The 488,624-nt window shown below is 48.8% G+C and overlaps 28 protein-coding genes, 1 long non-coding RNA gene and 4 other non-coding genes across 69 annotated transcripts in view; 14 read left to right on the top strand and 19 right to left on the bottom strand.

The window, feature by feature from the left end:
• Positions 1-7,290: 7,290 nt before the first annotated feature.
• On the bottom strand, positions 7,291-38,870 carry RIPOR1 (RHO family interacting cell polarization regulator 1). Of its 9 annotated transcripts, none has more exons than XM_014255554.2 (23): positions 38,692-38,870; positions 37,534-37,962; positions 18,920-19,046; positions 16,875-17,024; positions 16,473-16,551; positions 16,141-16,164; positions 15,612-15,665; positions 15,379-15,531; positions 15,230-15,293; positions 15,104-15,147; positions 14,769-14,894; positions 14,335-14,483; positions 14,006-14,135; positions 12,146-12,958; positions 11,755-11,894; positions 11,272-11,446; positions 10,988-11,123; positions 10,657-10,818; positions 10,361-10,519; positions 9,821-10,017; positions 9,631-9,714; positions 9,232-9,322; positions 7,291-8,242 (listed from the first exon to the last, which is right to left on the bottom strand). In XM_014255554.2, exons 3-23 carry the CDS (start codon positions 19,018-19,020, stop codon positions 8,145-8,147), a joined length of 3,129 nt encoding a protein of 1,042 aa, XP_014111029.2. In that variant the 5' UTR covers positions 19,021-19,046; positions 37,534-37,962; positions 38,692-38,870; the 3' UTR covers positions 7,291-8,144. The 9 variants fall into 9 exon arrangements, with proteins under 9 accessions (XP_014111029.2, XP_087918380.1, XP_087918377.1 ...); XM_088062254.1 differs by lacking the exons at positions 37,534-37,962; positions 38,692-38,870 and adding exons at positions 13,659-13,799; positions 29,808-29,963; XM_088062251.1 differs by lacking the exons at positions 37,534-37,962; positions 38,692-38,870 and adding exons at positions 8,949-9,012; positions 29,808-29,901.
• A 3,233-nt stretch (positions 38,871-42,103) lies between these two features.
• On the bottom strand, positions 42,104-46,162 carry LOC102110031 (uncharacterized). The gene is made up of 6 exons (XM_005526280.3): positions 45,982-46,162; positions 44,900-44,951; positions 43,959-44,149; positions 43,472-43,630; positions 43,089-43,199; positions 42,104-42,394 (listed from the first exon to the last, which is right to left on the bottom strand). The coding sequence occupies exons 1-6, from the start codon at positions 46,120-46,122 to the stop codon at positions 42,281-42,283; spliced, it is 768 nt and encodes a 255-aa protein (XP_005526337.1). The 5' UTR covers positions 46,123-46,162; the 3' UTR covers positions 42,104-42,280.
• A 6,648-nt stretch (positions 46,163-52,810) lies between these two features.
• LOC102109842 (uncharacterized) lies at positions 52,811-54,957 on the top strand. The gene is made up of 6 exons (XM_005526279.3): positions 52,811-53,012; positions 53,386-53,437; positions 53,601-53,788; positions 54,075-54,233; positions 54,329-54,448; positions 54,750-54,957. Exons 1-6 carry the CDS (start codon positions 52,866-52,868, stop codon positions 54,861-54,863), a joined length of 780 nt encoding a protein of 259 aa, XP_005526336.2. The 5' UTR covers positions 52,811-52,865; the 3' UTR covers positions 54,864-54,957.
• A 1,649-nt stretch (positions 54,958-56,606) lies between these two features.
• On the top strand, positions 56,607-58,998 carry LOC102109665 (uncharacterized). Its single transcript, XM_005526278.2, has 6 exons — positions 56,607-56,804; positions 57,164-57,215; positions 57,421-57,608; positions 57,925-58,083; positions 58,438-58,557; positions 58,776-58,998. Exons 1-6 carry the CDS (start codon positions 56,658-56,660, stop codon positions 58,887-58,889), a joined length of 780 nt encoding a protein of 259 aa, XP_005526335.2. The 5' UTR covers positions 56,607-56,657; the 3' UTR covers positions 58,890-58,998.
• A 1,485-nt stretch (positions 58,999-60,483) lies between these two features.
• TRNAH-GUG (transfer RNA histidin (anticodon GUG)) lies at positions 60,484-60,555 on the top strand. Its single transcript has one exon. It is a non-coding gene; the product is annotated as a tRNA-His (tRNA).
• A 1,918-nt stretch (positions 60,556-62,473) lies between these two features.
• Positions 62,474-62,546, bottom strand: TRNAK-UUU (transfer RNA lysine (anticodon UUU)). Its single transcript has one exon. It is a non-coding gene; the product is annotated as a tRNA-Lys (tRNA).
• Positions 62,547-63,936: 1,390 nt separating this feature from the next.
• On the top strand, positions 63,937-69,929 carry LCAT (lecithin-cholesterol acyltransferase). The gene is made up of 6 exons (XM_005526277.3): positions 63,937-64,136; positions 66,508-66,664; positions 67,115-67,230; positions 67,557-67,652; positions 67,739-67,963; positions 68,783-69,929. Exons 1-6 carry the CDS (start codon positions 63,989-63,991, stop codon positions 69,403-69,405), a joined length of 1,365 nt encoding a protein of 454 aa, XP_005526334.2. The 5' UTR covers positions 63,937-63,988; the 3' UTR covers positions 69,406-69,929.
• Positions 69,930-70,737: 808 nt separating this feature from the next.
• MATCAP1 (microtubule associated tyrosine carboxypeptidase 1) lies at positions 70,738-82,320 on the top strand. Its single transcript, XM_005526276.3, has 6 exons — positions 70,738-71,139; positions 75,082-75,225; positions 79,107-79,239; positions 79,314-79,619; positions 80,405-80,502; positions 81,008-82,320. The coding sequence occupies exons 1-6, from the start codon at positions 70,744-70,746 to the stop codon at positions 81,170-81,172; spliced, it is 1,242 nt and encodes a 413-aa protein (XP_005526333.2). The 5' UTR covers positions 70,738-70,743; the 3' UTR covers positions 81,173-82,320.
• A 114-nt stretch (positions 82,321-82,434) lies between these two features.
• TMEM208 (transmembrane protein 208) lies at positions 82,435-87,588 on the bottom strand. The gene is made up of 6 exons (XM_005526275.3): positions 87,486-87,588; positions 87,319-87,414; positions 87,168-87,227; positions 86,915-87,051; positions 84,195-84,279; positions 82,435-82,869 (listed from the first exon to the last, which is right to left on the bottom strand). Exons 1-6 carry the CDS (start codon positions 87,489-87,491, stop codon positions 82,732-82,734), a joined length of 522 nt encoding a protein of 173 aa, XP_005526332.1. The 5' UTR covers positions 87,492-87,588; the 3' UTR covers positions 82,435-82,731.
• A 687-nt stretch (positions 87,589-88,275) lies between these two features.
• ELMO3 (engulfment and cell motility 3) lies at positions 88,276-96,347 on the bottom strand. Of its 2 annotated transcripts, XM_005526273.3 has the most exons (20): positions 96,019-96,346; positions 95,907-95,947; positions 95,711-95,783; positions 95,587-95,637; positions 94,950-95,119; positions 94,037-94,136; positions 93,781-93,932; positions 93,621-93,699; positions 93,205-93,255; positions 92,730-92,852; positions 92,445-92,576; positions 92,072-92,176; positions 91,454-91,562; positions 91,106-91,242; positions 90,851-91,014; positions 90,609-90,721; positions 90,251-90,355; positions 89,839-89,915; positions 89,550-89,630; positions 88,276-89,400 (listed from the first exon to the last, which is right to left on the bottom strand). In XM_005526273.3, the coding sequence occupies exons 1-20, from the start codon at positions 96,094-96,096 to the stop codon at positions 89,188-89,190; spliced, it is 2,154 nt and encodes a 717-aa protein (XP_005526330.1). In that variant the 5' UTR covers positions 96,097-96,346; the 3' UTR covers positions 88,276-89,187. The 2 variants fall into 2 exon arrangements, with proteins under 2 accessions (XP_005526330.1, XP_087918456.1); XM_088062330.1 differs by lacking the exon at positions 92,730-92,852 and having other exon boundaries at positions 96,019-96,347.
• An 89-nt stretch (positions 96,348-96,436) lies between these two features.
• On the bottom strand, positions 96,437-108,523 carry E2F4 (E2F transcription factor 4). 3 transcript variants are annotated; one of them, XM_014255571.2, is made up of 10 exons: positions 108,347-108,523; positions 106,433-106,542; positions 105,808-105,969; positions 105,277-105,320; positions 102,697-102,758; positions 102,282-102,567; positions 101,684-101,845; positions 100,525-100,572; positions 98,967-99,011; positions 96,437-98,650 (listed from the first exon to the last, which is right to left on the bottom strand). In XM_014255571.2, the coding sequence occupies exons 1-10, from the start codon at positions 108,521-108,523 to the stop codon at positions 98,535-98,537; spliced, it is 1,212 nt and encodes a 403-aa protein (XP_014111046.2). In that variant the 3' UTR covers positions 96,437-98,534. The 3 variants fall into 3 exon arrangements, 2 of the variants coding, with proteins under 2 accessions (XP_014111046.2, XP_014111047.2); XR_015773789.1 differs by having other exon boundaries at positions 98,547-98,650; positions 98,967-100,313; XM_014255572.2 differs by lacking the exon at positions 100,525-100,572.
• Positions 108,524-109,535: 1,012 nt separating this feature from the next.
• EXOC3L1 (exocyst complex component 3 like 1) lies at positions 109,536-118,210 on the top strand. Of its 3 annotated transcripts, XM_088062232.1 has the most exons (14): positions 109,536-109,639; positions 110,592-110,752; positions 111,716-111,742; positions 111,854-111,935; positions 112,218-112,878; positions 113,061-113,178; positions 113,355-113,480; positions 113,598-113,698; positions 114,122-114,232; positions 114,348-114,477; positions 115,458-115,580; positions 115,890-116,045; positions 116,377-116,501; positions 116,944-118,210. In XM_088062232.1, exons 1-14 carry the CDS (start codon positions 109,597-109,599, stop codon positions 117,128-117,130), a joined length of 2,151 nt encoding a protein of 716 aa, XP_087918358.1. In that variant the 5' UTR covers positions 109,536-109,596; the 3' UTR covers positions 117,131-118,210. The 3 variants fall into 3 exon arrangements, with proteins under 3 accessions (XP_087918358.1, XP_005526328.1, XP_087918357.1); XM_005526271.3 differs by having other exon boundaries at positions 111,716-111,935; XM_088062231.1 differs by having other exon boundaries at positions 111,716-111,935; positions 116,648-117,086.
• Positions 118,211-119,067: 857 nt separating this feature from the next.
• On the top strand, positions 119,068-121,189 carry CTRL (chymotrypsin like). The gene is made up of 7 exons (XM_005526270.3): positions 119,068-119,156; positions 119,308-119,411; positions 119,549-119,628; positions 119,852-119,933; positions 120,034-120,214; positions 120,611-120,744; positions 120,970-121,189. The coding sequence occupies exons 1-7, from the start codon at positions 119,105-119,107 to the stop codon at positions 121,129-121,131; spliced, it is 795 nt and encodes a 264-aa protein (XP_005526327.2). The 5' UTR covers positions 119,068-119,104; the 3' UTR covers positions 121,132-121,189.
• Positions 121,190-122,962: 1,773 nt separating this feature from the next.
• PSKH1 (protein serine kinase H1) lies at positions 122,963-153,938 on the bottom strand. Of its 3 annotated transcripts, none has more exons than XM_014255522.2 (4): positions 153,870-153,938; positions 151,743-151,905; positions 149,595-150,620; positions 122,963-129,049 (listed from the first exon to the last, which is right to left on the bottom strand). In XM_014255522.2, the coding sequence occupies exons 3-4, from the start codon at positions 150,531-150,533 to the stop codon at positions 128,732-128,734; spliced, it is 1,257 nt and encodes a 418-aa protein (XP_014110997.2). In that variant the 5' UTR covers positions 150,534-150,620; positions 151,743-151,905; positions 153,870-153,938; the 3' UTR covers positions 122,963-128,731. The 3 variants fall into 3 exon arrangements, with proteins under 3 accessions (XP_014110997.2, XP_005526326.2, XP_014110996.2); XM_005526269.3 differs by lacking the exon at positions 153,870-153,938 and adding an exon at positions 153,279-153,318; XM_014255521.2 differs by lacking the exon at positions 153,870-153,938 and adding an exon at positions 152,781-152,974.
• A 6,812-nt stretch (positions 153,939-160,750) lies between these two features.
• Positions 160,751-163,779, bottom strand: NRN1L (neuritin 1 like). Of its 2 annotated transcripts, none has more exons than XM_005526412.3 (3): positions 163,706-163,779; positions 161,250-161,412; positions 160,751-161,168 (listed from the first exon to the last, which is right to left on the bottom strand). In XM_005526412.3, exons 1-3 carry the CDS (start codon positions 163,761-163,763, stop codon positions 160,895-160,897), a joined length of 495 nt encoding a protein of 164 aa, XP_005526469.1. In that variant the 5' UTR covers positions 163,764-163,779; the 3' UTR covers positions 160,751-160,894. The 2 variants fall into 2 exon arrangements, with proteins under 2 accessions (XP_005526469.1, XP_087918441.1); XM_088062315.1 differs by lacking the exon at positions 163,706-163,779 and adding an exon at positions 161,655-161,761.
• An 840-nt stretch (positions 163,780-164,619) lies between these two features.
• EDC4 (enhancer of mRNA decapping 4) lies at positions 164,620-197,800 on the bottom strand. The gene is made up of 29 exons (XM_014255537.2): positions 197,675-197,800; positions 193,515-193,671; positions 192,655-192,766; positions 191,916-192,015; positions 190,256-190,445; positions 189,089-189,236; positions 188,482-188,586; positions 187,911-188,020; positions 187,296-187,379; positions 186,672-186,767; positions 185,584-185,686; positions 184,953-185,133; positions 183,636-183,708; positions 183,124-183,215; positions 182,276-182,472; positions 181,466-181,554; positions 180,580-180,733; positions 179,048-179,511; positions 177,349-177,450; positions 176,210-176,362; positions 174,842-174,878; positions 174,190-174,370; positions 172,154-172,309; positions 171,317-171,432; positions 170,499-170,664; positions 169,134-169,320; positions 167,707-167,926; positions 166,848-167,011; positions 164,620-165,587 (listed from the first exon to the last, which is right to left on the bottom strand). Exons 1-29 carry the CDS (start codon positions 197,751-197,753, stop codon positions 165,395-165,397), a joined length of 4,209 nt encoding a protein of 1,402 aa, XP_014111012.1. The 5' UTR covers positions 197,754-197,800; the 3' UTR covers positions 164,620-165,394.
• A 628-nt stretch (positions 197,801-198,428) lies between these two features.
• Positions 198,429-220,491, bottom strand: NUTF2 (nuclear transport factor 2). 2 transcript variants are annotated; one of them, XM_005526268.3, is made up of 5 exons: positions 220,385-220,491; positions 211,700-211,824; positions 209,704-209,775; positions 205,546-205,644; positions 198,429-199,016 (listed from the first exon to the last, which is right to left on the bottom strand). In XM_005526268.3, the coding sequence occupies exons 2-5, from the start codon at positions 211,796-211,798 to the stop codon at positions 198,903-198,905; spliced, it is 384 nt and encodes a 127-aa protein (XP_005526325.1). In that variant the 5' UTR covers positions 211,799-211,824; positions 220,385-220,491; the 3' UTR covers positions 198,429-198,902. The 2 variants fall into 2 exon arrangements, with proteins under 2 accessions (XP_005526325.1, XP_087918470.1); XM_088062344.1 differs by lacking the exon at positions 220,385-220,491 and adding an exon at positions 219,765-219,881.
• Positions 220,492-231,924: 11,433 nt separating this feature from the next.
• On the top strand, positions 231,925-245,578 carry LOC102101171 (uncharacterized). Of its 2 annotated transcripts, XR_015773799.1 has the most exons (5): positions 231,925-233,427; positions 235,970-236,090; positions 236,722-238,435; positions 244,873-244,948; positions 245,446-245,578. XR_015773799.1 is itself a non-coding variant. In XM_014255468.2 (3 exons), the coding sequence occupies exons 1-3, from the start codon at positions 233,358-233,360 to the stop codon at positions 237,815-237,817; spliced, it is 1,287 nt and encodes a 428-aa protein (XP_014110943.2). In that variant the 5' UTR covers positions 231,925-233,357; the 3' UTR covers positions 237,818-240,356. The 2 variants fall into 2 exon arrangements, 1 of the variants encoding a protein (XP_014110943.2); XM_014255468.2 differs by lacking the exons at positions 244,873-244,948; positions 245,446-245,578 and having other exon boundaries at positions 236,722-240,356.
• LOC148183133 (uncharacterized) lies at positions 235,931-251,465 on the bottom strand. The gene is made up of 4 exons (XR_015773800.1): positions 251,384-251,465; positions 251,247-251,307; positions 237,551-237,709; positions 235,931-236,069 (listed from the first exon to the last, which is right to left on the bottom strand). It is a non-coding gene; the product is annotated as an uncharacterized LOC148183133 (long non-coding RNA).
• On the top strand, positions 245,635-246,930 carry LOC102100978 (C-C motif chemokine 5-like). Its single transcript, XM_005526409.3, has 3 exons — positions 245,635-245,748; positions 246,141-246,252; positions 246,605-246,930. The coding sequence occupies exons 1-3, from the start codon at positions 245,682-245,684 to the stop codon at positions 246,708-246,710; spliced, it is 285 nt and encodes a 94-aa protein (XP_005526466.2). The 5' UTR covers positions 245,635-245,681; the 3' UTR covers positions 246,711-246,930.
• On the top strand, positions 250,033-251,727 carry LOC102107726 (C-C motif chemokine 3-like). Its single transcript, XM_005526267.3, has 3 exons — positions 250,033-250,328; positions 250,958-251,063; positions 251,397-251,727. Exons 1-3 carry the CDS (start codon positions 250,268-250,270, stop codon positions 251,485-251,487), a joined length of 258 nt encoding a protein of 85 aa, XP_005526324.3. The 5' UTR covers positions 250,033-250,267; the 3' UTR covers positions 251,488-251,727.
• On the bottom strand, positions 251,570-317,581 carry RANBP10 (RAN binding protein 10). 5 transcript variants are annotated; one of them, XR_015773798.1, is made up of 15 exons: positions 317,356-317,579; positions 316,375-316,486; positions 301,290-301,342; positions 283,758-283,925; positions 276,278-276,300; positions 270,663-270,847; positions 268,920-269,032; positions 266,518-266,626; positions 265,463-265,611; positions 263,339-263,534; positions 261,873-261,997; positions 260,851-260,996; positions 260,257-260,368; positions 252,958-259,047; positions 251,570-251,687 (listed from the first exon to the last, which is right to left on the bottom strand). XR_015773798.1 is itself a non-coding variant. In XM_088062380.1 (14 exons), exons 1-14 carry the CDS (start codon positions 317,558-317,560, stop codon positions 258,917-258,919), a joined length of 1,824 nt encoding a protein of 607 aa, XP_087918506.1. In that variant the 5' UTR covers positions 317,561-317,581; the 3' UTR covers positions 252,576-258,916. The 5 variants fall into 5 exon arrangements, 4 of the variants coding, with proteins under 4 accessions (XP_087918506.1, XP_005526323.2, XP_087918507.1 ...); XM_088062380.1 differs by lacking the exon at positions 251,570-251,687 and having other exon boundaries at positions 252,576-259,047; positions 260,851-260,993; positions 317,356-317,581; XM_005526266.3 differs by lacking the exon at positions 251,570-251,687 and having other exon boundaries at positions 252,576-259,047.
• Positions 317,582-319,712: 2,131 nt separating this feature from the next.
• On the bottom strand, positions 319,713-330,974 carry CENPT (centromere protein T). 4 transcript variants are annotated; one of them, XM_088062215.1, is made up of 14 exons: positions 330,482-330,811; positions 329,763-329,889; positions 329,141-329,234; positions 328,835-328,968; positions 328,025-328,058; positions 326,740-326,882; positions 325,829-326,257; positions 324,725-324,901; positions 324,198-324,401; positions 323,472-323,562; positions 321,979-322,143; positions 321,125-321,229; positions 319,982-320,110; positions 319,713-319,943 (listed from the first exon to the last, which is right to left on the bottom strand). In XM_088062215.1, the coding sequence occupies exons 1-13, from the start codon at positions 330,809-330,811 to the stop codon at positions 319,987-319,989; spliced, it is 2,157 nt and encodes a 718-aa protein (XP_087918341.1). In that variant the 3' UTR covers positions 319,713-319,943; positions 319,982-319,986. The 4 variants fall into 4 exon arrangements, with proteins under 4 accessions (XP_087918341.1, XP_087918342.1, XP_087918343.1 ...); XM_088062216.1 differs by lacking the exon at positions 330,482-330,811 and adding an exon at positions 330,835-330,974 and having other exon boundaries at positions 319,713-320,110; XM_088062217.1 differs by lacking the exon at positions 330,482-330,811 and adding an exon at positions 330,824-330,953 and having other exon boundaries at positions 319,713-320,110.
• On the top strand, positions 330,810-333,596 carry THAP11 (THAP domain containing 11). The gene has a single exon (XM_005526407.3). It carries the CDS (start codon positions 330,810-330,812, stop codon positions 331,542-331,544), a length of 735 nt encoding a protein of 244 aa, XP_005526464.2. The 3' UTR covers positions 331,545-333,596.
• A 1,028-nt stretch (positions 333,597-334,624) lies between these two features.
• Positions 334,625-334,707, top strand: TRNAL-CAG (transfer RNA leucine (anticodon CAG)). Its single transcript has one exon. It is a non-coding gene; the product is annotated as a tRNA-Leu (tRNA).
• A 135-nt stretch (positions 334,708-334,842) lies between these two features.
• On the bottom strand, positions 334,843-334,925 carry TRNAL-CAG (transfer RNA leucine (anticodon CAG)). Its single transcript has one exon. It is a non-coding gene; the product is annotated as a tRNA-Leu (tRNA).
• A 176-nt stretch (positions 334,926-335,101) lies between these two features.
• Positions 335,102-338,430, top strand: PLLP (plasmolipin). Of its 2 annotated transcripts, none has more exons than XM_088062308.1 (4): positions 335,102-335,454; positions 337,090-337,263; positions 337,621-337,740; positions 337,820-338,430. In XM_088062308.1, the coding sequence occupies exons 1-4, from the start codon at positions 335,446-335,448 to the stop codon at positions 337,931-337,933; spliced, it is 417 nt and encodes a 138-aa protein (XP_087918434.1). In that variant the 5' UTR covers positions 335,102-335,445; the 3' UTR covers positions 337,934-338,430. The 2 variants fall into 2 exon arrangements, with proteins under 2 accessions (XP_087918434.1, XP_005526322.2); XM_005526265.2 differs by lacking the exon at positions 335,102-335,454 and adding an exon at positions 335,672-335,804.
• Positions 338,431-339,149: 719 nt separating this feature from the next.
• Positions 339,150-346,849, bottom strand: ARL2BP (ARF like GTPase 2 binding protein). Of its 2 annotated transcripts, none has more exons than XM_005526264.3 (7): positions 346,781-346,849; positions 345,960-346,077; positions 343,848-343,906; positions 343,017-343,123; positions 342,266-342,351; positions 341,339-341,435; positions 339,150-340,241 (listed from the first exon to the last, which is right to left on the bottom strand). In XM_005526264.3, exons 2-7 carry the CDS (start codon positions 345,995-345,997, stop codon positions 340,179-340,181), a joined length of 450 nt encoding a protein of 149 aa, XP_005526321.1. In that variant the 5' UTR covers positions 345,998-346,077; positions 346,781-346,849; the 3' UTR covers positions 339,150-340,178. The 2 variants fall into 2 exon arrangements, with proteins under 2 accessions (XP_005526321.1, XP_087918439.1); XM_088062313.1 differs by lacking the exon at positions 346,781-346,849 and adding an exon at positions 346,523-346,626.
• Positions 346,850-347,189: 340 nt separating this feature from the next.
• RSPRY1 (ring finger and SPRY domain containing 1) lies at positions 347,190-382,750 on the bottom strand. 2 transcript variants are annotated; one of them, XM_005526263.3, is made up of 16 exons: positions 382,624-382,750; positions 372,653-372,830; positions 370,137-370,633; positions 367,149-367,201; positions 365,575-365,687; positions 362,898-363,024; positions 361,483-361,541; positions 361,061-361,127; positions 360,277-360,408; positions 358,855-358,970; positions 357,935-358,078; positions 355,395-355,506; positions 354,276-354,378; positions 353,009-353,161; positions 350,742-350,846; positions 347,190-349,814 (listed from the first exon to the last, which is right to left on the bottom strand). In XM_005526263.3, exons 3-16 carry the CDS (start codon positions 370,481-370,483, stop codon positions 349,718-349,720), a joined length of 1,728 nt encoding a protein of 575 aa, XP_005526320.1. In that variant the 5' UTR covers positions 370,484-370,633; positions 372,653-372,830; positions 382,624-382,750; the 3' UTR covers positions 347,190-349,717. The 2 variants fall into 2 exon arrangements, with proteins under 2 accessions (XP_005526320.1, XP_087918476.1); XM_088062350.1 differs by having other exon boundaries at positions 382,619-382,697.
• Positions 382,751-383,325: 575 nt separating this feature from the next.
• PSME3IP1 (proteasome activator subunit 3 interacting protein 1) lies at positions 383,326-396,384 on the top strand. Its single transcript, XM_088062438.1, has 7 exons — positions 383,326-383,526; positions 386,128-386,273; positions 386,460-386,558; positions 388,275-388,397; positions 392,283-392,415; positions 394,483-394,547; positions 395,646-396,384. Exons 1-7 carry the CDS (start codon positions 383,519-383,521, stop codon positions 395,861-395,863), a joined length of 792 nt encoding a protein of 263 aa, XP_087918564.1. The 5' UTR covers positions 383,326-383,518; the 3' UTR covers positions 395,864-396,384.
• Positions 396,385-399,111: 2,727 nt separating this feature from the next.
• CPNE2 (copine 2) lies at positions 399,112-442,188 on the bottom strand. Of its 7 annotated transcripts, XM_088062279.1 has the most exons (17): positions 432,313-432,453; positions 432,112-432,190; positions 431,287-431,483; positions 425,975-426,154; positions 422,982-423,056; positions 420,213-420,284; positions 416,693-416,776; positions 413,619-413,708; positions 413,317-413,415; positions 412,469-412,555; positions 412,239-412,298; positions 409,755-409,888; positions 409,050-409,104; positions 404,777-404,828; positions 403,723-403,856; positions 400,572-400,808; positions 399,112-399,699 (listed from the first exon to the last, which is right to left on the bottom strand). In XM_088062279.1, the coding sequence occupies exons 2-17, from the start codon at positions 432,131-432,133 to the stop codon at positions 399,592-399,594; spliced, it is 1,686 nt and encodes a 561-aa protein (XP_087918405.1). In that variant the 5' UTR covers positions 432,134-432,190; positions 432,313-432,453; the 3' UTR covers positions 399,112-399,591. The 7 variants fall into 7 exon arrangements, with proteins under 7 accessions (XP_087918405.1, XP_014110882.2, XP_087918406.1 ...); XM_014255407.2 differs by lacking the exons at positions 432,112-432,190; positions 432,313-432,453 and adding an exon at positions 442,116-442,188; XM_088062280.1 differs by lacking the exons at positions 432,112-432,190; positions 432,313-432,453 and adding an exon at positions 441,272-441,536.
• Positions 442,189-445,065: 2,877 nt separating this feature from the next.
• Positions 445,066-479,884, bottom strand: NLRC5 (NLR family CARD domain containing 5). 3 transcript variants are annotated; one of them, XM_088062311.1, is made up of 48 exons: positions 479,781-479,884; positions 476,337-476,712; positions 475,185-475,485; positions 473,766-473,828; positions 472,578-472,643; positions 470,419-472,171; positions 469,989-470,072; positions 469,538-469,621; positions 469,377-469,460; positions 468,585-468,674; positions 467,715-467,765; positions 467,298-467,363; positions 466,991-467,074; positions 466,573-466,656; positions 466,344-466,433; positions 465,688-465,753; positions 464,566-464,643; positions 464,054-464,137; positions 463,765-463,848; positions 462,711-462,800; positions 462,542-462,589; positions 462,013-462,081; positions 461,277-461,360; positions 460,466-460,549; positions 459,425-459,514; positions 459,253-459,315; positions 458,634-458,717; positions 457,933-458,016; positions 457,232-457,321; positions 456,252-456,329; positions 455,666-455,749; positions 455,508-455,591; positions 454,926-455,012; positions 454,397-454,477; positions 453,802-453,882; positions 453,324-453,407; positions 453,004-453,087; positions 452,419-452,502; positions 452,238-452,321; positions 451,502-451,585; positions 450,972-451,055; positions 450,070-450,153; positions 449,325-449,408; positions 448,469-448,552; positions 448,276-448,359; positions 447,703-447,786; positions 447,341-447,424; positions 445,066-446,882 (listed from the first exon to the last, which is right to left on the bottom strand). In XM_088062311.1, the coding sequence occupies exons 2-48, from the start codon at positions 476,340-476,342 to the stop codon at positions 446,801-446,803; spliced, it is 5,589 nt and encodes a 1,862-aa protein (XP_087918437.1). In that variant the 5' UTR covers positions 476,343-476,712; positions 479,781-479,884; the 3' UTR covers positions 445,066-446,800. The 3 variants fall into 3 exon arrangements, with proteins under 3 accessions (XP_087918437.1, XP_014110900.2, XP_087918438.1); XM_014255425.2 differs by lacking the exon at positions 479,781-479,884 and adding an exon at positions 478,784-478,823; XM_088062312.1 differs by lacking the exon at positions 479,781-479,884 and adding an exon at positions 478,784-478,821 and having other exon boundaries at positions 476,337-476,486.
• Positions 479,885-481,286: 1,402 nt separating this feature from the next.
• The window catches only part of CETP (cholesteryl ester transfer protein), an 8,140-nt gene continuing 802 nt past the window's right edge, over positions 481,287-488,624 (bottom strand). The window contains exons 2-16 of the mRNA XM_005526405.3: positions 488,169-488,283; positions 487,287-487,421; positions 486,722-486,792; positions 486,262-486,349; positions 486,075-486,144; positions 485,720-485,780; positions 485,036-485,127; positions 484,656-484,835; positions 484,210-484,260; positions 483,677-483,844; positions 482,258-482,325; positions 482,096-482,138; positions 481,939-482,008; positions 481,543-481,628; positions 481,287-481,448 (exon numbers count right to left, since the gene is read on the bottom strand). Of these exons, the coding sequence (XP_005526462.2) occupies positions 481,374-481,448; positions 481,543-481,628; positions 481,939-482,008; positions 482,096-482,138; positions 482,258-482,325; positions 483,677-483,844; positions 484,210-484,260; positions 484,656-484,835; positions 485,036-485,127; positions 485,720-485,780; positions 486,075-486,144; positions 486,262-486,349; positions 486,722-486,792; positions 487,287-487,421; positions 488,169-488,283 (1,373 nt within the window). The 3' untranslated portion in view covers positions 481,287-481,373. The remainder of the gene's footprint in view (positions 481,449-481,542; positions 481,629-481,938; positions 482,009-482,095; positions 482,139-482,257; positions 482,326-483,676; positions 483,845-484,209; positions 484,261-484,655; positions 484,836-485,035; positions 485,128-485,719; positions 485,781-486,074; positions 486,145-486,261; positions 486,350-486,721; positions 486,793-487,286; positions 487,422-488,168; positions 488,284-488,624) is intronic.

The raw sequence follows: 488,624 nt of genomic DNA, 5'->3' as shown, positions 1-488,624 counted from the left end.
GCCCGAGCGGGGGGGGAGAGAGAGGGCGGGGGGGGCCGGCGCGCGCGGGGAAGCGGGCGCGCGGGGCAGGCTGGGAGCGGCGGGCGGGGCGGGGCGGGGCGGGGGTAGGGGGGAGTGAGGGCGCGAGTCGCGCGCCAACTTCAAACGTGCGGGGCCCGCGGCGTCACCCGGCGCGCGCCTGTGCGTGCGTGCGTCAGCGCGTCACGTGCCGCCGAGGGGCGGGCGGCGGCGGGGGGCCGGAGGCAGCGCCCCACCCTCCCCTCAGGGCAACGTGCGCGCCCGGCGGAGCGGCGTGAGGGAAGCTGCTGTGTTAATGCTGCCCCGAGATTCGGACAACGGCAGGCAGTCCCTGCTCTGCACGCCCCTGCTCAGCTGGAACTTCCCCCTTCATCTCAGCCAAAACTGCCCGCTTTTCCTCATCTAAAACTTCTCCCTGTACCTTATCAGAAACTGATCCCTTCACCTCTGCAAAACTTTCAAAGCAGGAGGCTGTGCCTCAGCTCCGTGGGAAGAAGCTCCTCAGGAGAATAAGGCCACAGAGAAAGTCCTTCCTCTGTGCTGAGGAGGGATTTGGCCTGGTTGAAAGACCCAAACTTTCCTTAAGCTGGAAGAGGAGTCAGTACAATCATTAATTAATCAGCAGAAAAGTCACAGGAAGTTTTGTAAATACCAACAAGTGACTCGAATTAGGGTGTAGAGGGGAAGCCATGCGAGTAGTGGCTGAGGGCACTCGGCTTGTTCAGCCTGGAAAAAAGGATACTGAGAGCATTGTGGACTTCAGTTTCTTCTTGAGGGGCAGCACTGGTGGCTGCTCTCTGTGACCAGCGACAGAACCTGAGGGAACAGTATGGAACAGTGTCACGGGGAGTTAGGCTGGGTATTAGGAAGAGGCTCTTTACCCAGAGGGTGGCCAGGTACTGGAACAGGCTCCCTAGGCACAGCACCAGGCCAGACAGAATTCAAGAAGCATTTGGACAACATCAGGCGTGTGGTGTGCTTCTTGGGGATGTCCTGTGCAGGACCAAGATTTGGACTTGATTTTCCTTGTGGATCCTTTCCAGCTCAGGAGAACCTAGGATTTTACAATTCTGTGATTTAAGATGGTGTTTGCCTGGTGTTTTTAAGGACCTTGGGCTTGCCAAGCTCATAATCGAGTAGGACAAACCAGCTCCAGTCAGCTTCAGCACAGCAGGAATGGTAGATGTGCTGCCAGGTGTTTAGTAGGTAGCTTCTGGGAAAATCAGCAAGGTTGATTTCCATCAGAAGTCAGACACCATGGTGTTTTCTGTCTACAACATGTCCCCAAAAAGTGAAAAGAGCCACGGCACCCTCGGTGAGATGCATGAATTTATGTGAGAAATATATACACAGGGGCTTGCCTGTCTTTCATTTTCTGCCATTCCCTGAGCTGCTGAATCTTCTGGGTTTAACATATTTTCTCATCTCCAGCAGTGTTGTAGCAGACCCAGAGCTGATTGACAGGCAAGCTGAGGAGAGGAGAATTCTATGAGCTCATGCTGCATCCTCTTGGTATTTTCTTACCATAAATCCATGTGAAATGGAGCAAGAGTAATGGGTTAAAATATTAATAGTTTAAAAATAAGATGCAGTGGAAGGAAGCTGCATTTTTTTGTTCGTTTTACTCCCCTCCTCTATCAGTCCCTGGAGGTCAGGAATTCAGAGAAGTCTAAATGTAAAAAAAACCTCAACACAAACCTGTGGTGGTAGAATGAAAGTTTTAAGGCTGCTAAATCCATGTTAAAAGTCTTTCCTCAAATTTGTTCCTCTTGAGATATCACTGCAGGTTGGAGTAAAAACTGTTCAACAGCCTAGGCTTTACCACAACCTGCTTAACAAGTGATAAACCCATCAGAAAAACATTAGCATACATTAGCATGTGTAAACTGTGCCCTTAAATCCTGTTATGAATAATGGTGATGACTTGCTGAGCTGTGCTGTGGGGAGAAGGGTCCCACTGCCAGGGGAGTTGGGCTGAGAGTGAGATCAGGCTCTGACCCGGCTTTACGGGTTTCTCCTGCCTAAGCCTAAGCTCTCTCAAGTTCTTGCAAAGCAGCAGAGCACCGTGGGCTGTGTTCTGAGTGCCCATACTCCTTTGGGGGTTGTTGACAACCCAGAACAAGTTTCCTTCTCAGGATCATGACAGTAAGATAAGTCCATTAGCCCAAGTCCATTAGCCTGTTTCAGTGGGGCATTGGCAGCTTGCCGAGGGGGCAGAGGGGAAGAGCTGTGTGGATGCAGCCTTGGCTGAAGGAGAAATAAATTATCTGCAAAGCAATGGTAAAAAGTGGCCATTAATTATGAGAAGCGATGGTGTAGCCCACAACGGTGAGCACCAGGGTCTTCACTGCATGAGAGATTTGAATCTGAATTTGAAGGAACCTCACAAGGATCTTTGAGTCCAGTGTTAGACAATCAAAAGCTTTGCTAAAATAAAAATAAAGCCAAAACACATCCATGGCCTTCCTTTTAGCCACTAGATGAGTTGGTGTAGAAGGAAATTAAGTCAGCACAGTGCGAAGAATCTGCTCAGAACATTTCTGTAGTGTGAAGTTTTTAAAAATCACATACATTCTAAGCTGTCAAGCCATCAATTCTCATGCTGTAATTTTTGGGAGAATGGCATATCTTTCATCTGTAGCCATGAATCCTGCTTTAAGCTCAAAATTTAGCTCAGGCACGAATCAAAATGGAGAGGAGCAGTAGCTGTGTGTAAAACTGCCTCTTACACTGCTTTAAATACTCACCCAGGGCAGGGTGTAAATGGTTGCTAATTATCCCTCTTGCCTTTTGTTTGAGCCATGCTATGGCAAATGGCTGCATCTTTCTAGCAGGAATGTCGCTGCTTAGGAAGCAGAAGTTTTTTCCTGGCAAGCACCTATTCGTAGACTTATCCTGCCAGAAGTGTCCCGGACCATCCACCAGCGAGCGCTGGGGGTCTGCCCTACTGATCCTGTGTTTCCTCACTTGGAGGCGCTTTTGAGCTGATTTGCAGGGATCCCCAGCTTCAGTCCTACTGTGAGTGCTCCTGGGTATCAATCTATGAGCCTGTCCAAATTAGACACCCAGATGCAGACGCTCTTTCTAGAAAAGTTGTCTGAGCGAGGCCTTTCCCAGAGACGCCTTGCCCACGAGCAGAATGGGAAGAACTGAAGCCAAGGAGCTCCTGACCACCTTGCTGAGGCCCCAGGTGGGCTCACCCTTCTCATTCCAACTCTGCATTTCCATCACCTTCACAATCCCTCAGGAGTCACCACTCTAAGGCAGCTCTAAGAAAGACCCTAGCCGAGCTTGAGAGCATTGAGTTAAATTTTGTAGGCTGTCTGGAGCACCATTTGGTCTCTCTATGAAACAAGCTGTTGCCCCAGGAGTGGTCCTCGGAGAACAAGCCCATACAGATGTGCCTGACAGCCCTGCAAGGAACACGTCAGTGCTCACGAGGAGGCTGTTGCTTTGCTGTGGTTCAGCTCAGGCTGCTTAGCTGTTCCAATCATCTGTAAGCGCCCCAATGAGTACCTTGGAAACATGATTTCCCACAAGGCTGGAAAAAGGTGGGAGGTCCAACTTTAAGATTGGTCAGACCAGAGAGTCATAAACTACAACCCCCAAAAATTACTTCACATCAAGATTTAAGTGATTCCTAACACAAGGGCTGATTGGAGCTTGTGGTGCCACAAAGTGTCTCCTTGGGGTCATTCTGGCTGGTGACTGCTCTTGGTGTCAAACCCGGGCAGCTGCACCAGCCTGAATGCTGTGCAAGAGGAGGGAATGTTGTGCTGATGATCTTCAGGGGCACCTCAGGCCACTTTCCCAAGACTGGCAGGTAAAAAGCGATACTGCAGAGTACTGAATCCATATGCACCTTTCCAGTTAAAATTAAAAAAAAAAAAAAAAAAAAGCAAAACCAGCAGTAAGCAGGGAAAAGGAACATCTTTCCAAGCCAGAGCACATGGATAATGTAACTGTGACACAGACACCCTCCCACGGGCTGCAGCTCCTACAAGAAAAGCAAGTAGCTGCTGAGCACAAGCACGTCCGTACGGGAGGGGGATGTTTTAAGTGCTGACACAGATTTGGCTGACAAACGTGGTGCTGGCACACTGTCTCCTTTGAAATAACAAATGCTGCCGCAAAACGTGCTCTGCACTGCTGTGTCTGTCCCTGTGTGCTGTGAAAGTGGCTCCCAGGGAGTTCACTCATGAAGCTGAGAGGTCCAAAAATCAAGACCTTTTGTTTGAAGTTTGGTCCTGTGAAAATGGCAGTCCTGCAACTACAGGTGACCTGGTGGTGTCCATAGGGCAGAGGTCTTTGGCAGTGCCAGTGCAGACCCATTCACAGCAAGGGGTTGGGCAATAGATTCCTAAATTAATCTGTTTGAGGTTTTTTTTTCCCCACATGTTCTTAAAGCCACATAAATAATGGGATTATTCCTTGCAATTCCAGGAGCATTTTGTCGTGGCCTGCAGCTCCCTGCCTACCCTGACAGAGAAGTCTGCTTTCCTGCCCTGATCTCTACAGTCAAAGTGTAGCTTATATTGGAAAGTGGAATTGTGCTACAGGGAGGGGACAAGGTTTTGGCAGTTCAAGGAGAACACCCAGGTAGGTGTGTGAATTAAATTCATGGCTTTGGCCACTGGGGCACTGGGCTGGTTTTTTTCCAGCAGTTATTGAAAAGGGAAAAGAAACCAAACCAAGTGTGTGAGAGGGCTGGACTCTTGTCTGCAGCTGCATGTGCTAACTGGGACCTACATTCCTCATCTCTTGCTGCCTAAAGCTGACAGTGTGAGGCAGTGCTTTGGGAAAAGCACTGTGCTTCCCTCCTGGAGCTCATCCAGCCCCCAAAGCAGGTGGAAGAAGGCTAAGGGAGAAGTGATGCAGCAGCATCCCCTGGTTACCCCTCCCTGCAGTCCCATCTGCAGATAAAACTGCATCCAGAAATGGTTATGCCGAGGGTCCCAGATGGGACCACATGCACCACAACATGCTACATTCTGCCTGAGCCAGCCCCAAAAAGCTCTGCTACAGTGAGGAAGAAGGAAGTGAAGGCTGTAACCTCTTGGTATGTGCTTAGAAACCCTGGGAAACACCAGTGGATGGCCTTGCTTGGCCAGGTGACTATAGATCCCCAGCTCTGCTGGTGATGGCAGTGCCCCTGCTCTGGCACAGGTGGTTGGCAGGACTGGGGGGATGTCCCTGCCGCTGCTGCCTTTGGGAGCATCTTTGCTCCTCTCCCAGGACCATACGGGCCACTAAGATGATTAAGGGATTGGAGCAGCTGTCATGAGAGCTGGAAAAATGAAGGCTTTGGAGAGGGGTTCTTATCCATGTCTATTAATACCTGGAAGGAGGTAAAGAATCACAGAATGGTAAAGTTGGAAGGAACCACTATTGTCATCTGGTCCAACCTCTCTGCTCAAGTATGGTCATCCTAGAGGGCATTGGACAGGATTGTGTCCAGATGATTTTTTAATACCTCCAGTGAGGGAGTCTCCACACTGTCTCTGGGCAACCTGTTTGTTTATGTGGTCACTCACACAGTGAAGTTCTTCCTCATTTTCATGTGGAACTTTGTGTGTGCATTAGTTTCTGACCATTGCCTCTTGTCCTGTTGCTGGGCACCACTGAACAGAGCCTGATCCATCCTCTGGCACCCTCCCTGCAGATACTGACAGACATTGATGAGGTCCCCTCTCAGTCATAACTTCTTGAGGCTAAACAGCTCCAGCTCACTCAGTCTTTCCTTGTAAGAGAGATGTTCCAATTCCTTAATCATCTTTGTATCTCTCTATTGGATCTGCTCCAAGAACTCCATGTTTCTCTTGTACTGAGGAGCCCAGAACTGGACACAGCACTCCAGATGTGACCTCACTAGAGCTGGAGGGGCAGGATCAGCTCTCTTGACCTGCTGCCAATGCAGCATCCTAATGCATCCCAGGATACCAGTGGCTTTCTTGGTCCCCAGGGCACACTGCTGGCTAAGAGACAGCTTCTTGTCCACCAAGACTCCCTGGTGTCCTTCTCTGCAGAGCTGTTTCCCAGCAGCTTGGCCTCCATTAGGTACTGGTGCATGGAGTTATTCTTCCCCAGGTGCACCATCATGGTGGATATTCAGGGATTTAAACCAGCAGAAGGGCGAGGTTTGAGAAGAGGAAGGCAAATAATACAAGCTTTAAAAAAAATCACCAGTGACACCACAGGGACACAGAGAGAGGGGGAGCAGTTCTGGGAGCCCCCAGCCCCACGGTGATTCCATGCAGGGTGTAGGAGCAAGGGCCCCAGCAGCCCTACTTCATGATGCTGGCAGAAATATCCAGGATCCCCCCTTTCTTCCCAGCCCAATCAGGAGATGGCACAAGACCTAACACTCTGCTGTACACTCTGTGGCCTGATGCCTTGGTGGAGCGGCAGGCTCCGTGTCACCAGCCACATTCTGCCAAGGCCACTGAACTCAGGAAATTTAATCAAAGCAGTGAGAACCAAACATGTTATGTGTGTCAGGGAGGTGGCCCCCACCGTGCTGCTGCACCATGCTGTTACCGCCATCGAGGGCAAAGTTCCTGGGAGAGCCAGAGGAAACAGTGCTTCCTTCCCAGTAAGCTTCCAACAATCCAACAGCTCATTGGTGCTGAGGAGCTGGACAGGAGGGGCACAAAAACCTCCAAAAAACCTCCAGCCTCAGGAAAGGTAGTGAGGGATGGGCAGCAAGAGAGGTCACAGAGAGCAGCCTCCCTCCCAACCCAGTGATGTGTCCCTCACAGAGTAAGGTGGGGACAGCGGATATCCTGGGACAAGGCACAGCCAGTGAGGCAGAGCAGCTCACAGGGTGGTTTAGCATTCCCTGTCACACCCATCCGGTGTGGGGACATTTGTGAACATAGCCTGGCCACCACAGCAGCTGCAATCTGCTTCCAGTGCTGGACATAGGTCCTTACTGGTCCAAACTGGAAGTCAGGGCATAGATAACCAACAGCAGTTGGAGTTGGGGAACATGTGGATTTACACTCCTACATACACACACACACGGCTGTTTCCATTCCTGGGACCACCCTAGTTTCGGTGGCCCTCATCTTGTGTGATACATCCCATGCCCAGCAGCCAAATTTTGGCAACAAACATTTGGCTGAATTGCAGGGCCAAAAATCACAATTATTTCCCATTACATCCTCTGTCACCCTCCAGGCAGCTATGCTGACACAAAAGTTGCCCTGTCCCAGGGCACTGGGGCCAAAGAAACACCCTTACAGCAACACCAACACTCTTTAAAGTTTTTTATTTCTGCTTTAAAATCAAAATTAGTCATTCTCTGTAATTACATTATATATAGATTTATAGAGACATTATAGAAAAGAATTTTTTGCTTTTGTTTTTCTGCAAAAATCTGTAAATAAAAAATAAAACAAAACAAAACAAACAAAAAAAAAAGGTGGCAGCTTCTGTCCATTCGTCTGTCCGTCCCTCTATCGCTCCTCCTGCCCCTGCCCTCCACAGCACTTCCCAACAGGCCAGGAAAGGCTCTGGGCTGAGGCCACATCTCACTACATTCCCTACAGCCACAAGCCAGGGAGGGACAGGAGCACGTGGAGCTGGAAAGAAGAAACGCCAGCAGAATATATTAATATCTCATATTTCATTTTATTTTAAGTCCTGGGGACTCCAGGTGGCAGAGGGCAGCAGTCCCCATGGCCCTGGCAGCTCCTGGAAAGAAACAGCGAGGTTTCCAAAGTGCAGGTCCTTCCGGGACAGGGCGCATGCCCTCGAGCAAGAGGAAGGCAAGAGGAGGCAGAGAAATTCGGTGCCTCTCCCCGCCACCCCGGTCCTGGCAGCTGTAGTGGACGAGGGGGGCAGGAAGGGTGGGCTCCCTGGGTACTTTAAATAGCGATCAGAGGGTGGGATGTGCAGCGAGCCCCCTGCCCAGTGGCGCAGAGGTGGCCCCCGTGGGGCCGGTGGCGGGGACAGGGAAGCGGTGCTCCGTAAGGCAGTGTGCGGCCGTGGCGAGCTGCCGGCAGGCGGGGTAATACTGTGGTGTGCTGCCGAGAGCGGGAGCTGCCGGGTCCCCAGCCCGTGCAAGCCCGGGTGGCCCAGCAGTGCCTTTGCCCTCAGGGATGGCAGGTGGGTGTGCGTGGGTCTCAGAAAGCTGTACTGGCCATGCTGGCTGGTGCAAAGATGCGCGGGAGGCTATCCAGGGTCTCCTCCAGTCGCCGGTGAGCTGATTTACCGTCCTCCCCTGCAAGTACACGCCACAGTCAGTGATACAAACTGCACAAGTTCTGCCCCCTGCCCATCCCTGGCCTGTCCAGAGAAACATGCCTAACACCTGGTAGAGCTGAGCCTGCGTGCTATGGCCACAGCATGGAAACCTCTCTTATTCTCTATAGTGTACCCAGGGCATGTCCCAGCTGGGATCTGGATGAAAAACTCCCCAGAGCTCCTGATTCAGAGGCTGCAAATCCTGTTCTCAGCTGCCCACGCGGGGCAGGGATAACCCGTGTTTGGGCTGCAGGAGTGTTGGCTTGTGGAGAGCCCCACTTGGGGCCAAGGTACCAGTGCTCAGGGCTGTGCCAGCTCCGATGGCTCCAACAGCTGTGCACATCTGCATGCACTGGCATGGGGGTGGCAAGGGCTCCCCCAGAACCCCCAGGCACACACAGGGATGCACACATCCATGCTACAGGCTCAGTCTGAGCTCTTTGCCTGCAAATCTGCCCGCAGCGGCCATCCCCAGCAAGAGATGGTGACATGGACAATCTGCTGGGACATAAGACACAAGGCATCTACATGTGTCAGGGTGCCAGTGGGATGTGCACTATCAACAACCAAGACACACAGACTCCAAAACGTGACATGGCTGACAGGCTCTATGACAGAGACATTCGTGAGCAAAGCGGCCGGAGCAGGGACAAGGGGTACGAGGACAGCTCACGTGTCCCAACCTGTGCAGCAGCTGCCGCGATCTGGAGGCCTAGAAACACACTCAGATGGTTCTCTCAGGGCCATCTAGCAAATAATAAATAACAACCAGGCTTAGTGCTGTGACTACAGGATGCCTGGCCTTCGCTGCCAGCTTGCTCTTGCCTGGCAGAGCTCAGGGCATGGTGAACCAGAGTGCGTGGGGTAGCCATGGAGCCCCATCTCCCGTGGGCACTGCTGGCACCAGGAGATGCCACTTGGGATGCTGTGGGTGGGGAGCAAGCAGAGAAGCAGCAGGACACTCACCACACAGCATCAGGCTCTGCTTGGCTGCCTCCCGCACAGGCTCTTTGTCGGTTTGGCACAGGTAAACCAGCTGCTCGATGCTCTCCTTGGCCTGCAGAAGGGACAAGGAGATGAGTTTTGGCTATCAGGGCTGGAGCAGGAACACAGTCAGATGGGGAAGGTAGCACAAGGCACTGCAGCCCCATGGTGCAGAAAAGCCCCTCATCCACTTTCTTTTCCTCCTCATTTTCTTTCTTTCTTTCTCTGCCCCTGCCTGCTGCTACAGCACATTTGGGGCATCCACAGCTCTTCTCTCCCAGGAGCAGGAGGCTGTGCAGGTGTGTCCAGAGTCACTGGCCACATTGGTTTCCTCTTCACCTGGAACATGCAGCCCTGCTGCCTCCTCCCCACATCCCTCACCTTCAAGCAGCCCAGCGCCGCACACCCTGCCACACGTGTCTGCACCTCCTCATCCTCCAGCTGCTCCAGGAAGCACACGAGGGCCTGGGGGAGATGGGGGAGTCAGTGCCACCATCTGCAGCAGAGCAGGGGCAGCACCCCAGGGGCTGTGACACCAGCCCACATCATCCCTGGCTTGCCCAGCACGTACCCGTTGGCGGAAGCGGGGGTTTTCTGCCAGGCTGCGGAGCTGGGCTGACACGGCGCTCACCACCTTGCTGTTGCCCTCCACGAGGAGCAGGCTCAGCGCCTTCAGTCCCTCCTTCTTCAGGCGGCCCTCGGGCATGCGCTTCAGGGCACGCAGCACCACATCCTGGTCATCTGAGTTGAGGTTCTGTGCCAGCAGCGCTGTGGGAAGCCATCCAAGGTGTGGGGAGTCACATGGCACTGCCCCCACACCCCTGCCACCCATCCCTGGGCACCTTGGACCCATGCTGGGCAGAAGGGGCCCCACACAAGGTGCCAATGCATGGAATTGCTCCACAAGACACTGGGGACCTACAGCAAGGATATGGGAAGGCATCATGGGACTGGGCTGCACTCTGATCAGACGGACTTGCCCACCCCAAGGATGGCTGAGGCTCTGGGTGATGTCTCAGAATAGTCATGGCACTGCTGCAGGGTGATCAATCACTATGGTAATTCTCTGGCACCCCATCCCAGGACTTAAGGAGGGTGGGAGGACACCCACCTTCCTCTGCCAGCTCCATCATGTAGGTATCAAGCACCAGGGCACCAAGTGACTCAAAGTGGCTCCAGTACTGGAAGATGGTGACCTGCTCGCTCTGGGCGCTGCCAGGCCGCCGTGGCAGGCGCCGATTCAGCACGTCCTCCACCAGTTTCACACACACTGTGGGAAAGAATCAGGATCACGGTCTGCAGCAGCCATGGTGACCCCTCTGTGGAGTTCCTGGCTCCCATACCCTCCCACTCATAGTTACTAAGTGAGGGTAGCAACTCCCTGAGTACCCCTGGGAACCCACTCACCAGCATCAGCCAAACCAGAGTGCTGCTCGCTGATGGGAGCTGCATACTGGGCACTGAGCACCTGCAGGAACCGCTCCACGGGGCAGGTGTAGACGTTGGGCGCTTCCACACAGAGGTCCCAAAGGGGCAGCACGCCCTCCTTCCGTGTCGAGAACTGCACCACTGTGGGGACAGGCATTGTCAGATATCCCCAAGGCCATGGCAGCAGGTGGGTGACTCCTGCCCTCTGTCTGGCATGGTCTCTCGATGCCCAGCAATGCCCACGAGGGGACACAGGCTTCACACAGCCTCCAGGCTGGCACAGAGGGCACCCTCAGCTGTGTTTCTTTACCATCAGCGGCCGAGCTGGCTGCTCCTGCGCGCTCCTCCATCAGCTGGCACACGATCTCCAGCACCTGCGACTCCCGCAGCAGCCTGTCCAGGGCATACATCTCCTGGCACCGCAGGGGCCCGAAGGTGCCCAGTTTCTGCAAGACACAGACAAATCAGGGACTTAAGGGATGGAGCTCACTACCCACATCACAGCCTCCAGGCTGCAGCAAGACCCCCTTCAAGGGGATACATGCAGCCCACCCCATGGTGTCTCCTGCTGCCATATCCCACCCTGGTCCTCACCAGCAGCAGGCGGTTGCAGTTGTTGAGGTGAAGCACCAGAGCCTTATCCAGGAACTCATTGCCAGTGCTCATGGGGTCAGTGCTGGCCTCAGAACCACTGCACATTCCAGTGTCATCTGCCCCCATCTCGCTAGCGCTGGGGGCCCTGGTGCTGCGCAGGGGTCTGCCAGCCCTCCTGCAAGCCAGGGAGAGATCAAGGTGGTGGATCAGCACAGGACACCTGGACCTGGCCCTTACCCACCCACAGGGCAGAGGATAAGTCCCAGGGGCACAGGGACTGTCTCCAGCCCATCCCTTATGGAGAGCTGCAGGGTGACACTGTGCCACCAGAAGGACGATGTACTGCTGGTTCTTGACCAGGACCTTCCCTAAGCTGTGATGAACAGGTCTAAATATGCTTGGACACCCTTGAACATCCCCCACTCCAACTGCCCCAAGGCCATCTCCTGCCCTATGCCCCATGCCACGAGCCCCACTGTGCACCTCTCATCTTGGAGAGGATCCTCCTCAGAGCCCTCTGAGTCCTCCATGTCAGAGGTGTTGAGGAAGCTGAAGCTCTCCAGTGCGTGCTCCACTGTCAGGCTGATGCTGGAGGCCCGGCTGAGGAAGACACCTTGCTTCTGCTGTGGAGGAAGGCATGGTGGAGTTGAATCCTGGCTCACCAGCCAAGACAGCCCTGCCATCCACATTACCAGGCTGTGCCATCAGGGATGGCCCCATCCCCTCCGCCCCTGGGCACTGCCAGCAGGAATGGTCTTGTCTCCATTGGCTCTGAGCACTGCCACCACGGTACCCTGTCCCCATCATCCCCAGGCACTGCCAGCCAGGATGACCCTGTCACCCTCACCCCATGACACAGCTGGGAGCCCCTCACCAGCAGCATCTCCTCCAGACGTTTGAGCTCCCGTTCGAGGGGCTGCAGCTCTGGGAACTGTCCTCGATAGTCATCCAGAGCTGAGCCCAGGAGGCCAATTGCCTCCTCCAGACCTGAATCCACCATCTTCCCCCGTGGCACCTCGGGGATGCTGGTGGGCAGTGGTGGGGCTGGGATGGGCCTCTCTTCTGCAGAGGCTTGTGCCAGTGCTGTGGGGATCCTGGTGCCACAGTCACTCTGTGCTGGCACCTGGCTCTGCACTGGCTCTGCACTGCCAGCCTCCTCTTCGCAGGAGGTGGCCCACGCCACAGAGGCACGAGGCTTGGCATCAGTGGCCCTGTCCTGCCCTGCCACAGCAGCTGCCACCGCAGCAGCAGGGAGAGGATGTGCATCTTGCTCGCCCATCCCTGTGTCCTCCATGCTGGGCGCAGGCTCCCAAGAGCTCTCCACAGTCTTGACCTCCATTGTGGCATCCACACTGGCCTCGCTGATGTGGCTCAGAGTCCGGGAGTAGGGCACGTGCCCGTTGGCCACTGTCTCCTTCTTACGGCTGCTTGTCTCCTCCGGCTGGCTCCTGGCAGTGGGGACGCTGCTGCCACTGGCCCCAAGCATGGCGTCAGCCTCCTCTGGCTGCTGGGAGAAGGAGATCTCGATGGCGGGGGCAGAGGCCTGCACCTCAGGCTGCACGATGGGCTTGTGTGTGGCATGGCGGGCACTGCTGGACAGCTGGGGGCTGGAGGAGTCGTCTGAGGACTCAGAGGAGATGGACCAGGCTGTGCCATTCTCCAGCTCCTCTTGGCGTCGCAGCATGTTCTGGAGAGGGAGAGAACGGTGTCAACTGAGACCCTTCTCCTGCTGCCCCATGTCCTCCAGTTGTCTGTGTGTCAAGCAGGGGCAGGATCAACCTGAGCTGGAGGACACTGAGGCTGCCATGGCTCTGCTGACACAGCAGGATGGTCAGCAAACACCTGGCAGATTCCAGCTCTGCATCCCACCCAATGCCAATCCAGCTCCCCATGAACAGCCCCATATGTCCTGGAGCCATGGGGTGCCAGCAGTCCCCTAGCACAGTAGGATGCAACACATGGAACTAAGGAAACCAACCATCATGGCTGCAAGGACAGCAACAGCTCCAGCACTGGCTGGTGGGGACAGCACTGTCCACGATGCCACACCAATTCCATGTTAGTCACACCAGCACCATGACAGCATAACACCTGTGCCATACCAGCACCATCTCATCAGCACCATCACCAGTACCACACCAATGCCACCAGCACGGGGACACGGAGAAGCTGCCTACTCACTAGTGCCCAGCTCTTGCATGGGGGTGAACCCAGGCTCCCCTAGCTTGGGGACTAGCTCTGCAGGATCAGCCAGACCCAGCCTGGCAGAATCAGGCCTTCAGGCATCAGCGAGGGATAGTGAGTAGGAGACAAGGAGTGGCTACAGCTACTGCGGGATGGCCACAGCGCTGGGCTAAGCTACTGGCCTGCTCCAGCCCCGCACTTACGCGGCCCTGCTGCGGCCATCTCCCGAGCTCGGCCGAGGAGACATCGCCGCAGGAGCAGCTCTGAGACAGCTTCTCGAAGAGTGTCTCCCGAAAGATGTCCAGCAAGGACCAACCACGCTTGTCAGCTGCCCGCTCCGGGCTCTTGGGCAGAGAGAAGAGGAGCTGTGAATGTGGGAGGGAGGAGCAGGTGCCGGTACTGGGGAGTCCTGGTGGGAGGGCTGGAGAGGAAGGAGCTGCCTACCCATCCCTGAGCTGTGCCACACTCTGAGACGTTGCCTAGGCATATCCCTGTGTGGACCCCTCCACTGGCCATGTCTCCTGAGCAGCCCTGCCTGGTGCACACTTACATAGAATGCCTGTTCCCGCAGGGACGGCGTGTCAGGCGGACTCTGGTTGTAGGTGGAGAACCTCTTGTTCACCGTGGAAGCCTTGTTGACAGTGCTGGCTGCCGAGGGCTGGTCGTCCTTGTCGAAGGGGCTGGGGAGGACAGCAGGGAAGTGAGGGGTATGCACCAGCCCAGGGGGTCTCAAGACACCAGGACTCCCTCCAGACCAGCTCTGGCTTTCTATAATTACAGCCCAGTTTTGGGATGGGAGACAGCCTGGGGCAGATCATCTCTCGCTGGGCATTCCCTGCACTGCCATCTGCCACCAGCAATGCCTGCTAAGGTACTCACTTCCAGGTCACCTCCAGGCTGAGTTTGAGGGTGCCCAGGTCATTGATATCCACAGCCACTACCTGGGGCAGAGCTGCAAAGAGGTCCTTGGTCTCACAGGACACATTGCCCACCACAACGTGGTTGGCCAGGCTCTTTAGCTCCGTCACCTGAAGGAGGAGAGGAAGGGGAGGAGAAAATGAAACCATGGTCCAGTGAGGGTGAGGTTTAGGTGAGGTGCTGGAAGGAAGCCCTGCAAAGTGGTGGAATCACCATCCCTCAAAATGTTCAAAAAACGTGGATGTGGCACTTGGGGACACAGTTTAATGGTGGGATTGGCAGATCTGAGTAAACAGTTGGACTTGATGATCACAGAGGTATTTTCTGGCCTAAATGACTCTATGATGCAGGGGGATAGCTGACCCAGCCCATCCCTGTCCTTTTAAGCACTATACCTTGATGGAGAGGAACTCAGTGACGAGGGGCAAGAAAACCATTTCCTCGCTGTCCCACACCTGCTTGCTGTTCACCTCGATGCGCCCTCGCAGCTTCCACCGCTGCCGTCCGTACTTCATGAAGATCTGGGGATACAGAGGTATGGGTATGGGGGAGACACGACCCCAGGGTGATGGGTGCTTTCTGTATGTCCCTAAGCATGGCCATGGACCCGTGCCACCCGCCATCACCCTGCAACATGCCCTCCACGCCAGCGCCCACCTACACCCCTGAGACACCCCAAGGACAATAGGGAAGAGGAAGAGCAGAACCCAACCCATATGGTCCCACCAACCTCATACTGGTCACCAGCACAAAGCCGGGCAAAGCCTGCCAGTCCTGCAAGAGAAGGCAGAGGGGCGTCAGCAGGCAGCAGGCAGGCAGGCAGGCAGCAGGATAGGGATAGAGCAGGACATGGTACCTTTCATCCGGACGTGGAACTCGCCCAGCTGGCTCTCCAGCTCATTCTCCAACAGACACATGTTCTGGGAACAGACGGATGGACAGGACCCATGAGCAGCCACCCATGGACTCAGCACTCTGCCAGCCCACCCCAGCCAGCTGCCTCACCTCCGTGTACTCCTTGTAGCCCTTGCTGGCCTCGGCCAGGCTCTCGCGTGCCTCCCGGCTGCCTGGCGAGCCTGTGCTGTAAGCCTTGACCATGTTGTGGGCTCCATCACGGAGCCGCCGCTGGATGCAGTAAGCCTCATACAGCTCATCTATCTGCAAGGACAGGCCCCAGCTGCGGGTGAGGAGCAGGGCTGGGGACAGCACGGCCACCCCAGCACTGCCACAGCTCTCACCTTGCTGGCATGAAACTCCAGGCGACGCAGGAACCGCTCGATTGACTTCACTTGCTGGAAAAGCAGAGGAGATGGTGTGAGAGGCAGCGCAGCCCCTCCGTGGAGGAGTCACAGGTCAGGATGTGGCCTCTGCGTCCCCTGCGCTGAGGCTGGGGCAGGTCCTGCCTGGGAGCTGCAGGGTGGCAGCCAGTGGGAAGCACCCATGTGCTGCAGCCTCCTCTCCAGACTCCCGTGCACCAGAAGGTCCTCCAGGAGCCAAGCCAGGCTCCAGGATGCCTTTTTTCCCAGCCTGTGAGCTAAACCAAGCCCTGCACTCACTAACAACAGCTTCTGTTTGCCTGAAAGGGGTTACAAGATCATCTCTGCTTTATCCCCTGCCCACCCAGACCACCCTGCCTGCAGAGCCCAAGTCCCTCTCCTTCCCAGGGGACAAGGCAGCAGGGCAGTGCTAGCAGAACAGGGCTGGCAGTGGCACATCCCAGGCACAAGGAAGGGGAATACAGGGGGACGAGACACTGATCCCGCTTACCTTATCCAGATCGTAGAGAAAGCCCTGGAGGAAAGATGAGAGGGATAAGATGTAGCACAAAGCCAGCTCTGCCCACCCAAAGAAGACCCAGCACACGGCACCCACCACCCATAGCACGGCAGTGGGACATGCAGCACCCAGCCAGGGCTGGAGAGTGCATGACAGAGGCATGAGAGCCCCAACACCAGAGCCTGGGCTGGCCCCTACAACACCACAGAAACAGGCTCTGCCCCAGGCACAGATGGACCACAAGTTGTCCCAGCTGTGCCCATGACTCCAGCTATCTACCCAAAGCACCATTCCCCATAAGGCTCTTCCCAAGTGGCACTCACCAGGCGTGAATTCCTCTTGGACTCACGGATCTGTGTGCTGAGCTTCTCCAGTTCCAGCTGGTGCACCTCCAGGTAGGCTCTGGGGGCAACCACATCATGGGGGTCAGGTTGGGATGGCTGTGTCCAGGGCTCCTGCTTCCCACAGCCCACACCAACCCAGCACATGTGGCAACACATCCCCACTCCCTATTCCAGCACACAGGTGTGGGAATCCATATATGCCTCTACATAAGATGTGGTGGGGTGTGGGATCCCATATAATCTGGGACCCCGAGGCAACATGCCCAAGAGACCTGGCATGTCCCTGCCTGGTGGGAGCAGAGAGCTGCCAACCCCAAGCCATGTCACAAGCTGTCCCCATGCCCATCAGGAGCTCCCTGCCTCCACCCACCCAGCACTTACGTCAGGCCCTTCTTCAGAGCTTCGTACACCTCGTCCAGGCGGTTGGGCTGAGGCACCTTGGGTGGTGGGGATTTGTGGGACATTGAGAACATCCTACTGACCCTGGAGCCAGTCTTGCGGGAGACAGTGGGGGTGAAGGGTGAGAGATTCCTGGGGAGAGAGGCTGGGATCAGCACACAGCACCAGGGTCCTTCTGGGTGCCCCAGCCAGCCAGGCACTCTGTCTCAAGACAAGGGCGATCTCTGGCATGGAGGCCAGGTCCACTGGGACCTGCCTGCCCCTCCCAGGACTCCCTGGCCACCATTCTAAGCATCCAGCAGGGCTGGAAGACACAGAGCCACGAGACTGGGCAGCGCTGCCTGCACCATGTGCCTGCAGCCCCCTGGCAATGCACTTAGCTGCCCCAAAGCCGTGGGAAAGACAAGGAGAAACCCACAAAAGTGGAGATGGAGAAGAGCAGGAAGGCAACACTGTCCCAGTGGGGTCCAAGAGTTTGGCCTTGGTGTAGCCTCTGCAGAGGTGGGGGGGTCCCTCGTGCCAGCTGGGGGGAGACAAGGCAAAGAAAGATGGCACCAGTTGGAGACAAACTGAATTCCTGGAGGGTACCTGGGGACATCTCCAGCCCTGGTTGCCCTCTAAGGGGGCCATGCCCAGCTCCATCGCAAAGACCCCAATCTAGCACAGAAGCATCCTGGGGACCGGCAGCCCTGTCACCTCATCACCCAGCACAGCAACATGGGGCAGGGACATGCTCATGCTATGCCTCTCCAGATGTCACCAAACCTGCTGGATGGAGCTGCCTCCCCCAGCCGACCCGCGGGATGCCGACCCAGCGCTGGGACCCGAACACCACCCTTCCTGCCTTGTGCAATGGAGGCACTCCCCAGCCCAGCGAGCAATGCCTCACTCAGACCGGCTCTTCCCTTCCTCCTTCCAAAGCATCGCCGTGCTACCAGTGCCCAGGAGACACCATGGGCTCCTCATTTCCCAGCCTCAGGCAGTACCTCCCATCCTGTGCTACTCTTCACAGAAGTGACCAAAAGACTTCCCCGAATCATCGGTGGGGAAATGAATATGTCTTGGCCTCCTCCCAAGCGATAGGTAAGCGCCTAATTTTCACCATTCCTTCTCCTTCCCATCCTCCACGGTCCCTGGAGACATCTCCAACAAGCATCCCCCCAGCAAGCACTTGGCTGCAGGCATCTGTAAGGTCTCCCTCTTCTCTGTCTCTAAGGGGCCCCCTCTGGTACCCACAAATCCAGCAATGACCTGGAAAGTGTCACTTGGCCCAGAGGCTGAGCAGGACTTGGGGACAAAATTGAGCAGGGCAGGAGGTCAGAGCACAGGGAGGCTCTGCCTGCTACCCAAGAACTATCTTCAAGACAGTAGCCAGGAGCTAGGGATGGTGCAGAGAGGGTTGGTGGGGAAGTGCAGCATGTGGGGATGCTCAGCAGAGAGGAGGAGGAAGGGTATGAAGGGACCATAACATCATCGGTGGATGGAGAGGATGCAGCAGGGAACAGCTTCTCCTCACACTGCAGCTGGCAGGCAGCTGGTAAAACCTTTCAAATGATAGGTTTGAGGTGACCCTCAGGAAACCCTGATTCACACCAGCATTCAACCCCAAAACTGGCTGCCGCAGGATGTCAAGGCCATCAAGACACTTCAAAGCCACCCCAGCTCTACCGCACCCATTAAACATTATGAGATGGTCACAGGGAAGGTCTGAAGAGCTGGTTGAAGAATGAAGTGAGCTACACCTGGCTCCTCTGTCCTCTCTGGCAGCAGCCACAGGGCTGCAGGGTCCTCACCCCACCTGGGGCATGGCATGGCAGAAGGCTGGGATGATGGGCTCTGTCTCCTACATGGCCTCAGTGTTCCCTGCAGCCCCCTGTGCAACAGCCCCTGGCTACCAAAAAGACCCCTGAGGGAGATGCTGGGACAGCTGGATGGGAAGGAGCCTCAGGATGCACAGCAGGTCCCACCACAAAGGCCAAGCCTGTCCCCATTCCTCGTGGCAGGCAGCATGAGCACCCATCTCCTACCTGAAGGGCCGGTCGGCCGATGAGTTCACTCCGGCGAAGGACTGGCTCCTATTGATCTTGGTGACGAGGACTCGGCGCTGCGGGCGCACAGACAGTGACATTGTTGACTGTGACCTGGAGGGCCGCCCTGGGGACAATGAGACATCAGGGTCACCAGCAGCAGGGTGAGGACACACAGGCAGGCAGGACTGCCAGGAGAATTGAGAATAGTACCCATGGACCATGGGTTGGGAGACTTCCCACTCTCTCAGTCCAAGAACACTCCTGGTGGCACCGGGACACAGATCCCATGCTGTCCCCAGAGATACTGCCCTTGGTGAAGTGGGGCTCTGGGCACTATGAGCTCTCAGTGGGCACACCCAGACAGATGTGTCCCAGGTTGGAACTACGGGAGTCACAGAAAGGGGCTGATGCCCAGTGCTTACCATGGCCTTTCCCAGACATATCCATGGCAAACTCTACATTCTGCCCAAGCCCAGACATCTCCTCCTGAGCCCCACCTTGTCCTATGTCCGTTGTCACCCGTGCCACCCTGCTGCAGGGGCAGGAAAAACACAGGGCTGGACCCGTCTGCCCAGCCCTTTGCTGTCTCCTCACTTGCTTCCGCTCACTCCAGCAACCAGGAGGGAAACCCAAGGACAACAAAGCACTTTGGAAAGTTCCCAGCTTTGCCAGGAACTCTGTGTGGGGGAAGAAAAGGCCAAGCTATTCCCTGGCAGATCCTGGAAAGTCTGTGCAGGCCACACGTGTCCAGCCCCATGGCTGCTGCACCCTGTCCTCTGCTCCTGGCAGTGACAGTGTCAGGAGCCTTGAAACCACTGCTGTGACCCGCCCGTCCCCACCACAGCCAGTGCAGCTGATGCCAGTCGGGGATGGAGCAGATTTCTGAGTCTCAGGGCCTGGACCTGGCTGCCACTCTGTGTCACAGGAACCATTCCTATAGCCCTGGCCAGGGCCGGGGCTTGGGGAGGGCAACTCAAAGGACAAGGCAAGAGCAGAGGAGAACAGGGCTCCTGGCTCTGCCACCCCTAGCAGTGCAAGCTGTGCACATAGAGGAGCCCAGCCCACAGGGCAGCCACAGAGGAGCAGGATGCAGGATGCTCCACTTCATTCTGGCACCACTGATGGCAGGTCAATCCCCCTGTCCCAGCCAGCCCTGAGCAGAGCTGCAGCAGCTGCTCACAGTACCTGGCAGTCATTCACCCCACCAGGAACAGCCAGGCAGGACCCTAGGGATGCACAGCTTCCCAGGCGGACAGACTGAGCCAGAGCCACCTCCATCCATCCTAAGGAGCTCACTTTGCTTTTCTTCCTGTCTCCAGCATGGCTGACAGTGAACAGCACAAGGACACAGGCACTGCTGGGGTTTCCGCCGCCATCCCCTCTCCTTCCTCGTGCCCCCCAGCGCCCAGGACCCCAGCTGGGCCTGGTCCCACATGGCTCACCCACTCAGCCTCTGGTGGGCATCCCCCCAGCACTGTGCCCCTTGCCGCCCCCCACACCAGGCTGGGAAAAGGGATTTGCAGCGCCCAGGATGTGCCGGAGCCATCTACAGTCAAAGCTAACCACCACCACCACCACTCACCCCTATCCCAGTGGAGCCAGGAGGCAGCAGGTCCATCTGGTTCCCCCTTGCGACTCGTGTCCCAGCCCACACCACAGAGCCACTCGGCGGGTCCCACGCACGCAGCGTTATCTGGGTGCCAGTCCCTCCATTTTCCAGGACAACACTGTCCCAATTAAGCTCATTAGGAAGAGCTGTAATCCCTGGCAGCCCGGCTGACCTGCAGGCCTGGGCAGATTACCCTCTGCAGGGCTCTAATCGGCTCCCCACTGAGCGAGGAGGGCCTGTGGCACCCGTGCTTGCTCCCCTGCTGGGTGCTGCAGTGGCTCAGCCATAGGGAGAGCACCCATAGGATAAGGCTGTCTTGTGTGGGGCAGGTCACAGTTCAGGGTGAGGACGGTCCTGCCAACCCATCCTTCTCCAGCACATGTTGCCGTTCTGGAGCACAGAGGGACCTCTGTGGAGGGTTTCCCAGGCAGGAGCCTGCACTGGGGAAGGACACTGAGGCTGTCAGAGGAGAGAAGGATGCTGAGAGCATCAAGGGGAGGAGGATGCTTGAGGGGGAGAAGGATGCTGGGTGTGCTGGAGGGAGCCCCGGCACAACTCCCCAGCAGTCAGAGCAATCTGCAGCCACTCACCCAGGCACCTCAGAGGCTTCAGCAGACACTTGTGCTGTGCTGGGTCCAGCTCCAAAGCACATGATGCTCCCTCCCTGGCACAGGGAGCAGTGGCTGCTGAGAGAACCACGTCCCTGGTCCAGCCCTGGACCCGGCTCTCCCCCAAACATCCACTACAACACACCGTGGCACCCTGCAACCAAGATCCTGTGCTAGGACCCCAAGCTCCCCTGGAGGAGGGGGACACCATAGCCCCGCTCTACAGGAGTAATGCTCCAGCAGCCCCAAGGATGCTCCAGCCCAGCACCAGCGGGCAGCTGGCTGGGTGCTGAATGGCAGCGCTGCCTGCATGAGGCAGGGCAGGAGGGATGTGGGGTCTCTGTTCCTGGCACTCTTGGGCTTGGCTCACAGAGGAGGAAAAATCCCCAGCATAGTGCATTCCTGACATTACCGAGATAAGAGGTACCTGGTACCAGCAGCACAGCCAGCCCCTGCAGGGAGCAGAGCCTGGGGCACGCTTGGACGGGACCACTGGGCACCGTATCTCGCCCAGGCTGGTGAGCCCCGCGCCAGGCTTACCATGAGGCTGGCAACAGCAGAGCACCGGCACACTCCTGTCCCTGCCATGGGCTAAAGCCCCAAGCACATCCTTTCTCCCTCCTAAGCAGAAGAGGTCCTGCCCCAATAGTTCAGTCCCAGCAAGCCCCACTGTCCTCTGCCCTTAGTTAGGGCTCAGTGCTAACAAACCTGCCTCCCGACCAAGCTTTTCACCTTTTTCGTGCCACACACTTCCTCCAGATCTTCCAGCGTAGGAAATGAAATCCTGGGAGTGTGACCGTCTGTCCGTCCTCGGCCAGCACTGCCCGTGGGTAGCACCCAAAAGGGCAGCGAGCAGCTGAACAGGCAGCACAGCACAGGGTGCTGGAGCCCACCCCGGGGCTCTCCAGCCCGGCCGCCGGCTCCTCTCTCGACTCCCGGTGCTCTGGAGATGATTGGGATCCCAAGAATGCTGGTCTGAGCAGCGGAGGGGGCAGTCCGACCGGCTGGGTTGGTCCCAGCTGGTTTCTGTTTCCGACACTCAGACACCAGCCTGAGGTCGCTCCGGCGGGTTTATCAACACTGCCCTGGTCGGAGACGCCCCAAACTGGCTCCCCCTGAGTCCCCAGCCCTGCAGCCATGGGAGCTGGGGGTGCTCTGACCAGCACTTCCAGGGATGTCACTCACTGAAGGCCACCGATGCCCACCCAGCAGTCTCCAGCACCCCTCACCTCAGGGAAGACACCCAGGACCAGCCAGCAGCACCTAAGGGTACCCAAGGGGGGTGGGCTGCGGTCCCTGCACGGATGGCACTGCGGCCACCCCTGGGGCGCAGCATGGCACCAGTGTCCCTCAGTGAGGGAGGCCACGATGGCCACAGGAACATCCATTCTGCCCGTGGCGTCTGGGGCATGTGGGGGGTCCTGCCCCAGCACCTTTGGGTGAAACTTGGGTGCACTGCAGGGGTGACCTCGGGAGCCTGTGAACTCAGCCCGCTGGCTCGGCTCCCCCCGGAGCAGCCGCTGCATCCGTGTTTGCACAGCTGTGGCCCCGCTGCCCCAACCCAGGAACGTACCCCGGCCCCCGCCGGCCCCTTCCGGCCCCGGGACAGCCCTTGGCCGGCTCCCAGCGTGGGCTGGAGCAGTTCTTCCCTCCCATCACTCCTCATCCCCCCTCAGCACAGAGGATGGGAGCATCCGGGGAGCGAAGCCATGCCGCCTTGGTCACAAGGAGCCTGAGAGCCACCTCTTCCCGGACCTCTCCACGCTCTGCCTCTCCTCCAGGAAGGCAGGACACCCCCGGCTCCTCCTTGAGCTAGGCAAGGAGAGGGACTGGGGGCTTTTGGGAATCAGATGAGTCATGAATGGCATCCCGGCTCCCGTGACTCACCCGGAGAGAAAGTCCCAGCCATAAGGTCACAGCCCCACAGTCCCCACGGGAACAGGGAATGACGGTTTGGTTGTTTGGGTGCTGGCCGCCCTTGGCAGTTTGGGTTGGATGGGTGCTGGGGGCTGTCAGCCCCATGGCAGCAGGGACATGGCGCTGATATCCGCCCCTGTGGCCATGGGAGGCTGCTGGCTCCTTGGGCCAAGTGGGAGGGCGACAGGAAAGGGAAGGAGCTGCGAATGGGAAGAATTGGAGGAAGTGCTTATTTACCCCGCGGAGTATCCCTGCGGAAGGGCAGGGCACGGCACAGACAGACACTCACAGCCAGTTCCTCGGGAGGACTCACAGCCCCCGACCCTGCCACTCATCCCATGGTCTCCCTGTCTCCAACCCGAAGGAGATGCAAACCCGAACTGTAACGCAGGGAAGCAGTCACCACTGCGGCTGGCAAAGCTCTAGCCCAATGTGCTCTCTAGGATGGCTCCTGGGAACCAGCCCAGGATTACTATGGTGCTGGTGAAGTCCCCACCATCAAAGGCACAAACCAAGCACCCAGTCAGGATCCCCACAGGCACAGCTCATCTCCGTGCCCTGTCAGATGGGGCTGCATCCTGGCCATGGGCACCAGACTCTGCTCCTAAGTGGGCTGTGATCCCTCTCAGAAGTGCTCGGATCCTCTAGAAGGATAATCCTGGGACTGGGACCTTGTGGAGGTCCCACCTTCCCCCTGATCTCCTCATCTCTAGGGTGCTCTGTTCGGTACCAGTAGCTGCCCCCACAAATCCTGGCCAAACAACTTGGTCCAAGTGCACAAAAGCAACCCCAAGTCCCTGAGGCCACCATGCCAGGGATGCTCGACATGGAGATGGGCTCTGTTTGTCCTCATCAGACATGGGGGCACAAGTGGGGAAAACAGTTTGCCAAGGAAAACTGTGCTGCCATGGCATTGGGGGCTGCCATGGCATCAGGGGTGCATCACCCCAGAGAAGTTGGTAGCTGTGGCCCCTCTCGTGCCTTGAGACACAGAGCCTGGATCTTAGTGTAGGCAACACCAAGATCAGGCAGCCAGGGGGTCTTGTCCTGCACGGATACCCTGTCCTGGCACCCCATCACCGCAACCCACCGTGACAACTGTGTCCCTTGCAGGTGGCGGGTGCAGATGTCCTTGGTGTCCCTGCCAGGGACAGCTTTCCTCTTAAGAAAATTCCTCACCCCAAAAAACCCCGCCTGAGCCCAGCCATGTCACCCCGAGAGCCTCAAACAGCTGGGGGTCCCCAAATCATCGCGGTTTGCTGGGGAGCCCTGGTGTTGCCGGTGCTCGGTACCTTTCGGTTTGCCATTCATGGCGTGCTGCAGCAGCACATCCCCCTCGGGCTGGGCTCAGCGTCCCGGCTGGTTGCTGCTCTCTCATGCCGTCCGTCCGTCTGTCCGCCCCAGTGTGGGGGCCGTGGCCGGAGGGTTCCCCCCGGGCAGCAGTCTCCTCCCCCGCTTCCCCTGCCCACGGGCTGACATCACTGCCCAGCGCCGCAGCCCCGGCGTGACTCAAGGGGGACGGAGGATGGGAGGACACGGGAGGATGCCTGACCCCCTTGGAGGGAAGGGGCCCCACCACCACCGGCTACTCCCGGAGCACAGCACAGTTTGATCCCTATCCTTCCCTCCCCACCGCTCCCCTAGGGAAACTGAGGCACGGGTGGAGGGGAGGGGAACACACTGCAAACCCCCGCTGCAGCCCCTCTCTGGATCGCTTCCCTTGGAGACCCCCGCTCCTGCCGGCACCCAGGGCCGAGCACATGCCAGGGAGCGCACAGAGTCCTGCCGAACACAGGGCTGGCCCTGAGCTGCACCCGAGGCTGGGTGGGGATGCACAGCCCCCCGCCCCATCCCTGCTGCCTCCACCGCGGGCAGGCACAAAGCCGTGGGCAGCAGACGCTCACACCACTGCCGCTTGCTTCTGCATCGCTTGGGTTTAAATATAAGTATATACAAATACAATAAATATATATAGATATATCTATGTATATATAAAACCACCGTGGCTTTGCTGTAGGCTTCCCACAGCATGCAATCCCGTGGCATGCCTGTGGGCACCCTCCAAGACCCAGGAACCACTGTGAAAAGGGTTTCCTTGCTCAAAAGTCCCTACTTTGAGCATCCTGAGTATCCAAAGCCTCGGAGGAGCTTGCTTCAGCCAGGGCTTCCTCACAGGGCTCTCCAAAGACGCTGGGGTGCAATTCCCATGTGGGAATGTCTGTCCTGCTTTCCATGGGGGTCCAGCTCCCACAGCACAGTGTGGAAGACCCACCTGCCCTCCATGCCAATCCCAGCAGCCAGCAAGCACCTCTCGGGCCCACAACTCCCTGTTTAGTGCTATAAACAACCAGGAGACTCTGCGACACAGATGTCACCATGCTTCAGTGCTGGTCCTGAGAATACCCAAGATTGGCACCCCCCTCCAGGTTGGACAAAGGCTGGAGCAGCCAGCTCTGTCCAGGCTGGGATCAGCTGCCCTCACCACATCACTGGAGCAGGAAGAAACACCTCCCTCCCAGGCTCCTTTCCTGTTTGCTGCTGATTTTAGAGCAAGGTCAGGAGAGGTTCAGAAGGAAAAGCACTGGGACAGTCTTGGGGATCCTTGCAGATATGAGGTTCTCCTCCAAAGTTAACCCGACCCCAGAAAGTGAGCCTGTTGTGGGATTGCTTCCCCAGCCCAGAGCAGATCCTCTCCCTGCAGGTCCCATAGGGGATAAGAAGCATCAGGGTCTCCCACATACGGTGGCATGGCTGCCCCAGTGTGGGCACCCACACGTGGCTCAGAGCCAGCCACAGTCAGGCCTGCAGAGCTGGGGTTGCAGCAGTGTCACCACAGAGTGCCATGACCCAGGGCACTCTCAGGTCCCAGTGCCCAGGTGGGTGCCCGAGTGGGTGCACAGCATCAGCCACATTGGGAGAGCAGCTGGAGCTGGCGAGGCTGGGCTGGCTCTGAGAAGCATCCAAAGGAAAACCATCCCAGATTCCCACCAGCCTGCAGCCCACCATGCCAGTGCCACGGGCCGTGGGGAGCCAGCAGCCCAGCACGCTGCAAAGCCCATCTCCACCCCAGCCTTCCAGAACCTGCACGAAGACCGTGTCTCCTACCTCGCCTGGACACGATGCATCCCCCCGGCTCTCCCCACCGATGGGCAGAGTCCCATCCTGGCGGCTGCCGCGGGCAGCGGCCACCACCCGGCTTTTCACCCCGTGCTGCTTCTCCCCGGGGAATGGCATCGCTGCCGGCACCGCCCCGGCTCTGACCATCCTTGTGCAAAGCCTGCGCCGTGCTGGCAGCCGTGCGGAGCCAGCGCCCGGCACACGGCCAGGCAGCGCGCCCGCAGCGCCGGCCTATGCCAGCTTGTTTGTTCTCATTAAAGGTTAATGAAAAAGCCACGCTAAAGCTGCCCCTGCCGCGGGAGGGGCGTTCCCCGGTGCCACGCAGAGTGAGGGGACTTCCAGGCTTCCCTTGCAAAGGGGTGACAGCCAGGCTGTGCTGCTTGCGGGGACTCTGCCTCTCCGTAGCCTGCAGTCCCAGGGGGATCTGTACGGCAGCTGACACATGGGTGAGGTGCCTGGCATGGCACCATCCTGGGCATCACCCTTGGGGACACCACCAAGAGCAGGCGGGAGACAGGATCAGACATTCCAAAAGGGAAGAAGGCACTGGAAAAGGACACATCACATCAGCCGCACTCTGAGCACCTCACAGCACCCTGCACGGCACTTGGCGGGGCTTGACAGCTCAGGACACCTTGCTAAGGGAGGGCAGAGGAAGGACACAAGTCATGCCAGCAGCACCAGAGTGGTAATTGAGTTAAATGAGTTCCTGCTCCTGGCTTGGCCAGGGATAGGGAGTGTGTGCAATGAAGGGGACATCTCCATGTGACTCTTCAGCTCAGGGGGCTTCCCTGCATATTCACCACTCTGGCTCAGCTCAACCTGCCAGGGTGGCTGCCTCAGTTCTTCCTCTGCAGCAGGGATGTGGGTGTAATGCCCCAGGTGCTCCCTTTTTAGCAGTGTCCCTTTATACCTTCCTTTTATCAGTCCTGGGGAGCTGCCCTGTGCATCCCCACCACAACCACAACAGCTGAACGTGCAAACAAAACACTCCATGGGCAGCTGTGCTTGGACACACAAGTACAGCCACAGCCAGTTTGTGAGCAGGCAGAAAAATCCAGCAGGTTATTCCCACTTCCCTGCCCCGCATGGGATAGAAGACCAGCTTCCCATAGATCCCACATCCTGCCAGCAGAGTCCTAGGGAAACTGTCCAGCTTCTCCCTGCTGGCCCAGGGACCATCAGCACTGGGGCTGAGCCCACCCAGCCCCTGGAGAAGCCACCAGCCCCAACCCAATGCTGCCTTGGTGGCACCAGCACCAAAGGCCAAGGTGATGGAGAAGCTATTTCAGGCTGTTTTGGACAAGTACTCCCCAGCCACAGACATCCTTAAATGGCTGAGAATGTCACCACAGCCGGAAATCTGATAGGAAAGGGCATAGGCCAGCCTCAGTAGGTGTCAAAGTCATGGCTGGCCAAAAAGGTTGGTGGAGATGGAATCAGCATCAGCCTGGTGAGGGACCAAAAAGCTCCTGGCCATGGGGGAGTCCTGGGAGAAGGCAGGAGATGACAATTTTGGCAAGAAGACACACAGTCATGGCTTACAGGAGAAGCACAGTAAGTGACCAAGTGTCTTGTCTGGGCTGGGACAGCTGGTCCTAGAGCTGCAGGTGGTCACCACCACCACAATGCTACAGCTGACTTCTCGGACTTTACTTTCTGCTAAAACTGGCAAGGCCAACTCCAAAAAATCCTGGTAGCCCAAGTTTTTTCAGAGTTTTTTCCACAAGTGGATGCCCTGAGAGCTGGAGAAGGACCAGCCCTTGTGCCAAGCCAGGCTCTACCCCCAGCCAGGCTGGCCCTAATGCTGTCGGCAGCATCCCTTCCTGGAGGGGCCGGGCACAGGGCGGTGGCAGACTGGAGCCCTCCCCCCTCGCTTCCTCGCCTCGTCCCCACACAGCAGCAGAAATAGAAGCGATATAAATGGCAGCCCTATAAATAACCCCAAAGCACGCGGCGGGGAGCTCATCCCAGCCCAGCACTGGCCTTAGCCCACGCAAAGCCAGAGCTTGGGCTGCCTTCACTGCACCCTGGGGATCTCAAATGCCAGCTGCTCCCTGCCCACCATGGGTTTCCCAGGGTCCTGTCCTTTAGGTCAGTGTCATGGCAGGAGTTCCAATGCATTTGCTGAGCCTCAGCCACGGGCACGATCTGGAGCCCAGCCTGGTGACATTCCTGGGGGACACCCTGTGCCCATGCAGCTCCTCCCGTCCAGCCAGCACTGGACAATGCCCATTGCAGGCATCCTGCTGCAACCCAGCCAGCAGCTCTGACTAGGAGCCTCAGCAAGGCTTGGGAAAAGATACCCCTGTTCTCATCACTGTCCTCACTGCAGATCAACAGTTATCCCCTGGTTGCACCCCAACACCTCTCAGCTACCACCCCCAACATCCCCCATCACTGCCATGTCCATTGCTGCCCCCCATTTCCACGCTCAATCCCATCATGCTATGTCCTCCATGGGGACTCAGTCACCACCATGCCAGGCATACCAGCATGCCACCACAGCTCCTCTCCACCCAGGGAACTGTGGCAGTGCACTGGGGACCCCCACGAGCCGAGAGGAGGCAATGCAGCTGGTGAAAAGCTGGTGACAAGCCCTGCACAGCCGGATTTTGTGCGGCGTCACAGCCTCACGTCCCAGCCCTGCCCGGGGGACGCAGTGAGGCCACCAGCCAGGAGACGGAAGGCATGGGGTTTATGGCATGGCCAGGACTTCCCAGTGCCCTCGGGAGTCACCTCTGGGAACGTGGCAAGGGCAAAACCCGCTGAGGCTGTTTGCACGCTCTGGGATGGCCGGAGGTGCGGCAGGGGAAGGGTTAATGGTGCGAGGCCTTCCCGAGCACTTCTTGGCAGGCTGGGAAGGGCTGGGAGACAGGAGGATCGGGCCAGCAACAAAGCGAGATCTGTCTCATTAATTCCTCCGAGCATTCCTCCCTCCGTCACCCTGGAGGGGAGGAGGAGGCAGCACCCAGCTGACATGGTGCACACAGGTCCCCCCGGAGCCCGCGGGCTCCTGCCCGGGCGCAGGGCTGGGATGCGGGAGATGGCTGCAGCCTCTCCCGCGGGATCCAGGGCTCTGGCGTCCCGCAGGAGCTCGGGCACGGCCCTATAAGGGCACGGGCAGCTTCTCCTTCGCCCGCCGTACCCCTGCCCGTACCCCTGCCTGGAGTCCCAAGGGATTCGGAGCAGGACACGGTTCATGCCACCAGCGTCATTCCAAACCCGGGAGCAAAAGAGTGGCTGGAGAAGCTGATATATCCTAGACAGGGTCTGGGGGGCACCGGGTGACATTGGGGTGCTCGCCCTGATATCCCACTGTCAGGCAGCTCCTTCTCCGGGCGTCTCCGGCCACGGTCCCGGCCGGGCCGCGGGGTGCGGAGGATGTCTCCGAACCGCAGTGGGGCGGAGGAGCGGAGCCCCGTGTCCGTGTCCCCGTCCCCGCCCTGCCGCCGTGCCCGGACAGCCCAGCGCGGCGTGGGGCGCCCACCGGGGGTGGCGGCACAGGGGACGCGGCGGGCGGTGGCTTTGCGGCGACGTGGCCCCCCAAGGGTGTAGCCCTGCTAAGGCCACCAACCCCGCTCCCCCCGACCCCCCTGTGACCGCGGGATGCGGAGGTGCGGGTGGCACTCACATGTCCCAGGAGAGGCGGGGGACGAGGCGCGGGGCGAAAGCAGGCCTGGCTCGGTGCATCCCCTTTGTTCCACTCCCATGGACGGGAGCAAGCGGGGAGTTCGTGCAGGCTCTTGGCAGCGCCCACCCCGGCTCTCTCCATGGAAACGCGGGAGCCATGTGATTTCGGCAGGAAACCACGGCCCAGCCAGCGCCAATGGCAGCTGCATGGACGGGAGCACCTCCCTCCCCGAGGCGACCGACACCGCTGCCGACACCGCCATCGCCACCACCGCCACCACCAACACCGCCGCTGCCACCGCCGCCGCGGCCCTGCGGGGGTTCCAGACCCGCCGGCCCATCAACATTTCTCGGGGAGCCACAAGCCCCACTATGAGCCGGAGCAGGATCCCACCTCCCCCGAGACGAGGGGAGTGGGGGCAGCCCGGCTCGCTTGGCCCCGGGCTGTTTGCCTTCCTGCCGCTCACAGCGCCCACAGCCTCCCCTTCCCCTTGGGAAGCAGTGGCTGGAGCAACACCTCCTCCCTCACCAGCCCCGTCTCCCCCCACGAGGGCCAACACAGCCTCCCAGGCTTCAGCGCTCTCTGACAGACCGCGGGCATGTTTCACATTCCAGCAGTGAAGTGACACCACCAAGGCTGTGCAGTCAGTCAGTCGGTGGCAGAGGGAGCACCCAAACATCCTTGCTCCCACCTCTAGGACACCCAGTACCCTACCCTGCCTTCCCCCCACAGCTTCTGCATCCAACTGAACTGTGCTCGGACCTCTGCAAATCACTCTGGGGAGCAGAGCATTGTCACTGATCCACATTCCCCATCCCACCAGCTTCCAGCATCCTAGGGAAGCAGCAGAAGAGCACTCCCAGCTTCCCCAATTAAGGGACAGGCAGCCCCAGTGTAAATGCAGGCTGTCACCCGAGGGATGCCACAGTCAGACCGTGCTGCTTCCACAACTGCCAGTCCACTTCCTAAACCCTGACACCTCTGAGCATCCCTGAAGGTAGAGGGGTGAGGAAACCACGTGCTTGAGGGGATGCACCCTGCTCCTCTCCTTTCTCCAAGACCATCTTTCTCCTACCTGTCCTAGATCCTACTGAGTTGACCCAGTTTTAAATGGAACTGAAGCCTTTGCAGCCCTGGTGAGACATCCTCCATGCAAGGACAGGGCTGCGCAGTGCTCCTGCCAGCCCTGTGAGGCAGAAACACTAATTAGACCATCATCAGGTCTTGGAGCCCAGTGGAGCAGGGCAATATCAGTGACAAGGAAATCATTGCACCACTCTCACTCTCCTGGGGCCACACCAAGGAGCACAGCATTTACTGCCAAGGTTGCTCGGTGAGAACCAGGGCGTCCCAGCTCCCAGCCCAGTTCTCCAGGCTGACCTGGTTACATGGAAGGAGAAGTGATGCAAAGATGGGAGAGGGGACAGCAGGTCCTGAGGCCACCAGAGAAAAGCCAAGCCAAAAGGAGAGACTGCCAGAGTGAGAAGATGAATCCCAGAATGATTTGGGTTGGAAGAGACTTTAAAGTCCACCTGGTTTCAAACCCCCTGATGTGAGCAGGGACTCCTTTCACTGGACCAGGATAGTCCAAGCCTCATCCAACCTGGCCTTGAATATTTCCAGGGATGGGGCAGCCACAGGTTTCTGGACAACCAGTACCAGGGCCTCCCCACCCTCATTGGGAAGAATTTATTTTTAATATCCCATCTAATCCTGCCCTCTGTCTCTTGGAAGCCATTCTCCCTTGTCTTGTCAGTCTATGCTCTTGTCTAAAGTCCCTCTTCAGGTCTTTTGGAGCCCTTTTAGGTACTGGAAGGGACTCCAAGGTCTCCCTGGAGCCTTCTCATCTCCAGGCTGAACTACCTCTACTCGCTCAGCCTGTCTCCACAGCAGAGATGCTCCAGACCTCTGAGTATTTTTGTGGTCTCCTCTGGACTTGCTCAAACAGATCCGCATCCTTCTTATTCTGGGGTCCCCAGACTGGATGCAGTGCTGCAGAAGGATCAGAGCAGAGCAGAGCAGAGCAGAGCAGAGGGGCAGAATTCCCTCTCTCAGCCAGTTTCCCACTCTGCTGAGGATGGACCGCAGAATATGTTTGGCTTTCTGGGCTGCCAGTGCACATGGCCAGGTCATGCTGAGCTTCTTGTACAACCAATACCCCCAAGTTCTTCTCTTCAGGGCTGCTCTCAATCCATTCTCAACCCAGGTCCCAGTGCCACACTGTCCCTGTACCACCAGGGTGACCCACAGTGTGCTTGGCATGGTCAGCACCACTGTGCCACTCTGTTATCACTTGATCCAGCATCCCACCTGGATCAGGTGGGGGGCTGGATCCCACCCACACCCTGTACATGGTGTCACCACTGAAAATTTTCACTTGAAAGTGACATCCAAGGATTATTGGGGCCAACTGCCTGAGCACTTTAGGTCTGACACAAAGTTAAAGCATGTCGTTAAGGGTACTGTCCAAATGCCTCCAAATGCCCACTGGCATGCCTGGGACATCGACCACCTCTCTGTTCCAGGGTTTGACCACCTTCTCAGTAAAAACTTGGGGTACCTGGAGGTAGACCTACCCATACCACCACATTGCACTTACCCATGCACCACCAACCCCATTCCTGGTTGCTGCTGCGGAGCAGCTGTATCCCTGCAGACAGCAGGAGAGGGGACTGCACCCTCCCCTCGGCCACACGCCTGCCTGCCCTGCCAGGCTGGGTTGTGGAGCCAAGTGTTCCCTGTGCCAAGGCCAGGGCTGGCACACTGCACTGGCTGCTCTGGGAGCTTGCTCAGCACGGACCAGCTTGGCAAACAAAAACAAGGACAGACTCCTGCCCGAGTTCCAGCAGCACTCCTGGCCTGCCTGCCCTCCAAAACTCCCTCCTAGATTTATGGAGGAATGGTGCCTGCAGGTAGGAAGGAGTTAAACCTCCCAGCATGGATTTGGATACTCCTGGGTTAACCTTCCCAGCATGGATGCAGATAATCTTGGTTTAACCCTTTCATTATGGATATGGATACTCCTGGGCTAATCTTGCCAGCATGGATATGGATGGACACTCCTGGTTTAATCCTTTCATTATGGATACAGATACTCCTGGGCTAACTCTCCCAGCATGGATATAGATATGGATACTCCTGGACTCCTGCCACTGAAGGAGCCTTCCCAGCAGACCAGTTGGGAAGCTGGGCATTGGTGCAGGAAAGAGTCCCTGAGCTCAAGGGCACTTTGTCTGAGAACCTGCTGGCATTAGTGAGCTCCTCCCAGCACTGGATCGAACTTTTCCAGAGCCTGGTGACCCGAGACCACTTCAAGCACATTCCCCTCCTCCTGGAGCTTCAGCAACAGCCGTGCCAGCTGCCTGCAGCCGCCTGCCACGGTGCAGAGAAAGGTCTGAGCACCGTGGGTCTCTGCCCAAATTGCTCTTCTCACTGCAGGCTGGGCCTGGAGCCACGTCTTCCTCTCCCCTCTCTCTGGAGGGCTGGAGGCCAGCCCTTGGCTCCAGGCTGGAGCTGCTGCATGCTCAGCATTCCTGCTCAGCGCTGGAGCAAGGCAACACACACAGGCCAGGGCTCCAAGCCTTGCACCGGGACAGCCACGCGTGCTGAGCACACTCAGAGCCCAGCCACCACCCTCGTGAGCAGATGAGGTGCCTCCGCAGAGCCTGCCACCATCCCTGCCACTGCCTCAGAGATGAATGTCCAGCATCCCAGCACCGAGCTCCGCATCCCTCTGGCTGTGATTTTTGGGGAACACAACCTGGTAAAAAGCTAAGGGAGCCAGGGTGGCGCTGATGCAGCATGAGCAATGTGAGCTGCTGCTCCAGCTTACTCACCAGAGCCCTGGCCATGCTCAGGAACTGGCCGGCAGCACAGAAAGGCTGTGCCAGCAGGTCCTCTCAGCTCTGCTGGAAAACCTTCCCTGACACACTCGGGGCCAGCTCACAGCAGCAACAGCCTGGGGCACAGCCCTGACCCAACCTGTCCTTTTCCATGGGGCAGAACTGCGTGTCCCAGCACTTTGCCTGCCCACGGGGCTGGGAAAAGGGAAGATGGGATACCCCCAGAGTGGCCACAAACCTACTTGGTGTTGGCCAGCACTGGATGCTGGTCAGCTCTCCCAGACTCTGGCCAGCAATCCCGAATCCAGGTCAGGGCTTTGCAGCAAAGCCAGGACATCCAAACTGTGACTTCATCAGGTCCAGCATGGGCCAGGAGGGTAAGGAGCTGCAGAACAGCACTGGTCCAGACTCTCCAGCCACCAGCAACCTGTTCCCCCCTCCTAACTCCCTTCTCCACCCTGGGAAGGTGGCTGGCAGCATCTGCAACCACCATCCCAGCTCAGCCTGGGGGGCTGAACATCCCCTGGGACCACTCCACCTCCTGCAACCAGGCAGCCGTCCCCACCTCAGCACAGCAGGAACCAGCTCATGCACACACCCACAGGATCACTCCAAAAGTATCCATGATTCACAAGATTCCTACAGTCTATTGCTGTTGTCCGACACTGAGCAGGAAGGCTGAGTCAAGCCCAGAAAGCAGCCCAGCCCAGCAGACCAGCCAGAAGGATGCGGAGCTCGGTAGCTGGTGGCAGGGTAACTGGCACAGCTGGACAGTGGCACAGCTGGACCACAGCTGAGGTGTCAGCAGCCTTGAGGATTCAACATCTCACCGTCTCAGCTTGGCCAATCGTGTTGGCTGAGGTAGGAATACATTGCCCCAAAGCTGGTGCTGTAACTTGTGAGAGCAAAAGGCCATTTGGAGCACGAGGTGTTTTGGCAGGGCTGAGTCTGCAAATTTGGCAGAGCTGTATGCAAATGCATGCAAATATAGTCCTCCCAAGCAGGGCAGGGGATCCCACACACATCCTGATCTGCTCCACTGCTTAGGTGGGGTCCCTGTCCCCCCATGAGCAGTGCCTGCTGCACCCAAGAGGAGAGTGAGGAACAGCCTGTGGACACCCATGTTGGCCTCCCTGACCATGAAAGTGCTTCCTTCACTGCAGTGAGCACCAGCCTCCAGCAAAGCTCCCTCCCCTCCAAAGAAAACAACAAAGAAAATGCTGGGATGGGGATTAAGGAAATTAAACTGGCTGTGCAGGGTAAGCAAGGATAGGAAGTGGCTGTGATATCTCCTCTCCCCACTGGCTACAGCTCTCCCAGCTCGGAGCCCACAGCATGGCACATTTAACCCAAGGGAGCGCGCTGAATAACTGGGAGGTTTCTGAGTGATCCCTGCTCCTGAGATGGAACAGGCACTTGGGGAGCCTCATGCTCTCTCCATCCCAGCATAAGATGACACCACCAGCTGTACTCTGCTTCTGAAGCTGGCACTGTGGGGTGGCATCTCAGGAGTTTTGCTCTCATAGAATAATTTAGGTAGGAAAAAATCTCTAAGATCATCAAGTCCATTAACCCCGCACTGTCAAACCCACCATTAAACCACGTCCCCCACATCCATGTGGGTTTTTTTTAATACTTGCAGAGGTGGTGAGGCCACCATTGCCCTGGTCATCCTGCAGCTGTTCTACCTCTCCTGAGCTGTTGGCCCAAATGTGTTGGTGCTGGGAAGGGTGTCCCTGTTGGAAAGCAGTGGCAGTCAAACAGACCAGGACTAAAACCAGCTGCTAAAAGCTGCTTGTGGGGGTGGAGGTAGCAGAGGGAGGACATGCTGATAGCAGGGCTCCTGCCACATCCTCCCCACCCAAGTGATGCTCCTGAGCAGGGCCCATTCGAGCTCTTGTTCATGCCTCTAGCACATGTGTGGTGCCACCAGCCCCAAGCTGTGGCTCCAGCCGGTCTCTCCTGTATTTGTCACGTGTCCTGGCGTGCAAGGGCCAGCTCTGTTTACATGTGCAAGTCTCAGATTCTCCTGCTGGGGATGAGTCAGGCTTCCCTCGACACCCTGCTGAGGTGGCGGTGTCAGGGCTCCAGCTGGCGTTTGCCTCCTGAACGGCACAGAGCTGGCGGATGCCAGGCTGGGGAATGGCTGCAAAGGGCTCGCACAGCCCCTCTGCCTGCTTTCCATCCCACTCGGAGCCATCTGCAGCAGCACTGAAGGCACCGGAGGCTGGAGCTCACTGCCAGGAAGCTCTCTCTGGCTCGGCTCCACCGGGTCAGCTTCCTTCCCCTCCACCCCACAGGCACGTCATGGCTCAGTGTGGGGCAGTCAAACCCCGAGCAAGCCCCCAGCCATCTCCAGAGGGCCTGGTGTGGGTGGGATGTTCAGACTGCTGCTAAGAAAACCCCATGTCTTCCAAAGCCTTGGGGTGCTGGGGTGTCTCCTGGGGTGCCAGCTCACAGGAGAGAGGGGTCCTCTGGATTTGGGACCCCCAGAGGCTGGAGCTCGAAGGAGAAGCCAGCCCTCTTCCTGTCTGCATATTGCCTGGAGATGCCGAGCTGCCTCTGGACATGTGGAGTGGTGGGATGGGTGCCAGCTGTACAACACTGCCCAGCCTGCACACGGTGGCAACCAGCAGGCTGCCCTATCCAGAGGGTCCCCAGCTGAGCCAGAGTGAGCATCCCAGGAAATAAGAGAAACCCCAAAACACCCCAACCATATCCAGCTCTCTCTTTCCTTTCATTGCTCCCAGCCCTTGCTTTCTGCTCCTCTTTTCCACATATCACAGAGTCAGAAAAGCTCTCGTCTTCAGAGAGCTTTTCCCTATGCTCCCAGACTTCTCAGGGTGGAAAAAGAGCCTGGAGGCTCCTTTTTGGATCCCCCCACCTGCATCCCCCTTGCTGTGACTGGGGCTGGGCTGACTCCATGCAAGCACAATAACCAGAAGTGTGTGGAGCCGCTGGAAGGAGCGATGTTCCCGGATGGTATGCAGCCCTGACAGCACTGGCTCTGCTTTAAAGGGTAACTTTATCCTGTAATAACAAACAAGAGGAGCCAAGTTCCTCCCCAGCGTCACTTCCCTGGCTCCAAGGAGAGGGACATGGGGGAGAGAACTCATTAGAATGAGCTTGGATCCTCGTTCTTGCCATCACAGGGTCTTAACTCCACTCCCTTGAGACAACACGGAGCGGGAAGATGCTCCAGGGCAGCAGGTCTGGGTCGAGAGTTGGAACAGATACATTTGTGTGTTGACACTCTGGGGATGGAGGAGGTGACCCTTCTAGTAACTCCTGTCCTGCAGACAGCAGCAGAAAGCCTGCCACAGCCCTTGGCATGCCCAGCTCAACCCCATTGCCTTCCCCACAACCCCTCCCGCGTGCTCACAGCACTGGACAGGCACACTGGCATCTCGGCACAGTGCCAGCTCCAAGTGCAGCCACCCGGGAACTTGTTCTACAAAAGCTGGAAATTCAGGCCCAGCTGGTGCCATGGGATAGGCAGGGAGAGGCTGACCTGCTCCAAACCCCTGGCAGGACCCTGCAGAGCAGGACTGGGAGCTATGGCCAAGGGATCATTCCTTTTGTGGGCATCCCTGGGGGCAAAGGCATGGGCAGAGCCCAGCTGTGGAAGGAAGGGTGAGCACCTTTCTGTGACCCATGGGTGCACCCTCCTGTGCTCCCAAACGGGTTTGTTGTTTTTTTTGAAAATCCATGGGTGTGGCAGTGTCAGGGCCCCAGGGCAGAGAGCAGGCAAACATCTGATTTATTCTTGGGGCGCACAAGGGACATCGGGGCATGTGATGGGCCCATCAACATCTGTGGTGTATTCACAGGGGACGTGGAGCATCTCTGCATCACCCCATCAGGCTCAGCAGTGGCTGACCTACCTCTCCTCCTGCAGGGACACTGACGCTCAGGAAAGGTGTCCCTCGGTGGTCATCACCAGGGAGGGCACAGGACAGCCTGTGCTGATGGGACACTGATGTCCCCTCCCTGCCAGTCAAGAAGTGGGGAAAATTTGGCAGAACTCAGTTGTGTGAGAAGATTACAATCTGGAGAAGGCTGCTGAGATGTTCTGTCTGATTTCCACTTCCCCAAGGAGCACTGCTGGAGATCCCAGGGTATGATTAAATCCCAGCCTGCCAAATGAAGCTTGTGAAGTGCTGCAGTTTTCTTCCCCAAGATGGATTTCCTCCAAACCCCTTATTAGGGGTTTGGGTTAAGTCTGTGCAAAGCTGGTAAAGCTGTTGCCTCCATGGTGCCCCCCCAGCAGACCAGGGGGCTTCCAGAGGAAGCACAAGACAGGATCCGACCAGCTAAAAAGGGGAAGAGAGAGGAAGAAGGGAATCATTGGCATCTACAGCTTTCAGGGCCTTAGAGGTGACAATGCCAGTGTCAGCCCTCTGCAAAAGGGGTTGTGGGACACCCACGGGAGACAATGTGGCTTGGGGGAGATGAGTCAAGGGGTGCTGCTGGTTACCTGGGAGGTAAAGCCTGGAGCAAGTTCCCAGTACCAAACCAAACCTGCCTGGCTCTGGCTGATGAGAGTGGAGAGCATCAGGGCAGGCACCAGTGGGTTAAAAGCTTGAGGTGGGACTTGGTGAGCTGCTTCCTCCCGGCAAACAATAATACAGGAGGGAGAAGGGATGCACGGTGCTCTGCAGGGGCTGATAGCAATGGAGCAACCCCAGCCCTGCAGCTGCAGCTGTGCCAGAGGAAGCCTCAGCACATTATCTGCTGGTCCCACTCGGCTTCCTCAGCAGCCCTGGTGCTGCAGGGAGCGGGTCGTTCCTCTGCAGAGCCTCATTTCTCACGGACCCAAGTTGGGTCCCTGTGTTTTGATGGCAGCCCTGGACCCCAGCACCCCCCAAACCCTGCACTCCCAGACAGTCCAGCCTTCCCAACATCAGTGTTTCCCACTGCTGGGTGTCTGGAAATGGTCACCCAGGCCTCAGAGCCCCAAGACGGCAGTGTCACCCAGCACATGGTCCCTACAGCAACCCTCCTGCTGCCCCATCCCCCCACATAACAGACAGTGCCCACACCTTGGCAGAAGGAATCTTTGGCTGGAAGACGACTCCTGCAAAGGGGATCTCCAGGTCCTTGCTGAGGTCCCTGCAGTTCTGGTTGCCTCTGCTCCTAGTCCTTCTCATCAAAGATCTGCTGCACCTGGAGCTGCTGCAGCCTGATCACGCTGGCTGGTGTCCCAGCACTTCCTCGTGTGTGGCTCTTTGTGACCTGCCTGCTGCTCCACCTCCGCAGCTGCATCGCTGTCACAGGAGCAGCCCTTTTCCGTTCCGTTTCCTTTTTTTGACCCTCTCCTCCTGTAGCAGCCTTTGCCTCTCACAGAGGCTCTGCCTGCTGCTGTTTTTTCCCACTCGGGTGTGGGAGGGTGTCTCTCAAAATGGGTCTTGCCCTGATCCTGGCAAGTCAGGTCAAGACTCCCGATGTCCTCAGTGCTCCTACCCCAACCCACAGACCTGCCTGACTCCAGCTCCTGGCACAACAAATCTTTGCCAGTGGCTATTGGTCTGGAATAAGGCAGCTGCTGGAAAACCCTGGGAAATGCAGGCCTTTCCCACCACTGAGATGGAGAGCTGGAGCCTGGAGAGCTGCTGGGCTCCCTGGAGCAGAGAGATGTTTGCCCCAGATGTTACTATGGCTCCAAAGAGGCTGGGGGAGGCTGTCTGAGCTGCTCTGGGTGGCAACTTCCCCACCCACGGTCTCTGGAAGTCCCCAGACATGTTTCCATGCAGTCTCAGGAAGAGTAGACTCCTCAAGGAGTTGTCTGGCTTTCCCCACTGTTGGAACCAATGCTGGCACCCATGCCCCAGCTTCAGGATAGATAGATCAGGAGAGATAGATCAGCTGCTAAAAGTTGATCCTAAATCACACTTTGTCCAAACGTGCCTGTGCTCCCAGGGAGCAGCTAGCTGGTCAGGTGGAGCTGGGATTTCAAGTGTCTCCTGGAGCACTGTAGTGCACCCAGTGAAAGGACACAGGGCTATGTGCTGCCGTCCCAGTAGGCAGGGTGGACATTGAGATCTGACACTTCCCAGAGCCAGGAAATAAGCATGACACAAAGGGCAAAACCAGCAAAAAGGGAGGGAGGGAGGCAGGAAACATCAGGCAGGAGAGGAAACGGGGAGATAATCAGCTCCATGACCACAAACACCCGGAACTTGTGCAAAGGAAAAGCCGACACCACTTGGCAAGCATTTGAGCAGGGAGACCTGCCCATCTGGCCTTTTACTGAGGCTTCCTGAAGAACACATGCCCTGGAGACCTCAAGGTTCTCAGGGGTCCCTGGCCTCAAAGTTTCCATGGGTGGCACGGTCCCTGGTGGCTTAGCTCCAGCATGTGCTCGCTGGGACGAGCCTTGTCTCAGAGGGCGGAAGGATGGGCTCCCGGAGAGGACCTGGCTGCACTTGTAAAGGCAAAGCACTCACCAGGGGTGAGTCCCCATTGCAGAGAGGTCCAAGCTGGGTCATCCTGCCCCAGTCTCACGTTGGCTTGAAAAATGGGATCAACTGACCTGTCTCTGCTTGGCTCTGCTATCCCAGCACCCAAAAGGAAGACCACTGCATTGGGATTCCTACGGGCTGATGCTCCAGGTGCTTCAATGCCCAGCTGTGCCCTGGGGTTAGTTCTCCCCAGGAGCTGTGTCCAGTACTGCCAGGCAGCAGCACTCCACCTGCAGAGCTTCCCACTCCTCCTCCTCCTATCACCTTCAGAACACAGGGCTGTCCATGCCCTGGGTAACCTGACCATATCCCAGGTCTCCCAGGCTGATGGAGCCCGTCCCAGCTGTCAGCAGTCCTGTGTCCCACCGTGTTCCCAAGGGAGCAGTGATCTCATGGGGCTGGCAATGACCCCGAGGGGGACGATGACTGTAAGCTGTCAGCAATCCATGGTGGGATTTCTGGCATTGTTTATCTCCCAGGATCCAGCACATGGTGTGGGACAGAAGGGAGAAACATGGAGAGAGATGGGCATGGAGCCAGCCTGTGGTGACTGGCCAGGCTCCAGCTGGCTTGTGTGGAGTAACTGGGGCAGGAGAAGCTCTGCCAAGGGGCAGGGAGGGCACTCGAGGGAGGCTTGGCCGTGTCTCTGAGCCAACACTGGGCTGAGCACAGCAATGCACTGGCAGGACCAGGCACCTCACCCACGCTCCTGTCCCTCAGCCATTCCTTCCCAGGGATTCCCCTCCTCTTGCTGCCATTGCAGCGCTGATAGGGAGGTGCCCAAGTTGGCACTGACCACTCTGGCCACAGTTATGAGCTGGGAAAGAAAAGAACAAGCATTTACATGGGAAATCAGGTGGCTGAATTAGGCAGAAGAGCCCAGATGGTTCAGAGCTCCCCTGAGGATCAGGCTGAGGTCAGTGTCTCCCTGGCAGGGGCACCTGTGCAGCAGTGGGTGCCTCATGTGGGTCCTGCTCCCTGCAGCTCTGCTGGCAGTGCTGGCTCCTGAAGGCCTTGGAAAGAGCATGGGCTTGGAAAAGAGCATGTCAGCCTGGGAACAGGGAACACAGCTCCTCTGGCACAGCCAGGTGGGGCATGGCCTCAAGATTTCCAGGAAATGTTGTGGTGGCAGGCAAGCTCCCACTCCAGGAAGAGGTACAACCCCAGCAAAGCCCAGACACAGAGGGACCCAGATGCTTCAGCTGTTCCTGCAGATGAGAAAGAAAAGGTGGTGGCCTCTTGAGGGAAGGAGCAGGGGGTTGCCTGTCCTGCAGGCCAGGTTGCTCTGCCCACCTGAGATCAGGCTTGGCTTTGCAGGAGTCCTGGCTCCCTTTGTCCATGCTCCTTTAAGAGAAGCTCTTTCCAGAAGGGGCAAAAGCCTCCTGAGAAACCCCAATACCACCACAAAATGCCTTTTTTTGGGACTGTTACCACTTTCTGGTCAAATTAATGCAGCCCAGGGCTGCCCAACCCACCTTATTAAGTTCTCAGCTTCTCCATCCCACAGAAGTGCCATTCCCATGCTGTGATCCCCCATGGGACCAGTTTTCCCCCACCCAGGGGTACCATGCCGAGCTGGGGCACCACTGTGGGAAGAGCTGTCTGCCTGGGATTTCAGAACTGGACTGTAGTGCCTGGTCTTCCCATTCCAACCACGAGGATGCTCCTAAAGATACCATGTCCAGCACAAAGTCATCCCAAGAAAACTATGGCAAATACACCATGCTTTGGTGGAAGCATGGCAGAGACCAGGCAGACCTGGGCACACCCTGCAGCCAGGCAGGACAGCAGAAGTTTTGCGTGAGTTACATGTGCCCTGGGACACCCCTTCAGCTCAGAGCAGCTGAAGATTAGGCAGGCAGACCGCTCGGATCACAGGAACATTTTGGTTGGAAAAACACCCCCAAGATCATCATGTTCAGCCATTAATGCCAGGCTATTTTTTACAGGGGCAAGACAGTCTGAGTGGAGATAGTGCAGCTGGGAGAAGGCACAGGTAGTAATTGACTTTATTTATTTATTAGCAAGGTGAAAGCAGGGGTCACACCCTGCCCACCCACTGAAGTCCCAAGGAGATCCCTTGTAGACCACAGAGGGCTGAGCATCCTGGTGCACCCATGCACTCAGGGAGTCCTGTGGCACTGTGGAGTCCCTCGCAGGGGCAGAGCAGTCACCAGGGGATAGCTTTACCTTCCCAGTTGAGCAGAGTCCCACTGTGTTTCTCAGAAAGGATTGGCAGCACAGACAACAACCCCCGCACACTTGTGTCCACTGTTAGGTCAGCCTGCAAAGGGCAAAATGAGGCACCAATGTCATTCCAGGCTATGCAGCAGCACCCACCTGGCTCATGTGCAGTAAGAGCAAGGCTCCTTCCACCCAGAGTGAGCAAAGAGCCACAGGAGCTGGGAGCAGTCCACTGTGTGGGAGGACGGTTGGGTGTCTGCACTGCTGGCTTGGATGGAGGTGGCCTGGGCTGGGAAGCCAGCCACAGGTTTAACCAAAGAGGAGATCCCTGCTGCAACTGAGATGCTTTGTGCAGCCTTCTCAAAACTCCAGTGCTGCAGAGACCACCCCCACTGCAAAACATGGATCATGCAGGATGAGTGGAAACCTCATGGACCTGCAGTTCTTCAAGGAATGGGGCACAGGATGCAACGGGACAACACAGGAGGTGGTGCTCCACTCCTCCCTGCTCTGTTGAACTCAGGTTCTCTGCATTTCTTCCAGGCTGTCCAAAGCCCCTTTATTCTCACTGAACAAGCAGCCTGATATGTGCTGATGCTACTCCCCAGACAGTATCCACATGTTCTGCAGGGGCTCAACAGACATGGACAACTTGGAGCATGAGAAGCAGCTTGTTTTCATGTGGATCCTCCTTCCAGAGAGCCATCTTGGCCACCTGGGCCACCTCCTGTGCAGGTTTGTGATCCTGGGTGCCACCCATGGGTTCCCTGTTGACCTGCTTGGCCAGAACTCACCTCCTGGCTGCCCATGTCTGTTTTCACCCAGCCAGGGTGCAGTGCCACGCACAGGATCCCAGCTTCCTTGTAGGTCAGAGCCTGGCACATGGTCAGCATGTTGAGGGCAGCCTGGGTGAGGAAGGAAGCATCATCTATGGGTAGCAAAAATCTCCATGAATCAGGTTCCCTTCCCATTGCTGCCTCTTGGTGAGGGAGAAAAAGCAATGCCAGGTCTTCAAGAGACAGTGTGTGTCTCCCCTGGGTGGGCATGGAGATGCCCTGAAAGCTTGGGAACTCTCTCCATCTCTCTATCCCAGGTTTGTCCCTGAGATCCAGCCTGGCAAGAGCAGCTCTGACCCCCGTGGAGCTCAGGAGGCGGGACAGGTCACCAGTCTCCATACCTTGCTGCAGCGGTAGGAGATGACAGGGCGGAAGAAGGAATCAGGTGTTTTCTTGATGGACCCCAAAATGGTGGAGATGTTGATGATGGCTGCCTTGCTGCAACTCAGACCCTTTTCTTTGCTGTCCTGGGCAGCCTTCTTCAGCAGAGGCAAGAAGGCCTGGGGAGAAACAACCTAGTGGGACACCCGTGCCTCAAGCCAGTCCTACTTACAGTCCTACTTACTTACTGCAATCCAGGGAGGGTGAGGAAGAGCAGCAGGATGTCAGGAGAGCCCAGGTGTTGCTGCAGTGGCCCTGCCTGCTCCCAGTTAGACTTGCACAATTCAGAGAGGCTGCAGAAGGCTTAGGCTTGAAGAGCAGGCCTAGCCCTCCCTTGCGCAGCACCGAGAAATTTGGGAAAGCCCTCCAAGATTTCCATCATGACCATGGACAGCCTGGGATACCCTCAAGATGGGCCAAATTTCATCCCCAGAGCTTCATCCGTACCTGGGCCATCAGCATTGGCCCCACTGCATTGGTCTTGTATGTCCTGACCATGTCCTCAGCATCGACTGTCTCCAGTGAGGCCGTGGGGGTGTAGATGCCAGCGTTGTTTATCAGCAGGTTCAGCCCCATTCCGTCCAGCTTCCCCTCCACCACCTTGGCCGCATCGGTGATAGCCGAGGGGTTTTCGACATCTGCAGTGGGAGAGAACAGTCTGAGAGCCACGGGGGGCTGGGGAGAAGGAGGGGAGGATGCCAAGGAAATGTGCACACTCCGAGCCGCGCGGCCCTTCCATCCATGGGCACCAGATGGTGCTGTGAAACCAGCTCCAGCTCATCCCAACTCATCCCAACACCGCCTCCTCCGCCGGCAGCTGAAGGCTACCACCAGGAAAAGCCCACCGTGGGGGCAAACCGCTGCTGTGACTCCCATGCTGCGTTCACAGCAGCCACAGTCTCCAAAGTCTATGTCTGAGCAATTTCTGGAGAACCCAAGGTGGTCTCCGGGGAGCAAGTCTCCAAGTGAAATGTGCTGGACATGCTGTGGGATTGCCCTGCAAGGTCCTTCTGCTCCTGCTCAAGCTCTGGGCTGATCTTACAGCATTTCCACAGGAGCTGCCTTCCTCCCAGAGCCTTCCTGGTCTTGCTTAGGACTTGGGACCAAGGCAGACCAAGGATGTGGTCACTCAGCTGGAGGAGCCAGGGGCTGCCCAGGATGGGTCTCAAGAATATTCTGGTCCTGTGGCCATGGAGCAAGGAGGCTCCAGGGAATGGGGTACTGAGGCTGAGACAGTTCTGCAGAAGTTGGGGTTTTGGTAGCAGGACTTGAAGAAGCTCAAAGAACTGAATCCCCATGGACAGCCAGGAAGGAGGGAGGGAGGGAGAAATGGGGCAAGCACGGCTGGCAGTCGCAAATTTACCAGCTCAGAGGCAGAGCACACATACCCAGCTTTACAAGAACCAGATTTGGGTGTTTGGATGCCAGATCTCTCAGCTCCTACAAAAAGAGACACGGAAACAATCAGCACAGGGTAAAGGCGATGCCAAGCTGGGGTGTCAGCAATGGCCCACTCTGAGGGAAACATCTTCCAGGTACTACCCAGTGCTTGTGAACAGCTGGGCTGGGGACCTGCCTTGGTTCCCAGGCTTCTCCCAGGCTCCACAAAGCAACGTGCACATGCTCAGGGCAGGACATGGCCATGACTGCAAGATCCTGTGGTCACTTTCCCAAAGGGTAATCCACAGCCCAGCCAGAGCCACAGCAAAGGATGGGAGTAAACTGTGAAGCACCAGTTTCCCAGAGAAACTATGTGAACTGGCTGGGGATACAGCCAGAAGTGTCTCCCAGAGGCTGCACCTGCCACGGAATGAGCTGGGCACCCTTTAGCTGGCAGTAGGGTGGGTCCTCACTTCGCCTGGACTACTCCTGACATGGAATAATACGCACTTGCAAGAAGATGCAACAAATTAGCTGGAGCCAGGATCTATCAGAGAGCAAGTTTTCCCCTATTAGTATTTCAGTGGGACACAGCAAGCAGAGAAAGACAAGCTGGATGTAAAGAAAGCTGGAAGAACAGGGAAGCTTTGTGATTCACTGCAGAAGCAATATGTGTGAGTCTCTCCCATTTTAGCGAAGTGGAAAGCAGGGACAGGGGAATCCCACAGCTCCACTGGCCACCACTTTTGGAAACCCCATGTTCTGAACCTCCAGATTTTGCAGAGAGCAGCGTGACACGGCAGAACGGGCCCGAGCAGCACTGCCTCAGCCCCTGAGGCCAGGCCAGCTCGGCCGTGCCCGCAGCGCAAGGCCCGGCACGAGAGGGCGGCTTCGGGCACATCCAGAGCAGCCCAGAATAGCCCAGCGGCCTCAAGGGAGACACGGCCGATTCTTCGCCGGCTGCACTTCGGGTCACTTTCACACGGGGCAGGGCACGGTGCGGACACCAGAGCCCCGCGCCAGCAGCGAGTCGTTCAGGCCGGTGACAGGGGCCGAGCGTGCGGCCGCCTCCCTCCCGGCCCGCACTGACCTGTGCCCGCGGCCCCTCGGGGTCCCGGCAGGTGGCGAAGATCCAGGCTGGGGGCCGCGGCGAACCCAGCAGTTGCTTCACCAGCTCCAGGCCGATGCCGCGGTTGGAGCCGGTCAGCAGCACCGTGCGCGCCGCCGCCATCGACGCCCGCGGCCCGGCCCGCCTGGCGCCGCCTCCCGGCCCCGCGGGCCGCTCCGGGCCGCCCGGGCCCGCGGGGGAGGGACAGTGTGTGTGTCTAGATGGCAGTGTTTGCCTTCCCACCTCACGTTCAGTGCAAGCGCAACAACCGCGACCCAGCCCCGGCGTCCCCGGGGGCTGGAGCGAGGGGTCTCGGAGCGAACCGGGGAGGCTGAGGGCACTCTTGCCAAGGGAAGTGGGTGAGGGAGAAAGCTTGCAGCAGGTCTGGGCTGGTGTCTTCAGCACCTTTAGCACACTAATCTTCACTATAGATAAGAGTAAAAAAAGAAAAACAACACCCAACCCAGACTAAACCCGTTTAGCCTGACAATTACCAGCCCATTTACAGGCTGTTTTTATTGCGTGCCCGGAAATGCAGATGATTTGGCTCTTTGCCTGACCATCAGATGCAACAAATCTGGTAAACAACTACATCTCCTAAGATACTCTGAGGTTGTAGCACCCCTCCCATAAAGATGGGCTGAGAAAGTTGGGGTTTTTCAGCCTGGAGATGAGAAGGTTCCGTGGAGCCCTTAGAGCCCCTTCCAGTGCCTCAAGGGACTCCGAAGAGAGCTGGACCGGGACTTTGGACAAGGGCATAGAGCGAAAGAACAAGGGGGAATGGCTTCAAACTGACAGACGGCAGGGTTAGGTTGGATATTTGGAAGAAATTGTTCCCTGGGGGGGTGGTGAGGCCGTCCCACAGGTTGCCCAGAGAAGCTGTGGCTGCCCCATCCGTGGAAGTGTTCAAGGCCAGGTTGGACAGGGCTTGGAGCAATCCCTGCTCATGGCAGAGCGAATGAGATGGGCTTTATGCTTCCTTACAATCCAAATGTTTCTGTGATTTAGGCAGCAGTTTGGAATTGCAGGTGTTCTGAGGGATGTTTTATCCTTATTTTTGTTGTTGAGTATCAGGTACCTGGTTAAACAGCTGCACCAAAGGGGTAGTATAGAGTAAAGCATTTTGCTGGCATCTAGGGATGGGAAAACAGGTCTGGAGGGAAAAGGGAAAATAAAAAAGAGATGATCAGCATCAGCTGGAGGACAGTGTCTGGAGGGGGTCTGCATTTACCAGCCCTGCTGCCAGCCCGGAGGTGGGTGTTGTTTTATTTGTAGCTGTTATATGGACAGCCAGATCCGCATTAAAATGGGATTTTTCCCATTATGGTGAGCACACAACTGAGATCTCAACAGTGAAGTAATGACCGAGCAACTCTGATGTATATAAAGGTTGTTATTTATATTGCTTGTTTTCATTCTTGTTTGACAAACACTACACAAAACATCTCTGATACTGATAAATGCATCAGAAACTAAATATTGATATCAGTTTGGTGATAGCATCAGCTGATTTGTGCTAACTCTATCCTGCTCCATGGTGGTTAAAGTACACAGGAGCCTCTGCTCCCCAGTTTACTTCAGGATATTAAAATACTTTTACACCTTTCTTTTCTTTTACAGAAGTTGGAATTTAATAAAAATAAATCTTTGATTATACTACTAAATACTAAGAAAGAAAACCCTTCATTTTAGCAGATACTTGGGTTAAAGGTCCCATTCTCCTTTTCCTGCCTCCTTCTGTGGTCAGGCCATTAATTTGATGACTTCTCACCAGAAATGCTGCTCTGGCCATGGCAAAGTTTAGCAAATAATGACTGAGGGGTACAAACACTCAGGGTGAACCACAATCAGGTTTGGCCACAAATGCCACACAGATCCTGCATACTGCAAACAAATTACATCGATGAACCTTTCCTGAAAAGTGTGTGTTTGAAAAAGCCTTGGAGATAGGGATCCCCAGTGATCTGCTGTGCTGAAACAGTTAAAGTACAGCCACGGCTGAGGGCAGGAGGAACCTGTTCTGACTGCAAATGTGAACCAAAGGCAGCTCCAAGTATCAGTAATTGAGTAGTTTCTGGCGGGTGTGGGCATTGCTTGACCCGCTTTTTTGCCTCTGCTCCCCATGAACAAAGTACAGGATTATACATTCTTTGAAAACCTTGTTGGTTTAAGTGTTGTGTGGCTTCCAACAGGTAATAATGAAAAATGTAAACAAAAAGAGCACCAACAAATAATAATAAAACAAAAAGCCCCAAGGCTTATCCAAGTGCTCTAGTTTCACTTATAGCAGGCATTGGGAAACTCGTGCTGCCTGGTAAAGCACGAGTGTGATATTGGTGTGTCTGAGGGTATAAATCATAGAATCCTAGAATGTTTTGGGTTGAATGGAACCTTAAAGATCACCTAGTTCCATCCCCTCTGCTGTGGGCAGGGACATTTTCTACTAGACTTCCCTAAGAATGCAAAGAAGTATTTGAGTTCACTTAGCTAAAAATTAAAACTAGTAATTCTTGTTATCAGCTCATCGATGCTGTAATTTGGTTAAAGTTTCTGCACTGTAGAGAACAAAATACATGTGGGCACATGTCCTTTGCACTGAGCTGATTGATCCATCATGAGTGCTGCTTTAAATCACTGGATTTAGGAAAAAAATGCAGTTAGAGGAAGAGAGGGAAACATCTTAATTAAAAAAAAAAAAAAAAAAAAAGCTAAGTGGGTCTTTTTCCCCTTCCTTTTTACAAATATGATTTGAAACCAGAATGAACAACTATGGTAAGTTTTCATTTCTGCTGATGAAATACCAATGCAGCCCATTTTACTCAAGCAGTGTCCACAGCTGCTTACAGAACAATATGAATTTTTGCTGTTCACAGACTGCATTTTTTCTGCCCAGCTGTGTGGGCAATGGGTCACGTCATCTAGGCTGGCATGGCATTTTTGGAGTAGCATGGTTCTCAGCTTTTAACTTCTTTACAGGGAGTAAATGGATTCCTAAATTAACATCCTAAATTTATTCCTAAACTTAAGTGTGCTTCCGTTTCTCACTTCAACACGTGGATGTCAAACCAAGGCTGTCACAAGCTGATCATTTAGCCTGTGCCTTACTGTTCCTGAGATGGAGCATACCTGCCACGTGTGACAACCCATTCTCAGCCATCCCTGTTAGCAAATCTAATAGTGGGAGAGCAAATTCATGTTGCTTGGTGGTTCTGAGGTCCCTCTTCATGGCACTGTGCTGAAACATGAAGGATAGCCCAGCCACACCTTAGAGGATGGGAGAAAAGAAGGTCAGTGAGGATCTGTGCTGTCCCCATGGGTCCTGGCAAGAGTTCTGTCCCTGTGCTACCAGCCCTGCTGCACCCAGGCAGCTGAAGCATCTTGGCTGCTGTCACAAGGGGAATATCCCCAAAATGTCTTTCTGAACCCAGTGTGAGGCCCCAGGCTGGCACAAGGTCCAAACACTGTGGCTCAAGGGAGGTTGCATGGACAGTGTGAGCATTTTACATCCTCAGAGTCATAGAATCACAGAATGGTTTGGGTTGCATGGAACCTTAAAGACCATTTTGTTCCCACCCCTGCCATGATCAGGGACACCTTCCACTAGACCAAGCTGCTCAGAGCCCAACCCAACCTGGCCTTGAAGACTTCCAGGGAGGGGACAGCCACAGCTTCCCTGTGTAATCTCTGCCAGGGCCTTCCCACCCTCGCAGGGAAGAATTTCTTCCTAAAACCCAATCTCACCCTGCCCTCTATCAGTGTGAAGCCATTCCCCCTTGTTCTCTTGCTCTATGCCCTTGTCCAAAATCCCTCTCCAGCTCTGTCTGATACAATGCAGGTGTAACCTGCTTGGAAAACAGCAAATCTATGACAAAGGTGCCATGGGAACTTCACTTGGGAGCTGCAGATAAGCTCAGGCTCTCGCCCCTAGTCCCTGCATCCTTTCACAATGGGGTGTCACTACTCATAGTATCATATAATGGAATCACAGAACGGTTTCTTTTGGAAGAAGCCTCACACATTATGTAGTTCCAACCCTCCTGCCATGGGTTTCCAACCCCCACTAAATCACTAAACCTCTTCAGCCCAAAAGAAAATTATTCAGGGAGTGTGGATACTGCCCAGCTTCAGTCACAGTGCTGGGTTGGTCTCCCCCCACCTCTCGATGAGTGACTCACTTACCACTATCTATTGATTTTTAGCAAATTGCTAATAGGTGATGACAGACCTGCTAGAGCTACAGACTTGAATGCATTGTGGAGCAAATTGGCCAGCAAGTTTATTTCTTATTTACAGGAGATTAAATGTACTAAAACTAATTGTGCCACACCCCTGCTCCCCTGGCAGGCAGAGAAAAGCATGTTCCTCTATGTTTCTGTGAGTAGCACTGTCATTGTGCAATCATCTCAGTGACTGAGAGCATGCTTGAACCTCCAGCAACTCCAGCAACTGAGGGTAGAAAAGCTGAGACTACCTCTTGGAAAACTGGCTCTGAGTCTTCCCAGTGTGGTGATGTGAAAACTATCCATGGATAAAATGCCCCTGAGCTTGGTGTTTGTGAGGCTGCATCCTGAATCCTGTGTTCAGTTTTGAGCCACTCACAGCAAGAAAGACATTGAGGTGCTGGAATGTGTCTAGAGAAGTAACAAGTTATATAGAATGAGAGGAAACAGCCTCAGGTTGTGCCAAGGGAAGTTTCAATTGGATATTAAGAAAAATTTCTTCACAGAAAGGACTGTCAAGCACTGGTACACAGGCTGCCCAGGAAAGTGGTGGTGTCACCATTCCAGAGGTGTTTAAAAAACGTGTGGTTGTGGCACTAGGGGATGTGGTTTAGTGGTGGAATTTGCATTGTTAGCTTAATTGTTGAAATCAATGATCTTAGAGGCCTTTTCCAACCTAAATGATTTTATGATTCTGAGGACTTTAGTGCTTAGTGTAAGATTTAGACCATGCAAGAACATTTCAGAGCAAAGGAAGCATCTGAATCCCCTCTTAGGAGCTGGATCAAGATCCTTTCCAGAGGCCTGGGGACAGCAGCAGCCCCTGTGACAAGGCTGGGCTGCAAGGCAGTGAGGCTGGTTTCTTTCTCCTCTGCCTCTTCACGCCAGGCTGGACTTAGACTCCTGATGAAATAGTGCTTGTTTAAACTCTAATAATCAATAATGCAATGTGGGGCCCCAGAGCAAAGTAAACTTTATTTAAAGTTACAGCTCCAAAACAGTGGAAGGCTACACAAATGTGGTAACACAGCAAAAATAGGAAACATAAAATGTTAATTTGTTTTCTGATGCTATCTGCTTCTGAGGCATAGTGGAGGTTTCAAACAGGCTGCAGGTGATGGCCTCATCCTCCACCTAGGGGAAAAGACTTCCACCCATGGAAGTCTGTTTGGAGGAGCCGAGCTCTAGTGCATCTGTTTGCAAGTGTAGTTGAGGTCTGTGGTCATTGAAAAGGAAATACTGAAATTATCTAGGGACCCTGAATGCCAGTCCTGCCATCTGGGAGATCCTCAGAGATGAGTCTGAAACAGAAGCTGAAAGGCCCAAAGCTTTGTACTGCTGGTAAGTGGTCGGAATTCACAAGGCAATATAAGTCTCTCAACCCAGTTTGGAAAATTCAAAAAGTAGACAGAGGTCCAATTAACCTCAGGAAACAAAGTGCATGGAACTTAAGGAGAGGCTCAGACTTGGCGGAGAGATGTGGGATGAGCTCGCCATAGGAGCTGCCAATGTGCATCTTCCCAAATGGGTTTGGGGAGGGTACCCTGTGCAGGTGGTCCCAGGTCAGAGCAGGGAAGGACCTACTTATCTCACAGTCTGCCAGCTGAGCCCCAGAAAACAGGCTGGAGTGGGCAGGAGGAGATGAGCTGCTGCTGGAGCATGGAGACACACTCGGCATTGCCACTGGGAGGAAGCTGTTCTGATTAATGCTGCTGCCAAGATATCCTCGGGCAGAAGGTGACATGTGAGCAGTGTTGTCTCCATTTCTGCCCAGCAGCACGTGCAATGGCTCTGGGACTCAATGCAGGAAAACAAGGGGTTGGCAAGAGGTTTCTGGGGATGGGTCTTCACTTACAGTGGGACAGGAGCACATGATGTACACGTGCACTTGATCCAGCCTTGCAAACCTGTAATGCATCACCTGAGGTACCAAACAGCACTGGGCTTCACTGGCGGTAGCACAGAACAGTCAGTGCCTCATGGCAACAGGTGAGGTGGAAAATAGGCTTCCTTTGCAGGTAAATGTCCCAGGTACCTGAATCCTCTGTGGCTCTGAACAAAGGGACAACTCAACTTAGGACTGCATCCCAAGGGATGGGGTGCATGACCTGCAGTGTGGTGCTGTACCAGCTGTGCAGGTCCCCGTCCTTCTGCCAGGAGACCACGCTGGGTTTGCTCTCCCACTCCACGGGTCTTTTGCTGCACAACAAGGGAGAGGTTATTGTCTCAGAAGAGGCAGGAGCAATGCAGAAAACTTTTGCATCTGAGGCACAACCTGGTACAATGTGCAAAGCCCACAGTATGCTCGTGAAGGTGTCAAGCCCACCCAAGCCATGGTGCTTCCCACATCAGCCCACATGCTGCTCCCTCCCTCTTCATCCACAGCAGCCCCACCTGGCTTATGGCATCAGGTTAACCAAGGAATGCATAATTTTCCTGGAAAAGGTTTTTTGCCGTTGGGTAACTAGGATTGGTCCCCAGCCAGGACCTATGTCCTGGAGCACAATGAGCTGGAGCAGTTGCGCCTCCCGGAGAGAAGCCAGCATTGGTGCAAACCGAGAGTACTCACGGGGTGGGACACACTATAAGGAAATACTGGAGCGCTGGGTAAACATTGCAAGCTGGAGTTGAGAGAGAAGAAGCAGCATGGCAGAGCTCTGTGTCTGCTCCGTTCTGGTGACTGGGGCCAACCGAGGCATCGGCCTGGGCTTTGTCCAGCATTTCCTGAGGATGCCAAAACCACCACAGTGGATTTTTGCTACCTGTCGGGACCCCAAGGGACAGAGAGCGCGGGTGAGGCTGGGCTGGGAGGCAGTGACTGTGCTGGGGAATGGGAGGACTCAGTGTCAAGGGGAAATTGGAACAGGGATGGTGTTTGCAAGAGGCTGGAGCTTCAGCTGGGCACCCGTGGCCCAGGGCAGCTGGGCTGGTACACTCTGGAGGCAGTTGTGCATGGGATGTATGGAGGGGACAGGAGTACGTGGTGTGTGCAGGAGCTGTGGACTGCTCCCCCTGCATCAGGATCAGGGCAGCTGGAGCAGGGTGCTGGGCTCATGGTGGTGCAGGGGCTGAGCTGGAGGGACACAGGCTTTGCCTGGTTTTGCTGGGTGAGCCTTGGCACAGCTGTTCCAGCCTGTTGGAACCAGTGTTGTGAACCCTCTTGCAGGAGCTACAGAATTTGGCCTCCAAGCATCCCAACCTCGTCATCATTGCTCTGGGTAGGTTCCCTCTTGCCCCAGTTCCTCTGGTGAATGCCTGGGCACTCATCACAGCCCTGGGAGCTCCACACTGGAGGCAGCTGTGGGGGGCACCTACTTGGGGGAACAGAGGGGAACCCAAACCACCACAGGGTCACTGACCTCCCCTATGTTGGCCCTGCAGAAGTTGCTGACCCTGCCAGCATCAAGGCGGCTGCAGCCAAGGTTGGGGAGCACCTGGGGGGTTCTGGGCTGAACCTCCTCATCAACAATGCTGGAGTGGTCAAGCCTAAGATGCTTGATGCTGAAACATTGGAGGACATGACTGAGACTTACACCACCAACACGGCTGGACCCCTGCTGATGGGCCAGGTGAGTCCCCAGCACTACATCACAGCTCCAGAAGGATCTCTTCCCATGTCCTCCAGCTGGACATGTATCAAGTGTGTGAAGGGCCAGTGAGAGGGGCTCCTGTCACTGCTCTGGTGCCCTGATGGGCTCCCAGTTCATGGGCTGGAGCTCAGGAGCTGTAGGCTGGCTGGGAAGACAAAGGAGGATGCCCCAGTGCTGGTGTCAATGTTGCCCACTGTGGAAGGAGCTGGCGCTGTCTGCCCTGTGCCATGTCCGTGTGTGCTCCTGTCCCTCTGTCTCCTCACAGGCATTCCTGCCCTTGCTGAAGAAAGCTGCCCAGGGGTGCCCAGGCTCAGGGCTGAGTTGCAGCAAGGCTGCCATTGTCAACATGTCCAGCATTGGCGGCTCCATCGCTTCTTTCTTTGGCTGGGACATGATTCAAGTCACCTCGTACCGCTGCAGCAAGGTACTGTCACACCTTTGCTCCCCCTGCCCAGCTGTGGGTCCCCTTGCAGCCCCCCCTTCCCCTCCCACCACCGTCCCTGCATTGTCTCCCCACAGGCTGCTCTGAACATGCTGAGCAAGTGCCAGTCCCTGGCGTACAAGGAGCACGGCATCCTCTGTGTCGCTCTCCACCCCGGCTGGGTGCAAACAGACATGGGCAGTGCTGCTGGACACACGGTAGGAATTCCACCAGGGCAGGTCCATCAGAGCTCCTGTGCTGATTTTCCATGGGTGGGAGTTGCTGTCCTGAGCCCCTGCCCCTGGCTTCCCTGCCTGCCCAATCGCTGCTGGGGCAACTCCCCCTGTTCTGGTCTTGGGTGCTGGGAGTCTCCATCCCCTCTGTTCTCATCTCAGTCCCACCCCCTCAGGTTGTCAGCTTTCCCTTTGCCCTGGAGCAGATCTTTCCCCTGGCTCTAGCTGTTCCAGGGCCCTCAGCCAGGCCTTGGACATGGGCTGCATCTCCCCCTCTTCCCCACAGCCCCCTGTGACAGTGGATGACAGCGTGCAAGGGATGCTGAAGGTCCTCTCCTCCCTCTCTGAGAAGGAGACCGGTGCCTTCCTGGACTGGGAAGGGAAGGTCATACCCTGGTGAGACACCACTTCAGGATTCTGGTAGCCAGGAGGAACCCTGTGCCACTGCTTCTGTGTTTCCCAGATCCTCAATAAACTCCTGCCAATAACCTCCAGCTCTGTTGTGCATTGCCAGCTCATGAGATGGCCCCTTCCCAGATATCCCACTCCTCATGCTGGATGCAGTGGTGCCCACAGCTGCCCTCGACCCACGGCTGTCACTGGCATTCCCATGAGTGTCCCATGGCACTGTGACTGCCCTCTGGAGACCTCCCCTCCAGGAGGCACTGGAGAAGCTGGAGCAGAGTCCCTCTCCTGAGAGGAGAGAGATCTTCTGAGCCCCTGCAGGACTGACTTTCACCTGTCCCAGCTGGGCTGCCTGAGGGGCTGGGGGTCACAGGGACCAGCTGCCTCTGCCCCTCAGCTGGGGATGCCTGGTCACAGGTGGGACAGAGGGACACACAGCGCTCCGGCAGAGCACAGGGATCCTGCCCCAGGCTTGGAAGGGGGGTTTGAGACTGGGTGTGGAGACAGAGCAGAGAGGCATCAGCTGCCAGAGTTTACAGAGGTGGGGGTACAGAGGGACCACAGGGGTACATGTGGGGTGGGAAAGGGGAGAGACGTTGCTTCCCAAGCCCTTCTCTTCTTGAAGCTCCACAGCCAAGCACCTCGTCACCATGTTCTGGGCAGCCTGGAAGAGGCACAGCCCTGCCAGCACAACCCAGGGAGTGGGTGGGCAGGAGAGGAGACATTTCCCAGGAAGAAAATGTCTGTGGAGATGGGAAATGGGACTTGGTCCTGGGACAAAGCATCAGCATGACCTACTGGAAAGGCTCAGTCCTTGCTTCTGCTGTCCCGGTCTCTGTGCTTCCACCTGGGAGAACCAGGCAGGGGGTGGTGGCTGGGGCAGGGGGTGACCCATGGGCTCCCTCCCCTCCATGGGCACCGTGCCTGGGACAGCATCTCCAGCACCTCCCCTGGCGCCTCACCTTGCTGGCCCGGTACGGGTACATGGGGGCCTCTGGCACCCTGAGGCACAGCCCAATGGAGCCCAGTTTGCTGGAGATGTTGATGACAGCGGCCCGGCTGCAGCTCAGACCCTCCTTCCCTGCACCCTTCGCCGCTTGCTCCAGGAGTGGCAGAAATTCCTGATGCAAAACACAGATGCTGCATTAGTTGTGGCAAGCATGCAGTTTGTGTCCTGCTGGAGGGCAAGGCCAGCAGCTGGTGATGTGTTGGCCATGCAGGTGCCCATCCTGCCAGGAGACTGGATCCACTGGGTTTGCTTCCTTCCATGGGAGCTTTGTTTCACCTGTCAATCGGGGAATGGGCATTGGCTGGGAGGAGGCAAGATCAAGGCAGGGAGTGTCTGCTCGTGGCCGTGTGAAGAATGTCCTGGCTTAGAGGACCAGGACAGGGGGATGAGATCAGCCTGTTCCCAATGTTGTGTGGGTCTGATGGAGAAAACATTTCTTGTGAAGGTGTCAAGCCCTTGTGAGCCATGGAGCTTCCCACCTCCCTTGCACATGTTGCTCCTTCCCTCCTCTCCCATATCTTCTCCTGGCTGATGGCATCAGGTTTCCCAAGGACAGTAGAATTTGCCTGAAACCACCAAGGGTTTTTGCCCTTTGGAAACAAGGACTGGCTCTCAGCCGGGATCTATGTCCTGGAGTTTAAAGGGCTGGAGCAGTTGCTTCTCCTGGATCCAAGGGTTGGTGTAAACCCTGAGTGGGAGGGGTGTCTGTGGGAAATGCTATAAGGAAATACTAGGGAGCAAAGCAAACAGTGAGAGCTGGAGCAGAGGAGGACAAGCAGCATGGCAGAGCTCTGTGTCCGCTCCATTCTGGTGACTGGGGCCAACCGAGGCATCGGCCTGGGCTTTGTCCAGCATTTCCTGAGGATGCCAAAACCACCACAGTGGATTTTTGCCACCTGTCGGGACCCCAAGGGACAGCGAGCACAGGTGAGGCTGGGCAGGGAGGCAGTGACTGTGCTGGGGAATGGGAGGACTCAGTGTCAGGGGGAAATTGGAACAGGGAGGGCACTTGCAAGTGTCTGAAGATGCAGTCAGGCACCTGGGACACAGGGCAGCTGGGTTGAGACAACCAGCCGTGGGAGCAGCTGTGCATGGGATGTGTGGAGAGAACAGTGGTACTTGGTCATGGAGTCCTCCCCATCCATTCGGTTCAGGCAGCTGGAGCATAGTGTGAGGTCCATGGTAGTGCAAGGATGGAGCCAGAGCAACGCAGAAACCTGGGAACAGCTGAGCCTCTGCACAGCCCCTCCAGCCTCTCCATGCCTACACAGTGCCCTCTCTTACAGGAGTTACAGAATTTGGCCTCCAAGCACCCCAACATCATCATCATCCCGCTTGGTAGGTGCCCCGAGGTGGGGATCCTTTGCCCCAGTTCCTCTGGCGAGTGCCCAGGCTGGGCACACCCTGGGAGCCCCGTGCTGGGAGGGAGCTGTGCCAAGGGGCTGGTGCCTGCAGGGCCATTGGGCACTGCCACTTCTGGGGGAACAGAGGGGACTCCCCCATGGGGACACAGGCTCTGACCTCCCCTGTGTTGGCTCTGCAGAAGTTGCTGACCCTGCCAGCATCAAGGCGGCTGCAGCCAAGGTTGGGGAGCACCTGGGGGATTCTGGGCTGAACCTCCTCATCAACAATGCTGGAATGGCCAAGCCAAACTCCCTTGCTAATGAGACGCTGGAGAGTATGACCCAGGTTTACACCACTAACACAATTGGGCCCCTGCTGATGGGCCAGGTGAGTCCCCAGCACTACAGTACAGCTCCAGAAGGATCTCTTCCCATGTCCTCAAACTGGGCTTTACAGAGAGAGTGAAGGGCCAGTGGGAGGAGCTGCTGTCACTGCTCTGGTGCTCCGATGGGCTCTCGGTTGATGAGAAGCTCATGGAGCATTGGGCTGGAGTTCAGGAGCTGGAGCCAGACAGGCTGGGGTAATGGGAAGAGGAAGGAGGATGTCCCAGTGCTGGTGTCAATGTTGCCCACTGTGGAAGGAGCTGGCGCTGTCTGCCCTGTGCCATGTCCGTGTGTGCTCCTGTCCCTCTGTCTCCTCACAGGCATTCCTGCCCTTGCTGAAGAAAGCTGCCCAGGGGTGCCCAGGCTCAGGGCTGAGCTGCAGCAAGGCTGCCATCATCAACATGTCCAGCTATGCAGGCTCCATTGAGGATATGTATGTATGGGATTTTGGACAAGTTGTCTCGTACCGCTGCAGCAAGGTACTGCCAGATGTTGCTGGGGGTGAGCCCAGACATTTTCCCCTCCAAATGTTCACACTGCCTTCCAACCTCCCCCTCAGTCTGTGCCCCTCTCTACACTGTGACTGAGCTCCTGTCAGTCCCTAGGTATCCATCATAGCACAGTTACATGCCTGACCCTGGGTCCTACCTCAGAGGGACGTTGATACAATAGGACTTCAACTAGGCTGGGCATTGGGATAGTGAGGGATAGTGAGGGAGCATCATGTAGTGGCCTCCTCTGCCCTGTCCCTGCCCCAGCTGTGGGGTCTGCACATGTCCCCTTGCAGCCCCCCCTTCCCCTCCCACCACCGTCCCTGCATTGTCTCCCCACAGGCTGCTCTGAACATGCTGAGCAAGTGCCAGTCCCTGGCGTACAAGGAGCACGGCATCCTCTGTGTCGCTCTCCACCCCGGCTGGGTGCAAACAGACATGGGGGGTGCAGGATCATTTAAGGTAAGAGATCTCCTGTCCATGGTCTGGGAGAACCTCATGGTTTAGGAATGCAGAATTTGCTGTGGTCTCATGCTGGGCTGTGTGAGAGCTCCTGGGCAGATACCCTGGAGGCACAGGAGGGAGGGAGATGAGCAACTGGGAATGCTCCTTGCCCAGAGCAATGATTTGTTTCAGGGCAGACCCTTGAGCACAGAACTGTTTCTCCCTCTTCCCCACAGCCTCCCCTGACAGTGGATGACAGTGTGCAAGGGATGCTGAAGGTGCTGTCCTCCATCTCTGAGAAGGAAACTGGGACCTTCCTGGACTGGGAAGGGAAGGTCATACCCTGGTGAAATGCTGATTCAGGATTCTGACTGTGAGGACCACTGCTGCTGCACCATGTTGTGCCTGTCCCTTAGTAAATGATTGTCCACAAACAATAAATAGCACTGTGTGAGCCTCCTTCCCTTGATCTTCTATTAACTATCACTGAGAGAGTCCTCACTGGTGCTTTGAGAGATCTTCTCAGTTGTTTCCGTGTATCATTGAGCTAGGTTGGTGTGAACATTTGTTCTTTTCCAACTGGGGACCCGGACACCATTCTGATAAGAACTTGTCCCCAGGCTCATCCCAGAGCTCTCCCTCTGAATGGCAGCATCACCTTACAATGACTCAGGCACTCCTTCCAGTCCTTCCTTGTTTGTCAGTTCCAAGTCTAAGCAGAGCCCTGCTCATCATTAGCTCCTCTACTACAAAGGTCAGGAAGACAAAACCTGACGTGATCTTCCTGGCTTGCTTATGTCCTGCTGTGTTCCTCCAGCAGAGATCAAGGTAGACAAAAACACCCATGAAGACCAGGGCCTCAAATGGGAAATCTGTAAGTGCAGCCTTGAATCCTCTCAGGGACAGGAACCTATTCTGTGTTGCTGTTAAATCTTGTCTGTACCTCTCTTCTTGGTCTCTGGGCTCCCTGTTCCGAACTGGTGTGTGGAGGCAGGATGGGCTCTTGGTGCATATTTCCACAAGGCACATATGGCACTGGAGGCTCCACGATGAGCAAAGATGTCCACAGGTCCTCTGGGACTCACCGTGGGGCTGATGGAGTGGGGTGTGGGACCAAATGGGCACGAGGCCTCGGGGTCCATGGGGACATCAGGGATCCCCCACTGTACATCCTGTGGATGGGGAGGAGGCAACAGTGGGATGGTAGCCAGGGGACTGTGGGCTGCCTTGGATGAGGAGCAGGGAGCTCTCACCCCCACTGAGTCCTTTCTTCACCACCAGCACTGAGACCAACCTGCACCAGAACCAGGAACAGCAAATGCAGCTCTGGAGTCAGCAAAGTACAATTCTAAAGACATGAAATTGGGGAGGAAATGAGGAGAAGGATCATGATCAGGCAGGGAGGTGGCAGTGGGACCCTGGGAATGATGGGTGACGGGGACCAGGGATATTCTGGATTATCCAGACCTGCCTGACTGCATCCTTCCCACAGCACCACTCATGTCCCCATGGGGATCATTGTGCCATTTGTTGTATTTTTAACTGAATTCCCTCAAATTTGTTGTATCACACACGATGCTAAAAAGTAAATTAATTCCTCACCTCTTGTATCACTTAGATTTAGCTGAAATTATTATAACCCTGACTTTGTTGTATTATAGGGTGATGGCCCCACTGCAGAAGTCCCCTCAACAGCGCTGTCCTTTGCAGCAGCTCCATTTCCTGGGTGCCATCCCAGCACTGCCGGTGCTTTGCACAATTTAGGGCCTCAGTCCAGATTGCCGAGGCTCTGAGCAGCAGCACCCAAGTCCATTTGTAGCCTCCTTAATTAATCAGGATTTGTTGGCGGGGCTGTGCTGGGTGTCGGTGCCAGGGGAGGGGACAGAGCTCCCTTCCCGTGGTCCCGGCGTGTGGCAGGACCCAGCAGGTGGCAGGGTCTCCTCTGCTGTGATCGTATAGTGGTCAGTACTCTGCGTTGTGGCCGCAGCAACCTCGGTTCGAATCCGAGTCACAGCAACTTTTGTCAAGAGCCGGGAGGGAGGCAGCTGTGAGGGGGTTGCTTTGAAAAGATGTCATGCCCTGGGAGGGGGCCACAAGCTTGGATGGTCCAAGAGTGACCAGACTTGTACCAACAATGATTTCCCGAGCTGTAGTCACTGTGCAGGGTCTCTCCAGCGAGGCTGCAGTGACACTTTGGGGAAAGCACTCCAGCTTCTTCATTTCCAGGCAAACTTGAGAATTTAGAGGAATTTGCCCAGCCTTCCACGTTCCACTTCCTCACAGTTTTGCAGAAAGAGGAGCAGAAGATGCTGTGACAGCCCTGCAGAGTGAGAGGAGGTGGGAGGCAGCAGCTTGCTCATCTTCTGGCCCCCAGGGCATGAAGGATCTGCCACAGCAGAAGAAGGAAGATAAGCAGGTGAAAGTCCCGCTGCTGGCACTCCCTGCCCCAGGGGAGCAGGATTTTGGTTGCAGGACCTCCAGGGATGCTTTCAGAGCAAATGCAGAACCCACCCAGAGCTGAGGGGTGACCCTGACAAACTGTAGGTGTGGGAACTCGAGGTCTCACGGGCACCAAGAAGCAGGTGATCTCTGGGGGCACCAGGAGATGCTTCAGCCTGGGGAAGCCTCTTAAACTGTTGCCTTTACCCTTCTGGAGCCTTAATGGAGTCACCCTGTTTGCTTGGACTTGGTGCCCTCTCCTGACAGCCGCGCAGAACTCGCTCTGCTCAGCAGCTCGCCCAAGAGAAGTTACATAAGGTGTGGCACAGGCTGGTGGTGGAGAAGGCACCACCCAAGCAGGGTCTCAGCTCACTGCTGTGGGGACATCTGAAAGCAGCAGAGGGCTGCAGCACTCAGGCAGATGGGCTCAGGCGTCTGCAGGGCTGGTGCTTGGGAAAAGGAGGGAGTGGATTTTTTTTTTCCTAGCACAAAATAGATTTATTTCCATTTGTATCTTATCCAGAGCAAGAAATTAAGAAAAAAAAAATCATTGCACATTTACTTGTAGGATTTGCAGTTTATAGGGCGCTTACTTGCATGACTTCACACTCCTCCAATATTCATTTACTGAAAACACATATCTCTTTACTTAGAGAAAGCTCAAAAAGCATTTTTCCTTTCTAAAGGTAATAGAGGAGGAAGAGAAGGCAAACATCTAGAGAAGCTGCCCATTAGCAGCAGCACTTTTACCCAGCTGAGCATCAAAAACACAAGGAAATACATAACTTCTCATTCCTCTTTTCTTTTTCTTTTTTTTTTCTTTTTTTTTTCCACAGAAAATCAGTGTGATGTGTAAGGCCACTAAACTTACCTGAAAAATAATTTACTATTCTTGATCAACTAATGTTGTATGTTCAGGTTGAAAAACATATTTTTTTTTTTACATAGGAAAGGGGATATTTTTCATCCAAAATGGATTGATTTTCTGTTAAAAGATTTTCTATTTTGCAAAAATATCCTGAACTATCTATACATCTACAGGGCAGCCCAGGTGAGGCAGTGTGGTGGCCCCACGAGCAGCCTCTGCTCTCACATGAACTGTGTTCCCTTCAAGTGATGCAGGGCTCTGCTGGAAACTTCTACTCATCACCCTTCCAGTGAAAAAGGGTCTCCTGATGTTCAGCTGGAGCCTCCCGTGTTCCAGGGTGTGTCCACGGTCTCTGGCACCACTGAACAGAGCCTGGCTTCCCTCCCGGGAGGGATGCTCCAGTCCCTTCAGTATCTTCATGGAGGTTGTCACGCAGAAAAAAAACAGTTGCCAGCAGGAACCCAAACTTTAAGAACGCTGCCTGAAGGCAGCTGGGGGCACCCGAGCACCCTTCACTGCGAGAGGGGAGACCACAACCCCATAAATCCCCTACACTTCTTCCCTGCATGGGACCGTCCTGCCCGGAGGTGCCGCTCCTGCCCCTGGGCTCCTAAAGGATAAAGCCACCGCCTGAACAGGGGCTTGAACCCTGGACCCTCAGATTAAAAGTCTGATGCTCTCCCAACTGAGCTATCCAGGCTCACATTTGGACTCGGGGGACTCTATGACAGGCAGGGGGGACCCCGCTTTCCTGCGGCATTGCAGGGACAACGTGGGGACCCCACTTTGATATTTCCCACTCCCACGCCACCCCAACGAGGCTGCCAGCGCAGGCCAGGCTGAACACCCAGCTTCTGGGCATCTCCCTGGGCACTGATCAGGCACGGCGATGCGCCCTGGGAAGAAGCCGCTGCCGCAGGGATGCGCAGGCGGGGAGGGGAGCAGGATGCTGCGGGAGCGGCTGTAAAACCTCCGCCGCCCTCAGAGGGAGGCAGGACGGTCCTGCCGGGGCACAGGAGCAGCAGCGGTGGCTGTGGCCGCGCAGGGGTCCGAGCTCTGCTCTGCAGAATCCGAGTCCCAGAGGCGCTTTTGCAGGAGCCGCGTTAAGGAGGGAGGCGGCTGTGGGGAGCTGGGTTACAGACACAGAGCCCGCCGTGGGCACCTTAAGGTCACCCCACACATTCTCTTGCCCTTCCTCCCCACTCTTCAGGAAAGGACCCTCTTCCCCACGGGGAACCCATCCTGTCAGGCAGCCCACCCACCGGTGCCCCACATCCCTGTCCCACCTCACATTTCCCTGGGAGGAAGAAGATATCTTCCCTTCAGCAGAAAAATATGATTTTGCCCCATTCCTTGAAGTGTTCAAGGCCACGTTGGATGGGGCTTGGATCATTCTGGTCTAGTGGGAGTTGTCCCTGCCTATGGCATGGGTTTGAAATGAGAGGAACTTTAAAGTCCCTTCCAGCCTGAGCATCCCTTGTCCCTGAGGGTCCCCAATACCCAGTGCAGGCTGAAGCTGCAGGGGCTTCCCCCAGCTGGGACTGTCACAGAGGGGCCCTTCCAGTGGATGCTGGGATGGTGCATGAGGCAGGGGCAGTGCCCAGGATGGCACTGGGGAATGTGGCACTGCCATACAGCACAAGGAGCAGCCCAGACGTGCCTTTCCCTATCCCAACTCCTCCATCTTCTCCCAGATACCTGGGGTTCACCTGGCCACCCTGGCAGCGCCAGCATCTCCTGCCAGGGGCAGGAGGAGTGGAGAGGAGCTGTATTCAGTGAGGCAGGGAGTGAGCAGGCCTGGGACATTACCCCTAGAGAGCCATGCAAGAACATGGCAGCCACCTCCCCAGGACATGGCAAAGGGACACCGAGGCACCGGGAAGCTGCTCAAATGTGCAGCACCCCCGAGCAGGGCTCTGGGGGCACCAAGAACCCCATAGCACTGCCAGACTGGTTTTGACAGGCCATGGCTTGTCCATAAGGCCAGTCCTTCGTCCCTCCCCGTCCCTCCTCCTCCTCATGGCCAGCCCCTTGCAGCTCTCCCCTCCCCTGCAGCCCGGGTGCCTCTTGGCTGGACCTGCGTAAAAATTATAAAAGGCTGTTTGGCTTGGAGCCGTCCGGAGGATCCCGGCCGAGCCTGCCATGGGGAGCAGCGGCGCCAGGCTTGCGCTGCTGACGCTGTCGCTGCTCCTGCAGCCCACGTCCCAGTTCTGGCTCTTCAATGTCCTCTTTCCACCCACCACCACCCCAGAAGCTCCCCCGACAAACAGCACACCGCCCGTGGTGCTCGGTAAGGTGGCTCCAGCGCGGGCACCATGCGGGCTGTGGGTGGGTGCTCTGGCTGCCATGCAGCCCCCAAAGCGGGCAGCGAGGCTGGGGTCGGTGCCACTGGTGACTCAGTGGGCTTTGGCTGCCATGGTTCCTGGCTGCTTGGGTTGGAGCCACCAAGTGAGGGTGTCACACAGCTCCTCAGTGCCCTCCCATTCGCTGGGATAGGGACACAGGGCTGGCCATGGCCAGGTGGAGCTTTTTGAAGCTGAGGGGATAGATTGGGCATCCCAGAAAGCAAATGGGTCTCTGATATCTCACACCTAGCGAACAGAGTGTTTTAGGGCTTGTTTGGGTCTGGGGAACTCTGCTGGCAGAGGCACAGGGGCTGCAGCACACTGTGCCACCTCCCAAACAGGCTGCCAGTGGTGCAGTGGGTAGATCTACCACCTCTCACTTTCCTGAAGCCCACCACATCTTGTGTCTTCTCCCACTCCATGGAGATGGCTAAGTCATCCTTCTGCTGCTGCAAAAGAGGATCCAATCATCCCACCCAATGCCAGCTCTGACTGGGGGCAAGCCAGCAGGAAAAGTGGCGCAGGGAGATGTGGGGGCATCATCCGAGGGAGGTGGAAGCAGCCTCCACCAGCTGGTTTCTCTGTGCTGCATGGCTCTGCCTTCCTTTGCCCCAGTGCTGTCACCAGGCACTTGAGCTCAGGTTGTGCCATGAAAACTCTGCTGAGCAGAGTTGGGGTTGTACTCCTTTTTCTTGAATCATGATGAGTTTCCCCTTTAAAAAAGAGAAGAGAAAAAGCAGAATGCAGATAGAAAGCATCACAGCAGAATCCCCTGCTGCAATGCCAAGGGCTGACTGTAAATTCCCTTCCCAGGGGCATCAGGGGGCAAAGGCCTCCATGCCCTGGGGCGGTCAGAAGAGCCGGGTCACTGTCACCTCTTTTCAGGATTACCGTGTGACAATGGAGCATCTCCTTTTGTCCCCGGTCCCAGCCTCAGGCCGTGTCCCACACCCAGCCAGACCCGGATGCCCCTTGTGCAGCCCACAAGTAACCCATCCCCCGGGGCCGGGCGTCCCGAAAACCCCCAGTGCCCTTGGGACCACTGATAACCCCTCTGCCCTCACAGAGCTCCCTTAATAATTACCTAATGTCCTCTGGAAGGGGAAGCAGAGCTCAGGGCTGTGTGCCAGGGTCAGGGGGGTGCTGGATGTGCACCTTCAGGGGCCATCAGAGCATGATCCTGCTCCTCCTCCTGATTAGGGAAGTTCCTTCTGCCCACTCCCTACCAGGGCTCCCCTATACCTGTCTGCTCCCCAACCAGGTGCTTTGAAGACAGGATTAGACCCTCCCTGTACCCCCAGGGACGTGCCACAGGCATGAAGGAGCTGTGAGGCAGGTTGAGGAAGGTAACTGCTACATCTCCTTCCCCTCTTGCATAGCACGAGGCATCGATGATCCACACCAGCCCCAGCCATGTATTGCAGGCAAATCCTTGGACCTGCTGGGGCCTTGGGATTCGTCACCTGGTGCTCCCATTCCACCAGGTTCACTGTCCCCTGCAGTCATTCACCTCTTGTCCTCACCCTCACAGTCAGTACTGGCACCAGGAGCTGGCTCCTGGCTCCTGCACACAGCTGGGAAAGCTCTCCAAGGTGTCCATCCCAGCACAGGCACCTCTCCCAGGGTAGCAGCAGGATGGGTGTCCCATCCCTACTGGGAATCACACTGACGCTCCCAGAGGCAAACCAAACACCCTGGTGACTGTCACCCTTCACTGAGAGAGGCCAGGGCACACAAATGAACTTGTTTAAAGCTCTGCTGTGTCCTGCCGACACTGTGTCAGTTCCACTCAGCACTGAAGCACTTCAGAGACTTTGTTCAGCCTGTGTGGAGGGCTTAAGGTTCAGGAAACTCTCCCTGGGAGCTGTGCATCTCTGAGCTTCTCACTACCCCAGGACAAGTTGTCAGGACTGAATCAGGAATGGGCAGCCCCAAGCAACACAGATTTCTTCCCCCAGGCTGCAGCAAGGAGAGGAGGGTGGAAACCCATCCAGGGAGGGGGAGTAACCTGGGATACTTTGTGCTGCTGGGGACTCACGTGTTTGGGCCAAGGGTGACAGCTCTGAAATGCAGCTCTAGGGGTTCCCAAGGATGCATTTTAGCACTGTTTTCATGCTCACCCTGCATCTCAGCTCCCTCTCTCCTGTGCAGAGCTGGTTGTTCTCCAGGGATGCTGCTCCAACAGGTGCCCAGCCATCCCCAGGCAACCGCAGGGGAGCACTGGGGGGGTGGGGTAAGCGCCAGGTTGGGCAGTCCCACAGGGTCAGTGGGATGGGATTTGTAACTGGCTGTGCTCTCCCTCTGTGGTGCCTCCAGTGCCCGGGTGCCTTGGGAACCAGCTGGAAGCAAAGCTGGACAAGCCAGATGTGGTGAACTGGATGTGCTACCGCAAAACAGAGGATTATTTCACCATCTGGCTCAACCTCAACACCTTCCTGCCAGTGGGAGTTGACTGCTGGATCGATAACACCAGGTACCATCCAACCCTATCCTGGGAGCTCCCTGGGGAATGATCTACCAAGGATCTCCCTGCCCCTCCTCCCCCTGGCCATGATCTAGCACACATGGCAAAAAATGGGAGGACCATGGGATTGTTTGGGAACACAAGTGACTGGCTGCTACTCTGTTTGCCCCTTTCCCATGCCCCTGCCATGTGCTCAAGCCCAGCCAGACCACCCTGAGCACCCACTGGAGATGCTGCCTGGGGCTGCAGGGTGAGGGGGCTGTGCACAGTTCCATCAGAGCCTCCTGTCCCAGGATGCCAGGAGAGCAGAATGGACACTGCCTGGGCTCCAGTGCACCTCACATCCACACAAGTCCTGGAAAAAGACAGGTCCAAGCTGCTGCCCAGTGATCTCCACCCCAGCCCCATATTCCCCATGGGGACATGGCTCTTCTGCCACCTCCTGTCCTGTCCCCACAGGGTGGTGTACAACAGAACCTCTCGGAAAATGTCCAATGCCCCAGGGGTGCACATCCGTGTTCCTGGCTTTGGCAAGACCTATTCTGTGGAATACCTGGATCAGAGCAAGCTGGCAGGTGAGAGGAGGAGAGGCCAGGGTGTCTGAGGATCCCACATGCTCCCTGCAAATGGGGAGATGTCCCCATGTCTCCAGCAGGGACTGGTTCTGCAGAGAGCCCAGGGCAGTGGGAGTGAGGGATGTTAGCCTGGGGGACAGGCTCCAGTTGAGAGCTGGCAGGGAGCACCCCATCCCTGACCCAGTACTCAGTCAGAACGTCTGGCTGGAGCCACTGAGCTGCAGGGCTTACCAGGGAACATTTTGACCATGATGAGGACCAGAATGGAAAAAACTTGACAAGAGAAGACCACAGACCTAACTCCCACTTGTTCCCTCTGCCCACAGGCTACCTGCACACCATGGTGCAGAACCTGGTGAACAACGGCTACGTGAGGGACCAGACAGTTCGGGCAGCCCCCTATGACTGGAGAGTTGGACCTCGTAAGTCTGGGGGTTGTGGCCAGGACCCCATGCACAGAGAGAAGCAGGATGACCCTCATGCCATCATGCTCCCCTCTTATCCACAGAGGAGCAGCCTGAATACTTCCAGAACCTGAAGGCGCTGATCGAAGAGATGCACGATGAGTACCAGAGACCCGTCTTCCTCATCGCACACAGCATGGGCAACCTGCACATCCTCTACTTCCTGCTGCAGCAGACCCAAGCCTGGAAAGATCAGTACATTGGGGGCTTCATTTCCCTGGGTGCCCCCTGGGGAGGCTCTGTCAAGCCCCTGCGTATCCTGGCATCTGGTGGGTGACTCGTGTGCAGCCACCTCTTTGTTTTCTTTCCCTCCTGCAGAAATGGAATGGTGGGGGTGGGCAGAGAAAGGGCACAGTGGTGAAAGAGGTGGGGAACCCAGTTCCTGTTTAGCCTCTTTGCAGCCCAGAAAGCCACAATCACTTACCTAATGCTGACAGCCCAGAATATCTACAAGTCACAAGTCCAAAAATGCATGAGATTAAAAATCATGTGCTTGAAGGTTTTAACATCTGGCCCCTTGCATCACCCTTAAGTCACCTGATAATATTTTTCTCAGTTGCCAGAAGAGCCAGAGATATTTTTAAGGTCATCTGAAGTCATTCCATGGTCTTAGGTCTCCAGACATACCAAAAATGCCAAGCTTTGAAGGAAACATGCAGGTTGGCCACCTACTAGTGCTCTCTCCTGTCCCTGTGCAGGCAGGTGTGGCGGTGCCAGGGTTGCAGGGAATGTTCAGGGCTGGGTTGGTCTGTGCCATCACACATCCAGGTTTGTCTCCACTCAGGCCCTCTGAGCAGCTAGAGATGTGGAGAGAAGATTTTGGAAGGCTGTTCTTGATATCTGCAGATGGGAGGGTAAGGAGAGGACATAAGGTTAAGGGCAGGGTAGGGCTAAGGAGGGGAAGAGCTGAGCTGGAGAAGGCCAGGGGACAGTGGTGAGTGACTGAGGGGAGGGCTGATCCCAGCTGCCCAAAGCTCTGTCTATGAGGGCACACTGTGATTTGTGATTTGTGATTTGTGATTTGTGATTTGTGATTTGTGATTTGTGATTTGTGATTTGTGATTTGTGATTTGTGGTGTGTCCCACAGGTGACGAACAGGGCATCCCACTAATGTCCAACATCAAGCTCCGTGAAGAGCAGCGCATGACCACCACCAGCCCCTGGATGTTCCCCACGACCCTGGCCTGGCCCGAGAGCCACGTTTTCATCTCCACACCTTCCTACAACTACACCTACCGCGACTACCAGCGCTTCTTCACCGACGTCAACCTGGAGGATGGCTGGTACATGTGGGAGGACATGAAGGACTTGTTGAAGGATTTACCCCCTCCTGGGGTGGACACGTACTGCCTCTATGGCACAGGCTTCCCCACCGCAGAGACTTATGTTTATGATGAGCGTTTCCCTTATGAGGACCCTGTGGACATAATTTATGGCGACGGGGATGACAGTGTCAGCACACGCAGCTTGGAGCTGTGCAAGCGATGGCGTGACCAGCAAAAGCAGAAGGTGTACGTCCAGGAGCTGCGAGGTGCCCACCACTTCAACATGGTCTTCAGCAACCTGACACTCACTTATATCAACGAAATCCTGCTGGGGAGCAAAGAGGAGCAGGGGGAGCCAGGACAGGCGAGATCCAGCCCAGAGGCTGGGAAGTTGGGGAAGATCCTACGTGAACACAAGGTCTTTAAGGAGGCTAAAAAGAACTGAAAGGAGGGAGGGCCAGCTTCCCTCCATGATGGCAGGCACCACAAACTGCCGTGCAGGGGAGCAAAGGACTTGGAACTGAGTTTGGAAGGAAAGTGAGCAAGACCAACAGCTCGGGTGGATGGGCTGGCACCCACTTCCACACTGATTGGTTCTTCTTTTGGGAATGGTGATTAATTTTACTTCAGAGGCTTGTCACTTCCCACTAGCGGGTGGATAACTAACCATGCTGCCAGCTCATTAACATCGCAGTCGTAAATTCCAGCATATGCACAAGCCCTCATTGCTAGCAGGCCATTTTTAGGCACTTTAGAGGCTGTGGACCTTTGGTGCCATAGCTTCTGTTCACTTGGGACAGAGCAACTCACATAACAAGAGCAGGCTCTGATATACCAGGTGGTCACAGAGGTAGCATGGGGGTTGCAGAGTAGGTATGGCTTACAGAGCAGCGAGCTAGGCTCCTTGGGCAAGACCAACTCAAAACCAGCAGATTTACAATACAATAAACACACTTTGCTTCTGCATGATGCGCATGCCTTGTCCTTCAGAGCTGGGTGGTAAAGCCAGCCATAACCAAGAAGCGAGGCACTCCAGGAGATGGGCTTTGGGAAAAACCACAAGGCCAGTGATGCAGTTGGGGTTGGTGATGCGACCAGGACTGGCAACATGATGTGGGTGACAATGTGGTTGGGGTTGGTGACATAACCAGGGCTGGTGGTACTACTGAAGCATGATGCAACTGGTGCTGGCAGAACAGCTGGGATGGAAATATAACTGGCCTTGGAAATGCAACTGGGACTGGTGACGCAACTGGGGGATGGCGATGCAGCCAAGGCTGGAGATGTAAACAGAGTGGTGATGCAGCCAGGAGTGGCAATACAAATGTGGTGACACGGCTGGGGTTCGCCATGCAACCGAGGCAGCAATGCAGCCGGGACAATATGTGCAACCGGGACCGGCTGTGCCTCGGGGCCTGGCGATACCGCCGGGGCTGCTGCCGGGGCTGCTGCCGGGGCTGTTGTTGCCGGGGCTGTTGTTGCCGGGGCTGTTGTTGCCGGGGCTGTTGTTGCCGGGGCCATTGCTGTTGCCGGGGCTGTTGGAGCTGCCGTGCTCCCCCGGACCCCGCGTTGCGGAGCACAGCGCTGGGGGCCGGGCCCGGCTCAGCCGCCGCGGGGCGGGGCGGGGAGGGGCGGGGCTCTCGGCAGCGCTCCCCTCCCATTGGCTGCGGCGCGGCGGGCGCGGCGCCGATTGGCGGGCGGCGGCGCGTGCTCGGGGCGGGGCGGGGCGCGGAGCCGGCGCAGCCCCGGTGCCGCCGCGCTGGAGGCCGCGGGCTCGGCGGCCATGGGCTCGGGGGCGGCCGGCGGGCCGGGCCACGGCGCAGCCCCGCTCTGCCCCTGCCCGTCCCCGCCGCCGCCCCCCGCTCCGCGCTGCCCGCGGGGAACCCGCCGCCTCTCCGAAACCGGGGCCGGGACGCGGCGGAGCGAGGGCGCGGCGGGGCGCGGGGGGCTGCGGGCCGCCGCCTCGCTGCCGCACATCGCGCGGGGCCGCGGGGAAGAGGGCGGCGGGCGGCGCAGCCCCTGCCTGCTCGTGGCGCTGCGGCCGCGGAACGTGGAGGCCGAGCGGGAGCGGTTCTTCCGCGCCAGCTTCGCCTACGACCCGCAGTTCGAGTACGCGGAGCCGGTGCCCGCCGCCGTCCTGGACAAGTACGGGGCCGCCTCCGACCGCTTCGTGGCTCAGGTGAGGCGGGGCCGGGGAGGGGTGCTCGGTCTGGGAGGAGGAGGAGAAAGGAGGGATCCCAGCTCGCCCGTGGGCTGGTGCGAGGAGGGTGTGGGATTGTATCCTGGTGGGATTGCTCCGTGGTGGGGCTGGCCAGGAGATGGCCCATGGTCTTAGAATTCTGGAATGGTTTGGGTTAGAAGAGATTTTAAAGACCGTCTGATTGCCCCACACACCCTGCCATGGACAGTGACATCTTCCACTAGATGGGTTGCTCCAAATCCCATCCAACCTGGCCTTGAACATTCCCAGGGATGTGGCAGCCATAGCTTCTCTGGGCAGCTGGTGCTAGGGCCTCTTCACCTTCACAGGGAAGAATTTATTCCAAATGTCCAGCTTAAAACCACCCTCAGTCAACTTAACACCATTCCCCCTTGTCCGTGTGAAACCTTCCCTTCTTTCCTTCCCAGCTGCTGCCTGATCCCTCTCCCCTTAACACCTTTTGTATCCTTCAGTACACTCACCTGGTGATTTGTTAAACCTCAGGTTTTAGTAACTTCACCTGCCTGCAGGAATGGTACATGCTCCATGGTGACCTGGGTCATGCTGATGCTGGGTGATGCCAGGTTGGATGGGGCTTTGAGCAATCTGGTCTAGTGGAAGGTGTCCCAGCCCATGGAGGAGGATTTGAACTAAATGATCTTAAATGTCCCTTTACACCCAAACCAGTCTGTGTTTGTGTGATCAAACTGGCTCCTGCTTATGCTGGTAGCTGTGCTCCATCAGGAACACCTTGCTGGTATGGTTTTGCACTTGTTGCTGTAGAAATAACAGCAAAGGAGCTGGAGCACATGGGTGACAGTGTGGGAAGTGGTCCTTAGCCTGAATTACCTGGTGGTTAAGGCTGGCTTGTTTTCTGGAAGGCCTGAAGGCTGTCCATTGTGACAGCATCCTTAAGGCATTAGCAAACATGGTCAGTAATGATATTAATTGTAGACTCCACTTAGGGAGTCTGTATTATTTTGCTTAACTGTTTCCATAGCCTATACGCTACTGAAACATTTCTGAGTTGCTCTCTGCCATGGGGATGGCACTGAGTAAAAAAAGCTCCTGGTGATTCAACAGGAGAAGAGAAGCAGGAGTGTGCTGTCAGGGTGCTCTGCCCACAAACAAGCCTTTTGTGGATGCAGGAGTAGAGCTGCTCTGTCCCTTCATCCTGTGCTTGGAGCTGGGAGCCTGGCCATGTCCTAAAACCAGTTTGCACCTGGGAGTGAGCATCCTGCCTCTAGGAAGAGCATCCTTTCTGCCATGCAAACAAGCGAGCAGATAAAAACCCCCTCTTATCCCAAATCCAGATTCTGGCACACCAGAGGTGTTTCTTTGTACCTCTCAGTCGGGAGTTACTTGTTAAATAACAATTTCTTCACTGATTTATTTATTGTTTTCTGAATGTTTACTTATTCCCGCATCACTGCTCGTGTCTCTGCCTGGATTATTATCCAGATGATTCAGGCCCTTTCTGTAAACAGTTTTCTAAGCAGTTTGTCATTCCCAGTGTGTGCCGTACCTCTGCCCCAGATAAACTGGTGCCAGCGAGGCTCTTGCAGGGGAGACACTCTGACGCCTGCAAAGACCTCGCCAGCTTTTGGCATTTGCCTCCTGTGTTTTATTCCCTGAGTCGTGCAGTAAAATAAGTTGCTCAGAGCTCTTTCACCCTGTGCTTTTTCCTTTGGTGCAGTTGGCTTGCAGCAGAGTAAAAGATGAATAATTGGGATTATTTTTCTCTGGGCAATGCTTTGAATGAATGGAATTAAGGTTTGTAACCACTGTGGATCCTGGAAGCTTTTGCAAGAGATATTAAGTTCTTGAGTGTTTCTGCCAGTGTTTCTCCAGGCTTTCCGGTGACGCTCCGATGGGACAGCATTCATGGCACTGTTCCTCTGCTCCTACCCTGCAGTAACCTCCTTCCAGTCTCTTTTATTTTGGGAAGCATTTTTTGCTGGCAGCTAACTCTTAATAAACTGCTTTTATTTTCAAAGACCTTCATTAATCATGGATATTAAATAAGTAAGACACTTTGCTAAGTCAGCATCCTTGGACATGTGCAGACAAACCAACACCAGCTCCCTGCTTCCCGCTGCTCTACATGTGCTTGGGGCGTTATTTTATTTTCTTAATAGAAAACTTAAATAAGCCAGGAGGATTCTTCCAGCCCTGTGGAGGCTCGTCACCCTGGAGATCACCTCCCTGGTTTGCCACGTGAACTTGAGTGGCACCAGCACAGAGCTGGAGGGTTTGTTATCCCACTGCACATGGTGTGTGCATGATCTGGGGATGCTCAGAACATTAAACTTGGAATCTCAGGAATTTTGCTCACCAGGATGTGCTCTGAAGGTTCAGGAGGAGCTGTCTGGTTGTTTTACTCCTGGGCACCAGCTGTGCTGGGTTTCTCTTGGCTCAGTGATTTGGGTCCCCTGGGAGGAGAGAGAGCAAGTGGCTGAGCAGAGGTGGGAGGACGAAAGGTCCTTTTTCTGCTGTGCTCAGCTGAAGGTACCTTGCAGTGCTGTAAAAATGAGCCTGATTGTTCAGCAAACAAAGCAAAAAAAACACAAAAACCCCCACCCCAACCCTCCAGAAAACAAAACTGACAGCTGAAAAACTGTGCACAGCTTCTCCTGGAAAGACACAGGAAGTGACTTGAGAATAAAACCCAGCTGTGAAAACTTTCCAGGGAAGGAAAATCAGGACCTTCTGCAGGGATAGAGGAGGTTGCTCACCACATGCAGACCTGAGGCCCTTCCTAGGATCATAAAATTGTTTAGGTGGGATAAAACCCTTAAGATCAAGTCCAGCTGTTACTTACGCACTGCCAATCCCACCACTAAACCACATTCCCAAGTGCCACATCTACATCTTTTCAATACCTCCAGGGATGGTGACTCCACCACTGCCCTGGGCAGCCTGTTTCAATGCTTGACAACCCTTCCCATGAAGAAATTTTTTCTGATATCTGACTTAAACCTCCCCTGGCACAACTTGAGCCATTTCCTCTTTTCTTATGGGGTGTTGGGTGATTTGAGCACTAGCACTGGTGGTGAGCACCCATCTCCTGATCCTGGGTAACACTGGGGACTAGGGACGGGCAGCAATTAGTCCTGGGCTGGGAAGCTTGGCAGCAGCCCAGACAGGTTTGCAGATGCAGTAAAACTGCTGGAAAAGCTCCAGAACTGGTTGAAAGTCATCTGCTTTGGAATATGTACTAATATAATATTAATCTAATATATAATTTTAATATATTAATATATATTCCAGCAACTGGAGAAAGTAATTGCTTGAAAATGTCTGCAATGGAAGCACACTTTTTGGGGAGGAAATGTGCTAATAAATGTTCATATTTTATAGATGGTCCATAAATGTTAATGTGAATAATAGAGCACGTGATGCTTTTATTAGAAGGCTGCTGGGTGTACAGTAGGCTGGTGGTGCTGAGACCCTGTTTGAAGCAGAGGGTGATGCACAACCTCACTGCTGAGCTTGGAATTCAGCTCTGGAGTAAGAAACTCAGGGAGTAAAAAGCAAACTCAGAAGCTGGAGATCTTTGTGCAAGCACCGGAGTTTGCCAGGAGAACTGAAAGCAGAAAAGATTGAAAATAATCATGGATTTAACCACACTGCGACAATGCAGGTTCACTTCTGCTTTGCCTCATTTCTGCAAGAGATGCCTGCAAGGGTGACAAAAAGCAGAAGGAATATGCCGTGGGCCATGCTGATTGTGTCAAGTGTCCGTCTGTCCTGGTGGCCGCCTCCAGCCAGCTCAGTCTCCTTGGTTTTTTAGATCATGCAAAACCACATTTTAGAGGCATTCATGGGGGTTACCTTCACTGGGTTTGTTGTGGGATTTTAGGCTGTCTTTGTAAGCAGGGAGGTGTTTGTGCTTACATTTGTACTCTCTGTGTGCCACAGGCCATCAGGATCATTCGTACTGTCCTGGAGAAGTACGGGACCTACGAGAGCTTCGAGGTTGCCACGGGCGGGAGGCTGCTGAGCAAGTGCCAGATCTGGTCCGTGATCCGAAAGTACATGCAGAAGGAAGGCTGTATGGGAGAGGTAATCTGTGTCCCTGCTTTACAGCTTGTAAAACACAGCAAAATGTTTATTTCCTGATTAAAAGGACTCAGATTAAGAAATGTTTTGGTTATAAAGAGGAAACTTTTCTGCTCTGAGCAGTGGTGTCCTTTCACCTCCAGCTTCACCATACCCCAGCTTTAGGACATGAGTGCTGGTTCCCCACAAACTTCCTGTGATGTTTTCCATGTGCATCTCCCTTCTGTGCTTGAGAGAGAGGGAGCAGCTGCTGCTTGTCCGCATGGCCATACCAGGAGCCTTTTGCTGCGTCCACAAGGCATCAGTTTCTGTTGGGAAGTCATCCTTGCTGTTGGCAGTGGGAGGGCAGGCTTCTCCAACAGCTGCCTTAACCCACATGTCTGAAAGCAAAACCAGGGGAAGATTTCCTGCCATCCTGCAGGACATGCAGGTTATGGTGCTTTGAAACCCCAGGCTTGGGTTTTAAGGCTGGGAAATATGTGGTTAAGATACAACAGTAGCCATGTGGGATGGAGCCAGGGTAGTTCAACATCTCCTAACCTGGTTTCTCTGCACCCCCTGCAGGATCTAGCATGGGCCATCCCACAGCTGCCATTAGAGAGTTTTTTTCCCCCTTCTGCCAGCAAGGTGTGAGCAAGACACTTCCATTATCCTGGGTTCAAGGTCTGAGAAGGATTTCTGGACTTGGCTTTGCATTGGTTGGCTTGCAGGCCTCCCTGGGGCTGTTGGCTGCAGGGCAGGGACTGTGCAGTGCTGGCTGGTGTGGGGGCTTCCTCACCACTGCTTCTTGGCCAGACTCTTATTTCCTACCTTTGATTTTTCTCCTCTGTCTCCAAAGAGGGTTATGGATGAGCATTTCTCCAAAGCATCACCTCACCCAGTGGTACCCAGGGCACTCCATGCAGGCAAAAGCAGGAATGAGTAGTCCCCTGAGGTCCTTCCTGCCCAAGGATATTCCTTCCCTCCTCAAACACCTTTGGTTTGGCTTGATGCCTCCTGAGGGTGTTTCTGTGATGTGGATTTGGCACCTTGGTCCTCCTAAGCCTTTGCTTGGGACAGAACAGATTTCTGCAGATGTTTCCCTATAATTTGTCTGCCTTTGAGTGTCCAGAACTAGTCCCAGTACCCAGCCAAGCAGCTGCCAGTCTTACAGACTTGCACTTACAACTTGCCAGTTGAGCTCTATCTCTACTCTCTTCTCCATTAATTGAGCCCTGGCTGGGCAGAAAGTCTTTGATTTTCTTACATGTTGGTGTACAACTGCCTTCCTTCCAACCCTGTGTAATTGTCCCTGTGCTCAGAGCTGTGACGTGTTGGACCTTGTGGGTCCCTTCCAGCTCGGGACATTCTGTGATTCAGGGCTATGCAGGGTTCAGTCACTGTTTGCACATTGGTGTGCCTGTTTTATCTGGGACTTTTGATAAGTGCTTTCAAAACAATGAAAGCACTGGTTTGTTCCTTTCCATCCAATGGAAATTTTGCTGGATGTGTCTGGGGTAGGCAAGAGAGAAAGGTTTCACCTGCTCTCAATACAGAGATGTTGGCAGAGCTTGCCCCCTGTACAAGACCAAAACTTGTTGAAACTTCTGCATCACTGATAATCTCACACCCTATGGGGGAACTGGGCAGTTTCATGGGTGTATCTCCCTCCCTGCACCTGTATCTCTGATTCCTGACTTTCACCACCTGTGCCCTGTCTGTTCTGCTGTGCCCTTTGCTTCCCTGATACGTACTAATCGCCATGGCTTGCTTGAAAGAGAAGAAACTCGTGTGGGGGTAGCATTAGCCCAGAGCAGGAGCGGCTGGTGCGTCCCTGCCCATGGGCAATCCTGGCAGGCAGCGTGGCCAGGCTGGTGGCAGCCTCTGCAGCTGCCCTTTGTCCCCAGCACCACTCAGCAAAGGCAGGATCCTGCTTTCCAGCACCACAGGCAGCGCGCTCCCGGGTAAGTGTTCATGCTGTAATTAAATTTGTGCCCTCAAAAGCTGCTCTGTTGGGGTCCAAGCTGCAGATCCTGAAACTCTTCTGCTTTTCTTCTGATTTAGGACAGACATGATGCTGCCAGAGGTTTCCATATGGATTTCAGTGGGCTCACAGCTTGCAGCAGAGAAACACCTGGCCCCACTGGTAAGTGCTACATGGCAATCCTTGGGGTTGTGGAGTGTTATCAACCTAAACAGTGCTAGCTGGTGTCTCTTGGGACCCCATCAGTGGCATCCCTCTACCTCTGGGCTGCTTGCTCAGTGTTGGAGATCCTGAGCAGTTCCAGGTTACAGGGGAGAGACAAGAACCCATACCCCAGTGCCATGGGGACCACCAGATGCCTTCCCGTGGTTCCTTGGGATGAGCTCTTTCTCCATCAGTGCATTCACAAAAGCTTAACAAAACCATGGACCACAAGGATGCACTGGGGATGCTGCTCAGGATGAGAGAGGTCACAGACCTGGAGTGCTGGTGCTGCTGCTCTTTGTCTGGAGTTGCAGCCCTGGTTGTGTCTGCAAAGCTGGAGAGTCCCAAAACAAGGCAAGTGGTGCTGCTCAGCTGGATGGGTTTTTGTAGCAGGAGAAGGGCTGCAGTGGGCAGCATAAGAAGCTGTGGTCTCTGGCACTGCCCAGAGTCCCTTTCCATTGCTCCTGGATGGCTGGTTCTGCACGAGGAGTCAGAGGTGAACTGACAAGTCTCAGTGGTGGAGGGATTCCTTTTCACACTGGTATATTTTAACCCAGGTAAGCAGTTGCACTGTAAGTATTTTATGTTTGTTTGCCCAGCGGTGGACTCTGTTAGGCTGCACTTTTGGCTTTCATAATAAAGAATAATAAATCTGACTTAAAGCAAAACAATTCAGTCTCCTCTCTTTTTTTTTAACAAGAGAATTGTCATGTAGTAACACAGGCACATGTTTTCATCCTGAAAAGTGTCAGTTATTAAATAACAGATGGTTTATAGAGTTAATAGGTATGTAAGGGATTTTGATTGCTATCTTGAGGTTTGCCACTGCCTCTGATGCAAGAGCTCCCAGGGACCATCCTTCTCTGGTGATGCTGCAGATCTGAAGTCAGGTGGTCAGAAAGTGCTGCTGGCTGGCACGTTAACTTCTGGTGAGCAGCTCTCTTGGCTCCAGCACCTGTGATAGCCAGGTTTCTCAAAATAGCAGTTTTTTCTGTATAAAGATACTGAATAGTCCGACAAAGGCAATGCCCATCCCTGCTTTGAACTGTGGCCAGCACACATGGTTCCTCCTGTGAGGGTGGACTGGCATGGAGCCATTCTCACTGCTCATGTCTTGAAGCCTCAAATGGGAGAATCCGTGGAGGAGTCCATGAAAATGGAGCCAGAGCCTTGGATCCCTCAGGAGATGTTTCTTGGGGGTACAGAGCCATTACAAAGCTGGTGCTGTTGGGTGTTCAGAGTGGGGTTGTTTTGATGGCCAGAGTTACTGCCCCATCCCATTGCCACTGGGGATGCAGAAGGGGGACCAGGCAGGTCTCCAGAGGATGTCCATCCTGTGTGGCCACACAAGTGTGGGGAGCCCATGGGAATAAGGTGGGGGTGTGATTCTGGAGCCAGATGGGTGCTGGAGGAGGCTGCCCAGGAGCTGCCTGCTCCCCCCACAGTGCCTGCTCAGCTTTGTTGGCTGTAAAGAGATTAAAGGAGCTACTTCATCCCTGCATGAGATCATCTCTCTCCTCTCATTATCCCCCCCACCTCCAGTGGCTCTTGCTGTCTGTATTTCCTTTGGGGAGCTGCAGCACAACCCCGTGAGGGTGCAGCAGTGCCAAATGGTGCCATCCGTGGCATCTCTGGGTTTTTCTGACCATCTGCCACCATCTCACCCTCTGCTGAGAGCCAAGACCCCGCTCATGGCCATTGCCTCCTTCTTCTGCAGGTGGTGGTGCAGCTCACCGATGACCTGCTGTCCCAAGCAGTGATGATGGTGGAGGACAGCCGGCCCACACTGGCCATCAACCTGGCCGGAGCCCGGCAGCACTGGCTGGAGGGGATGCTGCGCCACGAGATAGGTCAGCTGGGGTGGCTGTGGGTGGGGGCAGAGCTGGGGGTGCTGTGAGCATTCACTCCTGTCCCCTCTCCCCAGGCACCCACTACATCCGGGGGGTCAACAACACCCGCCAGCCCTGGCACAGCTCCGAGGGCCGCAAGCAGTACAGCCTGAAGCCCGCCAACCCCACGGAGGAAGGCTTGGCCAGCCTGCACAGCGTCCTGTTCCGCAAGCAGCCCTTCCTGTGGCGGGCAGCCCTGCTCTACTACACCATCGAGCGGGCCAGCCGCCTCTCCTTCTCTGCCCTCTTCCAGGACCTGGAGCAGTATGTGCAGGATGCCAGTGTCCGGTGGGAGTACTGTGTGCGGGCAAAGAGGGGCCAGACGGACACCTCACAGCCAGGTACCACTTGGGGGGTGTGAATTGAGCTCTGGGAAAAATTCTATTTACTTATTATATATATATGTGTATATATATATTTGAGAAGAAACAGAGTGTGGTATGTTCTGCTGCTGTGTAGGTTGAGCATCACCAGTCCTGTAGAGTGTGAGTTGGCATAGGCAGCCGGAACAGACACAGACTCATGGCTAGAACACAAAAAGTAAATTTATTTGCATTACCTCGCTAACTGGGGGATCCCCAGAGCAACACCCAACACCTGGGCAGAGGAACACAAGATCAGAGGGTCACCAGCCTGCTGTTCACAGGCTTATCAAGAGTTACACCCAGGTGCAAGGTCACTTGAGCAATTTACAATCCTCTAGATCAGTGTTTTGCTTTTAACCCTTTCCTCCCAACACAGCCACAGCACCCAGTCCCTCCATCCCTCCCCATTCCCAGCACCACTTTCCCTGTCCCATGGGAATGACTTGCACAAGCTCTTGGGAAAGCAGCAGGCAAAGGAGAAGAAAAATGAGCATTACTGTGGGTACATTTGGATGCCTGCAGTGATTTACCCTTTAAAAAATTACTTGGGAAGAAGTGTGAAAGTATCCCAGTGGGGTTTGTGGCTCTCGCTGCACCCAGCTGTCTCCCGAGTGCTCATCTCTTGGGACCCAGCTGTCCTGAGCCTTGGCACACTCATGGGCAGTGCCCTCGTTCTGGTTATTGTGGTCAGCAAACATTCAGGCAAGTGGAGGGTGGTGGGAAGCCAGGAGCCCTCTCCCAGCCCTTTTCTGCTGTTCCAGGCTGTTTCAGTAAGGACCAGGTGTACCTGGACGGGATTCTCCGCATCCTGCGCCATCGGCAGACCATCGACTTCCCACTCCTGGCTGCACTTGGAAAGGTAATAGCCAGGGTGAGGGTGGGGCAGGGGGTGGCTGATCCCACAATCTCATCCCATCCCAAAGCTCACACAGGCTCCCTCAATCTCATGGCTTCCCAAAAACCAGCCCTTGCCTGGCAGCCCTTCAGCTCTTAGTCTTTCCCTGTGCTTACAGGTCTCTGTGTGCCAGGGAAAGGCTGTGCTGGCTAGGATGCAAGCAAGGACAGGACAATCCATAATCCTCTGTGGGAGACCTTCTGGAAGAGGCTTAACCCAGCAGGTTGAGCCTTTCTGGCCCTTGGCCACAGCAGTCCTGCTGTCACCTGTCCTTGCAGTGACCGAAATTTACCAAACCCACAAATCCTTGCAAATCCCACACCCCCAGCAGCTCTCCTACTGCCTCCCCACAAGCAGCAGGGGTGTTTTGACTGACCCAGGGGGGCTGCAAGGGGACCAGATGCCCCCCATGGCACCTGCCAGGCTTTGGGATGGAGAGGACTGACCTCATCTCCATGCTTTCTGCCAGGTCTCCTATGAAGATGTGAATCGGCTGAAGAAGTTTGGGGTCCTGGAGAAGGCCCGCATTCCCCATTTCATGCAGGATCTGGAGCGGTACATGAAGCAGCTGGATCACATTGTCACCACCAATGGCCTGAATGAGGAGGAGCTGGAGCAACTGCTGCCCGACTGAGGGGCACCCCCTGAACCAGCACCCCAAGGGTGTAACTGGTGCTGTTTATTGGGTATTCATTGGGGCTGGAGCAGAGGGCAGAGCCCGAGGCGGGCGCTGTGCATGTACTGCTGTGTAGGGTAGCGCGGCCAAGGGCCCGTGTGGTTGTGTTGATGTGTCCCCTGCATCGTCCCTGTGTATTTTGGGGATGGCTGTGCCACTCCACGTGGCTTTGGGGAGCCAGAGGGTTCACGGGGAGCGAGGGCAGAGTTGGGGCGATGTGCTGGTCCCTGAGTGCAGAAGGCTGTTCTGGGGGAGTTGCAATGGGGGGATTTCTGCAGGGTACCAGGAGTGCTCCCAGCACTTTGGGGGCACTTACTTGGAGCCAGCAGACAGGGCTGAGTGCTCTGGGCTGTGTCTGGCAGGGAATAAGGGCTGGAGTACACCCACAGATTGCCCCATGGATGCCTTTTCCACTCCCTACCCCTCCCCTCATGTCTCCCACCAGCAGCAGGAAGGACTTTAATTCCCCATTACCAATCTCTGCCCAGCTCTGCACCCCAACTACAGCCACCCTGCCTGGCTTTGAGGACTCAGGCTGGGGATTGGGCTTGATGTTAGGAAAAAGCGTGTAATAAAGGTGATGTAATGGAAAAGACGTGTGGGTAAAAGGTTGTGGACAGCATCAAAAAACAGGCTGGCACCACTGTGAACACCCACTGTGCCTCTTGCTGGCACAGGCAAAGCTGCATAGTCTGAGCTGGAAGGGGTCATGGATTGTGACAAACATACTGGACATGGACATCAGTAAATCAAAGCAGGCAAAAGTAAAAACTGCCCTGAGCTGTTCTTGCTGTCTAACACATGAGCTCTGGAGGAGTCATGGCACCCCTGGGAGTACCCTCTCAAGAAAAATCAAAACAAAAAAACCCCAAACCAAACAAACCTCACAGCTTCTTGTCTTACATCCCACTGGGCTCCTCCAAAGGTAGCATAGGCCAGTCTGGCTCCAGAGAGCTCAGGCTCAATCCCAAAAGCTCTGCATTTGGCTGCAAGCCCTGTTCGCAGCATCCCCAGCTGCCCCTCACTCCTGATCCTGCAGGGCAGCTGCAGTTTCTCCACAGGGTGCAGAGGCTGTAGCAGGCAGGGCAGCACAAACCAAGCTTGGGAAAGGAGGAGAGCACTTATCTCTGGTGATTCTGCTCCCCTCTGGTCCAGCTCTCCAAGACCATGCTGGCACTTTTCACAGCTCCCCTGCACAAACCCACTGCCAGCACGGTCAATTAAGACGCTGCTCTTTAATGTACTATTTCCTCCAACATTGCACTCCCCAACACTGAACGTGATACAGAGCTGCTTTAAAAAGATATTTACACACATCCCAGCATCACCCCCTTGTCAGCCCAAGGAGCAAGGCCTCAGCCCGTGCTAAGACCCAACCAAGTCTCTTGCAGCCTTTCTGGCAGCAGTGACAGAGGGCAACAGAGCTACTGCGGTGGTTTTGGATTGGTTTTGGTCGCATCCCTGATGAAATAACAGCATGGAGATGGGAGAGGGTGTTGATCTATCCCCAGCCAGGGCTAGAAGCGCTTCATCTGTCGGCGTTCCTGTCGGCGCTGCTTCTTCTCGTTCGGCTCCTGAGCAGCGGGCGCGGACTCGGCCGTAAACCAGGGCCCCAGGATGTTCACCCACAGCAGGTAGAGAGCGCGCCCCGGAGCCTGCAAGACACACGTGGCACACACTCAGTCACGCTAGGGACAGCACTGGCAGGGGGGTGCTAGGGGCATTCGGGCTGAGGGAGACAAAGCAGCTGAATTAGAGGCATCTCAGGGTGCACAGAAATCAAAGGCAATGGCGAGTGTCCAAAATAAACAGCCTGGTTCCATTTCATGGTTGAGGAATGTATACAGTGCTTAGACTTTATACACAGAAATCCCAGCATCAGGTCTGAATTACCCAGAGGGATCCAAATGTCCAGACATTCCGCCTCTCCTTCCTTTGGAAAACACACCCACATTTCTTTGAATTTATGGAAAAAGCGATCCAGATGGTCTCCAGGGGACAGCCAAGTATAGGCTGCCCTCTGCCAGGCCAGCTAGAGAGGAATTTGTGGGTGAGGACTGACATGAGATCAAGGACTGAACTGGGAAAACTTTCCATGCTCCCACATTTGCCTTCAGTACCTTTGTGGGATGTCCTCTGTGGGTTTTCAAGCAAGGCAAGCACCCTGAATAGAAGCCAGCACGGTGGCTCTCCTCGCCACACGGACCATATCCCACAGCATCAATGTGATGGATGGCAAATATGGCGATTTATTGCAGGGGAATTTAACATTTTATAACCTAGGGTCACTGTGCTACTCCCATCTGCTTTCATCATTGTTAGGTGCTATTGGCTAATTGCAGAGGGCCTTACTATCCTAACAGAGAGGGGTGGGTTACTAGCTTTCCGTTACATCCCAGTATTTTCCGAACGCAAGGCTTTAAACTACAACAGTCCTCAAAGCAAATGTGGGATTTTTAAACTAAATGGAGATTTTTTTTCTCCTTCCTCACAAGCAGTTTTAGCTGAAGACACATGACAAACGTTTCAGGAGCAGAAACAGTTTGGTGTGTTAAGGGGAATGAAAGCCTGTAGTATTCTGTCTACCCAGAGGCACAGTGTCCGGCAGATCCCAGCCTTGGTCCATGCTGAATGGCTGCAAAAGCCAAAGCAGAAGAAACACTTTATTACAGACACAGAAAGACTCTGTGCACCAAGACAGCTTTGATCTACCTCATGTTGCTTGTTGCCCTTTCATAGGACCAGAGGAAAAGACAAAGGCCAGCCTAGTTTTTGCATGGTTGACCCAGAGGGATCAGGACCTCCTTGCCTTGTGCAGCCTCATTTTTAAATATGGAGATTAAAAAACGTAATAGAAAATAGTTCGAACCTGAAACAGGACACTGAAACTAAATGGATAAATAATGTCCTCCATCCTGAAGACAGGGAAAGACCGCAATAATGCAGAGCAAGATGGAAAACAGCAGGGGCTGGGGCTTACCAAGAGCCAGAAGTACCAGACGTAGAGCGAGAAGCAGCTCAGCACTTGGACTATAGCTGTCAGCAGGATCACATCCTTGAGGTGCCTGAGGGAAGAAAAGCAAAGCATGAAGCTTTCATTCCAACCCCTGCCAAACACAGCAGCTCCTCTGCCAGCACAGTCTGCACTGCCTCAGGGGAGCGACCCTGCCCAACCCAGGGACTGTCCCTGCAGCCCTGCTTTGCCAGTTATCTAGAAGAATCAAAGCAGTAAACAAACAACAACATCAAAATACTCTGATGAATTAAAGAGATGATCTCCCTTAGAAAAAAACATTGAGAAAGCTGAGGAATTGCAGGGGCTTGGAAATCAGCAACAGTACCACCCCCCACCCCCACAGCTGAAACAGATCAGCAAATCAGCACCTGCTGATTTGACACCTATAATGACATAAAGTGTAACTCCTCACGACTGGCTGTGCTGAAGGGAGCTATGAATCCTCCCCATGCCATTTCACAGGCTGACAGACACACTTGGGGTCATTGAAGGACAAGCTGAGCTACACCAACACACAGCTCCTCCTCCCCTCCTGCTTATCTGACTCCAGCTCTTCCATGCCAGCCTCAGGCAGAGCTGAGAGCAGCTACAGAGAGGAATAAGCTGCCCACGCCTCAACCACCGCCCTCGGGGGATCTGACACCCAGGAGAGGTAAACAGGTATTAATTTTTCAACACAAGCCTCAGGGAGTGCCATGAAGGTTTTAGAAAAAGGCCAACTCTCACTCTGGTTAAATCATCATCTGCTGGAGTAAAAAACCCTTGAGTCACATCCAAGAACAGAGACAAGAAAACAAAGACTATGGCATAAACAACATTGACTCAAGACACTGCAGGATCCGCCATCAACAGCTCTAGCACAAGACACTGAGGGTTCAGTGACCTCTGGCATTAGCAGAGGCCACAGAGGGGTGAAGGCAGAGCTCCTACCAAACCCAGCTCTCACAGAGACCATGAAGATGAGCCTTCCTCAGCCCCAGAGCAACACAAAGCATCCATTTCAGTGACAGACAGCATGAGAAAAATGTCATGAAATCCACAGTGTTCCAGAAGCAGCTTCAAAGGAGCAGCATTAAACAGCTGCAGCTTGCTCAACTAAGAGGCTGGAAACATCCACTGCTTTCTGAAGTACCTGCTAGCCTAGGATGGCTCCCTGATCCCCAGAGAGGTAATTCAGAGGTACAGGGTAAGGATGGGAACTTCAGCTCTGAAGGTTTTGTTTTTAGAGCCCTACCTCCTCTGTGTTTTGCACAGCCCATAACTCAGATAAGCATTAATTCAATTTAATGTGTCATAAACCCCACCCCAATTGCTCAGGCAGAAAAACCTCTGTGCCTCAGTAGCAAGGGAAGAACATCTGCACCCAGGACTGCAGCAGTGCTGTGGCTGTGCCTGTCACATTTTCACAGCAGGTGATGGGATCCCTGTGCTACCTCCTGTCAGTCATTTCCCCTGGCAGCACCATCACACACACAGAGGGCACTTATCAGGCACTCCTGCTGCAGGCAGAAAAGGTACCACTCCACCAACCCAAGCACAAGATGAGACCTCATCCTATGCTGAGACAGCAGGTTCCCCTCTGCCTGCTGTTAGCACCACCAGGCAAAAATCCAGACTTACATTAATAAAACTATATATATCAATATATGACTCTGACAGCCTGAGAACCTCTCATGCAACAGAGGGCTCAGCTGGAAACAAGGCCCCAATGTGCTTCTTCAAAAGCCTGGCAGCAAGGGAAAGACAGAGGTAAACATGGCCAAAAACATGTGAGGAAGGAGCCAAGGACCCCAGCACCTCGCTGAGCACACGCTGAAGATCCCCAGCAGAGGCTGGACCAACGGGCAGAGGCTGAATGCAGGGAAGACAAAGAGCAAAGCTTGATGTGTACACAACTACCTGGCAGTTTCCTGTAACTAGTCTGAGGCTCACTGTTGGAAAACATGTAAATCTAAAAGGTATTTCTGCTGTACCAGCACTGCTGTCTCTTTATTTTATTTAGAAGAGCTTTGCAGGAATTACTGCTGTGTTTCCTGCAATACTGTGGCATTCCTTCACCAAGGAAAACACAGTTACAGTGGTGCCAAGAACATGCAGAGACTCAGAGCTGTCTGCAGAGGGACATGAATGCGCAAGCATGGGGGACAGAAATGGCTGGGGAGGTGACAGGAACTGGCTGAAAGAGAGGCAAGATTTTTTAGTGTGTAGAGCATTTCAAGACATGGCCAGTTTGCAACCAGGATGGCCTAACAGGCAGCATGTGCCCTTCTGCTCTGGCACACATTACCTGCTGTGCTGGTTTAAAAATAAAACACCTATCACTGTGCTGCAGTAGTGTTTGTTAACTGAAAGATGATTGTAAACTACTCCTGCTGAACTCGTGATCTCTTACCTCTACAGCTCAGGCCTATGGAGAGTGACTGTGCCAGGCTGACACACCCACATGGTGGCTCCTGACTGGGGCACACCAAGCCAAGTGTTCAGGTAATAAGGAGAGTTAAGGAAGGTACACTCTTGAGAAAAAAATAGCTACAAACTTCCAGCTCCCTTCATGCCCATGCCAGTGGGCAAGCTGAGGAAGGAGCTGAGGTCCAGCCTTCTCCTTGGGAGACTGTCCTGGCTCTGCGTGCACGCTCAGGCAGCAGGTCCTGCTCACCTGGACTCGTGCGGGTGTGGACACTCACTCTGCCATCCCCTGCTCCATATTCAGGTCAATTCCCCCGTCGGCAAGGCTGCCATCGTCTGTGAAAGACGGCTTTGCCATGGAGTTCATGGACCGGTAGCTGGTGCCGTAGACCACCAAGCTGAAGAAGAACACGACCTGCAACAGGGAAGCCGCTGTCAGCTGCGATGGCCACGACCCCGGGGCCCCGGGGCCATGAACGAGCCCCAGCCCGGGTGCCCCCGCCGGGGCAAAGCACGGTGCCCGGCGCTCACCCACGTCCAGGCGGAGGCGGCGGAGTAGAAGATGACCAGGTTCACTACGGCGTATATGGCCTGCGGAGAGAGCACGGCACAGCTTTCCTCGTCTGCCCGCTCCCGCCCCGGCCCGGCCCGCGCCCCGCCGGGCCCTCCCGGCCGCACTCACGGAGGCTCCCAGGATGATGCGGAGGTAGAAGCGCAGCGTCTCCCGGTTCTCCTCGAATATCTGCTTCTTGCCCTTGGTGCCCGCCTTCCCCTTGGGCTGCGGAGCCAAGAGAGGCGGTCAGCGTCTCCCCGGACTCCCGGGCCCCGCAACCCAGGCCCCGCACTCACCGCCATGGCCGCGCCAGCTCCGCGCTCCGCTTCCCGCGGACGTGACGCGACGGAAGCGGCGGGACAGAGCCCGGGCCGGGCGGGACAGAACCGGGGCGGGACAGAGCCCGGGCCGGGCGGGACAGGGCCCGGGCCGGGCGGGACAGAACCGGGGCGGGACAGGGCCCGGGCGGGGCGGGACAGAACCGGGGCGGGACAGAGCCCGGGCCGGGCGGGACAGAACCGGGGCGGGACAGAGCCCGGGCCGGGCGGGACAGAACCGGGGCGGGACAGAGCCCGGGCCGGGCGGGACAGAACCGGGGCGGGACAGAGCCCGGGAGGGGTCGGCCCTACCCTGGGATCCTCCCACAGAATCGCAGACTAGTGCGGTTAGAAAGGGTCACTTGGTCCCAGCTCCCTGCTCAAGCAGTCCTCCCAGAAGCGGTTTTTGAGTATCTCCAGTGAGAGAGACTCCACACCCTTTCTGGGCGAGCGAACTGGGAAGAACTTCTTCACTGTGCGTGTAAGAATGCAAAGGAACAGAAAGGTTGCCCAGCATGTAACTGGGACCACTCACAGTGTTCCCATCCTTCCTAGGCTGGAAATGGCCTTTGCTGTAGTCTTAGCTATAGGGAGCTTGACTCTAAGCCTGCACATCAACACCAGGAACAAGATCTTGCCAGCCATCCTCCAGCATCTTCATGCACAACTCCCACAGTGCTGCCATCACAGCCTTACCCACTCTGGCCCCTTTTGACCCTCAGTCTGTCTGAGCCCTCACCCAAACCTTTGGAAAGGACACGGCTCCGAGTTCTCCACAAGTGTTTATTGTCCCAATACACAGGAGACAGAGGCACGGTGAATCCTGCAGACCTGTGGCTGTTAGCACAACACGCTTGGGAGAAGCTGCAGGCACGAGGAGGTGCAGGGCACTGGGGTGCGGGCTGTGGGGCTGGGGAGGAGGTAGGTTGTCGTGGTGCAGTAGTGCAGCAGCATGGCTGAAGTGTGCAAGTATCCGTCCCAGGTGGGGAAGGCATCGCAACTGGCACGATGGGCAGACCAGAGTCTCCTCCTCACACCAGGCCCAGCTGAACGGTGCTGGGAAAAGATGGCTTGTACCCTAAATACCCCCATTCCAGGACAGTGCAGAGGGCTTGGCAAAAACACCCTTCAGTGCAGGAGGGGCCTGGCAGGGCAGGCACATAGTGCCCTGCAGATGCCATCTGCTTGACAAACTTAATGGAAAGGTGTGTTCCATCCTTTTTCTAACCACTTTGTTGTCCAGAAAGGATCCCCTACACTGATGGCGAAAGTGAGGCAGTGCAGATTCGTACCTTTGTAGTGTTACTCCCCCTCCAGCTATCCCAGGGCTACCTGTATCTTTATTCCAGTCCACATCCTTGCCCTCTCTGCCCAAAGCCTGGCTGCAGTGTGGGGGAATTAGTGCCACCACACAGGGGTTTGACTGTCTATATGTCATGTCACCTCCCAATGGCAGGGGGACAGAGCAGCCAGGTCACCTGCCTCAAACAGAAGGCTAATGCTTGGTGGCTCATTCCCATGCTCTTTAGGACAGCAGGACACAGACAGGGAAGGGTGGGACACCAAAGCCCCCAGCCAGCACCTGGCCTGTCCCTTTGGGCCAGAGATGAGGGACAGAGCCTGGAGGGAGGGGCTTGATTTTGAGTGGTATAGAGGGTGGGGACAGGGCACAGGGAGGAACTCACTGCTCTGCATGGCTAAAGTCATAGCAGAAGTTTAAGTTGCTGGGGGGCTTTGGGATGGGAGGGGGGTCGTCGGGAATGCTGATGTTCTCCAGGTCCAGGAGCCGCAGCTTGAGCTCCATGGACAGCAGAACATCGAGGTCTGTTTGTGTTCGCTCACTTGTCATCTCCTTGCCCAGCAACACGTTCAGCCCATCCGTCCAGAGGCAGAACTGGGGAAACAGAGTATGGGCATCTCTGGCACCAGCCTGCTGTGGCTTCCACCGCCCAGGGACACACACAGCTCACTCTCCTGACTGCTGTCCCCTGGCAGAGACATCTTGGGCACTGTGTGCCACCCCAGCAGGCCCCTGGAGCTCACCTCGTACCGGGTGGGGGCAATGAAGTTGAGGCAGCATTCCTCCACATCGTGCACAATGGAGAAGGCCAGCTCCAGGACATCCTGCAGGGACAGCATAGGGGGTAGCTGGCTTCTCAGCTGGACTCCTCCCAGCCCTGGTAGGGTTCAGAGGAGGAGCTGCACCCAGCCTCCTCCTCTGCACTCCAGGAGACCCAAGAGGTCTCTGTCCATGAAACCATGCAACCTGCCACCATCCACCCACTCCCAAACCCCATCCCCAGCTGGACAGGATAGGGTGTGAGGTGCTGACCTTGTTCTGCTTCCCAGAGCTCTTTGTGTGTGGACACTCCTTCCCCACCAGCAGCATCTTCATGTCCGCCACAGGAACTGGGGCAAGTGGAAGAGCTATAAGCTCCCTCTTCCCATTCTCCTCCCCCTCTTCCAGATCCCCCGTGCGCAGAACCCAGTACAACCCAAATGTGGGGACTCACAGCCATCCACAGCTTGGGCTGGGGGGCTCAAGCCACTCAGCACCCTTTGGGAAGCCAGTCTGCCCCAGCCTGAACTCCCACAGCTCCCAGTCCCACCATACCAGCAGACACTGGGACAGCCATGCAGCAGCCAAGCAGAGGGGCAACTCCCACATTAAGGCAGTCCTAATCTGGAGGTTATCAGAGGGCTCCCCTCCCTCCTTCCCACCCACTCTTCCCTCCATCACCTACTTTTCTCTGGCAGGCTCTCGATGGGGGGAGACTGCACCCCCTCCTCCACGTCCCCATAGTGCAGCACTTTGTGGTTAGGGGACAGGCGGCAGAACCACAGCTTGTCTGCAGCAGAAGAGCCATGAGAAATTCTCAGCCTCCCCTTGCAGAGATGCCCTTCCCAAGGGGGATTGAGCTGCCTCCTTATCAGCACTCCCCATTCCTCCCAGCCCATGGGTTTAGCCCATATCAGCTGTCTAGGGAGTTGGCATTCTATTCCCACAGATAAACTGGGACTTCCCCGGTGGCAGCAGACATGGGAATAAGGTTCTATCCCCCTGCCAGGCCCCCCACCCTGGAGCAGGGTTGTGGCACCCACCCTGCCTGCGGCGGCTGCTGATCTTGCGGAAGAGGGTTCCCTCGCAGAGGTGCAGCAGGCGCTGCTGTCGGATCAGCTCCAGAAGCTCTGGCTTCAGCTTCTCCCGCAGTTCCCTGGGGTGAAAGCCAGCAGAAGAGGAGCATAGCCATTTCAAGAGGCACTTGCTGACCTCCCAGCCCGATAGCATTGTCCCTGCCTCAGGCCCCCATCATGGCCCCACTCCCTGCCCACAGCCCACTCACAGCACAGGCACAGCCAGTGTCTCCTCCTGGTGCAGCCGCTCCGTCTGCCGCAGCTTCAAGATCTCGCTGTAGTTCAGTGCGTTCACTCTGGTCTTGAATAGCTCCAGGGATGTGGGCTTGAGGGACAGGATCCTGGTGATCTGCTCCCGCACCACCTGCATCACCTGCCAGGCCCAGCACATCAACTGTAGTTTGGTGACACTCCCCAAATCCCTGAATCTGTACTCCCATCCAGGGACCCTGTCATCCCCTCACCTTGTCAAAGTCCTCCTGGGTTGCTCTCATCTCCTTCCATGTCTTGTTCACCAACTGGATGCAGATGCAGAATAGCTCTTCAAAGAAATGATCCTGCCCGAAGAACATTGGGTAAAAGGCCTGAGCCGTCTCCGAGCCTGTGGTGAGAAGGACAGATGAAGCCAGACTCCCAATTTTTCCAGGGGATTTCAGTGTCCAGGGAAACCTGGGTATTTCCCAGCCCTACATCCCCTTCCCATGCTGTCAGCCATGCCAGAGCCTGGTGGCCACATGGATGCAGTCCTCCATCCTGGGAGCTTGTCCCCCAAGCAGCAGGGCAGGGAGGAGAACAAGCTTGGGCACACGTACACGGCTCTCCAATGTGCAGGATCTCGCAGAGGATCAGGGTGAGCTGGATGCTGCTTCGAGCAAAGGGACATTCGTGTTTGTCTTCCCGGCTGCTGTTCTCAAGGACAAACTGTAGAAGAGGGCCATAACCTCATGTTACATGGACTCGGAGGGCTGCCCCAACAGTGGGTGTCACACATGCCACACTCCTTCTGCATTCCTAGTCAAGCTGTCCTGCCAAAGGGTGAAGCCATCGCTAACACAAGTGATCCACTCTTCCCAAAATCCAGCCCCAGCCTCCTCCTTCCCTTGTGGCAGTGTGGGAGTTGGTCACAGGCACTGCAGGTTGGAGCACAGCTCATGCCCTGCTGGTTTTGCCCAAACTGCCCCAGTTTGCTCAAGGCTTGGAAACCAAGCTGTAAGCAAACCCCTAAAAATTATGGGGACCCTTCAGAGGCACTGGCCTCAAATGGCTTCTCCTACCCACAAGAAGGACTCGTCTCCATCTGAAACAGAGCAACAATAGGACACTTGCCTGGGTGTGGCCAAGGACCCAGGATCACAAGGAAAGCAAAAGAAGGTAGAGATCCACCAGCACTTCTCCCACCAGGGAGTTCCCTAGGACAGCACAGCACCTACCCTGCTGTAGGCATTAGGGGTGTTCCTGGAGAAATACACCATGTTGTCCAGGGCAAGGAGTCCTGGTGGGGCACGGTGGAGATCCTCTGCTGGGTTGCTGTTATTCTAGGAGGACACAAAGAATGCAACTTAGCAGCTGTTGCTTTGTTCTTCAAGCAGCAGTGTCTTCCCAACACATCCATGGGGTGTGCCTTTGAGTCCCAGCAGCTCCACAGCACTCGCTGTTCAGGAGTGCTGAGGGAGCAGAAGGGAGGTACTGCATGGTCCATCAGCATCAACAGGGACACCAGGCTTAGGGGAGCCATCAGGAGGTGCCACCAAGGCCATGTAGTGGAGCCAGCTGGGGGCTTGGGGGGATGCAGGGGGAACACACCACGAAGCCCAGCTTGCGGAATTCCTTGGCACACAGGGATCGCCGGCGTTCGGTGCTGAAGGTGCCAGCAGGCACCTCGCTCTCCGACTCAAAAGCAGTTTGGCGCAGGGAGTGGAGGAGATCCCGCTGTTCCTGGAGGGAGAGTGGAGAGGAGGCGATGACAGCGAGCCCCACAGAAGCAGGTTCTCCCAGGCAAACCCAAATGTGTTGGGTTCACCCAAAAGTGAACTACTTCCACAGGTGGAAGAGACCAGGTCCAGACTTGCAAGGAGAGTACTCCCAGACCTGTGAGTAGGGATCCATGGACATTTTCATGCGATGCTCGCACAGGTTGAGGCTGACAGACTGCAGCACGTAAAGATAATGGGCCATCTCATCCCCCAGTGGCTCGGAGCTGTGGATAATGTTCTACAGGAGACAGAAGGTTCCCCCATGCTGCTGCTTCCAGTCCAAGCACAGGACCCAACACCCAAATCTCAGCAGGTCCTGCTGCTCAAAGGGGTGTTGGGAAGTGGGAAACTCCCCTTAGGGTTGGGCAAGATCTGTGTGCACTAAACTTCAGGCAGATAGGGGTGCAACCCTGGGCATGTGGGTGCCAGCAGAGCAGCACCCATAGGCATTCCCAAGGATGGGGTATGGGGCACACAGGCAACCCAGCTAAGCACCATCACCAAAGGTTGGAGCTCAGGGGACAGGGTCTGGGGAGAAAGGACAGAGAATGAAACACAAAGCAGATCCTTGCACAACCCCAGCTCCTCACTTTGTGGATAAACTGCCTGATGTTCTTCTCCCTCAGGTAGTCCATCATGTCCTAGGGAAAAAAAAGGCTGTGAGATATTCCAGCTCAGCACACCACCATTTCCTCCCCAAAAAAGAAAGAGGCAGAGTTAGGACATAGACTTTAAACATCTCTGGGCACTTTTTGCAGCCCTGCCATTCCAAAGAGTACAAACCCCACAGCAGAGGACCCAGCTGCCCAAGGAGGGCCCACCCTGAGGGCTCAGATGTGCCAGGGGCTGGGTCATTACAATCACTGTGCCACCACCAACTGTGATTCTTCTGTCATTTGAGACAAAAAGTCCTGACAGCTGAGGGCTCTCAGCAGAGCACCCTGGTGTCAGAGGCACTGTGGTGCCTGACGCTGCAATGCCACCACCATGCCATGGTGCCCCTCACCCGCCGCTCGGCGTCGGTCGCGCTCAGCAGCAGTGCAATGAGCAGAGCCATCGCCTTCAGCTGCAGATGGGCATTTGTCCTGTGGGAGGAAGAGCAGGAGGATGTGAGAGTCACCAGCTCTGAGGATGGGGGCAAATGGTGCTCTGGGTTCTCCACTTACGCCTGCAGGTGGGTGAGAAGACGGTCCAACGTCACTTCTTTTTTGACCACCTCAAAGAGGAGGCGACTGGTAGGCACCATATTCTCCAAGATAGACAAGGAGAGCTGCTGGATAGATGCATCCACTGCATTCATGTTGACATAACTCACTATCTATGAGACACAAAACCATCTGTCAATGGCAGGCTAAGCCTGAAGCACAGGGATAACAAAGAATCCCACAGGCACAAACTGTGGACATTGTAGAAAACTCTTACTTTCTTGATGAAGACTGTACTAAGATTTTCCCAGGAAACAAAATCATGCTCCATCAGCTCTGTGAAGGCTTTGAGGGTGTGAGCCAGCATCTCCCCTGCACTGGAGGGACAGATGAACAAATACAGTGAGGATGGCTCCAGACATCCCACTCCCATCCTACAGTGGTGTCTCTGCAGCTGAACATTGGTGGGCATGTTAGAAACAGCTAGAGAAGAGAGCAGAGAGCAGGAGAAAGGAAAGAGACTGTTGGGTAAGAAAACAGACTCTCACTTAGTCATTCCAGGAACTTGACTTCCCCAGGAAGTCAAGGCAGGAGAAGTTCAGTAGTTGGAAAGCTCCATCACCATGGTACAAAGATCATTGAAGACAAGGTCTTGGGAAAGTTGAACCACCCCACATCCCTCCCTCTACTTCCAAGAAACATGTGCTGCATTGCTTGATTTCACATTCTCTGTGTGACAGGAGCTCAGAGGAACTGCACCATCAGATCCTCAAAGAGTCAAGCAGGCAGTGGTATTTGGCAACCAGGGTTTTCTCAAGCTACCTGCAGACCTCTTGCAGCTAAAACCTCAGGGCAAAGGGATCATTCAGGGTGGCAGGAATGAGCAGCAGCACTGGAGGCCAAGATGATCACAGGAGGTTTCCTGGTAGCAAACCCCATGAGGCCACACATAACCCAGCCAGAGAAGGGATGGAAGGTTCAAGTCTGGGCACATTCACAAGCAGTCAGGACTGCATATCTGTGGGGACCTTCCCCTGGCTGCCAGCGTGCAGGGACACAGCCAGAGTACAGGCATCAACAAGTCAGGGAATAAAAGAGTCCACTCCAACACCCAACTTGGAGCTCATTCAGCATTAACAAGGGAGAAGAAAAGTCAAGGACTGCAGTGAAAGTCCTGTCCTGATACTCACTCATTCCCTTCCTCCACAATAGAGTAGATTTGCTTCAAGCCATTCCTGCTGATGAACTCTTGAGCAAAAGTAACATCCTGGGAGAGGCTTGCAAGCTTTTTTAGTGAGTCAGTCTTCACATCCACATTCTTGCTCTGGATCCCGATATACAACCGCTCTGCTTCTTGGTCCTACCAGGAAGGAAAGAATCAAGCCAAAGGGGCTCATCAAAAGACAGCAAAAAGCTTGAAGGTGGCTGTAAGAGCTGAAGTGCAAGTTTTGGAAGGAGTCTCAAGCTAGAGCAGCCCCAGTAAGGAGCTGGACCAACAAACAGAGCCACCAGAGCAGAGACCAGGTGGAGCTGAGGATGGAGGTCAAACTGGCATGACACCAAGGACACTTGATGAATTGGCCCCCGCGTCCAAAGCATTTCAAGATGATTTAGTTTCTCTTCAAACTCCCCCAAGCTCTGCTGAGGGAAAATGAAAGCTGAGACATGTCTTCTGCCTGTGTTATTTCTGCTGGGTCTGAGGCACAGAGAAGAGCCATCATGAGCTCAAATCATGGAGGCAATCAGAGGCAGAGTGCTCGGAGAACCCCACTGCAGGGGCACGGAGCACCAGAGCGGAGGAGGAGACAGGGGGGCAGAGGGATGTACCGGGGAGGTGGTCAGCCGTAAAATGCTCCCGTTCTTAATGTCCCTGCGGTTCTGTAAGGAGAAAAGGAGCCAGTGAGCCGGTGGGCGCCGCAGCGGCGGGGCCGGGGGCTGAGGGGTGTCTCACCGACTCGGTGATGTAGGTCTGCCGCCCGTCCGCGTACTGCAGGGCGTAGCGCTCGGCGTTGGGCAGGCTCCACCTGCGGCCACGGGCGGCCGGTCACAGCCCCGTCGGGCTGGTGCCGGCAGCCAGCGGGGCCACCGCAGCCCGCTCATGGGCTGTCACGACCTGTCACGGCGCGGTGGCAGGCAGCGGTACTCACGCATCACAGACGTCCTTGAGCACTGAGGCGAGCGGCTTGGTCTGCGAGAGGGAGGCCGGCCGTGAGCTGGGGTGGGGGGCCCGGGGAGGGGTGCGGGAGTGCCGGGCAGTACCTGCTGGAGCTCGATGAGCTGCGGGATGGCTCCCACCATCTGGATGGCGATCTTCACCACGTCCTTGGGCGGCGGCATGGCTCCCGCGGCGGCTCCGCACCGCCGGCAGTTCCGGGTTGTTGCCGCCGCCGCCTCCCCTCACGAAGGGCCCGGCCGCCGCACCGAGGCCTTGTGCCACCACCCCAGCCCCGGGCAGGCCCGGCCCCCTCACCTGAGCTGACGCGGGTGTGGCAGGACCCACCTCCGGCAGCAGGACAGGGCCTCCTGCTGGGAAAGGGCCCGGCACCCCGCTTTCCAGGGAACCCCATCCCCCGGGCTAGCGCAGAGAGGAGGCACAGGCTGCGGCAAGGTGAGAAACTCTGGAAAGTTTTTGTTTATTCACGTCAGAGAACACTCTGTACAAATATGACAGGCAATTTTCTTCCCTTGCAAAAAAAAAAAAAAAAAAAAAAAAAAGTATAAAAATAATCTTTATATATGAATCAAAAGTTCATTTGCAACTGCAAATTTTTCTCTAGGTATCCTTTTCGGGAGGTCATCTAACTGGTGGTGGACATGAACACTGGGAAGGAGGGCGAGGACCAAGCAGCACATGAAGAGCTGGAGCTACACCAAAGCCACGGAGCCTCGTTAACACACAGGACCGAGGGACTCCGGTCAGCTTCCAGGTGAAGGGGGGAAGGTTCAGGGACTGGCTGCATGCAGGCTGGAAGTTCACCCCCCAGAGGGGTCTCACACCTCAGCTGTCTTGCCAGCAGCAGCTGCCTGATGCCAAACTAGTGTCCCATTGCTCCTCCCGAGTTCTTTGTGCTTTGCCCAAAGAGGCTGCCAGTGCTTTGTTACTGCAGAAACGAACAGTCCTTGTGGAGGAGTCCCACGCAGAGTGAGAGGGCCTGAGGAGCCACTCCAGGGACACAGGTCCCAAGCACATACTCTTCTTAGCTCTGAAGGCTCTTCATACTTTACATCCCTTAGTGCTGGTGCTGTAGCTGGTTGTGTGTGTCACAGGCAGTGAGCAGCTATGCAGAGAAATTAAACATCAGCTATTTAAGTGGATGGCTGGAAGCTCCCTCTCTGCAGCAGCCAGCCATGGCCTGGCCTGGCTTTCTGTTTAGCAGTTTGCAGAGCAGGAAAGGCAGGACAGCTGCTTCCACTGTGGTGGCAGGAAGATGTGCAAAACTAAAGACACTCACAGGATCTGACCAAAACCCAAAGCTGGGGCTTGCAAAATACAACACAAATCCATCAGGACATTTTCACTCCAATTAAACTGCACAAGGTCCCAGCCTGGTACCAGCTGATGATCCTAAAGAACCCAACAGCAGACCTTCTGTTACAAAGCAATGAAGAAAATCTTGCAGAAAAATGATGCAGAGAAAGCATACATTAAGTAAAGACCTGCCACAGGATCAGGAACTGGGAGTGGGTATGGGCACTAAGGGAGAAAATTCAAATATACAGAAAACCTGATCCTGAGAGAAAAAGGGGTTAAAAAAAAAAAGCTCTCTATTTTGACAACACCTACATAACCTGTCACAGCAAATACTACTAAATTGTAACTGCTTGGTCACCTTTCAGACAGTTGCAGGTTCAAGTGCAATGGTTGGAAAAACCCAGCTATTTGCAAATATGAGGAGGCTCTGATGTCCCTAGGGTACCTTTCAGGCACCACCTGGAGCAGTCTTATCCTTTCAAACATCTCTTCAGTCAGGCAAAACCACAAATTAAAAACAAAACCATACTGGCACCTCTGCTTTAGCCCTGTAAAAACAGCACAGCTGCTGGACAAGGAGCTGGAGCCCCTGGGGTTGTGCATCAGCAGACTGGTGAAAGCAGGTCCAACATTCCTGCTGATGCACCAACAGGGAAAGGCTCCTGGGTCCTACAGGGAACACTCAGCTCCTGAATCCCACTAGGAGGCACAGCTGGCTAAAAAAAAGTGCTTTTTGTAAAACATACTAACTTGGTCTGAAGTCACTGAAAGAAACAGACACTTTGGTGCCATTTTTTTTCCTTTTGATGTCTTTTGGAAATAAAACTACCCCAATCCGAACCACTAACACAAAAATGTAACTAACAACCTCTGGGCTTGTGAACTGACCATGGTTTTGGGGCTCCTTGTAGCAGCTGGTACCTAGGAGGTGCAAAGTGCCTCTGGGAGTGCAGGAAAAACCAAGGCATGCAGATTGGAGGAAGCTCAGAGAGGCACGTGGGAAAACTCTGCAGGTGAACTGGGAACACTCAAAACACAGACCCTTTGATGTGAGGCCCAGGATCCAGTGGAGAGATGCAGGGGGAAAGCTGCATGTGCATGTTGCACGTGCACCGGAGGAAGAAGCAAACTACCGGGAGGCTCCCAGCCTGCAAGTCCACATCTCTTGGTTCTGAGTCCATTTGAGAGCATCTCTGAATTACTCAGCCATCGAGCTCTAGCACAAAAGGAATCCAAAAATAGACACTTTCCAAAGAGTTACAAAACAGTCCGTGTTTGTGGGGCTCACAGCCGCACTGACAAGTCAGAGGTTGAGGACAGGCACATCAAAGAGGTCACAGACACCTTCACTCTCATCCAGGTTATAGATGTAGTCGTGATCTCCAGGTGGAGGAGAGAGGCGGAGCAAGGGAGCAAACACTGGGGAAAGAGAAGCCCAGGGTTGGTTACAAAACTCAGCATTTCCACCCCAGCTGAGAGCTGCCAATGGCACTGAGCAGCGCAGCCATCTCATAGGAACAGTCTGTGAGGTTGCTTCAGTCAGCCTCACAGAACTGAAGAGATGCTCTCACACCTCTCTCAGGGACTGGCAGGACAGCAAGAACTGAGTCTGTGTCCAGGGCCCAGAAAAGATGAGGGCAAGTCTGCAGTCACAAGGCTGCCAGCTGGGTAAAGTTACACAGCATGGTCTTCCTCCCAGTAAGGCCACACCATGACAGGAGACTCTGAGACTCACCTTCAGATGACATCAGCTCTTCCAGCAGCTCAGAGTTCACACATTCTGGGGAAGAGACAAGCATGGTAGCAAAACAGTCTGCTCTCCTGGTCTGCTCCTGGGTAGTTCCCCACTTTCCCCACCCTTGTTATCCCTTCTCTGGCTAAGGCACAACATGTGCAGCAGGCAGTGAAAGGAAGCTTGTGCTTTAAAGAGATAAAACCATGTAGTAAAAGTAATTCCAGCACAAAATACTATGGGAGAACTCCAACTCCTGTGGCTTAGACTGCACAGCCTTAAAGCAGCTGCCAGCGCCAGGGCAACATCACTGGGATCACACAGGGATGACAGAGGCTGCATGGAGCGTGCTGCTAGGACTGTCCCTCTGAGCTCTGCAATGCTGCTCTCTTCCAGTCCCAAGTTTTGCCTCTTTAGCTGTTGAGTCTGTTTTGCCCTTTGCTCCTGGATTTTTTATCTTCCCCCTCCAAACTGGGAAGAATACTCCATAAAACCACATACTTTACCATAGACAGCAAACATCTCCTTTACAATAGCATCCACATAGTGGCACAGCAGTTATTTTGGATAAGTTAGATCTTCTACATGGTTGGGGCTTTGCAGCAGTTTATATCTCAACTCTTCAGATGTACTTAGACATCATCAAGACTTCATCCACTATCTGCAGCAGAGGTGCTGGGCAAGGAGGAAGGATGTTCTCCAAGCTGACTGTGGAGCACAGGGCTAAGAGCACACAGATTGGAGACTGAAACATGTCTGTGTTTGGGTCTGTGGAGATTTTTACCCAAAGGCAGCATCTTCACAAAGCATCTGCTAGAGCAGGGAACTAGGGACAGCTGTTGTACATCTCCTGAGACCACCACTGAAGTGCTGAGGTGTACTTGGTCCTGCCTGGCTGTACAAAGTATTCTGCCAGCACTGAAGAGAAATAAATGTACTGATAAAAAGTTTCCCAGTTTAGGTTTATGTCAGACCAAATTCCTTCATATCTTCTGCCATTAACCCAGAGTCTGTCCCACCATTAGGCAGCAACCCAGACATTCCTTCAGCAGAGTCAGAACTCCAAACACAAGTGACAGCATCTCCCTCCCCTATTGCTCCAAAATTACCAGCTCCTCCACCACCACCACTGAGAAGTATTTTGAAGAGAGAACACTATCTCCCCAGATTATTTGCTTGGACTAGCCTTGGGCAGCTAAAGCTGAAACAAGACTTAGCAGGGTTTTTTTCTTTCCCATACTGCTGACAAGCTGAAGGAGTAGCATGGGAAGGCTGAACACGGAGTAGCATCGGCATGGGGACAGGAAAGCCCTTGCTGGTTGCACTGCAGGCAAGATCTAACAGAGGTTGCTGAAAAAATGGAGACAGAAAAATACAGAAACCAGTAATTTTAAGAGTGCCTAACTACTCTTTAGTAGAGGGCCAGCAGCCACCAATGACCACAAGCACCTTACAAAACCACATCCACAAAATAATCCAAAAGGGAGCGAATCAAACAAATTGTCCCTTTTCTGTGGATAGATGGGCACAGAAAAAAGCTGTGGTCAGGGAATGAACGTACCTCTCATTGGATCAAACATCTCTGACAGTTCTTTGGGAAGTTCCAGTACTGCAAATACAACAAACCAGATGGTTTGGATCATTACATGAAGAGTCTGAAATGCTTTACAGCAGAATCACCCACAAACCTACTGTGCTCCTTACACACACAAATCATCCAGAAATTCTGTTCCCACACTCCATGTCAGGTATTTATGCTGCAATGACAAGCAACAAAACACTTGAGCTCCACTACTTCAAAATAAATTTGTAGGAGCCCTGGGACATGAACGTATTATTACAATCAGCAGCTGTGTCTGTAAACCTCACCCAGTACACTGCCTTGATTACCTTTTGTGGGATGAGGACATGCCTTTGGAGAGGCACAGAGATAAGATATATGCACATTCAAGGCCTAATTCCACAACCAAGATGACTCCAGACAGATAGCTCATGCTTCTCTGAGACACACCAGCAGCAGGAGTGTGAAAGAAGCACTGTGTGAGCTATGTTTGAGTAAGATTTCTTCTAACCATAACCTAACCTCGAGTGTTTCTGCAGGGAAGTTTGGCTTCAAAACATTCCAGCAGTGTGGCTTAACTAGAGGATGCTTTCTCTCCTTGAGCCAGCCTGCCATTTCCTGACATAAAGCTCCAGGATTCCTTTTTCAAAGCACATCAAGGAGCTCCCCAAATACATGCTGCAAGGTTACTAAGAACACAAGATCACTATAGACAGATGAAGTATTCCTGAGCAAAGGAGGAAAAGGGAGACAAGAGCTGTCCTAATACAGAAAATTCTCTGAGTTACAAAGGTGCTCTCAGTGGTGGCTGAAAATTCTATAGCTTCATGTAGTCTCAAAAATAGGACCTTACTCTACAGAAGGGATTGAAAGGGAATAACCCTACATGTAACAGCAGAGACATGTGTCATGCAGGTGTCCCTTGCAGATTTTCTAGTACTGATGTCACAGAAAGCAGCAGGACACTAGACAAGAGACAGTCACCTTGTCACCATGTTTCCTGGCAGCCTCACAGGGAAATGCCTACTCATCCTTTGCAGACCCTGGCTGACAGCAAAGGCAGAATGGAGTTCAGCTCCTTCCTCCAGGCCCAGCAGCCTTTCCCTCACTCCCAGCAGCAGGATTTTGGAGCAACACAAGAAACAAGCAGCATACTCACCTCCTGTGGGATCAGGCTTGATGGGCTCAAAGGAGGTAGAGGTGCTGGGCAGGACAGAGCTGCTGTCCAGTGAGGCTGAGGACTGCAGCAGCTGCGTGTCCAACGCTGCCGGCTGGCCCTCAAAGTCACCACTGCCCTTGGACTCTGCTGCTGGGACATCCTCTGGGAACAGCCACAGACACACCCAGGAATGTCATCTCCCACCCAAGGTAACCCCAAGGCAGTCATGGCACAGACTCAGCCCTCGCTGGCAGTGCTGGTCAGGCAGCTGCCCTGGGAAAAGCTTTCCTGCTTTCCTCCAGGTCCTCCATATTTGGAAATATTTCATGCTGCTCAGTGAGCCTGCATGACCAGCTTCTCCCCTGCAGGTGCTCCTATAGGCTGGCACTACCTGCTGAAGCCAAGTGCCTGATCCCCCTGAGTACAGCCAGTCCCACTAACCAAAGCCAAAGGAAGGGCAGCAGCAAAGGCAGTGACGTCCCTTTGCCAGGAGCTCTCAACACTGCACACACGGCAGTGCCAGCCCCAACAGAGCCCAGGAATGTACCCTCCTCTAGCAGCCACCAGCCCACTTCTGCCTCCCTTAGCTCCCTCTCACCTGTGCCTGCATTTTTCTGTGTGGGAGGGCCATGGTCCTGAGTGCTGGTGGGTGTTGGTGTGGAGGGCTGGGTGCTGCTGGGAACGGAGGCCTCCTGGAAGTGGGCAAGCGGTGGGATTTGCGGTTTTGAGGGTGCAGCTGCCTGGCACTGAATGAGGTCTTCAGGGGGAGGGACAGGGAGTACAACAGGAGGAGAGCTCCAAGTATCTTTGTTCACTAGGAGAACATCAATGGGACCACTTGTGCTCTTCAGGTGGATCTGGTATTTCTTCTGTCCATTTAGGTCCTGAAAAAAATCAAAAGCAAAAGACATACATTAAAAAGCGTTTTCAAAAGGCACATCAGTTTCCCACAGGCGAAGCATACACACACACACACAGAGCTCCTGCACTCTGCCCATGAATTTAACACTCACCTCAGGGACGGGAACCTCCAAACGTGTGCCGGATGGGGCTCGAATCACGAGGAGGGTGTCTCCTGTGGAAACAGAACCAGTCAGGGCTCCTGGGCACAAGCTGTTCTGATGTTAATTAAGCACTGATGAAGAGCCCCTACTCAACCCTGCCACCTGCAAAGCTTCTCTCACTGCAACCCTGAAGTTTTTTAGCAGTGTCCTTATCAAGACTAATCTCTCTTTTCCTCAGAAGAACGGGTTTAAATTCACTCTTAAGAACATCTCTGAATCCTAAGGGAAGTATCCTTAATTCTGCTGTCACAAACTTTTAGATGTGAATTAGAAACAAAAGAGCTGCACTGACAGCAAAGAGATGGGGTTGAACCAGGCTCAGAGCCAGGCTGCCAACCTCAGGCTGGTGTCCCAACACCTGAAACCAACATTCCCCAGACTCTACTGGCCAGATCTGCCTTAGTTGTACTGGACCCTCCACAGAGCCCAGCACACGTGGGGCTGGAAGCATGCTTCCTTTCCCAGTTCTGCACCTCCTTAAGACTTGCACCCTAATAACAGTCACAGGCAAGCAGCTCCCAGCCTGTATCTGGGTTTAGAGAAACATGAACAGAGAAATACCAGATCTGTGAACATCTGACGTATTTAGACCAAGCAGCTTGCAGCTTTCACTTTGAATGTTTAAGATTTAGTGTGGTTAATAATCATAATTCCCCAGTATTCTGATTAAGCTTCACTTGGTAATTAACAGAGAAGATCCCCAGAGGGATAAGAGAGAGTGGACAGCAGAGAAGCACATCCCTTAATTTCAGACAGGCAATCAAGAGTCAGATCAGCAAAAGGTAAAGGGATTAAAAATAACATAGGATTTGTCAATTGGATGGGACTTGTTTAACAAATCTACACTTTAAAAATGCATAATAAAGCTCAAAGACACCAGCTCAAGCTGTAAGACCTGTTTGTTTCAAAGACAGGTGCTGGGTTTGTATCACCTTTGATAAATATGTCCCAAATACTTGTACAAAACAACACCCAGCAGGTTTTTACTTCCTTTTTGAATCTGCAAGTGCAAAATGCATCACAGCAACAGACGGGGAAATTATGTTTCCCAGTCACTAAAAAGTGACATATTCTTACTTGTCCTCTTTCTTTTTTTAATTAATCGCTATTTGACAAGAGTCCAAGAGTGGAAACCTTGGAGCAAGCAGGTTCAATAGCAGTCAATTAAAAAAACAGGAGCTAAAATTCAGCCTGCACCACAGTTTGAGAACGCAAGAGGTCCACCAAAGAACCTCTGTAAGGCTGAGGTGTTCAGGAGAGGAAAAAGAGTCATGTAAGGCATATTCTTACATGAAAACTGGACAGGCAATGGAAAACCATGGATGAAGCCTCCATTCTAGAGGGAACTGACACCTACCCTCAGTAAGATCTAATCTCTGACCTCAGACACAAACTGGTTTACAAAAACCAGGTGCGATGAAATGCAAAACACTCAGCCAGCCAAGCAATGAGCTGTCTGCTGGTCTCCAGTAAACTCCTCCAGACTGTTACGAGCGATCTGGCCCCCAGCACTGTCAAACTGAAAACACAATCCCTGCCCCCAAAAATGCAGTTTCAACCAGAAGAAACAGTAAAGACAAGAGGGTGGTGATGCAGCCACTACATCAGCAGGAGCTTGGTGAACAAGGAAAGCACAAAGGCAGAGATAGCAAACAGAGGAGCTGATGAAGTGCAGGGTGAGAAAAGTGCTTGGAGGAGATGAAGAGAGCCAGACACAGGTGAGATTATGCATGGCTGGAGGCAGCCAGGATAAACAGCTTCAATCTCTGCAGCAACCAAGCAGATGCAGTTTGCCAGGTCAGGACAGGTCAGGCACCCACTGAAGCAGAAAGGAGCTGTGACTTTGCACCACTACAGCTGGGAAGAGCAGTTCATGCACTGAGGTTGTCCCACTGCATGCTGGCCACCAGGCATTAATCTGGTCTTATATCTACCATTAGAATTGGCAACAGAAGAAACAAAGACTCCTGTGGGTTTTCTTCACTTTTGCCCAGACAGAACATAGGACTTTTGATACAGGCCACCCCAAACTTTAGGAATGAAGGGAGTGAGGGCAGAGCAAGTGGTGCATTCCCTTCTGTCCTCCACTGTCTCCTTCTTGCATTCTTGTTGGCAGGAGAAATGATGTAGCTGAGGGAACACTTTTAATACTATTTCCCTGCTTACACCATTTCTACTGTGCAATAAAATTTGTTTCTTGACATTAGAACATTGCCCACCCAAGCCCTTAAAATTAAGGGCTTCTAACATAACACATACACCCGCAGAGTGAAACCCAGCAAGAACACTTCCTTAGGAGCAGCATCCCTACTCCTTTAAGCAAAAGTAAAAGATATGGCCTGTCCACTCTAATGGAGACATGAAAACTACAACACAGTGGTACACAAACCCAGAACAGTATCAAAGCTGACATTACATTTCACTTTATGCTGTTGGGCTGCCCACTCTTTCTTGGACAAAAGAGAGCAGCTGGGACAGACTGACAGGTCTGCAGCATCACATCTTTACAATGGAGCACCATTTCCTCACCTGTGAAGCACTTGCAGATATCTTCATGTGTCACATATGCTAATGTTCCCAAGGTTAAGGAGAAAGGCTGCAGCTTCCTGCACAGACAGAGAGCTCAAAGGGCACCTGGTGTTTCCTTCCTGAGCACATGGAACACCACTGTCAGAAGGCTCTCCATGCCACACTCTGAAGTGGTCTGCAGGTGAGGTCTGCAAGCTCCATGACTGAAAGAGCTGACATCCTGACACAGTTAAGCCACAAGAGCTGCTCTACACTCAAGAAAGTGGCACCTGTGACTCAGAAACAAGCACTTCTCTCACTGTGGTAAACATTACTGTGTTTTTTATTTCCAAAAGCCAGAGGAGAAGCTGTATGCAGAGAAAAGCAGGTCTCCAGGCTGGACAGTTACCCTAATTTCAAACCAAGGTCGTGCCTTTCTTTTTGACCCTTTCAGTGCAGCTTCTCCACCAGCAACATCAAACCCTCAGATCTCTGCTTCCCAGCCCAGCAAGTGAAGACAGAGACAGAGCCATCAGTTCACACAAAGGATATCGACTGTTCTGCATGTCTTCTGTAACATTTTTGATGCTCTGCTGAACCCACATCTTCTGCTGCTCCAGCTCCTGTTCCCGCTGCTCCAGGTCCTCAATGTCTGCCTTCAACTCAATCAGTTTGTGAGCTATTTCACGTGTGTTGCAGCCAGGACCCACCCCCCTGAGTAAAGCAAAAATGGGTGAAATGTATCAGCCTTTGGAAGCACCCAGACCAACCCCAACCTCTCTGCCAGCCTCTTATTCCCACCTGTGTCAAACATCAATGCCAGATTGCCTGGAAAGCCATGTCTGTGTACCTGCTCTAGATCCCCACCTCCCAGCACAGCAATGTTTGGTACATCTTTCTACTTCCCACAGTCTAGCAGGACTCTTCCCCACCTCCAGTGCCATGACAGGCATATTTTCTAGCCCAAGGCAGTGCAAATATTTAATTTGTACCAAAATAACACCTTTGCTGTAAGAAAGACACCATACATACTTCAGCTTTCCTCAGCCCAGCTGGGAGAGGCAAGAGCATGGACCACTGAGAAACCTCTCTCTGCACAGGGCATTTTAATCCCACTGTCACTTAAACCTGCACTAGAAGGGACCTGTGAACGATTTAGATCATCTCTGCCACTCACTTCCACTGGATACTGTTCTTAGACTTCTTCTCAATCAACCCAATGCCTTCCAGGACATTTGTGATATCGTAGATCCGTCGCTTCTGTCGCACAGCCAAGGTATCTGCAGCCTGAAAAAGGTTAAGATACTTAATTCTCAGTCATGTTTAGCTCCTTTCTGCCTGTCAGATTAACTCCTGGCCAAGTACTTTGCTCTCCATTTCATAGCTCTCCCGTTCCAGCGCTTCAAGTTACACAGCCACGTTCTTGATCTCATGACCATGAGAAGAAGTCACTCATTCTTCTTTTTTTCTTTCCCCACAGCCTCCCCACTAAACACACATCAAATTCCAGCAATCCTGCTGGCAGTGGATCCAAAAATCACCATTCTACAATAGCAAAGCAATACTAGAAAACAGTGGTTCAGCAGCCTAAAAATCCATCTCTCCCTCAGGGTAGAGATGGAGATGGGAAGGGGAATGCTGAGAGCTGTCTGCGCAACACTCCAGTGGAATCAACATTCATAAAGACTTTTCTAAAGCTGATCTGATGCCACATGACCAAGAATCAGTATCTCTTCAAGAGATTTCTCTGTTTGAAAACATGATTCCAGAAGGAGAGTAAACATGAGCAACCCTGGGGCTTCCCTGTCTTGCTCACACGACCCTTTTCCCCTCAGGTTTCAGGACTCGAGGAATGGCACTGTTTCCACTACCACATGGCAACCTAGCACCAGCAAGAGTTAATGTGCACACAGCCAGGACCAACAATGTCTGTGGCAGTGCAGTCAGAGCAGATCAGCATAGGAACCATGTCCTTGTCACCCACCAGTGACAGGCTGGGATTTTGGAGACCCTACACCACACAATTACACAAATCACACTAACCAACATGAATCCACTTAATGGACATTTGAAGCAGAAAGATATTGTCAAATCCAATGAGAAAACAATTTGGCACAGGCATGGAGCCAGGAAACTCCTGCATTATTGGGGCTTTCTGGCACTTGTCTGTCTCACACATGTGCCCATGTAAGAGGTGCTTATATAAACCACAGCAAAGGAACTTCCCCTACAGGAAAGGCCAGAGATTAAGTACTGTACATGGCACAGTGTTACTTCCTCTAGGTGAATATCTTGAAAATACAGAAGCAAGATGCATTCACAGAGCACTTCTCCACTGCCTAAAGGCATCGGGAACAACCTCTGGCAGGTGTTTCTGACCACACTCCCCCTCCTGGTGTGTGCCGGGAGGGTTAAGTGCTGTACGGACAGTTTCTATAGGTATGTGTTTCTGTAGATGTCTGAGGCTGTGCAGGGCCGGATCATTATGGTGCCAGTGATAAGTGCAGGGCAAGAACACAGATGAGAACAAGACGGTCAAATGGGTCTGCAACTGAAGCCCACAAACACCTGCAATGTCTGGCAAGGTCCTGGGGAAAGAAGAATGCCTGGGACGACCCGATGGAGGGGGGAGAAGGGCAGGAGGGCGGCCAATGCAGAGCCCTCTGTGCACGGTCCGCAGCTCTGCCGCACCCCCAGGGACCCCGCTTTCCGAGCACCTACAAACAGAGGATCAGGACGGCTGGAAAAGCCCTCCAGGATCACCGAGCCCAACCACTAAACTCCAGCATTAAACCACGTCCCTAAGCACCACATCCACAAGCCTTTTGACCAGGGGCAGTGACTCCACAGCTGTCCTGGGCAGCCCACTCCACCAGTGCCTGACCACTCTCGCCGTGAAGAAATTTTTCCTGGAATCCAATCTAAACCACCTGCTGCACCGGGCGCTGCCATGTCCGCGTTCTCCCCCTCCAAACCTGCTCCAGCCGCGGGGGGACCGGTCCCGCCGGAACCCCGCTCTCCCGGCGGCCGCTCCCCCCGAGCCCACCCCCGGAGCAGCGGAGCCCTCTCCCGCCGCCGGCTGCCCCCGCACCAGCTTGAGGTCGAGCACGCCGTCCTTGGCCTCCTGCAGCAGCGACACGAACTTGGTGGTCAGCAGCCCCAGGCTCTTCTCGTGGCGGCTGGGCGCGCCCGCCGCCCCGCTGCCACCCCCGGGGGGCTGGGCCCCGCCCTCCGCCATCTGCCCCCCGCCGGCCCCGGGGCCGCGCATCCGCTTCCGGGCCGCGGGGCTCCCCGGGAACCTCCGGGGCGGGGACGGCGGCGGGGCGGGGACGGGGGACTCCCCCCCACCGCCTCCGGGGCTTGGGAGCTGTTCCGCGTTGCTCCCGGTGTTCCGTCAGCCCCGTCGGTTTGGGGGTTCCCCCCGGGGTTCCCGGGTAAAGCCGGGGGTGCGTCCATCCCCTCGCCGTTCTGTGGTGCCAAACCCCCGCCCCGTGGTACCGAAGCCAAACCTCAGCCGTGTAGCCAGCTCTCAGCGCCTGGGTGACAGGGGCGGTTTGCTGCTCCAGCACACCCAGTGCCGGGGGAATCCTCCAGCCTGTGCCTGGGGAAGGCAGTTTGTGGCAGGGACACATCTCCAGGTCCACGCACAGCCATGGAGGGTCCACGCCCACGTTCTCTCCTTCGGGTCAGGCTGCACAGCGCACCCCTCCATGGTGGATCCAGTCTCGAGAGGGCTCCCACTGTGGATGGGCTGGGGTCTGACACCCCGCTATCCTCCCCGAGCCAGGGTGGGTGCGAGGGGGCAGCGCTGCTGGCACGGACAGGGCTGAGTGCCCGCAGAACAAGGGGTGCCGGTGGGGGTACACAGAGTGTGATCTCCAGGACGAGAGGAAATGGCCTCGAGTTGAGTCAGGAGAGGGTTAGAATGGATAGTAGGGGAAATTTCTTGATTAAGAGGATGGTCTAACACTGGAAAAATGTTGCCCGGGGCAGTGGTGAAGTCACCATCCCCGGGTATGTTAAAAAGGCATGTGGATGTGTCACTTAGGAGCATGGTTTAGTGGTGGGCTTGGCAGTTAACGGTTCGTACTCGATGATTTTAGAGAGCTTTTCCGACCTAAATGATCCTTTGATTCCGTGATTTCTACTCCCCAGACCTCCGTCTGTCGCGGTGCCTTCCCGTGTCCCCCCTCCCCTCCGCCCCCCGTTCCTGACGTCCTGAGCGCGGCTGCGGGAACACAATGAGGCCGTGAGGAGCGCGGCTGCTCCGGCTGAGGAAACGGCAGCCGGCTTCCTCCGCAGCCCTGCCCTGGCCCCGCAGCTCCGCGAAGCCTGGACACCATGGGCATGTCTGCGGAGGACGAGCGCGCCGCCAGCCCCAGAGGTAACGGGGATGATGCGCCCCGGGAGCCGGCGAGCTGGGCAGGGAAGGGATGCTGCTGCTTGCAGCACATTTTGGGGATTCCCCTGCCCTTCGGCTCACTACCCCCTCCGCCCTACGGGACCTTTTCCCTGTGCCGGGGCTGGTGCCTTGCGTCCTTGCGGGGTGGCAATTTGGCTGTGCTTTCTGATGGTGATGCCTGCGCCGGGGCAATACTATCCACCGTACATCTTATCCTCAAAGCTGCTGTCCTCCTCCCTAATCCTCTGGTCCCCAAGGCCGCCAGTGGCTCCCCAGCAGGGCAGGAGCCTGGCTTGGCACTGGATGATAGCCCCGCGGGGCTGCAGGGAGTGGCTGGGAATGGGATGGAGCGGGGGAATGATGAAACCAAGCACTGGGGACTGGGAATGGTGTGTGATAACTGTGCTAGTTCTCAGCCCTCCACTGTGGCCAGGAACTCTTTGGCATGGCTTCAGACCCTGCGTCAAGGGGGACACAGCTGCGTGGGTGCTTTGGGGAGACCAGGAGTCTCCAATCCTCACCTTAGCCTGGCTCTCCTTCCTGCGAGAGCTGCCTTCTCCCCATCCCTCCTGCTGACTCACTGCTGGAGTCTCAACCCTGCTGACAGGTTCCCAAGGACCCCCTTAGACAGCCCGGCATTGTGTTTGGGGGAGCAGCCGGGACGTGCACTCAGCCTGGGGACAACCTGAGTTGGCAGACTGAGTCACAGCATTCCAGGGCAGCCTTTTTGCTGCCATAGCAGCTGTGACAACCTGGGGCCATGCTGGTGGCATTTGGGGGGCCCTTGTGGAAGGACCCTCTTGGTGCCATGCTCCCCGGCTTCCCACATCTGTGTGTGCTTGGAAGTCCACCGGCAGCGAGCTTCCTGCCTCTGGCCTCAGGGGCCCTTCCTGCCCATTTGGTTGTGCTCACTGACCCCTGGCTTCATCCTCAGATGAGGAGTGGCCGGAAGCAGAGAAGGCTGAGAAGCTGGCGAGAGGAGCTGCTCTGAAATGGGCTTCGGGGGTCTTCTACCGCCCCGAGAAACTGGAGGGGCTCGGGCATTACCGGAGACGAGAGACACAGAGGAACAGCTCCATCCAGTCCCGGCTGAAGGTGTGTGTTTGCCCATCCCATGGACACTTGCAGCCACACACCCTCCTCAGGCAGGGATCCCAGCCATCCCCTCTTGCGTGATGAATCCTCTTTATGTCCTCTTTTGACAAAACTTTTGCCTTTGGCTGTCGCTTGGGTGAAGTGCAATTACTGGGGGGAGAAGGCTCCCTTCACCCTCTGCCTTACCCCCAGGCAGTGTCTGAAGTGTTAAAAGGAGTCTTCTGTGTCTCTGACCATCCTTCTATATAAAACAAGGGGGTTGAGCACATTCCATGAGCAGGACTCAGTGCACCCCATCAATGCCCCGTCCTAGCCCCGAAGGCCACCCTGCCCCACAGCTGGGAGGAGGCACAGAGCTCCAACCTGCCCCTGCCTGTGGGTCTCCACAGGGAAAAACTCAGTCTCTACACATTTGTAAGGGCTGTCACAGTCCCTCTGCACACCTCCCTCCTCACCCACCTCCCCTTTTGCATGACCCAAGAAATCAATAACTTCAGGACTGAATCAGTCTGAGCACCACAACTTTCTCCTGATAATTTTAGAGATAGTTTCTCCTCTTCTGACTCTGGATTAATTGTCTGGGAGGCCTCACTGAAAGCAACTTGCTTCTGGTGATTCTTGGCACCAGGAACAGGGAGTTAAATGAGTGGATAGGGCATGGAGATGTGCCAGTGCCACTGCAGGGCTGGAAACGATGGCATTCCATCTGGGGGGAGGGTTTATATAGCCACTGAGGCCCTTCATGCCTTGGGGGAACATGGGAGCCTGTGACCCACTACTCTTTTGCAGAAACAAAGTAACCTTTTAAAACTGAAAGAGACATCTGATGACTGTTTATCCGGGACCTTGAGGGGCTGGGAGAGTGCCTGCAATACAGATCATGCAGGGCTGGGGCAAACAGTGTACAGTTCTCTTGCCTTCTGGAGCTGCTCCACTGCCCCTCCATCCTTTTCTGCTCCCCAGTCAACTGTCCAGTCCTACCTGGAGGGGGTAAGTGCAGGGCTGGAGCAGCTGCGGTCGGCGGCCCAGGAGGTGCAGAGCGTGTGCCAGGACCTGGGGGCTGCACGATGGGCCCTGCTCGACAGCGCAGACCACTTCCAGGGCCTCCAGCAGATGAGGGAGCTGATGGAGGAGCATGTGCAGCTGGCCTCAGTGGTCCAGGTGCTGCCCCAGATCTTCTCGGGTAAGGCACCGCCCCAATCCTGGTCAATTTGGGCTGGAAAGCACAGGGGGAAACCTCAGTCCAATCGCAGGCTCTATGCAGGGCTGGTGGTAAAGCCTGAGCAGGTCACTCAGGCTTTGCCAGTTGAGTGAATGGAGGTATCCCTGCTTCCCCAGGGCCTGATCCAATGGTGTTGCCAGAGCCCCAGACCTTTCCCTCACCATGTCCTTGATAACCTGCATCTATGTTCCTGGTGCAAACCCCTTCATCTCCACACTCAGTGCTGGCATCTCTCTCCCACAGTCCATGAGGTTTTTTCCCATATCCTGCAGCTGCTCCATGGGCAGCATCTCTTGGAGGCCCACGTGGAGCTCATGATGGTGGAACAACTCCGGGATGACATCCTCTCCCAGCTGCACCTCCGCGGGCTCTCTAGCGCCCAGGCAACTGTGCTGTCCTACTTTGGTGGCCTGCAGGACCTCAATGAGAGCCTGGCCAAGCAGCTGTGGGACATTGTGGGCAGCAGCCTGCGGCTGGTGCGTGAGGACCCCGTTGTCTTTGTCACTGCTGTGAGGATCATCGAGCGGGAGGAGAAAATAGATGATACTCTGCTCTTGGAGGCCACCTTCCTGCCCCCTGGACGCCCAAAGGGCTGGAGGCAGAAGTTCTACCAGGTCCTCCAGGACACCATCACAGGAGCCCATTTCCATGCTCCCCGCATGGATGCTGAGGGGCCAGGGCTGGCCAAGCACCTGGCAGCGCTGCAGAAGGACATCGTGTCTGAGCTGCGTGTGGTGAAGGACCTGATGGTCCAGTGCGTCCCAGCTCACTACAACATCCTCAGCGTCTGCACTGCCACCTACCACCAGGCCCTCACCAGCCACCTCCAGGAGATCCTGCGGGAGGACCTGGACAAACAGGGACTCTTCCTCCTCCTCGAGTGGGCGCTCCGTGTGTACCACAGGTCAGCACCAACCCCAGCACCAACAAGCGGGATGCTGTGGAGAGCTGGCTTGTTCACCAGCTCATGGATGGGTTGGGAGAGTGTCCCTGGCTGCCAGGGGGTGACGACCAGGAGGGCAGAGGGATGGGTGGGAACTCCTGGAAAACAGGCCTTCCCAGCTCTGCCTCACTTCTGCCTTCCAGCCCAGAGATGATGGGTCACCCTGACCTCCTCCCAGAAGTGGATGTTTCTGCTCTGGATCCCTTGATGTCCTCTGAGCTTGTGGATCAAACAGAGAGGAGATATGTGATGAAAGTCAAGGTGAGTGAGCGGGATGGGGACCCAGTGACTCCCACTGAGCCAAGAATCTGCTCTGACAGCAGCTGCAGACCATGAGCCTGGGATGAGGCCCAGGATTCGCTGCTGTGCTATGTTTGGTCTCAAGGGAGTCTGTATTTGGCTTCTTGGGCTGCCTGTGGTGGGTGTCCATCCTGCAGGCTAGCGTGTTCGAGTGGATGCAGAGGACCCTGGAGGTGGAGTTCAAGGAATGGTTCAGGGAAGAGGAACCTGAGACAGACCATCAAGGCTTCTTCCAGTCAGCCTTGCCTGCCATTGTCATGCAGGTGGGACCCCAAGAACATGGGTACAGATGGGGCATGGCCATGCTGAGACCTTCCAAAAAGGTGTCCGTGGCCTGCAGGCTCCCCCTGAATCACCTCCACTTTCCTCTTCTGCTGCAGATGCTGAATGAGAACATCCAGGTAGCTTCCTTGATCACCGACTCTCTGCAGCAGAAGATCTACAACATGGCCTTGGAGGAGCTTGAGGCATTCCTGGGTCGGTCAGTGGAGCCACTCACATACCTGTCCACCCTCACAGACCCTGGGGTCATGGCTAAGCATCACAGGCTGGTGGTAGAGATCTGCTGTGGGGCACCCAATGCTCATCCAGGTCACAGAAGGCTCAACAGCCTGTCTTCCCATGGGGCTGCTGTCTCAGCCTTCAGGGGGCATCAGCTCTTGGGCCTGCTGCCCCAAATGTTTGTGTGCTGAGCCCTCCCCAGGGGGTCCAGAATGGGTCCCCTGTCCCACCCTGTCCAACAACCTGTCACTCTCCAACCTGGTGGCAGGATCTGAAAGGAGCCAAGTGAACTGGGAGGGTTGTGGGAGGTCCATGTGTCCCCAGGAGCATCCCAGGGCCAAGTGCCTGTGGTGGGACACCTGGGACTCTGCCTGCACGTCACAGCTGCCTCGCTGTGTTGCAGCCTGCGGGAAGCCCTGGTGCAGTGCGGGAAGGAGCACCAGCAGGACCGGGCCGTTCCCAAGTACTACATCTCCCACCTGCTGGCCGTGCTCAACAACAACCTGGCTCTCAGGTAACCTGCACCAGCAGCTGGTAGCTCTTGTTGCAACACTCACCCCCATCCTGCCTGGGACCAATGTTCCCACTATGTTTCCCAGGCTACCTGTACCCTCTCTTCTCTCTCCTAGCAATTCTGTCTCCTCCCTGCACCCTGACACTGCCTGCAGAGAAGTTCCTGCATCCCTCCAGGCTGCTCTAGACAGGATGCAGAAGAAAGCCACCCAGCTGCTGCTGGAAGAACTGCTCCAGGACCTGCAGGTATGCTGGTCCAGCACCTGAGGCTGACAGGGCTGCAACAAAGCTGAACTCAGCAAGAACAGCCCTACTGCAGCACCCCAGGCTCAAGTTTATTCCTGCCCAGGGTCCCTGCCATGTACTCTGTACCCTGCTATCACCTTGCAGACATCTCTGCCAGCCTGTCCCCAGACCTTGATAAACCACCCGATGTCTGTCGCCAACAGCACCACCCCGTATCACTGGGGCAGATGGCTCATGGCCCCCAAATCACTAACGGACAGAGACCAGGAGCCATAACCCCCCCGAGCTGCCTCACGCTCCTTCTTCTGGCTGCTCCATGGCAGCAAACCAGCTGGAGAGCAGCAAAGTCTGTGTGGAGGATACAAATCCATGTGCAACTGCCTGAGTCGTTTCCTGCTAGTGTAGTCAAATTTAGCTTTCCTGGAGTCTGGACCAAAAACCTGGAATAATTAACAACATTACTATTTAGGGCTTGAATACCATGAAAACAAAGGAAGAGCTAAAGGGTAAAGAGCTTGCAGGCAGCAGTGGCCCCAGCAGAAACAGGAGTATGTGCCTGCAAGCAGGAAGACAGGCAAGGACAGCAGGGCAGGAGTAGGAAATCAAAAAACATGTTATGTCTACGCAAAGGAAGTGGAGTGGAAATTAAAAATAAAATCACAGCAGGACAGGCCAAAAAGCAAGTGTGTGAGGAACAGCTCATTGCTCACACCTCAGGTGCACATCATGACCCAGATAAAGCCCCAAAATGAGGCTCTTAGGGTGTCAGGGAGGGACAGCCCCAGTGTTTCCATAATTTGCTAACCTTAACCACTCCGCTGTTTTTACACTGAGTTTTGGCTGGCCCCAAGCAGGGGCTTGGGGGCTTTGCAAGGCAAAGCAGCCGTGGTGCCAGGCAGCAGGTGTGGGTGTTGTGGTGCCGTGAGCTGGCAGCTCTGCGGTGATGCAGGGCACAGACACTGCTCCTTTGCTCCCTTCAGCCCCTCTGCCTGCAGCTGCCTTCCCGCAAGTGGCTCTCCGGGTCCCAGCTCGTCGGCAGCATGTGTGAAGTGATTGACAAGTATGCAAAGAACTTCTCCCGCGTCAGGAAACCCTTGTTCACGGTACCTCCTTCAAACTGCCTGTCTGTGGGACAGGGAGGCTGGGCAGTGGGGGGTCGTGCTGGGGTGCAGGATGCTGGGAGCACTGGAGAGTCTCTGTCCTCCGGAGAGTCCAAAGAGCACTGCCACACAGAGATGTTCAGGGCTTCCCCTAAATCCAGCTGTTTTCTCTGTCCCTTCGGCCAGGAGCTTCCCAGGAGATTGTTCCCATAGCTTGGTGTTGTATCAATCCCTTTTGCCTCTGCCTTTCTCTGGGGAGCTGGGGTCTGGACATGCAGGCAATGCCAGCACTAACAGCTGTCCCCTGCCCAGCTCCTGCTGGCGGAGAGCGAGCTCCTGGTGGCAAACCAGTACCTGCGGGCACTCCTGCAGAAGAAGATGGTGTGCAAGAGCCGGGAGGAGCGGGGCCAGCTGTGCCACCGCCTGCTGCAGGATGCCACGCAGCTCCGGGAGCTCTTCTGTGGCCTGGTGAGAGGGGCCTGGCTGCGGTGGGGTGCTGGGGCTGCACCATGGAAAGGGAGCATCACCTCATCCTCCTGCTCCCCTCCAGCCCACAGCCCATGAGCAAATGGGGCTCTTACACTTGGGTGGCTGTGAGGCCAATATGGGGGGAACTGACTGGATTAGGGACTCTGGGAACCATCACCCTGCCCAGCAGCTCCTGATGGGAGGGACATGCTGAATGGGAAGACACAGCTGCATGGGCTCAGGGCCCACGTAGGCACTGAGGATACAGCTGTATCCCCAGCCACTGTAGTGACCTCCTCTGGGTCTCACACCTGGCTGCTTTCCCTCCCAGGGTCTGGACAAGAGCCAGCAGAGCCTGGAGGCTGTTTTTGCCCTGCGGGAGCTGATCTGCCTCAAAGACCCAGCACTACTCAGCCTGGAGGTGCTGGGCTTCATCAACAAGTACCCCGATGTCAGGTAAGGTACTCCCTGCAGGAGGGGATAGGTGAGCCTGCTCGGGAGAGACAGTCTTGGGCTGTATGCTGTGAGGTGGCACAGGAGAGCAGGCAGAAACCTGAGCCTTTACCCCCTTCTCCCTGAGGTTTCCTTTTCCCATGCTCCAGATTTGAAGGGTTCTTGAAAAGTCCCAAGGGCAAAGGTGTGAAAAAAACCAGCAGTTCTGCCGTGGCATTTGCACATCTGTATTTGGTGGCCAAACAAACTGTGAAAAGTGACTAAACACCAAATTAGAAATGTCAAAAACAAATTCAAAAGGTTTGGGGGGATTGTTTTCAAGAAAATGCTACTTTGCCTGGTGACCAGTACCAGTTTTCCCCTGGCCTTGGTTTGGCTTCTCTGGACTGGGGGAGCTGTGCAGGACACGAGCAGTGCCCAGGCTCACCCCTGGCTCTCTGCCCAGCGATGAGCACATCTCCACCTTGCTGGATATCCGCGGTGACGTCTCCAAGGAAGTGCGGCACGTGGTGCTGGAAATGATGGCTCAGCACCCCCAGGTCCTGCCCGAAGGCTACCGGCCCATCTTCAGCACCATCCTGGTCCCTGTGCCAGAGCTGCCCTTCTGCCTTCGCAAGGGCAAGTGTGCCTGACCCTGCCTGGCACCGGTGCCCCGCTGGTCCCGGGTAGGGGCCGTGTGGGACAGCTCTGCGGCTGTGCGTGGTAAGAATGGAGGTGACGTGTGGCATCCCCTACACACAGCACCTTGTCCTGTGTTGGGGACAGTCTGGATAAAGGCCACCCTCTTCTGGTCTTGCCCTGTTAGAAGATTGTCCCCTGCAAGCACCAGTCCTGGGATCCCTGGACTGGGGGAAATCCTACCTGTAGCTATTTTGCTGGCCTGCTGGGACAGTGACTGGGGGCTGCTCAGGCCTGGCCCGTTGCCTGCAGGAGAAAGAAGAGTTGCAGAATGGACAGGAGTCTGCAGCTGGGGCAAATTCACGTCTCCATGGGGCTGCAGGGATGTTTGGGTTTCCCCAAGTCTCCAGACAGCTCCCTGAGCCAGTGTGTCCCAGCCATGGGAGGCTGTTACCATTCCAACTCTGAGGGACACTGGAGCCTTGCTGGGGCCAGGCTGGCCAGGAGGGTTTCAGCCTTGGGAGGTCCTCTGGGCTCAGCCCTGGGGTTGGGTGTTGCTGCTCCACCAAGCTGGGCCCTGCATGGCTGGAGTTGAGCAGCTGAGCCAGCTCATCGTGGCTCACGGATGCAGAGAAGAGCACAAGGTGGTCTCCCCACCCTGGACAGTGCCATCAGCCCTATCCCTGCTGGCACAAAGGGACAGCTCTGAGTTCCTGCTCACCTGCCAGTCTCCTGGTTCTGGCTCATTTGTCAGCATCCAATGCAGGATTGGAGTTGGAGACTCTCAAGCTGCATGGAGTGTGGTCGTGCCTGGTGTGTTGCCTTGCTCCAAGGTTCCTCCGTGATGGGCAGCATCACCCTGAGCACTGGCTCTCCCTCCATCCTCTGCTGCTGCCAGCCCTTGGCATCTCCTCCCAGGTGCCATATGAAGATCAGGAGCAGTCTGTGTCCCTGCCTACACCCTTGTGCCCAGCCCCTGCAGTGACCTGGGAGACCTCCATGCTCTACCATGCTTCCCACCCTGGGATGGCCCACACCCCACTGTCCTTGCATGGTACCACTGCTGCAAATAAAGGCCTAAGCTCTGCACTCGCTCTCCAGTGTCCAGGCTCTGCTCCCTGAAGGGTTGGGGCAGGGATCAGGGTATGTGGGTGGCACAGAGGGAGGGATCTATCCCTGTGTTCAGCATCACCCTAGATCTGGCTCCCTGTACCCTGTGCCAGCCCAGGAGATCATCCAGGACACAGGGGATGATGCAGACACTACATACCCATTGTCCAGGACAGAGGGGACCCCAGCCCTGGGTCAGGTGGCTGCAGTGCTAGAGGGATGCTCAGTGGAGGGCTCAACTTCAGCTTGAGGAGGTGCCCACTGTCCTCCCTGGGGCTCATGATGTGCTTGTCCAGCGGGGCACAGCTCCCACCTGCCTGGGAAGGTGTCTCCCCTTCCCACCTGCCCCCGTTGGTTCTGGCACTTGTTCACTTGCACCGCGGACATTGTTCAAAGGCTGGCCCTGAGCCCTGGGAACATCCAGCTGGGACCACCTCTGGCTCAGGCCAGGACTTCATGGCCATGTGGAAAAACAGCTCTAGTCCCAACAGATCTGAAACAAGTCTGAGCACGGGATAACCTCCCACCCCAGGCACTGGTGCCCACCCCAGCACATCCAGCCCCACTGCAAACCCAGCTGTGTGCCCACAGCCAGCCTCCTGTGCCCTCCATCACAGCCCTGTGGTGCTCTCCCACTCCAGCTCCACAGGCTGCAGTCAGAACTAACACAACCCATGACAGCAAAAGCCCAAGCCCTCCAGGTGTCTTTTGACAGTACCTTCCCATGTGCCTGTTTGCATGAGGCGTGGTACGTGCCTGTCACTGCTACCCACTGCAAGGCCACAAGGTGACCTTAACCCGGCCAGCTATGAGCCACGTGGCTCCCTGGCTGCTATAAAGCTCGTGGTCCCCAGGGGTTCAGCCTATCTCCTTTCAGGATGGCGTTCCTGTGGGTAGTCGCCTGCCTGGCCCTTGCCAGCGCCGTCTCAGGTAAGCGCTGCCCATGGGTGTGGGAAGGTCCTCGGGGTGCAGCAGGATGCCAGGGAGGGTGACACTGAGCCACCCATGCCAGCACAAGCTGCCCCCAGATAAGAGTCCTGAGCTTTTGGGTCACCCTTGTGCCCCTGTGCCTCTCCTGCAGGCTGCGGGGTGCCCGCCATCAGTCCCTCGGTGACCTACAACGAGAGGATTGTCAACGGGCAGAACGCTGTGCCCGGCTCATGGCCGTGGCAGGTGTCCCTGCAGGTACAGCACCATCCCGCTCCTGGGCACTGCTATGGCCAGTCGAGTGCCACTGTCGGGCACCGTGGGGACCTCTGCCTGTCCCCAGCTTGGGGGTGTTCAGCCAGCCCAGCCCCAGCTCTTCTCTCTTCCCTCCCCAGACCCGCACAGGATCCCACTTCTGCGGTGGCTCCCTGATCAGCCAGTACTGGGTCGTCACAGCTGCCCACTGCAACTTCGAGTAAGGAGTGATGCCTGGCCAGGGCCAGGGGCTCGGAGGGCGCTGGGCTCCTCTGAGTGGCACTCGGGCCAGCCCCAAAGGCCTGAGCAGCCCAGGGCTTCCTCCCCAGTTGTCCCCGTGGTGGCTTCCCTTGGGTTCCTCATGCCTGTGGCTGCCCCCAGTGCTGCTCCCAGCCGGGGTGCTGGCTGGACACACGCCCCTGACTCCCTCTCACCTCTCGCAGCCCGCGCACCCACGTCGTCGTCCTCGGGGAATATAGCCTTGCTTCCAACGCTGAGGCCATTCAAGTGAAGACCGTGTCCAGGGTGAGCCAGGAGACCTGGTCCTGGGACGGGGCTGCAGCTCTGCGCTGCGGCTGCTCCCACAGGGCAGGCATGAAGTGCTGAGGTGCTTCTCTCTCTGCAGGCCATCACCAACCCCGGCTGGAACCCCTACACCATGAACAACGACATCACCCTGCTGAGGCTGTCCACGCCCGCCCAGCTGAGCTCCCGTGTGTCCACCATCTGCCTGGCCCCTGCCAACCTGGTTCTGCCCAACAACGCCCGCGCTGTCACCACCGGCTGGGGACGCACCAACCCCAACTGTACGTAACCTGCAGCTTCAGGGAGGGCTGTGTGTAGCTGCTGTTCCTCCTCGGGGCTCTGAGGGTTCAGGGGTGCCTGTGGGGGTGACAAGTCCTGTATGTGTGGGAAGGGGGGAGCTGGGAAGTGGAGTAAACCTGTCTGAGTGTGTACCAGTGTGCACAGGGGTGTAGGTGTGTGTGAAAGCCAGGGATGACTGTGCACAGGCACAAGCCTGCCGTTTCTCAGGGCTGCCTGCACAAGGTGATCCTGGGGAAGAAGGGGTTTGTTGGCATGGAGGAGGAATGCACTTCGTATGGCAGCACCCATGCACCAGTGGAAGCTTGCCCAGGGCACCTGTGTGCTCTCCAGGAGACTCACAGATACCGAGGTGATCTAATGGTGCTTCTTTCCCCTAGCTCAAGCCTTGGCAGCAGTTCTGCAGCAGGTGACTGTGCCCCTGATCCCCCAGAACCAGTGCATGCAGTACTGGGGCAATAAAATCACCAGTGCCATGATCTGTGCCGGTGGGGCTGGTGCCACCTCTTGCCAGGTAAGGAGCTCCTGCTGCACAGGGTGGGTGGAGGAGGAGGAGGATATGTGGGGTCTTGCTGAGCTCCCATTGCATCCCAGGGAGGGTGGAAGAGCAGCGTACATGGGGTCTTGCACTTATGGAACCAGATATTTAAGCTGCAACACCTGGGGATCAGGCGGCTGGGGTGGCAGGGACTGGTCTGGAGCAAGTGCCAGGAGCACTAAGCAAGAATCTTCTCTGCAGGGTGACTCTGGTGGACCTCTGGTGTACCAGACTGGGAATGGCTGGATCTTGATTGGCATTGTCTCCTGGGGAACCTCCAACTGCAACATCAACACGCCAGCCATATACACTCGTGTCAGCCAGTTCCGTAACTGGATCGACACCATCGTTGCTCAGGGATAAAGCTGCTGCCAGTGTGATCCCTTTACTGGGATTAATAAAGCATCAGCATTTGCTTGTACCAAGTACTGCCTCTGGCTCCTTTCTTCTCACAATGCAGGGCAGGGTGAAAGACACATGGAGGAGCCTGGGGCACCCCATGCTTGTCCTGAACGCCAGCACTTCCCAGAGCTGGAGCTTGGTGCCCAGCTGGGACAGAGGGGGAACTACCAAACTAGGACAGGATGCTCAGGCAGAGGGGGAGCAGGGCTGGCTGTGGCTCAAGGGCTACTCAGGGGGTCTTCAAGCACACCCTGGCACCAACCTAGGTAGTGCTGAAGGTTGGGAGAATGGTCCTCCCACTGACCCAGGTGTGAGGTGCCACCAGGGAAGGGACTGTGGAGCTGCAGCTCTGCACCACAAAGCACTGCTCAGCTGGCAGTGAAAGGTGGGTGTTGGGTACACAGGATCCTAAAGGATCCCTGCCTGCAGTTTAAAGCCATGATTTGTGTAGCAGCTGGGAGCACAGAGCTGGAAGGGAGAATTGCCATGGGCAGCTCCAACTCTTGGGGAAGGTGGGAGAGGATGGCTGGAGAGCAGCACGCAGCTTCACACCTGCAGATCTGCCAGGTAATGGCAGGAAACTGAAGGCCACTGCAAAGGAAAATGTGAAGCTGAAAACAAATTTCAAGGCCAGGTGACAGGCTTTCACTTAAATGGGTTCTTGAGACAATAGCTGGTGGAAAAAAAAAAAGCCTTGTGTGATATGGGAGTAGCAAGACACATGCTCAATGAGTTACAATCTGGTTCTCAAAATAGAGCTGGTGATAAGGCACTGTGGAGAGAAGAAGCAGGATTAGACTGTCCCAACATGAGATGTGGGGTTTAGTTTTCCTTACCAGTGATGTGAAGGTGATACAACACCTTCACTGTGTGAATCACAGCCCCCAAAATGTAATCGCTCTATTAAGCAGAGTGTGTGACACTACACAGGGACACACTGATGGGAAGGGGTATGGAACATCAATGGAGGGCAAACACAAACAGTCTGGCCCACATGACTGAGTTTAAATAAAAATCTGTTCAATTAAAGCCTAGGGCTAACAAATTTTAGTTTGGCTGGGTAAGAGTTTGTTTTATTCAGTGGTCTGCTCTGAAGGGAGCATCTAACTCACCTTAAAGGCAAGTGAACAACAGAGATGTGGGGATGGACCATGCAGGCAGAGAGAAGTGGTGGCTGTAGGGAACTTCAAACAGGAATGACCAACTGTAGCACTATAGGTCATCTGGTCTGTGTGCTGAGCTGCCTGTCACCTCTGCCACCCCTGGGATGGGGTCCTCTGCCCCTGGAAAATCCTGGAGAGGAGGTGGCTCAAGAGGGGTGTGCATTGTTATTACTTGATATTACAAGTTTTCCTGCTGGTCCTTAAAAGCTGCTCAGACCAAAACTGGAGTGGTGATGAGCGGGTGTGGAGAAATCAGAGCATTCCTCTGGCTCAGTCTACAGCCAAAGAAAAATAAAGAGAATGTCCCAAAGTGCCTGTTCTGCCTCCCAACCATATCTTCCAGCAACAGCCTGAGTGCCTGCCTCATCCAGGGCATCCCATGGACATCCCAGCCCCGCACAAAGTCTGCCTTGGACAGCTCCTGGCCTGGCAGCTGTGGTAAAGAAACCAGCAAACCCTTTGATGGGCACTTTGGTACCTCTTGCTGTGATCTAAGAACAGAGGGGTGAGAACCTCCTGGCTCTCCATGTACTTACTGACCATCATTCCCAGCCTGGAAATCGTTGCCCTCCAGCAGCCAGCCCGTGGGTGATCCACCAGGCACAAGTAAGGACAGCAGAGCCATGGGGTACACAGAATACATGGACATGTTTTAGCAGACCGAGTACACCAAATAAATAATTCTGTACACTCTAACTTGAACATTACAGACTAATTACAATGGGTCTGACCTCATCTGACAGGACCTTAGAGTAGAGCCAGGACTCGAAAGGCAAGGCACAGAATGGGACACTTCTCAAGACAGTCCCATGAGGAGACCGACAGGATGAGACCGGAATCACCTCCAAACTGTTCCAACCCAGCACCGGAAACTGGGCAACCAAAAATAACATCGAGTGCCGGAAGATCTCCGATCCCAAGAGCTTCCCGGGAGGTGTCCTTCCGTAGTGAAAGGCAACAGGAAAACTCATCTGGGTGTTCATGCAGGAGCTGCTGGTTTGTATCACACCTCGCCGGGGCCGCGGATCTGCTCCACACATCGCTTCCACGCTCAGCAGACAAACAGTGCAACGGCCTCTGCAACAGCAGCCAGAGCTTGCCCGTCACACACGAGGGACTGACAGCATCACCAGGCAGGGGACAGGGGGAGAAGGGACAATTGTCACCAGGCAGAGCTCCCAATGCCCTCGGCACCCCGAGGGCGGAAGGCACTGAGCTCCACGATGCCGCTTACCACCGCACATCCCTGGTGTTCACATTTATTTCTTTGGGAAGTTTTCTGCACAGTAAGGCACAGCTGACATGCAGGCACTTGACTTGGAGTGCTGCACTCTTAATCCAGGGTGAAAGAGGAGACTGAGTGGTCAAAAAAAGCACCAAAACCCTCCCAAGAGTGGTGAAGGCAACTTGGGGCTGGGTACATGCACTGAGTGGTACAGTGACACTTTCTGGGAGAAAGCTGAGTGGTTGAGAGGCCTGGACACAACCACCCTTCCTGCAAATTCTAGGGCTCACAATGGTGCCAAAGAAGCCAATGTCTGTGTTGCTTTCCATCATTTAGAAAACTAAATTAAGTGAAAGAACTGAGATTTTAATTTATCCCACCTCAAACCCCCCCAAATCTTCAGTATCATTATTTAAAATAACATGGCCCCACACAGCCTAATTAGAAGCCTGTAACAGCCACACAGTAGCTGCCCTATGTGGTACAAGACTGAGCTGAGCCTGCACTGCAGGTTCTCAAAGGCACTATACATAAGCTTTTACCTTGCCCTAGGACTTGCCACAGCTCCTGCAGAGCCAAACCCAGAGCTGCTGCCCAGCAGCCAAGTGAACTATCATTCCTATTCCAGTTTGTGCATCAGATAAAAGTTGGCTCTCTTAGTACTGCAGCCAAACACCCGGGTAGACAACAGGACTGAGAAACGGAGCAGGGCCTCAGAAATGGTGTAAATTACCAGAACAGAAAATATCTGGCCTAAAAGAGGAAAGTGCCCAGATTCCAAAGAGTGTGAGGGTTTATCATGTCCAGAACAAACACGTGAAGCAGGCCCTACACTGCAGCTGGTTTCCACATCACTACCAAAGCAGGCAGGTCTGAGCCCTCTCGTCTGGGCTTGAGCTCCTGACAAGGCTCTCAAGCTTTCCTTCACGTACAGCTGTGTGCTTCCAAGAACAACACAGAGCAGGAGCATCTGGATGCTATCACAACTGCAGTGTTAAACCTCTTCAGAATCAAAGGAAGGGTGGTTTCTACCCCCACTGGGTTGACGTGTTAAGATTTTTAGAAGCCTGAGTGAGAAGTAAATTAAACATGGTAACTGCTTATGGAAAATACACTACGTACTCAAGAACTTGGATGCGAATCTTTAGACCTCTTAATGCAATTTCTGGAAGACTTTTTTGCATTCTTTTCCAATAACCAACAACAAAAATAATAAAAATCAAGGAACCAAGAGGCCACATTCTTTGAAGCTGTAATTCTCTCCCCCAAGAGAGTAGCCGAACTCCCAGGACAAAAGGATGGGATTGTTTTGCACAGTACTGCTAAGTTCCAAAAGACATTCTAAATTCCCTTTACTCCTCAAAGAGCATCTCACCCAGAAACAGCGAGGAGAGGGCTGTGCTTGGACAAGGACACACCACAATTTGCCACTAGGTGTCATTCCAACTCCACTTCCCCTGCGTGAACCAAAGCAGGCAAAGCAGAAGAAAACTCAGATCTGCACCCCAGCTAATACAGAGACTGCATGGCATGGTGGTCTGGAACAGGCAGGTGTTACCTCTGTCCTCCCTGCACATTCAGGACCAGAGGAAGGTTTCCAAAAAACACTCTGCAGGCCAAATTAAGAACCACCATTAAGAGTAAAAGCACATCAAAAAAATTAAATGAAAGAGCAGAAAAAAAAAATTTCAGAGAGATTTTAGTTTCTAAAATCCCCAAAAAAAGGCACTCCTGAAAAGTGTAAACTCCTGAGACTTAAGACCAACTGAGTACTGAGCTGCTCCTGTGGGATGAAGACAGATGATCAATGTAATTCACAGTGAAGAGCTTCTTAGAGGACAGATTGAAGGCACCTGGACTATGGCTCAGAATTACAGCACTTTGCCTGTCCCCAACCCCCACACCAGACCCAAACTGGAAACCTGTCCCTCTTGCAAGAATAAAAGCACCTGAGGAATTGTTCTTAAGCTGGAACTTCCAACGTGGCATTTGGACCATCACAGTTTTCCAGACTGAGTGAAAGATCACTGAGGACTCCAGGGTCACTTGGACAGAGGTCTGTTCATCTTCCCTCAGCCCACACGTCTGGCTACAAAGTTCCTACAAATACTGGATTTAGGAAAAGAAGAGGGAGCGAGCCAAGAGTGTTAAAACTGAATGATGGAAGGAAAGCCTGTAAAGATTTTCCCCAAGTTTACACTGTTTTTTTCCATGCAAACAAGAAAACGTTGCATTTGTGAAAAGAATTAGAGTTCTTTTTTTAGAAAAGTCAAAGCTCTTTATGGGATGGCCTTGGTCCTCTTCCCACAAGTCCCAAGCAGTGGACTGCCCGAGGACCGGAGACACCTCAATACGGAGAGGCAGCTGCAGCTATCCAGTATTCTCATGTACATGAGGATCCTCCCTTCTGCCAATTCTCCCCTAGTCACAGAGCATCACCACCAAAACCTGACACTGTCAGAAACCTACACAGCAACCTCCTGCTTCCCAAAACATATTCCAGCCCAAAGTAACCACAAACGATCGCTCCAAACTTCTCCTGGTGAAAAAACAGTTGTGGAAAAGATCAACAAAGCAAAAATTGTCACAGATGAGAAGATTCTTGTTCTGCTTTGTGAAGGTGGAGAAACAAGCCTGGTTACCCCAGAGCTTTATGTATTCCTCATCCCATAAGAGAAGGATAAAGGAACAGCATGGGCAGGCATCTGTGCATTTTGATGATCTAGTGGTTAAGGGGAAGGGTCTCAGTTCTACAAGTCTTGGCTCAGTTCATCAGGTTGACACCCTCACACAGGCAAAATCCCTGTTTTATGGATAAACATGCAGGATAATCTGGGGAGGTAAAAGCAATCACAGTGCTTCAAGTGAGCTCCAAACACACCAAAGCCTCTTCAAGTAATGGCTCAGAACCAGAAGAGCTCCGAGGGAGCCTCCTGCCACCACCTGACCTGCAGAGCCCCCAGGGTCCAGCTGATAGTGGCCTTAGAGGGGCTCCTGCTTTTGGAGACCTGTTTGCAGTACCACGAGGGACACCAAACTGTTTATGAAGCACAATGTAGCAAGCTGCCTGCTTTGTCAGAAATCACATCTAGTTTATAGCTCATGGTAACAAACTAGGGAAAAACAACGTGAAGAGGTAAAAGATGCTGAAAACATTTTTGTTTGCAGACCACAGAGTTGAAAGAAACCCAAAATTTGCAGAATTCTGCAGTACCTGTTAATGCTGATGGAAGAAAGACTGTGTGCGACATGGTAGGACAGGTTGCTCAGAGAAAGGGCAGCCTGCAGAGGATGTGAGGTTTTCAAAATAACAGGCAAAACCACGCAAAGGATTTCAAATTCACTCCTGCTACACATAGTGGCTGTCCTCAAGTTTCTTCTGTTGCATTCCCCACCACATGCTTGAGCACACCAGGCTATTTACAGCCCATCCCACCTTTGGGGCCGGAAGCACACCCCCAGAAATCCCCCTTTCATTTTTTGCCTCAGCACAGAAAACTCAAATCTTCTCCCACTAAAGCAGCTTTGCTGTTTGCTGACTAGGAGTGACTGTGAGAGCTCCTTGGAGATGTGACTGACCACTTCAGCCCTGCTGACACTGAAACACAGTAGCACAGGCATCAATCCTAGGAAAAGGCCAAGCTCACCAGCCCTTGAGCTTGGACTGCCTGCACCTCCAGCCCAGAGCCAAGCAAGCCCTTCCCAAGTGCACAGCACAAAGCGAATTGTGTGGCTTCGTAAGAAAAGTTTCGAGCACCAGCATTTTCCTTCACTGCTGATCTTGTCTCTGCTACCATGAGAAGCCAAATCCATCCTGTGCCTCTGCCATCAGCCCCACTTTACTGCTCTAACTAGTTGGGAAGATATCTCAGCAGGCTTGCACAAAGCTCAGCTCTGCAGCCCCCACCTCCCCTGAGAGTCCTTCATAAGAGGCCACCTCATCAGCTACGTGGCACAAGGACACCTGAAAAGCAGCTTTTTCCTGGTGAACTTAAGTCACCCCTCACAGCTCTAGGGGATTTGTACAATGTCTCCAGGGTATTCTCCCTGCTGACACTCCTAGACCAGGCTTCCACTACTCAAGCGCTCACCCTGATGCTATGGAACCACTACTGGCCACCCCAACAGCTCCCACACCACTGTCCCAAAGCAGGGATGGCAGTGCTGGGGCAGCACAGGCACACAAAGCAGGGGAGCCCTGTCAAATCTTTGGCCTGGAACCACCAAAGTCTGGTGCAGTGACGTGGTCAGTAACACTGTGCTTACAGTGGTTATAGCCCATCCCAGCTCTGGGGTGGGAAGCACATCCCTAAAACTTCCTCCCTCTTTTTTCCCCCTTAGCACAAAAAACCTCAACCTTCTCAATCTTCTTCTGAAGGGTGCAAGGTGTGTTACGTGTCAGAGACACAACAGAGCCACAAGAAAAACAAACCCTGCACGACAGGCACTGGTCTTGCTGCAAACAGGGAAAGGACAATTCCAGGGATAAACCTTTGATGTCAGGCAAGTGAGCCTTGACGTCATCAGGAGGATGGCAGCCCTTGGGGGAAACCTCGCAGCTTCCCAGCCCTGGTGGAAAACTGCTGTCTGGCATCTCTTTGGTGAGGAGCTGGTGGGCAGCACACCAGTGAGTCAGAGCTATCCCACTTCTAACTGCACATGACTCATTCCAGTTTCACTGCAAAGCCACCACGGAGTCTGACTAAACCAGCTCAAAATCTGTGTATACATAATTTTTAAATACATATACACCCCCACACGTGTATGTGCACACATGGGTGTGCATGCACAGACACACTAAGCGATTTCTTCTTTTTTCCATACACAAACGTGAGAAACTAAACGCTCTGCAATTAATAAATAACTATGAACAACCAAGCTCCTGGGCTACAGAAAGAGCTCTTCTCCCCACGTGGCTCCTTAATTCGTGCACTCCTTGAGGCTCTGAGCCCACAAGGACTCCCCCGTTTCTGGCGCGAGACCCCGTGGCACGGCTCGCAGGGTGTGACGGCCACCACAAGGTTCCCTCTCCTCCGCATGGGGTGAGGGGGACACCTCCTCATGGATGGGGGGAACGCCTGGAGGGAGGGAGGGAGGAACCTGGCTGTTCCTCACTGAGTGTGTGCACACCTGCAGCACAGAGGAGACCTCTGGCAGGGCGCCCGGCAGGCGCTCAGCCCGTGTACTGCTGCTGGTAGCGCAGGTTGAGCTCCCGCAGCTCCCGCTCCCGCACGCGCCGCGACTTGTTGGATTTGGTGGAGCGGCTGGAGCGGGTGGACTGCGCTGACTTGGTGCTCTGGCAGCGGGAGGACGCCCTCTTCAGAAGGTTTTGCGAGATGGAACGGTGCAGGTTCTTCATGGAGGAGGAGGCGGCCATGCTGACCACCCACGGGTGCTTCAGGGCCTGAAGGGCCGTCATCCTGTCACTGGGGTCCACCGTGAGCAGACGGTCGATGAAATCCTTGGCCAGGTTGGACACACTGGGCCAGGGCTGAAACACAAAAGAGATGGTTGGAATGAAACATCCCGGCACAGCTTTGCTGATTAATTAATTCTTCCCATGTCTGCAAGGTGCTTTGGGGCGTTGTGCTGCTTCCCTTCTCTCTTTTACCCTCAAATCTTCCAAGCTGTAACTAGCAGTATCTGCCCAAGAATGAGACACAATTACTTCATGTTAGGGGAAGAGGCTGAAGTATGGAAAACATCTGCAGGTACACAGGTGCAGAGTAGATCCCTCCAGCAGCTGGATTCAGGCACTCAGTAGCTGATCCTCCAGCCTGCAGACACTTCCACACCCACCGCACACACTCAAGGGTCTCAGTCAGATCCAACCATCTCTCCAGCAGTGGCCGGGACTTCCCTGGTCCACTGGGTCCCCAGATCCTCCTGGAGTTTTGTCCTTGTGTCTAACACACACACACATGGACACCCCCAGCCTCCAGGCCCTTTCCCCCTTGTCCAGCCCCATGTTCACCAGCAGTCACACACTCACTCACACACCCACCACACGCCTGTGCTTGCTCCAGCTGCTGCACCGTGACACACACAGGATCCCAGAACCATGGCCTGCTCCAGCTGCTGGTCCTTCCTACCTCATCTTCTCACATCAGCTCCCAAAGTCACACAACTATTAGAAGACACAGAAGCACAGTAACTGTATCTGATTGCAGACCCTCCCCTGTCCAAGTGTCACTGCAGGGACAGGAGCCCTATCAGAACCCCCAGGATTCTGACACCAGACCCACAGGGCTCTTCTGACTCTTCATCCTAAGGCACACATCTAGGGAGGAAGAACTGACCTCTGCACTGATCCTGGAACCAAAACTAGGCAGAATTTTCCGCTGTGGAACTTGGTCTCGCTCCCACATGGAAATTTAGATGTTGCTACTTGTTAACCCTGGAACAGCAGCTCAGCCCAGCTGGAAACAACCCCCATAAAATGTTCTAAATATATAGAAATGTGAGGTATAAGAAATTTTCAATTATGTTTACCATGGAAAGAGGAAAGAATTTGTTTTCCAATATGCTAGTTTTAAAGAAACAAGCCCAAAATAATTAATTAGTCCTATAATAAATATCCTCTCAGCACACCCAAGAATGGCCATAACAACTTACGAGTCAAACACCTACAACCACAAATGTTAAACTGTTTCATTTCTGACAAAATACTGTATTTGCACTACGTTGGGAAGTGAGAACATTTCCTTCAGCATGAGGAGAAGGCTGGGCTGTGGACAAAGGTGGAAATAAATGTGACAAAATACCCTCCACTGTAAGGATAGAGAGGAGGAGGCAGCATGAAAAAAAACAGAAAATCCCAAATGGAGCCAGGCAAGAGCAGGTTTCTGCAATCACTGGGTATTTTGGGGGTCTCACCTGTCCTGAAACCACCAATACTGAATTTTTCAATTCTGTGGAGATCACATCCCAAGCTTCATTAAAAACAGCCTGGGCAGATTCCTGCAATGAAGATTTCCATATAATAATGGTGATATATATGTAACTGAGTGGACCCACCCGTGTCTAGTTAAAAAAGCAAAAGTCTGCTATTCCATGTCTCTCATTCTCTTCATTGGGTGAGGAAGAAAAGCACACAGCTATTTTAGAATTCAGGGTTCACTGACTGTACAACCAGAAATAATGCCCTTTTCTTGTGCAAAAGGTCTAAAAAAGGTATGTCCTGATTTTTTGGAGGTTTGTAATTCATTGCTATAGAAAGCAATTTTCTTTTCAAAAGATTCAAGGCACCAGCAAGAGAACAGATCCCTGGGAGGATTTTTTAATGAAAAGGAGGATGGTGTAAGAGTTACAGCACTGCTCCCAGCCCACGGCCTGTCAGTGCATGGCCTGGGAAGGTGAACTTGAACTTTAGTTGAGGAACTGGCTGTGAGGGGGATCAGGGTACCACAGTCTTATTTTACAAGGACTAAAACAGTCTGGCTTACTCAGCTGAAGTGGGATACATGATCACTGCCAGTAACTATGCAAGAGAAGAGACTGAAAATGATATTAACTACTTGGTATAAGGAAAATATTGCTATGTGAATAAAAACCTATAAATCTTCCTGAACATATTCAGAATAGAAATGGAAATACTTGGTGCTCAGGGAGGAAGCACAGCCTTCTCCTGCAAAACAGATACCACTTCTGTGCTTCAAACAAATCAACTCCACTCTACATTTCAATAATTAAATCCATTAATAAAATAAAAATTCTAGCTTTTCTGTCATAGAATCATTAATGTTGGAAAACACCTTGAAGATCATCAAGTCCAACCATAACCCAGCACTGCCATGTTCAGCACTAAATAATTTCCTCAAGGTCACATCCACAGGTTTTTTCAACACTTCCAGGGATGGTAATTCCACCACTGCCCTGGACAGCCTGTTCCAGTGCCTCACCACACCTTCAGTGAAGAACTTTTTCCTAATATCTGATCTAAACCTCCCCTGGCGCAACTTGATGCCATTTCTTCTTCCCCTGTCTACTGCTTTATAAAGAATATAATTATAATATAATATATAAATAAAATTAATTTGTCACAACCTGCCTTAAATGACTTTTTCTTAGCTGATGAAATATACCTTGTCAATGAATGGTAAGAAAGAAAACAGGTGCTTTTTAGAATAGAACAGGGACAAATTTTGATCACAGACTCCTGAAAGTGTTTGTTTATAAAGAAGGTAAATGAAATAGCAAAAATCCGTTTTCAAATTAGTCAGGCAAACCACAATAAAGGTTCAATTGTAACTGAACACACTGGTCTGTTTTGTAGAATGATGGACCACTGAGGAGTTCAGCCTTCATGGTATTCACAAGAGAACCAAAAAGCTGAATCTGCCCTGCCATGGGGGAACATAAATCACATTGCAAGCCTATAGATTTCCAGCAGACTTTGGATAAGGTACTTCATTTGTTAAATAACAGCAAGGGGAATCAACTTGCAGGATTTAATCTTCATTGGTATAATCTCAGCTAATCCCAGGTGGTACCATATGTCAGCTGGCACCACGTCACCTTCCCTCCACACTCAGGATCTCCAGCTACGGACCTCTGGGCTCTCTTTTCCACCAATGGACAGATCCAAATGAAACCCAGGCAACAAGAGGTTTTGCATCCACTCTTCCAAGCTTGCCTTGAAAAGCTTTTAAAGACCCATTTTATGTAAGTTTTTTTAATAACTCCCTTTCAGCTATTCATTCAGGTAAAATCACAAACTCATCATTACCTGGCTACACTCCATCAACCCCCAATTCCTTCTTTCCCTCTCCTCCTCCCAGGAGCCACAGAATGTTTCCTTCACAGAGGACTCATTTTCCACTTCCAAACAATCCTGATAGGACATCCAAGATAATGATACATCTATGAAATTTACCAACTTTAACCCTAAGTGAAGGTAAATGCAGGTGACAGTTTGCTCTCTGTGCAGTAACTTTTTAAGAACTCTTCACTACCATCTTCATTTCTGTTACTGGCAATTGAAATTACTTAAGATACCCACCCTGAGACGGCTTTTGTCCCCCTCACATAAAGAAAACACATCAACACAACTCCAATCTCATGGTTTTTCCTGGGTATTTCTTCCCCACTTACCCTAAAACCTTTTACCTTTCTGAATATGGTCCCTCACACAAATGCAATCATGTCAGCACCTCCATCTTCTCTTTTTTACCTAAGTCCAAATAAATGCAAGAGATGCTTGAATGAAAAGTATTCGAGAACTGGCACAACAGTACTTGGAAATACATCTTCAGGACATGCAGGAGAGCATTGTTTTCTCTTCCAGGTGTAAGTAATTGCAGAAACCTGGAAATTAAGGCAACCCAGGAGCTATTTTGCTGTCCAGATGCATTCAAACTTCAGTCAAATGAGATTCTGGTGAGTGAAATCAGCCTTTAAATGCCAGGAACAATATTACTTCAATCTTTTGAAGTCTTATTAAAAGATGGAAAATGTGATGATTTGGAATTTGAAGAAACCTTTGAAGTCTGAAGGCCTAGGAACTGTGATATATAACCAGCCTAAACCTTCAGAGGCCCATCCAGTTTAATGAATCCTAAAGAAGAATAAACTCCAAACAAAAGCACATTGGATTTCTCATTATTCCAATTACTCTAGTTTCGCCACAGATGTTGAATATGGAGTACCTGCAATTAGATTTTTCTTCTGGTCAGCAAACACAAATCAGTTTATTGATCTGTTTACACAGCTGGAGGTTTGATTTGCTGCACCACATGCATCTTTCCTATTTCACCAAAGCTTTTTCTTTAGTAATACGTAAGACTACATTCTACCAACACAATTTGCAACCCCAGTCCCTGGAGAAAAGCATCCACTCTCCAGAAAACTTTCATCAGTTGACAAAACAGCAGTTTCAACTTAGCAAAATCCCACTAACTCTCCAAATTAATACTGCAGCAGAGGGTTGTGTAGGAGCTGAGGAAGGTTGACACTGGTGTGTTTGGGGAGGATGTGAGTGCAGGACATGAAGTGTGCTCACATGACAGGACTGAAGCAATCCAGAGGAGATTCTGCCCATCTGCTTCCCTGAGGAGAGACAGAGAATGGCTTGGAAGGAAAATGCTCCTATCCAGTGGCCAGGAAACATTGGATCAACTAAACTCTATCAGACAGCCTTGCCATTAAATCTCAGTGCAGCAATGACAAATCCTGCTCTTTTGTGGCACAAAAATGCCACAAAATACCACAAAAATGAAGAGAAGTCACCAATACTTGCATTTCTGTTTCTCTAGAGAGTAATTTCAAATGTGATGCAGTTTGAATACAACTTCTGCTCCCTTTGTTAAGCTGTATTCCTTCAGAAAGATAAAGTTCTGGTGCCTTCCTGCAGAGAAGCACAGAATGGTTTGGGTTGACAGGGACCTTAAAGCTCATCTAGTCCAAATCCCCTGCCATGGAGAGGACACCTTTCACTAGCCCAGGTTGCTGTGAGCCCCATCCAACCTGGCCTGAACACTTCCAGGAATGGGGCAGCCACAGCTTCCCTGGGCAACCTGTGCCAAGGCCTCAGCACCCACACATGCCTTAAAAAAAGGTGGAATAGCCATATTTTGAGCTGAACCTCAGCAGTACCAGCTGAATGACAACAGAGGCCTCCTACATGTGACCAGTTTTTCTAATAACTGCAATCATGTCTTCTGTCTGGGATACCTGGTGCAGTGTCTGCTTCAAAAACCTCATTTCTCATGAGATAATCCCTGGATACAGACTCATTTAACACTGCAGACTATTTGCCTTATGCTGGAGGGAGGACTAAACATCTTCTGGAAAGTAATGTCTGTAACTCCAGAATTTAGCACAGTGACTAAAGAACATGATCCAGCACGATTTAAAAGGGGGGGAAAAAAAGTGGGGGGAACAGAAGAGTTGCACAAAGCTTCAGAGAGATATTCTAGTTAGTTATGTGCAAATAAAATAAGGAACAATCATCTGACTTCAAGCTCAGCTTTTAGTCTCAACAGTGCCCACTGAAGGAAGGATACATACTAATTTCCTGATTCATATCTAAGTTGTTTGTTGTTTTCAGAAGAAGAAAGGCAGTATTTATGAGGAAGGTGAGGAAAAGGCCTGGATCTCCCTTGCCAGTCAGTCTTTACAAAAACATGAAGCACAAAGCATGTTATCACAGCTGCAAAAGATTGCTCTTAGGCCAAAAATACTGTATCCCAGTCCCACTGATTCCTAGGATGAGTCTGGCTGAGCACTGCAGAAGCTTCAAAGCACCAAAGAGACTGAGGAGCCCTACAGCAGTACCCAGGTTCCTGCAAGGTTCTCCTACAGAAAACCTTCAGATGTCTACTTTGAAGTTTCACAATATAAAATAGATTTATTGGGACTAAGCCTGCCCCAACAAATAGACTGGGTTTAATGCATCCACTTGGCAAGAGGGAACTGCCTTCACATCGTGCCCTTATCACCATTAGCAGCTATGCTCCACGTCACAGGACAGGAACACGTTTCTGTTGTCATTCCCCTTTGATGCTGCACTCCCCATCATGCCAGCACAGATAGTTTGGCTTATGCAAACAAAGTGAGCCAAATCAGGGGGTTTTTGTAAATTTTTCAGCTGGGGTTTTCAGCCCAGCCATTCCTTGGCATGACTCACCACATGGCTGCAGAAGTAGCTACATCAACCCAAGAGAGCGACTGGAACAGAGTCCAGAATTAGCAGCACTTCAACCAAGTATGAAACCTATCCCACAGCCTCAATGACAATGGGAGAGACTCCCATGGTGGAGACACTTTGCTCTGGTCCCTCAGGAATGCCAGCTGCTGCTTCTGAGGGTGCACTAGCATTCCTCACAAAAGCATCTCCTGGCCTTCTAAGTTCATAAAACACAGGGCGCTACAGCCATCCGCAAATTCCAGCCTTGCTAGTTAACAAACTTGGGGGAAAGCAGCCTCCTTTACAATGCCTTAAAGAGCTCTCAAGTGTGTTATGTTTTATTCAGACTCGGGCTCCGAGGCTGGAGGAGGAGGAGAAGAAAGAGATCCTCCTCTGAGTGTCACTTAGGCTGGGCGATTGCGTGCAGCGCTCTGCTCTGTGTGATTAAATCTCTTCACCACCCCTGCTTGTTATTCACATCAGCATCAAAGCTATTGAGGCACCGGGCACGCTGGCATGTGGGGAACAAACAATGTGTTGTTCTCTGGTTTGAACAACTATCCCACCTCTCTCCCCTGCAGCTGATGCGAGCACAGGCCCCGAGCACAGCAGAGAGCTCCCAACGCATGCTGGAAACAAACCCCTGACCTGTGTGACTGCTGCCAATCTCCTCACTCAACTGGACGGGCCTAGGCAGGGGTAGGAGCCAAGACTCCGGAGGCAGAGCAGCTTTCTTGTGATCTGCTGATCAAAATGAGCAGATTTTGGATACCAGAGCCAAGTCCCTGAATTTTATTCTGCCTGCCATGGGGGCTGCTGTAAAGCGGTCACCAAAGCCTGCACTGCAAACAAGTTAATGACTTACATTTATTTTCTTTTCACAAAAATGACTCAATCTAACATACACGTGTGGTGCTGAAGGCAGGGCACATCTCTCCAGCTTCTGTCATTTTTCAAAATAGCTGCACCTTAAAATTCTGATGTTTCTGGTGGCAGACAAGTGACATGCTGTTAGTTTTGAGAAGGAAATTAACTGGACTTGATGCTCTAAGAGGTCTTTTCCAACCTCAGTGATTCCAAGAAGGTCCCCAAGAACTCTCTTCATTGCATTATCCATGCTGCATTTCTGCATGATGCAGCAGTTTTGCCTAACTTAGGAGATCCCCACATGACATCAGAAAGTGTCAACTCCAAAGGAGCAGGTTGGGGACAGCAACTGTGACACATGACATAGCAAACCAGCCTAGGGCTGTGCTAGGGCTCCAGTAACACCAGGTTTGCACCGTCCCAGGCAACATTCAGCCCCCAAACAACTGCAATGAGGTGATCAAAACCAACTGGTTCAAAAGAGCTGGAACAAAAAGTTTCCAGTGAAAAGATGAAGTGCGCTAAAGTCTGTGCAGGGCAGATTCCCAAGCATTCAGCACTAATTTGTTGATGTGGGGAGGAGGAATAAAGGAAGGATGAAAGAGGAAAATAAAACAGCCCTTTAATAATCCACAGCATTATAAGTATGCACAGCCATCTGGTGTGGTGAACTTCTATAACCCAGCTTTTCGAATGGAAATAGCCAGCCCATTTTCCCTGGACAGGCACTGACTATTCAGCTGGAATCATGCACTAAAATTACAGCAGCTACAAAAACAATAAACACAAAGCTTTTCTCTCCAGCCAGGGGTGGTTCTTCTAAGTGCAATGCTTAGGGAATAGCTGTTAAAATGGGGTAATACCACGTTTCAGTTTGGATTGTTTTACATCTCTTGAAAATGTGTCAGCAACTTACAGCTGCACACAAGGGACTTTAACCATTACCTTGACTGAAAAATTGCCTATTAAGGAAGCTCAGGGTTAAGAGACCTGGACTTGGAAGGATGCAGGTGAACAGATGAGATCACCAAGTATACAGTGCTGGAGATTGCCATGAAAACAGAATGAGCTGGAAATTTCCAAAGGTATTGCTATAGCACCAGCTCACAGAAATATCTGCAGTAACTAAACTGGAAAATACCTTCCCCAGACTGTTCCTAACATCTGGGTATCCTGACATCTTCAGTGCTTTTACTCCCAAAAAAATCAAATTTGAGCTGAATGATGCCCTCTCACTCTGAACTATTTATTACCTTAAGATTTATTGGCTGTGAACTGGAGCTGAAGTCAATACGTGTTTCTACGTACAAATTCAGAGAAAGAGTTTAATTAAGAAATGGTGGCTCCTGACAGGGAGGAAAGATCTTCCCCAGGGAGGAAGAATCTCTTTCATCACACTGATTAGTGCAGTGGTGGGGGGATGAACAGATAAGCTTATAACCTCCCACATACACACAACCCCCTCCTGCAAGCTCCAAGCTGTCGGTGCACAAGCCCTGGGCGCTTATGAGGGAATGAACAAGGGGGAGTAAATCCTAAGACAGTCTTAGCTGCCAGTCCAACCCTGCCCTGCTCCCTGGCTGGCACCAGCTCTCCTCTGCTGCTCTGGACAGCTCCTTTAACCTCCACGAGCACAGGTGAATCACAGAATTATAAAATATCCTGAGCTGGAAGGGACCCACAAGGATCAAGATGAGGAGCTGTGCTGCAAACACCAGCAATGTCCAAGCCCCAGCTGCCCCACTGTCTGGCTTGACTCTCCTTTCTTCCTTACAGTCCTCTTCCTTATATTCCTCTTTCAGTTTTAACCAGAATCTAACCCTGTCATAGTTTCAGAGGAGGTGAAATGATGCCACTTTCATCTGAGCATTTCCAGGCTTAGTGCTTCCCAAGTTAGGCCAGTGTGACCCAATGCCATTCCTGGTTTTCTCTCAGAAAGCACTGTTTTGGGTAGGCAAGGTGGATATAACCCATTTTAAAGTAAACAAAACATCAGGAGACACTCTAAGTAGGCTTTGCTAGGTTTACCACAATTCAGTCCTGGGTCACTGCTTAATAATTGTCTTTCCTGGCACTATTTGGGACGTTCTTGTTAGAATTCAGAGCAGGATAACTGTTCTAGATCTCAATCCAACACATTTCTCTGTATTTTCTTCTCAAATTTCTTTCAGCATCCCAGCTATTCGGTGATGAAGACATTGATCCTGCTGAAAAACAAAACATGTCATTGACACTGCACCAAACTACACACGCACAAGAAGGAAAAAGGACAAACCAAAAATCCCTAATGTAACATATTCCTAATTCTGCAGCTAAAATCTTATATCAATGTGATCTTTTTCCCTGTTAAAATCCTACCCTGTTCTTACCTACATTGTTGGGGCATTTCTCTTTCCAAAAGAAGATTAAAACATTTCAGTTTGCTATGTGGAATCATATTACCTACTGTTGAGCCTGGCCATTCCCAGGTTCAAAAAGACTGTGGAGAAGATCCAGGTGAGAGCCTCCAAGACCACCAGGGGTCCTTGACATATGGCCTTCAAGAAGGGGTGAAAGGAGCTGGATTTGTTCAGCCTGACAAAGAGAAGCCTAAGAGCAATGTAATAGCATATCACATTTATTTAGAAGTAGTTACAAGGATTACAGAGCCACACAACAGGTCCAAACAGGGGCACCAGGGAGAAGCTGTGCCTTGGAAGGTCTGTATCAGGAAATACCAGGGGAAGGGTGGTGCAGCCCTGGAAAAGGCCACCGGGGAGGTGGAGGATCTTCATCCCTGAAGCCCTACAAGACTCAGGAAATCACAGCCAACATGACCTAGTGCTGGCAACACTCCTGTCTCAAACTGAATGGGATTAGAGCTCTCCAAAGGTCTCCTGTAACCAAGGTTTCTATCATGCAGGTGCTTCTCTCCTCCCTGCCCCAGCCAGCCCTGTCATATCCCATCCAGCGCAGCAGCACATCCCTCCTTCCAACACATATCCCTGCCCAAGCTCCATCCCACATGCTTAACAGGGTCAAGTGTGCCATAAATACTTCAGAAATAAACATGTGCTGATCAGCTTTGGGTAAATTTGGATTGATATTCCATTACCTTTCCTGCAGGAAGATGTTTTTTAGCCCTCTCTCCTACTGAGCCACTGACTGCATAAAATTCATAGCTTTGAGCTTCGTAACTTTGAGTCCTTCAAATTGCTCAAACTGGGTTGACACTGACCTTAGAATTTAAATAGTTAATTCTAGAAGACTGAAAGACAGACAGCACAGCTCCATAAACTTTGCTTCCTGGGGAAATCAAGGCAAAGGCAGGGCTGCAAGAGACACCCAAGGATCATCCAATCCATCCCATGGTCCCCTAAGGATCCACCACAGACGCATCACTCCTGACAGATGACTGCCTCACTTGTTCTGCAAGACAGCTTCAGAAATCCTCTGGGTAAACATTTTTTTGGAGCAGGAGACACCAGTGCTGTAAAAAGTTCAGTGTGAATCTTTCTAAGTGCCATTTAAGGCTCTTGTTTGACATAATCTGGAAAAGAGATTATTCCTCTTCCTCTTTGAAACAGCCCTTTACATATTTGCAAACTGCTATGACAACACGTTCCCTAGGCCAAACAGCCAAAAATGTTTTAGTCTTCCGGACACTGTGGTTTTTTTGAATCACAATTGTTTTTGTTGATCTTCTGTCAAGTCTCTCCGCTTGGTGTGGTGTTTTTGAAGTCTGCTGCCCAGAAGTGTCAGAGCTTCAGCTTGGCATCTGCAGCAGCCACTAAACACAGCAGGATCACTCCACACGCTGCCTTTCTGTTCATACACCTCAGTACATTCGCCTTTTCCCACAAGTATGATACTGCTCTCACATAACAGTTTGTGATTCATAGACAGATCCTTTTCTCAGAAGCCAACACCTCCTAATTTTCTGTTCTTCACCTATTTTTGTGCAATAACTTACTCTTACTTTAAAAAAAAAAAAACAACTACACCTGCTACTGAATTGCTCAGATTTGAGAAGGCTATCTGGAACTCAATGCCCTTTGCAGTCCTTCCAATTCAATGTCATCTGCAAATATCATGAACACACCTGCACTTCCCTCACCAAGGTTGGTCAATAAACCCCTAAATACCTCTGGATCTTCAGTCATTTCTAGAGAACCACCATCACTACCATATTCCAGTTTGTTGATGAGCCATCAGTAAGTACATGCCACTTTTAACATGACAGGGTTGGGGTTAATACAAGATTTGGTCCCCAGGCTCTCCCAGCTTCACAGTTCATTTCCAAAAAGGAAGTTTTCAGAGACCATGGAACAGAGACCATGAGTTTCTATTTCATGAAATAGCTGAAGGTCTCTCCAATGTCAGATCCATCCTTTCCAAGTTCCAGTGCCAAACACTGGAAGTATGGGAACTCCTATAACTTTGGAAGAGGACTTTGCCATGAAATTATTTTACATTCTCTGCCACGTGTCAAGTTCTCCTTATTTTTGTATTATCACCCTCTCGAGCAAAACACAGCAATCAGTAGCTGAAGAATGCCACCAAGAACTCCTGAAGCTTGTAAAGCTAAAAGCAAATGAAAAAAAATATAAAGGACTAAGTGTAGAGAGGTAAGAAACTGTAACCCAGGCACTCCTATTAGCACTGATAAAACAGCATATAAAGTCTTCAGAGTCATCCCAGCTGTTCTCATATGTGAGCCACATAAACATTCTCAAAATGATCAGACTACTAAAAAGTTTCTTAGAAATTACCCTTCAGACACAGACAAAGGTAGGAAATGCACAAATACTTTTATCAGAAAGCTTAATTCTACTTTTGGTGAGATATAAAACCAGACTCTTTGGTTAATCACTTGAAGTGCCTGGAGCGCTGGATGCGTAGGGAGTGCCGTGATTATGGAAGTCCACAAGCTGTAGACACAGAGCCAGGCACGGGTCCACACCAGCACTTCAGGGAACCCTGCAGGAACAGCAGGTATCTCTTAACAGCCACCTCCAGAACATTCTGCCTCTCCTTGACTTGTGTGTACAGCTCTCATGTCACCAATCAACACTAATCTGGTGCATTAGCAAAAGCTCAGTTTTCAGGAAAATCTATAAAAGCTTCCATTTGAAATAACAAAGGTATTGGAAAACATGACTGGTTTTTCTACCTTGTCAGTCACTCGGGGCAGCAGGGGGGCAAAGCAGGGGAGGTGAGACCAGAGAGAGGAGGAGCAGCTCATGCTCCAAACCAGGGAACTCAGATGCACCCACTGCCAGTCTGAACCACCCAAACAACTAATCCAGGTCCCTCTGTCTGCACCCTCAAATCTGCAATAGCAGTCTTGTCAGATTTAGGGATTTCAGGGATTAGGTAAAGAGACTGCCAAGAAAACCTCTGGGTTTAGGAAGCACCTTTTCAGCCCTCTGGCTCATCATGAACAGAAATTCCCCAAAACAGATTTTGCAGTTGAAAAGAGATTTCAACTATGTGATATTAAAACCTTGACTTCCCACCTATGCCAAGCACACTGCTTAACTCCTCCTTCATCACATCCCAAGGCAGGAACACACTGCAAATGCTAGGGAAGTCCCAAATTCTGGTCAGAGGAAATATGAAACACCTTTCAACACCAGATTGTTCCAAATATGACAGGTTCAATTGCCTTTCTCTACAGCAGGCTCAATTACAGGCCACAAAGTGATTTGCAGCAAGGTACATGTTCACAGCCCTTCCCCACAGAGCTCAGTTCTGATTAAACAAAAGTGGCTTTTAATCTGCAGCAGGGGCAGCAGCTAGAACTACAGCCAGGTGCCAGTCCTGCAAAGCCTCAGTCTGGGGTTCAGAACAGAGTTAGGAAGGTGCTGTAATTTTCTCCAGGGTGCAACACTTTTACAGCTCCACCTTGAAAGCTCACTTCAAAAATGTTTTACAGGTGCCAGCCAGTCCTCCCTGTGCTGTCCTGGTGTTGTATTTCCACACAATCATCTGGGGCCTCAGGTCCTCAGCAGAGCAGGTCCAGGAAACCCAGCTGAAGCAGCGCAAGATGTCCCAATCCACTCACCCCACAACCTGGGGAGTGATAAACTCCCATGTGTGCCACAGCAATGAGAGAACCAGAGTGCAAACACTCTGCTCAAAGGCTACACCTGGCTCAAGCCCACCACCAGGAGCAGCTGGGCTTCCCACAGACTCCATCCCCAGGGTAACCATTTCCAAGGGAGGGGACAGCTGCTGCATTTAGGGACAGGCTTCCTGCAGGTCACAGCTCTTCCCAGTGCAGAATTAACACATATTCTTACTCTCTGAACCTCAGTCCTAAGTCAATGAGTGTGCAATAGCATGTCTTGCCTCAAAATACACCTCCACTAAGGTATCAGAAAAAACAACACATCTGAGGCACAGCTGAAAACCAAGGACTCAATCAGCCAAAGGTAAGAGAGGAAACGGCCCAGGCTATTTTTAGGCAAATGTAAAGGAGTCAAAGACACCAATGGTAGCTGATAGTTCAAATCCTTTCTGTTAATAACATGTATTCTGTACAGAGGCAGCTTAATATTTTTTTTCTACCCTACCGGTGTCCCTTTATCCCTACATCCCTAATTCTGCAGAAATACTATTCCACCATTAACAGGATTTTATAGGGCCCCCAGATGAAGGAATGAAAATATATGTCAAAGCACAGCACTATTTAAATCCCTTCCTCCCAGATGTGGTTCTTGCCTTCCTCCATCCTTATATTACATGCCATACATTGTGCACCACTTCCCCAAACCCAGTCTTTCACTCCAAAAATCTTAACCAAAATGCTCAGCTGCTGTCCCTCACTCTGCCTTAAACCTGCAGGTACTACTGGTATGAACAGCAGCCCCAAGGAAAAAGGGCTGTGAATGAAATCATTGGGAATAAATCCACATTCCTCTTCCCCAAGGAGATTCCATCCCTGCTTTCTTTGTTTCTAGAGGCTTTGAGGCTTAGACAGAGTTTCCACCCCATCCTGATGACATGCACAGCTCTGTGAAATATAAACACTGAGTGTTGCAGACTGCAGCAGTATGGAAATGGTAGGTGTAGGCAGAGAAAGATCACCCCTCTCCCTCTTACCCTGCCCGAGCACTGGGGGCTCTCTTCACTTTGTGTTGCAACATAAACTGAAGTACATAGTAAAAAGGCAAAAGGAGTGATTTTGAAAAAGGCCCTTGTCACACCAATTCCATTGGAGGAAGCAACCTTCAAGAAGAATCATAAGATGCAGCCAGAGCCATTTCCAAATGCATGCACTGGTTTCAAAGCACTTTCACTGGAAAAGGTGTTCCTTTACTTGTAAATAAAGTGCTTACCAATGCTGCATGCTGATTTTTTGCAGGAGCATGGTCATTGATACATGCAGAAGGATAGAGGATTTTCCAGGTTTTAATTGAGGTTATCACATTTCCAAAGATGTCCCTTCCTGCAGAGGGAGAGATCTGGACAAACACTTCAGCTCTTGGAGATGGAGCACCACAAACACACCTATCCTCACACCCACTGAGGTGATGCATTAAAAGAAAAGAAAGAGCAGAAGCCAAGAGAAGTCCATTTATTGGACTGGCCTCAGTGTTCTGTGCCGGGCTTGGAGAGGAGCTTTCATCCTGTTCAAGTGCTCCAGCTCTTCAAAGGCGAGCAGAGTGCCCTTTTCAGCAGAGCCCTGCGACTGCAGCTTGCCAACACTCGTTGTTCTACTTCAAAATCACCGCTTTCACACAGCCATGTGAAATGCAAAAGCACATTCCTCTGTAAATTGATGGGTTTTTACTTTTTTCCAGGCAAAGGGCTCAACAATTTATATAAAAAAAACAATTCTTCCCTACACAGGAGAAAAAAGCCAGCTCTAGATTTTAGGAAAAAAAAAATGCCTGCATTACTCTAAGAACAGGACTATTGTAAAACACTTCTACCATCTAATGTGGCTCACAGGAAAAAATAGCAGCTGCTCTAAGTAAAAAGCTCTTTCTTCCCCCAAGAAGGCTAAAACATGGTCCCAGAGACTTGTATGTTCATGCCAATAAGTACTGCAAATGTGTTTTAAAATCTTGCCTTCAGCTGCTCCTGTTTTTTCTGTTACACTACATTCAACAGCTTGGGCCACTCAAACTCCAGGGAAAAGAATGGAAAATTGGCCACCCTGCAGCTTTGGAACCCCTCCTCTCTTCTGGCACAGACATCAGAGGCCAAGGTGATGACTACCCTGTAAAAGCATCTAATGGTTCTAAAGACCATCTTGGCACTGCCATGGAGGGCAACTCCAGGTGTCAGTGTGGCCTTCTGGGGACCCCACAAGGGAGGGGTCCTGCTGCATCCAGACCCTCCCAGGCACTAAGCCAACGGAGAACTTCCAGAAGAATCAGGTGCACTGATTCTTGCACTGAGCTCCTCTTAGAGCAAAGAACAGCTCTACACTTTGCAAAGGTAAATCTTAAATAAAGGGGCGTACCTACCAGCTTTTCTGGCCTCTTGTACATATGAGACTTAATCTCCTGTATTAAAAAATATATAGGACCAAGAAGAATTAGAGTGCAGTAGTGCTTCTCTGCTCCTGGCTATATTTTAAACTATGAATGTTTTCCCAAAGACATACTCCAGTCCAAATTCAGGGAAGCCAATCTGCCTTATGCCCATCTTAAACATGAGATGTACTACAAGAAGATCACCAGAGCTTTCCCTCTTTCAGGGCAGTTGCTACTCTTTATCCAATTTAATTAGCACACAACCTAACACCCAAAACTTAATGATATGTAACATTAAAGGTATGAACTGCAAGAAAAAAACCTGGACAGATTTCTGGGGCAAACTATGTATAAAATAGAAAATAAAGCTAATACAGTATGAAAAAATTGATTTTTTTTTTCTAAACTGGTATATTTTGATAAAGTAATTGTACTTTTATAATAAAAACAACAAAAGACTGATTTTTTTTAATTACATAGGTATATGTAATTCATTTTAAGTGATCAGAAGTACAAACATGCAGGAATCACTCCAGGACTGGCAGCCAGCCAGACCTGCCACAGCATCAGTGTAAAACTTATTTCATTGCAAAACTTACGTACAAAGCCTCATCCAGAGTTTCAGAATGCTTGTCCTATACTGACTAAATTCTCCCAAAAGTGATAAGAATTATGGAGAGATTTTCTCTGATACGCAGATATAATTTTTTTCCTCTTATAGGAGACGAGTTTCTACAGTAAAATACAAAAGCAGAATAGAAAGGTGAGTTGCCACTATACATTTCCAACTGTAACTTTTAGAGGAAGGAGGTTACTGAGAATAATTACAGTTTCTTTTTGTTGCTTGTGCCTTTTTTAGATTAAGTTTGTCATTTGATAGGAAATCCAACCACAGTCATCAAATTCATAATACAATGACTGATCAGTCCCTCTGGGGCGGGATGGGCGATTCAGCAACCAGCTCCCAACTGAGTCAGAAGCAGTCTGGGTTCAAGCTCTACCACATTCTCTCTCAAAATGTTGAATAAATGCAGGAAATTAATACTAAAATTTGACAAGCCTGTCACCTGTCTCCTCCACTATGTGACACAAGGGATTTGAGAGATTACAAATCCTCCACAGTCTTTTAACCAGCCCCCACAACGAGGACAATTACAAGGATACTTTGGAAACACTCTGCAGACGTGCTTGGGTAAGCACTCATCCTGTAAGCACGCATCAGGTGCCTTGGAATGGCTTTATTTTTATCTTGCTTTCTGACAGGTAGCACAGGTAGTTTGATTGCTAATGCACTGTCTGCAGTCTCCATGCTTCCTGGTTCTGCTATCAGCTGCAGGCAGGAAAAACTGCTTGGGGAGAAAGTGGTTTATCTTTTTACTCACACAGACTGAGTTCGTTGTTATGGGAACATCATTCATGCTACTCATCCAGAGTAACTTGGTTTTCCTGTAACTAAGGGCTTTCTTCCAGCCTGAATCTATCCACACAGGACCTGCAGAGTTTACTCAACACCTGCATTTAACCTGGTGCTTTAAACTCTGAGTTAGGGCAGAAGATCATTAAGATTCTGAATGTTCAAGGAGAGAAAAGTAGAAATGCAATGCACATAAAATTTGCAAGTCAGGCCTCTCCTCTGACCTTTGGTCATTCTCTCCCATCAATCTGTCTTCCATTAATTTGTCCAGTTGCTCTTCAAACTCAGGTAGACTTCCAAGGTTCACAGCCCTCATTCTCACCTTCTGAATAATCTGCATCATCAGAGAGTGTGCAGGTTTGTTAGGGAACTTTCTCCTGCTGGGTTTTAGGCAGAAAGGAACAGATCCTTCAATCGTCACTGTCACTGAAGGTTTTGTCCTCCCCTATGGACCTGACCACATATTTCACATCTCTGCTTATCAGCAAACTGCTGAACCATGTGAAGGCCACTATCAAAATACAGCTGCAAAGTTCCTTCAACAGATTTTGGTGAGGATTGTTATCAAAAACCACTGGAAAATCTAAGTCACACAAAACCAGATCATCTCCCTACAGGCTGCTAAGCCCCTTGCAGAGCTTCTACAGACTTGCAATGCCCAACTTCCTTCATATATCAAGCATGTCTCTCCTATCAATGCACCCACCAGCATCATTATTTAGAACAAGCTTTTTTGGTTATTTGATTAAGACATGTTCTCACAGCAGCACACACCAACCTCACCCACTGTGAGCATACCACAAAAAGCTGATTCTGTTCTATGAATAGGAGAACAGCCCATGAGAGAAATTATTTGCCCAGGTCAGATATCAAGATCAGAACAATCATACACCTTAGCTAAGTTTCCCAATTTAACTATAGCATATATTATCTTCCATTTATTCCATCAGTTTTCCCAGGTGTGTAAAGCAACATAAAAGTACTGGTATTCAACAGAAGGAGAAGCTTTGAAACAGAACCAGAGCAAGCCTGTCCTAGCAGGATAATGATTGTCCAATCTTCAATTCTGCGCTTTCAAATTCAAAGGAAACTAAGAATGTAATTCCAGCTTTATTCCTCAGTCTACTTTTTAAGCTACGAAGAGATTCCAGAAATCAGTTTCATCTCCAAGATTTCAATTAAAAAATAAATTAAAAATATGCCCAAACATTATTTTTTAGGAAGTTTTAACAAAACAAGAGAAAAAGAATGATTTTTCAGCAGGCTGCATTGAACACAGTGTCAATAGCTCACCTAACCCTTACTCAGGATGCTTAGGAAAAAAAAGCACACCAAGTTACAAAGCCAGCTGTCCTTCCTTCCTCATCCTAGCCATTACTCGAAGCAGTTCAAAAAGTATAGAAGGAGACACAAGAGATAATCAGAGCAGTGATGTCAGCAGTACCTGAATAACCTATTGTGGGACACCTCTCCTATTGATCTGCTAATGGCCTCTTCAAACAGGCCTCACACTCCAGGAACAGGAGCCAGGGTAAGAGGGTCCCAGTCAGAAAGCAATTACATTAGCTGGACTTGAGATCACTTGTTTCTCCAAGAAAATGGAGCTGCTTCTCAGGTCAGCATGCATCTTGGCTTTTGTTCCTCTTTCAATACAGCTTTGTCCTCTGTGCCCAGGTTTTGGGGTCAGACTTTTCAAAAAGCAGGACTCTGCACTGAGACTCAGGGCACTGCCGCTGCCTGCCATGGAACAGCTTGAAAACAGCTCCCTCCTTCCCCACTGGAACTTGTCTGAGTCACAGAGCTCAAGCTGTCAGCTCCGGGCACTGTAGTTCACAGGCTTCTTTCAACGTTTCCTCTTCTGCTTCAGATCCTCAACTTTCAGATTACAGAGAAGAAAAGCAGTCATTACCATGAAACCTCTGCTCCTGCATGCATCCAAGACAGATGCTTTCGGCAACACACTCGAGTATTCTGCCCACTCCTACTCCAAAGAAACCAGGACTTGGAGCTCCTGCCATTCCCATTAGTCTGACAAACTTACCAATAGCCTCATGTCTGACATCTTCCCACTTCTTCCAGTGAAACACAAAAAAAAAAGAAAAGCCATTGTCTGTGAACATCAAAAACTCGGAAGCATTTAAAAACCTAGAAGATAGCTTTAAGAGTGCTGGCAAGATTGTGGGAAACACAGCAGACACCTTTAAACCTCTGGCTCACTTTGTTTTCTCCTAGAATTTATTCACAAAGTGAGCAGCCTCTTTACTGCATCTCCTGCCAATACCTGCCTACAGTCAAGCACTGTGCAATTTAGGGGCATAGGCTTAATTACACTGGTAAATTAAAGCATTCGTTTTGCCTGGCTCTAGAGGTACAGCAAGCATCCAGGCAACAGATACAGGCTGCTGGCTGACACATATTTGCTTTCCAAGCAGTAAAGCATCAACAGCTTTCCAAAACAACCACTCATGTCACACACAGTATCCATAACAGACTCCTAAAGTGTGTAATTTGTGATGGCATAACAAGTAAAATGCCTCAGGCTTGTGCATTGACACTTCCAAAATAGAGTTTAATGCTTTCTCTGTGGCACATGGCTACCTCTGCACGTACAACCAACAAGTTTCCGTGGCCTAGTTGTAATTCACAGTATTTCTCAAAACCAGTCCGTTCTGGCACAAGGACCAGTGGACATCAAAATAGATTACCCCAGGGAACCATCAAAACACTCAATTCACTCTCTCCAGATTGCTTATGGCTGCACTGAGTTTGATCAGACCCCCTTCAAATGTTAATTATTTTGGAGGAAGGGCCCTAGACCACTCATTCTTCAAACAGAAGCCAGGCCGTGCCTTTGGATATTCACACTGCCTTCCTACACATGCTTTTCAGCCCTGTATTTTTATCCAGAGAATATAGACCTGCACTCAATAGTCAAGGGCATGATATGGCAAGGACATAACAATAGCAACATGCATTCCTAATGTCAACTGGGTTTCGATCAGAAGTGTGAAGATGTTATTTAGAAGTGTTTAACTTCAAATTGTTTCTTCTGAAGATCAAGAATCACCTTCAAGCCCCACTATCATTTACAGAATGCCTAAAAATTATCCCCCAAGACTCTTCTTTCCATCCTTTTCTATGAAAACTATCCTTCAATCCTCCATTTTCTCACGTACCAAGCTCAGGAAGCAATGCAGATCAATATCTGAAATAATCCCATTGCCAGATGGAAGAAGCAAGTGCCCCTTGCCTGCCATAACCCTGTCTTTCAGCAAAGCTAGTTTCCATACTATACTTGGATTTGTGTCAGAAATCAGACTAGTGATACATGTGCCATATTTCAAACACCCTGGCACAAGTTTCAACTGCAAAGCCTCTAACAGCAGCTTACCACAGCCAAGGTCCCCCCAGCTAGAAACCCACAAACATCCCAGTTGTGTTCTACAGCAAGCTTCCTCTTTCTGTGCACACACTTTCTTTAAAGGAGCTCACTATGCTGCACTGGGAACAGACAGAAAATGGGAAAGGACTTTAAAAGCCAGAATCACAGATTTTTTTTTACCCCTGGTAATGTTACCACACACATGACAGCCAGCTTTTGGTCATCACAAAGACACACCTAGGGAGAGCTTCTTGTTTGCCTTCCCCTCAGCACACTCACCTCGCCCAAGTAGCTGTACTTTCCCTTCAGGATCTGCCGGTACAGGCGCGTGCGGTTGTCATCCTCAAAGGGCATCGTGCCGCTGAGAAGAATGTACGAGATCACCCCCAGCGCCCACATGTCCACGGAGTTCGTGTAGGGCTTCCTGACCAGGATCTCGGGAGCGATGTACTCCGGGGTCCCACACGTGGTTTTCATCAGGCAGTCGTCTCCCTTCTTCCGCGCGCTCGCCAGCCCAAAGTCCGTGATCATGATCTTGGAATCCGTTCCCGGGTGGTAGTAGAGCAGGTTCTCCGGCTTCAAGTCCCGGTGGGTGATCCCCAGCGTGTGCAGGTACCTCACCCCGTCCAGCACCATCTGCAGCACCCGCGTGGCGTCCCTCTCGGTGAAGGAGCCTTTGGCGATGATGCGGTCGAAGAGCTCCCCGCCGGTGGCCAGCTCCATGACCATGTACACGCGGTCCTGGGTCTCGAACACCTCGATCAGCTGGATGATGTTGGTGTGGCGGACGCGCCGCAGGACGCTCAGCTCCGACTCGCACACCTCCCGCCCCTCCCGGTACTTGGTCTCGATCATCTTGATGGCGTAGGGCTGCTTGGTGGCCTTGTGCTCCACCCGCACCACGCGGCTGAAGCTGCCCCTCCCGATCAGCGCTTTAATGTCGTACTTGGCCGTCACTCGGGGGTCGAACTTGGCGCGGTATTTGGCCACTTTGTTCTTGCGGGGCTCGGGCTGGTGTGCGGGCAGGGGGTTCCCGGGATAGGGGTTGGTGTGATGCGGAGGGGAGGGAGAGCCAGCTTTGATGACAGCCCCGCAGTCATCTTTGATGAAATGCTTGTAGATGTCACTGTGGCCTGTGTAAGGTTCGACTTTTTTAACCAGGTCTAGCTGCACATCTTTGGGGGGCTCGGGAAGTACTTTGCTTGTCCCACAGCCCATCACTAACTGGTGTTAATTCCCTATCAAGGCATGTTCCCAGGGGAGCATCAGCAGCAGCCACAGCCGGGGCAACTCCCACATTTGAATCTTAGAAAAAGAATGAAGAGAAAAGAATAGAGAGGAATCAAGGTAGCAAAGATTCAAATGGAGGGAAAAATCAAAACAATAGGTCCATGCTATCACAAATTGAGAATACGGGATTTTCACTTCTCTCTACTACAGAACATGCACAGTGCTCTGCTGCTTTCATCACAAGTGAATTAAGGCAGTGCCTACAAACACCTAATCATGGTCAGAACAGATGTGTCCATGGAAATCACACAGTATCTGTCTTTATTAAGGATCGTTTGTTTTCTCCTCCCTGCTGAGCACTGAATCAGTCACAGAGCAGCTGAGGCTGCATAAGACTTCTAGAGGTCTTTATGTCTAGACACAATCACTTAATAAAAATCAAATAAAGGAAAAAGTCAAGCATTTTCTTTCATTTTGTTAGATCTGCTCAACTTCCTCAGTCAGCAGCCAATCCAAACCTTATAGTTCTGAGTTTGCTCACCAGAAGGTCCACAGAGTACCTCAGTAACTTCTTCACTTAACACATCTTTCCAAGATTTTCTTTATATTGAATTTTTACACTGCCTTAAACTTCTCACTACTTAGCTGCTGGGGATCAATGGAATAGCAGAAGAGGCAGGAAATATTGAGCTAGAGGGACACTGGTTTTAAGGTGCATTTTGCCACTGAACTTGCTGCAGCCCCTGCTAAAAGGGAGATGTTCGCTTACCCAGAGCAGCTTTCAGTCAGCAAGTCTCTCATCTTCCAAACCCTGACAAATCAAGGTGGGCTCTTACATCTTTCAACAATCTCAATTTAGTTTTATTTTACACCTTTAGACACCAAGTGGCACTTCTGGCTTTCCATTTGGAGCTGTCTGTAAGAAGTGGAATTCCTACCAGCTGTTCCAGACTAGGTGCTCTTGCTCATCACACTGTATCCCAACAAAACCAAACCAGCTCCACTTGGGGAACTCTTTATGTGCTGATTAAAACAACAGGACTGGTCAGGAGATGGGGGAGCCACCTGTGGCTCGGGAAGTCACTGGGCAGCTTCACATTTGCCCTCTTTGACTCAGAGCCCATCAACATGTGCCTGAGCCTCCACAGAAGGCTACAGAAAAACCATTAGCCTTGAAAACTTGCTTTTAGGTCTTACCATCACCAGGTGTATCTCCACTCACGCACCACCTCTCCAAGCAACTGCTCAGCATGAACAACAGAAAAGGAACCCCAGCCGGTCTTCCATCAGGAGAAGCAAGTGGAGAAATAAGAAATGTTTTAAAGGGACACCTGGAAGAAGTTCTGACTCTTCATCCAACCTGGAAAGAAAACCAGGCTTTAGTTAAGATTCAGTTTTATAATCGAATATCATCAAAGTAACTTCTCAAGCGAGAAGTTCCCTCCTGGCAGCACCTTCCTGAAATCAAACAACCCAGCCATGCACAGACATGCTGTAGTAGGGTGCAGGCAGTAGAAATAAAAAACAACTTCACAGAAAGGTTAGCTGACTTCCACCAAGCACTGCCCTGGAGGTGGATCTTCATTCAAATTAAAGCACCATGATAAAAAATTAAGAGGTCTAGTTAGTCCTGAATAATGCCTCCCATGGACAGTTTTCCCAGCATTACTGAACCTTAAAGCATATTGAATTAACAGAGAAATGGAATGAGAGCATCCACAAATAAGATTATTACAGAGTAATTAAACATGTAGAGAAGGACTTGTGTAAAACATCCCACCCATAAATAAAACCAAACGGAAGGATCAAACACTTGAAAGTATCATCTATAAATCCACTAATGGCATTAACTGAGATCTGGCAGCAACTCCAGCATGTCAGTGGCTCCTCCTTGTACACTTCAGTGTTCCAGTGAAGGCTACAGAACCCCAGAGCTGCACACCAGAGTCAGCAACAAAATGCTTAACTCCACATCAGTGCAGGACATGCTCCTGTGCAGTAATCACCAAGAACGTGGGGCAAGGAATTAAGATAAATTCCAAGCGTTACAAGCTCTCCGAGTGGGAATCACATACTTGGCAGGCGGCACACTATCTGCGTGACAAACTATCTGAGCTACAGCTGGAAGTGGTGGGAAGGAACACGGGATTTATGCTTCTCCCCGTGGAGGTTCAGCTCCTCGCCTGCCGTCTCACTATAACATCTCAAATGTGCCTCTCACTGCCTGACACAAACCTGACATAACCCGGCATTCCCATTGGGAGCTTCTGGTGAATTTCGGAGAGGAATCCCGGTGCTGGGGCTGCTGCAGCACCGCAGCAGCTGTGCCGGAGCCAAGGGCTGATCAGAATCAGCCAAACCAACCGGGATTCCCAAAACTGTTTGTTTTCAGAACTCATCCCAACCCAGGCCGTTTGTCGCTATACTGGAAAAGGGACCAGGGCCGGCGCTGGGAGCTCGTCCCGCAACAGGTTCGGCTCCAGAGTTGGGAAGCACCGGGCCCGCCCCACTGTGGGGATACTCAGGGAGCGGGCAGAGTTCCCTCCCCGGCCCGCCCGTCCCCGCGGCCCAGCGCCCCGTGCAGCGGCAGGGCTGAGGGGCCGGGGCCGGCCGCGCCCGCGCCTCCCGGGCCGCACCACTGCCGCCCCCGGAGAGAGGGAGGGAGGGTAAGGGAGGGAAGGCGGAGGTGGAGCCGGGGCCGGGCGGGCCCGGGGCCGCCGATCCCGGACTCACCTCGGCCCGCTCCGGCCGCGGCGCGGCACCGCCTCCTGACGTCATCAGCGCGCGCCGGGGACGCCCGAAGGGCGGGGACACCGCGCGCGGCGATTGGCGGAGGGGGCGAGGGGCGGACCCGAGGCGCGGGGAGGGCGGGGGCGCTTTACCGCCCCCTACCGGGGCCGGCGGGATCGGCCCCCGGAACCCGCCCAGAGCCCGGAGCCGGCCCGGGACCGCCCGCGGCTCCGGGAGCGTGAGGGGCTGCGGGGCCGCACAGCATCCCCTGGGGCCCCTGAGCCCCGCCTGGGACCCCTCAGGCCTCTGGGACCCCTCAGCCCCGCCTGAGACCCCTCAGGCCTCTGGGACCCCTCAGCCCCGCCTGAGACCATTCAGCCCCACGGGCCCCTGGAACTCCTCACCCTCATGGACCCCTCACCGCTCTGGCCCTGCTGTTACCCACAAGATCGAGTTCGTTCGTTGGTGTGCACTGAACCGATACCGACACACTCCAGAGAAACACGGATTGTTTATTTCAGAGCTGCCCCAGCCTGGGTGCTCGGTGCTATTCCACAAATCCAGCACACCCCACCTTTCCCTGCCATTACTTACACAGAGAAGTTCAGGGTTGGTAATTTCCCGAGCACAGCCCCCTATTAAAATTGGTTAGTAATTTCCATAGAAATCACGAAACTCCAGCTCAGGGGAAGGGTCTTCACCTGGGCAGGGTCTTTTTGACCAGCCGGCATGATTTTTAGTGTTACAATGAAGATAGCTCTAGGGTACAGGGACATGGAGTATTTTGCCAAGTTAGCAATGTTTATATAAGTAAACACTAACATTTTAGTTAATTACATCCCCAAATCGCGTTGGTTCCAGGATATCCTTGAATGAGGGAGCTGGCTGCTGACTGTTCCACTGATTAGGTATCCTTTTTTGCTGATTAGGCTTGAAAGTATACAAACATCTTACATCAAAGAACAGCCTGACTTAAGCTAATGTTGACATTCTTGGCATTTTGCAACACTTAAGCTAATGCTGATAGATGTTGGCGTTTTCCAACACTGCGTCCCTCAGCCCCGTGGGCTGAGCCGGTGGTCGCTGGCAGGGGCGATGTTCCTGCTCCCCATGCTCCTGCCGTGGAAGAGCTGCCACAGTGCCTCTTCTTTGGAGCCAAATCCAGCTCTGACAGCTCCCCAGCAGCGCCTTGGAGCCCGCAGCCCATGGAGCAGCTCCGAGGGCTCCCCGCTGGGCTGCGGGACTCTGGAAAAACATTCCCTTTGCAAGAGAATTGCCCGGAAGCCTTGGTCCTCTTCCTTGGCAGGGAAAACCCAGTCCCTGTGGGATAGCTCTTGTGCACAGCAGAATAACGAGGCACATTCCTTTCTCCTTTCTTTGCCCCAGCTACGAAGTGCCACAAAACCCGCAAAGTTTGCTTGGTAACTGCCTGTGGACTCTCTTCCTCATAGCCTTTCCTCATCCTCAAACAAAACACTCCACGTCCCAGCCCTGGATGACCCGAAAGGAGAGAGAGAGGGGTGACTGACACCTTGCAGGGATGCTGACGGCTCTCCTTTCCCTTGGGGATATACAAACGCGACGCTGTTGGGTTTGTTTTCCAGCTTGGCTGTCACGTCATTCCCTAGGCGGTTCAGGTGGAGCGGGGCTATTTTCACACTCCTACCATGCTTTTAAAAATAGCCAGGTTTATTTTAATGCTCCTGGGATCTTCGGCTGTTTTAAAATTATTAGTAAGTCATAATGTAGTAAAAGTTGTACCTGCTGATGCACATTATATTGTCATCAGCTTCTTCTCCGTGTAATTCCCAACAAAACGTGGAAATGTGTGAAGGTTGGGAAGGGGCTGCCTGGGCTAGAATTGACAGATCTGGTGAGTTGTGCAGTTCTCTGCAAGGGAAACTCCCCAGTTCCTGCTGTCCCACACAGTAATGGTGCTGCTGGCAGGTTTTCAGCCCTCTAATCCACCCGCTTTTTTTCTGGAGAGGCTTCCACAGCCACACATCCCCCACACTGTCCCTGAGAGGTGGCTTAACCTGTGTCTGACATGTGAAACCTTGCACGTGTCCCTTTTTAGGTTGGTCTGTTATTTTAGGCTGTTTCTCAAGGTCATCCCATCTTGGTTCCACCAGCGCATTCCTCTCTGCCACCGTGGCTGATGGGTGCAGGGCAGTGGGCTGCCTCCCCTTGGTCACAGATGCTCACACAGGGATGAGTGCTCTGCAAGGATGTGTTTCCCTCAGGGGATGCATCTTCCATTAGTCACTTCCTCACAGCTTTGTTTCCTGACCAGCCTCATGGGAACACTGAATGAGGCAGTTCCAGGTCCATCACCGCTGAAAAATGTCCAAGAGCCAACAGGCATTGAACCCTTGGGCCAGAACCGCGGACTTCTGAGAACCTCAATCAGAGCAGCTCTTGTATTATTTATGCTGTGGTGGTGCTCTGAGACCCACTGGAGCCAAGAGAACTTCACACCAGACATCTGCACAAAGCCAACATCCGCCTGGCAAAACACCCAGAGATGAGGTAGGGAACTGTCTGCTCATCCGTGTGATCCACTGCCTGCCAGGTCAGGCACCCGGTTTGACTTTGGGGTCATTGCCTGTTGATTCCTGATGTCTGTTATTCCATCTAGAGCCTTTTCTGCAGTTACAGCAGGAAGTTTTCTGACCGGGATAAGTACCTTGCTGCTGGGGCCACTGGCCGTGAAGCTCTGAGCACTGAGAGGTTCTGCAGCTGCTCATCCTGCCAGGCTCTGGGTGCCTGGGCTCCCACCAGCACTGCTCCAGCCAAAAAACATTGGTTTTTTTCTCCCTCCTCCAAGAGGGGACAGGTTTCTGACACACTCACAAAGCAGTGTTGTGCTTGAGGAGGGTCTAACAAAAGGGTAAAATGGGCTGTTGTCTCCTTGCCATTTCTTTTTTTGCCTCCTCCCTTCCAAGATGCTGGTCTCCCTGGAGAGGGGCCTCCCCCTGCTCTTCCATGCTGACCCCTTCAGAAATCCCCTGCCAGCTCTGATGCCCAAGACCTACAGCCTGCCTCCAGCCCCATGGGAAGGATTCAGCCCTTGAGGCAGGAAGGTCTGTGAAGAATCACAGAATCCTGGAATGGTTTGTGTTGGAAGGGACCTTTAAAGTCATCCAGTTCCAAACCCCTACCATGGGCTGGGATGACTTCCACCAGGCCAGGTTGCTCAGACCCCATCCATGAACACTTCCAGGGATGGGGCGGCCACCACTCCCCTGGTCCTGCAGCCTGGCTGCTCCCTCCTGAGAGCCCTCACCTGTCTGCAGGGATGGGTTCCCTTAGAGTTTTGTATCTCCTGTTAGTGGCTTCTTCAAGGCTTCTCCTTTGGAAGCTGCTAAAGGCAGGCTGGGACCAGCGGGGCAGTGCTGGGTGCCCACAGGTGCAGGATCCTCTCTCCCTGGAGATGCAGAGATGCTCCAGAGCTGGCTCCAGCATAAACCCTGCTTGGAGTGGGAACTTCAGAGCTCCCTCTGCATCCCACACCTGCCTGTGGTGCTGCCAGCTGACTCCAGAGTCTCCCTGGGATGCAATGAGCTATAATTCTCTATGGAAAGATGTGAATGGCTGGAAGCACCTCCAGCATCACCCAGCACCACAAAGCTGCCTGGGACATTGCTGCACATCCTGAGCATGGGGCAATTTGGGGATCCCAGGGTTTTCTGCTTTGCCAGGAGAACAGGGCCCCTCATCTGCCATCAAATGGATGGGGTAAAGTGGGAAATCTGGATTTCCTCCGAGCTGTATCCCTGCCCTGTGTGGCAGTAGGCCCAAGCCTCAGCAGCTATGCTGAGCCAGAGCTCAAGGTTGTCCCAGCAAGGCTGAGCAGAGGTCGTAACAGGAGGATGTTCAATTAAAGCTGCTTAAAAAAGAAATCCAACTTTCCATATGCCTCTCTGGAGAATAAAACAGCCCCAAAGCTGAGGGCAGATGGGGTGCCAGGCGGGGGGCTGAACACAGCCCCCACAGCAGAGGTGACTCTGGCTCAGCTGTTCCCACTACCTCCAATCTGTAGGGATTGAGGTTGTCTTTTGGTGTTTCCTTTTGGAAAATTGGACATTTGGCTCTGCAGAAATCCCCATGCAAACTCGGACAGTGGCCAGCATTGTGACATAGTGTCCTCCAGGCTATGCTTGTTTTCCAGTGCTCCCGCTCCCCCTGGGGTGCCAGCAAAGCTGGATGTGGTGAAACTGGTGCCTGGTTGGGGATGCCAGGCTGGGACAGTGGCACTGGGACCATGCAAGGGCCAGGAACCATTACCCCTCTACTGGTAGCCTCCACACCTGTCTATCCAGTGAGAGAAACCCAAGCGTGTCCCCACAGATGAGGAGTCATTCCCCAGCTGGCAGCTCCATCAGGAGGAATTTCCCTGGGGGAAGGAATGGAGAATTCAGCCATCGTGTGGCAGAGGTGTTGGGTGGCACAGTGGGAGGTTGGCCCTCATGTCACTGTGCCACATGTGCTGTCTCACTCACACAGCCACCTAGAATAGTGTCACCATCTGGTTCCAACTTCCCAGGGATATGAGGGCCTTCCTGGCCCCTTCTACGATTACCAAAAGTGATTTCAAACGTCAATTCAGCTGGACTCAGCTGGCCTTTATCCTTTTTTTTTTCTTTTTTTTAATAATTCAGGTTTGTCTCTTAGAGAAGAGAGAGGGAGATAATGTCTGCAGAGCATTTAATCTTCTGCCCAAAGAATAGCAGAGAGCAAATTAGGATCTACTCCAATTAATTTGCCTTGATGGGCAAAATCTGGAGAGCAGCCATATCTGGGAATTAAGAACAAAAGCAGGGAGTGTAAAGTAGGTCACCGGAGTTTTGTAACCAGGATGAGGGGTTTTCACAGCATGACGGGTGCTCCAAAGGCTCCCGGTGCCGGGGCCCACCAGTCTCATTCCCCACCATCCGCTCCTTTCAGCCAGGACAGTTGCTTTAAGATGCTGTCAGTGTGCAGGGAGCCAGCTGTTTGTTCTGGGGAAAGGAACAAGGATGTTGTCCCTTTCCACAGCAGGACACAGCTGCAGGACTGTCCCAAACCCTTAGACCCAATGGAAAGACAGACACTGGCTCAATGTCCGAGTTTTGGAGCACCAGAGAGCTTTCCTAGGGTCGGCATGCCCACCCTTGCTGTCACACTGCTGCCCTCGGCACCTCCCTGAAGGAGGATTGGTGTGACAGGTGACACTGGGGTTTGGGCAGTGCTTTGCTGGGGACTCTTGCACATGCGGTGTCACCAGGCAGTGGTGACCCATAGGTGCACTCTTTTCCAGCACCCCCAAATCCCAGCTCTGGCTTCCCAGAGCCATCAGTTCCTGCAGGCTGTGTGGTGACACGGTGACACCTTTCAGCTGCAAGACACACGTGGAAGCACAGCCAAAGGTGTGAGCCAGGTGTGGTGACAAGTGCTGGTGCTCAGGACGCGTGGTGACACAGCCAAGGGTCCGTGACATGTACGGTGACATTTTCCAGGACATGGGACCTTCTGTGGTGCGTGTTTCTGCACACAGGGTGAGGCACCCGAAGTGTTTGGTGGGTATGAGTGGATCTTCCCAGGCTTTGATTGCGGCTGGATCGGAGTGGCACAGTTTGTTGTCTGCAAGTGTCACCATCGTGGTGGCAGCCTGTCACAGCACCAGGCTGGTGACGCTCCGTGTCCCCGGCCACCTCCCACTGCCCCGCTGCGATCCCACCGCTCCCACCCCCGCGGAGGTGCCGGCGGGCGCTGCGCGGTGCGTGGCCGGCGCCCGGCCGGCGTTTATCCTCTTAGCCACCCTGCCGGGATCCGGCACTAATTCACCCTTAAACACAGGATTGTCAGGAACTGGGAAGGAAAGAATCGGAGGATTATCCTCCGGGGCTGGCGTTACACACGGAGAGCGGCAGCTGCTGGATGAGGAGAGCTGGGGTGGTGTCCTGCCCCGTGTCCCATGGGGCACCGGCCCCGGGATCAGCATCTTCCCCCGCCAAGGGCTGCCGGGAGACCAGATGTTTTGTGTCCCCCTCAGCCAGCTCCAGGCTGGTTAGTGAGATGAGTAACGGGAAATAAATACAGTGTCCCCCACAGAGCTGAGGAATCAGCAGCAACAGCTGAGCCCCATGCGATGAACCAGCAATCCTTTTAGCGTTTCCCAGACTGAGAGCCTGGCAGAGGACTGGGACAGCCAGGGTGACATCCCAGAGGTTACCAATCACATGTTTAAGTTACCAGACTTTGCAGGAAGAGGTTTTATGATGAAACAAACAATATTTTTCCCTGGCTCAATGAGGACAGTGACTACTGAGCTCCTTGCTCACACACTGAAGGTTTTCTGCCACAGGAGAGTGTGCAAAGGCTTCCCTGGGCCAAAACCATGTGCCCAGCTGCTGGAATGTTTTTGGGACACCCTTAAAGTCAGGAAATCACAGAAACAGCAGCAACTTGCTACCCACTGCACATGGGAGCTCATGGCTTCTGCTCTCTGCTGAGCCTGGAACAATCCTCAGAGCGGTGGCATTTGTGTTGCTGGCCAGAGGATTTTGTTGCCTTTTCCAAGTGGGATGGTTTCCCACATGCCACCAGATTTACCCACCACTGTTGCTGGGGCCTGGGGGCCACACCAGCAATGAGCCACACCACAGCTGGGGTGGCCCATATGCAATTCCAGTGGCCCTTTAGGCAGTGGGTGGGGAGTGGTGGCTGTGCCCAGGAGAGTGGGGAGGATGCCTCGCCAGCCCAGGCCTTGGGGAGCTGGTTTGCACACTGGGCTATAGTAGCTGGGAAAAATATCGTAAGTTTTCAGCATAACAGCCACAGGGATGGGAATTAGAGCATTTTCCACTGATGAGATACAAGTTTAGCCAAGTGCAACACCCACAAACCATCTTGGTTTAACTTCAACAGGTTCCATGTAAACCTGGATGAGATTTCCAGTTCCCTAGCTTTTTTACCTCCATCATCTCGGTTAAAAAAAAAATCCCAAAAACTCTCTCTTCCCTGCAAACCATAGTTTTCTTCATAACCATGAATACAGCAAGGCCAGAATAAAAGGGGTGGGAAACAGAAAATGTCACTGGAGGTGCCCATCAGAAGACAGGCTACTGGCTGCCAAAAAGACAAAGAAATCTGCACCCTGTGTTTTCCTAAGGTGCCCTTTAAAACGAATAAAACATTTGACCCACCTCTAAAGGGAGTATCTGCTATGCCAGCCCTGAAAAGCAGGGGTTGGGGAGCACCAGGGTAGTGGGAATCGCCCCCTCCTGGGGCTGTCCATGGTCCCATGGACTGCCTGGCATGGCCATGGGCAATACACTGTGGGAACGGAGTCACAGACCTTCCCACTGACCCTTCTTGGGCACTGGTGCAGGGAGCATCTCCTCTCCACTCCCCAGAGCAAACACGGGGCTTGGCAGGGGCTCAAGGGGCATCCCATGGCAGAGAGACGTGAGAAATGTAAAAGTGTCTTTTAATATAAATATAAATCCATCTGAAGTGCTGCGGGAGAGGACCGTGCCCCGCGAGGGATGCCCGGAGGGAGGTGGGCATGGCGGGGACGGGCCAGCCGCCGGGGGAACCGACCCGGCATCACCTGGGCACCCCGCGGGCCAGCAGGGCTACAGCCGGGCCAGCAGCAGCGGCAGGGCCAGCAGGGCCAGCAGACGGGGGTGCAGGGAGGGGGCCGAGCTCCGCAGAGTGGCCTGGTTGGTCTCAGCGGCCGGCGAGCCCTGGGGGCTGGCCAGGCGGCCCCGGGCGCTGCACAGCTCCTGCAGGTTCCCCTGGAACTGGATCTTGCGGGACTCCTGGCGCAGCGACTCCCAGATGGTGGCCGCTTCCACGGGGCATCTCGACAGCACCTCGCTGGCGCAGGTGTGGAAGTCATCCCAGGACCTGGGGAGGAGGGCGGGAGTCGGGAGCGGCGCTGGTGGCAGGTGACCCCGCCATCCCAGCGGCTCCCACGGGGACACTCACTTGCAGATAGTGTCCAGCTCCTGCGCCTCCTCGCCGCCCTCCTCCTGCTGCTGCTGCCGGACGCTCTGGGCCATGCTCTCCCCCAGGCTGATGAGGCAGCTGGCGAAGCCCCTGTAGATGGTGTCGCACTGCCCCGCCATGCTGACGGGCTCCTGGCTCGCGGCTGCGGGGCACAGAGGGGAGAGACCGAGCTGAGCCCCCGCCGACCCCCGGCAGCCCCCGCCTGCCCGGCTCAGGGGAGCGCGGCGTAAGGGTGTCACCGGGTGCGGGTGACACTGGGCTCTGAAACGTGGCGAGGGGCTTCAACATCCCCCCGGACCCTCCCTGGGCGCTGGTAGTGACCCTTCCCTCGTGGCCAGGAAGCCCGGCGCGATGTGACGACCCCGCAGCGATGCTGCCATTCACCGCAGGGCTCCTGCCGGCCGCGTCCCCTCGGGCCTCCCGGGCTCTCCCCAGAGCCATCTGTCCCGGCCTTTATCCCCTGACAGCAAAGATTAATTTGTGACTACAACAGAAAAAAACAAAGCAAAGGCTCAGCAAGCTCAAGTCCCCGCTCTGGCTGCAGTGGGAAAGAGGGGGAAAGGAGAAAGGAAAGGGGAAGGGGGAAAGAGAAGGGGAAAGTGGGGAAGAGAAAGAGAAAGAGAAAGGGGAAGGGAAGGAGGAAAGAGGAAAGGGGAAAGGGGAAAGGGAAAGGAAAAAGGAAAGTGGAAAGGAGGGGAAGAGGAAAGGTGAGAAGAAGAAGATGGAAGAGAAAGAGGCAAGGGGAAAGGTGAACAAGAAAGGGGAAAGGATCAAGAGAAAAGGGGAAGGGAAAGCAGGAAGGTGAAGTGGGGGAGGGAAAGGGGAAGAAAAAGTACAAAAGGAAAAGGCACAAGTGCAAGTCTGGCTGCTTCATTCTGAGAAGCCCTGATTCCCTTCTCCACTTCTCAAACGATTCACCACTGGCACTGGCCAAGCCCTGGTGCCATACATGGGACAATGGGTGACAGGGTGTGTTCATGAGGGCTGCGAGTGCATCCATGAGCCGTGTGAAGCCCAAAAGGAGCTGGTGTGTGACTGGGTCACAGAGCAAACCTGCATGGTCCTCAGCTCTACCCCAGAGGTCCTGCAGGCCAGAAGATGTGGGGTCCCTGTGCCAGGAGTTACAAAAGTTCTGGAAGTGACATGGGTGTGCACCAGGGAGGTTTCTAATTGAGGAGAGCCTTGTGGCAGACCCCTGTGGAAAGGTGACCTCAGAAACAGCTGAAAGTTTCCTGATGACTGCTGAGGCAGCCGGGATGTCTCCAGGGAGCCGTGCACCTTGCTCCTGGCATCCCATGCCTGCACCCCTGGAACAGGGTCCTGAGCAAAGTGGCTGCAGTAGAGACGAACACCAGCGCTAGCCTGACATGATCACAGGGCACTTTAGGTGTTTGTGATGAGAACCCCCTGAGCACAGCACCGAGGAAAGTATCGGACTAATGCAAGACACGTGGGTCATAAACATCGCAGGTATCAATAAAGTGGGATCCATTACTCCTCTTTTGACCCAGGGAAGAAGCTTGCCTCCCACCAGCCCAAGGACTCAGCAGCTGGCAAGGCCAGATGATACATCCCCTCAGCCGGCTGGTCCCTGATGCAGGCTGAGGTTTCACCTCCTGGACTCCTCTAATGTCCGGCACAAGCCCTCCCCTACGCTCAGCTCCCTCACCACGAGGCTGGGCAGGGCGAGCAAAGGAGAAAGCAGGAGGGCAAATCACCTCCGCTGCTCTGCTGAAAAACCATGGGGAAAAACCTGCTCCCGGCTCCGTCGGGAGAAAGCCCAAGGCAAAAAGCACGGAGGAAGTTTCCCAGGGCGCTGCAGAGCATCCCTAGCTCCCCAGCGGGTGCCGACGCAGCCATCCTACTCCTGGGGAAGGGTCGGGTTCACCCACTCTCTGAGCCTAAAATCAACCAGAGGTCTGGTGGTCCCTGTCCTTCATCGTCCGTGCAGCCGGACCAGGTTAATCCCAGGCTCCCCATCCCTATTCAGAGCAGAGACGTCGCTGGGTACCGCTGTGCTCCGCATCCTCCCTCGGCTCTCGGAGGAGCGGGAGTGTGCAGGGGACACGCTGGTGCCAGTGAGGTGCCGGACCTGTCAGGTAACAGTCCCCCAGCGATCGGGATGCTCTCCGGCCCCGCTGAACGAGGGCAGCAGGGAAAGCCAGCAGCTGCGTGGGGTGGGCACACAGGGCTGGAGAGCCAGAGCTCGGGAGCTGTCCCCGCCTGAGCAGAGAACCCGAACACCGCCGTGAAGCCGCGTTCCTCCTTGCCCGGCATCTCAGGACACGGGACAAGGGTGGACGGATCGCTGAGCCGTGGGGCACCCGGGCGGGCACCGCGCTCCCCGCAGCTACAGAGGGGACGGGACGCGCCCGGGGGTCCCGCTCCCACCCGCCAGCCCCCCAACCCCGGCGGGGAGAGCCCGGGGCACTCACCGAGGTGCAGGAGCAGCGGGCACACGACGCCCAGCAGCCGCCAGCAGCCGCCGCCCATGGTGCGGACCCCGCGCCGCCGCCGCCGCCGTGTGCTCCGCGCCCGCCGCCGCCGGCAGCCCCGGCCCCGCCGCCCGCCCCCGGCCCGCCCGGCACCGCCCCGGGACCGGCCCCCGGCCCGCCCTGCCGGCCCCGCCGAGGGGCTGCACCCCGGCCCTTGCAGTTCACGGAATCACGCAATTGTTTGGGTTGGACGGGACCGTAAAAACCATCTCGTTCCAAACCGGCAGGGGCACCGTCCAGCCCTGTGCCAACTGGTCTTGTGAACACTCCCAGGGATGGGGCATTCGCAGCTTCTCCGGGCAACCTGTGACCCACTGTACTCACAGGGAATACATTTTTCCCAATATTCAATCTAATCCTGCCCGCTGTCAGTATGAAGCCATTCACTTTTGTCCTGTCACTCTATGCCCTTGTCCAAAGTTCCTCTCCAGCTCCACTGAGCTCCTTTATGTATTGGGAAGGTGCTGCAAGGTCTTCCCAGAGCCTTCTCTTCTCCAGGAAGGAACAGCCAGAGACCTTTTTTTGCTGTGAAAAGGGGAATCAATGTCCTCTCCTCACAGCCAGCAGGCCACTATCAGCTCCTGCCTCTCCCAGGAAGCAAGACCAATATGTCCTGCTGGACTCACACAGGAAAGCTTGAGCAGAGACTCAGAAAAAATCTGGGAACAGAGAGGGCATCCTGGCCTCTCACCTCAGGCTCCAGCCTGGAGATGGTTTGATATCCTCAAAGACGCCTCAGTCTTCCCTCCATCACACAACAGAAGTCTCCACTTTTTTTTTTTCTCAAAAAGTTTTTTATTGAATTGTTCTTAATGTTATTTCCAAAAAAACAAAAAAAAAACGAACAACAAAACCCCCCAAAACTTCAAAATTTAGATAAGAAGAAAAAACCTCGGTGGAAAATCAAAACTAATGTCTGAAACATGGACATGCTCTGATGCACAACGGAACTGGTGGCCCCCCCGGGGCTCTTGCAGTTTGCTGCTGCCTCAGCACCCTGACCCAGAGCCCCTCCCTGGGGCACTCCAGAGGTATCACCCCCTGCCCAAACCTGCCTCTCTGGGTCAGGTGGGCCGGGCATTCCACTGTGGATCTGGAATTAATGAACCTCAGAGTAACTAACTAATTAATGAATTTTAACTAATCCCTCTTGCTCAGCTGACCTCCTCCCTGTGCCTTCAGCCTGCCAGGGAGGGGGAGTTTGAGCCCTTCACTAAGGTGTGGGTACAGGTTTCTGGGCAGCAAGGAGCGCTGGCAGCCCCTGTGCTCGGGCTCAGCGCACACCTCGCTGCTCCCTTGCTGACCGCAGCAGATCCAAACTTCTAAAGGGGTAAGAAATCCATCGGCTTCTGCTGCATGAGACATGGACTGCCAGCCAGCCTTGGGGACGGATGGGCAGGTGAAGAAGAGATTTAACTCTCAAAAAAGAGGCTATTTAGGAAAAAATAAGCCAAGTGAATGTTCAGTGACTATTTGGAACTATACACAGATGGCGTTCGCCTTGGAGACATCACACACGTGTTGATAGATTTTCTGGCAAGAGCTCTTAACACCAGCCAGACGCCGTTAGTAACTACGGATCTGCTGAGTGGGCTTCGGTGGAGCAGCCCACCAGGCAGCCAGGTCCTCCTAGGTCATGCCAGGGGTGACCAGGCCCTGGAGCATGATCATGAGGCGACGCGCAGGTTTGCTCAGAGGGTTGTGGGGTTCCACCTGGAGGAACTGGAAGAGCTTTTGCCGCACCTGGTTCATGACTGACCCCATGTGGTCTCGGGTGATGGGGTCGCTTTGGTCCAGGTGCATCACTGCATCCTCCAAGTAGCTGAAGGAGAGAGCAAGGTTAGGACCAAACCCAGAATCCGATTCAGTTCATGTTAGCACTGAAGATGCACAGTTTTGTTCCCCACTCCACCCAAACTCCGCAGTATTTTCAGTTGTCATGAAATAAATGTTCCTGACTCACAGCAGAGTCCACCTATCCCTTCCTAAACATGTGAGGTCAGCCTACAGCTCCCACCCAGCCTGCCCACCTGCTCCACAACCTGGCTGCTGGAACTAAGGCAGAGGCAACAGCCAGCGAGAACTCCCCACGGTGCTGGAGGACACTCTCAGCAAATATTTTCTTTAATACCTTTAAGCAGAATTAGTCACTCATTAGACAGTACAACCCCTCAGCAGTGAAGCTCAGTTTGTGTAGGGTTACAATAAAATCCATCCAGCAAGGGGTGGGAGAAGATCAAGACTTTTACCAACAAAACACTCAAGTTCAGATGAGCCATCAGCTTTTAAACACAGCCTGAGTAAGGCAATGTGGTCACTGCAGGTTTTCAATAACAATCCAGTTTAAACTTTACAGCAGCAGCTTTAACCCCAGTTACCAGCCTGTAACTTGACTGTAACTTGAAGCTCTTTTCAGTTTTTCTAGCTTGCTTTATCCTTATTGACTTAAAAACTCGATTTAAGTAATTTTTCCATACAAGCCATAGTCAAAACCTGTAGGTACCTTAACAATTTAGCTTTTAAGGGCAGATAGCAGGGTTTTGACTCAGACACTAAAAATGTTCATGGCAAGTATCAGTACAGTCACTATTTTGTCACACAAGCTTGGAACATCCACCAGAAATTGTACCAGTAGCTCCTGCTGCAGCCTCCCACTGAGCCTTGCTGACAGTCACGACAAGAAGCTGCCGACACAAAGTCCAGTGATGGGTTAAGAGTTGAGGACAGAGCAAACTTGCCCTGGTTATTAGACTGTCCAGGGAACATGGTACTATCCCTCCTTTTGCCTCCACAAGGAAATAAATCCTTGAGGAATGCGGATCACTGCACAGGCTGCAAATATTTACAGGCTACAATTCCAGAGGTACCAGCACCTACTGCTGGCTATTCCTTCCACTACTACCTCAGGGCAGAAAAGCTTTCTGTGGCAATGCTGACATTTTTCTGAGCTACCACTGTCTGTAAACATGCCAGTAACAGGCTACAGAAACTCCAACTTGTGTCGAAGTTCCACCTCCCACTTCCAGGCAGTGAATTTAAAGCCAGGGCTAAGAACAAGACCCAGTTCTCTGCTCATACTCACTTCAACTTCAGTTCTGTCCGTGTGCCCAGATCTGAGGAGAGCTGCTGAATGAGGGAGAGCAGCACAGGCTGGGACAGAGGGCATGGATGCTGTCCAAATACTTGCTGAGTATCCACAGTCTCACAGACATATAGAACCAGGTTGAGATCAGCTGCTGTTAGAGCCTAAAAGGAAGACACAGCTAGAAATGCACAGGAACCAACAGGCAGGTGAGGAACACAGGACAGAATGACAGCTCTGGGATGCTCAGTGGCTTGACAGTTTGCTCCTCTTGGAGCAAAAATCTCTGCACCTCTGCTGTACAGGTCACCAGGGCCATCTTTAGGTCCTTGCTCTATGCTCTGAGGACACATGTATCTGTTCCAAGCTGAAGAGAACACAACCAGACAGAGGGGAGCAGGTTACTGTCAGCAGCATGGAGCAGGGCCAGCAGTGCTATGATCACCAGAAGAGTTTGTCTGCAGCAGCTCAAACGGATCTGCCTGCATGTTCAAAAGTCAAAGGCAAGGTCAGGCCCCAGCTGGTAGATCTGCCTGGAGAGGCTTATGAAGCTGTTGCTCTTCAGAGGTGCTCCATGTGTCAGTGCTGATGGCAGAACATGCTGGTTTACTGGAGCACTGACACTGTCCTGACAGGACGTGGGCAAGGGATGACTACTGCTACCAAATCATGGAACCTGCATGGCTCTGGCTCCACCTGCATGAGAGCAACTGCACCCCTCAAGCACTCCACTGCCACAAGGTCTTTTCAGTCAACTCCTGTGTAAGCTGTTGTGAGATTATGCGCCCGCCCTCAAGAAGTCCTTTTTTCCTTCTCAGTCCCCAGCAAGCAGTGGATGACTACCAGGAAAGCTAGGTACCTGCTGGAAAGCTTGGTTGAGGTGTCCCTGCTGGAGGAGCTGAAGGATGTGAGTCTGCTGGGACTGGAAATCCATGTGAGTAGAGGGGATGGGTGTCCCGGCTGCCGAGCGCATTGCCTGGACAATGCTCGAGGTGACAGCTGCTTGCTGCTCCTTCATAGCCAGGCTCACTTCTCCTTTAATGACTCTCTGCACCTGGGCCAAAATAGACTCCTGCATGCTGAAAAAAACAAAACAGAACCCATGGGCACCTGAGAATGAAGAGCCAAGGGATAACACTGCACAAAGCTTATACCAGTGAGAAAGCACAGGCTAGTTTGCTTATTGTAGTGTGGCTCCCTAAGGGCTCATGCAAACAGATCTGAGGCACAGGCAACTCTGTGGCCAACACCACAATGTCCCAGTCCCAGGGTGCACCTGGAAGATGCTGGGATTCTGTGCAGGAAAGTGACATTTCAGGGAACTAAGTCTCTCATTAAACAGTGTTTTGAATTTTCAATGTCTCTGGCTCACAAGAAAGGCAAATAAGCTGTGGGGTTATCCCCAAATGGGGCCAGCCTCCTACAGGAGATCTGTCAGATGCACTTCCTAGTGTGCAGATGACACCTTTAGAATGAGAACACACTTACACTGTGCCTGTGACTTCTCCACAGAAGAGGATTTCACAGTGCAGACTCTGCTGCTCTGTGTGACACCTTTTCCCTCAAGGACTGGATTCTCCCCTCTCACAAAGGGTACAAAGCATCAAACCTGCTCTTCCACAGGTAGAAAAGCAGGACTTCCCTGGGAACAAGCACAGACCATGCAACAAGACCAGGATTTAGTCTTGTGTCCTTTCTGGCAACTTTGGCCTGCACTGAAGACCCCAGTGTGTTCTGACATATGTTCTGGTGGCTCAAAATAGACAGGTTTGTTCTGCCCCACAGGTGACCACCAGCCAATCCCATTGCCTGGCAATCTGCTGCTGCCTCACAGCATGAATGTGCTGGAGGCACTGCTGGGATCCCATCCTGAAACCAGGAGGACAAAGCACAAACTGCTGCAGAGCAGCTCTGGGGAGAGAGAGTAGTGTGTAGAAACTGTATGCCTGAGGACACTGAGTAAAGAAAAGCCTTCAAAAGATTCCTCTGAAATGATCTTCAGGAAGTATTCAGATTTGAGTGTGCTTAGTGGTGCCTTAGATCCTTCTGTTCTCCACTGTGCACATGGGGCCTGGGGAAAAGCAGGCCCTGAGCTTCCCAATACAGCTGGGAAACCTTCTGTGGGCAACAGTCACCAACCCACTTGCTTTGCCATATGTGCAGGGCCAACAGGCAGCCCTACAGCACTCCTGGCTTGCCTCCACAGCTAAACAGGGAGAGGTGCTTGTGATACATGCATGTACATCTCAGTGACATCTCTTTCCACAAGCCCAGCTGCCAACTCACTTGCCCACGATGATGTGCAGCTGGTGCTGCACCTCAGCATGGACACTGGCTGCGATGGTGGACGCCAGCTGCTCCGTGGTGCTCTGGAAGGTGCTGATGAGCTGCCGAAGCTGGTTCAGCAGCGGGTCCCGCACTTCCTGCTCTCGTACCTTCTTGTTCTTCAAGTGAGCCTCCAGCTGCTGGATATCTGCAACAAGCAGAGAGGGAGATGTTTGTGCCATCCGTACCTGTGGAGATGATCAGGGCACAAATCCAGCTGCCAGGCTCTACATGTTCTCCAGCAGAAGTAATTGCTGAGCCCATGTATGAGCACAGGACAGAGGAGAAGCACAAGCCTTGTTCTGGGCTGTATTATATTAAACTAGAAACCCATCCTCCAGTCTCCCCATCACACAGGATCACACAACACAGCAACAAACCCACCAGTTCTCCTCCAATAGACTTCTCCAGGCACTCATTGTTCAGGGGAGATAAAGGCACGAGTGAGGGTGTTTTATTTCATACGTAGTGTGAATTTTGATCTGCATTAGTTCAATGCTCATGAAGAAAGAGGGGGAACTTTTCTGACAAAAAGGAAATCATGTCTCCTGAGACTTAAAACCTGTATTTCAAAATATCTTATGAACTGGCCTGATCAAAAGGGAGAAGAATGTAAGCTCTCATATTTGTAGGAGAGTTGTGCAACAGAGGAAGGTGCAAAATAAACAACAGCGGGAGACACCCTGCAGATCTATGGCCAACAGAAGTCACTATGCTAACACTGGCCACATTCAGGCCCTCTCAGAAGCCAGCTCTGCAGAGTAATACCTGTCCAGCTTCCCCAAAGGCCATGGATCTGCATCCCAAACCTGAAAACAGGAATGATTTTCTGCAGTGCATCAGTGTGTAGCTTTCCTTACGTAAGGGTATACTCTAGTTCACCCTATGTCCACACTGTTCAGCCACTAGTTAACCTCTGATCATCCCAGTACCCTTCTCTAAACCTTCTCCAATCCATTACCCCTCTGAGAGGAGGGCCTAGCTACAGGACTACTACACTCTCCACTCATCATGTTCCTGACACCAGGATGGAATAATCCTGCAGCTGGGTTTCCTACTCAATAGATGAAGTCACAGATCCCCATAACACAGCTGAATGTTTTGCTATGTGGGCTACAAAGACCAGAAATGAATCCCTACTCTTATGGCACCACCCACAAAAAGCTCCCCACTTCTCCTTCCCAAGTATGAAACAGAACACATGGATGGGCTAAGAGGTTAAACACTCACCAGTGAAACTCTGAAAGGTAAAAACATATGGCCAGCATGTTGCCAACCACTAATGCAAGTAGTGCAGAGAAGACTTGAAGAAGAAAACCTACTCACATTCCTGTGTGCCCTGCTTGAAGGTATCATTGATTTGCTGGAACATGGACTGGCAGCTCTTCTCAAAGGCTGGCAGTACGACGCTCTGGAAGGCCTCCCTGTAGGCTGACTGGATGGGTCCCTGCAGAGTGTCAGCTGTGGCCCTCACAACACTGTCTGTAAGATTCTTACAAGCACACACAGAAGATTCCAGAAAATTAACTACAGTCTGCTCCAGAACTAAGGGTGTGAGCAAACACCAGGTCCTTGCAACACACCCACAGCAGGTAAGGACAGCCCAGTGTCCAAGGGTGCTCCCTTGGCTCTTCCCACTGGCCGCTGCACCAGAACCTCTGCTTGCTCAGGGGCTGCCCAAAACCAGCACCCCTTCTCTGTACTTCTGCTGTAGAGCGAGGGAAGGTGGCAGTCAGGCACAGCCTGTCCTCTTCTGCTCCTTCCTTCCCAAACAAACATCATTCCCTGCCAAGGTAAGTAAGCAGTTTGTGCCCCCTAAATAATGTGGATATTGAGAACAGAATGGAGCCAGTCAAATCTTTGCTGACTGACTTGACTGAGTTGGCCCTAAAAGTCAGTGGTGAGAAATTCTACTCTAGTAGAAAATTAACAACTTGGTAAATGAAAAAAGTCTTAATCAGGCAAAGTGGGCAGGGGAGCATACAAAGAGCTTGTCCTCTAATGAGACCATGAGAAACTTTGACTACCAGCAGCTAAACTGGCATTACCTAGAGACAGAGGTGAGAGGAAAAGGCATAAGAAGTTTCTACCCAGGCAGGTAACAACTCAGTGTGCCCTGGAAAAGCTACTCCAGTACTCCTTACCTTTGATTTCACTAGCTTGGTAATATTCTCTTTCAGTGTCCCCTCAACAGCAGTGAGCTTGGCAGCAATAGTATTACTGAGCTGGCTGATGGTAGGGTCCATGCTCTTGGAAATGCCTAGGCATAACAAAAAAAGGACAAAATTGCAGCTTTAAGCCTAAAGTCACACTTCAAAGCCTAGAAAAGAAAATGGAATCAAATGATTCTTGGATATGACACAGCAAGGGACAATGATTGTAAACTTTGCTTGGGGAACTAAGGTTGGACATTTGAAGGAAGTTTTTGCTAGGAAGGTAGTACAGCTCTGAAAATCACCATGAATTGTGGAACCTCCAGCCTTGAAGGTTTTTAGGAGTTAGTGTGACAAAGTCACAGCTGACCTGATCCAGAATAGCAGGTAGCCCTGCCTTAGGCAGTTACTGGCTTTCCCACCAGCAGTTTTTTGAACATTTCCTTACATGCATGGTGCCAGTGCATTGGGAAAGGGCAAAGACAACTTCAAGCTTGCTCCAGACAGGTCTCAGCATTGCCCAGCTCATCAGCCTCTTTCACCTTCCTCCACTGAACAGACTCCAAAGGCTTTAGAGATTATAATGCAAGGTCAGACCACACTCTCTGGAAAGAGAAGCTTCCCTCTGGGAGCCTCATGCTGCTTCTAAACCACAGCCCCTCCCCTCGGACTACAGGGGGCCCCAGAGCAGTGTGTTGTGCAGACAGACTGCTGTTCACACAACCTAACTCCTGCTTCATACAATGCCAGCACTTTCCCAGTGTGCTTTAGATGCCGATGGAGCTACCTGCAGGGATCCACCTCCCAGACTTAGGCAGCCACACTCACACTGCGGCACTGTCTTCTTCATCTCCTCCCGAATGGTCCTCTCCAGACGGTTACACACAGCTGTGGACAGGGACTGGGACAGCTGCTGGGACAGGTGCTCCTGGAGCTGCCCATTGCGCTGCTGCCCTTCCATCAGCACCCGGTCCAGTCTTCTCTCTAAGGACAATTTGTGTTAAGGAGCACAACAAAAGATTTCCCGTCTACCCACAACATTCCCATCCACAAAGGTGGACAGCAGCCTCACCTCCAGAGGCTCAGTGAGAGCAAATGTGCAGCTCTGGTGAAAGAGTGGTCTCCTAACATTACTGCTGTGTTCCTGAAACAGGGTGCTCTTAAACAATTGATCAGTGTGAGAAAAGAGCTTTGGAAGGCAAGACAGCAAAGTCAAACAGCTAAAATAATTTGGACAGTACTGTTTCCTGCATACTGTGATTAACTTGGCTGCCCCATTAGCAGCTCAGCCCCAGCCAGCCACTCACTCACTTCTCTGCAGCAGGATGGGGGAGAGAACTGGCAGGGTGAAAGTGAGAAAGCTCCCAAGTTGAGGTAAAGAGAGTTTAAGAGGTTAAGCAAAAGCTGCACATGCCAACCAAACAAAATAAGGAATTAATTTACTACTTCCCACTGATGAGCATGTGTGTAGGCAGGGAAAGCAGGGCTCCCTCACACCTAATGGTGGCTGGGGGAGACAAATACCATCAATCCAAGTGTCCTCTCTTCCTCCTCCTTTCCCCCAGCCTTTACTGTTAAGCACAGCACCACAGTGTGGGGCATCCCTTTGGTCACTGAGTGTCAGCTGTCCTGGCTCTGTCTCCTCCCAACTTTTGATCACGGTGGAGCAGCATGAGAAACAGAGAAGGCCCTGACAGGGCTTAGAAAAAGCAAAACCAGCAAAAACATCAGTGTGTTATCAGCATTGTTTTGGTCACAAATCAAAACATAACACACAAGAGCTGCTGTGAAGAAAATTAACTCTGAGACAAAACCAGGACAGCAGAAACCATCAGCTCCAATATCCATAAACAGCAAATTGGTAAATATGTTTCTAGAGGATGGAATTAGTGGATCTAAGTCCTACAGTGCATGGGAGCAAACCCAGGCTTCAGGCTACTCATACCTCATGAAGCAAGCAACCTCTCTGAAGGAGCCACCACACAAACACATCTTAAACAAAATAACTCCAAACTCTGACAAAACAAACAATGACATGACAATTCAGCCACTGACAAAATTCAGTCCACGCATAAAGTTGTGGAGAAAGGAAAATTATTCTATTATTATTATATAGCTCTAGACACTGAAATTCACTAGAAAGGCATCTAAATTATCTGTGAATATCAGACTAGTGGTCAAAAAAGGAAAATCCAAGACTAATTAATAGAGAAATCTATTGTCATAGAAGTTAAGAGTGGTTTCAGACATGAGATAGGCGGGAGATGGTCAGTTTGGGGAACATAACCAAATTCAGTGCAGCAAATGTACACAGGAACGAGTGACTCATAATACAATACAAATAATTGGATACCAGGTTTGAAAGCTCCAAAAGGAAACACTTCTCAGGCAGCACATAAGGGACCTGTAGATCACCATATGAATAAATGTGGACAAACAAGATAAGTGTATATCCAGATATGCAGTGTGGCAGCCAGATGCTATTTCTGGTGCAAGTACTGACTTGCCTTAAGGAAGGAAGGAAGGACAGGGTAGCCCATAATTACTCTTGTGCAACTGGCCACTGCCTGAAGTGGGATAATGTACCAAGTGCACCTCTGGTCTACACCAGTACTGCAGCACTTATGGCTTAATGGGTAACTAAGATTCAGTGGCACAGAGAAAGTGTCAGTTCTTCTGTGTTCTATTTCTGAGTTTCTTGCCGTTAGAAAGGGCCTGAGAGGAACTGAAATAGTTATACTGCAGCCAGGCAATTGTACTGCACCTATGGCCCCATGCTCCCAAGATCCTTGACCTTTCTGAGCCTTCCTCACTCCTCTAGTCTGCCTTGCAGCCTTCCACTCAATGCTTGCAAACAAGGATACGCTCCTGCTCCTGCTGGGAGTCAATCACCCTCTCCATGTGGCCCATGAGGGAGCTCTGGATGGCATCGAGGTGATCTGTGAGCCTCTGCAGGAGCTCCATCTGGTTCTGCCGCAGCTCGGAGAGTTCCCGCTGTTGGCTCCTCAGGATGCACATCAGCTCATCCTGGAACTCTGGTGTCACCTACATGTGGAGAGGACAAGCATTCATTTCTAACAGGACTGGAGATCAGCTGAGGTTTCTGCTCAGTACTGAGTCAACCCCTGTGTATATATGTATATACATACACATACACACAATATATATGTTGTCTCCTCACCAGCTCAATATAATTCAAGGAGTGTGAGGACCCACCCTTAAGGGGAAGGAACAAGGAGACACACACATCAAAGCAAATCTCTTGTGACCCTTTCTTTGCTGGGAACAGCTTATCTTGCTGCAGGCAGAGATAAGTGTGAGAAGGAAATCATCAGTCTGGAGAGCACGGAGCTCCTTCTCTGCTGCATGTCAGCACAGAACAATTCCAAGCCCAAGGGCGGCCCCATCTCAATCTTCTAGGGCATGACCCATGATACTTCAAGAAACTGAGATGAACTTTCTCTTAGGTCTTTCCTAGTAAGATACGAAGCATCATGAAGAGCAGCTCTGACTCACCTGGTTGTTAGATGATCTTGGTGACTGGTTCATATCCCTGGAAATAAACAGAGAAGGATTAGTAACCCAATTGTGTCAATTAACTCCTCTTACTATCCAAGTCTTCTGCCAAAACAGATCACAAATTTTGTGGTTGCTTTGAATTTTACACTCCAGCTCATAATTCCATTTTGCCATGTATAACATGGAGAATGATGGGAAGGTGATGAAATCCCAGTCCTTTCAGCACTGTGACACTATCATTTGAACCGTTCACAGACCCTGAAGATCCTTACAGACTGGTCCCTTTGCAGGGAAGAGACCTGAACCAAGTGTTAATGAGGACTGTTACAAAGTACACCGCACACTGAATTTTCAGTTTTGTCCAAATTTGAAGCTAGGGAAGACTTTGCTGAACACCTTTTGAAGGTCTCCCAATATTTTACCAAAGAAAAAACAATATTCATTTGTTAAAATTTAGAATGAATGAGCACGAATCATCTAGTGTGACTCCAGCTCTCAAGGTGAAGAAACTAGTGACGCATTCCAGCTCATACAGAAGAATAAAGAAAAACACAGAACTGATCCACTAATATTGCATGTCTCCATCAGAGTCACAGATCTATGAAGAAAAGTAAACACTTTTAGTTCCCAGACAGTACCCACTCAGCAACTTTAAAAGGAGTGAGGCAGAAAAAGTGAAAGTCATTTCAGAGGTCAAGAGCTTCCAAGTGTCACTGTGCAGGACCACAGCCAGCATTAAATGCCATTGCCCATCTTTGTTGTGATCAGATCACAGAGCTATGGGAACACAAGAAGAGGAGGGAGCCCCGTGCAGAAGCTGTGCTGCTCTCCTCACACCGATGCACAGATTGGTCTAATGTGCCATGGGCAGACCTTTCCAGTCACCAGTTTTCATTTACAGGATATTGATATAGGCATGTTTAGAAACACACTGAAGAAGCAAGCAGGTAACAAATGACAGATACTGCTGAACAAGGGCACTGTGCCACTGTTCAGAAGCTAATTAAAAATGGAGGCCATTGTGACACTCACAGCATCACCGTTCCAATAAAGCCTTCAGTGAAACCAGTGAAAGAGCCCAGTGTCCCTTCACAACGTGTAATTTACCTCCCACACATTCTTCTCAAACCCAGGCTATATTTTGAATTTTGAGTCCCAGGTGGAGACAGTGCAGAACTATTCCCACACCCAAGTGCCAGTCAGTGTTTGAGTAACCAGCAATGCTTTCTGTGGGGCTCCTGCCTTTTGCAAATGGGGTGAGGCTTGGGAGCACTTGGCTGCTGCCTCAGACCCCAACACTACAAGAGGCTGTGGCCCTGTGCAGCTGGTCGTGGAGCCTCCTGTGCCCTGGCAAGCGCAGCGTACCCATCATCTTTCTTGCCCTTCCGCTTTAGCTTTGGGGAAGCCCGTGGGGATGCCTTGACTTTCCAGTCCTTCACAGGCAGCCTCTGCGCAGATGCTTTGGCACCAAATCCACCTGACGTAGAAGCCAAGCTTGCAACTTCATCATCATGGTCACTGTGAAGGAAGAGCAGGGGAGAGGACATCACTCACAAAACCGGACTGTGTCAGCCTTCACTGCAGGGATGGATTCACAGCTCTTCATCCACACATGGCCAGAGTCAGCTACAGACAGCCCCACCTTAACCTTTCACAGTCACCTCTACAGAGCTCAGAACAGGCTGCTCTGCTTTGATCTGGGTCTGCTGTGGCTGAGCTCGAGTGTTGTGCAGCACAGCTCGGAGGGTCCCTGCATTAGGGACGGCAGGGGCCCAGGCAGCAGGGCTGAGTGATGCTCGTTTAGCTGCAAACACTGGCACACGAGCCCTGGGATGGCCTAGCAGGGAGCCCAAGCACAGCACATCCTTACAGCTTTACAGACAGCGAGCACTGGACACAGAATGCATTGCAAGACCAGAGAAGGAACAGGTGATCCTGAGGTCTGTCATCCTCAGTACCTTGGAGACTATCACCTGCTGACCGGTTTCCAATACAGGCTGCGCATTTCAGTCTGAATTTATGTGTGGATTGTGGACAACCCTCAGCTGTCAAACAGGGCTGAGCTTGTCAGGCACACAGAATGTGCCCACAGAACTTCAGGCCTGTGGCAGGAAATAAGACAGGCTAATAAGGCAGGAAAGATATCAGAAGCAAGGAACTTATTCCTGAGGTACCCTTGCTACCTTATATAAGGTATAATATTTGGAAAATGATCCCTTAATAGGTTTTTACTGGTAATTAAACCAAGCTTGGCCCATGCTTTAAAAAGCAGCACAATTAAACCTTTCCCTACAGAGAATAAACTGGAGAGTGCCCAGAGGCCAATCTTGAGATAAGCTGAAGTCATTAGAACATTAGGGAAGCTGAGCTGCAAACACACGTTAAGTCAGGAGACAAAGCACAGACATTCACCCCACATGTGAAGGCTGGCTGGGGACAGAGGCACAAATGCAGCCTGAGCTGAGTCCATGCAGGGCGAGAGAGGGGGCTGAGCACTCTGGTACCTTTGTTCTGCACTGGCATCCTGGCTGTCATGCTGCAGGAGGTGGTAGCTGTGTCTATGGTAGGAAGAGCTCTTGTGCTTTTCTTCAACCTCATCCCTTGGGCTAGAGAGGGGAAAAAAGAAAATACCATCATGAAAGTCTCTATCAGCTTGAGTATTCACTCTCTCCATGTCTCATGAGAGATCCTGATAGAAAGTCTGTAACAAAAAGCCCACACTGATCCCACAGATCCAGGAAGAGGCAGGTGTTGTGTAGAGGCACTAAACACTTGAACTTGCCCATGTGCTTTTCTGGGGCCTCAAAAAAGGAGAAGCAGCTCAGCAATGCTTGAAGTACTAACCAAGAACAACCTCCCAACACATTCATGCAAGAGAGGTAAGCCACTACTCAAACATGGCAGCACACCATACTTCCATGAATAGCATCATCTTGGGTTTGTTTTTCCTCATTTAACACTGATCAGTGAAGTAAAAATCATCAGTGTGAATGTGATGGGTCAGCTCTAACTGACAGAATTGTAACACTGGATCTACTATGAGTATCATAATGATTTTGAAAGCAAACTGCACCTGCTTCTAGACTGTCAGTTAGGTCTGCCTGAATGCAGCTTGCAGGAAGGACTTTAAACAGAAGTGAGCACTTGCAAAATCTCTCACAGTGAGAGAACGCTGATCTGGTATTCTGGTATAAGGCATCCTGAAGGTTTCAGAGTGGGATTGAGGGGAGTTGCAAACTCCAACAAAAGTATTTTCTCAAGTTCATATTATGAGTAAAAGAAAAAAATATTTTTTTCACAGTCTTAATGCCCTCCCATGAGGGCATAAGAGCATAATGAGCCATCAGTTGGGACTGTTTCCTGGAACAACATCCTCAGCTGTGGAGGCACTGGGTGAGGCCTTTCTTTGCAATTCTGATGAGGGAACAGTCCAGGATTACCTGAGGGACAACACTGACCCTCTCAGCCTTCTAGTCCTGCTGAAAAGGAAGGTGTTTGCAGGTTCACATGGTGCAGGTAGCCCCAACATAAGTGGTCTCTGGAGACGCCAAATACATCTCACTGTTGTCATCCCACTACAAGACAAACTACATCATCACTAATTCTGTGATGAAACCAAACCCAGCACTGGTCCAACATGACAGATTGCTCCTTCTAAGCAGACTAAGTGATGTTGCACCATCCCTCATTCCCGCTCCACTGTCATTTATTTTCTGACTGCTAAAGTACTTTGTTTATTTATAACACTAGCTGCATAGAGCCAATCCTAGAAGAGAGACATACAATTAACCTATAAGCAAACCTGTCAGTTATGCTGTCAATTGATTCAATAAAAGCCTGCAGGAATGCATCACCTGGGGCAGAACGTAGCTTGTACTGGTTTGATTTCCAGAGCACACAAAAAAAATATCTCAAGTCTCCATGTCAACATTAAGGCCAACAAAGTAGACTTTTCACCTTCTTAACAGAGATCATTTATGCTGCAAAGGGTATCAGAGAGCAAAAATAGTTAGAGGTGGCCTAGGTAGTTCAGGACACAGCATACAGACTAAGCACACAGGAAGGCTGACTCATCAGATCATTTAAGGGAAAGAGGGATGGAGAACTGCTCTGGATTAATCACAACATAAGAGCTTTTCACCAAGCTGCCAATTTGGCAAGTGCAAACAAACTGCCCTGTGCCAGATAAACCCAAGTGATTACCTGTCTGCCATGCTGTTCCTGGTCTCCCGGGTTATGTCAGGAGCTGCTGGCCATGGCTGACTCACAACACTGTCAGAAGATGCATTTTCCTGAGTTAAAGCAGTCTCCAGTAATGATGGAGCATTCAGTCTGTCCACCTCCACTGGAGGCATGTCCAAAGAGTGGTGGCTGTGCTCAGAGTTGTGGCGGTTCCTGGGAGACAGCAAGTGCAGGGCTGAGGCAGCTGAGGCCATACTGTCTGCATGGTGCCCGGGCTCCAGCACCTCCCCAGGGAGCCCGGACGGAGCCGCCGCAAAGCTGCGCTGCAGGGTCTCGGAAGCAATCTCTGGGATATCCTGGGACATGGCTGTGGAAGCAGAGGAAATGACATCTGGGGAGCGCTCACGGGTGGGAGAAGCCTGGGGCACCACCAAGGGCTCCACTTCCTGCAGTTCCAGTGCTAGAGAGGAGTTTCCTGGTGCGACCTGAAAACAAAAGTCAAACAAGAGACTTTAGAATGACATGGAGACACTCCAAGAAGCCCTGGTGCCTTACAATAACTGTCACTGGACACAGCCTGCTATATCCTTTCCTCATGTGATCCCTGTCTCCCACTCCTTCATCAGACGGAAAATGGCCTCAGGACTTGTAACAGACTCTCAGCTGGTTACCAACACAAGCCAATGCTAGTTTGAACTCACTTTCAAAAGAAAGTGTTACACTAATTCTACCTCCCTCCTCTGCTCCAGACTCCCTCCTCTTTGAGGGAAAACAGTTTTAACATTGAACATCTCCTGGACTGAAAATTTGTTTCAATTTCAAGCTTTGGTTATGATCTGTTTTACACAACATCTGGAAATTAAAATTCAGGGATAAGAAATTGCAATTTTAGATTCATCAGACCAACAAGCAGGAATAAACCTTTCCAGTAGCACTGTCTGTTAACACAAAGGCTGACCACGTCCAGCCACTGGGATAGTGACAGCACAAGCTCAAGCTGTCTCTGGTTTTCAGAGACATGCTGTTCTACACAAGGACAACATGGCTGAGTAAACTGGGCTGCACATCTGCACCAGCAGCTGTGTTTTCCAAAGGGCACACACTATCCCAGTGTAATTTTACAGAATCCTAGAAAGGTTTGGGTTGGTAAGGACCTTAAAGCTCATCTTGTTCCAACCCCACTGCCATGGGCAGGGACACTTTCCACTAGACCAGGCTGTTCAAAGTCCTATCCAACCTGGCCCCGAACACTTCCAGGGATGAGGCATCCACAACTTTCCTGGGAAGTCTATGCCAGTGCCTCAATACCCCCTGAAAATAGAATTTCCTCCTAACATCTAACCTAAAACTCCCCTCTTCTAGTTTAAAATCATTCTCCCATGCCCTACCCCTGCCTGCCTATGTAAAAAGTCACTTTTATCTCTTTTAAACAAAAAGGCCACTCCAATCCTCAGAGCCTTTTGCTCTCCAGGCTGAACAATTTCAGCTTATACAGGCTCAAAGAGAGGTTCCTTGGCCCATGATAAGGAAGGGAGCAGCATCTGGAGCCTTACTGGAACAGGTGCCTTTGGTGTTAGCTTGTCAGGGAGGCCTGGGATAAGAACAGAGTGACTCCTAGGACTGGTCTGGAGACTGCTGCTGCTGCTGCTGAGCGTGAGGCTGGTGTCCAGCTGCATCTTGGGGCTCACAGTCAAGTCTTCTGATGCTCTGCAGAAAAAGACACCAGAAAATCAAGCAGCCCAAACAAACAATTGATCTGCATTCAACATTCATGGTGAGGAGATGGGGTGCAAAGGTCAGTGGAGGAGTCCTTGCTCCATGGTCAGCTACTCCCTGTCAATGAGTATTCGCATCTCCTAGTTCCCACACAGCCCAGAGAGTTGGAAACAACAACAAAAAAAAAGGCATTGCAATCTTTTAGAATTTATGGGGTCAGTGGGAGAAGGGACCAATTGTATCACCAGTGTACACTGTACAGAGTACAGGGAGAAACAGGACACTATGAGATAGGTCTCCCTCTTTTTCCCAACCCCCAGAAGTGAAGTTCTCACTGCTAATGCAGCCCAACTCAGTCACACTCTAAGATTTTCCTACCAGTCCTAATTCTCTCCCTGTCCTTGGTGGCTGCAGTGTTCTCTTACCTGTAAACAACAACGGTCCTTTGGGAAAAGCATGTAGAGCAACAAAACTGAGCTGCAATAACAGAATCCCTATGAGGCATGCACAAAACACTCTTGATGGCCCCTAGATGACAACAGGCATGTTCCAAGCTGCATTAGGGATGCAAACAGCTGCCTATACAGGGATGTTTGGACTCAGGCCAGTTTCTAACTCTGGTTACAATCTCCGCTCCTACAAGACATGCTACAGCTCTGTGCTATCCCAAAGGCCTGTGTCAGTTCAGCTGCAAATGTATTATTTAATTCATGTGTTACTTACCTGGGCAAAGAGGCATCCGTGACAGAAGTGCTGCTCATGGCTGTGACTGCAGTCAGGGAACTGACGCTGCTGCCTGGAGAGACAGCAATCTGTAAGGAAACACAAAGCAGTCAGGATGGGACAGAGGGCAACAACACAACTCAACCAGACAAAGAAAGAGTCCTAGAGAGTCTTTGGTGAAAAGGGAGTAGAACATACCCCAATAGGTTGGGTTGTTCTGCTAAGGTGCTCAGGTGCTGATCAAAGACAAGTCCCAGAACATCCTCATCATATGGCTGCTTTTACTGAGGAACTGCTGTCCCCAAAGTGACCTCACCAGCACAGAGGCAGAGGCTTATGGCAGACAGTGGGGTACTCCAGCAGGGTCTCACAAGTCTGAACAGTCCCATCTATCTACCTGATCATTTCAGATCTGCATTCCCAGAGGACCCCATCAGACAGGATGTGCAGAGGTGGCATATTTTCTTCCATTACAGTTATATCATAACCCCAAACAACATGTGTAAACCAGTAAGAGCAGTCTCCCAGCTTAGATACAGTTACTTTGCAAACCCGTATTTCCACAAAGCACACCTACATCAGTGGTTTTGCAGTTAAACCTAAGTTAAACTTACACACAAGCTTAGGCCAGTGTAGCATTTCAGATGTGCCAACAGGTCTCTGCTCAGTCTGATTACATGCAGTTTCCTGTGTGCTCTGCATTCAGCTAGCAGAGCTTACCACAATCATCACAGCTGGAAAGCGTGTCCAAAAGTACCAAAATCCACCCCCATCCCATGCATCACCATAACAGTGCTGATCTCTGATTACCTGCTGAAGAGAAGTACTTGGTGTCATGAATGCATCTGGAGTCATCAGCTTGGGCTTGGCATCATTGGAGAGGGAAAGGAAGTCTGCTGGCACAGGCAGATCAGTGATACGCCGCAGGTCTGGTTGGGAGCCGTGCACAGATTCCTTTTCAGATCCCAGCCCTTCTGTGCTCAGATCAGCCATGTGGTCTGGAAAGGCTTCAAGGCAGAGATACAAATCAGTTTGGAACTTCCCTCCAAAACTAAAGCTCTAATTCCACAAAGTATGAACTTATGCCATTGCATGCTATGCTTGATACCAAAAAGAACAAGCAAAAGCCCTGCAATATCCCAGTCAAAGCTTAGAGCAAAACAAATGCTGTGTTATGCTTTCTCTTTGTATGTCAGACTGGATTTTATCAGGCTTTGCTAATAAAATGTCCAAGCTTCCTTTCTTCCCTAAAAGCAAGGCCAGTTGAAATGCCACATCCCAGAATGGTGAATGAGCTGAAAGAGCTCATCACAGACAGCCCAGCCCTCTCTACTCCCACAGCTCTGCTGTCACTCTGATCTCTTCCACCTGAAAAGAGAAAAACTTCAAATTTCTTTCACAAGTGCCAAATCACCCAGGAAGGCGAACCCAAGCATGCACAAAGCACTAGCACTCTTGGTCTAACACACCCGTAAATTCCACACTCACAACAAGGGTCTAACCAGCTTCTTGCTTCAGTGCTACTCCATATTCAGAACCCTTTATGCAATGACACCACTGCAGTACAAAGAGATACCCAAAACCACCCTCCTGCTCTCCCCACCAATAACCTTTGAAGGCTCAGCAACACTGAAGACAAATTTAACACACATGCTCACCAAATTCTTCATGAGAGCTATGGGAAGGCATGGAAGCACTTGTGTCAGGGCTATGAAGAGGCTGGAACCTAATCTGCACATCCTGTAGGGCCCTAGAAAGAAACAAGCATTTCTGATCAGCTGAAGAACCACCAAGAAAAGACTTAAGACATCATTAAGGCTCAGAAGATTTCTCTTCACTGAACTAATTCCCTTGGAAAATGCTTCAGTGTTTTCTGCCTGTCACAGAAGCAATGGAAGTGATCCTCAGCCGTGTCACCCAGCTCTGACTCCCAGGGTATTTGAGATGTTTCCCAGTATTTGTGTGTGAGCACAGTTCTTAAATCACTCATGGCCATGGAAATACAAGCTTGTCACACCATTCAGGGCTACCTCCTGGTAAGGCCACACACACCACAGCCAAGTAGCTGGGGGCCAAGTAGCTTTTGTTATGAGCAAAATCATTTAACTTAAATTTCTACAGGTCAGTGCAGGGTTAGGACAACCACAGACAGCTGCACACACATACTCACTTGGTGTGAACACAGAAGAGTTTTATCAGCACACCTGCTGCTGATTCGACAGCCCCAGAGCCCTGAGCACCTTCTGGAAAGGAGAAAAAGGTAAAACATGAAGTTGCATGGAAACTACGCACAAAGTACTACAAAAATATCACAGCAGAATGAACTGACAGCAAAGAACCAGCATGATATGGATTCTCTTTATCAATCATCTGGATGAGGGGATCAAGAGCACTCTCAGTAAGTTTGCAGACAACTCCACAGAATCACAGAATATCCTGAGCAGGAAGGGACCCATGAGGATCACTGATCCAACCCCTGGCCTTGCACAGAATACCCCAAGAATCACTGCACGTGCCTGGAAGGATTGTCCAAATGCTTCTTGAACTCAGACAGGCTCAGTGTTATGACCACTGCCCCAGGGCACCTGTTCCAGTGCCCAACCACCCTCTGGATGAAAAACTTTTCCCTGATATTCAACATGAACCTCCACTGACTCAGCTTCATGCCATTTCCTTGAGTCCTGTCGCTGGTCATGAGATTGAAAAGATCAGTGCCTGCCCCCTATGAGGATGCTGGAAGACAGTAATGAGGTCTTCCTTCATTCTCCTCCAGTCTGAGCAGACCAAGTGACCTCAGCCACTTTCCATACAGCTTCACTTTCACCATCCTCATGACCCTCCTTTGGACACACTCTAACAGCTTAATGTCTTTTTTTATATGGTGGTGCCCAAAACTGCACATGCACATGGAACTCAAGGCTGCAACACCACAGAGCAGAGGAAGACAACCCCCTCCCCTGACTGACTGAGGATGTTGTGCACCACCTTAGGCAGGAGAGTTGATCTGCTGGAAGGGAGGAAGGGCCTACAGAGGGGTCTGGACAGGCTGGATTGATGGGCTGAGGCAAGTTATGTGAGGTTCAACAAGACCAAGTGCCAGGTCCTGTGCTTGGGTCACAACAAGCCCCTGGAGTACCATGGGCTGAGCAGAGTGGCTGCAAAGCTGCCCAATGGGAAAAGGCCTGAAGGTGCTGGTTGAGAGTAGCTTAAAATGAGCCAACATGTGCCCAGGTGGCCAAGAAGGCCATTGGCATCCTGGCCTGTTTCAGCAACAGAGTGACCAGGCCACACCTTGAATCCTGTGTTGCAATGCTTGACAACCCAGCTTAAGCCTGCTGAAGAAATTTTTCCTAACACCCAATCTAAACCTCATTGGGCACAACCTGAGGCTGTTTCCTCTTGTTATTTGGGAGAAGTGACCAGCCTTTCACAAGAAACTGCCAGGAAAGAAATCCTGATCACACAGCAGCCAAATTTTGTCACCTACCTACACTCAAGCTGTCATTTTCCTCTTCTGCTGGGAGCACCTCGGTGTGCCTTAGCCGGCAGCGGCTCACGGCCTGGATGCCAAAGCTCAGCACTGGGTGGGTAAGGAGGAACTCAGAGATGGAGCTGAAGTAAGCCTTGCCCTCCTCTTGGTTCTGCATCAGCTCCATCACATACAAGACCTGAAAGAATCAGAAATGGTAAATCAGAGCTTTCAGAGCAGACCATGCACATGTGTGGGGACTACAGAGCTGAGCATCCAAAACAGATTTGGAACAAGGGAAATAACGTGAGGAAAGCCTGGATCTTGAAATGGAATATTCAAGAGAACCACAAGCACCGCATACTTAGGCGAGTCAATGTTGATCAAGAACTCAATCCTACCATGCCAGACACAAGTATCTCCGTATGAGAGCTTTACAAAGGGTAAGAAATAATCCTTAAGGCTCCTCAGGATTACCCAGCTGAATTGCTATCCTTTTTCATCTAGCAGTGAAATTGCTGAGTCAACTTCTGCATTTTTATCCACTGACATGCAAACCCCAGACCTAGGCAGCAGAACCAGTCACACACAAGGCCAATTCTACTTCAGCCACCATTTCCCACAGGCAGCAATAAAATGAACTACTTACTTTTCTCTGCACATCACTCAGTATCAGATATTCAGCAGAGAGGTCCAGGCAGACTTTCAGGCTGGGAAGAATACTCATGGAGCTGAAGATGTCAGGAGAAAAGCTACACATACAAATAAGAAGGAGGGGGTACAGACAGCAAGGTAGATTAGCCCAACCAGCATGATTGCTATGAAACTGCATTAATTACCACAACTCCCACAGAACCTTAAGGAATTTACAGTCCTATTACAGTGCAACCACCCACTAGACCATAAACACCTTTGCTGAAATCAGTGCTGACATCAGCTGGGAGCTGGCACGATAGGGTCAAGTTATAGATTCTGAACACTGAAATGAAAGGTGACATTTTGTCACTACTCAACATGTTCCACATTCATAGGAGTACAAGAGTCAATGCTACAGATTTAAAACCAAAAATCCACCAAATCAAAATAATCCTTCCACAAGTTTTGGACCTTCTGCAGCATGAGGTGGAAAAAGCAGCACTTGGCCCTATGTCATATTCTTCTCACTTTAAGAGGAAAAATCCAAAGTGGCCTTAAGCATGTGTGTGTGAGAGAGGCCATGATCCACCATCAGAAAAATAAAATCAGGGAACCTAAGTTGAGTCAAGGGATGGACTAAAGCAGAATTTGAATTTCTGGACCTACATGGCTCAACATTTAAGCCTTGGATAATTTCTTAAGCTCTATCAATATAGTAGCTTCTCATAATTTAAACAGAAAAAGCACTAGTAGGAGAAGATCTTAGATTGGTTATTGAGTATCTAAAATTTCTAGAGAAGAAAACAAGGTGTGCAGTTTTTCTTGTACAACCTCCCCTCACGCTATAGCTATGTCTTCTGCTTTACAGAAAAAGGCAAAGTAAACAGATCTTGGTAACACAAATAATAAAAGTATAAACTTCCTTGGCCTTGCCAAAGCTTGACCTGACAGTCTGCCACTGCTGAGAGCTTCCAACAACAGGTTGGAATGCCAAAGGAGTAGGCTCAAATTTAGACTGGAGTAGAATCCATTGGACATCAGGGATCATCTCTGCAAATTCAGTACCCCCAAATTCCACCCTTCAGGAGTGCCAACACGTACCGAACAGTCTGCAAACAAGTCCAAGACACGGTGCACCACATCTTCAGTTCTCTGTTCTGATCGGCTCCTGTGATGAGAAACCTCCAGAAGGGAACTCTGTAGGCACAAAAGATCCAAAATCTCTTAAAGAAGATCTGATCCTTCCCAGAAAAGTTCCTCACAAGTTGCTCATGGCTGATTTTGGCCAACCGTGGCCTAAAGCTCCCAGAAAATTCCTGCTCTGAGGCAGACTAGAAACCACTACACCTCTCAGAAACCTTAAGGCCACAACTGATTGAAGAAACAATAACAATAAAAGCTGTATTTTCAGCAATGGCAATTGAAATTTGGAGGACTAACAGGCCATTTAAGACTGACCATACCACAAACCTGAGAGGACTCCTCAATGTAGAATTCTCATTACTTTCATGGAATTGGGACTATGATCAAGATCACTTCAGGTTGTGCTTCAGTTTTATATATCTCTCCATCACTAGAAAACTGACTACAAAGATAACAGCACTTGTTCCTGCTACAAAGCTAAAATTTTTAAGTATGATTCAGTTACAAGGAACTTTCAAGACAAAGCAGAGTTAGAAAACAATGCTGAACTTTAATACTTCAAGCACAAGATTGGGGACTTACTCTGGGTCTTGTTTTTTATGGTTGTCACAAAAAAGCAAGCAGGAAAGAGGTCTACCATCATGGGGTTTCCACTCATGAAGACACCTGGGAATAAATCAGAGAAAACATCCAAGTGTGAAGGGAGTGGTAAATGAGGATGACGCTGACACTGAACACACAACCCCTTGTCCAGAAGCCACAAAGCATTACTGACTTGTAGCTCTTTACAAGTCTTATATAAAATAAGGAGATCACACAGAGAAATATTTTTACCAATAAATAAATAATAACCCATGTTGCCATTTGGTCTGCTGTCTTAACAAAAATACAATGCAAAAAGAAGTCAACATTGAGAAGAATGGCTCAGAGCAGCTTCCTGCATTTACATGGACAGTGCAAAAGAGTTTGACTGCAGCTTGTGCAAAGCACAGAACTCCTGTTTCTAGACACAGCTCTCTGCTTTTTCCATAAGCCTACGATATTCAGTGATGCAATTTTTCAGCAACAAATTACAAACACTTATGCTGTGTCTTTATAATGTCCTGAGAATGACTATCACAGAAAATTATCAAGGAAATTCTCCCAGAGAAAATGCTGCTGTTTCCAAGATGCTTCATTTTCCAGTTCTCCAGTTACCTTGGCTCATCCTGTCCCTCAATATAGATCTGCCAGAATTTTACAAAACCATCATGGCTTGCTGTGGCCAACACAGTTCCATCTGGAGAAAGTGCTCCCTCGCTCAGGCACTACACAGAGGGGGAAAAGAGACACAGAAAAGTCATTTTATAGCTTTTCTTACTTTACAAGAAGAAAAAGCTCTATCTTCAAGCAAGAATTTGACTAACTGATAGTAATCTGATAGTAGACAAGGCCAGAGTGATTTCTAACAGAAACTGGTAGCTTCTAACATTACGTCTTTTAACCCTTCACAGAACAATTGACATGCACCCTTCTTTCTTGGTAATAATAAACCATCACTGTTTCCAGACAGCAAATTCAAGTACAATGGACTTCGTTGCCACTGCTCTTACTGTTATTCATGTTATGAATAGAGATCATTTTGGTTTGAGATCTTCTGGCTTTTCACAATCATAATTGCCTCACAACTGTTTTTTGTTAACAGCCAACTGGCCATAGAACTGCAGCTCCTGAGACACTGTAACCCAAAGAAAACCCAAAGAAGACAAAAAAACCCCTAGGTTTGTACCGTGCTGTGGCCTTTCACCACAATGAAACCTTCTTTGATATCAGGCACTTCCACCGGCCAGGAGCTGTTGTTGGTTCGGATGATGTCCAAATCCCACACCTCTGCCTGGAAAACAAACATGTAGCCATACAGGTTTATTTTTACAACCACTGGTTTGATCCAGAGAACATCTTAGATCCTTATCTTATGGCCTGACACACCAGCCCAATGGCAAGTGTGTGACATAAACCTTCCCATTTCCACCCAGTTTGGCCATTAGATGCTTTCCTGGCACTGTACATAACACAGGGAATTGCTCTTGGCATTTGTAGGTGCTGCCCACCAAGCCCCTCCCTCGGGCTGGCTCAGCCTGAACAGACAAGTGATGCCTCTGTTTCAAGTGGTCCTTGGTATTTGATGGTGGGATGCAGTTCCCTTTCCATCCTCCTGAGGCCCAGAGAATGAGGTCTCCTGGGAAGAAAGGAGTCCAGCATCTTACAGGAGGATCCCCAACGTGGACTAGACAGGAGCCCTTACAACTCCATTGTAAACTCAGCTCTCTCCTCCATTAAATTCTCACCTGCTAATGATAAATTAGGGCAACGTTTCCAAAGCAGAGTTTCCTTACCCTGTCCTCATGCAACAACGCCAAGGTCTGACTCCCCTCTTCCCCGCTCTCCTCGTTATCATCCGGGATGAAAGGGCACCAGATGATTCTCCGGAAGGTGTTCAGTGGGGTACTGTCAGGTCGCTTGATGTTGACCAAGATCTCCTCTCTGATCACCAGGGTTAAGAGATGTAACATTCTGCCTCTGTTACTAATGTCCAGCAATAACCTGTTCAGACTTGGTCTGCTCTTTTAATACTGTTAAACCTCAAGGTTTTTTGGGCCATTGATTCAAAAAGAAAGCAGGTAAAGGGATTCTGCTGAGAAAGAAGCCAAGCTAGAGTTTCTTCACTGACAGAAGAGCTTCAGCTTACAAAAGTTCATAGGTTCTCACAATTTCCTCTTGCAGGCTGCAGTAATAGGATAAGCACAACAGGGGCACACAGCCACATCTGAATGTGTAATCCATGTGACAGCTAATTATTAAATGATTTGTCACCATTGCAACACTACCAGAGAAAGAGAGAAGAGCTACCACACTGCCCCCAGCTGAGTGCTCAAGTGCACCGTAAATCAGGGCTTCAACAACTACCACCACCTTTGCTCCAGTTGCTTTTGAAATGATGGTACACAATTAAAATGAAAAGCTACACTCTGAGGTGACATACCTCACATGTTTCCCAGAAGCACTGAGCAATCAGTCCTAGCAATTAAAAGGAAAATATTTAGGGTAATGAACACTGAAAATAAATTTCGGGGCCACCAAAAGGATGACAAGTTTGAAAGGAAGATAGTGAGTGCACGGGAAGTATTACATACTCTTCCCCAGAGAAGTAACTGAGGAAAAGAGGTAGACCCAGACAAGACAAACTTCTGTCACACACCTGAAGTGACACTGTCCATGCCTAAGGCCAGCTGGTACAGACTGACACTTCTCACTGTCTACTTTGCCCAGACCAGGAGCACTAAGGTGCTCCTAGAATTCCAAGCAATGCAATACCAAGTAATGATTGTGCTGAATGCAGGTAAAAGTTGACTGATTTGATACTCTGGAAGGGGCATAACTATCGATCTTCCCCCTGCAAGCTGCTATTCTGCAAAGGCTACAAATTAAATGGCAATGTTGAGGTTGCATTCACATCTAATCATTACACAGAGACTGACAGGAAGTGTATTTAAACAAGATACTGGATTTTTTCTTTATCCATGGCCAGGCGCCAGACAAAAAGGTTGCCAGCCTCGTCCAGGCAGGCTAGCTGGTTGGAGTTGAGGTGAGCAAAGGCCAGGTCTGCCACGCCTCCTGTGAATCCCTTCAGCAAGGTCCGCTCAGCAGTGCTGACACTCAACACCCGCACCATAGCAGAGCCATTGCTGGCAGCTGTGAGACAGACAGAGGGAGAAGTCACCATTTATGTCTGTGGTTTCTCTGCATAATTCTCATAAACTTCTCATAAGTCTCATACACTTCTCATAATTCCCAGGATTATCCTGATTAAAGACGCTGCAATTAAATGCCAGGCCTAAACCTTCATCCCGAGCTTGCCACACTTCCAAGGATGACCTCCAGTGACAGTGAATTTTAATTTTCAGTTACTGGAGAAAAGGAGTTACTCAGAGGCAGATAGCTCGGATACACGTTCTGTAAGTGGAAGCAAAAGGCATGGACATTCACTGCTTTTTGGCTTGCATGACTGAAAAGAAGATGCTTTAGAACATGTGCACACTAAGCAAAGTTTCCAGCTTCCCCTTTTCAGACAGACACCATTGACTACATAGCAGGCAGTCTTACAGAGATCATGGTGCTTCCACTTCCCGATGCCCACGCCAGCCCTAGCAAACCACTCCCAGCTTCCCAGTGTTACTGCACCCAAGCTTTTAAATTATTTTTTAAAAGGGTGAGACATCCTTAAGCTACTCTAAAATAACCTCAGCTAGGAAAAAAGGTTATTACAAGAGCAGAGTAGTACATTTCATAAAAGACCAGATAAACTGGTGTGAGAACTAAGAACAAAGAGACACAGACACTCTGTGCTTCTGTAAGAGCAGAAAGAGACATTGCAGATAACTACGTGTTCATTTCACGGGACTCTTAAGGATAGAAAACACCTTTAAGATCATCAAATCCAACCAGCACAACCCTCATGTTCACCAGTAAACCATGTCCTCAAGTGTATTATCTACATGTTTTTTGAACACTTCCAGGTGAATTCACCACTTCCCTGGGCAGGGCAGTTCCAATGTTTTAGAACCCATTCCATGAAAAAAAATTTCCTAGCATCTAATTTAAACCTTCCCTGGCACAACTTGAAACCATTTCCTCTCATCCTGTCACCTTCTATCCCATATGATATGAAACCATCTTTGCCTGGGTTGTTCTGCTTTCCTCTCTCTATTGCACAAGCCACCGCATCTGCATCGCTCTTTGGATCCTGAAAATTTAGCCTTAAATTCAACTCTAAATTAATGCAAGCAAATCTATCACAAACACTGATCTGCTCAAATTGCCATGGGGCTGTTTCTGTGCTTAGCTACAGAGCAGCTTGTTTGCTTCAGACATGTTTAATTACAGGAGTAATCTGAACATCAGCTCCCCAGTAAAACCAATGTAGTCCTTCAACTTTTCCTACATGCCCACTGAGTCCTTCTCTTTTATTTCTAACTCTCCCACATAACAAACTCTTCTCTACACCATTGCTTATATTCCCTCTATAAAAGCACTCTGATCTGGGTATTGCAAGGTATGTTTCAATTAGTGCCAGTTACATTGTTCTGATGTAAACTCTGCCCTTCTTAATGATACACAGAGGAAAAGAATACAAATCACACCCCAGAAGAGAAGGCATCTCACCTCTAATGGCATAAGCCAGGTAAGAGTTTGAAACAGCTATCAGATTGCCGTAATAGTATTTCTGCTCCCAGTCATATCTAGCAACAGGCTGTATTTTCACCTGTTTAGGAGAAAGAAAACAAAACATGAGAAATGTCTGGAATTATCTTTTCCATCTTTGTGGTCTCTAAGCTCACTGCACACTAAGAAACAAATTGGAATGGAAAATGGAAAAACACAAAATGGAAAATTAAGGAACAAAGTGGAAAAGGGCTGAGTGGATCAAGACCAGAGGTCTTGCTCCTAATCATCAGTATTTGTTCTGAGCATGGCTTAGTTCTTTGCTCAGCACCAGCTCTAATTTCAGCATATTGGTTCTTGCAGCTCTGACCTGCTGGTCAGAGCCCTCATCAGGACTGATCCCAGCCAGGGAAATCCTCCCTTCAGGGTCCAGGGAGGAAACAATCAGCAGAAAAATCTTGTTTGTGGAGAAAGAACACTTTCCCAAGAACCTACAGCTCAGATCATGGATTTCTGAAAATTAGAGGATAACTTGGCCAGACTCTGGAATAACAGAAACAATCAGTTACAAGATACTGCTCCAACTTTTTTCTCCTTGTTAAACTCTTTTGACAAACTTCTACCTAATTACAAGCTCCTATGACACAAGAAAGAAGATAGTTATTTCTGTTTAAAAATATTCAAGTACGAGCTGATGTGACTAAAAAAGAGACAGACCATGCTTTCTCTTGCTCCTTACCTTGTTACTCCCTCTGGCCTTACTGGTGATGCTGGAATCACTGCTGGCCACTATCTCCACATCTTTTGCAGATATCACTAAACATGTTGAGCTGTCATCACCAGAAAGACAGCTTTAAAAAAATACAAAGAGGGGGGAAAAAAATCAGACAGGACTCACAGGAACAAAATATTTGACACTTTATTAAATTCATAATTTTATGCAGCAACGTAACAGGATTTGTGTGAAGACAGAAACTCCTCTCAGCTGAGTCTCCCTTCCCTATGTGTCACAGGTTTGACAGTGTCAAACACCTTCTTTGTTCAGCCTAAAAACATTCAGTTCATTTGACTTGAGCACAGACCTACATTTGATTCAAGTCCCCAACACTGGAAGGTGTGAAGAAACCAAAACCAACCAGCGGAACCTCATCAACAAAACAGTGCACACTGCCTGTGGTTCTCATGGCGTCCTCTTTCAAAACCGTGACCAGAGAACCCAACCATGAGCTCTGCAACACCTCAGGTGACTTGGGTCCCTGAAGGAGTCCTGCTGGACATCTACAGGGGAACCACAAGTTTCAACCAGAGCCCTCATGATTTACATTCACCCTGACCTGCAGTTTTCACCACTTACAGTCCCACTCCCCTTCTCTGAACAACTCTGCAGATATTCTCCACTTCCTGAGCTGCAAGGATGGCAGACTCCATGCATCAGCCTCACAAAAGCTACAAAAGCTCTAACCAAGAGCACTGGCTCACAACTGCCACCTGAACATAAAACCCACTATCACACTCCCAGCATGCATGTCCATGCGGCTCAAGAGAACCAAATTTGAGCGGTTTTCTATTCATTCTCAGCATTTCTTTGACAAAACTTACATGACTTGCTTCTCCTGCAGGGCTCCTAGAGAGATGTTCCGATGCACTGGCTTGGCCAAAGCAGGTCCATCTCCGCTCCCAAGGGGATCAGGCACCAGCAGCCCATTCAGGTCCCCGTTATACGAATTCGATGGTCTCTGGTTCTCATTCACCGAACCTGAGGAAAAGCATGACCAGCTGTGCCCAACGTGCTTTTGAAAGAAATAACACTGTGTGAAGTACACCACCTCCAGATGCTTTTTGTCAGCCTCTATTGGTCTGTCGGGTAGAATACACTGAACTGGTTAGGAAAAGTCTTCTACCAAAAAGATGTGTAAGAGACCTCCCATATGATGAGAAATTCACCTCCACATATCTGAGTGAAACAGCTCTTTTTCTTACACATGCCATTCCAGCAGATCAGAGAAACACCAAAGAACATGCTTCAAGGAACTTACCAGGCTCAAGGAGCAAACAGCCGTAGACCAGAAAGACTAAGCTAGTAATTGGGGTTTACTGAATCGAGTGCCAGACCTAAAAGTTCTTGACACATCACTTCTAACCCTCAGGCCTGCAGAGACCTGAGAAGTCCAGCCCTGCAGGGATCAGCTGCAACATTTGGGGCTGGCTGGAAACAATACATTTGTTACTTTTCAAAACTGGCTTCTGACTGTGAGACCCGACCTCGAAGTCCAGGTGCTTAAGTAACTTTGCTAGGACACTCTACAGCTGTGCCTATGGGATTCCCATATTTTTCCCTTGGTTGATCATACAGAAGTTTACAGCACTCAAATTTTGTATAAAGCAGCCATTTGTCCAGAGCCTCAGCTGTGCTTTGAAGAGTGTGTGTGCCCTGACTTTGCACATCTGGCCTAGCACAAGCTGCCTGCTGACTTCCATGCCTTCTGAAGGCTTTAGGAGGGGAAAGATGTAACAGGGTGAAGGAGAGTCTTCCTCACTAGCAAGGCAAATATTTGACAACTCCCACTGGAGAGCAAGGCCCCTCCATCTGCACCCCCACATCAGCACACCCAAGGAAAAGCCGCCTGTCTCAGCGAATCCTCCCTTGAAATTTTCACTGGTTTTGAAACCCGAAATTTCGTATACTGTTGCCAGGTAACAACTGCTGCTGAGCTCCTGCAAAATGGCTGCTCCCAGGACCAGAAGCTCCCCCATCACTGGCACATGTAACAAACCTAAACATAACTGTGGGCAAGAGGCAGATCCTTCCACAGTAAGACAACCTCTCTACGACTGAATAGGCTTCAACAGATCTGGTGAGTGCTGCTGCCTAAAACACAACTGCAACTACTTATTTGCCAGAAGAATATTTTAAACTTGCCTGTTTATGAAGAGTCATTATGGACACAGAAATGTGCAGTGACAGGGTACCCTGATGCAATTTGGGCACTCACCTCAGTGTAGCTGCACTGCATGAAAACAAAGCAGCAGCACAAGGAAATTCAGGCGAGGGAATGTGATCCTCTAACCGCTTCACACTGGTGTTGAGCTTGCTGTCACAACATTAAGATGTGTCTCTTACTGCTACAGCATATGCTGGGTGCTTGTCCAATTGCAGCTCCTTCCACTGACAGCACTTTATCCTTTGTGACCAAAGGCAGGAAAATATTCCCTACAGAAAAAGCACAGTCTCCCGGAGAAAGATGATACGTGCTTTGCCCTTTTTGCAGCCGCAGCAGAGTCTCATGTAAGTACTGCTGGTCTTTTACAGACAGCAGGATACTGATGTTTGCTCCATGGGAAAGAGGAAGGAAGAAACACTCTCCAGAGGCTGATGGGCCCAAGAACAGTACACCCAAGTTCAGGAATGGGTGTAGCTCAGACTGTGTTAGTGGAAGCCAGACAAGCACAGGTGCTGCCTGTGCACAGTCCTGGAGCCATGAAAGAAGGGAAGAGGCTCTATTTAGTAAGAACATGAACCAAATCAAAAGGTTAAGCCAGACTGGTAGATCGACGTCTCAATGGGAAAGAAGTTTGTATTCATTACCTTTTCAAAGAGGAGGAACAGTCAGAGCTGAGACACTGAACTCTTCCTGCTCCCACCATCAGCTGCACCAGGAGATGCCAGCCTGTACTGAACACAACACTGCCCTGATACACCATGAGCAGGGTGAACCCACGTAACACCTGGTTATCAGCAGAGATCTCTGCATGGATTGAAGGATCCTGCCCACCACCAGCAGGGATGCTCCTCCACAGCACAGTGGCACTGACAGCCTGTCTCCACAGCCCAGCAGGCAGGTCCATGCTTCAGCAACAGCTACTGAAGCATTGGATGAAGTTTGCCAAAACCAGGAGAAATTGTGTCAAGGGAGACTGGGTAGTGGATTACATTTTCACAATCACCAAGCCTAGCTGAATTTAAAAAGTATTGTGACAGCTGTAAACTTTTCAGAGCAGGGAGTGTTTCTTGTCACCTGCCTGGACAGGATCTAGAGGAACACAACACTGCTCACAGCTACCTGCACCTGATACTGCAAAACTTGAAGGCTCCTCTATTCCTCTCCCCTGGCATCCTAACAGGAGTTTCAGAGAGTTTCAGCTAACATCTCTTTTTCCCCTTATTAGGTCAGTCTTTTCAAGTTTATTTACTGTTAGCCAGGCAGTGATTTCTGCTGAGAACCACCACAGGATCCTCCTGTGAACTTCCTGCCCACTTGCCCCTTTTCCTCTCAACTGCCTTCTTGTGCACTGGAGTCGATAGAGAAGGTAACAAAGAGAATGAACAGGAAAGAAGAATAATGAAAAGAAAAAAGCCATACTCTGTCAATAACTCCTTGACTTCGACCACCAGCAGAAGCTGTTTCAGGAGAAAGTCAAGTCACCTTGAACAACAACTCCAGCCATTTCTCAACCACAACATATCCTTTCAGTTCAGAAACTGCTCGTGAAACGAGTGCTCCCCATCCCTGCATTGAGTTGTCCTTCCAATCTTTTAAGTACAGTGCTGCACTACAGACAAAAAATGTATTTTTCTCAAAAAAATTAGAGTTCAGGAACGTGCAAGTGCTCCAGAAAACAGAGAAATTATTCCTATTAATGAGAAGTTTCTCTAAGGGTAGTAAAGCTAATGAAGCTGCCTTCCTCCAGGTTTGATCCATCACCTCATGTGCCTCTAAAGCCCTCCACAACAATCCCACACACAACCTCTCTTCCTTTTGGCCAAGCAAAAGGCAGCACACATGGCAGTTACTTTGGAGGTAGCACATTCCTGCTGAGTCTCAGAACATTTAAAAGTTATATTATTCCCATCCTGCCTTTTTTCCCTTGAAGGGAGCACAAGAGGGGCATAATTTTGTCCTCTACCCAGAGGCTAAGAGTTTTCTGCAAAGCATTCATTCTCGGCCTTCTTCAGAGTATTTCCTCACCACGTTTGACTGAAACACCACGGCAGGTTCAAAGAGAGGGATGAGAGAGAGCCTAAGCTCCAGGAGAGTGGGAACACTATCCAGATGACTCCTGAGCCAGCTGCTGATATTCTTACAAGCAGAAGGGAGCCTGCTTAACTCTGAGCAGAGAAGTATAATAGTTCAAAGCGCAGGGAGAAGACTTGCAACCCCTTTAGGAGAGATATTTGTGATCCCATTTCACATACAAATAAGGAGAGTGAAAAGTTTGTGTAAAGGGTGAAAAGGGTGAACCCGGCACTGATCTCAGAGCGGCCTGACAGCCCCAGAGAGACTCCTGGGAAACACGCCAAGTACTGCTGGTAAGGGGGGACACTTGTGTCACAGGGGTCGGTGCTGTTCAGCTCCCAGCAGCAACACCTCTCAGCTGAATGGAGCCCCGAGACCGCCGCAGCAGGGAGCTCTGGGGCCGGCCTGCCCTCGCTCTGCCCAGCGCCAACAGCCCCCTCCCTCAAGCGAGGGTCCCCAGGCCGGGGGCTCCTCTCCTCACGGGCCGGTCCGCACCGCGCCGCGGGTTCCGCGCTCTGCGGAGAGCGAGGCAGCGCCGAGCGGGACCCGCTGGCCCTGGGCGGGTCACAGGGCGCTGCCAGGCGCCCCGAGGCGAAGCGGTCCCGGCCGGGCCCCGAGCACGACCGCTGACAACCGGCGGGCGGCGGCGCAACGGCCCAGGGGCTCCCGCAGCCCGGCCCGAGACAAGGCCCCGCCCGGCCTGGCCCGGCGGCCTCTCGCAACCGCCCGGTTCCCGCTCCTCACCTCCCGGCCGGTCCAGCTTGAGGATGTCCCGCAGGTGCTGGGTGGCGTCCTCGATGTCGATGCTGGAGCAGGAGGCCATGGGGCCCGGCGCGCCGCCCGCCCGCGCCGCCACCGCGCTGCCCGGCCCGGCCCCGCCGCCCGCGCTTCCGCCTCCGGCCCGGCCCTGCGAGCGCCGGGCGGAAACCGCCGCCCGAACGGAGCGTTCCCGGCGCGGCGGGGGCGGGGCCGGGAGCGCGGCCCGGGGCTCCCCCGCCGTCCCCATCAGGCTGGGCCCCGCCGCCCTGGGCGCGGTCCTGCACACACCCGCTCCCGCCGAACGGGACAGGCCGCACACACAGCACAGCGCGGAACCTCGGCACTGCTTCAGGCACAAACCCGGGAGAGCCGCTCGGGAGCCACCCTCTGTGTTTGTCTGGGAAGAATACACCCGTGCCCTGTTTGGCTTTGAGAGGGCACGGAGACTGACTAGAGGCTACCATCACTGCTGCCGTCCTCCTGTATTATGTGGGGAATTTGCATTGGTAAAGTACAACAGGTGAGAACTAAGCTGACAATGTTAAAAACTGAGCCAGAGGCTCTGTTAGGAAAGCTGCTGAGAAGAAGAGGAAAAGGTGTATGGAGGAGGGCAGACCTGCCCTGCACTCACTGGTAAAAGGAATCGTTCGGTTCGAGGTCCAGCTCTGCAATCATTTCCCCACCAGACACAGTCTACCCCCAGCAAGCACTATCACACTCCACAGCCAACTCATAAAAATAATTTAAACTTTTAAGAAAATCTCTGTTTTATTGTGTAATGTAGCATTGAAACATCTGAACAAATCAATAACTGGGCTGTACAGGCTGCTGTTCTTTCATTTCTTTGGGTTATAGAGCATCTTGTCAGTACATAAACAACAACCTTTTGCATTATAAATTCTTTCCGAGGCATGCTGGTACAACACAAATTTCTCTTATCAAATGCAGCTAAGTCTAACTTCCAAACATCATGCACAAGAAACTCATCTAGTGACAATGTAAACTCAGCAGAAGGGCAGGTCACAAGTCTTGCTTGTTCACGCTCTGCAGTGCTGCAGGTTTGTGTATGATATTTGGAATGTTCCGTGAGTGTGAGTAATACCAGTTAAGAGGAGAGGAGGAAAACAAAAAAAACAAACAAACAAACAAAAAAAAAGTAGGGGGAAAAAAAGAAAAAAAAAAATAAAAGCCTGGGTGCCTCGGGATGGGCAGCTCAGCCAAAGTTGTGCAGTGCTAGCCTGAACATGTCATTGGTGCAAACCCAGGCATCGTTGATGTTCTTTAATAGAAATATCTGGTGGAATCCCATGATAGGATCTTCATCAGCCTGTAGAAAGAAAGGGAGGAAAAAGGTTGAAAACACTGATTTTTTGAGAAATTTATTCCAAAACTCACGATGAGACAACTCCAAGCTAACATTAACAGTGACATTACATGCTGTAAGATGTGTAGTACCTCAGGAGACACCAATACCACCAGAGGGTCTGTTCTGAGGGGCTCTGCAGACAAACACCCAGGGCCCAGATACACGGAAATCCTGCAATGGCATCTGAAGTTGGGGTTTTGTGGAAGACTTGCTGACATGTCACTCACCACACTGATGGAACATGCCTGCCTCAGTGTTGAATCACAAATCCCTTGCCCAAGGATCAAGCTTAAAAGAAAGTGGTTCAATGTTTAGCTGCTGAACTTTGGGTTGATGGCAGAAGGGAGTTTCTGCAGAGATTGGTATCGACACATTGCCTGGATGATGAAGATGGTCTGGGCTTTGAAAGCCTTGTCAGAGCAGGTGCAGCTGGCCAGAAAGTACTTCCCACTTCCACTGGCCAGCAATGGCTGGAAGGGAGCAGAGCATTCACTACAGCTGTGACAATGTGTTCTAAGCACAGGGAAAGGAAGCAGCAGTGCCGCCACTCCTGCCTCTGACAACATGTCTGGGTATTTATAATATTACTACAAAAGTAGAAAATAGTATTAGAGGGCGACTAGTACTCCCACCTATAATGTTTATTTACCCATCTTCTCAGAAACATCATACAGGAATTAAATCCGCAAAATAAATTGTTCCCAAATAAATCAGATGGAAATCACACAACAGGATTTAATCTGAAGAGCACATCATAGGACCAACTACAAAACAAGCTTCTGATGGCGGCTGTAGTGTGTTCAATTCAGCATTTTTGGAGGATTTTAAGCTTTACTTTTTCAACACATGACTATTCAGCTTCAAAAGCGGAGGGGGGCAGAAATTTATAAAAAAGAGCCTTGAAAAGCAGCAGCCAGAGCAGCTCATGAAAGAGGCTGTCACAGGACTGAAAGTTCATTGGCAATTCTCTGCTGCTGTTCAGCGAGAACAAGTGAAAAGTCTGAAAAGAAAAGCAGACTACAGAATAACAAAAAAGACAATTTACTTTAAAAAAGTAATATTCATGGACTTTGAAACAAGTCAGCTTTGAGAACCAACTTGCAAAGGACATCAGTTATATCACAGAACAGCAAATCTGCCAGAACACTGGTGGCATCAGGTGCATGGAAAGGAAGCATTCAGATCCAAAAGCCGCTGCAAGGATTTCACAGTGACAACCACCTAGGAAGTTAAGTGGTGTACATCAAGTGTAGTTTCAGTAAGTGTATGCTAATTCACAGAGGTAAACCAAAGTAAGCCCTAGACTGGCCCCTCATGAAAGTGATACTGAAATAATGATGGATATTTATTTATTAAACCAGCTGTGAGCTCTAAAGCTATCAAGGCAAGCACAGGGTTAGCAGTTGTTAGGGAAGAACAAAGAACCAAAACCCAGAAGTAAGCAAATGCATAAACAGGCAAAGAACACTCACATACCAAATCCTGCATGCATTTCTTATAAGTTAAAAAAATAAAATGCTACAATAAAATCATAAAAGGACAAGACTGATCCAGCTACAGGACTGTTTCCTACTGAAGAAAGTAAATTGAGTACAACTCTTCAGCTTGCAAAAACATAATGAGAATGGGGAGAACAGGCAAGACACATTAATATAAAACCATGAAGAACAAGTGAATGAGGAAACTACTACAGACAGAAATTAAGATGGCAACAAGTAAGGCCAGGAATATGGGCCAGTGTTCAACACATGACTGAATGAGAGAAAAATCCCCAAAGCAAGCCAAGTATTTGAACTTGTCATTACTGATATGAGTATGCTTTAAAATATACCTCTGGAAAAAAAAAATACCATCATCAGACAAGTTTAGTATAGGTCTCCTTGATTTCTGATAAGCCTATGTAGGCTCTGTAAAGAGCACTACAGCTCTTGATGCTTTCACTTAAGGAGAATTTCTTCCTTTCTTAAGAAATTCAGGGCTGGACACACAAAGGAAAACTAGAAGAGAATTCTTCCAAAACACTTGGTGTGGTACAGACAGCAAATTCCCACAATGAAGTCACACATTATAATTTTCTTTATTCCTTTAATGTTACCCCCTCATAACATAGAGGAGTGGTATACTTTAAAAACAAGGCAAACCCTAGACTATATTCAAGCTGAAGTACATACTTTGTAGTCCCTTCCCAAATTTTGACTATGTAATATTAGCACATAGCAAAGGGCTCACAGTTCAGTGACTCAAGATGCCCCAGAAAACACAGACTAATCCTATCCCATTTTAGTTTACATCTTCATCACAGCTCAGATAACACCACTGAAACTCTGTCCTTACTTTTCACTCCAAATACAGGCATGTCCAACTCAGGATTTGCATTCCAGATGTGAGCCCAGGCTCAAAACACATAGGGCTTCAGTCTTCCTATAAAACTTCCCTTTTTGTAGTTCAAATTCTTCCATGACATCATTGAATTAAAACAAAAATTAAAGAAGTCCCAGAATCAGACTGGAAGAATCCTCTGATTTCCAGGCTAGCCTTTTGCCCAGCATGAGCACAGACTACAAGAGCTCTGCATCACAGAGCCACAGAACAGGCTGGGTTTGTCCACAGAAGGTAAAGGTCCACAAAAGGGACCTTTAGAGATCATCCAAAACAACCCTCTTGTCCTGGGCGGGGACATCTTTCACTGTATCAGCCACAGCTTTGTCTAGCAGGTTCTTCAAATTCTCACAGAACAGATGTTTCACAAGGTGTCCAGGCACCACTTCCCGGGGTTTCTGTCTTCCCATGAAAATCTTCTCTTGTGTTCCATCTCTACTTTCCAAGTTATGTTTTCTAACCACTGTCCCTTCTTACACTGTCTGGTACCACTGACAAAGCTCACTTTCAGGTTGTTGGAAGTACTCAATTACTTTTCACTGACGTTTCAAGCAGATTGCCCTTAGCCACCTCCTCTCCCAGTTCCACAAGCTCTTTATCTCCCACAGTCTTGGCAGCTTTTTGACCTTTCAGTTTTTCTACATCCTTTCTGACCTAGAGGCTCAAAAGGAAGTCCTCAGCTCACAGAGCAGTGAGTCACATCAGAGTTTGAGATGGAACACTGCTTTGCATTTCAGGTTTAACTACACAACTTTCCTCTTCTTGCCTGGTCAGAGAGGGTTTTACTTCTTCACCAGCACCCCCAGCAATTATTGATTGAACTGCAGGATTGCAACAACCCTTACCTCAAAGGAAAGGCTAATTACTTGAGACTGCAGGTTCTTTCACATGTTAAGCCTTATTTAACAGGCTTTAAGCAATGCTTTAAGTGTTCAGCATGCATTACAAAAATATCCAGTGATTTTAATTGCAAATTTCCTTTTCCTTTTAAGACTAGGAAACACCGCATAACAATTAGTTATTCACAATTAATTCTGCATTGATCACTTCAAAAATCACACTCTGGGGAGAGTCACGGATCTGCCACATGGCTCTGAGAACACACAAGCCACAGCCATGCTTCTCAGCCGAGCTCAAGGGACAGAAGGGCAAGAAGAGAGCACTCCTTACTCAACCAGGACAGCGAGGACTGGAAGACAGGTAAGGCAGAGGGTTAAATGTTGTGGAGGGCTAGCCTGAAGACTTCGTTGGTGCACACCCAAGCACCTTGAAAATTTTTCAACAAAAAGGTTTGGTGGAAGCCTAGAACTTGGTCATCATCTGCCTAAGCATGACAGGAGAAATACATTACTAGGTGAAGTACACTGAAGATACTGGGTGACATTCAGGATGAACATTGGCAAAGCAGGGTCACACCAAAAGGAATTCACTCCTAAAGGCTTAAACTGATGCTTACTCTTCCTAGTTGAAGCAAGCAAGCAGCACTCAGACAATGAACAGCAATAAAAACCAATAGGATCAGAATAAGTGGATGTATATTTATTATATCTCTACGAAAGGATAACCCCACCCAAACATTAATACCTATCAGCATCCATTAAAGAGGATCTTTAAAAGCAATTACTGCACTGCTTTAGCCATTGAGTTAGATCCCTGCTAGAGACATTCACCTACTCAGATGCTCTGTTACTCTGCAGCATCTTCTCAAAGAAGCTGCTGTGCCCAGGCCCCTCAGTGCAGGTGATTATTCTGCTGCAAAAGGTTTGGTTTTTTAAAATTTATTTGTAGTTCATACTGGTATATAAGAATACTACTGGTCTTTGAAGTGCCCTTCCTCGTGCAAAATTCTCTTACAGCTCTCCTTGAGAGCAACATATGCAGGCTGAGCAGCCACACCACTAAGAAGGCAGCTTTAAATAACAGTGAGCATGCAGCTCCACATTTGCCTATTATAGTGCTCCCTGCTCAACTGGAGCTACATGTGAGCCACTTGTTAAAATGCACCACCTGCACCCAGCTGTTCTCAGTTACTGTATTGTACACAGAGCAGCACTGAGATGCAGTAAAATGGCTGTCAACATGTGTGAATTTGCACAAGAAAAAGGCCTTCACTACATATGACAGCCAGGTTCATTATGCCACAGACTGTTCCTGGTATTTCATTTGTCCATCTCTATAAATATTACACAGGGCAGAAGCGTGAAGTTAAAACTTTAAGCTGACTTTGACTTTCTGGACACTTGCTCTGTGAGAAGCAGCTCTCCCAGGGATTAAGATGCAATTTTTAAAGCTAAGGTTTGAGACACACAAATGTGAAGAGTGGAAAAACATTTCCTCACCTACTAAAAATTCACAAGCAAGTTGGATTTGATCATGACAGTAGGCATATTTTAACCCAGTGTGTTCTCTCCAAAAACCTGGATGCTCTAACACATGATCCCCAAATTAATTCAGCAAGCTGAAATTACTCAGAGGTTAAAAAAAAATACATCAGAAAATACTACTCCAAGTCATGGTATTTATGGAAAGCTCCCAGACTGCATTTACAATCCCTCCACATTAAAGAATCATGGTTTGAGAAAACCCAATAGCTTTACAGAATATTTTAGAACTTGGTATCTTGCCACAGGATCCAACACAATCACTGTTGCAAGCTGTGATTTGCTTGATAATTATGCAATAACCTTAAAAACATGACCGTGCAAAACGTGGTGCAGATGTGACTGGCCCAAGAAATTAAGTCAAAAGGTCTTGATCACATCACAGAATTTTGTGCAGACCCAAGAGCAAGGCTGAGGAGATCAACATGTCTGTCCTGTAATTCAGTGCTTTCCATGGTCACGTGTGGCTGCTTTTCCACGGAGTGCGTGCAGGTGGGACTGAGCAACAGAAAAGCTGGAATCCAACTTGCAGCTAGGAAGCATGAGCAACTTTAATGAGAGCCAAAGCTGCCTATGTTAGGTTTAGCAGTGGATGCATTACACTGGGCACTGCTCTTCTCAGCTGCCCAGCCCAAAACTAACAGGACAGCTTAGCAAGCAGATTCAAACATTCAGTCCTATGTCTACTTAGTAAATAGTAGTGTCAGTGAAAGTTTGAATGCTTTGATACTAGAGGTGCCATCGAGTTAGCAGGAAAAGGAAATCTAAACAGCTATTTTAAAATAAACTGGGTGCAGGTAACTCTAAATACTGGATGGCATTAGAGGCCTGACTTCACTGCATGGCCGGACCAAATGAATATGATTAGCTACTGCTACATAATTTCAGATTTTTTAAACTAACACCAACACTGTGAGCAAGTTCTGCCTGCGGCTGACTTTCCATACAGAGTATTTCTTGCAAATTCCAGGACAATGTCTTTCATTCATAAGCAGCTTCATTAATTTACAAGTATGTGGCCCTGATATATTGGCAGACTGGGCAAGTTTACACAGTTCAGCAGTATCACTCACACAGCAATATGGTCATACTAAGCCTGAAAAATAATCTGATTCGTCACAAGAAGCAGCTGTTTCAACAACAAGTGTTTTGATCTCAGAGGCAACATTCCCATTGCTGAATCAGTTTTGATTACAGAGGTACTGGACTGTACTAACACCAGGATTGTATTCTTGTGGCCTGTGACAGTAAAGAAAAAGTATGGACTCACTGAAGGGTGGTCAGTTAACAAAATGAAGTCTGCTAAATCAGAGCTCAATGCAAACATTACATCAAGGATGTTAAACCAGATGTGCTTAAATTGTCCAAGAACACTGTGACAATGCTTTTAATTGCAACAGAGGACACCAAAACCTTAGTGTGTAAGGGTAAGTGAAATACTGATGCTTCTAGAACCCACATGATATTTTTCTGCACAGTAAAATCCACAATACTTTGCTTGGTAGGACATGACTGTGAAATTACAGGTGGTTAACCTAGAACTAAGTATCTGAAGGAAGGAGCATTTCTTGACATTCTTGAACATCAGAGGAACAATATCCCAATGCAAGCTTCCCCCGTTCCTTCCCCACCCATAAGTGCATTTACATGTATTCAGAAATCAGATGATTTAGAATCCTGCAAAAATCGAAGACATAAGCACTCATTAACCTGTAATGGAAAAAGTTTACCTTAAGCTGTCCCACTACCATACTGAGTATACAGCTATCAGGTGTAGGTTGGTGGTCTTGTGCTGTGATGCTGTGTTGTATTTTTTGGAAAGGGAGGCTCTGCAATGAAAAGAAATCAAAATAAGGAGATGTACAGTAATTGAATTGTTTAACTTACAAAACAAAGATTGAGCAAATCCAATGTTATGAAGTGTTAGACTACTGTGGCAGTACTGCACAGAGAACTGTTGCAAATGAGGGCACTACTCATGTGGGGTAAATTTTAGCAGGTGTGTTTTTCAAGCACCAAAAGAGGAAATAATGTCACCATACACAGTAAATGGTACCTTTTCCTACTCTAATTGCACTGTCTGAAGGGCTTCAGATCATCTGTAAGCTCAAAGTCCTTATGATGAAGGAACAAACCTCTGCTCTGAACTGTGTTAAAAGATTTTATCATTTAATACTTGAGGTTTACCAGACAACTCCGAATTTGCTTCTTTGTTAAAGTGGCTATGAATGGAAAGGAAAAGTGGATGAAATCTTCAAGACTTGAAATCCACATATCCACCCTTTCCCTTTTTAATTCCCTTGACACTCAGGCAGCCAATGTCAGTATGTCTGGAGGTATGTGTGCAAGGAACACACCTTGAGGAACACCAGGCATCTGAGAGTAATTCCTGTCTTTCAACTTAGACCACATTCACATTCCAACATGGACAATTCCAAGCAGTGAACGTGAAATATCTGGGAGATCTCAGAGTCCTGACACACAAATGCAGTTTTGGGACTGCTCTCCCAAAAGCTGCACTACTGCTAGGTGCTTTAGTGGCAGTTCAGCATGGATGGAGCTCTGGGTGACCATGTGGGAGATATGCAAAGTCCAGGAAATGCACAGTGGCCATTCAAACCTCAGGTGGCACTTGGATGCCTTTGCTGCATTTCCCCAATTTGGAAACAGGTTGACACAGATCCAAATGCATACTTCAACAAGTTCTGCATGTCCCTCTAGTGGAAGGAGCCTCAAAGACTTCCAAGAAGGCCCAGGTAGAGACATGAGTCCTGCTATAATGGATATGAAGTACAGTCTTGGCTCTACAAGCCTAAGGCTCTAGGAAAAATTCCAGGAAGCTAAATCCTTGGATAACAGAGAACACAGAAACTGTGGAAGGATCAGGACCTGAGGAAGCAAACAAAGAGTAGGGAACAGCCCTCTAATCAGAGGGACACTATTCAAGAACAGCCTTTAATAAAGCCTGAAGTGCTTCCTCTTGGCTGGGAGTGCAATCCCAACCAACTTTGAAGTGCAAAGTGAACCAACTGCTTTGTAGTATGGAATAGACATTTAGTAACAACACAAATCCAAAGCCTTCTCTTCTGAATGACCAGCAGACTGTTTTCCAGGGACACAATCCCAAACTTCAATGTGCAAAATGCCCACACAGCCTGCACAAGCACAGACTGGGAAGTTCCTTTGACAAAAGGGTCTCCAAAGTGTAGTTCTACCTCAGCACAACAGCTTCTTGTTGAAGAAGTCCTGCAAAAAGATTCTCTTGAAAGGCAGATGAAGAGGAATGAATGCAATTGTGTCCAGGGAGGAAGGAAAGGCTTCGGAATCAAGAGCTCTGCAAAATGGTGGCAAAAAAGAACTACAGACAAGGCTGGGTAAGATAGTGGCTGTTTCAAATATCTGATTCCACAGGACAAGAGGAAAAGGCCTCAAGCTGCATCAGAGGAGGTTCAGGCTAGATATCAGGAAGAATTCCTTGACTGGAAAGGTTAGGCATTGGAATGGTCTGCCCAGGGAAGTGGTGGAATCAGCATCCCTGCAAGTGCTCAAGGAACACCTGGACAAGGCACTTAGCGCTGTGTTTTAGTTAATAAGGTGGTCAAAGGTTGGACTTGATCTTGGACACCTTTTCCAACTTTAAAGATTCTATGACTGTCCTCTTCAGAGGAAAGGACCCCAAATAGCTGGCCAGCCTAGTGATCACTTGTGTGATGCACTGGGAGAAATCCCACTGGAAAGAGTAGGGGTGTAGGTGACAGGAAAGATTACTGATTTTAGGATAGGCAGAGGCTACCTTAAAAGGATAGCTGCTCACAGACATCCATCTGTACTGGAGTGAAGAATTTTGTGGTATGAAAAGTACAACAGAAATGTCTAAAAAGCATGGAGCCACACAAGCAAGGTTTTTACCATCCCCTGACATTAGAGATTGACTGGTCTTTCACTATGAAAACTATGGAATCTCCTTAAAGTCAGGTAAGAGAAATTAGGCAAGAATAAAGTTGAGTTGCATAAACTCACTGCTGGCAGCAAGAATACCTGTCTCAGCTTCCTTGCTCCATTATGTTCATAGAACTACGTAATTATTATCTCAAATGCTCAATGTAAATCCGGCTGCTCCTAATTAGCACAGGCACACTATGTGAAAGAAGTCCAGTACCAATTAGGACAGAAGGAACAAGTGTCAATTCCCACGTTATATCGAGGTACAGATGTGCCAGGCCTGCAGAGCGATGCCCATACAACCTTGCCCTACTATATTAGCAGATTGAAAAGGTGCCATACCATTGCTGTCACACAGCAAAGAACTTGATCTAAAAGAAAATGCCACCTCTTTGTGCTTATATCAGTTCACCAGCCAGGCACTAAAGGACACAAGACCACAGAGGTGTGAACAAATTTCAGTGTCAAACTTATAGGGATGTGCTGAACTGACTAAGCAGCTCCAGAAGCAGAGTAGGTGAGCACATGAAGCTGACACAGCAAACAGAGCCCAGGCAGCTCAGTGCTGAAAGAGGAATGCTGAACGACATTAGAGTCACTGTAAGCTGATACAGCCCATAACGAGCCATGGCAGTGGAAGGGCACAGAGAAACTTCAGTGCATTTCCTCTTTACTTTAAGCAGATGGATACAAGCCAGAAAAAATTTCCCTAAAGCAGAGTAGTGTGTCTTCACTCACCAATTATGACTGCAGCAGGCACATAAATCCAGAAAGGTCACCTTGCACCAGAGGTAGGGAAGGTAAAGATGAGCTATGTCACAGTAGGAAAGGGGCTAGATCTGCCCTGGGCTGAACCCCAGGCAGCAATCAGACACTGTGGCCAAGCACATGCTTGGCTGGTTGGATATCTGAGTGGCTGCAAGCCCAAAAGTCTAAAGAACACTGAGTACACAAACAAGCAATCCTGGAGCTTGGGTATCTTCTCACCTACAAGCAAGCAGTTGCTGCTGTTTCTGAGATGTGCAGCCTTCTCAAAGGCAACACAAGTACCTGAAGCACAGACCTGAGGGCAAACCTCAGTCTTCTCAGTTAAAGATGTCTTAGGCAAAAGAAGCAATTCCAAAACACAGGAGAAGTAGCTGTGCAATAAGCCAAGTGTCAAGTTACAATTCTTTTTCTTTTCAATGTGTAATAAAAATGTCTGAAATACCATATCAGAGCAGACTGTCAGGTGACCTAAAAAGCTTGTCCTCTGCATGTCTTGCAAGAGAAACAAACTTTCTACTCTCATGACAGCTTGCAAGTACCCCAGTTTTATAACAGAAGCATGGATTTACTCAATAAGATAAAAATTCTTTTAGTTTAACTAAACAAACATGGAATTCCAGGGTCCTCTCACCTGCTGAAGAGGAAACATGTTTCAAAGTCCTGAACCATACCTGCTCATATCTGAACTGCTGACAAATCTGCATTGAGGATAAGTCAGCTTCTCCACTATAGAACTTATTTGCAGTTTATGTATCAGAAAACAAGTTGTTCCTTGCTGTAATGTGTCTAGCCTTTATCACAGACAGATCCAAGTAACAGGTTTGCTATTGCTTCTTCCTTGGCATGCCTTAAAAGAGCAAAGGCACCTTTCACTCCTCTAGATCAGAGGCAGCTTATGCATTAGACCTTTTAAAAAAAATAAATCAATAATGTCAAATACAATTGCAGTCACAAAATAACCTTGCAAACTATGGAGTCAATTAACATTCCACTATTAGAGCCATCAGTGGAATAACCCACTACACAGCAGTAATTCATAACATTTCTTGAAGACCTAAGCTGGAAGCATGAGGTCAAGATTTTTGAACTGCTTAAGTCTAACTCAAATTTTCAGAAGCAATTATCTTCTAGTCTTCATAACTGTTTCCCAAAACATTCAGTAAGGATTACAAACTTACAGTGAGTTTTTCAACAATGGCTGCTTTGCCCTGGAACTGCTGTCCTTCCCACGTAAGGCATGATGCATCAATCTGGAGGAAAAAGAAAAATGTCATTAACTCAAGTAACCCATAAGCAATCCTGTTAAGAGACTTTGTTTATTTAGCAAAAATCCTCAGAATCCAGCTATTTTAAAACTACCTCAAAGGGACATAGAAAAAAAATAGCAAAATCCATTGAAAAAGTTTGGAACAATCAACTAAAAATTAAGTAGACTACATTTCATTATCATAAGCCTACCAGCAAAAAGAGTTCCTGCCTATGGATAAAAGTTCAGAAGAAAATCTAAAGGATAAAACAAATAAAAATTATACGGACATAAAGTAAAGCATGTGGAAAGAGAAAAATATATGAAGAAAACTGACAACATGGGTTACACCAACAGGACCAGTGCTCCAACTCCCCTAACTCAAGCAATTCAAAAGTGATTGGCCACATCCCTACCTGGAATATGACAAAAGTCTTAATTGACTTGGAATACACCACTAAAGATAAACTGAATCTTGTGGTGGAAGTAGAAGTACAGGAATACAAACCAAATCTAAGAGCTCCCTGCATGCTATAAATTTTTTTTTTGCTCCCCTGGGGTCTATGAAGGGAAAAAGCTCTTCATTAAAAGCCCATTTCTATAGAATCTCCTCAAATTTAGACAAATTGTGACCTCACAAGCTACACAAAAAAAGGGTGGTCCCATTCCCCACAGTTCAGGAATTCCACAAAACTACACACATCAGTGACCTGCATAATAGTTCTCCCAATTACATGTGAACAGGACTCTTCATTGAATGATGGAAGGCAGAAAGACCCTAAGGGTGAAAAAAAAGCCAGGAGCTCACTGTGTGGAAGGCCCTATCTCCAGAAATTTAAATTAGTTGGTACTTACCATCATTTTGAGGACTGAATGTATTTTGGTAATAAAATACAAACTACTAAGAGCCTTCATATTTAGAGCTGTGGTTAGAACAAAAACTGCTTGATTTTCTTCCTCTCTAGGCTCTGTACAGAGATTCTTGGGAAAAGTAAACCAACAATCTGGCAAGTACACAACAATCCCAAGAGCAAATGGTATCAGTGCTGCTGGATATTGCTGAAGTGTAAGAAGGTGTCAGAGGGTGTTGAACCGTTTCAAGCCTCGAGAGCTTGCTGGAACTTCACACAGCTAATCCAGCACATGAAAAATCAGCCAGAAAAACAGGATATGCTGCTAGAAGATTTGTCAGCCTTGAATATCTTGCTGCAACTCCTCAGCCACCCAGCAGCAATCCTCACCATCAGCAATCAACTCCACACACAGAGCACTTTGCATGATCTGCAGGAATCTTCTTCCAAAACTAAAAGCTGATGTGCCCTGGGTTTGTTAGTTACAGTTTTTAATTCTAGTATCCAAGTCTACTTAACCCCAAATAAGATGCAAAGCTAAAAACTTAATATTTGAGGAAATTTAAACTAAATTTACATCCATTTAACATGTTATTCTACATGTTTAAACTGGATTTAAAACCGTAAATTTATTTTAATGTTCAGAGGATTAATATAGCATGAGATCCAAGAAACACCTGCAAGAACTGCTAAACACAAGGCAGGATTTAAATTACATCCCACTTCAAGAGGGATCCAAGCAAATTCATGCCTGTAAATTAATGGCAAACTAAGGCTAGAATGTTTGCTTTTACAGAGCATTTCATCACAGGATTATCATCAAACCTCTCCAAAACAAATCGCTGCCTACAGCTAAACAGGGCTTTTGTGACACTGACTCCCTATAAGACAAACAAAGCTCAAAACAGAAGTGAAACATAAAAGAAAAGCAATGAATAAAAGTGAGTGTGATTGCACTGACTGGCATTCTGGAGCCAGGATAAAGCCCACTATCCCACCCTGTGTATTGTCACACATCAAAAGAGGGAATCCCAGACAATGGGACAGAGCTCCAGCTCCCTTTCTGTGGATACTTACATATATTGCTCCTAACTGAGTCCTGTCTGCATCAAAAAGTTGGTAGTAATGTTGTACAAAGCTGGATCCAATCTGCTCCCAGATAGGCTTGTCTCCCATTCTGAATCCTCAACCAGAGCCAGTGACTGTAAAATAAATAAAATCATCACAAAGATCACAGGAATAAGTGTAACACTTGAGTATCACATCATCGAGAAACACAGATCCTCTCAACTGGCCTGAATTTTTCTTTGGGATAAGTAGGACAAACTCACCTCTGTATCCTAGACTTGTAAATAAAAGTCTTGGATACTGAATGGTTTAATTTCTAATTATAGATTTGGTTTGTAGTGCTGTTTCAGTGTGAGGTCACATCTCATGTACAAAAGTGGAGAACAAGAACAAAACTGTTACCACCTTGTCTTCACATATTTCAGAAGTTACACCATCTGAACAAGCTGGCAAGTGCTCGCTGTTTCAACTAGATCTCATTTACCGTAAACAACTGACCTGTTAACATGGATTGTCTGCAAGTGGCTTACACCAAATGATTCATGTATTTAGCTCCTCAGGTATTTCACCATCCACAGACCATTCTAAGAGTGTCCTGTCAGTGGCACATAACAATTAATCCACTAGCTCTTTGTTTAACACAAGCTTACTGCCCATCCTCTTCTATCCTGTCAGTGAGGCTGAAGTAGACTCAATGTTTATCTTTGAGCCAGTAATAACTTCAAAATACAAACCATGATTTTTCACAGTGGTGAGAATCTGCAGTTCCTAGTGAAGGTGCTGAAGGTATCCCACACTTCTGAAAACAAGTCCTTCTATTCCAGAGGGATTAAGCATAGAGCATGCACAGCAGTCTAAATAGGCCCAAGCTGATGGCTTTATCACAACATTACATTTTTCAAGAAAGCAAATTAATTTTTATTTATCCTGATCTCTCTCTGAAAGTCTGAAAAATTGTGCTAAAATTCAAAACAAAAATGTTGCACTCAAACCCCACTACGCTATATTTTAAGACCTGAGTTCACTTCAAGCAAATTATACTTGCTTAACATCTAGATCTGTCAGCCACTAGTCTCTCTTTGCAATCCCTGTCCAGGAACCTTGAAGTTACAGGTTTAAATTGCACTGCAAGCCTGGAAGGGTAGGAAATTCTGTTTTAGGACACAGGACATAATAGTAATTTTGCATTCCTTTACCAGTCAATTACTCACACACCCATATAAGATTTGACAAATTCATAATAAAAGCAAAACACACATTCCCAAGGTCTCCACAAAGGGTACTCCCAGGCCCAGCTTTCTGTGCACTGTTGGGCAAGAAAACTCTTCATATTTTAGGCCTTTGGCTATCTGAGCTTTGCTCATACAAATGGGAACTGAAATGGGTTTAGACTCTAGGTTGGAAGTCTTAAGGTCATAGAAATTTGGCCAGACTTACAGAAGAGCAAATCTCTTTTATCAGATCAGTGACCTAACAGCAGATCACATCTGTGTTTTCAGGGTAGTAAATTCAACTACGAAGAACAACTGCTATCACAGCTTTAAACATCCTTATTTCACAATCAGATACCTAGGCAGTATAGTCAACATCAAACTCACCAAACCTGCACACTAACATAAAAATTCAAAACCTTGTTGCCACACCACTATAGTTTCAACTGCTCCAAAGAGATCTACAATCTGGTCTTAGTCACCATCATGAGCACTCCACTGATACTTGCAGTACATACCTCAGTCTGGAGGAGTTTACCCTGTGTGGTCACTCCTCTGGGAAAACACATTGCAAATTAAAAAAAACACCCAAGTACAATAGATTAAAAAAAAAACAAACCAAAAAACCCAAACCAACCCCACACTCACCTCCCAGATAACTTAAATCTAGTTCTTTACAAGTGAAAAGGTTGTATTGATTGCACATCTGTAATAGTTGCATACAGCCTAACGAGCTGATCCAGAAATCAAATAACTTCAGCTTGTATTAGAGGATTTTATGTTGAAGAAAAAACACGCTAAAAACATGGCACCAACTCCCTGGAAATTCTACTGAGTGATGCCCACCCTGCTGAGAAGTAGGACTCACGTCATATTTGGAAACCAGAAGGACTTAAGTTGATGCTTGCAGTTTCCATTCCAGACCTGTGGGTACCTAGAATTGTGTAGTTTGGGATGGCTGCAGTGGAGCCAACAATCAGCACACATGAAAATCACGTTGATGCACTTTTTATGGAGCATCATAGCTTCAACTTCCAACATACAAAGTTACATCACTATCAGATATTCCCAAACATTTAAGGGCAAATCTAATTGACAGTATTTATGCCCAGCAGTCACACATCTAACACTGAACTGAAGTAAAGGACAATAAAATAACCACCAGCTTATTCTTCTGAAGTGAAAGCAAGTCAGGTATTGACATATTAAACTTCCCCACATACAAGATGTGCATTCACCCTTAACAGCTCCCTGTACCATCACACAAACTCAAGATTAAGCTGTACACCAGCATTGCACCTCATTTAGTCCCTCAAGGCACAACAGCCTCACTCAAGCACCAGATGCCTTCTGTTCCATCCTGAAACTGTGAGAAAGCCTTAGAGACTGCAAGGAATGAAGGCATTCTTATTTTAAATATAGAAAGTAGAATGATGGTTTCTAGATCTAAAAATTAGTATGTTAGGTTGCTATCTCCTCCTAAAATAAGTATTTGTATTTTGATCAGTAAAATACTGCTAAATAAATAAAAAAGAGCACAAATTTGACCAGTTGTAATGTTGATTTTATCAGAAATGAGAATAAGCTAAAAATAAAATGAGGTTGAAATTAATGATCCTTGACTAATTTTTTTTGTTTGCTACAGCCTTACTGTCTTTCCTGTGCCATTCATATATGGTTTTGCTGACCACCCATTCCTCCTGGAAAGGTTTATTTTCCTTTTCTGATTTGTCACCTTTTCTTCCATGCTGTTTTCTGCCTGTCATTACAGTTGTAAGAAGCTTAGAGATGTACCTAAAGAAAGAACAAGATGGGAATGATCTGTGTCATCAACCCCAGTCCCTTTCAGTGAGACACAACCCATGTAAGACTGTATTGATACAGTTATCAGTACAGTATTTTAATGAGATAAATACAATACAAAAGGCTTTAAGATCTATTGCAAATGAGGAAAACAGGTTCTGATGTTGTAAACACTAGGGCAACACAGAGCCATCCAGCCAAATCCATCCATGCTTCATTCAAATCTGTCCGTGGCTACAGAAACAAGAATATTCACTTAATATAATGCCAAATAAAAGAAGTCTCAATAAACTAGGAAGCTCCTATGATGTGGCACACCTGTCCTTTCAAAGGCACCTGCTGAAAGTTACTATTGTGTAAGTGCATTACTGGATATTCCACCTTAATTCTCCTTTAATGGAAAAGGAGATGATTTCCTTAAGCTAATTATTTTCCCTGCCTTTGTCACTTCAAACCAAAGCTACCTCCTCACAACCACTTAAGAACATCAGGGACCATTTGATTAACAGTTTCTTCACAAAAGCACAGCAGTAAAGCAGAGCTACCAGCACATAGTGTAACACTAAATTCACATCATTCACTCTATTTCTTGGAATCTGCTTATACTAGAGATTTTATCCCCCACCCCAAACACCACCCAGCAGTCTGTGCTGAAGCAGAAACCCAATACAGTGCACAAAAGCTGCAGCTCCCAGCAACTCTGTCTTCAACAGGTATATGCTGACACTACTGAACTGAAGTGCTTCTCTGCAGGCGCCTTTTGCAGTGACACCAAAATAAAATTCTCCAATACCTTTGCCAGGCTGCACACTGACGTGTCAAGAGTAAATTCCATCCCTCTATACATCTCTTACCACAATCCCTATCTCATCCTGCAAGGTCCCAGGGCATCCCTGGTGATTGCTTTGCCTCCATCTGTTTTGGCACATGGCAGACTGCACCAAGAGCAGGACTAGCTGCAGGACCAAGCAAGAAGAAGCACTGAGGAGAAAGCTGCACCCGTAAGACAGAGAAGACCTAGAGGAGAACAAAGCCTCCACATGAGCTGTGAGTGACCTTGAGTAAAAAACTAGGGTTACACGGCCTCAGCAGACTTCTTTATCCACAAAATCCAAAAATACAGAATCTTTTCCATTGCTTGTCCCAGCTTTGGTGTCTCTGTCTACACTCACCCCTCTTCCATCCCTCCTGCCTTGTCTCTGGGTGTGAGATTAGCACGAGCACAACACCACTGCCCATAACTCCTAAGGGGAACTCAGTCCTTACGAGACTCGTTTCTGGCCCTGGTCTCGATGAAACCTCCTCCTACGGCTTCCTTCACAAGCTATAAAACACATGATTCTCTGTCAGTTTGCTGCAGCACAAAGTCCATCTTTCTGCTCGTGTGGTGCCACCATAGCTACTCAGAGGGGTAGCTTGAGGAAAAGTCACTTTTTTACTTGGAAAAACAAGACTTACAAAGAGATTGCCTTCTCTGAAGCACATAAGTGCCAGTGACATTTGGACCAGGTGAGCTACTGTCACAGCACTGCAGTATGGAAAAAGAACAAAAAGTTGCTTCAGCCAGCATTTATGCTTCACCACATTATCAGACCTGGACACATGTAAGCTTGCTACTATCAATTAAAAAGATGAAGTCATTCTGAACTGGAACAAGATAGACCTGCAATTCTAAAAGAATACTATATTTCCTGAAAAAGTCAACAAAAACTAGCACAAGTGATAGTAAAATATAAATTGCTAAAGAAAAACAGAGGTGGTCGGCCAGGGTTTGCCACATTTAAAAAGCAAGCTGTATTCAAAGAATGAACAACCACCACAGGCAAAGAAAGTCTGTAAAGTCTTTCTGGTCTGCAAAACACTAAGAAAAAACCCACTGAATTTAAAGAGGAAAAATCTCAAACCAATTACATTCTAATGCTAGTGGAGAAAATTATCCTCTATTACCTTCTAATCAGTTATGATTATATTTATTCCACAAGTAATCTCAGCATATATAAACCACGCTCCCAGGATAGTAAAGCCAGCCCAAGACACCACGAAAATTAAACTCTCTTAAGACTGAATTCAAGCTTGTTTTCTGGAAGATTTGAGAATCAGTGCAACAAAATAATACCAACACCGCCCTTAAATCTGTGCTGCTGGTCCAGTGACACATGTGAATCCACAGCAAGCAGGGTTTGGACCACCAGTTGCTGCACCCTTCATTACTGATTAACAGGAGAAAATAAGGATAATGAAAGCACTCTCAGCTTTTTCAGTTCCTGATACTCTTGCAATTTCTACCATGCAGGTATTTTAGATCGCTCAGATTAGATAGTCAGCAGTCTTTAGACTGGTAAGTAAAGCAGCAAACAGTTTTATGCTATTTTTTCCTTCAATTGATTTTCTTTTGCCACTAAAACTTGCACAGACAGGAGTGCCTCCAGTGTGCACTTTCTAGGAACACAAAGGAACCAGCATCACAGGACCAGTTAATCTTCTTTCAAATACGTCATCTCTTCAACTCCACCAACAACCACTAGATAACAGATCATCCTCCTTTAGCAAAGGATACACTCCCAACAGAGAAACTATTATCACAGAATAATGCAGGTTTGCAAGGGACCTCCTCCAGCTCAAAATAGGAGGACAAACCTGTTCCACCGCCTGACTGCCCTCATACAGAGGGCAGCTGTCCTGTGTCCTACTCCAATCCCATCTGTTCCAGTTATGTCCCTTGTGTCCTGCCCTGCCATGAGGCACCCTGAGAAAAGCCTGGCTCCATTCTCCTGATAATGGCCTGACAGAGACTGGAGACTGTGATTAAGCCCTGCTCAAACCTTTCCTAGAGTAAACAAGCCCAGGCCATGCACAGTAAGGCAGGGATGCAGAAATACTGGAACTTACTGAGGGGCATCATGCCTCGTCAGCCATTTATCTTCAACATTCTGCATGTCTGATGGTAAATGCCAATTCAGCGATCAATCATTCTCCATTTGAAAACCCATAAAATTTCCAGTTGAGGGCCAAATTTGTGCATTCAGAGACAGAAGGAAAGAAATGTTTCTCTGACGTATTTTCACAATTATCTCCACAGCAGTTGATTGATCCATAGAGGAGAACCCTCTGTGAACTACAGCTCAAGGCCAATCAGAAACCATTGACTTCAGAGACGTCCACCAAGTAATTGCCATGGACTGCTCTGTGCAAGAAATTACATTATCCTAAATATGCTTTCAGAGCTAAAAATAATTAAGTCTAGATACGTGAACAGTGAAAGGATGCAAAGGGAGAAAGGGGAAGGACAAGGTCCAGACTATTTCCTTCTGGAAAATACATTTACTTTCCCCTTCTTAGTCTTTTTATTCCTTTACTCCAATTTTGCTAGAACAAATTAATGAGGGAATTACGCCAAACTGAAATACATACTTTTTTTGTTAGAAATGTCAGCAACTGTAATGCCACTAGTACACAAAGCATCTGAGGAAGACTCTGGGAAAGCTTTCACTGTGCCTGCAGCTTGATGCTCATCCCAACTGCAACCTAACAACCCAAGAGAGCCACACAGATTCAGTCAGGATGATTTTCAAATATACAGTCATATATTACACATAACTGCAGAGGAGGACATAATGTTTCATTGTTAAGCAAAAGCCACATTGCTACACAACTGCCTTTTTTTTCAGAGTATTCTCCATGCAAGCCAAAAAATGAATTCAAGTTTGTTAGGCTGAAGCCACATTTCCTTTCCCCAAAATGAATGCAGGACTGCTCAGTTTAAAAAAAAAAAAAACAGGGGAGGCACTGGGAAACTGCAGGGGAGAATTGCTACACCCAGTTTTTCTTTACCTTATAGACACAGTAACAAAACATTTAATGGCTAAACTTGCCACAATATCTAAGAGTTTCAAAACAACCTAAAAGAATTATACTTGCAATGTTACCAGCTATCAGTATATATTGCATCCCTATATCTACCATTTTACTTTCACTAACTAAATGATCCTCTTATTAACAGGGACAAAAGAAATCCCAGCAGAGAGAACTACAGAAATTTGTTACCATTTGCATTTTTCTAAAGACTTGAACAAACACAGATGTTAAGCAAATATATTTCAAATCATCTAACAAATAACTTGCAACCTTTTAGACAAATAATAACTAGGGGCCCAGTGGGAAAATAGTCCAAAAGTGAGCCAAAATATCACCCCACTTTAAACGAGATCAGGCATTTTACTATATACAGTAATTTTGCTACATCTAGGTGAAGGTCTGTGAAATGCTTTTTTTTTTTTTTGTTGCTGTTAAAAGAAAACTTAAAAGTCACTACACACAAATACAGAAATCACTGTTTGAACACAACTTCTCAAGAAGACAAGAGTACTAACTTGAGACAGCAGCTGATTAAGGAATCAGAATTCACTTTCAAGCAATGTTTCTGCAACCACTTCCTTTTCAAGCATTTACCTGATTGTTGTTTTTTTTTTCCCAGTTCAACTGCAATACAGTATGTCCAACTCTAAGATACATTTACATTAGAAATTATGGACTGAATGAGCTAAATTATTATAAGCTAAATTATTATACATTATTATTACTAAAATGAGCTGAATTATTATTTCAAACTATCTCAGACTGGAAGTTCAATTTGAATTGCAAGAACAGACTTTTGGGGATTTAAGTTATCTTCAGAAAGCTATCTCACATTAACTGAATGTAACATACACTCCTTGCTATTGCACACCTTTGCAGGTTTTGATTGTTTTCAGAGCTGAAAAGTGACAACAGACAAAGAAGGGAAGAAAAAAAAAAATTTCTCTTGCAGATCATACTGGAAAATGGTAACTCAAAGTAGAAAACTACATTGCTGCAGCAGATCACTGAGCACATGCACTTTGCTAGTTTCACTCCAAGGAAGCATGAACCTTTCACGTTCAATGTGTCAAAGTGATTCAACCATGTCAGGTAACTTCGGTCCTCACAACCTTCTGGCAAGACAGAAAACAGCAAGAACATCAAAACCGAGTATATCTTCTGCCCTGCACAAACCACCTCCTCGCGGCTCCCGGTTCACTCACTTTACTCTCCTCCCTGCAATACTGAGCAGTGGTAAAGCAAGACAGAAGCATCGACGGGCACCAGGCCCAGGAGAAGCCTCGGTGCCCCTGAGGGTCGCGCTGCGGGGCCCGCCTGGGCGGTAGCGGAGATAGCACGTCCGGGGAGTGCCGGGGGCTGCCGGCGGGGCGAGGCGAGGCACAGCCCGCACCTCCCCGCTACCTCCCGGCCCCGCCGGAGCGATCTGCCCCCGAGCCTGCGGGCCGAGCTCGCCCCTGCCGAGGCCCCTCGCTCCCCCCGGGGGAGCTGGATCGGGGCCACCCAGCCCCCTCAGCCCGCCCCCCCACCCACACGCGGGGCGCGCCAGTCCCCGGCACAGCCGACGATGGCTCGGCTCCCGCCGCCGCCGCCCCTCCGGGACTGCGCTGCCGGCGCCTCAAAGACGGGGAAGGTCAGGCCGGCTCTGGTCGGCGGCTCCCGCCCAGCCCGGCCCGCGGCAGCCGGCAGCGCCCCGCGGCGGGGATGGGGCTGGGCCACGGGGCCGCGGGGGGCGAGCGCCGGGTGTGGCGGTGCCGTGTGCCGGCCCGCGGGCGGCGCCGGCCCCAGGCCCGCTGCCACTGCCGGTCGCGCCCCCCACACTCACCCGCGGCTCCCACTATGGCGGCGGCAGCGGCCCCGTGCGCGGCGCGAGCCCCCTCAGCCTCTCTCGCCCGCGCTGCCGCCCCGCCCCGCTCCGCCTGGCCCCTCGGCATGCTGGGACAGCGAGTCACACCAGCCGCCGGCCGCGCACTGAGAGGGGAGAATAGAACTACAACTCCCGACAAGTCCCGCGCCGAACCCCGCGGTGGCTCATTTAAATGAGGGAAGGGGCCCGCGCGCCTCTGGCCCCGCGGCGGCGCCCCGGAGCATTGTGGGATCGTGGGGGAGCGGAGCGGGGAGGGGCGCGGCGCCTGGGGAGTAACGGGGACAGGGTTGCTCCCCTCTGGGATGGGATTGTCACCCTTTGGGACGGGGTTGTAACCCTTTGGGATGGGGTTGTTCCCCTTCGGGTCAGGATTGCACCCCTCTGGGACAGAGTTGTACCCTCGCACAAAGCAGAACCCGTGGCCCTGAGTGGGGACGTGGGTGGTCAGCCACACAACTGCAGGTCCTGAAGTTATTTTTTTTTCCCCCAGAAGAGCTATACAGTGACAATTTTTTTAAAAAAATTGCTCGATTTGGTTGCAGTGAAAAGTTAGCAAAGAAGGTGTGGGGTGGTAGAAAAACCACTTCAAATAAATACTTGTGAACTTGTTAGTGGTCTAAAAAGCGTGGTTTGGGTCTCACTGGAGCCCTCCCATATTCTCTGAAGCAGCAGCAGCAGAGAGGACTCGTAAGGGTACAGGAATTGTCAGGATTTAGGATTACATTTAGGCTGTGGACACTTACATTCCTGGATTTCTTGTGTAACTGGAAAGCTGAACTGGTTGGTGGTCTGGTACTACAATGGTGGATATGGGTTACTTAGGGAATACATGACTTGTTTAGTGCTTGAGCTCTGCAGCTCAGAGATGCTGGACAAGGATACATCATTTAAAATAAAATTATTAACCCTCTGGGCCAAAAGTTATAATATTATTACATAAAAACTTTCAAAAAAACTGAAAAACACAAAACCTAAAAAAAAAAAAATAATAAAGGCTAAAATTAGGTACAAAACCCAAAAAGTGAGTCACTATTAATCTGTAGAGGAATTGTTATGAACTTAAGGTTTTCCCTTAGAATCATAAAAGCCATTTAAAATAAACTTTCTTCAAGTCCCCTTCTAGGGCTGACATTTGATAATACACAGAAATGTGACAACCATAAAAAGCTAAAATGGGTAGAAGAAAAATATTGCAAGGGTACAGGCTGGATTAGAATGCAGAAAGGTGAGGGGTTGAAAGAGAAGAAAAATGTTTGCATTGAGCAGCAGCAAAGTTTTCTTTTGCTAGAATAGTAAGGTGCCTTCCTGCAGAATTAACCTCTTAAATTCCCTGAGGTATGGTTGCTCACTTCCTTAATTTAGCAGGAAATGGGAGAACGTGTGCATGAGGAAAAGTGTCTGCCTTTATCAGAGTTTATCCTGCACTGGAAGGGACCCACAAGGATCATTGAGTCCAGCTCCTGGCCCTGCACAGGACAGCCCCAACAATCACACAATGTGCCTGAGAGCACTGCCCAAACACTTCTGAAATCTGGCGGTGCTGTGACCTCTGCCCTGATATCTCTGCTGGTTCTTTAATTGACCTAAACTACTCAGTGGTAATACATCTGCTGGCCCATCGCTCAAAACCATTCCAGGACCTCCAAATCCACTCAATTCTTTGTCACATCCCATGATTGGATCTCCCCCCATCACAGACACTCTCCACAAACACTCAGTTTGTGTTTCCCCTGGGCTGCACAAAAGTTTAGGTTGTAGTGCACCAAGTTCTTGTCCCATTCGTGGGGTTGGGCATACAGTGGTAGAGGGAATGTTGGCCACGTGGACCTACAGACCTTTTTAAATAAGGGACCACACTTCTTTCCTCTAACTCCTCTTATCCTTCAGTAATGTGTTCATCAGAATCTCCCTAAATATGCCCATACCAGTCCTCTGGATCCACATCTGCTGTCACCATCCAGAAGTGGATAATCCTATTGTTTGGGGTTTTTTTTTGTTTTGACAAAGTCATTTCAGTCCCTCGTTCCAATAAACATATTTGCTATCCTTCCCTGTTAGTTCTTCTAAGACATCTGTCTCTAGCTGTTTCTCTGTTTCCAGTCTTCTGGAATGATCACGATGTGCCTGTACCAGGCACGCTCCCAAGGTGGCACACACGCTCTCTTTCCCGTGTCCTCTTCTGCTGCGGCCGCATTGCTGTGTCTCTACCTCCTCCTCCAACTCCTTCACCCATTCCATCTCTAAAGGAGAAGGGGCACAGCCCTGACTCCTCAAAAACCCCCTCTATTGACATCCTGCTGACTATGCCAAGTAAAATGTTGTGTAGTCTTATAAAAACAAGGCAAGTAATATATTCAAATGAGATTTATTTACAAAGCAGCTGGCAAAAGAGCTTTTATTTGCTCAGCGTGGCTCTTGCTGGCAGAGGGCCAGTCTCGTTAGAAGCAGAGTTGTGTTCACATCAGGCTGTGCTGGGGCTGCAGCTCCACTCAGGACACACTGCACTCCAGGGCTGGAGGTGCAAGTTTTGGACACAAGGAAGTTAGAAGGTGATGTGGTCTGACGCTTTCTTCTAGGATGAGAACCTGTCTTCAGAGTCTGTCTGTCCCCTGAGCCATCCCCATCAAACCTTCATTGATGCATTCCCTCCTCCCATCCCCTGCAGGGTTCCCTTGCACCTGGCAACGAGCAAATGCTGAAAGGCACATGCCACCCTCCTGCTGTGTCACTTGAGCTCCTTGCATGCCCCCCAGCAGGATTCCTGGTGCCTGACTGCAGATCCAACTAAGATCCAGTCATGTCCAGAGATAAAATCCTGAAGTAGCTCCGTAGGTGCTTTTGTTGCTTTGTCGCTGTGAGTTCTGCACTGCCAAAGACTGTAAACCTGTAGGCTTCTAGCCAAACCTGCTTATGTTATAGCCCTTTAAACCTGCTCATATTTTATACTGCATTGACAATATTTAGATACTGTATTGACAATAAGTTTATTCCTAATGATTCACATAATCATACATTTTGCACCTGGCCAAGAGTCTTCTCTCTATGAGTCTGCCACAATCCCCAGTGTTATCTGGGCCAAAGTACCACCAGAGGGTCATCCATGATCATCATAAGGGTGTCATTGGCTTCCTGATAAGGGTTTAGAGTATTAGCCACCCAATTCCAGTGGCAAGGGACATGGTGGGACTTCAAGAAGTGGTTAAGGCTGGCTGTAAAAGCTCCAGGTGCTTCACAAAGGTGGATGGAATTCTGTTCTTTGTCCTGAGGAGCTTCATCTGGGAGAAGAGAAAAACTGCACAGGGTGTGATGAAATTTGCACCACGTGTGATCCAGGCCAACTGCTGAGAACTGGAGAGGAAAGAGAGAGCAGGGAGAGGTTCAGGTGCTGGAAGATTCTGCACTGACCCCCAGTGAAGTACAGACTCTGGGTGAGTCCATCTGCCCAGCTCACACTGGGGAAACAGCTCTTCCACCTCTGCCCTGGGCTGATCAAAAGCTGCTGGACCACACTGAGCAGGCTCAAGCCAAGCAACTCTTTTGGCACCCTCCTCAAATATCACATCAAACAGCAAGGAAAAGGGCAGGGAAAGACTACCTTGTGATGGGATGTGTTATGCTTGTGTTGAGGTTGGACAATCTGGGGCAGAGTCAGTTTCTTAGTGCTGGCCAGCCTCTGCTTGATGGTGAGGGGCATCTGCTTCTGGAAGGCAGAGGGAATCAGCTGAAAGGCAAAAAACACCAAGAGCCTCAGAAATGCACTTCTTCATAGAGGCTTTTCTTGTTCACTTGCTACTGATGAATAATTTGTGATCACAGCCACTAGGACAGTTCTGGAAGCCCTGGAAGTCACCTGCTGAAATATTTAACATCAGTAAATTAATGATATAGAGCAGAATGCACATGCTGTAACCACGTGGCTCTGTCCCATTAGCTTCTCCGTGATTTGATGTGACATGTTTGGGGATTTCTGCTCTTTGGGCATTTGTTTCCTCTTTAGTTTCACTGGACTGAGCTGGTGACCTTTGCAGAGAGTGGGGAGGAGTTATCAGAACTCCCCTAACTCCATCCTTGCACAGCACTCACAACCCACAGCGTGGAGATGTCACTGCTGGGAGAGTCCGAGGGAGGCCAGGAAGCAGCGCTGTGCCAAGACTGAAGTGCACAGGAAAGGGTCCAAGCTTCAGTGCTCTCTTTTTAATTGGCACTTGTTTTCTCTGTCTGGCCTCCACAGAAGAACACAGAGATGTCCTTGACAGAGCCCCAGCACCAGGGCATCTCCAGCCAAGTGAGCTCCAGTCAGCAAAGGGATGATTACAAAAAGGTTACAGTGTTCCACCACTCTGCCCTGGGATGTGGAAGCCACTGTAGAGAATATCTGGTCTCGATCATTTGTTCCACTGGCTATGTCTGGGCTCACCTGGAAGGAGCAACAATGGAACTCTGAAAATCCAGAATCCTATTCATGCAGACCCAAAGGATACATTGGTGTCTCCAGCCTGTGGCATCCTTCAGAAGTGAAGAACGTGAGGCCACCCCACCCTGATTCATCATTAGACCCTATTTTAGTGGCTAAGATTCATAGAAGTAAAACCCCAGAACAAACAGACCCTGAAACAAAGCAACCTTTTGCTCTGGGTGCAGTCCCAGCAACCAAAAGACTTGTCAGCCTCTTAGCACTTATCATCTCCCACCTTTTCCATTACTTTTGTAACCCCATTTTCTGAAATTATTTACCAAATCTCTGTTAACATCCAAACTATCCTTTATCATCCACACGTGACCTCTCCAGCTGTGGGTCCAGCTCCTGCTTGGGATCTGCAGGGGCCTGGTGCCTCCACAGGGTGGGTTTGTCCCAGAGGTCCCTTTCCTGCCTGTCAGTCTCTGGAAGTGTCCAGGACCCAGAGGGAGGTCAGCGTTTGGGAGCCTTGGTTGAGCCATACCAGCTCCTAGTTAGCAGCATCCTGCTAAGGGCTATCCCTGTGCTATGAAGCCCTTCAGCAGGACAGAGGGGTCTGCTGATTAACTGCGGGCTGGAAGCAGCAGCTTTCAGCCTGGTTCCATCAGCCGAGGAAGCAGGACCTGCCGCACGATGGCATTGTCTGCTGCAGAGAGCGGCAGAGGCTCCTCCAGCTCGGGAAACTCCGCAGGGCAGAGCGCGGTGTGAGCTCCTCGGGGCCCGCGGGACCCCTTCAGGAGCAGAAAAGGACAAAGGACGAGTGTCCCTCCCTCAAAGCCTGTCACATTAGGGCTGGGGGGCCAGTGCAGGGCCCTGGCCATGGGTGGGTTTGTTCCTTATCAGCCATCCGGTGAGCGCCCAGGGGAAGCGGCGCATCCTTTGCTGATGAGGGCTTTTCCTCCCGGCGGATGCCGGCCAGTGATGGCCGGGGGGCTCACGGGGGCAGCTGCACCACTGCCCTGCTCCTCTCCCAGAGAGAGTCTCTGCTCCAGCACTGCCGAGTGCTACCCCATCCCTTTTGCACAGCTCGGAGGAGCCTCGGCGTGTCCTGCTCCTTGCAGTTGCCTTGGTCCCTAAATTTCACCCCACTGGCCCGGAGTGGGTGAACTGCAGTTCCCCGGAGTCATGGGCTGGGGCTGGACAGGGAGGATGCCCGCACGCAGGGAGCACTCTGGGCTGTGGTCCAGGTCAGTGAGAAGGGACACAGACACGTCTGCTCTTTGTGCAAACAGTTAATTTTGTTTTGGCGCACAACTTGGAACAGGACTGCTTTTGCTCACAGCCCTGGTTTGACATCAGCGCAGTCCTAGGGGGAGAAATCGTTCCCCAAATAACACTTTGAATCCCAGACATACCTCGTCTCTGCTTTCTTCAGTTCTTCCCTGCTGCCTCCTTGGGCTGATAAGAATAATCATAGCCTGGGGCTAGCCTCCTTTTAACTATCCTTAGCCAACAGCAAAATGCTAATGTCTGGCATCTAGTCTTTTAGGCGACAAGACAGCTGCATTGACCCTAAAAACACACCCACAGTCACGGCACAGGTCAGGAGCCCAAGAATCTCATGCACCAGGCAGTGAGACAGGCATGATGCTGTCATGGTGCCAGAAAGCAAACTTGGCTAAGGCAAAAGCATGCTGCCCTGGAAACAGGCTGTCTCTGCTCATCTAAATGCCTTGTGGAGGGAGCAGCTCCCCAGTGGGGCTACAGCTGAAACCCACAGCAGTGGCTCTGGGCACAGGCAGGGGGAGGATACACCCTGTTCTTGCAACGTGGGGTGCAGAAAAGCTGGGGTGGGAGAAGGAAAGGGTCTGGTGACTCCCTGGTCTCTCAGCTGAGCCAGCAAGGCTTGAAAAGGGTTAAGCACTTGGGCATGGAAATGCTTGCCTGGGCTTGTTTTTCTGCCCAAGCCGTGTGTGTGTTTATTGTGCTGGGCCATGGAAAGGCTTGGTGGCTGCTGGAAGCTGTGCAGGTTTGCTGCTGCCTGAGTGTAACCCTAGGCACCAGCAGGAGCTCGGTGCATGCCTGTGGCTCAGGCTCGCTGTGATATCCCATTCTAAAGGAAATGTGTTGGGATGGAAGGGCTCAGCTCAGCCCAGGGGCTGCCAATGCCCAGCACAGCCACATCTGTCAGCTCATAGCACTGCATGTGGCAGCCCCCCTTGTTTTTGGGGCTGGCCCACAGGTGCCACCAGCCCTCACGGACACACTGCTGGGGATCAGCCCCATGGCTCCACTGGAGAGAGGTTTGGGGATCTCTCCTTCACCCACCATCATGGTTTAATGAAAAACTCATGTCAAACAGTTCCCAGAGTCTTTGCTGGAAGGCTCGCAGACATCTCTTGCCCAGAGGAGACAGGAAGAGGTGAGCCTTTCTGAGAACAGAGCTGCTTCTGGTAAGCTCCTTCCTTCGAGACTGTCAGCGTGTGCAGACACGCTGGAGGGAGAAGTGGGAAGAGGGGATGTGGAGAGGTGCTGATGGTGCTGGCCTGTGCATGCCGTGGGATGGGGCCAGGGGGCTGGCTCTGTGGCACATGGGGACTCACAGCACCCCAGGCAAAGGGCTGGGGCCAGGACCTGGCTGTTCCTGCCAGGAAGACACGAGAATGCCTTGCACAGGCACTGACTGCTCCTGCTGACATGGGAGGGAGGAATAGGGGGAGTAAGCGGAGCTGCTGCAAACAGGCACATGCCTTATCCCCTCCCACAGCCAAGGCAGCAGGCACTAGCCTGGCCTCAGGCTCTGGCAGAGGTGAAATAGCAGAGCCATGGCACTTTGCTAATCCCCATCTTCTGTCCAATCCACAGGGGCTCCAGAAGAATCCTTTTCCAGGAATCAAAGGAGGGGAGAGCCCCCTTTATCACCCTGGGACAAAACACAGCACAGACACTCCTGTGCCAAGGGAGAGCCTGGCAGTAGCTCCAACAGCAGCCATTGTCTCCTCTGGCACATGAAGACTTCTGTCTTGCCCTCCTGACCACTGTTGCTGCCACTGTCATCTCTCCTCCCTGCAGGCCAGTGGCAAGAGACCTCCTGTCCACAGATCAGGGAATCACAGAACAGTTTGGGTTGGAAGGGATCTCTAAATGTCATCTAGTCCAATACCCCCTGCCATGGGCAGGGACACCTTCCACTAGACCAGGCTGGCCAGCCACAGATCCTCTGGATAATCTGCGCCAGGGCCTTGCCACCCTCACAGGGAAGAATTTATTCCAAATACCTAATCTAACCCTGCTTTCTGTCAATTTGAAGCCATCTTGCCTTGTCCTGTCATTCCATGCCTTTGTCCAAAGTCCCTCTCCTACTCTCTAGTCCTGTTAGTCCTGGAAAGGCTCTGAGGTATCCCTGGAACCTTCTCTTCTCCAGGTTAAACAAGCCCAGCTCTCTCAGCCTGTCTCCATAGCTGAGGTGCTCCAGCCCTCGGAGCATCTTGGTGGTGTCTGGACACGCTCCAACAGCTCCACACTCCTCCTGGGGCCCCAGAGCTGGGAGAACAGATCCTCTGTCTCTCCTCCATCGTGCCAGCTTTGTGGAGCTGTTCCCTTCAGGCCTGCAGCTACACAGAAGGATTGCAACATCAGGACATTTCCCCAGCTCTGCAGGGACTTGGGCAGGAGCCAAGGGCTCAATGAGTTCGGGGAAGCCTGCTCTGGTAGAGTCCCTTCACACTCCTTCCCCTCAGCTGAAAAGCTGCCCAGGTTTCACCTCTGCCATCCAGGCATCTTTCCCAAGAGTTTCCCATCCCCTTTCCTTGGAAAGAGCTTGCTCCCCGTGGCAGTGTTGCTCTGTGGGAGGCAAGGGGCTGTTTAGAAAGATCTAAACCATGTTGTGCACTGAAGATCTCCGTTTTTGTTTCTTTAGACACAATATTTCAAACAACTTCAGTCTCGTTCCTTGTGGTGGACAGTGCAGCCCTTTGCAGCCTCCATGGGACAGGCACAGGATGAGTTTTCCTCAGTCCAGGCTGCTCCAGCTGCCAAGGAGAGGCACCAGTTCCCACTGCAGGTGTGCACCTTTCCCTGCAGTGTCCCACTGGCATCAGCCAACAGTTTGCAGCTCAGGTGTGATGCTGCCAGGGGAAGGGCTGCATTCCACAGCCTAGCTGCCTTGGGATGCTGGCTGGTAGCTGTGGAAAATACAGAGTATCAGCACTTGGCCCTGTGTGCTGGATCCCAAATTGGTTCTCATTTATAGAGAAGGAGGAAGCCATTGTGTACAGAGAAGTGAAAGCCAGCATGATGTTCTCTACTACTTTTGAAAACACTTTCTACGTAAAGCAGTTTCCATAAAACACAAGCCCCAGAGTGGTCAATTCTTTCAAATTTGTAGTTTTTCCGTCCCCTGTGGAGACATTGGATGCAGACAGGTCCAAACATCTGTTTCTCATTTCCTGCTTTATTATTTTATGTGAGAAAATATAAAGTCATGTGGTGCTAAGTAGACTCTTTTGATCCCCTGCCATTTAATTCTCTCCCTTATTACAATAATGGCTCAAGAGCTCTACATGAAGCACAGAGGCTTCTCCAAAGGGCATCTCCAAAATAAGGAGCCACATTTGGCTCTAAGGAACCTTCTCCTGAGTTTGGCACTGGTGTCCTTGGCCAGGACAGGGGGGGTTGGTGGGTTGGTTTGTGTCAGAGCAGTGGCTGAGCTGCCAACACCCCGAGGAGAGGTGGGTTAGTGTGAGGATGAGCTGCCACGAGGCAGCTGGGAGCTTTGTCAGGGGAAAGAGAATCCCAGTGTATGTCCAGAGCTGGAGTCATGTGTCAGTGTGTCGCCCTTGCAGTACCAACACTGGCTGCACCATCCCAAAATCTAAATGTTCCTGCTGCCTCTTTCCAGCAAGCCTCTGGGATGGAGGACAATCCTGTGGGCAGACAAGGATGATGTTACCAGGCCCTGCTCTAGTGTCACCAACTCCTGAGGCCTTGGGAGCTCCTGAACATGCTTCCCATGAAGTGGGAATCATCAACATTCATACCTGATCCACCCTGGCATCCTTCTTTCAGGTCATATATAAGCTCCTACCTCTCAGTGACTTTCCCTTTTAATTCTCAGTCTTGACCTTATTCCAAGGAATACAGATCTACTGTAACAAACAGTTCTTCTTTCACAAAGACCCAAATAGCAAAAATTGCCAGCACGGAAACTCCCTAAAGGAGATAGAAGGTGTTCTGGGGCAATTTCCTGTTTGTTTAGGACACAGCCCACATTCTTTTTATGTTGGTTTTTTTTTTATATTACTTTGCATATAAAGCTTTGCAGGTTCAAGGTGCTTTTTGCCTTCAAGAGCAATTCCTCAGACATTAGTCATTTGTTCCCTCCACCTGTGAGGACCTTGACCCCCTGCACAGATCTAGCTGTTTGTGAACAGCCCTGGCAAAGCTGTGGTGGGTGGGAAATGCTGGGGCTGCTTTCACAGCTCTCCCAGGTAAGATGGGATCTGGAACTTGGACCTGTGGTATCTATGGTTTGGAGCAATAAACCAAGTTCTTGGCTAAAGGTTGCCAGTGAGTAACCAAAGGTTAGGGGATGACATCAGATCAGGCTTCTGAGCGTGCCTGGTGCCTGTCACCAATGTCCCCAGCAAACCTTGTTCTCCTTTTGTGTGCAGTGCTTAGGTAGCAGGACATCTGTCCTGATATAAACAAGTCTTCAGAGCAGAGCAGGAGCTGGAGGCACAGAGCCCAGACTCCAGCATGGACACTGAATTCTCTGGTATGACATTCTTTTGTGGGTGCTGAGGGTCACACCTGGGGCAGTGCTGGAAGGCCCAGAGCTTGCAGGATCCCCTGTTGGTGCCCAGTGTCCAGTGTGGTCCCTCTGCCCACACTCCATGGCAGGAACACATCTGGATATTTGTGAATGTTTTCCCCTTGTCCGTATCTCCAAGCCTTCCTCAGCCACACTGTACTTACATACAGGGAGGAAAAAACAACCCTCTTCCTGTTACCTGCTTTTCTTTGTTGCTGTAACACCCTTCAGAGAGCCTTTGGGTACAAAGGGTAACCTCTAGAAACCTCCCAAGGAAGAACGGGAACAGGCTGGGATAAGCTGGCCCTGGTTCCCAGTTACTCAGTTTTTCTGCTCTTGGTTCCCCTGAAGGCTTGGATGTCCCTGACTCGCAGAGTTGCACGCTCCATCCCTTGGATGCTGAGATTCTGGGATTGCTCATGTAGGAGGTTACCTGCCTGCTTGCACTCATCCATATCACAATTTAACCTACAGCTCCAGATCTACACTGAAAAACAACCCACTCTTGCTAGAAACAAAAGTGAAACTAAATCAAATTGAGGAAATAAGTTCCCAGACAATTCCTACTGTAACTAAAGAAGCTAAAATCTGTTGAAGGTCAGATGAGCTCAGAGAAGTCCTGAGATCCTTCACTGTCAGGCTGACACAATACCTGTGGTTTACCACTAGTTGTATCAAGAATATCTCCTGGAATACATCAGATCCTCTGACTTTATGTTCTTCAATGCTGCAAGACCTCAAAGAGGTGCAGTAAGGGTCTGCCACTGGTGTGGAGGAGCAGATGTGGGATGGCATGGGATGGTGTAGGAAGTGGGTTGGGAGTGATGGTGCCAGTTTTCTGCCAGCTGCAGCCCAGCTTTGTCTCTACTGATTGGAGCTGCCTGCTCCCACTGGAGGCAGTTGCTGAGCCTCTGTGTCCTGCTTTTGGTGGGAAATACAGAGCTTGGTGGTGGCTTAGGCCCTCGCTGCTGCCAGCACTTGATGGCTCGTGGTGCCCCACAGAGCCACGCTGAGCCTGCAGCTGCCCTCCACACTCCTGCTGTGGAATTTCTTTCTGCAGATGTCACCTCCAAATCCAGCTGCTGAGCTCACAGGGAGCAAATGGAGATGTCCAAAAGTGACCTAGAGGAGTCCTCTGCCAGGTAAAACACCTCCAGCCTGACCTGCAGTGGAACAGCAGCTGCATTATCAGCCAGAGCGTAGCTTGTGCCTTAAAACAACAACACCTGTGGCAAGTCAGGCCTTTGGCAAACAAAGCACTCCCCCTCCCACTTACCTGGATGTCAGAGCCCTTTCTCTGTTGTACCTATCTCTGGCAGCAAACCCTTTGCAGAAGAAGCAGAACCTGTTTCTTCAGGGGAGATGTGAGCATGTGTGGGCTGTGCCATCACTTCCAGCAGCCAAGGTGCCCGATGGCTTCAGGCAGTGCCATTTCCTGCAACAAGGAAAGGCTCTGTGTGGAGCCTGAGAAAACACTGCTTGGGGAAGGCTCAGAAAACATCCCAACAGACTCAGCATGTTCTGTTCTTGCTGGATCAAACAGACTATTTCAACCTTAATTTTTATTTTATTTCCTTGAAATGGGCTTTTTCTTCTAATACAGTATAAACAAAAGCTGAAGTTGCAGGCTGGGATTTTCACCAAATGCATTATCTAGAAACTTGGGGGTTTTCTCTTTGAAAAACTAAAATTGGAACCACTGGAATTTCCCACAGCACAGAGATGCCGGATTTCCACCAGCCCTAAGAAAACTTTGGCAGTAAAGATCTCTAAGTTTATCTTCATCTTTCATTGGAGGGAGCTGGCAGGGGAAGGTTGTTCTGTTTGAGAAGAAAGAGAAAGTAAGGGTGCAGGATGTGACTGCAGTGTTGGTATGTCCGCTTCTGACCTGGCTTGGGGCTGCTGCTGGAAAGCACCGAGACAGCCTGGCTCTTGCAGAGCTGGGGGTCTCCTGCTGTCAGCATCGGCAAGACCCCGATGTCAGAGCCCCTGTGTATATGGAAAATCAGGCTGTCATAGCGAGCACACACTGCAGGCAGCACGGCCAGGGCACAGGAGCTGCCTGCAGAGTCACTGGGTCCCTGCTCATCCCTCTCTTTGGTGATGCTCCTTAGAGGCAGCCTGGCCTGAGATCCAGGGGTAGCTGATGAACTCGGAATCCTGATTAGCAAATTCTGTCTATTTTGGCCTAATGACTGCTGCTATAAGATGGCTGCCAAAAATGAAAGGAATAACTGCTTTGGCATTTTGGGTAATTAATGAGCTTACTGAGCAGCGGGGAGCTGTAGCAGGAGGTGGGGGGAGCTTTACAAGCCTAAGGACAGTGCTGCCTTGGCGCAGGCTAAGAGAAACATCGGTGGGAGAGGAGGAGGGAGCAGCCGACCACTGAAAGTCCCTGCCTGAATAATTTGCCCAGTAGTCTGGGGCTGCTGTGCCCGTGTTAGGGAAAGCTGGTGGCCGTACACCTGGGGAATTCCAGGAGCCATCCCGCTCCACAGCAGACGCTATTCCCCCCCGTCCCTGCCTTCCCTCCGCCTCCTGTCGTCACCCTGGACACGTGTGACGGAGCCCAGTGACAACTACAGCTCTGGCTCGGGGCTGCATAATCCTGGAATGAGCGGCAGCATCTGTGTTGCTCCGGAGGACGCCGTAAGCAGCCGGGAGTGGGGAATACTGCCGGTAATCCCTCCCTGCCTGCCTTTCCTTGTGCCGACCACGGGAACATGAAGGCTGCCCGTGTCCCCATGCGGCTGCCGCTGCTGTGGGCCCTGTGCCTGGCGACCCTGGCTGGAGGTGAGCCGCAGCTTCGGGAGGGGATGTCGTGGGGCCGGGCAGCGGGGGAGGAGGCACAGCACCGGGCTGTGGGGACCTCTGTGGGATGCAGGAGATGTCACAGCAGGATCAGGCTGACTTTGGGAGGGGGGGGGAGGGATGCCAATGGCCGCAGTCCTGGCAGCAGGGACATCCGAGCAGCCCCGCCGTGGCCTTTGTCACGCCTGAGGGCAGATGGGGACAGTGGTAACCTGTGTTAGGGGAAAAGCCTGATGTACTTCTTGTCCCCCTTTTTTCAAGTCCCTGGGGACCTGGCAGGAAGACTGCAGCCTGGCCAAGGGTGGGTGTCTGAGGAGACTGCACCTGTCCCGGTGCTGCCAGCACTGTGGGGCAGGGGCTTTGTCCCCGGCAGGGTGTGCGTGTGTCCGAGTGGGAGACGCTCTCCGGTTCTCCGCATGGAGCCCTGCGAGCTGCGGGCGGTGCCGAGCGGGCTGGGCTCGCTGTGTGTGCCCGTGGCACAGATCGCTGCCCGGGGCAGCCCTGCAGCACGGCGGGGCTGGGCTGGAACACGCTCCCAGCACCGCAGGCAAGGCTGGACCTTGCCCAGAGCCGAGGGGGGATCCATTCCCACCATGGGAAGGGAGAGGGGCAAAGGGCCCCTGAGATCCGTGTCCTGCTGCCACCAGACGGGAGGAGTGAGGACAGCACGGCTGGCGATGGAGCTTCTCCCTCCGCACACCTCTGGGCAGGCTCTCCAGGGCTGGCCCGAGGAAAGTGGACAGCGGGGACACCAGGCCGCTTATCCTGCCCTGGAGAACCTGCTGCCTGCCTGGCACTGCCTGACTCTGCTCACCCATGGCCAAGCATCCATTTCCCCCACAACGAGGAAATAGGGCTGGCTCTGCTAAAAGGCTGGTGGAGTGCCCTGGGTCTCTTGAGGAACTGTGCTGAAAAGCAGGTGCCAATAGCTCCTAAGAGCAATGGTTCTGGGTGGAGAAACGCCCAGATCTCTTTGGCAGACTCAGATGCAGCTCAGAGAAGTGGGGTTGTGTGCCCCAGGAGGAGGGCTCCATGCTCCCTGTGTCACCCCTCTGTCCGTGGAAGGTGCTTTCCGAGCTCCTCCACTCTGGGAAAAACATACCAGGAGTTCAGCCAAATGGAAACCATTTGCATTAGTGCCAATAATTGTAAAATCAGTTCAGGGTTCTCAAAGGAGCAGGGCCTTTGGGAGCAGTCAGGGATGCTCCCCACCATGCATGTCGCTGGCTACCCACTGGGACAGTGTGACCTTCTTGTCACTGTGCCTGTTTTGTTGAACTGTGCTCTTGAAAGTGGAGGATACCAGCAGAATATCCTCTGGCTAATGAGAGTTAATTGGCAAATCTGCTGCCCCTGAGCAGAGAATTCTTGACCCTAAAGTGCCACAGAAAACATTATTGTATGAAAAGGGTTTTGCTTTAACTTGACTTGACCTAGAGGTGGAAATGGGCTTCTGTAGAGGGGCCACAGGAGTGTTTGCTTGGGATTTCTTTGCAGACAGAGTTTTCCCCAGTAAATGATTCAGAGTGCTCCTGTGTTGGTGCTCATTCTTGTAGCTGGTACCCGGATCATTCCTAACTGAATGGCATAAAATTCACCACATTCACTTGGGAATCAGAGGCAACATTTTGTAAGCCTGATTGAAACCAGATTCCAGTTCCTTTCTTCTCAGGGGCCCCAGATAAACCAGAGCTTGTTTTTGTAAATCTTGTCCCCAGGGATGTCAGGAACAAGTTGGCAGGATGTGTTGTGCAAGTGCCTGTTGTGGGAGGCTGGAGGTAGATGCAGGCATGAATGGTCCCCAGAGGTGTGACCGGCCTTGCCCCTTGAAGGGGTCAAGGAGGGGGGGTATTTTTACACTTTGCAAACTGAAAAGGGTATTTTCTGGTGGAGGTCAAAAAGATGTGTTTGGGAAGCTGGGCTGCTGAGATCCCTGTGGGAGTGAAGCATTAATCACCAAAAGGTTCTTTCTCTGCACCCTTTCTCTGAGCCCTGGTGGTGTTCAGAGACCCTGTACTAGCAAGCAGAGAGGCAGGATACTCACCTGGAGGGAAAGTCTTACAGGAGGAAGAGATAGGACTGATAAGGAGAGAGCAGAGCACCCTGCCCACTGGTCTGCATCTCCTGCACCAAGAGCCCTTGGGTGAGGGTTGCAGCAGGTCTTTAGACCAGTCTTCCTGGTACCCAAAGGGGAAAGGACCTGCAGGTCCAGGGGTTTGCACATCCTACAGGACAAGCTGAAACACTGTCCCAAAAGCCCACAATTTTCACAGTGCTTTTTTTCCCCTCAGTTTTCTGGGTTTCTTATTAGATACTGCATGTAGATGCATTGTAGTAGCATTGTAGATGCTACAAGCAAATTTGGCTTTGTCTTCATCAGGATCTGTCTTCATCTCAGCAGGGATTGGAAACTTTTGTGGCAAGCTTTGGACTCTTCCCTGGAGAAGGGGGACAAGAAACAGTGCTGGATTTGAGAGGCCCTGATAAAAAGCCAATGCTTTATGAGGTGACTTTTTAATTTCAGCACAACCCAAAGCGTCTCGGAGGTGTTCCGTAGAGTGCAGAGCTTTCACAAAGGAGTTAGCGGAGAAGCAGATCAGGAGATACCGCTTGACCGAACCCAGCTGCAAAAAACAAGCCATCATGTAAGTGCTGCCCCACTTCCAAGTGGGATCAGGGTTAAATGGATGGGAAAAGGGGCTGAGGGAGGTACTTGGCAGGACAGGGCAGAGAAACAACACAGGGGGAGAGCTCACGCATTTCTCTGAAAGCAGATATTTTGTCTGAAGACAGATTCAGACTTGTGAGCTTGTCTGGAAAGGAGAAAAGCTCCATTTCTTTTCTTTGGGATAATTGTTGTTTCCCACTTATGCTGAAGTTGATGCACCATTTTATTGCAGCCCAGGGGATGGCTCCAAAGTGAAGCTGCTGGGTTGACCTCGCAAAGTCTCACATCACCCAGTAAATCAGAGGGTTTTGCCTTCATGCATGTGTGCCCTGGGGCAGCTGCTACCTGTGGAGCTTCCTGCCCTGAGTGCAAGTGCAAAATGCTGTGTCCATGCAGGACAATGCTTTTGAAAGTGAAAAACTTCTTAGGGGAAAACCCTTCACCCTCATGCTGCTACTCATTCAGTCAGATATCAGAGGCACCTGCCCTTCCTGAAATGAATCATCCAGACAACACTTGGTGTTTGCTATTTATACAACTTCCCCATAGCTCTGATCACCTGAACCGGGGTTTCCTTTATTCAGTAAGTGATCCCTTTTTATTTTCAGATTTATTACTCTGAAGGACAAAGAGATTTGTGCAGATTCAAAGGAAGGCTGGGTGCAGAAGCTCAAAGACAAACTGGATGGGAAAAATGCCACAGTGATGCCACCACATGATGTCGCTTCAGCTGAAGAGCCTGGTAGTCTTGAGAGACAAGTTGGTCTTCCAAAAGTGGCTCCACCTCAAGCCACTGCTCCACCTAGTTTCTTCCAAGGGGCTGGAACAACCCTTAGGGAGAGAATACATGCTCCTGCTGCCAGCACAGAGGTGCCCAGCAAGTCCCCACTGGGCAGGCAGGACCCCACCCAGCTCCCTGCAGGATCCACCCCTGTGGCACAGGAAGAGGCTGCGCACTCTGAGGTTGCTTCCAAAGCAAAGAGAGTGTCCTCAAATTCTCCTGCATCTTCATCAGCTGTTGCAGCTGGTGTGGGCTCCAGCCAGCCCACCCTACACCCCACTGTTCAAGGCACAGCTTCTCCTAACTCAAATTCAGACCTGAGGGATGCTGCTAGAGGATCAAACCAACCTGTACTTCCTACAAATGGATCCCTGGACCCTACAAATGCCAGAGCCAACACACCAGACACTGCTTCCAGCAGCTCGAGGTCAGATCTCCCCTCCATCTGGGACAGCATGAAGACCACAACAATCACAGAGACAGCACCACAGACTATTTCAGTTTCTACTTTAAGCTCCACCACTGCCACAGGCAAAGCTGCTTCTGTCCATACCAACAGGGTTGTTGATCCTTCTGCAGATGTGTTTGGTACCACAGCATTTGATCATTCATTGCCTGTAGGGAAGCAAGAGCCTTCAGACACAGTTTTTACTCACCGGGCATTCTCAGGCCAAGCCAGAGTGCAGATGATCACAGTCAGGCCAAAAAATCTCCCCCTGCCCAGCTTCTTGTCAAAGTCTCAAATGCACTTTGTCATCCCAGTTTCTGTGGTGTGTGGACTGATGGTTAGCAGTGTTGCTCTTGTATGGGTGTATCTGAAATTTGGAGTCAAACCAGAAGAAACATCAAGAGAAATGGTACAGGGCTTGCTCTACCAGCAGGCAGGACATCAAGACAATGCCTATCCAATGGAAGTAATATGAATGCTTCATGGCATGGGCATTTCTGGCCTCAACTGTATGTGTGTTGCTGCAGAAAAGCTCTTCATGCTGAACTGATGACCAGTAGGAAGAAAGCCTGGGAATAAAAATCACAGAGAAAACTGATTTTTTTTTTTCGTAGAGCAGAATGCCCAACAATAGATCTACTTCATCATTGACCAATCATAGTGTTTTGGAAATGAGGGAGACACTTCTTTTCTACTGTCACTGTCATGTACAAAGGCTGTGGCTGTTCTATTGCTGTTGGTGGCTCTTTGCCAGGTGATTTTCCAAGTCACTGTTGGGAATTTTTCTGTGGTTCATCATGGCCCAGGCAAGAAGTCACTCACCCACCCACACTGCTGGACTTGGGCTCAGCCAGCTTGAGCAATCTTAACACCAAACCCACACAATTTGCACTTAAATTCTCTGCTGCTTCTTTCTTTGCACTTCAGGTCTCTGCTCTGTCAGACCAAGACTGAAGCTGGTGGCCAGCTGGGTGCTGGCTCTCCTTGGGCTGATAGAATTTACCCTCATCATTTTCTTTTGCTGGAGACATGAGGGATGGCCCAGCTTTTCAGGAATAATTGACCAACACTGCGTCTGATCAGGGAACTGAAGGTCAGTACTACAGATCTTATATTCAGAGAAGCTGGCAACCCACAGTCTATCTCCTCCTTGAAATCAGGCCCCTCCTTTTAGCAGCTATGGGTATTTCTTCTTGCAGATGAATTCTAAGAGCTGATTCTTGGCAAATCAATGCAATAAACCCCTTCTGCCAGCTGATGCACCTTGTGTCCTGCTGCATCCAGCAGCAGAGCAGGATAATGCTGAGGAATCTTTGCAAATGGGAGAAAACAAGAAGTCACCCAATAATTCTGCTATTCCTGTGTTATCATTGGAACATTATTGCTGTTCTCTGCAAGCACAAAACCCAGGAAATGTGGAACTAAAGGCAATTCTGAATGTAGTCATGCAGGAATTACTCTACCACAGCAGACATAACATCCTTTTGATCCCATTTTCTCTCTAGAAATAAGCACATTTGCTGATCCACAAAAAAAAAAAAAAAGCACGAAATGCCTGTTCCTGGTCCTATACTTCAGCCACGTTTTAGTTTTTCCATTTTGAGTAGCACTGATCACCAGGCTATGAAAGTATTGTAACAGAACCAGGCTTTTTTTAACCCCAAATTGATTTTGATTTTTACACATCCTGATATTTCTGTACATAAGTCTTATGTTTTATCTGTGGTCAAGTCCTGAAAGCCCTTATTAAACTTTGACTCCAGGATGAATTCTGCTGGGGCGTGCAAAGGTCTTCATGATATGATGCTTTGTAAGTAAATACAAATAAAGGGTCTGATCCAGCCTCAGTGGATCAGACCCCTCAGTACAAATATGCATGCAGAAAATGAAAGGAAAAACATAATGAGCAAGATCATCAGAAACGATGGGCCAGCTGTAAAGCAGAGCTCGAGGAACGTTGCCCATAAGATCTGTCAGTGCTCAGAATGCACCTCCAGGGCATCCATCCAGCCCTGCAGGGGGAGAGGACAGACTACAACTGTTTGCTTTCTGCCATCACACATCCCTTCTGCATTTCGCTGACTTGAGAGATTCATCTTGGCCTTTGCAAGTACAGGATGCAATCTGATTAATTGCAATGATTAACTTGGAGTGAAATCCTTCCTTGAGCAGCAGCTCAGCTGTGGAACTCTGGTTGGGGTTGATTTTCCTAGAGGGTAAATCTGGCTCTGCCAGTGCCACCTCCCCATGCACCCCACTTGTGCACAGCTGGAACTCGTGAGGCGGTGTACTGTGGCATTATTTTTATATGAAAAACTAGAAATGTTATTTTTGTAAAAAAGTTTTATAGCTTTTTGAATGTATGTAATGTCCTATCTGAGCTGCTCGGAGCCGAGACCTTTTTGGCAGCGCTGGAAAACACTGTGCCTTGTCTATTTTGTTGCTGGTCTTAGATGGCTTGTGCATGGGAGCTGGATCACTGTCCAGGCCCTTCAGCAAACGGGGTGGACAGCTGTCTGCTGCAGGTGAAGTGCTTGTCTTGGAGCAGTGCTGGGAGATGGATGTGCACCAGTCAGATCACTTGGAGTCCCACCAGGCTTTGAAGGACACTGCTTTCAGCTCCACCACCAGCTCCCACCCTCTCCCAGCTGCTGTGATCCCACCAGAACTCATCAGGAGGAGCTGCTTCTCCAGGCTGGCCCTGTCCCTGTGCTTTCCCTGCTCCCCTCTCCTGTGCCTCGGCTGTTTGTGGGCAGGGTGCTGGCACCCTCCCAGGGGACAGGTGAAACCAGGACAGGGGGACACTGCTGCTCCTCTCTCTGCAGTGGGCACTCTGGGAGGGAGGGAGGATGGAGCCTGTGGGTGTCACCCATTTCTGGGGGTTAAAATACCACTTGCTGTAGAGCACAGTGACTGTTACAAGCTCCAGTTCATTTGTATATTGTGTGCATGAGGTATGAGCTGTACATTTTTATAAAAGTAGAAGTAATAAAGTCCTTATGTTAAAACTTTCATCCTCAGGGGATTGAGCCTTGGGCTGGGTTACCAAGCCTGGTCCCTGCAGAGATGGACACCTATGGTTGAGCACTGTGGAAAGCATCCCAGCATCACCAAGAGATGGCAAAGCTGTCACAGCTGGATGTGGCCAGGCTATTGTTCCTTCTCCTTCAAGGGTTTTGATCTTGCAGATATTTGCAAGAAATCTATTTCCTCACAGGGATTTGTGTTTCCCATCTTACTAAGGAAATAGGGAAAACAAACAGCTGGGGTTTTGCATTGTTTAAGCAAAGCTAAGGCCAAACAGCAGCTCAGAGACAGCAAACCTTGCACTCCAAGTCTGTTCTGTGAGGAGGCAGGAGGGCAAAGGCTGAGATGGGACCTCTCCCACCCCAGCCAGGGCTTGGGCTGCCCTCGTGTGCTACTCTCTGGTGCTGGAGGGGTGGGAAGAGCAACTCAGTGAAAGAGTCAGTTCTCAGGGGTTTGCCTGGAGCGGGGAGCTGGCAGGAGCAAGAGGGTCAGGGATGAGCATCTTCCCTAAGTTTCAGGAGCTCTCATCCCAAGCATCTCTCAGCCCCGTGCCCTTCTAGGCACATGCGGAAGTCAATGAAAATTTCCTGCAGCTGAGTCACCAGGCCAGGAAGGACATTTGGGGGATAACAAAACTCGAAGGAAACGAAAGCACTTTTTTTTTTTTTTTCAATTTCATTTCTCCTCTCTGTTGAGGACAGGGCAGGCGAGGAAGGAGGCAGTGCAAACAAGCCAGGCCTGACTGGATGAGTCATTTCTGATTATTTCCGTCAGGCAGAGCTGGCGCCAGCAGGGCTGTTCGGGAGCTCCTCTGGAGTTTCTGGGTGCTCAGTCCCTGTGGATGGCACACACTCCCTGGCTTTGCTGGTGTTGGTGTCTGGCAGTGCAGGGAAAAACCTTGTGCCAAGGGTGTCCCCCCACACACCTTCCCCTGCTCCCCCTGGAGCTCCGTGGGCTGCCTCAGGGGTAGAGTTTGGTCCAGGGGATCATTAATGCCACATCTGTTCTGCTCAGGGGGATGAGAGGTGCATTCTGCACATGGTATGAAAGATGCACATCCTGCCTTGATGCTTCCCCAGAGCCCAGGGGAGATGGGGGACCCATGGTCATGAAGTGACCTCTCTCAGCCCTTACAAACCCACATTTCATTTCCAGTTCCACAACACCTCCTCCATGTCATTAGCAGCTGTTTTAATTGAGCTTGTGAGAAGGAGAAGTCACAGGGACTCCACACAGGCTCACCTCCATCTCTTCCTGTCCACAGGATCCATAATGTCAGGCCTTGAGGGCACTAATTGGCCGTAATTATCCTGACCAGCCTCATCTGTGGGCGGACTCACCCCCACAACATCTCCCAGTCCTCTGCCCAAGCCTCAGGAACCCCATCTAAGCTCAAGCTTGAGCCTCTGGTCCCTGCTGCCTTGGGAGGGCTGCTCTGATGTCCTGGCTCTGATCCAGTCCCTTGGACAGACCTTGGATCTGTGCTGCAGGCATCTCATCTCCTGGCTGGATGGACCCTCTGGGGTTAGAGCCCTGTCTCTGTCCCCGTCTCCTGTTACTGCTGAGAAGGTTTCCCAACATTCCCAAATGGATTCTGGATTTGGTTCCTTATGCTGGTGTGCCTGGGGACATTGATGGAGGCTCTGACCCTGTGCTCAGACCCTGTGGGCTGTCACCTCGCTGCTGAGGACGCTGCCTGTGCTGGGGTCACTCTTGGCCCCTGGCTTGTCCCCTCCCACTGTTCCTGCAGTGCAGCTGGCAGTGAGACACCTCTGCTATCATCTCCTCCAAGCTCTGGCTTCTCCCCAGGGCAGTGTGTGAGGTGGAGGAGAGGAGATGCCGCCTCCATCCTCTCTGCTTTGGGCTGTGATTTCTGACATGTCTCAGCATGGTCTCTTTCCTGTGAAATGTTGCACAAGAACTCTCATTTTTTGGGCAGCCTCTGGTGAAGCTGATGCACCACCACTTTCACGCCGCTGGCTCAGCGAAGGACAGGATGTCCCCCAGCTGCTTTGGCCCTCAGGGTAAGGGACCACAGTTCTGCTGCCTGGCTGTGGTTCTGCCGGGCTTTGCATTTGCTAAATCTCCACTTTAATGGGAATTGTGTCCCTGTTGATGTCACTGCAAGGGCTGCTCTTGCTGCTGAAGTCCCCCCTGGGTAACACGGAGGTTGCTGGGGACCTCTTTGGAGACTGTCACAGGTGATGGAGGAAGGCTCATTTCTTAAGCCTTCAGAATCCACCCTTGAATTCTGCCACAAACCAAATAATTTAAAAAAGAGAAAGATAGATATGTGAGAGTCATCCTCCAAGGAGGGATGTGATGTCAGCTTGCTGACTCTGACCATAACCCCATCACAAACACATTTTCATTACAATATCTAGGCACCTTTACCTGTCTTGCTCCACACATTCTTTAACTGCATTTATTTTTCTGATTGCTGGGGTTTTATTCTAATCAAACACTAAGGAGCAGATAAATTCATAACTTGTTCTAGTGCCATCTCGAAATTATCAGAATTAAATCACTAAAAATTAGACTGGAATTGCTTCCATGTCCTATTTCTCTCTGTCACCTCAGCTTTGCTTTAAAAGCTGAGCTGAAGCCTCTCTGCTGCTTGCTTAAAGTCTAAGAGCCCTAAAAGTCTCAAAGTTGAAAAAAGGAGCCTGAAGTCCTCATCAAGCATCATCTACCCTGATTGCTACTCCATACAAAAGCCTCTCCAGTGCAGTCTCCTTCACACCCCAGGTCCATCCTTCACTTAACCCTGAGGTAGTTGATTGACCTCATTGGATAAAAATGGAAAAATGTCTCGTTTTTAATATGTTTGAGGAAACTGACATCAGGTCCATTATTTTATCTTCCTTAGCAAGATAAGGCCACTTCCATTTCCTGGCACAGGTGCATTGACTCACGACTCTTCTTGGCCGTAATTGTGAGGGTTTCCCGCATGCCCACAGTGAGTTTCTGTTCTGTGGACAAGCTTGCCCAGTGGGTTAGAGCAGACAGAACCTTGGAAGAGCTCCTGGCACAGCCTTCCTGCAGCCCCTGTGTCTCATGACTCTGGGCAGAACTTCCCACACAGGATGCATCTCGGATTGCGGCTTACAGTACTTGGTGCTCCCCAGTGTCCAGCTGTAGGAAGCAGACTTTGGAAGAGATTCTCATTTTTCTAATTTTAGAGTGTCCTTCCAGGCTGTGGGACTTGGCATGGCTGTACCTGGCATCCCAGGGATTTGGGGAAGGAAGAAGAGAATCACCTTTGGCTTGTGATTGTGTCCTGAGTCAATCAGGGCTTTGACAGGGAGCTGTGGAGAGTGAGCACCCCAAAGAATTGTGGAGGATCTTTACACACAGAAAGGGTAAAGAGGGTTTAAACAAGCCAAATAAGGATGTCTCATATTGTAAACGGAAAAGATTCAAAGTGACTGAGTAGAACAGAAGAAAACAGTGAAAACTTATTCCAAACTCTCCCACCTCCTCCTTGGGGACAGGTTTCAGGCCCCTTTCTCCAGCCCAGCTGCTCCTGCAGAGCTTTCCCCAGTGCACCATGTCCGTGGTTGTGTTTTCCAGCACAGCTGGGAATGCTCAGTCACCCACTGAAACCCCAAACCCAGCACGGGGCTCTTCTGCCTGACTCCTTTGTCCCCTCACTGGCACCATTGCTGGCATCTGAAGGGTCCCCTCTGCATCTGAATGCTGCATCTGAATGTCCCCTCAGCTTCCCTCCTCCTCCTCTTGCAGAATAACAACAATGCTTTCATTTTTTATGTAAACAAGCACATTATTCAGATTATTCAAATTAAAGGAAAACTTGGGCCAGCAGAGGGGCTTTCCAGCACTTAACAATTATTGCCTGCATATCAGCCTTTCCCTTTCCAAAGACTAAACGAAACACCAAAAGGTCTCCAGGGAGTTGTGAGTCATCTGGCTTCCACAGACAGGGCTTCAAATCTTGAGAAAAGGGAAGCAGAGCATCCTAGGCCAGATCTTCTACTAGAAAAATAAACACAGCTCTCAAAAGCTTGATGTCCATCCAGAGCAGTGGATCTTGAGCCTCCATCAGCAGAAATGTGTCTGACAAAGCCTGGCTTGGGGAGAACTGAGCATGACCAGAGCAGTTCTCAGCATTGGGTGGTTTTTCTCCTAACTACTTTAAGACATCCAGGGGTGACAGTCCCAGGCACAATATCCTGCTCCAGAGAGTGGCTGGGGGGTGTCAGTGTGAAGAAGGGCTTGAGGTGGCCCCTTGGGTAGCTCACAGGGCGTGAGGGGGACCGTGGTGCCAGGGGATCTGCATGGGACCCCACTGCTCCATGCACCCACTTAGAGTCTGGTTAAAAAGAGGTTAAGAAGAGGGAAAGGTGAAAAAAATGTCCGAGCTGAGCATGACTGACAAGGACCTTCAGAGGGGCTCCTTCAACCTTCAGGAGGTCTGAGGAAGGGGGAGCCCAGCACAGGGGGAGAACTGTCCCCCACAGAGAGTCTGACCCCTTTCTGTAGGTCCCTGCAGGATCTGGGACGCCTCAAGGCTGTGGAGGGAGGAAGGTGATGGAAAGACACCCAAAAACTTTGAACAGTAAGTTTTCCATCCATTCCCCTCAGCCTAATGCTGACTCCTGCCCTGCCCTGAAGCCAAGGCTAAGCCAACTCTGTCCCCAAGAAAAGGCTCAACTACACCCCCTTTCCCCTTTTCTTCTTCCCCCTCACTGCCCAGTTATAAGCAGGGATTTTGGGTGGAAAGCTTGTGTTCCTCTCCATGGTACTGACATGGAATGTGATTCAATTTCTGCCAGCATTTGCCAACTTGCTGCTTTCAAGCCAGAGGGCTGGTGGCAGCACCACTCACTGTTTCTGTTTAATGCTTTCCAGGATTCACAAGCCATCCAGACATTTGTGTTGGCTCTGGGCTGAGTGACCTTGCATGGAACACCAAACTTTGCCTTTCCTATGGCTATGAATCCCCTCTCTGAAAGCCCAGGAGCTCTTAAGTTTACATCTGCAGAGAGGAGGATTTCACTTCCCTTATAACTTTCCCTGTGTGGGTGAGCACAGAAGCTGACACAATTTATTTAGTCTTTCCAGGTATTGTCTGTCTGTCTGTAATCCTGACGATCCCATATGACACGGAAATCCCCACGGGTAATGAAGCAGTAGCTTCTCCTTGAATTTGGTTCAAATTCTTCGGAAGAGGCATAACTGGGGAGGGGTAGAGAGGATAAATTGCAGCACCTCCTTGCCTGAGCTCAGAGCTGAGCCTGGCCAAAGAGGCAGAGCAGCATCCTGTGAGGAACAGCCCTCCCAGAGCCACCATGCTCACTGCAAGGACAGTCCTGCTGCTCGTGATGCTCCTCACCCTCTCCCCACGCTCTGATGCAGGTAAAGCACCTCATGGGCCACTGCTGCTGGCTGGGACTCGGGGCTGACCTGTTGGGGTAGTGAGGAAGGAAACCCCAGTGTGGAGCAGGGATGGTGCTGCTGGCAGGAGGAGCAACCCCTGGCCAGGGCAGAGCAGCGCATCCTGGGGTGCAGGGAAGGATGGAGACTGCTCCTGGGGCTGGGTGGCTTTGGCAGAGCTGCTGCAGGGCTGGGTGATAACCTGGAGCATCCTTCTGCCCCGGGAAGGAAGGAGGAGGGCACCTGAGGCTCCTCACGGCAGCATTTGCAGAGCTTGGGGGATGTTGTGGTCATCAGCCTTGTGATGGGGGAAGATCCTGAAGACAAGCTGCCTTCCAGAGCCAGCATTCACCGTCCCTCCTTGTTTCCTCCAGCCCCTTATGCTCCAACCGAGTGCTGCTTCGACTACGTAAAGGGCCCTCTCCGGCTGGACAACCTCGTGGGCTTCTACTCAACTCCCAGGGAATGTTTTTTCCCAGCAATTGTGTAAGTCCTGGCAACTTCCCTACTGCTGTGCTGTCTCCTGGGCTGCCACGGGTTCAGTTCACCTGTTCCATCTGGGGACAGGCCAGGGACAAGTCTGTGTAATCTCTATGATCTTCCAGCATGAAGAGGGAGGACGTGACTGTCTGGGCACTTCTGCAAGGCCATGGCAGCTCCTGAGGGCTCTGCGCGGGCTCTGCAGCTGCTGAGCTGCAGGATCAGCTGCTTGTAGGACACCAAGGGCCCAGGGGCAGCACACAGGGACAAAGGGAAAGGAGAAAGATTGCTGGGGTGGGAAGATGGTGTGAAATCACAGCTGTCATTCCTCACAAAGCTTCACCTTTAACCTTGGCAGGTTTGAGACCAAGAAAGGAGCCAAGGTCTGTGCAAACCCAGAGGAGAACTGGGTGAAGAGAGCAGTTAGAACGCTTATAAAAAAGCAAGGACTTCGTGCCCCGTGATGTGGAGTGGGTGCCCTGGTTCAGGCTACCCAACATCCTGGTGGGAAGGGAGGTTTACAGTCACCCTCTCAGAAGGGGCCATGGATGTTCCAGCTGCTGGGAGAGGGCTCCCAGAGCCCTGCGCTGTGTCCACAGCCCAGCACCAGATCCTGGAATGCTGCTGACCCTGCCAGCACCTGCCTGCTGATCACAGCCACAAAATAAAGTTTACTTCATGTGATATCAGAGAGTGGTGTCCTTTCTTCTCCCAGCCCCACAACTTCGCTGCTGCCTGCAACTGGGGCTGGGATGGTGGCTCTTCCCACTGGGTCTCACTAGGGCAGGAGGGGAGGGGGATGGATGGGACCAAAAGGGGCTGAAGACTCCTCTGAGGGTTTTTAGATGCAAAACTGCCATCAGCTTCAGGCTTAGAGGTTTCAGCCTGTGCCATTTGTGGTGCCCTGAAGGAGCACAGCCTGCCCACCACGTGTGCCCAGCCTGTGGTGACTCTGAGCTTGGCTGCAGAGGAAGGGTTTCCCTGCAGAGCTCCCTGGGCAGGTCGAGACAGGGGATGCTGAGGCAGACAAAGGACTCCTGCACACACAGCCCTGGAGATTTTGCCCCTACCAGGGGCCATGGAGAGCTCAACAGTGATCCCTGCCAGGGCTCTGGGAGGGGGTGCAGAACTGGAAGGGCAAGAGTGAGGAAAGCTGTGACTTAAAGACAGTTTAATAAATAAAGCAAAACTGTCACACAAGCAAAGGAAAATAAGGGATTCATTCTCTCCTTCCCATCGGTGGGCAGCCATGGGGAGCAGAGCAGGGCTCCCTCACATGTAACAGTGACCTGGGAAGACAAATGCTGCAACTCTGAATGCCCCCCCCTACTTCCTCCTTCTTTCCATGACAGTTCAATAAGAGAAAAAATACAACTGAGAAAAGGAAACCTACCAAAAATAACCCCACCAACTGATAAAAACCCATCACTTTTCATCAGCCCAGATGATGCTCAGACAGTCCCTGAGCAACAGCCACCTGGAGACCCTTGCTGCCAGCACTCACAGCTCCTGGGGAAGGGGATTTTGGCTGCAGCAGCTTCAGGGATGCTTTCACAGCAGAAGCAAAACCCATCCAGAGCTGAGGAATGACCCTGACACACTGCAGGTCTGTAACCCGAGGTGTCACAGGCACCAAGAAGGTGGAGAACTCTGGGTGCACCAAGAGAGGCTTCAGCCTGCAGAAACCTCTCAAACTGCTGCCTCTCCACTTCAGGAGTCCTCAGGCCATGGAGTCACCCTGTTTGGTTGGCCTTGGTGCCCTCTCCTGACAGCTGTGGCTCGGGTGCAGCACTAGGCTCTGGGCAGGGCAGGTCCAGCCCAACACCAACATTATCATGGGCAAACAGTTCATGTTCTCTCTTAAAGTATTAACTTTTGTGATTATCCACTCAAAACCCAAAACATTTTATGAGTCAGTGAATATTTCCCACCTCTATTATTGTCCATGCCTATCCATTTTAATTTCTAAAGTAGGGGTTTTCCTCAGTCAAAAAATTTGTATTAAATGATTAATTATAGTGAGGCTACAGGTGGTTTGGACACCCAAAAAAATCCTCTGCAGAGTCTGTACCCTCTCTTCTCTCCACCTGCCTTTGCATTTGCCTAACCAGGGGCTCCACACCTGGGGAAGAGGCTGTGCCACTGATGGGGATGGCCTGGGAGGGTGCTGGGAACACCTCAGGCACTGCAGAGGAGGCTGGAGAAGACTAAAGCAAAAGCCAGAGATCAGCCACTGGGGCAGGGACACAGAGGGAATCCCAGTCCTCCAGAGCCTCGTGGGGCCTTTCCAGGCCTTCAAACATCCAACATATTTGATTTTCTCTATGAAGAACAGATGGTGGAGGCATCCACTAATGCTTCTGGAGAGTGGAATAAATAGCTAAGGGAAAGGAGGAGAAACTGTGTGCCTCAGACAAGCCTGAAAAGGAAGCTCAGGGTTGGCACATAAGGTTTTCTGCACCGGGAGATGCTGGTTGGAAAAAGTCATTAGCTCAGTTCTCCCTGTGCTTTTAACCCCTGTCTAGGAGCTGGTGTGACCCTGCTGGCTGCTGGCCCCAAGGATCTGTGCCCTGGGGACATTTACAGGGAGGGCAGGAGAACCTGGGGGTGATGCAAAGTCCACAGAAGAGGACTCGGGCTGCTGTGTGTCAGGCATTTTCTCCCTGCAGAGCCCTGCCTGGGGACAGTGGCACTAGAACCCAGTGGGGCTGTGCCCAGCTCTCTGCGAGGCCACCCTGCCCCATGCAAGGCCAGCAGACCCCATGTCCTGCAGACCATTTCCTCTAAACCAGCATTTTCTGCACATTTGGTCTGTTTCCTTCTCCTTTCTCCCTTCAGAGAAGTCGTGCAGACATGAGATAATCTTCAAAGAATCCCATTTTCACTTTTCTTCCCCTCTGAGAAGCCTTGGATTACCTCACCCCCCAAGCCACAGCCAGATTCCCTCCTGTGCTCCCACTCAGCATCACTGTATGTGGTCCCACCAGGACCTCACTTTTCCTTACACACAGCAGCCTCTGCCCTCCCAGAGAGCAGATCCCTGCATGGAAGCTGGGCTGATGCCCAGCAGTGCTCCGTGGTGCTGTCTGGGATCTGTGCCACCTGCCCCTCCTCCCTGGCAGGACTCTCCTGGGGCTGTGGTAGGATCTGTCCCATCTCCCTGCAGGAATGGCCTGTCTGTGCACTGATAGCCACAAGCCTCCATCCCCCTGACTCCCGTTTCAATCCCAGTGCTGGTGTGGGAGGCAGAGGCAACACATGGCCTGACTCGTGTTCAGATCCAGACTCTGCTCACACACCCCACTGCCCCTGCCCCATTTCTTCCCCTTCTGTTCTGTCTGTTGAACCCATCAAAAGCATCCCTGAAACCTCCTGCTCTGGGGTCCCTTCTGAATGGGTCCAGTGTGGCTTCTTCTGCCTGACATCCCATCCCATCCCATCCCATCCCATCCCATCCCATCCCATCCCATCCCATCCCATCCCATCCCATCCCATCCCATCCCATCCCATCCCATCCCATCCCATCCCATCCCAACCCATCCCATTGTGCTTTCCTGCCTAACCCAGTGCTCTCTGTGTGGCCAAGGTGCCTGGGCAGGTCAGTTTGGATGGGGCTCCCTCGCTGGCCTTTGACACTGGGCAAACCAATGAAACCCACGCAAGCGCTGTCCCTGCTCAGGGAGTGTGGGCTGTCTCTCCTGTTAGAAACAGATGAGCATTAGACTTCATGTTCTGCCTGCACAGGAAGACAGTTCTAATCTGCTTTCAGTTCCTGGAAGCTCCCTTGCCAAGTCACGGCTCCTCCACAGAATGCAGAACCGCTCCTTGAACTTCTTCATCGCTGGATGCATTTCAAAAATAAATGACAGAAACCCCCTTGACCCTGGTTTCCTAGTACACGTCCAAAATTTTTGGAAATGCAGCTTACGTAGGTGGAAGGCAGAGGATAAATGACGGCGTGGAGAGAGCCACAGCCACCAGGCAGGGCAGCACAGAGGACAAGAGCCACCACACAGCCACCATGCTCCCTGCAAGGACTGTCCTGCTGTTCAGCCTGCTCCTCACCCTGCACCACACCACAGGTAAGGAACCTCAGGGGCCACAGCTGCAGCTCAGGGCTCTGAGCCCCCACTGGGTACATCCCATTGGGGAGGTCAGGCAGGAAACACCAGCGGGGAATGATGCTGCTGACAGGAGGAGCAACCCCCTGGGCAGGGCAGGGCAGCACATCCCAGGATGCAGGGATGGATGGAGAAGGTGCTGGGTGGTCTCAGCAAAACCAGACCTGGGGATAGGCTGCAGGAACTTGGAGGAGGCTCTGGAAATTGTTCCCCAGGTCTCAGCTGGATGTGCAAGGGGTTGGAGGGAGGGAGAACATGCAGCTCTTTGGAGCCTCCCAAAACACCCTTGCAACTTGTGCCTCTGCTTCAGAAAGCCCCTAAACTTCATCCCCAGACTGAGCACCCCGACCTTACCGTGTGCTCTGGGGGCTGCTGCAATTGGGGCTGTGAAGTGCCAGGTCCCAGGCCGTCCCCTGCTCCACCTCTGTCCACATCCCAGTCCTGTGCCTGCTGTGTGAAGGGTGACAAACCCCTTTCATAGGATGCTATGGGAGCTGCTGAGACGCTCCACAGCCTCCATGCTGTGTTCCCAATCTGGTGGTGCCATTGTCTGGTGGTGCAATTCACAACATCTTCCCTTCTCTCCACAGCCCACTTTGCACCTGTGGAATGCTGCTTTAAATATGCACAGAAACGCATCCGACACCCTCAAAGCTTCTACGAGACATCCAAAGACTGCCCCAAGCCTGCAGTTGTGTGAGTATCCCAGGGTTTGCTTTCCATCCCACATCTGGGATCCCAGATCTTTTGCTCCCTCATCCCATCCTGCCCCACAGGCAGCTCGGTCCCAGCAGCTCTGGGGAGTGGGCAAAAAAGGGAAAAAATGAGGTTTAGTGCTTTCTGCTAATGCTAATGGTCTGGGAAGACTCAGACACTCACCATCAGCCCATGGAGGGCACAGGCTGCTGGAGATGGCTCCAAGCCTCGATCCAGGATGGGGCTGCAAAAAGGGAGCGAAGAAATAGCACACAGGAAGGAAATGGCTCATGGTTCATGTTTTCACTCCTTTTCCTCACTTTCTCATTGCAGGATTGTGGCTGCCAATGGTGATGAGATTTGTGCCGACCCCAAGAGGGACTGGGTGGATAAAATCATAAAACGGCTTCAAGGGAAAAAATAAAATCCATCCACCATCTGATTCGCCCCTCCAGTGTTCCTGTATCTCGAGGGAGCCAACGGTGCTGGCAGCTCTTCTCCAACGGGTGCTGTGGCCGTGGGCACTGCGGGAGGAGCCGTCCTGTACCCTGGCAGGATCAGGTGTCACAGTGCCATGGATCAGTCAGCGAGCTCCTCCTGCTGTCACTGCCCTGCAAGATGTGCCTGTGGAGCAAATATTTATAATAAAGCCTCGTTCCCACAAGTTGCTGTTTGAATTTCTCCTTATTCTCCAGACCAAGCAGCAGATCCTAACAAACCCAGGGCATGCTGCAAGCGAAGAAAGCCTGTGCCACAAGCTTGTATTTCTCCAGGAGCAAACTGTCCCTGCTTGACTGGGAATGCGACAGTGGAGCCAGGCCTTGACCCACAGGTCCAGGACTCGTGGGTGAGGTTACCCTCACCCCTAGGCAAAGCTGTACATCCTCAGAGCATCCTCGCAGCCCCAGGGGCTTTGCAGGTGCTCCAGAATTAAGGGGAGGGTTCTGGGAGAAGATACTGATCAACCAAACCATTAATACCTTGAGAGCTTCCAAATGTGCTGGTGGCCACTGTGAAGTATCTGAGGGAGTAAGAAACAAGGTCCACAGTGCCAGGAGGGTGAGGACACAACCCCTTCAGAGGTGTCCTGGCTGCCTGCCCCTCTGCAGGGCCAGGGAGGGGTGGGAGCAGTGTGGGATCCCAGACACTAAAACCAAGCTGCTGGCCCATCTCACGGGAGAGGCGCAAACATACAAGGGAAAAACCTCAGAAAGGTGAAAGCAAGGAATGTGGCAAATGATCCTCAGCCTAAAGCTTAATCCGTGTTTTATACTCATGGCTAGAAAACACTTCAGGGCTGTATTTTCTAGGACACTGAACAGCACAGGAAAAACATCCCTAATGACATTTTTGCCTCTGAACTGTAAGCACCATGGGAGGAAGCAATGGTGGAAAAGGAAGCTGAAGCAGAATTAGATGTTGGGAGACAAACACCTCAAGGACTGTCAGAGAGGACATGAGCAGCTTTCCCTGGTGAGCAGAGACTGACAAAGCACACAGCTCCACACTGGCTCTTGCACATGGATGTGTATTTTAATAAAAATAATTCTGTCAATATACAGCAGAATGTCAATTTCTTTACCATATTTCCAGTATATTTTCATAGGCTTTTTCTCAGTTAAAATCCACCCCCCCAAGCCCCTTTTTTTTAAGTTTTCATGCGAAGCATCAGATAACTTAATTCACAAATACTAAGCGTAGACTGAACCAATGTGCACAGTTTGTGTAATGTCCACATAGCCAATGTTGTACCAAAGAGGTGAAACTCCCTTCCAAAGGCGATGAGAAGCCTGGAGTGGCACAGGGAGCTGTGCTCAGTGGCGCCTGTTCCTCCAGGGCTGCCGGGAAACCTGCGGAGACCTCACACCCCATGCTCCAGCTGAGCATTTCATACCTGAGTTTTGAGCAACCAGCAGGAGAGAAGAGTTCACTGCGTGCTGGGCAGGTCCTGGGGCTTGCACTGCTGCGTGCAAGAGCTCCGGGGGCCGCAGCCTCCTCCCGCCTCCCTGGCTGCACAGGAGGGACAGAGACACAATCCCAATCCAGCGCCGGTGCAGTCCTTGGTCTGGAAGTCACCATACTTGTGGTTTTCAAATTTTCTTTAAAATCTGGATTATCCCCAGAGCTGCTGCTGCTTCTCCTTTCTCCGAGTCTAAGCCTGTGAGAAGCCCAGCATACAAAAATCCCTCTGTGCTCCCTTCAGGAGGAAGGATGCAGCTAAAGTCCTCCCGAGCAAAAGTGTCCAAGCACACGCCTGGACCCGAGTGGAGTGACCAGAGAAAAGGTGTCTGCCTGGCCATGGGACTTTCAGCAAGGAGCAGAGGTTTGCATGGCCTCCAGGAATGTTTCAGTGGTGATGTGAGTGTAATTTCAACATGGGACTTGTGGCTTTCCTGCAAGCAGGAGAGAGTTAAGCTTCCCTCCTGGAAATGAAAGAGCTGGCAGGATGTGTGCTCCTCAAGCCTGGATGATCCCCTGGCTTGCCAGGCACTGCTCCAGCTCAAGCTGCAGGCTCTGAGCTCTGGTTTGGGATGTGGTGAGAGGGACTGACATGCCAGGTTCACTCATCCATCACCTGCCACCTCTTGTTGCAGGGAAGGATGGCGGAGAGCAGCTAGTGTTGTCTACAGAAGAGGCCTCCAGGCTCTCAACTCCTCCCTTTTCCTCCCAGTCTGCTCCCCTTACACAGCCCCAGCAACACTTCCTCCAGCTCTCTGCCCCTACACAGAAGATGGGACAAGGGTCACAGCCAGCTCTGGCTCTGACCAACTGCTGGATTGCAGTTCCCTCCATCACTTGTCCCTCTGGGACAGAAGGACCCAGCATGTCCCCTGCCACGTCCCCACCAAGTCCTTCCACAGAAACAGCTTGGTACAGCTGGAGACCCAGCGCTCGCTCTCTACAAGAGATCTGCTCTCTCCCTGACCCACCACTGAGGCTGCTCTCGCAATGGCAGGGCTGGAAGATGCTCCTTCTGAAAAGGGGACTCCTGGGTGGACATTGCTCCTTTTCCCAGGTGTGACGAGGCCTCACTGCACCCAGGACTGGAGCGTGAGGGACACCTGCTGCCACAGGACAGTTCAAGTCTGCACTGCTTTATGGGAAGAACTTGCTGATCCCATGTGGTGCACCACACAGCTTCATGGCACCTACACACTGCTCTACAGCCTGGCTGCCACAGGTCACCTCCTCTATCAACCCCAGGACAGCAGAACTCTGAAATATGTGTCTAAGCAACACGTGCTACGTATTAACACAGACAGGTACCAAAGCACAGCTTCAATGCTGAAGGAGGAGATGGTTCATCATCCCCGATACCAAAGGTGGAAAACGATACATTCAATCCCCAGAACTAGTTCCAGCAGCTCTGGTTGCTCCAGTTTTCCAAGGCAGCCTCAAGAACAAAGTTATTTAAAGAATTGTAAAGATGCCTTAATAAAATGTGAAAAACAAGGACACAGCTTGAGGACAGACTGAGATGTGACTGTGAAAAAGGAGAAGGAAGAATATGGGAAGATCTTAGGCGCAGGTAACCGTGAAGAATGATGCTCCCAGAGGGGCCCATTCTCCATGGCAGCCACAGCTGCACCTCCTGGTGTCCAGATCCAGTGGGCAGCAGCACAGTGAGGACCATCAGGAGGCTGGAAATAGAAAGAGGCTGTAGCACCCATCTTTCACCACACACACCTTTCACACATCCCAAGGCAACAAGCTCCAGCTTTGGTTCACATGGGGCTGAGGGAGAGCATCCACTGGACAACCTTCCCTAAAGGGCTGGATGCTGCATATTGTCCAGTGCTTCACTGGGAGTCCCTCTCTGTTCTGCTGGCCACACACAAGGGCTCAGCTCCAAACAGACCCCAGAAGAATGGCAGAAGTGCTGCCAGCCCAGCTGCAGGCTGATGGGACAGTGTATGGTGGCAAAAAGGGACTGTGACCCTGGGGACGGACCTGCCCCTTTGTGCCAGCAGGGAAGAAGAAGCCAGGAAGGGCAGCTGGAGTTGCCACATCTGTGCTTGGCACAGACATGAACCACACAGCTGGCCCTGGTCTTGGAGCAGCTCCCACAGCACCCAGCACTGCAGATACCACTGTGGTCATGCAGTTGGGAGGACACTGAGATTGTGGGAGGCAGAGAAACAAGAAAGGATTGCTGGTAGCAGTAAGAAATTTTCCCCAAACCAGCTGGCTCTGGGAGCACACTGAAGGATGCACAGGAAATAGACTGCTGCCCTCCTTGCTCACAGGAGAGCTTGACTGAGAGCTCTCTCAACCCTCTAAGCCTTAAAATAGCTTTGGTTAAATACTTGCTAAGGTAGGCTCATGGAGCAGCAAGAGAAATCATCTGGAACAAGATGATTCCAAGAGGAACAAGAAGATTTGGCTCCCCTGGTACAGGAGAGATATCCACAAACTGGAATGCACCCAGCAGAGCCACTACAATGTTCACAGACTGGAGCACCAGGTGTATGAGGTGGATACTCCTTCAAGAAACACTTATCCCAGCTACTCCAGTGCATCTCACTCCGAAGTTCTCCCAATGTATTCTTGATGCTCTCACTCTCAGCTTGTGGGGGCAGCATGAACTCTTGTTCATGGGGAGAGAACCCTGGTGATGTAATTCAACTTCATGAAGCTCTTTCCACAGAACTCCTGAAGGACACTTTAACCAAGGCTCCAGGTCTGAAGTTCCCAAAATGCTCCTCTCAAAAGGACACTTAACAGGCAGGGCATTGGACTCAAACCCAAAGCCCAGGATGTGTAGGCCTGAAATCAGGTTCCACCAGGTCCCTGTGAAATGTTTTCCTTCTGCAAGGCCTTTGCTGCAGTGCCAAGTGTCAGGAAGATGGGTGGGGTGTCCAGAGCACAGAGCTGGAGTGTTTGCTGCTCTCTAGACCACATTCAGTGTTATAGACCCCATTTCACTTTAGCTGTGCTTTTAAAAAGCACTTCAATAATCCAAGTTTCAGCTAACATGAACCATCAAAGAGCAGCCAGGGAGATTCAAAGGCAAGAGGCTTTGAAATACAACCTGAGAAAACCATATCAGAAATCCCATCTAGGAATCAAGGGTAGGTTGGGGCCTACATGCCACCACACACCACAAACATGCTTATCTTCCCCAGACTGAGTCATGGCCACATTAATCAGAATCTGAGTACAAGAAGCAGAAACCACTGGTGAAACCACCAGAACACTTGAAGTAAATTAAAAAAACCCAAATAACATCCATCACACATTTTTTGGCACCAAAAATACCAGATATCTAGGAACATCTCTTGGCTGATTTTTTTAGTGGTTTTTTTTGGTAGCAAAACCAAAATAAAAAAGGCGCTCTAGGACAGTCAGCAAAGCTTTGCTGAAAGACCAAATGGGGCACTAATATGACACATGATGAAGAGACTTGTTTAAAGAAACCACAAAGAGAAGGAACCAAAAAAACCTCAGAAAGAGATAAATATGGTGTTGCTACAAAGATGAGAGAGGTCTGACTGCAGCCAGACTGCTGCAAAGTGGTGACTGACAGCAGAGGAAGCTGCCAAGAGGGGAAGGCAAAGCAAGGTCCTGGAGTATTTCAACCTCAGTACCCAGAATCAGCCCAGCAATGTGCTGCCAGCCTGGGTCTAAGGAATGGAAAGCCTGCAGTAGAATCCTACCAGGCAGAGCTCACATGCTGCCTTGGCACCGCTGGGACCAGAGGCTTTGGGAAGGAAACCTGCCCACTGAGATATCTCTGCACTTGCAGCAGGGCAAGGACAGCAGGCTGGGCTAAGATCCATCAGCAGAGTTGAAAAGCAACAGATGAGCTTTCAGGCACATGTGCTGTTCCCCAGAGCTGGAAGAGAAGACCCAGACTGGCAAGTTAAATTCTTCTTGGGACAGCTCTGTCTCCCTAGAAGAATGGCTGTGGTAGAGCTCCCTCTGCTTTTTGCAGCTGTACCTGTGATCTGACAGAAGTATCTCCTCCAGCTCTAAACCTCCTGTTTTCTTAGACCACCATGGCTCTAGCACTGCCCCTACACACTGCACACCTTCATCCAAGGAAGGGATAATGTTCCCAACCATCTCCAACACCATCTGCACATTCACTGCCACAGCCTGCCTAGGCACCTGCCCCTCTGCTCTGCCTTGATTTCAGAGCTCATGTGCCAGCTGCAAATCCGTCCTGCAAAACCAGAAAATCCTTAAAGCTTTGGGCTGCTGCTACTTTCCTTCTCAGTGGCACACAAACTCTCTTGGTGCTTGAAGCAACCTCAACAAAACCTGTTCATCTTTCACGGACCTTCAAAAAAAAAAAATAAAAAATTGTGAATGGTAACATTTATGTTTGGTTTGAGCTCCCTTGGGTCCTCCCCAGAGCAACTGACCTAAAATGAATTTGGTGCAGAATTCCAACTCCTCCTGTTCAGCCAGGCTGAACCTGCCATCTCCTAATGGTACAGCAGAGAATGCAAAGCACATGGTGCTGCCAGGCAGCCTGGCCAGGTAACAGAACATGCTCAGAAACACTCACAGGTGGTCTGAATGCTTGGTAGCACTCAAGTCCCTGGGCCTGGCACACAGCATGGACACATTAGTCCATCTTACTCAGAGGTTACTCACCCACAGACCCATGCTGGTCTCTTTTGGGCCTGAAATTTTGATAATTATCTTAATAATCCCTAAAGAAACCCTGCTGCTCCTTTCTGAATGGCTCAGGCCCAACAGAGCTGGTACTGAGCCCGATCTGCAGCAACCTGAGCTCAGCTTTCCCACCTGCAAGCACAAGCACGGCTCAGCCCAGGTTGCTACAGACACTTCCAAAATTTAGAAGTGCTCATTTAGATCAGTGTTACAGGGATGGGAAAGGGCAGGAAATACTGTTATTACTGTGTTAGTGGCAGAGCCCTCCTCCATGGAGAAAAAGGGGGATTTGCTACTTAATTCAAAATTGTCAGCCCACCAGGGCATCACCCACAGATATTTCTGGCCAACTCACATGACCTGATTCTACCCATACAGTGGCAGATGACTTCATATTCATCAGTCCTGTCCCTCCAGCTGTTCAGAGCTGAATTTAACTCTTTGTCAGGGCCATGAGATGCTTCTACAGCACAATCATCAACGTGGGCAATGTCAATCTTCTACTCTTCCCACTCACAAAGCCAAGATTGAGAGCTTTGGGCTCCAAAGAGAGGCACCACGAAGGACCAGACTCCTGCAATTCCCATCATTAGAGTGACAGGATCTACCTCACCCTGAGGGGTCGTATGGTGTGTGTGGACCGAGTCTGTGGGTAATAAATACATCAGTGACTTTGTGGAGGTGGAAGAGACCTTTTTAATAAACATGATTCAAATAAAATAATAAAAAAAAAAAAATCCCTCTGAACTGCCACTGTGAGAAGAGTTCGGATTACTAGCACGGATGATGCTGTATGTGCACGATGGAGGGAGAAGGGAAGAAAAGAACAAGCTGTCACCAACTTGATGAGCTTCCTCAGTAAATCAGCATAAACCAGCTCAGCAAAACTCTCCAGATAAAATATTGGTGGAACCATGAGAAACAACTCAAATCAAAACAAAAGAGAAAAATCCCTACATCAGAAGGCGCTACATTAGAATAACCAGCGAAATACCGAGTGCCGCTGGAGCCGCAGCAGTGGCGGGGAGACGGGGCAGAGCTGCCAGTCTTCCCGGGGTCAGGAATGGCCACACAGTGAGGGACTCAATCCTTGCACAGGCAGTGTGTGCGTGCTAGAGGGGTGTCGGTGGCAGGGAGGTCAGGCTATCCAACGAGGTGGTGGTGCAGAGTGGCAGCAACAGAGGGTGAAGGGCAGCACTCCACGACGGCAGCTCCGTCCCGCTCGGGTGTCAGTGCAAATAATCGTCTACTCTGGCAAAGGAGCAGGAGCCCAGGCCCACGCGAGCCATGAGCCGCAAACACTCCGAGGCCTGGCCCAGGGCGAGCATCAGCGGGGGCTGCTTTGGCAGGTTCTGAGATTCTGTGGGGGCAAAGAAACAGAGCGGTTTAGGAGGGGTGTTCTGGCTGGTGCTGCTTCACCTGCCACTCAGGCCTCTCTCCGTCCCAGCTGGGCACCAAGCCTGGATCCCTGACAGAAGGTGCTGGCTCTGGAAGGAAGCTGCTCCCAAATACTGCCAGCTCTGTGCCACCACCCATGGCACATCCCACAGCTCAGCAGGGCCTTTGAGAGAGTGCTGCTGTGGTGGCCAGAGCAACAAAGCTCCTGCTGATGCTGTTTGCCAGAAAACCCTTAAAACATGAGATATCAAAGCATGGAGGAAAAAGGAAAGGCAGAAGAATCTGGTCCCAGGTGGAAGGCAACCTCTCCATTTCTCCCGCTTGTGCAAGGCTGCACAGCAGCCCAAGCCCTGAATGAACTCACTCCCTCATCACCATGTCCTACAGTGGCATGTTTTCTGAGAGAACCCTCAGCTGAGCTAGACAAGGTGTCTGGTAACCTTGTGATGAAGCATGTCCAGACACCACATCTCCCTGGTGTGGAGCCCTCAGCAACTTGTCTGTGCTCCTCAAGCAATGACTGTCAGGGGAAGGGACTCTCCTTCCCAAAACATGCAATTTCTGATTTTTGACTCAGAACAGGATTCCTCATGGGCATGTCCATCAAGTTGTTCCTTTCCCCAGAAGATAATCTCTAAATCTGCTTCTGGAACATTCAGTGTGAGGTGCACAGATGCCAAAGGAAATCTGCCTGGGCACAGTGAGCCAGACTATACAGAGGATGCACCTGTACTCCCTCCCAGAAAATAGGATGATACCAAGGCTGAACTCTGCTAATCCATACAGCTGGAAAAGAGCCCTGGTGAAGTCCACAAAGTTATTCAGCTGGGTTCAGAGTCATGAAGGGAGAGGGGTGGGAAATTCATCAAAGAGATCTGTTTCTTCAGTAAGCAGGGGAGGAAAATCCCGAGGCACATCCTCGGGAGCAGCATTAAGGAAGATGCAAGGAAGGGAGTCAAAAGGAGAGTGTATCAGGGAATCTGTTCTCTGCAGGCTTCCCTCCTACTCCCCTTCCTGCATTACTGCCCTGACAGTCCCCAGCAACAGAAAGGCCAAAGCTAAACACAAGTATTTCTGAACTTTCCCTAACACTCCCAGACTTGCCTGCCACAGGACAGCCCTTGAGAGGAGGTATGTCTGGGGAAACACTCCCACAGGAACCAGATCTTACCCAAAATAGCACTATTGAGAGCAGCACACACAGGTTCCCTCTGGATCGGGTCCAGCTGTTGGCCGACGGGGCAGTTCCAAGGGTCTGAGTAAGCTAACAAGCTAAAGGCGTCCTGTGACAGAGCAGAAAGGCACAGTGAGATCAGGCAGGGCTGCAAACACACAGGAAAACCACCAAGTCCAGCTGGGGCACCTCCTGCAATCACCATGGTGACAGGTGCCTACCTCCTGAAAAGAAATGGCCCTTTTCTTCTTGGCCGAAAGGGACCACAGTGGGCCATCAAGACAGTGGATTAAAGAGGGTGCCCCTCCACCTGGTAGGGGAGCCAGCACAGGAAGGCAGGTAGTGTCACCTGCAGAGAAGAAGAGCATGCAGCTGCTCCAGGAAGCCAGGCAGGATCTGTATTTCTTCTCTCACGTGCTGAGAATTGGGTGTAGATGCTCCGCATTCATGTTTTGATCTCTGATCCCCATGTAGGTCTGTTCTTGCTCAGCAGGTGCAGAAGTGGGGCCTACCCATGTGTCTGCAAGGGAACCCACAACCCCAGACCTGGCACAGAGAACTGCTGCAATCCAGCACAAGGCCTAGGCTTACCTGAAGCATCTTTTTGTGCATGGTGTTCTTCCCATACTCTCTGCAAAGCTGCTCGCTCAGGATCTGCAGCTCCCGCCCAAACTGGATCATTCTCTCTGTGGCAGCGTGGTTCCCTCCACAGAGCTGCCTCTGGGGGCAGCTGTCTTCTAAGGAGAAGCAGTCGAGAAGGAACAATCATCGTGCATTCCCCACCAATGCCCACTGTGTGTCAGGATACCCACAAACTCCTACCCCTTCTGGAGCAGGTAGCTGCTTCCTGCCCAAGTTTATCCCAGTGGAAGCTTTCTGTGATCCCTGCCCTACAACAGACAGTAGTGGGTTTTGTCATAGAGCCTGGTAGATATAGGGAAGATTTGAGCTTTGTTTAATGCCTGAGAACTACCTAGAAATCAAGTCTCCTGATAAAATCCTGGGAGCTTGAAACTCCCATCTGTTACCCTTTCATGTGTGTAGCACATCATATATAACCCAGAAACCCCTGGTCTAACAAATCCTGGACTCAGAAAACTTTCAGTCAGAGATGTCAACACCACCAGCTTCCCAGTATTAGTGGCCACAAGAGCCCTTATAACTGGATGAATCAGTTTCAGAGGTAGTGTAGCTGATTAATCTGCTCCCTCCTGGCTAAAGCACCCACAAACAAGACAGCCATGGCTGACAGCTGTGCTGAGGCCACTCTGCAGCTGGACATCACCAGCCTGGCACAGCCCAGCTCAGCTCCCCAGCAGGCATTTCTGCCAGGTCTGCTCTGAGCTCAATTTCATGACCAGAACAGAACAAACCTTTGACACCTGTTGCTTTCCCTGCTCCAAAATTTCACCAGCACTGCTGTGAGTCTATGAAAAGCCAGACCAAGTTTTAATTCCAGGACAGATTATTTTTCCCCATGAAGCAGGCACTTCATTCACTGGGTGGGGAAAGGAGCCCAAAGTACATGCTTTTTCCCCACAATCCAATCACACTTTTAACTTTTGATACCAGCTCCTTTTTCCCCTTTATCCCTCCTGCCTCTGAGGACCTACCCATGCTGGACTCATCTGTCTGCAGGATCTCTTCGTGTTTGTAGGTGCCATTCATTATCCTGGTGGATGAATTTTCCAGGACTCCGTTGGGGTAGTGCTCAGCCTCCATTTCCATCTCACTGTCACTGAGGTGAAAGAAGGGAAGAAAGGTCTAAATTAAAAAGGGAAGAAATGAAGAGCTTATGTCCCAAACAGTGCCCAGCAATGGCCAGCACACCAGGAAAGGTGCCAGTTGGACTACAGGGAGCCAGATAGTCCAAGTCAGTGCTGCAAAAATTGTTGCAGGCTTCTGAAGACAACTTATGAAACAAGGTTTCTGTTCCCTAAGTGCCTGTCATAATTCCAGGTGCAGAACATTTTGCATTTTCCCTTCAGGAAGTGGTGATCGTTGGGACAGTAAACAGCAGCCAGGTAACAGATAACACACTCAAAGACTGCACAGGAGGGAAATCTTGGCTATGATACATCCCCAGTCCTTACAAACAGTGCACTACTGAACACTTAAATGTCCAAGACAGCAGGCTGACTGAGACTGCTGATTAACTACTGATTAACTGAAATTATGAGAAGATCTTACTGGAACTTGGGCTCTACATTAAAAAAAAAAAAAAAAAAAAAAAGACAAATCCAGCATCATTAAATGATTCTGGTAAATTGAGTTTGAACATGTGTTTCTCACTCAGTTACATGCTAGGTGGCTCTCCAGAGGTCACAACTGAGCCTACAAACTGCAAGCCATGCTCAGCACAGCACTTGAAGAATGAGCGCCAGCTGCAATTAGCAAGAGATTCTTTTAATCACGACACTCTCCACTCAGGCCTCAGACAGTGTGGAGAGTGAGCCCAAAGGAAGCTCAGTTTTCACCACAGTTCATTCTGCTCCACACTCCAGAACAGGCAGCAGTGACTTCACTGAACTGCTGGATCACCTGTGGCTTCTTGGAGAAGGGAGGCTCAAGTCTGACCTGCTGTCACAGCATGAAACAAATTACTGCTGGCTCAGAGGCTCACCTGGAAGGAACAGGGCAACAGGTAGCCCAAGGAAATTACTCAAGAGGGCAGTGCACCACGCCATTGTGGCCTGAGCTGCTGCCTCACCCAGTATAGGGCAGGAAAGCTGCTCAGCAGGAACAAGTGCCTGGCTGAGGCAGCAGAAACACCACCAGGCTGACTGGGAAAGCTTCTGGGCAAACTATCACACTGGGATCCAAAGGCATCAGTGTAATGGGACAGCTTGGTGCCTGAAAACAAGACCATCATAATATTCCTTATGAGATGAATCTCCAAGCCTGAGCCACAGCAGGGGAGCCAGAACAGGTTTGGGTCTGCTGGGATAGTAGTGACCTTGTAGATAATCAGTATTGCTCAAAAGAGCAGGACAGATGCCCTTCTGGATCCTTGGAAAGCAGACTGAGACTTTTCCCACCATCCCACCCCCCTCAGATGTCTCCAGAGAAAAAACAGTACCTGGTTTCTTGATTACTCGTACTACTGTGCTGCTGAGATTTGGTAGAATCTGTAGAATTGGACTCAGAGTAGTTCACAGATGAAGGGGAAGAGGAGGAGGAAGATGAAGATGATGAACTCAGTGTTGGATATTTACTGTGACTCTGTTTGCTTTTTGTGGACATGACTCCATTGCTACAGGTTGGACTATCTGCTCCTGAAAGCCAAGAAGAAAATAAAATGAGACAAGACTGACATTGTCCCTCTGTTGTGAAGCCAACAATTTAGCAAGACAGCAAGCCCCAAAGGAAGAAAGCAAAATAAGACTGCAGATCTTAAATTATGGTTCATCATTCTTAAATTCAATGGGGTTTTAGAGAAGATGCAAACGAGTATGAAAGGAACCCCAGCTCACAGCAACATCTGAGCTTTGTGAAGTTCTAAAAACGAGCTGTAAATTAGAGATTGGCAGAAACAGTTCACAAGTACAGAAATTATTGCTGAAAGGAGAACTGCCCTGGCTTTCCATGATCTATCTAAAGTTAGGGATGTATGTGATTCACACAACACTCAGCACATAATAGCAACACTCTTAATGAGCACAAGCTAACCTTCCTTGCTCAGGAGAACAGAAACCACTGAGAGTCAGCCTTGAAATTTCACCTGCTCCTCCACAAAAGGTGCTTATCAAGCTGCAGAACACACTGACACAAGACACAAACGTTTATTCATCACCACAAGTTTTATATGGATTCAGAACTGACAGGGGCTAAAATATTTTGGAAAAACCTCACTAAGTGCTTGTCTTCTTCATGTATTCTTCTTCAGACAAGCAGTATTGATCACAGGACTAAATGATCACATCACTAAATGATGTGACCTGGCATGGCTGCTCTCCAGAAGTAATGGTGATATATACACATTCATCAGCTGACCCCACAATTACATTTATAGCAGGGAATGTATTTCTATTTTCTATCACAGTAACACAAAAATTCAAATGGGCTGTTTTGAGCATTTTAATGACAAAGACAGACTAGCCTGTTCACAAAACTTCTGCTTCATCTCTGAAACATGCCCTGATGAAATTACCACTCTTTTGAAAGAAAAAGGTCTGACAGAGAACTGTGGAAGATGATGTCCATGTGTAAAGACAAATATGTATAAATACTGCCTTGCACTGCAGTTGCAGATGTAGACATGGGTATTACCAAGAGCTTTTATGGACTGATGGGATCATTCTGACTTTCTAGTCAAAGGAACACACCCAGGGCTTCTCACAGCACAACACAGGAAAACAAAGACAGTGGCTTGGAAAGGTGAGTGACAGCTTGGAGGTATCCAAGAAATTGTTTTCCTTTTCCTTAAATATTTGCCTGTACTCAGTTTGTCACATGCTGCAGTGGGAATACCAACCCCAAACACACTCAGATGGCTGTGAGCAGCTCACAGTTCAGTGAAGCAGCTCAGCCTGTTTCCAAGGGCCCTGCAGGTCATTTTTCCTGGCTCACTCCATCTCCAAAGTTGCAGTCAGTAATTACCTAAGGAAGATATCTTAGGTGTCCTCATTTATCTTGTTCTTTCCACTTCAAATTCTAAAGTTTAACTTCCCGAACTCTGAAGAGCTGATGCTCCAGAGCTGGGTTTTACTGGAACAGAACTGTTCTCGTTTCAAATGCTTAGAGCCTGCAAGGTTAAGTCCATGGGGTAGGGAGAAACTTTTGTGCAATGCATCCCCCTGACCTTTTGCTCCACTGGAAAAGCAGCTTCTATTCAGTTCTTTCTGGAAAGCAATTATTTTGCAGATTCCAAGGTACAGAAAACAGGCTTTGCTTTCCAGACCTCCTCTCGGCACTCCATCAGTGAAACACTGAGTCACAGGTAGCTGCAGTAGAAGCCTGCCTTCAAAAGCATATTTATTCTGAAATAAACTTGCTCTGCAGACAATCGTTGAAAATAACTGATGCAAAACCAATTCTGTGACAGTGTAGAGACACCCGTGGTAAAAGAACATCCCCTCAGCTGAGGAAGGAAAGGGAAGGAACATTTCAGAGAATAACACATAGAAAGCAGCAGGTAATGCTAGGCACCACCACATCCACCCTTGCCATCTGCTCTCCTCATCTGGAGACACAGGACACTTACCAGTACTGTGAACGTGTGAGTTGCTTGATCCATGTCTAGGACTTAAGCTGGGGGAGCCGGGGTAGCTGTCCTGGGATCTGGGGCTGCGGGCACTGAAACACCGCACTTCACTGTCCGTGCCATTCACCATCTCCACAAACTGCCGGCACCTGATTTCATGGGAGGCAAGAGGGACAAAAGGGTGTGTGACAGCCAGCATGCTCTGCACTGAGCCTGCCTTAGGTCCCAAGTGGGGAAGTCCTAGAAACTTTCAAAAAGACATTTCAGACTCCTGATGCCTTTGTATTGTGATGCTACAGAGGAAGGAGTTCAGAAACTTCAATTTTGATGCTAATGGATGTTGAGACATACCCAAAAAAGCAAGTTTAATTCCATTGTGCTAAGAAAAAACTGTTCCTTTGCAGCTTTCACCTCCAGCTCTTCTGCAGGTACTCCAAAATACAATTGTGGAGCGTTTTTTTCAGGGAGAAGGTACTAAATCTGTCAAATACTATCATTCCTTCACGACTCCATCAACCTAAAAATACTGGTGGCCAATGGAAAATAGACAAGGAAGAGTAAAAAATGCAATATCCACAGTGACAGTGAGGACAGCTCCTCATTTAGCTTTACTGGGAATTGTCCTCATATGTCTCACAAGTCTGGGGAGAGCCACTCTGTACAGCTGGGAGAACTGGGACACTTTTTCCTTTAATCTCTACCCCAGACAGCCTTTTCCATACATCTGCCTTTCTAGGAACCTTCACAGTGACTGAGACTGCTCCAGCACTGCAAGATCTCCACAAGACCAGCAAAGAAACTCCACTGAAGGAATATCTGGCAGTTAGCAGAACTAAAATTCACCCACCTATGCCTGACCTTATGAGGCAAAGCTATACTGGGTCTGAGCAGCAACAAAAGGCCTACATCTACTGTGCAGTGGACTCCCAAAGGGAGCTCAAACAGTTTGAATTCAGAGCAAGGTGTGCAGCCAGACTGGATGTTTGGACAGGTTCTTTTTCCCTCCTTCATTTGCACATTTCAGCATTAGGGAGCATAAAGCTTTTCATACTTACTTTAACATGAAGAGCAGGTTGGGGTTATGTTCTAGGAGGCCAGGATAGAGCTGCTGGGTGGCTTCTATAGCCTCTCCCACTCTGCCTGCTAATACTAGCTTCTGTATTCCTGAAAGCAAAAGTAGACCTAGTGACACACAGGACCAGCCAAAAGAGCTGTCTCACCCATTCCACCCAGCTCCCCACCACCACCTTGCACAAGGGCTCGGGAGAACTGGAGACCATATTTGGTTTATTATGGATTAGAAAAACCCTGTGAAATTGTTAGAGTATCTGTTAGTAGCAAAAAACCATCAAGAGCAGAAGGATCTAAAGGATGAATTAGGTAGTTTGGGCTGCTCTGAGACTTTAGTCCTTTAGTCACAGAGCTCTGCAGCAATGGAAATGAAAGCAGGACACGCCAACTGGATGGAAACAAGGAGGCTGCTGGGGAAGTAACAATTTCAGAGTGCAAGTCCTAGGTCACCCTCATATTACATTCTCTGTCTGGTTCAAGCTTGGAAGCAAATGTATGGCTCAGAATGAGATAAATGGAGTATTCTTAGAGGGTCTGTGGTCTTAAATCACAGCACAGTACTGCTCCCACCATATTCCTACCACTAAGCAGATGTAATTATATCAACAAAACTGTTCCTCCAAGTCCACCTCAATGTATTCCCAGAGAAGTACCCTAGAAACAGCTCAACAAGTTGTACACTTCTAGGAGGTGCAAAGATACAAGGCAGAAGGCACTTATCAAGCTGGGTGTTCATGTCCCATGTATGTTCCTTCAGCAGGTCAGAAGACACAAGTGCAAGACTCAACTCAAGATACTTGACAGCTCTGAGAAGCTGCTGATCTACAGCAACTCACATTTCTTTTTTCTAAGTGTACTTACAGATAAGAATTAAATGTACTTAAAACTAAAACTGCACTGTTTTTCCAGCACTCCCTATAAACAGTAGAGGGAAGGTCTGGAATGGCCCGTGAGGTGCTTTGCAAGCAGGGCCTCTGATGACAACAGCCTGTGGCTTTTGCAAGGTGTTGGAGCAGTTGGAAGCCCAGTCTGGTAAATCTTCATTAACAATCTCAATAACAAACTGCAATGACTTGTCTTGTCTCCCACTTCTCAGTGTCTATCTGGTTGTTATTGTAGTTGAAATATGGAACCAAAACCGTGGCTCTCACACCAACACAAGAGCTCTCATTTTACTCTCTTGCACGTCCATTTTCTCGTCTCGCTGCTTTTGACAGCTCTGCTTTGCCTTGTTTGGCAACTCTCACAAATGTCACTCCCTTTTATATTTCCCCCTCTTTTTGTTTTCCCATCTGTGTTTTCCTCACACCTTTTATTCAAGCCCCAACTTCAGGGCTCGGTATTCCTTCCCTCCATCTGCCTTGTCACCTGTCCTCAGACAAATGAGCCCGCACCATCTCGCGTGCCTCCCGTCAGGCTGTGCCAGTTAAACCCACACCACTGGGAACACTGGCTGGGGTCAGGGTTGCATAATGCATGACCTGGAAAGCACAAAGCCCATCAGCACTAACAGGCAGCAACTGCAAGTTATTTAAAAGCAGAGTCCCCAAATGAACCCGAATGCTGGCTAAGCACATGCAATGTATGGAGAGCAAGCCACAAAGGGGCACAATGCTCTGATACGTAACAGTCACACGAGAAACAATTCACAAAGGGAAGGGAAATGTACAGGGATGTGGCCTGTATTCAGCAGCCAGGAGAATGCAGAAAACACACCAATGTTCTGCCACTCTGCAGGCTGAGCCTGTGAATAGAAAAGCTTAAAAAAAAGGTACAGCAGGAGAAAGCTGCAAGCCTTATTCTGCAGGACCAAAAGCGCTGACAGCCCTACCAGCTGAGAGATGAGCCACTTGGGAGCAAACAGCAGCAACCAGAACAGGCAGAGAATACAAATTCTTCACCCAGTGTGAGTTTAATATATTGGCTGTGAATTTGAAAACCCTTCAGCATGTAAAAGTTACCCGAAATCACAATGTGCAGAGGGACTGGAAGAGTCCTTAACCTGGAGCTGCAACAAAACTAAATGGATGTGTCTGAGTCCCTGTGCCCAGGCCAATGGAACTGCCCCTGCTGCAATAGCCTGCAGTGAAGAGCTCAAATCTAAAGCGATCTCTGGAGCACAATAATCTTAGCTCAGGTAAAGGCCAAGCAGAGCACACAGGGGCGGGAAGGAACAGGGCAATTCTCCAAGCAAAGATGGAAAAGGGTGGAGAGGGCACAGTGATGATGGGAAAAGTGCTCCTAGCAGAGGTTCCTGAGCTCTACTCCATGGCCAGCAGCGTGCTCTGGACAGCTCTGGACTCTCATGGAGTAACTTCCACAGCACTCACTCCTCTGCAGAGTCCCAAAGGAAGGACACTTGAGGAGTGACACCTGAGAGACTTACTTTGTCTATTCTTTATTGAGGTCTGTTCTTCCTGGATTGTGGTGTCTGTGACTCTGGCAAAGGCAGTTGCTGTTGAACAGTACCCATGGTGAACCAAATATGATGAAACCATACTAGAAAAAAAGAAAATACAAAGAGATGATGAGGCACTGGTGAAACAGAGTCATCACACTGGAGAAAAAAGAAAACACAACTGAAGTTGCAGCTTCACTGAGAAACTCAGCTTGCTTAGGACATAACCAAGGTTCTACTTCTGGGTCTAAACTGCATATTTACAAGACAGGCACCTGGTCCTGGAGGTGCTCTAGGAGGGAGCTCTAAATTCACTTTACAGAGTGGAAAAAAAATTTAAAATATTAATAATCTCAATGCATATACAGTATTTATTTTTGACTGCTGTCCAAGGGTCACTTGTAAGGGCTCAATACTGTGTTACTGCCAGTGACATCCTATATAGAAATAAATCTGAACCTCAGAGAGGTTGAAGGCTTCCAAGTGGATCTAAAAAAGAAGAAAACATTCTGATCCTGAATTACTTCCATCACTTACTTGCCAGCAATTATATCTTTAGTAGTTCAATCTCCTTATGAATTCTGCACATTCACAGATACTTTAATCTGGTGACTGCCAGCATTGATTTTTAAAGCATTAACGTGCTTCAAAGTTGTATTTTCAAAAAATCTTGGGGGAGGGAGGAGTATCACTGTCAGAAAACACAACAAAACCGTCTTCCTAAACAGACCATTTCTAATGCACTTGTGCCTTCCCAAGACACAGTGACTCAATGTTAATGCTCACTGGATTTTAACAAAATCTAAAAAGCCAGCAACAGGATTTCAAAGCTTCTCACGATGAATCTCAAAACAGGCTTCTCTCATGATGAAGCTGGCATTGATCTGATCAAGTCACAGCTCAAAGCACACACTTCAACTTGGCTACTTTCAGTACAAGAAAGAAGTATTTTATGAGTCAGCAATCATTTTTAGGCATAATATTGTATGCAGGTGTGCAATTTTTAGAAGTTGTTTTAAATACAAGTGCTTCTGCCCAAGAGCTCTACAGGAGGAACTCCAGAGTGGTGACCCTGACAACCCCACTGTGCACATCAGAAGAAAAAAATTCTGGAGAACACAAGGAACAAAGAAAGGGATAAATTGGTCCCACTGCAGCTGAATCAACAGCTCTTGTTAAGGGAGGTTCTGGCTCTGCAATTTGGTCCCATTTTGGAAGGCAAGTAACAGCATCAATAACACTCCTGACCTCTGACAACTCCTGCCAACTGTTCTCATCAAGTTCCACTCAATCATTTTTGCAATGAGAAGTGTTTTCAATATCCATAAATTTATAAAATGCCATAATGCTTTCAGTTAGGTCTGGAAGCCTTTGGTTTAGCCTAATTCTTGCCCTTTCATTTCTGAATTCAGATGACTTACATACTGGTGTTTCTCCTATGTTAAGAGTTTTTATGGTGTCTTCTCCCCTCCCACAGTGTATCACCCCAAAATACATGTTCCTCCATTCCTACAAGCCTTCATGCAAGCTTTGTTTGAAAACTTTTCCCATATCTATTTGAAACAGCAGCAATCTGCACAGGAAAGACTATTAAACAGAACAGAGGGTAAAACAATTTGAGCAAAATGCACAGAGTGGCAATTTTTGCCATAAGAGAGCACAAATTAGCACTTAAGAAGTATTTAAAGGCTAACAAAAGGGAAGAAGCTGAACACCAAGGCAATGACTTACTTCTGCAGCATGGCTTGCCACTCTCCCAGCCTGTCTCCTATGGGAAACCGCTTAATGGTGCTCTGGATCTTCGCCCTCCACTCCCTCATGTAGTCCTCGATGTCAAACACAAAGGGCTGCTGCCCAAAGTTGGCATCCACAATCTCTCCTGGAGTCTGGAGACCCACTGTAGGGTAGAGGTTTGACTGGGAAGGAAGAAAAACAAACCTGTACTAAACACAGCTTTCTCTTTCTGGTTCCAGTTACGTGGTTTGGCAAAACCAAAGAGCTGCTCTTTAAACTGAAATGAATACAATGGAATTAGAAGAAGTAACAGCCCTTTGAGTACTTCTGAAGGAATCCCATGACTTATTGTGCACTTATGAAAAGTTCTTGCATCAAACCAGAACAACGGGCTCAATCCCCCAGCAGCCTGTGATCAAGGCCATGACTGCTGTCTGTGGAGGGCCACTTCTGGCTCAGCTTTCTTCAATTTCTACCAAGCCTCAACAGCCAACAGATAATATAACAACAACAGCAGCAATAATAATGGCAATATATAATAATCATAGTAATGAAATATAGAATAATAAATGAGAGGTGTGACATCTTGATCAATGGATCAATGTATTCCCTCCTGTTTCAATTCAACTCTTTCATTCCTTGGAAATTGTTATCTCAGTATTGTACATCTCTGATGAAAAGGGAATAGACAGTGATCTGAGGTTAGGTCTTTGATGATCCCAAGATCCCAAGATATCCACACAAGAAATGACACTACTGATAGATAAATTTTATTTTAAGAATAAGTCTATGGATCCAAATGGAAGCTTTGACCCATCACCAGAACATGGGGAAAATAAAAAGGTTACCACCAGGAAAGTGCCTCTAAAATTCAGCCAAGAATTCAGCTTATAAGGATGATCTAATTGAAAATAGGTATCCAAAGTCTATCAGAAGTTTTCTGAATTCATGCTATTTTAAGAATAAGCTTATGGATACAAATGGAATCCCTGAGCCCACTTAAATGCTGGGAAAAGAGAAACAACATCAGAAAAGGTACAGGGATGCCTGGTTCTCATCACTGCTCCCATTTTCCAAGAGCATGTTCCATTCCCTGTGAAGTTACTTCTGTGCAGCACAAATTACTTCTCTGTTTGCAAAACAGACACAAACTTCACTAATTCTCTGCTTCACAGCATGTGCTGAGAGTCTGCAGGGTGAGGGAAGAAATCTCTCTCATGCCACTCAGGAATTGTTTGGTGTTGGGTTTTTTCCACTTTGCTCTAAAAGAGTGGAGCCAGAAGCTGGACAATGGGCAAGGCACAGGGACACGTGTGTGGAATTGAAGTCTGGAAGGTGCCTGGCTGTGGTGACTTCCTCAGGGCTGAGCCCTGAATATCAGATATTAGAACAGTAAAGGGGCAGACCTCTCTCCTTAAGTCCAATCAAAAACCTAGGATGACCCTCTCCTCCTCTACAGCAAGAAACATGGGCTTTCCTACAATTATCTGGAAAATTTCTTCAACTTAATCTTCACCGTTGCAGAAATGAGGATGATTTAGGCCTGGAACCCAAGAGGGACTGCAGCATCTCTGTTCATATATCCAAAACTGAACTGGGTAAGAACCTGACCAACCTCCTCTACCTTAGAAATTATCAAACTTCAAAAAAACAAAGAAATTAATCTATAAATACAGGCTATAAATTGAAACCAGAGATCAGGATGACTGCATTACTGATGATTCACCACACCTCCTCCTTTCCTATTCCCACACCAAGGAAGTCTCTAGGTCAGAGATGTGCAAAGTAAATGCAGCATGATAAAGGAAGAGCTACCAGAGGAAAATGCTGGAATTACATTTAGTCCTTCCATTCTTTCAAAACTGGCTGACACAGAAATGTCCCTAATGAGGGATCAGATATTTTCCACAGTTCATACTTCAGACTTTTTGTTATCTTCTCAGTATCTTAAACCCCAGACACCTAAAATACTTGGAAGCAACCCCCCCCCGCCCCTGCAATTTACAAGATGTCATGTATTTTTCAATCACTTTTGGCTATGTTCATCTTTGAGCAGAAGCTGCCTATCCTCCACGTCTCTCAAATAATCTCTGAGGTAAATCTCTGTTTTTCACATGTGGGATGTGTTCTCTCTGTTTAGCAGCTGTTGGGAACTACACGTATCTCCAGCACCCTGCCAGATGCAGGCAGACATGATCCCAGAGCCCAGTGACCCAGGAGCAGCTTTTCCTGCCAAATTCTCCAGGAACACCTTCTCTGTGACATTTGGCCCACCTCTTGCCCTGATGTTGGTCCCCAGTTGCTCACGACCCCCTTGTTAATCCTGACCTGGTTTTTAACCCCCTTGTCTCTTTGCTCTCCTATAATCTCACCCTGGGCTTTTCTGGTTTTTTTAATCTCCTATTATTCCTTCAAACCTCCAGGCAGGATAGACTTGATCCAGGCTTGTGTAAATACGAGTTGGGCCTGAGCACTGACTTAATTTGGAAAAAAAAAAAGAAGAAAAGAAAAAGGAAACTCCCTCTTTTCCTCTGTGGGAATTCACTCCAATTTTAAGCAGTTATTTTGGTTTTAACTTCAGCCTGTGCTAAGACAAAATGTGGTTTTTCCTATCACTATATTTTTGTACAAATGAAAACACCCTTTAGAGGAAACTGAAATAAGCCAAAGAAAGTGTGTTTCAACACATGTGTCTCTGGTTTTCAAATGAAAGTATCCATTTCAATTTCCTAATATTGTGAATTTTGCAAAATACTGCCTTCACCATTTGCCTCTGAAAGGGGAATTTTGGAACAAGCATTTCAAGGAAATTATTTCTAATCTGGCAAAGTTTCGAAAGGTCAATTTAATTCCTCGTGTAATCTCACTGATATGCCAACCCTAACATTTAAGCTTAAAAAGTGTAGAAGTAATGGGGCTTACTGGCCAAGCTTCTCAGTGATGTGTGTTACCAGAAGAAGCTTCAATACCCCTAAGGCTGTAATGCAAGGAAAAGCTCTTCCTTAAAGCCCTCCTGGAGGGGTAAGTAATGAGGAATGAATCAGAGCCAAAAAATCCATGTGGAACTTCTCAAACCAGAGCACTTCAAGGGTCACTCAAGTAAGTCTGCTGTTCCCACTCCTGTTTACAGTTAAATTTTCAGAACTGCAGCTTTAGCAGGTGAAGAACACAGACTACATTCCTTCTCTTTCCTATAACGGATACTTCTCTTATTTACCTTACTGGATATTGTGTTTCAGCCTGGATAACAGAACTATAAAAAATGAAAAACATCACCTGCAAGCGATCAATTTCATATTCTCTACTGCCTCAAGAATTCTACAATCTCTGACAACATTCATTATATTTAAACCAAAGTCTATCTTGGGTTTGGCATCCCCTTCTTTAGAAAAGCAGGTAATCTGAACTGTTTAGAACAGCCTATAACCCATGGACAAGGAAGCAAAAAGAGCACATGGAATACATTGGTACCTGCAAGGGTGAAGGAAGAAGGCAGTAATCCAAGGGAAGGACATTGGAAAAGAGAATGCTGAAGTCAGGTGCAGGCATCCTTAGGATGAAGCTGCCAACAGAGCAATTTAGCATATGCAGAGGGATGTCCTAGAGCCACATGGAGGCAGAAGTCTCCTATCCTTGTTCACATCCACAGATAAGGGGTGAAAAGACCCTGTCAAGCTTCTCTTCTCCTCTTTTTAGAGAGGAATTACCTCATGAAGGATAATTCTCAATCGCAGGAGGCCTACAGGGCATCAGCTGTTCTCCTCCCTGGCCCAGAAAAACAATGTTATGGATTAGCTGCTGCTAATAAAAGCCAGAAGGGGATTTCCCCAGAAAACAACTCACAAGGCACAGAGACCACTTACACACCATTTAGCCACTGGAGATTCCACCACAAGGCATCTGCCAAAACCTAGCCTGGCCATCTCCCAGTTTCACACTAAGACATCTCCTCTGCACAATACACACAGACAAGCCCCAGATCCTGTAAGGATGACCCGACCAGATCAATAAAGAGCAGGATAGGGAGATGTCAGGGGCTCAGGAGAGTTTTGAGTTCAATCTCATTGGCACTGTGAGACCTCACTGCAGCAAACACCCTTCTGTCTGCTCTGCTTCCCAGCTGCTCAGCCCCTGTGCCTAACAGAGACTCAGCACAGAGGTGAACAGCTTACACATGAACATTAAATGTCTGTGTCAGCTCACTGTGCACTCCAGGATCAACAGCATGCAAGCTAAGCTAAGCAGGAGAGGGAATTTCAACCTGCCAAATCTGTGCTGTGAAGTTCCATGGCAATGGTTACAAAACTAAATGACAAAGCAGTGGTACATGTGCTGGACAGATATTTTTGATCAACACCAGTCTAAATATCCTTTGTCTATCTCAACATGGAGACTGCTCCTGTTGCAGAAGGAGAAGCAGTCTAGCCAAATGAAATGACAAAGTGGTGAAAAAATTAGAAGGAATATGTAAATCTGTGACTACTAATGCAATCTATATCCAGAGAGAAAACAAACAGCACCAAAAACTAAGGGGCACATCAGAGAAGCATCTTCTTGCTATGGATGCAAGGTTATCACAATACCTCACTCCAAAAGGTTAATCTTCATGGAAAGGTAAACTATTCTTGTACTTTAATAAATTGTACTTGGACCAAGTGAATGAACTGCTGTGAAACAACCCACATAAAGAGTTTCTGGTTTAGAACACACTGCAATGTTACCTCAAAGACCCTAGGACACCTAGAAACACCCTGTATTGACAGTTGATGTGAAAAGGCCAATCAAATAACCACAATTTAAGTGCAGGCTGTAGTTGGGATATGGCAGAAATCTGTAAAGCCCTGAATCCCATTGGGAAGGTGAACAGGGAGTGCTAGCCATTATTTCTTACAATACAAAAATTGGAGGAACAAGATATATGTTTTCACAGGAAGTACAGAACGAAACAAAGCAACCTTTCCTTCACACAACAGGGAAGTCAGCCAAGAAAATGGATCACTTTGGAGGCCTAAAGAAGTTACCAAAACAAAGAAATTAGTCAGAGGAAATTAATTTGGGGTTATTAAGTACAAAGACAGGAGTGCAACCTTAGGGACAAGAAGTCCTGTGTATGAGAGATGGATGCAGTGGATGTGTTGATGTATGCCTGACCTGGTTTTACCTTTTTTCAGTGAACACATCCTCCTTGTCCAGGAACACTTGGGTCTAGAAAAGAGGGAATATTTTCTTGTTCGTGACCCTCTGTGCTTTTGTGAGACCTGACTAGACATCAGTGTAACTGTGCACATGTACTCCTCCTCAGAGTGGAAGCTGCATTTGGAAGACAATGGCCTGTAATGAAGTTGGCATCCTTGCTTTAATTCCAGCAGAAAGAGCAACATATTCTTAGAGGCGGTGAGGGATGAGAGGAGGCATGTGAATAGCCCACAAACCCAGTCACAGGATTATGAAGTTTCAGAAAAAGGAGCATTCACATCATTCAGTAATGTGTGTTATCATGTTTTTTTCAACAGGGCATCAAACAGAAAAAAAAAATAAATCACACCCCCACACTCTTCCCCCTCCCTTCTGTTTGCATTCTTAGTTAAAATACTGAAAATAGGTGTACTTACAGGGAGGTCTGTAAAGGCTATACCTGTGGGGGGAAAAATATTAGAATTAAAAAGACAAAGGATTTTTTCCCTGCTTGCCTACATCCTTAACATGCTACAAAACATTACTGCACTTCAATAAATCCCAGCTCTGCCCCTGCATTTCACTATATCATGTATTTAGAAGTAATTTCCCTCCCCAGTCCCCTCCTCTGCAAGTTTTTGCATCTGGAGAAAGGTTCAGGAAAAAGCCTAAATGTTTTCAATATCTCTCCCAAAAATCTGATTTTCTGAAAGCAGCTCTTCTTTCCTTTGCTTCTCCCTCTGTTACCATGAAGGAGATAGTTTTCAAGACTTGCTTTGGTGTTAGAAACAGAGTTTTAGTACAAAATTGCTTTGGTTTAGGCTGTAATTGGTTCTTCTTATCAGCCAGAGAAACAGGAATGAATATTCAGCACTTGGCATGACAGCTGGGGAACAGCCTTGCAACAGGACCGAGCTGCAGCCAGGAGCACCTGAGAAACACTGTGCAAAGAACAGCCTCATCCTCAACTTGGCTGATACAATTCCAAATAGAAAAGACAGGAAAAAAAGTGTATGGTTTCCCTTTTTATTTACGTCTGGCATATCAGGAAAGAGCCATTGCCTGGGATGGCTAACAGAGTTTTGGCTAGAGACAACACGGGCCACAGCCAGGCTACCTAAGGCCTCTGCATCTGCCTTAGGTGCCAGTTACTGCTCCAAAGGATGGTGCCCACAGGCTTTGGGTCACCCTCACCAACAACACAGGGGACACTGCTGCCACCACCTCATCAGGCTGAGCTAAATCCAGACTTCCAGCTAACATTCCAGGAGTCAGTCTGGAAGCTGAAGTCTTTCCCCATGTGTGCTCCCAAGAATGCTTTCTTGTCCCCAGCCAGAGGAAGGCTGGTACCCACACCAGTACACCCAGTTCTCACACACGTCCCACCTCTCCTCCTTCCCTTCTGCCTGGCACTGGAAGGCACTGCAGAAGCAGAACAGCACCTTCTGTTTTTAATTTTAAAACTATTTTAACCCAGAGCTGCAGTGTAACATTACCAGATCACTCTGAAATGGTAATTTAAACTAGTTTTGGGAGTCGAGATAGGAAACAAGTAATTTCTATTCAAAACAGCACAGATCCAAATCAAATGCTTGGAAAGAAATCCCAAATATTTTACTAAACAAACAGCCCAATAAAGTTACATTAACATCATGGCAGATAGTCAGTATGGTTTAATGAACATCCTGGCAGTTTGGACCTTGTTTATTGAGCACCCTCTCTACAAGCCAACCAAAGATTGTGCACACAGGTGATGTTGAACATGTGGCTGAGGAAAACATTCAGTAAGCATTTCTCTCACCTTGTCACTTTTTCCAGATATTGTTCCTCACTCAAACCTTTTTTTGCACTTTGCAATTATTTTGCTCAGCTGGATGAAAAGGTGGATGAAAGCTTGTTCCTACCCTTATGCCAGAATGAGGCCAATCTCCTTGAGCCAGCTGTCCACTGGAGTCTTCCTCTGCCCCCAGCATCTCTCAGAGCCAAAGGTGGCAAGGCTTGTGTAGCTGAGTGGCTGGAAGCTGCTTCCAGCACCTGGACAAGCACATGGTTTTTGAATGGACTACAAGGTGGGTGGAACACTGTCAGGATGGCAGAATTGTGATCAGCAGCTCAAAGTCCAAGAGTTGTCCCTCAGGGATTGATGGGAGGGCCAATAGTTTCTTGTCTTCACTAATGACCTGGACAATGGGACGAAGTGTGCTCCCAGCAGGCTCACTGGTGTCACCAAACGTGAGAGTGGACAATGGGCTGGAGGGCACAGCTGGAGAAATGATCCAGCACAAGCCTCTCAAAGCTCAACAAAAGCAACCTAAGAGCCCTGCCACCAACCAGGTTGTGATACTCCCAGAAAACAGGACAGGATGAGGCTGACTGGAGAGAAAGGAGACCTGCAGAAAAGATTCAGGGTCCTGCTGGTTAACAGGTAGAGCAGGAGCCAGCCCGTGGGTCCTTGCAGCAAAGGAGATCATCCACATCCTGAGCTGCATTAGTGAGAGTGTAGGTTAAAGGATGGGATTTCTCCCTTATTTTCCAACACTTGCTAGTCTACACTTTGGTTAAGATGGTCACTTTAGAGCTCCCCAATAACAGGACACAGTGAGACTGGAGGGAGTCCAGCAGAGGCCAGCAAGACAAAGACAGGCTAAGGGAAAAGTTTCTGCTCAGTCTTAAAAACATTCGGGCAGACACTTATTGCTGCCTACAGCTGTCATATAGGAGGGTATAAAAAAGGCTTTTCTCAGAGATGCATGGTGGCAGGAGACAGGAGGCAACAGAGACAAGCTGCAACATGGGAAATTATAATTAGAAAAATTCAGTATGAATTTTGGTCAAACACTGATTCAGGCCCAGAGAAGTCCCCAGGTGATCGCCATTCTTGGAGACAGTAAAAACTTGATGAGTTTCTGAGCAACATGATCTAGTTTGGGCTTGCTTTCAGCAGGGTGTTGGATGCTTGTCCTCCAGAGATCCCTCCCAGAGAAAATAATTCTATTATTCTATAAATAAACTTATTACACTGCCTTTACAATGAGACAAATGTATGTTTTTCACATTCTGTTATGTAATTCAGACTGATAAAATGCTTTATGCAGACAGCACTTGGTCTGTTGGACAGATATGTCTGCTTAGTGTGTCTGCATCTGCACTGCTACACACCTTCATCCAGGAAAGCCAACAGCAGAAAGAGAAATAATCACAGCTTGAATGTGAAACTGTTTGGTTTTTTTTCTCTGCAGCCCCTCCAAAGCCTGGATCCAGTTTAAAACCACAACCTTCTTAAAGACTTAAGGACTGGACAAATCAAGAGATCAGGAAGCAAGAGCCAGTGTGTGAAGTGCCCCTCCCCTAAGTCCAGGAAGTTAATGTGATCATCAAGGCAGTGCTACAAAGACACTAAATGAAGGTTCAGTGCTAGGGCACAGTGTGATTGACATCTTCACCTGCCTACCAAAGTACTCCCACTTTCCATGACTGAAGTGCACTCACGCATGACCCCATGCACAGAACGTGTTTGTGGACCTTCCAGCCCATCTCTGCGCTCCACCCAGCAACAATCATCCTGTCTGCCTCACAACTGGCCACTTACAGTATTCAATTTGCACAAGACAACAAACATTTGGGTAATCAGACACAGCACTCCACAGCAGGGTACCCCTCCAGCATGTGTTTAGGTAACTGTGATGCAGAGAATCCTTAAGCAGTGCTGGTGGATTGCAATAAGCACAACACGTTCAGCAGTGTGGTCATCCTAAAGAGCAGACTGGCAAATGCCAGCCCAGGAAAATACTTGAATATTTCTCCAACGTGCTGCTGAGGAGAAGCACTGTCAAACCCACATAGCTCTACATGCCCCTGGAAACAGATAACCTCCAATCAGGCCACTTGGATAAAACTGCTCATATTGAGAACAAGGCTGTAGCCAAGTCTGGTATTTTCTGTTCATTTTGGTAGTGAATGAGGGTGGTGAGGCCCTGGCACAGGTTGTCCAGAGAAGCTGTGGCAGCCCCATCCCTGGAAGTGTTCAAGACCAAGGTGGATGGGGCCCTGTACAATCTGGTCTACTGGAAGGTGTCCCTGCCCACAGCACAGAGGTTGGAACATGATCTTTAAGGGCTCTTCCAATACAAACCATTCCAGGATTCTATGATTTTAAACTTGATTTATCTGAAGTTTTGTTTTGAACATTTCAATGCTCTTGCTCCCTGCAAACTTAATTTGAAGCTTTGGGGTCAAACCTATTAAACCTAGGACTGACATCTGCATCTCTCTATGACAACAGATTTCTACATTACCCCTTATGCTCCTCCTAAACTGGCTTCAGAATGGATATTTTACTTTTTAGGTTAACTTGGTCTGTCCAAAAGCCTGCACTAGAACTCAAACTACAGGAAGTTTTCTATGCCAAGACTTCAGAGGGTTGCATGCTCTTTTTATAGCCCTGCTGCTCCATTTACCTTGGTCTGCTGTCAAAGTCTGAGATCTGAGACACTCCTACATTAGTCCCTGAGCAAACTCATCCACTTAAACCCAGAGACCTGCAGCAGTCACATTTCCTCCTCATGTCCTGGTCCAAGAGTTTCTGCTCAAGGGCTGGCACCCCAACATTTCTCCCTCTTTCTCTCCAAATTCACTCTCATCACACTTCTAGCCACATCTCATTATGTTTTTTACTGCCAGGACTCCGCTCAGAACTTGTCAAAAGTGTTTCACCAGCAGCCAGAAGACATTCAAGACATTTTCCAGAACAGAGAATTAAGACTACATACGATGTCAAACAGTTCTCATGTGACGTCTCCAAACAAAGTTCAAGACTTAGCTCCAACCAGAACATCCAGAATTTGTGATGGCCAAGAAAACAGTTCTTATACAGTGCTCCTGATGGATCTGATTAAATGAAAAAGTATGGAGACAATGGAAGATAATAGTTAAGCAACAGAAGAAATTGCAAGGAAAACAAAAGGATGGTGTCTAATTAATAGATGAAACGGTGAAGAGTGAATTGGAAAGACAAAGCTACAGTAATTCCATTAAAAGAAGGACAAATTCAAACTCTGAAACCATGCTCTCAAGCTAACTGGCCTAACAAAGGGGCTGATTAGTCTCATGAATATTCTTGGAATCTGCAGTAGGATTACACAATTACCTCATCTCCTAGAAGGAGACATACATGGCTTCCACAGCTTCATGTCAGGGAACACCTAGAAAAAACACATTCATCCCCTTCCTGGTAAACCTTTGCTTTACACAGCATAGAAATGAGATTCTCAAGTTGGCACTAAATACCATGGAACTTCAAGACCTTCAAGGAGTTGCTTCTTTCAGGGAAGAAAGCATTCTGACTTCCAAGTAAATCACTGCTCCTTCCTCCATTTAGCCTTGGTTCCTCTGCTGACACCTGTCTCACCTCCTCCTCACAGCTCTCTGCTCAGTGCCCATGAGGAGCTGTGTCACCACTGGTCAAGGGGCTCCTCTCCTCAGCATTCCACAGGAAGCACTTCTCCTGGATGCTGTGTTTCTTTATCAGAGACACAAACAGACACTTCTGGTCCTTACCAACAGCCTCCTCAGATGAGGTTTTCATTCTGCTTTTGTAAAAAGGCAGTAAAATGTTCCTGCCGCTTTTGTGGGGTCACCCAGCAAGGCCTGGGGTCTGCTGCTTCCTTCTGCACTTCCATCCCTGTCTCCTCTAACCACACCATCTCTGCTCCATCAGTACAACCATTATGCCACTACAGCTCAAAGAAAAGCTGCTACACAGAGGAGCCAGCTGTGAATGTTAAGGAGAGGCTTCTACCTGTCCTTTTCTCAGAGAGCTCATGTCTTCTACTGTCATCTGAAGAGCTCAAGAGGTCACCCAGGGAACAGCAATGCTTATAACTAATAATATAATAAGATATTATTTATAACAATATAGATTATATACATTATTATATTTATATATTATTAATTATTATAATTAATAATTCTCTAAGCACGGTAACCTTCTTGTCACCCTTCCTGTTTCTTCCCACTGGCACTGTTCACCCCTGGGGCAGGCTGTTCCTCGAGGGGTGATTCAATGTCAGATTAGAAAAACTTGAGCTTTCCATCCAAAAAAAGCCCAATCTTTGAAGGAAAAGGAACACTTAAATTTAAGAAAGGACGACTAGATAACTTCACTGCTGTAAAGAACTCTGAATGTCCCAAACAAAACCAATCTCTGAGCAAGTACACGAGGCAAAGAATCAGAGGGTCATCGTGACAAAAGGTAACACAGAAGTTTCTGAACTGGGCTCTTCATTTGGCTTAATCTGCCCAGACATCCAGGCACAACACAGTCCTGGGTACAAAACAGAGAAGGAGAAAGCAGCAACTTTTCAACTGATACAGCTTATACTATGGAGATTCTGGCCATTAAAAAGAAAGTAAATATCAAATGAACAAACTTGTATTAATTAAATAGAAGACCTGGCCTCCTCCTGACTCTCACACTTTTGTTATGATGAAAAGGAACAGCACTGTCAGGGTGAAAAACAATGAAGCTGGAAAACCACTCACTTCAACAACAGAAAACATCCAGAGGAGCACAGCACAAACCACTACAGGGCTTCTGTGTAAATATATGCTAAAAATCAAGGACAGCAACTAAAAGGAAAGATTTTGTGAAATCTTTTTAACTATTTCATTACCTCAGTGGCTGTTGTTTTATCTTGTCTCATTTCTAAGTAAAAGCTCCTGCTCTACACACCATCAGCCGTTGCTTTCAAGCCTCTACTTGTCTTACCAGTACTGGACTGACATGGGCAGCCTCAACAACCCCAGCTCTCCCAGCCTTTCCTTCTAGGACAGATGCTCCAAATCCTTCATCACCTTGGCAGCCCTTTACTGGACTCTCTCCAGTAAATCCATCTCTCCCTAATATTGGGGAGCCCAGTACTTCTCTCAAGAGCTCGGCAGAAATTCTGCACTCTCCAGGCACACTGCACTCCAATCCCACTCCTTCCTTCAGCCCAGCCAGTAACTCAAAACATCTTTGCTCTGTTAAGGGTTTTGAGCAGGGTACTTTTGGTATTTTTCTACCAATTTAATCTTGAATTCAACAAAGTACAATTGACACAGCAAGGAGAAGCAAAGGAAAGGAGTGCCCGTCCCTCCCTGCCAAATCAAATGAATCCTAGCACAAAAAGTGAGATGAACTTATAAAAACTTACTGCACATCTTATGTGACAAAAAAAATAATAAAAAAAATTATCTGGGGTGGATAACATGTCATCCAAGGAAAAGGTTTTTTAGAGGAAAATGGCCAAAAATTTTGATTTTAGACAAATAAGATATGACAGGTATTTCCAGACATAAGCCTGGAAAACATCTGAGATATTAATTTGGGCAAAAATTTTAAGTCCTTAACTTTAGGACAGTTACTGAAACAAGTGTGGAATGAACCAAACCATAGCTCAGTGCTTAAGTAAGACCTCCTGTACTGAATTAATGTCTGGCTTTGGGAATGCTCGGACCAATGTGCTGAGGCTTTTAGTCCCTTCAAAAATGAAGACACCAGTACCATGGCTTTGTAAGTAGTTGAACAACACACTTCTTTTTCCCACTTCTTTCTTTCTTTCCCTGTTGTCCAGTCATTAGACATCTTATCCAACCTCCCACCTACTGTGCAGTAGCAGAGGAAAACAGTAGAAGCTGTGGATGAAATTCTAATGTATCTAAACAAACTGAGCAGCATGGAAACCATTTTACCTGTTGGGAGTATTTCTGTCTTGGAGCCAATTTACAACTGCTGACAGCTGCTGAGTGCTCTTTTCCTCTGCCATTTAAACCTTACTCACAGGTGTGGGACAAGAGTTACGGTACAAGCAAAGTATTAAAGAGCAGCGAGAGCAGGGCTGGAGCATCCCTCTCCTGAGAACACCTTCCTTCACTTACCTAAACTGTGGCCATTTTTTGTGTAGAAGCAGGTGTTGTTGATAAGGTTGACACAGCAGCCAATCACATCTCCAGTGGTGAATGTGGGGCCATAGGGCTGCCCTGTCCCCGAGGAACAGAAGGAGTGCCCATCGTCACCATGGTACCCATAAGAATGTTTATCCCATCCTGCAAAAGACAAGGGAAAAGAAGAGGACAGCAGTGAAGCCAGTTCAGCAGAACCACACGGAACTACTACAACTCTCAGGACACAGTTTTCTGTGGGAGTTTTAAAATTTGATTCCTACTCCTGATTCATCCCAATATTAATTTTCACATACCAGTAACTGAAAACAAATTAATAGTCTTTAATCAGAACACATCATCTGCGTTTCAACCTGCTTCTCTTTTATCTTGCCTGAGGTGAAACAAACTACTTTTGTAAAACATTTGTGTTTCCCAAAAACAAAATCTTCCTGCAAAAGCATTTAACAAAATGATCCTCAGACACTTGCAGCTTTGTCTGTAAGAGCTGTCACAAGTGTACCAAATGGAGAGAGGCAATTTTTGCATTCTCAAATCTGTATTTCCCTTCTGCAGTTGATAAGGATTTCTGTTTCCCTTGGGATACAGTATTTCCTGTTCTGCAGACAGCTTAAAACACGACCCTCGGATGTCAAAGGGGAGTTCAATGCAAATGGTCAGTTCTAATATTAATATCTTTTATTTCTTCTGCCAGTAACATCGTGCTAAGGCTAACAGCTGGGCTTAGGGATTGCACCCTGTCCACTTGTTCTTTTCTGTATATCCCAGTAACTTCATTTGAAGCATTGCTCTGAATTGCACAATGAAAGCCACATCTCACAGAGAGACAGACTTCTACCAGAAAGTGATACAACACTGAAAACAAGCACCTGTGCTTTATATGGATATGGCTGGATCCTTAGGGAAGCAAAAGAAGGTGCTTTGGCCATCTACTGACCTTTTACAGCCAAGGGTAGTGCAGATTCTGTTAAGTGGGGAGTGATGGCTCTGGCAAAGGGACTGTGTAAGAAACACAAAGATTGTGCAGGAAGTGCAATGAAGCACAAAAAGACTGAGCACACTGAGAATTACAGAGCAAAGCCCTGCAAAAGTGGGCTGCAGCATTTCTGAACCAGAATCTTCCTCCAAAGCCAACAACAATATGAGGGCACTAGAAATCTCATCTTGTAAAATAGTGCTACAACACTGTGGCATCAGCACCCACATGCTCAGGGTTTCTCAGAAAAGGACACAACAGTAAGTGCATGTCTAAGGCCCTGTTAATTGTACAACACCAAATGAATGCCAGTGGGAAAGTCAGGGAATGCAGCAAGACTGAAACATGTCACAGTCCAAGATTTTGGACCTCAGAGCAAAGTTTGGAAGTGAAAGGCGTGAAGGACTCCCAGCAAATTCTAGTCTAGAAATGGTGAGTAATTTCCTCTGTTTAGTCCCACACATCCAACAGGAACAGACTGAGATGTCCCAAGAGTCAGCTCCAAACAAGCTGTTGACAGTAGCACCAGTCCTGCTTCAAATCTTCATGAAAGACAGGGACAACAGCACAGGCAGCACCCTCAGCAAGCACAAAAACGATGCCAAATTGACTTGCCAAAACAAAGGAGGAAGCGATAGGGGCTCTAGAGTCTGTTGTCAAACTTCCACTGCTAAGACTCCATCCAGTAAAAATATCACTGAAATATTTTCTAATTTTTAAAACTGTGGCTCCTTTCCACTATCCCGTTTATTTCTCTGTTGCCTTCACTGATCTATTATTTTAGACTCCCCAAAACCAGACCTGTTACATGAGTGTCAGTTCAGAACTGTTTTAATGAAGCTGTTGGTAAGCTGTATTTCAGATGGTAACTTAAATCAATTTATCTCCTAACCTACTCTTAGAACAATCCAAACACAAAATTCTAGGTCTTCATACAAAACATTTCTGGCATTACAAAGCAGCTACCAAGAACTTGTCATCAGTTACAATTAAGCAGTGAAGTGCTTACACATCATGTACTGGGTAAGGCTCCCATAAGAAATAACACAGCATGTCCAACTGTGAGGATGAGCTCACTAAATGCTTGTGCCAATGCAGGCACTACTGGTTCTGCAGTGGAAAAAATAAAGGTTTCATTACCTACAGATCAAAGCCGATCCTACTGAAAAAACCCTCCTCCTACTCCATTATGACTTGGGCTTCACAGTGTCATTTCTTGCTGTAGCACTAACGGTGGTGGTGAACTCCAGTGAGAAGTGACTGAATAAAGGCCTTGAAGACAATGACAAACGTGGTACAAACAACAACAACAACGCCTGGATAAAGCTTGTTTTAAATCTTACTCTCCCCAGAAAACCACTAACATAACCAGTTAAGGAAATTTGCTCACCCAGCACTTTGCTAATGATATGCAGAGTTTACTTTTCCAACTCAAATGTTGTGTAGTGCTGAACCCAGACCTGGCACCACACTAGGGGCTTTAAATCTAGACTGTCAGCCTTATCCGATCACCATGGTCATCTTAAAAAAACAAGCCAGAGTTGTTTGAGTGAACTTACTGTACTCACTGTAAACATAAACTGAGTGGCATTAATTATATGCCTAACCTTAAGTTATTTATTAATAAAAAACAGATCCCTATTTCCAAAATTCTGCCCAAAATAAACATGAGGGCGGTGGCATATGGGTCATTCCAGCACTGGCCAGCTCCAGCCAATCTTCTGAAATTTCCTAATAATCTAAATTAAAAACAACAATCAGCACTTCTAGTACTTCTAGGTCAAAGTTATCTGGGCCTGTTGATTTAAATAGTGTATCCCTATTGGAAGCATTCGGCATTATCCTGGATTACCAGCAGAGTGGGGAGTAACTCATCACATGTATTTTGAAAACACAGACTCCAAGTTTTCTCAAAACACTTTCTGAAAACTTGGGCTTTTCCTGCACCATTACCCATTTGCTATTGCCATCTAGGAATGGGTCCAGCATATTGCAACCTCCTCTGTGACTCCCACGACAACCTTTGAGCCTCCAGTTACTCAACAGCTTCCTCCTCTACAAAATCCAGCAGTGCTTTAATAAGGACTGAACTGGAACTTCCTGAAAGCCTCCCCACAGCTGCATCTGCAAATTCTCCAGACAGTTTAACCTCTGTGCCACTTGTACTTAAGTACTTGCAGAAGTCACTGTTGTGACCTGGAGGGCAGAGATGAGGTGATACCTACATGCTCTTAAAAAGGCTGTCCCTGTGGGATAGGGGGCCAGCCCAGACAAGGACACTCCTCAAGAAGTGAGACAGCAGAGGTACAGGATGTGAACGTATCACACCCTGACTGAACAGTGTTACCACCTTGCACAGTCAGACTGAGCCAGATGGAGATTCTCTTCACTCAGTACTCCTGGAAAAAATTTGTTTCCAGTAAATTGTTCAAACCTCCATTAAGAATATATAAACACTCCTATAATTAATTGTGCCCTGCAAGGAGTTTAACAGCGTAACTGCAAGCAATGAAAATGTGCCTCCTATTACTTGGATATATCCTGTGGTTCTTGCACTGGAGAAGATGACAAACTATGGACCTGGGTGTCTCCAGAACATACGTCAGTATACAGACCTCTGCAAAATCCCCCATAATTATCCCTTTCCCAGGCTGATGACTCCTAACTTATTTAGCTATTTCCTGCTTTTCTGACATCATCATCTGAACCTCCTCTGGATTTACAGTGTTGCTTGTGAGAATGAAGGTGGCCCACGGAGAAGGGAAGCAGGCTGCACTTTTCTCTGCACTGTTTCCTAGTCCTCTACAAGTTAATCCTAGCGTTTTCTCTTTATTGTCCTTTTTACCATAGACCTGATATTTCCATGAAGTCATTGTCATCACTCCAAAATGCATCACGGCTCTTGTGACAAAGCTCCATTTGCACAGATTTTCATGTGCATCTCCCTGCTGGGGCACATTGCCTCAGCTTGCTCCCACAGCTCCTCAATCTCACACCTCCCCCAGTCTCACAATCCTCAGCAGCTCCAGCAGTCCATCCCTGACAGAGAGGTGCAGGCAGCTGCTCCTAAGTAAACCCTGGGAGCACCCATGTACTGACAGTTTGTGATTGGTAGCTCATTCCAACAAGGCTGTTTAAAGAACATCCCATTCTGGTCTCTTGGTGATAGCCATGTCTAGAGCAATGGACACTCAGCACCTACGTGCAGCTGTGGCCAAGCTAAAAATTCTCAACTGCAAGTGCAGATTCCTCTCAAAATTTCACAAATCTGGACAAAATTGGAGAATGTGCTTTTTCTTATAAAACACAGATCTTGGACTCCTGATGGCCTATACTCTATAGATCAAAATCAAGTGACCTAGAGTGGCTGCAGAGTCCAGTTTACAGTTTTTTCCCTCTTTCCTTTCCCTTCCCCATCCTCTCTTCAGAAGCACAAAATCATTTTAAACAGGGGAGACAGGCAGAGAACAGAAAGGATTTGGCCACCTGGCTCATGCTAGTGGTCAAAGCAGAATCTCAGTGTCCCAACTCTAAGATTGTTCTCACTACAGCTCATTTTGAAGGCAGCACTTTGAACATGCAAATATAGAATCACAACCACTATAGGCAGGACTTCAACAGCTATTGAGCAAAAAGAGGTTAAATTTACATCCCTTTGAACTGAACCCCTCAACACCCAAACCCAAAATATACCTATATATTTACTAACAAGATGCAGAATAGCTCAGATCGTGCAATCAAAGAATGGGAAGAAAGAAAAACAAAAACCATGAGTAGGGCTTGGTAGGACATTTTTTTATGTTCAACACCAAACTGAAGTTCTGTTTGGCCTGCTAACAAGAAAAAGCTGATATGCTGACCTTCTTGGCAGACTACCTGGATCCCAACACATAGGGGAAAAAAATGAACAGCAAGTTCCATTGCTGCTGCTTGATAAACAGGTCAGAATTATGCAATGCCAGACACGTGGCAGAAAGGGCTTGAGTTACTTCAGGACACAGTTACAGGATAAACTGATAAACACTCACTCTTAAGCAAGCACCAGAGTTACATGTAGTGTGCTACTACTATCCCTGACTATTCTACATCTGTCCCTGTTCAATCCCAACTTTCCCATTCAACATCAGTCTCGCTTTACTCTTTGACTTTTTGGTCAGATCCTGACTTCTGTACCTGAGATCAGACTCTGCCTCAGAAGGCAGCAAGTGGGAAGTAGCTCTGTTGAGTTGGATGACCATTTACACCTCAGCACCACAGAAATAACACGGTGATTTAGCTCTCTGCTTCAAGAGCCCCACCACTGAACACAGAACTTGTGGTAGGCTCTGGGCAATACTGCCATCATGGCTACATCACACACCTAGGTAAACCAGGATAAGCTGCTCAACCTTAAAGTGTGGAGCATCATATAGAGGATGGATGGGTGGGTGGGTGGATGGATGGGTGGGTGGGTGGATGGATGGGTGGGTGGATGGATGGGTGGGTGGGTGGGTGGGTGGATGGATGGGTGGGTGGGTGGATGGATGGGTGGATGGGTGGGTGGGTGGGTGGATGGTGGGTGGGTGGGTGGGTGGATGGGTGGGTGGGTGGGACGGATGGGATGCCCTGATGCAAGTTACCAAGTATTTTCACTATGCTTTTTCTGGCCTGATGCTTTGTTCACACAGGGTGGAAAAGAAAGCCAAGTGATGACATCCCCCAGAACACCAAGGTTCAAATATGTCAAACTTGCCACTGGGCACAAGGGAACAGGGAAGGCAACACCCACAGGGATCTGTGCTGAGATCCCCTCTGATGACATGCCAAAGGACTGACATGCAAGGCCCAGTGATCATGGAAAATATACTTTTCCGGTGAGTTATAGCCAGACACATCAGACTCTTCCTGCTCTGCACTTGCTGGGCTAAAGATTTTGGCAGACAAATGAACTTGATCACTGACACATGGACCATTCCCTGCCCATGAACATTCCAAAGGAGAAACACATTCTACTACAACTCAGCCCAAGCATTCAATGCAATGGGTGTAGAAGGTGCTGCAAAGGGCAGGACCTTGCTGACCACACATTCAGAGGTAACCTCTTTGCAGTCAGGGATAACTGGGACATCTGAAGCTGTAAGGAATGGTTGAGTATGTTTGGGCATATGAAGGTTAGACGGAAGTTCCACAGAAAGAATCTGGAGATTTGTAGATAGGGTTTGTGTCTGTTGTATCATTACTAATGGGAGAGTTTGAGACTTACTCTTCAGGACAGACCCCAGTGACCACTCCACAATCTTTCCAAATTTTATCTCTATCTGCTTTCCCTCTTTCATATTTTGGAACACTTTTCATTTTTTCCCCTCTCTATTCTTGTCCAGTATTTTGCCTGTAGCATTCCTCTTCCCACTCCCCTCGCCAGCAATCCTAGCTTCCCACAGCTCTCCATGCCAGAGCAAGTGGTGTACAAACACTAGCTGCAATGGGACAAGAACTTGTGTCAACACACTGAAATAAACCAAACAAAATAATTTTTTAAGATTTATTGAATCCAAAGTCCAGCAGAAACAGATGTACAAACTTTGCTTGTACAGTGCTTGGGGAATGGGATGTGGAGGGTGGAGGCAGCAGCAGAGCCCAGAGTTGGTGCTGGATCATGTTCCAGTGGGAGTCAGGACCTCCTCCATGCACTGTGCTGAGCAGGCTGCTATTGCTCAGCCAGCTATGGGTCTTTGGCAGCAGCAGAGCATGAGGTCAGGGGAGGGGAAGGTATGTTCAACAGAGGCTGAACAGATGCAATCTGGTGCACAGAGAAGTTGGAAGTTGCTTCTACACTGTCCTGGGCTGAGCAGTCCCAGGCAGGGACAGGACAACCATGAACATGGGGCAGGAGCCAGTACCACAGAACTGGAACCACCCTCTGCTGATTACTCCAACTTCCAGTGGATTTGGCTCTGTAAATGGATGTGCCTCTGGTGCACATCCGCGCAGAACAGTGAATACAGGCCTCTGCACCCAGCAAAGGAAAGGCTCAGCAAGCTCTGATGCTCCTGCAGCCTCAGAAGCCAAATGCCTGATCATGATAAGTCTGTAAATGCCTGGCCATGAGAAATCTGCTGCCACAAGAACCATCTGAGGTGCTGGAGCATCTCAGCTGTCACTCAGTTTTACAGCATTTATGCCAAGTCTTATGAAGCCACATACACATCACATGTTTTGGTGAGAACAGGGTGGCAACTTTGCTTTCCTTTATTCAATCATGCTTTAGAATCAAATCAACTATTAGCACTGCAACACATCTTTCTGTTTCCATAAAGAGCCTACAAAATCAGCTGCTCAGTGGCCACAGTAACCTCTGTTATAGAGCTGGGGATGTGGGCACAGGGGAGGCATGGCCCTGGCATGGAACAACTGTCTAGGTACAGTCACAACACCAACTGCAGGACAGGAATAGGACCAGGGAACAGCGTGCTCAACACATTACAGCATCTCCCTGGCAGAACTTCAAGGGCCTGGACATCTGCCCAGAACATGTCAAGGGTAAAAAAAAAACAACAAAAAACCAAAAAAAAACCCAAAAAAACCTTAAAATCCACCTACCCAAGGATATGAACAAGCCCTAGCCAGAAACATCCCCAACTCTTCTTGCTTGCAACAGCTTCAGTTTCTTCTGCAAGGTGGCAAAAAGACTGAGTGCAGTAGAAGGCCAAACCTTGCACTACAGGATCAAGGCTTGTGCAGAGAATAAGAACAACTTTACCCCACGGAGAACAAACTTCCCTAAGTAGGGGCTGGATGGGTTCAAATCCCATAACCTTTGCAGTATCCCAAGGAATCGTGTACAAGGCCATGGAGCAGTGCAGCACAGCACCACACACACCCCAGAGGGGCACTGCTGCTTAGAGCTTCCCCCTCACCCCAGGTCCCAGCAGATGAAGCAGAGTCAGTTTGGCCCCTGCACAGACACAGCAGATGATGCTAATCACAGAGTGCAGGACTTCTGGCAGGCCTGGCTGCAGCTTTGGCTCAGAAGCTATTCCATGTTTTTCAATAAAGTACTTGCAACTGTAAAAGAGACAGAACTCAGACCAAATCCTCACAGGAAGACTTATGTGTGGCAAGAATCTAAAGGAGAGGAAAAAAAAAGGAATCACAACATCTCTCTCATATTAACAGAGAGCAGGAAGAAAAGGACACAGTGACCCAAAAATCAGTATGATTCAAGAGTCTGGGAGATAGAGCAGAATCTGGGTGCTAACAAGCAATGCTTGAAGCACCATGGAGACAACAAGCAGAGTAACACTGTACAATTTTTCACAATATTGATCTGGCACAGTGATTTTTAGACCAGACCAGCAAGTCCTACCATTAAACAACCACTGCATGTTAACCAGCCTTCAAAACAACATCAAAATACAGTCTACCATTATATGAAGTGGCACTACTCACTGACTCATAAAGAAAAAAAACAAAACCAGAAGGCTCTGGACAGCTGCAACACAGGCAATACCTTTTCAACAGGAAAGGTCTGTTCCACCAGCCCCAGAAATTTGTAAGGAGTCCATTTCACTATTACTTAGCATGCACCTCACTACAGAATACAGTAATCAAGATAAAAATCATACTTCCTTGAATGAATAAAGATGGCAAGTCCTCCTAACTTATAAGCTTGATGGATCCATCTTCTGCCAGAGTCAGAACATGATCTGGGTTTCTCTACCCCAGAGAGGTCAAGATGTGCCACAAGCCATTTACAGCCCTGTGAAGAGCACACCATGGTTAAAGCAACTACAGAACAGGTTGGTTGTGTCTACAAAGGAAAAGCTCTCCAGCATGATCATGTCACCACTGCACTATTGTATCCATTATACTCCCTGACACACCACAGTGGAGGGAGTGGGAAGCAGAGCAGGGGTACAAAATAATGCAAGACAGGGATGGGGAAAAAGAGTCAGATGAGGAGCTTTTCTATTTATCTATTTAGTGGAAGGGGTAAGGAACAAGTTACAATCAAAAGCTTATCACATCCACAGGCTACAAATCTCATGATAGTAAATAATTCACATGTTCATTTATGGGGCAACTTTTTCAACCTTCAGCTGATGGGCAAGAGCACCTTTATAAAATATTAAGACACTTCCAGCAAAATCTTGCAAAGTAATGGGCAAGAGTCATTTTACAGAGATGTCAAGGCAGGACAGTTTAGTGACTCAGCCAAAAGCAATGTTAGAGTTCACTGAAGAATGCAGGGGGTTCATGTCTAGTTACTATTTAAAACAATCCCTAAAATGGTATTTAATAAGCTAAGAAAATTACAAACAAAAAACCACTTATGTAAACACAAGACCTTATGGAGAGAGAAGTCTTCCAGAGGAAGTACACCTCATGATGCTAAGAGGTTGCAACAAGGACTTCTAGATTCCAAACTGAGGTTTCTTCAATACTTTCCACATTAACCAAAGTGAAGCAACCCAACCAAATGCCTGGCAACAGTTTTTCTGGCTGCAGGCATCACAATCATCACAAACTATATGAGCAAACACGTGACCTGAAGTCAGTCAGAAAGGGAAAAAGGCAGGAACTTTTTCATACAGTCCTAGTTTACATATACAGGGCCATAAATAAAACATGATATTAAATTTAACCTTAATTCAGACGATAATTCATCCCAATTCTGTGGTTCAGGAGCTGGTTTTGTTACTCTCCAACTGTGAACATACCTGATAGCATCAGGTCTGACCTCATTTGGGGACCTGATGACTCTGGTGCTACCCTCAGCACATATCATGAAGGAAATAACACATCTGTCCAACCCCTCTGTGCCACACCAGCTCAGGCAGTATCAGCCCTGAGCACAAGGCTCATGTTCCAGAACACATCCACCCAACCAAGCTGTGCTCAGCCATGTGCATGGTAAGTTCTGTAGGGGCAACACCCCAAATCTGCAGAGCACAGCAGCGTGTGAGGACGGAGCTTTTGACAGAAACCCCAACAACGATTTCTGAAAAACTGAAGAATGGGAAAGAAAGAACTCCCAGTTCATCTATGGGACAAAGATGGGATGTGAATGAATTCACAGCACCTGCAACAAATCTGTTTCAATATTCAAGCTGGAATTTTCATACAGGTTCAGGTGAAGTCAGCACATAAACTGAAAAACTGATTGAAAAAAGAGAAAGCTGACATGGGATGAGAAGACAACTGAGCAACTCAGTGGAACTAAGCTGAAGTTGATGGGCAGTGGACAAGTCAACCACAAATGAAAAAGATTCCCAAAGACACAAAGAATTACCTTTTTTTAATAAAGATCATATAATTTTGAGAATTCTAAAATTCCAAATTTTAAAAATTTTATGGTTTTAAATTTTAATTTTAAAAGGTGTTCAGCTGATCTGCAAAGGGTAGAAGCAGGAAAGGAAAATACGAGGATGAGTTAAGTAATGCCAGAGAAACTCAGATTCTTCAACATATGAGGCATCAGGGAAGGCATTAAAATATACATAGAATAATTGTACACATAGAGTGAAGATGAAAAAAGAAACAATATAATGAGTTCTGTATTCCCAGGATAAATAAAAATTAAGTGCTCCTCAGATTACTTTCCTATGATGGCATTTCACATACACTGAACACAAGATTGATTCCATATGGGAAAAAAAAAATCTTAACACTAAAAATATGTGAAAGCTTAAGTTCAAAGGAAATCCTTTTGTTTTATTACAAGAAGCCCAAACTTCCTATTAAGTTCTTTAGTATGACCTTAATTTTGACTTAAACTAAAAAAAAAAAAAAAGCTATTTTCAAAATAGCAGATGGTGCAGTACAGTAAGAGCAGATTCCAGAAAGAAACAACCAGTTTAAACTGGTCCCAGGACACTTCCTTCAATATGAGATTTTTAACTTTTTTTTTTTTTTTTTCAAATGGGGCTGGGCAGCCTGTCTTGCTCAGCCTTATGCTGTGGACTGAACACTTTTTAGTGGCTGGAGTGCAATACCTCTGATTCTGGAGTGCATCACCTCTGATTCTGGAGTGCATCTTGCAGTTTAGTTTAGAAGAAACAGGGCAGCACCACCAAAAATGTAAATGAAAGTACAGGCAGTGGTGACAACCAGGAGATTCACTTACATAAATAAACCCCTTCTCCAAAAATAAGAGACTCATGTAGATAAATCCAAAGGGCTCTGACTTACAAAGGCCAGAAACCTCAAATCTGCTGTAACATGTATCTTGTTTTGGCAGGGTATGTTTTTTATGCACCACAATAATCTTCACCCACCCAGGCGAGCTCTCATATGGTGAGGAATTTTTCTAAAAATCCATTCTGCACAAATGGATTCAATAATTCTAGAGCTGACCCATCAAACTGACCGACTTTTGCTCTCTTTTCTTTCACTGTGCAATGCTAAAAGCTGCCATTTCTAAACATACTGATGGCCTCTGAGGAGGTACAAATTATGCTTTCAGGTAGAAGCATAGTTAAGTCAGCAAAAAGGCTACCCAAGTGAAGTTTCAGGAGAAGGTCTCAGCCTAAATAAAAATTCAGGGAGAAACAGCCAGCCAAATCAGCTTCAGGCCACTATACCTGGAAAGATGCCCCTTTGTAAAAATGTCTCCATGATCAGGATAACTGTTAATTGGGCGGAAATTTAATTGAGGTTTTCAAGACATATCTCTTTCTATCAAAAATAACCTCTGATCACTGTTAACTACGTGATTTGGGAGAATAAAGTTTCCCAAAGGAGCAGTTCCAACCTGCATTACCGGTGTGATGAACCAGGTAAGTGGACAGATCCAAGTTAATAACAACCCCAGAATCAAGCAGTGCCCCCCACCCATTATTATTAATCCAATTACGTGACCCATTTTACATGCAGCCCCACAAACTGGTTTGATAGGATAAATGAGAGGGTACCAGAGGCATAAGCAATTTTGTGGACAGGAACTGGCACAGCCAGCTGAAGGACTCACTGCATGTATAACAAACACCTGTCTAAGGCTTTGCTCTGACACCATGTGGAAATCCCTCATGCCTTTTTGGACAACTGTTTTTAAGGACAGTTCTGACAGAGCTTTGCAGCAGGACCAACACCATAAGGTACTATAAGCCAGAGCTTCATCAGCTGCATAAATAAATAAACTTAATAGAAATTACTTCTAAAGACAGAAAATCAAGCAGTGTGTCCAAGTTGCTGATGTAGCCAAGAGGCTCTGAAAGCAGACTGATTCACTGTTTGTTTGCCACATACTGCTCACGCATTTAATCCCATACTTCAGGGCTGTTGCTGATTTCTCCAGAAGCCAAGGGCCTGATTTTCCCAGGTAACCATGAAGCTTCTTCCCCTCCCGTTTCTGCTGAAGCCATAAGAATTGTGAAAGCTTGGCAAGGATTTTCCTTTGCCCCTGTTTGCAATATGGGATAAGAGCCACTTCCTGGACTTGCTCTGAATTTTAATGTTTTCTTTTACTATAAAAAGTAAGATACTGGTGCTTGTGATACATTCAGTGATTAAATGTTCAGAAAACATCTACAAGAGTTGTTGTAAATCAAGAAAACCTGACAAACAGGGAAGGGTGAAGAGCCAGGGATGTATGATTTGGAGAGAAGACCACAAAGCAGTGGTAAGGTTTTCATGCATAGAACTACAAAGAGGAAAGGAATTAATTATTTTCCACCTCCACGTGATCCAAGAATAGACTCAGACTACATGGGATATTCAGCTTTGTCATCAGGAAAAGTTTCCAGCACAAGGACAGTGTTGGAAGAAGTTGCCAGAAAAATAATGAAAGACTGGTTTAGACACACACCTGTCAGGCAGGACTAATGCATAATTGAATTCGCTTCAGATCAGATGATTTGGTGAAGTCTCAGCTTCTATAATTACTACATTTAGCACTGGGACTGAGGCCTTTAGCACAGGTCCTTTGTTTGTCAGTACAGTCACAGAAAGTGACAATCCAAAGCATAAACTGAAAACTTCCTTAAGTAAAACTTTTACATTTAAAGTAAAAAGATTCCATGGCAATCACAGAAAACAAAAGGAAAACAAAACAAAAAAACCCAACCAACCAAAACAAAACAAAAAAGAAAAACCAACAACAACAAAAAAAAAACCAAAAACAAACACCACAAAAAACCACACCAAAACCAAACCAAAACTGGCTAGAAGGAAAACCTGGAAGACTTCAGCGGAACTTGTCACTTGTAGCAGGATTAACTTAAGAGTTACATGAGGCAGCCAGAGCCTTGTGAAATTGAGACTGGAAAATCTAAGTACAGAGCCTCTGCAGAAACTCATCCCCAACTCTGATGAGGAAAAACATGAGAATTTAACTTGTGCAGCACCAGGAGTTGGACTCAATGATCCTTGTGAATCCCTTCCAACTTGGGACATTCTATGATTTTGTGATACAACACCTACCAACCTTCCCTTCTCTGGCTGCTCCCAGAGGGGAGCACACTAGCATGAAAAACCCTTGGGAACAGGCCTAAGGAAGAAACAAGTAACTTTTTTCTCCCAAAGAAATGAACACGAGGACTGAGTCCTCAACAGTCTTGCTCTCCCTGCTTGCATCTCCCCTGACAGGATAGCATGGAAGATAAGCTGAGAAGAAATAAAGTCCTACCTCCAAATGTCATCAGAAACCTGTCAGCAAGAAAATTCAAAGAAAAGGATCTCCAAACAAAGGTAAAATGGAAAGCCCAGTCCATGTGCTGGTTTATGGAGGACAAAAGATGGCTTTCACAGAGGAGGAGAGCATGGGGAATTCTTAATTCCCAGGGCTCATTTCTATTTTATCTTTATGTCTCAATAAATGGGTTGCTCACAAGGACCTTTTGCAGAACAAAAGACTCAGGCCACCTGGACAAAATGCTTCTGGTTTTGCTGACCTGGCTCACAGCACTACAGACCCAGAAGCCAAACCACAATAGGGAGCAGGTCTCTTTACACCAAATTCTCCTGATTTATCTGGCTGCACACTAATTCAAGTCTGTAAAACATTCTTGAGTTTGAAAGCTTGTTCTTTTAACAGAGAGTCTGGAGCAGCCAAATAGTGAATAAGCCAAGCAGTATCTTTTTGTTTGAAAAGCAAGCTGAAAAAATTGCCAGTGTTTCTGAAAACCAAAGAATGGTGAGTGAAAGCTGGCACTCCCTTCAACATGTACAATGCTGCATAGCAGGGCAAGTCATTTATTAACCAGAGGGTGTTTAAAGTCTTTAAAAGTGATTGGTCAGCTCCTATCTATGCTGTTTAAGAAACTGAAGCAGGGCATGCCTAAGGGTGTGGTTTCACAACATTTTAGGCAGAATTAAGAACTTGCTGCTACCTTAGAGATTCATCCCTCTTTCCCTCTCTGCTGGGTTTACCCTCAAAGAGCTCAAACAAATGAAATGTTACTTCTCAACAGCATGAAGACTTGAACTAATGCAGAACATCACATGCAGATGAGACTCATTTCCAGTGAGCAATCTCATCCATGTTAAGGATAGGACACTTATCATCTTCCCCTTTCATGAAGGTTTGGTAAAACCTTGTAGCAAAGCACCGACACATTTTCAGCAGGGCTCAGAAAAACTTCCTGGACTAAGGGCTAAATAATAATAATAAAATATAAGATGCAGATATGTTACTTGCAGGATGCACAAGTAAGAGCATTGCTCCATGAGTCCTGAAGGAACCAGCCCACCACAATCCCAACACAGCTGAGGCAGGCAGGTTCCTGCCTGGATAAAAGCTGGCCTGGCCAAGGTGACAGCTGCCAGAGCCAAAGGCTTGCACCAGGGAAGAAGAGTGACTGTGCAGATGGGGTGGGGAGGAAGGAAGGGTCAGGTGTCTCTCCTTTGGTGACACAGAGTTAGATCAGTTCAGCTGCAACATGTAATTTCATCTTCAAATACCAAAATGCTGAGCACACAGCATTTTCAGCACACAGTGAAAAAAACCTGAATGTGGGGAAAGAAGTGAGCAGACATTTCACTAAAAGCCACTAGTTTAAAGGAGAATGCCTATTAGCAAATGTTCTAAATGTCTTTACATTTTTTTTTTTAAAAATCAAGATATGTCAGGGTCACAAAAGTTAGTAGTTAATAATAATCCCACAGTTATTTCAGACCTGCTGACTGAATTTCAAAGCACAGCACAAAGAAACCCTGAGTCGAACATGGACAGGGAACTCTCCAATTAAAAGCAGTCTCTATTCCTAATGCAGACAGGGATAGTTAAGGGAACTCAGCTCATGTGGCTCCAATCACACTTGTAACCTTCAGAGAAAGCTCAGCACTACCCTCACCAACACCCAGCTGGGCTGAAGCCAAAATAAATTTGGCAATAAAGCACAAATGCCCCGACTTGGAACTGGATATGACCAAAGTGTTTGTCCTTGTGGGGGGAAAAGGAGTTTGAGACAGAACCCAGCAGCAAGATTTCTCTTTGAATTAGGACTCCCAGAGTGCCACCAAGGATCCCCAGTGAAACTGGGGACAAGAAAGGGACCAACTTTGGCTCCTGTACCAGACTCTGGGCTCCCAACCACCACTTGTGGTGGTTACACACTTCCCTGGCAACACACTGAGTGAAAATCGATCTGTTAAAGCAGAAGTGACTTAGAAAGGGTCTAAGGAGACAAACTTGGCAGGGTTTCAGGTCACAAAAAGTTAAAATTACGCTTTGATGAGAAGCCAAGTCAAGACTCCAAAGTCTGACACTTCTTTGTGAGCTCTCACTTACTCTGTTCTGTGAAGGACCTGATAACAGTTAAGCCTGGAAATATGTTTCTCACTTCAGTTACTTGAAAAATATACTAAAAAAAAAATAAAATAAAAAAATCACACTTATTCTCCAAAAGCCAGGAAGATAATTACTGAGCTGTAATACAGAGCCATGCAGTTAATCTTATACATATGATGGAAGAGCGACCTAACTCTGACCACAGAATGAATCTTGGCAGCATAATCTGCATGTGATCAAACAAACAACAGGTTCATGGGATCAAATTTGTACAATGCATTGCTAAATAAGCACTATCTCAAGTCTCAAGTTCACTTTATGCTTTATTTCACTGAGAGAAAAGAATTCCATGTTCATCACATGCACTCTAGAAGTGACAGTGGTATACAGCACTTTGACTCAAACTGGCCAAAAATGCTGCCCATGTAACTCCTGGGCTTTAAAGCCCTTTATCAGAATTGGTTTGGGTAATTTTTAGTCACCAAAGAGGAAAAAAAAAAAAAAAAGAAGAAATTACACTGTCTGTTCAATTTCAGGACAGCACACTTGAGATACTCAGTACACACCATCTCAGGTTAGTACTGAATCATGTATGTATGTACCTGTGTTATAACCCCAGAAGAATCCTAAATTAAGCATAATCCAACCAATCATCTGCAAGGCCAAGTCTACAAGACATTCCCCCCATCCTTCCATCACACATGCCACAGAGCCATTTCTTGACCTGAACAGGCTCCATTAACTGCCAAACAACCCCTTTTCCATGCCATTCAGCCCTGGAAGGAGATGATGGGACTAGATTCATGCTTTGCCCTGTACATGGCACACAACTCACCTGGATCAGGAGGACTGGGGGAAAGTGCATAGAGAGCAGGACTGACTGGTGCAGTTTTCATAACAATTACTAACAAATATAGTATGCAGTAAGATGCAAATTCTTTAAAGCACAGGTGTCACTGAAGCCATTTTTCCCAAAATATCAGGTCTTTCTTTTGTTAGGACATTCCCAAAACATTCTCCTTTTGAGATACCAAGATCCATAACAAGGGCTGAACACAAATTTCATCTTTAAAACAACTTCACCAGAAGCAACACCCAAGGCGAAAGAAGCCCCCATCAGTGACCAGCTGTCATTCATTCTGGCATCTGAAAAACATTTACTTTCTACCAAATACAACCCCCAGTTGAAAGAATTTGTGGCATAGCAGTCAATGTGTCAATACATATCTAGAAACTTATTTTACTCAATAAATAGGATATCATCAAAGAAAGATTGCCAATTACTTATTTCTGAAAAGAAGCCACTTAACCAACTTAGAGGCAAATCCAAAAACAGACATTTCAAACAAAAGAAGCAACAATATTAACTGGAAATACCACTCTACCACATTTTTGTAGTCTTTCAGTGGGAAGAAGGAAAGAAGAGAGACAATACAACAGGCCAATTATCCTGTCATTTTCAGACTCTTTCATGTAAATTTGTCAAGTGAAGTATACAGATTAAATACAAAATGATTTTCCTACTTTCTTTTCAGACACAAAGAAGAGTTTGCCTGTCTGAAAGCTCACCACTTTACCCATAACTCATTAATTTAGTCTTAATTTCTATTATCTGATAAAATTATCATGGCTGCATTGACACCAGTAACTCAATTTAAGATAACACTCAATAGGTTGAAGCTTCCAGATATAAGACAATTATAGTAATACAATTTTATTAATAGAAACACACATTCACTAATTCATATATAAAAAGAAAAATCTTTATTTCAAATGCACATTTAATACAGACTGTAAATCAAAATAAACCTTAACAGTGACTTACCAGGAAGCCTGTTCATGTTGACTCCTTGAGCAGAAAGTCCTATTCCCATGTACCTTCAAAAAACCCAAACAAAATAGCAGTCAAGCAAAAGAATGGTCATGGCACAAGATTCCCTGCAACAGAAATACAGCACTAAAATAAACCCAACCCACACATAAATTATTTAAGAATGACAAAATTACTAAAGATTTTCCATTACTCATGTCTTTTATTGAATCCAAGATAAAATGTCAGTCTCCTTTAGTAACTGACAGCTTTCCAATGTACAATTACAGTTACTCCTAGCTCTTATTTGGTAGGAAAAGAACTGGACAAAAATCAGAAATTTAATTTCCAATTTGCTTTTTGTGAGGTATTTTTATTCATCTATCAGAAAAAAAAACTATTTATATAGGTGATTAACAAGACAGTAAAAAAACACCTAAGTGCAGATATAGTATATGAGGACAGATGTCTGTGTAGCCTGATGTACTGTCTCCAAAAATAGCTGATAGTGGATGCAGAGGACAGAGCACACAGTTGTACTTTCCAAGAACACTCCTTCATTGTTCAGCATCTATTTTACACAATCTCACTTTCTGAACCATTGTAAGCTCTTTGAAAAGGCAACATCCTACAGCTTCCCATTCAATTCCTGCCCAACCTATTTTTCCTTTGTACTTACATTTTTAAAATTGGAAGAGAGAGGAAAAGCATTTCCCTGACAGCTTTCTTAAGGCTTTTTCAAGTCCTGATTCACATCCCACCCCCCAAAGGTCTTTTCTCAAGGCTGGTTAATTACAGTCTACTCAGCTGTTCTTACGGAAGCTCATCTCTACCGCAGTGCTCCTGCTACACTTCCAGTTCTGTAACTTCTTTGAGGAGCAGGGAATAACCACCAGCATCACACAATACAAGCCCAAGGTGATTACAGATAACAGCATAACAATGTTCTCTGTTTTGGTTTCTATTCCTCCCCCCCTCTGGATTTCTATTATTCCATTTATGTTTTGACTGCAGGTAAGAACTGAACTCACTTTTCCATGGAAGTGGGACACAGCTTGACCCTGCACTCAAGTGGCAGTCCAGAGGCCATTTGTTGTATCAAGTTGGGATTGTTTATTCTGCCCTCATAAGAATAATTTTGCACCTGTCCAGCAGGAGAGTAAGGCAAAGACAGCCTTCACAAAATCTCCTCTTCCTTACTGTAATACTTAATGCACATTCCCATTTTGTGTCTTCTGTTTCTGTTAATTTCCACGGTCTGTAATTTTCTTAATATTCTCTGGTAACACAGCTCAGGGTTTTTTTCAACACACTCCCATATTTTTAGGTTACTGAGTTTTGAAATTAAAAATTATTTTTTAATAATTTAATCTTTTTAAAGATTAATAATTTAATCTTTTTAAAGAAAAATATTCCTTTAAGATTTCAGACTTTGAGCCAGATTCATTTTGGACAACCTTATTGGTTTTTTTAAGCTTAAAAGTTTGTTCTTTCAATTTTTCTCATTGAATAAAATTTGAACTTTTGAGGTGTGTATCCCTATTGCCTCTCATCCCTGTGTCTAATTTTGTCAACTGTCTGATCCTCCAATAAAATGTCTTCTTAAACAGTCTCTGTACCATCTCAAAGTATTTACCCTTCTGATTTTATTAGCTGTTCTTAAACAAGCTTCTTCAATTTACAAGGCATGCTTTCTGACTTTTTTTGTTGTTGGGTGGTGGGGTTTTTGGATGAATACTGAAGGGGCAGGGTCTCAGGGCCTTTTACAGCCCTTCTCAAAGGATACCAAACATCAGTGATTATGGTCACTGCTGCAGAGCAACTTCTAAACACGCCTTTGCTGTAAACATTTTCTGCACTTCTCAGAGTACAACTCAGAAGTTACATCCTTAAGAGTTCCCTGACTCATGAGAGCTTCTCCAAAGCAGGCATTTGTGGCATCTAAAAATTCAACCCCACAGTGTCATCTGACATAAATCCATCTGTAATAAACTGAATTTGGGGATATTTTTACAGCCTTCCAGGCACAATATGGAAGATTTTCCCCTATGTCTGCAAGGATTACTCCAGCTCTTCCCTGCCATCTTCTTAGTGCACTGGCAGATAAGAGAGCTCTTGTTCAATTTCTGTGTTTCTAATGAGTCTGGACTCTTCTGCTGCTACAGAGATTTCCTTACTACATGGTGGGTTTTACCATGTGCTTTTTTTTAACTACGTGTGCAAGCAGCCAGGATCCCAGTCCACAGCTACAACTGTGCTCAGCTCTGTGAGAGCAGTGACAAGAGCCACCTCTGCCAACTGCTCCAGCCTGAGAGGAGCTCCAAGTGATTCCAAGTACCCAACTGCTTCAGCTCAATGTAAAAGCACCATCTAAACCTGAAGCAATAACACCAGAGTGATCATCCTGATACTGGCAGGTCTGAAACACTTAGCAAAGACCTGTCCAGGAGCAGACCATTCTGCTTCTCTGGCAGAACCATCCCCACCAACTTCACCAGGTCGCATCACCAAGCTCCAGACCTTCTGGATTTGTTGGCTGTGAGAAATTTTGTTCAAAGAGCAGGACGTGCCTCTTGGCATAGGGAATGTTTCTTATGTCCTGATCTATTTGGCTCAGCTGAAGGTAAAACACTGCAGAGCTGTGGCCACTTTGTCATGTGGTGGTGTCAGATTCCTTTCAGTATCAGGCAGCACAACTCTGCTGGCACAGGGCCACAGGCCAACTCCATCCCTCCTCACTGCCCGAGGGAGCTTGTCTGCTCCTCTGCCTCTACATCTGCTGCTGTTGACATGAACAGACCTACAACTGAAGAGAGGGAACACCTCTGCACACAGCCTTGGCACAGCTTCACCACAATCCCAGCTGCAGCACTTCCATGGGTGCCCTTTGTCCCCATCCCTTGCTGGGTCCGTATTGCACAAGGGTGGCAACACCAAGGAAAACACTGGAAATTAGAGGAAGTAACCTAATTGTTGAATTCAGATAAAATAGGTCATCGCCCACTTCTGCTTATCCTGCTTAACTTCATTATTTTCTATGCAGATTCATCCCCCCCTCTTTTGTGTACAGCAGCAAATCTGATGCACATAACCACAGACAAAACTTATACAATAGTATCTTTCTATTTTCAGACTACATAGCTTTAAATTGAGATTGGAAACTTGTATTTTTATAAAAAGCAAGCACTACAACTCCACAAATTCTAAATTTAAGATTACACTTTAATCTAGATACACAACACCATGGAAATATATTGCTAAAAAAAAAGGAACATGACCACAAACCTTCCTGGTTCACAGTTTTTTGCTCTTCAACTTCTGCTCCCATTTAAAGCTCAAGACAAACTTTAAAAATAAGACCATAATGGCTGTAGAACTGTAGATAGAATTTGCAGACAACCTAAAATAAAAACAGACTCCCTCACTATGCTGAGTTTCAACTCCACAGCCCACAGCTTAGATCCAGAATTTCAAATTGTCACAAACTGCTGGGTTTTGTTTTAGAAAATGCTACTTTGCTTTTCCCATCTACAATCAATTTATGTAATTACATCCAGAAGTAATGGATGAAACGAGCTTTAAGATCAATAAAGCCTCAGAGAAAAAAAAAATCAGTCTATTCTCTTGAAAATTGGGAGGAAAAAAAAATTAGTCTTCAACTCCACCACCTCCAAAAGCACCAGATGCTTTCTGAACTTGGTGCAGAACAGCTTCTCACTTCCTCGATTCCAAATGTTCCAAATCAGTTTTGTGTATGAAACAAATGCAATACTAGTTAAACAGTATTTGTGGACATCATCAAGAGCAAACTACTGCCTTTTATTTTTTTTAATAATGAATCAATTATGATATTCAATATCATTGAACATAAATCTCTATGGCCTTCCTGCCTGTATCACCCCAGGTTTCAGGCCATAATGGCGTGGATAGACTCCCTGTGGGGTATCCCTTAACTGGAGTTCCGTTTTGAGAGATTCAAATAGGTTCTTAAAAAAAAAAAATAAAAACAATACACAGGAATGTCAGCACCCAGAGAAAAACATAATTTTTGGGGTAATAATACATTTATATCCATTATCCATCATAGGTAAGATGCAAAGATAAACAAAGTGACCTCCTAAAACCATCTTCTCAGCGGTGAACACTGAGTACTTGGAACTGCTCCCCACACCTAATCTGAAGCTTCAAAAATGCTGCATCAGTAGAACAATTCCAAATAGAGCAGACTGACAAAAATACACACAGACACATGCTGGTGATTCAGTCAGAACAGTCTTGTTTCCACTCACCAGCAGCCTCAGCAGTTACCATAGCACCAAATTTTTCCAGGCTCCTAGTTCACCTCAGCCCAGCCCAGTACTGGTTGCTTCTGAAAATGTGACTGAATCAGCCACACTTCCCAACATCAGCTCTGCCTGCTTCATCCACACCCTGGCTCTGCCTGGCCTCAGCAGGAGAATGAAGGACCTTGGTAAAAAACTCTTCATGTCAAAAGATGCTGGCTCCACACACAACCAGTAGTATTCCCAGGATTTCTTCCCTCAAGGTCTTACAGCACTATGACTGTGCTAAGATTAAGCTCAAAGACACAAAGATTTTTTGGGTGCCTTCCCAGTTCCCAAGTACTTCAGCTGCTCCAGCACAGTGACATCCAAACAGGACAGCATTCACTTCTGGCCCTCAAGACAACTTGGGTGGTGGACTCTGCAGCACAGATGTTTTCAAAGCTGCATTTTTACTTTGGATTTTTTTTTAAATATGTATTTTTTTTTGTTTCTGTCAATAAAAGACTTTCCCTTGGAAAATATATGCAAAGCCAAAATGATGACTGTAGTTCTAAATTAAAATTTAAGTTTTAAAAGATACAAAAGATCTCAAATGCACTGACTCACTCAGGAAGAATTATATATTGTCACTGGGCAGAAATTATCTGAAAAACAATGAGAAAAGTTATTTCACAGAACTGACAACATTTGACTGACCTAAAGTGAAACAAAGAGATGTCTCAATGAAGCTGCTCTAAGCATTAGAGTCATAAAAGTAGAGAAGACACTGATGGCTGTGTTTAGTTTGTCCCAGAAGGAGAATCCACCCATATGAGAAGCAATTCTTTGAGTCAAAAGATGTTTCTCCAGAACAAACATGATACCCACAGAACCTGCCAAAAAATCAATGTAAGAAAAGTTTTTTGTGTAGTCTAAAGATATTTTGTATGAGCAAACCCACAAAAATCCTTGTGAACCCAGCAGAAAAACTTCAGAACAGACCTGCCCTTTGACAGCAAGGGACAAATGCTGAAATTCCAGGATTTGCACCTATTTGTCTTTTCCAGTGCAGGACTGAAGAACCCATTGAGAAGAACAGAGGAGAACACAGCAAGAGAACTCATGTAGACCTGTACTACATTCTTCAGTTTCAAGAATCCCAGAAGCAAAGAACATCTCATGGAAAGCATCCGGCACTTGGGAAGCACTGTTATGTTCAAAATAAAGGCAGGGCAGAAGGAGGGAAAAAGCAATTAGCCCATGGTCCTCACTGAACAAGCAGTATACTTTAAAAAAAAGGAGGTATTTCTTTCCCTTAAAAGCTACAAGACTTTCTCCAATAAACTTGGACTGAATATTCATCTTTAACACTAGCTGACAATTAGCAAGGCAGATTTATTAAGGCTCTCCCAGGGGAAGAAAGACAGTATAAATAATAAATACAGGTTTCCCCTGTATTTATTGTTTAACCTGTTGAAAGATACCAAGTCAGGATGGTGAAACAATCCCTGACACTCTTCTTTCAAGTGGCTGTGAGGTTCAACCCAGATGGCAGACAAAATTTAACCCATCTGAAAGCTGGGGAAACAAAGGGGAAAAAAATACATTGGTTTAGCACTGGCTGGGTAACAGTTATGAGCCCAAAACTCTTCTTTCCTGAACCAGCCCCACCCTGGCACAGTACAGGAGGCTGGAACGAGACTGCCAGGGATGCCAACAGGCACTGAGGTCCAAGCATGGAAGAGTTAAGACCAGAGAGGTTCAATAATTTGTTTTGAAAGCCATGACTTCCAGTAAAGCAGCCATTCCCTGCTCAGTTGTGAACCAACATTAACACAACATGCGGTAGAAATTCCTGGGATTGGCATTTTATTATGTGGCTCAGCCAAACCCAAGCAATCCTGCTGAGCTACGAGTTAAACAAGGGATGTTCCACTCTTCCAGAGGTTTATGATTCAAAGGCTTCCTGTATCCTGCAGTTTTTTCTAATAACCACACCTATGTGGCAGGAATCCTGTCCTCCCAGCTATCGTGCACCCTTACTCTTTCAACGTGCACAGTTAAATCTAAAATAAACAAACTAAATTATTTAGTTAGAGGTGAATAATACACCACACTGGTGGCATTTCAGAGACTTCCACAGTCTCTTGTGCAAAGCTCTGAATTATCATTCTTATCTGAGGTGGGTCCTGACTTCATGCCAGGTTTAAAGAGTGGCTAGAAATGATAACCCTTATCAACTCCCCACTTGAAACCACACTGTCGCAGTTCTGGTGGGGGAAGGGGAACATTGTTTTAAAGCAGTGAAAAAACAAGTTACATCTGTTTAAAAAATTTACCTATGGCATATAAAATACTGGATTCCAACAGTCTCCAATTCCTCAGTCTAACAACAAATATTTTGGAACTACTTCATAATGGAATATGATCTCTAGAGTGGAAGTGGTTCTGGTTTTATTTGTGCATATTGTGCTGTTCTGTGATGGTGCTTCAGAAATAGCACCAAAGGGCTCCAGGAAGAATCAAAATTCCCCAAGAAGAGGTCAATAAAGACAAATAATACAAGGCTGAAAAGAAGGGGATAAAGGGAAGAAAATAAATTTTATAAGAGCTCATTAAAAACAACTGCAAGTGTCCTGAGGCAAGGAGGAGTCCATTGTACATCAGCCCTTAGAAAGGCAGAGAATCCTTAAAAGCTGAAGACTGTGGAAAGGAAGGTGAGTGAGCAGGACAAAACTGAGAGGCAGCAATCTGGTAACATAACACATCTTCTCAGGGTGGTTATGAGTAATTAGTGACAAAATGACAGAGGAAGAATGAAAAGCTATTTTTGACAGACCAAGGTATCATATTCCCAGCTCCCTTCCAATTTTAGGATCGTGTTCAACTGGTATGTGCTAGCTGTAAGAAGGACAAACCCATCCCTTGTCTGTGCTACCTTCAGGAAAGGAAGACTGATGATGCAGATTAACAATGTTTAATTAATTAACACTGAAAGATGGAAAATACAGAGATGAAGACTTGACCTGAGCACCATTTAAGAAAGAAAAGGCACAATATGAGCACCACCAGGATAAAATCACCACTAAAATCTGTCAAGAATAACCGGTTTCTCTATCTGCCCCAATCATCACCAAAACAGAACCCCAAACCCTGTGGTCAAATGCAAATGTAGCTGAAGCAAATGTGTCTCACCAATTTACCATATTTTTCACTCTTGGCAGCTGACTCGTTCTCCAAGTCAGCTGATATCCAACAAAGTTCACACACAAACCATAGCAGTGGCAAATGGTGCCTAAAGCCTGGGAACAGCACAAAGCATTACTGATACTCACTCACTGATTATTTATTCTGGTTACACCCAGCTGAATAAGGAGGATTTTTGTTCAGGTTGTCCTGCTGATTAACAAACCTCACTTCCAAATGCACTGCTCAGAGTCACTGAAAATGTATCAGGGAAGTTTCCACAACAGGTTTCCACAACTGTATGGACTTAAGATTGTTTGATTGCCAGCCTAAATAACAGAACATTTTTTCTGACATGAACAAAGCCTAGAAAACAGTAAAAAAAGATGCTAAGAGTTACCACAAATGTCTAACAGAAAGGCATCCAAAAGAGGGCAAGTCATTTAAAGACTGTTTCATTCTGGTGACTAATCCTGCACTTCAGTCCAAATAACAGACAGATTCAAAATGCACTCTGAGCCTCTGTTTTTTCCTCTGAAAAACAGGCGGAACAATATAAATGCAATACCCAAATCAGAAGCAAACACTCCACCACCAGCTAGCTGTCTCTTAAGGGGTATTCTCACATTCTCATAGGCTAATTTCCTCTGGTTTAGACTTGGATGGTAACAATTCTTATGAAATGAGAATTTACCTGCTAATAATTAATGAAATTACAGAAAGATGTAACGGTAATATTTACATAAGATCTGGATGAGGGATTAATAATGGTGGAAAATATCTCAGAGAAAAAGTAACACCTGAAGTTTTGAGAGATGCACTGGTGAAATAAGAACACTTTCTCTTTAAACAGCAGCAGAAAGTCAGAGCTGGGGTGAGTGCTGGGAAAGCACCACACACTGAACTCACAGACCTTTACACACTGACATCTCCACAACAAGGGACAAAGGCTTCATGTGGACCCAAGCATCAATACAAAGAAATTGTAAACAAGCAGGCAGATTGTAGTGTGGAAACAGAGATCCAGTCTTATATCACAGGTACAATGTAAATCCCATTGCTAGAAAAGCAGTTTAAAAATTAGTCTGGCCACAGAGCTGACATAACACAATTAACACAATTCAGCTTCAGTGGAGAGCTGAAGAAAAAGAGTCAAAGTTTCACACTGGATGATAAATTCTTCAGCAGTTCATCATTTCAAGGCTTTTCGAGTGAAAGAAAAAGGTTTTTCCTATATAAAAGTTATCCAGCAAACAAAATTTAATTATTAAATAGAATTCCTTAGATCTGCAAGCTTAGAATATGTAAATAATTAGTTCCCATTATTCTGTGATTTGATTTAACTGCAAACATATTCTGAAGAACTGAGCATAGCAATGTTTTACATATTGATTTCGCTAGATTTTGCTTTTGTCACATTCTTAAATTTTCTATAACAGATACTCAGAAATAGCAGAGGGAGAGGGGATGAAAAAAATAACCAAACAAAAATAACCCTTTCCTGAAATTTTTCTTCTTTACTGCGAAAAATTTCCTAAGAAGCTGAACTGAAAACCCCAACAGCAACAAAAATAATTATCACAGTCTGAAATCTAGGAAATCTCAGACCTCAGACATACCTAAATCCACACATCACAAGTGGAAAAGTCACATATCACCATCACTGCTTCCATTTCATTGCTTTATTTCACAGATTATTTTAATGATAAATTGATACTCAACTATTACAATGGATGGCACATGATACTGCTATAAAACACTCAGTTTCAATTTCCACTTCACTGATAAAAAAATAAAGGAATTAAAAAAAGCCATCAACTGCAAAACAGATATTCCAAACTCACGACTCCTTTACACTGAAAAGCTTCTCTCAATATTACTGCCTTTTGGAAGAGTGTAACAGAACAATGACAAAGAAATAACAAAGAAATAACAACTTGTACGAGGTGTCATCAACTGACATGAAACCTCTGCAGAAAATGAGTCTCTACACCTGAGAGCACCATGGCACAGTTGGTAGCTAAGCAAGGACTTGCTTGGGCAATCTGCAAATTTGGAACAAGGCAGAAACTGTTTATGAAATCTACTTGGGGGCTTTATTTATGTGTTGGGTAGTTAAAGTGAGTGTCTGCAAAAAAGCATAAATTCAAACAAGCAGACCTACCTGCAATCTGAACAACCCCCTCTGTGCTGATTTTGGATTCTTGGAAACCAGGATGGAAAAATATAAAAAGGGGGGGAGGAAAACAATTATTTACAGGCTTACCAGTGACAAAACAGAGATCACACAAAAAATCCCCAGTTCTTACAGAATATCCTTTATCCAGACAGGCAGGGCACTCCAAAATGTCTGAGCATAAGCAGACAATGCTGTCAGAACTCTGCATGGACAGGCCTCTGTCAGCATCTGGAACCCATTAGAGAACACGAGCAAAAGGCTTTTCACAGAGCCATCACACTCACCATATGCTGAGGAGAAATGGAAAGTTGGCAAGGAGAAACATAAGCAAGGAAAAGGGGCAGATGATTTGTTACTAATGTACAGACCGCAACCAACCAACACATCTGACCTTTATTTTTCTTTTTCAGTCAGAGAGAAACTAAGCTATTTTTAAGTCTGGCTTATGGTGCACTTGTGTATGAAAGCTAAAGGAAGATTTTAAATAAACTATGGTATGGACTAAGCTTGATTAGCTCTTCAGCCACTCTCTTCAAAGAACTCTTTCCTCCCTCTCTCAGAAAACTCTCCTCAACCTAAACTAGTGCTGACCAACATCTCTGGACAACAGGCTGCACAGCTCAAAGCAACTGTGGAATGGTGCTGAAAGAAGGATACCAGCATTCCCTGTGGTTTATGTCTTTCCAGCTTCCCTCTCCTGCCTTTCTGGGTCTCCACCTAATGCAGAACTCACTGTTTCAAGTACTGATCCAGCAAAAAGGCTGTGAGCACAATCAAGCTCACAACACAGTCACTAGTGGTGGCACACAAAAACACATCTTGGCAAAAAGAAAAGCCAGACTGAGATGCTTTCTGGGATGGCTCAAAGTCCTCATGAAACCACTGGGCTGCCCTGGTATAGAGGGCTGGGCCCCCTGGCACCTCCTCTGCCCACAGAACACACCTGCTGTGCTTGCACAGAGTCACTATGGGAAGACAGCGCCTCTGTCCCCACCAGAGAGGTGAGGATGCCAGCACAGCAAAGTATCCTTGAGTAAGCAGCTGTCCAAGACCAAACCATTCCCAGAAAGACAGCAATCCACAGGCTGCTGGGCTGTCTGTTCCAGCAGCTCAGAAATGGAGAGGAGGCGGCAAGACAGGTGACTTCTGCCAGAATTCAGAACCCATGCATCATCAGGGTTGGCCTCTGAAATGTCCTCCCCAGTCACACTCCATCACAACCCAGCACGTGGCTGGGGGAGGTAAAACCAGTCAAGAAACCAAACTGGTGGTCAGGAACATGCAGTGTCACCCCCAGACAGCTCACCTTGCCCCAGCATAAAGAGGACAACAAGGATGACTTATCCTTCTGAGTCACAACAGCCTCTGAGCTGTGGGTTGGCTGCCCTACCCTGATGAGTCTCTCCCTGTTCCTGTTTACCAAGCAGAGATCGTGTAGTGGGGAAAGAGAGGCTGTGAGATGTGCTGACAAATCAGCACCAAACAGAACCATGTATTGGAGGGAGAGAGGACAAGAGTTCAGTGCTGCAAATACAGCGAAGGTTGAACTGTTACGAACAGTACTGGGATAAAGCCTGAGCTATTTGTGGCAGCTCAGGAACAGAGGAGTCACAGGCATTTCTGCCAATCTGCTCATCAGAGGAGTGCTGGAAGAAGGCCATTCACAGATTCATGGAGAGGTTTGGACAGGAAGGGACCTTGGGACATTCCTTCTTCATCCTTCTGCCCAAAGCATAAGTAACTCTGAAACTTCTATCAGTCAGCAGACTGAGGGCTCCCTCAGGCAGATTTGATGAGGGAGATGCCAGTGCCTTTCCAGGCATCCTGTTTAGGTGCACAACCATTTTCACAAAGGAAAATTCTTTCTTATGTCCAGCTGGCATTTCCTTTGCCACAACTTGTGACCCATTGCCTCTTGTCCTTTTGTTCCAGTTGACAACACTCAGGTGACAAGCACACGTCTCAGGAATTAGCTACCAGCAAGTCTTAAAACAAAACTGTTCAAGAAAACTTTGAATGGAATTGAGGATTGCTGCAATCCTACCCTTTCATCTCTCAGCTTGAGCCATCCCTTTGTTGACTTGCCTTCAATTAATAAAGGGAACCCTGAAAAGTGTCCTCAACTTAATGAGAAAAAAAAAAAGGAGCAATTTCTGAAAGTGACGTCAGTAGATGAAATCATCATCCATTACTTTTTGGCCAGCTTTCCACCAGTTATCTCCCTGAACCAGCTCATCACAGGACAGGGTAACAGCCTGTCTGCGTGAGGGAAGGAGTAGAGGCATACAGCAAATGCAAGGGCAGAATCCCACAGCACTGACATATATCATCCTAAAGTGCTGTGGAACCACTCCCTGTGTGCTCAGCACAGACAAGGAGGTGACAAGAGGGCTGGGACAAGAGACTGCAAATTAAATTCTCCTCTCTTATGAGGGTAAGAACACCTCCCCCCTCAACATATCAAAAGACTGACACATCTGATTTGTTCCATGTTACCTAGAAATCTTGTCAAGACAATTTTTCAATGGTATCCTGGCAGCCTCCCCTCTCCCAGAAAAAAAAAAAAAACTAAACAAAACTGCACAAAAAACAAACTCAGTAAATCAACATGACCTCTTATTTATGAAGTCTAAATCCACCAGGATAAAAAATAGCCACCATTCAACTAAAAGTAAGTTTGAATCACACTTGTGCCTCTCAAAGGACTGTGGTTTTATCTCATGAGCAGTGAAAGATCCAAAGCTAAGAAAAGCTGATCTATCTCAGAAGTTTCTTACATACACCAAATGGACTTTTTGGATGCTGTACTTGCTTTAAAATAACCACCAGCAAATGATTTTACCAATGCTGAGGCAGAAAAGTCCAGTGATGACAAAGGCAGAGTTTTCATAAATCATTTTGTTTGCTTCCTTAACAAAAGCACCTTTCTGGGGCAGGTGCATTAAGGCACAGGGGAGACAAGGCAGTGCAAAAGAGGAAATTTTTCTACCAACTGTGGCAGGGCAAAGTAACTTGTGCCTATGCTGCTGCAGTCTCTCCCTCCCTCTTCCCCTGTGCTAGCTCTGGGGTGAGCACAGGAGTTCTCAGCCTGGAAAACAGGGGGAGGCAGGGATGTGTGTTTTGACTGCTAGGATGTGATCTGGTGGGAGAAAACAGGAGAGAACCACAGCATACTGGTTTTAAATCCCCTTAGTCCAATGAAAAACAGGGAAGAAGTTAAAATGGTGGTCCTGACACCTGAGTCATCTCCACAGCTCAGGTTTCTTTCCCACAGTGACATCACCAATCTAAAATGGCACTGTCTGATGCCAATTCAAGAAGCCTCTTATCAGAGCATGTCACACACAGGCAACATCCCTTGGCAGGCTGCAAAAAGCATCTTGTGAACTTTGGGATTCTTACTTCTCTATTAAGAGCCACGGGGAGCTTCTATCCCACTTCTTATCTAAAACCTTAGATTCTGTTGTTTATTAGCAAGTGTCAGTATCTAACCAGAGTGCAGAACCCTAAACTAACAATGCTGAGCACAGAAAAACAACAGTTTTGAGCAAAATCAGACTCCTCAACACTTCCTGAAATTCAGTTCACAAAAGCCTTTCTTGAGCAAGTCTTGTTTCAAAAGCAAATCACTCACATTTTATACCTAAATGTGAAATGCCATCACAAACTCCAGAAAGAGATACACAGGGAATAACTTCACATCATTTCCTCACTACCTCATACAGAAGACAAACCAGCTCTAGGGCAAAGGCTGAAATACCCATTCTGAAAACCTCTTCCTCTCCCCTTGCTAAAGGGCTTCCTTCCAGTGTTATTCCTAAGGACAGGCTTTGCCACTTACACTGCTTGAAAACTTCATTCCCTCAATCCCTTCTTCAAATGACTGGACCTTCAATCCTTTAAAATGAAGTCACCATGATGGAATAAACATTGTGGAGCCTCCTCAGAAGAAATCTCTGCCACAGTTCACTAGTACAACACACTGAGCCTCCAGCAGGAACAATTCAAACTATTAAAGGTGAGATACACAAAAGCACCTTCTCAAGTGACAGCTAGGCAGCAGCTACAGTGGAAATTCACAACCACAAATCCCCAGCACCACCCTGTGCGAGATAAAACTTGGATCTCTCTCTACCAGCAAAAGAAAAACAAGGCACAAGAATGGCTGAGACATCAGAGAAGCTCTCAAAGCCTCGGCACTGCCCTGACCTCAGACCAGAGCTATCAGCAGCTCCTGTTCAGGTTGTTGTGTTAACACACATGGTTGTCTCTTTGGAATTATTCTTGGAAAGTCACTGTAATTACAGAATACAATAAAAACAACAGATCATTAATACAGAAAACTCTGATCTTGGGAGACAAGCAGAAAATTCCATTATCTCCCTTTAAGGTTGATCTAGACTGCAGTAAGGATTAAGTGCTGTTCAGTGACCTTTCGTAATGTGATTTCTTTGGAAAATTGTCTTGAAGCTCACTGCAAATTATTTCAGTTTTAGCAGTTACATAAACTAATCAAGGGCAGTGTTTCAAAACAGACAAGCAGTTAACAGCCAGGTCAGTGAAACGAAGGAATAAGGATGGTCTTTTCCCCGCATTTATAAGGAATTCAGCCCAGCATCCACCTTTGCAGATAACCTAGTAATTATCAAGGGCCTAAATGCAGCACAACCTGAGATCCTTCACAAGTCCCTTTACAAGTAGGCCACTTCTCAATTCAACAATGACAGCAAAAAAATTCAACTATAACAAGTTTTCACTTTCATTTGGTTTTTAGTAGGAACATCTGCTGCCCTTCCCCACAACCCTTAAACTGGTCAGAGATCAAATATCACACTTGAAGGACTGGATTAATTAATTGCACCCAAACCCTCCTCCTGTGTGGCTTTCCCCTCCAGATAATATTCCTGCCATATTCATCCTTTAACAATGAATAATGCCAGGGCCATCCACACAGAACAGATTGACACCTTCAAAATGAGCAAAAATTAAATCCATGTTAACAAGAGAACTCCAGACCTTGTTAGAAATGCCCCTTTATTACTTTCCCCAGTGCTCCAGTACTCTTCACCACATCAACCTCACTGCAGCAGTCCAAAATTAAGCTCAACCTTCCTCCCTTCTGCTTCACTTCACTTCTGAGGCATCATAATTCCAGAAATCAGAGTCACCAGACCTTGCTAGCAAGAAGAAAACCTATTTTAATTCATATTGCACCAGAGATCCTCAGTTTACTGAATTTTTTAGAAGTGCCCATCGCCAAGGGCTCAGGACACAGCTGTGCCAGTGCCTCTGCTTCCAGGGCATTCCACCTCATTTACATCCATTCATCAGGAGGACAAAACCTGCCCATGCTGTACCTGCCTGCTGCACCCAGCAGCCACGGGACCTCCAACACTTCTGGAAAGGAGGCCAGAGTCCAGCAGAGCTGCCAGACACATCCCCAGCCACTGAGCTGCAATGAGGCACTTACCCATCTCTACCTTTACTGACGATCTTCACTTCAAAGTAATAAATGCCACAGGCTGCAGGGATGGGGTGAGTGGCCCTGACCGAGGCAGCATCTTTGTGATTTTTACCGTGACCTAAGAAAGAACAGAAATGTAAGTACTGAGGGGATCTGGCCTATCACATATCCTGATCTAAAACCTCACTATCTGAAACCAGGAGGGATCTGTTTCTACACGGAGCCAGCCATTTAAAACACACTTTCCAGAGAACCAGCATATACAACCCTGCACTGCCACCAAGAACAATTCCTACAGCACAAGCATTTCAGTTTTCCCTTTGTTTTTGCTATGAGTTTTTGTGAAAGACTCTCAGTACCACCTCTCCCCCTCCCCACAGACATAATTTGAAGACCAGTGTACACAGACAGAAGACAAAAATGATTACACAAGAGAGGAATGACATCAGTGTTTACTAGCCAGGCAGGAAAAGGAATAATCAGCTCTCCGCTGGGTGGGTAGGGAGAACAGCTCCAGTAGCGAGCAAGGAAAACATCACACTACAAGTCTGCGAGCAACTATTTAGTGTAAACCCGAGGAGCCAAAGCCCCAATTACGCAGCGTTTCGGGGCCATCCGACCCCTGGGCTGGGTTTTAAGCAAGATGACAGAGTAAACAGCCGGTCTGGCCGCACCGGGCCCGGGCAAGCGACACTGCACAGCGTTATATAAGGCCACACACTCCGCCGGGGAGAGCCCCCGGCTCCCCAGCGCCTCCGTTCCCGAGCCGCCCAGCCGGGGCCCCGGGACAAGCAGCGCCCCGCGACCGGAGCTCGGCGCCGCCCGTCCCCGCGCTGCTCACGGCGCCCCTGCCCCGGGGCCGCCGGACCCGCTGCCGCCTCAGCCCGCGCCCGGCGGGCCCCGCGGAGCGGCCGGGCCGAGGGCCACGCCGGGGCCGTCCCGCTCCGGGCCGAGGCCGAACCCGGCGCCGCCGCCCCAGCCCGGCACCTTTGTAGTGGACGCGCAGGTTGCCCTGCGAGAGGCCGATGTAGTTGTACTTGTCCTTGGGGCTCCAGGAGCGCGGCAGCGGCGTCTCGTCCTGGTTGACGGCGGGGTAGAGGCGGCGGAGGCGCCGGCTCAGCTCCTGCTCCTCGGGCGGCCCCGGCGGCGCCGCGTCCCCGCCGTGCGGGCCCCCCGCGCCCGCCTCCGCCATCTTGGACCCGCTTTGTGTCAGCGGGCGGGGAGCGAGGCCCGGCCGCGGCCGGCAGCCAATGGGCTGCGAGCGTGCCCACAATGGGGCCGCGCCGCCCGACGGGAAGCGCAGTCCTCGTCACTCCCACTCGCTCGTCCCTGGCTCTCGCCGAGACTACAACTCCCGAGAGGCAGAGCATGCAAAGCCCCGTCCCCCCTTCGGCGCGCTGCACGCTGGGAATCGTGTCCCCGTTCCGCCCTGCTCCCATCAGTGAGGTAGGGTGCGAGACTCCCATTCCCAGCGTGCACCGCGGCAGCCCGGAGCCCAAGGGCCGCCCAGCGCTCGCAGGCGCCCGCCGGCAACCTCCGCTCACGGGCCGGTTTCGGCCGCCGCGCGGCGTCCGCGCGTCAGGCGCTGCGTGGGCAGCTATGGCGGCGCGCGTGGGGGGAGTCCTGCGGGCGTGGCCGTTGCCGTGGCGACGGGTAAACGGAGCGCGCGCCATGGCGGGCCCGGGACTGAAGAAGGAAGCGAGCGCAGCCACGGGGGCTCCGGCAAACCCCAGCAACGGGAACAACCGGCGGCTCTGGGCTGCGAGCGCACGGATGAGGGACCCCGGCTGACCGGCTGCTGCTCACAAAGGCTCCTTTGGTTGTCAGTTGGATGCATTTGGCTACAGTCTTTGTTTACATTTATGTATGTTTTTCAATACAATTATGCCTTGACAGTACACTACAAAACTCCTGCCGTGAAACCACGGCCAGCAGGAAGAAAAACAAGATCCTTGAGCAGACTTATGAGTTCATTCTTCTGTATATGACACACATAATTCCATGTTTCCATTCTTTTTCCATGTCTCCATAGCAATAAACAGGCCCTTGTCATCATTCCAAAGCCATGATTGTCGGAGCAACTGGAGACCTACTTAAGGCAAGAGCTGCAGTCTCTTCCTCTGCAGCTGAAGTTACAGGTCTGACACAAGGTGATCTTGACAGAATGATCTTCCCTTACTTGAGAGAATGTTTATATAGTTACAGATTTAGACTTGTTATATTTAGATTACATATACAGTTACAATATATATATTTAGATATCCATACAGACCAGTTTGATACAAAAAGTTACAACCTTTGAGACTCCAGACTGCCAAACAGGTATCAACTGTTTGGAACACACCCAGTGTAAGGAAAAGGTTCCAGTGAGTTGAAGAATTCCCGTGGAACATCCAAATCCAGTGGCAGCCCAATAGTGTGACAGGCAGCAGCTGCAAAGCACTGTCCCCTCCCATTCCTCCCCTTGGGAAGCTGCAGCTTCTCGTGAGATGTGAACTCTGACACACACTAGAGAGGGAAATCCCATCCATGAAGGACATGCAGACACTTACTGATCCCAGCAGAGCTTTTCAAAGGACCGTTCAGTCACACTGTATCAGAAAAAAAATGCTCTTTGTTGTATTAATGGAATTATGTTTAAAAGTAAAATCCTTGAAAAATGCCTGCTCTTTGGATTGGCATTGGCTGCTGAAGAGATTTTAACTCTATTGGCCATTATGTCCTTTAGTGTTGTGCAAAACCTGTTAAACTTCCAAGTGCTGCTGCCAAGAGCTAGGCTGGATTTCCAGGATTCCCTATGAATTGTACCATTTGGCTGTAGTTTGAGGAAGCTATACTGCACACACAGCATAACCCAGAGAGGAGAATCCATACTTGCAGCAGGATTTAGGACAGCCTCAGGATGGGGAAAAACAACTTGTGTCACACTGACTCCCCAGAAGGACACTGAAGAGCAAGCTCAATATCCATCTCCATCCCTCTGAAACTGGTACATGGGACAGGCATTATTCTTTCTTGGCACCCTTTGCTGTGCCAGATCTCATTCCTAGTGTTGTTTAAGCTCCCTGGAAGCAGTACAGTCACACACAGAAGTTCTGCTTTGTTTCCCTGGGTGAGGAGCACAGCATGGACCAGCTCCTTCATGCAGCAACTGCCTGTACAGGAACACCAGTGGAAAACAAAGGGACACCATGACTCCCACTGGGAGCAGAGCCACAGAAACCACACAGGTGTGCCAAACACAGAGCACCAACACAGCTAAATGCCTGCTAGAAACATTTTGAACAGCACAATGCAGGAGCCTCTCAGCTCACTGACATAAGCAGCATTGGCATCACACAAAACACATGTAACATTTTATTTATCAGAATTGTACAAGTATTAAAAGATAATGTACAAAAATATGGATAGTCAAATTACTTGTAACAAAGGCTGGTGAGACCCAGCAGGGTGGTGTGGTGGCCACAGCACAATCTGCCTCCACTCAGAACATCCAGCAGTTGTCGCCTGACTGGTTAGGTGTGGAAAAGCAACACCTGGAGCAGTGACATGGAACAGCCCACAGCCAGCCCCTGGGAGCAGGCCACCTTCCCACCCCCAGGGGCCATCCCTGCAGCTTCACTTGAAAGGGATCACTTTATTTCCACTCACTGCAATTGGAATCAGGAGCTTCCGGTACTCCAGAGGGAGGTAACGCTCTATCAGCACATTCAGCGGCATCTTGTCTGTCACCAGCCCTTGCCTTTGTCCAAAAAGAGAGCAGAGAAGTAACAAGAGTTGTTAGTGAAATGTGTTTCCATTCGATACCAGAGTATGGTTTTCTTGCACTGAGGTTTTTGCATTTAAGAGCTGAAATGCCCTGTCTGCTTGTGACAAACAGCTCCAGACTCGTGTTTGCAGGCAGCTTCTCAGCTCCTGTGCACACTGCAATGCCAGGACTGCCCACACAGCAGAGCAGACCCAGGGGGCTCCTGCAGAGCAGCTTCCCACAGAGCTTTCCACTGTTTACCATGGGGATATTAATCTATATTGATCAGGTCCAAAGTAGAGGCTCATTGCTTTTTAAATTCACAGTCCATCTACCACGGAATAAACTCGGCCCTTTGATGTGACAGAAGGAAATAGCTCAGTACCCAGATTTTTTTACAGTCACAACTCAGAAGTGATTGGCATTTGCCAGCTGTGTAGGCCATGGAGTTTTCCTGTGCACCATTTAACTGACTGGCCTGAAAAAACCAGCATCAGTTTTGTAGAAAGAAAGAAAGTGCAACATTTAGTCATACTTTCCATGTGGAAGGAACAGAAATGCTGTTCTTATGCATGAGCCAGCAACAATTCCTGATCTCATTGTGAGGCAGTAAAAAAGCATAAAGACATCTGGAACAGGGTGAAACAACAAGTACATGGAATTCTCAAACCAGGACAACTAAACAATCGTGCCTCCTGGCCTGTTCCTACCAACCCCAGCACACACCTGTCAGGTCGGAAAATGAAATCTCTGCATTAGGACAGCAACAGATTATTCTTTTTAAGCAGCATCACCAGCTCACCTACAGAGGCCCATGCAAAGCCAGTGTCATCAGCTGTGCCTTGTACTATCCCCCAGGTGACTTTAACACCACATTTGAAACTTTTCCAGTTTCCCCCACTTATTGTGCAAACACTGCTGGTGCACATTCTGGCAACAACCAGGCATTACTGGGCTATCAAAGCACCACCAAACACTACAGCACATTAGTAACAACCCTTCCATTACCTCCTCATGAGGACTTCCAGGTCGGCTGCCTCCACTGTCTTCCTCCCTGCATGGTGGGTGTAAGCTTCCAGATCACTGCTCAGCTGCTTGAAGTATCTCTCAGAGCTGAGGGGGGAAATCAAATCAGACTGTGGAGCATGTGAACACCAGCTACTCACCCACTTCTGCAGGGTAAGCTGCACAAGAGCTGTGCAGGTCACAGCCTGCTAGGGAAAGCTAGGGGAGAAGAAACTCTCCTGCCCATGAACAAAGCTTGGCTTCTCAGCCCAGGCTCCCTGGAACTTCACTGCCAAGACAGCTGTCAAACAGCTGCACATCTGACAACCAGAACCTTTCCTAAACTTCCCAACCATGCAGAACAGAGTTGACACCAGTGACAGAGAAATCAGCATGGAGGGTCAGATACTGGCTGCTGCAGTGATATCTGCATCTGTTCAAACAATACAGAAGATTTTTACTCATGAAGGTAACAAGGTCTAAGGATTCAAAAATCTGAGAAACCTGGAATCCAATGGAATGCTGCACACCTCACTGTGCCCTGCATGATGACCATTGTCCAGAGCCATCCTGCCCATGGAAATTGATAATGGCAAGACTCTGACTGCTACAACTTGTTGGAACAAAAACCAGATGTTCCTGCAAGGCTGCACTGATCAGATACCCACAGAGAAGCCCAAAGCACTTCGCACATTTCTGCCCATTTTTATGGCCTCCCAAGACTCTTTCCAGCTGAAGAGAGAGGGCTGTCAGCTTGTCAGCAGCACTCCCAACAGGTTTATTACTTCAGAAGAGGAAAGAAAGGAAAAAAACCTCAACACTAAAAATAATGGAAAGAGCAATTTGTTCCTACGTACCATTTTTCAACAATTTTGAATGCCTCTTTGGTCACTGGCATTTTAGCAAAATGTCTGAATATCTCCTTTATCAAACTCCCTGGTACTTGAGGCTCACGTGGTTTCCTCTGAGGTGGTCCCAATCTCTTTGGAACTGTCTTGGGCTGCAGCAGCTGCTGGGGAGACCTTTGAGGGAATTGAAAATTCATACACTGGATGAACAAGGGAGAGGCAAAGAACACCAGACTGAGTTTGGAGAAACCCTAAGCTGAACTGGAAGGGATAATAACTCCCTTGAACTCTTCATTCTTTCTCCCTCCCAATTCTTCAAAACTCTCATGCCCACACAGGGCAAAACAGTTCATGTGGCATCATGGCCTCAAGAGAAGTAATCCAGGCTCAAGTTCCCTTGATTCCAGAGTGCTCATGTACCACACTGTCAACAAACATGTACTGGAGTTCTCTCCAATACAAGACTGCAGTTTCCACTGCATCCCTGCACTGTTCCCTTTCCAGCAGTGCACAAAGTTTGAGGCACCACAGAACACCTCTGCATCTGTGGACAGGGGAAGCTGCATTGCAAGGAATCCTTCTACACTATTAAGAACTTCAATGGGGGCTTTTTTTGTGGGCTGTGGGGTCCACCCCCCTTAAAACAAAACTGTAAATCCTAAAGGAAATTACAATTGTCTTCCATCCTAAAACAGGAAAAATTGCAATATGGAAGAGTTAAGTGAAATCCATGGATTCACTCAGTACGTAATTGGAAAACAACAGAAAAAAACTAGAACCTCAGGCTAACACATGCCAAATGCCCAGAGAGGGTGTGTGGATCACTTGACTCTCTCCAGTCCACATGTGCCATACGTGGGCACAAGAATTTTGTCTTCTTGTTTATTGCTTTAATAGACAAAGCTTTAAAGTCATAGGCTAGAAAACTCCTCCTGTTCCCTAGGACCCATCGCTAGTGGCTCTGATGAAGCATATGGCTTCACCAAATTTCTAATCAAGAGAGAACAAGTGTTAACTAATTTGGAGTAATGCAGAGGACATGTTCACTTTCTGCCTCTAGGAGAGCTTCTTTTAGTCAGCCCATGGCAACTGTACACAGCTTTAGGCTTCTGCAGTAAATACAAGTATGTCACTCCATTAGATCAGTGTCTTGCTATCCATAATTCCCCTCTTCTGCAAGGGTCTCCGCATCCCATGCTGGAGTCTCTGTCTCCAGAGTGGCTTAACAATTGAAAAACTCCTAGGAAAAGTTTTGGTCTTCAGCACAAGAACACATTACAAGAACGTTCATTGGAAAGCCTTAAGGCATCAGACCTCCTCTGGAAGTTCACTGACATTCACTCAATTCACTCTTCACTCAGCTGCTACAGCAGTGAAAGAACCAAAGACTTCAGCACTGCTCACTCCCTGTGGCAGCTGCCGGAGCAGCTGGCAAAGCCAGGCTCTGCTCTGCCCCCAGCCCCACTTCTGCCAGGCCACTGCTGGATGTGGCTTAGGCTTACCTGGGAGCAGCAACTTTTTCAACATGCGGTGCTGACAGCAGGAGGTTTTTGGCTGGAGCACGGACAAACACAGGAGTCTTCATGGAAGCCTCTGGGAAAAAACACACTTGAGGAACTGAAGTCTCTTTCCAGAACTCCTGGAGCAGGCAGCAGACAGAAACCCAGCCAGCTCCCCACATGCCTGGCCCTGGTCACACTGCCTGTGTCTCCACAGCACCCTGAGCCAGCACAGCTGCTGGCTGCTGCAATGCCACCCACCACAGCTCCTGCTACACAGGCTGGGGGCTCCCCATGGCCCGTGCTGCCCCAGCTGGCTGGGCAGGCTGCAGGGACACACACACAGGACCAGGCTGCAGGGGCCGAAGGCTGGTTTAACTCAGGTTGCCACAAAGCTGCAGCCTTTTTAACCAGAGAGAACTTCAAAGTCTACAAGCTATCTCTGTCATCTTGCTAAGCCATGGGGGAAATTGTCCTAAACAAAGGGACAAGCTGAGCTACAGAATCACATTACAGGGCCAGACTACAAACTTCTCCCTGTTTGTAGATTTTCATAACTCTCTTCAGGCAAGGCTCCTATTATCAGAATCTCACCTCTTCTCTGCTACGAACCCATTTCCTCCAAGTCTAATCTGCATTGTCTTTAACTTCACTCTTGAACTTCATTTCTTAACAAGTGAGGGCAGGAAAGAAAACAATGTTAAGAGAAATGCTGAGCAGCTTCCTTACCTCGACTTGCAGGCTGTTCAGCTTCATCCTCAGAAGGCTCTTCCACTGAACTATTTAAATCTAGCATGATAGCCTGGTCTTGTAGTTCATCTCCTTGTTCATCAGTTTCATCTAATGAAATTATCCCAGGTTTATCAAATGAGGAAAAGGCATGAGAGTTCCTGTCCAGTCTTTCAGCTCCAATACCATTGGTAATCTTATGTTCTAAATTTTCAAAACAGGCAAAAGAAAGCACTGAAACAATTATCTTTGCCTGATTCTGGAACTTCCACTAGTAAATTTTCATCAAAGATACCTGCTGTAACTATACATTTCTAAGCCCTACTGCCAGTACAATTTTGGTTTCTCTTTAAATAAAATGCAGTCTTCCAGCTTAAAATGACAAAATTGGTTTGGTATTTGCCCAGTAATTAGCTCAGATTCCAGAAAACACCGGAAGTTAAGTTTCTCTCAGCACTGATACCAGTGATGCAGCATGAGAGCACTTTGGCACTACAGAGAGCTGTCAGCATTAGAGGTGTTCTCACCAGCTCCGGGAGAGCCGTGGGCTCCAACGCTGCCTTCTGCCAGTTCCTCTCCTGCTGAAGAAGCCATTTCTGTTTCACCTCTGCTGTCCTGTCCTGTAGTTATCTGCAATTCTGCTTTTTCAGCCAGCTTCTTCTCCAAATGTTCAGAATATCCAGCACTTGGACCATGTTCTGGAGCTAAAATAAGAAATTCTATCATACATCTTACCTACAAAAAAAAATCCCAAGCAACCACCAGCACACAGTTTAACCATTAAATACTGGAATGTATTTGTGATAAATAACCTCAGCCACAGAGGTAAATAAGAAAAGCAGATGCAGCTCCCTCTACAGCTGAGAAATGCCTAACTTTTCCTGTGTTTCCTCCACAGCCACCTAATTAGGGGCACATCAGATCCCAATGAAGGAATTTTACTTACAGTAAGTAAAGCTCCTCCAGATCTGGCATCTCTATGGCCATTTTCAATTTTGGTGATTATGTAAAAGACCAGTTTCTTTTCCTTTAAATCTAACAATACGTGGAGTTTGTGCTCAGATTCTCCTCTTCATTTCCTCCATTTTTCTGAATAAATAATTTTTTAAGAGATATATTCCCTTATAGAGAGAAGAGAGCCTAAAGTGATTTTAACCATCCAGGAGAAACCTCTGGCAGGCAGAATAAGAAATACACATGACAAGACACGTGACTTGTTTGTGTTTAAAACTTCTGAGCTATTGACTACTTAAGTATTCTTTTTTTCCTTTATACTACATATATAGTCCACATATCTGTTACTATGTAGCTCAGTTAAGCAGAAACCCACACAGGTAGTTACTTTGGCAAAATTGGGTACTCTCATAATGCTGTCACTTGCTGAAGGGTTTGGAAATCTTGGCTGAGTCCAGAACCAAAAGCTGTCAAACTGCACTTTTACCATTCTCTCCAGTGACTGTGAGTTTTCACACTAAAAAGTACAAGAGTGGCCTTGGCCTTGGGACGTTGGGACAACCAGGACAAGGCCAGGCAAATGAATGCCAAGGAGAGGTATCAGGGAAAAACTGGCAAACGATAGGAATTGCAAAGCATATACCTGCTAAGCCTAACCCTTAATCCACAGTACTCACTGCCAGCCACCTCTTCTTCAGAAAAAGAAATCTGTGCCATTGGGTTGCTCTGTGGGGATTGATCTTGCTTTCCTTCTTGCTGCTTTGCAGGGGTTTCTGGAGATATGTGAGTCATTCTGTCAACATGCTCATCATGAAGCCTTGAGCTCTTGGAGTCTCTTTGGGTCCTTCCCTCGTTTGTTCTCACATCGGATACCAGGCCCTCCAGCCTTTCTTCTTCTTGATCACCATCAGAAATCAGGCTCCTCTGTGCTGAAGTTTTTGAATCTGACAGCTGGGCTTCAAGAGCAGAAAGTTTATTTTGGTTCTGTTCATCCAGCTGGGGCTGAACAAAGAGCTCCGTGGTATTCATCATCATTTCTGCATCACTTGTCAGGATGCTTGTTCGAATCCCAGATGTAGACTGTGAGTCCACAAGATAGTTCTGTCCTGTTGAGAAAGTTTTAAAACAAACTATGTGAAAAACTTTTCAAGGTCATAGGGACATATTTTACAATCAAGACGTGTAATTCACAATTTAAGTAATTCAACCAAATTTTACTCCTCTTCAACAGATCAAACACTGAGAAACTGTATGACGCCACTTCTGTGCCCACAACACTCCCCACCAAGCCCATAGAGATCTCAGTACCCACAGATGAAGATGATCCCAAATAATTCCCATGGTTTAAATGACCAAACTGGACAAAGTACGTATTTATGTGCACAGAATCAAAGGAACTGCTGAAGCAGATCCTCATTCTAATTAATATTTCTTCCCAAATCCCACTCTAATTCTGTGAATCTATTAGTAAATTTTAAATTCTAAAATACAGACCATCCTTCAGTAAATGCTTCTAAAAGCCCCTTCAACATAAGGCCCTGCCTCCCAAGAGAGAAATAACAACACAACAATAACAACAAAAAGAAACCTTTGCTGTTCAGCATGTTCTGTTCCACTTTGCCTTCAAACACTTGTAAGTCAACAGCCTTGCGGGTTTTTGGTCTCCGGAGCAAGCCCCTCTTTTCAACGGTGTCTGGGGCCAGCAAGGAACCCACAGACATACGAAAGGATCTGTATAAAGAGGAAAGAAATTGTCAGAATCATGCACTCCCCTTTTACCCTCAGAATACAGACATGACAGCACTAACTGTGACACATTTTGCAGGACTGCGAGAAATTTCCCCAAAAAAAACTTTAAGATTATATGTCAGTCTTTAAATTAATTGTTTATTTCTATACTATCACCCAACTTCAGGATATGTATCAGAGAGATGAGGAAGCAGACTTTTTTACAGCCTCCCTGAGACACTTCAACACTACAGCAGACAAAAGGGTCAGAAATTAAAAAAATCAAATCTCAAACAAATGTTTGAGAGTAAAGACATACTCTAGATGACAATGGGGTGGTAGGAGGACTTCCCAACAAGTTTAAGAATCTACTTAGTATCAATACTCTCAGCAAAGTACAGCTACCAACACATTGTGACTTTTTTAAAGATGAGAGCTGACAGCAACACCTGAAGCATAGGAAAAGATGTTTCTCATTGTAGGTATTCTGCACCCTGAAGACTGACCATGTTCAATGGCCTCCTGTCCCTCTCTCCAGGCAACCCAATTAAAACGGGGGTTCAGAGGGTTCAAAGACAGAAGCACAGAATATAACCCCAAAAAGCATCTTGTGTGGCATCCCAGGCAAGAGCTGCAATGAGAAAAGTGAAATAATGTGCTGACTTTGGCCAGGGTCATGTGTAAAGTACACGGCAACACTGGAAAGTAAGTTCTTTGATTCACTTAAAAGCTCTTTAAGTCCAGAAAATACTGCAAATATGCAGTATTATCTACTGCAATAGATGTAATTGATGTGATGAAACTATTAACAGGCAGGGATAATATTCTAATTCTGTACTGATTTACTGTTGGAAGCATGAGAATGAAAGGAAAAAAGGAATGATCCTAGCAAGTAAAAAGAGGAGCAAGAGGAGCAATACAAGCTAGACCAACCCTGGCATACTGTGCAGAGCCACAATTTCTGAAAACCAAAAAGTGTGGGGTGCAACACCTTCAAAGTCCAACAGCAGAGGGGCAGATGGCTGTGCTATTGCTGATACTAACACAGATCTTTACATGAACCAGGTATCTGCACTGCTCTCACCCCTTCAGATGTGACCATACCTAGGACTGACAGAAGTTAATGCATTTTAGGTTAAACTCACCGAGCCGTAATTGTGCTGTCCAACGTTGATGGAGCTAGAAAAAGTTGATGGCACATTAGTTGAGCAATTACCCTTTACACAACAGGCTACAAGAACATCCCAAAGGATCTTCCTCTCTTCAGAGCCAGCCATGCTACTATCCTCAAACATACTTTGATGCAAAAAGAATTAGATAACGGGGTCACTTTACTATTTCTTGCCTACATTTCAGAATTGCATACTAGAAATCTAATAAGCAATTTCTGAAAGGGTGAGACAATATTTATTTCAATGAAAATTTAACATGGCATAAACCCTCAGATTTAGTAATTTTAATTTTACCACACTGATGACAAGATGTTAGGCCTTGGTCACAACCACCCTTCAGCAACGTAACCCAAACACATCTGGAGCTTTAGAAACACAGGTAACTATTCCACAGACTCTTGATGAAACTGGAACTCAAACTTATTCTGCTCACAAAGAACTTTGTTTTATATAACTGCAAGAGAAAGCATGCAGCTGCTTGTATATGAAAGTGTCTAGAACTGAGAAGAAGACAGGGATTGCTTCCTCTGGAGACACTTCAAAACTCAAAAAGCACCAAATTGCAAAATAGTCAAAAAATTATATATAGCAGTGGCAGAGCCTAGAACTTGGCTTAAAAAGGTTTATTTTAAATTTGATAGGATGGGGCATGAGATACTGCAATCTGGATTCCAAACCTACAACTGTCCAGCTGGGCAGCTCTTGACAACTGAGTTGAGCAGGTGAGAACCAGCTGACAGCAAATGCAGCACTGAGAAAGGTAATTTTTGACTGCAGCCTTACCTTGGTTCTGGGGAAGTCGTCTCTCTGCTGCTCTCTCAAATTCAGAAATGCTTAATTTCCTTCTCTTCTTTGTCGTGTGGAACACAGTGATATATTTTTCCTCAGGAGCAACATCTGGCAGCTGCAATTCCCCCCTACCAAAACAAACCAAGCTGAAGAGCCATTTCTGATAATCCCCCCTGACAAGATGCAATTCTGGTCACTAAAACACAAGTAGAGAAGTCCTGCTCCCCAATCACAACACAGGAACTGCAGCTATACCTGGCAGTGAAATTAAAGTGCAAATTATCAAAAAACCCTACTTACATGCTGGAAACCCTCTTAGATGGGACTTCTGAATGAACTTCTTGTGTGTCTTCACGGCTAGATATCTGAGGTGCCAGTGGTGAAACTTGGGGTTCTGCCAACAAACCAGAACATTTCCTTTCCACAATTCAAGACAGCAAGAGCACCAAAATGCAGCAGGGTGTCACATCTACACTATAGGCTGTAAACAACATTTACTAACAGGTTAAAATAAAGACCTAGTAAAAACTATTTGGGTTCTACTCCTGGCAGTGACAGATGGCGGCAGGGGATTTCCCTGCACTGCAGAAGAATGTGCCTCTATAACACACCTGATCCTACAAAGGCAGCACCAGGATTATGTGCTCAGTCACCAGGATAAGAAGTCCAAGTGAAGAGGGTTTTGAAGAGGATCTTCAAAGCTATGATTTCACCAGTGCAAGGCCTGGTCTCTCAGACAGCTGTATCCTGCATTCAGGTGCCCTGCAGCGACTCCTCTGTTACATAAATCAGTCATACAACAATCTGATTTCTGTTCCATTTAACAGGGAAAGGATAATGGGCTACCAAGAGCACCCCGTTTTCTCAACTCTACAAAAACATTGTATTTCTGTTCTCAATTTTCTTGAAAGAAGATACTCACGGTTCTGCACGACTCTCTTGAGCATAAGCCGTGGTGTGCCATTTCTGAGATCAGGGAACACTGCCAGTCTCTGCTTTGCAAGGGTGCTTCTGACAGATTTTCTCCTATTTTCTACACTTAATTCAGTCTAAAGAGAAATCAGGAAACAAGCAATTCAAAGCTAGTATTTTAATTATTAAAGATTCCAACATCAAAAGCACCCACCACCCGTGTTCTAATCACTCGCTCTGTTCTAATAACAAGCGAAGCAAGCTGGCCAGAAATTTTTTCCAAATTCCAAAGAGAAATTGCGCGTGACAACTTTTGACATGCATGTTGTTTTTTTTTTTGACGTGACACTTTTTGACAATGGTGGCACTTCCCGTGTGGACAGGAGACAATTCAGCTCGGGCTACCATCCAGTGGGTTCCAGCATAAAACTCTCCTATGGGCGAAATCCTGGGTGACCCCAGAGCACAGCCGCGACCTAAACCCGCCGAGCTGCGGGCTACTCGGCAAAGTCAGGGGTTTCGGCCCATTTCCCACGATTAAAGGCGAACAAGGGTGAAGGAGCGGCCTCCGCTCCTGCTTCAGAGGCCTCATTTCTGTCTCAGACCGAGAGCGACCGGGCGGGCGGAGCCGGGCGAGTACCGCGGAATGATCGATTCCGACAGCGACTCTCCTTTCCCCCTTCTTCCTTTTCTTCCCTTTCGCCCGCCCTCCCAGATCCGTCCGCGCACCTGGGCCGCCGCCCGCGCGTTGTGGTGGCCGCTGCGCCTGAGCCTGGACCGGGATCGCCTGTCGGCCATGGCGGGCCCGGTAACGGCCGACTCCTCCCGCGTCCTGCAGCCTCTCGCGAGACATAGACCTGAGCGCGCGCGCGCAGGGAGGGGCCGCGGCGCAGTGTGGGGCGGGTAGTTCCGCCGGTGGCGCGGTGCATTGTGGTCCGCGTAGTTCCGGGGCGGCGGCGGCGGCGGCGGCGAGAGGCCGCGCGGGCCTTGTGGGAGCTGTAGTTCGGCGGGGCCGCTCGCCCCGCTCGCCGCGGGTGTCCCCCCGCCCCGCGAGGCCATGCCGGGCTTCACCTGCTGCGTACCGGGCTGCTACAACAACTCGCACCGCGACAAGGCGCTGCACTTCTACACCTTCCCGAAGGACGAGGAGCTGCGGCGCCTCTGGCTCAAGAACGTCTCCCGGGCGGGCGTCAGCGGCTGCTTCAGCACCTTCCAGCCCACCACGGGCCACCGCGTCTGCAGCGAGCACTTCCAGGGCGGCCGCAAGTCCTACCTGGTGCGGGTCCCCACCATCTTCCCGCTGCGCGGCGTCAACGAGCGCAAGGCTCAGCGGGCCCGGCGCCCCCGCCCCGCCGCCGCCGCCTCCGCCGCCCCGCAGGGCCCCGCGGCCGCCGCCGAGGCCCCTGCAGGGGGCGCGGCCGAGGACGTGAAGCCCATCGACCTGACGGTGCAGGGGGGGCTCGGGGCCGCCGCCACCATCGGGCCCAGCCCCGTGCGGCTGCCGGTGCCGGTACCGGCGGCGGCGGCGGCGGCAGGGGAGGAGAGCCCGGTGGAGGGCGGCCCCCCCGATCACTCGTACTCGCTGTCGTCGGGCACCACGTCGGAGGAGCTGCTGAGGAAGCTGAACGAGCAGCGCGACATCATCGCGCTGCTGGAGGTGAAGATGAAGGAGATGAAGGGCAGCATCCGCCGCCTGCGCCTGGCCGAGGCCCAGCTCCGCGAGGAGATCCGCGAGAAGGACCGGCTGCTGCACGCTGCCAGCGCCGGCACCCGCAAGCGCCACGGCCTCTGAGGGCTGCCGGGGCCCGGCCCGGCGCGGGGCTCTCCATCCCGGAGCCTCCGCCGCCCGCCGTGCCGGGCACAGCAGCGATGGGATGGTGCCCGGCTCAGCCCACGCCACAGCAGCCCCCAGCCGGGAAAGGCCTCGCCATCGGATTCCCCTTCCTGGACTGGATCAGCCGCGTGCCCAGCCCCGTTATCGCCCCGACGTTGTCTCCGGTGTCACCTCACACCGGGCCCATCAAACGCGCTGTGTGCGGTGTCAGAACACGCTGCTCGTAGCGTGGATAGGACCCGAGCCGTCACTAAGTGGACGTAGGGTATCAGTTTTCAGCAAATAAACTCGCTCTGTGTCAAGTGAGGTAACAGCAACACTACCCTGGAGAAGGCGTGTCCGACTGCCGTGGGCACTGTACCCATCATAGGAATGGTCGGTGATGTCGCATTCAGCCTCGCTCAGTGGAGGAAAGCTTTAGAAACCCTCTCAGGGTGATGTGTTTCTTCAGTAAATTACTGATGCCGTAAGGCTGCTGTTCCTAGCGTGACAGAACCCCCAGATTAAAGAGTGTTCTTGTACCGTGTAGTTTCTGCTTTCTCTGCGGCGTGTGTGTATTGGTTACAGATGTCTTGATGCTCTTGACACCAGTAAGGATTACAGTCTGGTACAAAGAACACGGTGGCATTTAACAGCTGTAGTTTATCTCATTGGCTTAAGACTCCCTCTAATGAAATGGAGGCTTTGTAACACATTGGAATTTTAATCCTTGGCTTTCGTTCAGAGAACTAGGATGAAACAGAAGTGACTTTACCTGCAGTGGTTGCAAACCTTTCCTGTCTAATCCTAAACTAGTTGGCATGACTAATAATCTGTACATTAGGCAAGACCATACTAAAACCTGCTTGTGTGTTCTAAACCAAGATTTAAGAGTATTGTACAAATCTATGTGGAATGGTTGTATAATTTCTGTTTCTAGCCAGCATCAATCCCTTCACTTTCTGCAACAGGAAACCAGATCGGCGTTGGCTAGAAAGAGGGTGGAGGGAAGGTAGCAAAACCACGGGTTTGGCTTGGTTATGCACTTCCAGCCTGGCTGGTGGAACAGATCCCTCAGCAGTTTGGAGGAGGAGAAGAGTGTCTGGTGCTCCAGCAGGGCCCTGTGGCAATGGGCAACAATGATGGATGTTGAGAACAGAAGCCACTTCACCACAGTGTGCCCATATTCCCCTTTGAGGGTTCCCAGGTGTTCCCTGGGTCTGTGAGATCCTTCTGGAACCAGAGTGCATTGCACTCAGTAGATTGGGATGTCACTTTTACTAAATTTTATAGACGTATTTTCTAAATGTAAAAAGTATCTTTAGTTTGAAATTATGTAATCTTTGTAACAATGGCTAATGTAGCTTTACATCAGCTTCTACACTGTATACAACCAAGCAAAAGGGCACCCTGGGGTTTTGTAGCCAGAGGTTTCTCTGTAGATCCTGAAGCCAGTTCAGCTCCAGGTTGTCACAGCCTGCTATGTGATGCATGGGTCATTTTTTATTAATGTGTGTGCCAAGTTGGATGGTCATCTGTAAGGATACTACATGTCTATCCATGTACTAAGTACTGCCTGTTACTTCAGTTTAATTTATTCTCCAATCTGATATGTAGCTCTCCAGCTCTGTGCTATACTGATTTTTCTGCGAGTCGAGTTAGCGGGAATTTTTTCGTTTGGTTGGTTTGGCTTGTTGTTTTGGGTTTGTTTTTGGGGTTTTTTTTGGTAGGACAAGCAGATACGTGCTCCACCATGGGATTTAACATATGTGATTGGTCCAGCAGCTCTAGATGCTCCCATCAAGACAGTAGGCAGCACAACATCCCTCCTTGCTGGTTGTGCATCTGAGCTTGTTGAGAACGTGCATGTCGTGACAGTCATGGTACTTTTTCTACCATTGGGATGCACTTCAGGATGTTCAGCCATTCAGCCTTGCTGGACTGGTTACCTGCTGGACTGTTTGACTTCTCCAGGTTACACTGAGGTGCTAACATGCTTAATTTTAATAAAGTATATTTTGTTTTCTTACATTTCCTGTCTCCTTGTGGTTCGTATATCTATTTCTGAGAGGTTTGTGGCTGTAGCTTTGTGTTCTCTTTTGTAACATCTTTTTATTCATTGTGAGCTCTACAGCTGGAGCAGCGGGAATATCTTTACATTCATGTAAGGTGAGGAAGAGGAGTTTGAGGTTAGTTCAGTGTACCACACACCTCCCTGTGCAGAGGTTGGTGCCTTTTTGGTGAGCAATCAGTCACAGGGCGCTCTCTGTGTAACCAGGAGGGGTTTGAGCAGGGAGACAGGCTTCCCACAGGGCTTCCCCCAGCATGACTCTCCTGTCTAATGTCTGGTGGAGGAAGGAGAAGGCACGGCCTCCCATGAAACAACATAGTGCAGGGAAAAGCTGGAATGTACTCCTACAGTTTATAATTCCACCTGCCAAAGTTCCTGGTTTCCAGATGGATTAGAGCTATTAGTCTCAAGCAAACATATGCAGCAAAAAATTCAGCTATGCCTCAACCATCACATTTTTGGGTTGAACTGGGAATGTTGAATACAGCTGCAGGATGGGGAGGTGATTGTCCCACTCCACTCTGTGCTGATGCAGCCTCACCTCGAGTTCTGGGAGCAGGTTTGGGCACCATAGGACAAGAAGTACCTAAAGCTGTAACAGAGCATCCAAAGGAGGCCATGAGGTTGGTGAAGGGTCTAGAGGGGAAGCCATGTGAGGAGCGGCTCAGGGCATTTGTCTTGTTCAACGTGGAGAGGAGGAGACTGAGGGCAGAGCTCATTGTGGGCTGCAGCTTCCTCGGGAGGGGCAGCAGAGGGGCAACGCTGATCGCTGCTGTCTGTGACCGGTGACAGGACCCGAGACAACGGCTGAAGCTGTGCCAGCGGAGGTTTAGGCTGGATGTTAGGAAAAGGTTCTTCACTCAGAGGGTGGTCGGGCTCTGGAAGAAGCTGCCCGGGGAGGTGCTCAGAGCAGCGGGGTGACCGAGCTCACGGAACGTTCACACAATACCCTCAAGTGTAGCACGGGCCGCGACCGGCACCCAGCGGTGTCAGGATGGCCGAGCGGTCTAAGGCGCTGCGTTCAGGTCGCAGTCTCCCCTGGAGGCGTGGGTTCGAATCCCACTTCTGACAGCACTTTTTGCCCTTCGCTCGCTGTAGTTAATTAGTTAATTGCTTTTAGTCGCGAGCCTTTGCTCCGCTGTCGGCTTTTTATTCCCGCCCGCCTTCCCCAGCTAAAAGCGGCCGCCGGGCGGCGCAAAAGGGAGCTGTCAGAAGTGGGATTCGAACCCACGCCTCCAGGGGAGACTGCGACCTGAACGCAGCGCCTTAGACCGCTCGGCCATCCTGACCTGCCGCCCCACTTCTTCTAGCAGCCGCGCCCCATCCCAGATCCCAGGCGAGCGGTCCTGCCGGGACACCGGGATCAGCTCCGGGATCAGCCCCGGGATCAGCCCCGGGATCAGCCCTGTGCCACGGTCCGCATTAATGACCTGCGTGACGGGGCCCGGGCTGCCCTGGGCACAAACTAGGAGCAGTGGCTAATAGTCCAGAGGGTCCTGCTGCCGCCCAGAGGGACTTGAACAAGCCCGAGATACGGGCTGCCAGGAATCTCCTGGAGCGGAGGGTGATGAGGCACTACGCAGATTGCCCGAAGAAGCTGTGTCTGCCCCGTCCCTGGAAGTGTTCAAAGCCAGGGACTTGGAGCAACCTGCTCTAGTGGAATGTGTCGCTGCACGGCAGGAGGTTGCAACGAGGCGCTTTAAGATCACGTCCAACCCAAATTATTCCAGCATTTAACAAGGAGATGCGTGTAGCCCGGCCCCCGCTGAGGAACTACGCCGGACACCAGGATGCCCCGGGGGCCACCAAATGTCCCCGGTGAGCAGCAGCAGGACACGGCCGCACAGAAGGTTCGCGGTGACCCGGGAGCGGGGGCCGGCACGGCGGTACCCCGGTACGGGGACACGGGGATACCGGGAGCGCGGGGCCGGGCCGAGGCTCCGCCGCATGCCCGGGGGCGGCGGGGCGGGGGCAGCCGCGGGGCTCAGCCCGGCCGCCCCGGAGCCTCCCGCGCCCCGCCCGCGGAGGGGCCGTGCCGGGGCCGTGCCGGGGCCATGGCGGGGCTGCCCGGTGCCGCGCGCTCCCGGAGCGCCTCCCCGGGCTCCCCCCCGGGCCTGGACGGCTCCTTCTTGCTCTCGCCGCTCGGGGGACTGATGGGCGCCCAGGCCGTGAGTACCGGGGAGGGAACGCGGCGGAGCGGGGAGGGCATCACCCCCTTTGGTGTTTCTCTTCAGCTGGAAACAGCCCGGGTTCTCTTTGGCTGCCACTCCGACCCCATCTCCGCTAAGCCTAATTAATCCCCAAGCCTAAGACAGTGCAGCCCCCTCTCTCCTCCTTTCCTCCGCAAAGCCAGAGGAAAAGTCGGGTTCTTGTCCCCACACCCCGTGCCGGTGTGACTCCGCTCGGTGCCGGGCGGTTCCCAGTGCCTGGCACGGGCTGATCCGTGCGGGGTGTGCGAAGCCCAGTGGCTCCAGGTGAGGTGTGCTGGGGTTTCTCTTGAGGCTCTCACGCTCCTTGGAACACTCAGCTCTCCAGGTTGTCCTTCCAGGCTTTGGCGGCTGCTCTCAGAGGAGCCCGAGGGTCCTTGCACCATCAAATGGAGCAGCAGCATCACCTCCCCATTGCTTCAGCATCGGATGCAACCACAATAATCTCTCCCTCCGGTGCTCTCCCCGGGGCTGCGGGAGCCACGTGAATGCACGGGGGTGGGTGTTCAGCTGCGTTCTGGGCCGCTTGTGAGCTGCCCACGGTGCCGCCCCGCTGTGGGAGCCTGTTCGTTGCTCCCCTCTCCTCGGGGCAGCGCTGTGGGATGTGCCCTGAGAAGCCACTGTGAAACAGCTGGCACAGACCTGGCTCCAGATTCCAGCCCCTGGGCACGGCTGAGCTGGTGGTGACACAGGGACAAACGCTCAGGGAAGGGGCCAGGAACGATGCTGCTGGGGGTACCTTGTAGGAGCGTCAGGAAAGAGATGGCAGAACAGCAGCAAAGACTTCACAACTCTGCAGCTAGTCCCACCTCTGCAGCCCCTTGCTCAGGCCAGACTGCTGAACCTGCTTTCATCTGCCGGCAGCCGGAGCGGGGCAGCTCACACATGCCACCTCCCACTCCTGTAGGAGTCCCCTCTACATGCTTCTCCCCAGCACATATTTTGCGATCACGAGTGTTAGAAATGGATGTGACAGACAAGGAGGCATTGTCGGGGCAGCCGAGCACCAGGGCGTTGGACGCGGGCAGGACAAAGGCCGTTGTGTTTCTTCCATGACAATAAGTGGTGCGGGCTTACACAGGGGCACAGCGGCTTTCCAAGGCGCCCTTCTCCTGCCGAGTGTGCTTTCCTGGAGTGAGGGGAACCCAGCTGCTGTTGGTGCTGGTGTGCCTGGGCTTGTGGGCGATGCTCTGTGTTCCTCCTGCAGGAACCAGCCGCTGACCACGTTCCCCGTTTCACCCCATAGGTGCTCGGTTTACTGGTGTGGTCTCTCATCGCTGCCACAACGTACCACCTCCATGCGGCATACGGCTGGGTGATGTTCGTGTCCCTCTTCTTCTGGATACTAACACTCCTTTTCTTCGTGACTTACCTCCTGCAACTTCATCAGAAGTTCTACATGATCCCTTGGCCCCTCGTGGTGCGTAGCTGAGAGGGAATGAGGCGGGGTGGGTTCCCAAGAGGGAAACATCTTGGAAAGATAGTCTGGAAAGGTTTGTCTCTTCTTGGATGGAGCCGAGTCCCCTGCACTTTGCACAGTGACATTGCTTCATTCTGCCCTTGAATTGATTGGAAAATGCTCAAATCAGACCCTTGCAGCCACCAGCTGCTGCAGTTGCGGTGTCATCCGAGAACCGCCCAGCACAACCTGGGGAGCATTTAGTGTGTTCTCCTAGGGAACGGGGAGGAATGCGAACCCGAGCCTTTTGCTCCTGCCTCTCCGCAGCACACACGAGCCTGAGCCCAGAGCTCAGGTCCTCCTCTTTGCTTTCCGCAGCTGATGATCTACAACGCTGTGGCCACCGTGCTGTACATCACCGCGTTCGTGACGTGCGCGGCCGCGGTGCAGCCCACGTCCTGGCGGCAGTGGGACTACAACCGCAGAGCCGCCGCCTCCGTGAGTACCGGCGGGCAGGGGAGGGCCGAGGGGCGGGGGCAGCCGCCGTGGTCACACGTGGGATGTGCTCCTCTTCCAGTTCTTCGCCTGTGTCACCATGATCACTTACGCGGTGAGCACTTTCTTCAGCTTCCGCGCCTGGAAAGGGCTCGGCAGCAATGCGGCCACCAGCCAAGTGACTGAGCACACCTAAGGAGCGGACGGCAAAGCCCGGGCACCCCGCGCCAGCTTGTGCCAGGCTTGGTGGCTTGGAGCCCCGTGTGCCACCAGGGCTCGTTTTGGACCAGCCTGTGCTGGCAACAGTGGTCAGAACCGGGTCATGTGGATGCTGCCCTGTGGATTCCGGTGATGCTCCCATCATCATTCCCCGGCATCGCCACTGAGGGACACGGACTCGCCGGGGCCGCAGCTCCTGCTCCTCCCCGGGGGTCATCCGGATCCTTGCTGCAGCAGCTCCACTGAGGGGGCTCAGCCAATTTGGCACAGTCCAACACTAAAATTCACTAACCCAAGCCCAGGCTCCCCTCTCTGCTCATTCACAGCTACAGTGTAAGTAATGTAATTAACAGGATGCAGAAACAGTGGCAGAGCTGGAAGATGGGAAGGGAAGCAAAGGAAGCAGTCATAACTGCTCTTGTATTGATTTCTAACAATTTGAATATAAATTTTATGCTTTAAATAAAAACATTCCTAAACCCAGCACTGGGGTCTGTCATGAGAAAACTTGTCTTGTGAGGAGGCAGCACACAGAGCTGTCAGGGACAGCAGAGATGTCACTGCAGAGCTGGCTGTTCCTTCCCACTCCATGTGGGTTTTGGCTCACGTGGGCTATGGAAGGAACAAGTCCACAGGGTTCACCTCTCTGCTTTATGCACACACACGCTCAGAGTGTGCATCCAAGACCACAAGAACACAAACCAGGTGCCAAGGCTTTGATCACCTCCCTCTTCCTGGCTCAGCACCACACACTCCTGAGTTCACCTAATTAACCAGCAAGCTAATTCTGCCCATTAGCTGCAGGTCATTTTCAGAAATTACAATCAAGTCTGCTCTGGGAACACGGGCAGGATCAGCGCCTCGGGAAAGGGAAGAACCACGCTGCTCCCCTGTGCTGCAGACCACAAATTCACCTTTTGGGTGTTTGTCAGAACAAGAAGTGATGCCCAGCCAGGCAGAGCAGCTTTTCCATTCACACCCTCCTTGAATAAGGTAGTAAAAGTATATCCAGTGAGTTCAAAAACTGGTGTGTGGTGAGCTACACTGCAAATCTTACTGCATGCTCTGCACGGAAAAAGTTTTCCCAGGTTGTCTGCAGAGGCAGGATCAGGAAGTGGAACTGCATTGATGGAAGTTGAGAACTGAAAAGGAACTGGACACATGGCATTGGTCCACGACAGATCTGCCTTTATTTGCTTGTCAGTGAGTAAATCAAGGGTCAAATTTCCACAATTATGAATATATAGACATATATATATGTAACAGGAACAGTAAGAAAATTTAAAAAATAAATTAATAAAAATTAACATGGGAGATCACTACTGAATTTCACAGAACAGGTCTAAATAAAAGGTTTATTTATAAACACTGATGAAAGACACTAGTCTCAGCCTTCCAAACTCTGATACATTCCAAATTAATTTAGCATTTATCCAGATTCAAGTGCATCACAGGGCAACCGAGGCTCCAGAAACTGCATCTCTCTGGGAAGGATGTGACCAAAGAAATGATGTGCTGTTCTTAAAAAGCAGCTAATGGCTGATCAGCATGAATTTTGCCTTGGTGAACTACTTCCCTGCACACACTGACTTCTCAGTTATAACCACATCCCTGAGAACTGAGCATCTTTTACTGCCAGATGGCCACACTGGATGGGATTATCAGCAACCTGGTCTAGTGGAAGGTGTCCCTGCCCATGGCAGGAGGGTTGGAACTGGATGATTTCCAGTTAAGCAATGGTGCTGCAGGAACAGACGGAATAAACTGTTCTCTGTGTTCAGCAGAGACAGAACAAAGGACAAGGAGCTCAAACTGCAGCTCAGGCACTTTATATCAGAGTGCAAAAGGCTCCCTGCAGCAGCAGCTGCTGGGCACCGCACAAAACTGCCCAGACAAACCACGGCAGCTTCTAAGAAGATCCTGGCAGACACATAAAGAGAAGTTTGGGTAGAGCTGGGGAAAGGAAGACTACGTCTCACAGTCTCGTCCATCCACTTTGTAAAAGGGTATAGAAATTTCCAGAAAGCTTTGATTTCACCCTCTGGAGAGGGTCCCACAGTCCTGGCCCTGCCCCACCGCACACCCACCTCCCTCACAGCCGCCGTGGAGCCGAATCCCTGCCCCTCTGCCCCGGCCGTCTCTCGGGAATCGCTGCCTTTCACCTCTGAAATTCGAACAGACCTTGCTTAAAATACAACAGAACTCCCTTCAGAATGACTTGTTTAATGGTTTAATGAAGTCACCACTAACGCACTGCTTAAATCCAGACTTCGACCTTCTTTTTCCTAGAAACATGGGGGAAAAAAAGAAATCCGTGACTCCACGATGATTTGGAAGAAGCATTTCAAAAAATGAAACAGGCACTACATTCTCTGCTGCATCAAACCAATATAAAATTACATGTTACTTCAGCATCTGCGATTGAATGTGAACCCAAGTAGATTGTGCAGGAATCCCAGGGGTGAGGGGGCTGTCACCCTGCCAGTGTCTGCCCATGTCAGAGCAATCTTGCTTGCACCCGGTCGGGAATGCTGTGCCAGGGGCTCAGGGATCTACTGAAATCTGGCTCCTGTCGTTTGTCTCTTGGAGACCCCAATCTACAAATCCCAACTGAAACTCCTCCTGCTGCTGAAAGACTGACTCTTTCTCTTCAGCTTGTCCCCATTTCCACAAAATTCACAGGGTTGGGGAGGGGTCAGGGGCATAACCACAACTGTGACTCTTTGCTCCTTGTCAAACAGGACTGGACCGACACTGGAGAGCACAGATTTTCATTTTGCTAGTAAAAACCTCATCCAAAAATCGTAGCACTTTTGTTTATTCCTTCAGAGACGAGGAGAAAACAAATGAAAGAGGTTTAAAAAGCTAATTTTGGAAAGACTAAAATAAATTAATAAAAAATAAAAGAAGATACTATAGAGTCAGAATGGCCAAGATGGAAAGGGATCTCTGGAGGTCACCTGGGCCAAACCCCATACTCAAGCATGGTCACTCAGGACCGTGTCCAGACAACTTTAGAATATCTCCAAGGATGGAGACTCTGCAGTCTCTCTGGGCAAGGTAACTGTCACAGTGCTCAGAGACTGCCACAGTGAAAAAGTGTTCCCTTCTGTTCATTTGGAAAACAACGTTCACAAATGCAGGAAGTTCACAACAGCAGGAAGAGCTGCTCCACATGCCAGCTTCATTCATGTTTTCTAGAAATTATTAAATGTGCAGTTTGAGTTCAAAAAGACATTTGGTGAAGTAATTTTTCTTTTGACTCCGTTACAGTCTTTGATTAAATACTGTGATAGTAACTTTCCCTTTAGCACTCTCAGGGGGAGCTACACAAAACCAAGAGCCACTGTGTCAATGAAAATAAACAATGCGATATACTCACAGCTCTGTATTCCAAGAACATTTCTTTGAAAGCCAGAAAGTCTGTAAATGTGAGAAGCAGATCAAATATATCACCTGGCATTTCATCTTTGTGTTGTCTACAGAGAAAAAGAAGTTGGGGAATGAGAAAATTGTGTGAGAAAAAATTGTTATTTTAAAATGGTACAAGGTCAAAAAGGACAAGTAAAACAGTATCAGTATTTAAACAAGAATGTTATTGCAGGTTATCATATAGCAAAACTGCAGCCAAATATTACCATGAAGTATTTCCAATCCAAATACATTATGACATTTATTTAAATCCAAGACCCATGAATATCATATCAGTCCTTGAAAACCAGACCTGTTTATTTAAGAAACATTAAAAATTAAACAGATTCAAATATTTTAAGATACTCAGCTCCCAAATACACTTGATTTTCTTATTCAAGGGGAAAGCCAGTGATCTAAAAGACAGCTCTTCAGGAAGCTGGTTAAGGTAAAATGACCCAATGCAAAAGCTGAACACAAACCAAACTCTTCTCTGAATGCTCTATACAGAAACTGCAATAAAGGAATTTAACCTCATGATTGAAACACCACCAGGTTACTGAAGTGCCTGGAAGAGATAAACAAGACCCAGCCTCTCAAGGGTCTGGCTTTGAAGTGACAAGAAATACGAAAATCCTCCAGTGTTCTCATTCTGATTTATCTTTCTACCCCTTCAAACACAATATATTTCAGCATGACAATTCAGAAATTTAGAGTAGCAGGACATGCTGAAGGCAAGAAAAGTGGTCAGCCACTGCCTGCATGAACACTTATTTTTTTGAGTTAAATTGGAACCATTATCTAAAGGGAGAACAGCCAAACCTAAGCTTTAATCTAGATAAAAAGAACTGAGAGGCACATAAGCCACTCCTCAACCAAAAGCAAAGCAGAGACTTACTGCAATGACACTGTGAAAGCAACCATATCAAACCCACGAATCCGATCAAGCAACTTCTCTTCAATGTATTTCTCTACTAAAGAGATCTGAAAAAAACCCAGACAAACCACCCCAGTAAGAACACAACAGATTTCAGAAGCAGATTTCAAACATCATCCTTACACTGACACCTTCTTGACACTCTGCATGATCCTCACTAGGCACAACTGCAGATTCCTCAGTGGGTGTTGCTGGTTCTGGTCTCACACCAGCCCTGAGGCACAGAGCTGCACATTTTTTGCTGAGGATCTTGGGGAGAACAAACACTGACTATTTGTATCTAGTAACAAGTATTTTTCCGACTCATTTAATGGTACTGAATAGTAGACTGGTCTAATTTCTTGATTATGGTTTGCATGAAGAATGTGATTGAATTATCCAATACAAGAAATAATACAACTGGAAAGGAAGAAACTTTGTTTGCACACATGCTAAACTGTTCTTTACTACAGCACTTGGCTAAATTTCTATTCAAGAGAGCTACACAACTTCCAAAATATCCCTAGAAAATTTTGTGTGAAACAATGAGAAAGGAACCTAAAGCTTGAGAAAAAGCTTCTCTTGCTCACAGATCATGGCTGAGCTCTGAAGGAGACAGAAACATGTTGGGATCTGCTCCATGTAAGCCCAGTCTTTTATAAAGGGAGAACTACATATTAAAAAAAAAAAAAAAAAAAGTAATACATATGAAAAATAGGAAAAGGTATCTTACATATTCATTAAAGATGTCTGTATAGACAAGCTTGTTTTCTTCTGAGTCATCAAACTCCTGGTAGTGCTTCTCCAAAAAATTCCTCTGTATTAACTGGAAATCATCATCTGGGCCATAACAGAAAAGCAGCACAGTTACGAGTTTAGTCATTCTTTCTGTAACACAAACCCCACATTCACTGGTCCTCTGCTTCTCTGCTGTAACCACAGAGCCCTGCACACGTGCAGACTTCATCACATCAGCACCACAGCTGCTGCCAAAGCACCACTTCTGACCCATCTGCAAGAAGACAGAGGCTGCTGGTGAAATATTACCAACACAGTCCTCCTGCTCTACATTTATTAATAGTTATTTATTCTGAACCTCTTTTGTTCTGGTTCTAATGTCAGCAAAACATCTGTATTTTTTAAGTGAATATCTCTTCCCTACAAAAACTCAAAGTAAGTTCTTTTTTCTTTGAATTTAAAAATATTAGTGAAACCTCCAAATTAAATTTTCAATTGCCAAATAATTTTTTTCCAGTTGTGGAAGAAAATAAGAGTAAAAATAAACATGGCAGGTCACCATGGAATTCCCAGAACAGGTTTAACTAAAACGTTTCTTTATAAAGACTGGTAAAGGACACCAGTCACAGCTTTCCAAACTCTGACACCAAATTAGTTTAGTTAGCATTTCTCCAGATTCAACTGCATCACCAGGAAACTGAGGCTCTAGAATCTGCATCTCTCTTCCATGAAGCAGGCAGGAGCTTGGTATGTTGGCTAATTAACAGAAGAGCAGCTGTAAATGTGTTTAGTAACCCTGTTGTCTGTACCTACTTGCAGACCTTACCCATTATGATATCCTCCAGATAGCCAACAACTGCATCAAACTCATCAGAAGTGGTGGAGCTGAAAGCAAAGGAAGACAGGATTGCATAAATATATATTTTGACCACTGCAGAAATTAAAGTTAAAATTAAAAAGTGTTAAGAAAAGCCTAAGTACAAATAAACCCAGTAATTACAAGATAACTGAAAAACTTCCTAGTTTCAACCTACAAAATAATCCATGGCACTGATGAGAAGACTGCTCCACAGAGATTCTCATCAGGCCTCTACTCTATTTCCTCCCAGTAATTGCAAGAAAGAATAAATGTTGTTTTTCTGGCATTACCGTCAAGGTAATTCTAGTTCTGGTGCAAAAGAATGTAAAGGGTGTAATTAGAACAGCAAATTAAGCCTTTTCCAACCCACAAATCCCAGCTGTTACCAGTTTCCCTTCTCTTCCCTGCACATGGTGATCACAGACCTGCAGACACTCTAGAGACTATTTTGAAATATTTGGTCTTGTGGAACAACTTAAACTGAATGTATACACAAGTATTACATAACTGAAGAAACTTAAATATTTTTCTTATGCAAGAAACATCCTTACATGATCCAAATAAATGGGATAATCTCCTAAGGTTATTCTATCATGACCAAATATTAAACACCATTATGGATCTGAATTTATCCAGGAAATATCCAAGAAATCTTTGGTGGCAGCATCAGGAGTCTGGATCTATTACTGTGCAACATGTTCAGACACAGTAAATAATCCACAGGATGTCTTTGGCATTCACAGCTCATCTTCACTGTGAGATGAACTCTTCCTATTTTCTCTAAGGGATGAAAGACAAACTTTTCTCACACATGAGGGAAAGAAGTCTCAAAGAAACAGGGACATTTGTCTTTAAGAAAAAAATTCGCTTCAATCAGTGAAAGCACCATTTAAATTCAATTGAATGTCTCTTTCTCAACAGTAAACAGAATAGGACAGCCCTTCAGACTAAGTTTTGAGAAGCTCATTAAAGTAACTTTGCTGTTAGAGAATACTCCAGTGAAATCAATCCAATAGCAGTTTAGCCGACAGTTTAACTATAATCAGGCTCGTTCTGATCAGGAAAAATTAAGAGATCTTTGATTTAAAAAGGCGTCTGCTCGGTGAGCGATATCCTAGCAACAACATTCCTGCTGCTGGGAAATGAGCGGAGCCAAGGCCCGGGGCAGCCCGCAAGAGGGCGGCACAGGGCCGGCAGTGGGGCAGCTCAGCGCTGACTTTGCTACGGATCATTTCCACTCTTTTTCCCCCTCCAAATAAATGCTACTGCTAGTTTTACAGCGTATCTTAACAGTGCTAATTTAATTAAAGTGTTCATTTAAACCCTGGATTAAGTCTGTGCAAATAATGGAATTTTAACTGCTCCAAAAGAACCCAATTCCATCTCTTTATCCACACACCTACAGAGACACGAGCTCACCAACCCTGTGGTTTTAATTCCCTGTCACCTCATAATACCCATTTTGGGCCAGCACACTGTGCTGCTGAGGCAGCCTGGCACAGGCTGTTGTTCAGAGTCTGAGGTTGAGTTAAATCCACGCATGACAAGAGGCACAGTCACACATCCCCTTCTCTCACAACTCTTAGGAGAGTATAGCAGACATCTGTGCAGTGAGGCAGCATCTTAGCATCTGCCAATGTGAAATTTGGTTGAGGTCACCTGTGAGTGAGCCCAGTTTTAGAAGAACACTCAAACACAGAGGAAGAGTCTCCTCTCAGGATCAGCAACGTAAGACAACAAATATTCTTGAAAAGGATAAATTCTGAATTTATTTAGAATAAGTTCTGAATTTATTATTTAAAACGAACACCAGAAAAAGCAATTTCCAGCCTTAGAAGGCTTGCTCTGATTCCTCAGCAGAGCTACCCTGAGCAAAGTGATATTTAGTTTGACTTCACCTCAACTCTGCACTGTTATTCCCTCTTGCAGCTTTGCATTCTGCACCTTTGTTCTCTTAGGAGGCAGAATCTGCTAAACGGCGTGGTGTAAATTCATTCCTGTAGTTATATTCTTATCAAGATATTTTAATTAGCAATTAGCTTATTTAAAATCTGACACATGAGAATGTAGCATACTCACGTGGCTACACCCAAACTTTCTCCATCAGATGTCTCCATTGTTCCTGCCTAGCCAGAGTGGAAGAGACAATCTGTATGTTTCAGCTGTTAGTGGTTATTTCTTCTTTTTGACCAAAGTGCTAAGGAATAATATGACTTAGTGTTAATACAAATTCAATTGCTAAGCTGCCATACATTTCCCAAAGAGCAAATCAGTAGATAAATTTTAATTCTTAAATACAGGAATTCCAACATCACATTCTTCCAAAATTATTACTCCTTTTCTGCAGCAACCCAAATAATCTAGAAACTTTCTCTGCCTATTCAGAGAACAGGCTCAAAATCAACCAGTCCCAATAAAGGGGTTTTGGGCACTTCTACATATTTTCTCCTGAAACATCTATGAGTGACAATTACAGAACTAAAGCCGGACAAGATAAAGGTGTGTCCCAGACCAGGCTGGTAGGGGCTGTGTGCCGGTCGGCCGCTCGGCCCGTGGCTGCGAGCAGGTGTCGGGGACAGGGCACACGGCACCCCGGGGCCGCCAGCGATGGGAACCCGCTGCTCCCGCTGGGCTTCACCCACCGCCGGCCCTCGGAGCAGTCCCGGGGCATCACCGCGAGCACGGCAGGAGCTGAGCGCCTCCCTCGCCTCCCCATCCTCAGTCCGGCGAGGGGGGGCAAAGCCCTCCAGCCCTGTCCCTCCCCAGGCACCCAGCTCGCCTCACTCCCTCCCTCTCCTCAAAGGGGTCCAGGGGAGGGCCATCACCCTCCCTGTCCCCACAAAGCGCCCCGGCAGCGGCTGCCCCCCGTTCCCGTGACCGCGGCCCCCGCCCGCACCCACCGCCCTCAGGCCGGCGCGGAGCCCCCTCCCCTCGGGCCGTCTCCTGGGGAACGCGCTCTTCCGCCCCGCCCGCAGCCAATCACAGCACGGCTCCGGCCCGCTGGGCCCGCCCCTGCGCTGCCCGCCCAATCAGAGCCCGGCGGGGGCCGCGCGGGAAGGAGGCGCCGCAATGGCGGGCTGGGCAGTGTGTCCTGCACCGGGCCGGGCCTGAGCGGCGGACAGGGAGACGGCGTTATGTTCTTATTAATGGCGCTGGTAAAGCGAATTTCCCATCAGAGAGCAGAGCTCCAAAGGCTAGAGACAGCCCCCAGCTGCTGCAGCCCAGCGACCAGCGCGATGACCTGGGCACCCCCGGCGCGAATGTCCCACCCGAGCGCTCAGCCGAAAAGGAATTAAAGAACAACAGACAGCCTTCAGGATGTTTTTATTGTTGAATGGACAACTTTGCTACAAGTCACTTCCCCCTGTGAGGGCCTGTGGAGTCGCCACGTCCCATCCCTGTCCCCAAAGCCATGGGGCGTGCAGGGAGCGAGGTGACACCGCCCTGCTCATGGAGAATCCAGCTGGACAAACCTGTCCCCGGCGTGGATGGCGGCACAAAGCCAGTCAAAGTGTACAGTCTTTCCCTTTGTGAAATGAACAGGACAGTTCTCTGCAACACAGCTCCCTCCTCCGCCACCGCTGCCTTCCTCTGCCCAGCACCAGCTGCATGGAAGACGGTCTGGGGCAAAATTTTCCAAAGCATGTATTTCCATAAAGAACATAGACACTTAGTCCCATGTTCACAAAGGCAGCAAGGCTCTAAGGTCACCTGCATTCCAAGGGGACAGCAGATGCCTAGATGCCTGAAGACCTTAATCTCATACAGCAGCTGACAAATTAGGAGTCCTAGGCACTTCTGAAAATTTTACCTCAGTTTATCCTGGCCAGGGAAACCAAAGCCCTGAAATTACTAGACTCTATTAAGGCAGAGTTCAAAATGGTTCTGTCCCGCCTCTTCCCTAAAGTATGATTTGTAACTTCATACATTAGGGATAAAAACCTATCATTACATTTGGAAGCGCTTAAAAGTTCACTTCAGGTGATTCCAAATTTCTGACACCCTTGTGGCAGTGATGGTGGTCACGTTTGCTCACTGAACACGGAGCTGGAAGGAACTCGGCCCTGACTGAAAACATGAATACAGCAAAACATTGTAAAGTACAGTCAGTGAAGAAATGAGATCCCTGTGGCACAGATTTGCCAGTCTGACTTTAATCACACCAGGCATTCAAGGTGGAAGAGAATCCGTATTTTAGCAAAAACAATAACTAGCACTCTGCTGCTGGATTCAGTCTACATTTGGACAAAAGTCAATGTGAAAACGATGGACAGAACTTTCCTAATTCACACACCTCTGGATGAAGTTCAGCACCCTTGAGTTAGCAAAGGCAGAAGGTGAAAGGAGCTGCTGGAGAGCTGGGTTCAGAGCTCTCAGCTCGTACTGAGGTCTGTAGGAAGCCAGAGTGCTCAGCAGTAAGAAGCAGCCTCAGCTCTGCATTGCTAATACTTCATAGTAAAATAAAGATAATAAATGATTTTAAAAATAAGCTACATCATACCATAAGAATTCACTACAGCAGCCTCTGCTGCTGAATCACTGCCAAGAAGTGGGATGGTTTTGGTCTAAATTGTGTGTGAATTAGTAAAGTTCTACTATACAGATACTTTAAAAAAATGAACCATTGCAAGACTTGGAAGAGACCGAGTCATATCCTCAGTTGGTGCAAAATAAGCAGAACCCCACCGATTTTTGTGCTACTTCACTGACACCAGCTGTGAACCCTGATTCCTTGTAGAAACCTAGTAATAATCAAGAGCTGCCTACTGAAGTGCATCCTTAACATACAAACATCACAAATGTGTAATTAAAGTGGAGCAGAGATTCCCACTGTATGATCCCTACCAAAAATAGGAAGTGTGGCCCCAAACCTGCTCAGAGCAGGACAGACATGTGGCAAGCAAGGTGCATTTTTAAGGAGTTAAGAATAAGACTGAAATTGCTATCCAAATAACCTTGTTTTAAATAAACTGGTCCAGAATTCTCCTCTAATATTTTAAGATATATTCACTTTGGAAAAATTGAGCTAACTTTCAAAAACAACACTGATTAAAAAAGGTGTTTGATGATACCTTAAAAAATACCCAGAATATCAAATTAATTCCAGTCCAGCATTATAATTAGTTAAGAATACCTCCTGAAAATTATAACCTCACAAAAAAATGTGGGTACGGAAGTTAAAAGCATCAGAAACATTATGTACTTGAAAATACCACTGATCTTTCAACATTTAAAAACAAATCAGAACATTCTTTGGAATCACCAAGTTATTAAAACCTGTGAGTTTCTCTACAGTCTCCACACTGTCTTTTCAAATCAGTCTGTGTACAGATTCAGTCTTTGAGCAGTTTAATATTGGAAAATACAGAGTCTCTGACCAGCAGGAGGCTACATTAAACAGGAAAACATTGGCATTCTCTTTTTAGTACTGACTTCTGCCAAAAATAGACTTTCGAGCACAAGACAGCACGGCCCTGTTTTAGGAAATACTTATTTTCTCTTTTTTTCTAAAATGCATTGTATGTGTACTTCCAGTGCAAATTTTTTCAGCACTTGCGACAGGCGAGAAGGAAAAGGGGAAGAAGAGACAACTCCCTCTGCTCTTGCTCGGAGGAACCAATAGCCATAGCTCCTGACTGCTGAAACCAGCTCCCATCGCTGGCAGCTGAAAAGAGCTTATTAAAGATTTCGGTTTTAAAATAAACAGATTACAGGTTAGCATGAAATCTGGCCATGGCTATGGTTCTATGTGCATAAAGACTGGTTAGAGATGCTTTCCCCTTTCAGTATTGGTTGGAGTTCATTAAAAACAAGTCTGTGGTGTTTCTCCACGTGTGTCATGAAATGTGAGAGATCTGTCTGACTCGGGTCTGTATTTCCTGTCGACACAAAGGGCAGGTCTCCAGTTGCAAGGCACACTCCATGCACAGGTCACTGAAGGAGAAGAAAAACCAGTTAAAGCCTGCTTTTACAATACAAAAAACTAATCAACAACAACAAAATAATACAAGCACTAAGCAGTTTAGTCAGCCTGCCAGAGGCACATTCAATTTAAGTCCCTCAGTGTGGAGATTAAGCATTGCAAGTCGGGTGTTGTGGATCCTTTTACAGACTTTGAGAGGAGGTCCTGCTGCTCAGCATCTTCCAGCTGCTCCTGCAGTTGGTTGGGATCCCACTTCCCTGTGCTCATTAATCCTAGCACTCGCTCTGGTCTGGAGAGCAGCAGCCCCAGAGCCCTGTAGCAACTTCTCCACTTCTTGTTGGCACACACCAGGCACATCTCTTTTTAACTTTCCAGCATCTAGACACATGGCAAGACTCCTTCCATGAGTGCTCTAAAACTCTAAAGAATTTGACTTAACTGGATTCATTTCCTAGGAGGCTGCTTAAAGGCAGGAAAGTGCTAGTATGGTATAACTCATACTGCTGTCTCATTTTTAGCTTTTAGAGGAATTTGTGACTTAACACAATCCATTTGTTGAACATCTAATGAGTATATTATGAATTTTCTGCTCTCCTCATGTGATCCCACATGCACCAGTTTAATGTACTAATCAGTAATACCTTTGACATGAGGGAAATAAGAATCAGTAGCCCAGGGCACCACACAGGTGTAGCCTCTGTACTTCCCCAAATACACACACAATTAAGGGTTCAATCTGCTCAGGTCTAGGCTGAGTGGAATAGTGGGAATACTTTGTTTAACCTCTACACATCACATCCTTAAAAGGAAGGAAGGTTATTTCCTTTATCCTGGGGAGTCAATTGAGATGAGCAGGGACTGCGTGTGGCCTCATCTAGGCAGTACATCACACACACATTTTCCTATTTCTTTTGATTTGGGTTTTTTTAAGGTTTTACCTGTGTCCACACGGCCTGAGTTCTGTGTCTGCTACCTCATCACAGCAAAGTGTGCAGCAGTTCTCTCTGATACTCACTTGCTTCAGCAAAGCCAGGCGCCTGTGTCTGAAGGGAGACAGAGACAGACCCCCAAACATTAGACTGGCTCAAAGCAATAAATTAAAAACTATTCTGAGGATTGCATCAAGGCCAACATAACACTTGTAGCAGTGCTACACCACACTGCTAATAAACATTGATCACAACTGCACACAAAAAAAGGCTTAAGACACCCAGAGATGTGCAAATCAGTCTGATTCCCTGTTCTGGTCTGTCAGAAAGGGACAAAGAGGGAATTAAATAACAATTCTCCTAGTTCCCACAGCTGAACACTTAAAGAAATTGTTCTTTTGTACCTAGGTACTTTCAGGAGCTAAGGAAAAAAAACCCCAAAGAAATAAACCACACAAAACCTCACAAACAGAAACCCTATAATGCTCTAACACAGTTTCAAAGAATAAAAACTGAGAATTAAATCAACATCCCAGTATGGCAACAGCCACAAGAGAGAGAAAATAGGTAAAAATCCCTCATTTGATGAAATAAGACATTTCCCACCTGGAACACACACAACACCCATCACAACTATTCAATGGCAGGGTGATGTGTCTTGCCCCAACACCAGATGCACTGAATTCACACAACTCTGCATGAGTTTATGTTAAATCCTGTGATGGATAATTAGGGTCCACTCATACAGGTCTTTGCCTTATCTCCTATCACTTTAAGATGATCAAAGCTATCTTTTCATTTAGGATTGGCTTATCATTTCCAAGCAGTTAAGGCTGTAGGGAAGGGATGATCTTTGTTTACACAAAGAACAACAGTGTCCAACCTTGAATGGAGCCTTTCAGTGCTATTGCATAATGAAGAGTCTGTAAAACAGGAGGCCAAGTTTCACCAGTCAGGCATCAACAGGAAACCAGTTTCCCCCAGTTTGTCTCTCATCTTTTGGCACAATCTTGTAACAGTTCTCACAGATATTGCCTGAACATTGCAAGAGCAGTGCCAGAACGACATCAATCCCACCTGAACATCAGCCAGAAACTACAAACCTCTCATCCAGTGTGGGATACTACCAAGACAGAAGACAGAAGAACACTAATTTGAAAAGGGAGGGTAACAAGTTTGTATCCAACAGATCATCTTAAAGACTACATCAGACTCTCACTTAAAGCACCTGTAGTCACAAGCAGAAATATTTTCCTCTGGCTATAGGTAAGTACAAAATGATTTTGCAAGTTGCATTTCATTTTCTTCATGTTAATACAATATCCCAAGCCTCAAACTCTGCCAATGTGTGACTCTAACCCAGAAATAAGGTGGGGTTTTTTTTCTTTTCTTTTTAAACACTAAGATACTTAAGTATTTCAAATACACTTGATCAAAGCTAGATAATTCAAAACCAGTCTCTGAATTTTATTACAGCCAGGGATACCCCCTCCAACAAACCAGCCCCCACTTAATTAGTTGCAGTTTAAGATTATTTCAGTCACATACATCAGCACTGGTCTGAGGGCCATCTTCAGACAAAGCTGGAAATCCAGGGTAAACCACATAGATTACACTGTACACTGTTACTACTTGTTTTCCACTAAGTTATTTTATTACTAGTAACTTGAATCAGTTGAGCTATTAGTTTTCATTCCTGCCAGAAGTTTGGTGAAAGCTAAAGAAGAATGTATCCAGATCTGTTTCTATCTGGGTTGAATAATATTTAGGCGGGAAACCACTTCTAAATTTGAGTAACCTTTGTCAGTACCGTCATTCAAAAATGGGAAAATTTTCATCAGGAGCAGAAAAGGATAATTTCAAGATTTACAATCATTCAGCACCTCCATGCTGTCAACACCACAAATTAGGTCAATTTTAAATAGGACATATTTTTTTAATTAACACTATACCTCTGCAATCAACCTAATAATCCTTAGATGGCACAAGGTACTTCTGCTAAAACAGCTTACTGTGTGGTACTAGTTAATTTTAATTTAGCTTAATATTAAAAAGAATATTTTAATTTAATAGATTTTGGTTACATATCTCCTGCCCTACTGACGAAATTGCACTGGAGCCTATTGTTTCATCCTTTTAGAAGAGGAACCTATGGAAGTATGGACCCTATGGACCCCATAAGAAATTAATTTTGCTGAGTACAAAGCAAAACTTTGTAACTCTGATGTGAAGCATTTTATTTCTCTGCATGCAAACACAAAAGGTAGGAGGATTACCTGGGCAAAATTATTTTCTCTTCTGCTGTCAGAAAGGCATGATCATTGAAGGTACTAAACTTCATTGGTGGTGGGTACTTGAAGGGTTTTGCCCCAAAGTTGAACTCACATTGTTGATAGGACATGAAACTTGCTGCAGCAAAAAACCCCGATCTGCAACATGATGAACAGGCATTTTAGAATGGCTTAAATAATAGCAGAACTTTCAGACATGTTACTATTACCATTTGAAGATAAACCCCCTGAGACAGAGAGAAGTTTAATACCAGTGTTTTGCAGCTAACTGGGAGAGCATCAAATTGCAGCTGCACATACTTACCTTGTTTAGCTCTCAGCTCCTGAATTACTATTGGGATTTATCTGAATTTCTTACTGAGTCAGCCAATAAAGGTTGCCTACTGTACAACTAGGATTAGTAACACTTTTAAAAACACAACTATCACCTCTCAAATTTACTGGATGGACCAAAGTTCAGTAATAGCCCATGTTCTAACAAGCACTCAAGTTTATCAATTCCATACTCAAGGAACAGAGCACAAAAAGCTGAACAAAGAAGATACTCAGCAACTCTTAAAACTGAACCCCTCTTTGCCTGCATCTTGAACTTTATTTTGAGGAAAAAACATGGATGAAATTATTAGCCTGGTAGGAATAACTGAGAAAGTACTGTAATGTTTAATTAAGCTGCATAGGAAGCTGCCTTCTCAACTATTACACCAGCTTATCTTTTCTGAAGTAGAAGGCTGAACTTCCCTATGGGAGTTAGAGGAGTTCACCATGTGTTAATTTTAACAACAGCTGGCAAAATAAGCCAAACACCTGCCTGCAATGCTACCAAGAGACATCCTCTGATGAATATTCAATATGCTGCTCCAGGAGGTGGCCCCAGTGGATGGCAGTCAGTTAACAAGCCCTCTCCAACATTTCCAAGATAGGCTTCATTTTTCAGAAGATAAATTCCTCAGGCACCAAAAAATTGTTCATCTTTGCTGCAGCCTCATTCTATTTTAATGCTATGCTAATTTGACAGTATAAAACATTGAGCTGAACATACCTTTGGAAAGTCCAAAATTTATTTTGGGCCCTGGAATCCACCTGTAAAATTATATCCTTCTTACTGATTTCTAAGCAACTTTCAACAGGGAAACTTGCTTGATGATGGCTTCAGGTAAGTAAATATGAATTTACATCTCAAATTGAAAACTCTTCATATAATTAAAACAATTATACACAGAGGTCATGTCCTTCCAAATGAGCAGATACTTACACAGCAGATGAAAATACTTGCTTCTCAGCAGGAAGCTGGTTTCCATTTAAATAGAAGATCATTTGCTTTTCTTGCAAATCTAGTAGAAATCCTATTGTGTCTCCTTACATGCAAAACAAAAATAATTTAAATATTTCACTTCTGTTAAATGTCAACGGCTGAAACAGTTATTGTTTCAAGTATCATACATGTCACTGTGAGTTGTCTTACTTAAAAGGAACTGTTTGCAAAAGCACAACAGAAGAAACATTGATACAGACAGTAACTAAAAAAAAAAACAACCAAAAAACCAACCCAAACCAAAACACCCAGGAGAAAATAGTAAAAAAATTAAGTATTCTAGTCTGCCAGAGCATTAATACTACATAGTTGTAAAAGTATTGCAGAGTTTTTGCCAAAGCCAGAAGAAAGCTGCACTCTGTCACTCCTTGGCTATTTTACACCTGTTGAAAATAGACTTTATCAAGTGGGTGTTCTGAGGAAAAATTTCCAATATGCTTGTGCTATTTATTTTTAAGAGGTGTTTTAATTTAGCCATCCTTGGGGGAAAATTTTAATAGAAGAGAAGGCGGCACAGTTCACACAAGCATGGCATGCACAGAATCCTACCAAGATTTCAAAGCTGAGATCAAGAACAGAACTTTGCTGTCCAAGTAGTTATCCAAGAATTTAAAGTAAGCAAGACAGTGCAACTCCTCCTTAAAAAAGAAAAAAAAAAAAAAGTCTAATTCAGAGATCAAAGTTTTTCCCCCTTCTCTAAAACAACTCTTTTAACCCAGAAAGGAAGATTTCAACCCTGTTGTGTACAACTACAAACAAGTGGAAAAAAGTCTAATGATTAAATGTCCAGTGTTAATTGGTGCTATGATTTTCACTCTGCATTTGAAAAGAAAAAATGTTTAAGCAACAAGAGTCTCTTTACACAGACTGGGGAACAAGACTGTAGTGTTCACTGTGCTCATTTAAATCATTCTTTAAGACACAGTAATTATTAAACCTTTATGATCCTCAGAATTAGGCAGTAACTGCTTTGTTCACACCTATGAACAGACACCTGCAAGAGGAAAAATCCTGTGTATAAATCCAGTTAGGATAAACAGCAGAATAAAGACAGAATACCTTCTTTCCAACAGGGATGGGAATGTGGTTTACTTCTGGCATTATACCAGATCAGCTGCCGGCAGCCATCGTATGCACAGGAGTATTCATCGTCCCCGATGCCGTAACCTTCCTTTAGAGAGAGCACAACGTTACAGCCTGCAGCCATTCCTCACACTGAGGGGCTAAAGTCTATTTTCATTCACCTAAACCACTTCTCCAGGAGAAGGAAGGATTTCTTTCACTCTCCCCCATGAAGGTAATATTTTTTTTCTAACTAGTTTTAGTTTCATTTTCACATCAAAAAGGAATTTGTTGGGGAGGTGAGGAGGGAGAAGGGGATATTTTTTCCAAAGTGTCTTCCATTCTCTGTAACCTCAAACCACTTCTCTCTGTTAAAGTATTTAAAAATCAGAAGGCTAGTACCCAAATAGGTTAAATTTTTGCATCTTAATAAGTCACCACAGAATAACAACCATTCTCTTATCTTGAAGTCCCAGTACCAAACTTGTAATGCCTTCCCCACAAGATGTCCAGAACCCACAGTACACAAAGAACACACAGCCCCTTCACCTATTATATTGTTGCATATTGTGTCCCTTTCACTGCCAGCCTCCCCCAAATTCTGTAAACATTATCAAGTGATAGTCCTGAGGTCCAAGGCAAATAAAACTAAAGTAAGTACTAAAGTAAGAGCAGGAGAAAAAGTTTGTCATGTCTGTCAACCATGAAACTCAAAAGCATTATGGAAGGTAAGCAACTTCCTCGTGCTCAGCATGATTTTTCTGGAGTGCAAATACCAGACAGCATCTGATTACACAAACCTCCCATGTCCCAAATTAAAGCTAAGCCCAGCTAATTGGTGTTTAATGTCATATTTGGGACTCGTCTTTTTGCTACAGCTGCTGTACATAAAGAGCACACAGCTTCTGAGACCTGTGTTTGTGACATATCCAGAGGATAATATCCTTGTATTTCAGGCACACACCTGGTGAACTTAAATAACAGCAGCATTTGGCCACCAGCAAAACAGCTGCAGCAACAGAAAAATCATCCTACTCAGAGATGTGACATCTCCCATTTTCATACCTTGCACAGGACACACAGAAAAATGCACATACACCAAGCTCTTTAACAGTAAGTGGGAAAAAAAATCTTTTAAGCCTCTTAGCAGTCTAAAGGCAGACACATGGCCTTTTATTTCAAACAGTTTCTGTTACACTCAGTGTCTACAAGGACTGTGCTCAATACAGGTCTGCATGATATTTTTGTTTGGTTGGTATTTTTTGATCTTGTGTATGGTTTATAATTTTTTTTTTTTACTTACATCACACTTCAATTCCATGCTAAAACCATAGGACTGGACTTTGGATGTGACACAGAGATACATGCATATTGTACATCAGCAGAAGACAATGCTATTTCCATGAATAATTAGAAGAAACGGAGCAAGATCTCTGAACTCACAGGAATACCTAAGTTAAATGGTGAGAGAAGCTACTCTTGCATTCCCATTGGATTTCTTGCCAGTGGTGTTTGTTTAATCTCCTTAATGTATTTATCTCATACCCCCACAATCAATGTTTACTCACATGTATGTATTTGGCCTATCTTCATATTAGCTTCTGTATTTGGCTCAGCTGTAGAATGACTTTTTCTATAATAATCAGAAGTGAGCAGTTTTAACTGCTTATCTACATTAAATATATAATTCTTTTCCTAAAAGAAATTCCAAGTAGGAACCAAAAGCCATGCAATTACAACAGTAAAGAAAGGCCACAAATTAATCTCTCTCAAGCTTAGCCAGTAGAAGTGTCAACTTAAAATCCCAGCACTAGGCTAGGCCTAATGTAACTTTTTGTCCCAAAATTCTAGCTTGCACTTTAATGGTCATTTGGAAGGCTGACAACATGGAAAACTAACTCTAAGTTGAGGTTGAAAAGTTTTTTGGGTAGTAATCATTACTCTTTCTTTTTATGGGAAATACTGAAATGAGTTATACCGTAGCATAAAAAGCGTATGAAGTTTCTAATGGCCATGCAGTTACCACGATGATTTAAGAAGAAAGAAGACCCAGTGACATCTCCATGATGACTGACACTGTTTGGACTTCATAGGCACATGGCATGTTTTACTTTAATGCTAGCAAGTACGTAATCTTACAAGAAAATAGTAGGAAGAAGAATACTCAGAACTAAGAATAAAATACAAAATTATCTGGATAAGAAGGACAGTAAAACAAGCTATAAATTAAGCCAGGAGACTTGTTCTGTACTCTCAGGAAAAGGCAAGAAGGTAGAGAGTTTAATCTTTTTGTAATCCTTATTTTTAATTAAAAAGAAGCTTTTGCATTCCAAGACTGTCCCATACCAGCAAGCCCAATGATACCATGTTAGCCAAGAGTGAATTTGAGTTATTTCCCTTGTGAAAGTTAATTTAATAGGAAAATGTGTTAAAGAGGATGATGAAATGGCTGCTTGGTGACCTGTTTAAAGGACAGTGTCGTAAGAAGGAAAATACTGATGTTACATCACCAGCTCGATGACATTACAGGTACTCACATGGTTGAGAAATTTGCTGTCTTTGGTTGCCCATCCTATCTGCATCACTCCTGAAGTAATGACTGTAACTTCATAGTACCAGACTCCAGAATCGACACAGAACGTGCATCTTACGCTTTCAAAGGACGAGGCATCACATCGTGCCTACCAAAACCAAACGGAAATTTACTGTCCACAAAATTAGCGTTCAAACAAACACCTTTCTTCCCTGGATCAAGTTTCTTGCATATAAGAATATACCAACATAATTTTAGAGGCATTTCAGACAAAGTGACCTCTCTTTATAGCAGTAGTTGTCACACAAATAGTGAGTAGGCAAGACTGAAAATTGTTCAGTGGTTAAGCCACAGGCAAAGAGAAAAAAAAAAAAAAAAGTAGCAAGTTGACAGAAACCATTTAAAGATTTAAAGACTAAGACAACCAAGACAGGAGAACCTAAATCGTTGGTTGTTAACTGATTCCTGGTAGGAAGGACAAGGAGGCATTCAGTGTTAATTCATGAAAATTCATCTCTAAGTAGTCAAACAAGTTTTTAGAAAGAGTTAGATAGGAAGGAATAAACCCCATGTGGCTGAGACAAAAATCTGACTGCTGTGAGCTTTTCAAGATGAGACAGGACAAACAATAGAATGATATTTTGACTAAGACTGTTCATAAAGTAAATGAAAAGCCATCTGAGACTCTTAAGAATCCTCCTCACTTCCCTGAAGCTTTGGGGCACAGGTGTTAATTTAGTGTGAGCATTTCAATTGAGATCAGTGTAGTGATGTTATAACCTTTGGATGACAAAGTAAGTTTTCTGTACAAAGCTGGCAGACAACATGGCTTCATTCTATAAAACCACAGGAGCAAGTGCAAAGCAAAACCTGCCTTTTTCTTCAGCCTCTTTTTCAGGTTGAAAACATGAAACAATTTCCTACCTCTAATCCATGTGGTGAGATCTTCAGGTATTCGCTGACATCGTTACTGTTCAGCATAGCCCTAATGTTGGCCAAGTCAACCTTCTCATATGTAAACTGCCTGCCTTCTTTTAAAACTGAAAAAAAAAAAAATTAAATAATCCCAACCAGTGTTAGCTATTGCTGCTGCAAAACTTGATTTTAAACATTTCATACAATGATAATCTCTCTAGGACCCAGGTAGTTTTTGGCATGACAATGAAACACTGAGATTTTGCCTGCATGAAAACAGCTTCCAATACAGTGTATTAAATACCCTCCAAACGTGAAAGCATGACCTGTGCCTCTGACTAGAGCTCCCACAATCTAATTAGTACTTGCAGGAAACCCACAGGCAAATGGAAGGCATCCAAGTTCACACCAAGATGCCACTGTTTCAGGATTTACCACTGTATTTGTATATTCAGTGTGGAGAGCTTTTCTGATTCATTACAGTGAAAACAGATTTGGGGATAGGAGGAAGGGGAAAATAAGGATTTAAAAGTTTCTACCATCTCATTTTTAGTTGATGAACTTGAACTGGGCCAAAGCAGCGCTCTCTCTCTCTCTCTCTCTCCCTGCTTGCCCTTTCTACTTGGAAGGATCAGAAGCATTTCTCTTGTCAGGTGTCAAATTGTTGAACACACATGTTAATTTACAAATCAAAGATCTTATCTTAGCACCCTTCATATAACTCAAACTTGCTACAACACTTACACAGACACTTAAACACAGCTGACACTGGCTTTCCATAAGCTGACTAAAGCCCCTAAATCCCAACAGACCTTTCATCCAAATTTATCTAAAAGGCACTAAAAAATACAAGGTCGTTAGAGTTGCTGCATCCTTGAAATCACAACTAACCAAGTAAATTCAATGATTTTTAGAAATCCCAAAGATGGACCTAGAGAAGTGCTTTGCCAAACATTTTTTACTTTCGAATCACAAAAATCAAAAAGTGTATTTAATTTTAAAAGTCTTCAGTACTTCTTTGAGCCAGTGTGCAGTGGGGAATGACACCAGGAGTGGCCATCACCAGGACATGTCAGCAATCCAGACATTCCACAGAGACAGAGCTGCACTGTTTAGCTGCTCAGAGAAATTTGCTGAAGTGTGGGTTACAGGAAATTGGTGTGAAGAAGAATTTTCGTTGCAGCTCCAAATTGCAGAGTACAAACCACTTCCTTTCAAAAACATTTTCCTTGCCAAAATTTTCTTTCCATACAATTACACTGGATATATATTTGTTGGTGTGCTGTTTTTGGTTTTGTTTTCTTTTTCAAGGAGATATTACAAATGCAGCCAGGTACACTAAGTGCTCATACAAAATGAACACAAAGCAGTCCTCCATCTCTTTGGAGGAGTGATTACTATTAAATTAATCCATCCCTTTGTTATACCTACACAGATTGTCTAAACTCCACTGGGCACAGAATCCAACCTGGCGTTTTAAGTAGTCTGGATTATCTGTCCATTTCTCCAGCAAGATCAGTTGGTCACTAATGCACGATTCAGAAACTGTCATTTTATTTTCACCTGCAATTTAAGAGGAAAAAGAGTAATTGCTATCAGCTAAGGATAAGTTTATTTAAAAATAATAACATCCTACAAATGCAGTAGAACTCTCTACCACACATCTAACCTCAGTATTACAAGCAACATGAAATTGTTTCCCCAAGCAGATGTGGAATTATCTTCATTCAGATTTACCACCTCTCAGCATGGAGCTGCATTATCAAGTGACCAATCACAGCTGTTCTCCATCTCTCCAATACTGATTGATTTCTTTTCAAGTAACAAAGGCCTCATGTCCTAAGTCATTATGTAGTAATTTCTAAGATGAGAAGGACTAAGTTTCAGCAACTCTCTTAAGGGTTTGTTGGTGAGGGTGTCATTAAAGCAAAAAATATTTTTTCCTGCCTACAAACTCCCAATCCTAACTGTTGTCCAACTCCAATACAGATTCATGTCAGTGACAAAGGCCTTGTGTTACAAATCCTTCTACAGCAACTTCTAACAGGGAAAATAAGTTTCAGCAAGTATCTCAGGGGTCTTGAGGGGTAGAGGGATATCACTAGAGCAATAAATACCAATGCAGACTCTCATGCTCACAAGTGATCAGGCAAAGCAAGTGACAATAATGCAGCACAAGCCATGGTGTTAAGAGCAGTACCAGGCCAATACTCACTTGTTTGTGCAAACTTCTCCAGGGCTATTAGTGCAAAAAGCATCACTGTTGGGTGGGACTGGAAGTTCTAAACATGGGCAGTAAGGAAAAGTTCATTAATAAATACCCAGTACAGACAGACAAGAAGAGTTGCAAGTCTGTCACAGAAGGTTTTAGGTTCAAAGGAGCCTCCAACGTTCCTGTATTCCACCCTCCTGTGGAGTGCCGGTTCGAACAGATCAGGCTACTCAGAGCCTTGTTCCATTGACTACTAATTATCTCCAACGATGGAGAACCCACAGGCTCTGGAATCTCAGCTTTCTGTAACATACACTGCCAATATTTAGCAGACATGACTCCAACTTTTCACAATAATAATAATAGCAAAATTTGCATTCTAATTGCTATGTATGGATACACACAAAAAGATCAAAAACACTTACCAAGCTGTGAAGTAAATATTCCAATATGCCTGGGCTGAGTAAACCTATGCTCGCAGGACCTGCAAGAACATCAGGAATCAAACCCCTCCATGGGAAGTACTGCATACCCATCATCACAGATCTTTTAAACACAAATTAAAGAACACCAAGCAACTTCACAGCAAAGCAAAACTATAATATAAAACAATTATCATTGTTCCCAGTAAAATATTTGGTGCACATTTAATAATTACACAGTTACTGGCACACTTCAGTCCTGTTCAGTTCACTGCTCTAAGTGGGTACAGAGTTCTAGCCAGGCTTCTGAGATTTTGCAGTAAGACTCCAGCAGCCTCCACTTAACATTTTCATGCTCTTTACTTTGAAAAGAGGCTGTCTCCCCTTTACTTCCAGAGTCAGTGTAAATACCAGCTCCATCTATCAGCAGCCCAAAATAAACAAAACTGAGCACCTGAGACTGCCAACTTGATAGTTAATTATACAGCTTGCAGCCAATTTAAAATGGAAAATCCCTGAAATAGCGTCCACTTAATCAAGAGACAGACACAAGGGAATCAAACTCTGGAATCTACAAGCTCCTAAGAATTTGCAGCGTGTTCCAACACTTGATTAATAAATTTGTTGCCTGAGCTGACACAATGAGATCTGTGTCCACTAAGATGAAAGTGGATACAGCATCTCATTAAGACTTAGTAAAATACATAAGTATTACAGTACAAAACCACTTCCAGACCTTGTTCTTTTTGTTTTTTTCACAGAAATATATTAATTGGGTTTTAATAACCATCAGGTGACACCGGACAATCACTTTTTCCCTCTATTTCCTGTCCACTTCCAGAAAAGAAGCAAAGAAACTAGATACAAGAGAGATCATCAGCAAGAAGGAAACTTAATCATCAGTCTCCAACAGTGTACTAGGTAAGAATGACAGGGAATAAATATTCTGCATGAAAAGCCACCTTAAACAGAATCTCAGCAATTTTCTTTTAAGCAACACAGAAGAGAATCTTTTCAGCAATCTACAATACAGGAAGACATGTCTACTGGAAAAAGCATATTTCTTTTTTATTCCTATACAGCCTCTAAGACCACTAATGTGATATTCCTGCCTACACTCAAGAGAATGTGTCCTCAGTAATTCACAGCTAGAGTGGTGCAGAAGAGACTGATAACCAGTGCTAAGGCAATATAGCAAACAGTGATCCCCAATCACTAACCACATATCAGAAAAATTTGTGAATGATTCATTCAGACATTTGAATCGACCAGATTCTGTCACACCTGGTACTCCCTCGATGCAGAACATTATTCAGTTCTAAGAAAACACCTCTGACCTAGCATGCATTGTGAGTGCTTAAGCAGAAGGTGTTGCAGAGAGCCAAATGCCAGCTGTGAGGAGAACCCCAGGGCTTTACCTGCTAATTTCTCTGCCAAGCAGCCGAGCACTGCAGTCGTGTTCCGGTGCTTGGCAGGGTGACAAGCATCCTGGCAAGCAGCAGCTCCACTTAGGTTTAATATTTCAGTTAACTTCTGTAATGCGTCCTGCGAAAGAAAAATCAGAAATCTCTTCAATGTTACTTACAGATACAGCTTCCCCCTAATTCAGTATCCTAAAAACAGATTCAGCATCATATTACAGACAGCATGGGGTGGTTATCTTATGAGATAAGATAATGAAGGACAGATGAGAAGAAAAGTTCAACAGACTCAAGAGTTGTAACTTTAAAATTACCACCAGATTGTTGGTTGTTGTGATTAACAGCTCAGGACACTTCTGGACATACCTAAGTGAGCTCCCCACCACAACAGGAACCAATTAGCACATATGGCATCACTGCCATCTGATCTATTGCCAGTGTCCTAAAACTCACACCCTTTTCAAAAGAAAAGGACTGTTTCAGATTTTAAAATTCAGGACTAAAGAGACACACCCCCTCCCCAAAAGGCCCACATTCCCATCATAAATTTAGGATGTTGTCAACTTTACCGGATGTCAAACTGTATTCTTGAGAGCCTAAGTGGTTTTCTGTAGTCACACAAATTTAAGAAGTAACCAATGAGGGTAATAAACCTAAAATGCCATGCTTTGACTTGCTTTGTTCAGGCAGTATGGTATGAATAAAATTTTATACAGGTCTAGAGCATACTCTACATTTTCAGGGTAGTTAGGGGTTAATCTAGAGCCAGAACAAGTCATCCCACAGGGAGAACCCCACCCTGAAAAGTTCCAAATCCTCCTCAACTTTCCAGACTTCATGAAAGTTTCAGCTGATTCAGATTGAAACTGCATAATCTCAGGCAAGGATCTAATTAAAATAGAAGAACTCCTCATATTGAAGTCATCAGCAGCCATTTGGAGGAAAAATGAGCACTGCTCATGTTGAATAGATGTGTTTTTTTGAACTGTCTTCTGAGCCACATTGGAATCAGTTGACTGTGCTAGAGTCTGAGGTCTGTACAGAGATCACACTGAAAAGTAGTTATGTTCTTAAAAGGAAAGCCACAAAAACAGAACTGATGAACAGGACTGAGCTAAGTGGAAAGAACAGAGAAAGAAGAAAGAATGACTGAGCTACAGACTTGGGATGGAAAGGACTCACTAAAATTAGACTCTTGACATACTGATACTGCTTTTAGCCATTATTAGAACTGTCAGAGAGATCAAGTATTTTGAGTTAAATAAAGACTTTCTAGAATAAACAGTTTACTGCACTGCCCTTTTAACTTTATGGACTTTATAGCCTGCAAAAACCAGAAAATTAAATACAGCCTGCTGCTGTTCTCCAGTTGTCATGGAAGTGAGGCACTGACTTAAAATCCCTAAGACAAAAAACTTAGAACTTATCCTGTACAGAAAAAAAATGAACAGCAACACACTTTACGAGGCTGCATGTGGCCAGCAGACCCCACAGCTGCAGCTCCTTGTGCTGTAAAGAAGCTACACAGGAAAAAAACACTGTGCCCCCCAGAAAAACAGGCACTGACCTTGTCTTGATAAGGTCAACTATTTTATAGCAAACTCCTTAAAAGTACCCAAATAAAAGTCACATGGCTTTTGAAAAACAAATCATTTGATTGCTAAGGACATTGTAGAGCCAAACAAAAAAATCCAAAATCACTCTCCCTATGGTGCATTCGCAGTGGTCTCCATTTCCTGATTTCTTTTTTAAAGCAAAGTTTCTAGTCATAGCTTTGTTTTCAAAATAATTCAGCATTCTCTGTCACAGTCATAATACATCTCTCTTGTTTAAAAGTCTCAGATAATGTTAATTGGCAGCCTAGAAGAACCCACTTCAGGTAGTTTGAGAGTTTGACCAATTCTGCATTCTATAGCCACTGATGCACCAGCTCTTTATATCCCTAAAAGCACCAATGGAAGACTAAAACTAGCAGCATCAGGAGCTTGAGAAATGAAAGCAGCAGTGATGTGATCCTCAGTTTCTGAGGAAATGAGATAATGACAAACATTTAAAGACAGACAAGTTCTCTGTACAAACATTATGTTTATCATCCTAAAGCACCTGAGGCTTTTAGTTACACACTGCACCAACATAGCATGAAACACCTCAGGTCATCTTTCTGCCCAGAAATAGATTAGTAAAGCAGAAGTATTCTCATTTGCCAAAACCATATATACGTATTTCATAGTTGAAAAATGTCATTTGTTTAGCTTAACACACCCATTTGCATTGCACTCCTCATGTGCAATGCCAGGAACAAATTCAAAAGTGACTTGTAAACGTGCAGCTTTGCAAATTAGAGAACAAAAGGGCAGAACCTGGGCAGCTTTTGCAGCACCTGCACAGTGTAAGTACCACAGGCAGGAGAGAGCGGCGAGAAAAGCAGCCAAAACCCAAGGGTCTCTTGTTCCTTCCTCATGGATCAAATTTATCTTTTTGTGGGAATGCTCCTAGCATTAATTAGCATTTAGACACCAAGGCACCCCAAATTACTTGAAGTTGAATGTTATACCCATTTTCTGAACCACTATCAGTCTTGCATCACTGGTGAAAGCTACTCAAAGATCATGGGTGTGGCAACCACAAGTAACTGACATTCAGCCACAGATAAATGCATCTGCTTTCGACTCACTTTTGTTGGCAGAGGACATTCATCAAGTAGTAGTGTTATAACAGCTGGTCCCAGGGGATCTTCTAATGGAATAACTCTAATTAAAGACTGGACAACTTCCAACCAGCCTTCATCTGTCAACCACAAAACAGAAGTCACACTCAGAATTAACAGTGCAATTCAGAAGTGTTCAAAATGCATCCCTAAATGTAAACTGAAAAATCCTCAAAATTACCCAGTGAGCTTAGAAACATTGGGAAAAACAGCTTGCTTTTTACACCACTGCTTAGTTCACAGTAGTTTAGAAGTTTAAATTCAAGAAAGAAAAAGTTTATAGCAGCTTGGGTAATAGTGAACACCTCTGTGGTTTGGAGAAGAGTCTCTCCCAGGCCACAGCATCCTTCAGTTCCTACTGCTATTAGGAAGGAATACTCATGGTGGTATAGACAAGTACTTTGTTCTAGTGTGATACTCAAGAGTTCAGCATCCAATGCCAGCTCTTAAGTGTTAAATGCTACATGGACAGTGACACTGAGGAAATATTTCTTTTAAGCAGAACCAGACCCCTCCTCCTGAGTTCCCTGAAGTAACACGAGGTTCAGAAAAATTTAGTGGGTTTTTCCCATGCCTGCTGGTCTAAAGAACATTTGTTTTCCTAAGGAGCAGCTCTCACTGTTGAATGAGTAGACAAGGGCTTCTACTTGCAAGCAAACATCCGCTAAGATGTTAAACTAGTGATAAAGTAAACAGATTTGGATTTACAAGAAAACAGCTCCCTTAGAAGTGAAAATAAAGACAGTCTGTGTCTATACTGGTGAGTGAGGTTGAAGAAGCTGCACTCCATACAACAACAAAGCAGTAATACATTGGGGGTTGAGTTAGTTATGTTATTATTATTGCTATTCCCCTGAAAAACATTTTATTGAATTGCTATAATATCTAACTAGATTGATTAATTTACTTTAGTACAGAAATATATCCCCTAAGACCACTACCAACACTACTAAGTAGAAAGATAAAAATTCATTTAAACCAGAAGTTTTGTTGAAGTCTTAAGCTGGGAGAATTTCTCCCATTGTAACAAAGATGAAACAGCCCTTGCACAAATGTGGCTTGTCTTGCAGAAACACTTGGGGACAGGCTTGAGATAAATGCATCAGTAAAGCAGAGGTCTAAGGTCAGCAAGACCCAAACCAAAAGGAACACGCTATCTGCTGACACAGAGCACATGGGCTTAGCCCATGTCTGTAGATGTGTACAGGATGCTCCTGCTCAGCTGCAAACTGCCATTCTTTGTGGCTTATGGTTTAATGCCACTCCAGTGTGTTTGTGGCCATCCACTGGCTGCTTCTGGAGATTTCACATGAGAAATTTAACTGAATTAAAAAAAAAAAACCTCAGGCCAATGCATGAGCTCAGTGAAGCTCCAAAGGGCAGAATTGTGTTCTGGTTCCCACATCCCCAGAGCTACACCACATCCCAACGCACCCAGCTGAGGTGTATTTTTCTTTGCAAAGAAAAGAGGGGGTTGGGGTTTGTTTTGTTTCTTTTGCTTGTGAGTCACAACTGAAATGCCCAACACAATGCCTTGATACCTGTTTCTGCCATTTCATGCAACGTGATCATTGAATAAGGAGGCTCCTGGTCACTGAAAGAGATATTACACAGGTCAAAATTTATGCACAATCATCACTGTAATACACTGAACAAGATGATTATACACAGACAGAAAACAAATCCAGTAACCATTTAACAAAAGGAAGTTACACAGGCTGCAGATTGCTAATGTCATTTTCAGATCTGAAACACAGATGGAATTTGAGCCTCTCTCTGGCTCAATATCAACATCTGCATGTCTGCAACAGCTGACAAGTGCCACTGTGATCCACATCTGCATGTCTAAAAGCTGAACACAATGCCTAGGCTTGGTGCTGTTCATTAGCAGGTTCCTTGTAGTACTCTATGAGGCACTACATGTCAGAGGTTACAAAATGAACCCAGAGCAGTGCACAAGGTGCACCTGTGCAAAAAAAATCAACAGGACTTTTTTTTTTCCTCAGAAATTCTCTGCTAAATATATAAATATTAAAAAAATACCATAACACTTAAATGGGAACCCACCTAACAGCATCATAGTCTTCAACAAGAGCTGTTAAAAGACATAGGGCAGTTTTACAGAAAATATTTAATCGAACCCATTTGCCAACATGAAAGCCACAAGAAGTTCAACAGATCATGCCCTCAGTCCTGTTTGCTGGAGTAAGGACACAAAGCTACGGACACATCTGTATCTGAGCAGGAACTGCCAGTGAAAGTACCTAAAGCAAGACCCCAAAATCCTGTTCACTAAGCACCTCTAGATCCAGAAAAAGCTTATTCAGCAGCACGTCCTAAAATACCTCCTTAGGCACTGTGAACTAACCCCAGGCTTTGAGCATGAAACAAAGTCTATCTCTATCACATAGCTCTGAAAAGAAATTGGAAATGTTGAATAGAGAAATTTTAGAAAATTGCAACAGACATTATTTATGGAGATAATGAAACTACCTAGTTTAAGAGATTAATCATAAAGAAGAGAAAAATCTCAGCTTTGATTAAATATATGTGATATAAATACATGTCTTTTTTTTCTTACAAAAGGTGAACACATTCTTAAATGTTTCCACAAGAAAATGCTGAAGTGATGTTAAATTCATTTTTTATATTGCCACAACATTTGAAACAAACAGTTGGGTTGTTTTTTTAACTTGAGGAATCTTCACCTCTCTTCTGAAAAGTAAGCTGCCCAGAAGGAAAAAAGTGCAGTTTTGCAGCCAGAATTGCATCAGGAGAAAGGATAGAAAGATGCAAAGAAAGGAGGAAAAAAACCCAACAAAAATCCCAACCGTAAGTAAAAGTAAAGCTGTGGTAAAAAAGGATGACATTTTTATCTGCAAGATTTCTGATTTTGTCACAAGTAGCAGGTTTTCATAGTATTGGCATTGAGCAAAGGACAATCCTGTCCCACTGATCTGCCGTTTTAACCCCTTAATTTCCAATATCCCCTCCAGGACACACCTTCCTCATTTTGAAACAAAACCTCCATTTTGGTAGTTTCTTAATTTGCATGGCAGCTTTTCATATAAGCCCCAAAATATAGAACTTATCCTTCTGAGTTTATTAAATTAAACTTCTAGGAAGCAGCTATCTCTAGATAGGAGAAAAAAAAATTAGTTGTCAAATATGTTTTAGGTCAGAACTTTGAGATTTGATAAAACCAAAAACAACATCAAGAAAAAAATGAACCCCAGGAAAAAACAAGTAAATAGCAAACAGGTAAAGTAACTATTCATTGCTTATCACAGTGCATTTTACTATAGTCTGTATAAAAGCTCCTGTAAAAATACACTAGCTTCAGGAATTAAGTCAGAAACAGGATTCCATGGGCAGTGAAATAACCATGCTTATTGTCTCTCAGTGGCATAAGAAAGTGCTTACAAGATTACAAAACTGATTGCAAGACCCACAGGAACAGGATCAACTGTGCACAGAAGAGTTGGGAAATGGCTTAAGGAGCTGAACTGCAGGAAAGGGAATGGCTTGTGAGACTGGCCAGAGACTAAAAAATGTCTGCCATGATTTGAAGACAGCACAAAATAAAACCTGTTAAAAAACCAACCAAACACACACCTCAGACACCTTAAATCTTCATGGAAAACATCAGCCCTGTTATTTTTACCTAAAGCCTTTGACAGCAGGAAGGCAAACTCCAACTCTGCAGGCACATTCCAGAGTTGATGCAGGTATACGAATCAAGGCTCACTTATTCCGAACCTCATCCACCCTAAACTCAAACGCTAGCTATCAGACTGGAATAGTGTTTTTCCTTCAGTTCTGGTCTTTCCAATTCCTAGCCTGCACCTAACCCAAAAGGTGCAGAGCTAACTTAACCCATAATTTTTAAGGTCCTTTTAAAGCTTTGTAGAAAGCAACACAAAACCAAAAAAAGACTAAAAAATGGATGAGCCCATAAATATCCCCCACGCCCTTATTGGATGTTTTGAGCATGCCAGGAATGCAATACTGGGATTGTGAGTTGGGCGGTCACAACATGTGATCTTTAAAAAGTAATCAGACTTAAAACTGGAAAGAAAACCTCAGTCTGTTTATCCAGGCTAACAAAGATCAAAGCTCCCTGTTTGCTTCACCATTTCCAAAGAAGCAAAATCCAGCCTGCAAATAGAAAGCTGTGCAACAACCAGTTTTTAGGACTGAAGTTCCCAGCCTCTGGAGCATTTATTGCTTCCTAAACTGTGTATCTGTGCCAGGTAAGAAATCCTGAGCACACTGCTCATCCCACGTGGGTGTAGGCCCATACAGGAACTGTGAGAAAGCTCCTCAGCTCCTGGAAGAATCTGTACCTGGGCACTCAGGAGCTACTTCTATTACCTAGGAAAGGTGCTCCTCTCCCAAGCCTCCAGATGGTAACACGTGGCTGCTTCAGGGAGGGTCAGGTGCAGATCGGTGAGAGGCTGAAGCCACAGTTTGAGAGAAGACAAGAACACTTTCATTCATGTTGAATTATTCCTTGAGGAGGTACTTACTTATCTACCAACGTCCGAATTACAGCCAGTGTGTCAAGCACCAGCCCATCCACATTCTGTTTTTTCCTTCTTGGTTCATGAGGCCCTCGACCCCTCCTGGGTGGACGGACAGGGTCCCTTGGGTGGCTTCTTGCTTCAGGGATGTGTGTTCTGCTGTTCTCCGTTTGCCGGCCCTGAGAGTCCCCGTTGTCCTCGGCCCCGCTGTCGTCGCGGCAAACGCACGAGTTTCCCATGTTGCCAGCCCCCAAGGCTCCCAGGAAACGGGGAATGTGGTGCTCTAGAGTCAACAGCAGACCTTGGAAAAGGCTTCTGCTAGCATAGAACACAACCAAAGCAACTACAATCATCTAGGAAGTTTTAAGAGAAATGTTTGTGTGATCCCGGATTGTGATCTTTTTGCATTTTAAATGTTGCCACCAGCTGGAATGAGTGGGAAGTTGGAGTCTTAGTTGCCGACAGAATCACTTAAAACACACATTGGTCATCCAGAAGGAGGTCTGAAAAAACAAACCCAGAACAAGAGTCAGTGTTACTACTGCTAGAAAACAACAGAAGAATTCCTATTTTAGTAAACACCACCAGTTTTGGTGGATAAAGCAGCTCAGAAACACAAGGCTTTACCTGAAGTCTATTGTGGGGAAAGGGAAAGGAAGGAAGAGGAGAAGGAAGCTCCCTTGGTAAGGAGCTCTCACCCACACACCATACCTTTCTACATTACCTATTTCTTCTTCTCCTTCATGTTTTTTGGCTGCAGAGGAAAAGGTTTGCCTGTAAATCTCGGCCACTGCTACCCTTTAAATATTAAGTATCAACAAACCAGTTTCATTTACCCTTTACAGAGAAATAGGGCTTATGCCACCCCAATAAAGGCTGTACACTTGAGGTTCTCATTTCACATCAGGAACATTTCCAAACTATAAAATATACAAAATTGTAAAGAGCTGATCTTACAGTTATGGTTTATCTCAACAAACAATAGATTTAACAGAGAACCATTTGGTCCACCTGTGCATAAACGCACGTTTTTTGAACATGCCTACACCTCCTGTGTTCTCACCCAAAGATGCACCAACTTTGAATTAAACAGGAATTATAGACAGCATTTTAATGCCTTACAAATCTAACTGGGATTTTGAAATGACTGTTGTGTGCCTGTTTGGATCTAGTGTCAAACCAGTCTTCCCTTTTTGGGAACAAAGACTAATTTAATTGCTCTTCTGTTCTTCGTTCAAATGGTTTGGATCACATACAGACCCAGTAGCAACTAAGATCACATGGCAGTCTCTCCCCATCATTAACTTGAAAATTCTAGAGAAAAAGGACTCAAAGCCCCATTTCATAACAAGTTATGCTTCAAGCCATAGGGCATATTTATATAACATTAAAGTCTCAGGTAAAATAAAACCCTACAAAAGATGTAATTTCACTACTTACACACTTCAGGCATGTCAGAACATATAAGTATTTTTATCCTTTCAAGAATTAAGTTTAACATTTATACTAGAAATTATGGTGAATATCCTGTAATAGGTTATTACTATACTTCAATTATTAAATAACCTCATTAACAGCAGACATGTAGCACCCTAAATTCAAAAGAAAGTCAAAGAGAGATGACACCTTTCAAATATGGAAGGCCCCCACCATCAGAGCCAACTGGCAACTCTGCAACTGCTGGCTGCCCTTTGGGACAAGATCACAACAACATTCAGGAAGCTGGTCATATGAGCAAGTCTTGGGATGTCAGCTGCCACTGGAAAAGCACTGCAACCAAGCTCTCACAGGCTTTTCTGTAGTTTGAAGCACATCATCTTTTAGCACAAAAAGATGTTCAGTATTAAGAAATTAAATGGAGGCTAACTAAGAAAAAAAAAATCAGTTCCTCAAGGGATATTAATTGGAAAAAAATGCAAGATCTTGTCTTCTTGGTCAAGAAATTCCTAAACCACAGATCATCAGAAGGGTTTCAGCATCACATCATGCTTGCTTTATGCCCTAAGCAGTTTGGCCATCAGGCTCAGAGTCCTTCCATCTGAGCCAATACAGCTGTCACCTCAGTCAGAGTCACAAGCAGATGAGAGGTGCCAGTGCAGACCGCAAAGACCTCAAACAGAATTGTCTGAGTTCACAACTGGTTCAAATTACTTTCTTGACTTTAAAAAGAACTAGTTATGTTAAATGCAAAACATGTCTTTCTAGGGAATATGTTTATGTATTTATAAATCTGGGTCATTTAAGGGCATTTTAGCAAGATAATATTGAAATGTAAAACTGTTACAGATTTAGAATTGGAATAAAGTTGTTCTGTAACTTATGGAAATGTTAACCCAGTGAATCTATCTTGTCAACAAAGCAAGAATGGAAAAGCTGTATTTTAGAGATTAGCAATGAGTAAGAACCTACCTAAAGAAACAAAACCAGACATATGTCAAGATTAAAGCTGATTATTCAAGCCTAAGTTTTTCTGGCTGACAACTTAAAGCACGATTAAAAACAATTAATTATGATCAACTCACCTGTAAGTTTGCTTGGTTCAGGAATGGCTGAGAGAGTTCACAAAGTGCTGTAGCAGAAGTGGATTGTTCTCCTGCAGGGCACAAAGTCGTCTCTGGAAAAGGCAGTGCTCCGTAAGCCTTTATGGTGGGCAGTGAGTCATTACTGACTCTGCTTTCACTCCTAGGAACTGAGGAGTCCCTGAGGAGAGATTGGAAAAAAAAGAGAATTCACTTGGAAACTGCATCTAAGGTAGACATACTCTACCTCCTCCCTACACCTGCCATTACATCAAGCTGTGCTGTTATTTTCAGCTGTATGCAGCCTTTACAGAGGGAATTCTCTCAAGGCTTCAAAACTAGTTTGTCATCTAAAAGCTTTAGGATTAGACACAGATAAAGAAAACCCAATCTGTTTCTACAGCCTTGGTATTCCAGACAACACAGCGCCAAGTGCAGAGCAGTGACCAACTCCTCGCCTCAAATTACTCCCTACAGGAGGAAGAAGAGAAGCAGTATCTGCTCCAGATCCCCCTCAAGTAGACAAAGCAGAAAATAAAAGTACACTATAAAAGTTGATTAGATAACAGGAAGAGAGAAATGACAGGATAAACTCCCCTTATTTAGTAAAGAGCTGGGTTTGACAGCATTCACTTGGCTCTTGCTCACCATCACATACAAGGAGCTCATTGTCAAGCCTCAAACAAACTGAAAGGCTAAATAATTAGGAACACAAGGTAGGAGAGATTGCTACAGATCTGCTCACAAACCAGCTTGTCTGGATAGAGCACAAATACAGGAAGAAGGGTTCTGAAGTGCAAAGGTAATTAATAAAAATACAAGTTTTTATTCTATAAGAAGTAGCTGGTACTCCAGCTCTCACCAAACAGCACCAAATACCGATGTCCGACACCTCTGCACCAGAGAGCCCCTGTGGGACACTCACTGAGCAGCTGCCCCAGCACATTTTGTCCTCAACAAAGCTCCTGGATCAGATGCTGCTGGTGCAGGATACCTTCCCTGCATGGGCGAAAAGCAGCTGCCAGCTGCAGCCTCCTGTGCCCCCACACACCTCCACCAGCCACTGGGACCATCCCCATCACAGAAAGCAGCTGCTCTCCTGGCAGGCTCCACAGGCTGACTGACCTGCCATGGCCAGAAGTCCAAGTAGGAAAGAAAATCATCACCCATTGAAAGGGATGCTGCTGTGGGAGTGGATTTCCACCTGCCTGGCAGATGCCCAGCCTGCCCCAGAGAGGCCTCCTCTGGATCATCCAACTGAGCATGCCAGTGGAGGAGCTGGCTCCAAGTGGCACTGGGATCATTTCTCTGCAATGTGTAGCCCAAGAGTCAGTGATTCATCCCTTCAAATATTCGGTAACAGCCAACCATAATACTGCCTCATGATGGAAAATGCCTCTTCTTTCCATGAAATGGAGTGCACTGCCAAATAAACAAAAAACTCCTCATGCACATAAATGGGGGAGGTTTCTGCTATCAGAAACACTTTTCCAGCTTCTGCCACCACTACAAAAGTAAGACCAGTGATTTCCCCTCTTGAGCAGAGCAACACAGGAGCTCAGTCAACAAACCACACAGTAAAGCTGATAGGTTTTTGAAAGCAAAACTGTAAGAGTTTTAGCCAGCAGTTTCCTATTAAGGAGATAAAATAATTAGAAATATTTCCTCAGCATTTCCTTCCCAAAGAAATGATGCTCCTAAAAAGGAAGAGATGGAAATACTTGTGATGCCTGTCAGATGAAAGTTCAAACTGGAAGAAAACACAGCTATGAATCGCTGCTAATCAACTTTGATACCGGAATAAGAGGAAGAAGAAACCAGTTTGAAAAACAAGCTTTTATAATAAAGAGAATTTTCAGCTTTGAAATTATGGGGATAGTACTGAAAACCAAGGAATTCCAGTAAATTACATATAACTAGAATGTGAAATGGAGACTTTCTCAGGAGATCCCATTGACATGCAAGGTTAACTTCTCACCTGTGAGACTTGTGCAACTACAGAGAAGCAGCTGCTGGGTGTCCAGCATGGTACCACGCAGTGCACGCAGTCAGGGGACCGCAGGCTTTGGGAGGAGCCAGTAAATACCCTGCTGGTTCTTCTGCATGTAGTAACCAACCACCATATTGTGTAATCTGAAGCAAACCCCTAATTCAGTTCTATTTTCTTTAAAAATACCTTGGAGGGTTAAGACTAGTGTCAAAACATGATGGGAAGCAGTCTTTGCTGGCATACAGCATTTCACAAAGCCATTGCCACAGCTGGTTGCTTTCTTGCTGAGGCAAGAGCACCCTAAACCAAAAGCAGACTGACCTTGAGTGTGCCAGTTTCATAAATGGAGACTCACCATGTCTCAAAGCTTTCCAGCTCCTGCACAAGTGCTCATGAATGAAAACCCCCAGAGCTGTACAAGGTTTATGCAAACAATTGGGCCTTAACCCTGTCTTCTGTAGGTAATTCATCTTTGTCACAAACACAGAGCTGGAGGATCTGATCTCTTGTTTGACTTGATGTAAAGCAGAAAGAAGCAGATAGTAACTACCACCACAGTAGATTCTTCTGTAGACTCACTGTGAAAGTCAGATTTTATAGTCACTTGCACATTGCACTGCTTTGTCTTTTCACTTCCTTTAAACCCCTTTTTTAAGCTGGCACAGGAACACTAAAATTGCAACACAGATTTAAAGCGAACTTCACTTTCTCACTCAACTGAGTGTTGCCAGAGCAGGCCTGGTAGGGATTGCTCCCTTGCACAGTTTTTCTCTTACCTCTGGATACAGAGACACTAGTGCTCAGGACATGCCAGGCATCAGATTGTTCAGCTTTCTTTCTGAAAGGGAAACTGAAGCATTTGCTACTTTCAGAGCTTCCCCATCTCAGAGGTCATCATTTGTCATCTCACAGTCATTTAGGTGGAACTGTCCTTTGTACTATAGAAAACGTCAACTTTGCTTCGTCTAAACCACCGCTGGTATCGATCATGCTTCCTGTTTCCCAGCTCCCCAAGACACAGATGGATCATTAAATTTCTTATCAGAGACTGAGCTTAAGTTATGCTTTGAGGCAGATGAAAGCACTTCTCAGATAATGATCTTTAAAAAGATAGTGGTATCTGACAGCCCAGTGAAGTTGAACAAGAAGTGCCTCCAGCAGGGTGATGCGGCCTGGCAGAGCTGAACAAGCTCAGCAGTTGCCCAAGGAGCAGAGGATAATGCACTGCTTCAGAAGTGGCAGAGAGATAAAGATAACGCCCTGTAGATGGCAAGGAACACTAATCCTATAAACTGCAGGGATACAAGCACATGAAATAAAATCGATTAGCTATACTCTATTAAGTTTTGGCACAGACATTCATTTGGAAGCTTATAATTAACTCTTTCAATTAATTCAAGTTAATCTTCCTTGCTGCCCAGAAAGTTCAAGGCGTTATCAACAATACAATTCTGAGAAAAGCATTCATGATATCAGGATTCAATATTAAATAAAAAACCTCACCAAAAAAGCCCAAAACTCTCCCAAAAAATCCACAAGAAATGCCAGAACAGAAAATGCTGGGACAAAAGTGATTCTTTGGATACCAAGCAGAGGTGTAGAATGGCAAAGAAATCACAAAAAAAAAAAAAAGAAAAAAAAAGGCATTTTTTAAAGCTTTATCTAATAAAATTTACAACAGTTCATTTCAGAAAGGATAAGGCTTTATCTATATCAGTATCCAAAAACCAGTGAAAGACTTCTCTTTAGTCACGTGGAGATCAACTCCTTGCAATACTTAAAGAACTTTGTGCATGAGCAAAATCTAAACCACAAAAGCATTTTCAGGGGCAAGTCAAGAGACTGAGCAGCTCAGTGACAGTGCAGCCCTGCCCTGGGAACTGGAAATAGGGCTAGCACAGGGGCATCCAAGTCATCACATTGTGGGCACCAGGAAGAGGCTTCAAGGAGGGACTGCTGGAAGCAGGGGCAGATTCTTGTCAGCAAACCATCAGCGTCATGTAAATGGGCCAAAAGACTGGCAGGGTTTGGCTGTTTCTTATTTAAACTAAGCACTTTTCTTTCGTCTAACTCAGAGCTGGGCTTGTTTTCAGAGGAACATTGGGTGCAGAACTACTATGTAGAAGGCAGAACAGTCTCCTGCTGTAGACCACAGAACTAAGCCCAGCTACGTGGCATGACTAAGCTATTACAAACGTGTAAAATTCACACGTCAAAAGCTGTTTTCAGTGTAAAATTTTGATAACATTGCTGAAAAATTCAGCAATGCCTCAGCTGGAAGGCTGCATTATCAGCTGTCTGACAAGTGCCTTGGTGAGCAGAGCAATGTCTAGAAACAGGCTGAAGAAAGTTCCATGTGTTCACAATTGAAGCAGCATCAGAGGATGGCCTGATCTTTCAGTGGCCAGAGTTGAGAGCCACATTTGTGGCCTTCCCTGCCAGCCATGGAAAGCTGTCTGCTCTTTGCTAGACAAAGTTCAGGACTGTACTGACAGAGCAGGAAATGCCCTTCTCATTCTCTTTCCTCCTGCAAGTGGATACAGTGACAGCTGCTCAAGAGACTGTCATCTGAGTCCAGTACAACATGTAGGTCACTAGGTTAGCAAACCTGCCTCAGAAGCACTCATGGAAAGCACAATTCCTCAACTACCTGGCGCTTCCAGAGCTGAAGAAAACAACCTGAAACACAGCTCTGGGCAGGTCACTGGAACCCCCTTACCTCCCCTACTTCACAGAATCACTAGGTTGGAGGAGACCTTCAAGATCATCAAATCCAACTCAGCTCTAACACCTCAACTAAACCATGGCACCAAGTGCCACATCAAGTCTTTTTTTAAACACATCCAGGGATGGTGACTCCACCACCTCCCCAGGCAGACCATTCCAGTACTTTATCACAGACCTGACTTAAAACAACAAAAAACCCACCCACACAAGAACTCAGCTTCACCTCTCCCCATCTGTCTCTCCAGATTCTGTCTTCAGGACCTTTCCTTTCTGTCCTGCTACAAGTCTGCCAGCAAAGCACACTGCAGGAGAGAGCCTGCTGGGAATTCACCAGCACAAGTGCTCCTGCCAGGTCTCACAGGTATCCTGCTCCAACCACTGAGCTGTGGTATTTTCTTACAGTGTTTTAGGGCCTCGGCCACTACGAAGAAACCCAGAGGAAGTCGCTCAGTGTGCTGTGGCCAAGAAGGGGAAGGGGCCTGAGGGCCCGAGAGATGGCTCAGACAAGTGCAGGTGGGTTAGGAAGTGGGAGGATGATGAGCATGTACGTGTCTCACAAGGCAGCCTGAATATGGCTTAAACAAGACTGTGCACTCAATTTAGTCAAAAAAGGCAGAAAGCTCAAAAACTATTTAAGAGGCTTTCAAAATCCTGTAACAGTACCAGGAACACAAAGTCTCAGCCACCTGGGGCTTCTGCTAAATAACTTTCTGAGGAATTTCAGGAGAATTAAGATTAAATTGTTTTGATAATTACATTTAAACACCACTTCACTAAACGTTACAAAGGGGTAATGCTCTAAAGAGAGAATAACTCATCTATTGTTAATTTAAAAAAAAAATCTTTTATTTCAGGACTGATACATTAATCAGAGTCTGAGTGCAAACACACACACACTATACTTCAACTCACCATTAGTTGAATGTTTTTAAAAGCAGGGAGAACAATTCTAAGCCTGTTTCATGCAGCTTTAGAGAAAAAAAAAAGAGCATCAGCAGGTTGCTGGATTTTCTTTTTTCAGTATGACTTTCTAGCATGTCCCACTGTCTGCAGGAAGGTATAAGATACACATGAATGGTGCAGCCTACAAGCTCATAGTTCACCAGCTGCCCTCTAACCTATGATTCAAGCTGTAATTGTACCACTTCGTGCACATGCACTGAAGCCAGCAATCCAAAAACCCATGCCAACACTTCAGATCAAAATGTCCTCAACACTCGTCCTTCTCACACCTAACAAAACACCGATATATTCAGATACTTAGAGCAAAAGGGAAGCATTTTCTATGAAAAAAAAAAAAAGAAGAGCCTTAGAAAAGGAGAAAAATAATTACAGTTGTGTTTTATATGCTCAGAAACCACTATTTCCCTGAGGGGAAAGATTTATTAGGAAAAAGATGGATTTCTTGTCACTGATCACATTAACTCACTGAATTCCATCTAATAAACATGCATTAAAAACCAAGGAGCAGCACCTCATCCCAGACTTCGGACTGCCAGATATCCCTGCTGCATGGGCAAAGCCCACCAAACACACAGAGTTCCCACGGCAGAGCTGTGCTTCCAAAGCACAAGTCTGGTCACAGCAATGGCAGATCAAGGGCAGGTAATTACAAGCACTTCTGAAGAGACACTGTGATGCATTGGTCAGTCATGCAACCTTGTGAGTCATGTGTGAACATTTGACTTTTATTAGACCTCAGAAACATAATGAATAATAGAAAAGGAAATAAAGATCATGCTGGCACAGCCACTGCCCTGCAATGCCAACTTTACAGTTACCACACACAGACCAGGAAAATAAAATATATTGTCAGAACACAAGGAAATACAAAGCACATGAGATACTCGAAAGACAAGGAATCTCAGCATAAGACCACTGCCTGCACTGCTGTAAAGCAGCGAATAAATTCAAAGTTTACTGAGCAATCGTAAGTACAATAGAGGGAAAAAAAACCAAACACAAAAAACAGTTTGAAATGCTGAACACAGCACGTTGGTAATAGAGTAGAACAGGACAAATATCACGACATTAGCTGGCCTTCAATTTACGACAAGGTGAGAGCATTCTAAGTTGGTGCCTCTGTGTTGTGAGGGAATCCACACAGTGTGTATCATGAGCCTTGCTGCGCTTTGTGAGGGTATCACCACATAGCTACAGGACCAACAGAGGACATTTCCAAACACAGCACATTGCCAGGTAGAAGATAATGATATGAAAGGAAATTTGAATGAAGAAACCTCTGAAGAGTTACAGGACAGTAAGTGTTCTATGACAAATCACTGCCTTTATCATTAACTTCTTACACTAATAAATATCTTCCTGCTATTCCTTAATTTTAACAAACAAGCAAAAAGCTTGAGGAGAATTGACCCCGATTCCACCCGATGGGCAGAATATAAGGGATGTCTTAATTTACACGAGGGAACCAAATATAAGTGATCTATTTCAGTCCTATCCATTAGACTTGCAGCAAATGAAATGCACTTCAAGCCAAGACCTCCTATGTGAAAACACTGATAATGTACCAAGGGAGAGTACTCTAGAGTTGTGCAGAAAACCATCATGTCCCTCCAAGAGGAAAAAAAAGAACATTAAGAAAAGCACAGGATAATGTATCAGTGAGAGAACAAGAGAGCCACTGAGTGATCACCAAATTATGAGGCCACAGAGTAGGATACCACAGTGGCTACCACAAAATGTTGCAGTGAAACTCCATGTATAGGAGGCTGAAGGTAGATAAAAAGGAAAGTTAAAGACCTCAGAGAAACCCATAAGCCCACCTTCCTGCAAACACACACTGCTATCACAGCTGATAAGGGAGGACAAGGTGGATTAGGTCTATCAGCAATCTAAGAGTGGGTAAACAACCAAGGCTAAACTAATAAACAATAAGCATCAGCAAGAGTTATGACAAGAGTTGTGCAGAATGCAAAATACAGCACTAAAATACCCTGGAGGAGCTTCCTACTCAAGTGATGGACAGGGGAAGCAGAAAACTTTCAGTTAGCAGGAACCTCAAGAGAATGTCTGGATGAAAAGGGAAGAGACAAGGAGTGATCAGGCAACTACAATTGTGCTTAACTCGTCTGAAAAAGAACACACCATGGGAAATTCACAGTCTGTTCAAACAGAACTATAAATAGGAACAAACAGCAGAGATTGGGGCACAAAGCAATAATAGCAATGTCCTAAAGGGAGGGACAGAGGAATGGGTGCCAGGAGGAGAAAGAGCCTCTTTTGCTGAGTGGACTTAGGCAGAGAACAAAAACACAGGCAAAAGCGCTTACAAAAGAATGGGCCGGATTTAGATCAAAGATCAATTCTGTGCTTTTGGATAAATGCAAAACAAAAACACATTTAACAGCATTACAGACTCTTAAATTAATATGACAAGTTTTGAGAATGCACAGTCCTCCAGAAATCCACAATCAAATACAGGAGTCCAAGAGGAGACGAGATGGAAGGCAGTATTTCAGATGGCTCAAAGGTGATGAGGTGATTCACTGTTTAAAAATCTGTATGGTTTAATAAGAAAATAGCAAAAAATTTAACATCAGGAAGAAAACAAGGGAAAGTCACAGTACACAAGTGGATGTAGTTTTCCACATGACAATAATCTCAAAGCAGTGATGGATGTACAGAAAATTAGTAGAAAAGCAGAGCAGAGCTGAGGACCATCATGAGAAAAGAAAACAACCCCAAAACAAACACATGCATTCAGTGCAAGACAATGGACAGAAAAACTAAATCCTGAGGCAAAGCTAGTGCTAAGTGGAAAAAAAAAATCTCTTATATTGAAGAAAACAAATACTGACACAGACATAAATTAAAAAAAACCGAACAAACCACCAAACACACCAGCATTCAGAAAATACAGCAGGCTGAATAAATTTAGGAGAGAAACAGCAGCTCATGTCTGTTTCTCCATGGACCAAAGTTTCACTGTGTGAGAAAAAGTGGTAACACTGGCTGAGCACCAAAATGAACTCTGGGCTCAGGGATGAGAGTTTGCAATAATGAAACAGAAAATGAAAAGTAAGGTGACTACAGTCATTCTTGGGACCTACATTAAGATTGTTACTAGAAGGGAGAGTGCACCTACTACTACACAGCAGAACATACAAAAAAACCCCAGCAGTTCCTAAAAAGAGGGGGTCAATAAAGGCCTGCAAGACAGAAACAGCAATCAGCAGGACAGAATCAAATGGCTTGAAAGAGGAAGTCATGCTCGATACGGGCATAATACAAGCAGTGAAAAAATCCTGTTTTACAAGCACTGAAGCGGGAGAGCAGAGCAGAGCAGAGCCCAGGTGTTCCCGCACCCGTAGCAAAGGTGCCGCTGCCTAATCTGTCGCCCAAAAACGCAAAACAAAAGATCCAGGTAAACGAGGGCATTTGGTGGCCCGTTCCACACCTTCACATCTCCTCTGTAAAGGCAGAAAACTTGCTGTGGAGAAACATTTTCACACTGAGAGCAATAAACAGTTTTCAGGATTCAGACTCCTGACATTCATGTAACAATATTGAAGGGCTCAACAACACCGTCGTGTTTCCGAGCTGCCAAAGCAGCTCATGGGGTCTGTGATTCCGCGGTTCGATGTCATTTTGCCCCTCGCACACCAAACCCGCTGTAGCCAAGCCCTTGTTTTGCAAGTCATACGAGCACCGGGAGCTCTCCGTGCAGCCGGGAGGCGCCGTTAGGAAGTTCCAACCCCTCCCGGCCCCGAGCAGCCCCGGACTCGGGGCGCCCGGCTCTCCAAACCCTCCGTTCATTCACCTCTTGCCGCCTTCTTTAGCGAGTTCCCAGCTCCACACGCCAGCCCAGCTCTGCCCAGCTCCGGGGCCTCCAGGAGAGCTCAGCGAGCCCGGGGGCTGCACCTTGGCCACCCGCCCCTTACCCCTGCTTGTCCTCCCCAGAAGGGGAGGTACCGGTGGTCCCGGCGAGGCAGCCGAGGGGTACTCACAATCCCTGGGGGGCATCTGCATCAACCACCAGAGCCGACGGGACCCCGGGCCGCTGCCCGGGGCCGGGGGGCTGCGCCGGCCCGGCCCCCCCCCCCACCGGGACCTGCGCCGGCGGCCCCTAGGGGACCGGAGGGCGGGGTGGGCTGAGCACGGTGCCTTCACTCATTAACGCACGGCCGGCAACGGGGCTACCAGCGCCCAGCCCGGCGCTGTCCCTTCCCCTCAGCCCGATGCGCGCCCCGCTCCACCCCAGCTCCGAGTCAGCCAGGCCGCGTCCGCCCTACCTCACCTCAGGTCAGCTCCGCGCAGCCCCGCCGAGAGCGCAGCGGGGCCGCCGCGGACCCCGCGCCCTCCACCCCTATCCGGCCCCGGCCCGGTGCTGCCGCCGCTCCTTTGTGCCGAAAGATGGAGGCGACTCACGACGCGGCCCCGCCCCGGCCCCAGGCCCCGCCCCGGCCGCGACCGCGCCCCCCGCCGTCTCCCTGGCGACCCACCCCGCCCTCGGCCCCGCCCCCGGCACCGCAGCTTCGCCCAATCGAGACGCGAGGGCTTCGTGACGTCATCCCTCCAGCCAACCCCCGTCCGCTCTGCACGCCGTTCTGCCCGCCGTAAGAGCGGCGGGGATTGGGTGCCGCGGGGGCGGGGCCGCCGAAGGAAGGGCTCACTCGGTTGGCTGCGGGAGGCGGAAGGGGCGGGGCGGCCGGCGGAGGGGAGCGGGGTCAATGGCGACGCTGCGGGCCCGGCGGTGCCGCTCGCTGTGAGGGGCCGCGGTACGTGCCGGGGGCGGGCCCGGGGCGGTGGGGCCGGAGGAAGCGCCCGGGGGCGGGGATAGCGGCCGTGGCCGGGCTGCCGGGCCCTTCGGGTGCCGGGGTGAAGAGGGCCGGGCCTGGGCCCCGCGAGAGCGGCGGGCCGGGGGCCGCTCCCGGGACGAGGGGCTGGAGGGAAGGTGGAGAGAGGAGGTCGCAGTGAGGACTCGGAGCAACTCGAGCCCGGCACAGCCGGGAGGGTTCCCCGCACCGAGCTGCGGGAGCACCGCAGGAAGCGGGGCCCGGGGGCGGTCTCAGGCTCGTGGGGAGCCATTCATCCCCTCCGTCTCCGGGGCGGCTCCAGGCTCCGCACGCAGCGCCTTATTTGATGTGGTGCGGGAAGCGCTGCCCGACTCGGTTCAGTGGCGGGGTGATGAAATGGGTAGGTAAGTACTCTTTGTTATTTAATGAGGGCTGAATGTATTGGAAGCTGCACTAGCGTACCCAAGACGCCGTCGCTGCTCTGCATCTGTTCCAGCCTAGGTGGTGGCAAGGGTTATGAAGTTTGGGAGGTTTTTTGATCCTGGGCGTGTTGCCATCTGGTATTATAAAAACCTGCCGTTTACAACTGTAACAAACTTTTGTCACTTGCAGTGGCAGCATAGCCCTAGAATACAGTCACCAGACGAAAACATAGATAAATAGGGAGAATTTGCCAAGTGCGTGTTTTTTGTCTGGTCTGGTTTGTGTGTGTTTGCGTCAGATGGGAGAGGGCAAAGAATACAGCAAGATTAGCAAACTTTATAAGCGTAAGGGGACTTTAATCTGATGCTGCTTGGTGGGTTTTTTTCCCCCCACATCTCTTTTCCCCAAGATGGGGTTGTCAGTATCAGACACCAGTTTTCAGGATGGTATTGAAAACATCATTGCTGCATCTTAATGCAGCACCTTTAATTAGGCCATAATGAAATGATAATCCACTTCCTGTATCTTAAAATATATTGTCTGAGTGAACTGACTGATCCAGATGGTTTGCTGTTGAAGGCTTTAGTCCCCAGAGCTTACTGTGTTCTTGTAGAATTCCTCTCTCTCAGTTTGCTTTTATTACTTTCTGTCACCATTGTATTGGAACCTTTTGTTTCCTCTCTAAATATATAGGTTGAGATGACACAAGTGAAAAAACAAATTATGTTGTTTATACAGCATTTGGATAGGAAAGCTGGCCTTCTGATCAGGACCTGTGTTCAGCAGTGAGATTCGATTTTTATCTTTGCAGGTTTCCAGCTTGAACCACCTTCAGAAATTACACTTGAAGAGCAAGTGTTCCATGCTTTCTGGAAAGTGGATTTGTCTTAGGGTAGATTTTTCTGTTAGATATTAAAAAAAAGAAATAAAGGAAAGTTAAAAAAAGAGAAAATCACCAGCCCTGGATCTGCCCTTCCTGTCCGCAGGAATTCTTAAGAGAATTCTTTTGTTTTAACTTCTTTTAATAATACTAACCTTAATAATGCATTCTGCTATTATTATTATATTGCTACTAACAAATATTAGTCCAGTGCGCTAAGCTGAAGTTCTCCTGAGACCTCAATTTTTAAATTTTTGTTACAAGCAATATGCCACAAAACTATCAGGTTTTGTAAGGGTTTCAGGACTTCCTGCAGGATTGAATCCTTGAAGGATAAGAAACAGGCTTTTTCCCCTTATTTGAGTTACTGCATCCCTTCCTCCTTGGAAGAGTAACTGTTCTGGGATCTCTTTTGTGCTGAAATGCAGACAGAATGAGATCCCAAATGAATAGTACTTGGCAGAACTGTGGGCAGTCATCTGCAGTCCTTAATTGCTGCAGTTGTACCAGGGAGATAATGAAGTTGAAGAAAGTTATGTGTGCATGTCTTTAAATGAACAGCTCTGTATGTTGTGTTTATGTTGTACTTCTGTGCACAGTTTTGATGTACAGGCTTGAAGCAAAAACAGGCATTAGGGCTCCATTGTGTAGCACGGAGCTGGCAGAATAATTCTGAAATGAGACACCTAGGACTTACAGAAGCAGTTTGTTTCATCCTGGGCTTACAGGTGTCAAGACCATGAGTTTCCTTGTTAGGTCAACTACTTGGAGCATCTCCACTTTGCACCTGGTACTGAAATCTTGAAGCAGAGGGTGGCTGCACTGTGTGGGAAGTGGCTATGTTCTCTCCAGTGCTGCTGGAAAATGGGAAAGTGCTGCTCATTTTGTAACCCCTGCTCTGTTTTAGCCATGAGGAGTTCCCTTTCTCACTCACCTGTTGATTCCCAGCCAGGTCCCCCCAGTTTATATACTGGGCACAGTGTTCTGAGGTCATGTTTCTAAAAACTATCCCTTTGGCCAATTCAGGACATCTGTCCTGGCCATGCTCCTTCACAGCTTGTGTAGCTCCTCGCTGCTGGAGCGTGAGATACTGAGGAGTCCTTGGCTTTGGCTAAAACTGCAAGTGTTATCAATGTTCTTGTCACTCCAAACCCAAACCACAGAGCTGTACCAGCTACTAAGGAGTTTAGCTCTGTCCCAGCCAAAACCAGAACAGCTGCTAATTTCTGAAATCTCACTGTTAATCACTTCTAAATACACGCATTCAACAACTGAAAACAGGCAAGCTTTCTCAAATGTTCATATTGGTTGGTCAAAAAGAACTTGGGATTTGATGTTTTGCCATTGCTTTGTCTCTCTTCAGAACAGACATGGAGGAACAGAAATAAAAGGGTGAGAGTGTAGGTGAGGATGTTTAGTTTTATTTTTTTAAAATACTTAAGCAAAGTAAGCCCATTAAATCATGACTTTCAGAAAAACAGCCTGATAATGATGAAAAGAGTAAAGAAGGAGTAATAGATGGTGCTTATTAGTCTTAGCACTTAGGCAGTGAGTCTGTGTCTCAGTCAGTGCCTACTATGCAGTGTTCTTTAGAGAGCTGAAGTTATTGTAAGGGCAGCAGGTCTGTTTTTCAGGATATTTAATAATTCCCTCTCTGAAAAGCATAATCAGACTCCTGATGTTTTGCATATTGTGTTTCTAGGAGACACTGTTCCACAATGGATGGGGGAGATGGTACTGCTGACCTCGTGATTAACAAGAGGTTCGTGTCTGAAGCAGAGCTCGAGGAGCGACGGAAGAGAAGGCAAGAGGAATGGGAAAAGGTCCGAAAACCTGAGGACCCAAAAGGTATGGGCTAAATTTTAGAAATTATAGGAAAAAGATCTGTGAATTTTTCACTTTTGTGGAAAACAGAAATAAAAAGTAATGGCTTTTTATTTTCTATAGTTGAAGGATTTTTTACATGAAGGAACAGAACTATTGGTGGTTTATGTTTCTAACATATGGTCTCCCTTCCTGATTTGTTCCTTTCAGAATGCCCAGAGGAGGCATATGACCCACGGTCGTTGTATGAAAGGCTCCAGGAACAGAGAGAAAAGAAGCAGCAGGAGTTTGAGGAGCAATTTAAATTCAGTAAGCAGCACCAGCAGCAAACTGCATGTGTTGTATGCAACAGCTGTGCACAACTTCTGAGTAAAGGATATGTCTGTGTGTCTTGCCTCCCTCTCTGAGAGGGAAACAAAGGCTTCAACAGAGTACTATTGAAATCCTGGATTTTTAAAGAAATACGTTCTATACCCTGGGGCAGCACTACACACATGCAAAACTCAAAAGATGTTTGTGGTTATCAAGCTGCATGCCTGTAAAGTGTTGAAAACTGAGCTTATATTGCATATAAAGTAAAAAAAACAACAAACAAACTCGATAGCAATCCATGAAAAAGTGTGAAAGTATTGTGGTTTTGTGAGTTTTGAACTCATGCTTTAACACATGCTTGAATCAATTAAAGAAATTCTGTTAGAGCGGCTATTACATTTCCAAGCCATAATTATTTGACTGAAAGTGATTTGAGACTTAAGATTATGATTTGGAAGAAGTAAATTTACATGTTTTGATTCTTCAGAAGTAGGTGTTTGACTCTTCTAATGGAATGGGAACCTAATTTCTATTGATGTTTGAATTTCTGGTTTTAATAGAAAAGCCCTTTGAAAAGTGGCAAGTACAGATAGCAGCTCTAATGCATGATAGTCTCCAGCTGACTGACTGCTGTCAGCCTGAATGGGAAGGGCTTCTAATAACTGTGTAAATTAATAGTTTTTCTTGCCCAGGTGTATTAGATCTGCAGCACATTTGCTCTGCTAATCCAAGTACTGGAATAGGAAGTAGCCCTGAGAAGTAAATCCACTTCTGCTTTTAAGGCAGCCACAGCAGAATATCAGATACCAGCTAACCTGGAGAACAAAACCTACTGCAGAGTGCCTGGGAGGGAGCCTCAGTGAAACCTCAGCTCAAAGGACCTCAGTGGCTGCTCCTCTTAGTTTGCAGATGAGGCAGGCAGAAAATGGAATTAATTCATGTCACTTGCTTCAAAAAATGTCCCGAGTTTCACTACTTTTGCTCTCTGAAGGGACCCTCAGCAGCAGTAGTGAGAGCTACAAGTTACTCTTTAAAGCTTTATGAATGAGCTCTGAATGAGTTGGAAGGAGCAGAGATTGGCTTTTATAAAGTAACCTCAGATAATAATTGATTTCCAGAGCTTTTCTGTCAGACACAAGCTTGTCAGTTGTCAGTAAAAATGGATTTCCTAGTTTGCCCTCAAAGTGACTAGGGCCTTCCTGTGTGGGTGAAGTTTAAAAATATGGTGACTTCATGTAAAAGCCTAAAAAATCCTCCTATGGAATTAAACTTTAATGAAGACTAAAGGGGATGATTGGGCTAAGATTTCTGATAATGACTACAAACGGCAAGATTTGGTCTTTCTAAAGCATAGTGTTTATTGTCATTCTAATTAAATAATTTGCTCAAGAGGCACTGAACATTTGCAGAACAGGAAATAAAAGACCTTCCTGCTGCACTAGCATATGCTTTCCTTAAAATAGCGTAGCATGTTTAGGAAGAATTTGTTTTTATTTAGAAATTAGGAGTTGTCTTGCTTCTACTTATTTTTAAATTTTTGAACAGGTGTTAAAACTAATTAGGTAGGAATTGTTTGCTGTAAGAAAATGTACTTCCTTTTTTGAGGGAAGAAGTAGTGTGGTTTTCTAGTTATTGTTTGGTTTAAGAGCATTTGGAGGAGACAGACTTAGACTTAGTGTCTGAAACCAAAAAATTTCTTCTTTCTTTATTCAGAAAATATGGTAAGAGGCTTAGATGAAGATGAGACGCATTTCCTTGATGAGGTTTCTCGGCAGCAAGAGCTACTAGAAAAACAACGAAGGGAAGAAGAGCTGAAAGAACTAAATGAATACAGAATATCCTTTGCACTAAAATGTGTGGTGGTTACCTAGAGGAGGGTAAGAGTGGGCTGTAGTTTGTTCTGTCAGTTGACATTCTTTTTTATAAAACTGCTTTACAGAACGTGTATAATGATACACTTTCAAAGTTTAATGGTTTCATTGTAGCTTTGATAGACTACTGCAATGTTAGATAGTCCCCCTCAACTCCCACTTCTTTGATACTTTTATTTCCTTCTCCCCCTCCATTGTTTAGGGGTTTGGTTTTTTCTGTTATTGAGGTAATGAAGTAGCATCACTAAAAAGAGAAATGGAACATAAAGAAAAGCCAGTGTATTATTTCTGATATTTTGCTTTTGTCTTCTTATGGAAAATTACATGCTCTTTTTTTTTTAACTGTATATTGTTTAATTTTAACATACCTGTTTGAAATAATGTATGGATTGCTCTCTCTGTTACTCTTTTTGGAGTATTAGATACTTTCTCCCCTGCTGATACCTGCAGGATGAGAAATTAAATACATCTGTGCAGATGTGCTGACTTTCTTCTGGGAAGTCAGTGCCCTTGGAGTCTTGGCTCCTTTGGGTAACACACACTTGTAGGCAGGACTAAGAGCAAGATAGTTTGGCTTTGCTGTTAAATGCCTAATTTTCTTGTAGGTATGCTAGAAAATCATATAGGATGCTTTTTCTCTCTAATTAGTGCCAATCAAGGGAGGTTGGAATGATATGAGAATTTCAGTGCTAAGCAAAATGTTGTTTTTTTGATATTTACTAAACCTATGCACAATCTGATGGTTTCCTTGTCTCTGGCTTTTGAGTTATGGGTGAACAAAACACAAATTCTCAGGGAAGCTTTAGTATAAATGAGAGAGCTTGTGGATACAAGGAGGAGACCAAAAACGGTCAGCAAATAAAATTGAATAGGGCTGATACTACAAAGCTTGGTCTTATCTTGTATTAGTCAATGAATTACAGTTTGGAGCGTGTGTCCTGTGAAGAGCATCTCAATTAGCTCAGGAATGCGTTTATGAAAAAGCAATCCTGATGCATTTTTTTCACTTCAGAAATAGGCTGCAGTTAGTTGATTGCTTTGGAGTATTTTCTTGATTTGCTGGATCTAATCATGGGATATTTGTGGGATATATTTAGTTTCGGTGGTGGTTGCTCGCGGGGCTGGCTGATCCAGGGTTGTGCAGTGTGAGATTGTGCTGTGGGAGCAGCTGACAGCTCTCGTTATGTCACGTACATCTGGGGTGAGCCATACCAGCCTGGAGGGAATTTAGTTGCCTTGAATTAGCCACATAACACACAGATCCCTGAACAGCCTGATCAAGATGTACAGGCCATCTTACCTCAGTCTTTGCACTCTTAGTAATATTGGTGGCTCTGAATCCAAAGTCTTGCTGTAAAAATTAAACTGTAGAACTTATTGCTGATGGGGTGGAGGAAGGGAGAATGTTTTATAGTCACCTCATCTCATGAGACAATCAAAAGTGTTGCCCATTTAATTTCCTTTTTAAATTCTTTTTATTTAACCATAATATTTCAAGTAACCTCAGAGCAAAATTACTTGTGTTTTGAAATTTTTGGCAGTGTTCTGAAATGCAAAAGTGTTTTTTGCTTCTGCAGGTTGTTAGTAATGGTTTATCACTGCAGTGACAAAAACCACTGTGCTGCATCTATAGGTGCTGTTCAAGTGCTCTTCCAAATTAATAAGAGGAATGTCAACCTAATGGATTTCATTATTTGCTCTTTTTTCTGGTATAGCATCTAATTGAAGCTACCCAGAGGCATTAATTTCATGGTAAAAACTGCATCAATATTCAAGTACAGAGATTTATTTTTTTTCCTTAATTTTTCAGGTTGAACAATCACAAAATTATACATCTTCAGGATAAATATGCCTTGGAATATTTTAATGTATTCTTGAGCATAAGAAATTCATATGCATGGATGAATAGGATTTTTTCTTTCTCCTGCATGAATAACTAGATTTGTTTGTTCCTTACCCTATCCAGACCCCCCTGTTCAAATAAAGATTTACAAATATTTTTTTAGCAATTTCCAAGAAGTATTTGAGAACAAGATCATCTTGTCTTCACTCCTGTCTAAATGTAGGAACAGTCCCCCTCCAAGAAGCCAGCTTTACTGAAGGACAGCTTGTTTAGTGCAGTTGATATTTAAGATTGAGAGGTTTGTTTCTAATGTTGTCTTCCTGAGAGGGAACACTTCTTGGCTGGGTACAGCATTACATTTGCTAATGACAGCAGGATGTATAAGATATCTACTAAAAATGTGCTGTGCCTTTCTAGTTGAGGAGTTTTAGGAGAATGCCATCCTGGATGGAAGCTAAAAGTCTGTAATTTGGTATCTTTTAAAAGAAAAGTCTTTGAGTTCCTCAGCCAGGCTTAGAATATAACAAGGTAATGGACCTAAATGTGGCAGTTGAACACTGCAGTGTGTCGAAGAATTGTGTGGCAACATCAAATCATGTTCGGCACAAGGAGCTTTCAGATGACTCCAGACAGCCACAGGATGGCACTCCTGTGCCATCTCAAAGATAGATAAAATTGAACAGTGGTTTGGGCTGAGAAGACTTTTGGTTGAAGTAAAGAGCAGTCTGGGTTACTGCTGTGTCTTTAGGAAAAACAAATAATAAATGGCATCTGAACATTCCTGTCTGTAAAGTAATTGGACACTGATGTTATTTCAAAGCAAAGCAAAGTTTTTGATTTTCAGATACTCAGTAGGGGAAAAAAGCTATAGCTTCAAATATATGGTCATCAACATGAAATTCACTATCCAGTATATGTCTGCAGTGACTGGGGCACCTGTGAAACTCCAGGTTGTGGAATTGTAGTTGGAGGAGAAGCTGTTAGAATACTAGATTTGAGTTTATAAACATGCTTTTAAACTAGGTTAATTTGCCTGTGCAGCTAAAATTTTTGCAGAATTTTGTGTGACTCTCCTGGCGCCTCACTTGCAAACAGGGTCTTTGACAGATTTCTCTTCATCACACAAGGAGGTGTGTTCAGTGTGTGCAGAGTTTGCTCTAATAAACAGACACAGCGCCTTGTTATCCCATCTCAGAACCTGCTTAAGCTTCTTCACATCATTATATATTTCAGCTTCATTCCACCTTGCTAGCCCTGTTTTAATCTACTTAGGTTTTCTGAGCAGTTGCAATCTTTTTTGGGTGAATCTTGGACCACAGTTCCCTTTAATCAGTGTCTCCTTTCTCTTGGGATTGGTCCTCAGACCAGCAGTAGAAGCTTTATGGTCCTTACAGAGAGATGAGCTGAAAAGGTATTGTTTAAAGACCAAACCCGAAAAGTGGAGCTGTTCTGTCTTGCTAGGCTGAAATCTGCTGGGCTCAGCAACAAGAGGGTTTGAGGAGTGGAAGTGAGTGCATATATTGCTACTCAGCTTTTCTGGTAAGGATTAGAGTGTGGAGCAGAAAATTTGAATTACAAATGTGTTGATCCCTGTAGAAGGGGAAGTACTGCATTGCCTGTTTAGTTTGTTTGTTTTGGTCCAGCCTGACCTTTTTGCTTTTCTAAGGCCTTTAGGAAAAGGCAGGATGGTGGATATGTTCATGGGTGCTGGGTGTTTTGTGTTACACCTTTCTGGCTTGTGTTGGCTTCACAACAGCCAGGCTGCTGCCTGGGCATCTTCACAGGAGAGCTGGTCCTGATACCTTAGAGAGCTCTGACCCCAGAGGGCGAAGTTTCTTCTCTTTTGGCTGGAGCTATCAGCTCAATGTCATTACAAATAAGTCTATTTTGATAGAATATGTGAATGAACTTCGGTCGCTGCTGTCAGCAGAGCTGGCTAAATATATCGGGGAGGAAATGTCTGTTCTCCCTGTTCCTTCCCAGTTGATCCTTAACCCTTAATTCACAGTACTCTCACTAAAGTGGGAGTCAGTATGGACCCAAAGAAGGAAACTGAGAAGAAATTGCCCATGAAGTCAGTGGAAAACAAGAACAAATTTTCTCAGGCAAAGCTGTTGGCAGGAGCTGTGAAACACAGAAGGTTAGTTTCACACCTCTATAAATTCATGAGGAACGGAACCCAGTTAGCAGTGTAAAGGGAGACAGGCCAAAACTGCCTCCAGAGAGTGAGGTGTAAACCTTAGCCCTAAAGAAAAAAGGGGGAAGGTATAAGAAAAGACCAGTCTTGTTTCTATAGGCTCTCACAAACTGTGGGGAAAAACATGAAGCAAATCAAATAGATAAGCATGTGTGAAGCAAGTGGGTAGGATCTTCATTTTAGAGTGCCAGGCTTGGGCAATCCTGCTTGGGGTTTGAGGGAATCTATTTTACGTCTGTTTGTAGATATCAGAGTCACCTCAAGTGCAATTTCATTCAGGTTGCCTAATTTATCAGCCAGTTTTATCTGTGTTTAAAATGGATTGTTTAAAATGGACAGCGTGGGGGAGACAAGGCTACAAGAGAGGAGCTTTGTGTAGCAGTTTGGTACCAGTTTGGTCCTGAGGATATCAGAGAAACTTTGTGTTCCTCAGTGATTTGTACTGATACATCAACACCCTTTCCATCCCATGGAGGTGACAGCTGGGTTTGGTATCAGTTTGGTCCTGAGGATATCAGAGAAACTTTGTCTTCCTCAGTGATTTGTACTGATACATCAACACCCTTTCCATCCCATGGAGGTGACAGCTGGGTTTGTGATGTGTTTCCTGCTTCGATTTTGGCCTGCAAACACAGCTGCTGGTGTGTTACAGGTTATGGAGAAACCAGGCATGTGTGACCAGACTTATTTCCCACATATGAATCATCTAATACTTAAGATGATTACTGACATCTCAAAATTCAGTGTGTTCAAATCGTCTCAGAAAATGCAAGATTATTTTAGAAGCTTATCTTGTAGGGTGATGTTTAGCTCCCAGTACAGCAGTTAATTGCATGTCTGAAAAGTGAAGTAAGCACTTCCACCACCTAATGTCTGTGGAGTAGGGTGATAGTTTGGGTCTGGGAAGGCAGAAAAGAAAAACCCTGAGCTGGGTAACAAGCAGCCAGCAATGTAGTTTTTGTCTTGTAACTAATAGTGCTTAATCCAGTAGGATGTAGAAAAGGAGCTGGCATGTGCTTAATGGTACTTCTAAAGTCTGCAGATGGCATCCGTTTAAAGAGAGCATCTTAGCTGACATGTCAGTGCCATTGCAGACTTGCTTTGCAGTCTTCTATTTTTGCCATCTTATCTTTTATTGCAAAGTGGCCCAAAGCAAGTGTAGTGTGAGCTCAACATCTGCTCCCTGAGCTTTGTAATTTCCTGTAAAGGATGTATTACTATTAAAAGCTCTCTGCACAGAGTAACCTTTCATCTGCACTCCATGTTCTGATAGGGACCGAAAAAAGGAAAAGAGTTAATGCATAATAATGCTCATGCTTCATCAGTTCATCACTGCTGAATCTGGGAAGCATTTGTTTATGTGGATGCCTTAGAACTGGGAACATGCAGAAGCAGGGGGGGAAAACCTGAGCAGTGACAGAGGAGAGCTATAGAAGCTCTGAAGAGTCAGAAGTCCAAGTCATGCCCCTTTCTCCCAATGCCACTTTGGACCCAGAAAAAGCCTTTCTGGACACTTCTGTGAATTGCTGTAAGACTGGGCTTGCTGGGTGCAAGATTTCTAGATGTTTTAGAACAGGCTGTCTAGGTGCTTGAAGGAGTGGGAAGAATCCCTTCAAGGGAAAAGCCATGGATGTTTGCACCAGCAAGCATGGTAATGCACATGTGCAAGGCTGTGGTCATGTGGGTGTCTGAAGCTCAGGTAGTCACTCCCAGTCTCCTGTGGGGCACGTCCTGCTGAATAGGCAGCTCTAGGCTGCTGTGCAAGGGGTTTGACTGGAGCTCTAAGAGGTGTTTTCCTTTCCCAGGTTAACAAGTGATACTTGTAGTGTAGGTATTGGCGCTGCCTTGGATCCTGCGTGTTCCCCAAGGAGCCTCAGTTAATGGCAGCTGGAAATGGTGATGGTCATCAGGGGACCCTGCTGGCATTTGCTGTAGGATTTGAGGCAAAGATGTAACAATGACTTCACAGTAATTAAGTGGTTATCTATGAAGAGCTTATTTTTTCCACAGTTCAGATGGTGGTAACAGTGTGAAGAGGTTGAAACTAGACACTGACCACGACGACAAGAATCAAGGTATGTCCAGCTTCTGCATTTGGGAAGCTGTGTGTCTGTCACTGAACAGCAACTGAGTTGGGGTTAAATCTCATGGAGGCTTTGCTTTTCTGTTCCTTCACTGGGCAAGGCAGCATGGTTCACTTTTAAGCAGTAGAATGGTGAGGGTGGGTGCTGACAGCCTTGATGGATAATAGCGCTGCAGGGAACCTCTGCTAGGTTATCAGGATGTCCCCTGCCCAAACCAGTCCTGACAGATGTTTGTCTAAGGAGCTCTTAAGTCTCCACAGAGAGAAACTGTGCACCTTCCTTTGAGAGTTTATTAATCTGAAAGAGTTTAATCTGATAATCAATGGAATTGTCCTTAGGTGCATTTCAAGCCTAATGCTTGTTCTGTGGGATGGAGAACAGATCATCCCCTTCCTCTTCACAGCAGCATTACATGTATTTGTATACATCCACTTCAGCTTTATGCTCTGAAGTGATTTGGTCCATCCTGAAATCAATTTGTTTCAGAAAATTGTGGGGAACTAGAAGAAAAATAAAGTTGTGTTTCAGCTTTAGCTGTCAGGGCTGCAATTGACTTGCTGTCAAGAAACTCTGACACAAATCAGGCGAGCTGCAGTTGTGTAACGACAACCCAAGGCGCTTCCTGAATCTCCTTCTGTTCAGTAAACTTTCAGAACAGCAGAAATAATTAATTAGCCATGGAAGATGGGAGATGTTGACTAGCAGAACGATGGAATAAAACTTTTTCTCAACTATGCTGTTATATTGCAAAAAAAATACTCAATTACTCAAAGCAGAGCCATTTACTCTTATTTAGTGGGTTTGGTACTTGACAAGCATCAAACTGACAACTTCAGAATAAAACATCTGTAATGCCAGCATAGAGGTGGGCTTAAACTAGTGATGAGAAGAAAAAAATCCCCTGAGGTAGCAAGTCTTTCCTGTCAGAATGACTTTATTACAGCATAAAGCTGCCTTATGCTTTAATTAAATCCTGAAATCATCCGCTGCTTATGTGGGAAGAGCAGGTGAGTGACACCTGGCGGCTCCTGGGCTGATTGAAAGCCCTTTCCTGCAGTCCACTTTTTGACTGAGGTTTCTCTCTTCCAGAAAAACCCTCCTGTGTTCCCTTGGGGAGCAGCTCAGTGGGAGGCTCCACAGTGCATTGTCCCTCAGCAGCCGTGTGCATCGGGATCCTGCCTGGCCTGGGCGCCTACTCGGGGAGCAGCGACTCAGAGTCCAGCTCGGACAGCGAAGGCACTATCAATTCCACTGGCAAGATTGTCTCTTCTGTCTTTCGTGGCAACAGTTTCTTTGATGGTCCATAACAAAATCTCTCCATGTGTAATGTAGTGCAGAATATCTTCCAAAGCCCTGATGGATGCTTGTTGCATCCTTCTGCCCCAAATATAATCTTTCTAGCTAACCTCTCAACTTTAATACACTGAGATACTCCTAAAGTAACTCATTATTTCTTCCCCTACCCCCAACTTTCCATTTCTGGGGTGCATACTGAGCCTGGAAGAAGAGCTTGCCATCCTAAAGCAGAAGACACACCTAACCATGGCACAAAGGTCTGAGGGTACGGAGAGAGCTTTTATCTTTTACAATTCTTATGGAAAGAATTATGTTGATTTAAGAAGTTTATACAAGACTAACAGGCAAAAAATAATCACTTGAAGCAAAGAAGTCTTGTAGAAGCAGCCATGTGTTCTGTTTTAAAATGTCATTTTTATTCTGTATTTGAAAAATGGGGGCAGAACCGAATTTGAGCAGATGGTGAAGTGTAGATTGCCATGACACTGTAAAGAAGTTTTAGTGTTACATGATTAAAGACGTTCTGAATGCATTTTTTTATCTCTGCCTATGCCATTCATAATTGTTCTTATTTCATTAATCAATTTCTGCTCTACCCAGCCAGCCCCTCCCCTCAAACCGCCATCCACAAGAGCTGTAGGTCAGTTTCCCACAAAATCAGAGGTGTTGATGGAAAACTTGGTCTGAGTGAGTTCACAGGAACTGCAGTTGGCTTTTCTGCTCAGAGGCTGTTGTTCCAGCACTGAGGCTTGACAAGTCACGCAGCTTTTCAGCAGTGTCCTGAAGGGCATGAATCCAGGGTGGGTGGGACTCTCCTGTTCAGCCAAACTCCTTTGTACAGAAGTTGGAGGATTCCAGAAGTAGGGCTCCTTTTAATCTCAGTGTGCTGATGGGAATTTGGAGGGTTGGAAAGCTCAGCACGGCTGCTCAGAGGGGTGGAAGTGTCTTTGTGCAATCCTGCTCTATGTCCTACCCTTGTGAGACAGCAGCTGGTCAGTGTGTACCAAGGGGCAGTTACCTGGAGGTGACACTGAGGGACTTGTGAGGGAGCAGTGGGCTAAAAGCAGAGAAAATAAGGCCTGTAGTGGATTCATGCCTTAGCTTGAGTGTAGAATTTTCCAAAGGAAAGAGGGAGAGTTGTGCTTACAATGAAGCTATCCTTAGCCAAACACCCTTTCTATGCACCCTTCTGTGCACAGCCCTGTTCCACAGTCAGATCCTGACAAACACTCTGCAGTTCATCCCCTTCTGGGATGCCTGGCACCTCCTGTGTTTGCTCCAGAGTTGCTCCTGTCTCTTCTCTAGATACTGTAATTATGGCACTTTCAGGTGGAAAATAAGTAGATCTCATGCAGCCTCCCTAATGCTTTGCTTTTGGTGACTTTCATTTTACTGAGCTAAGGAATGAAATGGAAGTGGTGCACAAAAAAAAAAAATGGCTTGATTTTTTTATTAAAGTTGCATGGACAAGAGCCTCAAGGAGTTGGTATGAGAGCTGCTGCTGTTCTTCCCTGGCATTAAACTAGATCAATACTCTGACTGTAGAGTCAGAGCAGCCTGGCCCAGCTGCCAGCATGCTGGGGCCATTTTCCTGAGTGGTATCTTGCACAGCTGCCTGATTTAGGGAGAAATTTGTAGTGGGAGTTTCCAGCCAGTTGTGGCAAATGCAGTGGTGGGCTGCAGGTGAGATGGTGTGTATATGTTGTGCAAGGCCAGGAGGAGACACAATCCAGGAAAAGCAGATGTGAGGGCCCTCTGCCTTCCTCCTGTTCCTAGAAGAATGGAATAGGACACTTGGGGAATGCCTTTGAGTCTGAGTCAGTTCTGCTGTTCTCAGGGCCTGGCCCACGTAAACAAACTGCAGAGCTGTCCCAGCTCCTCACTCCATCCATTGTTCCCATTTACCTTCGTACATCAGAAGCCATCTGACATTAAAATCCTCCAGTGCTGTGGGAGATGTGCTGGGAAGTGCATGGGATGCAGGATAAATCAGACCTGAAAAGGGCAGCTGTGGCAGTAATGTTGCCCCGGGCTGTCAAAGCTGGAGATGAAGAGCTGGCTTTGGCTGGCTCCAGTAATTCTCATTCACTGGTGGATTTAGATGTATTTTTTTGGTTATTTTTGAGAAAAAACCATGACTGCATAGTGTGTGCTTCATCCCCTCCCCAGGGACAGCTCAATAAACCACTTGTTGTCTGTGTTAGTTGTTAAAGCTTCAGTGAGGTGTTAAAAAAACCCGACAAACCCCCACAAACACTACTAGCAGAAGAGCTTACGAGTTCCTGCAGCTGCGTGTGAGGTTCTCTTATGGAAATAAAAAAAAAAATATTATTTTTTTTCCAAAGCCACAGGCTTCGATCTGGAAGCTGAGCTGGATACAGCATTATTTTTAAACAGGCCACCCTTCAAAGGCTGCTTCTCCCTTTGGAAAAGGGTGGTGTTGGATGTTTATTTTCCCTTCCAGGAGGTTTTGCAAGGCAAATGTTTCTCGAAGCAGTCCCACCTCTCCCAAGGGATGGGGTCTCACCCTGGCGCTGTGGGGCTGCCTGGGGCCATTTGTGTGCTGGTGACTTGGTGGCAGCAGTGACAGGCACACGGTTGCTGGCAGAGAGCACAACCAGTAGCACACGCCTGGTGAACCGTGTAGAAAGGGCTGCAGGCTTTATAAAGGGACAGCAACATCCCACCTCAAAAACTTCCATTAATGGGGAGGAGACTCAAGTCTACTTGAGTTTGGATAGGGCTGGTGATCCCTGCCGGATATTCAACAGCAGACTCAGCTTCAAAAGATCTTAATCTAGTTAGGAACAGCATAAAGCACCAATTAGCACGTTGCTGATGAGCAGGTCAAAAGAACTGCTGGAGAGCAGGATTTCATTACCCAGCCCATTTTCTTCCAGGCAGCAGGAAGCTTTTGTTACTCAGACCTGGTAAATTTTCTAGACTTGAAACTTTTCTAGAGTCGAAGCAGCAGTGAACCATGAAACTCCCTTTGATGGTTTGTTGTGGGGTCACCGGGGTTTTCCCAAACACACAGACTCAGCTCAGGCAGGCATTAGGGGCGTGCTGCCTTCCCCAGGATATCCACCTTCACTAAATCTCCCCCTGGGATGCTGCCATTGACAGTGTGGGGCTGATCCTGGGGCACAGCCAGCAGAGCAAGTGAGGAACCAGGACAGCCCTGTCAGGGTAACTCCAAATACCCAGCACTGCTGACAGCGTAAGCTGCTCCCAGACCTTCCCATCTAGGAGACTCCTGTTTTAAATGTCCAAGTTTCTTTATTAACCTGAGTATAACAAATATAACATGTACACAGTATAAAAATGAACACAGAACCTGACAGGTGTACAGGTACAACACAAATACATGAACTATACAACAACCAGTTCATTGAATGATAATAATATATTAAGCATTTCATTGCTTGGAAAAAGCAAGTTTTGATCATAAAAATTGTATCCTGTACCACTGAAATTATACAAAGTACATTCAATACTGAAAAGTGACTCAACAGAGCAGGACCAAGGCATGGCCTGGCTGCTTAGCGTTACCTTGGGCCAAGACTGTACAAAACGAATCCAGACACTTCGCTGGGATGAGTCTTAAGAACTTAGCAATTAAATTAAGAAGTACAAAGTGTTTCAGGGAGGGTATTCTTCTCTTAAAAGCATGTGGAACGTGCTTCTGGCAGGACCAACAGGCTTCGGCAACATGCAGAGGGTGCAGCCTGGCACAGCTCTACGCGGGCTCTGAGTTGATGGGTGGCAGGTTTTGGTGCTTGAAGTACTGCACAACTTGCTGGGGCAGCTCTGCCAGCACAGCTTTGGCCAGGGTCTCCTTGGGGACCTGTTAGCCAAAGGGAACCAACACCAGTGTTAGGACAGCCACAGGGGACCAACTACGCCAACAAGCTCCAGACCTTGGCATTTAATACCTCCTGAAGCCTACTGATAGCCAGCATCTTATACACCTGGAACTATTATATTCTATACTACCCTTCCCTCCAGGAGAGAATTCACTGGATCAGAGCAATAAAACATCCTGGGTAGATCAGAAAAAACAGGTTTGAGTGGGAGGAAGTGAAAGAAAGACACTGATTAATTGCAAAAAAAGGGAAAATAAGCACAAGCTCCATCCTTGGCAATCAATCCTGCGCCAGCAACAGCCTCTGTCCCAGAGCTGTCTCCTGGATATTGCAATGGAACCATCCCACAGAGGGGACGTGCAGGGCCAGTGCCACCATTGCCCCTTCCTCCCAGGGATCAGGGGATATGGGGCTCCTTCTCAGGACAATTCAGCATGAAACCCTTGGTGTGTGGCACATCAGGGGTGCTGGATGAGGCCTGAGTGCGAGTCATCAAAACCAGCACAGGACTGTGGCGAGGGACGTGAGCCCAGTGCTGCCCCACCCTGCTGCAGGAACCCAGATCCTGCTCTGAGTCACTGGTTTTTGCTCCCACCTGTCTGACGATGACACAGGGTGGAGAAACATGGCACGGGCAGGTGGAGCCTGCTGCAGAGCTGCAGAGCACAGTTACCCCTCCCTGCAGCGCTGATTTATGTCATCCATGCCGGAGCATCCCTGAGGGTAAGACAGAGAGGTAGACAGGTACCTCTTGCCTCTGTCTGCCTCTACCGTGGTTGTTCCACTTCCAGGGCGATTCCCAGGTGTGACACCCGTTTCCCCCCGTGATCAGCTCCCCGCTGCCCTCACTCACATTGCGGAAATTCCGGAAGGGCACGAACTGGACGATGTCACGCACGGCCTCCTCGCCCGTGTAGGAGTGCAGCACCCGGCTGTCCCCGTCCAGGAACTCCATGGCAGCAAAGTCAGCGTTGCCCACGCCCACGATGATGATGGACATGGGCAGCTTGGACGCCTGCACCACGGCGTGTCTCGTCTCGTCCATGTCACTGATCACCCCGTCCGTGATGATGAGGAGGATGAAGTATTGCTGTGGGGGGCACAGACACAATGGGATGCCAGTACACCCCCACACTGCAGCAGGGCTGTGAGCAGACAGGGTGCTTCACATGCCAAGGGGTGACAGGTTCCCTGAGGATTTGGGGGTGAGGCTCACCATTTCCCAGGATAGCTGGCATCATGCCCTTTAGCAGAATCCAGAAATTCAGGTGTTCCTATTAGCCCCTGTTTTTTAAAAGTTCTTAAACAAACAACAAACCTGCTCTGACTCCAAAATATTTTTCTGCATTACCGATTTACTGTTCTTAATGATGCAAAAAACCCAACCTCTAAACTGTACAGGATCTCTGTCAGGGCCAGGAGGAATTCAGAGTTGGGACATGAGCCCTGCCAGGCTGTGGGGCCGTCCCGTGCTCCATCTCCTGTACAAAGCTGAGGGTATGGGATGCACTGAGGGGGGTGCAGAGGGTATCAGCCAGCTGGGGGATGACAGAGCAGCTGCATTAAAAACTGCACCCCTTCCCTTGGGAAAAGGAGGGCACCAGGGCCAGTCCTGCAGAGCTGGAGAAGGATGGACAAACAAAGACGTGGACAGATGGTCCTGCTGGACTCAGCTCAGCAGACCTGGAGCATGTGGACCTCCCCAAAATCCCATCTCCTCCATCTCCAGGGAAAGTAATGGCTCAATTTTGGCACATTACAGAGCTTGTGTGTGCTGGAGAAATGACGAAAACAAGCACTTAAGAGCATTAAAGCCCTTTGTTCCTCTCCTCATTCTTTCCATTTCCTGTGAAAACCACCAGTGCAGCATCCTGGAAAGGCAAAGGAAGGAGTGCTGCCCCAAGCCTGTTTTTCTGGTCTTCCTCCAGCCCACATCTCCTGAAACCTTCCCTGAGCTTCATCTGCTCTTGATGATCTGCAGTGCTAAAGTCCAAGTATTAACAAGGCTGGGTAAAGCTTAAACACAACCTGAGGACATGAGTGAGGAGACTTTCCCAAGCCAGACCCTTCCCTACTCCAGCCCCTTTTGATGCATTAACCCTGCCTCCACAGCACTGTCCAGGATTTAGTTTTTATCTAAATATGAACTTTTGAGAGCAAATACTGGTGAAACATAAGTTTGCAGAGCAGGACCGCAGGATCTGAGTCTGGAGGACAAGATGAAACTTCAGGAGAGGATCTGCACTGGTCATAACTGGAAGCAGGACTTGGACCTTGCCCACCTGGGAATCAGTATGGGAGGAAGAGTATAAAAGCTTGAGGGGAGCAGCTGATGATGACTTTGGGCTGATTCTCCCTTTCCCTGCCTGGCTTCTCTACTGGAAACATGGAAAGGGTTATTTCCCTTTGTTCCCTTTTTTTCTGTGAAATCTGTAACAGGATCTGAGAAAAATGCTGGAAAGTATGCAGGAAAAGGGGTGGGGAGGCAGAGCTTGTCAAATGTTTGTCACAATGTATTTCAGAGGTCAAAAGAATTAAGAGCTGATGCTGGGGATCAGCCTCAGAGCCCAGGGGCTGTATAGGGGTGAGGAGCATAACCAAGGGACCAGGGGGTAGTGCTGGAGAGCATCTGGGACATTCCCCAATCCCCAAGCAGTGACAGTTTTGGTGACAGTAAATGGCAGTAAATGGTGCTGGTGGCACCTCTGGGCTCCAGCTGCAGTACTCAGCCAGGGTGGCACCTCTGCCAAGCCACAACCAGAGCCGCTGGTGCACAGGGACCAGGCTGGGGGGTCCATCGCACACCAACCCTGCAGCACCTGCCTCCTTTCTCCTCTTTTTCTTTTTGAAATGGCTGATCTCTGCTCCACGAGGGCTCCTGGGAGGATTCCTGATCCATTTGTTAATGATATCAGCAATTAGGCTCAGGTGGGTGAGCAGGACTTGGAGGAATCAGGCAGCATTGAGCAGCATGAGGTAAGAAAAGGGGAGCTTTGGATGCAGGGACCCTGCTGGAAAGGTGAGTTTTAATTCCCCAAAGCTTCCCCAAGAGTCAAATGGTGAAACATCCCTCTGTCCCTCCCCCAGCCCCAGGATGTTTAGTCTCCCATCTCTTAAGAGCTGAGGGCTCTGTTTGTGATCTACGTTGCTATGGAAAAACTACAAGGTTTTTTTGGTTTTATTTGAAATGCTGGGAGCAAGCGAGAGCGGGAGGAAGAGGAGGGCAGGTCCAGGCAGCCACTGAAGCCGTCAGCACCAGGGGTGGCTTTGATGCATGAGCTGAAGATGGGATGGAAGAGGAGAAGACCCCGGGGGGAGTGAGATCCCTCATCAATAACGCTTTGTGCTGCCAAAAAACCCCCCCGAGCCAAGCCAGGCTTGCCTCTGACGGCACTATTAGTGCCCATTATTTAAAATCTCCCTTGATTAAACTATTAGTGCCAGCAGAGGGGTGCAATTTGCATACGATTAGTGCCTCTGCTCAGTGCTGAGCCCGTGGGCTCTCCCTCCCCCACTGACAGCGACACAGAAAATGAAAAAATGAGGAGCGACCTGGATCTGTGCTGAATTAAACCAAATTCAGTATTTCCTTATGCCTGGAGCTGGGAAGAGCAACAGCACTCACAGCAAGGCTGGAAAACATCCTCGTGGGGAATAGGTTTTAGGTGTGATCCTGCTTTGCTCCAGGCAGGAAATCAGGGAAGCTTTTACCCTGACATCTCCTGCCATGCAACTGCTGATGCCCAAGCTGAGCTGTTTTGGCCAGCAAAAGCCAGGAGACAGATCTGCCATCCTCCATGGGCAGCCTGCTGCCACAGGGACCCAAGAGAGCTCTATCTTGCAGACTTCAGATGTTCTCCACATCCCTAAGAGGACACCCTGGTCACCACCGGCAAGGCTGGACCCACAGAGAAGGGGAAGACAGCAAACCCAGCTCAGGCTTTGTGTTCCCCTGCCCAAAGCCATCGGGATTGCCACCACCTCACGGAATCTTACGGACTTACCGATGCAGTTTCCTGTTGGGTGGCTTGAGCTGCAAATCGGGCCACGTGGTTGATGATGGGGGAGAAGTTGGTGGGTCCATAGAAGCGGATGTGGGGCAGGCAGGCAGAGTATGCTTGGACAATGCCCTCCACACCTTCAGGGAAAGCAGAGAAACCAGGAATTACAGTGTCACGACTCAGAACCACAGCAAACCCAGTTAGGAATCATTGGCTCACGCTGTCAAGGAGCTGAGATCAGATCTATTCCCCCTGCCTCCTGCCCGACTCATCCAGATCCACAGGTTTCTTCCACCCCAAATTTCTGAATACCCAAGCTTTGCTCTTCAGTCACTTTTCAGTGGGTCCTCAGACCTTCTGTGGTAGGGAAGCCCTCGTAGTGCTGGCAGTCCAATGAAGGCATTACTTAGGACGGTGAAAAAATCTCAGAATCAGCCAAGGAGGAGGAGCCAAAAGAAAAGCAGCTCCTGGTCTCTGAACATAACCAAAAACCAGATAGAGGGTCTACAGTAGCCCTTACCACTGAGGATCTGAGCAGTCCTTCAGCCATCACTGTGAGCAGCTATCAGCTGCTAAATGGAGCGTTAAGCCTGAATTCTCCATCTGCTAAACAGGCCTTGTGTTTCTTGCAGCCTTGCTGGGAGAGCAGACGGCTGGTAGGACACACCAGACAGCAGAGCGAAGGCGGATTTTACACAGTCTGAATCCAGTTGCATCTTACCCTGGGCCTTCCTACACCCCCCCAAATTTTCTGTGCTTTCCTCTGAGCATGCCTTTAGCATGTGCTCTGCTTCACCACTCTCTGAACATGCCTTGAAAAATTCCCGTGATCACAGAATGATGGAATGATTCAGGTTGGAAGGGACCTTAGAGATCATCTAGTGCCCATCAGGCTGGCACGGGTGGTGATGCCAGTCACTAGATCAGGCTGCTCAGGGCCCCATCCAACCTGACCTTGAACACACCCAGGGATGAAGGTGTTATTGAAGAAATGCAGAGGAAGGACAGAAGGCACTGAAGGCACCTAAGGAGTCCTAAAGGCCTGGTAGATGCTTACCCGAACAGAATGGGTTCCTGGGATTGAAGTTTATGGCAAACTCATGGGATACCTGTGGAGAAGAAAAGACCCACATTAATTTGGAGAGCCAGTGCAGGGCAGGCAGCTCACTAACAGTTCAGCTGATGCTGAAGGGCTGGTTTAGGTGTGATGCTCCCCTGGAGCAGAACCAGGTGGTCACAGAGTTATGGTCCATCACGCTGGGTCAGTGACACTTCCCAGCCCTCTGCTACCCAGACAGCAAACACAAACATGGTCAGGGCTGAGCAGCACTTGAGGATGAACCAGTTCCCCAGTGCCCCCATCGTGAAGCAGGTCTGTCCATGTGGCTTCCTGCTGGCTGCCCAGAGGGGAACCAGGCAGAAGGGATGCTCTCAGCCAGCTGTGCCATCTCACCAGTCACTAGGAGAAATTACTTCATCCTGTTGCAGGTTTTAAAGGGAGAAAACTCAAACACATCACAGGGAGTCCCAGTCCAGGCAGCATCTTCATTCCCCATCCCTCTGCACAAGGATGATGCCGCAGGAGGGAAGAAGGCACAGAGTGAGCTGTGACCTGGTCTGGCTTGTCAGGTACAAGAGCAAACCAGCAGTTAATCAACTTTATCATCTGGGTCAGCATGAGGGTGAAAAGCAGTGTGGGAGAGGGGACATGAAAACTTGGGTGTGATGGACAGTGAATCCCAGCACAGCCTGGGCTGATTTTCATTGCCCATGAACCCATCCTTCCACCACAGCACATCCAAGACCCTTTAGCTTTTCCACAACCTCCTTTCAAGCTGAGGGAGATGGTCTTGCAAAAAGGTCTTGTGGCAAGAGCAGACAGCCCTCACACCTTGATCCCTGGCCTGATGCACTGGACAGCAGTTGCTTTGAACCTGTCTCTTCCAGAAAGCCCAGCTGCAAGAGAGGGCTCCTGGCTCCCAGTATGAACCTTTCCAGTGCTGGTGTGGGTCAACAGCCTGCTTGTGGAATCGCCACCAGATGTGTGGGGTTAGACATTCCTCACTCTACTCCCAGCAATTTAGGCACTCTAAGAAGCAAACAGACTCTCAGGAGCATCAAGGATGTGCAGCTGCCTCTTCCAGCACCTCAGAAAGTTGAAGGGGTTGATTTGGGCCTCCAGGCCACCAGCTCAAAGACTCTGAAACAAAAAGCTCCCACCCTGTTCGTGCCAGTGTTACAAAACAAGGATATTGTCTCCCTCTCAGAAGGGTGGAGGTTTGCTGAGCTTTTCAGCAAGGGAATTGCTTCAGGACATGCATATTCCCAATGCTGGCAAAACCAAGTGTCCTCCAAAGCGCCATCTGAAGCCAGAGTCCTCCCAAGGCTGCAAACGCAACACGCATCTGATTCAGACTTTCCAATTGTGCTGGGCATTGTGTCGAAAGCAACAGAAACTGTTTTTACAAGAGGCTGTGGGGTGGGAAATAGCAACCAAACTAAAGTAAAGTCAACCAAACCATGCTGCAAAGCTGAAGGAGTGCCTGACTGGTGACCAGCCACAGCCTGCTCAGGTCGCTCCAGGCCTGCAGAGCACAACCAGGAACACTCACAGCCACCAGGTTAGAGACAAGCTGAATATATGACTGTGCTCTGCATACAGCCCTTCTCACAGAAGCCTTGATTTTGGACAATATACCCAAATTCAATTGACTTGTGGTTGCAATGGGCTTGCTTCTTTTTTTCTTTCTTTTAAAGATGTTCAAAATTCTGCCACAAGTATTTATAGACAAGGCAGGCAGAAATATTTCCATGTTTTGCTCTGCAAAAGAGGGGTTTCTCTTTCTTTTAAGAAGCAATGAAATGTTTCAAGCTGTGTTCCTCGCTGTCTACAGAGCAGAACCCCTACGTGGCAGAAGTGTTGCAAAACTCCTCTGAGTTTCTATGAATTTTACATATATATATAAAAAAAATATATCTATATATACATATCTACTAAAAAAAAATCAACAGGAGGGCTTCAAAATAACAAAAAATTTAAAAGAAAGGATGTCATTCCCTATTCAGCTTGTACTTTGAAAACAGTTTCTGTGGGGTCCAGTTAAATATACATGGAACACCTGCAGGTATCCCATTCCCCAGTAACTCACAGGGAGAAACTTTTGAACCACCACAAAGGGTAAGACCAACTTCACAGAGGGTTGTCTGCTACCCCCAGAAAGAATCCCACCCCTGCCATAACTCAGTTCCCCCCCCCCCAATATATATACATATATACATTTATGCATATATACATATATATACAGAAGGCAAAAGAATGGAAAGCCTTGGAGGCTGCGCATCAGCCGAGCCGCCAGCTTCCTTTGGCTGACCCCATCTCCCAAATCCAGGTGACCACTGTGGCTCCAACATTAAGAATCCCCCTCTCTGCTGCTGCTTTGCCTTTTCTCATCCCCCAGAAACCACAACCCATCTGCTCCCCTCTCCTGTTCCCTACCAGGAAACACTCGAGGCTCTACAGAGCTGTTACACGGCAAGATGTTCTTTGGCATTTCCAACGCGACTTTTGTGTGCAAAACATCTTGCTCTGACGGGCGCCCGAGAAGCGTTGGGGGAGCCATGGCAACGGGAGCACAAAGCACCATTTATACCTCTTGTATCTCCTGGCAATCTTTACTTGGGTCTGTGGGTCCCTGCTTTCTGTCCACGGTCACACAGGGCACAGGTTTTCATGAAGAGCTGCTGCTTTTGAAATTACCCAGTGAGCCCTGATAGCCAAAAAATCTTTAATGAGTGAGCAGAGCCGGTGATGCTTAGAGAGAGCTGGGGAGAGATGAAGCCCCAAGCTGGAGTGATGCAGGAAAATGCCCCACTGACATGAGAGAGCTGATGGGTCATGGGTGACCTGTAAGGCACGGGACAAGCACCTGGGGAGGAAGAAGCTGCTCCCCACTGAGGTTTATTTGGGCTTAGAAATCATTCTGGGGAAAAACAATGTGTTTTTTCTGGTAGCTTTTACAGAGCATCTCCAGGCCCACAGGAGGCTGCAGGAGGCATGTGCAGAACCCCCAGCTCTCATCCTCAACACAATACCCACCTCCAGTCTTGCCAGAAGGGCTGCTTCCAACCCAGCAGTGCCCTTCCCATGGGCACTGACTCACACACATGGGAAGCAGAACAGGATGCTCTCCATGACAATCCCGAGCTGCTGTGCCCTTTCCATCCCTACCACATTTGCCATTCCCATTCTTCTCCCCAAATAATAAATCCCTGGCAGCAGCTGGCTCTTAGACCTTGGAAGCTGCCTACCTAGATTTTCCCAACAAAAGTGCTAAAGTGACAGACCAGAGACATTTGCAGGCCAAGGAGGATGAATCAGCTCCAAAGTGCACATGGAGGGATCTCCTTCTGTGGCTGGCAAACAGCAAAAGCTCCCACTTGAGTCATATGAATTCTGGCTGTCAGGGGAGCAGAGAAAAGCACAAAGCCGGAGCGGGCAGGACATCCCCAGCCACGAGGGTTGGCAGTGATGAGCTCCCCAGCCCAGTTCCCAGCTGCTCATGACTTCCGTGCCCTGCTGTGCTCAGCCCAGAGCACAGCTCCCCTCCCACAGAACACAAAGGGCTCGCTGAGATTCAACACCAGCCTGAAGCTGGGAACGCCTCAAAACCAGCGAGCAGAAAGAAAATGCACATGAAGGGCGTGAGCAAAGAGTGGCCAAAAGACCCAGCCAGTAATTAATGATGGTGGTGTCCCAGCACATTGTCTCAGCCGTGAGAAGATGCTCCCCATCTGCCAGCCAGGCTGCAGGAACAGCCCCATTCCCTGCCCTCCAGATTAGAAGGATGTGCAGCTCAGCCCTAGTAGGACCAGTGTTTAATCCTAACCAAAGATCAAGGTGGATTTTTGTGAAAGCTCCTCTGCTTCAGTCCTTGCAGGCTCTGCCTGTGCAACATCACATCAAGGCTCCCTAGCTCCCAGCCCCATTCAGACTTAGCTGCTGTCTGACACATTCATCCAGAGGCCTCTTCCCTTCCCCAAAACTGTTCCTGCCTTCTGCCAGGAAAATGAATCAATGCCTGGCTCTGCCCATTAATGCCAGGGAGCTGCTGCTTTCATGCCAGTGCAGGATGAAGGAATGGGCTTCTTATGCCCCGTCCCTGCCGTGTTGCCCACCCACACTGACACGTCTCACCGGCTGAGATTCCACATCTGCCCCTTCCCCCTCTCCCCAGCAGCCTTTCCCTGATGAAGCCCTGGCAGTTCTGCTCCTGCCCAGGCAATATCAGGACAAACCCATCTCAAGCACTCATGTGGCCACAGCACTTCACCTTCCAGTCTGGCGGGAGCTGGGCACCGAATCCCAGAGCAGGAAACATCTTGTCCCTAAAGAGAAGAAGGAAAACATATGGGTATACTGACACACACAAAGCAGGCTTGCACAGCTTCTCCCAAAACATACAGTGCTTTTAAATGGGAGATGAACTCTGAGAGAACAGATATTCCCCCCTGAATTTGATCTTTAGAGAAAAAAAGAGTCCAGCTTTGCTCTGTTTCCCATTGAGACCAGGAACATCCTCTTGCCCAAACACGTCTCTTGCAGGCATGTAACCCTGGAGATTTTAAAAAATGAACAATCCATTTTGGGCACAAAAGCCACCACAGTGAGAAACTGACTTCTGTTTTGTTTTCTCTATCACTGTCTGAGACAATATTTTTCTGATATTTTCTCGTCTCCTCAGGAAGTCTGAGGAATGAGGCAAACTGGGGTCACAGCTCTGACAGTAAACAACAGCAAGCTGAGGGCACCTGCCCCCAGCAGAGGATGTTCCACCTCTGCTCATGCTCCTTCCTCTTCACAGCAGCAGTGGGGGGAGAGGAGAAAGCCTGTCCCAGCTGTCTCCTCCTGCATCCTGTGTTTATGGTAAATAACATCCTAAAGGTATTACTTAGCCCTGGATCAAGGCAGATGCATCCCAGAAGCCTCTTGGGACACATCTGCAAAACAGGTGGTAGCAGAAGGGCACTGTGCTTACGAGTCATAGTCCTGGATGATCTGGCCAACAGCCCAGATGGCTGACAAGTACTCGTTTGTCCCCAAGGGGTTGATGTAGTGCAAAGAGGAGGGTTCTTGGGGGTTCCCATTGGAAGCTGTGAAGTCGATCCCAACCTGCAGGAGAAGAGAGACGCACAAATCTATCCTCTGTTAGCAAATGCCACCAGAGACCTGGCCACCAAGCATTCCCTCAAACCCCAAACCTTGAACTTTGAAAAGTTTCACAAAATCCATTTCTTCACCTTCCCGGCAAGTTAATTCAATACTGTATTAGGCAAAGTCATTCACTCTTACCTCTCCACTTTTCATCAAGGAGCATCACATAAAGTGTCCCCAAGCAGCCCCTAATCCCTAAGCCACCACCACCTCCAGCTGAGGACTCTCACTGCCCATCTCCCAGGTGCACAGGAACTGAGTAGCCCCAGGGACACCAAGGCAGCCAGGGCCATCTGGGTATTTGGATCTCAAGGTCTTTGACCAAAGAATCACAACCCTGAGCAGATCTTTCCCTGCAGGCAGGAAGACCTGCTCTTCATCAGGCTTCCCCGGGGACCAATATATGCTGAGCTCTCAGGGGACTCTGTCAGGAAGGCACTCATTTTTCTCCCTCCTAAATTAGGCTTTCTATTTAAAGGCATTTGTAGAAATGCCTATCTCAGACCCAGATAAATCTGGCCAGAAGAGGCGAGATGCTGAGCCACCCAATTTGATAGGACTGGGAAGGAAGAGCTGGGACGAGGCAAACAGGCAGAGTGACTGCACTCGACTTGTTTGCTTAGCAAAGAGGCAAAACCCAAAATAACTCCACTGGCTAAATTGAGCTCAGGGATTTTGCGAGAGATTTTGCTCCATATCCACAATGGGAGAGGATGAATGGCAGTTTGCCTGAGAAGGGACCTTGGCCTGGCTGGGGCAAGAAGACATCACAGCCCAAGATGTGCCACCACCTTGCACCAGGGTGGCTGGTAAAACAGGCATGGCAGGACAAGGGAACATGTTTTTAAACTGGAAGAGTGTGGGTTTGGATTGGAGATAAGGGAGAAATGTTGCATGATGAGGGTGGGGAGGTGCAAGCTGTGCAGAGAAGCTGTGGTTGCCCCATCCCTGCGAGTGTTTAAGGCCAGGTTGGACAAAACCCTGGGAAAGCTGCTCCAATGGAAGTTGTCCCTGCCCATGGCAGAGGGGTGATCTTTGAAGGTCCCTTCCAACCCAAACCATCCTGTGATTCCATGAAGACCTGAATTCTTCATCAAACAACTGCACGGCCTCACCCAACCTCTAATTCACCTCTGTAACACCCCTGCACCCAGCTCTGGTCAGGCCACCATGTCCAGAGAGCAAGAGGGAAACTGAGGCACAGGAGGGGCTCAGTGGAGTCAGGCGGGCAGGGGCCCTGCTCATGCAAGCAATGTCATCAAGAGCAGCACTCAGGCAACGTGTCTGAGAGGGACACAGCCAGTCTGCTTCCAACACAAGGCACATGACTGGGCCCAAAACCCTTCTCTGTGGCCTCAGCCCGTCTCTCCCAGCCCCTCCCTGGCTGGGGAGGACACCAGTGGCCTTTCCAAATTGCAGGGGGTGTGTGCAGCATCCTCCTGCCAGCTCAGGGGTTTCTGCAGTGTTGCACCCTTTGGAAGGGCAAAGATGCCTTGGGAGGGGGAGGAGCCCTCCAATAACCAGCAGATCTTTAGACAGGAGGAAAATTTCTGCATTCAAACCTAATTCACGCAAGAGCTCTGTACTACCAATAAATTCACTGATTTTCTCTTCTATTCACTCTCCAGCACCAAGACCAAAGCACACAGAGGCAGAACAGCACACAAAAAGCTCTCCCAGTCATTGCTGTTCCTATGGCAACTCTTCCTCCTCCTCCTACTCTTCCCCCATCATGTTTTCAGATAAAACAACAAAATACAAACTGATCTAACTGTGAGTGCCTGCAGCTCTCTGGATACTGCACCAGGAAAGTTTGCAGAAATTGAGAAACCCACTTCTGCATTGTGGTGGTTTCACTCAGGATTGTCATGTACTTGCTTATTTACTCCTGGACAAGCTGTGGTCCAGCTTGAAAGAAGGGGGAAATGACAATAAAAATGCAGAAAACCATCTCTATAACATCCCAAACCCTCACATCTGGGTTCAGAATAAGGAAAGCTTCCATTAAAAAATGAGGGTGGTTAAACCCTGAAATAGAGAGAGAAGTTGGTGACATTTTGTGAAGGGTCAGAAGGTCTTTTTGAAAATCTGGCCTTCACCTAAAGTCCAGCCAGCTCCCTTCCATGCTACTAGATGTACCTGAGCATCCCCAGAATCCCCAAACCCACATGGTTTAACAGCAAAACAGGCAGCTCCTCACTGTCCCGACAAGTCACCCAAACTGGAGCCAAATCTCACTCAGAGCCTCACTCCCCAGTTCTGCCCATGACATAGGTGTTACTGGGCAAAGAGAAACAAAAGTCCTTACAGTAAACATCAGCTGGCAGCCTCCCAGGATGTAGTCCAGGAAGGAGAAATCTCTGGTTATCTGAAAGAAAAAACAAAAAAAACCCCTCAGTGTTTCAGCAATTGTCATCACTGTCATCATTATTCAGGCTATGCAGGTCCTTGGGTAGACAAGAGAGGCAGAAGGGATGGGGGGAGCTCGAGAAGAACCAAGCTCAGTCAGGGGCTGAAACATATCAACAACAAACTCACTTTGCAGGACTTGACAATGATGATCCCAGAGTTCTTGTAATTCTTTTTCTTCTTTTGCTTTTTGGGGTTAATGCACTCTAGCTCGAGCTGTAACACACGAGACAGACCCTGGTGTGAGAGCTGTGCAGCATGGCCTGGGGGTAGCCTCCCTCCAGTGCTGAAGAGGAAGATTTTATTGCCAGGTTATAGGTTAAAAATCCAGAGGAAAAACGGGCTCAATGCCTGCCTCTGGTACCACCACCTTGTGCAGTCCTGGACAGGGCACTTTCATGCCTTTGTGCCTCAGTTTCCCCAGACAGGAAACTCAGTGCAGCACACACGGTGTTCTACACCTCTCCATGCCTCAGGTGAGATCTCCTGGCCTGCAATCCTGGTGGGGACAGCAGTGCCAAACCCTGCTATCCAGGGGTCTTCACAACATACCTTCAACCAGGAGGCATCTGCCAAGCATCTTGGCCAGCACTTCAGGGCAAAATGGGGACACCTTTGGCTCAAACTGGTGTTGAGTTGCAAGGGAGCTGGCACTCCTGGGGACCAGGCTGCCCCTGCTGCAGATGCAGCCCCAGCAGCAAATCACACCTCCCCTTCTGGCCCCCAAAACCACAGGGCACCCCCAAATCATGGGTGCTGCTTCACACATCCCAGCAGAGCCTGATTTTCGGCAAAGGCTGCCTTAAGTCAGATGTTTTAGCTACAACCATGGCCTGGGTCACTCATGGTGTGGGTGGAAGGAGAAAGGAATTTAGACTTGGTTTTTTCTAGCACAGGTTGAAGGTGTAAGTACCAAAGTCTGTCACGAACGCTGAGGAGCCCCTTCCTCATTCCCCAAAAAGCATGCTGGCACTTACTGGAGAGGCATCTTGGGCTTCACACAACCTGGCCACAGAGGTCTGAAACTCCCCGATGAAGTCGTGTCCCCCATCACTGTCGTAGTCATAACACACCACCTGGGGTGGAAGGAGCACAAACCAGCCTCAGAAACAGGAACTATCTCCTGCAAGACCTGCTCAAGTCCCCAGCCTTTCCTGCTGGAGACCCCAAACAAGGAGGTTTTTGTTGCTTTGGGGTTTTCTAATAAGCCAGCCATGGGGGCTCAGATGTTTAGCACTCAGTCCCAGAGGCTGATCCCCACAATACAAGCCAGAGTTACCTTTATCAGCTTCTCCATGTCTCCATCACACAGTGACACCAAAGGCACAGTGAAGGGCTTCCAGACAGGGTCCAGTGTGTATTTGATCACCTGGAGGTGGAAGCAGAGGGATGCTGTTTCAGCGGGCACATCCACAGGGAGAGATCAGGACAAAGCAGGGACACATCTCCAAGGGTGACCCTGCAGCAGGCTCACAGTGGGCCAGGCCAAGCTGTCCCAGCCCTTTCCTGCCTCCATAACCGAGACACAGCAGCTTCCCCTTCTCAGGCTGCAGCACGTGTGAGTTAAAACAGGTTTGTTTTCATTGTGTTGGGTGATTTACCCACCTCTGGGAGCAATCAAGAAAAATTGCCTGAGAGAACAGCTGTGGCACACGGGGCAGCACGGGCACAGCCACTCACTCCACAACTCCCAGGCCAGCAGCTACTGTTTGTGCCCTCTGTGTCCCACTGCTTGCCCCCTGCTCACTGCTTCCAGCCCCCAGCACCCAAACACAGCCTGAATCCATCTGGGGTCTGACCACTGAGAAGATGGAGCAGCAAGATGCTGCAACCAGCCCTGGAAAGCCAAAACAGCCCTGGGCACATTAAGCTCTCTTGTCTCATCTGTGTAACATCTGCTGCCTGAGCTGGAGAAATATTAATTGATGCTTTTTGACATTTCCTGAGAGAATGCCATCGCTTGGTAGAAACCTAAGCAAACTGGAGCGGGCTCCAGGCACATGCTGTGTATATCAGAGGTGCCTGCAGGGCAGGCAAAGATCCCTTTTCACAAAGGTGTGGTGCTCACAAAGAGAGATTCACGTGGATATTAGGAAAGTCAGGCACAGGCAGCAAATTAACCCTTCTCTGTGCAAGGCAAACACGGGGGATTATCTGGCACGGAGGATCTTGGAACCTTGCAGCTGGGACAGTCACTGCACAGAGCAGTGAGGAAGAGATGCATGGCTGCTGCTGGGGGCAAACAGTGACACAGGGTCTGTTTGACAGCCAGGCTCTTACTGAGAGTGGGGGAAACCCTGGCACTGCAGGAACAGTTTAGCTGAATTTGTAAACACCTCCTCCAGGAGCCTGGGAGAGGAGGGAGAGCCCTCATATCCCGAGATGCTGCCCACAGGTTGCCAGGTCACATGGGTGGGTGGGGAAGGATCCAACATTCCAGGTGAGCATTCACATTTGTGCTTAGACAACAAGCTGCAATAGTGCACTAATCCTGCCCTGTCAGACCTGCCCTGTGGCAGGAGAAATGCCAGCATCAGACTGAAAGCTGGTTATATTCCTGCACTGCAAGCTGCAAGAATGGAGAACTTTATTTCTTCATATCCAGCCTCAAAACACGAAGATGGTCACAGAATCACAGAAAAGTTTGGGTTGGAAGGGGCCTTAAAGACCATCCATTTCCAATCCCCTGCCATGGGCAGGGACACCTTGCACTAGACCAGGCTGCTTCAAGACCCATCCAACCTGGCCTTGAACACTTCCAGGGATGAGTCACCTAATGTGGTATCCCTCTCAGGGCAGCTGGATGCATCCAGGGTTGGTAAGGTGGAGGCTGTTGGAGCATCCATTACTTGAGAGAAAACTTGTCTAGACCTTGACCCAGTGAGACAGGACAATGGGCAGTAACTCAGAGGAAACACCAGTACAGACATCTGCTCCCCACAAACCTGACATGCTTATAGAGATCCCAGCACCACCTGGTGCACGGTCACCTTCCCATGTCTCTTCCAGGAGGAAGGGCTGGAGGCCACTCCAAACCCCCACATCTGAGAAACACATCTTGTTGAGTCAAAGCCCAGCTATGCACACTGAACCATGAGAAAAAAAACAAGTATGGTCCCAGCCTGCTCCCAAAGAAATACAGGAGAAATACTAAGGTTATTATGAACTAAATATGCACAGAAAGGTGTGTGGGAAAGCACCAAAAAATAAACAGCAGAGCTGATAAGGACGGCCTGTATTGGTACCACAGGACACAAGATGTTACCCACATCCTGGTGCCCACGTGCACGTGGGTGTGTGAGTGAAGGAAATCCTCATGGACTTCGTACAGAAGTGGTAAAACCGAACATACGGAGAGATTGTAAATAAACACCACTTTCTCCTTCCACCTGAGCTCCCCCTGTGTTTTGTTACAGAAGTTTCCTGTGATGGTACAACAGGCTCCTTAAGCAGGCTTTGAGAGGATGAGAAAAGGGATGGAAAAAGAAGGGTGTGAGATGGGGTGAAATGGAGCTCTCTTCCTCTGCCATGGAAGCTGCTGTGAGTTCCCCCCTCCAGTGATTCCCCCTCCTCTCTCTGCCAGCTGCCAGGAACTATGTGCAAACTAAAAAGAGCCTTGAAACAAGCTTTGAGGACAAGAAAAAAAGCAGTTTGAAAAGTACTTATTAGTCCATTGTTAAAGCACAAGCCAGCCTTTTTCTCCCTGCCCATGCTGTGCCTGGTATTTCTAACATCACTAGCTTTAGCTGCTTGAGAACGTGACCAGAGGGAGCTCAGATCAAAATACCACAGCAGGTATAAATGAGGGAGAGGAGGGGTCAGCTGGCCCTGCTCAGACCCACCAAGACCCTGGTACAGGTCTCTGCCTCCTTGCCTGTGGCTCTGGCTCATGAGAGACACGAGGTCGAGTGCTCATGTGCTGAAACTGGAGGTGCCTGAACATCCAGCTCAGGTGAAGGTGTGGCAAAAGCTCATTTTAACCTTTCCCCACCTCACACCACCTCTGTCCACCATCTCCCCAGGCCACAGCTCATCCTGATGCTCCTGCAGTGGAGGAAGAGTGGTCCAGGGCTCAGTCTAAGCCCAGGATGAGACTAGAGATCACTACACACTAAATACAGCAGTGCGTAGTACAGAAAATATTTCAAGACGTTGCTGGCCTCAGTGAATCTTCATCTGCTGGAGTCCAGCAGCCTCAACTGGACACGGGAAGTGAGCTGTAAGGTTTAGAAGTCCCCAGATCCCACCCTGCTCTAGAGGCAATGGATGACATAACGCCATGTAGGGCAAGAGGAGCTATGCGAGGTTGGAGGATGAGGGTGTCTCAGCAGCTCAGGTTGGAGTTTTGCTCACCTCTGTTCTGTGAACCAGCATCCACTTCCCATCATCACCTGGTTTATAAAACTCCAAGAAGGGGTCTGACTTCCCAAAAAGGTCCTGGAAGGAGAAGAACAAGATGGGTTACATGGTGCTCTGCAAGCAGCAGAGGACCGAGAGAGATGTTTCTGTGTCACTGTCAGCCCTGCAGACGCTCTCCTGTCCTCATGGGGCCAGGTCAGGCACACTGGCAAACAGGCAGCCCCCACAGGCAGCGTCCTGCCCTCCTCCCCGTCCTGGTTGTGTGAATCCCCTTGATTTCCCCAGCACATTTTGGCGAGGAGGGTGTGCTGGCACCCCAGCGTGTGCCCGTACCCAACAAGCTCTCTGGACACAGATGCCACGGAAAACAACCCCAGCTGGGAGGCAGCTGCGTTTGGGCTTGGAAAAACATCCAAAGCCTCAAAGGAAAAACAGAATTATGAAGTGCATGAGTGTCTTGGGGAGAAAGGAAAAAAAAAAAAAAAAAAATCCACCCTCCTACACACAGCAGTAAAGCATAAGCAGAGGAAATCTTTAAGGAGCGAGCTGCCCTGGTGTTGACAGAGATCATGTAACACCCCCCGAGATACGCAGCCCTGAGTCAGTGTGTGCTGCCTCTCCTGCCAGCGTCTCCTCAGATAATCCCCCGACAAAGGGCTGCTGCTTTCTGAGGAATATGTACACACACACACACCCCTGCTGGGAATCAGCACGGGGGCTGCCTCGGCACCCGCAGCCCGGGGAGGCGGAAGGCGCTGGTGGCACCGACAGGGAAACTCCAGCTTGTCTAGGCAGAACTTCATTCCCATTCAGAAAAAACCAAGGAGCTGCTAACAAGAAACCAAATCCCAAATATTCCAGACAATCTATTGGGAATTCAAGTTATTTCAGTTGGGTTTTCCTCCTAGAGGGAGGTGGGTGTCTGAATCCTTCAAAGAGCTGGAGGAACTTTTTATGGGTTTGAACAGAGACTTTTTGTGCATCTGAGTGATGCAGTGGGGATGTGAGGGGCTGTGTGTGGAGAAGGAGGAAACATGGACACTCCAGGATCTCCTGTCCACAGCCAGCCCAGGAGATGGCATCTGGGATGCACATGGGTTCTAGTGATGCCCCAGCAGAAAATCCATCAATATTTCTATCTAAATCCTGTTTCTGAAGCCAGCCACAAAAGTAAATCACTGCAAAGTGTTTTGGCCTGAGGAAATTACAACTTGCTTCAGTCAAAGCTCTTCTGCAGAGAAGCAGACCATAAAGGCTCACAGGGATGCTCTCTGGTGAGATGAGGCTATTTTTCTCCTACCCTTTTTCACACATTTGTGGGTTAGAAACACAAGGCATTCCTTCTGCAGCATTATGGCTGTAGCACAGCTCCGATCCTGTTCACCCACCGCCCGGACTTGGCACTTTGGCAGGCTTCACAGATGGATTAAAGAGCCAGTGGTGGGTACCAACCCTGCCTGTGCTGGCTTAACCTCCAACCCAAGGCAGCTTCATCAGCAGCAGCCCAGCGTGGGCTGGGGGAGGCAGCGGCTCTGAGGGCAGCAGGGAGCCTTGAGGGATGTCTGCTGCCATCCCACGTGGATCAGCCTGGCTTGCAAGTCTGGTCAGCCTTGTTCTGTTCAAAGCAGGGTGGGAGATGCCTCCAAGCCACGAGATTGTGGGCTGCTATTTTAAAACATCAAACCCACACACATCTCACCCCTGCAAACCTGGCGGGAGATGGAAACTGAGCAACCAAAGAAGCTCAGAAGACCAGACCGATCTGCAAATTGGTCCAAGAATCGAAACGATCCAAACTGGTTTTAACATGCCATGGAGAAGGAGGGTGGAGCTGGCACTTCCAGCAGATACAGCTCCCTAAATCACAGTCCTGGCTCGCAGTGCTTGCTGTCCCCCAGCCATGCTGAAGCACCACTGCCCTCCTGCTGTCCCCACCGCGGTGGTGGCACGGACAGCTCTGGGCTTCATGTGGCTGGTCCCAGGTGGAAATACCTCCTCTTCTGCAAGATATTTCACCATTCAACAACTCTCCCAAGAACTGATCTGACATAATGTATTAGAGCCCCAGGCTGAATCTGCTGCTGACATGTCCCTACTTTCTGCTTCAACATTTAGATCAAGGCAGTGAGCTGCAGGAGGAGAGAACGGACATGTGATGGGGAGGAGGCCCTGCCTGCAGCCTCAGAGACATCCCAGCCTCAGGGTAGCCATGGCAGAAGGAACTGCCTGGGGCTGAGGACAAAATCCTGTGAGATCCAATCCCTTCCTATAACATCTGAGCCTGTAGCTGTGCTCCCCAGCCCCATGCTGTGTGGTACAGGATGCTGCAACTCCCCAGGCTGCAACTTTAGCCTTGGTTTTCTTTTGTTTATTCTATTTTTCACTGTCTTTCCTAAACTTAAATAAGTTTTACCTAGCTCCCACAGCTGCATTTCAACCATAATCAAAAATTACTCAAAAAGACTGTTTCCATGCAATTTTAATTTGCATGAAGTGACCTGAGCATCCTTTGCTCATGGGCAGGACTTTGAGCACTGCAACTCTGTCCTGCAGTGTGGGAACTGGCAAAGAAACCTCGTCAGTTCTTGGTGACAGCAGGTGGTCACTGAGCACAATTTTTCTGCTGACACCTACAGATGAAATTGAATTGTTTGTTATTTGTTACTTCTGGGGCATTTGGCTCCTTGCACTAGGCAAGGTAAGTAGAAGGGCGAGAAAATAATTTCCAAGAGGTGGGAAAAAACACTCGGATAAAACAGATACCCACTGAGTTTTAACAGTGGGACCTGGATGAACCCCATCTTCTGCTCCAGCAAATAAATACCCTTCTGCCTGGCTGCTTGCTTTACCCTGGTTTCAAAGAAACTGAGGGCCATCCTGCCAATAAAACAAGCTCTGGAGAGACTAGGAAAAAGGAAAAAATAATATTCCCATCGATTGCTTAGCAACAGGACTGGTTCAAGAGGAATAGCTCTGGTTGCCTGGTAAATAAGGTCAGAAGATGCCATTCAGAGAGGCTCACTGTTTCCTGTGTATCACATCCGAAGCAAAGCTCATGTGTTACCTGTCTCTGTGAGATCCACACTTCCTTGGAGAAGACAGGCCCTACACTGATACAGAAACAGATCATTTTCATTTCCAGAGGGGCTGAAGGTGACAAGCCAGCAGCTCTTAGCACACCTGAGATACGGAGTCAAGGGTCGTCAAAACTTCCAGTTCTGTCAGGAGGCAATTCCAAACAGCTGCCACTGAAGCAGTAAATCTGCTGAGACATGCTGATCCACAGATCCCACACAGAGTCCTTCCATCTCAAGACGCGTGATGAAGAAATACCGTGACAATAGGGAAACTGAGGCACAGCTATACCCAGCAGACAGAGGATCTTGCCCAGTTTCACCCTGAAGTTTTCTCCAGTGGGACTGCTTTTTGTCACTGCTACACCCAAAGCAGAGATTTCTTTAGATCCCAAGGGCAGAAGTTTAACATTGCACCCCCCAGACACAGCTCCACTCACCTTCTTGTCCAGTTTTCTGCCAGCCATGCTCAGAGTAATCACCCTGTTATCCGAGAGCTCCTGGGCAGCTATCTGAAAGACAGGGGAAGGCTGCATTCATTTTCAGCATAAAAAATTAAGCTTCTGGTAAAAAACACAACCCCTTTCTTGGGTGTTATGCTGGACTTGGTCTCACTCTGCAGCAGGGCTCATTCAGGACCTCCAAGGAGGAGAAGCCTCCAAGGACTGAGCCAAGAGGAAGGAGAAGCCACATAAAGCCTTGCCAGCAAGCCATGCCACCTCATCCTCCATGTCCAGGGCAGGCATGGCTAAGGCAGTCATCCCATCCCTTAGGGGAAATGCTGGTGGAACCCAGCACTTGAGCCATGTCTCCACATGAGCACCTGCTACGACAGCCCCAAGGATGAAGATTCCATGATTGCTCCTGAGGAGCTGCAGCAGGCAGGAGCACAGCCCAGACCACTTCAGTTTAAGAGACTTTATTCACACGTGCTCCAGCAGGGCTTTAGCTGCCAACCCCCAGCAGGCCAGTTTTGTCTGGAATATGGTCTAATCAGTCTCTTGGTATTTTAAAGGAATGTTTATAACAAAACCCCACATTTTTTCACTTTTATTACAAGCCATTTTCTGAATCACTTGTCTTTTTTTTCCTGCCCAAGCATCTGCTCCCCACCTCTCCTTCCTCTGATCTCTTGCGGCGGGCTGAGCTGTTCCCCAGCATTCCCAGCTGCATCCTCCTTCTCCCAGGGCAGGAGCCAGCACCAGAACAGCCAGAAGCACAGCGTGGACATTGTCCTTGTGCACAGTGTCCCAAGCATGGCTGTTTGCTGGCTTTCACAAGGGGCTGTCCTGCACTGAAGTTATGCAGTGTCATTACACCAAGGCTTTTAGAGAAACTTGCAGAACTCCAGGGGACAATTTTCTACAGAACGAGCAATCAGAGGGTTATTGGCACTTAGGAGAGCTGGGGAATTGGCAGAGATGAGGAAGCAGAGATGCAGCTTTTGCCTCTGCCTGGGCAGCTGGGTGAGGGGATGAGCCACAGCTCCTGAACAACCTCCTGGCCTTCCCATGGTGGACACAGCTCTTTGGTCCACAGGGCACCCATTCACTGCACATGAACCCCACTTTCCCCTCTGCTCCATGCAGAAGTTCCCTATTGCCATGCCATGGAATTACTTTTCTCTCACACCTAGTCCCTGGTGGGTGTAAGCAGTCACCAAAACCAGCAGGAGGAAGAGGAGCTGTAGGGAAGAGGATGAAATCTGCCCTTTCCTGAGCCCCACAAAAGCATGCCCAGTTGGAATCCAGCACTTTAGGGCTGGCTGTAGGCTATGTAAGAGCCAGGCTGTGCAGACAAGCCAGGAATGTCCTTGTGCCACCCTGCCACAGGTTGCTGGTGGCATGTTCTCCTGTCCAGCATGGACAATAACAACATCCCTACCACTGTGTCCAGCAGAGGCGTGCAGAGAGGTTTTAAAATTGACTTCTACAAACACAGAGGTTTGCTTTGGGATCTCCTCTTTTCAAACCTAGGGACCCTCACACAGTCCCATCCATTCAGCCAAGATTCTTCTGCTGCATTCACCTGTGTGGCATCTCAGTTAGGAAGATGGATAGTTGGGCAAAACTGAAGGAACGAGGACAAGAAAGTCAGGCTTTTTTTGTCCAAACTCCCTGAAGCCTGCTCCTCCAGTGGTGTCCCTAGCCTGTGCTCCAGCACTGTGCCAAGCAGCAGGGAAAGGTGACACATGACCTTGTTGTCATCACCTAGTCCAGGCCAGGACAAAAAAACTCAGATCAAGAAATCGTATCGGTTGTACAAAATGAAGCAGATGTCTCTGTCCCTTGGATGTTTAAGACACATCAGTGACAGAACAGGACATTTCTTTTTCTAAAGCATGTAACCTTTGAACTTAACTGGAAACTTTTCCAGCTCTTCCCACTCAAGCATCAGATGGGATGTCGAGAGCCTTGGGAACAGCCCCACTTCTGAACCTCACTGCGGCTTTTCCTCTCGCACTTAAAGAGTAGCTGCAGCAATTAGGAGAGAAAAATATCTTCCCCTAAAGCAAACAGCAATGGAGATGCACCAGATCCCAGGCTTTTAAACCCTTGCAGTGCTTTTAAACCTGACAGAAAAGTTTAACTCCTTGCTGGCCTTTCCTTCCACAACTTTGCAGCCCAGCTGTACATCTCACAAAACCCATAACACAGCAGAGATCCAAAAATGATGGGAGCTGTGGTAGAACAGAAACACACCTAAATTTAGTCTCTTCTTTTTAAAAAAGAACATTGCTAAAGAGATCTGCAGCAGGAAGGCCACTGCCCAAAGGGGTCTGTGTCAGAATCAGTGGCTGTTGCTATGAGAGTTGTTGCCATGGCACATCCTCATCCTACAAACAAAATCACCCATCCCTGAAAAAGAAATGAGCCCTCTTACCTGTCGCTGCACCAGAGAGGTTTGAGCAGGCGCCTTGTACCAGACAACAAACAACAGCAGCATAGATTTACTTTGTCTTTTTTTATTTCTGAGACTGAAGCAGGAGTTGAAGACTCTCAGAGCTAAGCACCAGACAGACACTGAACAAGAGTGTCCCTGTCCCAAATAAACTGCCCTCTAAACAGACCAAAGCGGCCAGGAAAACAAGAGGTAAAGGGAAAAATATTCAAGAGACACACCCCAATCTCCTGGACCCCATGTGAGTGCTCTGCATTGCCCCCATCCACCTCTACACACCCAGGAGTAACACAGAGCAGCAAACATACCGTTATCATCCCCTTCCCAGCCGGCTTGCCATTCCCCAGAAGGAGAGTCCGTGTTATTTTCTTGCTGGACACAATCTAGAGAAGCCAAAGACAATAAAGCCATGATTGTACAAGTGATCAAAAGCAGACTCATAAGCAACTGATCATTGCTCATGTTGCTTAATTCAGATTAAGTATTTGCAAGAGCAGAAGAAAGGCACCAATATCCAGGGATGACTCAGAGTGGGAATACCACCACTGACACCCCAGCCCCCAGGGTGCATGGTGCATCCACATCAGTGGGTCCTCACACAGACAGAGCTACTGCAATTTGTTCCCAGCAAAATCACCACTCAATCTCTCAAACTCCATTTCACATATTTCTAACCATGACCCCTGCCAGCACCTTGCCTGCAGGACATGTTTCCATGGGTGGATCCTGAGCTGGATGCTCTCTCCCAGCAGCATTCTGGAGCCCCTGTGCAGGGTCAGCACCCCAAAGGCATGTTCTTCACTCCTGGCTTGTAACAGGATAGACAGAATAAACTGGGAGATGCATCAAACCCTTGAGATTTTTCCCAGCTCAGTGAGTTTCAGTCTCCTTCAGATCTGGAGAACCTGTCATTTTTCTTTTGAGGTGCAGATGTCCACATGGAGATCCAGCAACCTGCTGGAACTGCCTGTGCCCTGATCCCACATCCAGTGGGTCCCTCTCAAGACTAGATGAGCTTTAAAGGTCTCTTTCAACCCAAACCATTCTGTGACCTATGACTACTGCAATTTCAAAACAAAACCCATTCTCAGTTGTGAGGAGGCAGCCAAGTCCCAGTGCTTGTGATGCTCAGGAGTCACCAGTGTAACCAGATCTTTGTGCCACACTGGGTACAGGCGGGACAAACCTCCTCACAACCCTGATAGCAGAAACCATGGACACCCTCCAGCCTGGAGTCTGATCCCTGCTACATTTCCTTTGGCCACAGAGGTCATTACAGGCCTGGGAATGATTCAGTTGTCTTTTTAAATCCTACTACAGACCTCATTAGCTGCACTAAGCAATCTGGCTAATCTGACAGAGCTCTGATGCAAACTCGGAACTGAAAAGTCAGATTCTCACTGCCCAGTTGTTGCTGCCCACAGCTGCTCTCTGCTTCTGAGAGCTTATGGAAACATCTCACCAGGACAATTCCAGCCCCTAGGAAACACACAGCAGGGTGGCTGAACCCACAAGCCCCCATAAGCTTTGCTTCACCCCCTCCTCACCCTTGCACAAGTGCCACCCCTCCAGTCCACCTCTGCTCCCCAGCTGGGCTGTGCTGCCAGCCCATGCTGGCCACAGGGAGAGGAGGCAAACTGAATTTCAGGGGAAAAAGGGAAATTAAAAGATTCCCTCCATACCCAGCTGGTGTCTTGTTGTGGACTCAATGTCACCAAGAAGCTGACATGGGAACTGCTGCAAAAATTTGGCACAGGTCAAATTCTCTTTTGCAGAGTGAAAATACTGCTGTAAGTTTACAGAGTTCCAAGTTCTCTTCCTCCTGACAGACCATGCCCACCAGCTGTGCCCAAAGACACAGCAGCCAGTGATGCCACCATGGCAAAGCCATCAGCTGTTCCAAGAGAGCCCCTGGATGTGAGACCTGCCCATCCCCAGCATTACCACAGCCCAGGAGGGGCTGTCCAGGCTCATCTCTGACATAATCACCTTCCCAAGCACCAGAAGGGTTGAGATCATCTGAGAGACACAACATTTTTTCCTGAAAAGATGGTTCAGCCCCTTCCACCTTCCTCCCCACTGCATGTGGACAATGTTTTTCTCCAAGATGAGCCTGCAGAGCCCTGGACTGCTGCAGAGCCACATTTAGGAACAGCAAGGTCTCAGCTGTGTCCTTATGTCCATGAATTCTCTGCCTCCACCAAGACTGTGACCTTCACAAGCAGCCCTTGCTGAGCTGCCCCACGCTGGAGCTGGATGTGTTCCAGCAACAGCAGAACTAACAGTAAAGGATGGGTTTGGGCTGAACCACTGAACACAGGCCACAGCTGCTGCCTGCACTGTCTCTTAACTTCTGCAGGAGCAGAATTAGGTCATCACAGAGCACTTCCAAAATTCCAGTCATTAAACTTCAAACTCTGTAAATGTCAGTGCTCTTCTAACATGTCAAGCTCTTGAGCTGGCAGTGGTAAAGTCCCAGTCCTGCCTGCCACATGCAGTGCCATGCTGCAGTCTGTGTAACACAGCAATTGTGTTCATGAGCCTCCCTGAGCACCTTGTGCTGGCTCCCCATGCTGACCCATCTCCTTCCTCCCCATTCCCAGCACTGAGCACAACAGAAGCAGTTTCTCTGCATTTGTTCCAGGTACCACAGCAGCCCTCAGCTTCTGGATGCTGCAAAATGATGGAAAAAATCCACCTCAGTCCCTGCTTCTGAGCCAGAGGACAAAGACATTTGGAGAATGTAGCTGCCAGCTTCTAACAGGGTCTGGGCTCATGAATGAAAAGACCTTCCAAAAACTTATAAATCGCTTTGTGTCCCAAAAGCTTTTCCACAGGAAGAGCAGAAGACACATTCCAGCACCAACATGCTCAGTCAGGAGGAATGGACATGTTTCCAGCAAAGGACAAAACTTTCAGAAATAGAAAACCCAAACTGAGAAAGAAAGGCAGACTGCATACATCCTAACTTTAAATACCTGGAAGTTTCCCAGGCCCTAACTGGTCATCAGGGCCCTTACTATAACCCACGGTGAAGACAGAGGCAGAAGCTCCCAGCTGATGTCTCCTTGCCAGCACCAGCAGAAACCCACACCATGACTAGCTTAGACTTGAGCAAGCAGACAACAGCCCTGACGTGGGACAGTTCAACCTCAACAGCTGAAGTGTGACAAGCAAATTAAATGTGTCTTTCCAGGAAGGAGTCAGAAAGCTTTGCATGAGGTAAGAACAGCTGTACTCTCACACATCCCTGTGTCTGATGTGTTCTGGGGTCCTGTTGCTGCAGGGACCTCAGACTCACCGTGCCCAGGGTGCAGGAGAACTCCCCCAGGAAGTCATGCTCATACAGCTGTGTGCTCGACTTATCCTGGTCAAACAGGGCGAACTTGAGCTTCTGCACTTCTTCAAAGTGGTAGTCAACGATGAACTTCTTGGCAAAAGCTGGGTTGAGGTTGTTCACAGCTGTCTCTGTCCTGTCCAGCTGCAAAGAAAAAGAGGAGTTTAGGCAAGCGCATCTTGCAGCTTTGTCACTGAAATGGAATTCAGCCAGAGCCACCCAGAAACCCCTGGTGACCATCAGAACGAGCACAGCAGGTCCTCAGCAGAGCTGTCCCTGAACACAGGCTGTGACACCCAGGTGCACAGGCTGGGCTCCATCTAAACACACAATGGCACACCATGCAGAGCTGGCTCCCCGAGGATGGGGCACATGGGGCTGGACACCCCACCCCATCCAACAGCCAGGGTGGAAGTGCCCACCCAGGCCAGGGCTTGAGGATCACTGAAGCCAGAATTGCCTCATTTGCTTCTAAGCCCTGTTCTCCCAGGAGCTGAGGCTCTCACACACCTCTGGTCCTCAACTCACAGCTGTAGTGACAAACTTGTTTCTTCCAGGCTGTGCAGCCAGCAGCAAGGACAAGCAAAACAAGAAGTGCCATGAGCCAGAACACAACTCTCCAGTATTTCCCTCTAGAGCTCAAACCAAAACATCCATGTGGTTTCTCCTTTATTTGCCTTCCATAGATAAAAAGATAAAAAAACATTGCCACAGTCCCTTTGTCAAAAATTTCATCAAGCATTAGTAGTAACAAGAGGCTGGAAGTGCTCAGAGACAAAACTTCAGTAGACACCATGAGCTACAGCAAGCAGGATGGAAGGAATGATGTCCCTGATGAATTGGAAGGGCAGGCACAAAGAGGATGATGGAAACTGGAAGGCACATGGGGAACCCACCGTGGGAGGGGAAGCACTGTGGCTCTCTGCAGAATCCCACAGCCAGGAGCAGGGGTAGGAGCAGAGGAAACTTGGCAGGCAGCTGGTGGAAGTGTGGGTTTACATCACTGCATGGCACAGGTGGTCAGAAAGCCTTGTGTGAGCCAAAAAAATATAAATCCTGAGGACAGTCACAATGGAGATCCCGGAATGCTGCCCTCCAGTAATGGAACTTTGGTCCCAGACCCCGTAACTCACACTGTAGGAAGGGTGGCAGCACCAGCAGGGATCCTGTCATGACCTTGCACAAAGACACACCCCCACGATTTTGGCCAAAAAAGAGTTAGAAAGTGGGAAAACTGGGAAACTGAGGCTGAGAAAAGCTGGTGTATTTACACCTGGAAGTCAATGGGCAAGGAGAACTCTAATGTCAGGACCCAGATTCCCCCCCAGACATGCTGAAAGGCAGGAGACAAGGGCAAGTTTAGAGTCAACATATGAAATACCCTTATGAAGCTGAAAGGGGCAGAAAGGGCATGGGCAGCAAAGCCTGAGAGCTCAACAAGAAATACCCACAGCTGTGGGGGAAATCCTCCAGCAGGCAAAGCAAGCAGGAGCTTTGTCAGAAGAGCAGCAGATGATGTTGATATCACTGTTCAGCCTGGAGAAGACAAGGCTCTGCTTCCAGCATGTAAAGGGTTCCAAGGGAGCTGGAGGGGGACTTTGGACAAAGGTCTGGAGTTACAGGACAAGGGGGAATAGCTTCAAACTGACAAAGGGCAGGTTTAGATTAGATGTTCCAAAGAAATTCTTGCCTGTGAGGGTGGTGAGGCACTGGCACAGGTTGTCCAGAGAAGCTGTGGTTGCCTCATCCCTGGAAGACCAGGCTGGATGTGGCTCTGAGCAACCAGGGATAGTGGAAAGTGTTATGGGTAACATGGATATTAAAAGAGAAGGAAACACAGGCACTGTCCAGTGTGATTTTATCAACAGCTGCTGCCCTTGGTGTCTGGAAGGACCATCCCTGTGGGACTGCACAAAGCCTCTGGCCATGCTGTGGCCCTGGCCAGCATTCCACCTTGTCTTGCAGCCAGGACACCCAGTTCTGGGCAAGGCTGAGCTGCCTGTGCATCCCAGGTCCTGGGCAAGACCTCTCTGGAAAGCAGCTGGCATCCCTGGGCAGCACCAGGCTGTGGGACGGTGGGATGTCTGCCAGAGCTGCCGAGCCAGGAATAAGCAGAGCAGAAAAAAGCCTCAAAAAAAAAATTTAAAAAAAATTAAAAAAAGCAAGCAAACATACCTTAGTCCCAAAGAAACTCATTCAGCACAGAAGGCAGATTTTGGAGGGGCTCAGTGGAAATGTGGTGAGTTTGCTATATATACACCCAACGATCGCAGGTTTTTTTGAAATTGCTCGCTTAGTCTGTCTTAATTGCCAAGAAACAACTAAAGTAAATGCTGTGTTCCCAGAATAGCCACCTGCTGCACCCTGGGGAATCAAACCCATCAACACCAGCGGGCTGTGAGCTGGCCAGGGCCACACAGCTTCACACAGAGCCTCCCCTCTCTGCTGCCACCCCAGAGCCAAGGAGCCGAGCATCTGCTCAGGGTGTGCTGGGCCAGGAGCAGAGGGCAGCACAGATCTGCTTTATTTCAGCAGCACAACGCACACAAACCCCCCTTCAGGCCTAGGAGATGAGACTGCACAGGCAGCAGAGATGGATTTTAGGTCCTTCCACATTCTTTCAATGACTGGGAAGCCAGGGACCAAGGGAAACCAGTCCTTTCACACCCAGAGCCCAGTCTGAAGGAGATAACTTGAGGTCCCATCTCCAGCTCTGCTCTGGAAGAGGTGGCCAAAGGACGGGTATGAAAATCTCAGCCAGCTTGAGGTAACCTTGGGAGTGATGGGGCTTTCTTCAACACCCAGATTCAAGTTTAATCTCCTGCCTAGGGCCAGTGTGAAGCACAACAATATCCCAAGCCCCAGCTGACAGCTGCAAAAGGTTTGATCTTTGCTTTGGTGAGCACAAATCCCCTTGCTGGTGACCATCACACATGAGGCCTCCTCAAACATCATCCCTCACCTGTCATCAGCTCCTGCCATCCCCTTCTCCCCTTGCAGATCTGCAGCCTCTGGAAAGAACAGGGGTGCCTTTGCCACCAAAAAGCAGAAAAGCACAAGGGTTTTTAAAAGGCAGCCAGGCTAATTAAAGAAATCTGTTTGGATAAGAGCCTCAAAGGGCCACAAAGACAATTAGAGGGATGGAGTGCCTCTCCTATGAGAGAAGGCTGAGAGACTTGGGATTGTTCAGAAGGCTCAGGGGAGACCTTAGAGCACCTGAAAGAGCTACAGGAGAGCTGGAGAGGGAAGAATGTGACAGGGAAAGGGGGAATGGCTTCAAACTGACAGAGGGCAGGGTTAGATCAGGTATTAGGAAGAAATTGTTCCCTGTGAGGGTGAGGAGGCCCTGGCACAGGTTGCCCAGAGAAGCTGTGGCTGCCCCATCCCTGGAAGTGTTCAAGGCCAGGTTGGATGTGGCTTCAAGCAAGGGCCATGGCAGGGGGTAGGAACGAGGCCATCTTTAAGGTCCCTTCCAACAGGAACCATTCCATGATTCTACAATTCTGCAAATCAAACACAGAACCAGGAAATCACCTCCAGCAGCAGCAGCCCTTGTGTTCAGTGAATGCAGCTGGAGAATCTTCCAGTGTTCAGTGGGGGGTTGGCTGGGGACCTTCGAGCATCCCCAGCATGTGGAGGTGCTTCATGCTCCAACATGGGGAGACGCTGGCTGAAGTGTCACGGGAAGTTCATGCTGAAGGTACAGGACTGCCTAGATGACTCAGTGGTACAAAGGCAGCTGCAGAGCTGAGTCATGTGTCCCTTGTCCCTGTCGCTGGCACGACAGGTCAGCCCTTTCATGGCTTCTGCGAGATGACATCACCGGGCAGAACATTTAAACACCACCAACTTCACTTCCCAGCCTGGGGCTTATTGTCCCTCCCTTCCTCCCCCACCCCTCCAAGGCTGATTCACAAAGAGTTTTAATTCCTATTAAGCTCAGTGAGACAAAATAATTGTATTTGGGAACAAATGTTACAGCTAGAAAGAACAGTGAGCAGAAATCTTCCTGCTGGCATCAGCTGGTGCCACAGCCCAGCTCAGAACTGGCACCAGGGCTGGTACCAAAGGAGGAGACCCACCACCACAACCAGGTCTGAGGCTTGGGACATGTCCCTAATCTGGTGTGGAGGACAAAGGGGCAGTGGGGTGGGATGGGTTCACACCAATGAGCTTATTCTGTCCCCATCCATCCCCTAGAGCTCCGCTGTGTTGTTAAGGCCACCACTTTCAGACAGGAGAGGTTCCACTTAGGGCAAGGGGCACAGCTGTGTGGCCAAAACCCACGCAGAACAAGGGGGCAGCGCTGAACCACGTCCCAAGAGTCCACCAAACATCCCATCCAGCGAGGTTCTCATGGGCAATCCCACCTGTCCTGACCCTGCCTGGCACCCAGCCACAAGCCAAACCCACACAGCACCCCTGACACGTGTGAGTGCTGGGGGATCTCCATCCCAGCGTGTCCCTGAGGTGCCACTGACCAGAGCCAGCTCAGAGGCACAAGCACACTAAAACCCCTTGCCACTCCACTCCACAGCCAGCAAGCTGCTGCTCAAGCAGTCCAGTGCCTACTGTGCCAATTAAAAAGAAGCTAAAACCAGCAGAAATAAAAAATAACAGCCTAAAAACAGCACACATTTGTATTGCAAAGGAAGCTTTGGGATCAAAACCGCTGGACTGAGACATTACTGACAGAAAGAAAAATTCCTGAAAAGCACAATTAGGTCAGAAATGACACCTATCAAGGCTGGAAAGCTCATTAGTCTCACCCAGGCTGTTGAAAAAGGTTAATTGCAGGCTGTGGCAAGGTGAGGCTTTCCCCTGCACTCTCCCTGAGTGCTGGGCACCTGAGGTGATTCACCAGCTCCTTGGCCAAGTACCTGAATGACACCACCTAATTTCCCATGAACTGGGAACATTTTTGTTTGGTTTACATGTTTTAAATCCCTTAATGCTCATTTTCTGCTGCACCCAATGAAGGTGCCTGTATCCATCACATATCCATACTCTGCCTACCCTGCTCCCTCCCAGACCATCTACAGCTGCAGGTATAAAATGGAATTTGCAGTTAAAGCCAATGCCCAGCACAGAGCAGAAAGCAGTGATGGGGGAAGGACCAGTTGTGACACAGAAGAATTCACACACTGGTGCCACACACAGCCTCAGGAGCACCAAAAAAGCTTCCACTTCTGCTCAGGGAGGAACGAGCACAGAGAGAGGGACACCTGCACAAGCAAACCACAGGAGGAATAAATCCACACGACACCAGGACTTACCTCCACCCACTTCCCATTGACTTCCATGAAGAGGACGCAGAAAGGGTCGGATTTGGAGGTGACATCCCTGTCCAGGAGGTTTTGGCCACAGATGGACAGCTCGACTTTGCAGACACAGTACTGGGAGCCGACGGGCCCGGCCGGCGTGGGAGTCACGGTGTACGCCATGGACTGCGCTGGCAGCAGCTCCAGGCACTCTGTGGGACAGGACAGGGACAACCTCAGGGCTGGGAGGCAGCAAACATTCTGGCTTTGCTGCCTCCATCTCCCAAATGTCCTGAGTGGAGGCCCAGCAGAGCACCCATCACCTGCTGTGAGTTTGCTCCATAAATAACAAGGAAAGGTAACATCTTACCCCCTCAAAGGAGAACAAACCCCCCAACCTCCTCTTCCACCATTCATCTCATTTTGTTTGTACTGAGAAACCACATTTCCACATCATCTTTCAGCACAAACCTGATTGTTTGCTGTTGTCTGTCTGTCCCTGGCCAACAGACCACAGACCTAAGCTACGAGGGGCAAACTTGTGCTCTGCCCTGCAAATCATCATAGGGAAAGGGATGAGACTGTGAGGATGAGTGTGATGCAGGGCAGCTCCAGCCCTCAATCAGCCCCATCTCCTCTCAGCTCCCGAGGCCAGCAGAGGACAGTGGCTCTGGCAGAAGTTAGAAAGTGGCACAAGCTGTTTCAGAGAAGTGAAGGCAAATGTGACAAGCATTGCATGATCTGGAGCACAATTTACAGGGCACTTACTAAAAATTCATTTAAAGTCTTAACAAAAGTCTGCTATCAAAGCAATTTTGCAGAGATAAATGCATTTTATACCATTATTTGTGCAAAACCTCATCCCACAGGACAGTCTTGACTTCTGATATACATTTTACTTGTCACAGCCACCAGTGGTCTTCAATGGAGAAGAAAGGGGAGAAAAAAGAGGAAAAAAAGCATTTTCAGTTCAATTTATACTAACAAACCTTTGTGGCTTACTAGTGGAGAGTGAGCTCTTCTCAGCAGCTGCTTCAGTACCTTTTGTTTTCTTTTTCAAGAGCGGCTCCTGTCTCATCCACTTTATCTGAAACCCCTGAACATTGCTTTCCTCCACCTTGATAAACCATCTGCTTCTGTTTGGCATTGAAACCCCAATTAATATTATCTATTTGTTTTGCCTGGGTATGGGTATTTACAAGCCCATGTGCTGCTGGGAGCTGCCTTTTTCCCTCACAGCTCAGCTTCCAAGCTGGAATGGGGATGGAGGGCAGGGACAGGGTGATCCCAGCAGGGCTGTGGGAGAGAGAAGGAGCTCTGGACTCACCTCGGGCTGTCCCGAGTGTTCAGCTCCGCTACAATGAATTCTGAGCAGAAAACAGCTCCAGCTCCCAAGGCCTGGAGCCCTCCTCTCCTGCCTGCCAAGGTCTCTGCTTGGCACTAAGTCACCAGAAACAAGCCTGGTTTTAACCCCCACCAGTAAACACGAGCTCTTCACCCCAGACTGCTGCTCAGGGACAGAGCGGTACAACATCCCAGCTCCGCAGGAACTCAGAAACTTCTCCAGAAGAAGGAAAACCCCATCCATGGCTGCAGGACCAAAACAGCACCCACATCCCATTCCCAAGTGTGGCTCCCCCTTGCTAGACCAAGCCAGTCTGGTGCCGTCCCTCCCCATGCACAGCAGCTCAACGCCAGAACGGTGGCACATGTGGGCAACCTCCCATCTACTGCAGCTTCAAGGAGTAACACAGGAGAAGTAAAAGTCCTCATGGTTCATCCACCATGGCTGGGGGACGAGCTCCAAGGTGCCCATCCCTGCCGCTGCCCCACCCAAGCCCATGTTGCCAGCTGCAGCTAAAGTGAAGATTTTACTTAATTATTTTTCTTTAATGCACAGATCATATAATCAACGTCTTAAAATAACCAAGCCTGTTCTATTTATGCTGCTGTCTGTCTGCTACTCCCTCTGAAAAGCAAACAGGGGGCAGCTGTGCTGGCATGGACCTGGTCCTGCCGGAGAAGGGAGATCTGGGCCGCGTTTTTCCATCTCCCCTTCCCCCAGATCTCAGTGCTGTCTCATAAAAAGCAGAGGAAGCAAGTGACTCAGTGGAAAAACCTTTTTTTCCCAGGGCTGGCAGACACCAAAACATCCTCTTGGTGCACAGTACATCACCCGTGCTCCAGCCCCTGAGCTCAGCCTGTTCGGCTCCCCAGGGTGTGCACGGGCAGGACAGGCACTGGGAAGGGGAGATGGCCAGCACCAGCCACCTCTGGAAAGCCACCTCTCCTGCCACTGCACTGGCACAGATCCAGCACTTTCCTCTTGCTACACCAGCATGGATCCAGCACCTTCCACAGGGCCAGGTGCTTCAGCACCAGCCATGGCTCCTCCAGTTCAGTTTTCACATCTCAGGCACCACCAGCGAGCCAGCACCATTCTAACACCCCCCAAAAGCTTCCAGTTCAAGGGGAGTTTGAGCTGGCACCGAAAGAGTCGGCGTGCCATCATCTGTATTCCACTCTCTCCTCCCGTTTTTGTTCTCCTCTCCCCACATTTGCTGCCCTGAACAAAGTCCTGTGACTCGCTCAGCATCTGCAGCCAAATATTCTCCTGATGTACAATCGCAGCTGCCGGCTCCGTGCCGAGCTCGCAGACACGTGGTCTCCCAAGGAAACACGGCCAGGTTCCCAATGAGGGGTCTCAGGGACAAGCCTGGAGGTCTGACTGCCCCACTGTCCCATCTGCTATCAAGAGGTGTCACAAGAGCAGGACCAGAATGCAGGGACATGGTCACCAAATCCTTTTTGGGCTCCAGCTTCCAGGATCTTCTGAACTGAACATCCTTGTGCTTACAACTTCAAGTACTTTTTCCTCCATGGCTTGGTCACTTCCAAGCTGCTCCATGTCCACAACATCCCACAGAGAAGGGTTTTGCTGTTTTTCTGGGGGGCACACAAAAACCCTGGGGCTGCCCTGAATATCTAAGAATATCTAGCAGTCCCAGAGCAGAGTCTCATCCCATGGTGTCCCAATCTCTACAGCAGATCGCCAAATCATTTTTACAAATTGTAAAATGGTCAGCAGAAAAACCCGGGAGCTTTACTTCCTCTCGTGTCTGAAAGGGAAAGAGGGGAAGGAGACACCTGTTTTTCAAACTAACTCATGACTGAAGAGGTCCCCCCTCCCTCTGCAGAAGAGCAGCCCCATGAGGAGCAGTTCCTCAGGCCATGCTAAACCTCTGTTTTAAGCATTAACAAGAGAAAACAGAGGAGAAAAAATAAAGCTGTGTTTCAGGTAAAACTTTTTTTTTTGAGGGGGGGTGGGGTGTTAATCTTAATAGTGCCCTAAATTTAGTGGTCTCTCATTAAAGAAATAATTTCTTTCATAGGCAATACCAGGAATATTTGAAACAGACACAGAAGTACCAATACCCAATGGTGACATCATGCAAAATCCTGCTGTGTCCATCCCAGGGAACAGGAGATCCTTCTTTGGGATGAACCACGATTTCTGTGATAGCCCACAAAAGTCCCCTTTGACTATTTTCCCACTACAGCCTATTGCAATTGTGGAAGCAAAATTCCTTTCAGGAAAGCAAAAATGAGAGAGGAGTATCAAATAGGTAAATTGGGGTTGTTATAAATGACATATCTGTGGATACACAGAGGGAGAGCAGTGATACCAGAGGGAGGATTAAGGGCAGGTGAAAACAGCTTGTCAGAAGATGGAAGCAGGAGAGGAGTGTGAGGACACAGAAACTGGTTGCCCAGAGCAGCAGAAAAGTTGAAACATGGGACACATGGAGCTGGAGACACCAGGAAAAGCTGGGATGCCCTGCAGTGGACACCAGAGGCAGCTCCCCACACCACCACAACTCCCAGGGGTCACTTTCCTCTCTCCTGCTGACAGAGTCATCTCCAGAACTCTTTCACAAAGCAAAAACATTTGCCTCTCAGTCCCACCTAGGCAGTTCAGTGGATTCACAGCTTGCACCTGGTCCTTTCTGCAGCCTCTTTACCTTCTGCACTCAGGTGCAATTAGTCATGCACCCTGCACCATGCTGCCAGTCCCCCAGCAAATGCCTCTGGCACAGGTGAGCAGGATGGGAGGCAGAAAGGGGATGCTTGGTACATCCCTGCAGATGTTCCTTGGGTACCTGCTACCATCAGAGGACCTTCATCTCTCTCCCACTGGGCAGGGAAAGGCTGAAAACTGCCTCTGAGTATCCCAGCACAGACAGCACAGCTGGGACTGAGCTCAAATTCTTCCAAATTCACAGAGATTTGGGGCAGACCCAGCAGAGAGATGCCCAGGCAGGGCTCGTTTCCAGCCTGATGCAAGTCCCGCAGTCCTGCCTGCTGGAAGCCAAGGGGACTGTACTGAGATACTCTGGTGCCTGGTACAGAAGGACAAAGTGTTTCAGGACAAGCTAATAAAGTGGTATTTCCAATGAACCTTTCCTGATGGAAGCTGTCCCTAATGGACAATAGACAATGCTGCTCGTGCTGTCAGCTGGGCTTCTCACACCAGCACTGCCAAATTCCAGCTCAAGGGCTGCTGGCCACTGCTGTGACTGTGGCTGCTTCTCCCTTTCACACTTGGGCAATAAGCACCCGCAGTGCCAGCTCCTCTCACACTGCTGCTGTCCCCAGAAAAGCTCTCACCCTCCAGGTCTCTGCAGGTTTGGTGCCAGTGAGGGCAGCGCTCACCTTGCTGGAACCCCAAGCAGCACATGGGCAGCACCCAGCACGGCTTCTCCAGGGGTGATGATCAGCAGAGCCCTGAGAAGTCACTTGAGGTAACCTGGGAGTCACAAATGGCAAGAAAACTCCGAAGCAAACCCTGTGGCACCCCCAAAGTGGCTCATCTCATGTTGAAAATATCATCACCTGAAAGGCAGCTCCAAAACACTTTCCCGTGCCCGGTACAGAGCTGAGACAGGCACTGCTGATGTCAGGCAGGTACCCACCACCTCCAGCAGCCTTCTGTGCCATCCCCACTCGTGGCACAGAGCTGCTGGAGCCCGGGAGGCAGTGGCATTAGTGGCATTAGTGAGGAGGCTGGCTCACACTGAAGGATCACAGTGGGAGTGATTCCTCCACACAGCCTCCTCCAGCCCTGTATCCCTGCTCCCTGTACCACCTCACAGCCCTTACTGCGATCCCAAGGGTTCTCCTGGGACCACCAAACGTGCCCCCCTGGCTCCTTTGGAGATGTTTCCTCCATCTGAGCAGGAGCTGGAAGGACCTGGGGCTGCTCTGTCCTGAGTAACCATCCTGTAGCTGAGGTGAGCTGCCCGAGGGCACCGGGAAAGGCAAAAGCCCCTGGGGGGGGTGAAAGCCCGTCCTCTGCAAGCAGAGGATGGACCCAGGACCTCAGAGAGGGGCTCACACCCACAGAGACACCAAAACTGGAAATCTCAGCAAGCCAGGGGTGTGAGAGGAAAACCAAACACCTTTTATGTGCTTCTGGCATGGAAGCAGCTTGGGGCAGAGTCCCGGCACTGGGACCAAAGAGCAAATTTGTTCTCCAACCCTCTACAGATAAAGTCTGAAAATGTCCCCCAAAGCCTCTAAGTATCTAAACCCACTTACCGCTGAGCAACCACGAGCCCCAAGAGCAGGAGAGCCAAAGAGAGGGGGGCACCCCCCGAGCTCTCAGGGTGTTTCCGCAATCCTCAGCTGTCGTCGCAGAGCCGAGGGCTCCGGGCCGCCAAACGAAAGCAAAAGCCGCTCCTCCGGAGCCCGCGGTGACGTGGGGACAGGGGCAGCACCACTGCTGCTGACACGGGCCGGGAGGAGCTGCAGGGGCTGGGCGCGTCCTGGGAGCGCGCTCACAAAGTCACAGAGTGGGGAAAAAAAAACAAACCAAAAAAAAACCCCAAAATCCACAAAAAAAAACCCGCCAACAAAACAAAACAACAAGAACAACAACAAGCACCAAAAATCCCGCAGGAAGAAGTCCTTTATCGGAAGCGGAGAGGAAGCGGAGGGGCTCTGCCCTGCGGCCAGCACACCAGGGGTGCCTGTGCGGGAGGCAGAGCCCACCTCGGTGCCCGCCCCGCTCCCTGCCCCGCTCGCAGACCCATCTGTGCCTCCAGGATCGCTGCTCAGCCCGCAGAAAGGGCAAACGAGGAGCAGGGCGAGCTGCGAGCGTGGCAGCCCCCCCTGCTCAGGACACACAGACACAGACAGACCCCATTCCCGTCTCCGCTGGCACGCACGGATTTGGCTCCGATTCGCGGGGAAGGCTTGCACATTTTCGCTTGACTACGAGTTTTCTCTGGGGCTCAGTTTAGGGAAATGTGTGATTCAGGGCAGAAAACATCACTGCGAATCGTGGCGATCGCATCAAGCCCTGCACACGGCCGCCCTACAAGGCGGACCAAGGGAAAGGTTGGTGTGCCGCGTCCCAGGCACAAATCCACGCTGCCCCTTCCGCGGGTGGGTGGGAGGCTCAGTCCTGCCGGAGCAGCCCCAGGCAGCACCGTGGGAGCCTCTGTCCCAAAGAGGGAAACGCCAAACCTGCCTCCCCAGGGCTTTTGTCAGGCACCTGCTCCTGCTGGGACAAACAAAGACACCAGGAGGTGCAGGAAGGGAGGACCAGGCACTCTCAGGATTTGGGGCACATTTTAACTTCCACTATTAAAAATTCCCTGCCCCATCCTACAGCAGCCATAAGAAAGCTGGGCACACTGTCACAAGGAGGGGGGATAGATGTTTCAAGGCTGGATTTGGAGGAGAAAGTGGACTCAATTAAAGCCAGCCCTATAGAATGTAGAGGATCGAGGCTGTGGGGAGGGTGGCTGGGCTGCAAAGGACACGCAGCCAGCAGGGCTCCCTTGCAGGTGCAGAGGGAGCCTCCCCCATCCTAACTATACACCATGTATAAAACAGGCTGTTTAACTTATTAACCACTTTTCTATGCTATTGAAAACAAAAATGCTGGCTTTCTGAATCTTAATTGGATTCCTATTCCCAGCCAACACCATCTATCACATGTGAGAGGAGAAGGAAAAAAAAAATCGTCCTTTATGTGATCAGAAATATCTTTAACTGCTTTTGGACCTCACTGCATGTCAGCCTAACCTCATGTCAGGCAGAACAGCCCCAGCAGCAGGCAGCTGCGCAAGTCCCTCCATCCCATGCACCATTTCATCCCTAAAGCAACCAGTGCTTCAGAGCTGATAAGATAAATAAATATTGATTCATAGGTACTTATGTGCAATGCTCATTTGCACTGGGACACCAACACCAAGTCATGCAGAGCACTGATGTCCCCGTGACTGAAGCCACCTTTCCCCCTCCCTTCCATCCCACCTCTCGGAGCCCCCCATCCCTTCCCCTTCACAGACAGGATTTTCATCACTAAGATCCAACGTTTTCCCACAGAATTTTAATTTTTTTTGGCCTGCTTTGCAGCAGAGAGATGCTGCCACTCGATGTGTGAAGCTTCACCCTGAGACAGAATTGTGTGCCAGCGACACAAAAATGCTGTGGTTTGTGAGAATGACGTCTGACTAATTCTCGACCCCTTCTCAACAGCTTTAGACACCGCTCGAGGGAATATCAGCCTGGGTTTAAATGGTTGCACAGCACTGGACTTGTTTAATAGCAAAACTTGTATTCCCAGCTTGTATCATGTTTAAAATCAGCCTCATGACAGCTGATGTTTCTTCCTAAATCCTCAGCTTCTGGAATCACGTGATGGTGGAAAATCCAGGGCTGGGGGGAAGGCGACTATTTTAGACACAAGATTTTTCCTGCTGGCTACAGGCAGAAAATATGACAGCTCCCAAACACAAGGCCTTAGCAAAAGCAGCAGAAAAATAAAATTTGAGCTCTTCTTGCTTGTTGAAACAAACTCATTTGTTTTTCTGGCATTTTAACAATGTTATGATCTCCAAACTCACCTGAGTTCCTGGGAATTAGTTTTTCCCCTGCTCCCATTATCCATACAAGTAACCTTGCAAAGCCAGCAGCCAGGAAACTGAGCCAAAGCAGCAAAAAGTGATGACTCAGGTCCTTCAACAAATATTTTATAGAAGTTTAAAAGACAAACTGTAATATTTCAGGGATAGAAAGGGTGGGGAAGTGTTCAATTCTCTTTTTTTCCACACTGTTTTGTGGGTTTTGCATCCTGCCAGGAGCACTATTTCAAATGCCAGGTGACTCCACTGCACCGGAAAATTCACCTTTCCTTCTATCCCCCCACCCTGCCTCTGAACACCAGCCAAGGCTGTCACATAAAGAGTTCCTTATGAGAACTGGCAGCCCTGAACCCGGACAGGAGGCTGCAAGTGTTGCTTTTTCATCAATTAACCTGGAATTATGTTCCCAGCACTGGAGAACAAGCCCCGATTTACGGTGGCGCAAGCGGCCCCGGCCAGCTCCCCCCGGGCAGAGGTTTCCACTGAAGTCAGTGGGAAACTCTTTCCACCAAGTGTAACGGGAGCAGGAGAAGTTATTCCTCCCAGACTCTTCACACACCACTCTGAGACTGCTGAAAGGAAAACAAAGCTGATGCAATTCCAGTACACAACTGAGGAGACTGGTAAATCGTGGGGTAGCTAGCGGCTGCTCCAGCACCGCACAGTCCCGGTGTTTTGGGAGGGGGATCGCTGGAAGAGGAGCGGAATCAAGGACTGCCAAGAGTTGTGCAGCTGATATATCCCCCTAGGGCAAAGAGCATCCTCATCCACAGCTCAGCTTCAGCAGCTGAATCCAAGAAGGATTTTTCCACACTGGAATCCCCCAGTTCCTGGGCTCCAGGCCCCCTCCTACAGCACAGGCTGGCCATGCACTGGAGCTGTCTAACCCTGCCAAGCAATGGCTTCACAAACAGCTTGTCAGCAACCAGCATGAGGTCCCTTGCTGTCCCCCAGCACAGGCCCCAGGAGCAGGGATGTCCCCAGGACATGCTGATCCTCAGGATCTCCGTTCCCTTCAGCTGGAGCTCAAAGGGCGGCAGCGAGGGAGAAGCGTCGCAGCAGTCAGACCACCCTGCCCACCCTCACACCACACCAGGGCAATGTCTGCAGCCCCTTCCAGGGATACAAACTGTGTTCCTGACCAAGCAGGTCAGCAGGGCACAGCAGGGCACATGCCACCAGTGCCAGCAGAGGCAGGCTGCTGGCAAACTCCATCCCCGGGGGGTTGGGGACAGTGTTGGCTCTTAGAGAGCAGCTCCAGGACTGTGTCTACCCAAGGCAGGTGCTAGGGGCTGCCTACACCACAGGAAGACGAAATTCAGGGACACTTGGAAGCCTCACTAGAGATGCCCTCACTCTTCCCCTCCACTTTTATGCCAGTCAGGATGCTCCAGCAGCAACAGCAGGGAAAGGAAAACACACATCACCAGAAAACGTATGTCCCGGGCTATCACACAGCTGTAACTAAAGCAAGTGCAGCATTCGCCCAAGGCAACTACAGGAAAACATCCTCCACTGACTGCGTTCTTCAAAACAACTCCTTTCCACATGGCCCGAGCTTTTGTTCCCAGCCTTCCTCCTCCCATCTCTCCGTTCCCTGCCCCCGACCAGCTTCGGCAGAAGGCTATTTCTGGCTGATAATAAATAATTTTCTGACTCCAGAAAAGCACGGTGGTATCATAGGTCCCAGTACCTCGGCTGGCTCGAGGAGGGTGCTGCAGGTGCCAGGGGAGCAGGATCAGAACTCAGCACACCTGGGCTATGCTCACAACTCCAGCTTTTCCAGCGAGGATCAGGTGTATTGCCAGGAGGTTCAAACCTAATCCTCGAGGTTCATGAGGATCCTCCCAATTCCTTTCCACAAAGCAGCTCACGCTCTGGGGAGCCAGCAGCAGGGACCCAGCCCTTCAGAGATGTTTCTGCCACCGAAGCTCAGCTCTCTACTCACCTCTATTTCCTGTTCCACCCTCCTTGTGCTGACCAGCTCCAAAGGGTGTGTTTGCCCACCAAGTGCTCCAGCCCCACTGGCTTTAGTCCAGCCACTTGCCTAAATTAAGGTTACTCACACAAAGACTTATTGCATCAGGTCTTCAGGCTGGCAGGGCTGACAGAAAAACACCTCCCTGCCTGTCGCCCTCCAGGCACCCTGACACTGCCGAGCGAAACGCTCCGCTCGCCTCTTCCTCAGAGAACAAAGCGTCTTGCTGGGCACAGAGGAGAGAGAGGCAGCACATCCGTGAGGATAAACCCTCCCAATCCCCCCAAAACGCATGGCATGAAGGATCTCATCGCCAGCTGGAGCAGCATCGGGCTGCAAACAGCTCCTGAAAAGCGACTCTGCGATTCCTCAGCCTCCAACTCGCCAGATCCCCCCTGTGACTCAGGATAAGGAGAGGGGCTTGCAGCAGCTGCCCGGAAAAAAGCCCTACAAATACCCCCAGGCTTGGGGAGTGAAGCCACCAGGCCCTGGCACTTGCCTGGGGGTCGCACGCCCAGCTGACATCTTTACAAGTGGATTCAGACACACAGAGAGTGGGAAGGGAGAAACTTGCACACCGTGCGTGGATGAAGGGAGCCGGGAGTGACAGGGGGACTGTCCTGAGGGGTGGCCGAGGAACGAAGGGTCCGTCTCAGGGGACGGAAGCTCTGTCCCAGGGGATGCAGGGTCTGTCCGGGAGGACGAAGGATCTGTCCAAGCGGACAGAGGGCAGAAGCGCCACCCCACAGCTCGGGACGAGCCAGTGAGGGACACTGCCCTGCGGTCCCCATCCGGCGGCTGACACCGCTGTAACACTGTCCCGGCCACCTTCCCACCGGACTCTCCGCTATCTCAGCACCCCCCCGAGCCACGGCGGGCCAGCCCCACGCTCCGTTATCCCCAGGGCATCCTTGGGGGCTGCCGGTACTCACCGGGCCGGGCCGAGCAGCTCCCGCGGGGCTGCGGGCTCAGAACCTCCCCAGGGCCGCGCCCGCCCCTCGCCATCACCGCCCACCCGCCCGCACGGCGATGGCGAGGGGCGGGCGGTGCTCGGGCTCCCCCCTCCCGGAACGAGCATCATCCGCCTCGGATTTAAAAAAAATAATAATAATAAAAAAAAATGAATAAGGATCCACCCCAAAACTTCTTCGCTGGCTGCTTTTGCTAAGCTGTTGGGGGGAGAAAAAAAAAAATTTAAAATGAAAAAAATGCTTAAAGCAGCCTAAAAAATACATCTAAAGAATTGTTTTCTGTGTTATGCACTCAGGTCCAAGGAAAAATAAAACTTTGTTGGGTCATCACCCATCGCTTTTCAGCGAAACCACTGGGTTTTGTGCTGTTTGGGAGAAAGCAGGGTTTTCCCTGCCCAGCCGATGTGGGTGCTCCTGGTGCCTGGACTGTGTCCTGCTGATTCTGCTTCCCGTGGGAAAAAGAAGGAAAACGAGCAGGCCCCAAATGCACGGCCCAGAGGTGAAGGGCTGGCCAGTGGCACACTGACCCATCACCGTACTCACCCCAAGGAGCTGGCGTGTGTTCCCTTCGAGGCTGGTGCCACCAGGGTTTGACCCCAACCTGCCATTAGCAACCTTGGTGGACACATCATCAGGCACCCAGGACATTTATAGAGATATTTTTGATGTGGATATAGGGTAATAAGGCTGAAAGCCTCCCTCTGAGGCTGCCGATTAAATAAACCATCCATATTTGCTCAGAGCTCTTTACTACGAGCTCTGCTCATGCTTTGGAAGATCACAGGCAAATAAGCAAGTCCCGAATTCTCCTGGCTAGCTGGAATGCTTTCCTCTCCTTCACTTTGAGCTGTGGAAGGCGCAGGAGTTTTAAGGCAGGGAGTTTTTAGCCTGCACAAGGTTCTCCCTCCTCCAGCCCCGCTCCCCTCTCAGCCCCAGGAGTGGAGCAGTGGACACAGGACGGGCTCAGGGCCACCAGTGCTCCTGCTCAGCACAGGCACCACGACACTCAACATCCAACTAAAAGCTGAGCAACCCCGTTCTTTCTGTGTAAAGAACTGTGTGGCCAGAAACCATCACAGAAAGGAACGAGGTTGTGCCTGAAAGAGGAATTCAGTGGGAGAAGTGGGGTCTGTGCCAGACCTGCCCTCCTACCTCCTTGCCTGAGGCTTAAAATGTCACTTTGAGGGGAAAAGGGAGAGGCAGACGGTATTTCACAAATGCCAATATGCCTGTTTTCTCACAGATCAGTTTTTCCTGTGTTTTCTCTCCTGCCAGCACGATGCCTCCAAGTCACAGCAGGTTCAGGGATACCTGGAACTGGTTTTAGCAGAGGGGAAACAGTGGTTGTGTTTCCTGCTCTTTGGAGCTGTGGCCATCCTGTGCAGCAGCCCGGCCCAGCCTGGCTCCAGCTGCTCTCCAGCATGAAATCCAGGCTCCCTCCCGCCCTCCAGCAGCGTGTTTATTTACAGCACAGTGTTTCTTTCTAAAGATCTGGTCTCAGGGGGCAAAATGCCTTCTGTGTATGAAACCAGTACTGACTAGCTCAGACATTGTCTTCCAGAGACTGCAGGCAGCCTGAAACAATAGGGGTGTGCAGGGAGTCCTAATGCATTTCCATTTTTGGACCACGATAAATCCGAAACCTAATAGTAACAGCTCTAAAAATGGCCCACGGTAATTAGGTGGTTGGGAATTGGTTTGTTATTCGGCCATCACACACAACCCTTAATGGCCTCACGTCTTCCTGCATTCCAGAGGATCCATTTAACCCCTCAAAATTGGACAAAGCCCCCAGGTTCCCCTCAGAAACTTTCAGAAACGAGCACGAGCTGGAACACATCGCAGGCACGATGGAAATGGGAAGCGTGCCCCAGCAGTCCTTGGCATTACACGGAAGAAATGAACCACAGGCCGATCGTGGTGTTGTGTTCCATGTACAACTCGGTCCAAATCGCTGATTTTTAAAAAATGCAACCCATGCACATAAAATACAGCACAGAGCCCGTTTTTATCCTGAACCGCTGGATTACAGACAACCGCTCCGCATTTTTGGGGTTTTGCTGACACCTGGTGTTCTGGAAAATATGCTGTGTGTTCCTGCAAGTTCCATAGCCACTCTCTCAGGTCAAACTGGAGTCCTGCATTTGGGGGAGACCCTGAGAAATGCAGGTGTGCAGTTAGATTCCAGAATCCCTCTTTTAACATCTCAAGACAAGAGCAGTGCTGCAAGAGTATTCCCATGATGTCTTACACCACTGCAGACCTCACAGCACAGATGGACACTTCCTGACTTCAGGCATCAGAGGAGGAACCTCAGATCTCATCATAGAACAGTTTGGGTGGGAGGAGAGCTGAAAAATCATCTTGTTCCAACCCCCTGCCATGGGCAGGGACACCTTCCACTATCCCAGGCTGCACCAAGCCCTGTCCAACCTGGCCTTGGACACTTCCAGGGATGGGGCAGCCACAGCTTCTCTGGGCAACCTCACCAGGAAGAATTTCTTCCTCATATCAGCTCACCACATTTGGTGAAGCTTTTCATGAGTGGCAGTGTTTAGATCCGAGGTACTTGCTTACTCCATTAAATTTTAGCCTGATGAGGAATTTCACCACCTCTTTTTCCCTTTGTTTTCGTTTTTAAACCCCTTTCAGAACAGTCTCTGCAAAACCTGTCCCACTTTTACACCAGCACGTCATTATGTCACAAAGCATGATGCTGATCTTTAAATAGGGACAGTGGCTCCCCCAGGAATAACCAGCACCACCTGTTCACAGCCACTTGCCCAAAGATTTGCTGGACCAGCAATTCTATCTCGTTCCAGATGTCTGCCCTGCCCAAATCAGATCAGTTACGTCTTCCCAGGCAAACACTGCTGCAAACAAAATTCCATAAATAAACCCACCACAAGACTCAAATATTTACAGCATAAACATGTAAGGAAAACATTGTAACACCAGGTAATAGATGAGAACAGTGTGGCTGCACAAGCCAGAATTCCACAAGTCCAAGGGCAGTTGTCATCTGTCTCCTCTAAGGAACAGCACGCTTGGTGTTTGGGATCTTCTCCCTGTGCTTCCCACAGGTCCAACATCCACACAGGTTTGGGGTTCAGGGGACAGCAGAGACGTGGACATTTCAAGCTAATTGACCCCTCCCTTCTCCTGAAAGAGGTTAGTGCAACCAGTCTGAAATCCCACAAAGCTGTACAAAACCCCACATGAAAACAATCAGTAGCAGCACGTTCCTGTCAGCACAGAGCAGTTGGTTTTATTACAAGTTGTTTTACAGCCTCAGTCCTTTAATGTTTCTCAATGAAATTTATGGTAATATCAAGTGTTTCCTTTTTATCACAGTATAAACATTGATAATTTTTTTTTGGCAATGACCTGAAATTTCAAATGCCCTGAAGTTTTTTTTCACAAAACAGAGGCAATTCTGCATGGAAAGGAGGCTGATATGGAGAAAACAAACCCAAATATTCCTTTTTTTCTTACCTTTTTTTCCTTCTCCCAAAAAAAGCTGTGGCTGCCCCATCCCTGGAAGTGTTCAAGGCCACCTGGCTTTGAGAAACCTGGACTAGTGTAAAGTGTCCCTGCCCATGGCAGGGGTGTTGGACCTAGGTCTTTATGATCCCTTCCAACTCCTTCTGTGACTATTTTTTTTTTTCCTAAAAATCATAGAGGAATTTCACACAGTTGCAGATGATTTTCAAGCAGCCTGTTGGAGTTCATCTGTAAGAATGTCAACAATTTACAACTTTGTAAATAATTTTACATTTTCTCCTGGAGGATGTGTATTTTTTTACTGCAACACCCTGTAGGTGTTGCAATCTTGATTAAGGATAATGAAATACTCTGCTGGCTTTCTGAATGCCTGAGAAAATGCATCTCATCCTAGAATAATGCAATCATAGAATGGTGAAGGTTGTAAAAGACATCTAAGATCATTGAGCCAAACCCTTAACCCAGAATCAACATGTTCATCTCTAAACCATGTCTCCAAGTGCCAAATCCACACATTTTCTGGACACTTCCAGGGATGGTGACTCCAAAATCTCACAGTTCTGAGAAAACCTTATATCTGTTTTTTGTGACTGTGTGTGAGAACTTAATTATGGCATCTATTCTTTCTGTCACCCACTGCCCTTCCTCAAAATAAAGACTAAGTATTTACCTTTCAACACAGTTAAGTTTGGATGGAGGTGATGGTGTACCTTCCATTGTAGGGAAATTCATAAATAAACAATGTCTAGTACATAAGCATTCTTAGCACTATTTGCTAACAACTTTCTGGAAAGTTATTCTCTTAAAGAGAGTTTCAGTGTTTTTACACCAAGAAGACTGTAGTGTCTGCTCAGCAGCAGCTCTATAAGTAAAATAACTTTTAAAAGTATTTTTCTCTTCTGTACAGTAAAAGGTCACAAGAAACAAAACAAACAAAAAAACTTTAACAAAAACAAACCAAACAAAAAAAAACCAAACCAAACAAAAATAATGTCAGTGTCCACACTTTGTTCGATGTAGCAAAGAAAGACCCAATAGTTACAGTATTCAGTTGTAGGAACTTTGAGTTCCTGGGTTCTCCAGTGCAGTTTTGAGGGCAGTGGGAAATGGAGAGCAGCTCCTAGTTAGGCAAAGGATCTTTTCTAGCTGAAGGAGAAACACAGTCTTGGGTCTTGGCTTGTCAACCTCTCAGCGAGGCCCTTGGGCACTGGGTTGTCCCACAGCCTGCAAGGACAGCAAATGTGTTACTGCAGGACCAAGAATGGTGCCCAAGTAACTGGAAGACATGGATCCAGTATCTGGAAGACATGGATCCCAGGAGGGAGTGGGACAGGGCATGAATGTACATCAGAAGTGAAACCAGGAGGAATGAGAGAAAGAAAACTTTTAAGAACAAATGCAACAACTTCCTGACGGGAACATTACACAACTGGGTCTTCATTTTTGCCTCATTTAAAGCCAGCAAGCTTTTCACTTCCACTTTTCCCTGGACTTTTTGAGGAGGTGAAGCTGTCCTAGAAAACCCTCAGCTTACTTGTGTCTGCATTCCCTGCAATATCCTATTCCCTGCCAGCTAACCCAGGGCAGCAGGGGCATGGGTCACATCTGTCCCCAGACTCGGCACACTGACTTCTCCTTGCTGAGCCAAGACTCAGCCACAGAGCTCTGTGATTCCTGCTCACCTTAGGAACTGAATTTCTGGGCACTTGGCAAGTTCCTCCGCGAGCTTTGTGGCCCCACAGGCTCCAACACGATTTTTCTCCAGGCTGTTTTAAAAACCAAAAGAGAATTTTGAAATCCAAAACAAATCCGGTGTGGAAAACAACAGGTTAGTCCCGTGCTGTAATCACCTTAAATAAAATTAGTGCTATTTCATGTGTATAGGCCAGGCAAGGCTGGCCCTTGGTGCTTGGAGCAGCCTAAGCAAGAATAAAACTGCAGAAGGTTGCTCCTAATGTACATCCCCTTTTTGGAAGTCCCGTGATTGAAGGTTCAATGATAGAAAAATGAGCCTTCTCAGGGTTTTTCTCAGGGCTGTACTCACTCTAACACCTTCAGCTTTTCCATCTTTGGGAGAGCAATGGCCAGCTCTTGGGCTCCTCCATCTCCAAGGGCATTCCAAGACAGTCTAAGGCAGCAGACAAGAAATCCCAGTTGTGAGTCTGGATAAACACTAGTGCCACTGCTGTGACACTACCCCTCGTGGATTAGCCTTTCTGCAAGAGCTAATCACCCTCTTATCATGGCAGGTAAACATTCCCTGGATTACAGGCTTGAGGTTTTTCCTCCATTTCATCACTTATTTCCATGTATGATAAGACACCAGGGAGTGTCTGAGGGCTGTGGTTATCTCAGAGTCCTGCAGGCCCAGGGAATGAGATGTGAAAGATGGAAATGACTGCTGAGCACACAGCTTTACCCCAGTAAAAATTTTTAGCAGTTTATTTTACCAATTAGTGAATTACTGGTATATTTACCACTGGAAAGTACTTGGTAGAAAGTATTAACAAGTATCCAGCAGGGTCAGAAATGCCCTGCATTTCCAAATAGGAGCAGACATTAAAATGAGAGTGACCTGTGTGTGCTGAAGAGTCTCCCCATCCACCCCCACACTCACATGATCTCCTCCATGGAAGGGCACTGTCGGAAGCCGAGACAGAGGGATTTTGAAGCACGGTCAGTGATTCCACAGAATTTCAAGCTGAGGCAGCAGGGAGAGAGCAAACAGAGGCCATGGTGTGCTGGTGTCAGAGCTGTGGGGAGCACAGAGCCGTGCTCTGCCCTGGCAGCCCCGATGCCCCGGTACTCACTCCATCCTCCGGAGGTGTCGGAAGCACGGCAGCCCCTTGGACAGGGCATGGATACTCTGTTCCCCAAGGCTGTTTTCTGATAAACTGTAAGAGTGATGGAAAAGCTTTGAGTGGTGCAGAAAAAGCAGGTACAGTCAGAGAAAAGCCACCATGAAAACGTGATCATGTGAAGTAGCAAGTAAATAACTACTACCCAGACTAAGTGAGGACCATGTGGACAGCATGGATGAGCCAGATTGGTGCACAGCAATTTTAAGTCAATTCACTGCTTGGTACAATGGGAGTGCCAGCCCTGCTGTAACTCCCAACCTCAGTCCTTGCAGCAGGGAATTGCTTGCAGACAGAAACATGGGGTTACACCTGTGTCAAAGAAGGACAGATGTGCAGCACATCATGTGTTGCATGTGAAACTGGAAATAAAAGGTTATGCTGGAGTTAATGACTGGTGTGACTTGAGAGGAAATGACAGTGAGGGAGAGTGGGAAGAAAACCTTCCAAACCTAAAGGGGCTACAAGGGAGCTGGAGAGAGACTTTGGACAAGGGCATGGTGAGAGAAAGGGGAATAGTAGCTTCAAGCTGACAGAGGGCAGGATTAAACTGGATTTTAGGAAGCAGAAATTCTTCCCAGTGAGGGTGGTGAGGTCCTGGCACAGGTTTCACAGAGAAGCTGTAGATATCCCATCCCTGGAATTGTCCAAGGCCAGGCTGGACAGGGATTGGAGAAAGCTGGTCGAGGAGAAAATGTCCCTGTGCACGGCAGGGGATTGGAATGAGGTGATCATCAGAGGTCCCTTCTGACCCAAACCAGCCTGTGATATGTTTGGCACCATCCCAAGTGCACCTGCCATGACCTACCTGATCTCTTCCAGCAGCTCACACACCACCAGGGCTCTGGCCAGCTCCAGCCCTCCTGCCTGCCCAATGTTATTGTTCTGGAAGCTAACCAAGGAAATATAAGCATCAGAGGATTATTTTGGACTAAAGCTGTATAAAAAGCTCATATTTACCTTGGCAAGAACCTAACCAGGGGGGTCTCCTACCACTGGGATTCCTTTTCAAAGTTATCATTTGATGACATCTTAGATACAGGCTGGAAGAGATGCCTCTAGGCTAACTGAGCCCAAGGAGCACTTCTCTAGCTCACCAATTTCTTGTTTTGTTACTATAAAACAGTATAAGAAAGTCCTACATGTTAGAGTCCTGGAAGGACTCCCACAAAAGTTTTGAAAACATAGTAACACTGATTTCAGGGAAAATAAATGACTCAGAGGTGCCTGCACAAAAAAGTGAGGGTCCATAAAAGATGCTTATTTTTATGCTTGCATTCCACCAGAGGCATCAAAAACCAAGGTACTGAAAAGCAATTTTAAGGCTTATTTTACTGTATACTCCCTTCCTGGTACCTCTCTATAGCTAATGCTGCAGGGGATTAAGCAAGAAGGGTTTATGTGACTCTTACAGCAGAGTGGAGGGTTTCTCAATCCTGGGACACTGAAATAACTCTCTAAACAACCAGTGCCCATGCCTTTTCCCACTCCTTTCAACAACCCCTATATTCCCCAGGATATCCAGCCTTCCTGGGGCAGAGGCTGACACTTACTGCAGGATCTTCAGGTTGGTCATGCGAGGCAGACAGAGGGCAAGAGTCACTGCTGTCCTGTCTCCAAAACCATTCCTCGATAGTCTGGAAGAAGCAGAAATGAAATGTTACTGGCAGTGAAGCCCAGAGCCTCATTCCTCACCTGTGTGTCACCCACGTGGATGTGTGACCCCCATTCCTCACCCACATGTGTCTGGGACTGTGCTGAAAGGACCTAATGTGCCTGATTCAAAGGACTCTGAGGGTGGGAGGAAGAAACAATGAGGTTTTGAAATCCTGCAGCAGAAGTTTAACAGGGAAGTAAAAGTGAGCTGCACTTCCCAGAAGCACACTTGTCTTCCTTCCTGACTGAGTTACCTGAGCTGGAACTGAAATTGCACTTTTTCATGTGTGCCCGTAATCTGAAGGTTACAAGGGCAGTTCCAGTAGTTTAACTGTAACTTTTCCTTATTCGTTATTTTATAATTTTATTTATTTAATATGGCAAGGCACATATGTTCTTTAAACTTGTCTGAAATAGTACATCAATAGATCTGACTGTGTAAAGCCTTTAACAGTCCACTTCCCTCCATTTCTGCAGCCACATAGATTAATGGTGAATTCTTGGGCAGCACAGGCTCTGAGCAGCTCCTGTGCTTGAGACACTGCCTATAAACCTGCAGATTCAGCTCTTGAATCCATTAGTCCACTAATGCAGACTGCACAGCTCTTGGAAATCTTCAAGACAATCCAACAACCAATCCCCAGACCTTCCACACCAGCAGCACCACACATTTCTGTGGTGTGTAGCAGAGTTTTTACCCTGCTCTCACAAGAATCAGTGGCTTTATTGGGGCTGGATCAGATTTCTATGCCTTGATTTCTGCCCAGCTTCTCAAAAGGACATTCAAAATGACACTTACAGTAACTCCTTGATGTGCCTGCAATGGGCAAGAGCTTCCATCAGCTTTTCCCCTCCAGCAGGACTAGGACAGTTCCCTGAAAGGCTAAAATAAACAAGACTCTCTGACTACATGAGAACCAGAATGTACCATCCTAAGATATTTCACTCTTTGCCTGCTGTGATGGGAGACTTGGGTGTCTGGGGAATGATCTGGGGATTTTTGGTTTCTTTCGTCAAGTGCTGAGTAACTCCTGGCCCTGCAGGTACAGAAAAATGAGCCTTCATTTGGGGAAGGAGCAGTTTTCCCTCTCACAGACAGAACTGGGAACTTCCTTTTCTTGCTCCATTTCCAGGGTTTTTATTTCAAAAGGTTGCAAGGCTTACCCCAAGAGCTGAGCCTGACAAAGAGCCTGGATGCTCTAACTTCTGTTCCCTGGGAGAAGGGACAGTTTGAATCCATGTCTCAGCCTTGCACTGGGATTCCCACACAGGCATCCCCACCAACCATGGCCATGACCAAAATAGCTGAACCAAGACAAAGGGACTCACTTGATTTTCTTCAGGTTTTGCATTTCCAGCAGGACAGCAGCAAGATTTATCAGGCCTGGATCTCCAATCTTGTTGTGGCTTAAACTTTAAAGAAGAGGTGGAAGGTTGTGTTGTAAAGGAAAATGGCTGGCAAAGTACAAGATCTTACTTAATGTGTCCCATTTGCTGGATGACTCCTCAGGCCTTGCCAGCAGAATCAAAGAGCTGCTTGTCTCAACTATCTCACAAAAAATTAATAGGTGTTAATGAGGAATTTAAAAAATTGCAAAGAACAATTAAAATCACTGGATCCTGTTGACAGGTGGGAAATTGCTTCAGCCAGAATACCAAGACAGGATGAAGACAGGTTGTTATTATTTTCCAAATTGCTACAGTGGAGACTGGACAGCATCTGGTAAGAGAGAGGGGGAGAAAACAGAGCAAGCCTGGGATTGGCTCCAGATACAGATCTTTTCAGACCTGGCAAATGCTGGATCTGAGGCTCTCCCAGGACAGAAGGGAGTCTCTAGTCTTATCCTGGATCCCAGGGAAGATAATTTTCTACATGATTGCCACAGAGTGGGGTAAGACCAAGGTTTCTGAACATCAAGTTCTGATTTCCTCTAGTCCAATGCACCTCATGCATGAGCATTTTGCAGCCTCCCTGCTTTTGTTACAATACTGTGCATAAGCACATCTGGCTCTCTCCAAATGCTGGCACTCGTGGTCACCTCTCTGCAAGAAAGGAGACACTTACTTGATTTCCTCCATGTTGTGCATTTTCCTCAAGGCTTCTGCGAGTCTGGAGCAGCCGTCATTCCCAATACTGTTGTGGTTCAAGCTGGAAACAGCATCCCCAGGAAAATGGACATTAAGCTGAGCTCCTGCTACTCAGCATCCCAAGCCAGGCTAGAGGCGAGCTGCAGTCACATACTTACATCAGCCTTTTCAGGGATGGCATCCCACAGAGCCCCAGCACAAGCTCAGGGACAGCAGCACTGCTGAGCTCCATGTAGCCCAGGCTGAAAGATGAAATAACAAAGGTACAATTAACTGCCCAGGGACAGTCGTGCGAGCACTCAGCACGGAGGGGAGCAGAACAAGAGTGGGAGAGATGGGGGAGCGTATTCTAGTCCCTGTGAATAATTTGAGTTTTGTTCTCTAATGCAATTCTAATGGAACTGTCTGGATTCTGATAAAACACTGACAGAATACCAAAGCTCTGGAGCTAGAGCCCAGCCCCTCATGCAGCAAGGTGCCACTGTGACCACAAGACAAGAGCCTTGCAAAAAACCACTACCAAAACAGTTGATTCTCCACTGGAATTCCTTGCCACAGACTACTGATCTCTGTCTCTCTCACTCACTGTACATTGTGAATAAAAAAGAATTGTTGCTCCTTCCCTATTGGAAGCCAGGAAAAGTAGATCTGTCCACAGTACATGCAGAAGAGAGGCTGCAGTTTAACTAAAGCTTCTAGAAAGACCTGGCAGCCTCTGGACAGCCTGGTAACAACACACTCACTTGAGTTCTTCAATGGCCTGGCAATTCTGCAAGCCTGAGATCAAATAATTGATTCCAGTTGCTGCAACACTGCTAGAGGTCAGCCTGCAAAACAGCAAGGATCACAGGAGAAGATTAGGTCTCAGCACACTGAGAAAGAGGAGTTTACTCCACTGACAGGCAAACTGCCCCATCCCAAATCCCAGACAGCACAGACATCAGGCACCAGTAAGTTTGGAGAGATTTCCACACCCCTTTTGTGCAGGACTAAGAGGACTGGCCTGAGGCACAGGACTGAGCAAATAATAAATATGTGGAAAAGGTCACAGCTGTAGACATACCCAAATGTCTTCAGCTCTGGAAGGGGTAGCAAAATCCTGACTAGCATTTCTGCTTCATCCTCGTGGAGTTCCACGTGAGACCATCTGCAAGGAGGGAACAACAGGTCTGGGCTTTGTCCAGGGGTGGCAAAAGGTCTGTGCCAAGCCCACAGCTGAGACCCAGCAGTGCTGGGACATGGAAGGAGCGACACAACACTGACACCTGGCCAGGTCCCATGGGAGCTCCCAGCCACGGTGAGTGAGTACAGCTTATCTGGGCACTGGGAGATTTAGGTGATTTCAAAGGCTACTCCAGGGAGCCACCAGGTCTGTGTGTCTTTCCTATTTTCCATTCAAGTAGGATGTAGGGGACCCAAAGGGCAGGAACAGGGACCTTGCACTGGCCTCTCTTGTGCCCTACTGTGTGTTTAGAGTGCTGCACTCACCAGGACAAGCTGCTCCCCTCCCTAAGGATCCTTTACACCGGCTGGCAACTCACCTCAGCTCCTGAAGCTGAGCACATTTTTCACGAAGCCTTTGGCAGAAGGAGTGCTTGATTTCTGGCTTGTACAGACTCAGTCTGCAGGACACAAACACAGTCAGTGAGGATCAGCAGAGCCCAGTGCAGCATCTGGTGCCCCCCAGGGACACGATTAGAGACAGATCAGGGCTTTCAAGAGCCCACCTGGGGCTTTCCTGCCACGTCCCATTTATGTCACAGTCCAGTGTAGAGAAACACAGCCCATCCCCACTGCCCAGGACAAGAGCTGCCTCTTCCTTCAGCTGCACAAAAGGAAAAGGACACTGATGCTGCTCTCTCTGCATGCTCATGCAGAAGCCAGCATGTCTTAAGAGTCTTCAAAGTGCTCCTGTTCCCCATTTGCTCCCAGGAAGGTAGATGGATTTTTTTTTTCCTTTTTTAGGTCCAGCATGGGCCTGAAGGAGAGCAGCCCAAAGGCCACCTGCACATGCATAAGGTTTCTTCCACATGTGTGGCACAGAGGCACTCTGAGACTGAACCTCTGAAGATATTTTTCATCCCACAGTGAAATTCAGAGCAAGCAGAAAATAATGATAAATAGTTGCTTTCTTACCTGCTAATGACTGATTCTGTCTTCTCCAGGCAGCTTGGGAATCTTATGACTAATTGGAAGAGGGATTTATCTTTACATATCCTGAAAAGGTAGAGATTGGAGAACAACATAAACCTGTGAACTCCTGAAGGAAGAAAATATTTTCTATAGGGAAAATCAGGAGGGCTGAATGGGACAGGGTGATGCTGGCACATGAAAGCTCATCACCCACCTCTGAAGAGAATTGTAATGTTTAAACTAGCTCCAAAATCAGCCTAAACTTGGCAACCTTTCTCCCAAGGGCAACCAGGAACACGGTCTCCTTCCCATTAAACCTTCTGAGTTGTGCAGCCACAAGCCTTCTAATCACTTCTACCCACCAGCCATTTGGGTTAAAATAGGTTTAAGTGGGCAAAGAGATCACAAATGCACTGGAGACAGTGAATAAACAACAGAAGAACCAGTGCTGGCTTCAGTCTCGTTTCCTTAAGAGTATCAGGCTTAAAAAAAAATATATCTGAAAGACACCAGAACCTGAGGTGCCACTTACGTGATCTCAGTAACATTTCCAGAGGTCTGGACAGCCAGCTCCAGAAGGTTCATGACTCTCTCTTGGCACACCCATGGCTCTTCTATGCTGCAAAGCAGAATGCAGGCAGCTCTGCTTTATTCACACACATGGATCCATCTCTGCCTCTGCCAGCTGAGAGTTCCACACCCTAAACACGTGGAAAGGCTGCTTGGCTTAGCAGAGTAATGTCTGCATGGGAAACAGGGGGCAAACTGGGAACAGGCAGAGATAAACCAGCTTCCCTGCAGAGGAGAGGAGAATTGGCTACCCAGGCAAAGTGCAGGATGCTCTGGCAGTGGGAATGTGTCCAGCAGAACTGTCACCCTTTGGGGGGCTGGCAGTGGTCTGCAGAGCCAGCACAGCCCATGGCCAGAGCTCTACTCGGGGCTCAGTGGGAACCAAGGAGATAAAGCCAAATACCAATAACAGAGTCAGCCATGGGAATGCCTCAGGCCAACGGTACCTGCCTTGGGAAGTTCATTTTTGGTTTTGATGAAAGGAGCTCTTAGAAGATCAGACCAGTCTCAAACCAGTAGCTAAAAAAGCACAATGACACAATACCTGATTTTCAGCAGCCCCAGATCTTTCCTCAGGGAATGCAAAAGTCTTTCTGCAGCTTGGACTGTCATGTTGTTATTTGAGGACCTAGAACCAAAGCTGGCTGTAATGAAAGCTCAGAAATGAGCCCACACAAAAGGGTCCAAGAGCCATTAACTCACTTGTACTCCGTCAGGTAAGTGCACTTTTCCAGGAGCAAGAACAACCTTTCCAAGTGCTCTGGCTGAAAGTTGCACTCTGCCAGTCTGAAAAGATAAGAAAGAGAACAGCCTTAGTTCATCACAAACAATTCAGGCTTTCTGAGCTGGAAATATCAGGCAGCACAGCCTAACCCCACAGACAAGGAAGGATGGCACAAAAACCTTAAACACCTTTAAGAGTTTCCAAAAAAAGATCTTGGCAACATTCCAAAAGCATCTGTTGAGATGTTCTGGTAGAACATACCTGTGTGCTATAATGGCACTGCTTTTTGTAGGACCCTGTCCTGTGACAGGAGCTGTAGGAACTCCTATGGGTGCCCAGGTGAGGAACAAACAGTGGGGAAGCAAAGACAAAAAGGGATGAGGGATTCTCTATGATGTGAGAAAGTCCTTCTCAGAAGGTGAGTCAAAGGAAATGTATCAGCTGTTACTGTAAAATATCACCATGCCAAGAGCTAGGGGCAAAAAGAGGTTTTGTCTGCTTTGTCCCTCAAAAAAAGACACCACCTTTACCAAGGAAATCACCACAAAAAGTCTGTAACATTACCTCAAAACCTTTTCTTGACCCTTTCTTGGGTCATCTCCACTTGTCAGCTTGATGATTAAAGTTGCTTTTGAGCACAAACTGCACAGAGAAGACATGAGCATAAGATTTAAATGGATAATTACTACTTTTCCCAGTGGTCAGAATTTAATGATACCAAACCAGAAAATAATCCAGCACAGCAATGACAGAGGTACCTGGCCCAGCTCACCCCTCCCTAAAATAAACCAGCCCAGGGAAATGTTTCAGTAAGGTCTCATAATGCTAAATTGGCATAAAGGCAGCACTGGTGTTTGGAGAAGCAATCCTGACCTGTCCTGCTTTTATCTGCCTCCTCTGCACTCTCTGTTGAGCTCTGGGGAGAGGCACAACAGGGGAGTTTAAGGTAGCCCAAAGATTCAGCAGCCACATCTAACTGCAGGAATGAATGGAAATGCCCCTGGATAAAACTGGTTCAGGACAGACCACCTGGTCCCATGAACATAAACACTGATGTGCAGCACAGCCCAGTCTCATGGCAGGAATCTGTGAGCAAAGCACTTTGTGCCAGAGCAACACGCCCAGAACCCAGGGGATAATTTTGCCTGAGAGGAAAGGAGATAAAGATGCAAATGCAAGTAAAAGAACATGGGAAATTGCTTTCTCTTGCCTCTGAAAAGTCAGCATACTGAAGAGAACCTTAGAGAGTAAATGCTGGCTCCTGCTCTGAAGAGGTTCATTAACAGATACATACATGGCAATAATTGGTACAGCTGAATCTCTGGGTCTCTACACAAAAATAACCTGGCCCTGGGAATGGTAGTTCTGCTTGGCAGTTTTGCTTGGCTATTCAAAATGGACATAAACCAAAGCTTTAGGTAGTTGGACATAAAGGTAGTTGAAAATGTGGTCCTCATCATTATTACCTGAAGATCACAAACTTTCACTAATTAAGAGGAAAACAAGCAGGGAAGACTCAGAAATTAATGAAGAAAAACAGTCACCTGACTTGAACTTCAGTGGTGTTTCTGGATGTGACAAAGGCATTTACAAGATGCAGGACTCCATCCTGAGAAATCCCATTATGGCTGAGACTGCACAGAAGAGAAGGAAGGATTTTCACATGTCAGGGCTGTCCCAGGCTCCTCAGCCACAGAAGCAAAACTCAAGCTGGCACCAAAGACAGAGCAGCTTGTGGGGTGCTGGGCCCCTTCAGCTTTCCTCAGGCACTGAACCCCCCCAAGACAGTGCTAGTGACTTGGGGGACACAGCAAAAGCAATTTTCCTCTTGCACTACAGAGGCAGCTGGAACATTTACTGCCCCACCAGAAAGGGAAGGGGACAGGCTGGTGTAGGGCATAGCTCAGCTCACAGCACCTGAGGGTCTGAGCTGCTCAGAGGGGGCACCACACGCAGAAGAGTGATGAACTGAAAACTCTGGGGTCAACTTCTGTCACACCACCCCACTCCGGTCATTGCCGTTTCCTGCTGATACTAATAAAAAGACTTTTGCTTATTTTCAGCAGGTTTTGGATCAGACCCTGAGTCACCACAGCCTGGTGGTCTTGACTTGTGCTCATGGTTCTGTCAGAGCTTTTCTTCTAAAGCAGGACAGGGCAAGAAGCACAAGCAGCAGCTTCATGAAGGATCACACCAGCTTCACCCTTCTGCTGGGGCACCTCAGATTCCCTGTGTGTTCTCTTACTTGAGGAAACAGCTACTGGGCACTCGGTGCAAGTAGTCCAAGAGGCACCTCAGGCCTTCATCTCCCAGCTGATTCCTAGAGAGACTGAAAGGCAGAAGAACAATGTGGCCAAACAAAACTCAGCCTTTGGAACAGGTTGTCCAGAGAGGTGGGGATTTCTCCATCCCTGGAAATATTCAAGGCCAGGTTGGACAGGGTTCTAAGAAATCTGATCTAGTTGAAGATGCTCCCTGCTCATGACAGGGAGTTAGACTAGATGGCCTTTAAAGATCCTTTCTGAAAAAAAAAAAAGTATTCTGTAATTCTATATTTATTTTAAACAGCAACGGTCCTCTGAGAAGCTTTGAAGAAAAAAATTCAACTTTTCTGGACTTAAATCCTTGCCAGTAAAGGTCTGTTTGAAACAAATCACTACCTTATGAAGTTACCTCATGCATAAGCTCCAGACCAAGCTCATGTGAAGAGCTCAGGTGAAGCAATAAATGCCTGGAAGCAGTAATGGAGTGAAAATCCCAAAGAAGTTGTCCCATCAGCTCAACAGGACCTGTATTATTTCCAGTTGATTGTGTTTCTCAGCAGTCTGGATGAGCACACATACCCTTGGACGGCTGGGAAACTCCAGGCAGTGCTGAACCACACCAACACAGCTTTTCCTCAGTGACTCTGCTCGAGATCATGGTGACACCCCAAACCCCACTTACTCGACTTCTGCCAGCCACCCGTGCTGCTCCAGGATGCTGCAGAGCTCCTCCACCTGCCCCTGCCCGAGGGCACAGCCTGCCAGCCTGTGTGAGACAGCAAGAGAGTTAAAGCATGGCCAGCCACCAGCCCAGCCTGAGCACTGAGAACTGTGCAGCGACACCTTCACACCAGTCTCTCTGCAGAATTCACATTTTTTGCCATCTCCTTGGTGCTGGAACAGAGACTCGTTACAGTCTCCTGTCCAGGGGCGCTCAGGAGCCATCACATCACATCACACAGGTATCCATGTGGAGATTATCATCCAGAATGTGAGGCACACATTTGGAAAATGCAGTGATGAGGGCTCGATTCTGCTCATGCAGCAGAATTTGGTGTAACTCAAGGTGACCATAAGAGGCCCAGAAAAAAAGAGAAAAAGAAAAGCACAGGCCCCTTCCATCCAGATGCATCCAAATGTTGCACTTAAGCAGATGAATTGAGCCCTAGAGCTTAAGCTACTAGCCCAAGCTCCTTGGTCACCAGCCCATGAATTCTCAATACAAGAGGAAGTCTGGGTCCCTGCACTAGTGCTTCAAACCCACCCACAAGTGAATTACAGTAACTGTTCCATGCCAGCACCTGCAGGATGTCTTTTGGCTTCGCATGCTTGCTCCTAAATGCAAGAAGGCATTTTCACTTGACCTGAAGCAGACACAAAAGACAGTCCTTCAGCAATGCTCTCCAAAGATGACAGGCTTTGTAGTCCCTTCAGGGCTGAGCTGCTGGGCTCCAAGCAGGCTGAGTGTCTTACCAGACTTCCACCACTCTGACCCGCTCACAGACATTGATGGAGTTGAGGAGTAAAGCAGCACAATGTGGGGACAAGGAGTCTGTCCTAATACTGTAAGGGAGAGGAAAGAAGAAACACTGAAATCAGCTCCTAGGAAGAAAGGGTCCCATACACACAGCTCAATTTTCCCACTGTTCATTTGGAAAAAAAAGACTGGATACATCCCAATAATAATTTTATATTTATATATATATATATATGTTATATATATATAATATATAACATATATTACCCAATAATAACATTGGATAACTCAGGATGAGGGAGCAAGGACCCAAAGTTTTGAGCATTGGCACCCAGCGTTCCTTTCCTTAAAGGAGGGTCTCCTTCAGTCCCCTTTGACTAGAAAGGGAGTACAGACCAAGGGCTTACACTGAACAGCTCCTGTTTGGGGCTACTGGACTAGAGATACCCCAGACTGGAAACAACCTCCTGACTGGGCAAACTCAGTCTCAGGAGACCCTGCAGCTCTTCCATGCTACAACATCTTGTGAAAGATGGCCAAGCTCCCTCTGGGCTTTTTGTCCACACAGTGCAGTGCCCTAGCCCCTGACAGAGCTTCTCTGGCCTGAATTCCAGCCTGAAGGGCTGATCTGCTGCCAGAACACACTTGTGGTGTCAGGGGTGGCCAGATGTCAGAACCAGCTGAGCACGAGAACGGGTGGTGCCTTGTCACTGTGTGTCAACCCACATTCCCTACACTTGTCATGGATGCTGGAAGTCATGTTCCATGGGACCTGCTAAGTGAGGATTAGGTGGTTTGCTTTGCCTAGGACAGACAGCTTCCCTCCTGTCCTTTTTTGGCCCCTGCTAACTATCATTGAAGTGCTGCTTTGCTTCTAGAAACAAGAAAGGAATGGGTGTGAAAGCATCTCTGCATTTTCTTTGTGTTGCTTGCTAGTCTACAATTACTGATTAATGCTCCTAAGACCTGCTGTGGTATTACCACTTTCCAAAACCATGTTCCATGGCAGCAGTCAAAGCAGGGACCCCAAACATTACCTCAGTAGTGTCAGATGACAGAGGGATGGCAGAAAACTCAGTAATCTCTTGATGCTCTGGTCACTCAATGAATTTCTAGACAGACTGTAAAACATGGAAGGAAACAAAACCCAGGAGAAATTGTTTCAACCCCTAATTATTTCTGTAACATTTACATGGACATGCACACACACACAGTGTTATGGGCAAATTCTGTAAAAGGAAATGTCCAGAAATGCCATGAAAGTTGGGCAAGATTTAGTCCTTACAGCCTGATCTCTGTGTTTCTTTACATCCTCCAGCCAATTAACATTACAGTTTCAAGAGTCTTGCTTTTCTGTTACTGTACATTTACAAAATTATGCTGCTGATATTTTTAAGGCAGGCAATAGGGGTATAATATTATTTTTATTTGCTATTACTCAGTTTTTGTTCTGACCAGTATTCTTCTAATTTTCTTGGAGCAAACTCCTGCCTGGAGTGACCAGGCCTTCAGGAGCAGAGCTCATGGCTCAGTGGGCCAGGAGCTCTTGCTCTGGCTGTACTAGGAACCAAGGTCTCGAGGAACAGATGACAACAATTGTTTCTAGACACAGGACTGAGGAAGATTATGAGAGCACACACATGTTCTGGGGCCTTTACACACTGCTGTGGTAGACTTAGAGAACTTTCAAAGATCTCTTTTGAACAGGACAGTTGAAAGTCTGGGTTAAACTAAGTATCTGGGCAAACATCTGTGTGGAGTTGGGGAGGATGTGGTGAGAGGAGAGCTGATGGACATCAAATCTGTGTCTGGGGTTGGGGAGACAGACAGACAGACAGACAGACTTACTTGATTTCTGTCAGCTGGGGACATTGAGCCAGTATCTGGCACAGCCTGGTCACATCCTCTGGACCCAATTTGCAGTCCCTGAGACTGAAGCAAAGCACTCAGGAGCTGAATATAACCACAGGATGCCAGAATCCCCTGCATATCCCAGAGCCTCACATCCCAGGACAAGGCCTGTAGTGACCCTCTCACTTCCACTACACACATTTTGCTACCCTCAGTGTAGGACTAAGAAATCAAAACCTGTGACAAGCAGATGAATCCACCATCCCTGAGCTGATTTGAGAGAGCCAATGCACCAAAATACCAATACTTTGGGTGTTGCCTCCCTAGAAGCACATCACTGGTGATTCACTCAGTTGTCTCAGGAGACTGGACAGCATCTTTCCCTGCCCAGCACACTCTTGGCTCTCCCAGAGGAGAGCTGGAAATGGTGCCTCCTACGTCTTTCTCCAAGAAGGAGATCATAGAAGCTTTGGGTGACAAACTGGCAGGTCTCCATGGGATGAACAGAGTCACACACATCTCTCTCTCCTTATTTATGGGTAGAAGCCTCCTCTGCTGGAAAGCAAGACAATCCCCTCAAACCAAGCCAAAGGTGCACTATTTATTTTCCTCTCTGAGGAGACACAGCTGGAGGGATGTGTCTGTCCCACACACCACACTGCCCTAAAGACACAAACCCCACCATCACCCTCCCTCCAGTCCTGCTGACAAAGGGAACCCGGGGCTGCCGTACCGAAAGCACCGTCCTTGGGCTTCCTCCTTGGGATGTGCCAGGGAAACACTTCTCCATCTGCTGGTACTTCTGGGGAAAGAACAGCTTAGCCCATGAGTTGTGCTGATGTTCTTGCCCTGTGAACATCATGTTCTTGCCCCAACTCCCCATGAAGGGGGTGAGGCGGTGGCAGTGGCCTCATGTTCCAATCTGCCAGAATGAGGTTCACCCCATCCCCAGAAGAAAAAGAGCCTTCCTAGCCCTTCTTCAGCCTCCAGAGGGTTCTGCACCCACTCAGCCCTTGGGCACCTGCTGTGTCCTGGCCCAGCAGGGCGATGCCTGCAGCCTGTCTCAGCAGCTGGATGCTGCTGGCTGCTCTGTGCCCTCAGCCTGCTGCTGATCCATCAGCCATGAGACAGCTCACTGTGCTTCCCCCACCCTGGCTGGAGTTTGGCTCTTTAATTGACACACCTCAGGGACCCACACGTCACCTTCTGCTTAGAGCTTCACAAGAAGTTTTCAAGGCTTATATGAGTGGATATGGTTTTACCTGACTCTTTCCCAAAAGGTCAGATGAACCACCTGTGTGAGTCCTAAGCTGTAACCAGAAAAGAACATCATCAGCATGGGTTTTAACACAAGCTCCTGTATCACTCCTCAAATCCCACAGCTTGAGGTTTTAAATAGCAAAAGAATACAAAAAGAACTCCTGGTCATACCTGAGGCTCATTGTTTTAATGTGTTCCAGCGTAGTTAATGACTGAGCTAAGAAAAACACGGAGTTCAGGGAGATCTGGTTGTTGTTAAACCTACAGGAAGTAAAGATGAAATCAGCTGCTGCAAGCACAACTGATAAAAATTAACACCATGCCAGAGAACAGTGATCCTTGTGCAGCACTCCCAGACTGCTTCTTTGCTACCTTCTGCCTGTGTTTCTAGCTACAGCTCTACAAACACAACTCACCCACACTTATTTTAAATTCATCCCTCACTTTCAGAAAATCACAGAATAACCGAGGCTGGAGTCGACTTCTAGAGCTGATCTAGTCAAACTCTCCTGCTCAGAGGAGGGTTAGCACAGAGGAGACTGCTCAGGACATTGTACAGCTGGGTTTTTAACACCTCCAAAGACAGAGAATTCAGTTTCTCAGGGAAACCTGTTCTAGTGATATTGTCTGTAACTGGAACACTCTTGGCTTGAGAACAGTTTAATTAATCAAACAGGGACAATAAATATTTCTTTCAGTAGTGCAGAATGGTGCCCTAAGGCACAGTCCTGTACAGAGCACTCACAATGGGAGTGCCAGGTGAAATGCCCAGATGAACACAAGCCACCACAGCAGATGAATTCAGACTCCACCACTGAAGCTGGGTGTCCCCAGCACTTCCCTTCCTTCAGAGCTGTTCCCCTTAGGAGAGGAGGGACTGCTCCTCCTCCCAGTGAGGAGCTTGAAGAGGAAAAATCCAGTGTGTTGCTAAAGGCCTCAGGCTGTTTGAGAAACCAGGTGCCACACCTGACATCAGACCACCTGTCCCCTTCATGGAGCAGCGAGCACAGAGGCTCCTGGGCTCTGAACCCAGTCAAGCTTCAAGTGGAGTCGATCTGTTCTGGTCTGGAGGTGGGGACAGAGCAGACAGCACAGTGCCTCTGCCCAACACAGAATATTACTGCACCTGACTGTGAAGAGCCCTTCCCAGATGTGCACTGTGCTTCCACAGAAAATACTTCACAAATCCCAACCCATGCATAAGCAGAAAACAGGAGATACTCACTTGAGACAACTCAACATTTTCAGTTTTGGGAGGCACTGAAACAGCTGCAACAATCCCTCATCTCCCAGATAATTATGTGATAGGCTAGGATTTAAAGAAAGGCATTTAATTTTCACTGTAAAAGAACCCAATAGGCACCATCAGCTCTATTATCTGTATGCACACCCACATCTTCCAGCAGGCTATGCCTCTACCACACTCTACACAACACTGCAGAACAAACAAGTGGCATTTTCTCAGCATCCCAAATAACTGCAGGTAAGCTCTGAGGGAGCTAAGGGGGACTCACTCCAGCTCGGAGATGTGGCCACATTCCTTCAGGACTGCACACAAATTCTTCAGGTCACTGGCTTGAAAATCACAGTCTGTCAGTCTGTGGGGGAAAAAAGAAACCAATCATCCAGGTCTGCAGGATTTCCAACAAGGCTGTAAACTTCACTCCTCTGAAAACTAGAGAATTGATGAAGAGATAATACTGAAATTAAACAATCCCACTGAAACACCTCACTGCTTACCAGCTCCCCCAGAGTCTCCAGGTGACAGGCCACCCCTGCCTGGCACTGCAGGTCCCTGTGTCCTTTGTAAGGCACAGGGTGGGCACCAGGTCTCAGCCCCTTGCCAGGGTCTCCAGCCATTCCCCCCACCCAGGGCAGAGCCTGCAGCTCCCCTGGCAGCTGCACCCCGAGCTGCTGGCACTGGGGAGATTCCCAGTTCTCTTGTGATTCACCTCTTAGAGATGCAGGTGAAATAGGAGCCAGAGGTAGGACCTGCATGTAATACAATGAAAACTGGCCAGGGTACCTTATTTTCTGGGAGGTGGTAGGTGTCTGGTTTTCCTCCCCATGTTGTTGGTCATCAGTAGACAACACAGGCTCTTCCCTAAGTGAGCACAAAACCAAAGGTAAAACTCTTCTGCTTTGGCAATTTGGCAGATCCCTGGGGCTACCCTGGCTCCAGCCCACGTCTGTATCTTGCCAATTGCAAGCTCTCCTTTTCTAACCAAATATTTGAGCATGCAGGCAACTGGGGAGAAGGGGAAAGAGACATTTCTATCTAAGTTTGATGGAGAAGTTAGCTTTTGCTGAATTTAGCTTTTGCTAAATAAGTTTTATCAAGAGCTTGTACAAAAATCTGACTATTCGTGATTAAATGGAACTATCTATGACTAAGTAAAGTGCAACACTGTAAGTAAAAGCTACAACTATAAACAGTAAAACTATAACTAGATCATTCATAACGAAATGGAATATGCAAAACCTAAAATATCAGAGTTTGAAATATCACCTGGTGCCTTAAAGGAGTCCACAGATCATGTGTCTCAGGCTGTCACTCGCTTTCAAGCACTGGGCTGTGCCCCATGACAGCTCTGCTGTTTCTGGCATAGAGCTGGAATGCAGGTGTGTACCATGGGAAATGCTATTTTACAGTGGGCTCAGGCCACAGAGAAGAAGGGTATAAATAGTGAACCTCAAGTTCCAGGAAGAACAGGAAACCACTTCTTGCTTCAAAACTTTTGGGTTGAGGGGAAAAATTAAACTCCAAACATCTCATGATTTAGGAGTACTGTGATCCAGAATGAATAGTGTTCTGAACTGCAGGCATCTGTGAATCTTTTCAGATTTTGGTGTGGCATTCACTTGTTTTTTTACCCTCACTGTTATCAGACAGCATGGGTGTCATTAAACAGCCTGCTCTGCTTAGGATGCTGTGGGAAGAAATGTGCTCTAGAGACACAGAACACCACAGAAGGCAGTGACAAATTTTAAAGTGGCTGAGAAAGCCACTTCAGACAGTTCTACATTTAGATTTGGGGGCTGGGGTGGGAGGCAGGAACTGCTGTGAAGTGTTACCCTTGGTACCTACACAGAATGCAAGCACTAAACAGGATGCTGAGATAACACCACTTGTGCACACACAGCCTACCTAGGAGGAAGGGAAGCAAACTCCCTGTCTTCTCTAAATCTCAGGACTGCAGCATCATGACAAAGGCTGTGGAGAAGAGAAGTAATCAATCAATGTCGTGGTTTGGTTATTTACAGGACTTCTTGTTTGGTTCTGTTCTGCAAAGCTCTAGTGACAGCAAACACTTGTGCTTAAAACACTCCCAAAGCAAGAAAAAATAATCTCCATCAGTTTTAAATTCTGGTTGGATCAAATGATGCACTATCTGATGATGCAGTTTCTCTGAATCACTAGACAAAGCACAGACAAAATCGCTATACTTGAACTCCAGCGTGTTTTTAAGTGAAAGCCATAGAGAAGAATTTCCAGTTCTGCTCCAGGAGGTGTCGCCAGTTCTTTCACACTCGGCAGAGATCCTGTCCCAAAACTTCCCGAGGCAGAGAGCAGGGAAGCATTTTAAAACTCCCCCATGCATTAAAGGACAGCCAGTTTTGCAAGCACTCAAATTCTGGTTGATGGCCCTGATAAAATCATCTTACAGCAACGTGTCACCAGGTGCCAGTGTTAGCAGCCACCCTGGGACATGTTCTTCACCCACCACACTCCTGAGGTGACTCAACAAAATCCCAGACTTGTGTGTTGGTATTAACCCCAGGAATGACTCAAGACCCACATACCTGACCTGCACCTCCATCACCTTCTGGCAGGTATTTACTGACTTCAACAGGCTGCAAATGCCAGTGACAGAGAGGCAGTTTTGACTGAGACTAAGAAAGAAAAAGGCAATTAGGTGGTCCCTGAAATCCCACAGGACTGTCCTAGTGAAGCAGCTAGCAGTGTTCTGCCTGCTTGAAACCACTTCCCTTCAGAAGGAGGCAGGTTGGATTTGTACAAGGCAACACTTACTTCAGCTGCTTTGAAATTGATATACAGGGGAGGCTTTCCACCAGACAACCGCAGCCTTCATCTCCAAGCATGTTGCCTGATAAACTGAAGCATTTTCCAGTTAGTGGGGACTAATTTGAACAGTAAAAACAAAGCCCTTAAAACCTGCTTGTTTTCCCTTTCCTACAATTTCTTTTTTCGCCTGGACTGTTCTTCTGTCTCAGATCAATCTTCCCTGCTTATTTCTGCATGAATCAACTTCAGACAAAAAAGTTTTAGCTCTTGGGCAACAAGATTCAGGTTTTAGACCCAAACCATCTTGCTTAAGGAAACCTATTATCTTTAAGGCCCTTTCCAACCCAAACCAGTCTGTGATCCTATGATCCCCTGCTCCCACACCACCTGCCTACAGCCAACAGGAAGGAAAGGAGGCACTCACTCCACTTCAGAGAGACAGGGACAGCTCTGGAGAAGGGCCACAATCATCCTGGCATGTTGGGAAGACAACCTGTGGTCCTGCAAGCTGAGAACAGGAAAGGCTTGGTGAGCAGTGAGGGGATGGGGGTGCCCCTGGCTGGCCCAGCTAGGATTTCTATTGTCATTTTTAGTTACTGATTCAGGTTTATTCCAAACTTTCCCACTAGTGGAAATATCCTCTGTCCTTAAGGATGAACACATGTGCTTTTCTTGCCCTTCTATAGTACCTGTCAAATCACACCAGCAGGACTTTCAGTGTCTGCTCTTACCATAAATTCACATGTCTAGTTGGAATTATGGGTTCTTTATTCTCTTCCAACTTCAAATCCAAAGATCTGCAAACAAGCAAAATATTTGGCTTTTAATATGCCTTCATGAAATATCTGACAGCTTGGGTCCTGGTTAATATTTCCCAGCAGAAAGCACAAGGTTCTGTGTTCCTTCAGCACTTTTGCAATAGAAACACGGCACCTCAAGCTTACCCAGGCACTAAAGAGCTGCTTTTGTGGATCTGGCTGTAGGTGTGTGCAAAGCCAGCTGTTTTGGTTACACTTCCCACTGCTCAGGCACACCCAGCTGTGAGGGCAGTGGCCAGCAGTTCTGTCACTGTGGTCTGGGGTGACCCCAAGCTGATGGCTTCAATCAGCACAAGCCAACACAGCCCAACCACAAGCACAGCATCTCACCTTTCAGCTTCCCCAGGGGCGCCAGAAAAATAAATAATCATGGTGTCCCCCCTGAAAAAGAGATCCAGGTCAATATTAGGGAAGAGGTGGAAGGATGCCATTTATTTAGCAGGGTGTTTAGTAAGGACCAAAGCTGTTGCCTGGATGCCAGAGAGGGCAGTGGCATCTCTCTCACCAGCTCATTGCCACAGCCAAGCAGCAGCCACATGCCCAGAAGGCAAAGGACACTCCACGTGTTGAGCTGGGACTGCAGTGCAGATGAGACAGTCACACAGCAAAAAAGATTGGGCCAGGATTATTTTTTTTATTATTATTATTTTTGCAAGACCAGAAGCTTGTTGGAAAGAGATTCAGTGGAAACTCCCCTCCAGCAAGAAAAAATGTGAAAAAAGCCATATGCAATTTGAGTTACACCAGGGATTACTTTGGCCTGTTAAACTTAGAACATAAGACAACCACAACAGCCAGGATGATTTAAAAAAATCTACCCTTTGTCATGAAAACCCCAAAACCTGTAATTTAAAGGAACATAGAGCTAGAGCTAAATTCACACATTTTCACTAAACTTAGCTGACTGATAGCAAATTTATGCTAGTTGATAAAAAATTTCCTTTCTGATATATTGCACAGCTTAAAAGCAAGTTTAAATTCTGTTATACCAAGGATAAAATGACCTATTAAAAATACAAAGAGGAAATACATGGTATGATGAATTCACATTTTGTTTCCAGCAGAAAAGAAAAAAGGAGTCAAACTGATTCTTGCTCACTTCAATTAGCCAACAGTTAAGCTGAAAATCAGTGTCTATTTTAAGTCAGCATCTAAAGAGACAACCTACTTGCTTTTGTGAGAGCTCTCATGTACTGATACCTGGCACACAGCTCAGTAACATTTTGACACACGATGCCTTCCTTTGCCAAACTGAGAACAGCATTCAAGGAAAGACTGTTGTTGCTCAGGCTGTGAACATGAGGAAAAAATGGAACCTCAGCTGCTGGACCCCACAGCATGTTCTTTTGTTACACAAATGCCCTCTTCTCTGCTCCCCAAACATCCTGAAGCACACCATCTTTTAGTTAGGGTATTTCTCAAAAACTTCTGAAATTTCCATCTAGGACTGAACAAAAGCATCATCAGATGACAGCTCCCATGTATTTAGAATCAGAGGTAACTTTTCTATCTGCATCAGAATGATCATTAACCAGTTTTGGGTTAATTAGTGGAGATAGTTCATACCTTCATGATTACACCACTGATCCACAGTGCAGTTTAACTCCCACTACAACAAATCCAATTTAAGTATGGCTTATTAAAGCAGGGAGGCCTGAACACAATCCTCCAGCCTCTGAGGATTTATTCTTTAATTGCATGTTTGTTCTGTTTCATTACTTGTTGGACCTCATTAGACATGGAACACAAGATCTTGCTTCTACAAATCCTCTGCTTGTTCTCAGGGCCACAGGGCACCATTCCTGAGAGGCTCCAAGGGATCCTGCCTGAGAGCAGCGCTCTGTGTGTGTGACAGAGATGGGTGAGGGAGTGAGGATTACAAATTACTGTTTTCTGCCTTTTCTGTAGGATAAGCTGCTTCCCTGAGGGCAGGGACTCAAGCTGATGCCCCACATCTTCACAGTAGCCAAGGTTTAAGCTATTTTTACTCACTCTACTTTCTTCAGCTTTTCCATTTTGGAAAACAGGTCCATCACCCTCTTCACTTCTGGGTCCCGTATGCGATTGCCCTGCAAGCTGCACACGGATTCATTCTCATTAGTGTCCCAAGGAAGCAATGGTTGATTTGATGGTCGTTGCCACAACACACTCACTTTATTTCCTCAAGCTGAAGGCACTGTGATGCAGCCTGGACCAAGCTGGTCATCCCCTCAGCTGTGATGCTCCCCCCTGTCAGCCTGGAAAGAGGAAGGATCACTCAAAACAAGCAAAAGGGGGTTTTTTGGGGGGGATTTTTTTTAGGATTTGCTACAATCCCCTGCAGCACATGGCAAGCCTGTCTCAGACCTGTGCCTGCACTGTGTGCCCAGCACACAGACACAGAAGGCACAGAGGCAGCAGTCTGGCTCTGCCACCCACAACCAACTTCACACTCCTTTTTCCAGCAGGGCAGCACAAAACGAGAGCCACACGTGTCTGTGCTGCTCTGTGCAGCACTGTCACCCTCATGCACTGCACAGATCAGCCTGGGGTGAGCCAATGTCACTGAATTACAGAGGACAGACAGGAAGGGAGAAGGCACTGGTGTTACAAGCAAGGACTTACTCAAGTTTCTTCAGGGTCCCCATTCCTTGCAAGGCCTTTGAAAGAGCAGCAGCAAAGTTATCACCACATCTCCTGCTACGAAAGCTGAAATGTGAAGAAAAGGAGAAAAAGACAAACACATCAAAAGCTGAGATTCTCATTTGCTTCATTCACCCTTCCATTGCATTGAGAAGATGCCTATCATCTTCCCTCTTATCTACTGCATTAACTGGCCTACAAAAATACAGTCAGGATGGATTATCACCTTATTATCCTTCAATCACTCAAATTCATTGTTTCATACATTTCTGCAGTACTGAATTTATGCTGTTCAGATCAAATTTTCTCACATCACCTCTCTTTCTCTCTTCTAGAACAAATGTGAGGTTTGACCTTCCAATCCCTTAACCCTTCTCCCCACCCACCAGTTCAGAGCACTCATTGTGCTTACCTCAAGTGTTCCACATTTTTACAGCCAGACAGAACCTCCAAACAGTCAGTGTCCACAAGACATCCTGCAAAATCCAAACAAATCAAATCCTGGCCCGAGTTTATGACAAAAACCAAAGCCGACATGTCCAGCATTGTCAGTCTGAAGTTTTTAAACTCGTACTTGAAATTCAGCAGGTTCCCAATGTGCTGGGCTATTTCGAGGTTTTGTGTTTCAAAGGTGCAGTGGCAGAGCTCAAGGACCTTAGGCCCTGACAGATGAGTGGCTGCCAGTTTCTTGAGAGACTGCAGGATCACATCCTGCTTTTCCTGCACCCAAGCTTCATCTTGCTCTGCCAGCAGCATGAGAAATGTCCTACACTCTCTTGACGACAAACCCGAGAGAAATATGTGAAAACTCTCCATAAACTCAGTCTTTGTCTCATTTTTTGAAGTCCACTTCGACTTCAGGAAGAATTTCTTCTTCAAGTGGTTCTTGTCCACCCTCCTACTCACCATGAGACACAGTGCTGCAAAAAACTCCTGCAAGCTCAGGTGCACAAAGGCATAGCCAACCTCTGGGCAAGTGCCACTCGTCTTCACCTCAAAGACAGTCAGCAATCCATGCAACAAAGCAAATTCCTTCACGTCCTCGGGAATATCACCAACATAAAATACAAGTTTCTTCTCTTCCAGGCCTCTCAGTGCAAGATCAAACAGACCCAAAATGGCCTTTTTGTTACAGTTCAGCTGAGTCTCCTCATCACCTGCACAGTCTCCTTGCTGCTTGTTTAGGAAGATGAGAAACATCTTGATATAAAACTGTGTCATAGTCTGAGGAAGCTCCACGCTCATCTGGTGTTTAAGGAGCAAATACTCCAAGCAGATGCACACAATGTTACACAGAGCAGGGATGAGGCACATGCTGAGGAGTTTGGTGTTGTTCTTCACGTGGGCAATGGCTTGTTCTCTGCAGGAATGCTGACAAAAATAGTGGCTAACATATTCCTCAACCTTCTCGTGGTCAAATCCCCAAATCTCTGCCAGCACACCTACTGTATACAATAAAAATCCAGGTAGCCTCTTAGGTCGGCTGGTGACCAACACTGTGCAACCAGGCAGGAGCTTCCCATGACAGAGGTCTGCAAAGAGCTGGGATATGGACACAGGGCAGGTAAGAGCTGGGCCTCCCTTAGAGGAGGATGACACATCCATGTTAGCTGCAAACTCATCCAGCCCATCAAAGATGATCAGAGTCTGCTGGGCACTCTCCAGGAGGCCCTGGAACACTGCATCAGGGCTGTCCTCTGGCCGAAGGAACATGTCAAACAAAAGCTCCTTCAGCGTCAATTTTCTTTTTAACAAATTCAGCTGCCGAAACTCAAACAGGAAAGTGAAGAGAAACTGAGGTAGGACACCTTCTGCCCATTTCTGACAAATCCTGTGCATCAGCCTGGTCTTGCCTGTGCCTGGTTTGCCAAACAAAAAGACCACCTTTGTCGTGTGCGATGGGGCCTCGCTACAAAGCAGATCTGACACTTTCACGGCTGTGTCTGCACATTCCTCTGGCTCAGGAGCACCTGCCATGTCCCCCCGGGGTCTCTCTGCTCTCTCTTTAAACAACCTGGGGGCTTTGCTCTGACGGATGACAACGTTGACAAAGGTTTGGTTAAAAGGCAGTGGCTGTGTTTGTTCTTCTGCTCCTGCTTCTCTCCTGCTTCCGTATCTCTGGAGGATAGAGTTGATGAGGAGATGCTGGTACTTCACAGATGAATCTAAGAGAGAAGACAAGAGAGGGGCTATGAGGGTGAAAATGTTAGTCGTGACAGATCCAAAATACTACCACTTGGAGAAGCAATGGCCCTGCTCAGAGGTTGCTGGGTAGAAATGACAAATTTTTAACTCCTGAAAATGACCAATAACTTTTCCTAATTTTTCACAGGGGCCAAAGAAGAACAACATTCAGGAAAAAGATGAAACAGCTTTATATGACAACTAAATCTTACTATCTCTAAGATGAGAATTAGGCATTTGTGTATTATTTCCTGTTCACTAGCTCCCTCTTCACCCATGCTGGCCTCTTAATGCTGGAAGTTGATTTCCTGGGCATTTCTGCAAAGATATTAAATATATCCTTTTCTCAGAGGGAAGCCCAGCACAGCTTCTGGAATATCCACATACCCAATCGTTGCTGTTTGGCATCCTTGTCACTCCCAGAGCTGCTGCAACGGTGACGGCGAGCAGACCCTGGAAATGGAAAGGTCAGAACCATGTCAAGAGAGCATTTTGAATGGCAGCAATTAAAGCTGGGCAAGACTCTCCAGAAAAGCATTTGGGGAGCTGAAGAGGAAAAATTGGACAGACAAAACTATTTGTAAAATCAGGCTGAGATTAAAGAATTGTTTTTTCTGAGATGGGCCACAAGCACCTCCCTTGGGTCTTTTTGTAGGCTGGATGATGTGCCTGCCTCGCTTTGAACAGGGGAACTGCTTTGATATCCTGGAGAATGTGGCAGGGAATATCTGTTTCTGGGAAATGCAGGGCCTACAGATTCCTGAGGTTGTTTATAGTGGTATATTTCCTGTTTTTTATGGTGCACTGTCAGATGGGAAGAATGGATAGAGCTGAGAGAGGCCCATGTCTTTCTTAACTGGTCTTAGTAACTTCAGCACTATTTTCAAATTTCCATTCCAGCAGCAACTAGCAAGATGGACTCACTAGGACACCACAGAAGCTGGCAGCAGTCTGAATGTCCTGAATGGTTCACTTTTTTCTTCTTATTCTCAAGATCTTAAACCTGCAGGTGACACACAGGGCAGTGTAGTGTGACTTTTGCAGCGCTGTGACTCAGAAGTCTCTGAGCAAAAAGCAGAGGCAAAAGTGTCTCTTCATGATCTGCACCAGCTAGGAAAGTCTCCCTTCCAAATTCACCCCTGAAGAAAACCCTACTATCTGTTCTCTTAAGCTCCTATTCTGACAACTCTGGACTGGTTTCTGCTTGATCAATGCCTGAATAGTTTTTCTGTTCTCCCTTTAAAAACCAAACCAACTTCCTTCACCTACCAATGAGCTGACCACAGTAAAATGGCTTTTGTAGATTGGTGGAAGATTCCTGCAGAGAAATTAAAATGAGTGGGTTCCTTAGCAGGGAGTCAGCAAGGCTTTTCTGAAATTCAGGAAGAGAAAATAAAACAAGGGAGGTTCACGTGCAAAGCACAAAGAAAAGAACAATGAAACGTGAAGTTGCAGTGGCTTCTCCACACCTTGCCAGGGCTGAGGGTCAATACCTGGGACATTTGGAGCATGAGGCCATGAGCAGAGAAGATAAACTCCACGAGCACAGTGTCCCAGGGTGTGCTCCAGCCTTACCTTTTGGCACAGGTGATCGAGCTCTCATATCTGTGTCTGCTTCTTCTGTCTGGCTGAAGTTACCTAAAGGAGTTGAATGGAAAATCAATTATGGTTAGTGTGAGCATTCTGCTCTTGAAATTTGGAGTGAGGCTGGCCAGAGACAAAGGGCAAGCACTTTGCAATGCAGACAGTGGCACAAACCAAGACTCAGTACAAGGGATGCAAACATCCAGGTTTTGTGGTCCCCATCTGATCTTTTCCTTCCAGATTACTCTATAGTAAAGGTAATTTTGCTCTCAAGACAGAAGAAAAACAACTTTACTCTCTGATACAAACAAACTTGGAGTATGGGCAACTTTAGGTGATCTAAAACCACATTGTGGCCCAAAAGGGAAGCCCTACTTTCCCTGCAAAGAAGGGTTTTCTGTGAATAAACCACTGGCAGAGTCATGAGTCCAGTCAAGAGCCTTTTCTGACTCACTGCATAGCCCAAAGCTGCCACAAAACCCCCTCAGCACAGCCAGAAGCAATTCACTTTCAGAAGGATTAGTGATGCTCAGCTGTCACCACAGAAGTTAAACCATTATAAGCCAGCTCCAAAACCTTAAGGGACATCTTCTTTTATAGCATGTCACAGTATCAAAAGGCTGAAAACTATTTCAGCTTCAGTCCTGAGGGAAATCCTCCAGCATTCTCTGTTGGTTGTCTGGCCTTTGCCCTGTTTCATCCCAGCCAAAGTAGCTGCTGCTGCTGCACTTGGGTTCAAAGGCTGCATCCGCCCAGCTGATGTAACCAGTAAGGCTTCCTGCAAGCCCACAAGTGTGTGAAAGACAGTACCACTGAGAAGGACTCATCCTGTAAGACTTCCTGCAGAAGAGAAGAATTAATCACCAGATAAAGCAACCCACTAGAGCAGAGGCACAGCTTAGCTGGTGCCACACCCCTCCCAAGGCAGAGCGTGCACACTCTGTGTAGTTTGTAAGCTAACACACCCTAACTGATCGTGGTCCCTATGAATTGCCTCATTTTCTTCTAAAGCCACTGCCTCTGATAATGAGAAATATGGAGAAGTGTTTTCAGTGGTTATTTTAAGACTTCCGTATTCCTTGCCTTTCTTGATCAGGAAATTCTAAAAAAATAACAATTAAAAGTCCACAGAAGAGATTGGAATCTTTTCTCCTTCAATTAAATCCACCCAAAAATTGTATCTCAGCTTTATTTGAGGTGGGGGTGCACACTTTTTATTGGCTTCATCTGTTAATGTCAGGGGGTTTTTACCTCAAATTACATTTCTAAGCCAGAAGTTGTGCTTCCAAGGAAAACAAAGCCATGCAAGGGAGGGCACTGGTGCTCCCACTGCCTAGACTGGGCAATGGTAATGGGTGGCCAAGGCATTGGCTGTGTTTGGTCAGGGGAATCTGGCCTGACCTCTCTTACCTTCGCCCACAGAGCTCATGAGCAGGACCTCCAGATCCAGGGGCAGGTCACATTCCATGCAGACAGACTGTGCAAAGTGGCTCCAGGCAGCAGGACCAGCCTCCTCCAGCAGCTCAAGGAGCAGTGAGATTTTATGTCTGGGGTTGGTGATGGCACCCAGGCTGCCCAGGGCTGCCTCGGGGATGAAGTGCTGGGAGGTGGTGAGCAGCCAGTCGGGACAGTGAGCGAGGAGCTCCATGAGCTGGGGACGGGCTCTTGCTACAGCTGCTTGCAGGTCTCGGTCCTCATTCTGAAACGGGGGCTGGAGGGATGAAGACCAAGGGTAGCAATGGACACAGGAGCAAGAGATGTTCACCCACACAGCCCTGCATGGACTGATCTGCTTTTCAACCCCTTGGCCTAACCCAGAATTTCTTACCCTTAGTCCCGAGTTCAGAACAGAGATTTGAGCCCAGTCACAGGGGTGCAAGGACAGCAGTCCTTGCCTGCACAGTGCCTGACAGCAGGACTGTGAAGGACAGGGGCAACCCATAGGACAGTCTGGCACCAGCCAAGGAGAAGCTGTTGACATCTGTATTGCTGCAGATAACAAATATAACATCCCAGGCATCTCTCACATATACCAGGATCTCTGGGGACGCCAGGGATGTTTTTGTTACTGTTCAAGAGTGCTTACACAGAGTCAAAGCCTTTTCTGCTTCTCATAACACCCTACCAACCAATAGGCTGGGGATGCACAAGGAGTTGGGAGGGAACACAGGACAGCTGACTTGAACTGGCCATGACATTGTGCTCAGAACACAAAGCTGGGGTAAGAAGGAAGAAGGCAGGGAGTTAGAGTGATGTTTGTCTTCCCAGATCACCATTATGTATGATGGAGCCCTGTTTTCCTGGAGATGGCAGAACACTTGCTTGCCCATGAGAAGCTGTGAATGAATTCCTTGTTTTGCTTTCCTTGTGTGTGCAGCTTTTGCTTTACTTGTTCAGCTGTTTAGCAATTCACAAGTGTGTGCAGGACCCCCCTGCACAAAGGGCTCAGACAGCTGTTCTTGCTGCTCACTTTGTGGGGATGAGCAACTAATTTCTGCTTTGGTGACAACATCACCTCCGTTCCCACTCCCTTCCCACAAAGCCACACACATGATCTCCTACCTGCATCGTTGTGGAATCAGTCTCCTTCCAGCTGTCAAGTGCAAAGGTGGCTTCTGTTCCATATTCTGAGAGAGAATTGATCTGCTGGAGGCAGTCTCAGCACACGAACACACCCCAATATATGGGACATACCTCACTTGGTGCAGATGCCTGGGGATAACAACAACAGAGCTTGGTGTAGACCTGCCAGGCCATGGCAATTACACAGGTCACAAATCTAGAAGCTCTGTGTTTAATCCAAGGGTCAGCTATGATGCTTTTCTTCTCTTCTCACTCAATCCAGCACCAAAACATCAGAACCAGCAGTGACCACAAAGTTTTGACATTTGAAGATTCACTCCTGGTCTCATGAAAACGCAGGACTGAGCCTTGTGCCCTAGGATGCAAGTGAAGACAGCTTTAGAGGAACACTTTGTGGGAATCACAGCTTTCCTGGTGTCACTGCCTGATTTGAGCTGGGCTATGCCACTCTGCTGCTGTCAGCCCCTCTGTGCATGCTGGTGCAGCATCTTGCTCAAGTTGGGCAGTCAGTCACACCAGAAAAACTGTGAAAAGCTGATCCTCTGAGAATACACAGCTCTCACAAAAGAGCTCCAAGTGTAGGGTGCTGAAAATTCCCCCAGTGCCAGCTCCCTCTCAGCAGAAAGGGCAAAGGGAAATGTCACCCAGCTGTGCACCAGGCAGTAGTTGGTGTCCAGCCACCCCTACCACAGGGAAAGGGAAGAGGAAAGCAATCACTGTCCCATCAAGAACAAGAGACCTAACAAAGCCATATTAAATACATAAATAAATGAATAAAATCAGCCCTTAATGCCCTGAGAGCCATTCAGGCAAGGAGTAGACTCATACAAATTAACGAAAGACTCACATTCCAGAACAAAACAAAACTGAAAAGCTGGGTGGAAGCCCAGCCACACTGCACAGCTCCTATACTACTGCTCTGCTCAATAAAACCATCAGGAATGACTTGCAGTTATCTTCAATAAAATACTTCTGATCCCAAAATAAAGCACAAAAAGGTGCCAAGAAAAGCCAGAAAACTTCTGATCCTTGCCCTTCAAATACAAAACTATCTTTAGCATACTTAGCAAAACTTAACCTCCCCTCCCCAACTTGGCATTCACACTGGTCCCAGCCGCAAAAAAAAACTTAACCAAAATGTGAAACTCCCTGTTGCAAATATACCAACTTCTTGCCTGCTCTGAGGACACACAGTATTTACCAGAAGCCCAGAAGCAGAGTAGCAGCACCAAAACCAGTGTGGAGGTCACCAAACAACAAAGCTGGAGGACAATATTCACTGCCTGGTTTTCCCCATGTGCTAACCCACCACTGTCCCGAGACACAAAGCCCCTCCGTGGCTTTCAGGAACTAATGAACAAAAGATTGAGCAAAATGAAAGCAATATCGGCCAGGAATTCCCCTACTGAAATGCATCTTCAGTAAAAACAAAGAAATGAGTAAAAATATCCAGTCAGAGGAAGGGTAACAGCCTAGCTTAAAATCTGTATCTAGGTCATAATTTAGGTAAAGCATTTGAGGAGTGGTGTAAATAAATGGTACCCAGGGATAAACACTAACCTCTGACTTGGTTTTGGTTAAGGCACTTGCAATGAGCATATTTCTATTTACATGTATAAATCTGATTATTGTGGCACATGGGGACATATTTCATTACCTCTTCCATTATATCTAAGAGGAAAAAACAAGTTGCTTTTCCTTTGGAATAAGGACAAGGTTTAAGTGATAATGTAGCAGATATGAGTAATTAGATAAAGGATCCCATGTCTAGATAGAGCTGTGTGTGCAGAGATCTCCAGATCTAATCAGATGGGTAACAAAAAACAATGACATGTTATTAATATTTCTCTGAAGGCCAGGGAAGCTGCACTGGAAAATCAGATGGAGTCCCAGAGAAGGCAAAGATGGCCCACGGTGCTGTGCCATAATTCACTTATGAGAGGAAAAAAAAAAGTGAAAATCCAGCAACACCCGTGTCTCTGGACAAAAACAAACTCTGGTTGTCCTGCCTTGAGCACTGTGCTGCGAGTGGGGAGAGCTCTGGAGAGCCGGGGGTGGATGGAGGGAGCAATGGTGACACCAGCCAGGCTCTGCCCCACTTTGTCACCTCCTGAGCCGGCTCTAGCCCACCTTGTGCCTGGGAAGCACAAGTCACCTGTTCTGCTAAAGTTTGGAGTCGGCCACCTCGGAGGTGTTTTCCAGCGCTCATGATTTCATTCTCCATCCCGGCTTTTCGCATAGGACACGAACATCTAAGTGCTGGGGAGCAGAGCCAGACCTCCAGCCCTGCAAACCCTCGTACCCCGGCACGACCCCTGGCCCCGCCCGTCCCCGGGATGCCCAGCGCGATGTCCCGCGGTCCCGATGTCCCAATATCCCGGGGTCCCGATGTCCCCATGTCCCGGGGTCCCCGTGTCCCCGCTCACCTGGCCCCGCCGTGTCCGCTGCTGCCAGCCCGGGACAGCGCCGCGCCCGAAAGCGAAACAGCAGCGGAGCGGCTCTGCCGGGAAAACACGTGAGGCTGGAGCCGGGCTGCAGGGGAGGGAGGAGAGGCAGCCGAGGTGTTATTGCTTCCCTCCTGGAATCATTTAGTATATAAAGACCTCTAACATCCTTGAGCAAGATCCTTTCCCAGCTCCACTGCTCTCGTTATCCCCCGATGGAAGGGCAGCCCAGCCCACTCCCCACTGAACAGCACCCTCCAGGGTAAGGCAGCCCCTTGGGTGCTTTTTTTCTGCTATTTCCTTTTTATTAAAGGATAATGGGATGTCATTTAAGACAAGCAGAGGGCTGTGGCTTGGTGGAAGCCAGGTCCCCATGGTCCTTAGCAGACATTGCTGTGCAGGGAGAGAAAACATCCCCTGAGCACTGGTGGCTTTGGAACAGGAGGGAAGGACTTGGCTGGCACTGAAAGAGCTGGCACTGAAACAGCTGGCAGAGTCAGAGATGGGAACAGGGTGAGAAGGGAGGTAGAAAACTGCCCACCACACCACTTCCAGTCCACAGTCACACCACAGCATCACACCCTTGGTAGCCTGTGGCTCCTGCTGTCTTCACAGCTGGGTCAGACCTTCCTGCCACGGAGCCACTGCCTGGGCACAGGGACCACTGAAGGGATGTTCAGCCCAGCAGTCACACAGAACAAGGAGGGGCCCCTGGTGTTGTGGGTGAGAGAGGAGCAGGTCGGAGGGACCTGGCTTAGATCCATGGTAATGCAGGGGGAGCAATCACCATGCTCAAGGAGCTCAGGAAACAGCCCATCCTGCTACCAGCCTCTTTCTGGGAGAAGTTTAATGCTTGTATACTGCTCTGTGGTGGAGGACCACATCATCTCTACCTTTGTGTTGTAGTTGATAGCCTGAAATGTATCTTTTCCCATCTTTTAGTTGTAATTCCCCCCCAGCTTCTCTTTCTCCTGTTTACCTGGCGTCAAGTTACCATGGTTACTGAAGTTTCTCTCCTCAGCCCCACGGCGAGAGGCCGGGTAGAGTAAAGAGAGGACCCCGCTGGCATTTCCAGCTGCTTGAAGTTTCTTTAGCCCAGGAAAGCACGGGGTTGGGAAAAGAGAACTCTTCTTTCCAACACGGAAGTTTGTAACTTTTTCCTGTCCCAGAATGCCTCTAAACTATGGAAGCTGAGAGGGCATGCTTACCTTGCCTTCCCTTTCTTTCCCCCCTGTGTTGCCAGGAAACCAGGCCCCCCCTCTCTCCCCCTCTGCCCCTCTGTATAGAATACTCCCACACCTTTGTGGGCATTTGAAGAAGTTGGTGTCTGTTATTTTTTATCTTGGCGTGTGTAACCTTGATTTGTAGAAAGTTTGTAAGATGTACTAACTGAGAAAATAATTGGTTCCCTCTCTGATGTTCCCTCCCTCCGAGAAACCCTGTTAAAAGAGACCCCCCCAGACCCCAAATCCTTTGTCTCTCATCCTTTGGATTCCCCTTCACAGAAATAAACTGTGGAATGCAAACCAGAGAGAGAGTCCCCCCCTGATTTCTTTACTCGCTCTATAGACTTGGATTCTTGAAGAAAATCAGTGAACCCCACAAACATATGCTGGCTCAAAACTCGAGTGAAGAGAAACCTCATCACTGAGCTAGCCGGGCCACACTCAAGAAGATCGAGTCACCTTTGTTAATGTGATCACTAATACAGGTGTTGGATTTGTCATCCAAGATCTCCTCCAAGTGAAAATGCAAACCGAAATCTCAAAAAAAAAAAAAAAAAAGAAGTATGAACTGGTACAGGAAAATAACTGAGCCACTTGAGATAAATTATTGCACTGTAGTAGGAAGGAAAAGGAACTTGCTGCTGGACTAGACAGTTAAACTTTCTCATATAATCTCTTAGGTTTCCTTATAATTTTCATTGCTTTTCTCATCTTTGCCATCACTGTCCCAACAACATGGCCATTATCAGTTTGGAGCTCTACACTGAACCATCAGGGGCTGTAGAGAAATTACCCTGGCCACAAGATCTCTCTGTTATTTTATTGCACTCCAAATTCACATCCCATTTACTTTTTCCAGCCATATCCAGGTCTTTTAGCATTACTGGTTCTGAGCTTACTTGGAGTTTGGTAATATCATTTGACTTGCTGGATTCTGTCAAAATCAGGATGCTCTTGGCAGAAGGGAAACCCAGGATGAGCAGGAAAGATGCTGTATTTCCAAAATGTAGCAACAGAGAGACCAAAAGGTGGCAAAATCCATTTCTGCTGTCTCCTGAGACTGCTAACCCAAAGCCTGAGCACTTCAAGAGCCCAGCCGTGACTCCTAAAAACATAAGCCCCTTAAAGATCCTGGAAAAGTAGCATGGATTGAGGTGCAGACTTCAAAATCTTTGCAGAATAAAGACTCCATGGAAGCACAGTTGCACAGAGCCTAGAACGTTTCTCAGGAAAAGGAAATGAAATTCAATTGAAACTGATTCAAAGCAGCTCATCTTTTAATTGGTTCAGATGCAATTTTTCTGGTTGTACACAAGTTCCTGTGCTCCTCTGTGGAGGGATGAGCTCTACCAACTTTTCTCAAGAAAATTAAGAAGCAAATGACTTGGGAAGCCAAAGTCAAGCTGTACAATTACATATCCCTAAAAAGTGGGGAGAAAACAGAAAATATTATATTAGTTCATGCCACAATCCCAAGAGGGCTTTGAGAGCTGAGTAGTTCTGAGCTCTGCTTACCTTTCTGGTGATGATCTCAGGATTTATGATATCAAAGAGATCAAGCCTTTTGCTGTTCATCAGTGAAGTCAGAGCTGATCCAATACCTGTGGAGCCAGCAAACCCATCAGTTACAGGGATGCCCATCCTGGCTTGCTGCTCATCGTGTGCTGCCTGTTGCCAAAAGCTAATTGTGCCTCAATGTCCCATGACCTTCAGCCTGACAGAAAACTCACTTTTCCCTTCTCCCAGCCATTTGCACAGGGTTCCTCATTCCCTAAGTGTATCCAGCAGAATTTAATATATTAATGTGGTTCCCTCTCCTTCCTAGTTGCCAGTGTTATTGATGTATTTTTTCAGTGCTCAGGTTTAGGTAGTTTATGGAGCAGGCTGGCACTTCCCCAAATGAAAACTCACTTGAAGTTACTTCTGGAATGCCAGCAACCAAGATCATATTCTTCAGGAAGCTTTGTATGGATGGGTCCTCCTGAAAATCAGAAAATTCATACAAAAATGCTTTAAAAGACATTGCTTAGCCTCAAATGGCTTAGAGAATACTTTCTGTAGGACTTACCCCACTTGGATCAGCTATGCATTTAAACACTTTAATCTCGACACTGAAGGAAAAGAGGGAAAAAGGGGAAGAAAAGTCACTAAGTGCTGCAGGGATCCTCTTTTTGTGCTGTTCTTAAACATGGGCCAAAAGAGACAACTCTCAGGAGAGCACAGTACCAACCTGGAGTCCACAGGCTGCAAAATGAGTTTCTTTTCTGCATAGGTAGCTTGGATAGTGGCTGTGATTTCCTGCAGAGACAACAGCAGGGTTCAGGCATAGCCTCATAGCAAGGAGCTGCATTTGGATCTTTTGGGTTGTTTTCTAGGAGCCAGAGTTCAGTATCCTTTTGGCTTTACCTCCAAGAAAGCCAAAAGAGCACTTTTCTTCTCCACCTGAATGAAATAAACCCCCCCTCATGCCCACAGTCTCTGGGGCTCCTGGACTTTTGCTATTTTGTAAATCCTGCATAAGGATGGAAATGGCTGTGGAAGGTATTGTTTCCCAATGACATCCATCTCAACATCTGACTGGATGTAGAGGGAATAGCCTCAGGGTAGGCAGGGCTGCCACAGGTAGTCAATCCAGTATAAACCGGATTAAAAAAAGAGTAAGCAATCTCTGAATTCCTGCCATTTCAGGCCATCGTCTTGCTGTTGTCTGAATATAAACATTAATTTAAGAGGAACAGCTTGTGATGTAGTTGCAGGTCACAACCAGGAGCAGATTTCATCCTAGGAGCCACAATTTTGAGGACCACTTCTAGTCCAGTGCTTCTGCAATCCTTGGAATATATTTCAAGATACCACTTGGGGCACAAGAAACAGCCATACATATTTCCTTTAACACCCTGCAAACATGGGATACTTGCTGAGGGAACTATTCTCAGCTGTGGTTTAACCTTTCAAATCGAGTGTAGCCAACCCTCAGGCAAGGATTTGGGTTGGTTTTGTGCCTGTCTCAGCCCTCAGCTATAAGACTGGAAACCACACTTCTTTCCTGTGATGATAACCATGGCAGAAAAGCTGTTAGCATTTCCTTTCTCCACTCCCTTAGATTCACTATAAAGCATTTTGTGGTGAAACACAGTGTAATCAGGACCCTTCATACAGGCACACACAGAGGAAAAGGTTATATTTTGAGCTTCACATTCTTCAGAGCTCTCTATCTCCATTTCTGACACAGCTATAACCCTTAGTGGGGATCTGAGCTAGAATTTGGGTACAAGGAGGGTTCAAAATAAATACATTCCCATGGTGCCTTCATTCTCTCCTGGAATAACTCACTGGCACTACCTTGTGTCAAATAAATGTTAATGGGGGCTCATCAGAGCTCTCTGCTGCTTGCACACCAGTAGTGGGCTGGCCTAATGAGGGGGGATTGAGCCAACATGGTCACTACCATCATTTCCAGCTTCAAATGTCTAAGGAACAGATGGCAGTGTTAAAAAAAAATGATCTGCCTTCTCTACCTCCTGTGGTTTATGCACCCACCCTTCCCAAAGGGCTCCCTGTCATTGCTGTCCCTGCACACCAGGAAAGGTCCTGACTTGGGACAGAGCCTGTCCCAAGGTGTCCATGCTCAGGAGGTGCAAGAACTGACCTTCTCCATGTACAGAGACACCAGGGGCTCTTCTCCTGCGAGCAGGATGCTGACCTCCACTGCCACCAAGGACCTCACCACTGTCCCCTCAGGCTGAAGAGAAATCTGGGGCTGGGTGAGACTCCACACCTTGGCCACAGAGTCATTGTAGGAGGTTCCTTGAAAAATCTGGTCAAGTAAAGAGCAACAGGCCAGTCAGGTTTTTTCCACACCAATTTCATGCCAACTTGTCACACACCAATTTCATGCCAACTTGTCACACAGCTGCATTCCTGTTGCAGTCCCCAGTTCTTCCTCCTGCTCACACAAGCCAAGTATCTCAGCCAGGTTTCAAGGAAACTGTGCCAGCATAGAAGATGGAGAAATCCTCCTTGCAAACCACAACTGCTTCTCCATCAGCCTCTCTTTTTCTCCCTCTGGCCCACCCAAGATTCACATTGCCAAGGGAAGGACCCAGGTTGTTACAGTACAACAGAATCCATTTGAAATGTCCTCATTTGGCATGCAATGCTCTGAGTGAGACAAAAAGTTACCATCTGCACTGCCTTCCGCTGCTCTTCTGTGTCTTCCATCTCAAACAGCTCCTTCAGAAACAAACCAGAAAAACAAAAGGCAAGGTTATGGCTACCCTTGGTGCAGGCTGGACAGGCCAGAGCACTGTGCCCAGTGCAGGCTGTGGCTGAGCTCCCCCAGGTCCCACCCTTTTTTCCATCTCTGTCATCCCCCAGAAAATCACATCCCTTTACAATTCAACAGACAATTTTCTATCAGCTGCTGTTATCACTCCAAGGAATAACACTGCCTGGGAGCACATTCTTGATAAGAGCCCAGCAGTTCCAGGATCACACGTAGTGACTGAGTGTAGATTTCTCTCTTCTACAGAAACCAGCTCTTACCAAAACACAGTATTTAGTGAATGTTTCACTTTTGCCCCAAAATACAATGTATGAGGCAAGGAGAGCACTGCTCTGGGCATCACCTGCAATTTCTCCCCTCTGAGGTTCAGCAGCAGCCGCCCATCTAAGAAAGCTGCTGCAGCCAGAGAGCTGAGGCTGTGCTCGGACAGCCAGAAGTAGAGCATTCGGGACTCGGTCAGCAGCGACGGGGAGAACACAGAGTCACTGAGCACGCTGGAGCTGTTCTTGTACAGGACAAGGCCCTGTAAAGGAAAACAAGCAAGCAGCAGGAGACAGGACAAAGGGTCAACACCTGCATTGCCATGGCAAGGCAAATGCTGGACACAGCAGGGAGCAAGTTGGCATCAGCTCAGGCTGCAGTGCCATGGCACAGCCTCAAAGAACCAGCCCCTGCAAGCCCTCCAGAAAACACCTGGTGCCTGGGCAGCCTGGGTTACTGTACCTTGTGGTGGGATTCTATGTAGCTTGCTTTTATCACAGAGTCTGATGCGAGGGAGATATCAACAACGATGTCCTTATCCCGGACAAAATTGGCTGCAGGAAGAGAACACAAAAACCTCACACCACAAACAGGACCTCGAGCAGAGCTTGTGACAGTCGCTTTTTGGTGCAGGTGGTGACAGGAACAGCTTATGAAAGAACAGGGGTGGGACAGAGGTTCCCACTCCTCTGAATGCTAGCACTGATCCTGCTACAGCTCACTGATTTTTCACTGGGAAATTGGGATAGTTACGCTCAGTTTTACATTCCATTCCTTTTCCCTGATATTTGGGACTGGGAAAATCTCCAGATGCTGGACTGTCTCATCCCTAATACTGCAGTGCATGCTCCTGTTCTACCTAACATTGGTCCTGCAGTATCCTGCACAGCTGATCAGTAGATACTAAAGAACTTCCCTATGAATTGAAATGTTTTTGAATCTGTGTAATCACCCTAAAAGATCAACCTGATGCAGAAAAATCCAAACACAACATCACTAAGGTTTATTTTGCTGCTGTCTGAGGGCTTGGGATCCCATACACATTTTTGAAGGGCATTTTTGATAGATGTGGCTACCGCTCTGCCAGGGCTCGAACATTAAAAGCTGCACATAAAAAAAGAAAGCAGAAAAAGCAAGAATATTTACCTGCTAAATCAAGTATAAAATTGGTCAGCGTCTGAGCAACAGCATTTATTTCCTTGCACACCTACATGAGGAAAAGAGGGGAAAAATTTAGGGGAAGGGGTAGGATTTTGGATTGTAGAACAGAGCTGAGCCTCACTGAGATCTTGTTGGTCAGAGTCCAGCAGCCTCAGGGTCAGCAACACCTCTCACTTTTCCCAAGCTGCTTTTTTTTTTTTTTTTTTTTTTTTGTGGACTCAATTTATTTGACTCATTTTTAATCAGCTCTAACATTACACTGCTACTGTCTCATGGGCAAGAAAAGTGTTCGGCATACAAAGATAAAGAGAGCTTTCCCCTGTTGACAGGCTGAGCTTACCTCCCTCTTGAGGACAAGCTTCAGAGTGAAGGAGATGAAATCTGTGAAGAGCTGCTTCAGCCAGCCAGGTCTGTGTAAGACAGGGAGCACAGTCAAGGACCACCCAAAGTCTGCACATTTGGGTGGGTGGCATTTGGGGACCAGCAGGGGGACAATAAATCTCGATTTTGAAAGGGGTCAGACTCACTGCTTGTCTCCTTGGAGGTGAAGTGTGAGTTTGTGGAAAGTCAGGTAGCAGTCTGAGGCATCAGGAGCCACTTGGTCCTTTTGGCAGACTGCATGGGATGAAAGGAAAAAGGGGGGGGAAATAATAGCCAATTTGTTACTGAGATGAGAAGGACAAGTGCACATTGCAGACACTGCAGGCCTGGAGCAGGGCATCACTTGCAGCGGGCCAGCCAGGGCTCCCCACGTCTCCCAGGGGATGCTTCCAAAAGATTCCAGTGGTGTAGTCGGGGCAGATGGGGCTACCTTGCACCTGGAGGGTTTCTGGCATACCTGCCAGCTGCCCTAGCTGCTGCCAGCAGAGACTCAGCTGTCCCCTAACATGACCCAGGAGTGCCTAGACAGTACATGCAACCCACAAACCAGAGTGGGGAGGGAATTCAGTCACTTTGCAAAAAGTTTGGGTATTGCAGCGTACTTACCCAGATCGATATTTAGCTGGAGGTCAATGGAAGACTCAATTTCAAAATCAACTGAATGAAAAAGCTGCAAGCTGTAATGGCAGAAGAGGGGGCATTTAGGAGCCTGTGCCAGGAGCAGCTTCTCCCTGACAGATGTGATTTTATAACACCTCTCATACCTGTCCTTGCACCTCAGTGGGCCAACCCCCAGCACACCACAGCCCATCTCACATACTCTGGCTTTAGATCGTTGCAAACTGCTGCCTTAGTGGCACTTAGGGGCCTTAACCCCCACCTTTTTATCCACTCAGAGTTTACAGAGCAACAAAAGGGAGAGAAGAAGCCAACTCCTATGCTTTGGCCATCTGGTCTTGTCATGCGAGGTGAGGACAAACAGGCAAAAATCAAGGTGGGGCTTAGAAGCGCTGCTGGAGTACAAAATCCTGTCCCAGGCAGTCCTCAGTGCAGCCATTGCCAGAGACTGAGGAGTGCAGCCCCTCATTTGTGTTTTGTCACGGGTCAGTGCCGCAGGCAGCAGCAGGAGCTGGGCTGTGGCACCCAGCAGCTCCCAGCCCTGGGTACTTACAACCAGGCCCCGGCATAGCCATAGGTCAGGGTCCCTTTGAACAAGGCTGTCACGTTTTTAATGGAGATGTGAATGGCTTTGTCCTCCTTGAGCTCCACCTCACTCCTCTGGATGGACAAGTCATTGACCTGGATGCTAGAAACAAGAGAAATGTAGTTTGTCCCCAACCCAGCGCTGTTTGCAGGGCAGGACAGGTTTATTCCTGAGGAATGGGATCTCTGAGGGACCTGTGCCATACTCTGGAGCTTTTGCAAGTCCCAGGGCCAGGTACAAGGACAGTGACACTTGCTCAGCCTTGGTGCACTGTGCACTGTTTGGATACAAGGCTGGGGAATGCTGTAAGCAGGAAACATGGAACAATGCTTTATTGCAGTGCTGTGTGCAGCCGTGGTCATGGCAGGAAGCCTGTTCTGTGACTACACCACTCAATCTGTGGCCTCAAAATAAAAGCGAGTAACACAGCAGCACCCAGCCTGGTTTGTCACAAAGCAAAGTGACATCCTGCTGACAGGGGTGGCTCTGGCAGCTCTCATTGTGTCCCCTCTGCCTCTCAGTGTGCCTTGGGCACCATATGTCATCAGTGGCCACAGGTACCCCAGCCCACAAGGACATTAGTGCCCATCCCCATTGTCAGAAATGAGCTCTGCACACTGCCTTGCTGGCTGCCCACTCAGTTGGAAAACCAAATAACTCTTAAATAACACATTAGCAGCCTAAACCTTAACAGGCAAATTGTCTGTGAGGCTTAGATCCAAAACTATGTCTTCCCCAGTCCAGACCTTTGCTTTCACCAGGAATTACTGGATCAAGGGTCCCTCCAAGGCCAGTTTCTGGTCCCCTCTCTCCCCCATCACCTCCCAGCACAGAGACAGAGATACTCACTTGCTCAGCCCATAAGCCACACGGCCCAGGATCCTCATGGACCTTTCCCCAGTGATGTTGGGAAATTTGGCGTTTCTGAAGGCTGCTTGAATGACCTGGGCCGTTTCCTGGTTCACTGTCGGAGGAAGAAAATGGCAAAGACATCAAACTGCAATCTCTCCTGGCTGCAAAGCCAGATCCTCACTCTGGATTAAAGCACTACAGAAGTCTTTTACCCAAGGAATTTGCATTAGATTCAGGAAGCACTGGAAGTAGTTTCAGAGTAAATTTAAAAACTTTTAAATCCCTAACTGTAACAGCTGGTGGCAGCAAGGGACGAGAGCGTGTGAGGCTCGACAGCCACCGGTGGGAGCTGTCTCCAGGGAGTCGTGGCCAGCTTTCACACACCTCAGGAGCAGATTTTGGAAAGGTCAAGGCTGTGCTCATCCTTACACCACACAAGCTGTTGACTTTACC

This window comes from Pseudopodoces humilis, chromosome 14 (genome assembly GCF_049639895.1).
Source record: "Pseudopodoces humilis isolate 2021_Gansu_Grassland_sample_001 chromosome 14, ASM4963989v1, whole genome shotgun sequence".
Lineage (NCBI taxonomy): Eukaryota > Metazoa > Chordata > Aves > Passeriformes > Paridae > Pseudopodoces > Pseudopodoces humilis.
Note: the sequence above shows the minus strand (reverse complement) of the source record. Positions and strands in the feature narration are given on the sequence as shown.

Bases quoted from the DNA above. Each gene is read 5' to 3' on its own strand.
- EXOC3L1 (XM_005526271.3), top strand. From the start codon at position 109,597: ATGGGCATGTCTGCGGAGGACGAGCGCGCCGCCAGCCCCAGAG. The intron at 112,879-113,060 runs GTCAGCACCAAC...TCTGCCTTCCAG, and splicing joins GCGCTCCGTGTGTACCACAG to CCCAGAGATGATGGGTCACC. The intron at 114,478-115,457 runs GTATGCTGGTCC...TGCTCCCTTCAG, and splicing joins AACTGCTCCAGGACCTGCAG to CCCCTCTGCCTGCAGCTGCC.
- LOC102110031 (XM_005526280.3), bottom strand. From the start codon at position 46,122: ATGGCGGCGGCGCGCACGGTGCTGCTGACCGGCTCCAACCGCGGCATC. The intron at 44,952-45,981 runs GTCAGTGCGGGC...CTCTTTTTGTAG, and splicing joins CCGAGGGGCCGCGGGCACAG to GAGCTGAGAGATCTGGCATC. The intron at 43,200-43,471 runs GTATGGAGACTG...TTCCTCACCCAG, and splicing joins TCTCCTACCGCTGCAGCAAG to GCTGCCCTCAACATGCTGAC.
- TMEM208 (XM_005526275.3), bottom strand. The intron at 87,228-87,318 runs GTGAGTGCGGCC...CTCTCTCCGCAG, and splicing joins GCATCATCCTGGGAGCCTCC to GCCATATACGCCGTAGTGAA. The intron at 87,052-87,167 runs GTGAGCGCCGGG...TCCCTGTTGCAG, and splicing joins CCGCCTCCGCCTGGACGTGG to GTCGTGTTCTTCTTCAGCTT.
- LOC102107726 (XM_005526267.3), top strand. From the start codon at position 250,268: ATGCTCCCTGCAAGGACTGTCCTGCTGTTCAGCCTGCTCCTCACCCTG. The intron at 250,329-250,957 runs GTAAGGAACCTC...TTCTCTCCACAG, and splicing joins CACCCTGCACCACACCACAG to CCCACTTTGCACCTGTGGAA. The intron at 251,064-251,396 runs GTGAGTATCCCA...TTCTCATTGCAG, and splicing joins TGCCCCAAGCCTGCAGTTGT to GATTGTGGCTGCCAATGGTG.
- THAP11 (XM_005526407.3), top strand. From the start codon at position 330,810: ATGCCGGGCTTCACCTGCTGCGTACCGGGCTGCTACAACAACTCGCAC.
- RANBP10 (XM_005526266.3), bottom strand. From the start codon at position 317,560: ATGGCGGAGGCGGGCGCGGGGGGCCCGCACGGCGGGGACGCGGCGCCG. The intron at 301,343-316,374 runs GTAAGTGCCTCA...GGTTTTTTGAAG, and splicing joins GTCAGTAAAGGTAGAGATGG to GTACATGGGAATAGGACTTT. The intron at 266,627-268,919 runs GTAAGTCTCTCA...TTTTGCTTTCAG, and splicing joins CTCAATAAAGAATAGACAAA to GAATACAGAAGCTAGTATTA.
- ARL2BP (XM_005526264.3), bottom strand. From the start codon at position 345,997: ATGGAGACATCTGATGGAGAAAGTTTGGGTGTAGCCAC. The intron at 342,352-343,016 runs GTAAGATACCTT...GGTTTTTTTCAG, and splicing joins CAGACATCTTTAATGAATAT to ATCTCTTTAGTAGAGAAATA. The intron at 340,242-341,338 runs GTGAGTATATCG...CCATGTTTCTAG, and splicing joins TGTTCTTGGAATACAGAGCT to GAAAAAGAAGGTCGAAGTCT.
- CTRL (XM_005526270.3), top strand. From the start codon at position 119,105: ATGGCGTTCCTGTGGGTAGTCGCCTGCCTGGCCCTTGCCAGCGCCGTC. The intron at 119,629-119,851 runs GTAAGGAGTGAT...CACCTCTCGCAG, and splicing joins GCTGCCCACTGCAACTTCGA to CCCGCGCACCCACGTCGTCG. The intron at 120,745-120,969 runs GTAAGGAGCTCC...TCTTCTCTGCAG, and splicing joins CTGGTGCCACCTCTTGCCAG to GGTGACTCTGGTGGACCTCT.
- CPNE2 (XM_014255407.2), bottom strand. From the start codon at position 442,188: ATGGCGAGGGGCGGGCGCGGCCCTGGGGAGGTTCTGAGCCCGCAGCCC. The intron at 404,829-409,049 runs GTGAAGTGCTGT...TCTTCTCCACAG, and splicing joins AGCTCCCGCCAGACTGGAAG to GTATCCCATGAGTTTGCCAT. The intron at 399,700-400,571 runs GTGAGTGAGGGC...TTTGGCTAACAG, and splicing joins CCTTCCGGAATTTCCGCAAT to GTCCCCAAGGAGACCCTGGC.
- RSPRY1 (XM_005526263.3), bottom strand. From the start codon at position 370,483: ATGATTGTAGTTGCTTTGGTTGTGTTCTATGCTAGCAGAAGCCTTTTC. The intron at 361,128-361,482 runs GTAAGTGTTTTT...GCCCATGTTTAG, and splicing joins AATATTTACTTCACAGCTTG to AACTTCCAGTCCCACCCAAC. The intron at 358,971-360,276 runs GTAGGTATAACA...TTTTTTTTTCAG, and splicing joins GTGGAGTTTAGACAATCTGT to TTTTAAAAGAAGGCAGGCAG.
- NLRC5 (XM_088062311.1), bottom strand. The intron at 464,644-465,687 runs GTAGGCTGTGTG...GTGCTCACTTAG, and splicing joins TTTGCTTCCCTTCCTCCTAG to GGAAGAGCCTGTGTTGTCTA. The intron at 458,718-459,252 runs GTGCTGGCATGG...TGTCTCACACAG, and splicing joins AGCCAAAAGACATCCTGCAG to GCTGGCAGGCTGTGCCCTCG.
- LCAT (XM_005526277.3), top strand. From the start codon at position 63,989: ATGGGGAGCAGCGGCGCCAGGCTTGCGCTGCTGACGCTGTCGCTGCTC. The intron at 66,665-67,114 runs GTACCATCCAAC...CTGTCCCCACAG, and splicing joins TGCTGGATCGATAACACCAG to GGTGGTGTACAACAGAACCT. The intron at 67,231-67,556 runs GTGAGAGGAGGA...CTCTGCCCACAG, and splicing joins GGATCAGAGCAAGCTGGCAG to GCTACCTGCACACCATGGTG.
- PSKH1 (XM_014255522.2), bottom strand. From the start codon at position 150,533: ATGGGCTGTGGGACAAGCAAAGTACTTCCCGAGCCCCCCAAAGATGTG. The intron at 129,050-149,594 runs GTGAGTGTGCTG...TTTGTGTTTCAG, and splicing joins AGTACAGCTACTTGGGCGAG to CCCTGGCCCAGTGTGTCCAA.
- E2F4 (XM_014255571.2), bottom strand. From the start codon at position 108,523: ATGCGCGGCCCCGGGGCCGGCGGGGGGCAGATGGCGGAGGGCGGGGCC. The intron at 106,543-108,346 runs GTGCGGGGGCAG...AACCTTTTTCAG, and splicing joins GCGTGCTCGACCTCAAGCTG to GCTGCAGATACCTTGGCTGT. The intron at 105,321-105,807 runs ATATCCTTTGTG...AACCTTGGGAAC, and splicing joins GAAGACATGCAGAACAGTCG to ATTAGCATATGTGACACATG.
- LOC102109842 (XM_005526279.3), top strand. From the start codon at position 52,866: ATGGCAGAGCTCTGTGTCTGCTCCGTTCTGGTGACTGGGGCCAACCGA. The intron at 54,234-54,328 runs GTACTGTCACAC...GTCTCCCCACAG, and splicing joins CCTCGTACCGCTGCAGCAAG to GCTGCTCTGAACATGCTGAG. The intron at 54,449-54,749 runs GTAGGAATTCCA...TCTTCCCCACAG, and splicing joins GCAGTGCTGCTGGACACACG to CCCCCTGTGACAGTGGATGA.
- LOC102109665 (XM_005526278.2), top strand. From the start codon at position 56,658: ATGGCAGAGCTCTGTGTCCGCTCCATTCTGGTGACTGGGGCCAACCGA. The intron at 57,609-57,924 runs GTGAGTCCCCAG...GTCTCCTCACAG, and splicing joins GGCCCCTGCTGATGGGCCAG to GCATTCCTGCCCTTGCTGAA. The intron at 58,084-58,437 runs GTACTGCCAGAT...GTCTCCCCACAG, and splicing joins TCTCGTACCGCTGCAGCAAG to GCTGCTCTGAACATGCTGAG.
- EDC4 (XM_014255537.2), bottom strand. From the start codon at position 197,753: ATGGCCTCCTGCTCCAGCATCGACATCGAGGACGCCACCCAGCACCTG. The intron at 171,433-172,153 runs GTGAGTGTGGCT...TGTTATGCCTAG, and splicing joins GAAGAAGACAGTGCCGCAGT to GCATTTCCAAGAGCATGGAC. The intron at 167,927-169,133 runs GTGAGTTGGCAG...TGTTTTTTTCAG, and splicing joins CTGCACATCATCGTGGGCAA to CATGCAGGAGTCTATTTTGG.
- ELMO3 (XM_005526273.3), bottom strand. From the start codon at position 96,096: ATGCCGCCGCCCAAGGACGTGGTGAAGATCGCCATCCAGATGGTGGGA. The intron at 93,700-93,780 runs GTAAGTGGAGAA...TTCCTCCCACAG, and splicing joins CTTCTCACCCACCTGCAGGC to GACAAATGCCCATCTGCAGC. The intron at 91,015-91,105 runs GTGAGGGGATGA...TGGGCCTGGCAG, and splicing joins CCCAGGAGGACTTTGACAAG to GTGATGCAGGTGGTGCGGGA.
- RIPOR1 (XM_088062254.1), bottom strand. From the start codon at position 29,886: ATGGGAGTGGAACAAAGGGGATGCACCGAGCCAGGCCTGCTTTCGCCC. The intron at 17,025-18,919 runs GTAGGAGATGGG...CTCTCTCCCCAG, and splicing joins TCGGCCGACCGGCCCTTCAG to GAATCTCTCACCCTTCACCC. The intron at 9,715-9,820 runs GTACGTGCTGGG...CATCTCCCCCAG, and splicing joins ACCCCCGCTTCCGCCAACGG to GCCCTCGTGTGCTTCCTGGA.
- MATCAP1 (XM_005526276.3), top strand. From the start codon at position 70,744: ATGGGCTCGGGGGCGGCCGGCGGGCCGGGCCACGGCGCAGCCCCGCTC. The intron at 75,226-79,106 runs GTAATCTGTGTC...CTTCTTCTGCAG, and splicing joins AGGAAGGCTGTATGGGAGAG to GTGGTGGTGCAGCTCACCGA. The intron at 79,240-79,313 runs GTCAGCTGGGGT...CCCTCTCCCCAG, and splicing joins GATGCTGCGCCACGAGATAG to GCACCCACTACATCCGGGGG.
- NUTF2 (XM_005526268.3), bottom strand. From the start codon at position 211,798: ATGGGAGACAAGCCTATCTGGGAGCAGATTGGATCCAGCTTTGTACAA. The intron at 209,776-211,699 runs GTAAGTATCCAC...TTTTTCCTCCAG, and splicing joins CTCAGTTAGGAGCAATATAT to ATTGATGCATCATGCCTTAC. The intron at 199,017-205,545 runs GTAAACTTTTTC...TTCTTTCTACAG, and splicing joins TGGTAGTGGGACAGCTTAAG to GCTGATGAAGATCCTATCAT.
- PSME3IP1 (XM_088062438.1), top strand. The intron at 386,274-386,459 runs GTATGGGCTAAA...TGTTCCTTTCAG, and splicing joins AAAACCTGAGGACCCAAAAG to AATGCCCAGAGGAGGCATAT. The intron at 394,548-395,645 runs GTATGTCCAGCT...TCTCTCTTCCAG, and splicing joins CCACGACGACAAGAATCAAG to AAAAACCCTCCTGTGTTCCC.
- LOC102100978 (XM_005526409.3), top strand. From the start codon at position 245,682: ATGCTCACTGCAAGGACAGTCCTGCTGCTCGTGATGCTCCTCACCCTC. The intron at 245,749-246,140 runs GTAAAGCACCTC...TGTTTCCTCCAG, and splicing joins CTCCCCACGCTCTGATGCAG to CCCCTTATGCTCCAACCGAG. The intron at 246,253-246,604 runs GTAAGTCCTGGC...TAACCTTGGCAG, and splicing joins TGTTTTTTCCCAGCAATTGT to GTTTGAGACCAAGAAAGGAG.
- LOC102101171 (XM_014255468.2), top strand. From the start codon at position 233,358: ATGAAGGCTGCCCGTGTCCCCATGCGGCTGCCGCTGCTGTGGGCCCTG. The intron at 233,428-235,969 runs GTGAGCCGCAGC...TTTTAATTTCAG, and splicing joins CCTGGCGACCCTGGCTGGAG to CACAACCCAAAGCGTCTCGG. The intron at 236,091-236,721 runs GTAAGTGCTGCC...TTTTATTTTCAG, and splicing joins TGCAAAAAACAAGCCATCAT to ATTTATTACTCTGAAGGACA.
- CENPT (XM_005526408.3), bottom strand. From the start codon at position 330,811: ATGGCCTCGCGGGGCGGGGGGACACCCGCGGCGAGCGGGGCGAGCGGC. The intron at 329,235-329,762 runs GTGAGTATCTTC...GTTTGTTGGCAG, and splicing joins CAAGAGAGTCGTGCAGAACC to AACCCCAAGTTTCACCACTG. The intron at 320,111-321,124 runs GTAATGGAAGGG...TTTTGGACAAAG, and splicing joins CTGGAAGTCCTCATGAGGAG to GCAAGGGCTGGTGACAGACA.
- NRN1L (XM_005526412.3), bottom strand. From the start codon at position 163,763: ATGGGCGGCGGCTGCTGGCGGCTGCTGGGCGTCGTGTGCCCGCTGCTC. The intron at 161,413-163,705 runs GTGAGTGCCCCG...TGTGCCCCGCAG, and splicing joins CCCGCTGCTCCTGCACCTCG to CCGCGAGCCAGGAGCCCGTC. The intron at 161,169-161,249 runs GTGAGTGTCCCC...CCTCCTCCCCAG, and splicing joins GAGCTGGACACTATCTGCAA to GTCCTGGGATGACTTCCACA.
- PLLP (XM_005526265.2), top strand. From the start codon at position 335,691: ATGGCGGGGCTGCCCGGTGCCGCGCGCTCCCGGAGCGCCTCCCCGGGC. The intron at 337,264-337,620 runs GTGCGTAGCTGA...TGCTTTCCGCAG, and splicing joins TGATCCCTTGGCCCCTCGTG to CTGATGATCTACAACGCTGT. The intron at 337,741-337,819 runs GTGAGTACCGGC...CTCCTCTTCCAG, and splicing joins ACCGCAGAGCCGCCGCCTCC to TTCTTCGCCTGTGTCACCAT.